This window comes from Rhea pennata, chromosome 2 (assembly GCF_028389875.1).
Source record: "Rhea pennata isolate bPtePen1 chromosome 2, bPtePen1.pri, whole genome shotgun sequence".
Lineage (NCBI taxonomy): Eukaryota > Metazoa > Chordata > Aves > Rheiformes > Rheidae > Rhea > Rhea pennata.
In genome coordinates this window covers 136,150,622-136,727,337 of record NC_084664.1, presented here as the reverse complement: position 1 = coordinate 136,727,337, position 576,716 = coordinate 136,150,622, and the positions used below count along the sequence as shown (strand labels likewise).

The window sequence follows — 576,716 nt, the reverse complement described above, 5'->3', positions numbered from 1 at the left end:
CTCAGGATGACCTTGGGTTCCTGGTACTCTTATTTGGTGAACAAACTTACAACATAGAGCTGATACATGAATGCCTAAAGGTATTTTAATACAATGTCCTGATTTTTTAAGTCAAGAGTGCCTCCTGGGTATCAGGAGGAACGTACAGAAACTGAACACTTGTAAAGGGAGCCATGCCAATGTACATGAGGTATAAATTGCTTTTCAAACTTTAAATTTCATGTCAGAAGCAATTTATTTGTTTTTTGGTCTTGCATTTGTAGCTCAGCTGCTAATGTTTTTTCTCAGAGCATAATATTCTAGGCAATTAATTAATGCAAATGAAGCAAAAATTATCTTAGTACATCATTTACACAAAGTCAAGTCCAACATTTTTCAGACAGACTTTGTCTTAATTAGGAAATCCTCAATCAATAGCTTAGAGTATCACACTCCTGAATTTAGCAATAGAGTGAGTTTTAAATAGGATTGAACTCAGTGTGCTAATTTTGTTTTCACTGAAGGCTGTAGTCTCCTGAATTGATTACACTTTGAAACTGCACATTCAAAAAATACAAGGCTGTAAAAGGTCACATGAAATTGCTCTTACTATCAGTTTTTAATAGGCTTCTTTCAGATATATTCTGGCATTTGGAAACTTTACAAAGAATATCATCTTTAACTGTGTATCTTGGATGGGCTTAAAGGCAACTTAGAGAAAATTCATTTTGGTTTTAGGTTATAGGTAGAATTGGAGCTAGCCATTGCTGAAGTAAAAATGTTTTTTTGCTTTGCTTTATTCACAAAGTTGCACATGCCCATCTTGAAAAATATAACCCTTTGGGAGAGTCTGCAAAAGGCAAGGCAACAGCAGGAGAACCGTCTAAGCTCTCTCAGACAGCGGTAGTGATTACAGCCTTACAGCATAAAAAACCCTTGTGTGGCTATACCCAAATATAAGTCTGTACCAATGACAGTAACATGGAAGTCTCCTGCAATCAGTTATTCTCTTGCTAGGGCACTTTGTAGTGCCATTAGAAAACACAGTGTACTTTAAGATTATATATTGCTGGCAAAGAAACCTGAAATCACAAACCCTGTTTCTGACACATCTTATTTGTCTGCAGATGCCAGCCTACACTGAGTCCCATCTGGAAGAGATTGATGGCCATAGGGTACTGCAGCAGCACAAGCTTATGAAACGCACTTCATCAGACTGTACTAGAGTTCAGCTCCTGCCTGTATGGATTATTTTGGTCAGGACTAAGATCTTAATAGCAGACTGATGACATACTTACCAATATGAATTATACTTACACAGACACGTTCCAGAGACAACTCTCTAAAGACACTACTCATGTCTGACCCTACTTGGCCTCCTGGTGGAAAAGAATATGTCTGTGTGTACAAGGTGTCTTGCTTACTCTCTGCGTAATTTAATGGCTATGGCCTCAAACTTGATGCAATTTCCAGACTGTTCCTAAATATCTCATCTCTTAGGAGACCAAGAAAGGGAAGCACTGATACTATTTTGCCAACTCCTCCACATTACGATGCCAGTTCATGCACCGTAACATTGCATCACTTCACAATTACGATTTATTTACAAAGAAGTAATTTTGCTGAAGACAGCACAAATCCCAGAAATCCACATTCTGTAGTGTATTCAGATAAGAGTCTTAATTTGCCAGTAGATATACAATTCTCAGTAAGCTCACTATGCTCCCTGACTCATTCCTCTTGACCTATATTATTTGTCTAGTATAAGTTAACGTAGTTTCCTTCCTAGTGGTAAGGATGGCTATGGGATTTGTTACACAAGCAGCTGCTACCAAATGAAGGTACTGCACCATCTGGCCTTTTGCAGGAAAGTCTAGTTGCTTCCTACCATCACCTGATATGGCTTAATTAACCAGCTGGTCTTCCTTCAAGCACTCACTGCCTGCTGATTTGGACTTCACGGATGGCAAGAACCTAGTAACGCTGTTCAGGAGAAATTCAGCTGTGCTCATTTTAGAGCGTCCTGGTTAAGGACCTCAAAAGCTCTCAGTATTAGTCCAACTTTACTATTTATTCTGTTGTAATAGTATTCATATAATTTCAATGGTATCAGGACCTGATTTTTCTTTTTTTTCTTTTTCTTTTTTTTTTAATTCTGTCTGAGGTTATTAACTCTGACCTCATTAGACTGTTTTCTCAACAATAATTCTTCATTTTAAATTTCTCTCTTTCTTGTATACTAGCCATTTAATTGTGTGGTACTGTGGAGAGTTTGAATTTCTAAAATATCTTACTCTCCCTTGGAAAAAAAAGTTGGAAAATTCAGGCTAATGTCTCCCCAGTCATTAAGTTACTATAATGCTTCTCTATGTCTCTAAACACAAGTGGATAATCTCAGGACTTCAGTGCTATATTCAGTCACTAGTTCAGCTTGTTATTTTTCTCAAAGTCATCCTCAGCTTCCAAATAAAAATTTCATATGTTTAGCCCACATTCAAACGTACCAAATCATCTTCACAGGGATATCTGTTAGGCTTTTCACTAAAAAGTCAATAAACTCACTTGCAGACAAGGAGAGACTTTAAGTGGGACTCTTCCGATGGACTCCTCTCAGTGAGATGTTGCAAGTGATCTCAGTGCCTAACACTAATACATAGTACATAGATGAAAACTTGCGTGGAGCCTCCAGGAGGGACAGTTACAGGCAAAGGTCCTTCCCAGTTAGTCACCCAGGTCAGGAAGCAGATTTTCCTACGCTGTGAAGCTGCAGCTTCGAACCACTGAAAGCAGCAGCGCTCCATTGCTCTGCATCTGCCGACGCTCTGCTCCTCAATGAGGACTTTGAGCACTGAGCACTGAGCTTTGTAATAATCTTTCTGCAGAGATGAAGAAGGCCAGATCTTCATCAAACATCCACTTTGAGAAGAACTGAAGTTTTAAACTTAACTTTGCTTTTAGTGTTCGCTTTTGGCTAGGACCTCTGGCCAGTGCTGGTGGGTTTGGTTTCCCCTTTGGGGTAGGGAAACCGCAAGCCTAATTCGAGGGGAAAGTTGTGGAAACTCAGGACACTGCAGTGCCCTGCACACGTGTTGGTCCCTAGGCTGCTGTGCTGGAGCCAGTGATCACAGCACCTGAGACATGGGAATCCACTCCCTGCTCTGAATCAGGCAAGACATGGACCTGAACAAGCATTTCTTCCTCCCAGGCACGTTTTCTGATCACTGCAGTGCTCACTAAGTAGGGGAGTGACTCATACTCTTTTGCTTGTCTTTTATTTATTCAATCACTAAAAATTTTGAAAGGTTTCAGTGTTGTTATGTGATGGATTATGAACAAACTCTGAGTTCTGGAAATTTTTCAGAAAACAGAATCTGCATTTTTCCCAGGAGCTTTCTTGTGAGACCCTTATCATGGATATTAATTTAAACATACTTTGAGTTTTATGTCTTATCACAACCTTTTTTCCTCTCAGGGATGAGGGTAAAAATTGTAAGACAGTAACTTCCTCTTGCTAGTAATGGAAGAATATATGCTTCGCTCCTGTTGATAAAACCAAATTAATATACATATGGTCTTCCCTGGTGCTGCTGTGTACTGTTAAAATTCAGAGGCCAGTGTGATATCACTGGTTTCATTACAGTTATTCTATATTTACAAGGATTTGTCATGTATCTAGCTCTATATATTAGAATTTGCCTATTCATGAAAAACACTTTCAGTGAAAATAATGAAATTATTCTCCAACTTACTGTTGGCAAAATGCATATAATTTTTCTCACAAAAAATGATACTCCTGCTCTTTCATGATGGCTGCAAGTATTGCTTTTCCTTTTATTTACACCAACACATTGATGAATATAGTTAAAGTAACTGGATCAAACATACTACATGACCAAATAAGGAGAGTTTTGTACATAATAAATAAGAAGGTTCAGATTTAAGTTTCAACATATAAAGTTAATATCTGTTGTTAAGAAACTATTTTTGTAGACAGTCCAAACTAATGGTGTCTTGGTCTCAGCCAGGACTTTTGTACACTACTGTATGATGTGAAAGCAGTCAAAAGTTTAGTAACTTAAATGCAAGATGTTGGAAGAGAAATAAACAGCATATCAAAATTGGTAGAAAAGCGAAAAGATTACGCTGATAGACATCGTGGCCCTCAGTTTATCTTGTTTAGCTCAATACTTCAAATTTGCCTGCACCAGGAGCAGTTGAAATCATCTGTTGGCCCCTAATTGCTGTTCGTTAGTCCGTGTGAAATGATTGTGGGATTTCAGTTCCTTTTGAAATGAAGTGGACAGAAGCTTTGGTCTGTGCTAAGGTCTGTGGAGTTAAATCTAAAATCAACCTTGCTTCATTAACAGCTTCTCGAGCTGCTGGATCCTTGGTGCTTGTTTGCTGGGCCGTTGTGAGCGACTGGTTATCTTATGAGGGAGGGCTGCAAATTGGCACAGAGGCAGATATCCCAGTGCTGCATCCGGGAGGGATGTGAGGGAAAGCTAGATACTAATTTACCCTCTAGCACCAGAGTTGTGAATGCAGCCCCACTGCCTGTCTTCTGTCCGAGACATCACAGATTTGCCAACCAAATGCATAGACAAATGGTTTAGACAAATTTTGTACCTGCATGCGAAACAGGTACTGCACTATGCTGCAAATTCATATGTCGAATTTTGGGGGCCAAAAAGCTGTGTTTCAAACTGGCAGACGTGAGCGGTCCTTCCAGACCACAGATGATCTGCAGGAGGGTTTGAAGTCCAGGGTCTTGCACTGGGGCTGCCCAGGCTGGGCATGTTCCCAAGAAGCACTGCTTTCCAGGGTGGCCACCTTTTTATGAGCATTGACTTCATTACAAGAAAGAAAAAATCAAAGTGCCACAGCACAACAGGTGGGTTGGGTGTTCTCTGCAGAATCTGCAGAGAACCACTTGCCTTCAACAGGAGCAGGAAGTGCTGGGTAGGTTCATAGCTATAGCTGTAGCTGAGTTGCTATAGTTTACTGGAGACAAGCTCAGACCCAGATGACAACATTTTAATTAGAATCTTAAGTTCACTCTCATTTGTCTTCTCTGAATCATCTTCTGCACTGTGACAGCGGAACACTAAAAAAAGAATATAATGGCATTTTTGTGTTGAATAATTTCACTGTTTTTCAGAAGTTGATTCTTTTTTTATTGCATAGTTCCTCACAGACAAACAAGAAGTAGAAAAAAACATGAGAAGCTTGTTCTTGCTCTAGCCATACTCTTGTGAATTTGACAGCTCAGTTTGTTTCAACCTTTTATTATTTGCATTGATAGTTAAATTATATTTCTTTGACTAAACTCAAAAAAGTATCATTACTATATTTAAGGTTTGCTTTATTGTTAGATTCTACCCTAAACTAAGGGCTAGGCCTGATACTATAATGTGCTTTTCCATTACAAATTCTGCGATCCTTTATAATGTCAAGGAAATTAGATAAGTTTCTTAGTCCAAGAGTTAATATATTTTGAGCTGAAGAATGGTACCATAGGCCTAAATAGAATTAACAAAATGTTAGTCTAACATGATGAATCATAAAATATTCCCAGAATATTTTAACAGTTATTTCCATTTTTTTATTTCTATGCAATTCTTGACCCTGTGCAGTCAGATTTGTCAAAGTGAACAATATTTTAGCAATCTGGAAGAAAGTTTGATGTGAAGGTTAAATGCATGGAAGACTACAATCACACTAAGAAGCCATATGCAAGAAGCCATATTTCTAAAGCAACTGAGATTAATTTTTAGTATATCTTATGCCATAGTCATCAATGCAAAAAGATTAAATAAACTCAACAACCTGTTGCCAGAAAGAAAATTTTAAAATTATGCTAGACATGTTAAGCCTACGTTAACTGAAAGTTATCTCGATGCTGATGTTGGCATTGGTGCAATAAAAGGTGAAGGGTGCAGTTCTGGGCACGTGCAGCAATGTCCAGAGATCACTGCAAACAGGCAATTTTGCAGTAGTCAGTTTTGAGAGTGCAACAAGGATATAGCTGTGTTGCAGTATTAGCTTTTGCTCCTGAAGTCCACTTAAATTCTCTTTCAGGTACCTTAAGCCCTCTGAAGTTCTTAGCTTCACATAGCTATTATAGATTCAAACTATGCCAAAACATTTGTAATTTGATCCCACTTCTACACAGAATACCAAGAACTATATTAAGAATCATCAAATGAGACCAGTAATTTTTCATCCACTTGATCTGGCCCAAGTTTCTTCCTGCTAAAGCAAATTTTGTGATAAATGTAAAAAGCTGGAGAAATTCAGTGAGAATTGAATCTAGCCCATTTTACAAATATGTAGTTTTTAGCTTCTAATGCTAGGCTTCTAGAGGCGATTGATTAATCACTATTGCAGTCACAAGGTGATGGTCTTGGATTTCTGGAAAGATATAATACTTCAGTAATAAAACAGTGTAAGGATCCTGTTCAAAAACTCCTTAGTCGGATATGACTTTGTAATACTCAATTTGACAAAATCCTAATATATTTTTCATTATTAGTCATACACTAGGTGTAGCATTAAAGGCCTGAAGAGAAAAAGCTAATCCCCTGATGAATGAGGCTGTAGGAAAAATCAGACTCACTGAATTAGCTAACAGTTCCCAAACTTTTTGAAGAAAGTCAGTTAAAATACCACCGATAGCAACTGAAATGTAATTATCAATTAAAAGTTCTCTTTTGATCTGTGATGCTGAATGTTAAGTTCATCAACATGCTTATCAGATAGGTTTTGTTCTTTTTGAGTTTTTCTGTTCTTAGTGTTTTTATCTCCCTGGTACACTTAAATAAAGGACTGCAGATACAAGGCAGGGCTGCTGCATGCGGTGAGACTATAACTTTCAGTGCAAGTCCCATCTTTCACTCTCTTGTTGTCAGGCGAACCAACTGAACTGCATGGAGCACAGGATTATGCATTAATCAAGTTCACAGATGAAGTAACTGGCAAATGCTATAAAGCAAATGTATATAGGGAAATCCATGAAGCTTAGACTCATGTATCATAAATTACAAAAAGTATTAATCTTGGAAGACTGTAGCCTAGCAAGGAATAACAAAGCAGGCAGAAATGCACACAGTCCAGAAAGGGAGGAACCTGACAGGCCAGCTCCTCAAAACTAACCTTGAGAGTAATGCGTAATGTCAATATCTCATGCAGCAAAAAGCAAAAGTAACCTTGAATTGTCTTTGAAGAGGCATAATTTCAAAAAAAAAAAAAAAAAAAAAAGAAAAGAAAAGGAGGGAAAAGCAGATATTCCAGATATTCCCCATTGTTATTGCTCTCTTTTTTTTTTTTTTTTTTTTTTTTTTTTTTTTTTAGCTATCTTTGAAGGCAGAACTGTGGAAATAGGTTAACATCAGGTGAAATGATGAAAACATTTTTAACAGAACCGGCTGCTGGGCATTAGAGGTCTGAAGACCATGACTGAAGCTGAATGCCTAAAGTGAAATCTTTGGGAGAAGGGGATGTAAACTAATACAACTTAAAGAAAAATAACATGAAAAAGATGAACTCAGTGGGAAGGCAAAGCTGCACTGCTATCAGAGACTCTGAACTGATGACGAGAACATTTAACATTTATTTATCTTCTGTCTCTTGATTCCTTTATATATTAAAAATTGCTTTTCACTTAACTTTATTCAGAACCTCTGCTGCATACATATTGACAGTTCATGTGGTGCTTGTGTCCTTGTGACCTTTTCAGTTCCCTGTTTCAGACTGGACCATTAGCATCTTTTTGATAGATAGCAATACTGAATTTTACATCCTCTAAGTGAACATGCTGTTCTAGTTTTGAGCAATAACACACATGTGTATTTGCTTTGTTCTCTGCTTTATGATCAACATTACCAGAGCTGAACAAAATTTACATGTAGATCATAGATAATATATTCTCTAGTGTCACAGATCCATGTTCTTCCAGTCCTCTTTTAAGCAAGGCGATGTTTCTAATAGGAAAAGACCGCAGAAGCCACAATGAATGCCTGAGACGTTCCCCATGCGGAACAGACAGTTCTGTGGCAATTTAAGTATTTTGCAATGGAAATTGGTTAGTTAAACTTGCACTTAGCTTGTAATTTGACCTTTACCTGAAGGTTGCATCTATGAAGAAATCTTTGCCCATGGGTAAGTTTTGGGTCAGTCCAACAATTGGGATGACCTTAAAAACAAACTTCATCTTCTTGTGCCCCATTTTGAGCTGGAAAAATCTGATATGTACTTTAGAGGGAATCAAATTGCCCACTTGATTGGACAAGGTAACTTTTACCTTGTTACTGACAAATTCTTCTCACTTTCTTGCATGTATCTGGTCCAAATGTCCCCATCTCTTCATCTATTAGCATGTACCACAGCTGATCATAGGAACAGCCAGTAAAATGACAAGGTGCCATAAAGGTTCAAAAAAGACTGGAATATTGACATGACTAATAGTACTGTAATAACTACAGTAAATACTAATAAAAGGTGAAAGATGTAATGGTGATTACACATCAGGGTGACATCTCTAATATGCAGGTTAAGAAGACAACCTCATACAACAGTGCAGATTACTCCACATCTCTTTGTTGCTGGAGAAAGGACACTGGATTGGATCAGATCTAATGTAATATTGTCATTTCTGTGTTACAAGATAAATTGAATAACCTCAAGCCTATCCATATCAGCAAAGGGAGACAAGCAGGTTTTTATGCCATAGTCAGTAATCTGAAGAGCTATCATAAAGGCTGGATGTCTCTCTCTTCCCATACTGTACTATTGCCACATCACCTTCCTTCACAGGTAAGCTCCCGTGCTTACAGTAAAGTTCTTTCTACTCCAGAGAGCAGCATACTCCTTTGGTGAGAAGTGTAGCTTGAAAGAAACTGAGTATAAGGCACTGGTGATTGGTGTGGTTTGGGTAAACTGGTTTCATCCTCCAAACTGAACTTACATTGAGGAAGTGTCACTGTGGAGCATTATCTGAATGAGTAACGCTTGGTTCCTTCCAGGGAGTTAGTGCTGGCTGTTGACTTCCACCAAGACAGTCTGGTGTCCCATGGAATCGCACAAGCTGTTCTCAAAAACTGTGTTGTCTTCTGGGCTAACGGGAAAAACATTTTCCAATTACAAATTTGCTGGTTATCCTGAAGCCCTAAAAGACAACTTTTCCAAGGGAACTGCCTGATAAAAATAGGTGCAACCAGTATTTTGACTACAATTTTAAAGCATTTCTAAAGTATTGTTACTTTATTTAAGATACCTAACTAAAGGAAGGTTTATGCTGCAGTGAGCAGCATCTGCTCATAAGAATTCTGCAGTAAGCAGACAGCAAACTGCATTACTTGAATGAAAAACTGAAATGTCATAAAGTCTGCTCTACTGGAAATGTATGAAAACAAGGCCCACGGCCTTCTCGCTAAATCACAGAGGAGACATACTGTTGTGAACACTGTATTTCCCAGTTTTTCTTGGGACTCATTCTTACTAAAATTTTTGGATTCTTTCTCTCTCTACCCACCCACCTCCAGATAAGAAAAGAATATCTTGCCCAGGAAATGCAAAAAGCTGTTGCTCGTGCTCAGACTTTGGTAATCAGGAAGTCTCCACTCTCGATTGAGCACCTGTTAGGTATTCTGTGCTGCAGAGAGAAAAATAAAGGAGAAATTATATAATTTCTCATCTCTGTGCCCTCACAAGACTAAGCTTCTGAAGAAGCTCCAGTTACAAAGCAGGTCGTGCTAACTGAGTGCCTAGAAAATAAAGTGTCCTTTTGAATTGTTCATAAAGCTCTCAGAATGGTGATCTGCAGGTGAAATCTAAGAGAGGCAACATTTCCTAACTCACCACTGGCACCAATATAATCACATGGAGCTTTGTATTTTAAAAGAAAAAAAAATTATTGGGGTTTTTGAAGGCTCGTGGCTTCTGCAAACATAGAAAACACCCTGTAACATACCTTTACCAGTGATTTAAGGGAAATTGGCTGACTTGGCACTGACACGAAGGTGGACCACTCATGAGATATGGGTTATCAGCTGAATAGTAAGACTGAGCACACAGGCAGCATTCAGACAGTAAACCACAGCTATGTCTTTACTGAACGTCTGATAACTAATTAAAGAACAGATTCATTCAAAAGGCAAAGTTCAGAGATGATATGATCACAGCTTTGTTGGATATTTCATAAGAAAAAGATATACCTGATAGTGCTTTGCCTTATGTACCCTGTCGCTACTTAGCTGAAATCTGGTTCAAGGATTTATTAATTTTCTGTATATATAATGCATATGGTTTTTCAGATCTTGTTGCTTTCATCCAGATGGAAATGTTTTGATATAGATTTTTCTGATGCATATGATTTCATCTTGAGCTGAACAAAGAAATACAGATAGAATTGAACATACCCAGTTCTCATAGCCTTCCTTGTTTCTATCTTAAAATGATGTTTTTACTTTGTTAGCTTTGGGCTTATATTGTCTATGCCCAGCAATCTTTCCAGTCCACTTTCAAGGTAAGTGAAAAATAAAATCAAAAATTAATTCTTTATGAAACAAAAGAGATAGCAAAATCCCCTAGAGAAGATCAAATTTTCACTTGTGCTGTTTAAATTTCAGAGCTGAAAAAGACAGAACAGCGATAATATTCTGAATGCATTATCATTCCCTCTCTTCCTCTCATTCGTATTTTTGTCTTCAGTATAGATTTCATCCTACAGCTGAGATTTTTTTTCTTGATGAAAGTTTAACTGAAATGGCTACATTCCAGAAAGTCCAATGTATGAGGTGAGCCATATTCAAGCTCTAAAAATATTGACAGTGTTTGATTTTGATTTTAATCATATATTTCCTTTGTATATCATTAGTGGCCGGTGTCAACATGTATTGATTTATATGTAAAAGAGAAAAGTACTAATTCAAAGTAAAGGGCAACTATGCTGAAATAGATCTTATTGGTATGCAAAACTGATAGTTATTGTGACTACATTTTACTAGATCTACTAATGTGAAGAACACGGGGAGAACTTTTATCTAATCTGCTGGGTTTGCCTTTTAGTCCACGATATATGGATAAATGCTAAACATCAAGACAAACTGGTCTGCCACTAACAAACAGAAATAACTTCTATTTCTAGAAGAAAATGTTACACCATCTATTTATAAGTGCTTAGATGATGAAGTAGAAAAAGCAATCAAGAAAAAGCAATGTCAAAACAAATGTATTTCCATACGTGACAGGCACTGCTCTAAGGGATGAGGGGGAAGCAGAACTTGGCTGGTGTGATAATACTTCTGACACTGTCCTGCTTGACACACGGTCTCAGTGGAAGGCTCCGGCAGGTGGACACACAGACCACTGAAAAGCTGCTCTCACAAGCTCGCTGTCAAAATGGTGCTTCAAGTGGTGTCCCAGGAGGATACGTCCTGAGCTGCATCTATATGGTATTTTCATTGGCCATCTGGATAGGTTTCACACTATGACATTTCCAAGCCAGGAAAGATGACAGGACAAGAGGCAATGGGCAGAAATTGAAGCACAGGAAGTTCCTCCTGACTGTGAGGGGGAATTTCTTCACTGTGAGAGTGAGGGAGCACTGGACCAGGTTGCCCAGAGAGGCTGTGGAGTCTCCTTCTCTGGAGATCTTCAAGGTCTGCCTGGATGCAACCCTGTCTACCATGCTCTAGGTGACCCTGCTGAGCAGGGAGGTTGGACTAGATGATCTCCAGAGGTCCCTTCCAACCTTACTGATTTTGTGATTCTATGATTCTATGGCAAGTGGCATATGGGACAGGGTCAAAAATCAAAATGATCTTGATGCACAGGGAAGAGAATACAGAAAGAGATTCAATGTAGCAAGAGCAAAGCTCTACATTTAAAGGAGAGAAATAAAATGAATGTTTTTTCCTCTCAAAAAGGAGATGAGGTAGCCAGATATTAGCATAGCAGAAAAGGATGTTGTGCTTACAGCTGGCTGCAGGTCTGTCTATATTATGATTCCGTAATAGAGGAGGTAAATTTATAGTGGGAGGTATTAATGGGAGACAACATAAAACAAAGAAATCAGTTGTTGTTTATCATGTTTTTGTTTCGAAGAGACTTCCCTAAATACAGGTGGGAGGTTATTTGACATTTGGTTAGCTCTTTGAGGAGCTTAACCACTCTTTCCTACCTGAAACACCCTTATGGAAAAGCACTGGATAAAATGCATGGCCCTCTTCATTCTCAGTCCTGTAGCAGTGACACTGCTAGCTGTTAAAAATGAGGTGACTTCTATTCTAGAGTCTGGTTTTCTAGGATTTATGTAACTTGAAAATATAAAGAGAAAGTGGTACTAAGGTTAAAGAAGAGCTAGTTTTCCTAGCATATTTCTTCTCTTCTAATTTCTGAATCTTTCGCTCCAGCCACCCCCATGCCTGGCACTGTCAGTGCTCTAAGCACTGCTTTCTTGCAGCTGCGTCATCTCTTCAGTTATACTTTCTATTTTAAAAAACCCAACAACAACAAAAAAAACTAGAACTCCTGATTTAACACAATTTAAAATAATGTGGTAAATATTTAAAACTAGCTCAGATAGTGGAGGAGTACTCCTGAACTCCCTTCAGGACTTAAGCAAGGAGAACGTGAAATATGAAATTGCTTGATTTGTTATTGTTTCTTTTACCAGATACAGACATTTTCAAAACTTCTCAGTCCCCTATCAGTCTCTGATGGCTTTTGCATGTTTCCTGACTTAACTACTGACATACAGAAGTTGTATAATTTGAGGTACTATTATTGATCTTCCTGTAACCTGAGAAGAAGTCAACGTCAGAGGTACAACAGAATACAAATATCTAGACAATTCAGCCTGAACCGTAATAAACTTTTCCACAAATTCGAAAGTGCTCGCTTTGCACTAGTCTTTTTGCTAAAGGTCTATAGAAGGCAGAGATTGCATCTAGGAGGTCATGACACTCAGTCTACTGAAAGGTAGGGAGATTGATAAACTGAAGTCAACAGGTAAGAAGCTTTATATGAATATTAACCATCTGGGTGAGGTGCTTTTCTTCAGGTGGCATCCGCAGATGTTCATTCATTAGGTACTCTGATAGCATTCTATATATATATATATACAGGTAAGTACTGACTTCATAGTACTTTGGCAGAATTATCATACAGGCAGATATTTTTCTCATTTTTCTGTAGCTATTTCTTCTTTGAATTCATTTTCAGACTTACATGAATATATATCCCCTGAGCTCTGAGTGTCCTCTGAAGAGAGCATGCATTTTGTGTACTTCACAAACACGTCGCCCACCTTTTGTATGAAGTGATACTTACGTTGTGGCAAGGCTCTTCTTGCACTGAAGTTTCTTAGAAGAAATCCATGAGAATTAGAACAGATTAAGAGAAGACTGTGCAGTCCCACTCATACCCTTCGCCTGTATGTAAAGCAAGAACACATCAATTCATATGAAATATCTTTGCCTTTTCATCTAGACATTCATAATTTTGAAGGAAAGACATGCCTAACTTCCCCGTCGGTACCCTGTCCTGTCAAATTGAGTGACATTCTTTTAGAGATCACAAAAGCCATGTTCAGGCTCTGTGGGAGTCTGTCATACTCCTGAACAAAATGCAAGAAATTGTGATTATGATAACTTCACTGGTGAGTAGCAGCAACTCTTGACTCAAATCTTAACAAAATACTAACTCTTTTCTTATATTCTCCTTCACCTGTCCCCTAGTACCAGTGAACCAAGTTATCCTGTTTTTTCTGTAATCTTTTTTGACTTGTGGCTGTCAGATTTATCTATGAGAGTCTACTTGCTTGGCTGATGTCTTTGAATCATGGATGTGGAAAGATGCCTGAGACACATTTCTCATTCTTTAATGCACATTATGTGAAAGACCTCTTCAATTTTAGCTAACCTGCTGTCCAAAAAGGAATGAAATGGCCTCATCTGTCAGCTGTGTGTGTTTTGGCTCACAGAACATTTTCCTCAAGCACAAAAATGATAGAGATATTTTCAGTATTACCAAGAGGATGGCTGCACAGCATGTTTTGATACTTGCAAAAGATCTTGAGAAGGATGATACAACTTAGTAGGTGACAGAGATGGAGAAATTTGGCCTTCCATCACGGCTGTGATTATGCTATGAAAAGTGTCCCATACCCTATGAGTTGATCTTATACATGTAAGTAATGGCTCTTGCTTGAGTTGAAGGATCATATTTGTTGTCCATCAGTAATAAATATCTCCTTGGTCTGTCATGGTTATTTTTGGTGTGCCTTTCACTTTTGGTGCAAATTTTCATGGAAACATGCCTTGCCATGAAAAGCAGATATGCTAAGATATTGAGTCCACACATTTTAACTTACCAGCAGATGATAATTGAAGGCAGTGAAGAATGCTCTTATTTCCTTACTTCACTGTTAAAAATATATTCCTTAGAGGAGTAAGGGGGACACTGACATTAAGATGAAACCATTTTCTCAACCCTGAACATAAAGTTTATGATCACTTAGATAATGTGGCTCAAATTTTTGTGATTTTTAAAGCCCTTTAAATCCACTGATCTGAATGGTTTTAAGTATCTATACATTTGCTAAGAGTCGGTACTTGATGGGCAGAACAATTCTTCATTTGCAAATCAGTTTAATTCAGTGTTTTTCCATCCATTTCTTCTATGTATGCTGTAGGCAGTAGCAGAACTCCTTGGTTTTGGCTTTGCTTTCTGCATTTATTGTCCATAAATGGTTTATTCTTTGAATCTGCAGCCTGACCTGACTAGCACTATACTCAGATAAATTTGTCCACAGCTACCTGAAATATTAAACAAACTACAACAGATGAAAATACACAGTTAGCAACAGGGGCTCTTACTTTACAACCCAGTCAAAAACCTACATAGGAATTCATGATGCTTTCAAGAGTTAAATTTGATTTTTTTTTTAAATATTCAATTCACTGGTCTCTTTTTAAGGGCTACATCCAAGAGTTATGGTACTGTAAAAATATTGCTACTTCCATTTGCCAGACTCTGAGTTTTATCAATGTTCTCCATTGTACGTAAATTGAAGCTATTCTCCAGTAAAATGAAGAGGTCTCAATACAATTGGAAAGATACTACTCAGAATTACATGCTGTCATATTTGGATTCATGGAATTGATTGTTTTATCAGATTAGGAGCTCATGCTCTTCTGAACTATTTGCCAAAGCAGCAACAGCTAGTAGTTAACAAAAGAGTATACTTCAAACACCTTCCAGAACGATGTGAAGATAAATCTTAAAGTCATAAATCTGGGAAACACTTTACCCAAGATATTTTCCAAATCATCCATCATAATTTAATTAAAGCATTTATAAAGTACTAAAAATGCAATTCAGGAAAATGTCATTTTAAAAACTAAGCAATAAATCCATGACCAAGTGTATTTAACAACTATGTCAATCTCAGTTGAGTTTGTTTGTGATTATGTCTGAGGGAAGCTAAACAATTGTAATATTAAGTGACAGTTCAGCATCAGTTCTTCATTTTTTAAATGATTGTCTAGGAAAATGCAGAAATAGCTAATGGAAGAGACTACCTAAAGTATTTTCAGCTTCTCTGTGTAGGCACATGTCAATAGAGCAACTGTTTCAACAAAGTTATCTATAACTTTATTCAGCATCCATGAACTTAAATCCATATCTAGCCATCTACAACACCAAAACTTGGACTCCTATAACAGTTCCAGCATCCAGAAGCTTGGTTCAAACTCCATCATAAATATCTGATAATTCAACTTTTTATTTTCCTCATTTCCCCTAGACTAGTTAGCTCTTCTGATTATTTTCCCATCGTAACATCTGGGTTTTGGGATTGTTTCTTTTGTCTGTAAACCTATTAATTGTATCAATTTCTTCTAGGACTCCCATGCTTTTTGCTGAGTATTTCTGGATGGTACTGTATTAACAGTAAACATTTCACACAAATAATAGTATGTTAATAATTCCGATATTGTACCAATTTCATCCTTCTCAGAAAAATGTAGAAGCTAGGAAGAAAAGATTTGTCATATTATCATTATAGCAATTGTGGGAGAATATCAGGTGGAAGAAATCCCATTTCTCACTAAGGATTAGTTTAAGAAAAAAATATATGTTAATTGGAGATCTTGCTGACCTTTTTTATTTTGGTAAGAAATGGTTTGTGTGATACACAGCTAGGCAAACATACCTGAAAAAGAATAGAAAGTTATATTAAAAAGTAGAAATAATGAGGTTTCAGTGTAGGTAATGGGAAAAATATTTTACTTAAATGTGGTTAGAATTCACTCAGTATGTCTGACTGATGTTTCTATCTCTCTGTGGATCTCATAGCTATAAGCAGACTGATGGGAAAAGCACAGGTAGGATTATGGTGGTGGAAAGCCCTATGGACTTTCATCCTGAAAAGTGTTGATTGATCTTGTAAAATATATCCTGTATGTGTATCACATATTTTACAGGGAAACATACTAGCATATTTTTAATCTATCTTTTCACAATCTGCATCACAAATAATTAAAATAATTAATTACTAACACAGTTTTAATGAACTTGAGAGTCTGTAGAGAGATATCCAAGTTGTGAACAAGACATAGGACCTATGAAAACCATACAACTTCACATTTTTTGGACATTCTTCTTTTTACCTATAATCTGATAGCTTTTGTTGAAAAATGGGAAATGAGGAAAATCTGTATACTAGGATTATTTTGCTACTCAGCGTTGGAGGAGCTATTCAAATAAGATGGATGAAAAAGTGCATTCTAGTTTTTTTCCAATATTTCCTCTATATCCTACTTACATATTCTAGTCCTGACTCTGTTCACAAATGAAATATGCCAGTGATAAGACTGATGTAACACTGATGTCATGAGAAGGATTAAGAAAGCAATCTGGAAAGCTTCCAGCAGAATTGGATAATCAGAATGCAGCACTTAATGTCTGGATTTATAAAGGTCTAATTCAGCAGCAAGCATATCTACGTCTGCAGGAGGGCAGACTTACAGCACAGAGCCTTTTACTACACTGTCTACACAGTGTGCAGGAATCTGCTGAAATATATGGATTCACCTATGGACTGTGGAGAACATGAAAGTGGCTAAAATCATCACGTGCTATGTGTGTTTTAAGGTCTGTATAATGGAACTTAAGTGTCTCCTTGGCTGAGCAGTGTGTGGATGTTTACAGTACATCTCTGCCTGGTTCCATACCTGTGACAAAATACCAGATCCTCTCTTACGCATATGGTTAGATTTGTAAGCTCCATCTTACTACTGCACATCAGAGTCTCCAGTTTTCTTACTGATATCTCAGGCAGTCTGGTTCTCGGGTATTAAGCCTGCAATTTTGCTTTGTGTACAGATCATGGGTTTATCAGCTGTGCCTTTTGATTACAGTATGTTGCTTATGCAGGGTGTCAAATCCAACGCTCAATACTTTTCACTCACAGCAGTGTCATATTTCTAGCTCTGGTTCACATGCGATGTTGGAGAAAGACACCTGTCTACAACTGCCTTTCCATATTTCTGTTCCACTGACCATGTGGCGGGACCTTCCAGAGAAAGAAATTTTGGGCCAACCTTAATTTCGTGTTGCGTCTGCCACTTGTCCTGCTTCTCTGTTGTCAAAGTGTGATAATCCTGGACTTTGCCTATTCTGCAGACACACAGTATTTATGTGCACACTGTCTACTCATGTTTTCACTTTGGGCAACAAAGCAAGTTGTCACCAAAATACAGCAATTTAATATCCTACCTGATAAAACTGTTATTTCAGTTTCTGAAACTCTTCACCTTGGATGCACAGAACTGAAGCAGGAGAGGGTCAGCATGTCAATATTTTACAGGTTGCTTTCTAAACTAACTGTAGGGTGAAATCTTGCATCTTATTGTGTACCCAGGTTTGCCTGAGTTTGCACTTACTAAAAAGGGAATTGGAGTCAGTTCCAGTAAATGACTGTCTCACCTCAGAATTATTTTGTCTGTGTCTAACATTTAAGAAAGTGGTTTAAGAGTGAGCTATAGCATGTTGAGTTCACACCATGTTCACACCGATCCAAGACACATGCACTTGAATGAGGACACCATACCCTGAGATAGCTAAAAGGCAATAAGCCCTGCCCAAACCTCAGCCTTTGCTGCCCTGTAGGCTCCCGACATGCTCGAGCCCTCTCCCCATCCTAGAGCCCTCTGTTGAAAGCAGTTATTACTTCACAAAAATGGAGGCAATATGACTATTTTTAGACATGGAGTCCAGCTGATGTGGTGACACCCAGACCTCTGCTGTTGTATGCAAACATACCATAGTTAGTATTAAGCGAACATACTGGTTAGACCTTTGCCTAGAATCTCCTATATGAAGGCTATTCTTCCATCTGTTCTGCCAACTAGATGGTTTCTTCCAGCTTCCAGACTAATTCATGTTTCCTTAATTTCAGATTTCTATTAAAGCCTTACTTTTGACTATAATTTTTCAAGCTGATGTTGAGATGGTAATCAAAATATACTAGATGATTTTACAAGTTAAGACTTATTTGTGAACTGTCCATTTAATTCAGGCTCCAATAACATCATGATTAGCTAATTAGAGCCAATGTCATACAAAATGTATTTCATTATCATGTTGTTGAACTATTAATTACAACAGTATATTAAGATGCAACTGGTCCATAAGGCAATGCTCAAAAATGATTAATTTTGATGTTAATTATACAAAAAACTGCTTAACAAAGAACCCTAAGAACTATTATTTCCCTCTTCATTAAAGTTGTCAAGTTAAATTATATCATAAAACTTTATTATTTATAATTCTTTACAAAATAGCTAAGATATCTTAAATCCAGCTATCCTAGAAAATCAAAATGCTGGAAAGCCTCTATGTTATTATTTCATTAGGAGGGAGACACTATCATTAAGCTCTGAGAGCCTAGTTTTGTGGTTTGGGGAATCAGTGTAATTTCTATTCTTATGTTTATATATAAAGCCTTGAAATCTGATCAGGAGAATGGCAAATGTTTCATATGATGGGAGTCTAATAGAACTTGGATTATTTAGGTTCATAAATTGAAGGCTGCAATTGGATATCATCACTGTTTGTATCAGGGAAGCACAGACAAGTGAAAGAAAATAATTTAATCTAATGGACGATGTTGGCAGAAGAAACAAATGGGTGTAGACTGGTCATTAATGCAGCTAAGATATGAATCAGAAGATAATTTTTAAAATCAAAGCATTAGGGATTTGAAACAACTTTCTAATATTGCAGTATCAACAAAACTCTTACTTTTAAGTTGGAGCTTAAAGAATTTATGTAGACCATCATCTGACGCTGGTGATAGAAGAAGAGTTGACTGGGAAAGACTCAGTCAGGAAGGACCTGGGAGATCTTTCTCAGTCCATGTGTTAGGTTATCTAATTAAAGGCTAATCAAATTGACCTCAGAGAGCAGGTGATGGCCAGAGGAATAGTGACAAGTAGCTCAAGCAAGCTGATCAGGTTCAGCACACCGACTTGGTTAGTTTTGGGGACTATTGAAAGAGATGGATCTGACCACGGTCCCTGGTGAAAAACTCACTAAAGTGCATTAAAAAAGAAATGCCAGGACACCATGCAGACTAAAGAGCATTATTTTGTAAAGAGGTATAGACCTTACTATGGGACACATACCAAGTGGGAAGGTACTTTTGCAATAGATCAGAGACAATTTTGGATTGTACAAAACATTGTGGGATGTTTAAGGGAAGGATCAAAAGCAGAGAAAAGAAGGGATCAAGGTGGATCAGGGAGGAAAAAGCACAGGAAAATGGAGGAGGTGGGTAAGTGGTTCACTGCATATAAACTAGCTGCTGATCAGTTCACTTGTCTTGAGGAACCCTGTGTTTGATAAGTCTCTCCTATGTTCGTATTAAACTCTGTTTCTAGCCATCCTCCGTACGAGTGCACTCTGGGTTCTCAGCCTATATGTGTGAACTGCTAGCGATTAGTTGGCAACGAGGACAAGAGATCTGCTTCTGTAGAGAAGGGATACCAACTTCTGTAGAGACTGGGAGTTTGGGGCCAGCTTCTAGGAGAGCTGTGTTTGTATGCATGCATGCGCGCCTGTAGGAGCTGCTTGTGCATGTCAAATCGAAGTAACCAGCATGGGATAGAGGAGAAAGGTGCAAGGAGTTCTGTCCCATGGCTCGGGGATCAGGCTATCTGCAGTGCGGTGGTTTATGTGGGTGCCTGCAGAGGAGCCCCTCTCGTTTGTGCTGGCCCACAGACATGTGGGTGATCAGCTCTGTACCGGGCTTGTGTGTCTGTGCTGACGCGTGTTCATGCTCAGCCTTGCTGCTGCCTGGACCTGGGAGCGGGAACAAAAGAGCAAGCTCTCATCTCACTGCCTAGGAAGGGGGGGACGTTGTGGATTCTGCAATCCACTGGATTCAGCTACCACATTCCTATATTCTAATTCTGTTATTTAGCTTCTTTCACTATTTTCGCTTTATTTATTTTGCTTGTCTTAACGTTTGTTAAATTTCTGGTTTTGAGCAAGCCCAAGCTGCAAATTATATATCATTCATGGGCATAATGTATAAGAATTTCCTAGCATTTTCCACATGTTTCATCATCCTTTTATTCCACTGAGTAAATTAGTGATGAAAATCTTCATATCTAATTAGGTCCATACATTCTACTGCATGAAATGCTGAGAAAACCGGACCTTATTTTTGAGGAAAGAGATCTTGTTTTGGATGAAGGACACTAAAACTCATTCTTCTGTTCCAGTGATGATAACACCCTTTATTACTTTTTATTTATAGGACTTTCCTTTTAAACCTCTGAAGCCTGTTGAAGTGTACATTTTAGGTACTTTCACACTGTTTGTCATCCATTGAAAATGAACACTATGCCACGTATCAGAGTCATCTTGGGTGGCTTTTAGAGAAAATTTTGATGGACTTGTGATTGTGTGCTTAAAAGAATCCTCCGGATGACATTTATGACTAAGTACACGCACTGGAAATCCTATGTCAAGTCTGTCCTTCCTCTGAGGACTCACACACATCACTTTCGTCTATCAAAGTCAATAGTACTGATGGATTCTCTCCTGGTGGTTTTATCCTAGTTCTATCTTGTAGTTTTTTTATCTTTATAAAAGACTGAATGAAAGACACTTACATAAGCAAAAACGGGGCAAATCTCTTGTCTCAGCAATACAGTTTCCTTCTAAACTTCTCTAATAAAGTCTTTGTCATTCCTGGAAGCTCTGCACTGCATATCGTGTTTAATGTTATGTCACTTTATCTTTGCCTTCTGCAAAGAAATTCTGGGATGGAGCCTCAGCTTGAGTAAATCCTTGATGGACTGGAGTCAGCCAGCAGAGTAGCTAGGGGTCTGTGTTTCGGCATCCTGCTGACAGAGCCGGATCTACCAAAAGAACCGTCATTTTTACTCTTGAAGCATTTATTTTTATGCTGCTTTAAGTTGCTTTCCTCTCTCCTCCTCTGTCAGATTTCACAACTACCTCGTCTGAGCACAGTCTTCTTTCAGGTTTTCAGTGATTCTCTCCTGCAGTTTTGTCTCTGTTTCCTCAGCCAGAATTAGCCCTTTTACCCGTTTTCTTCTCACAAACTGTCATTCGTTATTAGATAACCACAGCTTTGATATCCACAATAAATACAGCACTGTGTTTCAGATGTAGGAGAAAAGAAAAAACCCAAACCCCACACATTTAACAGAGACTGGCAATACAGAGATTTATCCTCTGGCTCTGTCGGTCTGTAGCCAGGACGCCCAGCCTGCAGCTGACAGCAAGCGTTTACTCCTACCGAGGACAACGAGAGAAGCCTCTGTAAAGCCGACCTGGAAAATAGAAATTTAGCTTCTTCTTTTCTTATGTTACATTGAAAGAGTCTGAAATAATTTCCAGAGATTTTGGGGTTTGCCATTATGAACATAGATCTTTGTCATGGAGTCTACCAGACTTGAAAGCCTGCTAATCATAAGGAGAAAACCTAGAAACCAGGAGATAGGCATCTGAGGTCTTCATATGTTATAAAGATGCATTTTTAAAAAAAATACAAGGAGTTGCTTTTAGTTTGGGTAAAAAAATAGCCCAGATAAGCTATTAGAGTTGTCTATTATCATTTGCATCTACAGACAACCCAATTAATAACCTAGTTCTTCAAAATGCATATTTAGATTTTTCCCTCTGAGTTGATTTTAAAGGATAATATAATCTTTATAGATCTCTTCATTATGTATTTCATCATTAACAAAATGAACAAAGCATCACTTTTAAATATTAGAGGCCAACAAAAAAAGTTTCAGATTTCTTTCAATTTAATAGTCCGACTATCTACTATCATTTCATGAAAAGGCTGTAAAACAAACTGGTGACACTTTCATTCTGTGTATTAAGTACTCTAACTGCAATAACTTTTAAATATAATCCAATTATTCTAACTATGCAACCTCATCTCTTACTACCCTTACACAAGTGACTGTTAGAGCATTTTAGTTGTTAACTTCCAGGTCTGCTAGAGAGTGCTCTCCTTACAGAAGGTAAGTTTTCTAGAGGGCAATTCAAAGAACCAAGGGTTAGGCTTTGAAATGCCTTTGAAGAAGCTTCTCTCTTATCACTGACAACAGCCTCCTTGGGCTAGGGACTATGACTTTAAGTGGAATTTAGGTGTCTAATTCCTTCCAGACTGGTCCTTATTCCAAATAATGTAACTGTTATTTATTAGTTCAAATACTCTTTATTATTTTCTGTTTGCCCACGCAATTTCATTACTTGCCTATGAATATAAAAACAACTTCAGATGGTCCGTCTAAATACTCATAAGCTTTCTGTACATAAAAGAACAGTTGTCCCTCTGTCACATTCCATATAGATCATTTTTAGATTCTGTTCTGTTCATAACAACCTTTCTCCTTGAGCCAAATATAAAAAAACCTGTAAACTAATTGCATGACTGGTACCATGATTTTAGGTCAGATTGTCATGATCAGATCTTGAGAATGCATTTTTATACTCTGATCTTGAAAATAAAAAATCTCAAAAGGAACTCTATTAAAGAATTATATTAAAAAGAATTTCAATCATTCTGCTGATACAAACTAATTAGTACTTCCTTCTTCCTTGCCTATTATTTAGAAATCCACATAGTGCTTAGTTTCAATGTGGACAAGGATAATTTGATTCATATTTAAATTACCAGAAGGAACAGATGATACAAGCATGCACAGTAATTAACAGTTCTCTTGACACTTCTCAAATATCCTGAGAAATCAAGATAAAGTTGTGTAATATGTGTGTATATAATATGTAATCATGTATGCCATATTCATATGTGCCATATGAACTATACATATTAAGATAAAAGATCAGATTAAATAAAATGGAAAAATAAAATCAAGTCAGAGAAAAGTAATACCTACACATTTTTAACAATATGACTAATCTCAAACATAAACAATTCATTCAAGAATATGTTTTGCTAGAATAAAAACTAGAATATATTTTATATTTTTGATAAGTTTTCCTATGTGAAAAAACATTCATATAGAGTTTCAAGTAAACTGGCTGCAGATGAGCTTGTAAAAATATTTTTGCAAAAAATACATTTTTGAATTTCATTTAAAATTTTCATTTTTTCATATTTTTGACAAACATTTCCAAAATGTTTGTAACTTTCACAGCTTAAGTTAGAAGAAACAATCGCTGTTCTATAAATTTTTTATGTCCTCCTTTTTATAGTGGAAAAGGAAATAAGATGTTAGGCAAGAAGTGAAAGGACTTTAATTCCTATCAGAATTGATTCTTTGGGAGGAGAAAGAGAAGGGAGGTTCATCTTTAAAGACACTGACCTTGCAGCAGGTAAATTTTTATATTAGTTGTGCTCCTTTGCTCCACATAAGGAGTATGTCCACAGTGAGGGCTAGGGAGACAAGGGCACAGTGCACATTCTGGGGAATATTTTCTATATCTTGCAGAAAATGATCTGAGATTCATAGGCTAAGCACTCATGTGTAATAGGGCTCCTTCTTTGACATGAGGTTTCCAATCCCTTAGAAGCATGAAAAATGTGATACTAGTTTTCTTAGTTCTGGATAAATGCTTTTGCAATATAGTTATTATGGAAAGGTAATAACTTTACTGAAAAGGTAATAACTTTTACCGGACAGAGACCTATCTAATCTATGGTGAATAAAGCATAAATAATTTTTATTGTGTTTTCTGTCTCCCTCTATTTGGGGATGTTGGGATTTTTTTTTCTTCTGCATATATCTTCCCTATTTTACCTGTGCTGTTGCCTTTTTAAGTCATATACCTGATACTTTTAGGAATCCATTGAAAGCAACCCAATACCATTCTGATGCCAAGCAGACAGGATTTTCAGAGAAATCTGCTGCCAAGATAGTAAATTTATTTTCCACAGTGTTTGTCTGGGACTGTTTCATCCTTGACTGTAGCTGTTTTAACAAGCTATGGCCAGAAGAGAACAAGAGAGGGAAATGAGACAACAAGATTATCAAGGACTTGGAAAACAAAAAGGCCCGGATACCTTCTGACAAGACAAAATCTGATCTGTAAACTCTGGAGTGATTTATCTTAGTCCAAATCCTGAATGGGTAATATAACTAGAATATGTACTTACAGCATACTAGCTACCCTAAAAATTGGTGTGCAGGCTGTACCTCTGGATTAGGCAGTGCCTAAACTGCAAGTGATGGGGCACGAGAAGAACACTGTGCCCCAATGAACAGAGTCACCGTGTGTTGGCCTGTTCGGACAACCTCTCGCGGGTGCCACCAGCCCGCCCTGCCTGCAGCTGGCACCCAGGGCTCAAGCGCTCGGGCTCATCAGCGTGTCTCTGCGGCTCTTCACCCGCACAACCCGACAGAGGATGCAAAAACTGGCCTCTTCACTGGGAAGGAAAAGGACCAATGCCTCTGGATTACCAGGGGATTATGTTGAATAAATAGTGTTCTCCCAGTTTTAAGGCAATTTGGTAGCTACTCAACTGTTTAAAAATGAGAATGTCACTGACCTTTCCCTTTTAATATATGAGCTCCATGACCATGTCTGAGCTTCATAAAAATTTAATTGCACCAGGGACCTCATTATCATATTACATTTCAGCATTGGTGGACTCAGGCATTAACTCAAGAATGTGATTTTTCAATATCTTGGGAATGGAGAGAATGTGGACAGCAGTTTAATCACATAACTCCAAGTAATCAATCTGAATTGTTTTGTTTTCTTTTTTCAAAACGCCTGTAGTTTTTCTGTAGAGCAATGTGATTATAGAATGTTTATTTTATATAGGCATCTTCACTCAGATGCATCTTTCAATATATATTCATTAAAGATATTAACACAATGAAAATTCTCTACTACTCCTTATAAATGTAGATAAGACAACTTTCACCCTAAGCACCTAATATAGCCCTTCTAAAAATATGGGGAAACACACTGCACTTAAAATAGGCTCTGGCTCTGCACAAACAAGGTGACAAACAACAGCCATCAGCTGTTGTTTTTCCCATTCCCCTCATGCAAAACTGCTAATCAAGAGGAAACAAAACAAATAAACAAAAAAAGATCATCAGCATTTATGGGAGACAGATCAAATTGCTCAAGAATTATCCTCATCCTTACATATCAGGTCAAGAAGCAAAGGAATGTAACATTTTCAAAGTTTTGTTTGGTGCCTGCAGAGTTAGTCTGGAAAGTTTCGCATTGAAAACTACCAAAATTTTGTTTTCTCACATAACTTTGTAATCATCTTTCTTAAAAACAATTCCCTTCACTCGTTTCTCATATGCAAGTAAACTAGGCTGTTTATCCCAGCAAACATAGCCTCTAACATGCTGTTGTCTTCCTGTCTCTCCCCTTCAGGCTGTTGCCATGTTTTTAACCCTAGTGTTTTTCCAAAGTGTCTTTACTAAGTCCTGATCTATTCAGTGAGCATTAGATCTACCCAAAATTGCTGATAGTTCCTACAGTGTTTGCCAGCTGATTTCCTACGCCATTGCACATGAGAAGTTTTAAGTCAATGAGCCTGCATAGATGTTGTGGTCTATTCAGCATAGCAGAATTGTTTAAAATGTACCCCTAGGGGAAAGGGTGTAACTTTTCTTTTTCTTGTGCTTTGATTGCTTTCTAATTATGTGACCAATGCTGAATAATCAAAATTTTAGAGAGATTAATTTCTCACTACTTACTGCAGCCAATACTTTTCTAGGTAGTCTGTAATTTGCCCATCAAACTACTTCAGATATTAGGACCTGGTTCACATTAACATGAAACAAAAAATTGCTGTTAAAATTAGCGCAATTACAAGAGAGCACAGCATTAAACCCTATTAACTACACAACATTTTGCTTCATAAAAGTAGTGGATGCTAGCAATTGGTCTGTGACATTCTGACACTTTTTTCTTCATTTCCATGCCTAGTCTTCTGAATGGAAGAGACTAATAAGATTTTCTAGCCTTAATTTCAACTTTAATGTTTATTTTGAGAAATGTAACCTGCCATGAGATAATTGGATACATTTTTACATAAATGGATTACAAAAAGAAAAAAAAAATCGCGGTGTTCAGTGCGTGGATTCCCAAATTTGATTAAGGAAGGCTGGAGGAGTCCATTCAATGCCTGCATCTATCAGTGATTTGCATCTGCCACAGTGAGGCACAAAAGCATGCAGGCAGCTGGCTGGAAGTGGCTGTCTCATATTTCAAACAGTAGGACTCTCCTGGCATTTGGCCATGGACTCACCTTTGTAATGACTGAAAATCCACATGTGGTCCTACTGCCAAGATCCTTCCGCCCATCCCAGCCTCACCAGAGCAGGGTAACATTGAGCAGCCTTTTTGTATTTCCTAGCTAACAGATGCCTAATGGAAAATAGCAGCAGACATACAGAAGAAAAGAACCAGGTGATGCTAGACAGGGGAAAGGGAATCGAGAAAGATGTTGGAAAATGTCTCTGACATTATACAGATACTTTTCCAAAATAGAAAACAGAGTCAAGAATGTCTTCTTTGCTAAATATAATCTTGCTGTTTGTATGAGAATATCCTCCAGAAGTTTACTTAGGTCAGGAAGCAGCTCACATACTTAACCAATCCTTGACACAGTGTTCTGTGTTAGGATATGTTATGCTTTGATTTTCTACAGAACTGGGAAAAATATGAAATGTATTAAATGTTGAAAAAGCCTCAAGTTAGACTGAAATATGAAATTCTTCCCTTTGCAGCAGAGAACTCTGTACAACTTGCCTCCTTCCCTAGTAGGCAAGCAAGATATTTCAAGCCAGGAAATTTAAAGCAATTACAAGAATTATGTACGTCACTAGACTATCTGACAAATGAGTCTGACTGCAGTGACCTCCTCAGAGTTTCTCCCAGATACGATCTTTCTCACTACCAGTACCATTAATCAAAGATGTGACGCATATATCTCTATATAAAACTGGAAATGAGTCATCCGGTATAGATACATACGACATTTTGCAGATGCTCAGCCACCACTGAGTCGTGACTTGAACAACGAACTGCTTCAAAGCTGCACATTCTTTCATTGAAAAAATCAGGAGGAAACTTGTTCTTAGTTTAGTTCTATTATATAACAAGATCTGTCTAGTGCCAGATATTACTGTGCATAGATATTGTAAGGATGAAAATATGAATATGTGATTTTTCTGTTATTTGCAGCTGAATCACATATGTAAATTTTAGATTTCTCTGACAATGAGAGTTTCAAGTTCCTGTTAAAAAGAATTTGACTCTTACTGAGATAAGTTTTTCTTTTTATCTTTCATCATGTTCATTAAAAGTAGGTACATTGTTAATAAAGATGCTAAGCAACTAGATATTTTTGGCAATGAGATATAAAGGCTTTCTCGACATAAGTTTTAATGCAAAGGAGGTTATTAAGCAAGTGATTAAGGTTATGCAACGGAGGCTAAAAGGTGAGACTCAGCTGACTCTAACTAGCTAACGGTTATACTTCCAGACTAAGGGGGCCATGAAGGCCCTCTCCATCATTGAAGAAAGCAACCCTGAATAGTCACTTATTCTGTCTACTTTAACATTAAATGAATCTGGATTTCTCTTTCTCTCTCTCTCTATTGGTTAAAACTTTATCTAATGCAGACTAGACATTTCACTTTTCGATAGCTAAAATTAGTTGCCATGAATCCTATCTTAGAAATTATGGAATACACAGCCAATGATTCACTTTAAAAGGGTGTTTGCCTCAGCCCAGCTGCTATCCTTGCCGTTCTGATAAGATGTTCCTCATTAGATATTTAGTCCCATTGCTTTGGTATAAAGCCTTAAAGGAAGAGCAAGCTGATGTGTTTTAAAAGCATACTAGCAAAATGATCTGTGCTCAATGGACAGACATTTCTCAGTTTAGACTAGCACTGCATTAAACATCAAGTATTTCAGTCTGCTCGGAAAAAAATACAAATATCATTCAATTTACATGATTCATTGAGACATCTCTTGGCAAGGATAGTAAACATTTAATGCATCTTAGATTGACAGGAAGCACAGCTCATCATGGCTCACTGAGTATGCCCAAAGTCCATGATATCATGATATCACTGGAGTAACTGAAAATACTACTCTGCTGTTCTTAGTTAGGAGCTCTTTTACCTATATGTTTCAGTGCTTTGCTAATGCTGCAGCAAACATCACTATTAGAATTTGTGCAAAATTAAATTAGTTCTTCTTTTTCTTGATGGAAAAACTATGCTTTTACAAACAATAACCAAATGTCCTTAAAATAACTAACTAGTTAGTAGAAGCTGATTCTCTAGGAAGTAACAAAACCAACTTGTTCTGACCACAGACTAAAGCAATGTAATGATATGCAGTTCTTTTATAAGAAAAAGAAAAGTACATGGAAAAGCTGTACTAGTACATAACAAGAAGTTGCTCAGAGCTCCTATTCTTGAACAAGCTGAAAGAGAATCTAATCAAAGGGAGGTTATAATTGCATCTGACCGGACTAATGTTCTAGATCTGCTTCAATTTAGAGTCAAATGTAGAGACTCGCTGTGAGTATGCAGAGGAAAGTATAAGGTTCATTTCCTAACCCCAGTGAAATCATTGATAAGTAAAGGTGTTCATCCACAGTCAACTTAGTCTATATTTAGATCTTAGATTTAGATAAGATTTAAATCTTATTCTAAGATTTCTCACTGAAAAACAACTCTCATAAAGCAGAATTCCTATGTATCACTTTCTGACTTTTCTGGTTGACAAATTCTGTCTTACTTTGCCTGACAGTGAGTTGATGTCAATTACTGATGTCTTCACCACTTATCAGCAGGATCTCAGCAATGACATGAGCATGAAACCCTCAAAATTTAGAAAATGCCACCTAAGATGACTAAACATAAAATGTTGAACCAAATATTCACACAGCCTTTATCATCAAGACACTAGGCTCAAGACACACAAACCACCAGCTAAGGTATAGATGAATGTCAGAGTTAACAAATATGCCTACTTGGCTGAATGGGATCTTCTAAAGAAGGAGAAAGCTTGTCCCTCAGATGAATATGTCAACCTTTATACTGCTAAGAACATATTTCATTTCATGTGCTTTTCTTCTAGAAGAAAACATGAGATCATTCTATTATCTATAAGAACACTTTTGTATATATATGAATGATATAAAACAGAATTGAAATTAAAAAAAAACTGTATCTGAGTGATGTTTAGCTGGTTTAAACCGCCTTTCCCAGGATTCTAATCAAATCCACAAACAATGTGGACAAACAATAGATTTTGGATTTTAGTAGATATACCGAGAAGCATGATAGGCTCTGAAAACTGCTCATTAATTATGAGACCAATGAGTAGTGTATCGTCTGTCAGAACAGTCAATATTTTAGTCATTTTCCAACGTCATAATTGCAATCATAAAACTAGAAAATCATTCTACTTTTCAAACACGGAAAACTGCCAGTTTGGCCAATCATGCATCTTAGTCAATGTTCTTTTACAGTCTTTTGCAGAAATAGATATCCCTAAACAACAATTCATTTGACCTAGCTTAGATATACAGTATAGAATGAGATCAATTACAATCTACAACATTTTTTTTTCATTAACTGTAAAAGGAGCATAAGGTAACTGCTCAGATAAGTTTATCTACTTTTCAGAAGTTTCTATTTGCCCTAAAAAGAAAAAAAAAAGTCATGTATCAGTCCCCCAATAAAAGTGACCTGGTGTTATTACTAAGCAGTTCAATCAAGAATTCATTTTACACTTACTTTAGAGAATATTAACCAAAAGTGATCAGGTTGATTAGCATTAAATTTTAGATATTGCTAATTTTTACTCCTGATGTGATGATTGACCCCCTTATTGACCTAGGGGGTTCAAACTCTCTTAAACTTTAATTCATCTAGAGGAAGACCTCAGCTGTAGTATGATTAGCTTTTTAGGCAGTAGCAATTCTTACAAGGCAGTACTACGCACCAGGGTAATTATCTCACCAATATTTTTTAGGTTCTGTGTAACTATCTGATTTCAAAGATGACAGATTTCCAAATAGAGATTAGCCAAATATGCAAGTATTGTCAATCAAGGCAGATAGGCAAATCAAACAGGAAACAGTAGCTGACCTTGAGAATCAGAGTAAAGAAATTCAGCCAAATAAAATGGAATGATTAACATTTGCTATATACTAGGATTTCATCAATTGGAATCAACAAAGGAGAAAGTCTAGGGGTTTTAATCACATCATCACTAATGAGACAGCAACGTAATGGATTCAAAATAAACACAGCTACAATCATAAAATACATGTTCACTGCAAACAGGGAAGTTTCAGTACTATTAGACAAGTTAATGAGTATTTTTTATACAAAATGCTCCGAGTTCTGGTCCAGAATGAATAATTTCTCCTGAAACAGAGAACTGGTATGATTAGGGGTAGGTAAAAACCTGTTCAATGAGGGAAGATAAAGAAGTACTGCTTAGTTTAGCGAGATCAGTGCTGCCTAGGCTATCTTAACAGCTTAACTAGGAAACAAATCAATATATCTAGGGTAAAAATAAAAAGCACCTAACCACCTTTGAACATGACTGTTGGGGACAAACAATATCATTTATTTTAAATTGAAGCTAGACAAGTTTATGAAAAAAAATTCTGATACAGTTGCTTGAAGTGGCAAGGGAGTTGATTTAATGATCCTGACATTCTGTTTTCCTCTTATCTTTTGGACACATTGGATTTTTCCTTACTTCCACATATTAGTAGGTATCAAATGCTTCAAAGAGATCAATAAAGAACAGCCACCTTATTCTGTGCAGTAATTTTGTCATTTTGAAGCACAAAGTTTAACAGATATAAGGCCCAAACTGAAATTGCACACTGTTAATAGAAGATGTTACATTTCTAACACTTTGTTTTCATAACTATATCTAGGGGTTAGGCTGCTTTTGCAGCTTTCTTATTTTTATCTGTTATATATTTTTCTGTTTTCGTGTTTGCCAGGTGTTTTGATCCAAAAACTAGAATTTATAATTCATTTTATTTCTGAGAGTTATCAGTAATTTCTCTTCCTTTCTCTTACAAAAACAACAGGAGCTTTAGGGTTTCTCTTATCTTTCTGGAACACGAGCATGTCCTGCTTCCCAGCATGCCCATATTTCTTGTTCTTATGTCTTATTTTCCTCCGTTTGGTGAGATACTAGTTTTATATGAATCATATCCCTTAATTTTAACTGGAATTACATTAATAAGATATTGGAGCAATCTACCTCATGGTTAACCCAAGAGATATGTAAATTCCCAAGCTTTAGGTATAGCATAATTCAGGTTAGTTGCTAGTGTCAAAGCCAGAGCAAATATGATTGGAAGCAGCCAAATCTAAATGAAAATGCAATTCTTTCCCCTCAAAGCAACTACATGCCATTCAATTAAAAATTCGATTTTTTTTTAAGAGGGAAGAAGCAATTTTCCAGCTTATCCACAAATCCACCCAAGATATTTGCAGTGATTTTCCTACATGGCACGGTGCCTGGAAGTCTTGTGATAGTGTTTAAACTGATGCAGACAAACTGATTAAGTGTGTTTGATACATGCAAAATAATGCTTGTTTAAATGATGAAGAAGGGCTTTTTATTGTTTTGCTTCCGTATGGTCAGTGCAGTCTAATTCATCAGTGTATTCTGAGCTCTACCTCCAGCTCTTTCCATAGATACCCTGTTTGAACAACTGAGAAAGCACCGTCCTTCCACTTTCTTTGTGTACAAGTGCACAGCTCTCTCAGAGGACAGTGAGTTCAGGTAAAGTCCAGCAAGTTACTAAAGACGAAGGTCCTACGTGGTGCCCTAAATTAAAGAAGAAAACAGTTTAGACATGGGCTCAGGGCAGTGATGAGATTTTTAACTAAGCAGAGTGAAAGAGTTCTCTTCCTTCCTTTCTCTGTTGAGAAATCACAGTAGTTTTGAGGTGACAACTTAAAGCTCTGGAGGTGGTATCATTTGCATTGTTTTAGAGACAATTACTTAAACTGTGTTCCTTAAACTAAAAGCTTAACATATATTGCTCTTTATTTATCTAAATAACATACGTTTTGTAGATGTTCTTCTACTCCAGAGGCACAGTTCCAGATTTTATGGGAACAATATTCTAAAATTAGATTTACATAGTTAAACTGCAGAAAATTCAGTTCAGATGGATGGTGATATGTATTTTAACATCAAAGATTTGCAGATCTGTTCCATTGACCTTATCTTTAATTACTTTGTCCTTTGGTAATAAAGTTAGCAGGAACTTTTTATTGCAGGATATTTTTACAAGATTAAAAAGATCCCCAGGAACTTACACCACCGTCAAGAATAGATTAATACTCCCTTCCCCGTGTTACTGGAAGCCTGGCAACTGAATTGGATATTAGCCTGCAACATTTTGACTTTCAGTAATAGCTTTTAAATGCAATTAGTATGGTTCAAGAGTGCTTCACAAAATCTTACTTCTAATACGTAATGAAACTGAGAAACGTGGGTGACACAGACATTATATGTATTATATATGTATGTATACGTGCATCTCTTGCTTTCTCTCACATTCCATATACACAAACACACAAAAAGTGTATACACATATTGCAAATGCATATGCATACAAACATATAGTACATATGAACCAGATTAAACTATTAGTAATGAAAAATGCTAAAATCTCAAAATACATTAAAGCTTTTGAATAGCAGCACAAATCAAGAAGGATTTTAATTTAATTTCTCTGCTATATCTTTTAAATTGTATTAAAATCTAGGGTTAAGCCTACTTAAATTGCAAACCAATACAGGCCCTCTGTCTTCTAATACTGCGTTACTCTCTCGGGATCTAAAACTTGTATGCATTTTCCTGCTTGTCCTTGTACATATTTCTCCCCTAAAACTTTGCAGTGATGCACTTATAGGTGGACAACCTGCTTGATTCTGCACGAATCGCTGTAGTGAGGAACAGGCATCTGGAACCACTGCAGCCTGCCTTGGCTGTAACACGCTTCTCCTTCGGAAATAAGGGAGCTTCGGCTGCTGACACTCCTAAGGGGGCAGGTTTGAGAAGCCCCTTGCAGGAGTGGGCGCTGGTCACCAGGCAGAGCACAGTCTCAGTGAAAGCGTTAGACCCCTCCTCTCACTGAGCAGACATGCATTTATAAGGCCAAAAGATCAATCCTAAAAAAAGAGCCACCAGTTTAGGGACTGAGCCACTCACGCGGAGCAGATACAGAGTAAGATTTTTTGGTAACCCAGCGAAGGCTGGGCTCTCTTACTCTCTACCTGCCTCTACCCAAAATATCACTTAACAATTTCATAGGAAAACATGGGGTTGGAGTTGAGGAGGATGAGTATAACTAAGTGTAGGTTCAGTTCTCAAATTGAGAAAGGCCAGAGTTACCTTTGCATTTTAATTTTGACATAGCAATTTCATAGTTTCTAAAGATAAGTCTGCAGGTTATTTGTTCTGCAGCATTTCTGTCTCATTTGCTCAAGGCCCAGAGCAGCAAAAATATTTTGTTTTGGTAACTCCTTCGATTAGGACTCTGGGAATCTGGATTCTCTTCCTGCTTTTCCAAGGCTTTCTTCTGTGCTAGGAGACACAACTATATCACAAAAATGCAGGGGGGGCTATAGAAAGTTTTATCTGCTATTCTGACAGTTTTTCACTTCTCAGTAGATAATTTTGAAACTGCAGCATCCTTTACATTGCTTTTAGTTGTATATGTGTGTGTGTGTGTGTGTGTGTGTGTGTATATGTGTGTGTGTGTGTGTGTATACACCCTATAGCCTATAGTTTTAAGGACACATTGTTTCTTTTTTGGCCTTATTTTTTGTGTCTAATTTTATTTATTTAATTCATGAGAGATTTAAATTATCCATCTAAATAATGGCTAGTGCAGAAATGCCTCCCACCCCCCCCCCCCAAAAAAAAAAAAAAAAAAAAAAAAGCTTTATAATCTTGTGGTTATTCCAAATGAATGAGTCTAAACGTATAATATTTTATGGATTAAAAATTGAATTCATTTCAAGGTTTGCTGAAGTAAATTACTTCTACCTTCAAATCAGCATAGATACTCACACCACAGCACTTACATAGAGGATTTTGACATTTGTTCCAAGGAACACCATGGAATATTTACTAGAGGCTGGCATTTTTGTCATATCTATAAAAGTCTTACAAAAACAACAAATAAAAGCTACATTCATCTCAAATCCACAAGAGTTTTTTTTGGTTACATTCAACAAAAAGGAAAAAAAATACAGGCCTTAGGATCTTAAATTAACCTTCTGTGCTAACATATTTTCCAGCCAAAGGCATGATTAGTTCCTCTATAAGGATTCGTCTTTCTTGCATTTGTCTTTCATGGGCAAAATGAAGTTTTTCTTTTTTTGTTAAAATTTTTACATTCCCTATTTCCACCCAGAGGAACTTTTCCTGCTTGATCAACAGCAGCAAGCTCACAGTCAGGACAATGTTACAACCTTTTCAAGGGCGCTGCCTTTACAGTTAAATGTAAGTAGAGACTTTTAGAAGTTTGCCAGTTAATATCAGAGTAGTATTCTACATTATCTGTCTTCTGAATATATAAATTACAGCTTCCCTATCAAACATACAAATTCACTCTGACAGATGTGGCTTTGCTTTTTTTTGTCACTAATCTTATTGTTTCTGGATTTGATGTTTCTCATTCTTCCCAAGAATCTCATACTCAGACAGAAGTGGGAAGTTTACTAGCAAGCCCCACATAGATTAAAAAATGTTGTTTCATATTAGGTTGTACTTGAGCAATTCTAATGTGCTTTGGGAGAGCAGCTTTTATGGCCCTAGACCACTAATGACAACAGCAGATGAGAAAACCAAAATCTTTCAGACTCAGGGAATCTGGACTTGTCTGGAGAAGACAAAACAGGTTCTGTTGTGATCTGGCCACTTCTAAGGTATCCTATTACCTAGGCCCACAATGAGCCACCAGGATTTTCCTATGTGACTAAGCCATTCATCCTTCTAAAATCCTTCTTTCCTGAGCTGTACTTTATCTGTTAAGTAATCAGATTTTGTTTTTAACAGAGGTTGTTGATTAGTCTTACCAATCATAACATTGCAAACGGAAGAATGTTATTCAATTCTAACAAACTGATTGTGGTAAAATCATGAAATAACGCAGCAGAATTCCTTCAAACAGGAGTATTCATTAACCAGTAAAACTTGTTCTTATTCTAAGACGTCATTATAAGCAATATTGAGTTCTAATACTTGCAATATCTACAGATTGACAATATAACTTGTTGAGAGACACACAAAAGGTTACATTCTAAAAGTTTCTATTTTGTTACTAATCTCGTGTCAAGAGACCTAAAACATTTGATTATAAAACATATGACTGTGTTTACATATACACTAAACTGCAATGTTTTCAATTTCTCTATTATGCTGTTTTCTATACGTTTTTCTTTTATGTAACGTTTAAAAAATGCATATAAGAACCAGTTACTGGCATTTATGCTCTGTAAGAGATATTTTTTAAAAATTCAAAGCTATAAATGTACTATAAATAACAGAAAATAATCTAGTAACTCAGAGAATTAAAAAAGTATCCCCTCAAAGAACAAAACCTTTTGCACAATTCATCATTTTCATTTAGGTCTGATCTTTCTGTAATGGAAACACATTTCCTAAGATTTTTTTCTAGTGTCTCGAGTTTAGAAGAATGCAAAGTTACTTATTCTACATATGCAAAGAGGGTTGTGCTATCACAGCCATAAATTATATCATAAAATGAGCCATTTTTCACTTTTCTTCCTTTTACAGAAAAAGCAGCTATTTTTAAAGTATTCAGTACATCCTTATCAAAAATTTTTCACAATACATAATTCAAAATCTTCAACTTTCATAAATACAGTTTACAGAAAGTGTTTCACAGATGTTATTCAATACTAAAATTTATTTCTTCTTAGAAACACCCATTTATGAGTTTCTTAAAAGCTTGTAATGAGAAGCTTCTTGTAAGACAAATATGCACACAGGAGAACATACACGTATAGCTCCGTGAACTGTCCATCTTTATATTACTTTATTCCTAATAACTATATTTATTATAAGTAATAAGCTATTAAAAATTGCAGACTTCCCTTGTATGGAAAAGGCTACAAATTCTGGCAGCTGTTAACAGCGATTGAGCGTTCTGCACTACTACCTGCAACAGCCTCATGCATCCTTGGAGGCTTCCTAAGGTCTCAGCAGAAACCTTCTCAGCTTGTCAGGTTCCATGGACTGACAGCCCAGGGCAGAGGCTACAACGAGATGACGCAGAGCTAGCACAGCCAGCCCTACCAAAGTGCGCTTTGTAAGCCATGTAAGGATTTTGCCCAGGTTTATTTTTCCTGATTGTACATCTATCTTGCTTCTGGTACTTAAATAATTAGCTTGTTTGTATTTGGTGCATAGGTTGACTAGTCAGATTTTCTTCTGAATTGAGTCCCTGGAAAGCCAGGGATTATTTCAGGAAGTTCTGAGCAAGAATGGGAACAGAAATCACAGAGCACTTGTAAGGATTTTCGTTTCAAAAGTGATTCCACAGGGGCAATGGAAGCAAACTTTTATTATTTGAAAATAGCTCTAGGGATATTAAAATATTAGAAATAAGAAGGTTTGACCTTAGTGCAGTGAAAGTCTTATATGCAGTTTTAAGGAATAAGAACATTTGAAGAAATGTGGTCTGACTGAAGGCATATAATCTCCTGTGAATTGACACCATATTAATCTAAGAAATACAGTACATTTCAGCTGAGATAATAGCACTTACATTCTCATATTCTGTTCTTCCCATACAGTCTGATCCAAAGGCGCTTTAAAGTCAGTGGCAGTTTTCCCTTTTTGAAAGTATGTATTATTAAATAAGCTGAATTGAAATCATAGGCATAGCTAAGTGAAATCGTAGATGCAGACTGTGACATTACACTCATGGTTCCTACCTTTGGTAGACCTCAGAGTACTTTATTCTAACTTTGTATTACTCCTCTCTGAATAATAACACTTCTGAGCAAATTATTCAGAGAGTCTAAGGCCAGACCTTCTGCATTTGAAACATATGCTTCTATTCCACGAGCCAGTAACTCAGAATTGCTGCATTTCTGACAGTGGAAAATGCAATTGAGGGAGACACATGCTGTTTACGTGGGGCAGGGGTACATTTAAAAGGAGAAAAGAGGACAAAGAGGTCTACACCTACTTCAAGAAATCCCTTCCTGCCCATCTAACCAGATCAAGGCTGCACTTAGCATGGTGTGGGTAACATATGGTGGGTCTATATTAGTTACTTAGTGGAGAGGTTCTTTGGGGGGACAAGTCTGCTTTACATCTACTCTTGGGGAGCCACATGGTACACCCTCAAGTGGAGCACTGACAAACAAAGCAGTTTCCTTCCTGAAGGGACCAAGGTTGAAGCTACACCCGAGGGTGCTCTCTAGAGCATCCCATCTGCAATGTAGCCACAAGATCTTCCAGCAGTTTGCTCACAACTGCTGGGCCTTTAGTTGGTAAAAAGCAACTGGACATCTGGGACAGCTGCACAGAAATCTGCTTTACACAACCAGAACGGACATTCATGCCAGTTGCTGGTCCTAGCTGTGCACCCTGTGTCTATATCAAATAGGCACATATTTTCTGGTCCTCAAACCATACCAGCTCACACCAAATCAAATCACCATTCTTCCTTCTTTGTACTGCACTGGTTGCTATGTAGATACAGCATAAAGACTGCACATATTAGCTTTTGTGTAGAGGACAGGAGAAGATGGCAAATTAAGAACCAAATAAAATAAATTAAAAAATGAAGTAATTGGCCAGTTTTTGCCAGGAGGACAAATAGAAATACCTGGAATGTTCAGGTTCTAGGTAGTACTGTAGGTAGTAGAAAAGAAGTTTCTGCTTCTCTTTCTACTTCAGCAGAATGTTCTTATTAAGGACGCCACTGCACATTTACCTCCTTATTTTGAGCTTTCTGATTCTATAGATACCAAACTGTACCTATGAAATAGAAGAGGTCTAGAAGAAAACTACCAAATGGAATGATAAAATTTTTTCAGAAGCTTTTTCACAAGAAACAACTGTAAGAACATTGGTTCAAAGCATAGACAATATGATTTATAGGCTAAGGAATTATTTATAGTAGCTGCAGAAGCCTGGAGTCAAGGAAATGTAAAAATTCAATATCTGCAAAAAACAAAAAAGTTTTAAAAGGAAAAATAAGTAGCAATAAATTTTCTATGTAGGAATCTTGCATTTTAAATAAAAACTTAATCAAAGTTACCTAGTAAAAAATCTAACTAAATCTATCAGTAAAAATAATGGTTTTTTGGAGGAAATTGTTTTCTCTCAAAACAGTGACTCCTTGTGAGGAAATAAAAGGATATCTTACACTGGTGGAAAGTCTAGATTTTTATAATTAAATTGATTTTATGCTGTATTTCATACACAAAACTCACAGACATTTTTTGCGACTTTCATGGATCATGGCTTTCAAGTCATAGAAAACAGCTCACGCCCCTCCTCTTCTATATCTTGTATAGCTCTAGGTATCTGTAAATACATAGATTTGGTTTGTTCCTCATTACAGATGGTTGAATAAGATTTCCCTTCGAGTGTGTTGCAGCTTTTGGAAGAGGTAGCCAGTTAATCCCTGTGGTTCACTGTGGAACACATGAACAAGCCTTCCTACCCTGCTGCCTTGATGGTAGCGTGAAGTCTTTCTGTCATTACACTGACCTGAAGAGCTACTTGCTGAGAGTGCTTAATTGTGGGAAATGAGCTTGTATGCAAGCTCCGTTTTTATACCATCTTCTAACTATTGGAAAAGGTAAACTCTCTTAATAGAGCAGATGTAAATTTGTTGCGTAGGTGTGATTTTTGTAGGTAATTTTTGCAGTCTTTCTTTAGCATTTCATGTATCAGCAAAAGCAGTGCTCCAGAAAAGCAGAAGAGAAAATGCAGATAAAGCCTCAGTTATTCTTTCACTCAATAGTATTTTGGGATGTATTAATTGAGTAGTGAGAAAAAACTTGTGCTCCTGCTGTCCTGTGGAAAGAAGACTATAGTCCAAAGTGCTGTGAAGCTGTCAGACATCAGAAGCCCTAAATGTACTTAACAAAATTTAAAGACTATCAATATCGAATGCTCAATGGGCAATTTCCAGTCAGAGAAATCAGCCTAGCACTTGAACAGAAAAATGGCAACCTGTGCTGCTGCATCCTGCCACAGTAACCTCCACGCGATAGTGTGCCGTACTCATTAAAACCTGTGATCAAACTCGGCCACCAGCAGTGTGACTCTTATGTAGACATTGGACATAAAGGTTGATGCCAAGAACTACAACGTCAGTGTAAAAGAGTTGTATCCTATCCCCTAATACGGGAATAGGAAGCTGAAATCTGACAGGCTTCTCCACTTTCTTTTGATATGTCTAGGGAAGAATTCTGAAGAAAGGGTTCTTCTCCAGCAAAACCCCAGCTTAAAAACAAAGCTATCTTTTGACCTAGGAATTCTTACATCAACTTGCATCTTTTCTTAGAGTAAGAAATGCTGATTTCTATTAAGCTATTAAGACTATACTCTGACAAACGCATTGCACCATTTTCAGCAATATTTCTTATTTATATGATGTTCCTATTGTACTGTCCTCACACTACAGTATCTTCTTACTGCCATGAGAGCAAAGTCTCCCCAAAACAACAAATAGAAATCTTCAGCTCATTGGTTAGGAAAACATGTGTCAGGAGGATTTTTTTGCTTAACTATGTGGACTCTAATTTAGTGTATATGGAGACAACCCTGCTTTATATATCTAACACCTCAGGATATGTGCTTTTTATTACTGCTAATGTTTATGCCAAGTATCCTTAACTCCCAAAAGGCTTTAATGAAGGACAATATTAATTTGCCTGTGGCATATCTCTAATTGATTACAACTTGAATTATCCTGCAGGAATTCTGCTTGTTTGGATAAAATCTGAATTTGTTTTGCCTGCATAGATGTATAGCTTGAAGAAAAGCTGCTACATTGCATAATATTAAATGGCCTAACTACTACATCTAATTATATTAAAGACTAAACTACTAGAAGCAATGAGAACACTTCAAATATGATTATACACATGAGAACAAATGAGAAACAGCAAGTTTAACAGTGTTCTAGTCCGTACTGAAGGCTTGCAATACCTGACAGACTTTTAGAAGAGGTTTCAATCAACGAAAAGCTTGACTACTGTTTTTTGTTACTGAAAAAGAATTTATCCTATCAAAAAGGTGGTAGAGATGTTCTAACACTGGTATGCTTCCCGTAATAGAGAGAACCAGAATTTGATGTACAAAGATTTGTTGTATGTCGATTTTCTGGGGTTGTCTTCAAACTTAGTGAGAGAGCTAGTGTAAGCATAGCATATAATAATTATTAACAATTTAGGGAGAGAAGGAAGGAAGTAGAAATGAAAAGCTAATTAATTTTTATTCTTTTCTTATTGCCAGACTTTTATGATCATTCATTTTATATCTTTTTTTTTTTCTAGAATAGTATATTTTCTTTACTGCTGACATTAACTGCAATGAAGTTTTTAGTAAATCCTTTTACAGGTTGTATTGATTATTTTTCTGTTCTTCACAGGAGCTCTCAAGAGCTGTTCATTAGTCTCCCTGGTATGAGATGTACAGTGAATGCCCTTTGCTGACCCTGCTATGTTTCTGAATCAGCAGCCTTTCCTTGTGGTATAGGACATTAGGTTTTCTGAGACGGATCTCCTGGATTACTTATTTCCCCAAAGTTAGTTGCATGACATTATCAGACAGCAGAGCAGGTATCTGATGCTGGATGCGGGCTGAGAAGTGATGGAGGCTCATGCTTGTCCTGGCCCTTAAGCCTGCCAGGCTTGTGCATTGACTTGTGCCCAAGCAATCTGATACTATCCAAGCATGAATTCAAGTGCTATTAAAGCACAGCATAGACACCTCTATTTGGATGCTTGAGCATACTGGAATTCATATGACCTGATTGCATCATTTAAAAGGTTGCATTCATCACTGCAATTTGCTCTTTTAATATAAAGAAAAAATGAAGAACTGTAGCTAATTTGACAAACGATTATTTTAGGAATGAAGAAATTACAGTATCAAGTGATCTAAACATTTATTTAATTTGTGAGTCTCACTGACAGCAGTTATTGTCAGCTATTTCAGAGATACCTCTAGAAACCTCTAGCATACTGTGCACAGGGAGAAGTATATTCTTTGTATATGAAATGTAATTTTTGATTTGTATTCACAAGCTTAAGGGTACTCTCTGTATAGCTGAGTTTTATTTTTTCTTAGTATTACAGTCACTATGATATCCATACTATTGAGAATTAGTATCTTATCAATATTTGGTGATTTTTTTTTATTTCTTTACAAAGTTTATCAAAGTCTTTTCCTTCTGTTTTGCAGCACTGAGTTTCACACACTGATTGTGTATGTGTAAACATGTGGATGGGTACACTGTGTTTACATACACTCTAATAAATATGCTGTCTTTATATTCCTTTATTCCTATCTTATAAAAGAGAAATATCACTGTTGAATTGACTCTGTTTGTTGGATTAAGTGAGTATTTTTTCAGTGTTTTGTATTCTGCCAGCTATTCTTCAATATTAGCCCCTTTGCTATCTAAGCAGTTACCAAATTGGGAATTTAACACAACATTTAACAGCAAATATTAACTTTGTGTAGAATATCCCAAGAAACCAATTAAGTTCAAACCAGAACCATTTAAAAGCTGATCTAACATTGTTTTCTTGTAATTTCAATCTTCTAGCATGGTGCCCACACTCAGGGAACTGTTTCTTACTACCATTAATTAAATGAAAACTTCTTGAAATTTTATTCCCCAATTACTGGTATTTACACTCTGGCAGAATATTACTGATTCACTTCAAAATTACCCCTTTGCATTGCTAAGGAATACTGATCAGAGGAGAGAATATGCAGAAGACAAAGCGCTGTAAATGTTTCAGCAGAGCTTTCATTCAAGAATTAGAATAAATCAAGTTGTTTACTTGATGAACCAAGAGAATAGAAGTTGTTATTCTTTTAAGTCTCAGTTCTTAAATATTCTTCTATAGGCAAAAAGTTGTAATCGCTTATGGCATTACAAATGAGATCAATTTAAAGTGGTGTAATTTTGCCAGTCCTGCACATAAATCTAAGAATTCAGCTGACTTCCCCACAGCTCTGAGCCAGTGTGTAGCAGCTACTTGTTAAAATGCTTGAGGAGAAAATGTTGGTGAGCATAAATTTTTATTTCTTCCCTTTGCCATTGGTTTACACCAGCAGAGGAGCTGACAAGTCCATGATGTAATTCTATTCTTTCAGTAAACTTTTAACAACAGAGAGACTTTTGGCTTACTAATTTAACTTTTTTTATAAAATATATTGGCAGTGGTGACATAGCCCTGCATTATATGTCTGCCTTGCAGGTTCACAGTGGAAATCCTACTGACACCTCTTTCCTTTTCAGAAATAATATGTCTTCACATAACAGCCACTAAAGACACTTAAAGATACAAAATTAATCAATTCCCTACCTAACTGACTATTAAAACTTACATATCAAATTCTTTTTTTTTTTAACAGTTTTGCAAAGATGATGCTGTATTAATTTCAGTGATGTTACTCTTGATTTAGTTTGCTGTATAGAAATGAGAATCTAGTACCAGGCTTTCAGGGAAAGAAGTGATCAAGAGTCACGTGAAATGAAAAATGTTAAAAATATTCTGTGTCAATGCTACAATATTTAAGCACACAATATGATTATGTCTATATCTGCTCAAAAACATGTTAAACTCAAAAGACTTCCATAATACTTAAGTGTTCACAGCAAGAGATTTGACTGAACTATAAATGCAGATAACTCAAGTTTTTCTGAAATTCTTTTAGCTATTACAGGTACTACCAAAATTATAAATGAGGATGTTTCCAAAATTGTGCAAAAACATTCTTTTTCTGGGAATTAAGAACCTCCCATCTTTTTCTAGTATGAAATAAGTCTGAAAATAATTGATTAACTTGTGTTATACAAAACATAAACAAGTCAAAAAGAATATTCTTCTAGAAGTGTGTGTGTATCCAGAGGGAAGTACTTGCACAAATACAACTGGACAAATCCCCTAAACTAAATCACAGTCAGACTTTACTAACCTAGCATTACTTTGTTCTGCTATCTCTGCCAGCCATTGCATTTTCCAAATAAAAGATGATGAGTTGTTATCCTCAAATTCTCTCAAATAAGCTTCTAAATCAGGATACACTGTTTTCTCCCTGGAGGATTCCATTTGGTCAAATTGATCTATTAGTCCATGAAATTTATAGGCATTGGAAATACAGACAGTTGGCATAACATATATGAATAACAAGGAGAGCTAGAGCAGTTTGTTCACAAATAAATTGGGCAAGTAATGTTTCTCTTAAAACTGAGGGCAGTATTTATGTTAAAGAATATGATTATCTGAAGTAGAAAGCGTCAACAACTGTGTTCTCAAAGGACTTAGTTTAGTTTAAATTGATAGATTTATCCTTCTTTGGCAGCACAAATGCACAGACGTGGTATCAAAAAGACTTCACTTGACTTTTTGTTGTATTTTCTACATGCAGTTCAGGAAATACTGAGCAGTTGTACATACCTAATTTAAGCTCCAGCCTTCCCTATATCTCCAAAATAGAGCCGTACTGAAATGTCTGATTATTCTCTCAGAATACTTACATTAAAGAGTACATGGAACTTTCTAATTTAGAGATCTGGAGAATGTTCTTTAAAATACTGAATCAATGATATCTTATAGCTTATTGGGTTTTTTTTATTTATTTAGAAAAGAAAGATAACGAAATTATGCCAAAGAACTATGGCCCATGGTAAACTGTTTTAGGAAACAACAGTGGTACTTCTAAGGACAGTGGTTTGCTCTGAGTTCATGCTGACACCAACTATTGGCCTATTTCAAGTACACAGACAACACATACTGCCTTAAATCCTACTTCCTTGACTATGCTGAAGCAGAAATGTTGGGTATATAGAGCTCATTTGCTGTAATATGCTAAGCAGCAATGGCTGAAGCCTGTCTGACGGCATAAAAAAAAAATTTTCCTCATTTTCTGTGCACACATGAGGTTAAGTCATAGACTTTTTGTTTTGTGCGCTAGCTCCCTTGTAAACAAGAGCGCACAAACCAGGGGTATTGCAAAGCACGCATTTCCGTAACTCTGACGGGCTGCAGCTACTGGCAGTGACGCAAGATACAGCTTCCTCTCACATACCGGAGACATTTTGATAAAATAAAACATAAAAAATAAAAAAGTGCATCTCAGGGAACAATACTTCCAGTCGTAAGTACCTACTCTAGTCAAACCAAACCAAACAATCTCACAGGTGCCTTGTTGCAGAGGCCTGCTGGGACTGCGTATAAAATGAGCCAGAATGTTTAAATATTGCTCTAGTTCCTCTTTGCTTGTCTCAGTGACAAATTCCATTTTAAACAGCTAAATGATTACAAGCTTTGAAATTGAATTTCAGGATGAATAATTAAGCAGCACTCTCCAGTGTCTGTGAGAAATCACATTCCCTGCTCTAGAAACACTTAGAGTAATAGATATGGGAGTAGATTGGTAATACACTTCTGATTAAATTTAGTGTGTGTAGAATGACTTCTCATATATTATAGTCAATAGTATATTGAAGTCAGCTGCATGTTTTAGATAAATTAGTTTGAAATTAACAAATCATAAGAATAAAAATCCTCCAAAATACCATTTGAAAATGAAATAAAAGATTTCTGTGGGAAGTAGCCAAAAGTGTGATCATTTAAATCTGAAATTATCTTTAGCTGAGCTATGTGAATTGGCTAGGGATTTTTTTTATTTGACTGCCAAGCCAAAAAAAATAGTCAGAAAGAATTGTTTAAATGTTTAATTTATAGAAAAATTATTCCAACTTGAGGAGATTTTTTTTTTCTTCCAGGTGAAAATCATATCATTTGCTATGGAAATATAAATAAAAATAGAAGAAAATTATAAATCGAGATACCTTTCCATCTATTCCCCGTAATATCACCTCTTTTACCTGCCACATAATAGAGTCTGTTTCAAAGTCTTTGGTAAATTCAGAGCAGAGACTAGAATGTGGTATTTCTTGAATGTGCTTCCTTGCTTTACAGGTGGGTCCCCCTTCATTTCTACTGACTTTTCAGTGGTAAATATTTCCAAAGACAAGATAGACCTTTGCTCTTGAAGGCAGGAGGCTCATATTCTAATCCATGTTCCAAACAAATGATTTGCTGAAAAGAGCTTTATCTTGTTCTAAATTAAGATCATTAATCTACAGTGAAAAAAATTACTAAGTACCATAGGCAGTTCTGCAAGTCATCCAAGCAGATAATTGAATGATCTCAGTAGAATTTTGGCATAGTCTTGGAAAAGGAATTTCATCCAAGTGTCTTAAATTTAACTTTGAAGAGGAGTCTAGGAAGCAAGAAAAATAAGCAGAATTGAAAAATGATTATTTTAAAATATTTATTAATTAATGTTTAATGCCAGGAATTTGCTTTTCTCATGTGCATAAGTAATTTATTTTAGCTTTGAAAAATAGGCTCAGCAAAATACAACATTTGGCAAAATATGGATTCTCACATAATGCAGCCATACAAGATATAGACAAACTTTTCTCCCATACTAAGCAGTTTGCTTTTCACACATCAATGCAACTTACCTTATCCTTCCTTTATATCACACAGATAACATTTCCAAAAATCCCAGTAGTTTAGAATCTGTCTTACGTCATAGCGACCAGGCACAGCCCAATAACCAACAATACCGCAAACAAATATGGAGTTAAGTCTTTCAGGAGCCAAGCTGCTACAGTTCTAATACTGCAGATAGTGAACTTTCAAAGGGGAGTTGCAGAGCCAGCCTTCCAATGGGAGTTGTTCAGTTGAACAAACTTAACTGAGAGCAGCCTTCAAAATCTCCCTTAGAGGCTAACTAGTTACATGATAAGATAATAATTATGCATATATCAGCCAGGCCTATAATTACTTGTGCCATAGAATAACTAATACAAGACCTCATAAAATGCCTGAGAAACTTCATCATTCAAACCACATTTCTTTAAGGTAACTCCCATAAACTTGACTCCTTTTGCTACAGTAATTTTGCCATATGCGTAATGCAGAATGTCAGACTGGAGGCTTCTCTTCCACCCTTAATATCTATAAACACCATGAAACACTCCAGGCTGCCAGGTAACAGATGCTCAGGAAGTTATCTGTGGTTGCAATTATTCTACATTGTTTCCCAGAGCATGATAATGTACTTTTGATGCCACTGGGTCAACTCGTGATCTCAAAAAAATTTATTCAGCAATGTAACATGCAACTCTTTCTGTGAGTCACTGTGGAATTAACATTAGTCAAGAGAAACTGCCACTGGCTTTACATTGTAGAATTGTAGATTGCTGAAATACAATAGAAGAAATAATCACAAGGGCATGAGGATAGCATATATCTCATATAAATCATGTATTTATTGTCTTTAGTGTTTTCATGAAGTGCATTTGCCCTGCTGACCCCATGCTTAAAAAATATATATATATACTATTGGCCTTCCATACTGTCCTTCTTCTTTGGAAATCCCATTGCTCTGCTCAATAAATATTTCCAATGGACACTGGAAATGTCAAATGGACATTGGAAATTGACTTTTTTTTTCTTTTTTTTTCCCCACAAGTTTCCATTGCTGTTAGTTTCAGAATAATGTCAGCCCAGCTGGAAATTAAAAGTGAATGCTCCTGACCCAGGGATTACTGAGTTCAGTGACTTCTATAGGTCTTGGATTGTGCATGGATCCAAGGAGCAGAAAGATCGCATTATATGGCCCAGATTTCCAAAAGCTTACCTGTCATTAAAAATTAAAACAGCAACTACATTTTCAAAAAAGGTTAGCACCTTATCTAGTGAGCACTTTAATTAACCAGACCATAAGTGACACAATGGGAGTCTCTCAGCACAGAATACATTTGAAAACTGGCCCTTAAATTCTGTTACTATATTTCACTGCACATTTATTGGAATAACTCTATACCATTTCCATGCTTCTCTCAAGAACTATGTTTGTTCTAACACTTGCTTCAAAATCAAAAATATTTTCCCCTTCAGCCACTGCAAGAAAAACAAGAGAGTACTTTGTATTCTTATACACTATTTTAGTATCTGAGATTCATATTCTAGTAGCATTTTTCCAATTTCTGTGGTCCAGTATCAGATCTTTCTTTATTTACAAATACAGTTTTCTATGATATAGAGATAATACTACTATGGAGATAATGATTCTCCCAGTCATTATGCAGATAGTGCCATTATGTCCACTTTATTTTGCTGTTTCACTTGTACAAAGCATTCATCTGCACGTATGCAAAGGTACAATGCATATGAATGCCAGGAATTCACTTAAGGCATTATATTGGTTTTGTTCAAGTGGAAATTATGACTAGACCTCACTTCCTGGCCTGAAAACAAGAATCTGTTCCAGAAATAAGCTAAATCATTTAATTCAGGTAGGATAGAAATCCAGTTATGGAACTGGAAAATTTAGTAGTTTCATGCTGGTAGTCTGCTGGAGCTGGAAGAATGTATTTTTGTATAACACATTAGATAGGATTAAACACTGAAAATATGTGAACTGATGCCAAAATTATTTAACAGCTCAAAAATATACAGCAGAATATCACTAATCAAGAAAATTGGCTCATATACTATTGCAAAATGCCAACAATTCCCAATGAGTCCAGACTTAGCCTCTTGGCTAAGAGAAACAGGAGAACAGTGAAAGAGGTGATATGGAACCATTACATCCCAGAAAACCTGAAGAAGTTTACTCTAATACATCAGTGAAGACCTACTGATGAGCAGCAATGTGAACAGACAAAACAGGACCTAAACCCTTGAGACTACAAACAGGTACAGCTGAAACCAAAATGGTTAACAGGGCCAGTGCAGCTAAAGCACCCTAGCTTCTACAGCCAAAAATACACAAGAGAGTGATGTGACAAGTATCACATTTAGCCACCTTTAGTTTATTAATCTGATGAGTCACACCTGTTCAACTCAGGCTTCAACATGACCCTAGAGCAAAGTTCAAACTCATACATACAGATCCATAGCCGAATTCCTTTAATGGCTCTGCTATGGAAACCCTGGAACTATGGTGTATTAATTGATACATCATTTTAGGAAAAATGCAAAAGGCTCTTTTTCTATTAAGACTTTGCAGACATAGACAGATGTTCACACATCAAAAGTAATTTCACTGATGGTTTATGTTTGCTGCCAAAGTTAAATTCCATTACAGTTAAATTTTTATGCATTGAAATTTTCTCCATTCATGATTATTTTCCTGTAGCATTTTTGCTTTACTTTGCATCAGCAAAAAACTCTGCATAATGTTTGCATATCTAATAAACAGAAAATCTGGTATTGCTGGCATTAAGTTTGTTTTCTGGCTTCATAAAAATAGAGACAATTTCTCTCTCTTACAAATATATTCCAATTCTGTTTTGCATAAAGGAAATAAAAAAAACAAATCAAGGATGTTATCAAAACATAATTTGCTTAACTTTCCATCGCTATGGATATAGCTTAATACAGGCAAACATTCCCAGGACTAGCATAATATTTACAGAAAAGTAAACTTTTTTTCTGGAATGGATGAATTAATATTCATTATTTTCAGTATATCTCCTTCACAATGAAACTTAACCATTTCAGTTGCAGATTTGTAAATCTGCAGTTTCACTAAGACATTAGGCTGAGATTTTTAACATAAAATGGAAATCCATATTCCAAAGACTGTTTTGAAAAGCATCAACAGACTAAGTTTTAGGCATCCACCCAACATAGTTCAATATAAGCCTGTACTTAAAAAATAACTATATGTCTTAATTGTATCATGGAGTTATTGTCTATGTCTTGAGCCTTAGAAGACAGAAATGCTCATTGCTAGGATGTGCTTCTGAAAGTAAAATCAGGCATCACATTTTATTTATTGATATGCATTAACCTAGGTATAAACAGCAATTATCTCAAACATACTAAATAGACCATCCCTAAGGTAGCTCATCTGAGCTAGGTATCATGTAGCTGCTCTGAGGATAATACTCTTTATTCTCACAAGAAGTATATGTAGCAAGCAGAAAAGCCATTACTTCCTTGCCAGCCCAAGTTGTGATATATCAATAAACACAAGTATATTTCCAAAAAGATTCAACAATTACTACTATGTTTAAAATGAATCCCAAATGAAACTATCCCAGTACCCCCTCTCTGAGCCTTAAAACAACCTTCTAAACTCTCAAATTTCTCACACAAAACAAGATATCCTCAAAACAGTAAATTAAATGGCAGCTAGCTGTCAAAGCAGCAAATTCATATTTTGCAAACATAAGAGCTCCCCACACAAAATCATTGACATTACGGATCCTACACATGCATCCCAGAATTGGATTTTTTCTTCTTGCATCAAATACTCTCATGGAAACTCTCCAAGTCAAGTCAAACAGTCCTTAAGCAACAAAATGAGATCTCAGAAATACAGTTACCAGCAGGAAAGCTCCCCCATCTTCAAAAAAGTAACCAAGCCGCCTCCAGTCTCTCAGTGCTGATCCTCAAGAGAAACGCATAGAATATATAGTATCTTTAGCATATCTTCTAAAGACTGTCTTTGCAACTGAATTTTGTTAGACTTTGTGTGACTAATCTCTCACTGTTCCCAAAACGCTGTATCCTTCCTTCAGAGGGTCTCATAACCTATCATCTCTCCCTTCTCTAATTTCATAATGTAGTTGATTTGCAGTTATTCCCACATCTTAATAAACGTTCATGCTTGCTTTGTCAGATCTGCCTGTGTGTCAACAAGCTTCTGCCTCCCCTTTCTCCATTAAAAATATTATCCTCCACAGAAGATATTGTCTCCTTGTCCTCCTAACGTCTTTACTTCTATTTCCTACATCTAAAAAGAACTATTGATCCTCCCTGCTTGCAACCTACCTCCTCTGCTTTGGCATATCTTCCCTCTTCAAAAGCATTTCAGAGGGACTCTGCAGATTCAGGATTTTAAAGCCTTCTAGTTGAAGACTTGAGAAGAGGTCACAGGCATTAATCTGTCTACACTTTAGCAGTACTAGCAACTAATCCATCAATGACTAATTGGAATTTTTTAGCCCAGACCAATCGTGCCTGATTAAATTTATAACCCAGATTTCACCAAAAAAAGAAGCAGCTATTCATGAACAGCCTGAATGACTAGCAAAAATTAACTGTCACAAGCATGCAAAATCTCATCCAGATCAGGCAATCTACAGTTTGTCACACTCTCAGAAATTCACTTGTGACATTAAATATACTACCCATGTTTGCAAAAAGGAATTGATCTACCATTGGCTGTATAAACACTGTGTTCACAGGCCAATGAATTTATTCCAGCATATAATATATTTTAGAAGAGAGAATCTCATCATAGAAGTAGAAATCACAAAGCTTTACAGTTTCAATCCTTCTAGGAAGACAGATTTATCTTCTAGTCGAACACAAGATGGCAGAGCTTTGCAGTGGAACTAGTACATCTCTTTGAAAGTTTTGGTTATGTCTTCTTTCAGATTTTAGTGGTTTGTCATCCACCTCTGCAGTGACTTATTGGAATGTGAGTGTCTTTTACTGAGTTAATATGAAATCAGATTTTGGCTGCCACATCTGAACATCTAAGCGAAAATAAATTGTATTATAGGCTAATTCCTCATCCATTCATTCATTCAGACTTGATATCAGAGTTGCTTCCATAAACCTCACGAGCTGACATTTTAGTCAGTTAAAACACAACAGAAAAAGCAAAACATTTCTTCTGTCAAATATTGTCATTTTGCAGGAAATAGCTCAATCTACCTTTTATATTTCATAATAAAAGGTCCTGAATTATACAACTGAATTATACAATAGTTTCTTTGATTGCAATGCTATACATGATCTATGCAGCAGCAACAGCTGGGATCTAGGTGATCAAGATTTTACTCCTGATTTCATCAATGATCTGCTAAAAGGAATGATGTCTTTTCTCAGTGTCCAGTTTCCTCATCTTTGAAATACCACAATTTAAAACAGAGACTTAACAACGTAGAACATCATGAGAATAAAATAATGTATCAGCCAAAGTGTGTGTGATAAAGAGAGTTTGAATCATTCACTCTACAAAAATCACACAGTGAGTGTAATTTAGCTTAAGAGGAATACATTGGCTCCATTCTCTTAAGCATTTAATATTTATTTTTCATTTCAGATATAGTCTATCTTGATACAGTTCAATATTCATTCTTTTGATTCTGGAAGACATTTCCAAAAAACTTAAGATGTCTTTGATTATTTTGAAAATTTAGCTTGAGATACTATCAGAGGTTAACGAGTTACAGATCATATGTCAATTGCAGATGCTTTTCTGGCAGAGGATACAAAACTGATTACCAGAAAGTAACATATTGCATAGGCAAAATTCCAAGATCTTGTTCATTAAATTCATCACTGAGATAAGTTGTTACTCAGGGTTGAATGAGATCAAAATAAAAATGTTAATTAAAATTAATCAGATTTTTCAAGTTAAAAGAAACAGTGATGCTGTAAAAGAGAAAAATCTATTAACAGGTACAAGAAAGATACAGAATAAAATATTATTTCTTTTTCCTTAAATTGGAATTCTTTCCATAGAATTTTAATATATACAGCCTATTTTTACCAGGAAGCATAAACTCTGTAAAAAACCAATTACATAGAAGACAAAAAAAAGAAACTTGTAGTATACCATATATACATTTTTAATACTAATAAAAGGAAATACTTCACCGCTTCTAAGAAGCTGAAAAGATGACTCAGTTATCAATATTTATCTGATGTTAAACCAGAAAAAGAAAGACCGTCATTCACTATGACAACACAATTTAGATAAAAGAGTGAACATTTTTATTCTCTTTAGTGACCTGCATTTTCTTGCTCCCTATTAAGTTAGCTTGTCCTTACAGTTACTGAAGTTAGAAACCAGAATCTTACTTTGTTTTGACGTGGTCCATGAGAGCAGGATATCAACAGAGAACGACAACAAGAATATCAAGAACTATTATATAATTCAGACAATTTGTTTTCATTTTCATGTCCTGGTAGGGTGATTGGGAAATTGGGATGCTGTTCAATCACTCCTAGAATCCTTTCCATAGGATCCAGAATCCTATGGACTAGCTACCCTTGTCTCACCTTCACTTGCAGGGACAATTTTATCACGGAAAGAAATAATTGGCTGTTTATGACTGTGAATGACAGCATCTTCATGCTCACCTTATCCTGGTCATAGATTCTAATCAAACTTCTAGACTAAACACACAAAAAAGTGTTATAAATTTATTTCCATTAAAAAAATCTCACTGACCAGGTTCAACTTAGCAGGTTGAAACAGCTAATTTACATGCTTTTTATTACTCTTCAACTGGTACCCCTAGTGTTTTTTTGAGAAAAAGTATCTTACCCCAAAGAGTTACAGCATTAAACACAATCTGAGGTAACTCTACAGCAAATGCACCTATGCTAAGCTTCAAATCAATAGCTGTCTCATACAGGAAAAGGATTTGTCTCATAAAGGAAAAGGAAGAGGAAGGCCTGCTACTGAATGGGGCAGGGGCCCTGGTGACAAGGGATACAGAGAAGGCAGAATTACTGAATGCCTTCTTTGCTTCAGTCTTCACTGCTAAGGGCAGCCTCCATGATCCCAGAGCCTGGACATGAGGGAGAAAGTCCAGAGAAGGGAAGACTTTCCTTTGGTTGAGGAGGGTAGGATTAGAGACCTTCTGGGCAGGCTGGACATCCACAAATCCATGGGCCCAGATGGGATGCATCCATGGGTACTGAGGGGGCTGGTGGGTGTTGTTGCCAGGCCACTCTCCATCATCTTTGAAAGGTCCTGGAGAACTGGAGAGGTGTCTGAGGACTGGAAGAAAGCCAGTGTCACTCCAGTCTTGAAGAAGGGCGAGAAGGAGGAACCAGGCAACTATAGGCCAGTTCAGCCTCACCTCCATCCCTGCAAAGGTGATGGAACAGCTCATTCTGGATGTCATCTCCAGACACATGGAGGAAAAGAAGGTGATCAAGAGTAGCCAGCATGGATTTACCAAGCGGAAATCCTGCTTAACCAATCTGATGGCCTTCTATGATGGAACGACTGGCTGGGTAGATGAGGGAAGAGCAGTGGACATTGTGTACCTTTACTTCAGCAAGGCTTTTGACACTGTCTCCCATAACATCCTCCTAGACAAGCTCAGGAAGTGTGGGTTAGATGAGCAGACAGTGGGGTGGTTTAAGAACTGGCTGAAAGGCAGAGCTCAGAGGGTTGTCATCAGTGACATGGAGTCCAGTTGGAGGCCTGTGGCTAGTGGAATTCCCCAGGGCTCAGTGCTGGGTCCCATCCTGTTCAACTCCTTCATCAACGACCTGGATGAGGGGACAGAGTGCCTCCTCAGCAAGATTGCTGATGATAGCAAGCTGGGAGGAGAAGCTAACACACCTGAGGGCTGTGCTGCCATTCAGAGAGACCTGGACAGGCTGGAGAGTTGGGCGGAGAGGAACCTCCTGAGGTTCAACAAGTGCAACTAAAGGGTCCTGCACCTAAGGAAAACTAACCCTAGGCACCAGTACAAGCGGGGGGCTGACCCTCTGGAGAGCAGCTCTGCAGAGAAGGACCTGGGAGTGCTGGTGAATGACAGGTTGATGTGAGCCAAGAATGTGCCCTTGTGGCCGAGAAAGCCAATGGTATCCTGGGGTGCATTAGGAAGACTGTTGCCAGCAAGTCAAGGGAGGTGATCCTGCCCCTCTACTCAGCCCTGGGGAGGTCTCATCTTGAGTACTGTTTCCATTTCTGGGCTCCCCAGGACAAGAGAGACATGGAGCTACTGGAGAGAGTCCAGCGCAGGGCTGCAAAGATGATCAGAGGGCTGGAGCATCTGCCCTATGAGGAACGGCTGCGAGAGCTGGGCCTCTTCAGCCTGGGGAAGAGAAGCCTGAGGGGGGATCTGATCAATGTGTACAAGTACCTGAAGGGAGGGCGTCAAGGGGACGGGGACAAACTCTTTTCAGTTGTCCCATGTGACAGGACAAGAGGCAATGGGCAGAAGTTGGAGCATAGGAAGTTCCACCTGAACGTGAGGGGGAATTTCGTCCCTGTGAGAGTGATGGAGCACTGGAGCAGGTTGCCCCGAGAGGTTGTGGAGTCTCCTTCTCTGGAGATCTTCAAGGCCCACCTGGACGCAACCCTGTCTACCATGCTGTAGGTGACCCTGCTGAGCAGGGAGGTTGGACTAGATGATCTCCAGAGGTCCGTTCCAACCTTACTGATTCTATGATTCTGTGATTTTCTGGCACAAGAAAGGAAACAGTTCTGCAGCTCTCCAGGAGCAATTACATTCAGTATAAAAATTAATAAAATTAAGGCCATTATAGGATTAAATAAGTGCTTTTTCAGTTTTCTTGGTACGAGTGTATTTAAAATCAGACTATTTTCATCATGATTTCTCCCAAATACAATGTCCAGAGACATACAGAAAGAATAAGTAAAGGTGAGACTAGGCAGAGAATTGTAACACTTTATACAGACCAAGTTTGCATTGTTTTATGTATTAATTCATGATTTCCCGTATGTCCACTAATTCTATGGGAAAATGGCCCTACATGTATTATTTAAATTTTTTTATCTACAATAAAAGAAAAAAATGAATCTGGGAAACTCAATATCAACAGTTACAAAATATAAAGAAATGAAATACAGCACTGACGTATTAAAGATACTTACGGGTCAGAATTTGTACTAATCAGATTTACTCTCTTAGAAGTAAAAAAAGTTGGAAATTGCAGGAAATATTCTTAATTCCTTGGCCTATAAAGGAAAAGATTTGGTCAACAGAGAGGTGCATGTTTTATTTGTGAGTTTGTTCACTCAACAAAAATTTAAATTGAGCTGCCTTTCTCACAAAGCTCATTTCATGAGAGAGATGGACTCCAGAATCCAGTCCACAAAAAAGCAAACTTTGGAAGCAGAAACTCTACAAAACTCCAGAACAGCAGCCACGTTGAGGGTACAACTGCTAGAACATGATAAAAACGGGAATAATTCAGGAGTAAGATAAATTTTTATAGTTCAAGTTCAAATATCAAGATCTAAGCTTCAAAATAATTTCTTCTCTACCTAGGCAAAATAAATCCAAAACTAGCATAAATACTGTTACCCAGAGATGACATTTTTATGAGAAAGCTCTGTACTCCTGAAATGGCATATGGAATGTACAATGTATATTCCACCAGCAACGGTAATATTTCTCAGAAAATCTAAAACCTTGCTTCTCTGCTACTGAGATATTTTAGTAAAAGCCACATTTGCTCTCTCTTTCTGGACCAGATCCTTTCAAATTCAATTGTGCCAGTTTTTGAAATTGCATTAGATTGTCTAGTAGTTCCCAGAGACAGTTTGCTATTAGATCCTCAGGATTAATTAAAATGTGGACTACCTATTAAACTATCTTCAAAAATTAAGGAGACAAAATAAATCTCATTGCACCAATAAATATATAAATAAAAAAACCCTGTAAAATATTATTCAATAAATCCACTATTATATTAGATAGAAGACTGCCTAGAGAAATTCCACTGTGATACTTCATCATAAAAAACATAGAGAATAAGCTTTGCATTAGAAGATTTCTATAATAATTCTTAAAAGAAGACATGAGTGGACAACTGAGGCACTGTTACTGTTTTCTCCTTTCAAGATGTTGAAGAATGATGGCTTGTTTTTCCCTCAATATCTGGAAAAGTGAGCAAAAAATATTTTACCTCTCAAAAAAAAAGTCAGTTCTGCAGTGCCCTTTGTTAAGTATATGATGCCCTCTCTGTTTAATTTCTGCCTGTCAATAATTTCATATTCTTCCTTGGTCTTCACTTTTTCTGACCATAAAGTCTCTGATGTAGTATTAATGGAATCCTTATGTGCTTGAGATTTGGGTGACAGCTGCTGAATTAGGAGTTCTCATTGACTCTTGCAGTCTGCAGGAATCGTCAGTTCTGTTAAGTTCTGTAAATTATCAAGACTGCTATTTGTTCTCTGATGCAATTGCGCTTTTCAGAATGTATTGTTTCTAAATATAGGACTAAAATTTCTACTGGTATAATTTACTCAAGAATGATCTCTGCTCCTACGATGGTATCACTTACTTTCCCTTCTGAAACCTTTTTTAGGAGGAAATTTGCCTGGATAGTGCATAATTAATTTATTCGCTTTTCAGAGGCAAAGTTGCTTGTTATTTGGAGGAGTAGAGACACATTAAATGTGGAAGAGTTCGGCATACTTCTTTGAATGAAAAAATAATACCACACAATAGTTTGTTTTGATAAATAGAATAACCACAACTATACAAGGAAAACTGCTAAATGATATTGTATACATTAAGCTGCCATTAACAATGATTTAAATCTAAGCCAAGAACAATCATGATAGCAGCAGTATTGTTAAGATTCCTTTGTTGATAAGACAGTTCATATTGACTTGGCTATCACAACTTCAGGTATGAGTCTGTCCATAAAAATGCCATTCACTTTCATAATTACTGCTCTCTAAATGAAGTTGTTTGTTTTATTCTAATACCGTAGTGAAATATAAAACGTGGGCCACCAGGAGTGCCTATGTGAGACTGAATGTGAGCTGTAATTGGAATATGATTACACAGCTGCTGAATAAGGCTTCTTGTTTCTTTGAAATTTAAATAAAATGTAGAATGTTGATTACATTACAATTACAAAAAGAGGGCAAGTGATAATCCTATCATTTGGCTTTTCATATTTATTTCAAGGACTCCCTTCTCCCGCTGGAAAATGTAAGATGTTTCAGCGTGCATGAGAACATGTTACAAATGGCTTGAGCAGTGTAAGAATTTCTGTCACAGCTACTGCTGTGTACACACACACCCACACACACAAAAGTTCTACATCCATTATAAGAATGGCAATGACAATCCCTTTGAATTTATCAGTGAAAATAACAAAATATCCCGAGATGTGACTAGGAAGGCTTTGTTCATAGAATTCTTTATTTTCTATTATGAGCATCTGTTTTTCCAAAATTTCTTAGAGGTTTTTGGTAGTATTGAAACCCAGGACATTAGACAAAACAGGCAGAAAATCAATTTTGCAGAGTAAGTGCATCTTAATGACATCTGGATCAGTGCTTTTCATCACCTTATACTATCTCTATCACTGTGGAACAATTCATATACCTAAATTACTGATGAAAAATAATCTGTTAAGATCTGTTTCTGTACATGTGCCTCTAAGAGATATGACACAGGTAGGACTAAGAGGTATGTTGTAAACTACCTTCAAAATGTAAGCATAATACTAAAACAATTTGGATATCATTTACTACATACAAAGCTTCTGAAAGAAAGATCATACACAATTTATGAGTATATAGAAGTTATTTACACAGTAAGACTAAAATAATATAAGGCTAAGCCTCAATTTCCTCACCATTCAAGAAGACACTTGAAGACTAAGGGCCGAGCAGTGAGCAGAGAAGTGTTAGCTTCCATTACTCTTTTGAGTGGGCTGACCTTCAACAGCTGAGCTATCCTTCCAACTCCGACTTTTTTTCAAGGTTTTACACCTTTTCCTGTCATTTTTTTTTTCTTGAGTTCCTGGCTTACTAATACTAACTCAGTAATCACTTCTGTTTTTGTTTTCAGTTTTATTTTCTTGCTTACAAATTTCCTTGCAGCTCAACATTTCCCTCTTCATCAGTGCCAAATCAAAGTCACACAGCTGGGCTTCACCGAACTGGGCCTTAGCTGTCAGCTACAAACATGAGCAGCCACCGTCTGGTTAGCGCTTGTGTGTGTTCTGGTGCTGGTGAGAGATAACAGCTTTAACGAATTCACAGGGCTGGAAATGAATAACTCCAATATTGCATATTCAGCTATGCATTTTTGTTACAGAGATGAGATTTGGAAGCTACTGGGTGTACTTTTGTACACCTACTATGCATTAGCTGGAGAGAAGATTATATAACCACCAACTCTGATAATACAATCAGCGTCTATCTGCAGAAAATAAAATGTGATATGGCTCCTGTGAAAACTGTTAGTCTATTAGAGGGAAGTGTCTAAGAAATCTCATCTACTGTAATGGTGAACAAGGCAGACTGAAGGTTAACAAGTAGCACAAAACTTCTATCTGTATTAGCCATGCTAATTTCATGTACAAGCAATGGGTTATATGATCCATTATTTCATTCCTGTATTACAACAATAGTTATCTGGAAAACAGGAAAGGAAAATATGCTGGTTGAATGAATCACTTCAAGGATAAAAAATTATGCTTAGGAAAGTATATGTCATTATCAAATGACAGAAGTGCCTAGGAAAAAGACTTAATGGCATAAATGCCATGCAAATGATGCAGCAGCAGCTGTATCAGAGCTTTGTATCTAGAAAGTAACATTTAGATCAGCATAATTTATAAAGCAATAGCTGGTGTGAATACTTCACAGCCCTTCTTATGCTACAGACAATGCTATAGAACACTAGCAAAATGCATACCCATTAATTTGCCCTGCAACACTGTAATATGGATACTGAAAGATTCTGAAATAAGAATTGCTATAATTAGAGAATATTTGTTTGATATACACTGTCAATATCCTTTTATATAATACTTTATGTTAGTGCTTCATAGCTACTAAACTCAACTAAAGTTTTTAGAGACTGGCTTTCTGAAGGCAATGTCCTGCCTGCCGTTGAGGAGCTATTTTTTAGGGCTCACTTTTGCAGATGCAATGTATCTAAGCAGAATCAGCTCATACTTTGGGACTCAAATATATCATCTTCTTAAAGTGGACATATGCAAGCGGTAAACCCCATACATAACTGATAAACTGCCATTAGTATGAGACTCCTCTATGGAGTTCTATAGGAGGAGGATAGCTCTGCAGACCTACCTGGCTTGGTTGCTGAAGGGGACTATGTCAACAGCACATACGTTAGACTAGCCAAATACAAAATCAGACATCCATGAGCAATGACTAGATAAAACTCTTGCATGAAAAGATGCAGCATTTGAGAAAGCAGTTGTCTCTGAAGGATCTGTGTCCCCAGTGTCTGATGCAACTGTTGGACACGTGAAGAGGAAACAGCCTTGAAGCCATGCTGCATTACTGTAGCATATGGCACTGCTAAGGTCATTGCTGGAAGACTGCTTTCAGTTAAGCTGTAAGCACTTCAGAAAGGATAAAAGAAAGTGAAAGAGGTTTTCAAGACAGATACAAGGATTATTTGAAGACTGTATAATGTGCTTACCAGTTCCACTCTCTGTTATCTGTCAGCAAAGGAACAACAAGATACACTTGCTAGATGTTGAAGTCGAGCAAATTCAAGCTACAAATGGGAGTGTTTATCAATCAGCACAACTTCTTTGGGAACATGATCATTTATCTGACATACAAAATCTTGAAATAGCATTTAGATTCCCCCTACCTACTACCTCAATAACTGAAGTGCCTAATTTAGGTGTTTTATAGTTAGTACAGAGAAATAAACATCTTCAGGGGGCTATTCAAATGTTAGAAAGCCTGAATCACTGAGGTATTTTTCCATTTATCATAAATTCCTAAATTAGGTGCCTTAGTTAGATGCTTAAAATTCAGTGAGATAAATCAAGGCTTCACCCCCCAAGTCAACTTGCACAACTTACTGAATAAAGTAAAGAAAAAAAGAGAAGGAAAAAAAAAAAGGGAGAAATCAGGAAGCAAATGGCTAGGAAGATATATCAGACAGAAAGGGAGAGGAAAAACATCTATAAAAACCAGCCATCACTACCCCTCAAAAAATTTGTTTCAGTAGAAGATAATGGTGATTGGTCTTGTGAGACAATGGACATAGGAATGGAAAACTATTCAATGGGTACAAAAATGGACATTTAGGTAAATAAGTAACCACCAAAATGTTCCATTTAATAAAAAACAAAAGACATTATTATATTTCCATGGATATAATAAGATCAATTTTTACCACTTTTACACTCAGGATAGCCGATAAGTTGCCAATTGATTTCAATGAGAGTGAGTAATCATGGAGTAATGACTGCTCATTTTAAGCTAGGCTGTCAAAATAAGATCTTGGACGAGTTAAAAGAGCAGATGAATAATGGAATCCAGGAACTAGGGCAGAAAATGCAAGTTGGGAGAAGGGAGAAACACATATTAAAAAAATAAAATGCAAGCAAAGAAAATGTCATCTTGCAAAACTCTGGTTGATGTTGAAATTTGGCAAAGTAACAAAAGAGGTATTATTTTTATCCCATACAGATCGAAGCAAAATGGAAGTAGCATCTATTTAGAGTACATTCACAAATGTTCCACACATCAGTCTCTTTAGCAAGAATTTGAAAGCCTAAAGCTAACAATTCCTCCACAATTGACATTCTGTCACTAGAGAGGTGGTCTGTCAAAAATGAAGTGAAACACTAAGTTCTCACCAACTACATGAGGGAGAGAGAATTAAGTAGAAAACCAAATCTAATGGACACGGCAATAAATTAAGATACCAGAAATATAAAAGAAAGATAAAGAAATGCACACGCTGCAGTGTGTAGCCAGAGGGAAAAATTAACCACAAGGGTGATCACATGCTTATAGTGCTAGAAGATAGACAAATTCTTCCAAGGGAGATAAAGCACATTGTAAACCCCTGGCCATTTCAATTATGTAAATCCCTGAAAATAAACAACTTTCTGAAGGCATTTATGTAGCTGTGGAGGTAGTGATAATGGTGAGTAGCAATGATGGATGATACACTTGTGTATTTCATCATCTCATCTACAGTCTTAAAGATGGGCTCATCTGACCTGAAAAGTAATTAAGGTTTTCTCCACTGGTAAGTATATACATTGTTGCATGACTATGAGGAAGACGCTGTGTGTGTACGTAATCATATTCATTTGAAATGCACCTTAGAATTTCTCAGTTTGTTTTCCTTAAGCTGGTTCAAATACTCAATTGGTAAGACTAGTAGGCATAAAACAGCACTTCTTTGTATTGGTATATTTACGTTGAGCAGAACTTACTATGTTAAGAACTAGATGCTGCCTACCATCCCCAAAAGAGCTGTACTTCAGATGCACTTCAGAATGCAGAGACAGTACATGGATTTAGCTGGTACCATACTTCACAGTGTATTATCCATGCAAACTATTACAAAATATCCAGAGCTAGCCTGAACTGCCTATGTGACTGGCTCTTTCATCCCATTTCTTCCCACAGCAGTTACACTGTTTATTACAGGGCCTGATTCATCAATTTCTATCAAACATTAAATAATTTGACTTACATTCTGTAGACTCAAATTTTCATGTGTCAATATACAATTTCATGCAAGGTTCCTACAATATGTTCACCTCTAATGCATAGTTGCAGATTTAGGGAACTTTGCAGTTGATTATGGGAGAATGAGCTGCAGCTCTCCCACTGTCACTTACACTGAACTGAAAACAATTGGCAACCAGTTCCGAATTTGGGAAATCTGCATATTTTGGGTCTCTGTTTTTCATAGGTTTCTCTGACCAGCCCATCCCATTGTAGGCTATCAGTAAATGTGAGGCACTTCCCTAGCACACTGCAGGACTCGTGTTGTGTCATGATTCACTAAACCCGACAATACTGACTTTGTTGAAAAGCCACTCTGAAGAGTGCTCCTGCTTTTAAGGTTCAGCTGATCAACACAGATATAAGCCGCACTCTTAGAGACAGCTCCTTGTGCTTTCTTCCCTTTCCTGGTGCAGTTTCTCTAAAAAGTTGATGTACCTTTCTCTGATTTGTACTTACTATAAATTTGTGGTTATCACTTTAAATCTGCCACTACTACTATGTATCAGCCAGTCCCTACATTTCCAATTTCTCCATATATAGAGGGTTTTCATATGCCAGAGGAATTTCAAACAAAACTGTTCCTCAGCTGCAGTTTCAGAAAGATGCTGTGTCATGCCAAAGCCTTAGAAGGTTATATCTGGAGAATAAAGCTTTAGCTGTAGAAGACAGTAAATAAAAAATTACATTGTCCAAGTATTGCTGTGTTAATGTGCATATTCTGTCTGGGCACATTCTCCATGGTAAGAATATGATAGAATAACTATTGATGTATTAGTAAGTACTGTCTACTTTTTCTTTCAAATTTACAGTAAAGTAGTACCAGGGCATCATCTGTGAAAAGTGCTAAGTGCAAAATCTGTAACAGCTATATTTGCTGTATTTCCACATCCTGAATTAACACCCCAGACAAGCCCACTTTTAACTTTAAAGCAGGGCCACAGTCTTCCTAAGTCTTAAAACCCTACAAGTGATGCGAAGTCGAAGGAAACCATGTCTGGGTGGGCTTCAACTCAAACTTGGAGTCAGAGGTAGAAATTCACAGCTACAAAGAATCAAAAACTTGTTTCTCTTAAGCCACCTGTAACCAGCAATGCGAATGCTCTGCCACGCTAGTCCTGAAACAAGGGGAGAGAACTTCGGTCAGCAGCGGTTTCAACTGGAGTACAGTAATGAACACTATAAGGGCAGTTTATGAAATTTCCCTCAACATTTCTCAGTTGTTATTGCTTTCTAGATGAAGCGTCTTCCTCCCAGCACTAAATACAGGAAGCAAACCAAAGAATCAGTGTGCTAAATCACCCAAGGCAGAATTAGCTACAAAGCTTTAAACCATATGCCAGTTTATATATATGAAAAACATAGAGATATGTATGTATATACAAAATATAGATTATATACATATATGTGCAAAACATTGTGGTAGATCCTGTGAAGGTCTCAAGAATTACATTAAAAACTTTTTATTGCAGTGCATGAGCAAAATGGTAAGGTTCTTCCTTTTATATCTGCAAAATCTTGTTAAATCCTTAAAATTAATATCACAAAAGCTGTTGTTTAAAGTGTATCCAGTGAGAACATTGGCAAACTCAAAATTGTTGGATTTGTCAGAAATCTCAGCTTGAGATAGCTTGGACAAATTAAGTTGAATCCCAGGCCTCATTTGCAGGTAGGTACCTGGCCTTAGAATGGTAAGAACATCTGGGAAATCACAACTCTAATTTATTTCCCTTTGATCCAAGAATCCACATGATTCCAACAGTGTTAAGGCATTTCACACTAATGTTCATTCTGCTTCTCTGAAACGAGTATCAATTCTACAGAGAATCACTACAGCAATAACGGCCTTGCCTCCTTTAATTACTGTTGGAAAATTAGTAGTGCGAAGACTTCAGAGAAAGCCACCAACCTTTTACACACAAACTAACCACATCCAATTCTCACTGCACTACAGCTTTGTTTCTCCATAATTTTCCTTTTGATTAAAAGTACTGGGATGCCCCGGCATTCAGATGCCGGCCCACGCGTAGATCAAGTATAGCTGTAATGCTGCATATCTGGGGATGCGGATGGGATTAACTGTAAGGTCTGAGGCATGGTCTAGAAATAATAAACTGGCCCGACTCATCCAACCCTTCGCGACTCTTGGTCTCAACGCCAAGAAGCGGAGCCACAGCAGCCGTTAGGCGCCGTTAATGGCCGTTAGGAGCCGTAGGTGGCCGTTAGCAGCCCTCCGCCTACGGTGCCCCGGGGAGGACACAAGGCTGCACACGGCGCTTGCGCGGCCGTGGCGGGTAACTGCACGGCGCCGCGCCTGCAGCCCGCCCGCCAGCGCCGGCAGGTTTCTCTGCTGCTTTTCCGCCTCTGCACAGTATTAAAACGGCTGCCTGAGCTCTGCACGCCAGTGTCAGCACCTTTATTTTGGCCAATGTCGCAGTTTAATTAAGGGGAATCTGGGAGCTGTCCTTTTGTGTTTGATAAATGTGGCCACACGTTAATACATTGGCTTTTATAGTTGCGCATGAGCCACTGCTGTGGAAGGAGAAATCTTTAATTTATCCGTGGGAGCATCAGGAGGGGCTGCAGGTGCCCTCCTCGGGCCCTGGAGGAGGAGGGCAGGCCCGCCCCCTTCGTGCGCCCCTCGGGCTGCTGCAGTGAGGCTCCCCATGTGTCACGGGGCTGCCTGCTCAGAGCACTGGTTCATCTTAATTTAGAAACTAACCAAGGGCGGCGTTGTACCTTACTGATTTCCATGTAGAGAAAAGAGGCATCCCTGAGACTCAGTGCAGAAATTCAGGTGCAGAAAAGAGTGGAGAGCAGAAGCTGCGATGGCCCTGGCCAGGGCGAGGGAGCAGGGCCTCGCCCGGACGCTCTCCAGGTTCAGAGTCCCAGTCTTTGCTCTCTGGGCAAATTGGGGAGGAAAGCAAGGAGGTTCAGGTCAAAATGCAACGTACTTTTTATTCCTTTTATATAAAGAAAGCAAAAAGTAAAAAGAGATTCATCATCCTATTAAAAATTAGCTTGTTCGTCTCAATAATGGAAGCAGCATTTTGAGAAGAAATGTTCCAGTTAGCTAAGGACAGAGAAATTATTATTTCCCCCTACTTTTTCACTGATGTAAAAGAAGTAAGCGCAAACTTAAAGTCATTCATAGCTGTAACTGGGTGTGAACTAATGACTATACAGGATAATGTTCAACAAATTGGTGAACAGACCCTCCAGCTGGTTTATGGTTGCAGTTAAACAATTTGAAATAAGTATAACCTCAGTGATGATTAAGTAGTAAGTAAGCCAGTAACATTATAGTGTAAAATATGACATTATTGTATACAATGCTGTAACATATTCCCCTGAGTATGTGAATGCAGATTTGCAATGTATATACGTATATGGACAACACAGAAGATGAGCAAATTTATTAACACACATAATAAAGTAAGTGCTTCCTGGTCAGGTGCACCTACTAAACTTCATTAATTTGAGAAGACCTTGCCTTGCTAAAATTTTATTGTGTTCAGCAAATTAAAAAGAAAGGAAAATAAATCCTCATGCTCTGTTTAATTACTTGCTTAGGGTGTACATTACTTTGCCAATACGGAGTTTTCAGTCATAACAATTAACTTCCCAGGTAACTTTTCCGCGTATTTGTTTAAGAAGATGATAATTTGAGGCTGGCAAATAAGTCATTTCATGCTTCAGGTATAACAATATATTGAGACTTCTTATCCTTTCCTCACACTGGGAAATGGGTTGTTATTATCAGACATGGTTCAGTTAATACGTCTTCAGAGTCTATTCTTGCTAACTTACGAAGAGAACTTACCTGATGTCATTAGGTTTTGACTTTTACAAGCATGATTTATTCATTCCTGCCCAAGCTGACTGATAATGTTTCGATGGCTGGCAAGTGAAATAATTTTTTTGCCAGCTGCAGCATCAGTTTACCCATGTTTACTTTGTATGTGATATGATATAATTGGCAATCCATGTGTAAAGCAAAGCCACAGCTTTTTGCCTACCTATTCATAATGGCTTGCCACTCCAAAATGATTAACAGTGTTTCAGCTCCTAGAACAATAAAACTGAAAGCAATACTAGATGGATTTTCCATTTATAGTATGTTTAATGGGATTTTTCAAATGGAGAATAGGAAAACAACAACTATTTCCCTTTCAAAGAAATAAAATTATTTTTTCTTTGAGGATATTTTCCCTTGACTACTGATTTTGTGTGATTCTTTTTTCTTCTGCAGATGTCAGAAATAATGTTCATGAGAATAAACAGGTGTCCTTGATGCATGATCTACCAGTTTGCTAACATCTATGTTATCAAATCATGATATCATTTGCCATGAAAAAGGCTGTATAAGCAAGATGATGTTCCCCAGTGCTAAAAGCTCCTCGTTTGTTCTTGCATTTATAAAAATATATAAGTACATGTAACTTGTTACATGAACGCAAAAGTGGAAAGATTTCCTCCTAAAATGCTTTGTGACACACGATGGTGTGGGAAGTAAAGGAACTGTAGTAAGCAGGGAGAGTTTACTGCGATGCATTGGATCAAGCCTAGCTAGCATATTGGTGGAAGTACAAACAAACAAACAGTTGGTTTTGCTGACATTCTTTTTGTAATGTGACTATTTTGTCTGCTGTTAATATTTTGGCTATCCAGCGCTCATATCACAGCAATAACTGATGAGGAATATGTGTCCTGTCTAAGTGCTGAGCAAAAATCTTCATTTCATGTTAATTTAGTTGTATATATTTAACACACTAGTTTATGCTAAATTTATTAAAAAGTGCTCTAAAGCTATGCTTGCAGTCTTCAGGAGCTAGATTTCAGTGGCTTTGGTGTACATGTGCAGAGACTCTGCTTATTGCTGGGATATCTGGGAGGACCCTGTTTTGACATCAGGGTTTATTGTTGGTTAGAGTCCTGTTCCAGCCAGAGAACTGGAGTCTATTTTTGATCTCAAAGATCAATATCCTGTCAGTGGATTATTTTTACCTACTCCTTAGTATCATATCTAGAACTGACTTTTTGACAGTCACATATGAAGGTGAGCCCATTCTTCATGACTGTTGATCATCTTGCCTGAGCTTCCCTAGACATATTAAGTGAAATTACTGTTCACTAGAGTACTACATGAAAAGCAAGCATGTGCATGTTTTACCACTTTCATGACACATCACGAGTGACATTCCAAGGCTGTGAGGACGTTACCATTTTTGTCCTCACCATAATTTTGTGTATAAAATACTTTTCGGCTTACTAATCTTTGTGGTCTGTTGCCATTGACCATAAGCCTGATTTTTTTTAAGCATCAGCAAGGGTTGTATATCAGAAGAGAGCCTTCTGTGGAACAGTCTTGTTTGATGTCATATGTACACCAAAAAAAAGATTGCTGTACTATCAGTTATTTCTTCTGTGAACCTGCCCTGGCGAGGAGAATTTTGTTGACAAATATTTGTACTGATTTCTCTAAGTAAAACAAGTAGTTTTGTCTTTTGCAGAGTCTACTTTAGATTAATTTGAAGGAGAGCAGGCTGTAGTGGAAGATTTAATATATCTCATTCTGGCAGATCTGCCAGATAAACCTAACCTCAGCAGTGAGTATCAGCCTAAATAAAGCAGTTATACTAGCTGGTTTTCTAAAAAAATAAAATAAAAATAAAGGGAGGGGGCAAGAGTGGGATCAAAAGGTCAAGGAGCCAAGGAAGATCTCATTATTATCAGATGCACCTATCTTAAGGGCCTCACTTTATCTGTAAGAAAGCAGTAACATAAGATGTTAGCTGTTCTGCATGATCTTTTAGTACCTGAAACTGTCTTTAGACTGGTTAACAGCTCAAAGTTTTACTTCCCTTATTTTGACTGGTCTTGACCAATACTTCTTTCGGGCTTTTCTCCCGTATCCACTTTTTGTCATTTTTAATGTTTATAATTTAATTAAAATTAAATTAAATTTCTCTATTTGTTTTGGAGTTTATAGTTCTATTTTTTCCCCTATTTACTACCTCTTTTCAGGCTAGGTGTTGAAATACTTACTTGCAACTTTAGGAAATCTGCTGAATCAAGGTTCTTCACCTCAAACAGAAATTTGTGGAGTTCAGGCAACCTGTCACCTTCAGCCCAACAGAATGCTGTTTCTATTTCTTCACCCTTTTCCCATAATAGTATTGGCCTGACCTTGACCATTTTCTTGGGATGACAATTCAATTCTGTCTTTATTACTGAGAAATCTTGCTCTGCTATTGGTTGCTATATGTAAGACAAAACCAGAAGCCTTATAAAATGTTTTACCTAGCTAGCATGAGTTGTGGGCTTAGGCCTGGATCCAGACATATTTCAAATTTTGCTGACTTTAGCACACAGCTACAAAAGTGTGAAAAATGTATTAAAACTTTGAAGTGCTTTTTAGCCTCTTCTCTTATAAATACAACTGGCAACTGCCCCAGAAAATATTCAGAGATATACAAGACCAGAGTATGGGCCAGATTTCCCAAGCTATTGAATGAGCTATTTATGCTATAGAAAGTAAATTTGCAGCACACTATGACTCATAGGTTTAAAATTCAAAAGTAACAGAGATACTGTAGTGCTGTGCAACTTGAGCCGAAGAACTTTTCCTAAAAATTTCTGCCTTGATTCTACAACATCTACAATTTGAGTTACAAGAACCAAAAAAGAAGGTGATAAATGGATAAAATTCTCCCTTCTGAAAGAAGATTAATATGGCTAGATTAAACATAATGTGATATAATGAAGGATTTGATAAGGAGGTATATAAGCTCTTTTCTATTTTAGTTATCTCTAAATATCAACTGGTCACTTTGTTCAAAACTTTGCAGGATTTTATCCTGTTCTAAACTTGAAGTATAGAAAATATTTGTCTCCTATCATAAACTTCACATGTATACCAATTAGGATGGACTTACTACTGTAAATACAGCTGAATCATTGATGAATCTTAGCAAATAAGTAACAAAGTATCTGTTTTTGACATTGCAAAATCTCCATATAGCTCTGAGTCTGGTCACAGCAGCTATTTCTATCACCATGCATGTTGTTAATGGGATAGAAAGAAAAGGAACCTTTGCAGGGTTACAATTAACAGTTAGCATGTGTTACCAAAGGATATCCTTGAGATCAAGGCTCAGACATGTTTAATAGCAATAACAACCAAAGGTTTATCATTATGACAGTTTGGTAAGGATATTACCCATTTCTTTGGAGACAAATTCTGCCTATTGGTGTTTAGCAGAAAGCTTTGCACTGGGACAGCTGAATCTAAAGGTGTCTACTCTGATATTCCTCTGATATTCCTCTCAAGTAGCTGCAACTAGCTATGATTGTGAACAAGACCTTGGATTAAATGAACCGGTGGTGTGGTCAAGCCTAGGAGCTGGTATATGGGTTTTTCTTTTGTGATTCAAGAAATCGAACATAAAGAAATAACTGTTTCTTCACCTTTATAGATCCTGTGAGTGTATGGTTAGTATTCCCTTAAATCCGTAACAGGAGGAGAATGCTAGGATTAGCATTGGTAAACTGATACAGTACAATACGACAGGGTGAAGAGGTTTTGCAAGATAGCAAATAATGCTGGCTTATATTGGTCCTTGTTATGTTTAAAGAAAATTGTTCCCTTCGTGATCCTTTACCACTGTCACAGAAGAGTCATTAGTCTAGCCATTTTACAAATATTTGTACTTTTATCCTCACTGTGATGTCAACAGAAGTCATATCGCTAGCTTTCCTGAGTGTTCAACACCTTCTACACTCCTAGTAATGATTATGGTAAAAAGTCACGCTTCAGGGTGTAAATTAATCACCTGCATTTGGAGATTGGAAGAGAATCAATATAACAACCTGTAGTACTTACTGCCTACATTAACACATTTCTTCCCAAACATATTTCTGCTCATTTTAGCTAATTATAATGATAATTCTCACTTGAAGCTTGCAACCTGTTTTCCCTAGGTTTTGCCAGGGACCTAAGCGCATCTCTCTCTTCTAAGATGGCTGAGCCCAAAGTCAGCTCTCTCATTGATAAGAGCTTTTGTTAAGAAAGCTAGAAGTGAGGTCCAACCCCTCCTTTCTCTTGGAAGCTGCTTTTAAGTTGAGGCTTTATTGCTGGTAAACTGCAGCTATGTCTGTGCCCAGGATTATGTCTCCTCAATTCTGACCCTGATCTGAACCTGCTGGTTTGGCTTCCTAGCTTGACATCAGACATGCCTCATCACTGCTGGGTGATCACTGGACTGTGCTTGACCTTCATTACTGCCTGTAGACCTGGCCCAAATCCTGACTTGCTGCACCACATCCTGGCTCCTAGCAGATGAGGTCAGTGCTTCTGCTGGCATTGTTACCATGCTCGGCTCCCGGCTCACCTTCCCTTGTGGAGCAGCAGACACTCCCCACTTGCCAACAATTCTGTCCTTTCCCATCTGATTTTGCGAGGGTAACAATACTATTTGAAACTTCCATATAAAGTTAGAGAAGTCAGGAAATTACATTATAAAAATAGAAAGACCTCTTAAACAAACAGGATGTTTGACAGATAGTATTAGAGCACCAGGGCTTACTTGCTAATATGCTGGTTTGGTTTTGGTCTTAATAAACACCTTTTGTTCATAAAATATTGTGAATTGCAACACTTAAATAGCTTATATCAGTTTTCGTCAGGCAAGAAAGTAACAGAAACTATAAGGTTAATTATTCCTCTGTATATGTCAACAACTCTTGAAGGCAGTAAGAGTTTAGTCAAAGATAAATCTGTAAGTACTTTAGCTTTATTCTCTTTTTATAGGAAACTGGAAGAAAAGAAAATGAACTGGCAACATTATAATGAGACCATGTTTTTCTTTTTGAAAGATTATTTTTCCTTACATTCAGTTGTATTCAAATGTATAAGAAATACTATTCTTGCAGTACCTACTGTGTTAAAGTATTAGAGTTCCCATGCTAAAACTGAAGAAACAAAACAGAATCACAGAATAGTCAATGTTGGATGGCACTTCTGGTGATCATATAATCCGACCCTCCTGCCCAGACAAAGTCACCTATAGCTGGTTGCTCAGGATCATGTCCAATCAGGTTTTGAATATCTCCAAAAGTGGAGGCTCCAACCTCTCTGGGCAACCTGCTCGAGTGTTCAACTACCTTCACAGTAATAAAGTGTTTTCTTTGTTCAGATGAAATTTTCTGTATTTCAATGTCTGCCCTTTGCCTCTTGTTCTTTCACTGGGCTCCAGCTCATCAGGTATTTATAGATATTGGTATTTTAAAACATTATAAACATTTATAAACATCCCCTTGACCTTTCCCTTTTCTATGCTAAACAGTCGCAGCTCTCTCAGTCTCTCCTCATATAAGAGATGCTGCATTCCCTTAATCATTTTTATAGCCCTTCACTGGACTTACTCCGGTATGTCCACTTCTCTCATGTGCTGGGGAGCTCAGCACTGTTCGTAGCACTCCATGTGTTTATCACCAGGACTGAGGAGAGGGGAAGAATCACCTCCCTTGACCTGCTGGCTATGCTCTGCCTAAGGCAGCCCAGGATGCCATTGGCTTTCTTTGCTGCAAGGGTGACTTGCTGGCTCAACTTGTCCACCAGGACCCCTAGGACCTTCTATGCAGAACTGCTTTCCTGCAGGTTGGCCCCAAATATGTTCTGGCACATGGAGTTATTCCTCCCCAGATGCAAGACTTTGCCTTTCCCTTTGATGAACTTCATGAGGTTCCTCTCTGCCCGTTTCTCCAGCCTGGTGAGATCCCTCTGAATGGCAGCACAGCCCTCTGGAGTATCAGCCACTCATCCCACTTTTGTATCATCTGCAAACTGGCTGAGAGGGTATTTGGTACTGTCAGGCAGCTCATTAATGAAGATTCTAAACAGTATTGGCCCCAGTATCAACCCCTAAAAGTCATCACTGGTACCTGGCCTCCAGCTGAATGGACTTTGTGCCACTGATCAACTCTCTGAGCCCAGTAGCTCATCCAGTTTTCAGTCCATCTTAGTGCCTACTTTTAGCCCATCCTTCATCAGCTTGTCTATGATGATGTGATGGGAGACAGAATCAAAAGCCTTACTAAAGTCAGGGTAAACAACATCCACTGCTCTCCCTCATCCACCAGGGCAGTCATATCATTGTGGAATGCTATCAGGTTGGTTAGATATGACATACCCTTTGTGAATCCATACCTCCTACTCCCTATCACCTTCTTATCCTTCATGTGTCTGAAGATGGTTTCTAGGACTGGTTGCTTCATCACCTTCCAAGGGATCAAAGTGAGGCAGTACGGTCTCTTGTTCCCTGGATTGTCCTTTTTACCCTTCTTGAAGATGGAAGTTCGCTTTCTAAAGTTGATATAAGACTCCATAAATCTTTGGGTCCATTGGTGGTGTTAGGAAATTTAATCTAGTCTTGGGATGAGTTAATGTAAGGCAAACAGCACCACTGTCTGTTTAGTCAGGCTGTATTAGGGCACCACAAAGGCCAGCAGCTCCCTGGGGGAAGGGGAGCCCGGAGCCACAGGTGATTCCTGGCCTCGTCAGCCAAGGCCTGTCTCACTGCCCCACAAGGGAGAGTAGGGAAGCCAGGGGAGGCCTGCCCCTGCCTCTTTGCAGGGACAGGACTGGGTAAAGGCTGAGCCAGACAGTCAGCCTGTGGGTCAGGTTCAGTGGAGCCCGTGGCTGAGTAGGGTCAGAGCTGTAGTGCAGCTTAAGACTGAGGGTCCCGGCCTGGGCTGAAATAGGGCAGGGCCAGGAAAGCCTGGCAGTGCTGTTGGCACCCAGACAAGATGACTATTCAGCGTATGTTGATTTTTTACATATGATTCAGTTTCCCTTTAATTATATGGAATTTATTTAAATGAATCAAACAGCTTAACATTAAAATGTAATAGATCATTTTTATCTGAAAGCACTGATAATTCTTTTTCTATCAGATGTCGTCATGAAGACTTTTAACTCTATTTTGCTAAAGGAAATACTTTGATAGTCTTCTTTAGCTTAGACTTTTTTCCTTTTTGGAATATTTTAACTTACATTTCTGGAAGGCATTCTAAAAGTCCATAATATAAATATTAATAATTTAAGAAATCTTATTTTTTCTGGATCAGTTCCCACACATTCTCTAACATTAGCTGATAGAAAGACTGTTCTATATGATGTTGGCTAATAATCACTTCAGCACACAGAACCCTTTTGCACAGATGGATCTTTCTTGAACTCTGTCTTGATGGAGCTAGAGAAGCAGTGGATGCTAATCTCATTCTGGCGTTATATACTGCACACTAGCTTATAATGTGATTTACAGATGTTTCTAGAAAACTGATCTGTATCAGTCATGTTAAAATATCCAAATCAAATCTTTGCTCATGCAAGTGCTTTCTGGCATTCAAACCACATCACCAAGATGCACAGATTTTGGGGGATTTCTCATGCAGCCAAATAAATGTAAACAGGATGAAAGGAAAGTTATAATTTCCATAATGAAGCAAAGATGGAATGGACAGGGGATGAAACTGGACTTCCAGCTCACTTTCACTGCATATAATTGCCCTATTTTCTTTCATTCTTTTGCCCATTTCCTCAGGGCAGAGAAGCCTGCACTGGTTGTACTACTTGAGTGTTGATACTGCACAACTCTCTTGTGGTGACTTATTCTTTCAGACCCTTCTGAGCAAAGAACTGCCCTTTAATTTTCTAGTCTACTGCCTATTACCAAACCCAAAGCCTTTTAGAGCTGAGTTATTTCTGTTTTCATATTTCAAACCAGTCTGGACTGGCTGTGAGTAGAACCTGGTTCTTTGGGACCATTTCCCCAGTGCCATGAACCCCATAAAGCCTGGCTTCATGTGTCAATGAGCTCTCAGAGGGAGCCCAAGTCCCAGTACTCTGCTAGTAGGAAAACAGGTAGTCTGACCATCTGTAAACCCATCATTGTTGTCTCACATACTTACAGGTTTATTCTGCTTAACAGAATCTGTGAGTAAGTCAGTCTTCACTCATAATGAGTCGTAGTGAAGTCTTTGTAATGTTTAAGCTTCATTAATTACTTATGTTTTAGAATTTAGGAAGGCAAATAGCAGATTTAGTTTCATTAGTTTACGGTATGGGGGGCTAAAGAAAGGTATGGATAAAAAATTAACAATGATAAATTTCTTCTTGGTTACAATAGAGGCAATAGGTGAGCAAGATAGTGCATTAGTTTAAGTACATTCCATATATATGTTTCCATATATATCATCCTGTATATTTTCTATATATTTTCATTATAGTGATGTGTTATGGGTTACCTAGCCACACCATCCGGAGAACCTGATCCAGGACTAATTCTGAGTAAAAGAAGATGCCAGAGCACAATTTTTTTGTTGTTTGGTTTTGTCCAGAACAAATTTTGCAAGGCTCCTCAATTCTATTTTGTCACAAATTCAGCTCTGGCTTCCTTTTGGTGATACTTCTCTGCTCCCCACAGCTCCTCAGGATTGTTCTGTCTTTCTTGTATATGAATTCAGTGACTGTCATCCTGTGCTTTCTTTCTTTTTACTTCCTGACCTGCATCTCAATGGTCTTTTCTGTGGAACTCAGTTTTGTGGGCCCAGCTGATATACATCTCTGTCAATATTTACTAGCAGATAATATATTATCTCATCCCTCATAATATCATTATATCTCATAATATATTTTGCCACTGCTGTCACAGAGCATCTTGGCTATTACAGGGCTCATCTGGATCTAAGCAGATCTAAGTGTGTAGAAGACCAGATTATTCCTGTTGGGATTCCGTCATTAACACTGGAGCAGCAGCACAACATAGTGCAGTGCCTGTGCCTCGTATACCAAGGAAATTTCAAAGAGGACAGAACGACAGAACCTGCGTGCAGCAGTTGGCTTAGCAGCAGTAACAAGTAATTCTGAGGCCTCACTGTGCTTTGTCCTCCCTTTTGTAACATGGATTTTAAGTAAAGATACATATATAGAGAGATCTATAAGATCCCCATTTTGCCTCCATTTTCATATAGCTGAATTTTTTGCTGTACTTTTAACAGTCCTGTGTAGTACAGAACTACCATTCTCGGTGCTGTGTCAGTGAGAAAAGCATAGAAAAATCAGAGAGACTTGTTCAGGTGTTCAAAGGTCGAAGTTTTAATCACTGTGGAGAGATGGACTCCTCTGGACGGAGATTCAGACAGATGAAGTTTAGATTCCTATGTAATTCCTCCTTGCATAAAGAGTTTCACACTAAAGTTAGGTTACTTTTCGGAGAATGAGGCACTTCAAAGCCTAACCGTTAGGCACTTGGCAGCCTGATGGATTAACAGTCCCGCATCAAGCATCTACATAGGGCCTATGCTGCTACATAGGGCTACAAAGACGATCAGAGGGCTGGAGCATCTGCCTTATGAGGAACGACTGTGAGAGCTGGGCCTCTTCAGCCTGGGGAAGAGAAGACTGAGGGGGGATCTGATCAATGTGTACAAGTACCTGAAGGGAGGGTGTCAAGGGGACGGGGACAAACTCTTTTCAGTCGTCCCGTGTGACAGGACAAGAGGCAATGGGCAGAAATTGAAGCACAGGAAGTTCTGCCTGACCGTGAAGGGGAATTTCTTCCCTGTGAGAGTGACGGAGCACTGGAGCAGGTTGCCCAGAGAGGTTGTGGAGTCTCCTTCTCTGGAGATCTTCAAGGCCTGCCTGGATGCAACCCTGTCTACCATGCTGTAGGTGACCCTGCTGAGCAGGGCGGTTGGACTAGATGATCTCCAGAGGTCCCTTCCAACCTTACTGATTCTATGATTCTATTCTAAGCATCTAGGTTGCCAACGCAATATGCAGCAAGTGATACCTTCTGTAGTTTACCTACTGTAACTAAGCCACAGCGAGCACTAAAAAGGAATTTATAATTTAGATATATTCCCAGAAACTGGGTGCCTTCAGCCTGTTGGATTTCTTAGCAGGGAACCTGGGAATTAGTTTTTCCATTTGTGGTTGAAAATAAACATTTCAAGTGCTGCACAGTGGGCTATCAACTAGAGGAAGACCATGCTCAGAAGTTTTACTTCCTTGTAAAATACCTTTAAAACTGCCACAGAGAAGTAAATTATTGTATTGTCTGTTACAGAATTGTGTATCTGAACTTGGAAATTTAAAAAATAAATATCTAGTGTAAAGAATCAACAGTAAAAAAAGTGAGATTGTTTGATCTTCTAGCTGCTACGTTAAAAAGCTGCAGGAGTCTAGTTTCAGATAAAGCTGAATTTGGTGCTTGTAAAGTATTAAAAGGAAGCAAAAGAAAATCTGCCCATCTTGTAAATATGATCAGGAAAAGCAACTTACCTTCATACTTAACAGATACTGGATTTTTTTCTTTCTTTCTCAAGTTTCACATGACACAAGATTTTTTCCTAGGGTTATTTTTAAATATGATCTGCTTGAAGGCAATGTGCTCAGTCCCTGGGTGGGAAATATGTTTCATTTAAGTCAACAGCAATCTGTACTGCTGATTAAAAAACAAGTGCTGATGGGCTACACAGGGAGCCTTATCCATCTTGCCTTAGCTAAGAAGCTGGTAGTGAAAATTGTGACGGAAGGAGGGGAAGGATTATGGACAAGGTTCCATGAAACATTGAATAACAACAACAACAACAAAATCCTGACTTCTCTGTATGTAAAAGATCTATCAGTGTAGAAAACTGGCTCTAAAAGGGGAATTTCAAACTGTTTGATGATTAGAAATCCTGGGAATTCAAATGAACTTTGTCGCCACTGCCAGTTTCATAAAAGAATAAAGTCTCCAGCAAGGCACAGATGGTATTTTTGAATGAACAGATGATTATGCCAAGAGAATATTATGCTTGAAAACACATTTTATTGATATATGAGTAAAGCTGTTAGAAGGATAGCTATGGAAAAGAGGACTTGGGTCTTTTTGGAACACCTGAATGCAAGAAGAAATCAGATAAGGATGGAAAGTTATTCAGAGCAGTCTCCAGTTCTACTTCCTGGGAATTAATTGGAAAACTCTCCAAGAATCCTGAAGATGGTTTTGTAATGAACAAGAAGCAAATTAAGATTTGTAGACAACAGCAAGTAGTTTGCAGTCTGTGTTTATCTAAACTGAAAAAAAAAAAGATGACATGCCTAGCAATTAGATTTCCAAACATCAGCAGCAAGGAGTGGTTAGGAGATGGCCAAACTCCATTTTGATTCTAAGGATAAATTGGTTTCAGTGAAGCGAAAAAAGTTATGCTTATTGACATTTATAGGTTCACAAGCCCAAACATATGAACCTCATTGTGCTGTCATTAAATTGATTTACAGTGTTTAAATACATTGACTCAAATAGAGTTACTTCTGATTGCACCTGTGTCATCTACAGATAAGATAGATCCACTGACTTCAGTGGAAATGCTGTAAAACAAGGATATGATCTGACCAGAGGTCAAATCTGTTTGATATCTTTTGTTTTAGAAGGTTTGAAAACATTTGTGTCCTACCTGATATGGCTATTCCTATGCGATAGCTGAAAACAACCTATTTGGATTCCACATCAGTTTTGAATCCAAGTAGCTCTCTTGAGATCCATTGACTCTTTCTGGCAACTTCAGGATAGTTTATATAGGGGATGAAATGTATTACATGAGACTCCTCTCATAGGTGAAAGATATTCAGTGATGCATCTTCTAGGGCCAGACCACAGGTATCAACCTCAGCTTTTTCCATACATTTGCTTGAGCATAGAGGGTAAGCCTTGGAGGCAGATGACCCCAGTGAACTAGTATCTTCTCTGTAGCTTGTCGGAAAGTAAATTCATCAGCAATATGACAGAAAAAAATAATACATGTCCCTTGGACAACATTTATCCTTATGTCAGTGGAGAAAATATACAAAGGATTACCTAAGCTATTAGAATACTTCTTCTGTGTTCAGTTACAAAATGATTTATGAGATCAAGAATAAGCAAGAGAATTGGATTACACTGCAAAAGAATTAAATAAAGGATACATAGCTTTTTAGATTTCTTATCCAATGTGAAACAAATGCCAATTCTAGTAAGGGAGCAATTAGAAGGAAAAAGAAGAGATTATATGAATCACTTCCTCCCACATGTGCTCTTGCTGCTGTAATTGAGTTTTCTGTTATTAAATGGAATCTATGGGTCAGATTCCAGCTCCATTTTTGCATTTGTGCAAGTCATTTTCAATGCCAATAAAGCTGTATTAGTGTAAAGCAGTGAGACACCATCCACAAACCCGTTTTGTATGTGTGAGATGAATACATTAGCTTCTCAGCAGATGGCTGTGAATTCTTCCAGACAGAGCATGTCTCAGGCTTTCAGGAACCATTTATCAAAGGGAACACTGAATTGTCTTCAGTTCTGCAGCAGTCGCTCAGGAGCAGCAAGTGCTAAATGGCTTAAAGATCAAAAGGGAATTGGACTGCAAGTCATCACCAGCTGCCTGTTTGTCTATGTGTCATGTAAGTTAGGACTTCAAGGACACCTATTACTTTTTTCTTTATGATGCTGGATATGTATTTCTTCACATACTCTTTTGTAAAATATTCCTCTTTTTGGCATTGGGGTAAAGAAGATGTGGAAGTTACATTGAATATCCAAAATTATTCTGTAGCTCCATTTATGATGTTAGTTCTATGGTTCGTCCATTTTGAAGTGAGAAGTGGCCAGTGGAAGTTAAGGGAAAAGAGATCTGCATTATGTAAGCAAGGAAAATATTTCCCAATATTCTAAATAGCACTTTATAATGAAGACTATAGAAATTTATATGCTATAAGATTATTAGAGTTGAGCTGTATAATTCCAGTGAAATAATAATAGGATTATCATTTGTATGTTTGAGCATCTTCCATTCAAGCATGTCAAAGCAGTGCAGACCTCAACTCATGAGGCCTCCTAGCATTCTGGTGAGGTGGACAAATATTCCTAACAGAGTACGTTTCTTCTGCACATAGCATGTGGGAAGATGAGTGCTAAAACTCAAGAGAACAAATAGCAAGAACAAATTCTTGCTGGGAATTTTCATGGAGACAGAACAGGATTTTCTAAGTGGTTGATACTATACCACATTTTAGTTTTTAGCAATCCCATATCAGACATGGTACTTGGGGAATATATAATGAGCCATTAGAAAAATTGAAGCTTGTAAATGTCTGGATGGCACTGGTCTTATTTATTGGCTGTCATTTAGGGAACAGGAGGCAGTTGCTATAGTACAAAATGAAATGTTAGAATCTTTAATTAATATACTTATACACTTAGAAGTAGCATGCAAAGTCTAGAACAGACAGAAAAGGTTACTTCCTTCCCTAATCTGTAGCAATCCTGTCTCTAGGACTCACAGCTGTATTTCATATGTGTCCGGTGAATAAAGCAGACATCATGCTTGTATGTGCTACAAATGTTAACAGAACAGTTAAGAGTTATAGTTTATATATTTGTTGTATGAGAATTTGGCATAGAGTAGACAAAAAATAGCTCATGTCCTCCAATAAACTACTTCATCTTTCATGTCAAGAATAAAGGGGATGAAGTTTTCTTACCTTGTGGTTTCTGGTCTTACAGAGTGGAGTCTTCATGAAAATGTACCTCAGCATTTATTAGATTCATACTTTGATCTTTACCTTGTTTCTTTTTTTCCAAAAAATGGGTGTAAGAGGAAGGCAAACTGGAAAAGCTATACCTTCAGACTTAGCAGTAATTGCTCCCAAGTTCTCATAAGCTCATGTGATATTTCTTGATGGACACACTGCTCAGAAGAATGTTTGTGACCAGGAAGCCCTTGGAAGATCTCTATTTGGGACATTCAGTATGTCTCATGGATCTAGGTATGTTGGGCTTTGGATTCATAATGGAACTGAGCCTCGGTCATTTTTCTTACCTATGAATTAAGAAAAATGGCAGGTAGAATATTGACTCCTTAGGAAATGAATGCATCAGTTCAAATTATGTGAAAACCACTCTAATTATTACCTTTTGTTTTCCTTTCCTGTTTTGCTTTTTGTTCTCTTTTAATGGCACATCAAGAAAATGGGTATTGATCTTTGAAATGCTGGTCTCTGAAAACAATATTAAAAAATAATAGTTTGCCTAAAGTGAAATCCTACCTTTTAATTTCTCTTGGGGCAACAAAGTAACATATTAAAGTGTTGACTAAAGCACAACATTTTCAGAATTCATATGCAAAGGATACAGTTTAGATATTTGGAGAGAATGAAGCTGTGACTGGCATTAGCATAAAAGCATCAGTGTTTACTCCATAAAGGCAGAAAGGTAGTGGATGTCTTTTGGGGCAATGGTATTTGCTCAGTTTTAATAGTGACCTGATTAATAATTTGGGATTAATAGGCTACTAGACAGTGGACTGGACAGCTGTGTTCATTATTTCTATGCATATTATCAGCAAATTACTCAAAATTTCTAAGCTCTTGTTTTGTTTTTGTGGAAGAAATAGGTTACTGAGGCTCTCAGATAAGGTAGTGATTGTGGATTGTTTTTATTTATTTGATTTTTCTTTGTGCTTAAGGAGAAAAATTTTACAGTAAATAACATTTTATTTACACTGCATTGTGGAAATATAACAAATTCTGCATGCTATACAAAACTAACAAAAGTGCGTGAAATTGTAACTTTTGCAGTCCAGGCTTATGCAAAAAGCAAATTTCGTTCTATACTTACCTATGCACAAATTTGGACGAACATAGGAAAGATGGCCTACCAGGAGTCTTTGAGTATCTTGTTCTTATAAAATTAATGATCTTCTGAATACTCTGCAAATATTTATGATTAGCAAACTAACATCCACCAAGAAAAGAAATACTTGCAAATAAATACATATCAATATCTCATAATTCTGATGTAAATTTAGGATTCATCTGTCAGTGACTAATTAGAAAGGGTGGGTCACCTAACTTGTCTACAAGGCAAAGATTTTTGGCATGACAAATAATAACGCAAAAGCACTGTTAACAGTTTGAGATATTCATCCTCTTTAGAGGGTCATAACCTGATGATTAGGGATTAAAAATGAAAAAAAACAAAGCAGTAATTTTAGAAACTGATGGAAGGAGAACAATTAACCCCTTGGGTATATCTGGATACAAGATTTATTGCAATGAAATGCTATTAGCAGACTAGGATGGTGGAAACATTAAGAAACATTTTTTGAAAGGAATAGTACAATTTAGGTCATTGACCTAAAATGTTTCTTTCATGTATTAGGTTTGATATATCCTCTGAATTCTATGCTTAAATTTCAAGAACCACGTAAGAATACAGATTTTTAAATTTCATTTTTAAGAATTCACTTGTATCATATTTTAGCCTAGTTTAGCAGTGTTTATATACCCATTTATTTTTGTCTGTAACTTTCAAAAACTTTTGAACTAGTTGGCCAGCTTCAGCCATGTGGCAGAGAGATAGAAGACACTGCAATCTCTCCCAAAGTAAAATCACAATATATACATATATACAAATATATGCAATATATACAAATACAGTATAATTACTCAAACCCAAAATATAATCACAGACACATTGAGCAAAGTCAATCAACTACAAAGTATAAATCTATCTATTTTTGTCTTTTTAAAACTACATTTCTAACAGAAGTAATATGCTCAAATATGTTTAATTTAAAGTGTTAATTATCTCAGGAAAGTATAGTTTAAAGTGCAACCTATTAAACCAAAATATTTTTTACAGAATCTGTTCCTTACCTGATTGCTCTAATGGCCACATTACATTGTCTCATATAAATGCTTCAGAGTTTATAGATACTGGACAAAGTGAAGTGCATTATTTTTTTCTTGTGAATCACCAAATAATTGGCTATTGCAAACACAAGATTGTATTAGCAATTATAAGTCTTGTACAATTTGACTTTCACCTTTGAAATGAGGCATTGGCCAAAACATCTTTTCATTTGCAAATCCCACAAGTTAGGGAAATCATTGAAAGACACTGGAACTGCTAATGCTGTTCTTTGCAGTGCTGGTTTTCAGAGCGGTGCAACATTTTAAAGGACCTGCTTCACAGCAAGTCAAAGGAAGGAGCAACCCTGTAACTGTCAGTCTTTTGTTGCCCTTCAGACACATCTGGGTTTGGTAAATGCTGATCATGAAGTGTCTAGTAATGATGAAATATTTTTACTCTAAAGTGAGTCTACTGCAATATTTCTTCATAATGCATTATGCAAAAGTTTTCATAGCTGTGTGCAAAAATACCTTGACACTGACGCTGAAGAAACCGCATCTCGTAAGAGTAGTTCGACTGCGGCAACTGTACTGAATGTGAGAAGAGGACAAGAGATTCTGGAATGCCTCAGACTGTTCAGAGCTACAGTTTAGTCTTCTGTTTGAGAGAGAAGAGGCAAGGACTTCCATGGAAAGGCCTTATTTTCAGAGTTCTACATTTCACTGATATCATATCAATATCAGAATTTGTTCTGATGCAAGAAATAATCAAATAGTAAGAGGAAACCATGTGCCTGATGTGAGAGAGTACAGAATGTTCAGTTTAGTGAGAAAGCTCCTACTAAAATACAAATGTACCAGTAGATTTCAGAAAGGGTTGGACTGGGCCCTGTCTGAGGACACGTGTGACATTTTGTGGGACAGAAGAGGAGAAAGATGAAAGTTTCAACCTCCTGAGTGTAAGCAGGCCAAAATAGTTCTTAAGATGTTAACTTCCAGTTAAAGCAATAATCCATTCTACAGCTCAGGAATCTTAAAACATTCTGGACACCAGGGATAATTTCTACAGTTACAAAAAAGATTATGTGTATCACTGAAGATACGGATTTTGAGACTTGAAGGGGTGTAAGTTCCAAAAGAGGACATGCTTTTGTACTGAAACTAAGTACTCTCACTGGTTTAACACAATTGGATATCAAAGAGGAATGTAGATCTCACAGGATTTTGTTTAGTGAAATTGTGTTAATCAACAATAGAATAGGACTATAATTTTCATGAAAGAAGGCTGCACTGCTTTTCAGAAATGCTAGTATGTCAGTTCTGGATAAAAATAATCAGAGAGAAAACTTATGTTTCACACACACAGCTCATGCTATCAAAATTTAGAGCTGTTTATTGGAATGAATTCTGCCCATCCATTCCCTGGAGCCTTTCTACTGGCTTAGGCAGTGGTGAATAAAGCCTTGAGTGACTTAGGGAACAAAGACAACACTAATAAATACAGATTATTTGTTCTTTCTTCAATAAATCTTTCATTGTTTTTATTAAATGTTAACAATGAAAGGCTCTGGATCTATGTGCCTGATTCATTGGTAAATTATTCCAATCTATATCAGGAATAATAGTACTTCAGGATAATATCAGTAAAACTAAAATAAATGAAGAAATCAAGGCTTGCCTCAGACTTCAGAAAAGTTAATAAAGTGTACAGAAAATTTAATAAAGTGTAATGAAAGGGCATAACCACTATTTTAACTTTGAGGCCCTTCTTAAAGCAATGACAGAACAACAACAGATCAACCACTGTGACCTTATTTATGTTGCTCATAAAGCAGACCTCTGGCAGAAGATTATTATCATCTTATTTTTATTTCTTACCTATTGAATATATTAATTGCCCCATTTTATTCTGACTCAGAATTATCTTTATTCCCTTCCATGGTCGGTAATTGGTCTTGTAATCAACTGTAGCTAATTTTGATTACTGAAAACTGCAATGAAATCATTGCACTGAGGTTAGCTATATGGGCAAAAATCCTTACAAAACCAATACTGTCAAGCTGTTGAATGCCATGTCTCTCATCTCCGTTGAGTGACCAGGTATTTCTTAGAAGTAATAGCTAAAAACACCAGACATAGCACTTCTATGGAACTCGTGAGTGATCTATACTGCAGGCCCTCCGGCTGGCTCAGGGGCATTCTTACTAATTAGTCTGATGAGGCTGTAGCATCCTCAGTGTTCTTACTGAAGATGAGAGGCATTAATCATCAAGCCAGATGACCTGTTCTGTTAAAGAGATATAAATGAGTAATCCACATTCCCAAGTAAAAGAGACAAAGAAAGATGACAGAACAACTGTCTAAAGACAGAATAGCAAAATGATACTTTGATGTGAAACAGACCAGAAATACTCAGATAGTACTCGCTTGCATTTCTAAAGTAATTTTGAATAATTATTTGATCCCTCTGTAAAAGTGGATCTCATTGAAGTAAATGAGACATCATTTTAACCCAAATGTGTGAGCAAATTCTAAATAATAATCACTATTTATTAACAATGTTGCTATTTTTTTCTCTAAAGATTCCAAATACTTCCAGTCATTGCAGCTATTTTACTACTGTGAAGCTTGTCACATTGGATTAAGCAATATATGGAACTTAAGAAAATAATGCTGGGAGGAACTGTGAAAGGTCATCTAATCCATCTTTTTACTCCACTGGTCCGTTTATTCTAGTATCTTGCCTGTGGTATTTGTCCCGTCTCCTTGAGTGATACTTGATTTTACCAGTTTGCACTTTTTATGTGAACAAAACTGAAAGAGGAGAAATTCTGCTGATCTTCCCATTTCATAATTGTGATTATTTCTAGTCTTACCTCTTAAGTAGCACATAACTGTATCTTTAAATAAAATCTATCATCGGGGAAATTGTGTGGGCAAATATGCTTTCCAGCTACAGAGAATAGAGAATTTCCAGATCAAGGCAGTCAAGACTGGAAGGATGAAGGGGGAGAAAACTTAAAGATAAATATTTCACAAACACTTTAAAATATTGTCTTTTAGACTGAGTGTTACAGGGAGGGTGGGGAACATGGTGGTTAATTTCACCAAATAGAAAAATTAATAATATAGAATTACATAGCATTTGCAAAAAGACTGTCACTATTGATTTGTTTTTTTTCACTTCATACATCATTTAAAACATGTTGCAGTGAGTCTGTTAAATCAGAATATATCCTTAAAGCATTGTTGAAAAGAAATGAGTAAGTGTTCTTTGGGTTTTGCAGACTTCTGCAATGTTTCTGTCTAACCCTAATGAGTGTGATTCCCCACCCAAGCATACACGTGTATTGCCATGTGAGATGTCCTAGGTATCTCAGCTGGCCTCCAGCTGTATCTTCTGAAGGTCTGGTCTCCTGCAGGTTCAGTGTCGTTTCTGCCGGTCCCATGCAAATGGGTTGAAAAACTCAGTGCATTATCAGATGACACTAGACTGAATCCCACCTATTGCATTCGATTGCAGCTATAAGCCACAGCTCATGTTAGAATAGTGAAAAAATGGCTGCAAGATGCTGTTGGGAGTGTTGAGAGAGCACATGTTGTTTCAGCCCTTTTGCTGTTCTTAAGGCAGGAGCTATGGAGTCTTCTCACATTGCCTTGCCTGTCATAAGGAGTTAGTGATATTTTCAGTAGAGAGGGAATCTGGTCTCTGTGTCCTCCCTTTCCCTAGAATAGTTTAGGAAACTTCCTTGAAGTTCAAAGTGCGGCAGTTCAAAGAGCGGCAACCTATAGTTGCTCAGTTAGGTGAATTCTGCCAGCAGTATGATAATTTTGTTTCATACCAGCCTGTAGAATAGCTGATTTCACAACAGGCTCCCAGCACCCGCAGATGTGTTCAAGCTGTTACAGCAGATTTCAGCACCCAGAGATTCTCTGCATGGTACAGCTTTCTAAGAACTTTGATCCACTTATGGGTTTAGATCTTACCTAATCTAATTCTCTGAGAGGCCCCTGCTTCCAATGCTCTTTCAATTTCCACTGAAGCAAGAGTCTGTTCAAAACCATCAGAAGGGGTTGTTGAAGTCTTTTCCATAACCTGACTAGCTCTTAAGTGATCTGTGGTTAAGAAAATTTTTTAGAATCTTTCCTGACTGATTAAAGTTCAGAAGTCTTTATGGTAACTTTAAATTGTTTCCGCCTAATTAAATATATTGAAAGTCAAAGACATGGGGGGGGGGGGAAGGTAAAGTAATAGATAACCCAACCCTTTAATAAACCTGTTTTCATTTGGATTAAAGTTTACCTTGCTCACCATTCTGGCTGATAAACTCAGAAGTTACTGTTCTGAAGAACTGTACCATACTGAAGAACTTACTGTTTCAAGCAACGTTAAAGGGTGAGAGGCAAAGATAAACACATACAAAGTGATGGTAACTAGGTAGAGGTGTAATTTCACACGCAAGTCAAGATTCTGTTTTCTTTGTGCTTGTTTGCGCTTTTAAATCTCTCTATATTCCTTCCCCCAAGTGAATGTTCTGTAAATAGTATCCTAGTTACGTTCATACAAAGAGGCTATTTGGGCTGCAGCCAGTCACGTGGCGTCCTACATGCTGACCCAGGTGAAAGAAGGGAGCTACAGCCCTCTGACTTCCATTGGCAGATCCTCTGCCGCTTGTATTTTCCGTCCCTCTTTCTTCCGATAGGGCTTCATACTTGAAATATGCAACCCCCGACTGATCTTCTCATCTCATGCAGATTGCCAACATTGATATACTTGTGTCCAAAGACACTAAATGAAACCCACAGAAAAATGGGATACCTAATTCCATCTTTTCTGGAGTAGAGATTTCCCCTTTGGTAAATTACTTTTACCTTTGGTTTATTGCCTCCGGAGTGTAATGGAAGTGCCTCTCCAGAAGTGTGTACTCAGAAACAACAGGTGCAATCCGTCGATTCACTGGTTCACTCTACAGGAGAGGTCAGCTTTCAGACAAGCAAGATATAATGAATTTTCTGCTTTATAAAAAGAATTTATTCACTTAAGAATAACATGTATTTTACACAAATGTTCAGCTTCTGCAAGCATGATTAAATAAATCAGAAGGAGTCCTGTTTTTCTTCTGTACATCTGTGTATTTCCATACAGTTTTCCTTTCAAAACTTGGTGAAGGATATCTGTCATTGTCAGTTTGGGTTAAATGGCACAGAACTGTGGATTTTCACAGCCTTAATAGAGCCATGTGCCTCTGTAGGCATGCTTTTCTCTTTGAAATGTCAGTATAAGGGTTGGTTTCGGTTACAGTAGTAGCTTAACACATCATTTTGTGCACTCTTGTTATCATAGGGGATATCTTTCACAAACATCCATGCAACTTTATGCTGATGTGTTTTGAAGAACTGTGTTGAGGAAGTCTGAAGGGACCAATTTTCTTCATGGTCGACTGTAAATGAAAAGTTACTCCACACATATAGTGATGAATAGTCAGATGGTATAATTAAGAGTAGAATCTGTCCCAAGAACTTTTGTCTCGGTACAAAACCAGCAGAAAATACAGCCAACAGTTTAATATCTTCTTCTTCTTCTCTCTCTTTTTTTTTTTTTTTTTTTTTTTTTTTTTTATTGTGATAATGTGAGAATGCAAATATTTGAAGCACTCATTTATGAAGCATCGAAGCTCAGATCCTATAAGGTCAAGAGGCCTAACTGCAGTCAAGGTGAATCTCTAACCTGGAGTGAGATGCCAGGCTTACCACAAAACACAGGGACAGCTCTAGTTTTAGAAAGAGGATTCTTCAGAAATCAGAGCTGGATGCTGCCTATACTGATATATATCTGAGTGATATCCAGAGAAGGATGTTGGGTGTATGATTCTTCTACAGCAAGCGGAAAGTATGTGGTGGCCATTTGAGCATAGAACTCTGTTAAAGTCTTTTTCTTCTCTGTTAATATGTAATGAACAGTCTCCAAGGAAGGCTAACACCACATTATGGATTGAGTGAATAGTTGTTCAGCTCCAAAAATATTACAAACCCAGGCCAGAGTTTGTCAGTGTGTATTATGCTACCTAGAAATGGTTACACTAATCAAAGCTGATTTTTTATAGCTGAAATTTTATAGACTTCTTGATCAAGAATATAAAGAGAGGGGAAAGTCAACATTCCTAAGAAATCTTTGAATATCAATGATAGCCACCACCCCCCCCCTTTGAAGCTTTGAAGGCTATATTTTCATTGTTTGGCTAGAGGGTTCCTTCAATTAATATTTTATTTCACTGGAGATGACTGGAAAAGGTTTTTGATCCTAAAATATCATAAATTATTAACTCTCTCCTGGTGCTATGTCTTAACCAGAATAAAAAGTGAAAAATAAACATACCCCAGAACGGACAAGTCTTGTGACTATTGTATACAAGTTAGCAACATATTAACTTTCCTTATTACAGAAATTCTCTAAGGGTAAAGGCCAACACGTTAAAGTACTTGTCATCACCTGCAGGGTAACACAACCAAGGGAACACAGAGAATTTACATCCAGCTATTAGCTGAGGCTTAATCTGTTGAACTCTACCAGTGTCAACTTCTCCCAGCAATCATGCAACCCTATGAGACCAAATCAGCATGATTCAGATCGGGGACCCGATATAACATCCTGTGCAAGTCTCCTCACCAAAGTTTTTGACACACTAACCCAGGTAACTGTCAGTCTCAGCATCTGGAGTATGTTTTCTTCGTATGAGTATGAGCTGGTATGTCAACTTCTTACATCCCCACACCCCGACTGATGCTTTCACTAGTAAGACCCAATCTCTTCCTTCCTCTATTTTTACCTTCCTCCTTTCTTCCCTCCCTGTCCCTGGTGTAATGAGTAATCATCCATACAAAGTCGAATAGGTTGAACTAGTAGGAGAGCAAATGGCCCTACCTAGCACAGCCAGTTCTCTTAGGATATAGGAAACTGAAGCTCAAATACTGCTTCTGAAAATCGATTTAGACCTAAATTTCAGTGTCCTATGTGTTTATTTCAATTATTCAAAGGAACACAGACACAACCTACACACTCAGGATGGTTTTTACAGATCTGAACCTTGGATTAGAAATATCTGCCAAACTCAGTGAAGTTCTGACATTGAAAAAGTTTTCAAAAACCTGCACATCTGAAATGGAGAAGTAGTATAATTGTACATTTCTGTTAGTTTGTAAGATGAGGAATAGAAGAATAAGTTTCCATTTTGTTTTATTTGGATATAATCACTAAATCACTACTGGTTACACCTAATCATATAGTTAGCAACATTAAGAAATGATCAACAGATAGAAAGCTACAGGAATTCAGTACTTGTATTCAATTATATGAGAGCCATAAATAAAGCTATGAGCTTTGAGTTCACCTGCACTACAACAAGAAGACTTCAGAGGGCTTCTGAAAGCCTGATATTACTCAGGGCAGAGAGGACATCTAACCATTGGAAATAATGATTAATGATGTAACTGATTAGGCTAGTTCTCCTGTGGGCTGTCCAGTTCTCACACATCATCTACTAAATTCTACCTTCTACTTTCTACACTACCATGAAAAATAGGCTGTAAGCTAGACTGTCTTGAAGTTGATATTGTTATACCTAAAATTATCACTAGGAGAATATTTGGGGTTGGGTCTTATAAGCCAAATTAGCAAGAGAATACCTGTTCTGAGAAAACTGTGTTGGACTTTTGAGGTTTCAGCTTGAGCCATGGCTCTAAGGAGCTTGTTAGCTGATGATTTGGCAGCATTTTGACAGCCTGAGCCTTACCCAATAGTCAAATGTATATAAAAAAAAGTATCTTCCTCCTTTCTGTCTGCTCTCTTGAGACAAAAAAGAGGGGTGGGGGGAAGAAAATAAATGCTACAGTACAACATGTGTGAGTTACTTAAGGAATAGGTAAGAACAGCAAATGATTCAAAACAAGCCAAAAGGACAGATGTGATGAGTTCTGAATAAATTTTATAATTAAATGACCAAAGTAAGTGGAAGATTTGTGACTTGCAAAAGGCATTAATGATAATATCAAACATGAAAGGAACAAAAAATAACATTATGATAGTTCATAAAAAGAGCCCAGTCATAACTGCTGAAAAATATCAAGGTGTTTAACATAGAACATTTTAGAAAGAGATTACAGGTAAAATCTCCAGAAACTAGGAAAAATAGTATATTTTTATCTTTTGTTGGTCTATGAAAGGTTATTCAGGTTTCTGAAGAAAGTTGTTTCAAAAGATTCTGTCCTCCTGAATATATAATTCTTAATGATAGATGGTAAATGCACAGCACTTAGAAGGAGACATCATAAAAAAGAAGTCCAAATGGAGTTTAATACATCTTCAGAAATACTTTTCTATGCTGGAAAACTAGTGAGTCAACTCAGTTCTTAAGGCAATATGGTTCCATTCAATGCTGCAGTGACCTGCTGCATGCAGTGACAGTTTTGTAAGGTAAGTTAGACAAATGAAAGAGGAAAAAAGAAGAACTGAAAATAGCCAGTTCATAAAACAGGTGCCATTTAAAGAGCAGATTTTTGTTCAGGATGTAAAACAACTACTATGGTGGAGACCAATTTCTTGGTGTTCTCCAGGCTCTTACTGCAAATAAATAATAGTAACTCTGAGTACTCACAATTCAGTACTGAAGACTGCCATTTCAGAAGACATTTGAGAATAACCTTTTCTCACTTTGATCCTTCTGAATCCTTTCTATCTTATTCTATTTGCTCTGCCTCAGAACTATTTTTCTTCCTGTAAGTGCCTAAGAACACATGAAAAGATAAATCAGTTGCAGAAAAAAAGCTTCTTTCATTCAATGCTCAGTAGGTAACTATGCCAATTTCATGATACTTGTCAATGGAGATGGTCCAATTCAGCCTATCCAAATCTAAGATGGAAAAACCATTTCCCTTCTAAACAGTGAGCTGTCTGATAATGAAAGAAAGCCAGAGAACTAGAGATGTACAACTAGAGATGAGGAATAAAGTCATCCTGAGAAATGACTGTCAGCCAATTTTACACCTTCAGAAATTTCAGCCATGGTATATCAATATTGTCATCAGTACAATCATTAGCACAAGACATTAATGTTAGTACAATGCTACAGTTGTGTTGCTATCAGAATCTGATTTCACTCCCAAGGAGATCAATGGTAGGTTTTCACTTATTTTCACATAGGGTTCATTTGACTTGTTAAGGAAGGATGCATAAACTGTTGGAGTTGAATTCATGTCATCTAATGTTAGAAATCTAAAAGTTAAGCATCGCATCTAAGCTGCTAATCTATGCTTTGAATGTAATGAATGGCTAGATGTACCTCCAGAGTGTGCTTCATTTCATTCTGAACTCTGTCTGAGAGGTGGGAGGAATCACCCACACGTCCTCCTTTGATTTTAGCAGAAGCCTGCATTGCTGATGCACTGATTTTTAGATGAGTAAAGCTAGATGATTTCTGTGGAATTCAAATCCAACCCCAACAGCAACACAACCATGTCATTGTAGTAGTATATTTTTCTCAGACAGCCAAAGAGATAGACCAACAATTTTTATATTCTGTTGGGTTTATCCAGTTATAAGAGATTAACAGGAGCAGTATGATGTGGCAGAGAGGAGAAGTTAGTATTAGAAAAGCAGCTAATAGTAAGATTAATGTTATGAATTTTTTGGGGGCAGACTTACTAATATGAAGATCATCAACACATCTGCTTCTTGGCTGCCAGTGATAGTACTTACCCAAAATAACAATATTTGTAATGGTATGAGGTGTGAAGAGTTATATCAGTACATCTCATATCCATTACACTTGGTAAAGTTCTGTATAATACAAAGAGAAGCCTGATAAAAGGTCAAGTTACTACATCAACAGCGTGTCTCTAATGGCTGAATGACTGCCAAGCCCTGCAAATGGAACCAATACCAAATGGATCTCTCCATCTTCCTCCGCTTGTTTTATTACCAAATAGAGCTAACATAATGCATTTTGCTGCAAGTCTACAGTCATGATAAAGGCCAAAGTAAAGGGGAAGAAAAGCCTAAAATGGGATATTAGAGACTTGCTTGAAATAGAAAAACTTATCAATTTATCTGCCAGAAATAAGCCAAAGCAGAGGGATGTGATTAAGAGGTAATGTATGAGGGACTTTTACAAAAGATGTATAGATTCAAGTATAAAGATATATTTATTAATGTTTTATATGTCCCCAAGACAAGTCTGGACATCAATTAAAGAACACGGAGGAGTAGGAAAGGGAATAGTTCGGCATGGAGGTGTGAGAAGATGTAAGCCATGATGCCAGAATTATCACAATCAGCTTTACAGCAGGAATTCAAAGCATGATTTCTCAGTCTAACCCTAAAGCACAGAGCAATGCTCTAAGCTAGGCACAAACAATAGATTTCTGGAGGGAAAGCAACATCGAGAGCAAATGGAGCTTTTTGGTTTAGCAGCTAACAATGATTTTACAACCTGACTCCAGAGAACTGGACCAGATCCTTTCCGCTATGGCCCTGTTGGGGGTTCTAAATTTCTTTTTTTTTTTTTTTTGGGGGGGGGGGAGGGGAATAATCATTTAAAAATATGGACCACTACAGCAAGGAAAGGTATGAGGAAAATTAAAATCATTGTATGAATTATATATACCATATTCTAAAGCCTTTCATTCATATACATAGCACTTTCTTGTTTCTTGTTTCTTGTTTCTTGTTTCTTGTTTCTTATTTCTTTTTTATCAACAGAAATATTCTGTGACTTTTTCTTCAAGTATTTATTCATAATGAAGAGGGATGAAATTACATTAGAAGCTGACTTACTAATGGAACATGCTGAAAACAACGTACATGTCCGTCTCCATTACCAGACAAATTTGGACATGCCAAAAGAGGGAAACACTGTAACACCAAGGAATGAAGAATACCTTCCAGTCATTGCTGGAGACCTTACTGGTAATACTTAGTGATGTCATAGGTCTGATGCAAAATTAAAGTGGCCACTTGCCAGGGAAAAATAACTAATATATTTTCTTCAATAAGAATATTCTTAATCTGTAAAACACACAGCCTCAGTACTAAAGTACACAAATTCAAGATCAACTTCTCTCCAACGCAAACCAGTGTTTGTACTGATACTTCTTTATAATCCCTGTTTTGCATTTTTCCTCAGTAGAGATCCCTTTTTAATGTACCTTCGTATTTGAGAAATCACTCGGGGCCTTTGCTCAGTATTCTAAAAATTGATCTGTAAATCTTTATTCTGATTTCAGGAACTGTGCAACAGTTAGATTCTTTCGGGTATAACATTCTGCACCAGACCCAAGGGATGAAAATGCTTAATACGTGATCAAAATCTAGTGCTATTTTTTCCAGTGTACATCTGACTTCTGATCTAAACTACAGAGAGTGGGCTTTTAGAAATGATGCAAGCTGACAATTGATGTCTAGCTTATTGACATTTAGGAGGGTAATAGTTTGCTGGCAGCTTGTCTGGAAGACATTTCCAAAGCCTGGCAGAGTACACATCACCCAAAGCTCTGACTGAAGGCCAATCCTCAAATGTCACTGGGAGAACATAAGCAGATAAAAGGTTACCCTAATTAAAGCTGCAATGGTAGTTCAGGAGTCTTAAAAAGGGGAAAAGAAATATTAGGAAAACAGTCTAAATAAAATCTTAAGAGAGAAAGAGATTTCTTTTTTTTTCATTTGGAAACAGTATAAAACAGATATATTTCCTTTCCCCTGGGATATTCCTTCAAACCTGTAGATAATTCATTCTTATTTTAAACAGATTTTCAATAAGTCTGTCTTTGCTATTGAAAGCTTAGAAGCTTTTTTCCTTTTGGAAAAGAAATTTTTGTTTGGGAAATCCTTGCCAGGTCTTGCACTAATAAGCAATTTTTTTTTAATTTTTGAGAGCACAGCAGAAAAGGCTACATAAAGGCTCTGTGTGGGATTAGGACAACGCCATAAAGAGGACTGACAGCCTCTCTCCCTATTCCATGTTGAACTATAGTCCTACTACAGTGTATAATGACTCATCTGCCTCATCATTGCCATCTTGTCATATATACTTCCCCCCCTTTCCAGCCTCCAGCAAACTGTGTGAATGCAGCTGTTCTAACATCATAAAATGAGGGTACTGTATATAAAAATGAGATGAACTGCTCTGCTAGCTTGACAATTCAGTCTCTATCTAGTCTAAAGAGACCTGGCCTAAACAGCAAAGAAGCACTGGGGAATATTCAGCCTTGGTGAGTGTGTCAGCCCTGTGAGTTCCCCACTGTGGACAAAGATACTTGTTTACGTTCACACTTGCGCCTGAACAACTCCATAGAGGAGAGGGAAGAAAGATCCTATATGCACCTATTTTCTTTTCTTAATGTCTAGCATTCTGCAGAGCTAAGTATCACTGTAACATCTGTAAGCTGTGCAAGATAAGAGTCATCATTTCACAGCACCCTTTTCCTCTCCTCTCCAACACTGCTCCCATGTGAATTTCTGTAGCTCCTATCACACTCTGTCACACCTTCACCGAAGAGCTGCCATTGCAAGAACTGAAGTTTGCTCTGTTATCAGGTAACAGGCAAGTTAGGGCTTAGCCCTAGATAGGCCACAGTAGGAATGAACTGAAGTGCACAGGCTAATGCCTAGTAACACAAAAGGGGAGATTAAAAGAGAGCAGTGGTGACTGAACACTCATTGCACATTATAACAGTTTTCCCATCAGAGTAGTTGCTCTCAAGCCCTGATAGGGTTTGAGGTACTGGTTCAGCAGCACCATTTAGAAGAGTTAGAGATATAAATATGTACAGTTTTCCAGTCATATACTATGAAAAATACAAGTTAAAATAAGAAACATGTTAGCAGTGTGTAAACTAATTAATTCCTCATCACCACATCTCACCATGTGGTGTGTCAACAGCAAAAATCTTTCTGAACTACAGCCATTTCCTCCAAGGACATTATGGCGGTGGAACATTGCGCTGTGTAGGGTTTGAGCACAGGATGCCACTATATGTACAGTTTCTGCTGCAATTTTTTAACTCTTTGAATAATTTTTTTTAGCACATACACCAAACCAGTTACTCTGGAACAAGTGACTTCAAAGGAGCAGAAGGCCAAAGAATGATTCCTGAGAGCTTCTGAACTTGTGCTCTAAAACCTAAATATTCCATCTGAAAGCTCTACTTGCAATCTCAGAACATATTGTTATGCACAGCCACAGAGGAGCAGTTCCCAGTCATCAATGAACTCTTTCAAACATATCAACGATGTGGAACACACTGTCCTTTTCATTCCCAGTTTGTTGTACCATGACTTATAGCGTATTTTGAAAAAACACGTCAATATTGTAATTCCCCTGGATCCTAATGTCTTTGTCCTATCAAGATTTCCTCATCCATACCCATAATTTTTACCCACCTCCTGCCCCATCCATTCTCCCAATTTCTTCCCCTACTGTGAAACAGGGGGTCTCCCATAGCTTCACCTCTCCTCCACAGAAGAAAGCTGCAAGGAGTCCCCTCTTATTTTGCACACACCTGGCCCAAGTGTCAATGGTGCTTTCCTACCTGGTAGTCTACTATTTAGAGGGAACTAACCTTGTATCTCCTTAGTTTCCTGCTATGTTGAATCTGGCACCGCTTCTATGTCTCTTCCTCTGTGGAAACCCGTCATCCCACAGGATGAAGGTGGGGAGTGCTGAGCAGTAGCAATAGCCCACTGCTTCTCTGCTGAGCCACCCCAGGAATTCCGGTTGTCTTGCAACCTTCCCATAAATCTTCTACCTGTTTACAAAATCTTTCCCCATCTGTGGGGTTGGCACCCTGGAGTTAGTAAATGCTGACTGCTGCAGTTTTATACCAGACTTACTCTGAAGATTTTAAAACTGCTATCAGATTTCAGAACTTAGGCTTCCTTCTAAAACCTTCACCTTTGTCCTCTCCCCTAAAATCTGGAGCTGCTTCAAAGCTGACAGTTATATTTTTATGGCCCTTACAGTATCTTGTTTTGGATCAGGGATTCACAGAACTTTTTTGCCAAATTTAGGTCTGCTGCCTACACAGCGACAAAACATTTGAAGATTTGACACAAGAGTCAGTATAGGAAAGTGCTTAAAAAGACTATGGAATCATGAGAGAAAAAAATTACCAGCAAAACTTGTCTGTGTAATTTGGAATACTGGGTTGTGCTGGATTAGACAGTCCACAATGAATGTAGATTGCTCATCTATGGCTTTTACTGCCATTTAAAGATAAGGTAAGTAAAATATGAGAAATTCTGGGCTATCAGATAAACAACCCACCCACAACAAATGTAAGACAGCACACCTTATTTAGAAAATAAAAGAAGGAGCTGGAAAGATTATGTCATGGGTAAGCACAGAAATGAGTGGACTGCAATGTCACAGCAGGTTTGCAGCGTGGCCTCTCTATGGAGTTTGTCAAGATCCTGAATTAAAGATGAGCATTCCATTGTCACATTTTAATTTGGCTCCCTTTTTTGTAGTTTTCTCTCAAAATTCAGCCCCCAAATATTTACAATTTCTTCAAAGAATCAACTCCATGCCTTTAGAGTTCAGTCTTTCTTTTTTCGTAAATTATAAGAACAGTTTAGGGCCTGACTCTAAACCTATTGAAATCAATGGCCAGTTTCCAATTGATATCAAAAGGATCTGGAGAATACAGAAAGCTCCAGGTCAAAATACGTACTGCTATTATTTTTATAAATCACCTATGAGAAAGTAAAATCCTTCCCTAATCCCCTACTAAATCAGAATGACAACTATTTTGTACATTATGTTATGTGGAAAAGCTAGAGATATACTCAAGGGCATAAAGATCTCTTTTTCAGCAAATACTCTTTTATATGCCATTTATTCTTTGTTAGCTCATAATATATTAGAATATGGAAGAGTACTATATAGGTCTGCAGTGCTATTAAAAAGCTAGGAAGAAAAGGGATTAGTGAAACAGTAGAATAATGAATACATACATCAACTGTATTTAATTTGGCAAGCTTAATTACTTAATTAATAATTTAAATGCATTTCTTCTTCAACAATACTTCTCAGGAAATATTTGTTCTGCACCTGCTAAAAGCTGCCACCTACACAAATTCAGCTAAATGAATATCATGAAGGAAAATATTCTATTCTCTCATAAAGAGTTGGTAATACAACCTGTTATTAAGGTTGCCTGACACTTTCCATTATAAGACTCTATTTTCTAGCTTTTAACTTTGCTAGACTCTAACCAGTTGCTTGCCAAATGTCTACTTCAAGATGACATTCTTGGAAGGTTTCATTCAAAACAGTTGAGTCAGTTATGGAATTAAGATTGGGGAAAGCATATTGATATCTTATATTGAAAATATTATGGCAATATTATTTTAAGATGTTTTAGAAGTTGCTTTAGATGAAGACTTAAATTTAAAGAAAGTGTTTCAATATTTTTTTCTTTCATGATTCCATAGTCTTTTTAAGTACTTTCCTATGTTACATATAAAGTTGAGGAAATCAGTCTGAGATTACAAGCTTTGTGCTAAAGCAGTGACAGATAATTTCTTAAAACTGTAGTTTTTCTGCTACAAAAGATCAGACTGTCACACAGGAAAACATGGACTGCAAAGATCTTGTCTTCAATAAGGGTACTTTCATCCCTGAAGACTATATTCCCTGACCAACTATACAGTTTTCATTTTATAGTGAGCTGCTGCACCCCATGCTGGTGAAATGAGAGCTGTCCAGATGGACTGATACAGCTCTTGCATCTACTCTAGGCATTAGTTTTCAGCTTATTCCTTTCCTCAGGGATGCTATGGGATGTACCAACATCTCTAACTGAGAAGTGCAAATGTCATTGCTAAGCAACCCAAATTTACCTCATAAATAGTTGAATGCGAACCTGGGTCAACAACAACAAAAAAAAAAAAATGCAAAGTATTTATTGGTACACATGCATGGACAACGTGCAGGGCTCAGATTAAGAGCTTGAATGCCCTAAATGCCTCTTCCATCAGTCAGCCAAAGCTGGCCTAGGTAACTGTGCTTCCCAAGGCCAACCTGGACAAATACACAACTACGCAGACAGGGAAAAACCTATAGAAATGGTCTTTATTTAGCTACTGAGCATTCTTAAAGGTATGTGGAAACCCACTCCACCTGTCAGAGAGGTATCTGTACTTATAGCCCGAGCTCTAGCTGTGCTCTATGCAATATTTAGCCATCAAGCTGTCCTCACATCTGTCTATGTCTACATGTGTCACAAGCTACGCAAGGCCTACTTTGTGGGCAACACTGGTAGGCTAGGCTACTGAAAGGAAAGACTCTCTGACAAAGGCAGCTAGCCAAAATAGGGGGAAAGGGATTGCAAGCTTTGTCACTGGCTTCACACTGAGGACATCTGTTTTTACCACTTTCTGATCTTCACTACCTAGCAAGGACTCTTGCCTCCCCCTGCTCGCAGCAACAGCTGAGGCACTACAGAAGAATGGCTTTCACATGTTGTACCACTCCTGTCTGGGAGCATTTGCAGAGATGAAGTACATCCTTCTATGGGGATGATTTGTGCTCTTTGGAAACAACAGCTCTTGATAGCAACTAGATTTACCCTGCAAGGTTTTGGGGGAGAGAGAGAGACAGAGAGGATTTTCATGGCATTTCCTTTCTTTCACAATCTTCATTTCAGAGCTCTTGCAGCCCAAGTTTGGCTCTCTATTAGCTGTGTGGTTTCAGAGCATCCCAGGAAGGGATAGGGACTACTTCCATATCACCAAGCAGTGGGACCCAATAGAAGGGAATCTGTAGAGTGAAACAGGTGTTGCTGAGAAACTAGCAACCATCTACCTATGTTTTGAGGGTTATGGGGTGAGGTTACTTTGGACCAGTCCAATCTGGCCTCAAATTGAATGTCTACTCGCATGGGATGTCAGAGCCCTGTTTAGGCATTCAGGAAGGCAGATTTTCTAGAAGCAGGCCCTAGGAAGACTTCTTAGATACCCATGTAGGAGTATCTAGCACATAGCAGACTGTTTTAAAAGTGCTCTTCAGCTTTGACTGCCTCCAAAAGAGCTATTCTGACTTCTATCATAGCCAGTGATAATCAGAGTGTCTCAAGGTGAGTATGGCACTACACACCCTGTAGTGTCCCTGTACAGAAGATACTTCTTTCCTGAAGAAGCCTTCCCCACAACAAATGAGCACCAAGCAAGATGCCAGATCCTTCCTCAGAAATGGGCATTGTATATATTGTAGCCTGTGTAAAGGTTAGACTATGTAGAAGACATCCTGTGGCAAAGGGAGTAGTAGGGTCTGACAAAGGAGGAGGGCTTCCCAGCAGCTGTGGGGGGCAGAGAAGAGGTCAGGAAGATTGTACTTCACACCACAACATGTACTGAGCTACATTTATCACAGTGAGATTAACATCTGACTCGAAAATGGGATGTGCATGGGTTTGTGTGGAACTCTGCACCACCCTGCTCCATTGCCAAGACTGCATCCAGGATTGTCAGAGGGGGAGAGGAGCATGAGCAGACTGGTGAGCTGGGGCAACAGGACCCCCCGGACACTGCACAATGCAGTAAGTGTGTTGTACACAATCAAAAACTATTCCTGTTTCTCTACCTGTGCTAGTGTGTATGTGTACCTTTAAGAAGAGATGAGGTTTAGTTTTCATGTGACTAATCAGCTGGGATGGGGCTGTAGCACTTAATGAAGATTAAGTGGGGATCACTGTTCAATATTGATGGGGGACTTAAGAAGTTGTTGGGTTAGATCCAAAAAGAAAAACTGAAGAATGAAGATCTTTAGGAGATACCTATGCAAGTCTTAAAATAGTGTGAGGAAAGTCAGTCTTGTTTAAGAGAAAGTGAAGATTATAGAATAAAACAACAGCAAAACCACAAAATCAGGAGGGAAAATTTAATATCAGTATTTTCTGAAAACTGGATATTGAACATATTTTTCACTGGTAAGACAGTATTGTCACTTTAGCAAAGATCTTCAGACTTCTGTAGGCTCCCAAACAGCAGAAGGAAAGCAATATTTTATATGATTATGTTGCTGAAATGGCTGTAGATTATCGACAGTGTTGAGCTACTGCAGGATTAATGATTGCTGACAGAAGAGTGGTGTTGGGGAAAAATCTGAAATATGAACTTGTGGGCTGTGTCTGCAGCTTTTTACCTTAGACATAGGTTATACAAGCCACCACGTTTTTCTTGATTAGAAAATGAGATAGCAGAAATCTTAGTGCCAATGATCAAATGTTCAGTCTGGCACAGATGAACACAAAAATCACATTTCCACATTGGGTGCTTGCCGTCAATATTATTTCTCTTTCATATGTATGTGTGTGTTGAATTAAGCTATTTGATGTGTGTATCCTGAAACCATTTGTAAACTGGTCCTCATTCTGAGATATTTTAACAGCTGCAACATAAAATCAGTTAATTCTGATAATCAAAGGGAAGATTATCCAAAGACACATAGACAGTACTTGCCAAAAGTCAAAACTGCATAACATTTCCCTCTAATCTTCTAGAAATAACAGAGCACCCCCAAGAAGTGCCCATGTTTACCTGCCTGGTAGCCTGGTACTTGGCTTTCTCACCTTAGATTGTGCCAGAACATAGCTGTATTAAGTAGGTATGGGGCTGAGAGGAAAACAGGTTGCTACACCTTTTTGATGTGAAATATGCACTCTTTTTATGGTGTTTCAGCTGCTCTATCAAGCTAAAAAGGGGGAGAGGGAATATACATTAAGTCTGGAGAAACTGCAGTATGGGGGAAGAAGAGGAAAGTCACTTTAAAAGACTGCTTTCACGTTGCCCCTTGAAACTGAAGATTCTTCTGTTTGTCAAATTTTCTTTTTATATACTTAGTAGCTCATGCACATATGTATTGCAATAATCAGATTAAAAAATAAGTGACAGAGAAACAGATATTCAAATACTTCTTAAAGCAGCACTGACCTCACCCAATTTGTGTTACTGCTTTTCTTCACTTCTCTTTCTGTAGCCTATTCTACTTTGATTTATATGTTTTCTTACACTGTTTTCAGCTCTCTGCTGAATTATATGCATTATTCTATCTACATGCAGTGCAAAAGGTAAGTATTTTCAAAGTCCAGTAGTTCTATCACACCAAGAGCTATTTATTACATAACCACCTCCATTCAGTTGTATTTAATGACAATCCCATCATATGGCTAGAATTTGTAGTGCTTTCAGAACCACGTTACTGTGCTTTGAGTCAAACCAACTTAATTGTATGAAGCAAAGAAAATGCATTAGATGGAACTGAAAGTGTAAACAGAAGTTGGAAACTAATAGTTTAACAGCTCTCCATAAGCTCTTATTAGAGGAACTAACAGATGTTAAAACAGTTTTATACCTAATATTGATTTGTTTTTCCAGCTGGTTCTTATTTAACTGTGTCTTATGATACATCAGTGAGTCACCAATATATTATTTATGAAAGCAGGATGCATTTAAGTTATATTTAGAATGCAAGTGTATCTTACTTGAAATATAATATTTAGCAGCTCATGTGCAGGGCATACAGAGCAGAGCAATTACTGCTTATGGGCTCCATTTTTACAAGGTGAAAAAGAGGGTAGAATCATTTATGTGCCTGTATAGAGAATGTAAAATACTGCCAGAGTGGAGAGGAAATAGATTACTTTATCTATTGGCGTCTGTGACTACAGAAAGTACACACATTACTTTGATCTTTTTCGTTTTATAAGTAGGTAATCATGAGATCAGATCTAGAACAATCAAAGACCTTTTGTGCATGGGAAAGTACACAATGTAAGTACTGTTACAGAAAATCCTCTATACAGTTTTAGGCATTTCTATCAAAGGATGCTTAGCAGTGACTTGTCTTACTATTTGCTGTAGCAAACTACTAAACAAATAATACTGGATCAATTGTTCTTGTCTTCTTCCCCTGTAAACCGTGAACTGGTATGAAGTTAGATACACCTGAAGTTCTGAGAGAGCAGCAGTCTGCCAGGAAATGTTTCTGTAGTTTAACAGCTGCAGAGATGCCCAGCAATATGACCGTATCTTCCTGTATTTGAGCGCTACACAGAGCTGCCAGGGATTAGAGGGTAATGGTTCTCCCTTCAAGTTCCCCCTGTATCGTATTGCTTAGAGAAACGAATCTGAATGAATAAGATATAGTCTTACATCTGTATAAGGGCAATGCAAATGAGCCTTTCCTTCTAAGAGATTGCTGCTGACAATTTTAAATAAGGAATGAGTCTTCATATCTCTGGAACTTCTTTTGTATATACTTCCATTAACAGTATCTCAACAATATGATGCTTATTTTAAATATGTGTACTGAATAGTTAAGTATATATTCTCTTGATATGTGTCAACTGATACTGATGATCAGTTGATGATGATTCAACTGCTGATACTGAAAATAAAAGACTTAAAGCTGTATATAGGTTTCAAAGTATAAAGTTATTGTAAATGATTAGTGTTTAGTAAATTAAGATATGAATTATTAACTAAAGTAATATGTATGTAAATAACTTTACATACTGATTCTACTCATCAAGATAGTTTAAAATTTTTCTTTCAAGTTATTCATTGAGCAGTGTCACTGGAGCTGTAAGAGGTGATTAAATACAGGATTTTAATTCTTTAAAGTAGTGCCTTTAATAATTAAAAGCTGTGCTGTATTAACATACACTCATGGTGTGTTACTTCTCAGTAATATCCTGCCCTGTGTTTTACATCTCTGTATTGTTTACAACACTGCCTTGTTTAAAGATAATAGTGTCTGCCAAACTTTAATCTTGGTCTGACATAGCATACAAAGATTTAATAATAATAACAATAATAGAAATATATCTGTTCTTGAAACAAAGTGAGTGAAAAGTATATGTTTCTTACACATAAACCATTTGTAGAACTGAAAAGCGAACCTGAAACTTGGCACAAAAGCCTTTGCATCAGGAACATGCCTTTGAAAATTACCCCAGATTTCTCCACATTATAAACCATTGAAAATGGTTTGTCTCATTTTTTCAGGCTGCCAGAGCTAGCTATACATTGTCCGAGTATCTAATATCACCAGTTGTACTCTAAGGGCTGATAACCTCTCCTTGGATTTAGAGTTCTCCAGGGAGGCAACTGGGAGCAGGAGACTGTTTCCTTAGGGTGCTCCTCTTGCTCTGCAGCAAGATCTAGGATGATGCTGAAGGGCACTGTTATAGACAAGCATAAACAGGATAAGACTAGAAACTGCGGGATAAGGAAAAAGAGCGACTCAAGGGTGGGAAAACAGCTGTGACTTTAGCATGTGAGAGCCTCTCCTAGAGAAAAAAACTCTTGAGGGGGGTGAGAAATGGACAAAAAAGGTCTCTCCCATGTCTCTCATATAAATAAAATAGAAAAACAGTGTTTGAACTTACTTGTTTCTCCTTTAAGGAAAAATAATATGCATCTAGTGAAGAACTATTTATTTTTAATTCAACCATGGTACTCATCTCCAGAAATTCTTAGAAGGAGGGAGGAGAACACTTTATACTGATAGTTATTTAACATACATGAAGAGTTAAAACAAATATAACCAGGTAGGTAGGAGATGATTGTCACAGGGTGGATCAGTCACTTCAAACAATGTCAAATCTGAGAATGTGTTGGGCTTTATGAAAGTATTTCTACTGAGGGAGGAGAAAGAGAGAGACTTACAGCATTTGCTGTGAGACTTTAATAAATAATGTAATAGATTAGACTCATGCTTCAACTCTGCTCACCTACATTTATGACATGGAAAAAATATGGTGTAGCATGAAAAGTGTGCAGTATTGAGAGCTTAGTTTTAAAATTAGGGCTAAATTTCCAAACATAACAACTGAAAAGATGCTCTAACCTCTAAGTGTCTTAGTTCTGATATTTTGTTAGTATTAATAGAGTTTTTACTTGAAGTAAACATCAAGTTCATACAAATGTACCTTATTGCCTCGATATAGCTTATTATAATGCAAGTTTAGTACTTGTGCTACAAAGCTTACCAGGCTTTTAAAATGCAGACTTCTTCCTGACAACAATGTAAATATGGTGTTCCCATCTTTGACTCAAAAATGTTAGTTCTGGGATGTCCATTCCCATATTTTAGATGTGCTTGATGGAGCAGAATGGTACTGTATAAATTGCTGATCTCTAATCTTTGGTTCACTGATTCAAGCCCACACTGAACTGCTGAGTAAAGTGAATGTTTTTTCAGGTCAGGCCATATTGCATAACAGAGGGAAGTTGCCCATGCCATAATGTCTGCATATAAACTGTGTCTAGCCAGACTAAATACAAGAGATCCCTTCAGGTTTTTTCTTCTGATTGCTAGACAGTACTGAAGCCCCATTCTACCCTCTTCTTCAGTGCTGCCTTCTATGCTAGCCATATTAAAGCTATCACAGGTGTGTTGACTCTGTTGCAGCTATACATTCATCCTGCTGTTACTGTATCTTCAGGTTATATTTTCCTTTGTAGTAGTATTTGGGATTTTAGTGACTAGACTTGGGTTTTTGTAGTGTGAAGGCTTTGGGGTGCCTTAAAAGCATCTCAGATGTACTTTTGCTGAAGTTCAGGGCCAAAATGCATGACTGAGCATGGGAATTACTTAATGTGAATTTGAAACTCAAGTGTAACTCCCAACATGTGTGGTGCACCTGTAGCCATCTCTCAGAGTGCCCCAGTACCCTCTCAGGATGCTTCCACAGCTCTTCAGGACCATTTCTCAGCTTATGCTCAGTAGCAACACTGTGGCTACTGCTGCCATCATGTCAGGCATGCCTATATGAACAAGGACACAGTGCCCTCAGCTCCCATTCCACTCTTGCTACTGGGGACAAATTAATAATCTTTCCTGAGAAATCAACTATTTCTTCTCTCCTGGCAAAAGGACTCATTCAGAGTCAGACTTGAGCCAGACTCTTGGTTGTAAAGTAAGTGTTTTGAATTTGAGAAATATGAGATCAAAGGAAGACGCATGTACTATGCATGTTCTATGAGGTTACAGACCATGAGTGCAAGTAAAACTTCAGGCTGTGGAGGATCATGCTTAGCACTTTCTGCTGAGAGTCTTGCCTACAGTAACAGCCTACTCACCTCTATCCAAATGTGCAGCCATCATATGCTGGGGTCTGACTATCTAAAGCTCTGCCTGAATAGGGAAAATCACTATCTGAATAGACTTGCACACCTCTATTCTAACTATTTGCTATATCCTGTGCTCTCCAAAGCAATCAGTAATGCTGGTGTTCCTCATACCATTGGAGGTTTAACCAAAATGAGTTTTTCAACTCTGCAGGGTGACCAGTGAAATCTATATGCCTACAACTCATCCCACAGGGGTGTATATTGTGTATTATGGTATATTGTGTGTTATGGTGTATGGTTAATGCAGTTCCTCTTAGACCACAGTGGGTTTATGGACTTTGGACTTATATACAGTGTTTGTTGGCTTGTAGCTTCACCTGAATTGGGGTATGTCCTACTCTATCTACCTCTTCACAGATAGGAAATTTGTGACACTAAAGAATCACAGAATCATAGAATCAGTAAGGTCGGAAGGGACCTCTGGAGATCATCTAGTCCAACCGCCCTGCTCAGCAGGGTCACCTACAGCATGGTAGACAGGGTTGCGTCCAGGCGGGCCTTGAATATCTCCAGAGAAGGAGACTCCACAACCTCTCGGGGCAACCTGCTCCAGTGCTCTGTCATTCTCACAGGGAAGAAATTCCCCCTCACGTTCAGGCAGAACTTCCTGTGCTTCAATTTATGCCCATCGTCTCTTGTCCTGTCATACGGGACAACTGAAAAGAGTTTGTCCCTGTCCCCTTGACACCCTCCCTTCAGGTACTTGTACACATTGATAAGATTCCCCCCTCAGTCTTCTCTTCCCCGGGCAGAAGAGGCCCAGCTCCTGCAGCAGTTCCTCATAGGACAGATGCTCTAGCCCTCTGATCATCCTTGTAGCCTCGTAGCTGAACTGTCTCCAGTAGCTCCATGTCTCTCTTGTACTGGGGAGCCCAGAACTCTGGAACTGGACACAGTACTCAAGATGAGGCCTCCCCAGGGCTGAGTAGAGGGGCAGGATCACCTCCCTTGACTTGCCGGCAATAGTCTTCCCAATGCACCTCAGGATACCATTGGCCTTCTTGGCCACAAGGGCACATTGCTGGCTCAAAGACCTCAGCTGATGGTGCTTATCATCTGTAGGACTGTATCATCCCTATGCAGATGAGTACAGACCACACACAAAATTTAACAAAGCTTTAAGAATGTAGTAGTTGAACATCTGGACTGTATACCTCACCTGAGGGGAATCATGACAACTACTGCTTCATAAGATGTGAACAAATCAAGTAGCAATTCTGCTAAAGCTATGGACCCGATAGAGAGTTTTGCATTCAAATGTGCACATCACTGTTCACCAAGTTCTGCAACAGAAGCTGTCCTGAATAGTTAGTGATGGGATGAAGAAAAGAAACATACCGACAGCTCATCTAGAATGCCTGAGAAATAACATGCAGACTCCAGTGTGTTGCTTTATTTGAGATGTGTTTTGTCACCTGCTAGAGCACCAAACTTTCTTGTGCCTAGCTATGCTATTCAAATACATCCTGGGGTCCTCAGTCTTCTCCCTGATGGGAGTACAGGAGGTGGAGAAGGTACTGATATTGGGGAGGGAGTCCATCCTGCGAATTGGTGTATCCAGAGTTCCATGGACAGCATCTTTCATTTGTAGAACCGCTGTGCTGTTTCATAGGTGCACACTTATATCTGTGTGCCCACAAGAAATCTGACTTTCCTTATTTCAGATGTCTGAACAGTGAGGAATTATCCATCCAGGCTTTTAGGAAAGTGAACAACTGTGGGGTGGGCATGTTGCACTGCTGTTGTAGTCCCTAACGGCCTTTCTGCAACATTCTCCAGTGTGTACAGCTGTCAAGGAGCTTGAGCTCTTAAGCTAGACAGGACAGCGATGATGCCCTGGCCAAAGAGGGTCACAGGCCCTATTTATACTTTACCAGGGCCATAACATACACTCACATATGGTATGTTGGCATTAGAAAGCTATCTAGTGTGTTTTTTCACTTGTGCCACACTGCACTCCCCTGTTAGGACTCAGGGAACATTGTGCATCCAGTAACATTCCCAGTAAGTAATGAGGTTGTATCACTTTGGTATGCTACTCTTGATATGGTCCTCCTGTATTATCGCAGCAATCTTTGTGCCTGAAAACTTCCTCTCATGCTACACTGCATACACCTGTGCTGACATGCTACAAAACCCCCACTGTTTATAGGCTTTTATTTTTTTTTCTGGGACCTAAGATCAAAGCAAGATTGGTGTGGGAAATCACAGCTATGGTCAGAGTACACTGAGGCATCGCAGCATAGCTAGGCCCATTATGCCAAGATGACCTCCTTATCTGGCCACAGAAAGTACTTGCTCATCTTGGCCTCAGGTGGATTGCAGTTTAAGTCTCCAACCTCTGACTTGGCCTCTTCTTGATACAGACCCCTCAAAGAGAAAAGAAAGGGGAGGATTCTGGGGAGACCACCCAGACCACTCTACAGAACAGTTGTCTTCTTTACTTTGGCCAGAACCATTCAGTTTGGAAGCAGATTCCCCAGCAGAGCATTATTCAGGTAAGCATCACTTTGGCTTCTCATGACAATGAGAAGGAAGGGTTTGTTACAGAGTTCTGTGGAGGCTGGACACTGCCCAATGTTGCCATCATTCAGGGAATATATATGTCACTCTTCATTGATGGTCTCCTGTTGCAGTTACAGCATCAGCCAGGGAGTATGTTGAAACAGTCACCTAGTAAAAAGTGCCTCCTTGAGTGTATGGCACACTGCAGTGGGACCAAAGGTATCTGCATGTCCCAAGTGAGCCTCACCCAGGATTTTAGACATGGCTATGCATATGCAGATGTAAATGAATAAATCTTCTTCCCCTGATTGAAGACAAGATACCACTTTCAAAGCATCACTGCACACATAAACCATCTGTCCCTCGGTAAGCACGTAGGTATATTTGTCCCATAGCACCTACCCTGGATAATAGCCTCTATTGCTGAATCTGGCAGTCCAATGGAGATAAGGCTGCTGCAGGTCCATGCTCCCAGGTCCAACAAGTAGCAAGGCTGAGCATATATTTTAAATAAGCACACACAAACACACATATATAATACACTTGCACATGGCCAGCCACATGGATCAACACAGATGGAAATGCTCAGTACTCACACAAACAACTGCAATAGCTTCATCCTGCTCCGCTCTCTAGCTGATCAAGACGAAGATCAGTTAGTGAGAAATATATTTACATAAGTGCAATATGAATCCCTCCAGCAACTAGCCTTAGACACACAGACTGTCCAGTAGCTGGAGCAGGATTCCTGTTGTCCCCAGTCACTGGCACTTGGACATACCAGCCCCTAAGGCCTGCAGCCCCACTCTAGCCAGTGGTATATACTGGGCCTAGTATGCCAAGATGAACTCCTTATCTGGTCATATATATGTATGTACATATGTTTACCACCTATAAACACATGCCAACCCTAACCCTACTGACAGGCTAGTCCAGCTTGATATTTAGTGGCAATCACACATTCACCTGCAAATCCTCACTTGCTCCAGTTGCTGACAGCGTAGATATGCAGACTCTGTGACCTGTGGTCCCACTCCAGTTATTGGTGTGCAGAGCTCCACATACACATGCACACAGAGAAGAATCCCTCAGCCAGGAAAGTAGCTAGAAAAGGAATTTAGTGAGAAGACAGACAACCTGTGCTATCAGACACAGGACATTAGACACGTGCTCACCAGCCCCTTTTCAAGTGCAACTGGCCGCTTCTATCCCTTTATCCCTCTATTTTCCCATGCTTGTTCCTCCCCAAACAATCTTCTTTTCCTTGCCTTTGGTTTCTCTCCCAAGCATCCCATAAAAAGTCTTGTGCCATCTCAGGGTGCTCTTCCCCTGCATTCCATAACAAATCCTGTGCCCTAGCTGTATCCCAGCCTGCGAGGGCCCTGGAGAGCCTCTCTGCTGGCCATGGGGCTGGATCTCACCCCATGGAGCCGGGGCTCTCCTGGGGCAGCCTTGGGGGCTGGGACAGGTGCTGGTGGCTCTGATGGGATTATTGGGGCTCCCCTCCTAGCTGCTGGGCTGCAGGGCTCCTGTTTGCGTGCAGAAATGAGGTGTTTATCATGTAACCTACAGGCCTGCCAGCAGTGGTTGCAGGAGTTAGGGCAGCAGGCTGTCCGGCTGCTCCCAGGCTCTGGCGTAGCACAGACCAGCAGCGCAGCAAACTGGGATGTGCTTCCTGCCATGCTCACAGCTCCCTCATCGCAGCCCGCAGAGCCCACCTGCCCCCTTCTCTCTCTGGGCTGATGTCTATGTCTGCCTCCCCTCTGCTCCTGCCGTCCCAGCAGCAGCTTTCTGCCAAGGAGTAGCAGGTGCTCAGCCTGCTGCTCAGCCCCAAATTACAAGGCATAGTTGGCAGGCAGGCCACCCTGCTGTCTCCAGGCACTCCTCAAGGGAGCAGCCTGCGAAGGGATGAGGCTACGCCAGATTATCCCCAGACGTTGGGGACGTTGGCCCTTGGACCAAGGGAAATGATGGAAAGTTCTTTAGTACTGGGTGCCTTCAGGAGTTATCTGGGACGGAAATGTCTGCCTGTTGTTTCTCTTGTGCAGACGTTTGAGGAGGAGTTGTCCCTTGTTGCTGGGGCATGTGGCACAGCTGAGGGGCTGTGGGCAGGCGGCCTCTTCCCCTTGGCAGAGGAGGAAGAGAGGGTCCCCCAACACAGCAGCTTGCAGAAATGTGGCCACAGAGGAGGCAGCATGTGCCCTGGGAGAGGCTGGAGACCTGCTAGGCAGCTCCACTGGCACTGCCACCCACTTCAGAGACTCAGATGGCTGGGTAGATAAAAATAGCTTTTAAAAAACATCTATACTTTGTGTTGCAGCCTATCAGCTAAGTAAACTGCAGCATTTGTTGCTGCTCAGATACAGGGTGCATGGGTACCTGAGAGTGATGGGGTGAGTACAGAGGGAACGCTGGCTCGGGGAGCAGGCTGAGGGCCAAGATCTCTGGGGCTGCCAGCAGCCTGGGGAGAGTTGTCTCTTGCAAGGGAGAAGGGCTATAAGTGGTGCATGGCCACCGCTGAGAAATGGCTGCAAAAGGTGGGAGAACGGGCTGCAGAAGCAGGCTGGGAGTTTGCAGCAGGGAGACATAGGCTGTGTCATTTAGAAATGTATTTTGTGTATGAAATAGAAAACTTCTGGGGAGCAGGTACATGCAGAAGGGGAGGAGAAAACATACAAATCTGCCTGATTTCCTCTCACTGTGTATTTCCAAAGCAAACATTTGAGCATGCTAGCCTGTAGGAACATGAGCTCTGGAGAAGTCGACTGGAATAGGAACTTAGAAAAACTAGCTCTACTGAATCAAACTTTCAGACCGTTGCACCTTTGAATTTAATAAACATTGTAGTAAATGTATCATTTTTCTTTTACGTTGTGCTTTTGAACAATAAATGCCTGAGGCTAAATACACAGAACTGGCAGAGTACTTGTCAATGGCATCTTACAGCAGAGAAAGTGCAAGAACCTTCCCATAACAAGGTTCCAGGTATTTAGATTGATTTCCTGAAACCTATTTCACTTCTTTTTAAACAACAGTGACACATATGTTGTTTACCCTTTGATTTCACACCCCATCCCCTTCCCCAAATTAACTATTGGCAAGCTGACAAATGGTGGAAGCTTTCTGTTTCTTCCAAGCTGCACTGAAACACTTTTCAGAAACAAAATGTTTCATTCAGAAACCTTGTATTTCATAAAGTGTCTTATTCTTGTAGGCTAAAACAGGCCAGGACACACTTACCTTCAGTTGTCCATGATGTTTACTTGTTAATCTGTGTCAGCTCATAATCTCCAAACTCTGACCATGCGTGGTCCAGTAAGTAAGAGATCATTCCCAGCAGGAAGAATGGGAGAGGCCACACTGTTTTGGCCAGAAAAGCGACTTCAGTCATATGGACATGAGCCTTGCTGTGCCACTCGCTCTCAGGGCCAGACAGTGGGCTCTGTCCCTGTTTAGTTTACTACTATAGGAGTAGCCCTGTATGTGCACATTTCTTAAACATTATGAATATGAGCATTTTGGACTCCATGATTTTTCCAGTCTTTGGATATGCAAAGAAATATAGTCTTCATCATGGCTGCCGTTTTAGATTTTCTGTTTGTAAGACTTTAAAAAAAATTAGTATTGAAGTATTCACATGATTATACCAAATTTCTTGCTTGTGTCATAATCCTCAGTCTTTCTCAGTCTTATATTGCTTTACTTCCACTGGATTCTATGCGAATAGCCCAATAAATAAACAGGTTTACAGCTGTTATCATTAACCTGTAAAATAAGGCATTTACTTACTTGTCTATCACAGATCAGCTAGACATTATGATAATTTGGGGGTTCAGTTTAAGGACAAGAAAACTGTAGCAATCATATTGGTTGTTCTGTGTTTTATTATTAGTGAACGCTTTTAGGAAACATTGTTAACAATGTAGAAAGTTCAGCATTAAAAATTATGAGTTCTGATCTTACTGCAAGCTTCTTATTTCATCTCTCATCCACATTTTCTAAGAAAATGAATGTTTTCTTCTTTATATCTGTTCCTGGAAAAGCAGCCCCCATTAAAATTCAAACCTTAATTCCAAACCCATAAGGCAATGCTTATTTGAATCACTGAGATGAAAACCAAAGGGCCATCCTGAAAATGATTTTACAGAAATCAACCTCAGCCAGCAATCTGTACTTTCTTAATTTGTTTGTTTATTGTTTGTTTGGTTGATTCTTTCTGAATGGAAAGATACTTAAACCTACCTTTTAGGCAAAGCATTGTAAATCCAGTTGCCTTAGGGTTCTGAGGATCTGTAAATCTTCAGAAGTTACCAAAAGTCCTTTCAACAGTCACAGAAGTCTAAGCCAAGGATTATAAACATGATAACAGCAGCTAAAGTGTGACTAGCAATGGTTGGGAGTAGAAGCCTTTGGGATTAAAAAAAAGCTGTTTTACAGAAATATCATTTTTTGTGGTATCTTTTCATTTCATCTTCTGCTGAGAAAAAAAAAATACGACTGGAGACAAAATTATGACTGGACAGAGATTTCCCGCTGGTGCCTGGATGCGCCCAGGTGGGCAGCTGTCCTAAGAGCCAGGAGGTGCACCTTCGATTTCTTGCAAACTGAAGAGGTCAGTGATCTTTCCTGGTTTGGGTGCTTCTCCCATCATGCCAGTACTTACGGTGGGCACAGAGGCGCTGGGCAAGGAGGAGCCCAGGAGAAGCACGATGAGCCGTGCAGTGCCAACATGAGGGGAGACCCAGTGCCTGGGGACTCCGAGCTGATCGGGCTCGGGTGTCGGGCTAAGGGGTAAGGCAGGTCCTTTGGCGAAGAGGCAATTCTGGTAATGTTGGGCCACTTAAATAAAATATTTATCAGATTCTGGAGTTTAGATGCCTCAAGACTGAACAAGAGTGACTTGGGGTTTTCCAGATCACAGTGATACATGCCTAAATTCTGTATAAAATCTTCCATGGGTCAGGGCCGTATTCTATTCAGATTCACTAGTTCCCAGGACTGACTTTCACTCCTCAGCTGAGACTGATATTTCATCTTGGCTCAATATGATTCAGTGATCTAATATTTGGTCACATTAAAATGCAAATTTTTTGCTTTCATGTAGTTACTAAACTAAACAAGTCACTTTTTATTGGTTATTTTCCCTATTTATTATTTAGCACTATGAAAACTTCTGAAGCATTCATAAATTGTTTCAGTGATTTTTTCTTCTTTTTCTCTGACAAAAATATTAAATCACATAGATCTCAAATCATATCTCTAGACATGTTACCATACAAGCATAGAACCACATTTTGAAAGCCTTTAATTAGCAAGTTTTTAATCCATCTAATATTTTCAGGATACATTTATAAAAATGATTCTAGTTTTCTAATAAAAATATGAAATGCTGTTAGTGCAAATGCCGGGCAGAAGTTTAAAAAATAAATACATTAGTGATATAACTTATCAGCCAGAGCTGTAATCTAAAAAAAAAAATCAGGTTAGATTGAAAAGATTCATTTTTCATAAGGTAATGATGATATTAAGAAAGATAGGAATAAAATTATTAATTATGATGTCAGATATTCTATTATTTGCCTAGGACTGATGATTGAACAGCAGTTTGCCTTTTTAAAATACTGGCTTAAGACAAGCTTTTTTTCAGTTCTCTGGAATTTCCCTTGTGCTTCAAACTTTACTGAAAATCAACATGTATAGCCCAAAATGCTTGTTAGCTGATTATTTTCCACATGTTTTAAATATCTGTGTTCTAGACCTTCTGATTTTTCAAATTTTTCTGCAAGATTACTGGAATAGAACTTTTCACTTCCACTCTTTAATCAGCTTGTTCTGTCTCAGTTGTGGAGTTATGTATGTTGGAGTATACACAATAAAATCAACTCTATTTCTTCTTTACTCTTATTAAGCCCCACCCATCCATTCAGATATTTACCAGCTAGCTGCTAGTTCATAATTGTTCCTACCTTTCTGAAACAAAAACATCATGCACATCTAAATACGGATCATAGAATCACAGAATCAGTAAGGTTGGAAGGGACCTCTGGAAATCATCTAGTCCAACCCCCCTGCTCAACAGGGTCACCTACAGCATGGTAGACAGGGTTGCGTCCAGGCGGGCCTTGCAGATCTCCAGAGAAGGAGACTCCACAACCTCTCTGGGCAACCTGGTCCAGTGCTCCGTCACTCTCACAGTGAAGAAATTCCCCCTCACATTCAGGTGGAACTTCCTGTGCTTCAATTTCTGCCCATTGCCTCTTGTCCTGTCACACGGGACAACTGAAAAGAGTTTGTCCCTGTCCCCTTGACACCCTCCCTTCAGGTACTTGTACACATTGATCAGATCCCCCCTCAGGCTTCTCTTCCCCAGGCTGAAGAGGCCCAGCTCTCGCAGCTGTTCCTCATAGAGCAGATGCTCCAGCCCTCTGATCATCTTTGTAGCCCTATGCTGGACTCTCTCCAGTAGCTCCATGTCTCTCTTGTACTGGGGAGCCCAGAACTGGAAACAGTACTCAAGATGAGGCCTTCCCAGGGCTGAGTAGAGGGGCAGGATAGCGTCCCTCGACATGCTGGCAACACTTTTCCCAATGCACCCCAGGATACCATTGGCCTTCTCGGCCACAAGGGCACACTGCTGGCTCATGGTCAACTTGTCATCCACCAGCACTCCCAGGTCCTTCTCTGTAGAGCTGCTCTCCAGAAGGTCAGCCCCCAGCTTGTCCTGGTGCCTAGGGTTATTCTTCCCTAGGTGCAGGACCCTTTAGTTGCCCTTGTTGAACCTCAGGAGGTTCCTCTCTGCCCAACTCTCCAGCCTGTCCAGGTCTCTCTGAATGGCAGCACAGCCCTCTGCTGTATCAGCCACTCCTCACACTTTTGGATCATCAGCAAACTTGCTGAGGAGGCACTCTGTCCCCTCATCCAGGTCATTGATGAAGGACTTGAACAGGATAGGACCCAGCACTGAGCCCTGGGGGATGCCACTAGCCACAGGCCTCCAGCTGGACCTACACCACTGATGACGACCCTCTGAGCTCTGCCTTTCAGCCAGTTCTCAATCCACCTCACTGTCCTCTTGTCTAACCCACACTTCCTGAGTTTGTCTAGGAGAATGTTATGGGAGACAGTGTCAAAAGCCTTGCTGAAGTCAAGGTACACAATGTCCACTGCTCTCCCCTCATCTACCCAGCCAGTCATCTGTGTAGAAACATGCAATGCTATTAGTTTGGACTTCATTCTGTTTGCATACAACATAAAAAATCAAGGCATGATCACTTGCCCACAGACTGCTAAATTTTTGTTCTGTGATTATTTTCTCTTCACATTATAGCGCTTTGAAGGGGTACTCCAATAAATCAGTTCTTTAGAAGAGGCACAGGTGTTGCAAGCTGTATACTGAGTACCTAGTTAATCAGAACAGACTGAAAAAAGCATCCTACTGATTTGTAAGTAGTCAGTTGTGGTTTTGAACCTTCTACAATTCCTAATTCAAGGACATGGTTTTGACCACCTTAGCGCTATCAAAGCATATGACTTAGATGACAGGATATTAAAAATGTATTTTAAAAGTCTAAAATTGCATTACAAGAATATTCCAAAGCAAATTAAAATTCATACTTAAACTGTTTTCTCTAAGAAAAAATCTGCAAAGGTAAGCAATCAGCTTTAATTTGTAATAATCAAAAGGCAATATATTTAAGCTGTAAGTTTCTTATTTTGCCAGAAACTGAGTCTGACTTTTACCTCAGTTATCTAGGCATTTTAAAAAAGAATAGAAAATGATTGGCTGAGGAGAAAGGAGACAACTATGTAACACAACCTTAAAAGATGTTACACGTGAGTAATGGAATGTTTTCCTTTTACGTCTTAATTTAGAAGAATTACAGGCAACCAGAGTTGAATACTTCGCTGTCCTTTGAGCATTTAGCAATTTCTCTTATAAGATACAAATAGGTACAATAAAAAAAAACTTTACATGAGTAACAGTTGGAGATTTTGCCATTGTCCCACTATCATTCAAAATCCTCTCTCAGTTAAACTTCTAGTAAATATAAATAAGCACTGCTTCATCAAGTTGTTTTTTCAAAAGATAAGAGATTTACTATGGCCTTTTGTACTTTTTCATAAAAGAATAAATTATTTGACTCTACCCAAATATACATATAGTGAATAGGATATCAAAACTTAATTGTGCAGTAATTTCTTCAGAATTCAATCATATCACCTCTGTATTTCTTCATAAATCAGAGATCTGATTATCTGTACTTGGAGCATCAAAAATATCAGTATGGAATGTACTTCTGTATTCCAGAAAAGAAATAAAACTCAAACAAACAGGAAGATTTTTTTTAGGGGAAGCATAGTATTGTCTTAGCATAGCCATGAAAGGAAATATGTTCTACATATTAGCTAGAAAAAACACAGATGATCCTTTTCAGATAAATTAAACATCTAAGTTTGATTTCCCTTATTAGACAGCATTAGACCAAATCTTGAGACTTTCTTGCTTCATTTGGAATTACCTGAACAACCTCTCGCTGAAACGGTACATCTGAATTACAACACAGAAAGGTGACAGCTTGTTGAAATGCACTGTTATAAACTCTTCCTGCATGTGCATCAGTCATGCAAATGAGCATGACTTGTGTCTACAATTATACACTTTAATTTGGAAGTATCTTGCTGAGCTCCCTCTTTCACTACATTTCTACCTGGGTTTCTGATAAAACAATCTAATCAGCTGAAACAAGATTACATGTAGTTGCATTGCACGAACATTTGATCCCGACAGGATTTCTCTGTTAAACTCATTTTGTTTCTGTCATTAATCTTATTGAAGATAGTTCCACAACAGAGAAAGGATATAATCTGCCACTGATAAATTGCTTCAATCCCCTTCTCTTTATTTTTGTAAGATTTTTCCCTCCACGTTTCTTCTGGTTACTTAAATAATAAAACACAAGCTGAGAGACAGAACATTTTGCAGGCCTTTTCATAAGCCTGAATATGAATGCAGTGAAGACAGGTAAGGTACTTTTCACATATTCTTAATCATGTTTTGGAGATTTTATGTTCCAAGCATTAGATTTTTCCAAATCTGCCTGTTAGAGTTGTGTCGGTGACTTCTCAAACATCATGAAGACCTTTTCCTTGCATCGAACATGCTTGCTGCTAATGAAACCTCGCCACAGACTTCTAGTTGACTAACTACTGAATAAAATCTGACGCCATGAGCTGGTAAAGTCAGAGCAAAGAGTTCAAAATGGTAAGCAGTAATTTGGTTAAAACTACCAAGGATAAGAAATACTTAATGTCTCAAGTTTCTTCAAAAGTTACATACCTACAAGAGCATTTTCTTATAACATGAAGAAGGTATTTGATGTTACAGTAGTTACAACACTCCCCTGCATGCTCACCACTCTTTCTGAGAAGATGCCAGCCTTTTCCCCCTCTCACAAGAGTGACCCGAGCAGCAGAGGCTCTGGTGATCTGTCACAGGATGCCTCTGCAAGTGAGTGCCTCTTGCATGTGATAATTAAATAATTCATTATACATTTGATACATAATGAACAGAGCAAGCAAAAGTTTCACTCTCCAGCATGTCGATAGGGAAATCTGTGTTGTGCACTCTGTTCCAGTGTTTAGGCAATTGGAAATACTTGTGGATTCATTAGATGCAAGTATTCCCCTTCGAAGAAGAACAGCATCATTAGAGCAGTGAGTGACATTCACATTTTCACTGAATAGTTCACTGAGCTGTTGATTGTTTCAGCAAAATGAAGCACCCTCTGCAAAGGAGACAAACTTAGCACTTCACCTGAGAATACCCACTAGTCTGGTTGCTAGATATCCCACCAGGAAGTGGGAGATAGGGATTCAAGGGCTGTCAGGCAGAGGAGGCAATTAGGCCTCAGATTTTTGGGTGAGTCCTTAAGCTGTCTGAAGAAAGTAGTGGTGGCAACATCTTCTCTTTTAGCTATATTGTGTAGAGCAATCTGTTAAATTTTTAAATCATCCTTTCACCCAAACAAAATGAATTTGCTAAGTTTGTGAGTCCTGACAGGACTTGTGTAAGATAACCTCAGTGCTGTCGTGGCTGAAAAGAACATTTTTAATCACATTCAGAACAGAACGCTAGGTATAAGAAACTCCACTGTCATAAATTTAGGCAATTACAGACCGTAGGTACTACCTAGGCATGGCAGTAGCACAGTGAAAATTATGAAGAATCAGATTTTGTACTCAGTGAATAACTTTAGTAGAAGAAGTCTTACTTCATTTTGCTGTACCTCTGTTAGTGATCTCTAAATAAGAAAAAAAACTAAGAAAATACTGTTTATTCCTACAAGGTTATTGTGAGGTCCTGAGATATTATAACTATGGAAATTCCATAGTACATATGCTACGTATAAATTTCTAATGTAAATTCCCATTGATAGCAGCTTCTGTGCATTGCAATAAGTGCTGTGGTATTATTTCTTTCCTCATGGTTCAGACTCATTCCTTATTGAGAGCCTTAAGTTTATTTTAAAAGTCTTCTCAAGGAATTTGTACCAATAATTTCTAAATCTTTGATTTCTTTTCTTTAAGTTAGTTTCAAATGCTGTGGAATGCATTACATCTATAAATTAGCCTATTTTGAATGCAAGTTCAACCACACATCTTACTAAGAATCTAAAGCAATTCCATCGATTTCTCTCTATTTACACTAGTACTAAAAAATTAAATCTCCGTTCCCCACTGTCCAGCACAGGAGACTGTTGAGAATGATGTTTAGAGCAGCATTTTCGGAGGTTTACAAATCATACAGTATGTATTCACTGAAGTTTAAGACATCTAACTAAACTTCCTCATAAAGTCCTCTGGCGAACTGCTGGCGGGTGAGGGAACGGGTCAATGCGCAATGAATGCATTGTGCTTCAGATACTGGACAATCTGATTAAACCAGTTTCAGCTTACCAACCACCAGTCTTTCTGCCCTCCACTGTGAAGAAGACACTCTCCTTCGTGCCTAAGTGCAGCACAGGAAGAGTGAAACCACTTTATGTGGCTCTATTCTTTGTTCCCACCATCTGGGGTATGCTGCAGCTGAGAGCCCTAAAATGTTTTGTCACCTTAACCTAGCACTGCCTACCTTCAATTAAGCTTTTTCAAAAGGAAGCTGGTTTTGGAACTTTCAAACCAGATAAGTGCAGATGTGTGTCTATAGTAGTTGTCAAAATAGATGTAAAGTAAAAGTAAGGTGACCTTATCCTTTCTGTGACATATTCTTTTAAGTGACATTCATCTTTGCTCCATCAAATATTGTGTCGAATACACATTCCTGCATAAGAATGGCATTTGCTGACTTTACTATATTCAAACTAGCTTAGTGAACAGATTTACTGTTCCCATCAATCAGTTACAGAGAAACCTTGTCCTGAAGCATACATTTTTTTTTAATAGACTGGGCTTTTGTCAGTAATCTGATTAGCTGTCATTGACTATATTTAGTGGAATATGTTATATATAGAAAGTGGTGTCTTAACCCCTTTGAAAACCATCATTCTTTTGAGAAGTGGGGAAGAGCATGGTGTGAAAGTGGAAGAAGGACTACCTGTTTTGTTCTCTGGTTCTGTGAAAATCCTCACTAGCAATTTGTATCTTCAGGTGAGTGATAGAGCAATGGATTGTCATCAGATATATTCCCCATTTTACCAGTTTTTCACAGGCAAGAAATCTACATTGTCATAGTTATTTAATAATACATATAGAGGTGTTTAAATTATATCTTAACTGCCAGGGTAAATGTTCAGATGTCCTTATATTTCATCCCATTTTCTTTTATAAGTGAATATTACGCAATTTGCAACTTATTCTGTCCATTTCTCTGTATCTATGCCTTTCAATAATTTCTGAGACAGGAATATAGCACTGTTTTAAGAAACGTGAGTTTTAAGACATAGGCTAAGCAGAAATGAATGAGGGATAAAAAAAAGTAACAGCTGCAGAGTCACCTCATCATCTATTAAGTGTCAGAACATCCACAAAAGAGAGCATAGTTATAAATGCTGCAATGACAGGAAGGGTTTCATTTGGAAGCTCATTCTTTATTTCACAGTCGAGAATCCGACCAGCAGACACAAATCCATAGGAAATTAGGCTGTGGATTCTGCTTCCAGACTACTTGCTTGAATTACTCTGAAGTGTTAAGGAAGCATATCATAACACTGTTGAGACTTAAAAAGTTAATACTTAGAGAAAGATGGAAAATATATAGCAAGAAAATTAATAAATCCTTTGAAAAACAGTAATTTCCTTTTTTCCTGAATGTTATAATTAAGAAGTGTTTATATTACGTTAAATCTGTAATCATTCTGGTCTTCACTGTTACATACAGTCTTCAGGGCCTACTTGGATCTTAAGATCTAGAATTAGATTATCTTTTCCACAATGGAATCTCTTTACAGAAGTTGGAGATCTTTATTAACTAAATTTGAACAATACTGGAGAAAACATTGGGGCGTAGAACTCCAGAGTCCCCAAAACACACTGATCTTGAAACAACAATATATTGATTATTAAATCTATGTACCAGCAATATTAAACAATGAAACTGTTTAATCTACAAAACTGTGTAATGTAGATGAAGGTTCTGATTTCTGAACTCAGTTATTTCCTCAGATAATGTCAAGCACTCAACCATAGCCCTGGGATCCCAATGCCAGTACATGAAATTCTCTGACCACACGATCTCTTCTAAAGGAGACATGACAGAAGCCTTTGTCATTTGATCAATGTCTGCTTGTCCTCCAAGGATATCTTAACAGTAGCTGGCAACATTTCTTGAAGTGAAATTTTCAGCATAACCTATGGTAGATGAGCATGTGCTTCTATTTTAGAGAATCATCTTGGTTATCAGTGAATTAGAGAATCTAATTTACTGTTCTGAAAAATGAAATGCAGAATGCCACTCATCCTTCATTCTGGCATTAAGAGATATAGTTTGAAAGCATCTTTCTTTCAGTAGGCCTAGACATTCACCACTTCAAATAATTCCCTTCATATGTTTACTCTAAAAACAACAAATTAGAAGCTTGTTACATGATACTGTATCTACAAAAGGAGAAAAGAATCCTGTTCCCACATAGAATTTGCTTAGAGGAACACATTCATTCACTCACCACAGGCTACATTAAAGCATTTTCTTTTTCAGTTTGAAGATCTCATCATCTCTCCATCCCAACTGCTTTTGCTTAGATGTTTCGATTTTTTTTTTTTTGTTTACATGCTTTACAAACACGAAGTCTTATATTCTGTGGAGACAGTCTTCCTGTTAAAAGTATGTAACAGAACAGCACCTTGGGCTTTTGGCACTTGGACCTTGCAAAGATTTACTTGAAAATTCACCTTTAAATAATTTGCCCAAATTCACATTAGTCAGTGGCTGAGAAGCTAGTAGGTCTCAAATTCAGAGCTTCTGGCCTTTGGGCCAATTCGCTGACAATGCTGTCATACCTTTACCATTTGTATGCCCACAACTTCTGCAAGGAAAATGCTAAGCCAGTCTAAGGCTTATTGAAAACTGGGCTTTTCATGCCATTACTTCAGTGAGATGAATATTTTATAAATCTTTTCATTTTGTACTAAGTCTGCTCCTGAGAACACTTATCATTTGCTTCAAATAGAGTTAAGGTTAAAGAAAACAGCCTGAGCATTCAGCTCTGCAGCATATCTAACCAAATCATAGACTATAATTACAATTTGCAAAAATGTTCTTAGGAGGTAATATTTCCCCATCAATTAATATATCATAAAAATTCAGTATAACAGACAAGTAAGTATTCATACAATTAAGCATCCATGATTATATTGCTGCAATCTATACATCTCTTGATGGCTCCTACAGTGACTCCACTACATAGTACATGAGCTCCTTATAATTTTTGCACATGAGGTTGAAGAAAACTATAGCACTGGCCAAGTGCTCTAACCTCCTTGGTTTGTGTGAACAAGAGACATGTGGTAAGTGTTACCTCCAAATTTTAACCTTTAAATTTCGTTTACAAAAATAAAAAGGACTAAAGCTCTCACCTGGATTCTGTCTGCTATCTAACATCAAAAAACAGCCTATGCTTATAGCCTTTTGATTCACCTGTAGCTGATTCTTCAGCCCCGAGCCAGGGGGTGCCAGCCAGTTCCGTTCAGAAATACTTGTGTTCTCTGTGGGATTCTTAGCTCAAACACAGCACCTTTTGACTGCAGCTTGCTCACAGCCAGATGGCTTGGCACATAGGTAGATAAAGGGCAGATCTGTACAAGTCCTGTGCAGAGAATTATTTCCTGAATAAAATAGACACTGAGTAAAAGCTGTGAAGGAAAAAAAAATCACTCAAATATTGCATTAGCATCCCTTTTGGTAGAAAGGATTGAGCTTAGCCCATGTCTTAAATACCTCGGTCCAGAAGAAGGCTCACAATTTTGCACAGAAGCAACTTTCGCTTATATTTCAAGGGCACAGGTCCTTTTCTCCACCGCTTATTTAGTTTCTTACTGGTGTACTTTAGTGGTTCCCTGCATTCACAAGTATCATTCTTAAGTACTAAACACTTCCAATAAGAAACTTGATATGGGAAGCATGAGTATCTGACACAGGACCATGAATTCTTGAAGACAGCTTAAGAGGCAGTCTATAAGGTGTATGTCCCCTTCTTGACATAGGCCTCAGAAGCTTGGCTGAGGTCTTATGGGAAGTCCATATGGGAAAGGATTTGGGATTTAGATCATGAGCCCTAGCTTAGGCACCAAACTCCTCCTTACTGTCTGCGCATTATATTCTGGTCAAGGAATTAGGAGTGTAAGTATCACTGGATATTTAGAGCCTTTTAGCATTACTGGATCAGGACTACCAGAACAGTTTTCTTTTCAGAGCATGTGAGGTGATGGTGCGTCTGTCTTACCACACTGGCTGTGGTTGGCTGGTCAGCCGCTCAGGGTGCTCATAAAAGCCGGTGAAATTGATTTTTCTGCTGCACAGCTAGAAAATTGCAGTCAGCCTACACTTTCACAACACTGTAAATCTTGCAAATCTCCTCCCTTGTAATATGGCTTTAAATGATGAAGGAAACATTTGTCAGTATTTTGCTCTCTTTCACCTTGCAAATAAGTAAAGCTCTTGGTTTTTTTCCCTCATTTTCCTATGCCATTTTCACATCTTGGAAGGTCCTAATGTTACTTTTCTAGCTTGGAAAGTTTTGAAAAATTAAGTTTGAAATTGTTCCTCTAATTGTGCTCTTGGAAGTCTTGTTAAGACAACCTAAAATCTTTAAGCAACTGATATTTTACTATCAGAGTATGCAGACAGAAACGACATCTATAGAGATATTCATTGTATCAACAAAGCATTAATTTTAAGGGTTGGTTTAGTAGGATGATATATTTGTAAGATTTTTTAATTATATAGCATGGAGAGTTTGCAAACTTTTCTCTTTAAATTCTTTGGCTGGAAACAATGAAGTTGTTTCAGCATCTGTGAATGTGATTTCATCTTAAATTCCCCAAATAAGAGTTTCCTATTATCTAGCCCTAGCTCACTTACTTACCTGTACAAATTGGCCTATGAAATTAAGAATACCCAACAAAACCATAAAAGGGAGCTGCAGAAAATCTCAAATTCAACAAAATTCAGTAAGCAATGATAGGCAAAACCTTATGCTAAAAATGTAGATGTAATAGAAAAAAAGAACTCAAGTTTTACTATTAAAAATTGCCAGATATTGTCATCCATTTTTCTTTTTCTTCTGCTAGCTAATGTCAATACTGATGTCCACACAATTAGGAATGCAGCCTGCCATCCTGAAAAATGCTTACTGCATTTGCCTTCCTACATGCTAAAAGGATCTGAAGGATCTGAAACGAGCATTATCAACTAAAATTATAGTTGTTGCTATCTAAAAGGGTCTGTACGTCTGTGTTATACTTTTTTCTATGAGTTTTTCAGTGAGTTCCATTTCCATGAGTTCTCTTACATATCTAGTAAAAGAACAGTTTTAGCTTGCTATAAAATTGTAAAGTGATAAGATAGAAGAAATACACAGGAAGACATAGGAACTGTGCTGTGTAGCATACAGATCCAAAAATGAAAGTTTGAATTCCATCTATCCACCCTTTACTCCCTTCTCCTTCCTCAGGACTCTTCTTTCGAGAAAGCAACATATCATCATAGTATAATTGTTTAATGTGTATATTGGAATAGTGTAGAATAATATCAGCATAAAGGCTCTAACAACTTGTACATGTTGACATTTTTTAAATTAAGCTAATTTGATAAGAATGTCAAAATAACATGGAAACATTAACTTCTGTTAAAGTGTTCCCTTTTTATCAACTTTTACAGCAAAATATTGCTACTATGCTAAAAAGTTAACCAACTTTACTGTATTTTTTGCTGTTGTGCACCATGATTCCTAAGCCAACTAGTAACTAAATCTTTAGACAGAAAATGCAACTCTGGAAAAATTCTTTTATCATAACTACAATAAATTTCTCCCCACTATTTTCCTAGTTTTAATTTCCACGCTGTTGCAGGTGCCATATCTGGGAGACAACAGTTGACTGATCCTTTCTTAGTTTCCATAAGCATTATCTCACACATTATTATGGGAAAACACTAAATACCTAGATCTTATATCTATTCTTATGTAACAAGGGATTCTTATTTACATTGGGCTATGCCTGCAATAACAAGGAACTTGGCACAGTAGGAGCAGATCAATACACTAAAATGATTGATGGCGTGATTTCTTGCATCTCCATTATGGTTAGAGACCTATTTCAGATTGGATACTTTGGTGCTCAAAGCTTTCTGAGGAGGAACCATCCCAAAATTTTTGCTCCCTCTGTGGGTCCCTCTAGAAAATCCTATTCCGTCCTTTCTGTCTCTCATGCATATAAAGGTAACACACCTGTGTCCACATCAAGGCTGATGCCACCACCTGCCTCTTTTTCCTCCCACTATTTTTGAGTGATTCTATGAACCCTGATGTCCAGCCATCTTCTCCTTCTGAGTTTGGACAATGTACACTGCAGTGCACTGTAGTGGAGGAATGCAAGACTTAAATAATGCAATGGCTATATGGAGGAGTTAATATGCATGAGCTGGCACGGAACCTCCTGTGGCTCTTTCGCCACTAGAGGAAAAAGAGAAGTAGAATGCATTTTTGGAAGTCCTTCCTTGCTATTGTGACTGCTCTGGCTATGGTCAACCAGCAGTTCTGAGCCAAGCAGTTGAAAACAGAGCAGTGACATCACATCCTCTTTAGGATGTAAAGCAGTAAGATAGCAAAAAGCTCAGATGTAGAGAGGTGCTGCGTGGACCCTCCATCACAAACTGATGCTACGCCTTTACACATATTTTCCAAAACCCATACCTATGTTCAAGAGGATGTCATCTGCCCTGTAAAGCGTTGCAACTCCTTACTATTACCAGTTAGAGGCTTATTGTTTTTGTGGTGACAGCTCCATCACTGACAATGAAATCATCCAGGCCTTTAGTCTCTGTGGGTTCTCAAACTATGCAGAGGCTGTTGATGAAATTCACATTCAGGAATATTCAGCAGCTACAACTACATAAATTCCCTTATGTAAGCTGGTCATGTAAGCCTTAGTAGATCAGTGAGATAGATTTATGGACATTTTGGCAGGCCTTGCATGACGGATCCATATGTCCATCTTCTGTTCTGGCTTTTGATCTGATATGGAAGCTGGTATCTTTTTCTCAAAGGAGAGAGAGGATAATTTACGGTATTTGGGTGCCTGCCTGCATAGTGGTAGATGCAACATAGTCCCTGCCTCATTAACTCAAGAGGCTTATCCCTGACAATGCCTATGTCCAATTTTATCATGTTGTTAATGACATTCAGATCCTTCAAAAGAAATCCCTCAGCTTTCAAGACAGAAAGAACTTTTGTCTTCTTTCCCTCTTCCCTCTCCAGTTTTGGAAGAAACATTCTATTTAGATAGGAGTTGTGTTTTTACTGTCTCATATCCCTCAGTCTTTCTTGTTTTGGTAAGGCCAAAAACTTTTCCAATATACCTAGTAGGACACCCAGCTGTCTGAAGTCAGGGTCTAGCTCCGATCCACATTAACTAGATAGCAAGTGGGAATATTCCATGACAGAATATACAGATAGGTACTTTCTGACATAGCATGATGAGTTCACCCCAGAAAAGGGAATAGAACATAGTTTTCCCATACTGTACCAGGATACAGGAACTACTACCTTGAAACATTATTTTCAGCAGAAATTATGATGTAATTATGATTAAATTTGTGAACAGTCTTAGGATAGTAAATAAACCACATATAAAAGAAAAAAAACTCACCAGTTTCTATGTACTTCTTTGAAAGCTCAGATTCTTTTGAGAGCATATATTCTTGCATCTTCTTAAAAAAGTAAAACCCCCCAAATTACACCTAATTAGAATGAATGCACAAAAATACAAATCGATTGAGAGTTATAACTTTAAGATAAAAATGTGCATAGAGATTTCAGTATGCTTTATAACTTACAAGAATGAAATTCCTGATTTGAAATGTTGGTATCACATGTAGAAGTTTAATCACAAAAGCCTTTGGCTAGGGCTGACTAAAATATTACAAACATAGGACAGAAAAGACCTCTCAGATCACTGAGTTCAGACCCAGACACTATAAGTAATTAGGTCACATAATCTCTCCCATGAATTGATCAGCCTATGTATTGATGCTATTGAAAAGCTGTTGCTGAATTTTAATGTTCTGTCACACAAGGCTGTTCTTCTCATTTGAAAATACATAAATGGTTAATTTATGATCATTTGCTCTTCTACTGACAATTTCCTCTGGAGAAAGTAGTTATTTTCCCTCCTATCAATAACCATTCCTTTTATGTATTTAAGGAGAGCAATAACGTCTCCTCTGAGCCTCTATTTTAAAAGGCTATACAAGCCAAACTCTTCTTCCTCTTCTCATGCAGTGGGCTCTTGTTTCCCTGGTAAGCCTTTGCAAAACCTTTTCCACTTTGAATCATTCCTTATTTTTGATGAATGATTTGTTTACTGTTATGGATTTAGATGAGAATCATCTAGAAAAGAAATCAGAAATAAAGAAGATTTGTTATGTCACTATTTCCATCACTCTCCATTTCAGACTTTTACCCTCTGAGACATGTTATACAAATATATCTGCTCTGAAATAACTCCAGACATGATGATTCTTAAAGCAAAGCTTTATTCAAAAGAAATAAATAAGAAGTAAACAAATAATCAGAAGGTAATTCCCTATGACTATTAATTTATGCATAAGAATAGCCACAAATGAGCAAATACTGGACACCAATTTAAAATGAACTTATCTCTCAAAAAGAGTTTGTAAAATTATATACTTAGGCTTCACTTTGCTTATAATAATAGGCAGAAACTATAGCTCATTTTTCAGCACAAAAACCTTATTTGAGTCATCAATAAATAACAGGTGATGTTTTAAGATAAACAAGAACAACAGTGACACAGGTATTAATTTTATGAAGTCTCAAGAATTTTCTATCAGCCCTATAAGTCAATTTTTTGGAATTAAAAAAAAAAGTTATTGGTCTCATATGTCTATATAAATCCATAAACATAATTAAAAGACTTTATGTCCTAAGTCATGTAAATAATATACCATTCAAAATAAAAAAGTTAAATAGCTACAGATCTGTGTCTTAGAAAGAAATCTGAAAGACTGAATTATTTGACAGAGGATCTGAAACTAAATGAGAATCAAAATCAAACTTCTATTAAAATAATTTCCATCTAGGCAATGTAGTAGAAAAACTGGTTAAAGCACAGCTAAAAATATCTGTGGTGACTCAGAATCTTTGAAAATCCACAATAAAAACAGCCAGTAATATGCACCTGCGACCCTTTTACTTGATTTAGTAAATGTTTGTTTTCAGTTTTAAGAGAAACTATTTGCAGTGCAGGACCTGGAAGTAGAAGATGCCAGGAGTTTTCTAGCCTGTGGAGAAACAGCAGGTTTCTGCTGCAACAAACAAACAAGCAAACAGAAAAACAATCAGAGATCCTGTTTGTATTGGCTTAAATATTGCTTGAAAATATGCTATGGGCTGTTTGCTTCCTGATGAAGTAGCAGTAATCCATCTTCGAGTCAATCAGAAAAGCAAATATGAAGGGAGCTATGAAATGTCAGTAGCAGCAAATAGTGGTAGTATGGACACTTCAGTGTTTAGAGGTCTTAAGTTAAAATGGATAAAAATTTTTGAGGAATATTAAATTTATCAAAATGATTGGCAAAGCATAAAAATCTTTTAAAAATTGGTTTGAATTTAGGAAAGAATTTTGCTGTGTTTTTCCCCCTTCCTTCCAACATAGAATTGCTAAATGTGGAAATACTTCTTTTCTGGCATTTTGAATCAAAATTTTTCAAATTTTATAATGTAGTGAAAGTTTAAAAATTATCTATATGAAAAGAAAAGTAAACAGGTCCCATAACTTTGAAATAAAAATCCAGAGAGCTCCTTTTTCCTTAATTTTTCTTTTTTAGGATAAAATGAAACACTTAGGATGGATCCCCAAAAGATTTTTTTATGTTCTTTTTTTTTTCTGCTTGTTTTTTAGATTTGGAGAATATTTTTTCATGATTCACTGAAAAAAGGACTTCTTTTTTTAGCTATTTCAGCTTTTTTTGTGGCAGCTGGGGTACTTATTTGTATATATATTTTTTTTTTAGTCTAGCTTCACACAAAACTGGAGTTGAGCAAGAAATTTTCAGTATACTTGCATTGCACAATAGTACATTTCAATCTTTCTTTTCCCCCTGCCTCCTTATCCTAGACAGAATTTCACTGGTATTATAGTGCTTCCTACAGCAGAGAAGCAGAGCTATGAACTTCGTGATTCAAACTATGCAGTTGTCTGTAGTATCTCCTGTAAAATTTTTATCATCTTGTGTTAAGATCATCATCTTGTGCTCCCCAGCACACCCATGACAAATAGCAGTAGTAGCAGGCTCCTCTTTCCGGGTAAAGCTTAAAAGAGTTACAAAAACATGCACAAGATCATTCTGCCCTTTCTGCCTCATGTGAAATTCCCTAAGAAAATCTCAAGGCAATTCAACAGAATTGCAGTGAATCCAGGAGCGGACTGCTTAAGGGAAGCAACTGATCAGCTAGCCAGATTCATTCACTTTCATGAATGTATTTTCATTAATATATCAGCAAAATGTGCAATATATGAATGTTTCATGGTTCTGCTAATGCCTTCCTTGCCCTTTAACACCCTGCACCCTCCTTAGCATTGCTTTTGCTGAGTAATAACCCTGCACAATGCCTGAATACAAATACTAGAATGTAACTTCAATTATACGCCTTGACCAACTACTTTCAGGCAGCCCATGTCACTGCACAACAGTAGATGTGCTACAGATGCAGATCTTGGCTGAAATATCCAGTGATTTGAATTTAAATTTTGCACTTATTCTTCAACCCGTTTTGAACTAGTTTCCATTTTTGGCTTATTGTATCTTTGAATCTTGCTGTTGCAGTTAAAATGGCAGAAATTGAAAACAATTTTTAAGTAAAATTTCCCTTTATTTTTCAATTGGTTCCAGATTGTTTTTTAAAATGGTGGAATCGTTTTTGTAGGCTGTTAAAATCTACACTTCCCAGAGCTGATAGAAAATTCATAAGGCTCTATCAAACATTTACATGTCTTCCTTTTGGAGGATATAGCTAATTCACCTTAGAACAACATCTGTGAGTTATTGTTAGTTTTAATAACTTTTTTTGAGGAGGGTTATTGAAGATTTGTGGGGTTTTTTTGGCCAATGTGCTTTGTTTTATAAAACCACTTGTAAAGGCCAGAAATCACATGCAAACAGAATTTAGAATTACTCCCAAAGAACAGTTGCACCTGCATTTTTTTTTTCTGTGATATATTCCTTGCTGGTTATTAAAGGTATCTCTTTTGACTCTAGCTGATTGCTATTGTTTTATACAGTATTAGGATGCATGATTTCTGTGAAATCATAGATGATCTTAGTGTACTTCTACTCTTCATATAGATGACGCATGGCAACCAATGGCTGAATCAAGTCAGCACATGCTCCTAGTCTATGTGGAGCTCTACTGACTACCAGAAAACACTCTCAATCTTCCTTTTCGAACAACCATATAACCTGTTTGAGATCAGTGAGAGAAATCAAGGGGTTGCATTAGATTAAATATTGATCTCAAAGTAGTATGCTGCTCTTTTTTTTTTTTGTTTTTAATAGCAATGCTAATAGCAGCCTGCTCTTACTGCTGCTCTCTGAGAGAGAGACGCTTCTAGCAGCTTCCTGTTTCAGAGTGCTCCACGAAGGCAGTTCTTCCCACATTAAAGATCTTACATTCTCTATTTATTTTGGTTTATATAGCATCTATAGCAATTTGCATTCTCTACAACAATTAAAGAATAGAAAGGTTATATTTTTCTATTTTACAAGGGCATGTATTCATTAATGTTGGAAGAAGACTGGAAATACTCTATGATTAATTTTAGTATTAATCAGTATTAAAAAAAATCTTTCTGAAGCATTTAATATACCTAGACAGTAATATAAGCCTGCGACTGCTTGTGCTCATAACGCCTTGCTTCATTATTACTGACTTTGAAAACAAAGCAAATTAATTTCACATATACAAACCTGCATAATATATAAAATTAATGCATGAGCAGAATGAGTTTCCTGTGCACTACTGGAAACAGCATATGCACGACTTTATAGTGAAGTGTTTGCCTCCAAACCCCCAAATGCTTAGCAGAACTCTCAATTAAAACAGTCAGAGATGGATATTTAAATTCCAATGTCTATGGAAAAAAAACAAACCTTCAAAGCCCACACAGGGGCAGTAAAAAGTGGATTACTGCAGACTGACTAGGAAAGAACATTGATTACAGAGAAGAAAATGTCTGAGGGGAATATGATCAACTAATCTGAAATGCTGGAAATACTGAATTTATTCTGAGTGAAAACACATTCTGTATTCTTCCCAGGTTAGCATTTATGATTATTTTCCTTTCACATTAATAAGAAATTAATCCAAAACTCATTGTTTAAAATTCATTTCAACCATATTTTGAGTTAATTCTCCTATCAATGCTATTTCTTACACAGATAACCTTTTAAAGACAGTACAATTCTCTCCTGGGCAAAATTTGTATTGTTGTCAGGGCATTTTCCATGTGGCAGTGGCATGATGAACCTTCTCTGCTTTGTTCTGATTAAATCCCTCCAAGAAGAGGCTGCAGAAATGTCTGGTTTGTCATTTGTTGACTTTCACAGACCAAACCCTCCCGCTTAATCTGCCATGGACACAGAATGACCTATTAGCAGTAGATGGTTGTTTGTCTTGGTCAGGGAAGAAGAAAGGATGCCAGAAAGGTTATGGATTTGCAGAAGGATGGATATCTGAAAAGGTCAAAATACTCATGTCCACTGTCCATTTTTCTGTAAGCTACGGTACCAGAACCTTTAAGGTAGTAAGTACTGTTGTTACTCGAAGGCAACAACCACTAGTAATCACTGAGAGTAGGATATGGATAGACTCTTAAGAAATCTTATAAATATCCCTGGCAAGGCATCTATGTATTCAAGACTGACATGGGAGATAGGATTTGGACCATTGTAAATTCCAGTGCAGAGAACGCTTCTACTTTTAGCATTTCTCCAAAGGCCTTTGACGGTCGCACTTAATGAATATTAACAGTGAAACTGGGAATTTATATGTAACATCCTGCTTTATCAAACATAAAGAGGATTTTTGCTGCATTACCCTTAAATTCTAAAAATCACAGCAGCGCTCTATCAGCTACCTCTAAAGTTAACAGAGATGATATTTGTGTTTGGAACCATGGACTTCTAAACATATGATGCATCTTGGGGGCCATACACTCTGTAATTTGCAATAACTAGATTTATCACAGGTATTCTCTAGCCCAGTATGCTGTCCCCAGCAGTGCCAGGTGCTATTTGAAGAGAGTATACATGCTTAAATTATTTGTAGTCTATTCACCTAGTACAGCCCCAGAATCCACAACTGTTGGGTGAGAGATACTGAAAGCACACCCCAGGCTATTTATTTACTGTTTAGGGACCTGTTGTCTATGATGTTTTTTAGTTCCTTCTTGAACCTGCAGATGAGGTTTGCAACCTCTTAGAGCAATACTTTCCAGACGACTACTACCCACTGTGTTTGGGACGGAGTGGGGGGGGGATATTATCTGTTTTACACTTAGTTTCTTTGAGTTTCCTCAGTATTGTGGAAAACGGTGAATAATCATTCTTATCCACTTACTGTCTTTTCTTCTGCTTTCATGATTTTGTAAACCTCAGACATGTCCCCCCAGTCTTCTCATTATCTCCTCACAAGTCAGCTGGTTGCTTTTAACAGTTGTCTTTCCAGACCTTTTCTAACTCTGTCCTTCCCAAGATGTGGTGACCAACACTGCTTACAGCACTCACCATGACAGTGCATCAGGGTTGCAAAGAGCAGCAAAACACTGGCCCCCTTCCTAATGAACACTGGCATTTCATTGGCTTTTTTGGGCTGCTGCTGGGCATTGGACTGAAAACTTCAAAGAATGTTCAATGAGGACTCCAACAGTCTTATACCAAGTTGTACTTGCCAACTCTTTCAGCTTCACATAAGCACAGTTTTGATTATTTTGTCTAGATGCATTACCATATGGCTTGTGCCTCCTCTCTATCCTTCACTTCAAGGACTCTGTATAATAGTCCCAGTCACTCCGTATAGAAACGCCATACTTCTCAATTCTCTATGTCTTATTTTCCCATAGTAAAAAAAGCTTTATTTGCTTCCTATTTGCATATCCTCCAAAGGGAAAGTCTCCACAGCAGAGATGAATATACCCCTACATTTTTGCCCCCACATTCTGGAGTTTCCTCATGTTATTCCCCATCCCAGGGTGTGTGGGGATGACCACATTCATCCCTCCCTCATTCCAGAGTTTCCCAACTTTCCATTTGTCAGGGTTATGTGATAGCTTGTCCTCTTCCTAATCCATAGTACACACTCATCTCCGCAGTAGGAGCCCTTTACATATCGTTTTTTTCACCATCCTATCACTGACCTTTTTTTTTCCCTATTTTAGTTCTCCATTTTTTCTTAAAAATCAAAGAAAATATGCTCCCTCATTCTCAATGTCTAGAACATCTTCAAAAACTTTACAACTAATTGTTGCAAATTGGATGTGTTTTTTGAAAATGATACAGATGCATCATAACAATCTGCGTATACATTTTAATCAGGACTTCAGACATTCAGTACTTTTTCCCATAAACTTCCTAGTTGAGCTCATTTTTTCTCATTTTCCCTTATAATTATTTTTGAAGGAGTTCAATTTCAGGGGCAACATAAAAGGATGGGGGAGGAAGGAAAAAAGAGAAAGACATGCTTGCTTAGAAGCCTGAGGCAGTACTGTTTGTGTCAAAATGAGAATCCCTCTTTATGCACTACTAAGCACCAGTCATCCAGTTTTATTGTGCACTCCTTAACTGTAAACCAAAGGCAATGAATTGGATAATACTTTATAGTAAAACTGTACCTCATCCCTTGAGCACAGCTGGACACATACCAATCACGCCAGCTTTTCTGCTACTCTAAAGAACATCTCCCATTTGAGCTCAAGCCTCATAGCTAGCTTCTCCTCAAGCAAGAGAATCTCTCATCCTTCTGTACCTAATAATATGGTGTCTTCTCCCCATAGTGCTTAGAAATGGTCACATAAAGGATCATAAACCATGAGTAAGCAACATATGCATTATATTTATACCCTCACTAAAACTTTCAGGTTAGAACTCCTGAAAGTGAGTTTTGTTCTTTATTTTCCATAGTATGTAACTAAAAAAAATCTGAAATGTCAATGCATATTCTAGCTATCACACAGGAAGATTATGTATTTAACTGGACCATAAAGTTACCCAGGGCAGTAAATTTGAAAGGTGAAAATGCTGGAATGTATCTTTGAGTTATACAAGAAAAGGGTAGAGAAAAGAGACTCTGAATGCTCGTATCAGGGAGTATAGTGAAAATAACAATGAGAATACAAAAATGAGAGTACAGAGGTGAAAGCAAGAGAGCCAGAAAGCCAGACCCAGTCTGAAATATGTCACTGCCTGAGATCATCCACAACACGGAACTATAGGAGACACATTTGAAAACCAAAGATTTTACTAAAGTATTCCCAAGTAATATGGAAGTGAGATTTTTAAAGTTCTGTGCTATTCATGGAAATGAAAGCTGTACGTCTTTTACATGCTGAGAAACTGTTCCTCTTCTGTCATCTGATAGGGGCACAGGAACATAGCAGATATTTAAATCTTTCTTGCTGTGTAGAAACAAAATGCAACTTTATGGATATTTCTCATGAGCAAAACTGGAAGGAGGGGAAAGGAACAGCATTCAGCTTCACATGGGTGTCTGCCTTTAAATAATTTATAGTTTGCTGGTTGGCATAGCAGATGCTGCCACCACTTATGTGCTAATGTCCAATTTAACAATTTGCATCTGAGTCGATGATGAAATCTTTTGAATGCTGCAGTTACAGGAACTTGGTATCTTAGGTAAAGTTTTTTATAGTTTCATGAGATTTAGAATAGCAGTTGGTCATGACTTGGGTCAGATAGATTGATTTATGTTTATCTCCCATTGTAAAAGCAGTTATATTTGACAAGTTCCTAAGAGATTTCTGGTAGTCAAAGAATGATGTAAGAATGATAATATAGCTATCTCTGAAAAGGATGATAATATGTTATTCAATAAAAAGAAATAAAGTATTTTGTTCACCATGATTCCGAAAGAGACTATTCTCATGATGGGCAGTCTTCTGCACTCCCTAGATAATAACTGTGTCCCCAGTTGGAAGCGACTCTCTTGAGAGTCAGCACGTCTTTATGTCTCCTGATTTATCCAGAGCTGTATGAGAGTGAAAGCGCACACTGTTCTAGGGAATTCTCTAGAGACTTCCTACTGTTTCCACAGAGTTCCAGCTGCAGCCAGAAACACGTTAGCCCTCTGTTCCTCCCAAATCTGAGGCCGCATTCAGAAAACTGCCTTTTCTATTTCCCCTGCTGCCTATCTTGAGATATTTCAATAGCTCCAGGCTAAAGAATTTCTTAGTGTTTTTAATTTTTTGTCATTTTGTGCAGTTACACATGCTATAAAACTTACAACTCTATAATGTAGAGTGTGAAGACTGCAGTTAGGCATGGAATACAGAGTATCTCACTGCTTGCAGAGAACACAGTAATAGTATTACACGAGGAAGAAACAATTAATGAACATGATTCATTCCCTTCTAATACTATAATCTTTGTGATATCATCTTTTGTTTCTTAAGATACTGCCGCACAGCTGCCTACATAATCTTGTCTAATAATCTATGCCATTGTATGTCAGTCTGCTAGGAAAATTGCTTCCTTACTCTCACTTTATTTGACATCACTGACAAGTCCTGCTTCCTCTCCTGATTACACTCATCTATATGTAACTGAGCTGTTTTTATGCAGCAATTTTTGCTTTAAGCCTGTTAAGAGTTTTCTGAGTATTTTTCAAATTAAGATAAACTTCCTGTGCTTTCCTGACTGCACAGGTGAAACAGTGAAACTTTTTAAACATGGGAATCTTGACTGTACATATTACTGCAAGTGATGGCATCAGAGTATCAAATTATTTCTAGGCTCACTATGTTCAGTATTTTTTTCTGTGAAGAACTTACTTAGCATCCATACTACAAAGGTGTTTTCACGCAGCAGTAATTGTCTCTTATCTTTAAAAGCTGAATTTTGCAAAAATGCTGAATTCCCACTAGGGTACTATAATTTTAGACTTTGTAGTATGTTTATAGATCTGTAACAATTTGATGTTGTCATGTTTATTCTTACTGTCCTTTTAAGAAGTCACAGAATCATAAGCCTCTGCTTAAGCACATCAGAAACTCTTATTCACAAATACGTATGGGACTTTTATTTTCTAACAATTATCTATAGCTCTGAGGTTTGAAACCCAAGTGGCATCTGTGAAAAAAAGGGAGAGCGAGATCATGTCATTTCTCTTACTACATAAATCTTCCAGCATCGAAAAACATATTTAAGGGTGTTTTGCAAGCCACTTGCCTTGGACCTCTCGCTTGCTCACCCACCCAGCTGCTCTGGGTTTCACTGGAGATGCACTGGGAGTTTGAGCCTCACGCCTGAACCCAGGCACCTCAGAGGAGGACGAGAGATGCTGAGAAATAAATACACCATGAGAAGTTTCCTTCGTGGCTTCTCCCGCACTCTCTAGACCCGATTTCCGAAGCTGCTGCTTCACCGAGCGTCGTCGCCCTGAGGTAGGCTGCCCTGCTCGGTCCGGGGGCGAACGGCCCCGTCCGGGGGCAAGCGGCGCGGCCCTGAGGCGAACGGCCCCGTCCGGGGGCGAACGGCCCCGTCCGGGGGCGAACGGCACGGCCCTGAGGCGAACGGCCCCGTCCGGGGACGAGCGGCGCAGCCCTGAGGCGAACGGCCCCGTCCGGGGGAGAACGGCGCGGCCCTGAGGCGAACGGCCCCGTCCGGGGACGAGCGGCGCAGCCCTGAGGCGAACGGCCCCGTCCGGGGGCGAACGGCACGGTCTTGAGGCGAACGGCCCCGTCCGGGGACGAGCGGCGCGGCCCTGAGGCGAACGGCCCCGTCCGGGGGCGAACGGCCCCGTCCGGGGGCGAACGGCACGGCCCTCAGGCGAACGGCCCCGTCCGGGGACGAGCGGCGCGGCCCTGAGGCGAACGGCCCCGTCCGGGGGGCGAGCGGCGCGGCGCAGGGGCGGGCAGGCCGCCGCCGCCGCCGGAGGGCCGGGCCCGGCTGGCGCCGCAGCGCAGGCTGCCCGGAGCCCCTCAGACGGCAGCGCCGAGTGCGGCGGCGCGGCGCGGCCAGCCCCGCTCGCTCTGCGGCCGGCGGTGCGCACACGGCAGAGCCCCGGCCGGCAGCGGCCACAGCAGGGACGACGCTCGCCGCGGCCGCAGCGCGGAGCCGCCGCACGGCGGGCAGGGCCGGGTGCCCGCCGCGAGGCGCCGCCTCCCCGCGGGCTGCGGGCGGCCGGGTCGCCTCTGCGCCTTTAAGCTCCAGCTGTTCTTTTCCGCGGCGCCTATTTTTAGCTCAGCCGCTTGGTAGCACCCAGCTCTGCCCCTGCCTCCCCTCCCGCCCCCCGTTTCCCGTGGTGGTAGGTTCCGCTCGGAGACGGCCCGGGCACTGAGCATGTCCGAACGCGCTCGGCAGCGGCCGCGGCGCCGGGGCTGCGCTCGCGCGCCGCGCTCGGAGGGCGGGAAGGACGGCGCGCGGCCGCGGCGCGCGTGAGGCAGGCGGCTGCGGCTGCGGGGGGCGCGCGGCGCCCGCCGCCCCCGCCCCGCCCCGCGGCGCCCGCCGCCGCCCGCAAGTAAGTTTCTCGGCCGGCGCGGGGTGTCCGGGCGGGGGAGCGGGAGCCGCCAGCCCTGGCCCGCGGGGTGCGAGGCGCTGGGCGGCGGGGGCCGGGGACCGCGCTGAAGTTGGCGGCGGCCCCTGGAGCCGCCTCCTCCGCCCGTGTCCCGGCGCTGCGGCAACTTCTGTCCTGGCTGCGGCGGCGCGGCGGGGAGGGCGGCGGGAAGGAGCGGGGCCGGCGGCCGAGGGCTCCCGGCGCCCCTCTCGCGGCCGGGCGAGGCGCGGAGCGGAGCCGCCGCCGGCCCTCGGGCAGAGTTCAGCTCCGCGAGCGGCTGCGAGCGCGGCGCGGCGCGGCCGGAGGGAGGGCGGGAAGGGACGGGTGGTGGCTGTCCCCGTGTGGCGCGGACCCGTTACGAGAGCGTTAAAAAAGGAGAAGAAATCGTGTCGTTCGCAGTACATCTTCCTTAGAGATTTACTAAGGCTGTGGCATTTTACAGGAGTTTCTGATTAAACAGATGATACCTTAGGAAGGAAAATGTTTGCTGAGAGAAACTGTGGATTACATGTGTTTTTTTTTTTTTCTTCAGTCTGAAAATCTATTACAAATGCGTTTTTAGTTTAGAATGGGTACAATATTTTAAACTTCTCTGTCAACAGTAAAAATTTGAAACCGTGTTTTTTTTTCTCCTTCTCCTCTAAACATTGGGCTTTGATACTCAATTTAAATATGCATATTCAATTTTGGGGCCTTTCGTATATGAAGTTGGAATCATATATTGATATTAGGAATATAAAGTTCTTTTTTTTAGTGCTGAAAGCAGTACATTTTTAGTTTGTTTCCTTTCTTGTACTCTGAAATGAGAAAGGATTTCAGAAACTGCTTTCCTATTGAACAGGAGGCTTGTTTACAAAGTTGTATTAAGACAGCTATCTAATTAATGAAATAATAGGGAAAGGGGAATTTGAGTAGATTTCTGTGAATTCTACTTAGCCTGACTCCAGTGAAACAGTAAGACTAAGTGAGGACCAGTAAGGCCCTTTTGCTGTACAGTCTGTTTTAATTTTTGTTAGATCATTATGCTAGGTGATCCTCACTTTAATGGCGTGACTTCTGAAACTCTTACTAGCATGATTATCTGTGCACATTGATTCAGATTTGGTGGAATATTCAAGAGATAAATGTATTCATAAGCTTAAATGTCTGCACGTTAAGTCTCATTCTATTAAATGATAGTTATCAAAATTTAGATGTATTTTAAATTTCTTAAAGACCCAGAACTTGCCATCTCTACTGCATATGTTCTTAATTCTGTTAATTAATGCTATTACAATGGAGCCTGGAAGACTGTTGTGTGATTGTTTCCATACTTCTGGGTCCCTTCCCCTCTCCCAAATGAAACAACAAGAAAACAGGACAAATCTCTGGAACAATAATATGGGAGAGTCTGTGGCTTTCTGAAAGCCAGTCAGTATGTACGATTGGGATCTGACTTCTGCATGAATAAGCTGCTGTCCTGTCAGTTACGTTCTAATGAGTGTGCAATAACGTATGAAATAACCGTTCTTGAGTGGATGCCTTTGGCCTGCTATAAGCGAATGCAGCAGGGCAAGAACAGCTTGTGTTACCTATGCTGACAACATAGTGAAAAAATAAGGAGGGAAATTCTGTACATGGCAACCTGCCATTTCTTTCTCGTAATTTGATTTGAGCTGAAATTGAAGTAGGTATTTCAAAAATAAATTTGTTGAAAATATCAGAAACCTTTGAAGTCTAAATATAAAAAAAGACTTTCTGCATGTTTTAACATAATAGTTTATTAAATAGGTAGCATTTGTGTTACATTTACTGTTATGACATTTTAATACCTCTCATTATATCTCCAGAGCTCATACAGATTAATAGAATTATTTTAGCATCCTAAACAGACGAGCATTCTTTGATAGTCAAAGCATAGGCAGATAGAGCATATAAGCATATCCTCAGACTACTTTGTGGCATAATTCATATAAAGTCTCAGTGGATTCTTTCTCGTGTCCAGGTTTGAGCCCAACTAATGGAAATGAGAACATTATTTGAGTGGCAGTGGGGTTAGATGTTAATTGTCTGGAAATGTCTAGTTTAGCAGATGCAGTGTTTCCACATGCCTTTTACTGCCTAAAGGGGAAAAAAACCCTGTAACTTTCTTTCTCTATATATATTTATTTCCTTGAAAATCTACTGCTCCATTATTCAGTTAATCTGAGAAAATAATTAAAAAAAGAAAAGAAAAAAATCTAACTTAAAGTGTGTCATCTTGCATTACTTCCTGTATATTCATGGCCCTAGGACTTTGGAGAGTAACAGAACTGTGGAAAGAAATGTTAAAATACTTACTTTTACTTCAATAAAATAACAAAAATCTCTAATAATGCCATAGGAAATTTCATTGGTGATTAATTATTCTGCAAGGCTACCTAGAGACAATAGTCTAGAATTATCAGCATGCCTAGTTAGCTGTTAATTCTGAAGAAAGTCTCTTAGTTTCATTTTTGTTGTTAAGCTACCTTAATTTCTTTCTTCATCGCTCAGTAAGTGGCTGTTGTTTCTTAAGTTACTATAGCAAAAATATTCAGTTAAGCATATTACTGAAATCCGTATGGGAGGTGACAACCTTACCGAAGCATACAGCTGTTGCTGACATGCATAGTTCAGTGTTAGCTTAGCACAAGAGTGCTAAGAGAGCACAGTTAGAAGATCCTCAAAAACTTCTGTTTAATAGAGGGCATTACTTGAATTCAGATTAGCTTCCTTGTTTGCTGCAACACTGCAAGAGAGATACTTTAAGGTAGAGTATCTTCCTATGATGTGTGAACTGTCACCATCAGAAGGTAGAGGGAGAGGTTTTGGATAGGAAAAAGAAGTGCATGTGCTCTGGGTCTTCCTGGGTAAGACCTTCATTTGTTTGAAAAGACATCAGTATCTTCAGTTCAGTTATTCAGGGCTCTTTGGTGCCAGGAACAGATGCTCACATGGTGTACTGAAGTGGCAAGCTTTAAATCATACTTTTATTCTAGCATCTGCTCCTACCAGTTCTACTGGTAGGAGGTAAAAATGGAGACGGTATCTCCTGGATATCTAATGGTATGTTATGGATGTGTCAAACAATTTAAGACAGAAAATTTTTGGACCTTAAGGTCAAGATCTTGCAGATTATGCACAGGCTGAAGTCTTTTGTCAGTGAGAGTACTTGTCTGTGTTCCCTCCCCCCTCCCCCTGCTTTTTTACATTACTCTTTCAGAACAGACACAGAGGGAGCATTAGCTATTCTGATTTTTTTTTCTCTGTGAAAGAGGAGGATGTGGAGAAGAAGAAAGTCTGAGGGGAAAAGAGTCAGGCAGAGAGGAAAATATATAAGTCTGTTGATTTTCTGCAGCTCTTGTACTGAGATGCAGCTAAAATCTTGGCTCCTTAACTCTTCAGTGAAGTAACTCCCTTGCTTCCCTTTTTTGAGGGGAAAGGGCCTTTCAGCTTCACTTTGTTACTCTCAGGATCACAAGTATATTTCTTTAGAAATGCTGTGAAGAGAGACAGGAGCAAAGAGAAGAGAGGACAGCTACCCACAAGTTAGACATTTCTCATAATAAGATTTCCAGCGGAGTCCTGATCAGAGCGTACACACAAGCTGTTTGTCACAAAACAAAGGATGGTACCTTTGCTGAGCCCTATGTAGCACGTTGTCCACATAGCCTAGAAGTTAGAGAGTAACATGGAAAGAACTGGGATTCTGAGCAGAAGAGTAAAGTATACTATAATTTTGTATGACAAGTGTATTTCTGAATTCCTCCTTGAGTGGAGGATGTGAACAGTATACCAGTCTTATATTTCTTTTTTGCTAGACTTAGTTGTATTCAGGCTTGGACTGGTAAGTCTAAGCCAATTTCTGCTAAGCTTTCATGATCTTTTTTGTTTCATATGGAGTTTTCTCAAGATCAGAGGTGAAGTAACAAAGTACATACTAAGTAATAGTTAATGAACTTTGGCAGCCCAGCTAATTTAAACTGATTTGAATAAGAGAGTTAAACTTAAAAGTTGTGTAGGAACAGTAGAATTACCCTAATGCAACCACAGAGATTAGAAAACCAGAGGAAATATTTGCAATGACTTCCCACATAACAGAAACTAGGAGACAGCCTTGAATATGTTCTTAGTTCAAAGACTTTCCATTTCAAGAGGGGGAAAGAGAACTCCTACTGTACATTTAAAAAATAGTAGACAACCCCTTTTAATATGTCTGAGTCCATCCAAGTCCTTGGTGAACTTTTAAATAATCAGCCTAAGCATTTGTTTTTAATAACTTTTAGTTTTGTGCTGTTCTTATTTAACTTCCAGCTATCAGATTTGACTTTTAAGTGCTAGTTCAAAGAGCCACATATTGTCAAATTTATTTTCTTTATGAATGTATAAACTGATTGCTCAAGATCTCTTTATAAAACTAAACTCATTAAATCTTTTACTGTTATGCATGTTTTTCAATCCTTGATTCCTATTTTGAGATTAAACAATTATTCTGTCATCTGGAAGCTATGCCTACTGTTTTGGATACAAATGGTGACTTCCGCAAGTGTGCTTTACTTGAATGTTCTGTAACTTCACATACAACTAAAATTTCTAGGGGTGGAGGAGGGGAGTGGAACAGTCAATACTCTAATAGGGAAAGAATATAAAGCACTTTCTAATGGTGAGGCAGCTACAAGTTTTTTTTTAGTACTTTGCTAATAAATCTAGACATGATCAAAAGTGAAAAATGAGTGAAAAAAATTTAAACACTGCTAGAGCATTATTTTCTTAATAAATCGTTGTGACGATTTGCCCAGACAACATACTGCTTATTTAGTTGCTGAATAATATTAACAATAATAAGCAGTGTCTCTAAGATGTATCTCTCATGCCTTTTCATCAGTTTGAGTAGCCTAACAATTTTTTTTATGCAAGCCCCAGAATGGAGCTGCTTACATGGGCATCACTTTGATGGTGATGGAACTTTCCCGAGATAAGAACTTCATATTTTTTTCCTAGAAACCACAAATTAACTTATTTTATATATATTCCTAATACAATGTTATTTAAACACCTAATGGTCATTTAATACAGATCAGACCTTTGTTGTTCTGGTACTGCTGTTTGTTTTTTGAAAAGCAGAAAGCTGGACACCGCAGTGTAAAACTAACATCTTAAATGAAGCAGTCAGCAAAGAAGAATGTTTTTTGTAGTGTGCAATATTTTAGGTTGTTGTAACTACCAGTTGCCACAGCTGGATTTTCAGTGAAAGCTATTGGCAGAGATGTTAATGGTGTTAATAATGATGTTAAGCTGATTTTTCTGTAGGAGACAGTAACCTTGTTGGGCTATGAATGAGAAGTTTAGTTGCCTGTGATCCACCTTAAGAGTTTGCACTTTGTTCAGTAATCAACAATCAGAGAGCAAGGGTTTTCTGTTAACCTGGGATATAGCCCTTTCATCCGCTTGAAGACGACTCAGGTGATATCTGTCCACTGAATGTGTAGTATTTCTAATGGAGCGTGTGAAGGAGAGCTGTGGCAGTTCTGTACCAATCACATGATACCTCTTTAAGTCAAAGTATGACCTTTGATAGTGTAGGCAACTTGTATGTTCAGTTGTACTGTTTGTGCACACTTATGTTCTGAAAGATGTTCTAGCAACTACTTTTATCGCATTGAGATAGGGTACCAGGAACAATCTTCTCTATCTTCACAGAAACAAAGAATGATTGAGAATGGAAGGGATCTTTTAAAAATTATCTAGTCCAACCCTCCTGCTCAAGCAGGGTCAGTTAGAGCAGGTTGCCCAGGACAACATCCAGATGGCTTTTGAATATCTCCAAGGATGGAGACTACACAGCCTCTCTGGACAGCCTGTTCTAGTGTCCATTCACCCTCACAGGAAAAAGAAAAAGTTCTTTTTCATTATTTTCAGATGGAACTTCTTGTGTTTCAGGTTGTGCCCATTGCCTCTCATCCAGTGACTGGACACCATGAGAATAGTCTGGCCCCATCCTCTTTACACCTTCAGATATTAAAATGCACTGGTAAGATTCTCCCCTCAGTTTAATCTTCAGACTGAACTGTCCCAGCTCACCTCAGCCTTTCTTCATATGAGAGATTAATCACCATTGGAAGATCCTATCTGTTAAACCACTGAACTGCTGAATTTGAAGAGATTTTATTGTGCTAGTGCATAGCATAGCTGCTTAATTTATATGCCTATTTTTTCCAACCAATTTGTGTAAAATTTCCATTTATTTTTCTGTGAACTGGAGTTCTGGAAACACAGGAAAAGTCAGCTATCCCCAGTGCTGCTTTTATGAAAGCTTTTTGGGATGCACACTGATGATATGACTTCATAGGTAAAATATTGTTTACTTTAGTACTCCTACTGTTAGTAAGACTAGAGAAACCTTTGTAAGAGAAAAAGCACAAAAATATGGCTGTAAGCCTGATGCTGTAAATATAGCCATTTTTTTTCTTAAGGCATTAATACAGCTGCATTTCATGGAGGCACCTTCTAAGATAATAATTAAAGTTATTAGTTATTCCTTAATCTAACAATAGCTGTACAAACACTTAAAAATAAATTATCTTCAAATTTCATGAATAATACAGAGAATACTAAATGTGAAACCAATTTAAGTGACTATAATAATAACTTGTGAGTCTTCCTTATATTTTCTTTGTGATTTTAAATTATTAATATTGTTATATTTCATAAATCAATATTTATGTATTCCTGATGTAAATCTAATCCATTCTGTCATTCGTATCTCTGGGAGTTGAGTTCTAAGTTGTCTTATGCATTAACTTACATAGAAAAGGCAGGGCATCCATATTGTTGATACAAGCACATTCAATAATAATTAATCAGTGATGCTCTAGCTTCTGAAAAGGGGAGATGTAACAGCTTTTAAATCCGTTTTAGAGAAGGAAATAATTCTTATTCAGGGACTACAAAGAGCAGTAGCAAGGAAAACGATTGTGATAGTAAACAATTGGGATCTGTCTCTGGGGATTTCTCAGTATTTTCTCTTGGTTTATGTCTACATCTTCCCCCCACCCACCTTTTTTCCGACCCTTGCCTTTGATGTGTGAAACTCCACAATCTCTCTGGGCAACCTGCTCTAGTGTTCAGCCACCTTCACAATAGAAAAGTGAAGAGTGTTTTCTGTGTTCAGATGGAATTTCCTGTGTTTCAGTTTGTGCCCATTGCCTCTTGTTCTGTCTTTGGGCACCACTGAGAAAAATCTGGCTCTGTCTTCTTTACAGTCTCTCATCAGGTGTTTATAACATTGATCAGATCTTGCCTAAGCCTTCTGTTCTCCAGGCTGAACAGTCCCAGCTTTCTCAGCATCTGCTCACATGAATGATGCTGTAGTTGCTCGATCACAGTAGTGGCACTTTACTGGGCTTACTCCAGAATGTCCACGTCTCATGTACTGAGGAGCCCAGCACTGGACACAGCACTCCAGGTGTGGCCTCACCTGTGTGCTGAGTGGAGGGGAAGGATCACCATACTTGTTCTGCTGGCAGTGCTCTATCTAATGTAGCCCAAGATGCCGTTGACCTTCTTTGTGAGCCAGCAATGCAAACAGCAATCACTTGTTGCCCACTGGTACCCCCACAAACCCTGCAAAGCTACTTTTTAGCCAGTCAGCCCCCAGCACAGGGGGACTTCCTCCCCAAATGCAGAACTTTGTGTTTCCCCTTGTTAAACTCCCTGCTCACTTCTCCAGACCATTGAGATCCCTCTGAAAGGCAGCACAGCGCTCTGGTGTATCAGTGTATCTGGTGTTTCATTCCTCTCACCTCTGTATCATCTGCAAACTTGCTGAGGCAGCATTTGATACCATCATCCAGCTCATTAATGAAGATGCTAAGCAGTATTTGCCCCCAGTATTTGTCCACTGGGGGACATCGCTGGTACATGGCCTGCAGCTAGACTTTGTATCACTGATCAGATCTCTGACTCCAGCAGCTCGTCCTGTTTTCAGTTTGCCTCAGTGACCACTTCATCAGCTTGTGTATGATGATGTTCTGGGAGAAAGAATCAAAAGCCTTTCTAAAGTCATGGTAAACATCCACTGCTCTCTCCTCATCCACCTGGCCAGTCAGCTGACATCTGCTGTTTCCATTCTAGAGAATAGCGAGCTATGTAAGGAAATGAGAGTGAAGGTTTAAGCTGAGGCTAACATGTATCGAAGCTTTACTGCTCAATCACTTTTCCACTTATTACTTCCAAATCTTCCTTTATGCTGTGCATCCACATTGTAAGCTGATTGTAATGAACAGGGAACGTATTTAATTGTTCTAGAGGGCTGCACACATTCAGCTGTTTCTGAAGAATTAAAGTGTGTTTTATTTTTATCTCCAAATTATTACCTGAAATTAATACTGATCTATCGAATCTGAGGCTGTGAATGTAGAATTTTCTCAGGTACTGCTTCTGTAATAGCTGCCTTACATATCTTCCCAGTGTAACCTTGGACTTGCTTTATCCTCCAGATAGACCTGAAATGTTGGGTCTAAAGCAGTAACAGTTTTACTGTACTACTTTGCCTCTGTGAATCTACCTCCAGGCACAGCTTTCCATTCATAGCATCCCTGTGCTCAAGGTTTCCATAGGGCAGAGCTTTCACCTGAATGCACTCATATCAAAGAAGACAGGGTCAAGCAGGACTTCAGCATTTTTTTTTTTTTTCTCAGCTGACAAGAGCTGCAGAAGTAGAGATTGCTAAAAGTGGGATTTTTGTATATATCGTTTGTGTTCTTAAAGTCTTTGCAGCATTGAGGCACTAGGATGTGATGGAGTTCAGGTAACATGAGGAAACATCCTAACTAAATAAGAAGAGCTGTACTTGGATTTGAGGACCATGAGAGAGAGGTTTTGGATCAGATTAGGACTTGGGTGGGCTGCCTGGACAGAATCTTAGTGTTGTTGGTATGAAAACTAGAACTAGGATAAGGTTTTCGAAACATGGTGAGGTGACTGGTGCATAGATCTGAACGTGGCTGGGGGAAGCTAGCAAGAGTATTTGGCAAGCAGAAAGAAACAAAAATAGCGGAGACGGCAGGCCTTGGCAGAGTCTAGAAGGAATCCAAGGTTTCGGATTCATGCTCTCCTGTTGTGATTCAGGGAAGCCCAATGTCATGGATATTGCACTTTGTTGTTCTACCTCTGTACAACCCTCTTTCACTTATTTTAAATTTACATTGTAAGCACTACAAATGTCAGAAACATGAGAACTGAATCTGCCTGGTTACCCAAAGTAAATGAAGACTTTTCCTTTTAACATCATTCTCTATGATTGAACTGCTGTATCTGTAAAATGAAAGGCAGTACTAGCTGCACAATACAGCATACTGTAAGGATGTGAGAAGATAAGTTTATTAATGCTGGGTGAAATACATTGATATTGTAGTGATGCTCACCTGAGAGGTCCCTGAGGAAATTAATACTTCTGGCATACTAGCACAGGGTAAGTAGTGTGCAGTAAGGCCATGGATTCAACAATGCAGATAAGAATAGGTACTGGATCCCTTAACTGCTTATTCAGTAAACACTGTCCTTCCTGTTCTCTGTGTGGCTCAGGAGCCTTGGTGGGAAGAACTACTGTGAGAACACATAGCTGAAGACCGTATAAAGCAGTTTATATATCCTCTTTTTGGACATTTGCTCACCTGTGATTCTTACTTTATGAAAATAGCATCCACAGTATATGGAGAATTGTTGCTTAGTTCTCCCAAGATATGCTGCTCTCATCAAATTATAATCAGTCTTCTGAATTAGGATGTCTCTGCAGCAGGGGAAAACGTCCCTTGCAGTACTAGCGTGACCACAGGAAAAGAGATCTGACAGGCCTTCTAATCATTGCCACATATAAGTAGTGGAGAGTAGGTAAGCATGGCAAAGAAAAAGGAAAATGGAAGTAAGATACAAGTGGCCTTGATTTTGGTGAGTGTGATGCTTTTCCTTTCACTTCCTGAGAGAAATAGAGCTTTGTGTTACTTCTTGTCTGCTTGAAGACTAACACATATACATTGTCTCCAACAGCATTAGCAGGGGTGTGCAAAACGGGTGGACACAGTGATGGTGGTAGCAGATGGTGTTGCCCAGGTGGAGAAGCTGCATGACTTGAAGGAGCTCTGAGTTTGCACAGAGCCTGATATGGTGATGAAATGTAACCAGAAAATATCTGCATATCTAGTTTGGTGCAGAAGTGTTGCACTGTGAACACCAAATTTCTCCTTAGTTTTGTCACCATCTGCTATTTGCTCTTAATCGGTGTTGCAGTAAGTTTTGAGCAAAACTTAATCATTTAGAAGTCAGGCTTGACCTAAATGAAGCTTCACAGTGGAGATACTGCAAATATATAGCTCTTCTAACAAGTACACAGAAAAGATGCTCTTACTTCCCACAATATTTTCCGAAAGTTCCTTCAATTTATTTCCCCAAATTTTCAGAGTCCTTTATAGAGACATGTTCTAAAACCAGAGCACAGACAGAATGCAAGTTTGCTGCTGTTTTTCACAAGCCCTTTTTATTTCTTCGTTCACTTCTCACAATTTTTGTTTCTCAAGTATACCCAAAGGAAGAGTAAGAAGATACAGCAATGGGGGGTTGAAATTAATTTCCCAAAGGAAGACACAAATATTTTATGTTGTCCAACATGGTCTCCTGCGGGGAACATAAAAGACCGCTGATTGGAGCCCACTGGACTTTCTTCAGCTGAAATAACCATAAGTGAAGTTTTGAAGAAATCTGACAGTTGACACTGGTAGGATGGGAATCATCCCATTTCGGTGAAATGTGCAAAGGATTCCTGGCATCAGTTCTAATATTTCTTTTTTTTTTTTTTATGACTTCTAATTGCTTTCTGTTTTCTAATTCCTCTTCCCTATTGTTTTAATTACAGCTCACTGTGGCAGAAGTACTTGTCTCATTTGCTGTTTATCTGAATGAATTAAAGAAAAAATTAAAAAATCTCTATTTTTTTGTATTCCTGTACTTGTTCCACTTCCTTACTTAGATATCTATGAAGGAGAAATTCTGAAAAAAAAAAAAGTGATATCTTTCATTAGGCTCTCACAGCTTCAACAATAATATGGCTTAAGTAATTGTGAAAGATATATGGAAGAATTTTTCTAATATAAATTTTAAAGTATATGCAGTGTTTCAAATACCCAGGCTCATCAGAAGACTTCTCCGTGCCCCCCTTTTTTTGGCCTTGTGCTTATTTGCTAGTCAGTTTGGTGTCTTTAGAAAACAATCTTGTGATTTGTACCTCTGCTTTCTATATTATAAAACTGAATCACATTTAGGTCAGTCTTCTGTTTTTAGTTTTCCCACATGCACATCTCCATAGAGATCTATTGATTTATAGCATGAAAAATTAGTAGCAGGATTTGGCTTTAAATGATGTATGTGTCAAACAGCATTTTTTTTGTTGTTTTTCTTTTTTCTCTAGGGTCTGTAAATATTTTCAAGGTGACTTGATCAATTTGCATTTGTGAAAGTGAGCCAGATTTATACTGTATGAGGCCAAAGCAGTTACTAATGTGCTTTAATGCATATGTTAATACAGTCCCTTCATGTAAGCACATGGTTATTAGAAGAATTTGAAGGAGTGTCTGAAAAAACTTGGAGCCTTTTAATGAGTAAATTAACATAAATTATACCAATCTACTGAAATAAAAAGGGCTTAATGCTGGGATGGTGTAAGGCAATAAAGCTGATAAAAGCAGCTTATAGCTTTCCAAATGCTTGTACCTGACATTGTATACCCCCCATCTTCACATGGTAGCATGACACAAATTTCAGTACACCAAGCATTCAGTTTCCGTGCCAGGATTAAATTACTCAAGTTTGTTTGGAGTTCTGGACTGTTGCAATTTTAAACCGCTAGTGTTTTGTCATGTGTTCTTGTTTAGAAAGATTCCTATTCTACTTAATAAAAATTGAATTGTGATAAATTAATGATTATGGCTATTTTTATGAGCTGCAGCACATCTGAAGCCTGCAAGTTTTTTATTCTTAAGGTGCAGCTAACTGATTAACTTGAATGACAGTTGTTAGTGCCTCTTCCAGTCTGTTTTTGGTGCTCTGCTGTCTGTATATAAATACCTCTCCAGCAGATAAAGGGAAGTAAAATAACAATATGTTCTTTAAGAAAACCGAGGTAAACATTGCCCTCTCAATCTTATGCAAGAAACACAACGTTATTCCCGAAGAACTGTGATCTGTAGCGCTCTGAGATGAGTGTTTCCAAATACACAGTTGTATGAAATACACAGAAACCCAAGAAACTGTTGTCTTCAGTTGACTGGTTGGTTGTCATAGCTAAGACAAAACTACTGCAGTATTTTATGGATCATTCCTTAATATGTGACATTTAAATAAAGTTCCTGTTTCTATGAAATGCTCCTTTGTGTTACTTTTTGGGGGATACTGTCTTAACATCAGGCCCTTGATGTTGAAGAGAGTGTGCTCCTATAGCTCTGTAAAGTATATACATCACTTTGTATGAGCAAAAAGTTTGATGTTGTGCAAATGAGGATTTGCATTTAGACAATATAACTATCCATTCTTTAAAGGTGTAGAAATATGAAATTATAAATCCCAACAAAGAACTTAAAGTGGCCACATACCTCAAAACATCGGTTTTTTCCCATCTGAATAATCTAGCTTGTCCCTGCAAATGGATGTATAGTTTTAGGACAGCTAATAGGTCAACGTAATTTTTATACTTTTTTGTCAAAATTGCTGATTGGGAGAGAGAATTTATGTGGGAGTACTGGGAGAACACTTACAAAATTAGTGATCTGCATACCCACGATCATAAAGCGTGACTCAGGACTCTGGTCATTTAGAGGTGAGCTACAAGAACAAAATTTAATTCTGAGTTTGAATTACGGTATTAACCACTAGAATTTGAGATGGGACACTGTCGTTCAATCTATTTTAGGGAAGTACTAAATTGAAATTCACACCTGGATTTTTAGTTTTTTTTCCTTCTGTCACAAATTATCCATGTTTGGAGGTACTAGTTCTAATTCTTTCCTGCCGCCATTAAAAGTCTTTACTCTGGACCTTATGATTTAAACCCAATAAAACTATACACAACAACTTTACTTTCTTCTTGAAACCAAGATACTTTGTTTCCATTAAATGTTAGGTCAGAAGGATCTTCAGTCTAGAACAGAATTATGGGAGACAGACTTTGACTTCATTTTAACATACGGAAGCTGGATAATTTTCCTTAGATTGACTCCGAAACCAACAGGTGGTGAAAGAAAGGTTCTTTACATGTCTCACTGGAGGGTCAGACAGTATCTTACAAACAGCTTTGAGCCATGTGTGAAGAATATTCCTACCTTCTGTTCATCTATAGAGAAGCAGACATAGCATGTTTATATTTATATTTAATAAAATTTAATCCATATGTATTTCTTGTGCTTTTACCTTCTGGCTAATTGCTAATGTGGAACTAAGCTGCAATAGACTGGACATGCATGCTATCAAGGGTACTAATCTGTATTTTGTGTGTCAGTTCTACCAGCATAAAGGCTTTTTCCAGTGATCCATTTGGAAGGGATCCAAATGTATTTTTGTGGGCGGAGCGGTGAGAGGAGGTTGGAACAGAGCATTGGTTCTGTGATCCAACTCCATGAACACTTCAGTTGTGGCATTAATAGAAACAAATGTTTTAGGTTTGTTTTCCCGTGGGGTGTTAAGTTGCATGTGGGAAAAAATTACTTGCATAAGTTAAGTTTTTGCACAATAGTATTTTGTGTTACTCCTTTGTTTTGCAAATTTCAGGTAGCTGTGCTTACCAGTGAAATAAGCAGATCACAGGCATAGAGCAAAACCCTTCATTCTTTTCCAATTAATTTAACTCCTGCTAAAATCCTGTTTGGGAAGGAGTGACCTTGAAACATTCTGGTTCACAGTTCAGGTCTTTTGGGTTATGTTGACATATATACTGAGTAACTTGAATAAAAAATAATGAGTAGACAGTTTATTCTGTTGTTTTGTTTTGTCAAATTGCTCATCATCTTCTTCAAGTGTTACACTGGTGTTAATTTTTTCAACTTCATATGTTTGTAATAGAAAAAAAATCAGTATTGTGGAGACAGTAACATCATTTGATATTTGATTGTTGTAGTTGTTACTTAATACTATCAGCACAGTCATTTTATAGATGATCTGTATAATATATTGGCATGGGCCAAAGTTTCCCCAGTGACTCAGATGCAGTTGTAGTAATATTGGTGCAGGCAGATTCCTCTCTTAGTTAATGAAGTTGTAGTAGTGCTAGTGAATTCATAAGACTGCACAAACATTATATAAATAACTTTTGACAAATGTTGAAATTTTATTTCAACTAAGCAGTAGTGCTCTTTTTTTTGTCAGTCTGTTGTTATGCTTACATTCACAGAGTAATAAAGGTAATTTGTGTGTTCATATATTTTATTGAGATAGTGGTGAAATTGTCATTTTGGAAGGAACATACTCTGTCACTTCACTCTTCTGATGTCCTGAATCACTTTGCAGGTGCCATAGTTGGATATTACTGGAAAAGATGCCAAATGCAGACATTCTGAGATTATGTGGAAATCACTTGTAGTAGTCATGGTGTACCTTAGAGTAGAAAGAAGAACCTATTTGTGCCCAAATATACAAAGCTTGAATTCATCCAATGATGGTGAAAAACTAGTGTGCATGTCCTGTAAGTGTCATTGACTGTGTTTCAACAAAGCAATATGGCTTTCTGAAAAAAAAATAGTTCTGGAGTTATTTATTATACTGAATCAGTTTTATCTGAATTAAGAGAAAGGAAACAGAGTGGTTTTAGATTAACAAGATGTACAAAGCCAAACTGTAACAACAGAATCCCATTAGACATCTAAAAAGGAAAGGCACAAGAAAATATCTGAATTGTCTGTTTACTGTGTTCTCCCTGTACCTTCCAGGATGTTGTTTTTTTGCAGTTCTGGGTGGAGATCACTGCTAAGAAGAGTAATAAGATAAGCCCCTTTTGGCTAAAAAAAGAACCTTGGTACTAAGCTTGAGGATGAAGCACATGTAGGCTCTCCTTTGAACTTGCACCTGCAACTGCACAAGTAAATAAAAACTCTTTTCCTGCTCAGCTGATGAGCTCTAGGGATTTCCATAGTGGTCCTCTGTTATCGTCTCCTGAGAACAGACCCATAAAGCAACCATTTGTCTGCAACAGCAGTCAGACCGGTCATGTGTCTGTCTAACCGTAACTGAGTGATCTTTCAAAATGTTTTGTACCAAAGTGAAAGAAAAAGAAGAGAGTTTTGTAGTCTGGAATAAGCGATTAAGGATTTTTAAACTACTGTTTAAATGGAAATGGACAAATAGGAAATAAGTGATTCTTCATTCTCTCTTGATTTCAGTTGCAATTTGATAATCCTAAAAATAAGATCTCTAAGCAATGTCATAACAGACAATAACAGTGTCATGTTCATGATGCTTGAGCAAGCAAGACTGCTATTATTGATGTCATTATTATTTATATGGAATTGAATTCAATGATGAAATAGTTCATCCTTTTGTTTTTCCGTATAGAAATGCAATTATTTTAATTTCCGTTTTAATAATGACTTGTAGAAAAATATGAAGTTAGAACGTAAAGAAGCAACTAAATACGTATTTTATAGAAAAAGATGAGGAAAACGTAAAGCAATGTTAAGTTTTCATGAGAAATGAGTTAACTGCATAACTGGCTATATTAAGAAGGGCATAATTAGAGCCAGTTTTATTTTCCTGTATCATGAGCTGAGATGTCCTATGTAGGTATTTGTAAACATTACAATTCTGCAAATGTAGATGGCAGTACAGGGAGCATATGCTTCACTTTTTCTTTCTTTTTGATTTTGGAGCATTATCGAAACACACAAATAGACAGTCCTCAATCCATCTTAACACTGAATTACTTGTCATTTCCGTAACATTTTCCCATGAGCTTTCTTTCTCCAAAATCTCTTTCCAATTACCATTTACTGTCTTTCAGCACTTTTTGCACATCGATTTTTTGATGGAAATACATTTATTTAATATGCCTGAATTCATTAGAGCTCATTTCCATCCACAATAGTGTAAAAAATTTGGTCTAAAAGTTTGTAAGATCGATAGAATATAATGAAATTAAAAAATAATAGTAGAGATATTTAGAGTTCATAGTTTCAAACTTTTCTGAAAAATCAAAAGAATTAGTCCATTTCTCTTTTAAATTGCTGCAGAAGTTAAAGCATCACCAGATATTTCAAGAAACTAGGATTTTGAGAAAATTTTCAGTATCATGATGTAAATTAGCTTCATAACAATACTGGTAGTGATAAAAACAAAATAGAATGGCTTAAAAAACGTGTCTGATACTTCTAGCTCTTCGGTTGTCCCTAGATATGTAATTGGTCATATACTGTCAGAAAAAGAAGAAAACAAAAGAAATACCACAATAAAAGTTTATTCACCTGTAACGTTATGGGCAAAGCAGTACAGACTGTTTATGGTAACACTTTCTTATGATTAAAGATCTTGGGAGTGGAGTTTTCAATATTCTTGAGCAGCTGACGTAAATTTTTTAAGTGGAATTGAATTCAATAATTGTTGTACTTGAGTATTTAAAATGCTGAATTTGCGTTAATTCTTAGAAGTTCAAAATACTTGGATCTTTATTGAAACCAGTAGGAGCTGTATGTGTTCAGTACTGCTGAAAATCAGACAGAAAGATGCATGCCTGAGCGTGGTGTTTACAAGACCTAATCTCTCAAGGCTCCCACATTTAATTGTTATATTAGATGAATAATAAATAGCTAAATTTGGCTTCTGCTCTACATTGCCGGTGGAGGTGTCTGTCTATCCATGGATGTTAGTGGCTTTTTGGCAGATTACCTTATTTTCTTATATCAACCTTTGCAGATATTGTGTGAGTGTCTGATATTTGGTCTAAGTTTAAGAACTGTATCTTCAGTTTTCATGTTTCATGACAGCACAGGTCACTCCTGATGGTATCACTGTAATTTTTTTCTTGTTTATCTACGTGTTGTAGGAAAATTAAAAACAGAGAGTTGTTCCTAGATTTTTGGCCACAAGAATGTTGGATGCTAGAAGTATGCTAACAAGCTTTTCATTTCTCCAAAGAGACTTTAGACATCTATTATTTTTGAAACAATTTTGCCTACTTGTGAATTTCTCCAGTTGTATTCTGTTAAATTTCCCAGCTTCCTAAATATGAATCTTATACTTCACTGTGTTTTTGATAGGCTGTAGTTCTTACTTAAATGACTTCCTTGTCAGTGTGGTTCATATTTTTCAACAGTATCTCACATTTGACAAAATAAACCTGCAAGCTGTTTCATTACTGCAGTGGTGAATTTTAATTGGGTTTATAGCTTAATTTCTTCTTTATGACATTAGTTTTATGAGTCAAGAAGCTACCTTCTGTGAAATTAGGGTGCCTTTTCTCTTTGAGTGAAATAAATTGCTTACCAAAGAATAAATACTGAACTGATTTTACAGTCGTCTGTTAGGGAGTTTGATAGTTTTTTTGATCCAGCTCTGACTTTGCGATACCACATTTCCTTAGTATTTCTGTGATCTGTCTTTCAATGAATGAACTGATGTTAATATCAGAGTCATTCATCACTCCAAGTCATCCCAATTTAATCTTTGTAAGTGCTTAGGATAAAGAATATTTAAGGATGAACAAGTGTTTAGGATGGCTAGTACAGCCTTAAGTGTTCTGCCCATTTCTGTGCTTCTTACTCTGTTTAGATTTGAGTGGGTATAATTTTGGCTGCAAAATTTTATGCTACTTGTTATTCTTTTAGTTGAAAATTCCATCTGGAGAGGATATTAATCCAAACTGTTATTCTGGTGAAATTTGTTTTGAACTTACTTGTTTTGGAGTAGTACTGACTTGACCTGAGCTGTGGTAAATAAAAAGTAACTACTTTTTCCTTTTTCTGTAAATTTATATACAGCTGTGACATTTCAGAGGGTTCCATATCATGTATTTGATACATGCCATACTGTACGCCTGTCTGCCATTTTGTCTTTGTTTCAAGCATATTTATGTTCAATGAATTCATCTTTTCCTTAATTTTTCTTTCTTTCATAAGGTCAGTTCAAAAGAGGTGCTCTGACCTGGATTTTTTTGCAAATTCTTTATGTGCTATTTCTGTTGCACATACTACTTAAAAATTCTGGTTTCATATGTAGGGAAAAGGTTTTTTTTTTGCTAAAATTGTAGTTTAACTGTCAAGTGAACTATTGTGTCATTCTTTATTTCCATATGTAGCATTTCAAAGTAGATAATGTAGAGCAAATCTTTTTGGAGCAAATTCTTCCAATATTTAAAATTCCTATCATATAACAGAGGATCGATGTGAAGTATTATTGGAGAGAATAGTTTCTTCTGCTATTGTCAGATTAGTCCTGAGACTTGTTTTTCTAATTAACAACAACAAAAAAAGCCCAGCAGTATAATTTTATTTAAGGGAGGAAAACTGGGAAAAAATGCATAGTGAAGATAAGGCAAAAGGACAAGTTCCTGAAAGCAGGTATAATGAGTTTTAGTTTCTCGTTTTAGGTTTTATTTTTGTTTGTTTACCATTTAAACAAAAGAAGATATGGTAAGACCCATATTTGCAGAAGGAATGAGCTTTCCTTATACCTAGCCTTTCCCTGCATTTTTGCTGTCACAAAATATAATAATGAGGTCATAGGCTTGTAAAAGTAAATAAAAATGTAATAATTAAAAAGGCTTGTAGAAGTATACAAAAATATAATAATTAAAAATATAAGCCTAATCAGATACAAAATCTGATACTCAGCAGGCTCTTTGAATGACCTGACCTCTTTTTTTCACAGCCTCATGGGAGATGATCCAGCATTGTCTTGCTTAATCAGTCTATCTGTTTTTCAGAGTTTTTCCACTCCTTTTTTTTCTTCTGGGAGATTGTAATTTCTGGCAGAGATGCCTGCTGGCAGGTGCCTCTGGGAGAAGACACAGAACCAGAGACACCATGATTATAGATCCTGTGCAGGTATCATTGCTTGCAATATGGGACAGTTTGGTTTCTGGTAGCTCATCTTTCTGAACATATCCAAAGCCGTGATCCATATGCCACTGCAATTTGTTCTCTCTTTTTTTCTTTTTTTTTTCTTTACCCACTAGGGCCCTAGTAGAAAATGTATGTTATCATAAGCCAATGTAACTTGAACAATGCTAGCTTGCATTCTCTTTATCTCGGGGATAGACTAAAGGCTTAGAAAAAATAATTAGTATTTATTTAATTTATTTAAAACTAAAAGACCAAAAGACTAACAGTTTTTCTCAATTTCTATTTATGCATAGATACTGAGTTTTTCATTTCTATCATCATGTGCTCCCTTAATGTTAGTCTTACTGAAAGGAAGGATCTCAGTTCTGTGAGTTGTATAGAGAGCTGTACTGCAAGTTCGAGTTTCTGATGGAAGCAAATATGCTTTCAGTTTTAGTTACTGCTTCCCCAAAAGAGGTGTTGCAGGCTGATTGCAATACTCTACGTAAGTAGCGGGCTGCAGGGTGACAGAAGGGGCAATCCAGGCAATCCACTTAAAGCATATCTTACTACAACTTTGCTACACTTAAGACATGAGCCACTTAAAATGAAGTGCACTATGAGATCTGTTAAACCATGTGCTCCACTAAAGTTAAACATTTTAAAGAGTGGATTCTGTGTCAGTTCATTCATTGATGGGCAAAGGTATTTTGACTGTAGTTTACACTGATGAAATATGTTCTTGATAAAATATAACTATCTTCTCAAACTTTTGAATTCCGTTTTTATCCACAAGATAGTATTTGACATATCCAGATACATAAATTGTGATTTCTATATACTTATGCTAAGCAACATTGCATACATTTTACTGTGAATTCAGGAAATATGTAAAGCACCCTTAAATAAATTTACACTGTTGAAAAAAAGGAGCCATTTGTATTTTTGTAAATGAGGTTCTTTAGCTATGTCAGAATTAGAAACTCCACGTTAATCTTACTCAGTAAGGAGCTTTCAGGATTGCAAGTTAGCAGATTCATAATCTGACTGTTTGTAAACAGATACAATTGTTGACCTTGTTTATAGTGAATGTGCTTCATCATTATAGCTTTAGAAGAGTGTAATACATTTTTCCCCATTACTTAAATTATGCAGCTAAAAATGGATACAGATATTTCTGACGCATATTTCTCAAATAACTGCATTATCCCATAGCTGAAGACTAAGTGCTGTTTTCATTTTCTTATGTAATGCAATGCTTTTAATCCTGAGCGATCAACATCCTTTAAGAATTAGAACATGCAGTTTTTCACTCCACTTATTTTTATGAGCACATTGTACACGTTTGTATTGCTTAGAAAACAATTTGAAATAAATTGATTATTAACCAGCTGTATTTGAGAATTCCCGTGTTTGACCTTTTTAATACTCTCTATTCTTGTTTGTATTATTCAAAATAAATGTTGTTCATCATTTAGCTGGCTAAGAAAAGGTGCAAACAAAACTTAAATTCTCATCTTTAAAGTGCTGAATGTTAATTGGGTTTTTCATTAGAAAGAATGCTTCTGTCCTGAGAGGCTGTATGGCTAGTATAATTATGTTAAAGCAAAAGAGATCAGCAAGACTGAGGTTATATCAAGTAGTTTTGTTTTCTGATTAGTACTTGAAAAATTAAAAACGATTAATATTTTACATACCATAGCAATATGTTTTCCTGTCCAGTGGCTCATATCTTTCATTTTCATCCAGAAAATGTAAAATAGAAGTTGTTTAGTGGGAGTATCTGAGACTTCTCATCCTTTGAGAAGGATGAGATGCATCCTTCACTCATACTTTCCTTTCTGTTTTTAAGTTGGCCTAAAAAGTGACATATTGGGCAAACTGTTCCCATTTTTTTCAAGAAAATAGGGCCAGACTTCACAGGCAACATCTTTTTGCACTTTCCTAGATCTAGTTTCACGCTTTGTCAATCTTGACTGTCCGTGATTCAACAGTGCTTCGTTGCATCCGTGCGGTGATGGTATTACTGTTAAAATTTGTGCTGGAAGTTAGATGCTGGAGGCTTTTCCATATTTCATGCCCTTTCAGGGTATCAGCACCTGATCTGTGCATTGTAGTTGCAGAGGGAGGGCATAGAAATGACTATAAATGTAACTATGGCTCTGTAGCAACTCATTTTCTTTCTGCTTGGCCTTTTCATCTCATGATTTTAAAAATGTCAGATTCACAAACAGGTAATCAGTTACTCAGTATTATTCAGAATTGCTAGGTGCAGCCAACTCCCACTGCTAATAGAGAAGGAATCCACTTGTTTTTTTAACCAAAAGTATACCTGATACTGACCAAACAGCAGATAACAGGGTAGCATGTTAATCTGATCTGATTTTAATTTTATATTAATTGATATTTTCTTTTAATTCTCACAAAGAGATTTTTTAACTTAAATAGATTTAGTGTAGGAATTAAGCATGTTAAAGAAGGGGGAAGCATGTTCCCTTCCATTTTAGAGATTTTCAGAGTAGACTAATTGAGTTATCTCAACTTACGTTTTATTTGCAGGTCTGCCCCCTCCCAGCAACACACCAAGTCGCTACTAAATGGCATGCTCCAGGCTGAGTCTGCATCTTGAGAACATTTTGCCATAATCCCACTGAAGTTTCAGATTTATGAAGCCTTCCTGTGTCTTGCAGGAGCTGCCGTACTTCACAGTTTCTGAACTCCTGCATCTTCCTGATAAAGAGACTGGGTCTTGATATAGGGGAGCATTTCTCCAAATTGTGCAGCACTTTGTGAGCTAGCATATTGCTCCGTACTGAGAGGATTAATGCTTAGTAAAACTTAATTGAACAGCTCTGAACCATCTGTCTTCCACTTGCTTGCTGCCTTGGCCCCATGCCTCTTGCATTTCTGAGAGCAGTGTAGCCCAGGTTCACAAGAAGATCTGACTGGGTGTGAAACCATCGATGAAACCATCGAAGTAGGCATTATGGATCTTGCCTGCAGGTGTTCTGGTTTCTTTGGATCATTCCTTACTCAGTTTGGCTGAATGCTGATACTTTCAGCGTTCAGGTGCTGAATAGCATCTTAGTCCATTGGAGTGAGTGGAATTTCTTAAAAAGTTAGGAGCTAATCCCTGAGGTGAGTTTCAAAATCTGTTTCAGTGTAATCTGAAGAAGTCTGAAGGAGATGTAGTGAGAAATATGAAAACAAGCATCTTACAAAACATGACATTTCTACTCACACACACAAAAAAAGAAACATAGTGTTTTTGATGGAAAAGTTTTGGTCACCTCCAGTTTGACTTAAAATGTGTTGCTAGTGCCCACTGTTCATAGAAAATTTTTGGATCTCAATGGCCCGTTTTTCCATGTGAAATCATTTTGCATTGCCCTTTTTCTCGGTTAATTGTAATGACTATCAGTGACTCTTCTAGCTCAGCTTCTCTAGACATTTTAAATGAGTAAAAGTAAAGTAGAAGTTCATTGCCAGTAACATTTGACCTGCTAGTTATATAAGGAACCATGAGATGGTCTACAACATGCAATGGCATAGTTGTTTCCTGGGTATATACATTCCATTTCGTATCTTTGGAAGATTAGAAGTCATAAATGGAAGAACTGATATCTTTAGAGGAGAGTTAAACAAGTGGCCAAATTAAAAAGATCTCATGGGAAGAAATTGCTTTTGGTACACTGAATGTGTGTAATACAGAATGAAAAAGATTTACTAGTGTTCAAAACTATGAAGAGAACCAAGACATTCTGGCCTTTTTTCCTTCTGATGCCACTGTAAGCACTCACTTCTCATCAGCCCTCCCCAGATTGGAGTTCTGTATTTTTAGGCATTATCTTACACGTCACCACGTTACTGCATGCTGCCTTCCCTGCTGAGAAACTATTATAACACAGTGGACAATAAAGACTGCCCACTGTGATGAATGTTGGCCACCCAAGGGCAATGACATTTTTCTATGACTTCAGTTCTGACTGGCTGGCTGTGCCTCCCAGGAGACCTACAAGAAAAATCTCAATAATAAATTGATTCTCAATTTTGTATTTATTCTTGGCTGGTGCAATAAACAATGAACCTTAAACACAAGAAAAATGTTATACTTTGTTGCCGTGTACAAGGAAACCGACTAAAACAATTTTGCTAAGAAGCAAGAAGGAGCTGTTTGCAAGTTATGATAAGTAAAAGAAAAATACTTTTTTATTCTTCCTCTATACAGCTTTGATAATTTTTACAATAGCTTGGAAAAATTGTATTTTAGCTTCTGACTTGTGTGTGGTTGCTCCAAGCTGCTTATAAATTCAAGTTGGTAAAGACTTTTCATTGATCAGACTTTGATTCCTTCTTATAGACAAAATAAACCCAACAATACTGTAAAAATTTAGCTTCTGGTAGGAAGATGTTTTTCCTGTATTTACGTAATTACGGCAGAAATTTATGAATTCTTGTTGACATTGGACATTTTGTTTTAATCTATTTATAACTGAAAATTTGTTTCTGTTTTAGTTTGATGCTTAATTTTTATTTATTTTACATTTAGTTTTTGATTTGCCTTTTAGTTTTTCCCAGTGTCTTGAAAACTTAAAATGACACAAACTGTAACATCAAAATTTTAAAAATTTAAATATTTAGCAAGGTTCTCTTGCTGTTATTTTCATTCTCTAGTTTTCAAATATTGATTTTTTTCCCAAAATTTTTTTTCTTGCCAAGAGAAAGCCGGTTTCACACTATCTTTCTTAACAGAATGAATTGGGAATGAAAAAATCGTAGGTTATTTCGATCATTCCTACAGCAGTAATGTGCTGATCTTTTGAGTCAATGTTCTAGGCTTTTGCTACAACAAAACCAGAGTAAGCTTTACCTGCTTCCATTTCTGAGTATATCTCTGGGTGTGTAGAAACCTTCTGATTCTACTCTGCAACAGATGTTTCTAATTACTTGTGGTCTTGAAGACGAACAGGGTGGCATTGATTGCTTGGGTACTTGCAAAACCTGTATTGAAGACTGACTTTATTGAAGTTGCAGGCGCTTGCAGGACTGACAGTGGCTGCATGTTGTTGTCAGTCAGAACATTCCACAGCACTGTAGAGTTGACTTAGCTTCTCTTTAACTAGAATCTGGAAAAAAAATGGTTTCCAAAGATTCTTAAATAGTTGTAATAAATTTAAATTTAAAATAGTGTGCAGTAAGGCCAGGAAGATACACAGGAGCAATTTCACTTATGTACATTGAGTAGTTGTGTCAGCTTTTTAATCAGGTTTGCCAGGAATTGCAGATTGCCTGCATGTTGCCTGACATGCCTGCTTGCTGCAGACTATTAAGTCCCTGCAAACAGGGTTTCCCAGGAACAGCTCTCACTGCTTCTTTTGCACTTTTATAGGAGGCAGTTTTAAATCTCTGGGCTTTCTGAAGCTGTCTTACTAGGTGAAGGTGACCCACCTCAGGAAAGTGCACCACAAATTTATCAGTTTTACCTATACTCTCAACCAACTCTAATGAGCTTAATGTATTACCCAAAGCAGAGGCTTTTTCCTCATTCCAAGACCTGAAATACCTGCATTATCTTTAACAAGAATTATTTTTCAGTCATTCTAGTACCTTTGATTTAGAATTCCTAGGATGTGCCATTAGATCTCTGAAAAATACCTTAGGGAAAAAAACAAGCAAACAAACAAAAACAAACAAACAAAAAAAAAAACAGTTGCTGGGCCTAGGTGTAAAACAAGCTTGGAAGCCAATGACCTGGTCTTCAGTAGGCTGAGCTAGCATCTGGGCAGTCCTCTCCAAAACCCTACAGACCAATGTATTTGGCATTTGGAAGCTGTTTTTTCCAGGTCGTGGTGCTGTGCTTGGTATTCATGAAATACCAGCAGGTGAAGAGGACATGGAAACCTACAACTAATGACTTGACTTGTGCAAAAACCATTTATCTTGGTAAATCTGAATGGGAGGCTCTTAGCATGCCCATTCCAAATACTTGGAGCAGAAGAGTTGGTTTTATATGGTTGAGGCAAGAAAGAGTTTTTCCAAACAGAAATGTTAAATAAATGAGGTAAAATCTAAAGCTTAGAAGTTTATTTTCTTTAAAATGTGTTGAAAATGCATTGTTTAGATTTTCAGACAGATAAGCACCTAGTAATCCAGATTGAGAATTTTGTTTTCCTCTTGCATATAAGCTCACGAATGGGCTTCAGAAAATTAAACTTCAATAGAATGACAATAGCCAAAAAAAAAAAAAAAAAAGAAAAAAGAAAAAAAGACAGTTGTTCATTCTTACAACATAGGGCAAATGCATTACTCACAGATGTTATAATTAAGGAGTAAGAACTATAAGCTATTAAGTATTCTGCTTACTCATGTATTTGATTAAAAGGATAATAAGGCATCTCAATAAGCCTGACTCATCTCGAATTTTCCTGGTTATTTCATTTCTTACTAAAAAGTAAAGTTTCTGAAGTATTTATTTTTTCCACAGTCTCTTTCCAGCAGATCACTTCTGTCAGATGGTGCAATACGCTTTAAAGGCGTATTACATGTCTCTATGCGTCACCTACAGACAATGTGTTAGTATTAGCAGCTTTGAGCTTCAGAGATGGCTGTTTGAATCTTAAAGGAAAATCTTTGGTCCTAGAGGTTCCTGGGGTGGTTCTACTGGAGATCAAGATAATGGTGTATACTGCAGTGAAAACTGCATGTTTGTAGTAGTAACTTGTGCATCCCATCATCTGACATCTCATTTTCCCCCCACTAAGCCTCCCTGGAGACATTATGAAAACTTCCATTGTGAAAACTTTCTTCTCTGTGATTCTCACTGTCAATCTTGTACCTTTGGCAAAAAAAGATTTCTGTCCTGCAGAGATTTGCTGTTATATTGCACCAGTAGCTACCAAAAGACATCTCTGTAACAAAAGTATTATGCATTGTAAGAGGGTCAATTCTTTGGGTTAGTAAACTAATGAAATGCAAAGCTTTTTCCATGCTCTGTCTTTCTTTGGAGTGAAAAAATAGGAATCTTGAGGTTTCTGAAGTGGAGAAATTTCAACAAATTATGAACTTTTTCTTATATTAAAATTAAATTGAAAGTGTCCTTTAACATCTTTGCATTGGTATTTGTAATCTTTTTATTGTGGTGCTATAACCTCTTTCAGTGGTAGCTATTCCATCTTTGATGAAACCAAGGTCCTTTATTTAACCAATAGAGATGCTCAGGCTTTTATATTAAGATTTAAAATTCCCATGTTTACTTTTCTGCTGGGAGGAGTTATATAGCATGAATAATTTTCTTGGAGCATAGTTTCAAATGACTCAGTTTAGCTATACTAAAATAATTTGCTTTTTTTTCATTAATAAACCATTTTAGATGAAAGGCCATAAGGGCTATTGATTCCAAAAGCATGTATGGTCTGAGAGGCATTGTTGTATGCTATCGGATCCTATTAATATTCAGATTTAACTCATGGTGCCTAATTTGTCATAAATAATCACTAAAACCAGCACTAAAATTTCTTCTAACTCTTTTTTAAAGCAAACTTTCACATTAGCAACTATGTTCTACCACCCTTTTTAGCTATAGACTGTTTTTTTTTGGTAACCTTTCTTCTATTAAATGCCCTGTGGGGAAATGAGGGGAAGTTCATTGGATGGGTTGAAGTGGTTACTCTTCTTGCTATTGTGTGAGTCTGAAGAAAAAATGAGATGAATGCACAAAAACTAGGAAAGAAAAGAACAGTGAAGACTGAATTGCGCGGTCTGTTCCTTTTACTGATGCTTACAGCACCACTAGAGAAAGATGACAGTTTTATTCAGTTCTTCCTGGAATACTGTCTCCAGTTTTGGGCATCCACATTTCAATACAGGAAGAAGAAATCAGAGGTCTAGAAAATATGACTTACATGAAAGATCAAGTTCTAAAGACTTATTTGACTTAGAAAAGAGACACAAGGGGAGAAATGAGAACAGTGCTCAAATATATGAAATGCTGTTGCAATCTGTCGGGAGAGGAGGAAGAGTAATGAGCTTGAGCTATGGTAAAGACTATTTAGGCTAGAATTGGGAAAAAAATCTAATGTTTAGGATAGCAAAGCCCTATTGCAGGTTGTGCAGTTGCCATAATTTGAAGTTTTAGGATCAGATTATAGTTAAACAAATATATGTTGGAAATTACTTAAATGTGGATGATTTTGCTTTGGGCAAAGAGTATAAGGTAAATAATCTGTCGATCACTTTTAGCCCTTTGCTGTGTTCACTGAGTTTTTAACATACCTGTGATTCACTGATTTTTGGTTCCATGCTTCTCTATCAAACATAAGCTTGACATAGGGAGGGTGATTGAGCAACTAATCCTGGAAACCATTTCCAGACACAAGAACAACAACAAGGTGACTGGGAGTAGTTGGTATGGACATATACAAAATAGAAATCATGCTTAACCAACCTGATAGTCTTCTACAGTGTGATGACTGACTTGGTAGATGAGAGGGAGAGCAGTGGATGTTTACATTGATGTTAGTAGGGCTTTTGACACCACCTCCCGTAACATCCTCATGGGCAACCTGGTGAAGTACAGGCTAGATGAGCAGACAGTGAGGTGGATTGAAAACTGGCTGAGCTACTGGGCTCAGAATGCTGTGAATGCTGTGCTGCTACGAAAAATTTTCTCTTCTGTGAGAGCTGAAATTATTTTGTAACTCTTACCAACTCATCATATATTCTTTTAAACTTAGAAATAATAATACAAAGAAAACCCCAGTAGTACTTGGTCTGTTGGTCTTTAGAAGTTAAAAATCACAATGGGACTGCAGCCAGCATTCTTCAAAACAGGACCAGGAAGAGGTAAGTTAATGAAGAATAACCACGAGGAGTCAGAATCCTCTATGAGCCTTTTCTGTTACGATAAATTCTCCTTGGCTTCAGCTGTGCATGGTGGGATGAGAGCTGCACAAAGTATTTTCAGATTTTGTGCTAAGAAGTGGAATACTCCAGCCATTTATAAAGACTGAAGTGTGACCTCTGGTCTGAAGAACTTCTTACCAATTCTTACAGACCTTGCCAGAAGGGATTTAGATTGACACAGTTTAGAGTCTATGGCACTTTTAATTCATATTCCAGTTGAGAAATTCCTGTGTACTCAACTTTGTTCTTGAAAAAGAGCGGAATTGGAAAACATGACAGAAACTGACACTAATATATATAAATTGTGAAATAAAAATAAGATGGTGTAAATATTTTACATAACTCATATATCTGTTTATATTGACTGTTACATGGCTCTTTCAAAAGGCAGGATTTAAAAAAAAAAAAAACACTTCAAATGAATGACAGTGGAACCACTGCAGTTATTACCAATAAAAGGATGTTTTTATGTTGATAATACAGGAGTGAATAGTAGAAATGCCAAACAATTAGGTAAGACTTTTAATGAGTAAACTTTCTGAAAAACGGTATTTGTAATATATTCAGGAAAATTTCCATTATCAGATCTTGGGCTGTTTTCTTCAATAGACTAATGATGAAGCATAAATATGTTGTATTGAAAAAATATAATTCTCTTTTTATTTTCAAGCACTTTCAAGTGAAAGTGCATAAATGTATCTAATAAGAAATTAATATGTTAAATTGTATTTTATATCCTTCTGTAGAGTCAAATGACATCTCTCTAATTTTACATAGATGTAATTATCACAGGAACTGTAGTAAAAATGAAAATTGGTATCATATAATTAGTTTTAGAGTTGAAACAGGAAAAACTATGTTTTTTGAAGTTAAATCTGCTGCTACAATGTTCTGCAGTGTCTGTGGTGAGGTAGAAAGAAAATTGTAATGCCTCTTTTTGTCATGATAGCTACTGAAGTCATGTATGTGCTTGACATATTCTGCTTTGTCTGTTGAGGTCATTCTTTCTAGTACTTATTCTACTCCCTTTTAAATTAGTCCAGATGACCACAGCTAAAACTCATCTCTATTTCTTCATCTGCCAAAAATTTCTATTTTTATTTTGACTTCCTAGAGATTCAAGTCCGTATAATTCTGTTCCCTATTTCTTTGCAGTAGTTCATCAAATTTAGCTGATTTTATTTTTTTCTGAGGAGAAAGGGCTTTTATCTCTTACAAAATATAATGCTTGGGAAATACTAGGCTAAGCTTATAATACCACTATAGTTCATGACAGTGAAAAAGAGTATAGGAAAGATAGCAGTTCATCTGCTTTGGTACCAGTGATTGTTTCATCTCTCCATCTCTTCGTCTCTTACCTGTGGAATTCCTTATCATTCCTATGGTCCTCTGCTCTGGTAATTTATATAACTATATTATATTTTATGTGTAGCATAGCAAATGATGTCTAGAGATCTGATACGTAGTATCTTAAATGAATTGTAGTCAGAAGTAAGAATTTGTTTTCTAAACTTTTGATTTTATTAAATTATTCATTTAGGAAATACAGTCTGAGAGATTACCTCTTTTCTGTGCTGGCTGGTTAAGATCTGCTTTTCAGAATTTGAATTAAGTTTAAATAGGTTACAAACATTTCTTAACCTGTCTTTTGTGATAATTTTGAAAATTATTACCTAAGTAGCATTTTTACATTAAAGCTTTTTAAAGAAAATACTGTTCCCAGTATTTTCACGGTATTTTTCCCAGTACTGTTCACGGCTCCTCTACCTGAGCTAGCGCAACTATGTATTGTTTGATCTGCTCTGTAAATGACATGATTGAAATGGTCTGGGGTAATAAAAAAAGGTTTCCAAAATAAATACTGTCTTTTAAAAAATTCTGTTGTGTATTTGTTGTTTTCTTAAGAGTCTGAACCATTCCAGCTCTGTAGTTTGCAGTGCAGTCCTATATGCTTTCTGATTGGTACAATTAAAGAGGTAGCAAACTGAGGGACAGGAGTTAGAAGGCAGCATGGATCTGAAGAGAATGAGACTTCTTTTGCTACTGGATAAAATTTGTCATAATTGCTATGCCTAAAAGCAGCAGACTGCCTGCAAATGGTGTTAGTTTTTTCAGCTTTGAGGAAAATTAAGTTCATCACTTTTGTGTCTGCATGGGAGATTCTTGATTTTGGCAAGGGTTAAAGAGGAGTAGGCACATATCAACATCTTTACATCTCTTTAAATAAAGAAAAATAAATTCTGATCCATCTTGGTTATTCCTTTTGAGAGTCTTTTTAGCATGCATGCTGTTTTCTGTTCATGTGCACATTCACTACTTCATTAGTAATAAATGATTGGATTGTCCAGTAACCGTATCTAGAGAAGGAGAAGCACTTCTTCTTCTTTTTTTTTTTTTCTTTCTTTCTTTGTCTTAACGTATTTCTTAGGAACTTAGGAACTCAGATTTTAGGATGATCTAGATGAGATAGAGGAATCTTCCTTTATTTCCTTTATTCTGAAGTCATAGGAGAAGGCAGCTGTGTGCACAACCATGAGGGTGAAAGAAGGCAAAATACCTAGAAGAGATGATTGTTTTTTTCTGTCTCTTTTAAAAATCAATACATTTCTTTAGCATACTCATAGAAAGCAAGCTAAGAAATTTCTTCTCTCCTAGTAAAGTAGTTAGGCTCTACCTCGAATTACATGCAGGCAAAGATAGATGATCTAATGAGGAATGAGTGATAGAACACAGCTGCATCAAAGCTTTGTATATACTGTTTGGATTTTGTTGAAGAACCTCCACTTAGCTAGAAACAGAAACAAGCATGTATGGTATTATCTAATGTAGGCAAGGAAATGAAAAAAAAAAGCGAATGAAAGTGAAGGATCTCTTGAGGCTTTGGTGATCATATTATTATTTTAAAGAATGAAAAATAGGAGTTTAAAACAAAGGATGAAAGAAAAATCGTCTGTGAGGTCACCTGAACTGTTGCTTAGATAAAGAGGCAAATTGGTAATTCTTTTTTGTTGTCTTTGTCCTAAGACCAGAAATATTTAACTTTATTTTGCAAAAACAAAACATCTATCGTGCAAACTGTATAATCAAAGGAACAGCATACAACAGTCATAATTTAATTAATTTGTAAAGAAAAAAACTGGAGGTGTAAGAAGATTAAATTAACAGGATTACAAATGTAATCTTAGCAGACAATAGTATTAGATCTTTGACAACTATATGGTTGTGGTAAAAAAACTGTTCACAGATGAAATATTCACCACAGCCAAATATAAGCATTTAAATTTATGTATTTCCAAAATGTTTTCCTCTCAGAGAACAGAAAAACGTATTAATGAAAAAAAAATACAGAATTAATGTTTCTAAATGGCAGGTTGAGGGAGGTGATCCTGCCCCTCTACTCAGCCCTGGGGAGGTCTCATCTCGAGTACTGTGTCCAGTTCTGGGCTCCCCAGGACAAGAGAGACATGGAGCTACTGCAGAGAGTCCAGCGTAGGGCTATGAGGATGATCAGAGGGCTGGAGCACCTGCCCTATGAGGAACGGCTGCGAGAGTTGGGCCTCCTCAGCCTGGGGAAGAGAAGACTGAGGGGGGATCTGATCAATGTGTACAAGTACCTGAAAGGAGGGTGTCAAGGGGACGGGGACAAACTCTTTTCAGTTGTCCCGTGTGACAGGACAAGAGGCAATGGGCAGAAATTGAAGCACAGGAAGTTCTGCCTGACCATGAGGGGGAATTTCTTCCCTGTGAGAGTGACGGAGCACTGGAGCAGGTTGCCCAGAGAGGCTGTGGAGTCTCCTTCTCTGGAGATCTGCAAGGCCTGCCTGGATGCAGCCCTGTCTACCATGCTGTAGGTGACCCTGCTGAGCAGGGAGGTTGGACTAGATGATCTCCAGAGGTCCCTTCCGACCTTACTGATTCTATGATTATATGATTCTATAATGGTAGTGACCCTTGTAATTTACGGTAAACAAAATTAATTTATTTATTAAACTGCTGATACTGAACTGACCTTTGATCAGCAACATTGAAGTTTTCATTTACATTTCAAATAAATCAGTCTTTATAGCAGCATTTCATTTGTCTCTATTTGCATAGGATTTTTATTGGCTCATTTAACTTCACGATTTAGTTGCTTAAGAAGCCACTAATCAATTAGCTTCGAAAGCTGTCAAACTGAAATTAACTGTTTAATTGAATTATAAAGTATAATTTCTTCAAGTGTTAAGATAATCAAATAAAAAAAACAGGAAAAATTCAAGCTAGGCTATATGTTGTAGATGAATATAGATGTTACAGAGAATAAATGCCTTGGTGTTTGGTAAAGTTTGAAGAAATAAACTATTTCTTTTCATTTTGAAATATATGGTTGATAGTGTTTTACAGAATTTAAGGCCAGAAGTAATCAATCTCCTTTTATTTTGCCAACCATTATATTTCTTCTTACTACCCCTGTATGATCTTATTGTCTTTGACTAGACATAGCTTACCTTTGTTGAAGCATAGAACTTACTGTAAAATAGTTTTTCATATTGCCTTTTTCATTATTTTTTTTTTACACTATTGTGAAGTACTCCAAAATTTAGGTGGTGTTTTCTTGGCATTGGGTGGAGTTACTCAGAAGGCTCCAAATATATCTTAAGTAGTGTTTAAAAAATAAATGTAATGTGATCAGTGTGTGATTTAGCAGTGTACAGGAAAATCTTTCAGTAATAATCTTGAATGGGCCCATCAACGTGTGAATATAAATAACTTAGAGCAATATATTTGTTAAATGTTGTAGATGTGCATTTAGTTGTCTGCTCCCGAAGTTTAAATAATATTTAAGATCCTTAGGATCTTTTTATATTATTAGTATTTTTTAAAAGTTGCTTATGATTAGTGAAATACAACACTAACTGGTTTCTCTAGGTAGAGAAATTTTGTTTCTACTGAGTGATTGCTTTGGGGCAAGAACAAAATTAGGAATATTTCTTCTTCTCTTAACAGTTCACTAGTCTGTTGATTTGTTTCTGAGCAATCTTTTTCCATGGATGGCCTGAATTAACTGACTGCCAAGTCTTACCTAGAATTTTCCTTCTTGTGTTACCATCCAGTTCTGGGCTCCCCAGGACAAGAGAGACATGGAGCTACTAGACAGAGTCCAGTGTAGGGCTACAAGGATGATCAGAGGGCTGGAGCACCTGCCCTATGAGGACCGGCTCTGAGAGCTGGGCCTCTTCAGCCTGGGGAAGAGAAGACTGAGGGGGGATCTGATCAATGTGTACAAGTACCTGAAAGGAGGGTGTCAAGGGGACGGGGACAAACTGTTTTCAGTTGTCTCATGTGACAAGACAAGAGGCAATGGGCAGAAACTGAAGCACAGGAAGTTCCACCTGACCGTGAGGGGGAATTTCTTCCCTGTGAGAGTGATGGAGTGCTGGAGCAGGTTGCCCAGAGAGGCTGTGGAGTCTCCTTCTCTGGAGATCTTCAAGGCCTGCCTGGATGCAACCCTGTCTACCATGCTGTAGGTGACCCTGCTGAGCAGGGGGGTTGGACTAGATGATCTCCAGAGGTCCCTTCCAACCTTACTGATTCTATGATTCTATAACCATAATACCTAAAATGAGCCATCACATACTGTCTTTTTTGTAGCAATGTGTCAAAGCTTTCCTGAAGTACAAATAAGCTATTGCCTCATCCCCAGCAGCTCTCATTGTCACTTCATCAGACCTTAAGCATGACCTATTTTGTATAAATGCTTGTTCATTTTTACTTGGATAAATACTGAACCAGAATTCTTTCTATCTTTTTTTTTTTTCCTATTTTTAATTTTTCTTCTCCTGCCATTTCTTCTTGCAAAAACTTTGCAGAGTTGTGATGCCCTGAAGCTTTTTTTTTTTTTTAATCTATGTGTCCTTAATATTACGGGTACTGGAGTCATTCCCTTTCCATATTTTATGTTATTTCTTTTGGATTGCTAAAATTCTACATCACTACAAGATCTTTTCCCTTTATATACAGTTCTTTTGTTACAAAGACAACAATTCTTAGGATTTTCCTTGGAATCAGATGCTGTTTTGTGATGCAAATTTCCCTCTTCCTATCGAAAATAGTTTGTCCTGTTCTTACTTTTCAAAGTTCATTGTGCATAGTAGCCTTCATTTCCACTGGTCTTGCCTGATACGCTTATTACCTCTTCCTAGATTTCAATATCCTTCAACTGCCCTAAGTCATGTTTGTATTTTGATATATTTTGTTCCTGCTTGTTGCTTTTAGTCCTGTAGATAAGTATACTGGATCTAGTCTCTTCTGAGAAAAATTTAATATAATTTGTTCTTCTGATTTTCTTTCAGAATAGAAATTAAGTGTTCTCTTCAGGCCATTTCCTTAAAAAAAATGTCAGTAGGTATCTCATCATTGCACATGTACCCACATCATATTTTAATTATCCCAATGACTTCAGCTGTCATTTTACATACCCTTTCATTTTCTTTTCCTTTGTTATACACAGAATTGTGGAATCACAGGATAGGATCATAGATTTAAGATGGAGGGGACCTCAGGAGGTCTCTACTCCAGCCTGCTCAAAGCAGGGTCAGCCTTGCGGTCAGTCCAGGTTGCTCAGGGCTTCATCCAGTTGGATTTGGGAAAACTCCAAGGAGGAAGACTACATAATCTCTCTGGGCAATCTGTTTCAATGCTTGTGTCTCCTTGTACATGTCTCCTTAAAAAGGAGTCCTAAAAAATGTTTCCTTATATCCAGTTGGAGCCTTTATTGTTTCATTTTCTGCTTGTTCTCCTTGATAACCTCCTCGTAGATACTGGAAGGTGCTGTTAGGCCCCCGCTGCCATCCCGTCTCCGGGCTGACCAAGCCTCTACTGGCTATGCTGTTGTTAATGGAGCTCAGCATGTTGGCCACCTTTGCTGCCAGGGCACGCTGGTGCCTCATGGCCAGCTTGCTGCCCACCAGGGCCCAAGGGCCTTCCCAGCCTGTCCCACTGCCAGGGGTTCTTTCTTTCCAGCTACAGGCTGATTTTTGTAAGGTTCCTGCGAGGTCACTCCTCCAGCCTGTCTAGGTCTCTCTGGATGGCAGCCCTGCCTTTGAGCTTATCAGCTTGGCCCTTCATAATTTGGTGTCATCTGCACATTTATTTGATGACAGTACAGTCCATCACCTCCTCCAGGTCATTGATAAAAATCTGGTCTTGTATTTCTGTACATTTGTATGCCATATTTCTTGCTGTCCTACAAGCCTTTCTTAACAGAAAAGGTTTTTACTCTGATACTGTGTACTCTAATTTGCATGGGTTTTAATAGTCAGTGCAAATCTAATTTAAATTATCGTTAAATAGATCCAATGTAAATTAAAAGTTTTTGTGCCAATTTTACTGTGTAAAATGGCATCTTTAAGAGGTATCATTTTAGAAGTTACGTGGCTATTAAGAAACTTCTTATCTTGGAAGTCATAATCTTCAGAACGTAACTCGTAGCAGCTAAATGATATTTCTCATCTGTTGCAGTGCAAAGTGAGTCTGCTTACTTAACCTTTCTTATCAATTTAATTTAAACTTACTGTTTTGAAGACTGTAGGACAGTTCTCACAGGCTGTTTTGCTTCTTTCCTTTGGGGGCAGTCATCTTTAGCAGAAAGGAGTAACATTCAGCTCAAAGGTGCTAGCTGTCATGCAGTTACCTTTGGTAAGCTGGTGGAATGCTGCGGGAATTGTTGTTATGCAAGGGGAAAAATGTCCAAAGTCTGTACTAACGTTCTGTTTAGCATATCTGTTGATATGCTTGATACTGACTGAATCAGACCTGTTTTCAAAAACAAAAGGAGATAGCTATGCCTCAAGGAAAAGGAAGATGGTGCTGCCAGCAAAGATTTGGCTTTCTTAGGTGCCAACATATCCAGCACCTTGCTCTTGACTTCTGCACCAGTCACCCTCAGGGAAGGATGCTTCGGCTACTCAGCAATTTTATATATGTTGCTTTCCTCAAATTATAGAATCATAGATAGCTTGTCCCACTTTCTGAGAAATCACAGTACCTTATATCATCACTAACATCATTATTATTTTTATCCACAAAGACTCAGGAAGCATCAGAGCTCATCAGCTGAAGTACTATATGAAGAACTGTATGAAGGCAGTCCTACTTCCTAACATAAGATACTTAAAATATAAAAAATGCTTGTAAATGGGGCTCTTTTATGGGAATAGAGAAGTTCACTGATAATGATTGGAGATTGATCATTGAAGATGATGATAGAATATACTGGAATAAAATTGTTAAATGCGGCAAAATTCCACTGATATTCCTGGGATCATGGACTGTGTTGTTTATAAATGTGCAACTGGAACTTCTAGGTCACAACTTAAATACTTTCAAAAACTTAAATCAAGGAACCTGAACCTTGCTACTTCTAAGAGAAAAGGACACCCTAACTATCTTTATAGTGCATTTACAAATTTAGGTTGCATATTCTATAAAGAATATCTAAATGACTTCAGACAATTATGTGTGTATATGTAAGGCAGAATTGAGTTGCAATCCTATATCTCATCCATGCTGAGGGCGCATACTCAGTTTGTGAGCTATGTATCTCACAATATAGGCATAGCTCATGATTGTCTGGCTACCAAGGAACCTAAATAGGGAACTGGAGTATAATTTCCCAAGACGTGCAGGGAAAGTACATAGCCCAAATCCATTCAGAGGCTTTTGAAATTCCCAATGAAGATAGCTAACTTGAAACAGGCATTTGTTATGCTTTCGGTATAAAGTGACCAATGTTAGTGAGCAGCAGGGAGAATGATTGCATGGGAAGAGAAATGTACTGTAGGCTGATGGTGTTTGTGCTGCCTGCCCAGCTGCATGGCTGTGTATATAGAATAGGAGAGCATGGAAAGGAAGAGGGAGGTTCCCTTCATCTCTTCCTTGTAGCTGCACAAGTGAAGGAGCCATACTGATAAAAAGAAATGCTTTAAAAGCAACTGATAAATTGAGACAAAAATGTTACTGCCCCAACCCACAATGAAATATGATGCTTTGAAAATACCAATTCATGGTTGGAGATAACAAGACATTTTACCTGGCTTGACATGGAGATGTAAAGTTCCTTTGAGCATCTCCATTTAGGATGGAGTTTGTAGCCAAAAATCCTCCTGTCAGTCAAGCCATGTAATCACAACTTCTTCCTGATGAACAAAACATTTATATTTAGATTGCACATTTACGTAAAAAAATAAACTAAACTAGGTTAGAATTATTTATTTTGTAAGCCACGTCTTTTTGCTTTGAATTGAGCTTTTGCGAGAAGGGCAAAAAGGTTTTAGCAGTATCAAATTACGTATTGTGAGAGCTGTGGGAGTGTGCAATAGTGTTCACATGCTAAAAGTGAACCACAGTTGCAAGACATTCTGGTAGGCTCATGGTCTTGTGGGAAGGGACATGGTGGGGCCATCGCTGAAGACGACCTTGACCTGAACAGCTGCCTGTGTGCAGCTCTCAGTTGCTGTTCAGATGTTCTTAGGCAGAGCAGTGATCCGAAGCACTGTGAACAGGGGTTGCAAGAGGGACTTGGAAGTTTGCGGGGCAGTTAGCAGGGCAGGGCACATTCTGGGTGCCTGGAGCACTACTGGGGCTGCTCCTCATGGTTGCTCTTCTCAGTTTGTGTAGCAGTTCCAGTCTCTGCTTCTGGCTCTGCTGGCAGATTCTTCTGACATCTTTGAATCTGGGCTCCTGCTGGGAAAGGCTGACTCCTGCTTTGAGAAGGTTGAGCTCACAGTCAGCAGCAGAGAACTGTAGCTGCAGCTATGGCCTGCAGCAGCAACTGGCATGGTGGAGGTGTAGAGGGGCCTGGCTTCTCTGCCCAGGATTGCCAGAGCCTTCTTGGAGACAGCGCAACTATGGTCTCAGCACATTGCAGGGCATGTTCTGGCACCATCTGGTGCTAATGCCTGTGGCACATTTGAGGCCTTTGCCCAGATGGCACTCCAGGGAAAGATGCTACTGTCTTGGTATGGTGCTGCAGAGCTCCTGGGACCTCCCCTGTTCCTGTGGCAGTGAGGGCCTCCTCCTGTAGGAAGTGTGTGCTGATGGAGGCACTGTGATTCTGGGTGATGGAGTTGCCAAAGAGGTGGGCAGGCTGTGCACCATCAGGGAAAGTGAGGAGGAGATTGACAGGGTCCTTGCAGAAAATCTGCAAGGACAAGAGCCTGAGACACATGAAGTGAGGAGAGAGGGACAGCTGCAGACCATGATTAAACAAGTAGTGGCTGTCAAGATGGAAGAGGTGGGAAGCTTGTGACTTCTGGAAGCAGAAGAAGGATTCTTGCTCCACCAGTACACAAAGCATGGGGAATAAGCAGGAGGAATTAGAAGTCTGTGCACAGTGGCAGAGCTGTGACCGTATTGGGATTATGGATACATGTGTGGATTAATGTTCTTGATTGCAAAGCTGCCATGGATGGATACCTGCTCTTCAGGAAAGATGAGGTGCACAAGCCAGGAGGAGGGGTTGTATTCTATGTAAAGGAATGACTTCAATGCTAACTAGGCCCAAACACAAGAAGGAACATGTAGGAATAGAGTCAGGAGAGTCAAAGCTCAGCTGGAGTTAAAACTAGCAGAGGAGGTAAAACAAGAAAGGTTTTTGTAAATACAACAGCAGCGAAAAGGAAGGCTAAGGACAGTGTGGGTCCATTGCTCAGTGTGGCAGGACAAGCAAGTGGGAAAAAAAGGCTGAGCTGCTCAATGCCTTTTTTGTCTCTGTTTTCACTGGAAAAGCTTGTCCTCAGGCCTGCCAGGTCCCTGGGCCTCCTAGCAGAGTCTTGAAGGGGGGAAAAGCAGTACCCACAGTAGAGGAAGTTACAGTGAAGGATTACCTAGCCCATGTGGAAGTACATGGGACCAGAGTATGCTGAAGAAGCTGGCTGATGCCATTGCCAGGCTGCTCGCCGTAGAGTAAGAGTCAATGGACACAAGCTGTAGCATGGGAAATTCTGATTAAATATTGGGAAAAGATATTTTCACCATGACAGTGATCAGATACTGCAACTAGCTTCCAGATATGTGGAATCTCCATTCTTGGCAGTATTCAAGACTCCACTAGACCTGCTTTGAGTTCTGGGGCTAGACTAGGCAGTTTCTTCCAATTTAAATTTTTACATTATTCTACAATATTTTCATATTTTTATTTTTTATAAAAAGGTTGGAATTACTTTTTGTTCAAATAATAATATTTCCTAAGGTCTGTACTCCATAGGTTCAATCCAGGAAAATTTCTCACTGATGTTAATAGTAATTATTTACTGAAGTAGTCATTCAACAGACTGTTTAAGCACCAAAATATAATTTAGATTTAAATTTATGTAGCTATATTCAGAAGAGCAATTCAAGAAGATCCTGCTTAGGTGCTGTCGGTACTTCAGGTTTAGCCCCTACCAGTGGGAGCTGGTTTTAGATTTGTTAACCCTATGTACCTTTATATTTCTCTAAAATTGCTAGATTTTCTATGAAGTTACATTGGAAGATGTTTACTAATATACTTGTTGTTTAGGATATTAATATCCAGGTCCTGAGTTACTTAGTCTAAAAATCTCTCCCTTTCTTCTCATCCAGGTCAACATAAACAGCCTGTGCAGATCAGTACGTTTATAAATGTGAAGCAAACCACCTGACCATCATGTTTGGCACTAAGAGGTCAGTTTTCATCTTTTTTGTTATGCTTTTCATCTCCAAAAATAGTACAGCTGATGCGAATCTAATCTGAAAACTTTATTTGTTCTAAATGTATTGTTATATAAAATACATGAGCTGGATATATAGCACAAGCCATCGTGTCACACTGAGGCAGCTTGCCAGTTACCAGCTGATAAACAGTCACATGCATCTGTACCTATGGGACTTCAACAGGAGATTCTGATTTTTCCAGAAGATACTATAGATCATTCTTCCTCTTTAATAACCTTCCTGATTTTTATGCTTGTTGGCAGGTGTGTCTTTTTTTAGTATAAGCTTATTCCCGTCCCCGTTTGTCAAAGACTTCAACACTTGTCCCAGCAGCGTGGGGGCTTACAAAACTTCTGGCCTGTGCAGAGGCAACCTTTAATATTGCAGCTGTAGCAATAGTTCGCCTTTTCTGAATTCTTGGGAGGAGGGGAAGGCTGACTTGCCCCTCTCTGAAGCAGTACCTTGCATGCCTGCAGGAAGCTGGAGTGGCTAATAGGTTGAAGCTTGGTTTTCTGAAGTATCAGCTCCCCCACCAGTTCCACAAGACTTCAGCGTGAGCCGTAGCCCCTGCCCAGCTCAGGGTTGAGGGTTGACTTATGGGTTGACTGAGATGTCTGCTTCCCTTCAATGCCTGCAAGTGTGGAAACTGCTGCCCCATACTAGAACAAATTCAGTGCGGTAGTTTGTATCTGTCTGAAGTGATACTGAATTCTGATTCTGGACTTTGTTACCTTGAATACCATCATATTCAAATACAATGCTCAAATGAAGTATATTTTTAGAGTAATTTTTCAGAGAAATGAAACTTTGGTCTTATCTTTGGGTAAATATAGAATGTGTTATTTTGGCAAGGTAAACAAATTTAAGATTGCTGTTGCTTAGGGTTTTCCCTTTTCATTAATTACCTCTGCAGAATATAACTCAGTTTAACCAAAGGCATTCTGCTAAATATAATAAATTGTATTATAGTTTAGCTGGGTTAACTTTGCTACCATTTAATATTAACTCATAAGAACTCAATCTAGGCTGATTTAAGTATTTCTTCTTCTCTGGATGGTCTGTCTTTTCCCAGCATTATCAAGCAATGACAAAAAGAATTGTGTCTGATAGCTTTCTTTGAGTAGCCTTGGAAACTGATTCTGTAAATCCTTTTTCTCCCAAACTGAATTTTGGTTATTCTGCAGATGGAAATTCCTCATATGGACTTTACAGAAAATGCAAAATTCTCTTTCATGTCTGCAAACAAGAGTTTTTATGAGAAAAGGTGTATCTGGACAAGAGAAGTTCTCTGCCCCTCCTCTATATTGGAAAGAGAAAAAATAATCATATTCAACTTTTAATTGTTGTGTTTTTCTATTCCTCACTTTATTCATACTGTTCTGAGCAGCATATGATAAATAAAGGGTTTCCTGCTTCTAGAAGGGATAGAAGCATCATGGACTTTCACACAGTTGTCTCCTATATGTAAACTGAGAAAATACATTACGTAATCTTGAGATTGGTACCATATTTTAATTAGGCAGTGATTGCTTGTCAGTTATTCCATTCTCACAAGTGAAGTGCATTTTGAATTTAATTTTGATAAATATGAATAACAAAATCTTGGGTTTTCAATTGATCATTTATAAATGTTTTAAGTTTCTACAAATAGATTGCCCAAGACCAGTGAGAACTGTTGAAAAACTTGGTTTGAAATGTGAATTCTTTTCATAAAAAGAAGTATTGTATTTACATGAAAAATATAATTTTTCTATAGGAAAAGATGATAAGGGTTTATTTTCTTCTAAAATGAATTTTGAATTAGTTCTAATAATGCATTGCCCATTATAATAGCCACATAACATTTAACAAAATCACAGCACTCTGACTCAAAGCTTAAATTATCTCTTGTCTCCAGAGTGTCATAAGCTACCAGGTATATAGTCAGCCAGGTCCTTTTTCTATTTTTATGTTTTTTAAAATTTTACATGCAAAGTTTATATTTAACAGATAATCCCTGTTGAACTGATGGAATAATTAAGTTGATATGTCCTATCAGAACAATTATGACAAAATTAGTGTGTAAATGTGGAAAATAATTTCTCAATTGCTTTACAAGAAGCTGCATTGTCAACATGAACTGACATTGCTTACAAAAAGGTAGATTTCTCTTCATTTCAAATTAATTTGAGAGGTGGTCCCATGCCTTTAAATACTCAGCTGTTGTGTTTTCCCTATGTTATCTTTTATTCTTCTCTCATCTTTTTCTCTACCATGTTAATTTTTTCCAGTTAATTGAATTTACAATAGACACCAGCATGGAAATAGCAGAGGTCAATATGTATGCTAATGCGTTTCTGATGTGATATATTATTCATGTTGTATTTCAGTCTTTCGAGAGTGATTGCCAATAGCATTCTTCTCTTGTGGAAGTGAAAATTATGTAAGCGGCTCTAGAAAGGAATTTTTAGTTGTGGGAACCTACTTTTTGTGCGGCAGAATGGAAATTGCTCTGCAAATAGATAAAGTTAGGTCCAAGATTAACATTTCCTCAGGTTTTACCAGGAATCTGGCTGACTGTTTATTGAACACTGGCATCATGATGTTCAGGGATGATCTACCCTGTGGTTATATGCTTTCTTCAATTTGGAAACCTTACACTATATAAATCAATCAAATTATTTCCACGTGGCTGGAGAATATTTCTCCTGAATGGCATGCTCAGTTCTGTTTTCCTTCCCTAGCGTAGATCAAGCACTTTCAAGTGATGACCTATATGACAAATCTAACCTATAGTGTCCAACTATTTTGTACCTAAATAAGCTTAGCGGACTGAAGGAAGAAATTGTGAAAAGTGAGAGGATACATATGATACAGCTCAGTTTCTGGAACTGCATCCATTTTCTCCCATTCTGAGAAGTTTGTGACTTGGCATATGCTTGAATTGGGCTTGTGGTGGAAAATTGAATCTTTGTACTGTGAAGCACCCAAACTCCCACTGATATTTCTGGCTAATTAGAAGTTAGCTAGTGTACTGAACTCTGGCTGAGTTGTGTCTTGCCATGACTGCGTGACTTCTCCATGCTCTTCCTTCCCCCAGCCCCATTAGTCTGAAGCTCAAAGAAGTCCATAGAGCTAAGGGAGGAGCTAGAGCTTGCATGATCTGTTGTCAGTATGTAGACTGTTGAGGGCTAGTGTTGCTTAGATGAAATTCAAGCTATTTATTTCCTTTCCAGAGGAAAGATAAAACAAGGTGAGCAAGAAAAAGAAATGATGCTGATCTCCAGGCACCCTGAACACCTTGATGTAGAATCAGGGTTTATTTTTATTGAGTTCTTCTTTATGAAGAGCTTTTTTATTTAGAGGATGTGACTTTACCCTGAGATGGCTGGCAGTAAGTGCTGCTGCCTAGCAGCACCTAGCTTCCACCAGGTGTTGATGGTTTAGTGCTTCATGAGGGACAGCCCAGTTTGTGTGAACTGCACTGCTGATAACTCCTTGGTAAATGGTCCAAATGCTGCATAATATAGCAGTCATTACTGGAGGCAGATATTTTCCTTTCCAAATCATATTCTAATCAGCCATTCAAGAAAGTTATTGTAAGTTTTCTTAGACTAGATATTTCAGAAACAGTTTGAGTCCTATGATAAGTAGAAAAATAAAGTTTTCTTCCTGAGACTGCTTATATAGATAGGTTTATGATCTTAGATAGCTGAACTGGGCAAATGTTGGAACTGATTAGAAGGAAGATGAAAAGTTTTGGAAAAAACAACAACTTTTTGGTCACTCTCAAACAATAATTTCTTTTTCTTATACCTTGTTTTTGTATTAGAAAGTCAAGGAAATAGTGTTCCTTTATGAGTTCCTTTTATCAACATAGGGCATTCAAGATAATATAAACCTAGTTGCATCTGTTCCTTTGGCTAATTACAGAATCACAGAATCACACAGAATGGTTGAGGTTTGAAGGGACCTCTGGAGATCATCTAGTCCAATCCCCCTGCTTATGCAGAGTCATCTAGAGTATGTTGCACAGGTCGTGTCCAGGCGGGCTTTGGATATCCCCAGAGAAGGAGACTCTACAAGCTTTCTGGACAGACTGCTCCAGTGCTCTGTCACCTTGACACTGAAGAAGTTTTTCCTCATATTGAGATCAAACTTCCTGTGTTTCACACTTCCTGTGCCCATTGCCTCTTGTCCTGTTGCATGGCACCACCGAAAAGAGTCTGAGCACCTCCCCTTGACACGCTCCCTTATGGTATTTGTATTGATTGATGAGATCCCCTCTCAGTCTTCTCTTCTCCAGGCTAAACAGGCCCAGCTCTTGCAGCTGTTCCTCATAGGGCACATGCTTCAGTCCCCTAATCATCTTTGTAACCCTACACTGGACTCTCTCCAGTAGCTCCATGTCTCTCTTGTCCTGAGAGTTCTGAGGAACCCAGAATTGGCCACAGTTCTCCAGATGTGGCCTCACCAGGGCTGAGTAGAGTGGCAGGATAGCGTCCCTCGACATGCTGGCAACACTCTTCCTAATGTACTCCAGGAGACCATTGGCCTTCTTGGCCACAAGGGCACATTGCTGGCTCATGGTCAACCTGTCATCCACTAGCACTCCCAGGTCTTTCTCTGCAGAGCTGCTCTCCAGAAGGTCAGCCCCCAGCTTGTCCTGGTGCCTAGGGTTATTCTTCCCTAGGTGCAGGACCCTGCACTTGCCCTTGTTGAACCTCAGGAGGTTCCTCTCCGCCCAGCTCTCCAGCCTGTCCAGGTCTCTCTGAATGGCAGCACAGCCCTCAGGTGTGTCAGCCTCTCCTCCCAGCTTGGTATCATCAGCAATCTTGCTGAGGAGGCACTCTGTCCCCTCATCCAGGTAATTGATGAAGGACTTGAACAGGATGGGACCTGTACTGAGCCCTGGGGGACACCACTAACTACAGGCCTCCAACTAGACTCTGTGTTGCTGATGACAACCCTCTGAGCTCTGCCTTTCAGCCAGTTCTCAATCCACCCCAATGTCCACTCATCTAAGCCACACTTCCTGAGCTTGTCTAGGAGGATGTTATGGGAGACAGTGTCAAAGCCTTGCTGGAGTCAAGGTACACAATGTCCACTGCTCTCCCCTCATCTCCCCAGCCAGTCATTCCATCATAGAAGGCCATCAGATTGGTTAAGCGTGATTTCCCCTTGGTGAACTCATGCTGGGTACTCCCGATCACCTTCTTTTCCTCCATATGCCTGGAGATGACATCCAGAATGAGCTGTTCCATCACCTTTCCAGAGATGGAGGTGAGGCTGACTGGCCTGTAATTCCTTGGGTCCTCCTTCTTGCCCTTTTTGAAGCCTGGAGTGACACTGGCTTTCTTCCAGTCGTCAGGCACCTCTCCTGTTCTCCATGATTTTTCAAAGGTGATGGAGATCGGCCTGGCAGCAACATCCGCCAGCTCCCTCAGCACTCGTAGGTGCATCCCATCGGGGCGCATGGGTTTTGGGGTGTCAAGTTTGCCTAAATGATCTCTTACTGATCCTCTTTGACCAAAGGAAAGTCTCCCTTTCTCTAGACTTTCTCTCTTGTATCCAGGCTCCAGGGTTCTTGAGGGCTGCCCTTAGCAGTGAAGACGGAAGCAAAGAAGGCATTCAATAACTCTGCCTTCTCTATATCCTACATCACCTGGGCCCCCCCCCCCCATTCAGTAGCGGGCCCACATTTTTCCAAGTCTTCCTTTTGCTGTCATTGTATTTGAAGAATCTCTTCTTGTTGTCCTTGACATCCCTTGCCATGTTTAATTCCAAATGGGCCTTAGCCTTTCTCATCACATCCCTGCATAGTCTTGACAATGTTTCTATATTCCTCCCAAGAGGAGGAAGTATTCAGTCCTGTCCAAAGATGCAGAAAGGCTATGATTGGACATGATTTCTAAATTTCTATTCATATTTATATTGGCATTAGACCTGGGCCATTCCTGTGTTTATTCTGATGCCCCTGCCAGGTTCCAAAGCATGACCAATAGATAGCCAGTAAACTCTGTTCTGTTACTGAAAACTAAGACCATTTGACATAGGCATTTTTTTTAATTACCAAAATAATTATCTAGCTTGACTTAAATTCACATGTTGCTCACTTTGCCCTTTCTTTTGCTTTTTAATAGAAAGTAACACTGTTCAAATAAAGCTATAACAGGCTTTATCTCTTCTGTTTTGCAATTAACTTTGTTATTGCTAAACTTTGTTACAGTAGTGAATTGTCAAACAGTATATATTGACATAGACTCTTTTTAAGTTTACTACCATTTCTCAAATATGAGCCTCAAATGTCTTGTGATATTTTATTGCTTCTGGGACTGCAGGCTGAATAATGCAAAATGATATGGCAGCTGTGGGACTTGCTTTCTAATTTAACCAGAACAGACACAATATCGTGTACAGAGGTATATAAGGCAATACAATGTGAGACATCCTTTACTGACTATCTCTTAGTTTTCATGGTTTGTTTCTCTTCTGCACATACGATCATCTTATCCAGCCTGTGTCATGCTTAATGAGAGCTCAAATGTAATAACAGATCACATAGCTCATAACATGGGGTAACTCAAGCCTTCAGTGCATCCTCAGTCTCTCTTGTTGCACGATTCATCCTTCAGACATGGAGTGTGACTCTGTCTTCCGATAACCCATGACTTCTCTCAGTGGCATTTGTTCTAGCTGTATGTAAGCAAGGAGAGGAGTTGGAACAGAGTGCGTGGTCGCAGTTATGAGTGATTGCTTGCTGACATCAGATAGCAATAGGGGAGGATCTTTCTTTTTCACCTTAAATGTTCACACTGTGCCAACTGATCCAGGATGTAAGGGGCTACATTCTCTGTGTTCCTTGACAGCTTTGTGTATTTGTAGTGTCAGATCTTATCCATACAGCAGCACTTTCCTGTGGATGGACCATTTATCTTCATCCAGTGTTTCTCTTCTCAAGGCATTTATCCACTTAATTTTCCTCTCTTGAAAAGAATCTTTTAATTTGATTTGGTCTTTGCCACACACTACTTTCTCTAACCTCTTCTTGCTGAGTTTCCTGCTCTCTGTCTATACCTTGTCTGCATACCTGCTATGCATCTTCTGCCTCTTGCACTCAATTCACCCACTTGGAGTCAGTTTACCCAAATTCTTACCAACCTCCTTGTGGTTCAGGACTCTGAATTCTCCCTCTATAATGCAGTAGGTACTTTAAACATGCATTTCTTGAAAACTTATCCTCTGTTAGCTTGCTTGAGTCTAACTTCTGTTATCACACTTCCTACTGAAGTGAAGGGTGAGATTACAAAGAGTTTTGATCTTTCTCCGTCTGATAATAATGAAACTAAAACCCAAAGCAGCAATGTTAAACTAAAGAAGTGATAGGATGTCAACAATTTGATTTGCCTTGGATCCACCAAAAGTGTCCTAAAGAGTTTACAGGATATAACTATAAAAAGCCCAGTCAGTGTTCATACTTTGAACCCAAAGGTTTAAGCATTTGTAAGCTTACAGGTTTTAGGTTACAATTATACAACAAAATATAGAAAATATGTATTTTAAATTTATGCATCCAGCTAAGCAAAGCTTTTGCTTCCTATGCATGCAAATAAAATCACAGAAAAAGGAAGCAACTTTTAAAAATTTATATAAAGCAACTGCATCATTAGTGTGTATGAATATTTAAATATAATCTATGTTTATTCAAAGAAAATATAAAAAGTATAATTTTCTGTTAAATTAATCTGAAGTGATCAACTTTTTTTCAATGAGTTTTTGAAGAGGGCTGTTTTGCAGTAAGGCTTCCCATGTGTGAAGCCTTTCAAAGGCATGAGTTGCATGAGTTACACAACCTAACTGGCATGTATATTCAAATCTTTTTGTCAGAGAAAGTCACTTCCTCCATTTCTATGTGACTTCTATGCTGTAGCTGTAATATTCGGAATTTTTTACTTCTCCTACTGTGTTTCTTTGCTATATCTTGGAGTTTCTGCAAAAAAGTATGATTATTTCCTGCAGATTGTAAGATTACACTTGCACTTATGTTACCAACTTTTATATTCTAAGTTGCAGCTTCAAAAGTGGCTGGCACTTGAAATTACAAAGTGGACCTAGCATCTCAGTAACTGAACAGTTTTTTGCTTTCTGTTTTTCTTTGAATTGGAGCATTTCTGAAGTCAGTGGAAGTCTGTCTTCTCTTACGAGTCAGAATTTCACCTTCAGTTTCTAACAAATGCTTCATAACTTCAGTGACATGTTATCAGAGGCAACCTTTTCTATCTAGTCCTTCTTTGTCACAATAATTTCCTGGCCAAATCAGTGGTTTTCGAATGTCCTTCTGATGCTGTTGGAAAGAATGGACATCCTTGCCCTCCTGAAACACTTATGCAGAGTCATCTCAAGGTTATTTGATGCTTTAATGGATTTTTTTTAAAAAAAGAAACACATGGGTCACTTTGCACATGAACAGTAATATACTTATTTGTGACACGCTTAATAGGACTAAGATGTTGCCGTTATGTACTACCTTCGCAATTGATGCATACAAATATATATCCTGTAGACTGTTTAATATAATGGCTATATCCTTTACCAAGTATGATGGGGAAAAAATTGTTTGCTTTTTCCTTGCAGGAAATGCAATTTGACGAAAAATATGGTAAGGCATAGATTGAAGGCCTATCCTGTGGTGCAATAAAATCTGTTGAGGGTGAAGGTACTCATGCCACGTTTTGGCCATTTCTTCTTGCATAGGAAAGTATGAAGATATTTCCCAAATAGGGATGAAAATGCTCAAATATTGTGTTGAATTTTGATCTCAGTGCCCTGTAGACATTTCCACTTATTGATGTTTCCAGTCCTAACAGAATTGTTCCAATTGGATTCTAGTTGCAAAAATAACTTTGTAAGAGTTGTCTCATTTTCAAGAAATAAAATTAGATTAAAGATTATCAGTGTTTTCTCACGTGAAACTTAGTCTGAATTTAAAAAACATCAGTTTAATTTCAACCTAAATGTGAAGTGTACATGTATGATCATCAGTGCCTAGCAGAGTAAGTGGCATTATCTAGACTCTGCTGTGTCTCTCACATAGAGAAATGGCTACATTGGTGGTCAAAGGTGTGTTTTTTTTCTCAAAGGTTGCTATAATCTTGCTAGATATCACTCTGAAACCTTCCATTAGTCTTCCTAAGCAGAATTGGTACAATATAATGCAATTGTGGTGTTCTGCAGACTTTTTCAAATACTTCTGGTATTGTTTACCCTGCTTCAGGTGTTTTGGGATTTTTTAAATCCTTTCCTACAATCATAATACTGTATCAGAAGGTTTTGCTTGTCTCCCTCTATTTTTTTTCTAACAAAAAATCCAACATCCTGATTAAAAAACTCCTCAGTTTGTAAGTGATGTCTACCTCCTGCTTGTATGTGTAACGCCCTAGAGTTAAATTTTCAAAGAGGTGAATAATAATTAATCTGCACAAATACTCTTTTCTGTTAATTAGATTTGTTCATGTTGCTCCCTGGAACCTTTCTAAATGTTCACATTAGTGATTGACTTTATTATGGAGGTCCAGAAGATACTTAGTAAAGTGTGTTCTGATCCTGCATTCAGTAGTGTGAACCAGTCAGAGGGAACAGGACCAACTAAATGGCTGCGTCTACGTTGCATTGCCACAGAGAGAGGCTGTATCTTGTGAGTTTCGGATTTATAAGGTTATATAAACACCTATTTTGCTGACAGTAAAATACATGAAGGAAAGCATCAGCACTGCTAGCTTTCTGGCAGGAAGTCTAAGTACAACTTGGTATGCCTTGTGTATCTAGCTAATGCCACTTCGATGGAAAGTTTTAATTAAGTGCATGGGTGTGCATGCAGAGAAGAAATTAAAGGCACTTGAGAGAAAGAAAGTGTATCTACTCTACTTACTGAGTAATTGGTGAGAGAACTAAATGACTTTCAATTAATTGGAAAATGTTTTCTTAAATTTTATGAGAAAGTACAAAAATATCAGTCTGAAGGGAAATTTATAGAATTAATCTGTAGGTCTAATCCATTTGCTTTGTACTTGTTGGAAGATGACATGGTAATACAAGTTAGAAGTAGGAATTGTGAGTCTAATCTGATATGCTGGATGTTATTAAGCTCTGATAAATGTAATTTTCAAAAGAATACTGAAAGCTGGTTTACCTATGGCAAATATTTTTGATTTGTCATTTCTGCAACAATTTCCAAGCTTCTAAGCATCCAAAAATTTATTTTTACCGTTAGTATAATTTTTATAGCAAATCTCATGTCATTAGGTAGGTATGGGAATTTTAGCTGTTTCCTAGTCCTCATAGTTATGGGGAAAAAATCCACTCAATTCTTTTCATTTTATTTATTTGAGAGAAGGATAAAGCAATGCAGCTAGGCCTGCAATGTATACTACATGCAGGGCAGCCCAGGGAAAGCCCTGTAGGTTAGGCATTTATTTATGAAAACTGAACACAGCATTCCTCTTAATACTTTTTTAGGCATGTTTAGTCCAGTGGTTTAGAGCCTGCTTTACCCAAAGAGCTAAAGAAATGGACATTTGTGACATTTAGCTGCTGAGCTGCAAGGCAAAAGAGAACATATAAACCTTTGATTCTGATTTGTGTCATAACACTTACTATGTTTCATCTGTTTAAAAGGCAGGAATATTGCATTAAAGGTTCACTAACTTGTTGAGGTTGCAGCAAACTCTAAAAGCCACAATAGTTCCTTCTTCTACAAAAAGACGAGAAGGTAAGATTGGAAATTGCAATACTTATAAGGTCAGACATGGAGGTGAAGCAAAGCAATTTAAGTAACCCACCACCCCAAGTAAAAAAGAACAAACCTCCAAAATGCAAACACTTATCTTTCCTCATCTGTGTTTCTTGTGTTTATTTATAAATGGCAATTTTTTATAAATAAACAGTTTGTTCTTTTATAAATAATTGTTGATGGCTCAATTGCTCATAGTTATTATTGTATATTCTAAATATGCAGACTTCAGCAAATCTATGTCTGTGCTCTTGGGCAAAAAATAAGGTTTTAATCATATTCAGACTTAGACTCTTTCATCTGGTAGCTTTGACAGGCGAATATACCTTCCTGAGCTCTGTGTTTTGTTTTTAAACCTGCTCTCCTACTTACATAATTTTACTTTTGTAGAGATTTTAATATTTTTTTACCTTAATTGACACTAGTCAATAAACCAGACATAGTTATAGAGATTTGCACTTTATTTCATATATACCAGTTAGTGTTTATAATATTCCAACCTTAAAATTAAGTGCTTCAGATAGAGAAAGGGAGGTAAGTAATATTGCATATGACAATGCAGAGGCATTTTTTATTGCTGCTATTTGGCTTTACGGAGTGCTGAGTCAAGGAGCTGCTGTTTTTTGGGGTATCTTCTGCTCTGCCTAATGAATGTTGCCACAAGGTTGCAATATAGCTGCATTTCTCATGTTAGTTAATGAGAAAGAAAAGGGGAGAGAGCCTGTCGTTGTGTTTTTTTAGAGAACATCATATGTAAGCTGTGGGTCCTCCTGTCTGAGGAAGCATTGAAGCACCTGGACATGTGGCGGAGAATCTCTTTCCATTCCGGGAAGCTCTGGCTGTGCAGATCTGTTGGAGGCTGCTCCACTCGTACTATGTTACGGCAGGGAGAGTGGAAATTGGCAGTGTCCTCGGGGTAGGACAGGGCAGGCACGACTGAGCAGAACTCCAGTGTGGTACTGAAGGAATAGGAAGACAAATAAACTCTAGTTAAACAAAAGTGTGAAATTACTACTCTGAGATAACTGTGAATGTTTCTGCCATATGGTAAATATTAGGTGGATAGTCCCCATTAAAAATTCCAGCATTGCAAAGAATGTGACTTTTGCAAGTGGAACAAGACTTTGGCTTCAGGACAGATACAACAAGAAATACTGTTTGTTTTTCCGATCATTCACGTGTGTTATGAGAAGCACTTACAACAGAAAGAATAACAAGATGCTTCATATTGTGATGGCTTGGACTCTAGCGGCTATCTTTCTACCTATGCTATCATAAGCATATCTATGCTATTAAAAACAGCCAGGTGCTTTTTTGCACTTTCCTTAAGCACTCAGAACTGCCACTTGGGGCTACTGGTCTCCGTTGGTGGCCTATGCCAGTAGAGATCCAAGACTCCTGCATTCAGAAAAAAAGCTTCTGCATACATCATCTTTAATATAAACATAGAGTTGAATTGTCTGAATTAATACCTAGTTCATGATGCTGACATTTAACTGACAGAGTTGCCATCAATGTGTTCAGCAGAGCTAGTCTGGCTTTCATGTTTTAGTAATTGCAAACAGCATGGACCTCCAGACCTGGCTTTAAAGGTAGATTCATTAGGGCAAAAAAGATCATTAGCTGCTGGTGATGGAATGTTTCTCGGTAAGATAAACGCAAATTCCGACATGCTTTGAACTGCCAGTATAGGCTTGTTTCAGTGACAAAAGGAGCAGATAAGCCATGGTATCCTGATTATCCATTTTGCTTCTGTCTGGAAAAAAAAAAAGATCTTTGAAGACCAAAAGCTGTTGGAAATATATTGTCCTATCCACTAATGAGCAGTAGAAGTGATGAGCTATCTCAAAGTTCCCTCAGCTCCCTCATTGTCCACCTACTCATAGTATACTTACTGGAACTTCATCAAATACTTTTCAAAATGACATGAAAATTACATGTCACAATAGAAATACTGGAAGCAGATATCACCATTTTAGTCATTCAGTCTCTCATGCAGAGTGATAAAAATCAACCACGTTTGAGTACTATCAATCTATGTAATGTGCAGCACATTATCAGATTGTGTCTGCCTTGCTGTATTCTATTCTCACCATAAGTAAAAATTCATAAAGCCAGGAAAAGAAGATTTTGGTGATAGCCATTATTTTGCTGGAGAAAATTTTCTATGAAGAAAAAAAGGTTGATGGCAATATCCCTTCTCTCTAATCTATGAAATGCAGCGGTGGTAGAAGTAGACTGTTCTAGTTTGTCCATAAAATGTTCTATTTCCACAAAATCCTTTCTGAGGCATTTCACATGCGGGAATTTCGCATTCATACTGCCTCAAATCTTACTGGTTCTGATCATAGAATCGGTAAGGTTGGAATGGACCTCTGGAGATCATCTAGTCCAATCCCGCTGCTCATGCAGAGTCATCTAGAGTACGTTGCACAGGTCATGTCCAGGCGGGCTTTGGATATCCCCAGAGAAGGAGACTCTACAAGCTTTCTGGACAGACTGCTCCAGTGCTCTGTCACCTTGACACTGAAGAAGTTTTTCCTCATATTGAGATCAAACTTCCTGTGTTTCACACTTCCTGTGCCCATTGCCTCTTGTCCTGTTGCATGGCACCACCAAAAAGAGTTTAGCCCCATCCCCTTGACACGCTCCCTTACGGTATTTGTATTGATTGATGAGATCCCCTCTCAGTCTTCTCTTCTCCAGACTAAACAGGCCCAGATCAATAAGAGAGACATGGAGCTACTGGAGAGAGTCCAGCGTAGGGCTACAAAGCTGATCAGAGGGCTGGAGCATCTCCCCTATGAGGACCGGCTGTGAGAGCTGGGCCTGTTCCATCTGAGTATGACGAAGAACTTCTTCAGTGTGAAGGTGACAGAGCACTGGAACAGGTTGCCCAGAGAGGTTGTGGAGTCTCCTTCCCTGGAGATATTCAAAGCCCGCCTGGATGCAACCCTGTCTAACATGCTCTAGGTGATCCTGCTTGAGCAGGGGGGTTGGACTAGATGATCTGCTGAGGTCCCTTCCAACCTTCAACCATTCTGTGTTTCTGTGATTCTGTATAAATAAGCACTCTATCCACAGGCACAGTTCTGGCTGCAATTTCAACAGAGGAATAAGAGAGTCCTTTTTCTTGGCATGTTAAATGATACATCATATTTAATAGAACTTTACTGCAAGAAACTTCAGAACCAAATGAGCTTTACTGAAAAAAACCCTGCTCCTTTGGTAAAGGACAACACTTTTCTCCAGCTTTTACCTCTTGTTTGCATTGGCATCCTGAAAATATGTGTATTTGAAAAAGTTTGTGGTCTTTTTCATTACGCAAAGTAAGATTTGTCATGCTCTATGTATTATTTATCAAGAGCACTACCTTGTGCACTTCAGATAGATAAAAGATTTCTCATCTGCTTGTGGTTCCATAACAATTTCTCACAGAAAATATTTGTAGCTTATGCGATTGTTGAGAGTTTTGGTTTCATACTGGCAATGACTAAGACGCATGCAGTTTTAATCTCAGAAGAAGTCAAATGTACACTTTTTTATAATGGAAGTTATTTAAATCTGGACCTCTTGTCTAGTTAATATTTTGGTTTTGAATTGATTAGGCAACTGGACATATTCATAGGAAGAGATTGAATGTAGCCTCACTAAACAGTTTGTGTATAAAAGAATGAAGATATTAGAATTTGATTATGAATTGGGTAGCATAGTTACTAGTAATTGGTATTTTAGAAAATAATTCTTGTATGGGCTTCCTTCCCTCATATGCCTCTCTAGATCCTCTCCAGTCCATCTTGTGAAAATTTCTGAAAGCCAGTTGGTAAGACTAGACTGTCTTAACAGAAATCATTACTATCAGTTAACATATTTTCTATGTCAATGCAGTGCACCTTCTTAATAGTCAGTGTTTGTAACCATCATAACATATTACCAAAGGATTTGGTAGATCTTTTGTTCTGTGCAAGTGTTTAATGCAGGATAAATGATCTGCTAGATAACAAAGAAATCAGTTTTCTACAGGGATTCTTCAAAGTTGTATGGTCTTTGCTGCTTATGATGGCCTTGAATTTAACACTCTTTGTCCATCTTTTTTCCATCCACTATTACAGCCTGTCACCATAGAAAAGTTGCTGACTTGCCAAATACTGTATACTATATTGAAAATCCAAATGAAATCTCATCTCTTTACCTGACTCATCCATTATTTTGTGTTACTGGAGGGTAGGTACTGTTAACTGCAAGTTCTATACAACTCATGGTTTTAGCCTATTGTCCTGTGCATCCTGTTATGTCATAGCTGTATCAAAGATCTAGCAAATCCTGTAGATCTGTGTTCAAAGGTGAAGATTTGAAGCAGGGAGTGAAATCTTAGTAAGGTGAAAATCTTTGAACTGGTAAACTCCCTTTGGAGTTAGAATTTTTCTTGTACAAGTGTGGTTCACTTCTAGATTTTAAAGTTGCTTTCTTGCTTATGACATACAATTGTTTCTTGTTATGCATATCAGTTTAATTTACACTGCACTACCAGTTTATGTCATTTTACTACTAACAATACTTGGATTCATGGCCTTATAGGGTAGTTAATATACTACTTTTGCAAATTGTTTTGTTGAACTTTAAAGACAGTACAACTTTAGACTGTAACTTTAAACAACCACGATGCTAATTTCAGGTTTCATCCAAAATGAATCCCACCAGGTTGGACACCAGCCAACCCTGCCACTTACAGTTGTGGATTACTGCTTTAGGCAGTTTCCTATGGATTTTGTGTGTGTGTGTGTGTGTGTGAGTGTATCTAGCAGCCCAAAACATGCTGGACTTGCTGTGCATTCATAGCACGCATCAAATGTACTGCTTTCAAAATTCCAATATTGCTAGAACTGCTGTATGGAACACCTCTTAAATACTGATTTAACATTAAAAATTCACTAGCTGGTGATCCAAACACTGCTTTGACAGGGATGTCTTTAAAAACATCTCTGTAGATGTTGACACTTTATCATTCTGTTTAGCTTATAAGAACTGATGAGTTAACACTACCAGAATGGGATCTAGAGAAAACCTGACATGGTATGGTAAATGGCTACCCATTTCAGAAATGGGTGTTTTGGGTAGGTAAGTAAGGTTAGTCAAGAAGTTCTCTTTAGCTTTGGCAGAGGGGAAGTATTAGTTACCTTTATCTGAGTCTATGTTAATATCAGACAATTAAAACACTTCCTCAGTCTGTTTCTTCCTCTGGAATAATTCGTTAATCTTTTTTAGCTGCAAACTTATAATGAACTACTGCCATGTGTGCTCGTAGTTCATTACTGCTGGTCTGCTGAGTGTTTATAGTGCTGGATATTTAACGTTTGCAGTCTGTGGCTCTGAAAATCCCAATCTTACTCTAACGGGGAAAACGAATGGCTCTTGGGCTTCATTCATGGCAAGAATGTTTTTGCGCCTGATGTTTGTGACCTTGTTTTTCAGAAATACTTCTTATTCCAGAATGACACTTAATGTGTACTTAACTATAAATGTGTAATGTGAGAATTAGTTTTGTAACATATTTCATGTAACCTACTGAATGTGCTTTTGAGGTGCTTTAAAATTCAATGAAACAGCATCTGAGTACAATATTGAAAATATTTTGGAGGGGAAGTTGAAAGAAAAAAACAAACATAGCATGCTAGGCCTTAATTTTGAGGTGAAGGCTGTAGTTTTAAGAAACAGCTGGACCCAGAGTAACAGCTCACCTCTGTCAAAAGGGGAAGGTTTTAGCTTCTCCCTCCTGTCACTCTGCTCCACTCCCTTCCTCGTTCCTGTTGCGGTGGCAGGTGCATCTGGCTCACCAAAGCAGCAGAAGACCAGCCGAGATGCGTAACAGTTTTTGTTGCGTCAGTGAGTTACATAGCCTTGCATCCAGGGTCAGGGCTAGTGCTGGCAGAGTACAGAGCTGGTGCAGGCATGGTGGCTGGGAAAAAAGACAAGAAGGAGGAGGGGCATAGGAGGGTGAAGAAAGCACAAAGTGTTGAAAGTAATGTAATTGGGATGACTATTGTTAATTGGTACATAAAGTTGTATATTTATTCAATAAATACCTGAGTATTTGTATGTTGAGACAGAAGCAGAGACTGTTGCCCATGAATTAAGTATACTGTATAGCAGGACTTTAAAGATATATATAAATATAAATGAATAAAATGAATGAGTGAATAAAAATGCAATGTGTTTCACAAGAGCATTGCATCCCCTTGGTACAAGTAGAAGTTATTCATGGTAAGAGTTCTCTGTGACATTTGGAAGAAGACTGTGACACAGAAAAAAATTGTGTATCCCTGTGCTGCATTTTTATAAAATAAATTTTTGTATTTGGAAGCTGCATCTGGGAAGCTCTAAACACATAAATTAGGACAGAATTTTCAAGGAAAAAAGGCAATTTTATTAAGTTTTGCAGTTTTATGAGGAAGTCAGTAGTAGAGAAAGAAGTATCTAGCAAGATATTCCAATAACAACAACAAAAAAACACCACAGTCTCTACTAGATAGGACAGAAATTGGTACTGATTTATTTTGTACTGGTGTTGAAGGAAAGCAATTGGTACTGATTGGAGAAACCACTTCTTTTGAAAGTAGAGTGGATTCCTTAAGACATCACAGTAAGGCAAGAATAAATCAATGCCATCCTAGCAAAAGATAGTCTTTTCCAGGGGATGATTATAATCAGCTTTATGATCGAATATTAATGAACATTTTTGTTTCTTTTCAATGAAAAATACAATCATAGAATCACAGAATAAGTTTGTTTGGAAGGGATCTTTGGAGGTCAAAGCAGGTTCAAAGCAGGGCCAACTTCAATGTTATATCCAAAAACCTTAAGTTCTCTACTTCAAGACATGGTGATGATGTAAAGCTGATTAAATATACGTTGAATGGCTGGAAAAAGTAACTATATAGGTTTTAATTTAAAACAAATCTGTATCATAAAGATATTACCCATTTGGTTCAAGACTCTGGGATGACATGGGGAATACTCTTCTTGTAGAACTAAATACACACCAAACATACCACACATACAGTGATGGCAGTGAAGAATTAGCCCAAGGCTGTTCACTGCACAACACAACAATGCAAAGTCTAAATTTTGTTTTCAAAATACCTGATGACAGCTGACATTTTTCTAGACAGCTTAATTAGAAAATGGAAAATGTTGAAAAATAGTTTTAATGTGCCTGTGCATAATAAAATTCTTGGTGATGACTTGCCCTCTGAAAGCACATCTGAAGAATCATGCTAAGAATAATGCTAAACCCATATAAGTTAATGTGAAAATGTGGGCAATGATCACGTTGATCAATGGAGCTTCAAATGCTATCCACATTACAGTGAATTAGTGGATTTAATCAGGGTGAGAGGAAACATTTGGGAAAAAAGAAGTCTTTCCTCAAATGGAACATAACAAAATACTATTTTTTTGTTATTGGCATCTTATTCCTGTTTGACTTTACAGATATTCTACTGGCCCTTAATATCAGTTGATAAAGAATCATGATTTCATGTATGTTACATAGCACTTGATCAGACTCGTTATAATGGATGTTATATAGTGCTGAATCAAACTCTTTACAATTGGAAAGGGAAACAGTGCTTCTAAATTCTAGTTTTATCTGGGCAAAATTCAGTTAGGAAATAACAGGTAACAACCAAGGAGAGTTCCAAATTCAGAAGAGGACCAAACTCTCTGTTTGGATGTGGGAACATGTTTTCTTCTGCTGAATCGGAAGAAAACAATGTCTCCTAGTTTTGGCTATCCCTCCCTAAACTCCTTCAGGAAAATGAAATTTAGCCTGAAGTCTCTGCTAGCCCCATTTACTGTGTCTAAAATGAGGTACCAAGTGGCCAATTAAGCTGGCAGGTTGAGGGGCTGTAGCCTTCAACAAAAGTGATATGTATTTGTGGCAAGGCTTACATCCATATGACCCTTTTTTTAAAAAAAAATCGCATCTCTGTCACTTGACAGACACTCCTTAATATTCAGGACTTCTGCTGTAAGCAAACCAACTTTGAAGTGAGAACGTCTTTTGTGCTTTTTGTACTGTTCTTTCTCGAAACAGGAATGTTGTTCTCCTCCTTACGTTTCAGAGCTCTCCCATGTAGGCCCTTAAAGAAGCACTTCTGACTCCATAAAGAATGACAGGATCACAGAGGACCAATACACCTCATCCCAAAGAGCAGGAGGAGTCAGTTGTGTGGATGATGAGGTTAAACATGGTTAAACACAGATTTGCTTTAAAAATTTGGTGCTTTTTCAAAACATATTTATAAAGTGCGTAACTTTACAGGTGTAACTAGTCCTGTTTCCAAACTTTTCCAGTTGCATGAACAGTCACGTAAGATGATGCAAATAGACAAAATGTTGTCAGGAATCTGGGAAGCTCTTCCCCTGCTTCCTGTAATCCTTAGGGATAAGACTCACTCCTTTATTTGAAAATGTATCTACATCAGTAGGAGAAACAGATTGCAGGCTAGAAACAAGACTGTTGTGCATCAGATTCATGTCTCAGCTGCCAGCTCCCTTTGCAGCAGAATTTCAACTCTTGTCATGGTTATAGGTAGGAGTGGGCTTGAATATTAATAGGGGCTTTGTCCTGGGCATGTTCCAATCTTTCTAGTGGGAATTGGAGATTTAGGGGGAGAGGAGGAGGGAAATCTGAGCAACGGAGAAAAAAAAGAATTCTTTGTCTTGTCTTATTCACATGGGCCTTCCATATGAAATAGCTCATCTTCAAGACTTGTTATAAATATGAATGCTCTTAAACCTCCTTTAAATTAAGTATGCTCCCTAACATTCCCAAATCGGTAAACTGCATTAGAGGGTATGAAGCAGATTAAATGTGCGGAGTGCTATGGTTTTTACAGGGAATGAAGAATACTGGAGAAGGCCGGCATGGCATGACTGCACAGTCTGTGATAACAATAGAAAATCTCTTGGTAGTGTACATTATCAGCGTGATCCAGAAGAGATACAGTATCTCGTGTATCGTAGGGGAGGGAGAAGAGAGAATTCCTTTTATAGCCTGAAATGAATGCCTAGTATCAGTTGTTTTTTCCCTCTCAAATCTCAGATTCATCACGAGGCACAAACTGGAGAGCTCTTTGCTCTGCAATTACTGCCTGTTGACCTGGAATGACTTTTTTCATCATAATTTTAATTCCCAAATAGAAATCTGGAGTTCTTCAGATTTAAAAAATATCACTTGCAGGAAAAAAAAAAAACTTCCTGTTTTTAATGATCTCATTTGCTGTTCGTAAGAGTCATGAATTTTTTTCCATTCAGTTTTCCATACAGCTTTTACTCCTGTTTAGGGTCAGTTAACAACTGACCCTGTGGGGACAGTAAGTGGGTTTCATGTCCACTTTCATTAAAACAAATACAGATGAATAGCCAGAATTCTGTCCTCTTGTTGTTCTGTCCTGTTGCTGTTCAGTAACCTTTCAACTCCCATGAATAAAAGTAGTTACATTTATGATGGTAACTGTAGAATGTGTAGGTGTATGTGTATGTTTAATTTGACTACAATAAAAGGTGACTTGACAGATGACACTGGGGTAGAATTTGACCTGCAAGATCCTAATTACTAATACATGAGTAAGAATCGAACCTGACTTTCAGTTTCCAGCTCTGGTTTTCTAGCAATGAAAAACCATCCTTACATCTGTTTGGAAAAAGAAAAAAGAGAATCTGGAAATCACTGGAGATACAGTAAGCAGAGAAACTCATAATGATAGAAGAACTATATTTTACTACTAATTATGAATTTAATTTTAATACTAATTATGAATTTAATTTTAATTTGTAGATGACAAATTCCTAGAGCATTTCAAGCACAATTGCTCTTTTATAGTCTGTTAAGTTCAGCTGATAGCTATGAAGTCAATAGGATACAAAATATTGAACCTAAAGGAGTTAAATGTTGCAGCCTTGCAATAATTAACTGATGTTAAAAGAATCAGATGATACTCAGTTTTCCAGACTTTCAAGTGGAAGATCCAAGAATAAAAGTATTTTATCATCTAACCTGTGCTGGATGCCCTATTTCCCCTCGTGTAGTTTTCCAGGAAGGCTGAGATATGTAAATACGTTTTAGCTTGGATAAGGCTAAACAGGGTTTGACGGTTAGACCTGGCTATGGACAGCCGAGTAGAAAAGGAATAAAGAGGCTTAGTGAAAGAGGAACGTGGGAAAGACTTGCCTCCTGCTGGCTGGAAGATGGAGAACCAGTATGGGATCATCTAGACTATTTTGATAATTGAGTCTTCCAGATTTCTAGGGGACAGTAAATAAACTCTGAACAAAAAACACTAAATTGGAGGCAGATCAGTTTCTAATTCCAGTGTGATAAATCTGCTTACCACTTTGCAAAATTCTGTGAAAAATACAAGTCCCAGACCTCTTGCTACCTGGTATTAGTTGCGAGTGGTACCTCCTTTTGCACGTTCCACCCTTTTCCTTCTTTCCTGATGAACAACTGCATGTTCCTTCTTAGCTGCAGAGGACAGAGGTCACAAACATTGATTTTACAGCACTGACTTCCTGCTTATTTGCAATTAAAGAAGTGCAACAACTGCAGCAGTGCTATTTATCGAATAATGATGATAATGATAATACTGATAATATACATAATGCAATAAAAAGAGTAAAATGTAATAAATAATGATTATCGTATTATCAAACTATGGAAGGTTGCTGGAGAGTGTTTTATCTGTGGAAAGTGGGGTTCTTTAGTCCAGTTGTCAACAATAAATTCTTGTGACTATATGGAAAAAAAAGCAGTATTATATATGCAAGATACCTTGCAAGCCCTTCACCATCTACAGAAAAGTCACCCAGTAACTAATAGGTTTTAGCCATTCCCTCAATTTTCCTTTTTTTCTGAAAATATGATCTCTACACATCTGCTTCTCTTATCCCAAAGGGAAATAATATATTTTTTATTTCCCTCAAAGGAGTTCCTGTTTGCCTCATTAGTATATTTCTTGCATATTGTGAAGGGGGAGTCTCTGATTATCTCTGAGATCCATGTTGACTCCCCCTAATCTGCTCTCCAAAGTAACCTAAGGACTCATGCTGTCTACAAAAAACAAACAAACAAAAAAAAAAAAAACAAAACAACAAAAAAAAACATAAGAAAAAAAAAACATCCTGGTTCAGAGTGTGATTTTCTTGATGATATTTCCTAAACTGTTTCAGGTTCTTAAGATTTAGGCAAAGTAGTATGTTTGGTTTTTGTGGTGTGACTGTGGATGTTTCCTAAGAGAGCTGCTGAAGATGTTAACAACTTCCCAGTGCAGGCAAGCTGCAGTCAAACAGTTTTTCACTTGTACTCTTGGCACAAATTCCTCATAACTGATATTTTGTTGAAAGTAATGTGATTGTGATAACTTATGTGGGTTGGGGTAATTGTCAATCTCTCCTGGCTATTTTGGGAAATACAAATCATAGAATCATAGACTCAGTAAGGTTGGAAGGGACCTCTGGAGATCATCTAGTCCAACCTCCCTGCTCAGCAGGGTCACCTACAGCATGGTAGACAGGGTTGTATCCAGGCAGGCCTTGCAGATCTCCAGAGAAGATGACTCCACAGCCTCTCTGGGCAACCTGGTCCAGTGCTCCGTCACTCTCACAGTGAAGAAATTCCCCCTCACATTCAGGTGGAACTTCCTGTGCTTCAATTTCTGCCCATTGCCTCTTGTCCTGTCACATGAGACAACTGAAAAGAGTTTGTCCCCGTCCCCTTGACACCCTCCCTTCAGGTACTTGTACACATTGATCAGATCCCCCCTCAGTCTTCTCTTCCCCAGGCTGAAGAGGCCCAACTCTCGCAGCCGTTCCTCATAGGGCAGGTGCTCCAGCCCTCTGATCATCTTTGTAGCCCCTACGCTGAACTCTGTCTAGTAGCTCCATGTCTCTCTTGTCCTGGGGAGCCCAGAACTGGATACAGTACTCGAGATGAGGCCTCCCCAGGGCTGAGTAGAGGGGCAGGATCACCTCCCTTGACCTGCTGGCAACACTCTTCCTAATGCACCCCAGGATACCATTGGCCTTCTTGGCCACATATGTCTACTAAACTCCTTAGTTTTGCTTCTTGTGTATGTAGCATGCAGAGGGTGCTATTTTATGGTGTGCTATCTGAGCTACGATGCTGCACAAACATCTGCCATGCGGAGTGGGAAAGAAGTCTGCATGGAGCATTGGTAACTGGCTCAGCCTGAAGGTCAAGCGAGCTTGTAACTCAACCAGCAAAAATTGGTCAGCTAGAGGCTTGGCTAATTTTGAAGCTGGTAGCCATGAAAAACAATCTCAGAGCAGAACCTGCCCTTGCACGGTTTGTAGTGTACACCCAAGGGCACTGTAGGTTAGACACAGATTGATGTTACTATTAGTTTGCTTCTTGAAGCCATGCTTTTGAAGCTGTGTACTGCCTACAGTAAAACAGCATAACTACATTAGCAATTAAGCCAAGACTACCATCTTCTTAGACAATTTATTTAACTTTTTATGTATGAAGCTTTCTGCAGACTCCTCAAGCAGATAGATGGTGTTTATTGTGGAATCCCTGATTAAACATATGCAGCTCTTAGGTCATGAAGCCAGATGGTCAATCTAGCCTGTGCTCTGTATTAAAATGTGTTACCTGCAAGATTCAGTTTCAACCTTTTTGCAGTACTGTATCTTTTCTGACTGGTCTCCATGTATTGCAGATGTAGAACAAGTTTTTCCTCAAAACACAAGCCTGTTTTAAAATCTTTTCAATTGAAAAGCATTTTTCTAGGATTATTCTCATCTCAGCTATTACATCCTCTGCATTTTCAGTGAAATTGTGGAAAAACTTATTTGCAAGACAGTCATGCAGCAGCGTTTTGGCTATTGTGTTTGTTCCATTTCTGAGCCCTTAGGTGGAGGTTTAGGGGAGAGATTGTCTTTATTCGTCTGTGGCTGTTTCCCTGCCTTGAAAAAGAACAAAAACTGTCAGGAAGAAAGATATTCGTCCTAAGGGTAGACTCCAGTTACATTAAAAAGAATAGCAGCCACTTGGAGATGGGACTGGAAGGCAGCCAAAAGGACACTGTGAAATTTTTCAATAGTCTGTCCCTATGTCTGTCTTTCCATGATCGACAGAGAATGTAATTTCAACCTTCAAACTATTCACTGTAACCAAAAGGAAGTGAATGCTGTCCAGGCTCTGTTTTAAACAGGGCTGTAACCTAGATAAGAAGATACTCTTCCCTGAAACATGCATGTTGTTCTACTATTGCAGTAAATCGTTGCAGATACTACTACTTTCTGGCCTCAGTAAATTGTGCTATTGACTGTCTTGCACTTGCTTTTGAAGGAAAAATTCTGGCCTTGACCAGTGGATGTACTGTGTGGTGTACAGTGATGTACAAAACGCCCACCTGAATGTTTTGATTATGGATTTCTTAGGTGCTGATTGCTGCTTGTAATGTTAACTGGAGGCAGTTGGCCTGGAGTCTCCAAATTAAGTCATGCTGTGATGTATTACAAGATCAACTGGGCTTACTTGTAGTGCATGCAAACAGGTTTAATAGTGTGCTGAACCTCTTTATTGAAACTCTGTTAGTTTATGCATGTAAAGGCAGATGGCCCATGCCTTACTACAAGATTCTCATAAATCTACACCAATTTCATGTATTTCTTTGTAATAATATCTCTCTATTGCTACAGAGAGATCTCTGTGTAGTCTCGTATCGTTGAAAACTACGCATAACTCACTGCACTTTGTGGTGTTAGAGCAGCTTCATCTCAGCAGAAGTGTGATCAGAGCCAGGCCTTTTACCACTTGGTTTCAGGCGCTGGAATTTCCTCCCCGGTGGGATCTCTATGTATGTCTTCTGAGGGAGAAGAGGAGCTGTATGGTTTTTATTTTTAAAACTTTGAATTTTAGTGAAAGTAGCAATGTGAGAATATATAAAAAAAGAAAAAGTTGTGTTACCTAGATGATTCTTTAGTAAAAGATTCATTTCTCCTGTCAAGCGTTTGGAATATTCCCTGTTAAATTATGTGTATTCTTCTAGATTTTTTAATGCAGTGTTTGTGTTTTCTTTCCTGCTGAAATGTATAGTCGTATTTGTAATGTCATTAATGAAGAAACAGACAAACCTAGAACTCCCTTCTCCATACACCTAACAGAAGGGAAAGTGTTGTTCAGTAAATAAGAAAGCAAGGACATAGGAGATGCAGTCTATAAATATGTTGTTGATGTAAAGGAATAAAGATGAACTTTAATTTCAGCAAGATGAACTTTCTGCTTCAGGAACTGAAAATTGTAGGTACAGCAGGTACAAATATGAGTTCAGTTACCTCAGAATACTGAGTTCTCAAAGTTTATAATACATTCTATTCTCAGCTTCCCACGAAGTAAGCTGTCTTGTGTTACAGGTTAGTGTCAAAATCCAGAGAAAGTAAATGATCTGCCCAAAGCCCCATGGTTGCCCCTAGTCTCTAGGCAATCGATGAAAGTGCCAGTAGGTATGACACTTAATTTGATGTATGCAGGATATTGCACAAGTGTAGTCTTGTCTAAAGTCCCCAGCTACCCCAGCTAGTAATTATGAAGAACAGCAGTTATCACTTTGAGTAGTCCATCAGCTTCAGCAGAAGCTGTGTCTGTGCATTCAAGAGTGAAATCCATCCTTACAGTTTTTCATTAAATGTAGGTAAGGCTGCATTCTGCTGTGCTAACAATCTGTGGATTTATGATGCATTGGCAGCTAAAGTGTTCTTCAGGCCAGAGAGTTTTGCCCAATAAAAATTTTGAAATGTTTGGTAGCTAGAGGAGAAAGAGCCATTTAATACCCACCTATAAATTTGGTATTTGTTAAACATATTAAAATGTAGTACTTTTGGCTCAGATTTATCTCCGTCATTCTGCTTGCGCAGAGTCTGTTGCTTCTCAAGACCATGATCTATGAGAGCAAAACAATGACAGATGTTTGCTGCAATGTTGTTGGTACGGCTTGCTAGCAAGGGGCTCATGGACTTAAAATGGATCTAGCTGTTGGCAGTATCTGCACTGGGGGGTCCTTCAGAAAGACTAGGTATCTATCAGCATAAGCTGCCTCTTTGACCTCATTGCTACAAAAGCCTGCAAATGCAATTCCTCTCCCAATTTGTTTGTGATGAAATACATATTTTATGTATTTTAAATGTATATTTTTAATTATATTAAAATTTTATAATTTTTGTTAAATATACATAAACATCTATGCATCGTATGATATTTATGTACTTATATAAATGTATTATTTTGGTAAGTTTATATTAAATTTATATTTATAAATATTTTATATTTCTTTTAGATCTTTCTTTATTACTCTTTTCTGGAAATGTTTGTTTGGTTATAAATGCTACACTTTCCTTTTTCTTCTCTATGTGCTAATTATGTTAAATAAATAAGGGGCAAAAAGAAGACAATGAAGTCAAGGAAGGAGACAAAGAAATACAAAGAAAAGTGAAAGGAATGGTGGAAGTACAAGAGAGTAAACGAAAACGGGAAAGATAGGAGAAAAAATGAAGTTAGATAAATATAGTGGAAACCTTTCGATGGTTCTAGCGAAATGAATAGATTCAGAATGGTAAAGTAAGGAAAGAGGTAGCAGGACAGAAAAAAATGTTAATTATGGAGAAACTTTCCAAATATGTTACCTAATAATAGTAAATATTAGTTTCTTCTGAAGAACTTAAATGTTTCAAAAAATCTCTTACGTTGATATGTAGGTAAGGCATGTCCTTGATGCCATGAGAATGTTCTTCCCTAAACTGAAACCTTAAAAGTATGTTTTCAAAACTGTATCTGTTTCTTCCCTGAGCATGAGATTAATCTACCTGTGAGGCTTCTCTTGTTCTTAAATTGGTCTGCTATCCATCTGTTACAATTTTGTTATCAATGTGAACTTTACACTGCTCTACTGCTCAAAGTAAATGGTATTTTATTTGAAACAGAAAAAAGAAACCATGTGAATGAGCTGATTGATTGATAGCATTTCAAAAATAACCAGTTATTTCATTAAATGCTTGCATTTTCCTATTTCTGTCTAATTTTCATCCGTAATTTTAATCCGTAGTACAGAAAACATGAGATAAAAGTATAGTGTAAGTCACTTACTGGTGAAGATGTCCCTTCATATGCATATATACTGTGAGAGTGACGGGGCACTGGACCAGGTTGCCCAGAGAGGTTGTGGAGTCTCCTTCTCTGGAGATCTTCAAGGCCCACCTAGGTGCAACCCTGTCTACCATGCTGTAGGTGACCCTGCTGAGCAGGGAGGTTGAACTAGATGGTCTCCAGAGGTCCCTTCCAACCTTGCTGATTCCGTGATTCTATGATATAAAGAAATGTAATTAGCTAGGGTAATATCAGTGATACAGCTGTCAAGGGATATGCGAGTGTGTGCCTATTTGCATATACGCTGTATTAGCCTCACAGTAATTCTTTGATTTGGATGTTCCTTATGTAGTTTTCAGGTTTTAAAATGGCATATCTGTCTAATCTTCTGTTCCATGGCTGATCAATTATGTGAATACATAAAAATGCCCATCTAGTGGCCATGGCCTGATTTTCAATGCGCTTTGAGATAGCTGACCTGTGTCTGTACTGGGAAAGTAAAGTTGTGTTGTATTCTCATGCTCCTGATATAGAGGAGCTCATCTGAGAATCTTGACAATGGTAAATTTGCTTGAATCACAAAGAAAAAGTAACAGTGGGAAAAGGGTAAGATACACAAAACAATGAATGGTATTATAGAAGATCATTTAATGTCTGTATTACATGTTAAATTATAAGGGGAAAGATGCATTTAAAAGAATTTAGAAGGTGATTGTTTTATGCTTATGAAAAATATATGGATTTTTTTTTTTTTACACAAAGCATAACTAATCAAAGGTCTCCTGAGTTTAAAAAAGGCTTCAAATTCATTTGGCACTAATGAAACACTCACAATTTTGTTAGGGTGATGTTTATCTAAGGAACATGAGAAAATCCTCCTTTTCTTATGAAATAACACTCCCAGCTGCCTAGCACCTGGAAGAGACTTTTCCTCAGGTTCTGCTTATTGGCACTGGCTGTTCATCAGTAATTGGACCCCTGTGCTCACCTTGGATTTCTGCACTGTTTTCTGTGGTGTTTTAATTCACTGTGTATAATGGGGCTAATTCAGGACACACAGCTCATGCTGTAAAACATAGGAATATGGTGAAATATCATTCTTAAAGCTTTGTCTTCCTCCAGTGTTATTTCTAAGGCCATGGGAAGCAAAGAGGAGATTATGGACATCTAATTTGGAGTCCATTGCTTCATCCATTTCCCATTTCTGCATTAAGACAAACTATGTATCATGATGATTATGATTCATCTGCCATAATAATCTATGGCAGTCAAAGCATAATAATTTGTATTTCTGTGTATGATGTTTGTATACAACTAAATTAAAATTTGCTCACAAATAAAAAAATAGCTATATGCATGTATATTACTGTGCCTTTGTTTTTGTTCTAGCTTCTCATGGGTTATGCAGAAGGTTGGGGCAATCTTCATCTGATGGAACAATGTTTTTTAGCTTAGTTTATTTATTTTTTTCCCCCTGATGTTTTGGTGTGCTATTGAACAGTAGTTAAAATATTAGCTCCATTTTGGTAATGGAAGGCATGAATTCATATTTTCAGTGCTGAAGTGCTGCTTTATCACTGCTTACTGCCTCTCCATCTCCATTATCTGTTTGTTCTTAAACTTGTTAATTCTTTTTAAAGTGTTTCTTTTAACTGTCTAAATGGATTGGTGATATCACAAGACTAAGTGGGATTGTCTCGGTCTTGATTTATTTCCTAAAAATTACTGACTTTTAACCTCTCAAAGTATCCTAATAGCCACTTTTAGTGTATTAAAGACAGAGTCTAGACTGTTAAGAATATCCCAAGCAAGCTTTAAAAGAGACAATCACATTAGTGTACATTTGAAATAATCTTAGTGATAGAAAATTAAAAAGAAAATTTGCCTAAGATTTCAAACAGAAACAGAAAAGAAACAGGCTTGATATTGTTATATCTAATGCTATGCTAAATAGTCTTTCATTTATTTTATTACAGTTGTTTTCCTTGGCCTACTGGGGTAGTGGAGGATGATACATTTTGCTGGACATGCTCCAGATTCTAGATTATTGTTCTAGATTCCCATTTCCTTTTATCGTGATGAACCTTTAAGCCTGAAAATTTTAATTTGGAGGAAGGAAACTTGTGTTGATCTAGTTGTTATATTGTTGCATACAAATGATTACTTAAAAATATGATTTAGAGCTATGGAAGTAAATTTAGATAGTCAGAAATTTTGTGGATTAAATATAAGGTTAATATATTGGAAGAGCTCAATAATATCTAATGTACTACTATAGTCTTAAGTTCACTGTATGCTAACAAAAAGGTACATGGGAATAAGGGGAGAAAGAGACAAATACATCTTCCCTTGTGCATCAGCTAACAGAGAAGTTCTGCTGTCTTCTCCAAACTTTATACCTTGAATTAAAATACTCACATATGAAATGCAGAAGTCATCAAATATGCCATGCAAAAGATGAAATATTCCGTATAAATGAAGGAATTCATATCTGATTGTCCTCTTTTTCTGTCATCTTATTTAGATGTGGTAAGACCCTAAATAGTAATTCAAGAGTAATTCTCCTGAAGCTACGGAGTAGAACATGAAAGCTAATACACTGAATTTCACTGAATGTGAAAATGATTGATTGACAAGTTAGGGATGTGATATGTACCAAAGAATTTTGATCCATGGAAAAATAGTATAGCTTACTGGCTATGTCTTTATTCCTGTTTCTTGTCCATCACTGTCTCTATGTGCATCACCCAGTGCTTTTAAATCCATTTACTCTGAGTTAGCAGTAGGCTTTCTGGTCACAGTAGTAGACCATCATTTTACAGATGCATAAGCTTAATGCTGGGTCTTGTTCCAGATGGTTTATATAATATTAGGGGAAGGTTTTCAGTTCTCCACATAGATTAAAGTTCACTGAATATTGTTTATAAAATGAATGACTAGAGGAAAAAAAAAGCCTAATTCCCAGAGGAAATTACTTGGACATCTAGTTTGATAAAGGAGCTTTCTCTGAGTTGAATGTCTCTGAATTCTGCTGATGATTTTAGTGTAAGCAGGCTCAACGGCTGGATGGCGATGGTTTAATAAATTCTTAAGATGATTTCTTTACTAATTGATCTTAGCGTTAGGAATTACCTCCTTATTTTTGCTTCAGATCACTCTTGTGCTCATTTTCACAGTTAATAATAGCAAAAAGGCATGGAAAATATTATTACATCTGTTCTTCTGCTACTCAAAAGTGTGACCGTGTTCCATCTTTATAGCGGTGGCTCAAATAGCCTTGTCTGTCATCCTCACTTTTTAAGATTTTCTTTCTGTGCGGACACATTAAATAGTTCTAAGAGAATGTGCAAACACACTAGGAGAAACTTTCTTTTACTCTGTGTCTCCCAGAAGCCAGCCCCACTTCTGGAACAGGAACACTAGGATAATATATCACAGACTTGTTATATTAATTACTGTGCCATATATCACAAGCTGCTGAGTTCTTGTTCTACGGTTAGCCTACTGATTGTAACGGTGCCACGAGGAGATGTAATAGCATTCATGCAGAACGCACTTTGTCACCGCTTTATAGTATGTAAGATAACAGTTCAATAAATATTCTAGGCCAGCCTAGATGAATTGAATGTTGAACAGAAAATTAAAAATATACCCTTGGCTTCTTGCCAAAGATATTGGACAGACACACACACACACACACACACAGAGTGTATTTGCAACTCCTATATCCTCAGGATTTAGGTTTTATTCCTTAGACAAATGATTGTGTTGCTACATAAATAGTAAGTTGATTACAAATTAATTTGGTATAATTACTACATTTGTTGCAGACAGGTTTTAAACCAAGAAATTTATATGACCGTTATTAATCACACAATTTCGTTTATTACAAGCACTAGAATATGTAACAAACTAAGAGTTCCAGCTTCAAAAGGAACTGCACATTAAGGCAATTCTATAATATTTTCTTAAAGCCAAGCTAAGCTGATTCCACATGACAGCAGTCCTAATGAGGCTCAATAAGCAGTACAGTTTGTAACCTCAGGCCAACCGCTGAGCAGAAGCCAAGAGCAGTGCTACAGATTTAGTGAAGCCATTACTGTGAAAGATGCTGGATCCTAGAGCAGCCTGAGTCACTCATTGCACAAGAGATGAAGCTCCACTAAGTGCAAATGAATATCCAAGGTGACGGGTGACAACTTCGTGCATGCGTGATTTTCTCTGATTTGACAGTGCTTTGATGTAGTCTTAAGGCATGCAGCTTACTAGCAGCAATTTACAATTTTATCTATTAAAGCTTCTGTTTCTTTGAAGCTTAACATTTGTGGCTTGTAGTTTCACATAAGTATTAAAAATTTCCTTTGCTTGCTTTTTGGGCCTATTTCAGAGAGCTTCTCAGGATCTAGAACAACCACTGTGCCCTGTTAAGATATTCACTGCTACTGAAATACATCTGTTATTTTTATATTTAATGGTGACATAGGAGCCTGCATGTATGAGAAACATCTCCAGTCACTTGATGACAAGAAAGAATTCTTGAGTTGCATATTGCAAACCTTACTGCAGGCCCATGCATTTCTTTTAAGGCGAGAGCAAATAACAAATTACTGCATTTCAATTTTTGACTTTTTGTAGTCCTTTAATTTTTCCCATCTATTTTTCATAAACTATATTTTTTAATAAATAACTCTAAATTTGTTCTTTAATTTGGAGATTTTGCTACATCTGCAAAGGAAAGATTGTAATCAGTTACTAGAGTTGGACATAATATTAGCACAGGCAAAACTCCTCTAACATTAATGCAATAAAAGCTGACAAACATTCTGCGGTACTTCTGCCTTTGCAGTATCCTGGGTAAAATTACAAATGATACCAAATTATCCACTGACTTCTCATACAAATGTCTATTGAAGACTGTGATACAATTATCACATCCTTCCATTTCTCGTTTTGCCCAGATTGAAATCTGAGTACCTTGAAACTCCCAGTATTTTCCAACATCAGAGAAAGTATTTTGAGATTTTGAGTGGCCTGTCCCGATCCCAGCATATGTCAAAACCTATCTAAATTGCAGAGTTACCTCTGGAGCCACAAGCTGCCCTGGGGCCCTGTGGGGTATTTCCCTATGCCTGCATCAGTCTCATCCTGTCTCTCCCATACTGGCGCATCCATGAGCCTGGCGCTCTGCCAAGGTCCTCTGAAAGTGGTCTACAGCCCTGCTGAACGTGGCAAGGAAGTAAAAGTTGTGGGACCATTATAGGCAATGTAACTGCTCCTTTTGGCTGCTCTCACTCTCCTTCTCTTCATGAAAATATTCCTGAAGTGTCTCTGGAAGTTTAATATAAATGTATTTAGGGATTGGAAAGAACAAGAAAGAACAGAGCTGTGTTATTTCAGCTTCAGGTGAACACAGACAGTGAACCAACTCTAAGTCTGTTTCTGTACATCAAAAGTATAGACCAAATTGAACAGAACTGGGTGGTGGCACAGGATGAAAAAGTTGTTACTGTGCAACAAAATAGGCAGAGATTTATCTGCGTTGGCACAAATAATATATAATGTACTAGACTGTTTATTCACGTTTCCCTGAAATAATCTTACTAAAAAATCTTACATCTGAACAGTTGACTATCTACCAAATTTGTGATTCTTAAATAAGTTTTATCTGTCGGTTTTGCAAGATTGCTGGACCAGATTTTAAGTGGTTTACAGTGAAGTGCAGGTATGACAGATTTACCATTATACTTTTGATCTTCAACCTAATAGGATGCATAAAAACATCTTAAAATAATACAGCAGCTAGTGCAAAAAAGATTACACTATCAGATGCTGTTCCCTATTTAGTGCTGTTAAATTACAGAATGGCAACAACGAAGCATAAGTTGTCATCTGCTGACATTTAATTTGGTGGAAAACAGGAAAAATGCACTGTTAGAAAATGGTATCAGAATCACTAGGGATTTGTAGAGATATGAAGAGACAGATAAACACAAACAAAATCAATGTGGTTAGTGTCCTGGGTGATATCACCGCTTCATGAAATGAGACAGTTTGTATCTATAGTTGGAAATGATGTCTGCAAGTAGTGGTGGTATTGCAAGAGATGCTTTGGTGACCACATAAAGTCATCTCCAGACAGTGGAGGAATAAACCCTAGTTTTTTAATCACTGTAGGAAAGGAAAGGATATTGGTACATTGTTTTTCCTTGGAAGGTGCCAAGCATGCTATAATAAAGACTGAGATGCCTGAGACAAGTAACAAAATGCACACAGAACTTTTACTGGATAGACCAACATTTTAAGAACATTTGGAGATACAGGCAGTGGTGTAGATAATTTGAGATTAATCAAATATTGCTAGTTTGGTTTTGCAAGCAGATTGATTATTATCATTTGAGATTGTCCTATAAGTGGCCCTTTCTCAGAATAATATTCATAGGAGTATAATAAAAGTTTCCTTCAAAAGGAGACTGACATGAAACTGGTTCTTGTGTTACGCAGAGGTAGTTGTGTAGTATAGTGTCTGCTGCCCGCAGTATCTGCTAGATTAAAATAGAGATACTGAAGGCAGCCAGTCTTGGTCCTGTCCCTTGCTGGTGATAAGCCAGGGATTCTATACATTTAAAACTGTTTTTTAAAAAAGTAGGTAACTGATCCCAAAATATTAGTAATGGACCATTTATGGCTTGGAATAAGGCTGCATGTTTTAGGTCTCTACTTGCTAAACCATGAATCACTTACTAATAATATATACCAATATTGCTATTACTTCAAAATATATAGATACTTCTGTTACATGAAAGTAATGCCATGGCTTTGTGCAGGTTTTTGCAGTATGGCCTCTGGTCTAATGCTCGGTCTGAACATTAAATGGTCCTGAATTCTAAATAAAGTTGGACTTTCCAAGGTTGCTTGTTTCTTTGCTCAGGAATATGTGATCACTTACTCTAGGAAACAGCCTAGGCTGAAATATACTTGTTCCACATTAAAAGTAGCCAATTTATTTACTTAATATAATCATATTATTGTCCTTACCTCCCCAGAAGTTTAAAGATGAAAAAAGGCTCAAGTGGACTATAAGTTCTACGTTAAATCTCTAATCTAATATTTAAGTCTATCAGCTCTGAGGCCAGTTAGGATTACTCCAACGTGCCTGTTGTATCTTGTGATGTGTTCCTGTTGTTCTGAGAATAAATCAATTGGTGAAGTAGTTTGGTTTGGACTGGAGATGGATTAGGCACACGTATAGTCCACACCAGGCCTCGGACACTTTCTCAGGGGGGAAGGAGAAACTCCTTCTTCTCCCCATTAGTATTGCCCATGTTTGTGATGGTCAATCGCCTGCGGGGGCAGCTGCACTGGCCAAGTCTCTGCACATTGCAGGGATGATCATGGCCATTTGCCCACGAAGCACCCCTACCCTCGGCCAGACACGGGCTGAGCAACCCCCTAGTGCACCCTTCAATTTGTGTCTGCGGGGTCCTAGTCCGGAGAGTGTGGAGCTCGAGAAGAAACCTCAGTAATTCGGCTGGAGCGGGTTGGCAGTGCTAGGAGCAAAGGGCAAAGGATAGTGGCTGTTGCTGCCCTTGCTTAGTCATCATCAGTTTTCCGTGGGAATCTTAAGCTCACTTCCACAAATTTCAGATACTAAAAATTGTTTTCTGAGTTCCTGTCTGCAGGCAAGTTTTTCTAAGTGAACAGTGTAATACTTGTGATCAAAGCACTTTTTCCCCCTTTCCAAAATAATATGCAAGCATCAGTGAATTGTTTCCATTTAAGTTTAAGCTTCTCTCTGGTTCGGAATATCAGGAATAATGGCATAATCCTCTTTCTTTTTTCTTCTGAAGTTAATTTCAAATTTGCTGTTTGATTTGTGTACCTTTTAGAGAGAGATTCAGATATGAAAGGGCGAGGGCAATGATCTTCTGGGAAAAGATACTTGCTCTCATTTTCCTTTGACTGTATTGCTATGGCTAGTAGGACTTCATTCTGCTTGAATCACCATGCTGACTTACTGTAAACGAGTAACTGTATCAACAATTTGTTTTATTTTGTTAAATTGTCACTTGAATCATTGTTGTCATATGTAGCTATTTTGACAATATACTCAAAACAGTTGCTTTTTTTACAGTTCAACTATTGTTCTGCTACTTGCATGTTGATATGTTTTTAATAGAAAGGCTTATTTATTTTAATCCTAATATATGCACACAATAAACTATAGATAGCTTACACTGCTAGGTAAAGAAAGAAATTGAAAGTCAAGTCAACTGCTTGGAAGTATTTTTAACTTCAGAACTGCCTTTTACCAAATAACAGAAGATACTCACAAAGAATTTTTGATTGCAAGACTTGGAATTTCAGAACATTATACCCAGAATGTGTAGGGCCAGAATGGCAACTCCTGTAAGTCATGTAACACTATCCGCTTATACACAAAAGAAAAAGTGCAGTTTAAACTAGCTGAGAAAATTGCCTGTAGAGATTTTGTCTTAATTTAAATGCACTTTTAGGGCACTGATGAAAAAGCCAGTTTTGTTCATGGATAGTAATGCCTTCATTGGAGACATTGAGTCTGATCATCAATTGTTAATTAACTTATAATATTTCTAATAAGAATATAATAAAAAAAGTCAAAGTAAAAAAAGGACTCATGTTTTATTAAACTAGTAGACTCTCCAATTTTCATGTTTCTGCAAGAACTATAAAAATGTCACTTTAAATTAGGTTGCAGTTTATTGATGGTATGCTAAGGAAAGTAACCATTTCATCTTTTTTGTTTTAATGCCGCAATCCCAAAATATATTGCAATATCTTGATTAACATTTCTAACATAGCTAAAGAGAAGTCTCTGTTGGTGGTATCTGTACTTAAAGGGCCCGGATTTAGAATTCCTGATGCGTGAAAATTCATAATGAAATCCATACCTGATTGACTAGCCCAAACACTCACATTTGGTGTTTCATGCATAACAATTTGTCATGCTGTGTATCCCTCCTGCTGGCTCTACCACCTTGGGTCCCAAGGGAATTGGCAAGAGGGTTGCACTGGGAACCTTATGGAGCCCATGTCAAACTGGGACAAAAGTCCCCAGCACCAAGGGCTCGGCAGAAACTGAGGCTGTTGTTGCCCTCACCACTGAAGGAGGACGGTCTCTTTACCCTGATTTGGTGACAAGCCCCTGCAAAGGCACTGTAAAGAGCTGGGTGGAAGAGAGCCTGGAGATGGGGCAGCCCCAGTGAAAGCCTTCGATGGTTCTGATAGCAAAACAGTACAGCAAAGCGTTGGCAAGTTCACCTGAGGGATGCCGTAAATGATGCTGTTCCACAAAATCCTGAAATGAAGAGCTGGGAACGCACGTAGTGGTTCTTCCCTTCCTCTTCGTACCTCTTTTTAACGTTAGGCAGTTGTCACCTAGGCAATATAAAAGAAAAGGAAAAGAGAAAATAACACAAAAAGTTTAACAGTTGCCATTTTCTATCATAAGATGTGTAGAACCAGACAGCCCTCTGAGGTGATTCAGTGACAGCTGCTGCACCTGCGTAGAGTGGAATTCATTTATTTTTTAGGGAGAATTAACTTTTTTGATGCTTTTATTTGAGATATAAAAGTTAATTTGTGGTCTTTGAGTGTTGCTGCTGGCAGGCTGCTGAGTAGCTGTAACAACATGGCTGGTGAGAATGGCAATTTAGCATGTGGCCCATTTGCTCCTGTATTTGGTTTTCTGCTGTGACTCCTAAAACTCCCATGTGTAATATAAACAGGAAAGTGAAGATGCTGTGTAGCCAGCTTCAGATTCAAAAGGAGCTCAGACAAGAGCAGCTTCTGCTTGTGAGAGCCCTTCGTCATCAATAGTTGTTCTGAAATGACCTTGAGATGACATTGACATTGCATTAAAACAGTGGGATGTACAATGCCGTGTTTAATGTGCAATGACGTTAAAGTAACAGAAGTAAAGAAACACTGCTAACTACCTCTGGTAGAGCTCTCAAGATTTCTGTCAGTTTGATGGATGGTAGAAGGGGAAGAGGTAAGGGAGGAGGTAGAGCTGACCATGAAAACCACAGAAGCAACTATAGATGCAGCAGTTAGAGAATTAGCGGTAGAAACCAATATAAGTGATACAAAATATGTGGCCAGATAGCAGTTTCAGTATTGCCTGTATTTCCCAATAGTAAGAGCTATTGTGGATAGCCATTTTCCTCTCCCTGCCAAACAGCAAAATCCTCATTACAATAGCATGTCCCGTTCCTGTATGGGCATAGTTTTGACATAAATGGCCTTGGGGAAAAAAGCAAAAATAACTTGTTAGTAAAGTTAAACAATATCACTAATAAGATGAATTATAAGATATAAGCTGACCTCTATGATTCTGAGTCAGATACCTGTACTGTCTCCTGTTATTAAGAATGTTTTTACTGTTGAATATGTAGGTTTGGATTCTTAAAGATTAAAATAAACAGTGGTAGAGAGGCAGCTGCAGCTGTAGGAGGAAATACAAGTAAATTTATGAAATAGTTTATTGGAAAGGAATCTGGACTTATTTTAATGCTGGATTAATAAACCTTATCATATCTTTTTCCAATCTTGACCTTCAAGTTCTCCATGGGTATTTTCTTGTTAGTCTTGATTGAAGATAGTGGTGTTTTTCCCCATCTCTCGTTCTTCCATTTTTATAATAACAGATGAGGAAATGCAAGAGAAGGGTCCTTCATAGAGCTCATAAGAGAATTATACCAGTTCTTTTTGAAAATCAGCAGAGATACTATCTGAGATTTTTTCAGAGAAATTATGCAAAGAAGGAGGGGACTTAAAAGGATTTCTTTTTCTAGTTTACTTTCATTACTAAGGTTGCACCATGATAATCCATTTACATATATAAATATTATGACACGTGTGGAATAATTCTGCATACTAATAAAGATGCAAATGATTTGTTACAAGATTTAATTTTTGACATAAGAAGTTGTAGCTTTGTGAAACATTGTGTCTGTAGGACTAAAAAAAGGCTATTTTTGGGTTCACTGATGTTTCTAATCAGAATTGCTATTCCAGGAAGTTTCTGTGGTTTGTTTCTGTGCAGTTTCTGTGGAATGACTTTGCTCTTTTATTAGTGTTTAAGTTTTGGATGGCCAGAGCCATTGTGATTAGTGGTCCTACATCTCCTAATGAGTGCCTGGCTTGTATGATATGTAGAGAAAGGGACAGCTCTGATGTATTAGTAGTGAAGTGGTAGTGACATGCAGAATAAATGCCTAAACTGTTTTGAAAAGTGCATTTTTTTTACTGTTGTTTTGTTTTTCAAGCAACCAGTTGTGTTAGGAACACTGAAGATACTCAGCTTTGAAGCATGATTTCAGGAGTAACTCTCCCTGTTACTGAGGCTTTTTCTAATTATATTTTGAAGGATGGGTGTATGTGTGTATGTTTTTATGAAGCTAAAGTACTCCCCAAACTAAGAACTGTATTCTTTTTTCTCCAGTAGTCTTTGTCATAAGAAAATTTTTACACTACTCTGCTGCACACTGCAATTTCCATCTTGCTCTGTTTTCAGTGCCTACTGCATCTCATGACTTTGAATTCCAAAACATTCCACTATCTGAAATTCAGGTTTAGGGTACAAAGTACCTTTGGCATGTGAAATAAAGTATCTTGTAGGGACAGACTACAGAAGTAGCAGGACAGATTCAAGAGGGTTTGAACTGAATAAGCATTTGTATATAGAAAACATGAGGAGCTTTGAGGTAGATCATGTACAGGTAGGTTTTGTATTTCTGCACATTTCTGTTAATTCTTACTTCCTGGAGTAGAGAACACCCACACTTTCCTTTGGTCTTCCCTAATGTCTTCTGCATTCAGTGAATGCATTTGGTAGGCAAACCAAGTTCTTTTCTGTGGGAGAATATGGAGGGGCTCTAGAAGTAAGGAGAATGTACTAGGCAAAATCTGGAAAGCTATTTAAATAACACATATGAACTATTATCAGAGATTGGATGCCGCCACAACGTAGCTGAAACTGAAGCGTTTTGTTGGAGAACCTCCAACAAAACGCATCTCCTGGGAGAAGGAAGGGCAGCCCTTTGCTGGGGCTGCTCCTCCCGTGTTTTTCCAGGACTACCTGCCTCACAGCTGGCCCCAAGCCCTGCCAGCCATCCTTGCGAGGATGTGCCCTGGGCCCTGATGCTGTCCTGGACTACCAGACTGAAGAAACTACACTGGTTACTTGAAATTTTATATATCAGATGTAGTGTTATCCAAAATGCTTGATTAATTCAAAAGTTAAATACAAGTGAGTCTGTGAGTGGCACCTTCAGTAAATTAGTCCAAGGTTTAACTGGTCTGATGGCAAGGAAATATCATCTTTTTAAGGTTCTATTCATCTGACTTTTGTTTACAGCCCTTGAATCGTTATGCTTTTGCCTACTGGAAGGTTCCTTTCCTCTCAGGATTTTCCATATATAATTGTCTGTATTCAGTGACAATTCACCTTTCATCATTCCCTTCTGAGCTGAGTAGATTGAACTTCTTTAATTTAGCATTGCAAAGCTTATTTTTCAGCCAGAGGATTACTTTTGTTATCCTTTGAATTTTTCAAGAAGTGAAAACACTTGAATTTATCATTGGAAATGTCATCCTGATTTGGTAAGAATTTAGTTCAATTATTAGATATATAAAAGGAGAAAGATAAAAAATTTTACCTAGCTTTGGACCAAGACCTTTGTGAGAAGGCAAACATGGTTTTAGATAACCAAGCGTTTCTTTGAGACATCGCTTTCCAAGACACCTCTGTTTTGGAGAAAAAAAAATCAAATGACGAAACCCTCTTTCAACAAATCATGTTTACTGGCAGTAATTAGTTTTGCAACTAATTGTTGATAAGTCACCATGATGACAAGAATGAAGAACAGCCTTAAAAATCCTTGAATTTTTTTGTGGCTAGCAAGGATACCTTTAGATAACAATAAATAATATCACATCTTGATATGAAAAAAAGATTTTGAACTAATTAAATTTTTAATCTAAATATAAAGATTTACAATTAGGTCTAAAATGCATCTTTAGGAGGGGAGGGGGCCTGTTTAAAGTGACACTTGTTTAACTTTTTGTTGCTACCTTGATGGACAGAGAAAATACTGAATCAATCTGATTCAGTATGGCTATTCCTACATTCTTAGAATTACTGTACAGAAAACCTACGTAAGAGGATTTTGCAGGGGAGCAGGGTGACAGGAGATAAGTTGGTTACTTTGAGAGAATTACAAAATGAAATTTACTGTAAACAACAAATCAGATTTTCTTAATGCATTTGATTTAATTCAATGATCTATCTCTCCAAAACATATCTACACAGTGATTCTTAGGCACCAGTACTGCTATGTGGATTGAAAACTGTCTGCAGGGCTATTGACAGAGAACAGTGGTGGCCTCCATAGGGAGGGCACCGCAGGGCTATTAATTACAAACTTTTTCACCATCTGCTTTCTGGAAATAGAGAGGACAATGTCTGTTAAAACCCTGACCTTCAGGGTTTTTTTGCCTTTGGATAGGCAATCCTGAGTAGCCTTGAGCCCCCTCTCCTCCTACCCATGTCTCTGGGGTTGAGCTCCTGCCTTCAGCTCCTTCAGTGGCCCGGAGCAGGTGAGATCTGGTAGAAACTTTATAGCACATCTCTTCTGAGTATTATATTATTAGTATGATATTATTGTCTTGCTCGTTGGTCTTTGGCAGCTATAAAATCATAAGGAAACCTGCCTGCTTGTGCACAAAGTCCTTTGTTTGGGTAGAGCTTGCTCCTTGTGCCTAACACTGTGCTGCTGCAGTCATGCTGCTCGCTTGGAGTCCTAAGGAGCTACCTTGATCTTTGAGAGCTCGAGTATCTGATATTTTCACTCTAGAGCCTGGCTTCTTTAGTCTGAGAGGTTGAAGACTCGGAGGAATAGTTAAAGTACAAGAACGCCTGTGAGAAAAACCTGAAGCTGGGAGAGTTTGCAACTATAAGGTTTGCGGTTCTGAAAGAGCATTTTTAACCCCCTAATATCCTTGCGAGAAGACTAATCCACTTTAAGATGTGGATTGCTTACAGTTCCTCTCTTCTGCCCAGATCTCCTGGCAATGCAAATGGATTAAACGAAAATAAAATAGACAAATTACATAAATCTGCATGCACTTCGCAGGAGAAGAGAATGAATTTTAATGTTATTGCTGTAGCGGTTGCCATGGCCTTACTTTATTGGACACATAAGACTGTCAGCATGGGGAATGAAATGAATTTGAGACCTATGCACATTTGCATTGGCCTCTTGCACTTCTAGGATTTATTTTTGACTTCTTCCATTATGCTTGGAGTGCTTGAAGTATCATTTGCAAAATTAATCCTTAAAATGGAGGCAGTGTAGTCATTACATTTGCAGAAATGGAGTAGGGGAAAAAAGTCTCATTCAGCAAATTTTGCAGATGTCATATTGTGCTAAAAAATTGGCAAAAGTATTAAGAATGGTTTTACTCTGTAATTTTAAAACCCCATAAAAATTAGTGGCCAATATATATCTGAAAACTTTCAATATTCTGAAAACAAGCTGAGCCTTGAATTCTCTGTAGACATTTTGAGTACTAAAATAGTTTTATATGAAGGAATATAATAAAATTAATATCTTCTGAACTTTTAATTTTTTTCTCTTTTAAATGAGAGATTTAAATAGTGACAGTCATGTTTCAGTATTAATTTAGTAGTTTTTCTGCTTGGAAAGGAGAAGTAAGGAAAAATCTGTTTGTCCTGAAAGTAAGCTTTGATTAAAAGTTTAGAAATCTTGTTAGCCTTTTTCATGAAAAAAAAAATGTTTTAGAGATAGGCTAAAAGATGGTTTTAATTTTAGATTTTTTTTGAAAAATACATTTTTTTTTCATTTTCATGTCATGTAAATTTACTATTGATGGTTTAGGGAATGGTTCTGTGGAGCTATTTTGTTACCACTGATGGTTAAAAAAGACCCAAGCAAATAGTGGCAAAAGTTAAAGCCAAAAGTTTTCCTCAATGATTTATATATTTACTTCTTATTTTAGTCATATTTTTATTATGCCAGGTGATGTAGAGCATCCAAAAAGTGACTGACCCACTTAAAACTTCAGTCCAAAACTGGAAACATATTGCTATTAAGATGCATAATTTCTGCTAGATTCTACAATTAAATTATACATTTGAAACAGTTCCATATTTGCTGGGCAGTAATATTGTGGAAGGGAAATAATAAGACAGTATTCTTCTATTAGCCTTAGAGTCTCTGTTTGAGTGAATGTTTTTGCTTGGGATTTTTTTGCTCTCTTTTATGAGAATTGTAACAAATAGCAAAAAAAATTACTTGCTGCCTAAGTCTTTCTAAAAGTCTATTCTGGAAGAAAAAATTCTTTCTGCAGATCAAACTTTTAAGAGTCTGACATGGAAAGCCTAAGAAAAGAAACCTTCTTTAAGTATTCTGTGACCACTTTGTCCTAATAGTGGTCTAAATGTCTGTAAATTATATTACTGCCACCATTTATTAGCTTCTGATTCTTTTGCCTTCTCCCAGAGGCAGACCTGCAGTTCCTGGGACATCTGCTGTTGTTCTGCAGAAGGAGAGAGTTAATAATTATATTGGCATTCAGTCTCTCCCTTGTGTAACCCTTGTTCCTTCCCTTCTTTCCATGTTCCTTCTGTAAATATTAACGCATATTGTCTTACTTGAATTTTAGGTCTGATTTTTTTGCCCCTTCAGACTAATTTTCTCTAATTACTTATGCTGTTAACTGTTTCTGAAAGATTTGCTAACAGATTATAAACTCAGTTTTGTGAAATAAAACAGAATATGTTTCCATAAAGAGTAAGAAAATACTGAAAAGAGAGAAAGACAGATTTTTTTTTCCTTCTTAAAATATTCAAAATTGTTTAGAATTCAGATAGCTATTCTTGGCAGTTCAGATAAATATTTGCTCTTCCCATGAGGGCAGCTCCCAGTGCAATCTGATAGACTAGATACTGATGCCACTCTCACTTCATCAGAGATTCAAAAAGAAATAAATATTGTGGGCAAGATCACCCTGCAGGTGAGAGAGAACCTGAAAAATACCTCAAAACTTTCACTGTTGTGATATTCCCTGTATTATTATTACTTCCAAAGAGTTGGGGATGCTCACTTCTCTCCTTTCATCCTTCACGACCCCATAAAATTTCTCTTTGGTGCATTGCCAGGCAGAAACTCCAGTGGCTGGAGTAACTGGTCCAGTGATGGACACAGGATAAAGCAAGCAGAAGGAGAGACAGAGATGGGTCTTCCTCCCTGCTTTCTTCCTCCCTCTCTCCTCTCCCCTCCTCTGAGTCAACTGCTAGGGCTATACAGCACCTGGGCTGCACATACAGCATCTGTTAATGTTTTAGTGTTTATTTACCTGATTTTAGTCCTTTTGAGCTGATGAGGAAGATAATGTAAGGACAGCACTTCAGACTGGCATCCTTAGTGAAGATACTGGTAATCTGGAGCAGATGTAGCATTGCCATAATTCTTATCAGGGTTTCTCAAATGTCTGCTTCTCTCAGAAGCTGTTGACAGTGTGTCTACTTTTGCCTAAAATAATGCATCCTGCCTTAAAGAGATTATGCAGGAATCAAACCAAATATTTATCTTTTGTTTTGTTTTCACAGTAGTACCCTTAGGGGTAAAATAGATTGTAGACGACATGAGCTTCGTTTCTGGTTTCTGTTTGTTCTTTTTTTTTTTTTTTTTTTTTTTTACTAAAAATCTCTAGACAGATAGCAGTGAGCCACTATTTTTTACATAAGAAAAGAAATGCCACTTGTCAGTCCAGAAACTAGTTTTTAAATAGAAGAAGCATTCTCATAAGGAATGGTGGCATACTGGATTATTCTGATGTAGAGTCCCAGACTTTCACAAGCGAAGTGTGGGTCTGGCTGCTGTGGTTTCTCCTGCCTGTGATGGCCGAGGTCCAACATGCACCGTGAACATGAGGTCGTTATAACTGGAAGACCCATATATCTTCTGCCTTTAGGAGCATATTAAATGGTTGCCAAGGAAAAGAAACAAAGGCCTGTTTGGAAGGGAAGGGAGTTAGAGACAAACGTTTTTCCATTCCATTCTGCGTGTGAATGGTGTGACACTGCAGCAACAATAGCACGAATGGGAAATTTGCTTATTTTTAGCTATTTTGCAGCAATTTTCCCTTTGATTAATTATTCTGAACAAAGCTTCTGTGTCTGTGTTGGCAGTAGGAAGGCACATAGAAAGGACAAGTCCATAAGGAATAGAGCTGGAGAGATTTTTAAGAAGAACAGGCTAACCTAGAGAAATTTATTTCATTTTGTTGATTATAGAAGTTTTTGAATATCAGCCCTAATAGGGTCATCTCCTTTTGGGGTGAGTACATTTTCACCTTAGTATATCCTTCTAATTTACATTGCTGCTGTGAGCACTTTTCTGTTGTGCTGAGAAATAAACTTCTGCAAGCATCAAGTGTACTAAAAGTTCAGTAAGAAAACAGTTCTTTCCATCTGTTGTACCTCTGAAACCTCTAATTACACAGAAGAAGTGTGGAAAGAACAATTATTGGTCTCATGATTCCTGGCTAAACTAATAGTAAGATATTACTGGGGGTAGATATTTCTGAAACTATTATTGCTGCAGCTACTTCTCATCAGAATAAGCTGTGTCTTTCTCAAGAGTCCAGTATAAGAAAATAATATGTACAAACTTTGAAATGAGTGGTGTGATAGAAAAACTGGTCAAAGGATATTTGCAACTAAATCTCCTACTTCTTTGTCAAGCTGTATTTCTGTAAGTCTAGGAGGAGCAAGATTGAGTTCCTGAGCAGTGCTTAGCTATGGAAGCCAGCTGCCAAAACCTCTGCTGCTGGACTTTGAGCTGTTCCTTTTGTTTCTTTCTTGTCACTGGTTCTTAATGTTGGACAAGGACATTTGGTGCAGCTCTTACCTGTGAATTCTCAGATTTGGGTTAAGACTAACAGCTTTTTATCCCTTGATAATTAAACTGATGTTATGCCTTGCATCGCAGGGCAAGGTGCTCCCTGCACACTGGCTCAGCTGTCAGGATGGCCTCCCAGCATCAAGCCACGTAGCACGCTGTGACAGCAAACATCACCTTTGAAGGAGGCCCTTTGAGCATGAAATGCTTGCAGGAGACACATAGTAATCAGCTCTGCACTGCCCCGCAGCCTCTTCTCCATGGATATGTCAGTTGAGCAAGCCACTGGCTTATATCTGCAACATGAATTTTCTAGGAGGAGAGATGCTACAATGCTGCAGAGAAATGCAGGAATTACCACTACCAGAGGAATGAGAGGGAGGGCACCAATAAAGGTTACATTCACTTGTAAAGCATCAGATGTGACAGGTTTCTGATGTAAGGTCTGGATATAGATCCCAAGATGGAGAAGAATCCATATCCACTGCTTGATGGTGAAATGTGAGAATACAGCCTATATTTATGGTGTCACTCCTAACTGCTCTCTGCACTACATCAAAACAGCTACAACCTTTTAACTAACAGTTGCTGAAGGATGGTCTACGCATGTTTGTTCCTAAATAATTATGTTTTAAAAGAAGACCAAGAATCAGCTATAGTACATGCAATAAAAAAGGTACTTGTGCTTCTACCCGTGCAAGTGCTATACTGATAGATCTAGGATTTCCGAGTTGAGCTGTCTGAACAATAGCAATTTCATTTTTCCAATATGTTTTTGGTCTGTAGTGGAATAGATCCAAAATTTTCAAAGTAACATCTCAAAATGAAATAGTGTGAAAGTATCTGTTTTCAGGTTGGAAAGATTAAATTTTTTATTTGGCATCTCCCTCTGGAAGTGACTAAAATGTATCATGAACTTCAGAAATCCTTCCACTGAAATCAATACATCTCTGTGAAATGCTTCAGCCTTGATGAAACAGCATAATTCTGTGAAAAAAAGAAAAAACAAACAAGCATTTTGTCAAGTGTTGACAACCTCTAAGTCTCTTTTTCAGACCTGGCTGACAATGACTTGGGGACGTTATCAGAATAAATTGATTAATTGAAGCTGTTTGGATCTCTTTTCTTAATAGAACTATTTACTCATATATATATTTTTTTAATATATCATTACTTCCAGCCTTCTGACACAAGTATGTATCTAGCACCGTCTGCTAGGTGATATGAAAAATGACAAGCGTGGAACCAAATGTCTCCCTGCAAACTGACATGAACAAAAATGTCAGTCAGGCTTACAAGTGATAGCTGGAAAAGCTAAAGGTCTTCTAGGTGCCCTTGTTATTTGTTGTCTTCCGATCTGGCAATGGATGCTGGCAAAGTTTGCTTATGTTCCTCAGACTACAGGCCTAGATATGAGAGAAGCAATTGACAAAAATGTGCTTAGTTCAGATGCATGCTGGAAAGTGATGCGTAATTCTTCAGCAGTGTCTTGTTGAGCCTCTGGCTCAGTCGTGTAGCTGTACTGTGCACCTCAGTTGCAAACAGGCTCACTTCAAAGATGAAGAACACACAGGAAAAATAACAACCACCCAAGGTGCTGCAAAGGCCTCCCAACAAGGAGGATTTTTTTCTTTGACGTGCTTATGGGGTTTGCATTAAATCTTGAATATCTACATAATTTGGAAATGTATTTTTGAGAGAGCTTATGTCAACTTTGATCTACAGTAAATAAAAGCTATAGTTCATATTGACCAACTGGGAGTCCGTTTCATGACTTTCAACATCAGTAGGATTAATATGCTACCTGGCCAGCTACATAAAATTGCAGTAATTGATTTAACAAAAGGCCAGTTGACATATTCCTGCCCTAAATGCCTATTAGGTTCCCCAAGATCTGACAGCTGTAGTCTGCCTTGATTTATGAGCTCCTGAAAGTATTTAGCTCTTCAGCAGGTGTTGGCAGCAGCACAAATTAGTTGAAATAATTCTTGAGACTGAAAAACATCACTTGGGAATTCCTCAGAAATAATATAAAGAAAGGAGCATGTCCCCCACACAGGCATGGGCTGTGCATGAAGAAAGGCTTGGGGAGAAGGGGGCACAGCCCCAAGGGACCTAGAGTGCCTCGTCCTTTCCCCCCTGCTGTTAGACTATTACGTACAACTTCTCTCAGGCATTCACACCAACGTGGCTGTCCGGTAGGCCAATTACTTTCCCTTTCCCCAGACTAAAATCTAGTGTTGTCAAAATGTGGGCTTTAAAGAACGCCTGTGAACATTTATTTGCAGGTCCCTGAGAAATCTGTCTGTTTCTGTTTTAAAACTCTACCGCTATGGAGGAGAGATTGCAGCTTGGTTTGTTTTGCTGTTGTCAAGCGAGTGTCCTCTCTACAAAGGAGAGCACCAAGTTGCTTCTTCACTATGTGCTCCTAAGAGCCCTCACTTCATAGGACCCTCCCACAACTGTATCAGACTTTCAGCGGGGTGGAAGTAGTATCAAGTGGGATGTTAGGTTGCTTTACTAGCAGAGGTAGATTCTGAGGAACAGGGATAAATAATATGGGTCCCTGCAGTTTTACTAGCCCTCTAACTGTAGATGGAGGAGTTTGTGTTAGGCTCTGAAGCAAATGAACCATCTGTACATCCCTTCTCTGTAGACCTACAGAAATACTCTAACTTAGAGACTTTCCAGTCATAAGTGAATAAGCAGACACAGCACAGACAAACTGAAGCCTGTGTGTTAGCATGTGGATGTAATTAAATTTTCTTTACTCATTTACAGATGTTCTTGTTACAAGCTTTCTAAAAAAATACTTACATATGTGAGTGGATGTTTCTTAATCCCTCTTGGGGATTTAATTTCCTTTCAGGAATATGCACACAGGGAGGCTTTAAGTGCTTGGTGACATTTTGGGGGGATAAAATGCATTGGCATTTGCAGTTTGTTGTTCCAGGCAAAATTCTGTAGCTGCAAAAGTTCTCTGCATGCTGGAGGGAGCACCACATGATATATGAAACTTCAATTGCTTAGAGCTTGTCAACTGCCTTAATAATGTTGTAGTACTTTATTTCACAGTGTTATTTTAAAAGAGCAAGGTGATACCTGAAAACTATTATTTTCTGTATTAGATCATCATATTTAAAAGAAAGAAGAAAATCTGTCTTTGGGAATGTCTCATAACAAGTCACAAGTAAACTCCAATCTGGCAAAAAAACAGAAGCCTTACTTGCAAAACTTCAAATTTATTTTAGTTTTTATCAATAAACCCAACTACACATGTACTGTCAAAGAAAACTTTTTATGGATATATGGCAGTGGTGTGCAAAGCTGAACTCACATGATGGATCTCCAGTTTTCTTCAGTGGATCCTGTGTGCAGTGTTGATATTGCATCCTCAGTTGCTTAGCAGTACCTTACCAAAGGCTAAATTTTGTGAATGAGTTACAGTGGATAAAAGATAGCCCTCTCTCACTTCCCACGCTGTACAAAATTAAAAGCATCTGCAAGAGTTACCTGAGATTTTGCGTATTTTTCTGTGCTACCATGTCTCTTGTTTTTAATGGAATATAAGTGAGATGACAAGCCTGTGAATGCTGCCTTGGATTTGTTTTGGGTTCAGCATGCAAGAATACGGCAGGTTCAAGGCATCTGGCCTTTTTTTTTTTTTTTTTTTTTTTATTATTGGCATCAATAAGGCCATAATGCTGGCAGAATGGCTAGAAGGTAATTGCCCATAGATGGCTTGGAGAATATTATTCACTGTTTACTCTTCCAGGGACTTTACCTTCAGATAACATGGCCAAAAAGGATCTGAAAGGGCTGGTGTAGGTGCTGGCCCCCAGCTTACCATGTGCTCCTCCAGGGGATGCACCTGGCTCTGCCACAGTGGCCTCCATCTCCAGAGCTACAAAAAGTGTGCACTAACTTGGAAAAGAGCTCTCATTTTTCTGGAGGGGAGGCCAAGCTATGGTACAGCCAGCAGATGGCAGCCCTAGACTGCTGTGCATGTGTGTCCAGCACCTTTTAGCTTGGAAAGTCAGCCCCAAACTTGCACCTTTCTTGAGTATTTATCAATATACACGCACTTTTTAGCAAAAATGTGCTATAAGCTAATAGAATATTTTTGCCCTAATTGTCACTATAGCTTACCCTTCTGTATTTCTTCAAGAAAAGCCTTTTAAAATGCTTTGAAAGTCACATGTAGCTATGTCTCAAAAAAAAAGTAGTACAATAGAAACTACCTTCTTCCTTCTTGCAGATATACTGTCTTTGCTCCCCTTGTTGCCCTGCAGTTTTGGAATGGCAAATGTGCGTACAGGTGTGCTGGACTCATGTGCCGGGAGAACAGAGAGGAGGTAGAACCAAGAATTGAGGAACTGAATTCAAGAGCGTTCAGTAACATGATTCCAATAACATTTGCTTCTTGCTAGTTTATTGAACAGCATTGGGGGTGCACATGTAGACCTTGTTCTGGCAAATAACTAGACGCCATGCTGTTTCTAAATTTTCATGAAGTGAAGCAGTGCATAAAATTAATAGCTCCCCTGGGCAAGAGGGGTGATTTTCCGCCTGGGTGCTGCTGAGCTAGCCAGGCTCAGAACTGCCCAGGAGTCACAGACGGCACAAACCTCCATCCTTGCTTCTGTCCCCAGCCAGCAGATTCCTAGGTTTTGAGGGGCGGTGGATATTCTCCATAGCCACGTTGCTCCAACTCTGCTGAGTGGCTTTTGTAGTAGCAAGGAGCAAATGATGATGCCATAGAAAAGAGACCAGCCTAGGTCGTTCCATTTGCTTTTTGGGTTTTTTTTGGCTTTGAAGGTTACTGGACTGTCTACAAGCTGTCATAAATGCTGGAGAGGTGGACAAAGAGGTGGGACCAAAAAGTATATCTGCATTTGGAAAGAAATGACTGTGCCTTTTTTTTGTGACAGTGGATGTGTAACATGTATAAAACCAAGGAATGTTTAATAACTGTAGACCTGCTGGTAAGAAATTGTATTTCCATAGGTTACAATTTATTGAGTATAATTGTTCTTGTGCAAAAATGTTGTGTTTCCTACTTTCTTATAGTGTTAATATGTTTACTGAAACTGTTCTATATATTGAACTAGAAGGAAAATAACTTTTTTCTACAGTTGAAGCATTCCTAGCTCAGCCTATGTCAGCAGCTGGCTTGTCTGTGCGTGGGAAGATAATGGTACTGCTAAAAGACTCTGACAGTTTAATGAAAAACGAATATCCAGGTTGTTTGACCTGTGACTTGCAGAGGATGACTCTGTCCTGTGAAACTGTGGTACCTGTAATGAAGCTCAGAGAGTGGATAGGACGTGTATTTCAGTCATTCTTCTCATTCTTGCTCTTCTTGGTCTGAGAAAAGGCAGTGAAGCAAACGTGCTTCTCCTTTTCCGGAGCTAACATCGTTTCCCATCGCTTCCTCTGAACCCTCGCGTCGTGCCAAAGGCATTCGGTAGCGCTTTTCTCCTTTCTGCAAAATGCAGCATTTTAAACCATGAGAATCTGTAAGGGCACCCTGCCCTTTCCAGAAGAGACTGTACAATTTATGTACTAGATGTATGTGTCATACCAGTTTTTATATCTCCTGATATTTTAACGTTCTTTTTCAAATGGACTTTCAGATCCCTGAGAAGTTCTTTGGACACAGCTGAAGTAACTTAGAGGCGATGTAAATTAGCACCATTTACAATCCTTTCTTAACGTCGTAAATGAGATTCAAAAAACAGCTCTTAATGAGTCTTAAGAAACCAAGCACAAACACTGCTTTACTGCAGGTTTCATTAAGAAAACTACACTTTGAAGCTAAGCTTTTGCAAGGGATATAAGAGATTTTTAAAAATATTTACATAAAAATTGTTTATATAAAATTATTATATATATATACACAAATTAATATAATATATAATTTATTTAATACAATATAGCATGATAATTATAAAATATTTATAAACATTATAAACAATAAAAGTATAAAATTAATATTTTAAAAAATCAAGAAAACATTTCTGGTATCCTTTTTTGCAACTAGACTGAACATTAGGGCTTTAACCTTTGTTTATTTTGAAGGCATTTAACAAGTTTAATTTTCAGAATGAAAAAAAAAAAAAAGAAACTAGACATTTTACCGTATATGGTGCTTGTCCTGTTTGTTTCTATGATCCAAGTAGTTCCAGCTTTAGAAACTTCTTTGTGACTTTGGCACATTGGTAGTAAATACTCTGCTATGTTTCATGATTCATTGCTTAGCTCACCTCAAGTACTAATAAATACATCACTAAAACCTGGCACTATATCCAAGGAAAATACAGCTTGTCAGGCCAGTGCCTTGGAGACGATCTTCAGGTCAGGCAATGAGAACATGTAGTCATTTTAGACAAACTGCAATCTCATGCAGTTGATTTGACTTAATATAAAAATCTTGTTCTAATGAGACAGGGACTCTAATGTAGCTTATACTTCCAGTTTTATAAGAAGAAAAACAAGGACAATGAGTTATGATAAATTCCTTAGTTACTAGTACTGTGTTGTTGCTTTGTTTCCTATTGCTTTAGTGTTCAGAAATAGTTTCCCAACAGCCCTTGTAGGCACCTAAATAATACTTTAGTCACTGGGATGGATATCTGCTCTGGATGCTTAACTGAGCATTTAGAAGAAATTACTGTCTTTTGAAAACTGCTGTGTAACATCAAGGTCAGGATTTGTTTCCACAAAATCGTATTGTTTCCTAGTGAGGCATCAAAGTAAAAAAATGCATCCCTTATCTTCTGCTCTTTTCTTTTTTTTTCCTTTGTATGACTCTCATACAACCAGTGGAGGCATTAAGTGTATAGGTATGTTATTAGGTATGCACATTAGCTTTAGACTATTAATTTTAGTAAAGGAGTTCTTGCTTTGTTTCTTTATGGCTCTCTTCTTTCAGTCTACTTTCCTCTCCAGCCAGAAGCAAAATTTTAACTCAGTGTTTCTGGAAAAGAAAAATCCATGAAAGCCATTAGAATTGAGTAAGGAGACAACAAAGATTATCGTAAAGTATTTCTTCAGATACAGGTTTTCATCTTCTAACATCTCCTAATTTTAATTTTGTTGTTTGAGGAAAGTTCTACTTCAGGAGCATTTCTAACAAAAGCAACCTACCCCCTATGCACAGGGTCTGCTTGTATGAGTTCTGCATGTGAATCCTGCACAGTGCCTGGCACAGAGAGTTTCATTCATTCACATTGTACATTTTTGAGACTTAACAGTCACATTTCCCTTGGCTCCTCTTCTGTCAACAGAGAAATTAAATAACCTTTGGTCAGGTAAAGTCAGGTTTGTATGCAGGTGTTGTGACTTCCTCCTTTTCCTAACATCGAAACAAAAGCATAGTTTAAGCTATACGCTAGTGTACTTTATGGAAAATAAACCTTCATGGCATCATACCAAAACCCAGATATCTTGAGAAAACTGAGAATTTCTAGAGTACAGAATTCGTGTATAGGCAGTGGAAAACAATAAACTTCTGAGCAATGACAGGGGAATGAAGGAGTCTCCAACATATATTTGTTGCAGGAATATATTAGCCTTTATCCCATAGCATTCTTTTTTATAATGTTGAGGTGAAGGAAAGAAAATTACTTTAATTAAAGCTCTGACCCACATCTCTCCATGATTGCCAAGCCAAAAGGTATGTATGTTTATATATTGGAACCTATTTCTACAGAAATTAAGCATTATTTTCCTAAGTGACTTCTTAAACTCATTTATAATACCCTAACAACTTTAATCAACAAGTTTTAAGTGCTGTTAAAAATGTATTTAGGGATTATTACTTTGAGCTTATTCCCAATAAATGCAATGGCACAATTCTTAATGAAGCAAATGCAAACAGCTTTGTTTCCACATTGCCACGTAAGAACGTGCAAATGATGTGAAAGTATATTACAGGGAGTATCTGTTGTTTTGCTACAGTGAATGTTTGGTTTAGCTTTACACTGCAAGTCTTTTTAAATGTCTCTTGGGAATTCATCAAAAGAGTCTATGCCACAGCTGCATCAAGAACCCTTGAAAAGTACCCAGTGACAAGGTGGCCATTGAGGCCCTTCTACCACTTGCGCCCACCCAAATTTCACTGAGCAACATGTGTCTCATGCACTGCTGTCCTGTGCAAAAGCTTCTGACCATAGGTGCCTTTCTGTTCGCTCCCTCCTATGATACCACCTTACAATTTGTAACTTGTGCTCAAGCTGGGAAGGGAAAGCAGGAGCTGCATGGTGAGGTGGAGAAGGCAAACCCATGGCCTCAAGCCATGCGCCCCAAGGTGCTTAGTCACAGGACTAGGCAGCTGGCTGACTTCCCAGGCTGCAGTGGCAAACTGGCCCCTGCAAGAGATGCAGCCGCTGTTCAGCAGGGCTTGCCATCTTCAGCCTGCTTTAGCACATGAATTTGTCAGTCCTAAAGCTCTTTGTTTTCTATCAGAGGGTTCCTGACAGCAATGGCTGTTACTGATGGTATCCCAGCAATTCCTCTTTACGGGGGACTGTTGGTGATATCCCTCTTCTCCTAAGGACTCTACTATATGCAGAAGAGCACAGATGAAGCTTCCCACACTGAATTGCCTCCTTCCCAGCAGGTGCAGGCTGCTGGCATGGCTGATCCGGCAGGATGTGTTATGAAACCAAGAGCTATGTGCCCTTTTAGTATCAGTGGATTCTTCTATGGTATGTGTCGCATGAGGATCCAGATAATGCAGTATAGTCATGCTTGCTGCCTGGATATACTTTGGCAGACTAGGAGTGATTTAGACAGAAGTATTATGCTTATTATAGCTTCTTGGTGGTAGCAGCCTCAAGGGGTACTCTTTTCTCATTTTTGAGGGGATGTTCGGAGCAGCTCCCAGAGATCACCAGAAAAGTGAGGCAACGTTGAAAGTAAGAGTTTTAAAAAGTATGCGCAGAGAGATTTTCTGTTGCAGAGATGTTGATCCAAATTTCATTTCTTTAGATTGTATTTATGCTGTTAAAGAAGTGACTCTTCCAAACTCTTCATATCTTATGTCTTTCAGATCTTTAACTTAGAGATCTACTGGTTCCCTTTCTGGGATCATCTGGCATGTTTTTCTAATTAGTTCCCTGTTAGCAGAGATGCTGTAGGCACTGGTAATGTCTTGCTCTTCCCTGTCAGCTATGTACCTTTTCATTTTTCCTTTTAACATCTTAGACTGAAATATTTGAATTAAGTAGTACCAAGCCTAAAAGCATAGCAAATTTTGGTGAAACAGAACAGGAGCTTGGTCTAAATGGTTTAATATCTTTTTGTCTAGTGGCCAAAGTCTGAGGTTCATTTACTTGAAGATGGATAGTTTTGAAGGAAGAGAGGACCTTTTGGCATGCAAGGCATGTTCTCAGCATCACACTTTTCACTGAAACTTATGGATATTCTTTTAAAGGCTGACTCTGCCACTTTATATCACATCACATCTCTTTTTCAAGATCTGAGGAGCTGGCATATCTTGAATGGCCAAGAGCATAGACTGACCCCAGAGAATCCTAGATTGCAGACAACGTCTATGCAATAAAATTGAGCCCATTCTAAGGATAAAGCTCTTTTTTCTTGCACTACTGGAATATGGGACTGTATTTCCTTACTACATGTAAACAGAACTGTTTAGTTCACTCTTGTCCAGAAGTGCTCACTTTGTCTGAAAACAAAGTTTGACAGCTCATGTCTGGACCATGGGTCCATGGGTGGAGGAATGTGACACTCTTAAGAGAAGAACCTGCAGAGTTCATTAGGCTCTGCATCACAGTTTTTAGCTGTTACTGGAAAAAATGATACTAAGACTTATGACTGCTCCTGGATTGAGTGGTGGCTGTGTGCCACTCCTGAGCCCCTCATTGTCCCTAGCAGGGACCTGGTAAGACGTACCACTGTTCCTTCTCACCCACATGGCTTGGCCTCCTTCTCAAATGACCAAGGTCTGGTTGATGGCATTGCTCTGTGTCTGGGTCCCTAACTGGACAGCAATTCCCTGGAGCTTGTAAGTTTTCCGTGACCGACCTGCTTAGACATAGTGACAGGCTATATGTTAAGCTAAACTTCAAAAGAAGACTGATGTATTTTCCTTGTGATATAAGACTGGAGAGGTGGTGATGGAACTATGCCTTCAAGTATAGAAGTTCACTAGAGATTTTGTTTAGTTCATAGTGTGTTGATGCTGTGTCAGATATTTATCTGGGGATTGTTATTGTAAAAATCCCCAGGCATACTGGAAAAAGGGAATAGTAAATGAGACAGCTATCTATTAATTTAGCTATACTTAGAAAATGAATATTTTGTATGCCCATTTGTGAAGTAGCTGAAGAAAAAGCACTGTGGTAGCCTGGAAAAAGTAAATCATGTGGAACCACAGTGATAGAGATGGCTCTTTCAAGCAGAAAATGTAAGCCTTTGGGCTCTCGAATACTATAAGTTCAGCTGTAGTAGTTTGTCAGCAGAGAGATCCACTGTATGCTTCTGCCTGAACACTGCAGAAAACACAGAAGTGTATGATTGTTACTGATAATGCAACTCAAGAGTGTCTTTAATAATAATTTTTACCAGTGCTGGACCTCATAGTCTCTTAATGGTAATTTTCCCTGTGTAACTCAAAGTAAAAATTTTTATTTCACATTATGCTTTCCAAAGGTAAATTGATGCTCAAAGTACTTAATTCATTTGTATTTCTATAAGTCGTCATGCTTACTTTGAATAAGAAGTATCCTAAAGCTAATATTCCCCAGATAAACTGCATACGGGAATATTAAAGGAGGCAAAGTAAAATTACTTGGACTTGTTGTCTTGGCTGTTTCAATTCAGCAAAGACACCAACCTGAGAAGTTGATGCAATGCCAGCTTTATCTGTCTGTGCTGTTCTGGAAAACTTCCAAGCAGTTTTTCATATTTGCTCTGGCAACTGGTTACTATTGGAGATGGATGGTTGCTGTATATAGCACAATTCTGCCATACATTAAGGTTAGAGCTCTGTTTATTCAGTGTCTACCAGAAACATGCAGAGAAGGGATTGAAAGCTGCTTGGTGCTATGGAAGAGCCTCCATACAAGGAGAGAGGGAACAGGGCCTCTTCAGTCTGGGAGAGAAACAGCTGAGAAGATAAAACATAGAGGTACGTAAAAACCTGAATGATGTAGAAAATGGAAGCACATAATGGTATTCCCCATTAAATTTAGCTGCCAGTAGGTCTGAGGAAGTTATTTTTGCTGCACCAAGTTGAATTAGGGAATTCATTGACACAGGTTAGCATAGAGGCCAAAAGCACAACCTGGTTGAAAGAGGGATTAAGCACAACAGACCAGATAAAACCCGCTGTTCGGGAAGTTTCTAAGCTGCCAACTGCCAGAAGCTGTCAGAAGGATAAATACAGAAGGATAATACGTTTGCCCTGTTTTTGTGCTCTGCAAGTTCCTGGGTTTGGTACTGTTGGGAAGCGGGAGAGTTGGTCTGGCCAATGTGGCAGGTCTAATATTGTCGTGGTTATGCTGGGTACATAATCTGCAGGTGAAATAGCATTAAAAAGGAAGGGAAAAAAAGAAAAAGAAAAGGAAAACAACTTAAGCTGTATTTGCATGCTTTCTCATTTTTCAAAGATCTGCCTGGCTGGCCTGTGTCTGCGTGCCTCTTTCAAAGTCTCGGCATGACAATTAGAGAGGTCCATACAATATTAATGAAACCGTACATTGATTGTAATTAGAAGCACCGAGGATTGCAGCTGTCTGTCTTCAGTGCCATGATTTACAGTGACTTCCTGGAGAAGAAGACTGAAAGTTTTGTAGCCGTTATAAATGTTGTTGGGATTTTGTCTGCTCAGCTGCAAGTGCTTGATCAAAAATAAAAAATGTCATAACAAGTACCTATTTACATGCTCTTGATGTGTACAGTAACAACCTGCCAGTTACACTGCTGTTCAGTGTCAATGCTTGGAAATACCAATTCTCTTAAAAATGACAATATATTTAAACATTTTGCAAGTGGACAATCTAAATTCCACCTACCCTTCTCTCTCACAGAAATGTGTGTGCTGTTTGTCATAGAGTTTGCATAATTTATGGAAGCAAGGTATGTAACTACTGTTACGAAACTTGCATAAAAATTAGAACTTTTGGTATTCAGAAAACTGTGGGCATATGTGGAGCATCTGAGAGCTTTTATGTGTAGTTACTTGGTGTTTATTTTGAAATCAACTATAGAGATCTTTTAAATTGATATGAGGTGATTTTAAAGAGATTTACAGAAGTTGACTGTAATATCTTTTACATCAGAATAGATAATTATTCATGGGTTTCATAGTGCTGGAAGTTACTTTGTTCAAATATCATGGGAGTTGAAGTAATTGCTCTTTCTAAAATTGCTAATGCCAGTTAGCCTCTGATTTCTTGTGGAGAGAAGACAAATTGATGGTACTGGAAAGTGTATTAAAGTGAAGAACATCTTTTGCTTCTAAAAGCTGGTGTTTACAGCAATTTTCTTGCTCTTCTGTCAAGGCACTGAAAATATTGCTATTCTTAACCATTATCTCTTTTGCTTTAGAATGTTTCTTTTTGAAGTTAAAGCTTTTTCAAAATTACAAAAAAAAAGTAAGAGTAAAAAAATATTTTAAAATAGATTTATTACTAAAACAGATCTGTCCAAAACTTTTATTGCACACTGTGAGGCTTAAACATAAAATAGTCACTCTGTGCTTTTGATTGGGGGGGGGCATTCTTTATAAAAATCTGTACAGAAATAGTAGAGAAAATTTGTGAACTTTAAGTCTCTGAGCCATGAAGCTCACAGGTAAGTCTTATGCAGAATGTGGATGCCCAGATCACACATTGTCCCCATACTCTCCATCATCCTCTTTTTACTCTGACTTCCCATATCAGTCAAGCATGAAGGACAGAGCGTCCAGCTCTGTACTAATTACTTCTTTGTTTACTTCTTCGTTTTCTATTTTTTTTTCAGTTACTTGCTTGTTTTGTTTTCATTGTTAAATAGTGCATAAATAATACTCATAAAACTTTAGAAAGCCCAACCCCCATTTAAAAATTGGGCCCTGATGTGAGATACCTGTGATTGCTCAGGAAGCTGGCTGATGTCATTGGTAGGCCACTCTCAATCATCTTTGAAAGGTCATGGTGATACCTGAGAGAGCTCCATGGAGATACCAGGAGAGATACCTGAGGACTGGAAGAAAGCAAACACTCCAGTCTTCAAAAAAGGGTAAGGAGGAGGAGCCAGGAAAATACAGAGCAGTGAAACTCACCTCCATCCCTGGAAGGGTGGTGGAACAGGTCATCCTGGACACCATCTCCAAACATATGAAGGACAAGAAGGTGATCAGGAGTAGTCAGCATGGATTCCCGAAGGGGAAATCATGCTTCATCAACTTGATAGCCTTCTGTGACGGAGTGACTGGCTGGGTAGACAAGGGAAGAGCAGCAGATGTTGTGTACCTTGACTTCAGGAAGGCTTTCAGCACTGTCTCTCATAACATATCATAGGCAAGCTTAGGAGATGTGGGTTAGATCAGTGGACAGTGAAGTGGATTGAGAACTGGTTGAATGTCAGAGCTCAGAGGGTTGTACTCAGTAGCACAAGGTCTAGTTGGAGGCCTATAGCTAGTGGTGTCCCCCAGAGATCAGTACTAGGTCCAGTCTTGTTCATCAGTGATATAGATGAAGGGGCAGAGTGCCTCCTCAGCAAGTTTGCTGATGATCCAAAAGTGGGAGGAGTGGCTGATACTCCAGAGGGACCTTAACAGGCTGGAGAGATGGGCAGGTGGGAACTTCATGAAGTTCAGTAAGGGGCAGGGCAGAGTGCTGCCCTTGGGGAGGAATCACCTCATACACCAATACAGAGAAGGCTTTGGGAGTGCTAGTGGTCAGCAAGTTGACCATGAACCAGCAATGGAGCCTGGTGGCCAAGAAGATCAACAGCATCCTTGGTTGCCTTAGAAAGAGCATTGCCAGACGGTTAAGAGAGGTGATCCTCCCCTTCTATTCAGCCCTAGTGAGGCCATATCTGGAGTGTTGTGTCCAGTGTCAGACTCCCCAACATAAGAGAGACAAGGAGCTACTGCAGCAAGTCCAGGAGAGGGCTACTAAGATGATTAAGGGGCTAAGGCATCTCTCATGAAGAGAGCCTGAGAGAGCTGGGACTCCTCAGCATGGAAAAGATAAAACTGCATTTTAATATCAGAAAGGAGGGGGTAGAGAGGATGGGACCAGACTCTTTTCAGTGGCATCCACCAGTAGGATGAGAAGCAATGGGCACAAACTGAAACACAGGGAGTGCTGTCTGTACGTGAGGAAAACTCCTCTACTGTGAAGGTGATGGAGCATTGGAGCAGGTTGCCCAGAGACACTGTGGAGTCTCCATCCTTGGAGATATTCAGAAGCCATCTGGACAGGGCCCTGGGCAACATGCTCTAGGTGACCCTGCTTGAGTAGGTGAGTTGGACTAGTTGATCTCCAGAGGTCTATTCTAATCTCAACTATTCTGTGATTCTGTAACTGGTCTCTCTTGATTGAGCAGAAGGTGAAACAATGGACAAAATAGTATCTAAGAGCTGAATACCTATTCTGCGGTGGATTTATTCTTCTGGACAAGGCTGACTTTACGAACTGAGTGACTCTGTGTGAAAGCAACCCAGAACATTAACAAGAAGAAAAACTACAGTTTGGAGTCAGGGGTAAACTCTCAGAGGTATTAGGAGAAAGTACAATATATCATGTCATTTAAAACTTTTGATTATAAATCAATTCTTTCTTATTCCAGATACTCACTGAGGTATGAAACTCCCCAGAACTCAGGGTCTGATGTGGGTGGCACAGCTTGTGAAGCCATGCCTGCTTCATGTCTTCAGCATGTACTTCTCTATTGCTGCTTTCCTGCAGTGCCTTTCAAAGCTTTTTATAGACGACTGTAGACTTGTGATTTTTGAATAACATATTGGTGTGAGACAGTCTGCTGACTGTAGATAGAGTAATATGCAAGCTGATCTAAATGTCTGGGCTCTGCATAGATTAAAGAAGTGTTTCAGCAAACAAAATAAATTATGAACTTTTAGTTCTGTGCAAGAAAGGCTGCATTTAACTTCTTTTCCACAGGAATTATGACTAAGAGATGCCTGACTCTCTAGAAGGATGGGGGAGGAGGCAAAACATCCTGTGATTCAGTAAGATATAAAGGTTGAATTAAGGCAAAAAGGGGATAGTGTTTGACCTAGCTTCACCTTCTGGATTTTTTCCATAGATTTTTTGCATGATATTTAGTCATTTAGGTTATCTGTACCATCTGTAGTGATGTGGCCAAGGAAATGGCATGCAACACAGCCTGTACTCTTTCTGCGTGCAGTGTTTCCAAGAGAAATATCTGCAGTTTCCACATAGCCTAAAAGTCTTCATGTTGGACTTTTCAAGGAAGAACTCTTGTTACCTTGTCCAATAGGTGTGTTTCGTATGTTCTCACCACAGAACAGCATGGCATATACATTAACAGACCTGGCCAAGAGGACATGGTCCTGGCCAGGCTCTGCTTATTGCCATGTGCAGGTATGCGTGAGTCTTACTCTCAGATATACTCTCTGTTTTGTTTTGAATCTTGCACGAAGCTCACAGCTGTGCATGACCTTGTATCCATGCAGTTTGGATGTTGGACACGAATGGGCTCAAGCAAAGGCTTTACCTGTATTAAAGATAAAAACCTTCACTGATGATAAAGCTCTCTAAAAGGAAGATGAGTGCTGATTTTTATAAAATCTGGTGCACACTGTATTGAAAAGATGTTGAGGAAGACGAATGTGTGGGTTAGTTGTACCACGTCTGTGATGGGATATGTACCCCCTCCCCATATGTAACAGGGGAAACGGCATGTTACTGGACTTCTTTGTGCAGGAAAAAAAGATACTTGTCATAAAGTATGGGAAACCTAAAATAAGCTTGGATGGAGGAGCTGACAGCTGACCTCATTAGGGAAAGGCTGGCTATAATGAGGCATGCTCCAGCAAATTAACCAGTTTGTCCAAGACAAAAGAGACTCAGTTTGTGGCTGGATGTGAAGGAGATACTCTTCTCTGGGGTAGTACTTGAAGAACTATTCTTGAAAATACTGATAGTAGCAATTAATTTAGTATTAGTATCTATTTTACATTTGTATTTCTGCTAAAGATAAGGTACAAGTAGATATCAAAATAAAGACTGGTGTATTAGTTAAAAGCAAAATATTGCTAGCCCTGGTTAATGTTTTCATTTTTAGATGATGGATTAGATTTGGTCAGCTCATCAAGTTTGGCCCCATTTTCTTTCTTAGCAGTAATATGTTACATTTAATTTTTACTTTCCTATCACAGGTGGATAAATCTTCCTTCAATTTTATTCTAGTTTTATCTTTTTATCTTTTTTATTTTTCAGTCAGCCATCATGACTGAATGATGGCACATCTTAGCATATGCAAATCCTTTATTTTTGACAGTTGCCAACTGGGCTGTCAGATTAGCAACCATTTATTAAAATTGTGCAGTTTGATAAAGATCAATGATCTTAATTTGAATTCTCTTGGTTTCAGATGTCAGCAGATTCATCAGATAAAGAGTTTAATTTAAAAGCATATTTCATTTTAAAAGAACTGAGAATTTTGGAGTAGTAAGACTTGTCACCAAAGTTCACAGCATTTTTAAACATGTGGATTTGATCATCTTTGTAGGATTAAATTTTAAAAATATCAAAACAATTAACACATTATTCATACAGTGTATACAGTGTTTGTCTGTTTTATTCTATTAAAGCAGAACAATAAAAATTCTGAACAATATCTCTCAATCCTAAATAAAACCAGTGTTGTGGGAGGGTCTCAGCCTCTGACATAATGTTTAGGAAGGCTATTCAGTCTTGCAAGTTTTTAATTTTGTCATGGGGAGGACATGGGAGCTTTCATTTTCAAATGAAAGCTAAAGAGGATGGTCATTTTATGGAGGGCACAACCTAATGACCACATATTAATGACATCTGGCGTTGTACAGAACAAAGAAGTCTCCATCTTAGAAAATTCTTTTCTTATGAGACAGTTACAGTAATTCAAGATATTGCTGCACCTTCTGTTAAAACATAGGAGTGTTTGTGCTCTGTTTCGGTGGAAAGGCGGACAAATTAGTTAAACACAGATTAAAAGAGATAACCACATCTCAGCCGTGGAGGAGTAACTCCTTAAGCCATTGCTGCTGCTTAATAGGTGAATGTTTGACTATCTCCCTATGCATGGCATAGATTGTTATGCTGTACCTGTGTTCTTCAGACCTCCTCTAAATTTAAGCAAATGCATGCATTCTTCATTGCTTTGGGGTGTAGTGGGCCACAATCTAGTCTCCAGTTGCCCATCCTCCAAGGCTGTTTAGTCCTGTTTAAACCAAAGGGGATACTGAGTTCAGTGCCCCAAATTCCAGCTCATGTACTGTGTATCCCTGTAGAAGATTTGCTCAAATTAAAATAGCTTTAATATTCATATGACCTAGCTTTTTAGACTAATTACAGTGAAAATGAATTAAAATATATAATCAGATCCTTGCATAAAGTACTATAAGAAAGCTTTGCAAAAATTCCCCTGAGAAGAAAAAGTCAAGAAAGGTTTAACATAGTGCTTTCCAATCCCTTTAATCTTGAGAAAAAGCTCTTTTACTTATAGTGACAAAATTGTGCAAATTGTAACTAATTATCCTCTGATTAGTTTGTCTTTACTCAGCTCTTCTGAAGTGTGGAAGAGAGGAGATTTATCTGAGGGTATGCTCTGCATTTGCTTTGTTTTGCATCTCTTTATAGGGGATGAGAAATGAAGGTTTGGAGTAAGCCTCAGCAAGATCATCCAGTGAGTGAAAAGAACGTGCGAAAAGCATACCAAGAACTAGAGTCCAAAAACTATGGCATGTGGACCTCTTTCAAGTGGCATAAAATAATTATTTATCTGGCTATCATCTCTTCTGTGACTAGTTCTGAGTGTGCTGAGTACAGATCAACAGAGACCGAGAGTAGCTGTCAGTGGATGCTATAATGCAATTTTCTTTTTCTGTCCTTGGTATCCAAGCAAGTTAAATACTGAAACCATAGACATTAGTGTATTTGTGTCTGATAGATAAATTGTGCTCCTCTGATTATACTGATAGGACTCAGAAACAACCTTTCTGCTGGTAATTTGAGGATAATTACGGCAATCTCATAGTCCTATAAGCCACAGTATGTCTTTATTAGTTCTTCTGTATATTTATACTTCTAGAAAGAAACATGCACTGTTTCTTAGTTCTCTGCTGCTCAGCATCAGTGGCCCCCTCTCTACCTAATTAGGCTAATTACAAGATACTGAACATATTTAAAAAATGCATATATCACTTCAGAGAAGGGGCAATAGAAAGCTGAGAATGAGCACAAGTTTCTTTCTAAAGCTTGCTGCTTTATATTAGAAAGATCTTTGTTAGCAAGTGGTATATACTGCTAAAATGATGAAGGGAAAAGCCAAGTCACTTTGATTTTAATGTTCAACTAGCTGCTATCAGAAATTTATCCATTAGCTATCACTTCACTGCACCTTCAAAGAACAAAGTATTTAAACCTTCCTGACATTTTTTCCTAACATTGACCTTAACTGCTGATAATTTTAAAACCGCTACACCAGTATGAGTCATCTTGATTTTATACTCAGTGACTCTTCTGTACTGAATAAATTGCGCTAGCCAAGAAAGTAAATTTCTCTTCAAAGAGAGGCCAAAAATGTTTTTAGATTTATGCTGTCATCCTGTACTTCAGCAAAGCCAAGCGTGCATAAGCATACGTGCTAGATGCATTATACGTTCTCTGGTCTTTGAAGCACACATATATGTAAACTGGATGTTATAGCAAAGATGCATATGCCTTAAATTGGATTGTGCTTGTTCTTAAATGCAGCCCTGTAGGAAACTGCTCAGAATCCAAAGTACGAACGACCTTCCTGTGCTCTGGCCTCCTGGCAGAGCAGAGGTAGAGGTGAGGAGTTTCTGACCTTATCCTTCCTTCTGTGCAGCACAGCTGAATGAAATATGTTCATTCCACACATCTAAAAACTGGCAAAACTTTCATTCAGGGAACCTCTCTACCTTATCATGCCATGGGGAGATATTCTTTTTTCTAACCACTGTTACAGGAACAAAGTGAAGTGGATGATAGGCCTCTTTATCCTGCTTCAGTATATTCGGTAACTATTTTGGCTGCTCATGGGAGTAAGAAGTATACTCTCAGTAAGAATGTTAAAAATCTCAAGAAGTTATCTCACTCACTTACTAGGTTTAGCTTTTTCAGATCTGATTAATCAAATTGATTCCTTCCAATTCCAATTTGAGTCCTTCGGTTAAGGGTGAAGGAGGGTATAGATAGCTGTAAGAGTTACAAGTTTTATTGATGTGATGTTCGTTCTGAAAAGTAAGACAATACATTCTGGCATAGGACAAGTGTAGGCTACTTCTATTTGCTACTTGTCAAGGACAGAGAGGAAGAATATGTAATGGCTGTACTGGGGAAACTCAAAGAGAGCAAATGGGCGTGTGGGGGCCTGTACACTCAAGCTGTGTTGCCTCATCTCAGAGATGGACTTCTTAGCCCTTCTATCACTGCCAGAAAGAAGTCAGAATTTACTTTCATGCTCTTGCAGGCATAACATATCACTTTGCTGTCTTAACATGCAGTTATCAGTGAGCATGTGTTGAGGACCTGTTTGTGCTGCTGCATTTGGGGTCAGCACTGTGGCTTCACTGTGTCTTTTTCCTGTCCATCACAAGGATTGATATGCCACTTGTGCTTGGAGTTAAAACACTGCATGTGAGGTATATCTTTACATTAGTTGCTCTTCAGTTTTGAAGACACTGATGATAGTTAATGAAACAAACTCCAGTGAGTCATTGTTCTTAAACATATTGCTTTATCCCGCTGTGTTGCAGCTTTGTTTATTTTTTACTATGCTTGGTATCCTGTAATTAACCTACCTAAATAGAGAAGGGGCCACTGATGCTAAGCAACAGAGAACTAAGTTTGTAAGTTATAGCATGTTAGTGTATCCGAAAGACATCCGAGTTCAGAACTAGAACCACTCTGTTAACTTGAAAGGCCTTGGGCGAGTTGTCCAGTAGTACCTGCGATGTGAAGTGACAGCAGGTCTGCCTCTGCTTTTGTCTCCTGTCCTACAGCTGCAGGCTGTTTTACTCTAGGGCCTTTGGCAAGTTGCATAGAGGAGCGGCGTGAAGCGAATTTTGGACAGATGGATTTATTGTTTGCAAGGTCATCCTGCTTTATAATCTCGATGTGTCAAAGATTTGTGTTCTGCAGCAGTGTACTTTCAGCATCTAGCTCAGGTTTGAGATCAATTGTTAGATTTAGATGTAAGGGGGAAAGACAAACAGCAGGTATGTTATTACTTCTTTGTTTTTAAGGAGGAAACTACTGGCAAGTTTACAAGAATATAAATCACTTAGCCACTGAAATCCTCAGGTGTGTGCTAGAACGAAATCTCATTTATTTAGTGATAAAGGAGATCAGCTTCAATACCTGACCTCTTTCTTGCCATTTTCAAACAATACTTTGGAGTTTTTTCACATTTGTTTTCATGTCATTGACAGCTCATGTCAAATAATGTCAAACAGAATGCAGCTCAACTACATTAGATTTATGGAATGATTAAGTTTTTTCAGGAAAACTTCCCCAAAGTTGTTATTTGCTTTACTTGCTATAAATATCATGAGTTTTTTAAAGTCAGTGCAGTTAGTCATCCTTTGATCTTCTCCAAAACAACACTGGGTATTGGGTGCAAATATTGTATGCAAAAGTATCACATATGTTCTTTGCAATCCTCAAGAAGCCAAAAAAATAAGTTGTCTGAAAGAAGTACCTCAGTGAGCCTAAAGATTTGTGGACAGTCCATCTCATGATGTACACAGAAATATGTAACAAGAGCTTTAAGAGCTTCCCTTCTAGGGAAGCTGAGTAATTGGATAGGCCAGTGCCACACTGCAGATGTGGGTCTCTCTCTTGTATCAGTGCTTAATTTGACAAATCATAGGAAATGCATTTTTAGCTTTCTTATTTTTCTCATTTAAATATTTTCATTATTTCTTATGAGAATTTTCTATGCAATGTTCTTGCTAAGGTAAACATTGCACATTGCTGATAATACAGCATGTGGTTTAAAACTACCCTCCCTGTTTCCTATTTGTAATTACAAGAGCCTTACCCTGAGTGTCTTAAATAATTGGTCTGGTTCCTACATTTAGCAATCTAAGTCTTCTCTGTTTTTCATATTTGCTTTCTCAGTATTTGTTACCATCTGCCACTATAGAAAGTCAAATTTCAGTGAATTTTTCCAAATCAGTCTTCCTTACTCATTCTGGAAACTCTGTAATACCTGCATTAAAGAGGCAATTCCCTGCTAAATGTTTTTTTAAGAAATATGATTGATTCCAAGTACTTTAAACAAAAGTAATTTACTGATATGTTGATGCCTCACTTTGACTTTCAAGTTATGTACCTGACTAGCAGGAAAAAGTGATGCTCCATTTCAAATCAACTTTCCCCCTTTAACTCTTAAAACACTGACTAGAAAGGGAAATACCAAACTTAGCATCACAGAATTAGAAGATTTGTACTGAACCTGTATGTTTTTTTTAATACAAAATCTATCATGATGAGGAATAAGCATAGGCACCAGCTATTTTTCTGTTGAAAACCTAAACCGTGATTATTAATTTTTCAGTGCTAAGATTCTGACCTCTCTTTGCAGAGATGATTTGTCACCTTCAATTGGCAATGAAGTCTGTGCAGGCAGACCTTTTTATTCATGCAAAATTTATTTAAACTTTTGAGTCTAAATTTGACTTTTGCTCAGAGTAAGCCCTGCCAATAATACGTGAATTGTGACAAGAATTCTAATAGGATTTTGAAGGAGGGATGTTGTTTCAGCAATGATGAATTTTCCCTCGTGGAATGCAGGTGCCTTCAGCTCCTCTTGCTCATCCCAGAAGATTCTCATATGTCTCTAAGGATCCAAGACCAGGCCAGCAGAAGAAAACTTAGGAATTACTCAAAAGATCTTTTTTTCAAATTAAACAAGGCTCTACTGAGGCATATTGCTGCTGGATGACTGCAGCAGTTGAGCCCTCGATCTGCAGGGAAACCAAAAGCAAGAAAACCAAAGTATTATACTTACTTTTCTCTCACAGTTGCCATATGTTTCAAATTGCTATTAGCCTGGTATGATAGCTTCTAGAAGAACCTAAATGTATTATATAGAACGGGAAATATTGTAGGTGCCAAAGGTGCCAAGTCTTGAAATGCAAAGCTGCAAGAGTAGCCTGTTTGTCCAATGCGTTTTTATTGATAGGCGGTAAAGCTTACTTTTATTTGATTTTAACTCTCAAGAGTTTAAAGGTTAGTGAGTTAATGCCAACCGATCAGACCGAGGTTCTCATTTGTTTGTTCTATCCAGTATCTCTGAAAAATAGCCAGAAGGCTAAAAGTTTGTCATGATCTGAGAATATGCCTCATCGTGCATTGCTTTTGTTTGATAAACGGCTAGAACAGTGTTGTTTTGTATCCCTATTTGCTAAATGAAAGTCAGACTGTATTTTAAAGCAGCCCACCTGCTTACTTCAAATTAGATGCAGGAAACTTTAAATATACATTTCTACTCGGTATTTAGCCTTTTCAGTGTCCATGGTTCTGTGAGTCCCTCAAGAGAGGAGAAAGAGGCAATTTCCACTGAATTCAGAATTATTGTGTATTTTAATAAAACTGGATGTTTTCTCCCAGGCTAGTCCCTTTACCACTGCATTTGTGAAGTTTTTCATTAGAATTAAGGGAATGTTAGTAGCAAAAGTGAATCTCACACTGTGGTAACTGTTAAAGAAAATGGACAGTATTTATTATTAACTTCGAAGTAAGAATGTTAGGCTTTTGCAATAATTTCTGACTATCACTGAACTCTTAATGGCTAGTTTCTGTTAGCTGTATAATTCTTATCAGTTTCCTACTCCACTGAAAAACTGAAATGAATACAATCTTTCTAATTACTCTTCTCATATATATGAGATTCACCAGCTTTAGAACTTGTGGAACAAATTTTGAAAATAATGCATTTGTCTCGCTCTAACTTCATGAAGGCAGAATCCAGAGAAGTAGGTTTTAAGGGGGAGGAGTGAAGACAAAAAAAAGTGTTATTTTTTTTATAATGGGAGGAATACACTGTTTCTTGAATTTTTACTCTCCAGTGCATAATTGTCCCATCTAAAAGGAAGAGGGAGTAGTATGTTCTTACTGGTCAGATCACCTGTAACCAGCAGGATAAGGCAGCCCTACACCAGTGTAATTACTAGATAAGAACGCGGATGAAGATCTGCTCTTCTCTCGTATTAGGTTTCCTTAAATCTTTCCTTAAATCTTTCACAACAGAGGACATGACTATTTCTGTGAAAAGCCACTGTGTATCACACAGTGATAGTAGTACTAGCCTACACTAGTAGACTGCCAGGTCCAGCTCTGTTTTGTGTTACTGGTTCATCTGGAATGGAATAAATTAGGAGGCAAAGCTTCAAAATATACCATCCAGAGGAAGGCTTTGCTGTGGTAATGCAGCAGAATGAGGAGAAAAACATCTTCATGTGGATATACTATAAATTGTTGCCCTTTCTCTTATCTAAGCCTTGCCCACGCTTTTCTTTAAGAATTGTTCCTATTAATGATTACCGTGTTTCCGTGAGAAAATGAATTCACACAAGGCATTTTTTTTGTCTGCCTATAGAAATGCAAGCTGCAGTTTCAGCATCAGACCAAGAGCGTACTGTTGGATCTGCTGTGCTGGATCAGGAAAACTACTTATTTCTTTTTATACTGGAACAAGAACTTAACCTTAATGCATGTTAAGTCAAAGTAGATCATATCCTAAACTTAATGAAAGTGGTCTTCATGCCCTCATCCAGTAGTTGCACCAAAGGAACCCATACTGAGTTCCTTTTGCTTTTTCTCCTTTTTGCTGCATCAAGATCTTAGTTTCTGGATTTTCCTAGCACCTTTCTTTATTGTTACCAGTCATGGTTTCTTAAACAATTTTAACATGGGAGATAGATAGTTTCTTTAACTCAGTCTCTTAAATTAGAACTAATTCTTTTATAGTCATCTTTAGAAAAGAGATCAAAAGTTGGTACTAAAATTAATGATTCATTTTTTTACTTGTATTCCTCTGTACTAAGGTTTTGGTAATTATATCAACTGAGGTATATGACTTGGTATATTCAGGCTTTAACCATGGCCAATCAAGCTTTGCTGATCTGGAATATCTGTTGTTCTGCAACGCTCAAGAGAATGCATAGATGCTGAACATACAGGGAAAGTACCTGTTGATATGTAATAGATGTGTGTGGACCACTATAGCTAGAAGTAAGGATACTGAATTGTGATTCTTCTTCTGTGGTATCCGCATCCACTCAAAGGAGTGAAAGGTCAGATCTGCTGCAAAGGCAACTGGGGGATACTTGCTGTCTCTCGAAGGCCTTTGAGAAGAGCATGTTAGTGTAACACCCCTCCAGCATTCCTTCAGGAGCAGCTGTGGAAGCTCCAGAGAACGGTTCCCAAGTCCCTGAATCTTGTGTCCTGTGGAGTTGCAGGTGGGGATGTGGCTAACCATACTTCTTGCTTATGCTGTTCTAGTTAACAAAATAGTGAGATGATGTGAACCAGTTGAGCATTGGGAGTGAAATACGGCCCTGAGGAAGAAGAGAAGAGCTTGTGTCGCACTGTGGGGTCTTCTTGTCTGGATCCATAAGGCAGACAGGCTTAAGCCTGGAAAGTGTGTACCAAGGCACCTTTAAACTGTGGGTGCTTTCCATGACATGAGGCTTTCGAGGATGCTGTAATAAGTAAGCTGCTGCTCTTTTGGGAAGCTGCAGATCATATATTTGAATGGGAAAGCGAGAAGAGACTGAAGAAAATAATAGGCCAGGAAATACAAGGGCAGCTTTATGAAAATAGCTGTACAGAGACTATGGCAGGTTCTGAATAGCAGCAATTTACTAATAAATGTAGATGTCACAACTCAGCTTAGCTACAAATGTGATTTGCAGGAAAGTGAAAAGGGACCTGGTTTTCCAAAGGAATCTCAAGAACCGTATGTCCTTGTATCACAAACTAGCTTATGTGAAATTAGTCTCTGTGTCCTGGACTCCCAGCTCAATTTGTGCTAATTAAACAGGCTGTACGCTCCATGGCTAGGGGCCCTTATTTAATGTCATGGAGTTACGGTGATAAAAATGAGTTTGTCATATCAACCATTAGATTTCAGTTAAAGGCAGACTGTTTATTATAATTGCTACAAATGTAGTGTCCAGAATAGTTCAGTGTCCTGGTTAGCTGACTTGATGTTGTGTAATGTTCATTCTGTGGCCTTATGGCTTCTCTTTCATCTCAGTTGGCTTTATTAGATGGTCACTGTGGCAGATGTGGAAGATGAATGGCACTGGCAGATGTCTCAGGTGTGCAGCACAGGCAGTTTTTGCACAGGGACCTCCTATAGCTCTGCATATTTTATTTCAGATTATCAGGAGCCTTGCCACATTAGCCAAGAAGTCTGTCCCGCATGCTGCAGCACACAGTAATCTGGAGATCTGAGAAACTGCCTAGTACAATTGGGATGAAGTCATTGACTCTGTGAACAAATCAAAAGCTTATCCTGAAATATGGAAGTTAACACTAAATTTAACATTCTGAATTTAGGCTCCTCATTTAAAGCAAACATTTAAAATTAAATTCTGGCTTAGCTTTGGTTCTGAATGCTAAATAGCTCTAATTTCAATGGATATTTCTGGGTGTTCAGTGATGACATCAGGATGTTACTCTAAATAGGAATACAGTTGTTTTACTGTGAGCTCCAATTCACAGTGCAGTTCATGGCCTGAAATAATGACTTTATTTTACCACTCAACCTGCATTGCTTTCTAAAGCAGAGAAATCTGCTGAAGAAAAAAACATTTATATTGCAGAGAATAGAAAAGGAAGACAGCTTTTACATTTTATGTGGTCTGATTCTAAATACTCTTCTTGAATGCACAGGAAATTACTGTAAAGTAATAAGAGAAAAAACTATAGTAAAAATAGTATAAGTAAAAATATAGTAAAAGTATAGAAAAAATATACTTTGTGGTATAACCACTTTTTATCCAGTAAAGTCAGAAAATACCTTCTGAGCTGGTATACTTGATAACACTTTACCTTCCAAAGCACTGTGGAAACAGTATGTGCACTCATTTTCCTGACAGGTCAAATGTAAAATTGTTGCTAAGACAAAATTAATCGTGGTGTCCATGCCCTGTGTATAATAGAACAGCACTTTTTCTCTTCCTTGCTTACCTTTATTTGTGATACTGATACCATTTTTTAAAACTAATTTCCTAGCGTGCAGATATCTGCAGCTGGAAGATCTGGATTTGTGCATGTTGGGCTCACTGCATGCTTTAGAGAAAGGTGTAGGAACATGGTGGGTGGAGGCAACATGGAGAAGTTGTGAACTGTTTGCTGGGGGCATGGAGCTAGGAAAAGCATGGAGCTTTTGTGTAACAGAATGAAGGATGCTGGCAACTAATTGCTTTAGAAAGCAAAACATTTCTAATGATGCAGTCATGCGTCATCAACTGCAAGATGGAGGAATTTGATTTGACAAGTTTTGAGGTGAGAATGAAGAACATGAGACAGGGACTGTAGTAGTTATAAGGTTGTCCATATAATCTCCCAGAAGGGACAGGAAGAAAGAAACCATTAGAAAGGAACAAAACTGCATAAATAATATGTTATAATAGCATATAAATGCCACAGGCTGCATAATGCGTTTTGTTTGTAAGGCAAATTTAATAATGAACAGTGCTGTTTTACTAAGCAAAATGGTGAAACAGAAGCTTATTGGTGATACCAGTTTATAAATATATATTCAACTTTTTAAAAAACTTGTCAAAATACAATATATTTTGGCCATTTTTAGATGGAAAATTTAGATTACAAGTCAGACTGTTCCCAAATGAAACCTTTATTTCAAGATGCAGGGAAGAGGCCAAAGTGATCAAAATCATCACTGAATCTCACTGTTACAATGTGTTTTTTATAACATTTTTTTATTCTACGAGTTTAGAAGCAAATAGAAACATAAATGTTTTCCCTCTATTTTTTCCTGTCAAGCTTTTCTATATAAGACAAGTCACAAGGATGGATCACTCTTACTGATAATAAACTTAACGAGTTTAGGTATTGTCAATGATGCATCATTTTATGGGGTAAATAACCAGATTAGCTCAAACTTGTGTTTCCTCTTCCTGTAAATGCCAGCTAAATGGGAATAAATTGCCTATCCATTTCCAAATGTCACTTTTAGCCACCTGCTTTCTGAACTTCAGAGATGCTCACTAACAGCCCTAGGATTGCTTTGCTTCCCTGTGCTATTTATAGGCAATGTCAATGTAAGTTGTTTATTTCTCAGACTGGTTTTCTTCTGGGAAATTAGGGATGTATGCTTCCTTTCAGAATTGACCTTCAATGTTTCTAAACTACCTGTGATTAGAAAAAGAGGCATCGGCATCTTGCAGTTCCCAGTTTCCAAGAAGTTTGAAAACCTATTGTTCTATAAAACTATAAAATGTGATTCATTGGGTATATAAGGCACTGATCTCTTTTGCAAGTTGTCTTTCAAAATGCAATTTTGCATGCTTGTTACCACTGGTATTTTCTGTGGCCCTCCACCTCCTGCCACTTCGTGTGTCATGCTGCCACGTAAGAAGTACTAGCATTAAAAACAACTGCTGGTGAAAAATGAAAAATGAAAGTATTAAAAATAAGATGTGGCTTACTGAAAAGCTCGAGAGGTGCGTTTAATGCGCTTGTCCTGGATGAGTGACTTAAGCAGAAGTGAGGTGAGTTGTGGTGCGGGAAGGCAACTGGCTCCAAGACATTTGTCATTCCAGAGTATTCTGGTAGGAGGGAATAGAAGAGAGGGATGAGGAGGCAGGGGAGAAGCATTACTTAAAATATTCCTCTTCCACTGAGTATGTAGGGGGAGTAAAATAGAACTATGTCCACTGTGCCCTTCCTGAAAGAGTTAATTCTTTGAAGAAATTCATAGCTTTGGTAAAGGCAATTGTCCATGGCAGTGACAACATGGCCTCTTTGACAGTCATGGTTCAGGAGGAAGAGGAAGGTCAAGAGAGTTGCATTGAGAGGAGGCAATTTTCAGCCTTTTTTTTTTTTTTTTTTTTTTTTTTTCCAGAAGCTGAATTGATACTGATTCCTACATCAAGCCTCATAGCAAGCAGACAGTGCTGGGCATAGTGGTGATTAAACACATTCCTGATTTGGCAATTGTGAAGGCACCAATAATTCTTGAGTGAGAAGAGATAAACCCTAAATATGAGAGACAGGCACTGACCTGAGAAACGGCTGACGTTAGTGTCAAGGAAGTTGGTTGCTGAGAAAATCACCTAGAAAATAGATTGCTTTTGCTGAGGGTTGCTTGTACTAGAGTGACTCTTCTGTAGTTGCCAAAGAAAAATGAGTTTTGAAAGTGGCTGTTATTTTTTAATGCAAGCCTGATGCAAGAGTACAGCATTAGGTTTAAAAAAGCTTTTCTCTTTGGTATATGTATCTGAAAGTACCCACAGTTTCTGAACTGCCTGAGCCTATTGCTTTAAAATTAGTGAAAACATCCTGACTGACAAAGGTACTTCTAATTTTGTGTCTTGGTTTTTATAGTTTCTCATAAGCAGGTTCAAGTGTGTGTGTGGGGGGGGGGGGGCGGTTTAAGCCCTTTATGGGGGGAAAGGCAAATAGGGAATAATCTGAGGCATGCAGCTGGATGACAGTGCTTACTTCTTTGGGTAAGAGAGCCCAGAAGTGCCTACGGTCAGGGGCTTGTAGGACTGACATTTCACAGGTCATGGGTCCAGCATAAAGTACAATATTTCCCAGATCAAAATTATAGGAACATTTGTTTGGATTAACCCTTTGGATATTGGGGAGTGGGGAGAGAAAGGGAAAGGACATTTTTTGCCTTATTAATTGTGCTGCTTGTATGCTATTGCTGCCTAATAATTGATCAAATACAGGATTTCCCTGTGGAACTGTAAAATGGGAATAGATTCTCTCTATCCTAATTTTCCTGGTAACCTGAATAAGGCAGTCATATTGCAGAAGTTAGAGTGTATAATCATATAAGTAATCTATTACCTTTTTTTGCATGTGCAACACCTCAGTCTCCAGGAAGATTTGAACTCTCAGTTGGATCCTTCTTTACCTTTCATGCGGAAAAGACCCTTTCTCTCTCTTTTCCTCCTGTTGCTGGAGCAGAACTGAGCAGATGCAGATGGTTGTCCTTCAGTTAGGACTATCACAGATGCAACCACGGAAACCCCTTTAAAGGAAAAACAGGAGCCCTAAACTTCAAGAGAGACTGAATTTCCTGCAATTTCTCACCTCTCATGAAAAGGAATAAGAAGCAGAGGGAGGAAAGGAAGAGAAGAGAGGACCTGAGTATTCAGAAGGCAAGGGACCCTGAGAAGGGACCTTCAGGACAGAAGTGTATGCTGGAACAAGAAGGAGAGGAATTGAAATGACAAGCCAAGTATGTCTCAGCTCCATAGGGCACATCGGTGTGGCAGATCCCTGCCCTCCTGAGTGAAGAGCTTTGTCGAGGGCAATATTTTCAGACTGCTGCCAGGATAAAGGCCTAAGCAAAAAAAAAGGCAGTGATCTCTTCTCCGAGAGTGTTGCATGCTGCCAGCAGAAATTTTATATCCATTATTTGTATTCCTGATTGAAATGCAAAGGCTACTATATCTGCAGTAGTCCTCCTGACATTTCAGCTCTTGGAAGCTTTCCCAAATCTGATTACTTATATTATTTCTCCATCCATCTCTCTCGCTCTCTCTCTTTTTTTTTTTTTTTTTTTTTTTTTTTTTTTGGTAAAAGACTCTCCCATAGAAAAGAATCCATGTAAAAACAGTACAGGCATGCTCAATTCCTTGAATTTTCTTATCTGAATTTTTTCATGTGGTTCTTCAGTCTTGAGTATTTTTTAAGTCCTGTAATCATGGTGGAAGTGGAGTAACATTAATGGAGAAATATTAAAAAGAAACAAGGAGATTAAGATGGGGGTGATCTCTGGAGTACTGCTATTCAGCTGAAAGGAGGAGAAATCAGACGGCAGCAAAGCATGGGAGGCAGGAGACTTGCTGTGTATTTACTGAATGGTTTCATATGGAAATGAAATTCACGGGAAATGGCAAGGTTCAGCCAGATGAAAGACACAGTTTACTGTCTACTGAACATAATTTCAAATCCTGAATTGTTTGGGTGCAGAAACAGGGAGATAAAAAGAGCTGTAGTGAGTTAATATTGTTGTTGTTTTAATGAAACTTTTAAAGTGTTTGTTGATAGAGGGAAGTGATAAAAGGAAGGACTGTTTGCTTTTTGCAGTTCTGAAGTGCTCTAACAAAAGCTGGAAGCAGCACTATTAATTTTTAGCCCTAACATCTGTAGTGAAACTCAGTTTCATCAATGACTGCTTTGTAAGCAGTAGTGAGTGGCTGAATAATCAGTTTCTCTGAAAGTGGTGAACTAAAATGGTGATAAACAAGGTAGAAAATCAATTGTAAGAAGGTAAGTATATAGATAAAGTGCTTCCTTTCAATTTCTTACCAGAAATCTCAAATCTCAAAGCAGAATCAATCTGATTCTGCTTATGACTAGTGAACAAAACAAGACGAGAAAGAAAAGTAATGTTCAGACCAAAATGGCTGTCTATGAATCCTGCACAAAATATTTACCAGCAGTAAAAAGTCTAAAATCTTTTAATTAGACTGATGAACTCATCCGTCGCACCATTAAGAACTGCACCTTACAGCTTTGAAAATCCGTTCTCTGAAAACCTTGGAAGCGGTGTTTGTGGAAGAAGAAGCCCCTTAGGCTTGCCAGGGGTCATGCGATGCACACTGAATGCATGTGTGCAGAAGTGGGCCTTGGTGTAAAATTGATTTGTGGTATCTCATTCCCCACAGCCATTTAAAAAGACACTGAATTTCCTTTCTAATGTCTTAAAGATCTCAATTATACATTTAATTGCTACCCAGAAGGCATCTTTGGAAGCAGGGTACAGTGAACACACAGCTATTTAAAATGCAAAGGATGTGAGAGAGAAGAAGATCGTATTACGTATCATCAGGTGTCAGGGGAATTCTGCTTTTGGATAGTTCTTTCCCACGCACTGTAACTAGAGAACTTGACTAAAAAGATCTCAAGCCTTTTTTTAATAAGTTCTGTTAGAAGCTGTATTTTAACTAGAAATGGCCGTACAGATTTCTTTATTTAAAAGATTGGAGTTGCAGTGAAGGAAACCCGCAGAAGCTGCTATTTGCTGTGTTGCAGTTTTCTTCTATGGCACTACTGCAGTTTCTCAGTCATTACCATCACTGCTGCTAATGTCTGAATGGTGGGAAATCTTGAAACAGTTGAACAAAATGCAGTGAACATTTCTCATTTCTCTTCCTTCTTCTAAAATCTATTTAAAATAATAGTGACTGTAAAATAAGAAAATAGATTTTCTTGTGAAGGAAAGTTTAGCAAATTCCAGACTCACCTGACATATGACTTAGTCCTGCTAAGACTGTTGGTAAATGAAGCCTGCTTTTTATTTCCTGGGGAAAAGCATAGTGCAGCTATGTTTCTCCAGCTCGGTGTGCTCAAGAGCCTCAGTCCTGTTTTTATAAGATCCTAGCTGACTAAAATACCTGTAGTTTGATGATGCTGATTATTAGCAGTAGTTTTAACTTTCGGTGCAGTCCCCATTGCAAAGATTTCCTTCCCTGGGGACGGACAGAAGTATCTTTTGCCTACATACTGCTGAGTTGTTCAGGACTTTGCTCACAGAGCTAAATCAAGAAATTCGATTTCAGTGCCAAAGTACATGAAGAGCTTGATGTGATGGGCCTGTCTCTTCAGTTGATGTCTTATGCACTAGATACAACACCTCACAGAAATAATCTGGAATTTTCTTTTAAAAGGTTTTGGGAGAGATCCAGTTTTTCCCCCATTACTATAGTAGTTTGGTGATTCACTGGAGCCAGAGATCAGCTTTGGATAGAGACGATGCATTTGACCTTGTCCATGTCATATAAAGACAGATGCCCAAAGAGGAACACAGGAAGAGTTTTTGATATGCAAGTCCAAAATTGCCTCAAAAAATGTGTCAAAATTGAAAGTCCTTGCGAAACAGCTGACTGCTTTGAACAGATTCAATTCCATAGCTTATAGCTCCACAAGTGCTCCCTCTAGATGTCAGGTTTTCCTCTGCTTGGTCCTTCCCTGCCTTGTGGAAGCTAGGACAGTGTGCAGAGAAGAATTTAGGATTGTTTAGAGCATAGAATAGGTGCAAGAACTAATGCAAGTATGTAACCAATGGCCAGGTCACTTCTGAATTTCCTTTCTTGTCAGTTTTCTATATTTATCCAGTTACTTTTTTCATATAAAATGGGTGAACTATTTTGAATAGTTAGATATACAGCGCCATCATTTTAATTTGGTTTGGGTTCAGCAAATTCTTTTCATGTGCTTTGGCCATATTTTGCATTTGTTCCCTCTGCTATTGTATCAATTTTACAGAAAAAAATATGTTCTTTTGCTTTCTTTCCCTAGAAGTCCACATTAAATGTCCACTTACAAATAAATCAAATGAGAATTACTAGATCTTGTGTTTGAGTGCATAGAGATGATGTTGGCTGGTGTGGGGTCTGGGAAGGGATCCAGTTTTGTGCATTATAGAGATTCTTGAATGGCTTCTGAGCAGTAGCATAGTTTCTTTCACTGGGCCTTGTTGAGAAAATGGGATATTAAAAAAGATCTCTTGACTTGGTCTAACCTGCCTCCAATCAAAGATGGCCTTATTTTTTTTATTATTTTTTTAAATCAGAATTTTCTTGCCGTAGAAAAGTATAGACTGGTCTAAGCAGGACTGTTTTTTTTTAACCTGAAAAGTATATGGTCCTACAAAAGTAAGCAAGAATTGCTTGGCTTTCTTCTTTCAATCAAGCTTCATGTTTTAGGTTATTTATTTTAGAATATTTACTATTTAGTATAAAAAGAATCAAAATGATAAGTCATCAAAATGATTTGTCTTTTTACTTTGTCATAACAGCATCCTGAAATCCTCTGGTGTTATTCTATTCCTTTTCCCCTCATCCTTTCCTTCCATTTCCCTCTCACATGTTCTTTTTCTTTAAAGCTTTATTACTCATTCTCATTTTCCAAAATTATATATAAATTGCACACACATATAGACCTGTTATGGGATAGAGATTTTGGTTCCTGAAGAGGTGGGTTTTTTTCCACATCTTGCAATTGATTTTCACACAGTGATATTTAGAATGATGTTGGTCTTACCAGCTTTTTACTAAGTTATATAACTTCTTCTTCTTCTTCTTCTTCTTTTTTTTTTTTTAATCTGTAAAGGTGAGATGCAGTTGCTGTAGATGAAGAGGACAGTTCTGATGCATAAAATATCCTTTGTCCACCTGTATATTACATGTCCTATATGTTTTATAGGAGCAGGTGGCTAGTTCCTACCATATTAAAATTAAAAAAGATTTTTATTCTCAGATGATGTGTAAACGTACAAATTACTGAATTCTAAGCCAGCTTTTCTGCAGTATACACTATATATTAGAATGAATGGAATAGAAAGTGAAAGAACTCTGCATTTTGTTCATGTATTTCGTAAGTACTGTAACATTAAAAATATGTTACAGACACATGTAATTCATATTCCTGACACAGAGTAAGAACTTCCTTTCTGTATCATTTAAGGTAACTCCAGATGAATCCTTTGCCTTATGCTAAAATACTTCTATAAAAATATTAACTCAGTGTTGATCTTAAAGCCAAAGTAAATCAGTTCAATCTGGATTTCATCCACTAAAACCATACACTTTTAGAGCGCAAATGATAACATTTTCCTAATACTGTGGAATATAAGAATTGCATTCTCCGCAGGTTAACTTCAGGTTTTTGACTTTGGAAAATGTAGTTGCTAAACCGTTCTGAAAGTGGAAAGCTTGGCTACACCAAAAAATGAGTGCTTCCAAGCCCTGTGCCTGAAGGAGCGAGGCGCAGAGCTGCAGAAGACCTGTTCGTACAACCACTGCAACGGGCAGGTGCATTTGGTGCCTGCTGGCCCTTTCCCATCTGCAGTCAGTCGATGTAGGCTCAAAGAGTTTCTGCTCCCCGTTTGGACGGACAGCAAAGTGAGGATCTTCAACTGCCCCTTCCTTTTCCCTGTTCCACTGAATGTGATATCAAGGTATTAACAGTGTTTTATAGGCTACACAGATAAATACAGATAAATTCATATGGCTAGTGAAATACATGAAGAGAATAGAAAGCAGACTTTTTCATTTTTTTCCTGTTGATTTATGTTCCTGGAATCTTCCTCTTCCTCATGTTTTTTCACATGTGAGTGAGATATTTTACCTTTTCATTCATAATAGCAATTAGCAAGGCTTAGCCATAATATTTTGATTTCCTAATGGTTACGCTTCGTATGAGCTTAGCCCTGGGGACAGCAGGTGGGGAGGGCAGGGGAAAGAGAGGCACTTTGTGAGATTACTTAAATACATCTTGAAACCCTGCCAATACTTCCTGAAAAGCAAATATGATTTACAGATTCTTACTTTGCATTTAGACTAAAAGCCTCTGATTTATATGGTAGGGCTTTTAAATTTGTGACAGTTTTATTGCTTGCATCTAAATTCAGCTTCCATGTTTTCGCTTGTATGCCCGTTTTCTTACAAATTCCGATCAGGTTGTTGTTTAACAGTTGTTCCTGAGAGCCGAGCTCTAGTTAGGCAGCTGAATGCATAAATGCCCTGAACTCCCTTGCCTCATTTAACATGCTGCGGCCTCATTTGTCTTCTGGGCTCTGGGTTTGATCGTTTCCAGCTGTGCTTAAATCACCCCTTGGCTTCTCTTTTCCGCACCGTCGGACGCTGGCTCCTCGCGCCTCCTCCGTTCGGCCGGGTCCTGCCGGCCCAGCCTGGGCGCCGCGGCCCCGACCGGCGCTGCGGCAGGGCCGGGCCGGCTTCAGGTGCGCTGCGCCCTGCTCTGGGCGCGGGCGAAAGAGTCCTCGCTGTGCGTTAGGAAGCCGTGAGATAGTCTCCGAGGTTCTTCTTGAAAGAATGTAGTTTGCTCTGACGCCCGTGGATTGCTGCTGGATGGGTACAGGGTCCGGTGGCGGTGTTCATAACAACCCTGCTCCCTGGGCTTATTCATTCTTTAAAAAAATAATAACCTATGGAGCAGCTGTGTTTTATAATCTCGCACAGGAAAAATACTGCCCACCTCTGTTTTGTGTCATCATCCTACTTTGAGTGAAAAGGTGAGGAAAAGATTGCTTCTTGTTACAGGCGTAAATCTAAGTGGAAATTTAGGGATTTAAGGAAAGGGTCATCATCTTTCGCTGGTGAAGCTATGTCTTTACTTCAGCTTGAAGTTGAATTACGAGTTTAGGTTGTCTTCTTGAATCTCAGTATCTTCGGGTGCTGCCCCTATGTCCCACCTACACAAGGGCAAAGAGAAATAACTGTGGTGAGGCTCTTAATCCTGGTGTCTGGTATTTTCCTTTCCCCTCCCATAAGGTCTTCCCTCCCTCCAGCAGGCGTTTGTCCATCGTGAGCCAACATCCAAAGAAAAATATTTGCTTAATTTAGGCTAGGTAGCAGCAGTGCCTCCGATTTACAGCAGGCAGACCTAGAACTTACTGGGAGTGGGAAATTTAACTATGATCACTGTTCACATGTTTTATGTCCCCATAGTTGGGGGATATTGAAATTAATCTTGAAATCTCAAGCATTCTCATAATATTAAAAAAAAAAGCTTAATGTTCTTAAACAATTTTTTTCTTTTTTCACCTTCATTCATTGCCCCCAGAGTAAGTTGAACATCATCTGTCTACCTGAGACACTTCATTCCCTCTTAGCGATAGTCGCACCCCAGTTCTCTCTTCTGCAGTTCCTGCTGCTCTGTGTAGTAGAGCTTCCTTTGAAGCATGGTGGCTTCTCAGACAAAGGCATTGTATTGTGAGAAAGTGTTTGTGCGGCTGGGTTTGGAGGATTAAGACAAAGAAATGTCTTTCCAACCCTTGCCTTCTTGATACTGCTACAGAACTGAGAAAAAAAATGGTTGTGTGAGTTTTCTGTTTGTTTTTAAATAACTAGGCACTATTTCACAATTTATTTGTTGACACACATTTCTCCTAAGATTCCCTTAGTATAGCCTATTATTAATAAACTGATCAAGTGACCATAGCTTGCTTTTTGTGATGACAAGGCATGAAAAAAAGTATGCTTGAGAGAGCATTTTCTCATTAGGTACAACTCACAGATTTTTCCAATTCCTTATTTTTTCTGATGGGACCTTACCATGGCTCTGGGTCTGTATCATCTGTGACTACTGTTGCAGCATCAGAACAAATCTAGTACAACCTGGTCAACCACTCCAGAGACTTCATAGAGCTCTAGAGGAAATGCTGATAGTATCTACTTTGTTATGTTGGGTTAATCTGAGCCGAACACATAGAACAGGAGGGTCTCCTGCTGGGAGGGTATGAGGATCATTTTGTCTTGCTTATGTACAAAGTATCCCTAGAACTTTGAAGACCTTTCTTCCTATCTGGTATGAGGTTGGTTAATCTCATTTATGAATGAAAAATTCAGAAAAAGTGCTGGTTTTGTTATTTTTGTAACCTATATACAATTCCAGTTGCATGAGCTATTGGACAATGCAGAAGAACATACAGATTTGCATTTCTGTATTTTAGGACAAGCATATCCACAACATTTTCTTCTTATTTTAGCTGCCTGCTGTGATGATGCTTATTTATTGATGTGGTAGAATTAAAATACTCAAATCTCAGTTGCTGTAAGAGCATTGTAATTCCAACCTCCTTGCTGTCTCTTAAGCAGTTAAAAGGCCATTTTGCTTCCAAGTTTGACTATATAAATGTATGTATATTATGACTGCACATATTGTAGCAATCTTGGGAACAGTAAGTGCCTGTGGGTATTGCTGCTGACTGGTAAACAACTTGGAAAACAGTCAAGCTTAGAATTGGAATCAAAAAGAAATATAAATGCAATTGCCTAAATAAAAAGCTACAGATAAACCTGATTGTTGATGTATAAATTACTTGCAGTTAGTACAGAAAATGAGTGATACTGTGATACTAAAGTTATAATAATTATACAGAGAAATGCTACAAGTTCATATGGCTTCAATGTAGGTGAGGTATTCTGTATGTCTCAAAATATGCCATACAGCTCCCAGACCACTGGGTGCACATATTTTTGAAAACTCTGAGAATTCTGTGTTTGGGAGAGAGAAAATGATGATATAGGACCTGGTCCTGCTGTTATAAAAATTGCACAATAATTTTCAGGGAAACAGAACCTGAGTGCTAGTTGTAGTCTGTAATAGAGATTTTGTAAATAGCTTCTTCTAATCGGGTAAAGTAAAGACTTTCCTTAGTGATACAATCTTAAAAATCTTAAAATAGTTTGGACAATTTGAATCCCATTCTAATAAGTAAGGTAGTACTAGGTATAATGCAACAGCATTAATGAGGCAAATATGAATTAAATAAAACTTGTAGTCACTCTAAGGCCATTAAGTAAAATTTCTCTGTGCTGAGATAAGAGAGCTGAAATTTTCAAGATCCATGCAAATTGTACTGAAGCAGATTTGCATAAAGCATTGGAAGAGCTTTTGTGAAATGAAACTAGTAGGAGTTATTTAAATAACAGTATAGCAGCTATTAACAAAATAGAAAGATCCAAAATAGTAATTTACTTCAGAGTCTTTTCTAAAACATGTCTGTATTCAATATAACTGTCAGCAAATAATATAGTATTGCAACCAGCCCTCTCAGAATCCTGAAATTCTGGAGATAGGAAATTCTCATACCTGACAAAACACACACCATAGTTGCAGTTCATATTCTTTCCACCCATGTAGAGCAAAGGTAAAACGTTATAAAACATCGTAGGGAAGCCATATAATCTTGAGCTCTTATCTCAATCTTTACAAAAACTTACACATGAAAAAAAGCATGAACTATACAGGCTGTAACTACGTGAGATGTGTGCTTAGCATTATTGCTGCCATCTTCCTTTCCATCGTCATCGTCGCTACCTTCCCCACTTCTGCCATACCTCATGCACGTCTCCAGCCCCATGTGTGGTGTGCAGAGCAGTTTGACTCCGTGGACAGTGGACTCACTAACCGTTCTCTCGCAGGCAGTGAGAATGCCTTGCCACGCTCCAACCACCGGGGGATTCTGGACTCTCCCACTTGGAGTTTAATGGACGTAACCGGGCAGCAACCAGTCTATATGTCTTCTGTAAATGATCCTCCAAGGGTTTACCTGTAGCTGTGCTGTCATGCTCCCAGGAATAATCACAAGGTTTGTGTTCATCTTTGTAAGTCTTTATTCTGTGATGAAACACATTAGGAGCAAGCATTGCTTATGGACCTGTGTTAACAGGGCTTGGGTTGCCTACTCCAGACATCACAAAACCAATTTTTCAATAGTTTAGATATTAAAATATCTTTTCTCCTGACACCTGGTGGAAACTTCTGTTTTGGCATTGGCTTTTCTTACAGAATAATGTGTGGTGGAACTTTTTCTCCATATAGTTGTGGTCCATACTTATGGACTGAGGAGTGATTGGCTTTCTGGTATTTTAATCACCAGCAAATGTTATGTATTTAATTTGCACGGTAACATTTGCATAGTATGCCTAAAGGAACAGAATGTTATGTGTTATATGCTTGCTCCAGTTGCTCAAATAAACACATTTTGGAGGGTGGGGAGGAATAAATCAAAATATGGTGTTGAAATACCACTATTTTTTGGCATGTAGTACTTTTGCCAACATTTTCTTTCCTGCAGCTAGCCTGAATGTTGCATTGTTGATATAATTCCCAACTTTGAAGTGCTTTTTGGAAAGTGTAGGGGTGAATTAACTTCTAATCTTTTCATTGCACCGCCCATGTGAAGGTCTTTTTGTTTTTGTTTTCTGCCATCAAATAATCTCACATGTTCCTTGCATTATCAGAAGGATCGTCTGCATGATCCACATTTAAAGTAACATTTTGAAGCACTTTCTGTGTTTTGTTTAGTGACGGACATTCACTTTAGCAATGCTATATTTTCTAACTGCTTTGTAGTGTTTGGTTCTTGTTTTCCTCCACAGATCATAATGAGCAGTTCAGATTTGAATTGCAAGTATGTTGCATTCAGTTTTGTGCAGCACTTCTTATGCAGAAGTGGATGTTTAGAGAAAAGCATGTGAGAGCCAGGGCATGTATTTAGTAACTCGTTGTCTGTGAAATCTTTCCACCTTCCAGCAATCACTGGCTCAGTGCTTTGGGTATCAGCATGATTCATCGACCTTAATGAACCCTTTTTCCATGACTTGTGCAAAAGTCATTTTTGTACCCAGTGGTACTTCTAGCCTGAACAATTATTTCCCTCATATGATTACATACAGTTCAAACAAGTACTACTTTTTGTTGACTTCATACCTGCTGCTTGCTTTCATTTGGCTCCTCTTAAATCTTCCATTGTGAAAACAGTGGAAAAGCATTTCCTATTCACCTTTCTCATTGCTCATTACCAAAGAGATCTCTGTACTGCTGCCCCATAGTCATCTCCTCTCTGAGGACTCCCGCTCCGTTCAGTCTCGCCTCATGAGGAGGCCTCTCGTTGTCATCATTGGGTGTTTTTTGTCTGTATCATTCTAATTATGTAACCTTCTTTTTTGAGGGGATGGCCACAGCTGCAGGTGGTATTCGAGAGCATTAAACAAAAATGATTTCAGCAGATCTCCAGGGCATCGCCTCATGCTACAAGTATGCAGAAGAGGCCTCATGCAGTAAACAGACCCTGACTAGAATAACTGAAGCAAATCACAAGCCTGTCACCTAATACATCGCTGCTGCCGTGGGAGTCCAAAAATGCCAGCCATGTTGTGCAAAAGCAGATTTGTATGAAGATGGAGAGGGAGGCAGCGTGTTGATAGCCCCTTCGTGCTGCCAGACAAGCCTACTTGGTGTTACGCGGTAGGGGAGACCATGATACTGTGCAACTCGCACGAAGACACTGCCACTTTGCTTATAGACACAGGGATGCTGGTGGCAGCAGTGTATAAAACTCTGCAGGTCCTGTAGGGTTAGCCACGATGACTCTTCTTTCTCTACTGCACTAATACGGTGTTCATAAGAGAAATAAACTACTCCCAGTGTATAGCTGCCATTTTTTTTAGGCCTTCTCCTGCAGTTAAGTTGTCAGACCTTTGCAGTGCTGTGTTGAAAAAGAAGGAAAACAAGTTTACACTTCTCAAGATTCAGATGAATTCTGGCTGTCAGCATTGATTTAAATCACAGTTCTTGCTGCAAAGAAATCAAATTCATAACTAGCTCTTCTGAGCATTCCTGGATACCACATATACTAAATAGATCTCGGAAGTGTAAGTGTCACTCTTTAAATAGATGATTTTGTTTCTCCCACTAAGCACTAAAACTCCTGGAATAGTCACAAAGGGCATAGAGACATCTTTTTATATTCAGTAGATAAGAATGCATTAGACTTTCCTCCAAATCTTTGTTGCAGTAAGGGACTTTTACTTACAGATGTGCAAAGATCAACTTGCATGGATTCTTAGCCCCTGGGATTGTTTGTATGCCTGACTGTTTCCACCATAAATGATTTAAATGTATTATTGTTTGTTTGTTTGTTTTTGGACTGGGCTGCCAGACATGCTTGTTTTAGCTGCTTTCAAGATCTGTTTAGAGGATAATGTCTTTTTTTTTTCCAAGATGCTTTACAAAAAATCAATTTGCAATTATAAAATGAAAAAGTATAATGAATGTCAGCACACTGCTCAGTTCCTAATACAAGCCATGGGTAGATCTATGATATTGAATGACAAAGATAAAATCCTAATGTTCTTGAAAACTGTAACAGAATTCCAAGCAAATTCATTAGCACCAGGATTTCATGCCTTTCCATATGTACTGACTGCTTAGAGCATTTGGTGGTTGATGCCTGAATACCTGAGAGAGGCTGGGTTTTTTTCCCCCCTGAGGAAAACACTAAGAATCTTTCAAAGTGACCTGTTCCTGGGAGGTGCTGCTGGGGGACGCAGGGAGCCAGCTGGTCAGGCTGAAATAAAAGCTGGAGCCATCTGTTGGGTTGTTTCTAAGATGCAGTAGAGATCTCTGCGTTGTATGCAGATGATGAGGAGAAATAAAACCTAAATTAAAAAATATCCCCTTTCTTATACACACCAGTCGGTGTGTGTCTAGTTACAGATATGGCATATCATAGAATTTGGAGACACATGTTCCTCCTGGATTAGCTAAATGAGCAAGTCCTTTGCAATCTGTAACTTGGCAGAATATTGAGAGACAGATCTGAGCTTTCTGCCTCTGTCTGGTAGGTTAGAAGCACGGAGAGGAAAGCTGTGCAGAAGGTCTCTTGTAGCTGGAATTAATGGAGTGTGTGACATCCGTTCTAAGGAAAATGCAGGGAGTGTAAGTGTAAGGAACATTTTTTTTTCAAGGGATACTAACCGTAGTCCAATTGAGTGACTCAAGCAGATGTGAGAAATGTATGTTGTGACGTGGCTATGTAAAAATTAAGTGCTGTTCAATCCCTCAGTAACCTATGTTTCAAACAAATACTGCATTTTCAGATGCAGTCAGTGGCATTTGATTATTATCTTTTTGTTTCTTTCAACCCAGGATGGATTATCGCAGTTAATGATCAGTATTAGGGCCTTCATACTCATTTCATGTTAGTCTTTCCTCTGAACTTACAGCGTTTGTTGTGGAGATGCCTGACTGCTTTAAAACTCAGATGAGACCACCACCTTGTTTCACAAGATAGCAGTAATGACCATCTTGGGAACTGTTGCCTGTTAAAGGGCTGCAAACTTTTTCTTTTGGATATATTTTGTTAGTTTTTCCTCCCTTGAACTCTTGTGATTTACGGATAGTTACAAAGATATTTTTGCCCATTCTAATTCAAGTTTCAGACCTGTTAGCACTTTGTCCTTGCTGTCAAATGTGCATTTCCAAGTCATGCTAGTGCCATGGTGACTTTGAAATGCTTGCTGGCGTGCTGTCTGCAGCCAGACTGCAGCAGGGTCACTTCAGGGCAGACCAAGCTATCTTGAAAGAGATTTGTGCTGCCTGCTGTTCAAAAGTTAGTTGAAGGCTGCCGTGGAGAACATAGACTAAAAGATTAAATGAACTTTGCCACGTTATTTCTTCCATCTTGTATTTGTTTTTCTACAAGCAGACAGCCTGAAACAAAGCAGGAAACCAGGAAGGTGATCCTGAAGCGTTTCCTGTTCGGATGCCTTTCAGTCAGAGAGTAAATCCTGTTACAGACTGACTGTGCATCTTTAATTCCAAAAGCAAACAAACAAACAACACATGGCTCACAATAAAGCAAGGTGCTGCAAAAGGGTCAGGCTTACAACGAAGCAGTTCTCTTGGTTTTTGCTTCAAAACGTACGTAGAACTGAGGCTTTCCTTGCAAGACATTGAAGTCTACCGAAGATGCAGTTTAAAGGCTACTGTACTTTTTTTCCCCCAAAAGACCTATTCCTCATCTGTGACTGTATGAATATACAGTTCAAGTGGCCTGAAGAAAGCTGTATTTGAACGAGTTGCTTGGTTTTTGTCAAGTCATTCCTTTAAGCTTCTGTCCTTACTTGAACCTGTGTTCTACTCAGATGATCCTGTTATCTCAGAGGCTGGATTAATTCAGACCCAGTATCTTTCCATCTTTCCTGGCAGAAAGAGCACCATCCCACAGTCTCTCAAGAACAGTTCGTAATTTTGACAGTAGTGTGCAAACTCACTTTTCTTTCATGTTTTTATTCTTTAATTTTAATACTCAAGTACCTATGGATGTGGAAGTCTCACTATTAGGGTTTTCTTCATTGCAAGAGTAGTGTTGAAAGGATTGGTCTTGGTTTTTGTTTTTCCTTTTTGCACATTAATTTGCTGTAGGCATTTGAACTCAGTCTTTAATTAATCACAAGTCACCTGAAAAAGGTCACAGGGCATTTTCACTGTTCAGATGACAGATATTATCACTTTGTATGATTCCAGAAGAATGAACACACTACATTTGTGACAACTTTGTATTCCCCACAGTGTAGCAAGCTATTTTAATTGACTAACTCTACACTGTAATTCACAACTTTATTAATTGGACTGTCCTTCCAGCAGCCTTGGTGGTTTAGAAAGTAATAAAACTGGAATGTATATCATAAAGATATGTTTCCATTTGTATAATTACTTCAGCTCACCAGCTGCTTATCTTTCTCAGTGGCAGCACATTGGCATAATACAGGGCATATGCACACTGATTGATCTTTAGACCTCATTTGCTTTTCTTTGAAATTCTGGAGGTATCAAATACTTGGTAGTTTCGTTCTGCCCAACATTTTGCACACCACAGAGGCAAGACACGCTGTATCCTTTTTGAAAGCTCAATGAGAATCTTGGATCAGAAATAGGTAGGGTGATATTTCTTGAAAATTGGTGATTTTACTCCCAAAAGGCATCCTATAAACCTCCAAAGGTTTCAGGTGGCAAGGAATTTTAGTTTTCTTTTATCTTACCTAAAATATGGTATATTCAATGACACAGCAACATGTTAACATCATGGTGGAACACAATTCAATATTAACAAAGTCAGGAAAATACTCTAGCCTTCACTTTAGGTAAACACTTTTGTCTAACTCCAGGCTTAAATCTGGAAATTCTTGAAACAAGACCTCACTTTCTAGAGCATCATTTTGAATACCAGCAAAATATCTAGCAGTTTTCCATAATTCTCAGGCTATTTTTAATCACAGACAGTGATGTCCTTTTCAGTCTTGTCTGGATTTCTCTATGTATGAATGTTCCCAGAAGTGTTCAGTTAGTTCATACTAAGCTGATCCAGATGATGTCCCTACTGATGCCAAATATGGACCATAGACCAAGATCCTCAGAGTGAAGATTTACTCATATCCTCAGAGTAAAGACGGTATCACAGTGACAAACTGTTCTTCCCACGCCTACAGGGCCCTCGGAAGAGCAGGAGCTGTCAGTAGGGAGTCAATGTATGTGGAGTTCTTTGTTTCTCACAATGTCACTGTTACTTAAAAATGAGCTACTATGGCTGCTGTAGCCTAATACAAAAACGAAGAGCATAGATAAACTAGAACCTGTCACCTCAGGACTTTGCTTATGTAATTAAGGATGAACCAGGGAAATAATTAGAAAAGCCACTAAAACCAAAGATTCATCATCTGTCTCTTGAACTTGGAAGGATTCCCGGGCAGGTGTCACTGCGCACGTGCCTCTGCTCTTTCCATCGCTGTCACGGTTTGGGACAAGACGCTCGTGCGGATGAACACCTGTGCTCAGCCTGTACAGCCTTTCCAGCCCACAGGCAGGATGAGGTCCTTGCCTTCCCGTGAGGGCACATAGGAGCTGTGAAGGGCTGCCTCCAAAACTGGCAGCCAGGCCTGAAGATGACGACCGTGGTATAAGTAAAGGTTCTCAGTGAGCACATTCATTTCTAACTGCTAACTTTCTAACTGCTAGTCCTTTCCCTGGACTGGCAATGCCAGATATGAGTGTAGTAATTTCACCTTCATGATGGCATTCATTAAATTCTACATGCACTTTGATACTTTAACATTCCTTACAGAGCTTGGTTGAGACTTGAAGATTTTCCAGTCTACTAACTGCAGTCACTATTATTACAATATTAAAAAAAATTCATCTCTGCTTAAAGTGGTGTAGTCCATTCTCAGAGCAGTAATCCATGCTACTTAATTGCAAATAAATACAAATAAAAGGAGAAAATGTTTAAAAAATAAGGAAGCATAGAGTTCAGAGGGAGGTTGTTAGTATAAAATCATTATCCTAATAAAATTGTCCCTTGGCAATACAAAACTTCATCATTTTACTTCACTTGCTTCAGAATTCCAGAAATATTATGATCCCTTCATCTCAAATCAATATGGCACTGCAATGTCATAAATATCTTTTATTTCCAGGATCAAATCAAGTAGTCAGCTATATATATATAACAATTTAAGAAAAGCTTTGAAAAAATCCAATGATTATATAGAGTGGGCTTCATCATAACAGAACATTTGTCATTATCTAATAATTCCAGTAGCATAATAACTTCTATTTTATGTTACTAGAGATAAAGCAGACACCAGAACTATGGCGATACTGTGATATTGAGTCTACTCACCATCACTCTGAGTGGAATTTGAAAGTGTATTTGTAACTCTCCTGTAGAACTCTGATAAAATGACTAGATTTGGGGAGGATGGAGAGCAGTGGTGTCATTTACCTTGACCTTGATACTGTCTCCCACTGTATCCAAATTATGATGTTATGATCTGGATGTGTGGACAACTAAATAGATAAAAAAATGGTTGGATGGTGAGGCTCAGAGGGTAGCGTTTAATACCTGAATGCCAGTAACAAGTGGAATATTGCTGATTTAATCTACAGGAGAAAGAATTTCTGTTCCTTTTCCCAGAACCTGCAGTTGCAGTGCACAAAGTGGTATATGGGGTAACCACTCATAGTGGGACTTTTGAATCTAGTGAGAAATAGCCTGTTGAAATTGTTGTGGAGTTCAGAAATGCAGTTGTAGAGCTACGACTGAATTCAGAAGTTCAGAAGTCGGTTCCTCGTTCTGGGGCCTTTCAGCAACTTTGTGTGAATAATTTAATTTCCTTATACCACCTTCATCTGGAAATCTAAGCCAGGTAACTTAATCAGTTTAAATTATAGGTTAGTTTATTGGTATCACAGCTTCTCTGAAATGCCAGCTGACCATTCAAATGCCCAACAAGTTGATCTGAGGACAGTTTACCATGTGTAGTTACATGTGAATGGTAGGAGGGTGAGATGTGTGCATTGTAACTGATTTAGCAGGAGGTGTACGAAGAAATTAATACAAGGTTAATTTACCACTGCTGTTGTTCTGAGTTCTGCTGGGACATACAGTAAATGTGCTGGTCTTGATTTATATAAAATAAAACAAATTGCGTAATATGCCTATAAAATGAAGACTAGTAATACTTCATTGCCTTAAATATCTTTAGATTAAAGAAGAAGTCCCAGTCTGTGGATATTAGTGGGCCAGGATGCAACCCAGTGGCAGCTGAAGCTCAGACACCTCAACCCAGTAAATCTTTGCTTGCCACTAAGACGACTACTTCTGAGGAGGAACAGAACAACACCACAAATACACAGAGGCGCAATCCACGGAGGAGTGAGTTGAAGAGATACTACACCATTGGTGAGTTTTTTTCCACAGAAAATTTCAAATGTATTTTTTAAAGTGACAAGGTCCTCCTGTTCATTTGTGTTTTCTTTACGTTGGCTAATTGTGTTTGGTTACTAGGAGTACTGATGTCCACAATGAGCATTAAGTTGTCATATCTTAATGCTGATGTCCAATTATCCTTAAGGATTAACCTGCTTTATTTATCTTGCACTGTTTACAGAAATTGTTTTCCTCGGCAATTTTTTTCTCTTAAAACCTATTGAATAAAACATGGAAGCAATTCTGGGAGGAAGGATATAGGAAGAAATCACTTTTGACAGTGGATTGCATTAGACTTTAGGCTGTGATAATTTAGAAGGCTAGAAGGACTTCCAGTCTGGAGGAGGAGGCTGTTGAGTGTGATGTATTTCCAGTGCAGAGTAGCCAGGATTAGTTAGGGGGTTCTGGGTATTTTTTGCTGAATATATTGGTTTTCTGGAAATTCTTCTGAGATTTCAGCATCTAAGAGGTCCTAAAACCATTTCAGGTGCTCTACCAAATGTTTCATGCCTTGCTTCCTTTTAAATCTTTTCAGGACTGAGACTTTACTGACTCCTTTGATAACTACAGAGTAATCTGTAACTTTGTGAGGATGAATGTAGTGACACAGCAGGACTGGACAGGGACACTAAAATAGAAAACAGCAGATTCTAGTGATGTGATTTGTGTACAGTTAGGCTGTTAAGTAGCTTAAACAACCATATTAAACCTGTTGCTGACCTAATACAATTACACGGGGTTTTCACCTTGTTTCTACCTTGTTTGCAAGTTCTTGTCTGCTAAAATCAATCCATGTCCAAGATCAAGCAACATGAGCTAATCATTATGGTGATAAATAGATTAAGAAAATGTGTTGAAAATCTGATGCTTGCAGCTGGCTTTGCTTCTTTCATTTTAAAATCAGTATTCTACTATTTTAACCTCAAACCAAACTAGCTAATGATAGTGTTTGCTGTGCTGACTAATGTTGCTTGAGTAAACTAACATCACTTATGCTTTGTGTTAGTCTAATTTTTCTTAACAACTTCCTTCAGTAATTCTAATGATAATAATTTTCATAGCACTTTATAGATACAAAAGCTGAGTTCAAATCTAGATATCTAAAAGAAGTATGGAATATGTGTTTAGACATGTACAAATATGCATATTTTATGTTTTAAAATGCATTTTTCAGCATTGTTTTCCTATTAAAACTTAACTTCAAAGGTCAGCCTGATTTGTTAACCATTGCCCATAATATTTAATGTGTGCTAACCACACAGCTTAAATTTATTTCTGTAGAGATACATAACCAGCCTTACTTCATCAACTTGTGGAAAGAGTAAAATCAAAATGATAAAAAACCTATCTTTTTTGGATATTGACATCATTGTAGGACTATGCATGTTCAGATCGCTGAAGTGCTTCCTGTAAACCTCATTCTGCTTTACAGGCCCAAAAACATGCGAGCATTCACCTTGCACACGCATGCTTGGCAGAAAAAATCCTAGCAGCTTATGCACTCTCTCAGCTTCTGTGAGCAGCTCTAGCCAATTGTCTAACAGATTGTGCTCTGAAATCTTCATACTCTGTAGCATCTAAATATTTTTTAATTTTATATCTCACCTTATGTGCACATAGACTTGCCTAGGACCTCTGGAAGTGGAATGTGTATTAAGGAAGGAGTATCCTGGTAATTTCAAGAGATTTTAAAATTTCATCAGCTCTGCTTCTACTTTAAAGAACCACCCACAAAATACTTATTTTCTATTTCATCTTTCTGACAAATTGCATCTCAGATGCTTCCCAAACTTAATGAGTGCAGTTGCAGTGTTTAAAAGCAGGAAAAAAATATATAAGTGAGAGAAGGACTGAGATGAAGAGGCAACAGGGAAAAGATATGTGCTCAGATGAAATTAAATAGAAAATGGAGATCCGGTGAGGGGGAGAAATAACCGTTCCATATGGCAGGCTCAGTAGGCAGGAAGGCTGCTGCACCTTCAGTGGTGAACTTGTGTGAAGAAATTGAGTGGGAACTCCTAGATTAATAAGGCAACTGTAGGAAAAACAGTCTGCATTGTGGGTTGGATAAAATTGTTTGGAGAACTCGAGGAAGAGCACCCAAGATGCTTAAAAATAAAATCTAAAATTAGGCTTTATAGATGCTTCAGGCACTTCAAAATGCAGGCCACTTGTTTCTGAAGTGAAGGAGAAAAAGTATTCAGGTTTTCGGCACTCTGAAAAGTAGACTGGAGCATTATACAACGGAGTATTACACGGGTCCCCTGAGTTAGAAGCCATAAGGCTGGATCAGCTTGGTGGGATGTCCAGGCTGCAGCTGGCTCTTAGCTGGGCTCTGCTTAGACCAGCTGCAGCGTAACAGCTGCGTTCCATGTGGGAACCAGCTGAAGGCCTCTTGATGGTATGAAGCCTCAGGACATACATCCAGCAGCTTATTATGGTGACTTAAGTATCTAATGTTGTGCTACATTACCCTACAAAGATACATACTTGAAGAGTGTTCTCTGGGTCCTACTTCTAACCATGAAAGTTGTGTTGTAAGAAACTTAGATGCCCCCAAGAATATGTTGTCTCTCTACCTAATACTGTTTTTGTAGATGTAAAAGGCTTCATTTTGTTCTATTTGCTATTAAAATAAAACTACAACACTGGTGTGGACTAAATCAATTATTTGAAATGACGACGGTAACATTAACATATTTTCCTGACTCTAGGAATCAGGTAATAGAAATTGTGAAGCAGAACATTATTTTATACTAGAAATGTTGTTATAGTACAGTATTGGGTGGGTGGGTAGGGGGAGAATGAAGCAATTTTTAAATAGTATGTCCTTGTACTTTCATAAAAGCCTTAGTGCAAATCTTGTCATATAGGCTTGTGCAAGGACAGCTTATTTCATTTTGAAGACAACTATAAACTTACCTCAGTAGACATCTTTCATTGACACAGTCTGTATCTCCAGTGGAGGGTATTACTGGTTCAACTGCAAACACTTAGCAGTGTATTCAGAATATTTTTGTGCATAGATATGCATGTTGTTAACATGCTGCATGTTATTTCAATGTTCCGTCTTTTCTCTTAAAAATCTTATTCAAACAGCAATTTGGGGGAAATGCGAAGGATCAAAATGCTAATAGCCAAGGTTCCCTAATCCTCTTTCTCCAGTTGTGCATTTTATAAAAAAATATTTCTTGTTCCACTTGCAAAAAAAAAGAGTAACTTTCCCTCTACAACCTCTTGTACAAATGAGATCAGTAGAAAAATATTTTAATAAAGTATTTTCTACTAGCATTATCATGGCCTGATAATGCTAGAACTCTGTACTACTATATTCCTAGAATGTGGACATTTTCAGAACAATGGAATTATACGGATATAAAATCACCATGGAAGAGAAATAATGCTTAGGAGGTAAGCAGTATTAAATGAACACATATTAGTTGACTAAGTTTTCAAAACAGGTCACTCCTAGTTAATGCAAAGGGTCAAATATGAACAGCCAGATTTTCTTTGTGCTCTCCCAATCTTGCATGCAAGAGTCTGTGTTTCACTGGGTAGTCACTTTAAATTTAGCAGTGACTAGTTTAGTCGCTACTGCTAATTTAGTACTTCAAAGTGTATTCTTGCGAAAATAAGATGGATCTTCCAAAGAATATAATGGTCCATAAATAGAAGTAATGACTTGTCACAAGGATTATTATTAATGCACTAAACAGTTTAACAGAAAGAAAGATTTTACAGGGAAATCTGACACAAAATCTTTTTAAAAGAGATTAAGTAATAAACCAGCTTCTCCTTTTACAGAAGGGAGAACTAAATGAGGATGAATGAATTCCTGTTTAGCAGACATAATTATAACTCACCCTGGTACTATATTTCTGTATACCCACATTACAAATTTACTCCATTTAAGTCACGACTTTTATAGTAATTTAAAAGTATAAATAAATATCAGTTATGTGTTACATGATAGTTACATATGCAGTAGATTCTTTTTATTTCTGCCTACATACATTCCAAGCTACTTCCATTAAAATTATTATTTGCTTTAAAACATATCAGCGCAAAATAATTTAAGTGTGAATTTATCCACATTTATAATGTTTATCACTAAATTTATGTTGTGCCACACTGCTAATATCTGCTAATATAAAATTGTGTTTTATGCAATATTAATACATAATGTGACTGGAATAACTTCGGTTAGAGTGGCAGTTTCTTATGTCAGCATTTTCTTATCTTGATGGAGCTTTGGCACCCTTTTTCTTCCTTTTGGAGAAGAAAAAAATTACTGCACTTGAGAATATACATTTACTTAAAAAAACAAACAGAGAATCTTATAGGGCTTATCTCATTGGACCATTTGCTATTGAAATCTCTGATTAAAAACAAAGTTAGGGACTTCATTTTGCTTTCTCCTAAAAAATAAGCACAAGTCTTATTTGGCGGGCAGACATCATCCCGTTGTGGCTATTTCTTTGTTAGTGCTGAAGTTCCTTCCTGCTCTTAGAGGTTTCATTTTTGACTGAAATACCTTATTATTTCTTTGATGGGACTTGTTCTGATAATAATTGGTGTATGTATTTCAGAGACATTTTTCTGCAAAGAATTGTTCCCAAAAATTTCTTTGAAAGGTTCTTCCTATCACTTGGTGGTTGAATATATTTGCTTCTTCTCTTCTGCAGAATTGAGTAAGATTTTTTCTCCAGTAGCTTCCAAATATACATTTTTTCCCTATTCATACAGATCTGTAGTTTTTCCATTCACCTTTGATGTTTGTTGCTAATACTAACAGAGCATGACACATAGGTAAATATATTAGAAGTTGTAAGCAGGTAAGTGGCAGTTAGGTACAGCAGAAGCTGTAAATCTGAGCTGTATTCTCTCCCTTTTTAGTGAAGGACAGATGGGAGATGAAGCTGCCAACTCTCTCCCAGTGGGTCCAGATGCAGTTCACGCACATTTGTGGATTCTGACTCTGTCCTGTTCAATGCATCTGTAATTTCCTTATTGAACATTCACTGCTTTTTGAGAAACATTGTTCAAATTGCTTCCTTTCAAATACAGTCTCAGAAACTTTGGGGGAAGGATGTTGTTTTCCAGGCACTTCGTTACCTGTTTGTGAGTGATAAGCAAAGTGAAATAATTTGTGCAACATGTGGATAATACAGAAAGTGGCTTTCATAGCAACAGTAACTATGCAAATTCTTACTCATTCACCTTTCATGACCATTTTTATTAGTGATTCACATCACATGGCTACTCAGGATGAGCAAGCAAGCATTTGTTCATGTCTTTGTTTTTCTATTTTAGAATTTAAAAATCAGAGACATTAAAAGCCACTTTTTAATGTCGTACCCTTCTTTTGTCCTTTACAGATATTCTGTATACCTTTAGAATATAAATTAGTTCTGGGTTATAGAGGTGGCATCCACTGAAAAAGTGATGCTCTTTAATGTCCTTTCATCTCAGCATGTCCCTTTTCTAAGCATCCTGGTTTTGGTTTTAATCATATGGATTGCTCTCATATCATCTGGTGAGTCAATTTGGTTGAGGAATATTTCAAGATTTCATAATTTCCCTGCTTCACATGGGAACAAAATTGAAATCTTTTATAATTTTATAGACAAGCTTCTCAACTTGCAAGATCAACCAATAGTACATCCTCTCCAGTTTGAATCTCTGGAGAGAGTAAGAAAGACTGATTTGACCTCTAGGCTCTGGGATGATACAGGTTGGGTAACTGCCAGTCTGTCTCCCTTTGGAGAGCTATCTTTGTATAGCGAACCATGACTGTAGAAAGAACATGACTTCTTACACCTCAAATGTGCTTTGAGTCTTGTCTTTTGAGTATTGTGAGATAGAGGAGACTTTCTTTTAGCAGCAAAGGAATGAACAAGGGAAGTGTGGGTTCACTGCTGAGATGGGTGAGTGATTTAGTGACAGCAGATGCAGATGAGGCTGAGGCCTCTGAGCCTGGAGACAAGGTTCAGGGAGGAGGGTAACTACCAGTAGCAAAAGAGGACTGACTCAGGACCCTTGAGAAAATCTTAACCCATACTAGTTCATGGGACCCAATGGGATGTGTGTGAGGGTACTCAAGGAGCTAGCTGAGGTCATTGCTCTATATTGTCTTTGAAAGTTCATGGAGATCATGGAACGTCCCTGATGACTGGAAAAAAGACAAATGCTGTATCTCTCTTCAAAAAGAACAAGCAGGACTATCCAGGGAACTACAGGCTATTCAGTCCCTAAGAAAATCATGTTCTTTTTGAAACTGTTTCTGGGCACATGAAGGAGAAAGTGATTAAGATTAGTCAGTATGGATTTACCAAGGAGAGATGATGCTTGTCAAACCTGATAGTCTTATGTGATGAAATGACAAGATCTATGGGTGAAAGGAGAGCAGTAGATGCAATCTATCCTATTTTAGCAAGGATATTGACATGACTAGCATCCTGGTAGTGAAGTTGGGGCATAATGGTCTAGATGGCTGATAATCAGAAAAAGATGGTGATAATCAGACTCAAAAGATGGTGGCCACCAAGATGTTTGGGAGTTGGAACATTTTCCCTGTGAGGAGAGGCAGAGAGAGCTAAGTTTGTTCAGATTGGAGATAGGATGGCTGTAGGGGGACCTCACAGCAGCCTGCCATGTACCTGCAAGGAGGTTTTTGAGAAGATACTGCCAGGATCTTTGCAGAGGAGCATGGGAGGAGGAGAACAGAAAATGGACCTAGCTTGAAATTAGAGGTTTAAGCTGGATATAAGGAAAACTTTTTCCCCCTGGGGACAGTAAAGCAGTGGATCAGGTTGCCCAGAAAGGTCATGCAGTCTCCCTCTTCGGAGGTTTTCAAGACCCAGCTGGATAAAATCCTGAGCAATCTGGTCTGATCTCATAGGTGACCTTGCCTGGAACAAGAAGTTGGACTAGAGCTCTCCTGAGATCTATTTATCCTGTAAATCTTTTGATTACAAATGTGAATGTTGTTTGAAATCTATCAACATCTTTTAGAGAGATTTTTGCTTCTTTTAATCATTCTGATTTTCTAAATAAAAAATTGATTAAAAATAATGAAAACCATTGATTTCTAGCTTAGATGAAAAACTAAGAAGTTCTCTTCCAATAAAATTCTTGATAGTGGCTTTTATTTGTGTATTGAGACACTCAAACTTGAAATTCCATGCAATGTACTGACATTGCTTTGGGCTGTTCTTGAAGATAGGGCTGTTCCTATCTTGCAGCTTTCATTGACAGAGAAGGCTCTTCTTAACAGCTTAAAAAAGCCCAAATTTTGCAGTCTTCAGCATGGAGTGTAAATTAATTTCTAGTTATTTTCTCTGGTATATATCTTAATGAGAAGAGTAAATATTAACAAACCAAAGCACCTATTTTGATGATTCATATTTTGTTTAAGTCAAATGTGAAGTTTCTAGATAGTTTGATAATGTTATACAGCTAAAAAGGCACTTAAACCGTTTATAAAAATCTATGGTTTTTCTAAAAAAAAGTTTAATTCATTACCCCCAAAACCCTTAATGTTTCCAAATTCTTATCTTACAATGTCATAGAAAACTTGTTGTTTCTAGAACAACCTATTATTTTTATTTTAGAGGTCATTTCTGGTCTCCATGTAAGTATTGTGCAATCTATGATATCTGAGTAGCGATCAGAAACTCAAGCTGAATATCAATGCTCCAGTCTCTTTGCATTTTTTTTATTTTTTTATCTCAAACTATTTTTTTCATCCATAGAGAAGCATGGAGGGGTGAAAAAAGACCTTCTGAGAAGGACCAAAGCACAAATACTGCAGTTAGTCACAGTTTGGCAGTTGACTTCCCTTCCCACTGAGGCCAACATTAGGATGGCAAAGCCAGCAAGTTTCCTTCCTTACAAGGTAGTATATGTGAGAACAACATGTAAGATCAAATTCTGATGTCGCTTATTCTAGAATAACTGTATTTCCATTTGCTAAAATAAAGCAGAAGTCAGTTCTGAATAAAGTGACTGACTAAAAGATGGTCTCTCTTAATTCCTCCTTTTTAATGCAGCCACGGTGCTGCAGGAACCAGCATGAGACAGTAACCACCGCCAGTTCTAGCCAGTGTTTTGCTGACCTGAGAAGCTTTATGTTCCTCTGGATTCCCGACTACAGCTCTTCCCTTGTCAACAATATCCCTTCTAAAGAGGGACAGGGCCAAATTTGTGACTTGCTGTTGTGAGTCAGTAACATGAGATAAGCCCCAGCTGTACCTGAGCCTTGGTGCAGGAGGCACAAGTAGTCCCTGTCCCTGTCGGCCTCTCAAGTTTGGCACCTGTGTCGGAGCTGAGTGGCCAGAGCTGAAAGGGCAGAACTATCTCCCTGCCCTGCAAGCAGATTGTTTTCCCCTGAGTCTGGCAATGGTCAAATTCTAGCCTTTCCTATCGTACTGGGACAGACACTGCCCACTATTTAATCTTTCTGGGTCCTGAACGTAAGACGCTTCCAAATATCTCTACAGCCCAAACTAGATTCCAAATAAGTGGTTTAAAAGCTTCCTCTTCTGCTGCCATTTTTTTTCCTTTTTTTCAGCTAAGTTTAGGCCTTTGATGACTTCAGGCCTTCTTTGCACCTCATTCTTATTTATCTAACAATCTATCAGGAGGAAGAGCTGCTCAGTTAGGGTCATCTCTAGAATAGCTTGCTGTGAAGGTCCTTTTGGATTTTAACAAAATGTCTTGTTGTTACACTCTTCCCTCCAAAGTCCTGTGGGAACTGCGTGTTGCTGCCAAGCCTTGATTCTTTTTTCTTGGGCTATGAAGAACAGTTGGATTTTGTCATGGAGTTACTATATCGCTGAGCTTTCCTCATTTACAGAGCATTAGTATGCACATAGGAGTACGTAAAAATTTTACAAGCATAAAATATTCAACATTTATGAAAGAATTCTTTTTATAAATTTGGATACTAATTGGCCAGATACGTTCATGAAAACTAAATAGTGGCAGCAGCCCACTGTTTCCGGTGACTCCAGTTAATATGCTTGAGGGAGTCTCTTAATCTTTTAGTTTGCAGAAGACAGAATGACTGTGTATTTCCTCTGCCAGAGAAAACACGACAAGCATGATTTGTTTGAAGAGTTGTTGATTTGCAGTTTTGCAGCCACCTTAGCTGTACATTTGCTTATAGGTGTATGAGCATGTGTGACCACTTGGGTATGTAATTAAATGTTTTTGTGATTTACCTGCAGTTTAAATTATGTTGTTCCCTTTTCATTTGTATGTAAAACAATGACGAGCTTGGCTGTTCATTAGTTTGCCAAGATTCTGATATTTCTGCTCTGAATAAGTCAGAGAGTGAAAATAGGTCATTTTTGAAAATATGTAACTTAAGTGTACTAAGAAGGTTAACAATGTTTGAAGAATTACCTTAGACTCATTCCACAGATTAAACTATAAATGTTTTATCTGAGAACAAGAAATTACCATTTGGATAAAACATGAGGCACTGATTGTTCACAGGTCAAGACTTTCAAACACAGGTGCTGAAGGTAACCATTAGATGTGTACTGAGAATTGCTAGAATCTCAGAGAGAAAGCAAGTGCACTGTGAATCCTGCGAAAACACTGTGGGACACCACTGTTGATTCTGAGCTAACTAAAAATGATCCAACAACGTGACCCAAATTCTGCTGTAGTAGAAGAAGGTCCTGCTAACCCCAGTGAGACTGTAGCTGGATAATCCATGGCTGATTTTACTCTGATAGTTTTTATGCCAGGTGGAACAATTTTCTTGCATTGTATAACATTGATCTAAACCTATGTTGATTAGTTACCTGTTTTCTTTTTTTTAATGCTAAATACATAGGTACTAAAACTTTCAGATAGAAGAGGATGATAGTTATAAAAGATAAACCTAATTTCTTATTAGTAAAGATTTCATTGCCTGCTAGAAGACAAACCAAGCCGAGTAAGACATGCAGTCCGGCTTTTTTACTTACTACATTTTCCTTTAAGGGGGTGTTACAGATGGGGTAACAACTCTTTTTAGGTAAAAAGTATGAGAGCTGAGGTAGGTAATGAGAGAAATGTTCAGCTCACACTCTGCTGCATTCTCTTCCAAGAGGGGAAGAGAGTGAAAACCAGATTGTTTTTCCATGGCAAGATTGTTCTGAAAGATTGTCTTTTTAAATGAGAACAGATCCCGTGAGTTCAGAATAGCATTCCCTTATTGCACTTGATCGTAGCTAACCTTCCAGAACAGTATTTTTCTAATAAGCCACTTTAATAAAGGTGGACTGGGTTCTGTCCAGTGTCTTAGTATTAACTGAGCAGGATTTCTGCATTTGGTGGTCTTGTAGAAGCCCCAACTCCTTTTGGAGTAAACAACCCCCAACTGTTTACTGCCATAAACACCATTAGATTGATTTTCTTATCTTATTTGCTAAAGACCGAAAATGCATTACTTCAATTTTGTTTGGATAGCTTACATTTTATTTCTTAAAAATAAAAAGCATTTTTGTCTATACTAGTAAGAGAAAAAAGAAGCATAAATGCTGCAAGTATTTTTTAATGATTTAACTTTTCTTATTCCTCTGTCGGGATTTGCTAAATGACAGTAAGGCATAACTTGCAAATGGCTTGTTTAATATTATTTTCTAAATGTAACTAGTAAACCGGTCTTACATTGAGAGAGAATAAAAATTCTTTATTAGAAATATATCTATATTACTTAGCAAAGAAAGACTGAGAGATGATTCCATATGTATGAAACTATGTGGCTGAAGGATATACAGTTTAGCTGACAAGTTGTCTTTAATTTATCCGTAATTTGTTTGAAAGCTGAAGCAGAACACATTCATGCTATATGTGAGATGCGTTTTTTTAGAGCAATGTGTCTGCTATTGTGGTGGATTCGCCATTGCTTGAAGCCTTAAAAACTAAATGCTCTTCTAAAAGATAGTCTCCTTCAGTTAGAAGTCACTACCTTCCTTTAAGCATGACTGGGAGAAAGCACGGCTCTGCAGTCAGTCATGTAGGGAAGAGCTAACTACTGCGGTAAAGCACGAGTTAATGATCTCTGCTTGGGTACAGGAAGGGATTTCTGATTGCAGAGGTAAAGATGCTAGAGACAAGGAAGAGGAAGCATTGCAGTTAAGGGGAATTCATGGTTAGTGAAGCACAAGGGGGACAGTGAAGCACCAGAGAACACAGCAAGGGTAGGAGTGCGGGCACATGCGAAGGAGCCTGGGGCGTGGGGAGCAGAGGAACTGCAATGGGAAGAGCTTGGATAATGATGCGCTGTATCAAAATAGTCCCTCCCGGCACCGTAATCCAATGTTCTGTTCTTAAAATCAGGCAGTGTACTTCTGTTTCTGCATTCTGCTAAAAATATTCCTGGCAATCATATTCTTGGTATTAAGACATTTTTAATTTTGAAGAAATGGAGGAGAATTGTTACTAATTAACTTTATGCTATTAATTTACTTTATGAGTAAAAATGCAGAAACCACATTTCAAATAATCCTGTAAGCAGAACTTTCCCTTATTTGTACACATGTGGGGAGAGGAAAGGAGTACATTTAGCATGTTTTGTGTACCCATGCAGTAGTAGACTCAATACTTGCCCTTTTCCTTCTGTCAGGATGCCTTCTGTATGAATATAATGTAAATTCAGGGTGGAAAAAAATTAAATATAATTTGGTTTTTATTTGCTAGAGATTTCACTGAAGTCATGCTTTTCTAACTGATGCACTTATTTTCAATCATTCAAAATTAATCTCTATATGAATGCAAAATGATATATAGTGTTACCTAACTTCATATGCTAAAGAGGTTATCTTTTGCTTAACTGCACACCGATCTGTCATTTCTGAATGTTCATGAGCTAGCTGTAAATTAATCTGCTACCACTGTGACCTGGCAGATAGGAGATGTGCATTATGAGTGGTGGTTTTTTGTTTGTTTGTTTGTTTGTTTGTTTTTGTTTTGTTTAATATATAGATTTCTCTGTCTTTGCTAGAGGAGAGAGTGAAAAATATTATTTTGACTTATGGTAAACATTAAGAGATTTACAATGATTTTTACATTTTGAGGAATATGTTCCATGATCTTCATGCTCATCTGCTTCATCTACTCAGTAATCAGAATCTTCACCTGGAAAAAGTTCCCTTAAACCACTTACACTACAGCTTTCTTCTGACATTTATCCTGCTGAAACCTCCTGGCTCTTCAGTTGCTGCAGCTAGTTCTGCTTAAGGCAGAAGAATCAGAGACATGGAGTGTGTGTGTGTAAATTGCTATTAGCTCTACCAACATGAAATCAAATATAGGTACGTGTTCTTCGCCGGATGGCATGCCAACAACATGCCCATTTGGGGAGGGCAGCTGCGTACTGAAGAACAGACTCTCAGTCCCCAGCAAAAAACAGTGTACGGGTCGGTAGGCTTCCTCCATCCCAAGCCTTCCTGCAGAGGCTCTGTGTAGCCCCAGAGTAACAGCAGCACGGTGTGTCTTCCCAGGAGCCGCACGCACATTTTGCACGCTGAGCAAAGAAATTTGGAAGGCTGTGTAATAGTGCCACCAGGTGATGGTATAAAAATGCAAGGCTCGCGGCCAGAGCAACTCCCTCGAACAGCTATTTGCAGATGAGCTCTGTTGTAAATATAACATCGTGTTTTTCCTCCCTGGCAAAACAGTCACATGCTACTGGCTCTATGGTGATACAGATCTTCAGACATAACTGTTATAAGATCCATAGTAAAGGTGATGGATATCTGTGGGGGATTATTGCTTTTTGCGGGGGGAGTGGGTTCCTTTTTACGATTCTTTGCAATTTCTCTGGGGTTTGTGGAGGCAGGCTCAGGTAATGGCAGAAGGATCTGTCTCACTGAGCCAGTTTACTTGTGATGCCGTACAGATGAGAGAATAACCAGGACAATATTTTAAAGAGTACCACAGTCTAAAGTTATTTATATGAAGCCCTGAGACACATAGGATAAATGTATTAATTGTTATTGGTGCCAGTTTGAATCTAGATTGTTTAACATCAAGTAATCTGCACGTTACTTGAAACCAGTTCTAACTTATATATGACATTAGTGAATATCCTGTGAAATTGTGTAGGAGAGTTTCTAGGAATGCTCCCACCCTAGTGGGAAAAGTCATATTAATAAAAGAAGATATTTGTAACTTCAAGAGGTTCTGCTTACATTCAAGATATATTAGCATAATGAGAAAGCTGTTTTCATGCATTCTACCAGCATAACAAGAGAAAATTAAATAAACAGGAATCCCTTACAGCACAGTGTATTCAGGAAGAGCTGATAAAGGTAATGCAGAACAATTAAGATTTTTAAATAATTTCCTTTTTCACTATATTCATGCTTGTTAGTAACAACTGGGTGTTCATTTAAAATGTAATTGGAATTCACTGCTTGAAGCAGTCTGCCCCGAGTGCATGTCCTACTCAAAGAAATGCGACAAGTTGTTGAATTAATGGAGGGTGGGGGAACCAACATGTTTTCAGTTTAATGCTTGTATTCCCTTTACCAGAGATTATTCTTTGTTGGGGCGTGAGGAGGTGAACACACCAAGAACGACTGTATGGACTTGTGGACGTTACTTTTCTTGCTCAGGGAAAGGAGCAGGGAGGGAGAGAAGGAGGAGATCTGTTTGCCCTTTTGGGGGAGGTTGGTGGGCAGCTGTAAATTCACAGCAAACGGTGGAGAATTATGCTTTCTCTTTGTAAGGTCTATAAATTGTACAATTCCTGCTTCATGTCTCAAGGCTGATGTCAGTCCTTACCTGTTATTCTGTTATTTTCTGGAATATGTCTTTCTTTGCTTGAAAATGCTACTGTTAGTGGTCAGAGCACTCTCTGGTGTGCAGGATTAGGAAATTATAAAACTTCCTGCCTCTTTTAGTAAACTGAACTTAATCTTTCAGTGAACTGGACTTAATAGGAGTATAAACTGCCCTAATATTTGTTAGCTAGAGGGAGGGTTTAAGTGTGCTTTTATCTTGTCATATTTGTGTGACTTGGTCAAAGATGTCTTCATGAGACTGTGTTTTCATCCGCTTAGAGCAGTCCAAAGCACAGTTGTAATCCTATTGCTGTCCGTACCCTAGGAACAAGCTCAGTTTGAACTATTCAGTATAGAACACTGCATACATATAGAAATGCATACAAATTCCTGTTGAAGTAACCTGAACTATTCACGTGAAACTCCAATTCAGTAACTGTGACCATTGGCTAGTATAAATGACGTCTTTTTGTTATATTAATGGCATTCATAATGCCAACAGTAGCAGCAGGTAAGTTTGTTGCTTTGCAAGGCAGTTTATTCCCCTGATGTCTTACAACATTCCTTGTTCCTGTTTCCAGCACATAATTCTGATTTTACCGTACGAGAACAACTGTATAGATATGTCAGGGCAGTCTTTCCTAACCACAGAATAAGCTTTTGCAGTAAATGGCAGTACCAACATTCATTAATTTGTATTGGTTGGAAATCCTATTAGAAATTACTGAGGCTGGGAAGAAAACACACCAATCCAGAAGTCCCACACGTGCTCTGATAGAGGCCACAGTAGCCTCTAAGTGTTTGTGGAATTAATAATGAATTATCCACGACACTAGTCAGGTTATTAGTATTTCCTAATGGCTAGTGATAGTTTTTAAGATTTTTTTTTTCAAGTGCAGCAGATTTATATATGCTGCCATCCTATCAAATCAATTTCTTTGTGTTTTGGGGGAAGAGAGGGTCATTAGTGCAGTTGCTTACCCCACAGGGCATCTCTTAGCCCATTTTCCACTTCAAAATATCACTGCTACTAATATGATTATCAAATTAAATTAATTGTCTTCTGCTTAGCTACTTAGAATTTGGGAAGCCAGGTAACTTAAAAACAACTAATGTTGGAGGTAGGTACAAAATTGTATAGATTTTATGTGCAACCCAAATATAATCTACATTGATGTGTTCAGTCCTGATCCCTGCGTAAGAGGTTTAAATCTGTCCTAGTTCTCAGTGTCTGTGAAGTTTACTCTGAGTTTGCTTCATCAAAACTTTAAGTAAAATCTACCTACCAAAATGCTATTCTTCAGGCTGCATAGGATAGGAGAGAAATTTGCTTCACCTGTATAAAGTGTGTTTTAGGAATTTATCTTGTTTTCTCAAACTGTTTATCATTGCACATCCCAGGTGGTGCACATCTGCTGAAAGACCCTTCAAATCTGGGTTAATTTTTTCATAATTATTTCCTTTGTGTGTTGTGGTGTTACTTTTCTCTTAAAAAACAAAACTTGAACAATGCTCAGGAAAGAATTCAACCAAACTGCTTTGCAGTATTGAAGCTAACCTACGAGAGGAGTAGTTTGTACCAGTTGTGAGGGTAAACTGTGGCCTTCTTGGAAACCAGTGACCTCTTTTCAAGTAAAGATGTGCAGTGAGAGCACCATCTGTGGATTTCTAGTAACTTTGTGAGTCAGAATCTGGTCGCTGAAGTTAAACTTCTTGAGGCACAAGCTGCAGTGGAAACTAGGTTCTGGTTGCTGCAGAGTAATCAGCGGGAGCAAAGGAAACGAACCTCGTAGCTCCAGGTCTTTCCTGCAGCACACGGTAATGTTCCTCACATGCTACAGCTTCACACCAAAGCCATCTGCAGACAAGGGTCTTGTCTCCGAGTATAATCCTATCAAAGACCTGTTCCTGGCTTTTCCATAATTTTAACTTCAGCAATTGCATTAATGTGGCAGCAGAAATACTTTCTCCACATGTAAGTGTATATCTTCTGTTATAATTCCTGCTATAGATTGTCAGTTTGAAAGCATAATTCTTAAGAGGCAGCCTCTGTGTTTATCACATAATTAAATGCTATGATTTTCATAGCATTGATAAATATGAACATAAGGTAATCCTGTTATCTAGAAAAGGATGTAAATGTGGAAGAGCAGCTCATTACAAAAGTTAAAAATACTATTATAAATTCTATTCTCTAACAGTAGCGGATTTTGATTAAGAACATTTTTCTTTCTAAATATTTTGCTAATGAGTACATAATGAATTAACTACTTTTCTGATCGTTCAGAGTTTCTCTGGACACTTACTGAAATTTGATAGTGAGAACAGTTTGACTTTGCTAAATGATTTACTTCTTCTTGACTTAAAAATTTTTACTCATGGACTGATTATAAGATTACTTGACTGATCAATGACAGCTTCTTGAATGAACACAGTGGATGCTCAGTAGCTATCACAGTAGCCTATGAATAATAGTAAGTGACCAAACTATTTATTACTGTTGCATCTGGGAGTCCCGCTAATGGACCCCTTGTGAATGGTGCGTTACAAACAAAAGCCAGTCCTTGCTTCAAAGACTTGACAGTGCCAGAGACTATCGAGGAAGGTAGGAGGGTGGTGGAGCAGAGAAAACAGTGAGCATGTCCATGCTGCACTGAAGCTGGCTCTCCATAAACAAGTCCCAGAAGGCTGGTTTGAAGGTGCTTGACTGCCTCTAGATACCTGGATTTGTGTGTAAGATTTTGACCTCTGCCGAGGGAATCCAGGCTTTTCATCTGTGCAGAGCTGTGTCTGTTCGGCTTCCAGATCACCCTCTGTCGGCATAGTGCCTTGCTATAACACGTGCATTTACCACCAAACTAACACGAGCTTGAAGATCTGTTTATGGAGCTATATTACTTGCTAGACAGGCAACGGCCTCAGCTTGTGCTGGCAACATTTCTGAAGACAGCATAGCGAGGGTTTTAAGCTGGAGCTTGTTGGAGTTTTGGAATGTGGTTGAGAAAGTCCTGCCAAGTAGCAACATTGGAAGAAGAACAAAAGTATTGGGGAATTAAAAGTGGTTAATTGAAGCTGGCGTAATCGGCTTATCCAAGAAGCCTATTTCCTCTCATTGTGGACATAGCAGAGTCATAAGGCAAAAACTTCAGGGTATTATAACTTATTCTACACTAAGTGGAATGGATTCTAAAAGACTGTTACAGGTTTTTAGGAGGTAATTTTCCTCATTTGTGTTTACTGATATTTTAAAATATGGATTTTAAAAAAAGAAGATTGTGCCTATTTGCCTGCTTAACACACAGGCCTATTTGGGGGAAGAAAAAGTTACTTATTCTGGATGTTTCAGGAGTATCTGAACCTTATTTTTCACCTTTTTCCTTCTTTTGTTAAGCTAAATAAAATCTTTAGTTGGCCTAAGTACTGAAGCCATCGGACAATGACTTGAATTGAAGCTTCTGATGTCCAGTGGTTGTAGATGTTCATGATTTCTTACTGTTTCTTTATTGTTTGTCTAAGGCTTTTGTACCTCTGGAAAGAGGATTTAAAATCTGCATTGTCAGTATTTTATGTTTCATACAATAATGTATATTTTATATGAGATCTTACTGTTGGTGCAGCCAGGAGAGTATACAAGAAACATGTATGTTCTGTTATCTGTCCTCCATTATGAGAAGACAAACAGCAGTTCACCTTGTAATCTCATATAATATAATCACACAAGTCCTCTAGCGAAAATATTTTCTTTTGAAATCTTACACTGCAAGGCCTATGTTATTTTTCTTTTGTGAAGATAATTCAGTGTTATGATATTTTGAATTTATGAAAGTAATTATTTTTCTCCCTAAGAGGTCCAATACTTGTTTTTCTGCAATTCTGTAGAGAAGATAACTAGATTCACAATGGAACTTGTAACATTACTAAAAAAGAAAAAGATATGAAAGATACTTAAGCTATTAGGAAAAGTAATATTATTCTCATTTGTGCTAAGAATATGTTGAAATTATGCTACTAAGAGCTTATTGAATTAACAACAATATATAGACTGTTTCCGCTCTGATCACTAGCCCAGCACTAATTCAAACTGGATAGTATCTGTGTCTCTGAAATTAACTGATGATTTGAGAAGAGTTTCTACTGGTCAAGTGTGTCATAAAAGACTATCCCAATTAGTACTAATTAGCTCCTGTAGTAGCAGCCATAGAACAGAGACTGAAAGGTGAAAAATCGTAAAGTAGTTATTAGTCTCTCGCCCATGAAATGGTCTCTCCAGACCTGTATTTAAGCTAATTGGTAAATTATTGAGAATATACTTACGCTGTGATAGTGTGCGCTCTCTGTCGTACTCATAAAGGAAGCTCTCTAGTCTTTAGACCTCCAGTCTAATGTGCCATCATTGCCATTACATTCAATTACAAGTTTTGGAGAAGAAACTACAAAAGAAACTTCTCGGTGTGTCACAGAGAAGCATTTTATATAGCAACAAAATTTCACCTGTATTTGAACAAGAAAGATAGCCTAACCTGTGCTTAGCACTCCCTGGAGTGCTATTGGGCGTAATTTAGCACCTGAACTTTGAGCATATGAAACACCTTGAAAACAGGCAAAAGTAATACAACAGGCCTTTTTGTCTCCTTGTTCTGTTCAGCTATAGTGTGTTTCATAGACAGTATCTCTGCCTTTATGGTTATATACCCTTAATTCAGAACTGACACATCATTTATAAATGCATATAGGGTTCAGGGACAAACTGTTTCCAGCCTCAGGCTGTTGTTAAGGTTGTTAAGGACCTTTCTTTCAACTAGTACCCTGAACCCCCTGGGAAGAAGCTGGAACAAGAACTGGTTGGTTCAGCCAGGTTAGTCCAGCCTATGCGTGATCCAAAGGAGCAAGTTGTGTGCTCCCACGGTGGCACCCATTCCCCCTAAAACAGGGTATTTAAACTTTGCTTATATGTAGTGTCTTCTCAGCACCCCCATTAGAGAGGTGTAGCTCTATTTCGCCCTCAGTGCGCACAGTTGGGCCTTCAGTGTTCAGTCGTGTATTTAAATTGTTACAAGATCTGTAGACACAAATGGTGATAAACTCGTCTGCTGATACAAAGCAATAGCAGAAATTACGCAGTGAAGAATTTGGAATCTCTAAGCATGTAAACAGAGTTGAATAATGAAAAGATGATTTAAAAAAAGGCATGGCTAGGTATGTCTTTGCCGCAACCAAAATGATTCTGACTGTAGCTGCAAAAATTTGCAGACCTCCATCACTGCCTCAGAAGATTTTTAACTTTTAAAACTAACATACATTCTGGATTTTTCTGAGAGTGGTTCATTGCTGGATGCTTTATTCCTACTTCTATTTGTTTAGTTTTGTGCTTCTAACAAGATCATTCCTGATAGCCTATGGAATTTGTGTAGGACAGGGAATTGCAGCTGTGAATTAGGAAGAAAACTCGTATGATGGCTGATTCTTCCTGAAATAGCATTTTTAAGAGCACATTATTTCAGCAAGCTTCCTTCTTAAAATTTGACATATAACATAGATGACTTTTCCAGATACAGGCCAGGTATAAATCCTGCTCTTTGACACAGCATAGCCCTCGAATAGCATTTATGTTGTGTCTGCAAATACAATAGGACCAACTTGCTAATAGAAATCACTAGCAACATCTATCAACAAGATTGAATTAATTAGATCATTGCCACTGTAGTAGAGAATATAATTATCCTTGATGTGGATTCTGTGCCTCGAGTTACACAACCGGAATGACACTTACCCACAGAGATTTTTTCAGAAGATTATATTTGCATGCCTATATTCATAGTGCTGCCTCATTTCACTCACTTCTTAGCAGTGCTCTATGAATAGGGCATCAAGCACAGATTGGGCACTTCCAGTATCTTTTGGAGAAAATTTATAAATACAGTGTTGTACCTAAAATACAATGCTGTGACAGAACTTTTCATTTACTAAGTATGTTTGTTTTACCACGTTAATCATTCTGTTTGGTGTGAAATGTTAGCAGTATAATAATTCTTATAGAAGAGGAAACAATCTTGAGTTATATTTTAAATAGATCTATACTTTAGATGCCTAGAAACATAGTTAATAACCTGTCATTGTCATTTGCCTTTCAAAATAAGTATATAATAATGGTATTTTATAATATTAATTACTGATCACCTCATTTGAGAGTCTCGCATTTTCACTACCTAGAACTAGAAGTATCCTTTTTTCAGAGAGGAAAGCACATTACAGAAAATCAGAAAGAAATATGTCTTTATTTGATTTCTCTCAATAGGGGTGGTGGTTGATCATTAGTATATCTTCTTATATAAGTATAGTTAATAATTATAGTTAGTAACTTAGTATATTGATAGACTGAGATGATTTTGAGCTTTCAGAGGGACAGGGAGTATTTTGCTCCTCTGCTAGAGTAACTCCAAGATTTTCTGTTTGAAATAATATTGGCAAAAACAGCAGGCCATGAAGGAACAGGGAGGGAGAAAAATGTACTTGACTCCATAAAAATCAAGCAGCCTGTTCTGTCTTTCTAAGTGGTTGTTGAGGACTTAGGTCAAACAGCCAGGGTGAATGGAGGGGAGAAGACATCACCCGTCCTATGCACATATTGCTATGTACGTATTCGTACGCCCATGTTATCCCATTTTCCAGTGCACCCATGGGCCGGCTTGTCCTAGCCTGCTTGGTTTTGCATGATGAGTTACCTCAGGCCTTATAGTGGGTGAAGTTGTCAAGCTGTCTGCAGATCCTGGAAGCTTTAGGAGCCTGTTGTGTTCACATAGTGTTGCCCTTGAGTTAATAAGTTATGGTGGCTCTTTTGTGAATTTATTTTTAGACAATTTCAGATAATAGTTGGAGCTAATGGGCATGCTGACTTCCCCTGTCCCTGGATAAATGGAAGAACGAATTAAATGTTTTTTGAAATAAGATAGTTGAGGATATTAAAAGTAACTAAGTAAGGCGATACTTTTAATATCCTCAAGGCATGATTTCCTTGGCCTGTACCTTCTATCCTCTCGTTATCTCAGTCCATTGAAATATTTCAACTGCTGCTTTCATGTAGGCTGAATGAAGGCTGTTAGCATACCCATAAAGTTTAAGAACTGTCACTGCCTAGAGACAATATCTAATATTGTGTAGAGATCAAAGCCCTGGCTGACAGCAGCCATTAACACCATCTAACATTAACGTAGCCTCACATCTCTCAGTTTGTCTAGAGCAACAGATTCAGTGTCTTTTCAGTTAACCTGTGTTCAGTTATCCTGCTGCTGTATTCACTCCTGGACCAGTGAATGGGAAAACAACTGAAGTGTTTCATTAGCATTACTTAAGTTGTGCTTAATTTATACCAGGACTTTCATCCGGGGGTTCACCAACAATAAAAGTATCATTCGTTCAAGCTATACTGTTGTTCCTGCCTTTGTACCAGCACAAGGATGTGAAGTCAAACTATGGTGTCATGCTGTGGAGGAACAGATCTCTATGGGTATGAAACTGATTGAAAGATTCAGTACTCCCTCTTCACAATATTATAGAAATAAGATAAAAGACTTCCCGTTTACATAGAGTTAAAATGCATAGATTTAGAAATCTTGCAGTACTATCCCGTGGATGTTCCTTGTGCCAAGGCTAGGCAAAAGCCACACTAGTGTTGTGATATCTGTAACTTAAAATGAGTTTGTTTACAATTGAATAGTCTTTCTAAATAAAAACTATGTATTACTTTTTTGAAGGATGGTAGGGCTCTGCAATATTATGAATACTGCGTTATGCTTTCTGTCCTTTTGTTGTTTTCTGTATGATTAGAAAAGGTTAACTGCAAAGATATCTTCATTTAGTGAAAGCTCATCTCATCCTTCCTGAGTTTAGGGATATGACTTGTAACATCCGTAGGAGAGGCTGGAATGTGATGAGGGAGATGAAAAAAAAGTGTTGAATTTTGGGGTGGATAAAAACACAAAAGTGCAAGTAAATAGAGGGGAAAAAAGTGGGAGAGACCAGCAGGAAACTGAGTAGACCTCATACTTAAGTGGCCAGGATGCCTGAGATAAACAGAACATATGTAAGTTATTGTTAAAGCATGTTTATATATATTTCTTACGTTTTCTGCTATGCTCCACTAAATAAGAACAGTAAGTGTATTTTGTAAATACACAAGATTGAGTCTTAAATGTCTAATCTTTAAGGTAAAAGTCTTAAAAATAGTCCCTTTATTATATGTAGCTTGTATCAATAGTAGGCACAAACCCATGGGACCAGATGGGATGCATCTGGTGGTGCTGAGGGAGCTGACCAGTACCACTGGCCAATATCATAAGGAGGATTTACAGACTTGTCATCCTCACCTTGATCCCTGGGAGAGTGATGGAGAAAATCCTCCTGGAAGCCATGTCCAGACACATAAAGAATAAGATAATGATTGGGAAGATCAGGATGGATTTATCAAGGGCAAATAGTGTCTGAGCAAGCGATTTCTTTCTATGATGAGATGACTGGCTCAGTGGATGATGGGAGAGCAGTGAACGTTTTAGCTGACTTTCAGAGATTCCTTCTAATCTAAATTGTTATACGGTTTTCAACTTACAGTCCATGGACTCTTGTGGATCTATGCGCTACTCCTAAGATACTCATACAGTACGGCCATAGCCTTAAACCTGAGGCTCATTGTTCACCAGGACATTGGTTCTAATCCACCAATCAAAAAAGATTAGTGTTGTGTTTTGCTTTTATTGAAAAGAAACAAATTTAATTAAAAAGAAACAAGTAAATTGAATTAGATTTATTTAATTAACTTTAATGAAAAATAAATAATTCTCATTAAAGAGAAACAAAATTTAATTAAAAAGAAGTAAATTTTGCTGTGAGCTGGATACCTTCAAAACCTCATTTTTCTGTTATGCCTCCATCCTTGGTGTGGAAAAGCTGTTTGGGTCACACCGAACTAATGAAGACTTTAAATACTCTGAGTCTGCTGAATAATCACAGTAGAAATGCAGGGTGCTATGGCCTGTGGGCTGAGGATCCCAGCATCTCCTGTTTTTAGCAATGGTGGTGCTCATGCAGACATATCCCGACTAGCTCTGAGTACTGCTAGCCATGTAGCTGGGGCAACATGAAACTTGGTGCCTGCAGGAAAGCACGGCCAAGAGGCTAGGTACTTCATCCGTGTTACTCTGATTAGAGTGCTGTTAGCACTTACATGCTTCAGTGACTTCAGTGTCCATCCTTCCCGCATCAGTGAAGGTGAGAGAAGAGTTTTTGAGGGCTAGTGAAGAAAAGAGACCTACCACTGAGAGTGGGAGCAGATAGCGAGAGACATGCTGTATGTCCCTGAATATGGTAATTCAGCTCATGCTTTTAGGCAATGATTGCAACTGGAAAATAGCCCAATGAAAAGAAGCTCAAACTATATACTATAGGTAAATAAAATATTCCTAGATATTCCCAATATATAATAAATGTTTTATGTAATAAGATATTCCCAAAAGAATCTGTTCCTAGATCCAAAACCTCTGGAAATATATGGCGTATCAGTGGTTGTTGTTTAAGAGGAAGGGCTGATCTAGCAAACAGAAAAAAAATCTAGAAGGAGGATGGACTAATTCATGCCTGAACTTGGAGTTGTGCAAATGAGATTTATGCAGTATTTAAATGTTGGCAAATAAGTTTTTAATGTTCCTTATAAATTGGTTTAGATAGACTCTAAGGTATGCAAGTTATATTTTGAATATATAATATAAAGCTCTTAGGTCTTTGGGGTTCTCTTCTTCCTACTTAACCAAGTGAGAATCAGAAGTGTATATAGAGAAAGTATATTTTGGTCTATTTGTAAAGCATGCTGTCTAGACAACTGGATTTCTGGATTTATAAAAGGAATATTTTTCTGCCCTTTTTTTTTTTTTTTTTTTTTTTTTGAACAGAGGAAGAAATTCACTTTTGAAAGGCCAGTTATTAAACAAGAGAGCCAGGGCAGCACATGTGAAAGCCATGAAGGTGATACTGCAATGCCTGTAAATGGTATTAGGGTATAAGTAGGAAGCAGATTTTGGCATTGAGCACTGGGCTAAATGTGAGTGCAGGCCGCTCAATAGGTGCATGTACAAGAGCATGCAGTCTGTTTTTTTTTTTTTTTTTTTTTTTTTTTAAAAAAAAAAGAAGGCAGACTTGTTTCTGTGTGCTTTTGTCTTTTTAAAATAGGCCAGAAATGTTGCTTTCTGGGGAGAAGTTTGCCATTATTCAGGTGAGAGATGCAAGCCCTACACATTGCCAGAGCCCTCAAATCAGATTTCAGAGGTACAGAGGGCCCATGGAAACTGTGTTAGTCCTTTGCAAAGGAGTGAATACCATCTGTTCTCTTCAAAATTTTAGGCTGAAATCCTCATTCCAATAAAATGGATGGAAAACGATAGAAAAATATAGATAGAAAAAAAAAGTGTTAATTTCAGGAGATTGGGATTTTAACTTCAGAATTTCATCTTGTGCCTGTCAAACTGAATGAGTAATGCCACCGATGGGAATGAGGTCAAGAATGAGTCGAATGAGTCGCTAGTCTTTTATAATCAGCAATGGGGAAATGTAAATGATATCCTTTTAGGATCTTTTAGGATCATTTTTCAGGTGGAAAATATACAAGACCATTATGAACTTCAAAGAAATTATGACAAATGTCTATAAATAATCTTAGTAACATTGGAAGAGAGCAGTTTTCTGTCCTCTGGAAGACCTATGACAGATAGGACAGATTTATTACTAAGCAGAATGTGTGTTGGGGTGGTAGTGTGTATATATGTGTATGTATGTGTGTGTGTGTATATATATATGTATTAATGAGACATCAGCTATTTACTAAAGACTAATTAGAAGAAATTTGTCGGCATTTGTAGATGTGTTCCTTTCATGATTCAGGAGACAAGCCTGCTTTGTTCTCTGTCTTTTCCTCTCTCTCTTTAATGAAGTGTTTCTTAATAAAGTACTAATTAAAATCTTCTGCGCCCTCATTTGAGGACAGCTAATTTGAGAGCGAGCGAGCCAGCCAATCTCATTGAAGCTGTATCTGTCATGAATCCATCTTGCAGACATTGTAGCCAAAAAGGTGTTTTTAGCCCCAAGGTGGATCTCACCGAAACCAGCAGACGCGCGAGTGCTGGGTCGGCCAGGGTGAAGTGTCAGTGCCGCGCGCGCAGGAGGCTCCTGCGAGGGACCAGATCTCTGGGTGGGGGGACGGGACCCCTTGGGCACCTGCAGCCTCCACAGGCACCACGTGCTGCTGCAGGCTTCGGGTGTCTAGAAGCCCCTGGTCCAAGAGCTGAGACATCGTTGGCCTGAAACTTTTTGCTAAGGTGCAGAAAGATATATTCGTGGTTGTAACAGTGCCTGCCGCTGCCTCCTTTTGCGGCATGAAACTGTAATAATGTATTTCTGCAAGGAAAAATGAACAGCTCATCATTTCCAGAGGAGAAAATAGAGTCAGCCTGAGCCGTTTCTGGGTCGATTCCTTTCTGTCTATTTGCGTGGCTTCGTTTGCTTACAGCTGGTGCGACTTACACTGAAGTGGTCAAAAATGAGTAACAGAATTCATATGAGAAAAAGAAAGATTCTCTTAGTTGGAATTGGTGCTGAAGATTTTATTTTTTGATTATTCCTGACTTGCATTGAGGAACAGTCCACTTGTGTTGAAGAGATTTAGTTCAATAAGCACCGAGGCTTTTTGGATATTCATATACTCAGTGCTGACCATCCTGAAATTTTAACACAACAGGCAGTGAGCTGGTACCCATGACAACCCAGGCTTTCCTCTACATGAATGCACATGTTTCCCTTTATATTTTCTGCTAAAAGACAGCATACGTTACCAGTGCAGGGAGAACACAGGGATTTTCCCCCTGTGGTCGCTGTTTGGATGACTGTTTTTGAAAAGCAGGAGGAGACTGTCTTCACACTTTACTTGAAAGAATTAAACCTTTTCTCCCTGTGCATAGCCAATATTTGGCAGAGGATGGAGATGTGCATAGGTCAATGATAAAGTAGGATAAATATCTCGTCTCATACTGCTGCCGTCTATCCTTAGCATCTTGCTGCCCCCTGCTGCCTTCCTGCAGATGGGACTTCATGCGCTGCTGCATAGGCTGGGAGTAGAAGTAACGGTCTCATCGTAAGTTACTTCTTTTGAGTTATGAAACTGTGTTTTCCCCATGTGTTACTACTATTAGCGAGTTGTTGATATAATGCAGTTTTCAGTATGTTCGTTGTCTACAGCTAAGAAATAAGTCTTTCTTTTCTTCCTATATAATACAAGACAGCGTTAAGCTTTCAGTAATGATAAAGTTGTTCTAAGTTAAGTTGGAAGTTTTATTGTTACTGAATAATTTCTCTGAGTGCAAACTCAATTTTTCCTTTTCCTTTCAACCACAGCCCCTAATTCCACAAATTAACATAAACAATTGCAACATTTTTAAAACAGATGAATTTGATAACTTTGTAGTCTCCTAGTATACTGTATGAGCCTCTGAAAGCAATTTCTGCCTTGCTTCTCTACTTGTATTTTTGCTTTAGGGAGGTAGAAAGTGGACAGAGCATCTACTTTATACTGGAAAATGCAATAATGACCCTAATACAAATAATCAAATTATAAACCTAGACTATTCTCACAAAATAGTCACAACTAAAGAAAAAACTGTGATGGCTCCAATTGTGAACATCAAAACTCAACACTGATATAAAAATCATGAGATTTTGACTGAAAACCTACCTTTTTAATTCCCAGAAGAATTTCTTGTCTAAATTCAGTGAACTGAATAAAATATACATATTTTATAATATATACATATAAAGGTTTTATTTATTTATTTATTTATTGACAGTAAGGGTACCAAATATACAGGTAAACCAGGACCGTCCTTAAAAGAATCCTTCTCACTCATTTTGCTCTTCTGCGTGGCCCCATACCACTATCTCTTTTCTTGAGGTGGCATCAGGCCAGCTTCATCAAGCAAGGTATTGCCCTTGTCACTTCTCATCACTGTCTTTGGTCACGCTGCCTTTGCCTCTTTCCTCAGGTGCCCCACTAGGCACTTTTCCTTTCTCAGAGATGTTGCTGTAGTTAGAGGAGAGAGGAGGGTTCCCCTAAATTTTCCCCTAAATTTTCCATTGTACCTTCCACCTACATCTAGCAATCTTGCGTTTTGTTCTTGTCCTTACTCAGAGCAAAAGAGCACATGAATTTTGCTATAGCTTTCCTCTTCAGCTTGGGCAGATGTTAGCCAGGCAGTTTTCTCTGTTGGAGATATTCTAGAAGATTAAACGTGGCTTTCAAGCATGGCTTAAGTTGTTCATTGCTTGTAAAATATTATTCAGACTGAGTAAGTGTCATAAAGGTTGGCCTTATGACAAATTTAACTTTCAGAGAAATAATGTGTGTAGAAGTTCAGAGTCCAGCAGCAGCTGAGTGCAGACAAAATACCCTGGTTACTGCATTTTACAAGGAAACTTCCTTCTGCAAAGAGGGTCTAAGGAATATCAGAAGATATATCTTGGGTCACAGAACGTACTCACTACTTCTGTGTATTTCTGCCTGCTCACACTGACTTTGGTTATTTCTAAAAAGCATGGGTGTATGAGTTTGGCTTTTGTCTTCAGTGAGATAGGTGGCTTCATTAGCAATGCTTTTGTAAAATCTTAGAGGAGCTTAATCAAGGACATTTGGGCAAGTCAGACGTAGTGTATAGTGCTGAGCTTGTCTACTTCCTCAGAATATGGATTCTTTGTAGACTTACACAGCCAATCATCTAGAGAACTTTTTGATAATAAGGCAGAGTTGTAGTATGCCATATATGGAGTTTCTCTGTTTCTCAAATAACCTAGACATATTGTAAAAGAATATCTCAATATCTCTTCAAAATACCTTCTGTTTCACTGCTTGTTGCCAGTTGCCAAGTAAATGCCATTTCTTCAGCTGCTCCAGCCATACTGCTCGTAACTTCTTTTCTCAGGCTCATGCTGCCTTGGTCACTACTCTGCCTTTGGGGGAGAAGTGGTAGTGTGCTGGGGGGGTCCCTTTCTCCCTCGATTCTCTAATTTGCTTCACTAGGGCATCTTCACAGCCTTGCAGCTGGCTCTGCTAGTAAGGAACTTCAGCCCTCAGCTGCTTTTTCTTGCTTTTGAGCATTCCCCCTTTGAGCCTTTGGCGTCTTTGTTATATAAAATCTGAAATATAAGCTAAAGGGTTTCAGTGTTCAAGCTTTCCTGAGGCATAAAAAGGCCTCAAAGTAGGGTGGCACAATCACAGATTTTGCTTAGGGAGTGTTGGTTGCCATCCACTGCAGCTGTTTCCCTTGTTATAAGATACCAACTGATCACAGATGTCTTTCCTGTGTAGATTATACCACTTCTTTTTAAAAACAGTTCTACAATATCTCTTTGAATTTTATTAATAATTGAAGTCTCTCTATTTAGATTAGATTGTTTTGATTTCTGTCTTATCCTAAATTGTCATAATAATGTTGGCATGTACTGTAGTTCAACCATGAAGGTTATGAATGTTGAATATGAATATGAATTTCCCTTCACATGTCAAAGGTTTGAACTGTTTGCCCTCCCATAGGATAGTTGTTCATTTTCTTACATTTTGTTAGATTATTTATTTCTCACACTACCTTCTGATTTGTCTGATGATTCTTAGTGTAGTGCCCTGCTATATTGCAGTGAAGACATTGTTACTTTAAGAGGATCATGTTCCTTCAGATCAGTCATTTAAAATGTTTTTGAGGTCTGTGTGTGTGCGCATGTGTGCGTGTGTTTTTTCCAGTCAAACCTATGATGATGCGAGGCGCATTAGTGAGTGAAATAAACCTGAATATGATTAGAGAATTCTTCTTCCCAGAATGGCTGTTTTTATCCTAACTTCATGGTAATGTCAGGAGTTTTGATATTAGTGCTGGTATTTGTATTTTTAACTTTATCTTTGAAAGCTATGGGGAAAAGAATAGAAAAATATAATGTTTTGTCAAAGTCACAGACAATGGACCCCTAGAAGAAGTTACCTCCTTTTTTATTCTGAAAAGGAAATGGGTATATGAAGGCAAGGTAGCATATCAGAAAAAGAGTATGAGTCATCATATGAGGTGGTGATGGCACTCTTCAGACATGAAAGTAGTACTCATCAAAGAAACTGCTGAACTTTTAAAGAGTCAGTAAGATTTCATTCTTATATGTCATTTTTCCAAGTTTCTATATGAAGTCATCTTTCCAATCTCTACCACTTCCTTCTGGTACTGTATAACTTGGTAAATCCTAATTAGAAATGGGCCTTCTACTGCCTACTGGTATCTTTTTTCCTCCATCCCAATGGGTGCTCTCAGAAAGTGAAATACGTCAGTGTGGAGTCAAGCCAAAGACCTGCATAGAGCAGAAAATGATTCACATCAACTCCGTATGAATGTGAATATAATTAATACATATTGGGTTAGTGTACAATAAGTAGGTGACTCTGTAAGTAGTATTCACACTTCTGGGTTTTAGCACGGCATATTTTAGAACCAGAGCAGTAATGCTGTCCCCTGCTCCTTGCCTCTGAGCCTTCTTCCCTCAGGTACCATGTTCCCTCCTGACTTCTTCCTCTGCGCTACCTTTGATGCAGCTGTTCTCAGGTGCCTCCTGAGGCTAAAAGCTTGTGGCTGCAAGGGCTTCCTCAGCACCGTGTTTGTGGAGGGGCTGGCTGGCAGGAGGACAGAAAATGAGGCAGTTCACTTGTCAGGAGGGCAAGACTTGTACCAGAAATGAGGGTTTTGCTTGTGATCCTGCTGCCTGTGGTTCATGCTGAGTGAGGAGGCATGCTGAAAACTCTGGGCTGCTGTACGAACGTGCACAGAGTGAGCGGTAGTCCTGAGCTTTTGGAGAGGCGGCAGTCAGGCCCTAGATGAGACACAGCCATTGCAGAGGTGGTTTGGTGCCAGGCAATCCTTCTCTTAGGATTTTAGCTACAAAACCCAGAGTCCAGGAGGAAAGTCATAAACGTGGCCTAGAGATGCTTTTGTGTTTTGGTGCATAAGTACTTTGCATTTTGTTGCCCAGATGAGTTTTACTGACTTGCTTCACTAAAGAGAACTAATTGAGTATCTGTAGAAAATCTCCTAGGAACAACTTTATGATCAATACTATGCTATGCTAGAGTCAGAGGAATGATTTTTTTCTTGTTTGGAGAAGGAAGAAAGAACCAAGACAAAACAGTTTTGATGGTACTTTACACTGCAGGGCAAAAAGATTTTTTTAAAAAACGCAGAAAATGATTTTTTAAACATATGTAAATAGCTGTGTGAAAAGGTTTGGTGTTTTTAGTGTAATTTGTTACTCAGCCATCAGCGGGCAGGAGACATGCACATTTCCCGTCAGTAAAATTGCAAGGAACTAGCTGTCTTTAAAATTAAGGACTCGTTTGGCTTAAGAAAGGCAATGTTATGCAACTTTCATAAAACAGTTGAATTGCCTATTGCAGTTATTTGTATGTATTACAGTCAGATTGGTATTTTAAAAAATGTGGCCAAATTTCTTTGAATCTGTGGCCAGATTTAGTTTATCCTAAAAAATTTGGAAAAGCATGCAGCATGTGCCTGAAAAAGCTGTTTGCAAGCTGCCATGCCAAAACTGTATGTAATGGTTTGTGATTCTGTGAGCAAGCAACACTGACTTACTTGATTTATTATTGATTTATTATTGATATTTTTCAATTTAGAAATATGACAAATCAATATATTTGACCAGTTTAGTACTGCTAAGTCCATCTCTATTTTACTTTTGTATTTTGTATCTAGCTCAGGATTTATTTCCTTTCCAGCATATAAAAGAAATTCTTTACCAATAACTCTCTGCATATGTACAAAAAAATCTATTTTTACCTACTTCTCACAGGAAGAAGTGCTAATCTTGCTGCTGAGAGGATCTGCTTATTTGATTCCAAAGAGTATGTCCCCCCATATGATTTAAAAAATAAATGCGAAAGTTTTAATCAGTAAAAAGGAAAGATTTGAGTAATTTAAATTCTTTACCTGAGAAAATTACTCTTAATTTTTCTTTGAAATATACAGTCAGTTAAATGTGTGACTTCAACAGGGATAAAGCAAAGTGAGGTCACTTATATTGCTTCAGATATGCACACTTGCTACATACATTTATATAACAAAAATGTTCTGGCAAAATACAAAAAATTATTTAGGTCACATCATGTTTGTGAAAACAAGAGCTGTTTTCTGATTAGTAATTCTGGAAAGTTTGTTAGGACTGTGGTGAGGGAGTCACGGCGAATTACTGCACTTGCAGGAGGTTCACGGAGGTTTCTAGCGCGTGAAGGTGTAGGCAGGATACGTGCTTCCTGTTGGCTGAAGCAACCAGAGTTCCTGTATAGTGCTTGAAGAAATTACTCAGCTGTGAGGAGAGGGGAATGACTGTTGTATGTAGTTGCATTCTTTCTGGGGCGATAATTTTGCCTCCACCGTTCCTTGGTCGTGGAGTCGTGCTGAACCAGCCCAGGACACTGCAGTAGCTTTGGTGGGATTCTGCCTCTGCCCTTGGGCCAGCTGCCTGGAGTTCAATGCAGACTGCGGTTCTGGGATATTAAAATTTCACTGCCTGTGAAAGATTTTCTGACACGTGGACTTCACTGAAGAGCAGTGTGTTCGTTGCCAAATGATTTCCCTTTTATAAGGGGAAGGTTAGTTTTTAGGATTTCAGATCCAGGGGCACCTCTATTTCAGAGTAAGAGGCTCCTTTACGGCACATTCAACGAGGAAAACAGGTGATGCTTGTAATTGATTAGGTTCTTGTCAAACAGGTTGCTGTTATTTCCTGTCTGGACCAGGCATGAGAAACAGATAACAAGAATTAAGTTCAGAATATCAAAGAGTAAGCAGTGCATAAATCCATAAAGTAACTCAGTTTAGATGTGCTAAATTGATTAGATCTAATATAATTGGAAATCAATACTTCAAAACCCCAAAGCATGTGATGATACTCACTGGAATACAGAGCAGAGTTACAAAGCAAGACTATTCCCTATTTTTCGGTACTTCCCGCGATTTGTTTTTTCGATTGACTTTGCAGTATTTGCCTAGCCTTTTTAGATGTTGTGTCTGAAATAAACCAGGTCTATATTAAATTTTTCCAAGAGCCATCCTATGCATGAAAGTTTGGGAGCCCCGAGGGAGCATAGGATGGGTCATGTTCCCTTGTGGATATGTACTAGTGACTTAAGGACTCCCAAGGGCAAATTTTCATCCCAAGCTGCCAGGAAATATCCAATGGAGAGTGCTGCAAAGGATCAGCAGTCCTGAGCTCTTAGTCCCATATGTCTTAGGCATTCATCTAATACTTGCGAGAGCATCCCAAGTCCATGCATTATATGGATGGCCAGGGAACATGGCCCCTTCGATGGATGGATGGTTACTGATTTGGTTGAAGCCATAAAGGAAAGCAGAGTGGGATAGTTAACTTGGAGCTGGCTAATTGACATAACAAAAGTCAATTTACAAAGCTAGAGAAAAAGCTTCGAGCAGGGAGTCATAGATTAAATACTGATACTGAGGTAGGCTTTTTGTTTTGTTTTGTTTTCCTCCCCCCTGACGAAGACCAGCAGAGCAGACTGGATGAGAACACTGGTTACTGCGCTTCAACTGTTCCCAGCTGGTGGCTGGCGCTCGAAGGACCTTCCCAGCAGGCATACTTCGGAAGAGCTGTTTGATTACTGTAGTCTGGGGCTTTTGATGAACCAGCCTTAGAATAATAAGGTGGCAGTGATGCACTTGACTGTAGATGCAGTTTAGAATTTAACCCTGTTTTTGTAAAGTGCCTAACATTCATTTAATCTCTGTGTCAGTGATTACAGTAACCGTAGCTTACCTTGCAACTGCACCCAAGTAATTGTGTTTCAGGAACATTTCTGGCATTTCAGAGTTTTATGTAAAGATTTTATCTCATATGCAGCTGTGAATGCAAAAAGTGAAGAAAAAATTGAAATTATTGTTTTCAGAATACTGTCACACAAGGTGTCACACAAGACAAGCAAAAGAGTTTAGTGCTCAAAATATTTTATTAGTATAATTAGAAACAATCTACCACAGGAAAAAAGAAGATTAAAACATGAATCATTCTGCATGGGTATAATAACCTCACCATAAATTAATATAATACACAGTTATAAATGATATCTGAAATGGCAAAGACACTCTTAGGGCAAAAAGAGACTTTAATGAATGATCGTTCAAGTTTTTTTTAATTATAAGCTGTGATGTAGCAAACATTTCTCTTCTAAATCTTTTTCCTCCTTTTCCGAGACTCTTTTTCCCCAGACTACCATAATGTACCATTTGTGTTTCTTGATTTCTCTCCAGTACGTGTAGGTTTCTTTGAAAAAATGATAGTGATATCTGGATATGTTACATATATTGGACGTTTTCAATCTAGGATAGTTTGTGACAGATAATCTTCATTTGAGAGCATTTTCAGTCCATATGTCAGTTTGCAGAAGGTCTAATGTGAACTTAGTACCATCTATTGGAAAGGAGTCTTCAGAGTGACAGTGTTTTCACATGTGAAGTCAAAGCATATGGAAGTACTAACTTGAAACTCTTTTTTTTTTCTTAATAAGAAGGTAATAGTAAGAAAAATAACCTAATTTTAAAAGTTCAGGCAAGTTCAGGATTCTAACACAAAGATTCGACCGGGATTCTTTATTTCTCATTCCTCTCTATGCAAGGGAGTAATTTTTCACTAAATAAATATTTAGTTTATCTTTAAAGGATTGAACTATAACTTAGGGTTTACTGAGATACATTTTTGGAAAACATACTTTTGCCATCTACTGAATCACCAGGAATGAGGATGCCAGCTTTAAGAATATGAGTTAAGGATTAAATTGCTAATAGTAACATCACAAATAGCTGCCAGTATATGATCTTTCCAGAAAATGCAGTTTTCTTCTAATGTAGAATTAGAAGTGTTATACTTGAGGCTTTCAGTTCCTTATTTGTGTACAAATTTATTCCTACAAGTCCCTACTCGTACTTTATGTTTTACATCCCGAGGACATTTGGATTTAATTCAGCTGTCAATGATACCACGTTCTGTTACACAAGGAAGACTGGGGTTGGGTTTTAGGATTGAGAGTTTGGCTAGTTAATGAAATTGATGTATTTGAACGTACACCTGAGGTTTCCTTGAAAGCAAGCCCAGATCTAAAATTTCCAGGACAAGAGGTAATACTCTAAGCCAGAGGAGGAACAAAGCTATCATCTGTGAAACTGGAATACAGTTTTTCTGGGATTTACAATACACAGACCAATGTCACGAGAAAAATCTGCGTATTGTCAAAAGTCACATCTGGGAATCTGGGGCTGAGAATGATGATAGACTGGAGCTCCTTTTAGTGATGAGGGACTTTCATGCAGTTCGTACAGTGCAGTATATTGCAGGCAGCTTCTGACTTGTATTTTCATATGGCTCCAAGGTCCAGCTATCTTGTAAGATTAAAATGTGCTTTGCTTCAAATGACTTTGTACTGATATACATCCCTTCTAGCATCAATATTTTGTCCACAAACAATTCACAGACACAATTTGTAACTTTCATCCAGGGTACTCAGAAGATGAACCAGTTATAGATCCACAGAGTTAGGCACTACTCTTGCTGTCTGACTATAGGTTCGGTTGCAATGTGCTTGTGCATTATGGAAGAAGGATTCAATTACCTTTAAATCATCTCTAATAAAAATAGGAAGGCAGTTAACATGAATGATCTCTTTCTTCAATACTAAATTAATTTCAGGGATTGGAAAGTTATCCAAAATGTTGCTTGTTGCTTGTATTTAAGATCATAATTGATAGAGGGGAACCATAGATTCCATTATTTGTGCTTTCCTTATGTACTTCTGCATATCCTTTATCTTCTATTGCCCCAAAGGATTTGGTTAATTAATTACTATTTTAAGAAAAAGAATAATTTAGTTGTACAGGAAATGAGTACATTCTGTTAAATACATTCTTGGGAACTCATTTTTGAGGTACTTTTCTTCCTGGAAAAGCAATTTGGCCAAGATTTGGAATGCTCCAAATAAAAAGAGACAGATGCACTCAGATAATTTTCCATGGAATTCTGAATGTAATTTTTCAGCTACTGGAAAATACAGACCTTCTCTGTATATGCATGTAGTTCCAAGGTAGAAATTTAAGAGAAGGATCAAAAGGATCACCTCTGGATTCAATCTACACTGAAGAGCCTGTCCCTGGAAGGTAAAGGGGATTGGAGGAGAATGGAGAGGAATTAATACTCCTGTCAAAAGCCTCACTGACAGATACTATCTTTGCTTACTGACATAATATTTGGTAGGACATCAAGCCTTTAGCTTGTGATTCCAGTTTCTTCAAATAGAGCCATAATAGCTGCAGGATACAACTTTAACAGTTCTTATGTCCAGAAAATCTCTTGCAATATCATTCCTGAAGAATAGCCCGTGGAGGACCAAAAGTTTCTACAACGAGAGACCAAAACCAGAATTTTTAGGATGCAAATTGCTGAATCCAAGTTAACTCAGAGATGATCTTCAACTCTTGCCTATCTTTTTTGGCAGGAATACTTACCAGTCGGTGTAGATGCATTCTTTGCTAAAGAAATTACAGAGCATTCTCTCTGAAGCATAGTAAATGAGAACATTATGTCCTTAGAATACACTTAGGCTTTGATAAGCAATTGCTACCTCAAAGCTCAGTAAGGAACAACCCTGTAATTTTTCTTCTGCTTTACAAGGTGAGGTATTTGTGCATGGCTTTCTTGTATGCACAAAAACCTTTCATGTTTGGCCCTAATTCTTGTCTGATTTGGGGACAGATATCTCATGCAGCTTTAGAGTCTCCTCCTTTTCTTCAGAAGATTAGAGACATGATTACAAATCTGAAGAGTTTGTTCCCTTTGAAGCTGATTGAAAGCAATATATTTTACTAGCCTTTGAGAAGAAAAAAAAAAAGAAGAAGAAGAAAAAAAAAGGACCAATGGTGAATGCATTTTAAGGGAAGCTGAAGGGATGTTTTGTAGGCTTATATTGCGTATATTTCTCTGAGTAAAACTGTAAGCATTTTAAGACTTCCCACCTGGGGGAAGGGGAAATCATCTCCCCCCAAAATGGGACTTGATTCACTTTTCCCTGTATTCACTGTGTAGCCTAGTGTCCCAGACCTAGTAGGAACACCACACCAAATGAACTGGAACTGCAGGATGCAATTAATCCACTTCATTAACATAGTTTTATTATTGGTATCTTTTAGGATATCTTAACAATAAAGTATCATGGGGAAGCGAGAGGGGGGAATGTGATTTTTCTCAACTATATAGTATGGGCTTTCCCTCACAATATGACCAGAACTTTCTTCATCGTGGTGGAGGGACAGGAGTCTTTGCCTTCCCAATAAGAATCAGGAGGTTTCAGGGTTGTGTGGAGTTTTTTGTTTTTTTGTCTTTTTTGGGGGGGGGGAGCAGTGGGTTATAAAAGCTGTGTACTGACAGCCTCAGGGCTGTGGCTCTGGGTTCTAGGCATTTCTAAAAGGTCAATTCAGATTTCAGGCTACTCACTAAAGGCTTCTAGCTGGGTTCCTGTGGTCCCCACCCTTCACAGCTGGCTGGAAACTTCACCTATGTGCTGACTGGGAGTTGATGTGACAGAAAACTTTTCAAAACACATCCTAGCATGGTCTCTGGCAACATTTTTCCTTAGGGCTTGAAACCTGGGGCGCTCATCTTTGCCAGTCCATTTTCTGAAGGCATGAAAGAACATTTCTTCTGACAGCTAAAATATGTATTCAGCATTTTTAAAGACAAAAGCTTTCAGTAAAGAAATGTAAAAGAAATGTTTAGTTTATTAAAAAAAAAAAAGAAATCCTCTGCAGGAGACCTGGATTTGTGAGCTGCTTGGAAATACAAGATTCTGGACAGTTCTTCCTAAGTGGTTCCTCATTTCAGTACATCAGAACTGGTCTGCCTTTGACCTGATTGCAGAGAAAGATTCCCAGATGTGGAAAAGACTTAGAGGAAAAAATTCTAGGTCCAGAATGCTTTGCGCTTTTTCAGTTCTTCCTTCATAGAAATGATCATACGTATTTATGGATACTGGAGAAAATTTTCTAAGTGTTTATTTATCCAGGCAATCTTTCCCAATCCCTATCTTCCCTCCAGTGAGCTGAGGGCAGAGTTGTACTGCCTGTAGGTTGAAGAGTAGCCCAGGGGAAGGCACTGCAGTCAGTGTAAGTTAGGTAATGTAAGACAGAATAAAAGGTGAGCATGATCTTTGGCTAAATATCACTGAGTTTTCATAGCAGACACCGAAAAGAACCTAGGCCATGAGGTGACTTGCAGGTTTGTTCAGTGCTGCCTTTCTAGGCAGCACTAGCATTTGAGTATTTCTTTTCATTGTTGAATATTTGTGCACAGCATCAGTTTCTCTCAAATTATATGGATAGATGCTCTGACTGGTTTGATTTGCAGAGGTCAATCCTTTGCCAGTCCCAGTGCATGCATGGGATTTCCCAAAGAATAGGGAAAAAAAGGAATGGGGAGCACTGGAATGCTCTTGATTCCTCAGCAGTCCAGGGGAATGGCAGTCCTGTGGCAAGGGCCAGATCTGGTGGCTTTCTGAAAATTACTTCAAGTCTTGTAATACTGGCTGAAAGCAGCTCTCAGCTCAGTTCCTGTGGTCTTCTGGCCTCCAATGAGCAATGGGAACCTATTCTCCCACTTTCCTATTCTACCACTATTAACAGGTGCTAGTGGAAGATGAGATGAGGGTGTCCCTACATCACATTGTGGTTGTGGATAGATAATTCCATCCTTCCTGTATTCAGTCTGGGCTTGTGTCTTTCAGCATAATTTGCTTGCGAAGAAAGATACTAGAAGGAATTGCTGTCATCAAAGTGAATGCAGATGACTTCATTTCTGCTCTTAAGTGCTTCAAAATTTTAACTCTCATTTTATAATTTACAATGCTGTGAAATTGCACCATATTATGTTTCATCACTGCTAAGATTTCTTCTCTATTTCTCCTTATCTCTTTAGTGTTTTTACTTTCTTATCATTCTCTCATTCCAATATGCATGCACAGTATCACAGCAATGCCTGGAGAGCAGTTTAGACAATGTGAGCAAAAACCTACTCAAAAGAATGTTTAGTTTTAAAACTAAAACAGACACCAGAGGAGGGGAAAAGGCAAATATTTTCTAGGTAGTCAGATGAGGCAGAATACCTGCCTGTGGTCACACGGCAAGTCAATGTTCAGACTTAGAGCGCCACTGAAATATGATGAATCACAGTTCTTAGGCTTGTTGCAGTAGGTAATATTTGTGAGGAGACCCTGACCTGCTTTTTATTCCTTACATACTGTTTCCTGGGGGTCAGCACTCTCATGCTCAGAGGTGTTCCATTGAAAAGTGAAGTGTGGGGAGAAAAATGAAGAATAATTGTGTGAATCCTTCATTTGAACTAAGACAAACCTTCTAAGAGAATAATAAAAATTGTATGGACATCGCAAGAGACTTTTCTTCCAGTAACCATGCCTATGCCTTCGCTGCTCGCTCACAGGATTTTATATGAAATTTAAGGTATCGTGAAATTTCATTTAATTGAGAGAGTTCTAACGGTGGAAGCACGGACTGATATTAGAGAAAGTGGGCTTTTTATTAGATCTAACCTTTTTTCTTAAAACTCTCCATCTCTAATATTTATGATTTCAGTGCTGGGTGAATTCAGATACTGAATTTCCATGCCTCAGAGTCTTGCTACCTTTTCCTTCTTGTTGCCTGTTTACTGCTAGGTTTTCCTCCTGTATAAACAGAAGTTGGTGAGCTGTGGATTACAATCAGTGATGGAAATGCAGTAGCTAACTATGGTTTTGGTGCCTATCAAGGAGATAGCTTATAATGTGTCACAGAAGAGGAAGCAGTGAGTAAACAAAAAGGAAGAAGCAAAACAGTTAGACCTCCAGCACTCTAGACTATGGCAAAGATAGGTGTGAGCCTAAAGTCTACTGTGCTGCCTGAATACCTTCCAAAATAATCAGTTCATTGTAATGGCCACATACTAGCATTATTTGACTTGCAAAATTCTCGTTAGTAAAAGGTTTTGCATAGGAACCAGTAGCAAGATACAGTTTTGAACAGATATCTGTTGGAACATTCTTCTAAACAAAGTTTGTCAAAATGTACTATATTTAGACTTGTACTTTTCCACTGTCAAAATCTTACATCTCAGATCTCTGCACAATGCCCCCAGGGAGGCACACATTTTTGTATTTAGTAAGAAGCTAAGAAAAGGTGTGTCTGGCATTAACAAATCTTGGTCAAATGCTTTAATTTAATTCTTCTACTGCATGCAGAGTTTGCTTGGAAAACAGTTAATAAGAAGAAAATATTCTCCTTGTGTTTTTCTCTTGATCAACCCTCTGCTGCCTGGGCTACTAGCCCATTTTTTAATGTTTGGAAATAAAAATTTGTAGTGTACTGAGGGAAACAAATCACAGGACTTACAGTGACTGCAGAGGGTTCTGCTGCATAATCTAATGGATCCCTGCTCAGTGCTTTGCAAACATCCCACTCTGTGCTCTTTGAACCTCTCTGTAGACCCAAAAGCAAAGTTGGGTTGAGCATATGATCCCTGAGAGCACAAAGGAACTAGAGAATTTTAGTGTCATTTTTGACCATGCCCATTCAGTAGAAGTTAATGTGCCTTGGAGTTAAGCCATTATACCAGTATCACCTAGAGGTGGTACTTCTGTAGAATCATAGAATCAGTAAGGTTGGAAGGGACCTCTGGAGATCATCTAGTCCAACAGATCAGCAGGGTCACCTACAGCATGTTAGACAGGGTTGCATCCAGGCAGGCCTTGAAGATCTCTAGAGAAGGAGACTCCACAGCCTCTCTGGGCAACCTGCTCCAGTGCTCTGTCACTCTCACAGCGAAGAAATTCCCCCTCACAGTCAGGCGGAACTTCCTGTGCTTCAATTGGCCCCTTGCCTCTTGTCCTGTCACACAGGACAACTGAAAAGAGTTTGTCCCCGTCCCCTTGACACCCTCCCTTCAGGTACTTGTACACATTGATCAGATCCCCCCTCAGGCTTCTCTTCCCCAGGCTGAGGAGGCCCAGCTCTCACAGCCGTTCCTCATGGGGCAGGTGCTCCAGCCCTCTGATCATCTTTCTAGCTCTACGCTGGACTCTCTCCAGTAGCTCCATGTCTCTGTACTGTAGGTCAAGTACATCTGTACTGGAGAAATACTTGCATGATACTGCCATGTGGAGGAATTGCAAGGATATGATTTGTATAGCTAATACCAGAAACTGAACTTTCTTAGAGGCCAACACCACCAGAATTGTTCCTGCTTCATATTTCTGTACATATATAGAATTCAGTCAGAGTATATGAATCATGATACTGTGTCCTTTCTATGGAAAATGATTCAGATGTAGTAAATAGCTACTTCCTTCACTTGTAAATTTTGTCCTGCAGAACAATAACCACAGGTTTTAATGAAAGATATACTCTTAAATATTTATGCATCTGATTAAAGATGCTCAAATCTTTTTTAACAGGAGAAAAGATGGCCACACAACTTTTCTTTCTTAAAAATTTTGTGGCCTAAAAAGTTCCTGCTTCTTCTCTAGTATCCCCACTGAACTATGTCACACACACAGTCCTTTATATTAAAGGGGATCAAGTAAAGCCATTGGTAACTGTTCATGTTAAAGATTATACCTTACTGTTTTTGTCCAATGCTTGACTAGACCTTGGGAAAGCTTCAGTGTGCTTTGTGTCTGCAGTATAACTAACAAATCCCATTGTGCTGTGTGGCATTAAAATGATTACACAGAGCCATCCGATATAAATACGCTTGACAGCGACTGTGTAAAGCAAAACAAAACCCCAGACTTTTATTATTTGGGAACTACACCATTAGCTGTTCTGATACATTATGATGGTTGGCAATGTTTAAGAAAAGCAACCTTTAAAGATTTTATTTGATATAAAGCTAATATACACTTTTACAAGTGTCTCCTCAATGTAGCTTCAGGCACTTCATGCATATCTATGTCATCGGCTGAATAAAACTATTATTAGCAGTTCAGGCAGTGGTTACATGGCAAAAGAGACTGCTCTCATCAACAGTGATATCAAAGGCAAGGGAAACAAAGTGGAGCTTTTAGCATGATAGCTGCAAAAAAACGTACTTTGTTCACAGCAGGTAACGCTGTTTTGAGTACTTCGGCAGAGTCCAGCAGTTTGTTATGATTCATATTTTCTAGTAAAGTTGTTTTAATTGGTAGTTGTATTTTGAATTTGAATGGAATAATTTGTTCCTTTGGGATTGTTTGTACACTTTTTTTCAATATTTTGTTTACTGCTTATATAGAGAATAGCACTAGTTTTCCAGGCAGGCAGTCCACAATTTTTTATTGTCATATGTATTCACATATGTATTGTCATACGTGTTGTCATAGGTGTCATATACATTGGCACTTTATTTTTCTGCTGACTTCTTGCTGTGATAGTATTTGACCAATTATTAGAGAAATCCAGTGTTCTTTCTCCAGCACTGCAAGAGCTGTCTTGTTTAACGGCCTCCTTTCATCGAGTGCACTACATTTTCATTAGGCACCTCCACACTGAATATTTGAAAACTTAATTTAGAGAAATACAGTGGTATTAGCTAAAATCTTTCATTCATTTTATTTAAGTGAAACCACAAAAGAGGAAAACAAAACACTTTTGAGGAATGGAAGTGACTGAAGTACAACAGAATTGATTGCATGCTACTTTGTTGTAAGCAAACATTCATTCAACTGCTATCTAATGGAGAAAGGAGAATTTATTGCACTTAGGAGTAACTCTTTGCTGAGGTTTGCTTCTGTTTTCCCCTCCTGAAAATGTTATCACCATCTGTAAGGGTGATAAAGATAAAGAGAATTATCTCAGGAAAGTTTGGGTGTGGTTATGAGTTATCAGTGTGAAGGAAAGGAGGAAGAGAATCATCTGAAAATGGTTTGAACATCATCCTTTTGATCTACTTGCACTTAGCCTTAGACTGACATTTAGATTTTCTTCTTACAGTGTGAGTTCTTCTGAAAAACAGAGATCTTCCAAAGGGAGCACTTTCAAATAGTGGAGATGAATCTGAGGATTCTGATACTATAGAAATCCACCTATCATCTGCACTATATATGTGGACGGCTATAAAAGATTTTAATGGAATGCCCCTTGGCTCCCAGCAAGGCTGACTGGCCGGCACAGTAGCAGTGTCATTGCCGCAGGATGCTGCTTGACAGTAATGCAAAAAACATCAGCTATAAGAGCAGTTCATTTAAAGGGGGGGTATATGTGTCAGAGAAATGCAGGTGGGACTAACATATGTTTACATTAGCATTTTTGTTAAGGAAAAAATCTGAATTTTAGGGGAGGGAAAGATAAGATTGCTTTGTAATAAAATAGAAAAATTATAACAGATTTCTTTTATAAGTTTTGGCCTCAAATGCCTTGGTAAAATGCAAGAGCCATAGCAGACCACGAAATTGAGCAAGACTTTCCTATCTGCAAGATGTCACAGCAAATGCCTTTTAAGGTTTAATTACCTCTTTCATAAGACTTGTGTTATTGTGCAAGCACATAATTTCTTTTTCTGACTAATTCTTTTTCTCTAGGATAATAACACTGATACTCGAGGAAGTATCTTGCCATCCAAACAAATGGGAAAGCATTTAAATAGTGAAAACCACCACTGTGGATATTGAACATGCACTCCATCGTGTTTCCCAGCAAAGGGCATTGGCTAGGCTAACCATCCTGCGACACTCCTTCTTTGACTTAGACACTGTTGTCCTGAGTCAGACAGATCTACAAAATTGAATCTTGTTACTAGACTACTTTGGTCATATTGTATTCAGGGTAGCACGTAGCTATGGTGAGTGCAGATCATTACATTGGTCCTGAAGTCCCTATTACATCATTACTAGAAGCTTACTCTCTTCTGCTGCTTCGTTCAGTAAAAATCTTTCCCATGCATCTGCCAAACAGTGCATCCGCCGCCCTGAAGCACTTGGAAGCTGGTTCTGCAGGCTTACGTGCACTCCATGCAGTAGGGGTGGAGAACTGCGAGTCCTTGAGACACCCAGGCTGAATAAATAACCTTGGAAAATGCTATTAACTTGTGCTTCCTGATGTCACTGCTATTACAAGCAACGTAAACTAACTCTGTTGAGGAACAGCAATTTTAAACATACTCTCTGCAAGTTCTAGTTGACCCCAACATATGGTGTCCACTTGAGTAAAATGTGCATGCAGAAATAAAAAGCACACTTTGTAAAATGAGACTTTTTGCTACCTTGCTTTCTACCTGCTGGTTTCAAAATATATAGGCAAAATATTAGTCTTAAGAGAAATTAAGCAAAAGCCAGTAGCTTGCAGTGTAAAATTTATTATACATCTCATTTGAAAAGAAATTCTATTTTTCTGAGACTTATAAAAATACATTAGCTATTAAAAGAGCAACAGCTTGAAATAAAACATTTAATGCCAGGGAAGATGTTGAGTTTGACGTCCTTAAGGAGAATGTTGGATACAAATTACACAGTAAAAAGTGTATAGTGTTTCATATAGTAAAAAGTGTCTCAGTGTTATTGAGACAAAAAGAATTTACAAGAGAAGAATTCCTTAAATTAAGAACTGCTCGGTAAATCTAAATTGAAAATGTGTCATATGAAAACATGTAGTGCACGTATATAAAAGATTATAGATATATTTATTATGACTTCTGATTGTTGAGATTTATAAAAACAAAGAGTAGTAAATGCAATCCCATAAAAATACAAAGCTAAACAGTCAAGTAAGGAACTACATATGAAATAGAATAATCATATAAACTTAATCCAGAGGACGTGGGTGGTATGCAGGAAGGGGAAAAAAAAATCTTTGAAACTTTTAGCTCAGTAAATATCTGACATAGAACACAGTCAGCAAAGCTGCATTAACTGGAAGAATAAGAATGTAAAATATTTGAAAATGAGTGCACATTATGCATCTGCTAAATTGCACCTGCTTCCTGTGGTCTGTATTCACCTTACAAGCAAGATCATCAGAAAGGATTTCAGCATTAAGAAGCCAGGATTTCAGTTTGCAGGAATCTATTTAGGTTATGAATCTTTGGGCCATAGATCTCTTCTTTTATGGCTAAAGAGCTGAATACAATCTCAATGCCAAGCAAATCAGTTTTATCTGCTTCTTATCGCTTTTCTTGGAAGAGTGGAAAACAGAAGTCAGAATAATGATCATATTCATCTAAATACTTTATTCACTCTGACAATTCAATGTCGGATTCCTCTAGTCTCCTGTAGGATCTGGAGGAGCCAGGTGTGTGCTATTGCTGCAGCTGCACGGCACTGTGGAGAGACCACAAAGCCACTCTAAAAAACCACCATCACTTTCCACTGTAGTTCCTGCCGTCCCACCAGGAGCAGGTGTGTCAAGAGATAACGTGTAGTAGCAGTAGGAGAGGTAAGGTAAAACGTAGCCTTCCACCAGTTAATATGGCTGGTAATTGAGCCGAACCCGGAGTGGCTCAGGTGGAAAGCAAATCATACTTGCAGGTAATTTCTCAAAGTGCTGAGCACTCAGAGCAACCAACTTGATAGTTAAGCAAGTTGGTAGCTTAAGCTGCAAGTGATTGCAGCTGTTCGGCCTGAAGCGCTCAGATGTCTCTCAATTTGGGCACTAAGAAGAAAAAATTAAAAAAGAATGTACTCGTGATCATGCTAGTAGTCTGTGCCTGGCCAAGGAAAATAAAGTAATACCTTGTAATGCTTTGTGCTCGTGCCACAACCATAAGACCCCCCTTTCCCTCTGAGAGAGCTTTAAAAATATTTTAGCTCAAGCATGTACATTCTGCAACTGGAATGCTTTGACTTATTCAAGGACTGTCTTTGATACAGTCATAAGACGTGGGCAAACAAATTGTAGGTATTGCTGTTGTCTTTTGTTTAAGCATCAAATTCACTTTTTAAGTCAGATATGAAAAAATAGACCACTACCATTACATTTGGTGGCACATTTGTTTCTAAGTTCATTTTTTAAAAAGATTAAATATTCTTACTGAGTTACAGGCTTTTCTCAGTAACACTCTCTTCTTTAGGCCACTTAATCTCCCAGTTGTAGAGTTCTTTGTTCCTGACAATAACTTTGCATGACAGTAGATGTTATTTTGGAGTATGAAAAAAAAAATAATAAAAAACCCCTCTCTATTCCTAAAAGCCTGGAACTCTAAAAATTCACTTTATTTTTTCAAAAATCAAAGAATGACCTATCTTACGTACGCACACGGAGGAGCACTGATGTGAAGCCCCCTGAACTATCTGTGTAACGGAGCGCGAAGCAGCTCGTGCAGAGCCAGAGCGTGGGCAGCCGCCCCTTCCTGGCTCCCAGCACCTGTGGCACCCCAGCTGCACAGCACGGACGGGCAGTTGTTAGGCAAAATGCAAAGCTGATGGAGGATACATTTGCTGCCCTTTCCGAGTCACTGGTTTAGAGCCACTACAGAATACCCAGGGCATGGGGCAAAACATAGTTTTTGTTCTTCGGCTCTTTTCCTTTTCCACGTTTGCTTTTTGTTGTACAGCACAACTTAACTTCAGAGCCCTTAATACTCAGCACTGTAACAGTTACCTGACAGTGCATTTGGATTCTGTTCCATATACACACCTGACTTTGCCAGCCCATATGCTTTACTTTATGATTCCTCTTTAAATCAAGTTATCAACACCAGCAGTCAGTGACATCTACTGTTTTCTGGCTAAGGCACCTGAAGTGGGGAAGTCAGGCCAGCTGAACTTCAGGAGATTAAAACAGGGAGAAAATCAAGACAAATGAATAGTTTCACTTCTTTTGTGCTTCAGGATCTGTAGCAATTGAGGTTTCCTGGCTCTCTCTGAGCCCTGAAACTTGGTCTTTTGACTCAGGTCTCCTGAGTCCTTACTGCTCACCCCCTCCGCAAGGCAAGCGGCCCAAGGAAGGAGCTTTCCTGGAAGAATTTCCCTGGGTCCAGAGCAAGGGGGCTGGAGTACTGTCACGGCAGAAAAACAGTAGCATCAGACTGCCTGGAGGGGTGAGACTGAGGTAATGCTTCTGCTCAGGCCCAGCTCTGCGTCCTGTTTCCCACCATGGCCAGTAGCAGGTAATTGGGGGAAGAATACAGAGGACAGATCTGGAGCGATGCTTGCCTGGTATTTCCTCCGAGCTTTGGGCAGTCTGTGTCTTAGGGACTTGCAGAAACCAGAGTTTGTATCTGCATTTTTGTGGCTTTAGATGGACTTTTGTAATTACTTTTTGAACCATTCATAGTTTTGGCCTACACAACATCCTGTGCCAATGAATTCTGTGATTTAATTATGTTGTAAAACAAAATATTTCCTTGTCTTCAAATCTTCTGCCTAGTAATTTCATTAGGTGCTCCTGCTTCTTTTATTATAAGAAACAGTGAATAGTAATCTACTTTCTACTTATCTATATTGTATTTTTCTCTACTTTCCTAGAGAGAAGCAGCTTGACACCTTTGTTGCTCTTCTCAGTACATTTTCTGTATACACCACATCTGTTTTGAGACAGGATGACCAATCTATATTCATGAGATTAATTTAAAGAGCTGTGTAACTATATTTTCTAATAATTATTTTTTTAATAATTCATAGTTACTTTGCCTTTCAGATGTCTGCTGACTGACCCTTTTGTACGTCTCTTTCCTGGATATTAATGGCTTATTTAATGCTCATAATTGTGTATATGTATAAATACAGTTATGCACTCAGAGGAAAAGAGTCTTTACTCTGCATTTATCATCAATGAATATCACCTGCCATTTTACTGATGATCTGTATTATAATTTTAATCCCTTTCAGTAGATTTGATTTTCTTGCATAATTCTGTATCATCAGCAAACTCCATCATCTGCCTGTTGCCTCCTCTTTGCCTAGTAATTTGTCAATATATTGAAAAGTCCAGATCTCTCTCTATCAGGCTACATTAATAATATCCCTATGTTGTAAAATCTGACCATTTATTCCTCTTGCTTATTCTATTTTGAATGTTATTAAACTAAAGGATTTCCCTCTTATCCTATGACAGCTTCATTTCTTTGGTGAGGGCCTCTATGAAAACTTTTTTGGAAATCTGAGTTCACTATTGATCTGATCGTGTCTCTCCATGTACGTATTGACTCCTTCAAAGAAAAACAATAGATTTACAAACTGCAACTTTAAAAAATTGTTGATACTTTGCTATTATATTAATCCAAATGTCTTATAATTCTATTATTATAATTTAATTTCTTCAGGAAGTTGAGTAATACTAAAGGTCCTTTACTACTGATGAGTCCAGCAAAGCTTTCTATGTAAAAGAGGAAAATCACTGGGGATCTAAAACAAATCTTAAAATTTTAAAGTTTTACTTAAACATTGCTTTCAAGCTCCTAACAAAGGTCATATTTGATCAGAGCAGTAGAGAATCTGCTAGTACTAGTGAATTTCAAAATGAACAGCTGTAGTTGTAGTGCTTGAATAGACAGATGATGATAGAACAGAGTAATGTATTTAACACTTTTTTCTAGAAGAACTCTTTCTTTATAATCAGTCAATATTATGGAGGGTTACTAATAAAAATTATGCGATTCCACTTTGTATAAAGCGAGACTTATTTATGTGGCCTTGGTTTTCTACAGAGGGTACCACAACTTGTTTTCTGCAGCAGTGCACTGTGCACCCATCACAGCTGATCAGCTGGGCTAATCATTCAGATTTCTGGAGCAAAAAGGTGACAGTTGCACCACACTACCGTGCTGCTCGAAGGCACACCTCTTATCATTAACTCTCAGCTGTGAGCACTACCCAATACATGACTTCAACACCAGATTACCAGGAACTTATGTGAGAAGTTCCATTAATGTTCAGGTACCTGCATTTGTCATTTCATATTCAATAAAAAAACTGATTGAGGCTAGACAACATTCTTTTATGCCTTCTATTCTCAGCATCACCTTTTTATTCACTGAGTCTCTTAGGCCTTACTAATGTTCCTGGCCAAAGCAGTACACTGTATTTTTCCAGCCTGGAACTAGTATAATTCATTAATGCTACGAAGTGTAGTTGGCAGAAGTAAGTTCTGCAAAACACAGCAGCCTGCTTCCTTGTTGAGAAGCATGTCCTAGTGCACATTAACTACTGTCAGCCAAAGCATTTACCAATTCTGAGTCTTGATTCTGAGACGGTGAAGAAAAAAAAAACAAACATTAATAACCTATGAAAACAGTTTTGTTTCTTTAGAAGCTTGCACCGAATGGGAGTGTCTCAGATGCAAGATAAGTCAGCTGGAGAGATGTGCCATTTGGCATTTTGAATGAAGCCTATAGAAAAGCCCATCCAAACAGGCAGATGGAAATTAATCAAAGGCAGATAGGATCTGTAAAACTATATGTTTAAAGCTTATAGATATTTAGAGCCTACATACATTTGAAATGGTACATACAACATTGCAGCTAAATGTCACTGAAAGCAACAGAGAGAACACATTGCAGATATTCTCTGGGGAAAATTGTGACAGTACTCAAAGACAAAATATTAAAATAAGAAGGAGAGAAGAGTATTGTAAAGCTGCTAAATCTTATTAGCAGTAATTTTCCCCCAAAAGGACAGAGTGAGTAACCAGACCTAGGTTTCCTACATAATATTATGGGAACAGCTGAATCAGGCATATGCTTGTGATGTGGTGCCACTGGGGGAGGGATGGAAAGAGGAAGAGCAGATGTTCCCCAAGAAGGAAGTTTTATCAGGAATGAAAAAGCAGAATTTCCCCTAGTAAGATCAACATACTCCTTTCTGATTTTCCCTCAAAAGAGAATTTCAGGAATGTCTTGCACAGATTCAGATGGCTCGGGAAGAGGTATGTATACAGCAGGCTTTCACATGCTGATTTTACTTAAGGAAAACAAAAAATACAGGTAACATGAAGGAAATGGAGTGTACTCTTTCCCAACTAAACCTTAATCCTACAGTGCATTACCTAAGTAAAGAGCAAGTAAAATAGAAAATGAGTAATGCCTATTAGAATAAAATTGCAAACAGAAGACGACCTACGGAAGCAGTTGTTGCTATTAGCCTTATTCTGGCTCCTGATAAACTCTGATGATATTTTTGGCCTATTTATCTCAAGGATATCAGTCTACTTAAGATGGTATTACAGTTTCAAGCTGGCATTATGTAGCTGCCTATCGGCTGCCTTTAAGTTTACTTCTTCTAGGTGTCTCAGCAGTCCTTTTGTTCAGATCCAAGAAAAGAATCTTCGTATCTAAGATACAAAAAGCTGTAACTAAAACTTATAACCTATAACTAAAAGCTAAAATTGTTTCTGAATTGGAAACTGATTCAGTGCCAACTGAAAGTAATGGGAGCATGTGACAAACAGCTGATTGTCCTCAAACAGGCAGAACCTTTTCATTCAGTAAAAAGCTATTCAGCTTTATAAATGTGGTATTTCACCCCCAAGGCAGACTACGGCTTTCTAAAGTATGTGGATCCTACTATGAATGTGTGGAATACTGATGGTCATGAGGTGGTGAGATTTTGATCACAAAGCAGATATTTTTGGTTAAACAGATCAATGAATCAGTGCTTTGATTCAAAATCTGTTGTATTATGATTGCTTAGTCCTCAAAAATGGGGTAATATAGAATTGAACCTTAACAGCTGTAAGTATTCTACCAGATGGATTTTAAATGTTACTGTGAACCAACTGAGCAATGTAAAAAGGTCTGTTGTAAGCAGGAATCATGTTCTATTGTTTGTGAACAAGTAGCAGCAGCCTCCTTACAGGACAGATGTCCAGGATGATAATCATTTCATGAGCTTTAGTAAGTTTTAATTACAGTTTTACTGCAAAAGGGCAAAAAAAGGATCGAAGACAAGACTATGCTTAAGATTCAAATATCTGATGAATAAACAATTTTCTGATCTACTTTCATAAGTAATATTTATCATTTGTATAATTTATGCCTTTGTGAAGACTGTGATTTTATAGTAAATATTATAGAGTCATCAATAACCTTGATGGTGTTTTCCACATCCAGTTTCAAAATATATGATGAAAGAACAGAAAATGTCAATATGAGGATGACAGGGAGACAAGGAGACATCTGTGCCTGTACTGAAAATTAACTTTGTTCAGCTAGCAGCCTACCTAGTGAACATCTTTAAACTGCATGAGTGTCTCCGTATTCATGCACATGCATGCGTGCCCTCGAGGTCCAAATTAATTTTCATAAAATTCTCTGAACAGAGCAGAATGTTCCCTTCATAATAAATCACTATTGACCAAATAAATACCAAGATCTGGAGGTCATTTCATGTTTATTTGATAAGGTAGTCTGTCTTTACAGTTGTGTAATTGCAGGTAAACCTAATGTTCTGCCTAAATGTTCTACCTAAACATGGAAAAGTCCCAGCATGATATGTATTTGTCACTAAAGACATATTTGAAAAGTTTCATGTGTATATCCTTGATATTCTAAGAAATGCCTGGATGATAGTTTTTTGTAGAATGGACCATTCTGATGGCTAAGTATACATATTATTCTTTATGAAAATAAGAAAAATATATTTAGTTTTAGAATATACATTTTTGTAATGCAAATTTGTCACTGCTTTTTGCAAAATACTTATAGCATAAATGAGGGATAGTGACAATAGAATATAATTTTCAGAAAAGGTGGGTAACTGGAGGCAACAAAAGCTGTTATTTACCTGAATCTTCGAAAACCAGGCCACATGCATCTGAAATTTGAAGCTTCCAAAAGGGTCAAAAACTAGAATGTGCTTTTGAAATCTGATCAAATTATTCTGCAGAAAGATATTTAAGCCTATTTTAAGAAGCAAAAATCACTTCTATTGAGTTTTATATGCTTAGTATAAATTCTTATAAATATGCTATGTATGCCAGCACAGGATATTTGTGAATCAAGTCACCTTTTTGACTCTGTTTCAGGAATATCCTATATTTTATTTTATGTTGTATTGTGTTTATATCATCTAATTTTTATTATGGCATCAAGATTTTTTAAATCTAGGTGGAAGAGGAATGCTTTTTCCTAAGAGGCTCCTATAAAAAGTGAAAAGGATTTGGAGTGTCCAATTTAACAAACAAAAATATAAAACTAATACAACTACAAAGCACAAACAGGTCAAGAGGTGCTGCAGTTGCATCTGACAGAAATAACTTGTCTGCTTGGAACTTACTAGATTTGATAAGACAAAAGTTAAACACAGTGAATGTTATGGTAGTTAAATATTATGAAATTAAATGTAGGGAGCAGTGCTTAGGACTGCCTACTTTGATGCTTAAATGCATTTTAGGAGAAGACTGAGGTGCCCAGGTCCAAGAATGCTATTGAAATATTTTCCTCAAGCTAGAGAAACTGTATGTCTAGATGTGGAACCTTTATTTTATACAGTTTCTACCAAAGAAAATGCAAGATTTATAGAGCAAGATTTGCAAATACTAATAAAATAGGCAGGCTTCTGTTGTCTAATGAGAAAGTGAGTGCCAGAAAGAGAGGGTGTAATGGGTTCTGGTCTCTTTTAATGCTACTGCAAGAATAGTCAGATGCAAACATAAGATATACTTGAAGAATCCTGGTCCAAAACTCAGGACTGCCAGATTCCCATGTTTATTCTGTCTTGTCTCTGAACCATGATCAGCTTCAATGGTTGAGATGGAGACTGACCTCATCCCATTCCAATTTTATGTATCTCAACCCGATGATATCCAAGATTACAGGTTTACCATTTCTGACACCAAGATTATGTAGATGATAGCTTCCTTCTTGCTGAGCATCTAAGCTAAGAAGAAAATATGGTATTGTAAAACCTGTATGGACAGACATACCTAGTACCTTGTTCTCTGTAAAGAACCTATTTTAAATATACATATTTGCTTAGGCTCACCTATTAGTTATCTCTTTTCAACTTCTCCAAAGTTTATGGAAACACTGAGTAGACTTCTGGAACTATTTGGACCTTCTGACTGACAGAAATAGGTTTGTCCGGCCATTTCTACTTCTAGAACTATGTTTTTCCACACATCATCATTCAGTGTATTGGGCTAATAGAAGAACATGCCTAAGAATGAGGGAATTGTGCATGCCTCAGTTCTAGTTCGTCCTTCAAGGATTGTATATGCGTTCTGCATTGTGTTTAATTCTTACTGAAACAGCACTAAAAACAGACTGCAGTCTGATTTTTCTCTTACAAATTTAGCTTTTTTGCTAGAAAACACAATTCCTGAATTATTTTTCATTAACAAAAATAGATTTCATTAAAAATTAAGAGAGCGATTAGGCTTCTACGCATCTTCTATTTTAGATCTTTATATTGGCCACTCAGTGTAGGTTTTCCAACCTTTGAAAGTGGCATAGAGCAATTTCAGAGCATCAGATGAGAGTGGGTGCCACCAAAAATGATTAAGGGAGTTTAAATTAGACATTTGGTTGAAACCGTCAAAATTACATGGTTGCATATAGGTTGTTTACATACAGATGAACACTAATTCTGATTGTCAAATTACTAAAGTTAAGACTTTCACCTCTGAAAGCATGTGCAAACCTTGTTTCTCACAAGATAAAATAGGGGTTTTGTGTCATTGCCTACTGTACATTTGTCTGCAGCTTGGTAGTGCTGGAAATTTGGCAAGATGAATTGCAAGAGGCCCATATCCTGTACAGCAGGCATGTGAATTGGCCGAGCTCTAAGGAAGCTTGCACAGTATCTGCTGGCATTTTGCCTGGAATTAGTTGCTGCAATTAGCACTTATTTTCACAAGCAACAAATCTGTCCCCAAAGAAATTATAGGTCACTAATACTTGCTGTTACATAGTTTTATGGCTTTTTCTCATTTAAAATACTTCTATATATAATTCTATGTTGAGACCTTGGAAATATTTCTTTCCTCATTATGTCCTTTCCTATTTGACCAAAAGTGATCTTTGTTCTCTCCTCCCCACACAACCAGGTGTTTTAGGATGCAGCTAAAGCAGCTCTCTGCCTGCTCTCACTGTGAGGCTGATCTGGAAATCTGCAAAATCGGATCTAGCTGTAAGACCAAATTCTGCCTTTATCTACAGCAATAGGAGATTAGCATAATGTGTTATTAGGTATTGCATCATAAATGCAGGCATACTCTGCAGTTACTGAAGGTGTTTTGGTGGATAATACTGAAGGTATCTCCACTTACGCCATAGTTTCACTATCACTTTGAGCTGACAAACTGGCTCAGAAGACAGAGGTGGTTCTGCAACTTCCTCTCTCTCCTTCCTCTCTACAAGCCACTTGTACTCACACTGCTTTATCCCTTGTGCTTTCACAAGTGTACACACAACTGCGCTATGAACCATCTGACTAAGCTAAAAGATAGCTTTAATTGGATCAATTTAACTGTGGAGTTCATTGACCAGCCAAATGAATGCTGGTGCTCAACGCTGGCGACTGGGCAGCGTGGCCCAGGTAACGGGCACAAGCTGGCAAGTGCACGTAGGACCACCTGTTTCTTTCGGAGCGCCAATTTTAAGTCATTGTATAGTTACAGAGATACACTTTTTGCACGGATGCTACAGATCAGAAAATTACCCTAGGGTGAGATCGTTCTTGTACATTCAGAGATCAGATACAAAATTCTTAACAGCCCCCTCCCCCCCTTAGTATAAAGTCTAATTCTTTAAGTTTCTGGATGGTGAGGCAATACAATCAAGGAGCTTTTTTTTTTTTTTTTTTTTTTTTTTTTTCCCCATGAAGATGTTTAAGAACAATCTAAGTGTAACAAGTGTTGTAGAATATAATTGTTTTGGTCTTAGCCAAGAGAGACATACACTGGTTTTGTATGTGGTGTTTACATGTAGTAGAGTAGGTACTGCTCTCACCCAAAAAGCGGTGAATGCTGCAAAACATTTCAAACAGAACTGTGGAATATAATCTTGGGCTCTGGTATATTAGATTTTAAACACAACATAGGATTAAGCCTGGTTAGTTTTCAAATTGGAGATGTTTGGTGACAATCATGCTACCTGAGCTGTAGCACAAATAAGCAGAAGCAGCATCCTAAAGCTCCTAATAGTATGAGCTCACCAACTATTGGATGTTGGTGTTGAAATCAGTAGGATCCCTGCTGATCTCATCTGCACATTGTAATGCGGACTTCAATTGTATTATCACAGTGACTGGATATTTTTTCAGCAGTCAATGAGTGTCACATACATATCTTAAAAACAATATGAGTATTTTTTATGAGCACAGAAATCTAAATCTTGTTTTTATAGTTAAAAGCCAGTTCACTCAAGGAATTTATTCTGAACTTTCTAAATAAAAATATTGCTACATGGGGTGTTTCTTTTGAATACAGGCAACGATTTTCAGTACTATGAAAATCACACTGCAGTAATAGGTAATCATTTTATACTTAAGTTAGATTATTTGTGAACAAAACAGATGAAAGTAGCTAAAAGGTAACAAATGAATAATTATCAAAATATTTACCTTGAATACTCTCTTAAAATGTTAGCTGAATCTAAACAGAATTGTGTAGCTTCTGTCACTGCAGCCTAATGATTATCACTGCATAGTGTTGGACTGGAAAAGAAAAAAAAAATCTATTTCAAAGCACAGAGGAAATACATATGCAATAAATACATTAACAGAGATGTATACGTGGCCAGAATACTGGTTGACAAGCCTGCTCAATCTCTCAGAAGTGCTGAGTACTACAGTTGCAAGTTTTTTTCCTGGTGCAGAGACGTAGGTAAGTTTTGCCTAAAATTTTATCAACGAGGCAAAAGCCCAGCAATAATTTCTTCATAGCGGAGAGTAAAATCACTGTAATGAAATGAAAACTATTTACAATGTCTAGGGCAAGACCAGTCTGGTAGGCTGAACAGTTTACATACCTGTGGTACTTTGACCATGCAGTGACTCTGCAGTTCCTGATTTATTCATTTGTTCTGGAACAGGCAGCAGATTACACATCTATTTCTACTGGCAGGTTGGGGGGGAGGGGAGAAATTAATTCCACAGAAAAATTATTTTCTTGTATTTCAGTGAAACAGTTTTAAGAAAGTCTTGAACGTCATTCTCTCTTAAGCAAAAACTGATTTAAGTAGTAGAAAGGTTGATCTGAGTATACAGTTTACATGGAGTAACCTTCAGAAGTCAGCACACTGAAGTGCTGATGTTGAACTGCGATTTAACCGAGCTGCTGCTACAAGTGAATAGGAGCTGAGATAGCTTAGCACTTTGTTCCTTTGTTCTACACCTACACAATAGATTTGGCTCAACAAGAGTATTTTTTTATTAAACAATGCCTTCATTTGCAGCTAGCTGTAGCATATAATTGCACCACACTCCGACTAGAATATAAGGATATTAACTTACAGTTCGGCATTCCTAAAATCTATGGCCCAGGTAGTAAATACAATGATTGGACTGCTCTTCTGGCCTCAGTATTTGCAGAAAGCCAATCGTAAAGCAGCTTTTCAGCTTAAGTTTCAGTGCCTGAGATATTTCTTTCCCTACTAAAACACATTAAATTCTAATTAGTTTTATTTCTTCAGCCCTTAAAAGCCCAAGACAAGGCAAGAAGTGAGGGCACCGAATGCAAGGGCACCAGTGAACATCACAAATTAGACGGCATTTTCAGGGAGAAGGAAACATTCCTGCGCGTAGTTAAGTTTTGCTCAAATGATTTGGTGACTTCAAAGCTCACAAGAGTCCGGTATCAAACTGGGCTAGCGAAGGCTCGGAGGAAGAGGGAGGCCTGGCCGGACCAGCAGCGCGAGGAAGGGGGTGTCCTGGCTGGTCGGTAGGTCTGGGAGTGGTAAAAGGTCAAAAGCAAAGTAAGAAAAATACAAAGTGCCACAGCTGAGTCTTGTTGTACAGTTGCGGTGGTGAAATATCTCTGTAGTGACAAATGCCAGCAGATGTAGCAGCGAGCACAGATTGCCATGGTTCACAGCGTTCACACCTCCTGGTAAAGGGAAACGGAGGCAGGAAAGCTAAGAGCCAACAGCGGCCTCCCTGGCCGACTTTGGGGTGAAGTGAGCAGTTCTTGAGAAAAAAAAAGAAAAAAGGAGAAGAGAAAAAAGGAGGGAGAAAAAAGGAAAGAAAGAGAAAAAGAGAAAAATAAAGAGAGAAAGAGAAAGAGAAAGAGAAAGAGAAAGAGAAAGAGAAAGAGAAAGAAAGAGAAAAAGAGAAAGAAAAAGAGAAAGAAAAAAGAAAGAAAAGAGAAAAAGAGAAAGGAGAAAGAGAAAGAAAGAAAAGAGAAAGAGAAAGAAAGGAGAAAGAAAAAGAAAGAGAATGAGAAAAACAAAAAGAGAAAGAAAAGAGAAAGAAAAAGGAAAGGAGAAAGGAAAGGAGAAAGGAAAAGAGAAAGGAAAGGAGAAAAGGAGAAAGGAAAGGAGAAAGGAAAGGAGAAAGGAAAGGAGAAAAGGAGAAAGAAAAGGAGAAAGGAAGAAGAAAAGGAGAAAGAAAAAGAAGAAAGAAAAGAAAAAGAAAAAGGAAAAAAAGAGAAAGAGAAAAGGAGGGAGAAAAGGAAAAAGAAAAGGAGAAAAAAGAAAGAAAAAGAAGAAAAAGAGAAAGGAAAAGCAGCAGGCTGCAGTCTAGGTTACAGATGCGTACAGGTGACCGCGACTTCGCTGAGAGGAGCAACGTCCCGGGGGCCGGAGCAGCAGGTGGAGGCGCCCATCACCCCGCTCACGGCTGCCCCCAACCCCCCGAAAGAAACACCTGGCCGGCGCTCGGCGCGGGGTGGGGATCGTGTCAGTGTGCGGCCAGCCCGCCCCGCACCGCCCCGCACCGCCCCGCACCGTCCTGGCGGCGGGGCGCGGGCAGCCCCGCGGGCGCGGGCGCGGCTCCCCGCGGGGCAGCGCCGGGCGGCGGCGCGGCCCCTTTAAGTGGGGGCGGGGCCGGGCCCCAAAGTTTGTGCAAGTTGGCGAGCGGGGCGCGGCGGCCCCAGCGGAGCGGCCGGCGCGGCGCGGCGCGGCCGGCGGTGGCGGCCGAGGCGGAGGGGCGCCCCGCGCCCGCCGGGACCCGCCGCCGCCATGGACTACCTCAGCGCCTTCACCGGCAAGGGCGGCCGCCTGCTGCGCGGCACCGCCAGCCGCCTCTGGGGGGCCGCGCCCGCCGGCCTCCGCCAGGTCCGCTTCCAGGACACGCTGCGCCGCGGCGCCCCGGGCCCCGCCGAGCCCGCGCCAGGTACTGCCGGGGGGCTCGGCCGGCCGCGGCGGCGCCGCGCCGCCTGGCGGGGCCGGCCCGGAGCCGGGGGCGGGTGGCGGGCGGCCGCGGGGCCGCTGCTGCCGGGCCGCGGCCCGCGCACGTGGCCGCGCCCGGCCCGGCCCGGCCCGGCCCGGCCGCGCAGGGGGGAGGGGGCGGGCGGCCGGCGCGGAGATGCCCGCTGCCGGCGGCTCCGGCCTCCGCGGCACTTCGCATACCTGTTATCGCTCTACGTCGTTCCTGCGCGCTCCTTCCCCCCGCCTCCGGGCGCGCAGGTGCCGCGCAGGGCGCTGCCCGCCGAGGCGCGGGCGGGAGCCGCTCCCGGGAGCGTCTGGTGGCGCCGGAGCCGCCTCGTGCCCGGCCTCTCCCGGGCGGGCGGGCGGTGACCCCCCCCGTCAGCCCTCTTACCGCCAGAGCCGCCGGGCTGCCGCCGCCCGGGGTATCGTAACTTCCCGGCTCGAGGTGAGCGCGGGGATTGGCAAGAGATGCGCTAAATCCGGCGGCGGGCGGCGAGGGAGCGCGGTGGCCACCGCCACCACCACCGCCACCGCGGGACGGGGGCGCCTGGAAGTGCGCGGAGACCCGGGGACCAGGCCACAGGGGCTCGGGGGGGCAAGGCGACGGGCTGGGGAGGGAAATGGGGAGGCCTAGTAAAGGCAGGATGGTCGAGGCAGAGCTGGAAAGAGAAGGACATAACGCTAAGTTTGGAAAATGCTTTCCAAAAACCTCAAGAGTAATAAGAAGAATGGCATAGCTGTGCTTTTTCTGTCTCAAGAAGCTCTGTGCCGGGTGGATGAGAATATATTTGTCTTAGTCTGTAGGTGGGATTGAAGTCAAGTTTCTGTTAACTTCTTTAATACTATGTTTTAAGATTTTTTTTTTATTTTTTTTATTAAGAGGAACAAAATCTGCTACCCTGCTGTAGCAGGGAAGGGAAATGCCTGTGTGGTCTGTTGGATGTAGATGATAATATTTCCTTATGTGTTTCGGATCACACATTTTTATAAAGAGAGGATACGTAAGCGACCAAGCGTATTTATTGTACCACTTGTTGCTTTATTTTTTTCTTTTCTGTATGCACACACAGAGTGAGAAGGAGACAGCAACCTATTTCAGCAGTGAGGTGAAGTGCCTCTACAAACTGCTGAAGGTTTGTTGGCAGAGATTACTAACAGTCTCTTAAAGAAGTAAAATGTCAGTGAAGCTTTTCAGATATCTTCTGGTCTGTAATCATGTACAAGGCCAGGTGTTCAGCTGTCAGCCTAAGGCATTTCCTATGAGGTGTGTGTGATGTCTTGGAGGGGGAAGTTCTTAATGGTTAATTTTTTTTCTCTTGTTCTGAGACAAAGGATTAACTTAGCTTTTGTTTTATTTTTATAAATATGTATTTCCTCTGGATATGAGCAAGAGATGTATTTCCTGAGATACTTTTATAATTTAAAATTAGTGCTAACAACATTGTAGAAGGCAAGATGCATACACAGAATTTGATGTGCCTTTTTGATGTAGTTCAACCACGGCAAAGTATACTACCTAAGGCTGTTGATCTTTTGTAGCGCGGTCTTCACAGAGTTTCAGTCAGCTGTGGGCAGAAACAAATTCTCTCTGAAGGTGGAATTCTTCTTGTGGCCTGCATTTTGTGAGCTTTCACTGACGGCCTGCGCCCTTGTAATAGGTTCTGTGGAGACTGTGATAATGATTGCAATACTTAAGTTGAAATCCAACTTCTATTTTAATTAGAGATGGGTCCCAAGATACAAACTTAATCCTTAATGGCAGAGTCTAACTACTCTGAATGTTCAGTCTCTGCAGGGTTCTGGATCCAAGCCTAGCTGTTACTCTAGCTTTTTCTCTACTTCTAACTGTTTCAGTTGGAGCCTTTCAGGGTTTGGTTTCCTTGGATGGTTCAGTTATGGCTCTGTATTGCTTCTTGGAACTATGAAAGGCTTACTTCAAGGAATTTATGGAAGAACTGTTCTTTTACGTGAAACATGAAGTTTCTAATTTCTGAAACAAACCTTTTTTTTTTTAATTATTCTTAACTATATCTTAATTATTCTTTTAATTTCACCTCCATAGTAAAGTATCTCAGTTCTGTTCATGTAACATCTAGTACATTTTACATGTTTTTTTTCTTAGTTTGACTTCTGAGCAACTGAACAGCTGTTGTACACTGAGATTTTCAACTTCAGGAGGACAAATCTAGTAGAATGCTACACCTTAAATTGTTGTTCTGGGACTATATACTTTAGATATTTGCTGAACAGTTTATTGTATTTCTTAGTAGGGAGAAAGGAGGCATTGGGAGACTGAAAAGTGCACTACTGGAGTACTTACTGAAGGCAGTAAACCTGTTAAACCAGTTTACGTTGTTTGTGTCAGCAGCCATGTCGGTGAAATAACTTGACAAAGTTGTTTTGTCTCCTAATGAGGTTGGTGGAAGACAAAAATACAAGAAGAACCAGAAATTCTAGAAGAAGCATCCGGCTTTACCACAGGAAGTATCTGGCTTTACCACAGCTGCTACTAACAACAGAGTAGTTTTTTTCTTGTTTTGTTTTTGTTTCCTTGTATTTGTTTTATTTATCTATTTATTTATTGTACTGTAGGCTTAGGAATGTTGTTCCTAAAGATAGTTTGCTAATATCTGCTGTAAAGGACTAGTGCATACATATTCAAGGCCGGGATTTGCTGAGAAACTTTCGCTAGAACAGAATGTAGTTTTATTCTTTATTGCTGTGTATATATTATAGGTGTTTATATGTACAAGCTGCAGACATTCTTATTTTCTTCAAGATGCAGCTCAGGGCTTTATGAGAAGTGTGATTAAGGATTATTTTCACTGCAGGATTAACTTGAACATTGACTTTAATTTCAATCTTATCCAAACAAACCTCTTAAATGAGGCAGTATGTCTCATAGCATGTGTAGCATGCAGTTTGCTTTATTTACTGTGGGGGAGCATGGCCAACAGAGTGAGGGACAATACTCAGCTTCTCTGCTGTGTCACTGGTGAGGCTCTATGTGGAGTGGTGTCATGTTCTGGATACCTCAGTTCAAGAACACTGTGGAGAAACTACAGGTTTTCCAGCAGAGGGCTGCCTGTGAGTTTAGGGACTTGGGGCACATGACCTGTAAGGGGAGGCTGAGGGACCTGGGCGTTATTCTTGCAAAGAGGCAGGAGACTTAAGGGACTTGAGGACAATCTAATAATGGCCTACACCCACTTAAAGGGAAGTTACAAAGTTGAAGACCAACTCTTCTCAGTAGTGACAAATGATAATAGAAGAGACAGCAGACACACTTTTTAATATATATTTATTTATTTTTCCACCTGTAAGGTTCAGACTAGAAGATTCCCTACTGGGAGGGCAGTAGTCATTGGAATGGATTACAAAGAGTTGAATCTCTATAATTGGAGGTTATAATGACTTGCAGTGTCTCAACTAAGCTGCAGCTGACGTGATCTGATATGACAGTAGTTCTGCTTCAAGTTGGAGTAGATGTCCTGCGAGGATTTTTTTTTTTTTTTTTTTTTTTTTTTTCAACAAACGTTTTGATGATTTTGTAAGATATACTTCTACACCTGGGGAGATGCACAGGGGAGTTCTACACCCTATAGATTACCTCTTATATAGGAGAGCTAGATATTCTAGAGAGCCTGGCCGTGACAATATATTGCACATGCATAAGAACATAAATTCTGATATTTGTAATTGGGGCTAGTGATATCTTCCTCTGAATTTACAGCAGGATGTGAGACTAACTTCTCATTCTCAGCCCTGTCTGTACTTTTCCTTCAGCCCCGTGATTTCTGCATTCTAAATGTTTTCAGCTTAGTTCTGTCTACAGTCACTTGGTGGATGGAGAATATACACTGCAAAGCAATCTTGACTTCTTGCAGTGTGTCTTTGTACAGAAATTAAATTTATTTTTTTAGAATTTCTTGTTCAAAGCATCACCTTAATTGGTCAATCAGAGAAATAGTTTTAGTTGCCTTTTATTAAAAATTTAGTGTTGTTTTTCTTCTCAGACTTGACTTAATTGTTCGGTTTTCAACCACATCACTGATGGATTTTATTTACAAGGTTTTTTCCTTGTTTCATCCCTCGAGTTTTGATAAATGATACACAGTAAGTTAGCCACTTGTCCTGTCGGTCCTCTGTAATCTCAGTGAAAGATACTGGCAGTGTGGTAGATGGATAAATACACAGGACCAAGTTACAGTAAGTTGGTGAAGTGCTATTGTAGAAGTTAGTATCTTTCTTCTGTCTCAAAGCAGAAATAGCAATAACTTTCTGTCTCCATCCCTATTACATAATTGCTTCTTAAAAAGTGAAATTGAACAGGTCAATCATAAAGCATGATAGAGGCTTCAACCAGGAAGATGCAGTTCTGCAAACCATCTCGTACACGTTGTTCCAGATGAAGCACATGTAAAATGTACCAACACCCTTTTCAAAGACAGTGACGCTTCTCTATCAGTTCTGAAAATATTTCAGTTGATGCAGGCAGAAGAAGAAAATGCGATCTTGGAACGTATCAGGCTGGTGACTCAGTCATCTTGTGATCTGTTAATATATGCACAGTCTCTTCTGATTTCCGAGCTTCTAGCAGAAATTCTTTACTAGTCCCCTACTGTTATTACAACATTAAGTGATCTTTTGCTTCACCTTATGGTCTGTGCCACTGCATTTCATCCAGCTTCTCTTCTCCAGGCCTTAGGGCTACGTAATTCTTCATGGCTCATTCTGCTCTGCCTTTGCTGTTGATTGCACTTTCAAGTTTGTTAGTTGACATTTGTGTGGTAGGTTTTACTGGATTCCTGCTCTTAATCTGTCATAACAGCATTATTAAATTGTTATAAGGGCTAGTCAATTGGGAACTCATTAGTGTAGCCCTCTACTCTGATAGTTTCCATTTCAGTCTTCCCTTTAGCTAGTTTTTTTGCATAGTTAACAATTTTTGGTCCAGTTGCTGCTGGTAGATACACTTCCATGTTACGCTATATCAAATAACTTTACTGAAGTTCAATTTATTTGAGTCTCTAGATTAATTGATCACCTAGATGCAATTTATCCTAGTTATCTAGTATCTTTTGATAAGTAACACTTTTTGTTTAATGTGTTATGTTGTATTTTCATTTTTCTGGTAAATTCCAAATATTTCTTTTTTTTTTTTTTAAACAAGAAGATTCAGTACTATTGAGGCATGCTCACAGTGGCTTGGATCACTTTCTTCTTGTTTTGCGTATGGGTGCTACACTTTCTGTTCATCGGTAAGATGGTTATACACTCAGTTGTGTATGTATGGATCTCCCTCTCGTTTGGCTTAGCTTAGTAAGGCAAGAGAAGAGGTGCTCCTGTACTGCAGAAATGTACTGTATAAAATCTGTCAGCTTATCCTAGTGATACTGTTGAAAAAATTGGACACTGTTAGTTTGAATATGCTAAGGCAGTAGGTAAAATCATAGACCTAAGTTCTAAGGATAACTTGATCCTGCTGCCTATTCATCAAACTGCACATGTAGTAATGTGTAGTCTTGAAGTTATACAACTAAATGGACCTAAATATCTGAAAGAAAAGAACAATAATTATATTATTGAAAATTTTAACGGCCTTTGCCCTCTCTGTAGAGCTCTCATGACTTTGACTTATGTGTTTGCAATAATACATATATTGGGTCTGTAGAAAGCTTCTAGAGTAGCTGGAGATCAGAGCTAGTTAGATTTCCTGGGTACAATAGGGCTCTGATGGATTGAACTGTATACACATATATATGTGGTAGAGCAGTGAAAGAAGCTTTAATATGATTATTATGTACTGTGGAATATATCTGAAAATTTGACAAGCTACTCCTATTTATCCTGAATGTGAAATATCCTGTCATAAGAATGCCAGTGTGGTGCAGGTACCAGGAGTGTCCTCTATGGAGCTGGTTGTACTTCTCCATTTGGAGAAGAGGCCTGCTAGTACAGAATACATTAAATTTGTTTCAGCTGAATTGGTTTTTGTCCTCTAGTTTATTATTTCTGCCTGACTGGATAGTGTTAGAGGGGCACCCCAAACTGAAATTGAATGAGTGTTTAATCTGTTGCAAGAAAAAGTTAAATAGATGTGTTTGAAGTGCTAATGCAGTGGTAACAAGGTCTTGAATAGGTTTAGTTTGGGGCCTTGCTTTTAAAGAAAGATGTGGACAAAAGGAGAGCGATGATGAGGATCAAGAGTTTTGCAGCATGATGTATGAGGAAGGACTGAATGAATAGCAATTGCTTAGCCAAGGCAAGAGAAGACTGAAGGGGGCCATTATTTATGATGCCATCTTGGTCTGAACACCTACCCTTTCGGTAGGCTACTAGCATCTTGTAGGCTGCTAGGAGGGTTACCTTGCTTCTAGCTACTAACAATTTAGAAGATATTTTTAAAATAATTTTCTAGTAATTGTACCATCTTACTGCAAGAGGAGCAGAAGGGAATTGTCTCTGCAATGAGACAATTGATCTGAGATCAGGCCCGTGCTGTTAAGAATTCTAGGGGGAAGAGAAACCATGTCACCCAGCTTTATGAGATATAAAAATTTCCTACATTAATCTTTTTTTTTCTTTTTATAGATTATACAGATCTAAATGATACTGAGCAGAACTAATGTAATAAAGATCTAGTATCTATGCTTCCTCTGTTTTATCAGTTAGTTACTTTTATGTGGTGCTAAATAACAGCTTATTAGCAAATATTTTAGACTACTCTTCTTTCCCTTTCTCCTTACCTGAATCAGTTTGTACAAAGTCTTTATCCTGTACGGGCTGTATTCTTTCTATATGTGTGTCTGGGGGGAAATATTGTATTGATTTCTTTCTTTCTTCTTTCTACATCTTAGACAAGCATTAAATGAGGCTGACTCCTTTACCTCTTTTTATGCATAAGAATCTTAACGCACAATTTATCTTTCCTTCAGTCTCATCTTCTTTACTAGAGTAAGTTCAGTTATTAATCACAACCAGCTCTGAACTGTTAACTTTCTTCAGTTTGGATGGTTTGTTTCAAAAGGTGCTTGTTTATTCATCTGAAAAAATGCTTTATAACTTTTAGTATTGAAACTAATAAAAGATCAGAACTTGAGAAAACATTGACAAGTTATTTCAAATTTCAAATTGAGCTTTCACTTGTTATAGATATTGCAGAAAATAGTGGGTTAAGGGAAGAATTAATGTATTTATTGATATATGCAGAGCTGGAAAATACTGTGAAGCAATTCTGTAGCTTGTATCATTATACTGTCACAGTACAAACTTTGATTTCTGTTTACCTTCGCTTCCAGAAGTCCAGAGGATGTGCTAGAGCCATTAGCAAACAGAAAATTGAATAGCTACAATTCGGTTCAGGTGGATTACCGAGAAATGAGAATTGTGCTATTTTTCTTCTAATTTGAACTAGCAGTGACATATGATTATCTTATCATTCAACCAAAACTCAATGTCATGGGGCCATCTGTAAATGTTAGAACTTAATGTCAATACTTCTCAATTGAATGATGCTAGCTACTATCATACTTTTTAATACAACTTAGATATTTCAACATCAGAGTAGATGTATCTAAAGCTATAAGGCACCATGTTTCTAAAATCCTTTTCCTATTTGTATATACAAGTTGGAGTATGCTCCTGCTCTAGAGATGTATATGACCATATGTAGTAGTTCTTATGCTCCAGTGATCTGTCTTCTGTTTCTGCATGCATGGATGCACCTTGCAGATTAAATATAGGTCTGATATCATTTTGAACACTGTCTTATATACCTTTCAAGTTCTAGGCTTTTGAATTCTAGACAGGTCAGATATTTTGTCACTTGTGGTTCTGACATGCAACTTATTTACTTCAGTGTTTCAAAGTTTTACAGAGGTCCAATCCTACTAAATGGTTAAGAATTAAAAGTTTTGATCAACTTAGATGTTAGAAAAGTCATTTTCTGTTTCTTTCTGAAATGGAGTGGCTGCAGTTCTGATAATGTAGCACCACGGATCCCTCAGCAAAAAAACGTTACAGTTGACTTCTGAGGTTCTGCATGACCCAGCAAGATTAACGATGTCATGTTTTTCTTCTTGTAGTTGTGGTCTGAAAATATCGAGCTTTTGTAGTCTCCCTGCTTTACAGGTGGCAGCTGAGGTAAAGGTAGTGTGCAGCTCTCCAAGTTGAACTTGTATGGAACAGAATTATCTTCAAGAAAATAACTAAATTACAAAGACATAAAGACCGATTCCCCTTGGTGCTGAGGCCTTTTTAGATAGTTTTATCCTGTGCTGACAATTGTTTCAGCTTTCACATGCTTTCTAGAATACTGGCAACTGGAAACATAAAGATAACCAAAAGATAAATTTACTTCAATCTAAATAATAAATAGCTTTGTTCAGCAAAGAGGTTATTGGAGGCTTTGCAGTAAATGATCAGGGAAGCAGAGATTTGGAGCTTGATAGTCACCTCATCTGCTTGGCCTGCTAGGCAATTAACACATGTAACTTGGCACCGTCTGCATCCTTCTTTTGACTTGGGAGACTTAGGTCAGACTGGGATATGATACATCTGCATCCTGTATCCTCATATAGTGAGTGGAGATACAATGCTGCCATAGAGAGAAGGAATCAAAATGGGTACTGATGGGAAGGGCAGATGTTACCGTGTTTAGTATGCGAGGAGATGTAGATCAAAGGATTAAGAAATAGAGGACACTGTAAGCTCTTGAGGGACTTAAAGCAAGTAGTTCCCTGGAGAACTCTTAAATATCTCTACAGTAGGCCCCTTCCCCCTCATTTAGTTTCTGTAGTAAGTTACTCAAGCACTCCAAAACCTGTCATGCATAGTATGTTCATCTGTCGTAAAGAGCAAATAACTTTCCATTCCTTATGTCAGCAATAAAAATGGAAGTGGTTATTGTGCAAGCCTTTATTCTGCTGTTCAGCTGCTGAAAGGAGAGAAGATAACTTAACCTCTTGAGTGATACCTGTGTATAAACTCTTTAAATAGTTGTGAGCACAAACTAGTGAGAAGAAAAGGAAGTCTTAAGTTAGCATTAGGAGATAAATTTGGGGTATATGTAGATAAAGCGTATATGTAAGTTAGTAGTATGAGATATCTACCTTTATTTCTGTCTAAGAGTAGCAGAGGAAAGAACATGCTTTGTCTAAAATACGGCAACTCTGTGTAGACTGTTAAGGGAGGTATGGGATCCTGAATCAAAACAGTGCTTTTCAGCTGCATCCTTTGACTTCTGTGGTAAAAGTATCTGAACTGTTGCTGAAAGAAAAAGATTAGGCTACTGACAGAGCTTTGATACAAATTGAAAAGCTTGAGCAGTTACCTAATAGCTGTTGCAGTTCTTCAGCATCTTTCCAAGTGGGCACCTGTTGTATTGCAAGGTCAGGTATAAACTTCGACAAAAATATTTGATGTTGAAGAGGAGAATGTTGGCCATAACTGTTATAGACATAATTCTTTCAGTATATTTATATTAACTGATTTGGGTTAATTTCCCCTAGCAACACCTGTAGCTTTTTAAAAAGTTCTTAATATCCTCAGTAATGAAAGTTTTGCTTTAGGTACCTTTTTTAAAGCTACAATTAGCAAATTGGGGAAGAAATACCCTTTAATATGTTGAGTGAGGATGGGATGCAAGTGGCATAAGGTTTAGTTGGAGGCCTGTGTCCAGGCAGTGTTTCCGAGGGGCCAGTACTGGGTTGAGTCTTGTTCAGCTCATTCATTAATGACCTGGATGAAGGGACAGAGTGCCTCCTCAGCAAGTTTGCTGAAGATCCAAAAGTGGGAGGAATGACTGATACCCCAGAGGGCTGTACTGCCATTCAGAGGGACCTTGACAGGCTGGAAAGATGGGCAAATGGGAACTTCTTGCAGTTCAGTAAGGGGTAAGGCAGAGTGCTGCCCCTGGAGAGGAATCGCCCTATGCACCAGTACAGAGAAGGCCCTGGTGGTCAGCAAGTTGACCATGAGCCAGCAATGTGCCTTTGTGGCCAAGAAGGCTGATGGTGTCCTGGGTTGCGTGAGGCAGAGCATTGCCAGCAGGTTGAGGGAGGTGATCTTCCCCCTCTACTCAGCCACAGTGAGGCTGTGTTTGGAGTGCTGTGTCCAGTAGTACTGGGCTCCCCAGAATGAGAGAGACGTGGAGTTACTGAATTGAGTCCAGCGTAGGGCAGCTAGGAGAGATGTCTCAGTCTCTCCTCCTAAGATGATGAAGAGACTGGCACAGCTGGGCCTCTTCAGCCTGGTGAAGAGAAGACCTGTGGGGGAGCTCATATCTATAGGTATAAGTATCTGAAGGGAGAGTGTAGGGAGGATGGAGCCAGGTTTTTTCAGAGGTGCCTAGTGACAGGGCGAGAGGCAACGAGCACAAACTGTGACACAGGCAGTCACATTTTCCTCTGAATGTGAGGAAAAACTTTAAGAAAGTAACATTGCAAGTTGACTAGAGAGGTTGTGGCATCTCCATCCTGGGAGATGTTCAAAACCTGTCTGGATGCAATCTTGTGCAGTATGTTCTAGGTGACCCTGCTTGAGCAGGGGAGTTGGACTAGATGATCTCCACAAGTCCTTTCTAACCTCAGCCATTTGGTATGATTCTGTGGAGAGTATCACTAATCCCACTGCAGCATGAAAACTTACAGATCCATTCACATAAAGTATTTCTGGCTCCTTAATAGAAAATATTTAAGTGTTGAGATAGAAGCCTTGTGACAGATCTGACTTCTTAAAATGTATGTATGTATGTGAGTGTAAATGGATACATAAATATATAATAATCTCCTGAAGATGTAAAATTAAATGGTGTCAGTTGAATCATGTAATACACTTGCATTGTCTTAAATTGTAAATATCAAGCCGAAGTAGGATGTGCAGGTCCAAATTATTGTTCGATATGTGTGGCTTAGGAAAAGGGGTTATCAAAATAACCTGGTAAAAAGAAGTTTTTAAGTTCTTCAAGAGTATCTTTGTTATGTATGCATAGAGTGGATGTGCTTTACATATCCTGTCTTTAACAAACACATAGAGAGTAATTCTGAAGATTTTATATATGTGAATGCACTTTGCTTTATCTAAAGCTTTAAATAGTTTCTACTTAGTAGACAACACTTGGCTAAAAAAAATGCTGTGACGTTAATTAGATCTAACATGCAGGAGTGCTAGATCATTTCCTTTCTAGACAAAAGCAGAGTGGGCAAGATATAAAACCAATTAAACACAGCAGTTCCAGAAGTGTTACCTGCCGTGTGGAGTCGATCACCTATTTAGTCTTCCTTCATTAATAATTTCCTGGGTGCTAGAAGTAATTACATAGTTATTTTTTTCGCAGTAGTCAGGGGTTTAAATTGGTTGAATTCTTAAAGCATTGCAGAGGAATGAAGTCCCTATTCTAGCAGCTGGTTGTCTGTTAGAGTCATCGGGAGCAAGCTGTGTAACTGGTGAATTAGAAGTCTGCCCACAGGGCTGTAGTCAGCAGCCTGTGACAGTACTGAGAGGAAAATGAATTTAACACACGTACTACCTCAATTTTTTTCAGACACTGGCCAGAAGAAGACCCCAGACAAGAGAGATGGGCGACGAATGTCTTTTCAAAAGCCTAAAGGGACTATTGAATATTCTGTAAGTTGTTTCTTGATTACTAGAATGTCATTACATAGCAAGTACAGACTCTAAAAGTTTTATTATAAAATAAAAGCAAAACAACAGTTTGAATTACTTCTAATCCTATAATTCTGTGTATGTTACATCTTATTTTAACAGGAATTAAGTCAAAAATTAGGTAACTAATACTATTTAAGTAAGGCTGCTTTCTTTTTTTCTCATTGTTTTTCTATGCAAGTTTTCTTTTTCTTCAGAAAACAAATTATCAATCAAATGAATAATTCACCTAGAGGTAACTGGTTAGAAAAAATAATGTTAATTATAAAAACATATACAACTTCCCTCCTTTCAGTATTGTTAAACTGTTGACATCAGCAGAAATAATAGAATGAAGGTTTTGTTTGGGGGTGGGAGGCAGGCTCTATCTTGGTAACTGACCTTCCAGCACTCTTACAATGATTTTCATGATCTCTACTTCGTACAGTACAGATCTGTTTTCCCAGCAGTATCTGAAAATGGAGCCTTTCTATGCCCGTTCTGTTCTTGAAATGACCCTCAAACTGTGCTGCAGTCGGCTTTTCACGTTTGTGGTTACTAAGGGAAACTGAAGTGAGAAATATCTGTTCTGTGCTATATACTGGAAATATAATTAAGCGCAGAAATAATGCTTATAGACTTCCCTATTTTAATGTCAACTCTATCGCAGATATTTTTGAATGCTTTTGAGACTGGACATGATAAAATAAGAGAACTTCTATTAAGAAGTATTTACCTCACCTCTCAGTATCATCTTAACAAAAGAAGAAATGCAATGAATTTAACTGTTAATGTTGCCTTAAACCAAACTATGATAAGACTAAGCTTAAGGAGTTTGTGTTTATAACCTGCGGAGAGGCAGAGGACGTGCGTGTATTTAGACTGAGATGAACTTCAGCTTGGCTAAAGCAGGTATCGCTTCTGTGTGAACTGTATGCCGTAAGCTTACGGAGAGCTTCTGAAGGAGCCTACTGTGTGTGGAGAACATGTTGCATTTCAGCTCCACAAATTCAGTATTCTGCCCAGTTTTGCTGTGGATTTCAGTTGTGAAATATTTCAGCAACATCAAGCTTTCAGTTTTCAGGTACATATGTTTTAGTCTAATACGTACATCAAATATCTAGAATTTAGTGGTTATATTCACTGTACATGTGAAAGAGGGCTCGTAACCACTGTGACTTTGCTACCACTGTTTTCCGTGCCTTTATATCATGCTGAAAGACACTAATTTAGTCTGATTTCTGCCTTTATCCTTCTACTGCTCCTCAAAGCAGTAACATTTTCTAGATATTTTCTAGTACTGTTGAAAACTTAGAATGTTTTTGTTTTTTATGATTTAATATTTTTGTTTTTAGAGTGGCTGCATATATTAAGTTAGATGGTTTTATATTTTATATTCCTAAAGTCTGGAGTGAGACAGAATCTCGATTCAAAAGGTAGTGTGTGTGTTTTTTTTAAAAGTTGAAATGCGCTTCCCTTCCCAGCAGTTTAAAATCTTTGACTGCCTTTTGACTTTAGTTTCAAAGACCAAATATGTTATTACTTATTTGTCCCACAAGTACAGATTGTGAATCCCCCAAAGCTTAAAAATGTAAACTACTGCTTTATGTTTAGCACCAGCAGGAAGACGTCAACAGATGTTCAGTACCACACAGTACATTCGGTATGAAGAAAGCAAGTGCTAAGTTTACTTGGGCTAGTAGATTAGCCCGGGTAATCTGGGCTGATAATTTTCAGTGACTATCTCTAAAGGATACAGCGCGAATACTGGTTTATTTTCACTGTTACTGCTTTAGACAGTGAACTTCAGGCAATGTGTTCTTTTTTTGTTTCCCCTCTTTTTAAAGTTAGAATAGCTTTTTTTATGAATATCAGAATTAGATGGATTCAGTACAAATCAGTACAGATTTCAGAACTGAGTCAGTGCTCCAGGCTAAGTTTTACATAAAGAAGAAAGATTATGATGTATGTGAACATGGACTATGTCCAACAAAGTGAATAATTTTTGTGGGCTTGTTGTTACTAACTATATTTTTAATAGCATTTTTGCATGGCTTACTTTCCTTAACTTCATTATACTGGCATTGCATCGAGAAGTCTCTTGTACTACATGTTCTGCAAACACAGCTGCTGTCTACCTCCAGGTATTAGAAGAGCCAGTTACAGATTAAAAAAAAAAAGGGCACTTTTTTTTTTTTGAAAATTAGTAATTAATCAATGGAGGTGGACCTTGCTTATCAGTGGCAGAGGCTCAAATCTAGATTTTTATTTTTTATTTCCCCCTCTGCTTTCTCCTCCTTTAACTCTCTGGGGAATTATGACTGTTCTGGACCTGAAGCAGCAGATAAACAATGAGTGCACAGAGATTGTGGTTCAGATTGCAACAAGAACCTGATATGAATTAATGAAGGTCATACAAAAAGCCTGTAAAAACAGAGAGTCTTAAAACTGGGTCTTAAGCTGGAGTCGTCACTGTTGATTTGGCAGCCTTCTGATATGTCCCAGTTAGGTAGTGTTAAGTCAGCCTCTCTAGCAACTAGGTCTAGACTCTGAGTTAGAAACCAATGAAAAGTCTCTATGCTGAGAACAAAACTACAATGACTCAAGAGCTCAACTTCTTTAAATAAAATTAGGAAGAATTTTTGATCCTCATGATGAGGGTGGCAAGTGCTTTTACTGTGACCACCAAATAGATGCTAGTTTACTGGACTTTGAACACACATGAACACTTGGAATTTCTTGAGATGACTTGCTCGATGTGCTTATTTTGAGAGTAGGAAAGAGATGAGTATCTGCTAAAATCTCTCTGAAGTAATTGTGAATTGTGCTTTCAGTTCTAGGGTGGCTTGGATAGAAAGTTCTAAAGGCTCTCTCCTTTTAGACCCGTTTTCTCATCCTCATAACCCTTTGTATGCTAGGTATACGCCTATGCACTTACAAATTTTTGTTTCTTGGTGCTTCTTTTCAAAGCTGGGCTTGTGTTCCTGTCTGACTGTCACTTTTCTTTGAATTTTCTCCTGTCTAGTCTACCCCAAATTTGGAGGATTCAGCAAATGTGGATCATAATGATTGCATAATACTTTGTCTAGTGTATCTTTTACCTAACTCTAAAATGTTTTTTTTGAGTTGCTTTTATATTCAAAGGTTCCATTTTCCTGCAGTTGCATGTTGCAGAAATTAGAGCCATTAAAAATGGGTTAATGTAGCCATAAACTGATTTCTAAGGCTTTAGTGTAACTCCAGTCAATTGTTTTCCTCTTCTCCTTTGACCTCAGTCTTCCTAGTCTTTCCATCACTCTTAACTTTTTTAGTTCCTTTTAATACAGTTCAGCTATTGTTTTGGGGGAGTTTAGACAATTAGTTTTCAAATATTGTAAAAATAGCTTCTTCATACATTGATTCGTATTATATGTATGTATAACTTATAATGGAAAAATAAGCAACCTCCAGCTGTAGAGCTGCAATGACAGTTTAGTTCATTAATGGGGAATCTGGTTTTTAAGTTAATTTTTAAATAACTTTGCCAACTGTTAATTTGGCAAAACTTGAAGGCAGTTAGGACCCAGTCAACAGCGTCTCTTTGAAGCTGTTTATCTGCTGGGACTTCCCTGCCTCCTCCAGCCAACATGAAAGCAGGTAATGCTAAGTAAGTGGAAGAGGGATAATGTGATTTGCATATAATTAATTGGGAAAGAATTAATTGAAGAGTGAGGGGTGTCTTTTGTGTTGGGGGGGGGAGGAGTGCTTTTTGTTATGTTTAGCTACTGTTACCAGTGCCATGTTGAAGATTTGATTTGGGATTTTGGTGGAAAAGGAACATAGAAGGTTTGGTTCTTAATTGGCTTATTGTATCTAATATCTGTAAAGGCTATTTTTTAAGCTAATTTAGCATTTTAGACTTAAGTGTCTACATGAGATACAAATAAGTAGGAAATAAGGCCGTGTGTGTCTGTAGATATATATACAGAGTTGATGACTAGAAGTTTTTTCCTCATACTAGTTTATTCCTACAATCGCTTGTATTCTAAAAAGCCCTTTTCAGTAAAAGCTGTCGTACAAAGAAAGAATTCATGTGTTCAGTTAAAAATGCAGTCCAGAACAAGTGATTCTCTTATGTGTTTTCATTAATAAGCATATTTTGACTGTTCTGCTTGAGTCTAGATATTTAAGCAAATTCATGCATTGAACCACTTTGAAGGATGAACTGATGTGATAAAGTTTTTTTGGGGGGGATATTTTTCAAAGGAATGCTATTTTTTTTCCCCCTCACACACACATCTGTTGTTGTTTTTTTATCTGAGATACACAATTATGTGAACTAATCTTGACACTTTGTTAAAGTCATGAAAAAACTTAATCGCTGACATCTCCCCCTCCCTTCCCAAAAGGGGGAACTTTTCCATGAAGATGGAACATAGTGCTTTAATATCCAAGTATTTCCTTGAATGTTTTTAATTAGAGAGTATCTAACTAATTAACTACATGCATGGTACACAGAAAGCTTCTTTCCTAGAAGAGAAGGGGTAAGTTTTTCTTCCTCCTCCAGTATTGGTTTGAGAGAGAAAGATTAGGAAGGATGTTTTTCTATTTGTTTTCGTTAAACTATGTTTTTCTCTACAAAATTGTTCTTTGAGTTTTAGGAAGTTTCAGTTTTATCTAATGACAAGGTAGAAAGCGCAAAGATCAGGAAAGATGTTTTTGAATGCTAACTTCAAAGTATACTTGTGTGTTTTCTTATGTAGGGAGATGCTTCAGGAAGTCTTCGTTGCATCAATGTTTTAGTTATCAGTGCCAGTCTCTGAAATCATATATAGTGTGAAGGTTCATTTATTCAACTGTATAGCCAGAGAAGAAAAAGCCGTGTGTTTCCTATGCTGCAGTTCATGATTTATAAGAAAACCTTTTAGCTGCTAAGAGGGCTCACCAAAGGACCAACCTTCTTAAAGGTTGAAAGAAATGAACACACTCTCTATTTTTAAACTTCATTTTGTAATTGAATGCTTTAACTATCTTATTTTACTGTACTGTCAAGCATCTGCTCACTATCACACAACTTTTTCAAAGCTAATGAAGAGAAAGCATTTCTTCTACTGAAGTGTTTTGGGATTAGCATTCTGTTCTTTTTTGAGTACTCAAGTGGGTATACATTTAGAAGAAGAATAGCTTATTTTTGCTTAGTTTGCTTTGTACCCAGTTGGAACTCTATTTACTGGTTATTCTTTCAATATGAATAAAATACTAATATTTAACAATCATATTAATCATAAAATTTACTTATTGTATAAGTAAATATAACCTTTGTGTATTATATACACTTTGCTCTGGCAAAATGTTTGATGCTTCTCTGAAGAATGAGTTGACCTTGTTACATTCTATCAGTAGCACAAGGACAATTATTATTTAGGTGGAACACACTGATTGAACTGCAACCAACCAAAACTGACTATACTGGAAGCAGACTAGCCCAGTACACATTTCAGTACCTTCATTGTGATAGAGCTACTAAAACAGCACATTTTTGTCCAGCACTGAATGGATTTACCTGTATCACTCTTTATAAGATAGAGGCATACTCAGAATAAGCAGTCCTCAAAGCTACTAAAATGAGAATGCTCCGAGGCTTTTACCTCTCCTCCCATTACCCCCCCCCCCCCCTTTTTTTTTTTGCCTGAGTTCAGGCATTTAATCTAAATAATGAGTTTTCAATAGACAATTAAATTCTGCTGTTAACACTGGAAAAATGATGGTCTTCAAGTAGAAGGATGTTTACCTTTAAGTCTAGCTATAGTTGGTAAGGCACACAAGACATGGTACTCTTGTGGTTTTTATCGAAGAAGTGAAAGATACCTAGGTGAGATGCAGTGAGCTAATGATATCCATGTTGTCAGAATGGTTGTGTAGAACATCCATTATGATTTTTAAAAAAAGTATTTTTTCCCTAACCCCTTCTTTTCCCTTTAAATAATAAAAAGGGAGGGGGGCTTCATAGAAATGAATGTCCAATTTCTTATTTTATTGTCAAGAAAAGTTAGCCTTTAGTGCGTAGCCTGAAAATTAAAGAAGCAAAATTGAACTTGACAAGTATTAGTCTAGTAATTCTACTCTGTATAAACTGTATTTCATGCAGATGCAGGAAAGATGTAATAAGAGGGACTCTTCCCTCCCCCTGCTCTTCCTCCCTTCTCTCCCCCTGGCATGGTGTTTCTGAAGCCCTGTGCCATTAAGTAATAAACTACTTTAGCTTTATATTTCCTTGTGATAAGATCTTCATAGTTCTTAAATGGTTCATATGAGTAGACAGGGGTGAGAATAAGAACTTTGAAGATTTTTTTTTTTAACTTGGAAATCACCTGCATCTAATACTTATGTTCCATCAGCTGATAATACAGTTTGATTTGTTTTGCTTCAACAGAGGTCTGTCTTATTTTTATTTTTGGTCTTGGTAATACTATTACTGGAAAATCAGATTGTCAAGTTTATTTCAGTAGGAGGAGAGTGTGTTAGCATTTATATAAATTTGTTTCAGCTTTCCTCTAAATGAAGAGCAGAGGAGAGGAGTGAAGAGGGAGAATGAGAGGTTCTGTGAAACCAGTCGCATACTGGCCCAGTGGTACACAACAGTGAATTTACAGGTCAAGTTCTGCTCCAGTATTTGAGCCTGCAGCCCAGTGTATGCGAGTGACACTTCTGGCTACCAAGAACCAAAGTGGGAAGGCACATGACTTCATACAACGCTGCAGTAGACTAACTGTTGTTCATGGACTATTTATATTCCTGGGCAATCATAAGATATGAAAGCTTAAAGTTAATTAGAAAAAAAAAGTCTCTGTAAAGCTGGTCTACGTGTGATATAACTCATAAGGCATTATTTAAACTAACTGCTTACAGATTTGTTTTCTTTTCCCCCCCAATTGATACAGGTGGAATCGAGAGATACATTAAACAGTATTGCCCTGAAATTTGATACAACACCCAATGAACTGGTTCAATTAAATAAGCTTTTCTCCAGAGCAGTCGTTCCTGGACAGGTACTACTACGCTATGTATGTTACTTATGTCATTGAACAAAGATGACTTTTTCTCCTGTCTTTACTACTTGCCTCTACCAGAGAAAGTGTTAAAGTACTTTTTCATGCTGATTTTCACATTGGTTTTATGAAAGACTTTAATTTGAATTCCTTGTACCTATTAAGTATCTCTTTAAAAAGGAAAATGTAATGAAACTACCTGCTTCTCTCGGATTAAAATCAGAGGGCTCTTAACTTTAAAACTAAATGTACTTAATGGTATAATGACACTTGAGTATAAGCTAAACTTGCTATTCTGCAAGTATAGCAGTCTGTTGATCAGCTCTTGCTCAGAGCATAAATTCAGGGTATAGCATACTGGCAACATTCCTCACTGTATATTAATGCCTGCAATTCTATTTTAATTGATAAATGTTTCCATCGAATCCTGAAAACTTGCTTTCTTTTTACCAGGAGCATATGAATTATTTATTTTTCTTATGAGTCACTATTCCTTACTTCTTTCCCCCTTTCCTTACCCCCATCCTGACTTTCCACTTTTCTTCAAAAGCTAGTGCCTGGAAACAAGTCACTAGCTACTATATTAGATGAAGCTATTTAGTAATAAGCCCTTTCTGTTCAAATCATATTGTATATTTATTTCTGATTGCTGCAAGATTTTGTAACTTGAAAGCTTACCATACCAAAGAAAAACGTATTTAGGGATTAGATAAACTGAATTAACTTCAGGTTCTCAAATTCAATGCTAAGAGCTATATCTATAAACTTGTTCCCCAGCTGCCTGCTTGGTTACTCACATAGTAGAATAATAGCATGAGAAATAATCATCAAGTCTTTCTTCTACACTGTATTGGGTAATTCTGACATTCTATGTATTCTTAATGCTTTTGCTTTGAGCTTTTTTTCTCAATTACTATAACTAAAGACCATTCTTATTTTAAGATAGCATTTAAAACCTTTGAAATTTAAAGATTAAGAAGTACTTTTGGTTGGTACTGTGGTACTATTTAATCCTTCAACTTTTATAAGGGAACTTTTAAAAATGCTCTTTTTGAAGAGATGATTATGGTAGAGTTCACAAATAACTGTCTCCTTTGTCTGTAATTATATATCTGTCTATATATATGTGAAGTATAGGAAATTAACTAGGACAGAACTGATTTCTTGTAGCTTATTTTGAGAAAGCATGGCGAATATACCTGAGCTAGTGGGAAAATTTAAAGTAAAACTGAAAACATAACTTCTAACTGCATTATATTTCTTTATAGATTTTGTATGTTCCTGACCCAGACTACATTTCTAGTGTGGACAGCTCCCCTTCTCTAAGTCCCATAAGTCCCTTATCACCTACATCTTCAGAAGCAGAGTTTGACAAGGCTGCAGTAAATGTAGGTATACCTGTTGTCATTAAAAATTAATTTTTCCTTTCAAGATAACCAATATAATGCTCTCTTCTAAGAGTGTTCTTTCTTTTTGAAGAGAAGGAGCTGAAGAGTAAAATGATGCCTTTTTTTTTTTTTTTTTTTTTTTTTTTTTTTTTTTTTTTTTTTTGAGAGAGAGTTTTCTATATGAAAACTGATGGGTAAAGTCATTTGTAGCAAAATATCATCCTTCCAGATTGGTATCTTAAATACTACTTCCAGTTAAATCTAGTTTTGATGTTAATACTCAGAAATAGTTAAGACACTTTGTCTCTGATTTTTAATCTTACTGATATTTTTGTAATAGCGATACGTTGACCAGACTACTCAAGCAGTTAAAATGGAGGGGTTATCTGTTTTGCTTGTTGAAACTGAAGAAACCATCTCAGTGAAGTATTTGTATAGCCTCCGTTTGTTCTGTAGGTCTTCTACTTTTGTAGACTTTCAGATACTAAAATTATGTAGCCTCTGAAACTGTTCTGTAATGCAGCTTGAACATGGATGTCAGCTAGGAGTTAGATTTGCAAAAGCATGTCTTTTCAGGTTTGCTGTTATTGCTTTGCTAGTCTCAGAATTTTATGGTAAGAACTCAAACCAGAAATATGCAGTCTCTGGAACTTCAGCTTCTCCAGAGCTTCTACAATTCTGACCACATCCAGCTGTTTCCTAATATGCTAGTCCTTTTCCTGATTATGATCTCTCTTTTTTTTTTTTTTTTTTTTTTTTCCCCCAAGTAACAGCTCTTCTTTGTAATACTTAATACAGTGTATGGTTAAGCTGTCAAACATCTGTTCAGGGACTCTGTGATAGAAGTTTATGTAGGCTTTAAAAGGTTTTGATAGAAGATTTGGTAGTATGGTTTGGTCAGGGTGTGTATTTTGTTTTTATTTTGTTTTTTTCCCCTTCCTCCCTCCCCCTCTCACCCCATGTTTTGGTCCACAGAAGTTTAAATACAAAGTTACTGCAGAACAAGTTTCCAAGTTGCATCACCAAGTGCGGTGTTGATTCTTCTGCTAAAAGTTATCATATGCTTTTGCTGTCCTTATACCTTTAATCTGACCTAGTATGGCTGTTCTTAGGACATGCTTCTGCTATCAGTTATAGTAACTAATTTCTTCTGTGTAATATGGCAAGCAGAGTTTTGTAGCACAGTAAATGAGCATGCACTGGACTAGATTAGTGTGCAAGACACTTAAATCTGTCTCAGTGACTGTGTGTGCTAGGATAGGTTGACCATATAGTATAAGTGGTGGGAAGTTACTCAAGGGAAAACTATTAGTTACAGTGCTAGAAAACAAACCTCTTTCTACAATGAACTAGATATCCCATGCAAAAATAGTATCTTCATCTGCTGGTTCTTGTGGATTATCTTCTATGCACTTGTTTGCATATACTAGATATAGAGGCTAAATAATGTAACAGTACCTGTAACTTTTTTATTTTTGGGGGGTTGGAGGAGGCTGAGTTTTACTGATTAACTGCATATAATGTATTTGAAAGGTTGACATTGTAGAAGAGAGAAAACGGATTAAAATACTTTAAAATCCTTTTATGCAGCAAAATATCTGTATGCCCTGAGCTGCCTACACTATACAATTCAAGAGAGTTAGGAACTTCATTTACTGTGTGTATTGCTGCAGAAATACTGAGCATCTAGTATGTCTCATTACATGTTATAGATCACTACAAGCTATTCTTTCACTGCATCAGGAGATATCAAACAAATGATAAATATGACAAAATAAATAATGGTGTTTAAGCTTCTATTTCTGGGGCTTTTAAACTCCAAGTGGGTAAGAAAGAGGTGTTCCTAGGTACATTTTGTCAAAAAAAAGAGGAAAGAAGAAATCAGTAGCACATCTTACTGTGTATTTTTTTTTTAACCTCTGTCCAGCAACACAGATAATTTTGACATGTGTTTGAGAAGTTAAAGTTGGAGGTCTCTTTGTTCCTTATAGTTCTTTTTCTCTATCTTCTCTTTACTGATTACTAACCTTCTAAATGAGAGTAGTATTAGCAAATGTATGCTAATAATTTATATTTAAATGTCTTATGTTCTATAACTCCCCTCTATTTTTGACTCCAAGTTTGTAGTTTAAACTTAAACATGTCAAATCAAAGAGGATATTTTACTCTGCATATATATTCTGAAGGAATCTTCTTTCTGTTGGCATCATGGTTGAAATTGGTCACTTCTTCACTAGAAACTGAATGAGATAAATAGGCAGCGGCAGTCTGAAGAGATTGTTGTCTCTCAGCAGAAATTCAGAAGTTAAACTAGTGTTTTGTTTCCATTTTAACAAGCATTGAAGTAGCTCTGCAGAGTCATCTGACTAAATACATCACTATGTGGACAGTGCAAGACTTGTGTAATACTTTTAACTTGTTCTGTGTGACTTTGCTCCAGCTAAGATTTCAATGTATATTTCAACAAGCTTGTTTTTGTCAGTCTACATGTAAGTAATTAGCTTAAATTTAAACCTTTGTTATGCTACTGGTTATGTGAAGGGTGTCATCATCTAACATCTGATGCATGAATTTAAGAAGATCTGATAACCTTAAGTACCTATTTTGAACTAAATTTGAGTTTGATAATGTGTAGTGACAAGAATTAAACTTCATCCTCATTAAACTTGAGGAAGAATTTGCTAGCAGTATTGCTCTAACTTTTGTGTTGCATAGGAATATGAACAAGAAATTACCACAAGTAGCAATTATGTATTGAATGAAAGTCTGTAGATGCTGATAAACTCAAAACATGGCTGTTGATCTGAAAAATAGGGTGTGGAGAAGTCTCTATATTTGTAGCTTTTATTTAAAACAATTTTTCATTGTCTCTGCTGGGGGGTTTGACTTGTTTCTTCTTCCTCTTTAAAAAAGTCTTATTAGCAGGCATATATGTTCATAATTTTTTTTTAAGTGGTGGTTGTTCTATGTACTGATAGATAGCAGAATAAATAACTCTTTCCCCTCATCTGTCTGGGAAGGTCATAGAACAAGTTCTTCTGGAAGTTTGCATATACTAGATATATGAGCATATGAAAGACAAAAGTGGCTGGAAACAGCAAGCATGGTTTTACCGAGGGTAAATCACACCTGCTAAACCTTATCACTTTCCAAGATGTGATGGCTGGCTCAGCAGGTGAGGGGAGAGCAGTGGATGTTTACTGTGACTAGAGCAGGGCCTTTGACATTGTCCTAAAGCAGTGCTGTAAACCTATTGGAAGTGCAGACTATGAGATCAGGTGGAAAAATTGACAGGATCTTTGGACTCAGTGATTCAAGGTACTTTTGTGTGTCATGGGTTTTTTTCGTTTGACTTTTTTGGGGATGTGGAGTGGACAATATTTCATTTATTCATCAGTGACCCAGATGGTGGTTCAGAGTTCACCCTCAGTAAGCTTAGGGAGGGCACCAAATCAGGGAAAGCAGTGAATACACTGGACACACAAGGGCTGCTATTCAGAGGGATATCAAGAGGCTGAGAAGATGAGATCACAGAAACCTCAAAGTTCAACAAAAGCTGAGTCTTATTCCTGGGACAAAACAGCCCCTTGCAGCAGTATGGGCTGAGGCTATTGCCTGGCTAGAAAGCAGCTTTGCAGAAAAGGACTGAGGATGAGGGGCAGGGACGTACTGTCCTAATGGGCAACATTTTGAACATTTCAACAGTGTGCAGTTGTGATGAAGGCTAATCACATGCCATGTGGCAGAAAAGTAATGCCAGAAGGTTAAAAGTGATTGCTCCCCTGTCTGGGAGGCTCCTGAAATCTACATTTGCAGTTTTGTGGCCACTTCTGGGACCCCAGGATGAGAGACTGACATGCTAGAGAGTCCAGTGGCCACCGAGATGATAAGGTGACAGAAGCACACAATGTACATCAGGTGACTGAGGAAGCTGGGTTTGTTTAGCCTGTAGAAGAAGGTGCTAATGGAGAATCTTTTTGTTTTGCCTTATCTAGTGCATGTGTTGGGGGTGCGATAGGGGAGTGGTTTATAGAAGTAAGAGTCAGGATATCAGAGGTGCACAACAAAAGCACAGATGGTGACCGTTGCTAGTTTGGTGGTGGGTTTTTTTACAAGCAGTCCTGGTTAGACATTAGGAGAATGTTTATCACTATGGGGATGGTTAAGCACTGGGACAGATTTCTTGGACTGTGCTATCTCTAGCCTTGAAGACTTAAACTCAGCTGGAAGGACCATGAGCAACCTGATTTAACTTAGGCCTTAGCCTGCTTTGAGCAAGGTGTCGGACTAAAGACCTTCAGAAGGCCCTTCCAACCTAAAGTAATAGTAGGTATTATGAAACAGTAACAGCTCTTACAGTTTTTGTTTATTGATGTTGAAAAATCATCTCTTATGCTAAATACCTGTCACTCAAGTTTTGCCTATCAGAGTATTTCAGATAGCTCTTTTGTGAATTTTGATTATGTTGTTTGTTTCAGGGTAGATTCTGAATATCACTGCCCGCTTATATTTGTTATCCTGGTCTTGTTAAGCTGTGTTTCATTGCAGCTATGTTAACCATTTGTACTATCAGATCAAAGCAGTCCTTTAAAGTGCAGTGAATTTGGAATCTTTTTTTGTAATTTTTTCTGTTCTTACTCAGATATGAAAAGTTCATGACAGTAAATCTCTTGGAAGTTCATATTGACAAAGACAAGCTGATAAGTTCTTTATGTCCTCTTTTAGGATCCAGATGGAGTCCAAGGAAAAGAGTCAGCTGCTTCACCAGCACATACATGTGTTCGTCCCACACGAGTGGTATCCTCCACCTCTGAAGAGGAGGAAGCATTTACAGAAAAATTTCTCAAAATCAATTGCAAGTACATCACTAATGGCAAGGTACTTAGGCACTCATGTTTCACCAGACTGGACTCTATTACTGTATAAAATGGAAAAATAAAGCACATTGAAAGCAGAAACGTAGAATAAGACCTAGTGACACATAGATGGATCAAATGGATCAGCTTACTTTTTTTTTTCTTCCCTCCACTCTTTTCTTTGGATTCCCAGAGCACTTGTATGTTAGTTATGACATAATAGTTATGTAATTCACCTGTGATGGACATCCCTGAAGCCATACTCTTAAGTAAATCTTAAGTGTTGGGGGCGGGAAGTCTGCCTTGTTCCGTATGTTGGTATTTCTTATCAGTAATTCCTTTCACTGATGGTGGATAAGCATGTGCCTTAAACTCTAGGGAACTATTTAGTTAGGTAGTTTCACTTCTGTTTTCTTAGAACAGAACATAGAACAGAATGAACTTCTAATTGTGTAAACAAAACCTTCCCTATCAAGTGTAGTATGATAGGAATCTTGGTTTTGAGATTGTAGTAACAGTTCTCTCAGTTCTGTCTTTACATAAATGCCTCTGGGTTAATGGAATTTGATTAACTGAAGTTCAGTTCATAACCACACAAGTCTTGTGTGAATTTTAGGGACTCAGAACATAAAGTAAAATTGGATATCTTCCTCTCTCATCCTACAGAAGAGTGCCTTTCTACTAGACATTTCAATCCTGAAAAATCCTATCTTCACTTAAGCTGAATGAATGCAAACAAACTCACTGTAGTTACAGTAATTCCATCACCTGAAGTTTGAGTCTGCATATATAAATGCTGCTGACTGTGTTGCTTGGGTAGCAGGGAGGAATATTATTTTAAGTTTTATAGATACTATAAAACAATGTTTTATGGATTAAGAGTACACATTTGAAATCTCAGTCAGACTGATGTTCCAAATCAAAAACTAGTGAAAACCTCTTTTCAATATGTTGAATCTGCAATTTAATATCGGAAAAGGCTTGTGTTAAGATAAAACTTCTCTTTTTCTTTCTTTTAAAGACTGCTTCTTCTGTATATGCTTGGGGTTGTTCTTAGTTGGACTTTATTTCCTGCCTAAGCAGATCTTAGGGAATTCCTGTATATTGTTGAGCCTGAAAGCTCCTGCCCTGTTATGTTTATTCTGAGACATCTGATTCTGGCCCCTGTCAGAGACAAGATACTGTGCACAGTTAAATATGGGATGGTGTGAACATGCCATGTCATGGTCAGGTGATAAATCAATGTAGAGTAAGTAATGTGCTATAGAGTCGCACCCTAACTTTGTTGATTGCATATGTAGGCATACCCTTTCTAGCAGTTTACTACTTCTAAGCATGGGACTACAGAGGTTTCAAATCTTGTCAGTATCACTTCTTCAGGAAAAAGCTTCCTTCATTGATTTCCAGTTCTTTACACTGTTCATTAGGAAACAAAACAATATCCTGAAGACAGTATGCTTGATTCTATTTAACTTTACCATTGTGTGTCTATAAATGAAATTAATACAAGGGCTCTGAATTTTTTAATTACTTTTATTATCCCTGCTACTTTACATACCTTGTTCTGAAAAGTTGTAGGTAAAGGAAAATCACCAGCACTGGGGCACGGGAGACAAAATAGACACAGAAAGCACACGCACAGCACTCTCATTAGGAAAGAGTACTGACAAGGATCAAAAACAAATCTGAGAAACAAAGAACAAAACTAGATGACTATCTTTGTGATAAAAGCTTGATGAATGGTACGTTACAGTTCTTGTTCTACCTTGTGTGTTCAGGAACAAAATGGAGTTTATTTAGAGGTAAGTTTTGTTCAAAAACTGCCTTAGATGTCCTCTTAAATGTTCCTAAAAGGATGTTTTACTGAACTGCTTGATCGTAATGTTTGGACTCATCTATGGCTTAAAGTTGCTTTTCGTTCAGAATTCATATCTCTGATACTGTATTAGAACTCCTACTTCCTGAGTTCTGTACTACCTTCTTGGTATTCTGGCTGCATGATCTAAAGAGCCAGATGTGTATAAATCATAAAGATTTTTCTTCCAGAAAATACCTAGGAACTTTACTGGGAAAAAAGTTAGAACAATTCAGAGTAGAATGTCTATGTAGTGGTGCAATTTAATCCATTTTTACTGAGCCTGTTTTATATATCTGGATTAATTATCTTTTATATTCTTATACAGACTAACTTTAAGACTTAAAGGATCTGGTTTTTTAACCACCTAGTATCCAGATGGTTGTTCATAATAAAATGGCTCAGCATTTCTCCTTCAGACTGTCAAACCTGAGCTGTACCTAAATGAGTTCACAGGTTATCTTTAAAATCTTCTTTACATGCAGAACACAAGTTTCTTACAAGTGATACTCTGAAAGTTTTGCTTGGAGACCAGAACTTCTCTTAACAGTATCATGCTGAACTCATTAATAGTTACATGCACAATATGAGTTTTTAACCTCTGTTTCATTAAGTTACAGATAATTTTCCTCAACAACTGATTAGAGATATGGTCCCAGAGAAACCAGTCACAGGTTATTTTTTGGTGGAGGATGTCCAAAATTTTTTTTCTCTACTTTCTTTCTGTCCATGACTGAGCAACTTGTAACATTTCCTCAATTTTTGTTGTAGAGAAAATAAGGTGACTGGAACAAAAGTTGACAGTATATATTAATCACGTAGGAGTTTGAAGTATACAAGCCACTGCCCAGTCTTTTGGCTTATGCTATTACTCTGACTTGCTGATCTTTCTCTATAGCTACATTACTGCACAAAAATTTTTTTTGAAAACACTTTGAAAATCTAACTTGAATAAAGTATTGTCAAAAAGCTGTTCTTAATACTCAAGAAATTCTAAGTCCTCTTCAGAAGGACCTATAGTGAAGCGCAAAACAAAGCATGACTGTAAAAGAGGAGCTAGGCTCGTTTCCCTGTGTTAGTATTGAGAGGGGTTGCATAGGATGTATCCCCTCCATGCTATTATTTACTCTGAAAAATGTTCATGCTGGAAATAATTTCAAGGGTTTACCTAAGCTAGAGAGGGAGCTGTGAAACTTGTTCTCCCCACTCCAAAGGCAAGGAACCAAGAAAAATTTTACTGGGAGCAGAACTTGGGCTGTTGCCCTTAGTGCTTCTAAGCAGGGAAGGCTAGATTGGCAAAGAACAGACAGTAAGGGGTAGTGGACTGTTGACTTTTATCCTGGACCTCAGTTTTGTGTCCCATTTCTGGGCACTTCGTGGAACAGCTGTGACATCTTCTGTCACAGTGCATTGATGTGTATGAATAACCAGATAAATCTATTCAGAACCTAAAATGAATTCATAGTGCTAAAACGCTGAAGAGTTCATCACCGGCTCACTGCTGAGACAATAGTTCTGAATTACTTGCGTTGTGGGAATGCTGATAGGAAAGTTTGTCTGGTCTGTAATGGCAAGCTGACAAAGAAATAAAGCTTCAGTTACACTTATAGAAGTGTTTAAACTTAATCTTCATTAATACAAAGCTGTGGTGCTCACTGTGAAAGACTGGAGCCCTTTCAGCTTCCATCATTCAGGGAAGGCTAATAAGCAGTTGTTGACTGGTAGTTTGATAGAAGAATGTATGTTCCCACTGACCATGTTTTGTGCAGATGTTATCTGTTTTTCTCATAGAATCAATAGCACTTGGATTGCTGTTCATGCTAGCAACTCGGTCTACTGGGTAATACAAATCTCAGATTTTTTTTTTAAAGAGGTTTTTCTCCTGCAAACAAATTTGACAGTAAAGACAAGCTATTTGTTTTATAGAGGAGTTGCAGAATTTATTAGAGAAAGCTTTGGCGACATTGGCATGCCTAAGAAAGGAGTTAAAATTTGGGACCAAATAAAATATTTATATGGCTGCTATTTCAGCTTGACCTGCGTACCCAGGTTAGCATTCAGTGATCTTTACCTGGCAGGGGTGACACCATGATCAGGCAGGTGGCTTTCCCAAGGTGAGGTTCATCCCTTGCATTTTGAATGTGCTGACCCCTGTAATCTCCCAAAATACGGGGAAACTTTTTTTTTTAGTGGGACGGGGGTCCTGGTGACAAAGGATACAGAGACGGCAGAGATATTGAATGCTGCCTTTGCCTCAGTCTTTACTGCTAAGACCAGTCCTCAGGAATTTCAGACCCTGGAGACCAGGGTGAGCATCTGGAGAAATGAAGGTGTGTTGTTTTTTTTTTTTTTGTTTGTTTCTTTCTTTCTTTTCCTCCCTTCCAGCTTATGCTGTTTGATTGGTGGATATAGTTGGTTGTTGGTTGGTTTTGATTGGTTTTGGACAGGAGGGGGAAAATGTGTGTTAAGTGGACTTAGAAAATTCCTCATTTAATTTGCAATAAAATATTTCTTTAATCTGTTCTGGACCAGGACTTTAACTTGCTTTTCAGAGCACAGTTGCAGTGTTTTTATGATTTTATTTTTTTTGCTTGATTGAAATTTTTTTTTTGTTTTAACCAGGCACCTTGTTGACATAGGTGATATGTCAGTAGTGACAGCTAACACTTGATGGAAAAACATGATCTCCTGTTACTCTCCTTGTCTGAAGTCTGAGCAATTTCAAAGGCTTCAGTATCTTTTGTGTACTTTATTTTGTGATTCTTCCTTGTAATTAAGTGAACAAATGAAGACAAAAATCTTAGTCTAGATGAAGATTTCACTAGGGAACTTGATTAGTGATTGCTGCTACTGAGGAATACATATTTTTAGATGCTGGTGTATATCAAAATCCTTAAGCTAGAGCAGTCACGCAGCTTTATTTTTCTACCCCCATGCTTTCCCCCCCTCAGGCCTGACTTTTGAAGATGATCATGTAGCATATGGGTAGTGGAAGGTGGATAGCTTTGGTCTTTAATTTTGATTGTGGTTATTGTGTGTTATTTGTGGTTATTGTGTGTTACTTGCCTAAGTTTTTGGATCTTCTCATCCTCTTGGCTGAAACAGCTATAAGGAAACACTTGTTTACTGTTGTTCAGACAGCTGGTCTTCCAGCAGTAAAAAATCCTGTATGGATGAGCTTGTGCTTTTAAATAGAGTCTTTCTCAGTATTACAAACATACCTCAGAAGTACGTAGCACGCTTTAAAGAACCACTTGTCTGTCTTAGTATGCTGGATCTGATGTTCCACTCTAGTAAGAATTTTCCTTTTTTTCTATTTCTTGATCTCTTTCTGTAGGCTACCTTTAGAATTATTTAAAGAATTAGTTGATAGAACTATTTTTCAGTACTTAACTTCTCAGCCTTAAAGACCCTATATACGAGGTACTTTCATTTGTCATTAAAATACGTTTCCCTGAAGTAGTAGCAGTTCTAAATAAAACCCTTGAAATTCTCTGTAGTCAGAACTTGTTCAAACATTACATCCATGTTAACTCTTTGCAACTGTATAGTTGCAAAGTCAGATCTCTAGAGTTAAGTTTGCTTGTTTTGATCCATTTTGCTAAAGTATAGATGAGTCTCTAATACTTGAATATTTTCTAAACATTAGGCTTTTGAACAAGTCCAGAACAGTGTGTATGTGTGTGCATGCCTGTGTGCACACATCTTGCTAGTCTCTTTATTTTTAAATGTTTGTCCAATACAGCTTTTTCTTCAAAATGAATGTCTGCCCATATATATCTAAGTTGCTACAAGACGCTGAGCTGCTCAGATTTTTTTTTTTAACTTTGGATATATATTTCATTATAGGATATGTTCTTTGCCATTAAAAAGGAGTATGGCCTATGCTTTTGAGTTGGAGCTAGCGAATATTAACATTTCACTTTCAGTTTTCTCGTACTAATGACTAAATGTGACTTAGAAATGATGTTGCTTTTTGTGCTATGTACTAAGCTTACAGTAGTAGTATTTCAGTAAAGAGAATCTATTGTTCTGAATACTCATTGATTTCTGCAGTAATATGAAATTAGTTTCTTGTCTACAGTGGATTTACTTAAATTTCTATTGACTGTCATTCTATTGAAGTTCCGTCTTTGATTGTGAAAATATACCTGCTATATAGTGCTGTGCAAGTGTTTGTGGGAGGGGTATCAGCAACAATTTGTGTCCCAGAAGTCTTAAAACTGCAACTGCGTTTTGCTGACTCCTAGAGTGTAAAGTGTATGTCAAACTTTAAAACTGCGCATGCAAAACCTAATTAGGCCCTGAACAGCTAAGAGGATGTAAGTGTTGACATATGAGCTGCTTTGAGACTGTTCTTATTTTGCTATAATAGTGATACTGTTGGTTATTGCTGTAGGCTTTAATTTTTTTGGTGCTTATAATTATTCTGCCCACTATATAGCTTTCTTTCTTTTTACTTTACCTTTACGTGTGAAGATGATTGGCCATCACAGTGCTGGAAACAAACTTCTGTTAATTGGAAAGAGTGCGGTTTTCTCTTAAGTACTGCTGATATATTTTTCTCAAACAAAACAAAGAAATTTCCCCAACACATCTCAATTATTTTTCACAGAACTAGATAATTTTTCAATTCCTGATGAATTTTGTCAGTATGTGAAGCAACTCTTATGTGACTCTTGCACACAAGAGTTTTGAATGTCCTTGTAAATTTGTGAAGTCGTCAGGATTATTCAATCTTTAACTGAAGGATCACTATCATCCTACTTAAAGTTGCATTTCCTGCAGGTAATTATAGCTTTAACTCTCTTTATTGTTCTGTCAGTTTAATCAGTAAACTTTTTTTAGTGGGCAACTGGCCAATGCTGTGTGTTTCTAACTACTCAAGTTCAATGTATGGTAAATTAGTTTGACGTCTGTATGATATAACACTGTTGCTTATGAATATCAACTTTCTTTAAACTTCATGGAAAAAGTATAAAAATCTACTTTTATACATATCCTACAGCAATATCATTATGATTGAATATATACAAAACTGTCTTGATGATGTTTGTCATGAAAAATCTAGTATCTTTAAACTAGTTTAGTTCCATAAATTTATCTATCCAATTGAGTAATAAGTTCATTAAGTCAAAATTATTTGAATTGGATACTCTTACTGCTTTTGCTTAAAGAAAATGGAGGCAAGTGACTATTTACAGTAATCTCATTTTTGATTAGAGAGAAGAGTTTAGAGCCTTGCTCTAAACGTGCTTGAATCTTCTTGTGGAAATAGCAGAAAGGAAAAAGGAGAACACCTCATGGTTATCTGGGAAGGATATAATCTTTACCTTGGGGAGTTGCCTAGCATATTTTTTAGTGCTCAAGTAACTTTATTTTTCACTCAACACAATTGTTAAGGAGCTGTACACAACATACTGTTTTCTTTTTGGGAAGCAGGTCATATTGACTTGCTTCCACAGAGAAACTGTGTATTTTTAGATGCTGACAAAGCACAAGAAATTATGGTTGGTGACTAATAAAAGTTGCTCAAATGAAGATTGAAATTTAAAGATGCTTTAATTAAAAAATAGAAAACACTTTCCTGCAAAAAATGAGAATGAGCTGAAACACTAAGGAGAAAACTTATCACTTGTTTTCCCTCTCATTTTAGGGAACAGTCAATGGTGTGCTGCTAGTGACGCCAAATAATATAATGTTTGATCCCCATAAAATGGATCCTCTGGTCCAAGAGAACGGCTGTGAAGAGTATGGCATCATGTGTCCAATGGAAGAAGTGATGTCAGCTGCTCTGTATAAGGAAATTGTGGACAGCAAAATTAAGGATTCATTAACCATGTAAGATAGAACAGTGTTTATGAAGCTTTGAGAAAATACGAACTGTAGCCATATTGCTAACAACATCAAACTAAAGCAAGCGCTTTTCTTTTAAAGAAGAATATTCAGGACTGGCTTGGAGAAACCCTTGAGAAAGCTTGCTTTATCTTAAGATCTGATGTTCTATGTGTTATACAGAATATTTTCTCTTCTATATACATGGATTTTTAGTTTTCTGCAGTAATGTCTTTAATCTGTATACATAACCTGTGGAAAGAGGTATCAGAACACTTTGTCTCCCTTGCCTGCTTATGGCAACTTGAAATTGATTTACAGAATGGAAAATCCTAATTTTAACAGCTTTAGCTTTAAGTCTTTAGTGTATACCACTTTACATTGCTTCTGAAGCTAGCTTCACAAACTCTCCTGTTTTTGTGGCAGTAGTTATGTAAAAACTCTAGAAAGTAGTCTTATAACTTGAAGGTGTTAGCCGTAAAATTTTCCCATCTTGACTAGGGACAACTTCGTTCTTCAGTCTAACCTTATGAGCAGAGCAAATTTTGATTGGGGTACCATAGTCACTGGTGTTTATCATGATGGCATTTAAAACTGGTGTTATTAAATTAATAAGTGTTATTAAGTTTTTGTTTAATTTTGTCTGTTTCCTAATTTTTTTCATTTATTTTTTATTCTTTTTATTCATTAGAATTCAATCTATTTTTATAATAAAATACTAAAGCTGAGCAGGACCTTTTAAAAATAAATAAATAAATAAAAATCATGCCACCTTTATATATATAAAAGCCCAGAAAGGGCTTAAACATTTGCGGACTATCTTGACCATCAAATTTTGTTGAAATAGATTCCTTTAACTACTTTTTCTAGGTAGCTGAGGAAGTAAGATTTTATTTAATTTTTATATATATCAGACAAACAGCTTTAATTCAACCATTTTAAATAAGGAAGTAACAGCTGTTCTGTATTGTAAGTCTAAAGTTTAAAGCTATTCACTAGCTTTGAAAAACATTCTTTTACAAGCATTACAGGTAGAACTTTAAGCATATCTAATCTTAAAGTACCTGGACAACCAGAAGAAGTAACTGTCTCATACCGTTTTTAAGCACGGTTTCAGCAGCAATTTAATAATGGAATGATACCTTGATATGGATTTGTTTACAGCCTGAAGCTATGTCTGTCTTGAAAGAGCAGCCCATCTTAGTACACTAGTATTTGGGGAGCTTTTTGATGTACAGTGAGGCATGACTGCTTTCTGGAAGCTTATTTTTGGAAAAACTTTTTCATAATGGTTATAATAGCATTTATTTACTGCATGATTTACTAATTGTTTCCTATTTAATTGGAGAAGTTAAAGAAATCTCTTAGGCTTTATCATGAAGCCTAGATACAACAACATTGACTAAAGTCATGACCTAAGAAAAGTTTAATTTAAGCAAACAGTTCATTGTTCATACTCAGTTACAGGTATGATTTGATGCACAATATATGTAATGTTACTTTAAGCCTGTAGGAGCATTTCAGATGACTTTTGTTTTTCTTCTTGAGTCTGTCTCTTCAGATCATTATGTAACTATTGCAATTGTGAAACAAGATTTCTCCTAACATGTTAGTTATCTTAATGACTCAGCTTTAACTTGCAGATTTACCTTCAATTCCCTGTAGAAGTATGTGCAATTTTATTTAACTTATAGTACAAATGCATACAGAATTAAAGCATATCTAATAATAAGGGATTACAATGTGCATTCAAAGCCCTACATGCCCAATTAGATTTGTCTTCCTTGTCAACTTGATGAACTATTAAATGGAGTATGAGCATCTAAATTATTTTTCAGTCCCAGTGCTTTTATGCCTTTTCTCCTGAAAATTTGAGGCATATTAATAAAGTTTGAGGAAAATAAAATACAGATTTCTGATCCGTAACTAAAACTCTAGGAACTATAGCTAGATTTTACAAGATTTCACGTATCTCTAGATTCTTTGGTCCTTAAAACTGTAACTTAATGTTGTGTATATTTTTCTATATAAGCAATAATCTGTGGTGAAATTGGAAAAATAATTGAAAATATACAGAATTACAGCCAGTTTCATTAACTGTAGGTTGTGCTGGTCAAAGAGCAACATTTTTCCTCGTAATTCCTACATATTGAGGAAACGACCCATTGTAATGAGTAATAAATTCTAAACTCTAATCCACATGCTTCATAAGCAAGGTCACTCTACCAGCACAAGCTTAATACTGTATTAACAAGAGGATACATATGCTCTGCAAACATTCTGAAGTTAGTAATGTCTGGGCGATGGTATCGGTGATAAGACCTAACTGGATAAAAAGTTTTGCAGAAATTTGGAGTCGGTTAATACTTCTTGAGGGTGGAGGGATTAAGGCATAAGCTGCTTAAAAGGATTGATACTAGATAATGGAAAAAGTAATGGGCTTGTGGTAGCAACGAAGATGGCGAGGTAGAATTTTTCATTGAAAGTATGTTAAAATATGAGATTATTTATAGAAGTCTATACTACTTACGGATTTTTTGAGAACGTGGACAAGACTGAGTCATGTGGATGCGCTTGAACATTTTCACAGCCCTGTTCTAGTCCTCCTCTACTAAGATTTAAAGAATTTTTAGAAAGCTTATATCTAAAGGCAAGTTTTGAATATAATAATTTCCTTTGGGGAAAATAAATTCTACACTCATTCTTACAGTTTCTTGCACTATTTATCAACATTCATCTCTGTTCTTTGAAGTGTTCAGTTAGGTAATACAGTTATGTATTTATTTTGCCTAATAGTGTTTTTCAGAGTTATGTGCCTGTGTAAGCTAGTCAGCCAAGACACTGATTACTGTTGACCATTTCTCATGGGCAAAATGGTGAGATCTACTGTGGTTCCTATGGACTTGACAGATCTGCACTGAGTAGCTTAGGTAGCTAAGGTTAAACAATGATTTTTGCAGTTCATGTTTTACAAGTGAGCAAAGTGTCAGCTTTATAATAGAATGGGACATGCTATACTGACCTCTTCGGTAGACAGAGCTTAAAAGATTGAGAAGGACTTCTACCTTTAGAGTTTATAGTTGTGTAGGATTTTTTTTTCTTTATTTTTACACTTTAAGCCTCTCAAGTGGGTTGGGTTTTGTAGGAGAGCATCTTACGGCACAGTGCTGTGAAGTTGGGAAGTCATCTGGGTCACCCTGGCAGAAGGTCTACCACATGTCTACCTTTATAAGAATGTAATTTATGGTTGTTTCTTAATAGGATTAAGGTGTTCTTTTAAAAAAAAATCCTTAATTATTTGCTTCAGCATTAAATGGTACTTACTGAAAAGTTAAATAAAAGGCACCTAGTATAACATTCTTATCTGCTTAACAGAGATGTAGAACAGCTGTCTGTGAGGGAACTTTCCCAAGCCAAGAAAATACCAAGGAGCAATACAGACGAGATGGATTCAAGGATTCGAGATACAGGCAACGACAGTGCTAGTACTGCCCCGAGGAGCACAGAGGAGTCCCTTTCGGAAGATGTGTTCACAGAATCAGAACTCTCTCCAATACGCGAGGAACTCGTCTCCTCAGATGATCTTCGACAAGATAAATCTTCTGGAGCATCATCAGAATCTGTCCAAACAATAAACCAGACTAGTGCAGAATGTTTAACAATCATTTCAGACTCAAATGAAGCTCCTGGTGACTTAAAATCCAGTGCTGAACTGACTGCAAATGTTAAACAGTTTGATACTCCCAGTCTAGGTTCAGAAAGTACTAAAACATCTCTAAAGGAAGAACAAGAATCTAGTGAAACTGTTGCAAACAATGTTCCACAGCCTTTGCAAGGATCACGTCACAGTGAAGAGCATGACACACAGGCAGAAACTGGCAAAGATCAGGATTTCACAGTAGAAAATCAACGGAAAGGGGAGAGTAAGACAGGAGAGGAATGTCCCCGTTGTGAAGATGCCACAGACTCTCAAAAGAAAGAGACAACCGATAAGGGAGAACCGGTGAAAGAGCAAACCCAAGACTCAGAGACAGAAGTTGAGGAACTTCGTAAACTCTGGAAGACCCACACTATGCAACAAACCAGACAACAAAGAGAGAACTTGCAGCAGGATTCACAAAAGGAGACTAATCAGAAAAATGTGATTGCGGGAGATGGGCGGTTAGAAGGTAAGGGAATCAATGTTTGTAGATACAGTGCAAGTCTTCAGATTTGCAGTATCTCCTTCCAGTTCCTTGGAATTTTCTCTTCCTTTGCTTTTACTCATTATGTAAATCATTCTGTAGAACACATCTTTCCCATATATTTGCTTATATATATATTTTTTTTGGTTTGAATATAGATAAGCAATTTTTTTAATAACTTTGAAAATTACCAGGGACAAAATATTGTTAAGAAAACTGAAAGCATGAATACCTTTTGTTTCTGCCATTTTTCCTCATTGAAATTGTATTTATTATCATCTTAAAACTTCCTTAAAAAGATAGTACATTAAATAAGCCAGTGCTACCAGACTCACAAGATACTGGTCACTGCAGAGCTCAAAAACATGTTCCTTGGCAATCAGCTAATTGTAACCTAAATCTTGGTCCCAAAGTATATGTGTATGAATGTATTTCACTGAAGGAATTTCATCTTTTGCATAGGGTGTCTGCATTGTGGTTAAGGTAAGGTTTAGAATGTGAGTAGCAAACACCAGAGGTTTAAAATAAAACTATTTAAGGCTTAGATTGATTTTTTCAGAATTTTTGCTTTACTTGGGTCTTGTCATTCTTTCGTGCTGACTAGAACAATGTTGAGCATATGAAAAGCATTTCTCAGCTTAAATAAGAGCTAGATAAGATACTAATAGTAAGCAATGAATATAGGGAACAAGTAGACTTACTTCCTTGAGTACCTCTATTCCTCTGTAAAGGTCAGGCCCAAGTAGTAGTAGCTGCAAAGTCTAAATTCATATAAAAATGTGTTGGCTTTCTTTTTTTTTAAGCAAGTAGAGATTATGTTGCTGAATATACTTTATTTTGCTTTTTAAAAAAACCACTAAGTCACTTTCTCTTGCCTTTCCATCTCACTAATGGAAGTGAACTAGTCGTATTAATCTATGCAAAGTTTGTGGGCTCTAAAGAAGATAAAATATTATAATACCTATTACAAATGGGAAGAGTATATTTGAAGTTCAGGTTAATTTCTGATTCTAACTGATAGCTGAGTTTGTATTGCATAGAAGTGTATTTTTGGATTAGCAGAAAATAACCTTACACTTCCTTCTTTTTACAGTTGAAGGAACTGAATTTTGAAATTTCAAGTCACTTAATAGTTGCATCACTCTGTGATGATTCTGCTTTTGCACCATAAACCACTAGAGGAAATCCTCTGGCGAAAATATCAGTTATCAGTTGTTGCTGGTTGTAACCAGCAACTGGTCACAGTTGCTGCACATTTGCTGTGCAGTGCAAATGCAAGCACAAGTGTTCTCTGCCACTGTTGCTGCTCTTAGAATTTTTTTTGTGTGTGTGTGTATGTATATGTGTATATATATATATATATATATATATATAATTCAGATAGTATACTAGACACTGATAGTTTTGTCTGTTTTCTGAAAAATACTTTCATTGAATGATGCTACAGGTTTTTTTACAGGATGAACTGCACAGTCATGAAGTATATGCGTATATAACCAAAGTTATGTGCATACAGTCAGATTGAGAGGGGTGCTGGTAAGAAGTTTTCTCCTTCAACTGGTGTTACAGCCACACTGGAAGTTGTGGGGATGAAGCAGAAAGGGAGGAAAAAATACAGCTTGCTTTAGAGGCTTGTGCCACTAGCTTACATTGGAATTATTCCATGTTTTTCATTAGCTTGCATGTTGTGTTAGCAAAATGCAAATAGAACAGCCAATTATGAATAATCTTATGGCAGTGTGCATGCAGAACATCTTGATAGATTTGGTGAAGCTTCTACTAGCTTTGTGTACAGGTGTGTGTAAGTAGAGTCAACATAAAAGCATAGGTTCCTCACACGGCAAAGACTAAACGTGACTAGGCAGGTCTGTTAATAGCAGTTGGCATGTCATTAAAAACTGAGAGACTAAACACTCTTTTAGTACTCAGTCTATGGGAATAAATCTCTAAAGTAGTTATACTCTGAGTTTTGTACTGTTAAATTATCTAGGTAGTCTTTTCGTCTCTTGCATTTAACAAGGATTTAGTTGAATTTCAGCTTTTTCAGTGGAGTTTTGCGCATCTAGATTTTGGGGAACTGGTAGTTGCTGATCTTTGCTGAGGTCAAACATCTCCAAATTTGTAGTGAATGTTCTTTTACTTGTTCTGAAAGCTAATTGGGTGATGTGAATGCAATCCTAACAGCATTAGGAGTCTAGAATTGCTGAAGAGCAATTCCTTTGATTTCCCTCTCTTGTATTTACCCTGCTTTCCCATGGACTTTTTCATTCTTTTCTGTTTTTACAGAATCTTATTTTAACCAACAAATTGAAATAAAAGCTAGATGTAGTTGAAATATGGGAAAATCATAATACACACACGTAACAGTATACCATTGTATTTAAGTAAGTCCACATTTTATATTTTTTTATATATATATATAAATAATATCGCATTGCTGCTCAGTTAGTTGGCTATTAGTACAAATTAAAAGGAAAAGAGTATTGAAGAAACAATAGCCACTAAATTTCTTTCTGTAGAATTCTGTATCAAATATACCAAAACATATGAGAATATGCAAAAAAAAAAAATGACAGTCTTAAGTACTCCATTTGAGGGCTCAGGTTTTTTGGTAAACTTAGATTCATCCAAGAGAAAGAATCAATATCTTTGATTCTCTCTGCAGTACAAATCCAACTTCTCTGAGCTCCAGTTTAGAGAACTTTTTAAACTGTTCCATCTGAATGGCCAAGATCAGTTTGAGTATCCTTCCTCCCTCCCCCCCAACTGCCACAGGTTTGTGCAAGACCTATAAAAATTTTTTTAACCTGATAATTCTTTGAACTTATGTGCTTATATAAAGCACTTTAAAATCATATCTGCTGTCACTGTCCTGCCATTTTATATACTGCAAATATCATTCTAGACTATTGTAAATGATGATCAGGAAACATATGTGCTCATTTAACTATTTACTGAAAAACATTTTTTCATAGAACAGTATTCTTCTAAACAGAGAGTAGAAGGTCTGTTAGCAAAAACATACAGTAGGGATGTGTATATAGGTGGTCATGAAAATGATGAGCTCATATCAGTAGTCAGAACGGTCACTGAAGGCAAACTTAAACTGTAAAAAGTCTTGGGTATCTTAGAAAACTGAAACATCTGTACGTACAGGTAACTCGAGGTAGGTTAAACCTTTTTGTGGTCATAGTTGATCATCAGAACTCTTGAGACTTTATTTTCTTTCCATGCTTTAAAAAGTCTCTTGTGGCTGGAGCTCAGAAAACTGACAAGTTTTATCTGACAAGCGAATAGTTTTAGAAAGAATTCAACCTTACACTGAGAATCCAGACCTTGAGGATAGTCTGATTATACTATTAACTCGATTAAATATACTGTTCTAGAGAGAAACCCATACAGCAGCATCCAGTGTACTTCATCATGAAGTGGCGTTTTACGCCTTTAAAATGTTTGAAATAGCTAACAAATTAAATTTCATCTTAGTTCTGTGATAGTGTGTGGGGTGGCTTTTGTTTATTTTTCTTCTTTTAATGAAAAGAAATTAAGGAACAATTTTGATATATTTAGGTGTTTAGTTAACACTGTCTTTTTTTGCATGTGTTCAGAAAAACTTCTCAACAGTGGGAGGGATGTCCAAATACGTTTACAGTTACGTATTGAGAGTACCTTCTGAAATACTTTGAAATATAGATGGAAGACTAATATAATGGGAACTGGAGTTGGAAGCAGGAATGAATGTGTGAATTCAAATATATTATGCTCTGAAATTAATTCTGCTGGTATAACTTAAAGTCCTTTTCCATGAAACTAGTAGAGCCTGTGTTACCTTGTCTCTTAATACCTATACATGTACATGACCTACATATGTATATTCTCTAATTCAGAATTGACTAGTGGTTTTGTTTAGTCCTGTTGCACACGGTGATAATTTGCTTTTTCTTTACTAATAGGTTCTGGTCTTACAAAAGAAAAACGGAGACATCGATCACACAAGTTCTTGCGTCTCAGGGTTGGAAAACCTATGAGAAAAACATTTGTTTCTCAAGCAAGTGCGTCAATGCAACAGTATGCACAGAGGGATAAAAAACATGAGTACTGGTTTGCTGTTCCACAAGAAAGGTAAGGAGATAAAGACACATTGAAAGATGTTGATTTTTCAGTTTATCAGCTGCTTTTTTTCTTTGCTAATCAAAATTGTTTTTCAGTGATCATCTAAAACAATATAAAAAGTGGCAAATTTCCAGTTCTGGAGGATCCTATGTATATCAATTTCTCTTGGTTAGAGGCAGAGAAAAACATTTTATTTAGTAGCTTTAGATGGTAATGGTATGTTCCTCTTCCCCCTCTCCCCCCCCCCCCCCCGCCACCTGCAACATAGCCAACATTTCATATGGCAGTGTGCGTGCAGAACAGAATGAGAACATATATGCCTGAGGAGAAATTCATGGGGAGCTTCCCCTCAATCCTAACTTGTTAGATAAGTACAAGCCAAGCATCAGCATCCTTGCTTGGTAACCCTTAACAGCTGAATACATTGTTAACATACCAAGGTTTTACTAAGTTTTTTGCAGGTCAGTCAATAGGTTTTTTGTGGTATTTGAGTTTTTGTTTAATCTAGTTTCCTGACAAGCTCCTGAAGAAGGAAGCAAATATGAAATAAGTGTTACCTTGTAAAGGAAGCGAGTTCAACAACAACACTTTTCCTCATCATTATCTGTGCCTGCTGTTACTTGGAAGCTTTAAAGAGAATTCTTTGTAGTTTCTAGTGCCAGAGTTCAGAATAGGTAGGTAGGGTTGCTCTGTTTTTTCATCTTTATATATGGTACATAGATGTTTTTTTCAGTAAATATGTTTCATTCACTTCCTGGAAAAATGTTCCAAGTTCCCATGATCCAAAGAGATGGGATAACCACCCTCACCCTCTGGAAAAGTGTCAAATTTTTTAAGTCATAGTTTCCTAGTAGTAAAAAGATAACTTTTGAAGTTGAGTATGGATTTCTAGGTATTAGATCTTATGTCCTTATCAGAAGAGTTGAAAAAAAAAAAAAAAAACTATCAGATGTCATCTTGTATAAATACCTGAATGTAATGTTCAACTCGCTTTCCATCTTTTCTTTTGAGCTGAATGGCATAGAATGTCCAGTTGGGGCACTGCAGTTGAGGACAGATATGGATCAATTGGAGAGAGTCCAGAGGAAAGCAGCAAGACAAATTTATGTCTAGAAAGTGTAACATAAAAGGAAAATTAGAAGTAAGTGGGGCTCTTTAATCTAAAAGAGAAAAATCAATGACAAACAGAAGTCATGACATAATTAAGTCACCTGTGACAAGAAAGGGGAGTAGATTTTTTTTTTTTTTTTTTTTCCCTATCTCTGCTGTGAATGGAGATGAGTAGTGGACTAAAATGATACCAAGATACCGCTTTTTCCAACAGGAAGAATGGAGTTGCTAGCATATCACTAACCTACTTCTAAATGTTATGCCCTGCACGTGGTGAAGATACTGCAATTTCTTGATGCAAATTCACATCAGAGTGATTCTGGTATAGATAGTCCTGTCTGGGCCAGATGACCTCTTCTGGTTCTGTTTCAGTACATTTTTCTTCTTTTTTTCCTAGCACACAGCATTTGAAAGCATTTGGCTCTCTTCTATGACAATGACATCAGGATCACTTGATTAAAAGTATTAACGTCTCTTTGGCTTACTTACTGATATAGCAGTGCAAGTGTTATCTTCAGCGTAACGCTGAAGTGATGGTGTAACCTAGTTTAAAAGAAATAATTCATAATTTATCAGCCTACATCTGATTTCACTGGTCTTAGCTGTGCTTATGAATGGTTTACAGCACTAACTGCATGGGAATTGGTTATTGAGTCTGTATCCATCCAACATGTGTCTGTAAACTAAAAGGATCAGATCATGCATGGTGGTTTTTTTCCTATTTGATTTCTTAATTCAGTGTTAAAGTTGCTGAGTTTTACTCTGTAAAGTCAAAAAATACTTAATGTTAACACAGTTGTCTTTGTCAGCTAGGGGTGAGGAAGAGAAATAGGTATCTGGCAAACTTACTTGCTTTCAATGTTCTTAATTCCAAATAAACCAGTCTGGGGAGGAATGTTCTAGACTTCCTTCTGCATCCCTTTTCTCATATACTTGTTTTAAAACTGCTGCAACTATGTATAAATTTCTAGTTTCTTTAAAAATTCCCGGTTTTAATTTTCCTACTTTTTGTAAGACTTTTCTCTAACTCCAGTAGAATTTATTTAGACTTATGCATCTGAAATGTTTTCTCTTTTCACTATTAGAGAAAAATTCATTTTTTCTTTTTTCCTATTTTCTTTCATGAATATCATCCAGAAACCCTCAGTTTTAAGAGCTCTGACTTTGAGTGACTGACCCACTGCAGAGGCTTTGACACATACTTGTGTACTGAGTCCTTATAGACAGAGGCACAGGAAAATCATATCTGTATTTTTTGTGAGCGTTTTGCTGTTCTTTATCACTGTTCTTCCAGTATTCAGCTTTCTAAGAATTCAGTAAAGAAGTGAAGGTGCAAACACTGTTCTTTGTGCGGATTCAGAATACAGATTTACTGTAATGAAGGTCCCTACAGAAAGGTGTAAGGAAGACTCAAACTTAGTAAGTGGGAGGCCAGCAAAACCTTGTTAGTCCTGAAGTCTTTTACATGATGAAGAGATACTGGTAGATTTATTGGACATCCAATAAAGCTTTCTACAAGCTCTGCTTGTCCACATACACAGAACGCTTAAACAGTACAGGCTAATGCCTGTTAGGCTTGTAAATAACTTTCTTTTGGTATTTAGGGCATTTTGTTCTTCCAAACTGGAAAACCATGCCATTTCTGGGAGATGACTTAAATGGAGATAAATTGAATGTTAGTCCTTACTGTAGCACTACAACTAATTTGTAGTTTGATTTGTTTGTATATGCACGTTTTCAGTCTTGTAACAAAATTATACAGACTGAGAATTACTACAGGAGAAACATGTCTTGATTGTTCACGTTTTCTGCAGGAGTGGAGGAAATAGACAGACACACACTTTACTAATTTCCAATTTTGTATACATTTTATATAAATCTTTTAAAATGAAGTAACAGCTGTAAACACTTTCCTTTTTTTTTTTTTGAGGTTATTTCAATATAAGTAGAGTTCTCTAGTGGGGCAATAATGGTGGAAGGACTCTTGTGTATGAAAAAACAAGTAGTCAATTGCTAAGTTATGGGGTTTTTTTTCCTCTAGTGTAAGCTTTATGTTATAAACTAAACAATGAATAAATAAGATAATGACTACTTTTTTTTCCAAATATTGTACTAAAAATTTAGTTTTAGAAGAGTATTTTATTTTAGCTTCAAATACTTCATAATAGTTAGGCAAGATCTGAAAGATCAAAAACTTAACCTTTTCTGTATCATTATTTGACTTCTCTAGGACAGACCACTTGTATGTCTTCTTTATCCAGTGGAGCCCAGAGATATATGCAGAGGATACTGGGGAATCTATTAGAGAACCTGGATTTATAGTGATAAAAAAGAATGAGGAGGCTGAAACTAGTGAAGAATCCACTACTGAAGATGCTGCTAAAGAATGGGAGGTAAGGAATAATGCTGTCAAAGACAGCTTTGTGTGTTGGGGTTTTTTTTATATACTTGAAAATACCTAGCACTTCATAATTACATTCTTAGGACAATTTTAAAAAATGCTATAATAGCCTGTATTCTATAAACATGACTGGTTAATTTTGTGCCGTTCTAATGCTTTGTTCTAACATCAGTTCAGCCAACATTTCACAATTGCAGTTTGTCCCATACAAAAAGGACTTGTAACTTAAACTCAGAGTTGAGAGAAGTTACAACATTGATAAAGCAGACTTAAAATTAAGTACTGATACTTGTGTTTTTGTGTCTATATGTAAAATCTTGAATATGCATTGATATCTCAAGATGAGACTGCAAACAAGGAAAGTAATGATAATTTTTTGCTGTAATCTAATAAAGATTTTATCAATTAACTTCATACATAAATATGTAAAATGCTATTGTTTAGATTAATATTTTAGTAATTAATATTCTGTAACTGAAACTATTCCGTAACTGAAATTTTCAAATGTCTTTTATAACAAGCGCATTACTCCCATGTGAATCTGTGTCCACTGTGTTTATATGGACACATCTTTACATGTCTGCATGGTTTTGTTTCTTAGTGTACGTGCAATTAAAGCACTTAGTTCTGTGCATTCAAGTTTGTCGGTCCAAATTTTTATTCTTGTTGTATATATCGTAGAAGTATCCATCAGCATTGTTTAACTTGAGTCTCAGGATAGCAGTTGCAGTCTCTGACTGTAAGCCTGTGCGCGCGCGTGTGTGTGTGGTTTCCCCCCGCCCCTCCCCTTGGAGTATGTTGAAATTAGATCTGTTATAATCTTGCTTTATGTGGAGTATAAAATCTTAAATTGCAATAGACCAACCATGAGTAATAGCCTTTCATAGCCCTAAAAGTTAGAATCCCAGTAGTATTATGACTTCAAACTTCTCAGTTAAGTATTAGGCTGTGGATAACAGAATGCTAAAGCTCTGGAGCTAAGTAGTTTGGCTTGGATTTTTGCTTTGAGATATTGGAATTAGTGTCATTATGCATATTATCTTTGACTCTTCATATTCCACTTCTCAGCATGCATGTTGCAACAGTATTGTTACCAGCAATATATCGTGGTAATAAGTCTCATTCTAAGATTTTATAATACCTGATCTTTCAAAAATTTGCCTTTTGGAATGCAGGACAGACTGGCACATGATCACTAATATGGCTAAGGCACAGTATATCTTTCTTTGAATAGACTGTTCAGTAACTTCATCTTAATGTAAGAGAATGTAAGAGAAACATTTCCACTGAAAAAGTTCATGGTGCAAAATTTTCATCAGGATTAAACATTAAATTTTCATGAATTATTTTTGAAGATACTGAAGGCAGCCTTCCTACAGGTGTCAGAATATTAGTTATATTATAGAATGAGTTCATACCTTAAACCTTTATTTATCTCTTCTGAAAACAGAATTGTAAAAGGCACGCTTCAAAAATATTATTTCAATCTGTTACGTGAAAATTCTGTCCAATTTGGTTCCCTTAATGTAATCTGGAAAGTGATTTAACGTAGGAGGTGGTATGATTTGTGAGATGGATAATTTGCAAACATAAAGATGTCACGAAAATATCAAAATATATGTTGGTGTAATCTCTATGCATTTTAATTGCTGAGTAATAGGACTTCTCATTACCTTACTTAAACTCTATTCTAGCACAGATCTGAAAAAGCTGTGAAAAGCTACTCTTAAAAATATATATTTTATTAATAGTACCAAAGGCTTCCACCTATCATTACACATACTTTCTAGCACATGTTCTTGCTATAAAGAAGCTATCAATACATAGGAAATTGTAACTGCTGTTGTCCGTACTCATTATTCCCATGGGATTTCATTTCTCTTATGCAGTATACTCCCTTCCTATAATCCAATGAGCTGCTTCTCTGTCAACTCTTGATCATTATTGCAGGTGTAATCTAAGGCAGCAAGTGAACAGATCTCGGAAACTTTTGTGTGGCTATTGAGGTGATTTTAAAGTGATTATTGAGGTGATTAAAAACATGATTTTAATGATTTAAAAAAAAACTCAGGGTGGAAACTGAAAACAAAATTTTGATGTACAAATACGTTACAAAACTCTCAAACTCACTGGCTTTGCCTTTTGGTAATTCTCAAGATTGTTCTCTATATTTCTGTTCTGTGTCCTACAACTCTAGAGAAACACAGCAGTGCATTAACCGATTGCCTCAAGCTACCACAGACTATCATCAGCTTTTTTTTGTCTCTATTTGCTTAGTATTATGTTAACATGTTCAGCTGTAGCTTTTTATCAAGAGATTTTTAAGGAAGCACAGCTCTGTTTTATTAAAAAAAAAAAAAAAAAGAGAGAAAAAGAAAAAAGTAGAAAAGTAATTATGGGAAGAAAAAGAAACAGGTAAAAGCAGAGAGACCAGGAACATGAGAAAGAAGTAGCAAAGGTTGGTTTAGAAGGTTATTAAATGGATCAGTGAATGAGACTGATCTTTTATTCTGAATCAGTTCCAATTTTTGATCTACTTTTGCTTTATTCTTGTATACTGAGTTTATTTCCTGTCAGCCATTTCCTTGAAGAAATCTAATAGATGCTATCTCAGCTGATCTCGTGGTAAAGCAATCAGGACTCCTTACCTTGAGATCCAGCAACACTGATTTGAAAAAAAAAAATACTGCATTGTTTGAAGTCTTCCGAAGAAGAAGTAGGGGGGGAAAGAAATCTCAAGGGAATGCTTTAACTGATTTTGTGTATTATACCTAAAACCTGTCTAGCATATCTCAGAAGTATATTCATGCCTACTTCTAATATGGACCATTGCCATATGTGAAGGTGACTAATATAGAGTATCAGAGTAGTCACTTACTTAGTTTTAAAAAAACTGTCTATGGGGTATTTCCAGGATTTTGTTGTTCTTCAGTATCTGCCACCTTGAGTTATCACCTGTCCCATTGGCAAAGCTCTCCAAAAAAGAATGCTTTTTAATTTAAAATCAGGTCTGTGTTAAGTACTCATCTCTGATGGCTGCTAGAGGTAAATAAACAAGAATTTTATATTACTAAAAAAAAATACTGTGCTGCTAGGCTCTCAGTATTATCTCCATCGGTTTTCCTCGAGTCTCTATTTTAGTGCCTTGTGTTTAAATAAATATGCATATTCATCAGGGAAGAGATCTTTTTGCTATCTGTACTGAGCTTCAGGGGAGTAGGGGTATTTTTGTAGTATTCTTTTTCCTAATTAGTGTATGAAACAAAATGTTAATGGCTTTCTGTATCTATTGGCACAAGGAATTAATACTGTTTAGGAATCTGTATGCTGAAAAACAAAGGCTTTCTCCAAAACACTCTGTGCTTGCATCTAAATACAGCCAGATTTGACAGTGAGTTGACAACTTCTGTTGAACAGTACCTCAGACATGACTTATATCACTATATGGTCTAATTGGGTTTCCTTTTTACGTCTGAGTTGTGTATATGGTAATGTGTATAGGAATTTATGAAGTAACATTAAGATGCTTACCATTAGGTATGTTAATTATGTGTTGGTCCTGTATTAACACTTTGGTGCAAATTAGTACCATAAATTGGAAGTATTAAGTGGTATAAGCCAGTGTTGATAAGACTGGAATCGCAATGTCTAAAAGCAGGGCTGTATTCTCAAGCACTGCTGAGGGGATTGTTTCTATGCTTGAAGAATCCTAAGATGTGTGAAGAAAAACTGCGCAAAACTCTGCAATAGTCTTTAAAGCCTCATTTAAACTTGAGCTTTCAAGTAACATAACTGTTTCATGTGGTCTCTTATAAAATAGTTTCTTTTGTATACATAATAGATCACCTTCTAAAAAGAAGTGTTGTTGATGTTTTCTATAGAGTGTTTTTTTTTGTTGTTGTTGTGTGTACGTTGCATCTTAATAAACAATTAAAGCAGAGGGGGCAAATTTTGTACCACACTTGGTCTTAGAGTAACCTGAAAAACTACAGAAGCAGAAGTGCTGCCTCATATACGTTATTTCTGTCAATTTTTCTTGCACTTTTTTTTTCAATTTAAAAAAAAGCCTGCACATTTTTTGATAATTTTTTGAGTTAAAAAATACTTTTTGTGTAGTGCTATTGTAGTACTCAGGAATCTCAGATTTCAGTTACTCTGCTATTTTTCCTAGGATGGGTTATGATATTGTAGCAGATTTGTTTCTGATGTTGTCGCTATATGAAGTGGTAGGTGGAGAATTTTGAATTGACTGGAGTATGAAGACGTAGAATGCAAAGAGTACTTAATTAAAATGTCTTTATTCTTATGTAGGGTATAGTACAAAAGTGAGTGCATACATTCTGCTGAACCTCCATGCAGGAAAAAATGAATCTTACGAAATTTGCCGATAACTTCTCTGTAAAATCCATCTGCTTGGCTTGATGGGCATATAAATTCAGATTTAATCTCTAAAATCTTTAGAAAGGGACTACTCTATTCAACATACTTGAGAACTACCAGTTGAAACTGATTGTTAGTGAGATATTTTAATGTTGCTAGATAGAAAGGAGATCACTACACTGTCAAATTTGAACAGAAAAGAGACATTAGGGAAATAATTGAAATATCATTTCTTTAACAAATTGTTATAATTTGTGCTTTCGTGTATACAGCTTAAGTATTCTCACTTTCTATTTTTAGCTAATAGTCTAGTTAGTCTAAAAAAAAATCAGAATAGCTTATTTTGCTTCATTAGTCTGATCTGTGAAGTTACTTCTGAAAGCTAATGGTGATCATTGTTCAATTAAGGACTTAATCTGTTGTCTGAGTGGTTAATACTTCTGATAGGGAGCTGGGAATAGGAAGAGATTTGTACTGCTATATTATGCTATGTACCACTCTGAAAATAAACTTTTTATTTCTGTATATGAGCTGTTAATGACTTACTGATACATAATGCTAATTTTGGATGCTTTCATTGGGCAAAGCAACATCAGAGTGATGTCCTGAAACAACAGGAGGTGTCATGACTAAATGCTGCACCCTTACCATGCAATATTGAAATTACAGAACTTATGGTTATCTACCACAGAATTGACATAAAACATTGTCACTGACAATAGATATTTTAGAGATGTTAAAGAAGCTTCATCTTCGGCAGTTCTGAAGAAATCTGCTTTTTATTAAGGTCCTGGAGCCATTTCCAAGAATCTAAAATGCTGAATCCTCCTCCTTCAACCCCTAGCCCACCATCCATTTTTATTTATAGGTATTACTCAGAATTAAGTCCTACTACTAATTCCTGTAAATCTAACTCAGTATTTGTCCACAGGATTTTTGAGAATGAGAAGTTTGTCTAGCTTGCAGACCTATTATGTATTTGGAAGCAAACTTGTCCTGAAAGACATTAATGATAACATTCTTAATTCTATGGAAAATAGAGAGAAACTAGATCATAAGATGTTTAGAAGTAGACTTACAAAATGAAGCATAAAATGACAGATATTTGGAGCTGACTTTCTCTGTTTCAGTGAGGCTCATTTTAATGTTATATTTCATAATCATTACCTTTTGTTTTTGCTTTTTAAACTTCTGCTGAAAATGCAGATACAATACTTAAACACAGTACTCTAACTCACTTGCTGGACACAATTCTGTTGTAATTTTAGACATGGTTTGAAAACGCTTACCAAGCCTGTAGTGGCAGATGAAACTGTACAGTGTGTATGTGAATTAGGCCTTGATGAAACTGCATCTCCTGAAGTGCCCAGAAGTTCTGCTTTTGCATATTTGTCAAAATATGAAAGTTTCAGAGTTGCTATGTCTCCGTATCAGGTAGAGGCTGAAGAAGGATTTTAAGGATTATACTGGACTTAAGCGCTTAAGTTCTTTATTAGATCTTCACTATTACCTGTAAAAATCTCATGAAAATGGGCATTTTGGTTTGTGTGCCCTGCTATTTCTTTTTCTTCTTCGAGTCCTTAAGCTTTTGTTTTCTTAATAGTTGTTCTTTCCAAAAACTTGTTTCTATTTCTTACTCAACGTTTTGTGAATGCTTAGATGTGGATGAAACAGCTGCTTGTTATGTCTTAGGCTTTAAAGTGTGGTATGATCCTAATGCTTTATGATAAGCTGAATATGCTGGATCAGCAGAGAACAGGAAATCTGGAAGTTTTAGGCTTTTTGAGATAATGCACACAAATGGTACATAAATGCATCAAATTAACAGTCTGCAGAATATAAATGTTTTTCCAAAATGTTTCATGAGAGGTGGTTGTTTTATGATGGTTATATATAGAAATTAGATCAGAATTTGGTTTTACATTATGTATTGCGTGTTATGAAATTAAGGATGTGTCTCTGAATGTGTTACTGTGCATTAACAAGCATGTTTAATAAGCTTTGCTCTTGTGCTGGAGGATAGGATTCCTTTGAATTTTAGCAGGCTTATGTGCTATATTACAGTATTTCTGTTAAATTGGTCTTTATGGTAGAGAGATATTTCAGCATAACACAATTATAATTTTCATTTTTGCTTTTACAGTGAACTCAAGGAAATTGTCTGTGCTTTTCCTCAACTCTGTAGGCTGTTTCTTGCTTTGCTTATTTTCTACTTAATCTCCTCTTGCTGTATTTATAATTTGTAAATGAAAGTTTGGAAGTGTTCACTGCTTGTCCTTTTTCTGCTCTTCTAGCTTTTCTAATAGGAATCATGAATATGAAATAAGTGTCCATTTCATGTATCTAATAAAACTGATATAGTCCATCTATTTAGAAATATATTAGTATCATACAACTAAACTTGTGCTTTTGAGAATTGCTTTCAGTGTACCTTTAAAATTTTCTGAAAATTTTGTGGATGGGAAAATGCTGCTCATTTTCTTTCCCCAAGCTGTTGTGAGGTAGTAAAGGATGGCTTCTAAAGTTGGACTTTCTTTCTTAAAGTTACCAGCAAATGAATAGTTAGCAAACTGAGAGCTGGACCTATGGAGTATCAGTCTCTGGTGTACTAGATACCACAGAAGCTGGGTACTTTACAGTGTGTTAACCTCATTAATTCTGAGCTCAGCACCCTCTTTTCAGTCATCTAAAAGGTGTTTTTGTACAAAGTAAACTTATCTGCCTTTTATTAAAGGCAAATCAGACCTTAATTCAGCTGTTGTCTACACACCTTTTGGCACTTACCAATGTATGGAACCGTGTGCTTTCCTTTAACCCAACAAGGTTCCTGCAAAAGATTACAATTTAGAAGGCCTGGACAACTCTAAATTAGCCATTTTCCTAATTTTCAAATTCTTGAAGGATGTACACAGCTCTTGTCAGAGCTGTACAGTATAATTTTAAATTAAAAATATTGTAAGACCATAACAGGGATTATAAATCTAGGCATAGTACCTGTTTTCCTGCCACTTTACTGTATAATATGTTGGAACGATACAATACTTGCAACACTACTTGAAGCAGACTTTTCCCCCCCCCCCTCCTTTGGGACTCTTTAATAATGGAAATTCTTGTTAAAATCTGAAATATGCCTATTATATAGCAATCTTATCTATTAAAACAGTCTAATTATTTCAGTAGCCTATTTAATTATGTCATTGCTTATTGAATGTTTTGCCTGTTTGTCTGTCTGTTTCTTCTCAGGCAGACCAATAGAATAGCATAAAAACAAGCTTTTTTTTCTTGTCAATCAAAAATGCAGATGAACTTACTAGTTGCCCTGAGGCACTCAGTAATAGTCCGCTTCATTTAATTTACATGCTTTGCTCAATTTTAAGGTTGTTCCTAGAATTTAATACTCCAATTTTAGTTCTCCTTACTTATATGTATTACTTCATAGATACTCTTTGTCAGAAGTGCTTGAGGGTAGCTGTCTGCAGTGCACCACATTTATTGCTTTCCATCAGACTTTGGTCACCTACCCAGATTCCCGTCCTGTGAAACCAACAGGAAGTTCTAAAACTGTGAGCAGAAGGGTTTTTTTTGTTTGTTTGTTTTTTTTTCTTCTTTTTTTTTTTTGGGGGGGGGGGGATGTTTTCTTTCTCCTTAGTACCTATCTAGCTTTCCCTAGCTTCCCTTTCTTAAGAAGGAAGGAGTAGGGAAAATAAATCTCCTTCTCCTAACATAGCATTGATCAAAAAACATTTATTCAGCATAACTTCTCTACCACTAGAGTACTGAAGTAGCTTCTAGCTGAAACGGAATGATGCCAGCTAGCCAAACTGCAGAAATATTTTGCTTCACATTCTGTATTCTATTTTTTTTTCCTGCATAAGTTTATAAGAGTTAACCTAAAAACAGGATAGTAAGTATGCTGAGATCTCGTAAGCTGATAACTGAATATGGAATGGCAAGGGTATAAACTGGAGAATTGATTTGGAGTGAAAATAAGGCGTTTCATATATTGTACTGTGTCTTATATTGGTTAGTGCTCTCCTTTATTCTACTTATTTATATTCATTTTTTTGCAGATAAATCAGTTTATTAGGGAAAAATATCATGAATAATGATTATCTAAAGGAGGACTCCACACTAAGCTAAGGAAATAAAAAAAATCACCCAGTGTAATTGGATACACTTTATTTTGTTCTTTTGTCTAGGCAGTTAAAAGGCTGCAGCTCTTAAGGGTGTGCTGCCATGCTGCAGATAGGTTGCTTCTGAGCTAGTACTCACTATGAATGTTTATGGCAAGGCCGTACATATTAACGGAATAAGATGTGAGGCTCTAATGCAATTTAACAGATCAGTATGATAATCCGCAGATGCACAAAAAAATAAAGGGGCAATTTATTTTATTTATCTCTAAGGAGGTGCTTCTGGGGTCAAGTGTTGTGTTCTCTTTTTTTCTTCTCTGACTAATAGAAATCTTGTTTCCAGCAATCTGGAAAAAACAAGGTTAAGGGACTGGGGTGGAGGACAGATGAGGCAGCTCTTGCAGTCTCTGCAACTGCACTGCCTGATGCTGGTCAGAGGCTCCAGACCTGCTGCCCTCCCTCCTGCAGATCGTCCCAGCTGCAGGGCTCCACTCATCCTCCAGGCAGACTGGCAGGAGGTCTGATTAGGAAAGTTACTAGTGCTTTTATTAGTCTTAAGTTTTTACAGTTAGTTACCTGAAAAGTTAGTTGTCAGATATAGGCAAGCAAGTTTATTGCTCTTTTCATTTTGAGATTTTTTTTCTAAAACCCTTTTGAGAAGCTCTGTGAGGAACCATTTTGATCTACAGAGACTAAAACATCTAAGTAAGTTGTTTGAATTTTTTAAGATGGGGGGACTAACGTTCGGTGTTCTAGAATAAATTCTGTGAATAAATTCTGTGATCATCCAGATTCCTTTCTTCCTCCCCCAGTTTTGGAGTAGTAGTGTTGCGTAGTGTTAATGACTGTGGGTTTTTTTTTCCTTTATGAAAATAATGCTAGACGAAGCTGAGGGGGAGTTAGCTCTGTGGCCGGCGTTCTTTTTGACTTAAGTTGCATCTCCATAGACCATTAGAAATAGTTTTTCTACATATTCTCCATTCCTTTAAGTTAGTTACGGCAAATTTTTATAACTTCAATATCGTTTTTATTTTCTCTTCTGAAAACAGTTTTAATGAAGTCTGTCTGGTCTTTTAGTGGCTTTTCTCAATATTAGCATGCTAATTTTTAGCATCTGATTTAGACAGTAAAAAAAAAATGTATTCTTTGAATTGGCACCATTTGACTGTGTGCCTCAAACCTAGCTTACAATGTGCCAGTGATGATAAGTTTTTACTGGCATTCTTAATAGTTCTTGTAAGTTGGAACACTTTTTTTAGTTACTAACTCCTGAGAAAGCTTTTACTGAAAAAGAATGTTTTACCTGTCTGAATTACTGTGTGTTGGGTTAGATACTACTGCAAGATAGATCATTCTAGTGCATGATGCATATGCATGCAAGACTTCTGATTGAGAATCTTGGGTTTTTTAGATTACAGTGCAATAGTATTAGTGATCAATGATTTAATCTTATTACAGTGCTGCCTGCCACTGCCTGTGGTTTTAGCATTAGCAGAAGTTCTTGACATAGATCTCATTGTTGATCACTAGTACACTGTTAAATGTTGTACAAGTAACAGCTTAGTAGCTGGATATGCATTTCCAATACTTTTACCCAGGACTCAGAGCATTAAACACCAAAACACCTAATTACTTTTAGATTTTTAACTTGATCTGATACGTGTTTCCCATCATTGCTGTGAGGTTTGATTTCCTGTATTGAGGACTTCACAGCATTGCTTGCCAGCTTTTTCTAAGGGATGTTGTGTGTGGTATATGTTGAACACTTCTGCTTAAATACATATCCCTATATAAAGGAGAAAAAGGTTGAGTTCTAATTTCAAAATACTTTTATTACTGGGAATAGTGTTTAACCATACAGCAAAATTAGCATATAGACAAAAGGAATCACTTTGTTATTCTATAGCTTACAAAAGTAAAAACACTATAAACTTAAGAGTTCCTGAATACTTTAAAATATATATTTTATTTTATTTACCACTATTTTTAAATACCTTCAAGACTTTAAGAAATAACTGACTTGATTTATACACACTTATCAGCATAAGTAATACTGAAACCATTGACTGCAAATTTGTTACAGTTTCTGTGGATATGACTATGATTAGTGTAACATAATGCTAGTAGTTCTGGATTTCTGTATATTTGAATATTGCATAAGAAAACTGAAATTGTGCTGTATCTTTAAATATTTTAGCTTGTTCAACAAATTAGTACTCTGCAACCACCCTTGAACACAGGGAACCTTTCTTCTCTTGCACCGTCATCACTTGGGATACATCCCCCCTTCTGTGTACTTGTTCATTTGTTCCTTGCTGTGTCAGTCAAATTAGAGCATCCAGCAAACTACCCTGTCACTGCCGCGGGGCTCTGCCTGTGCCTGGAATTGACAGCAGGTAGAGAGAATGCTTTGAATCAGCCTTGAATAATTTTTTTGATCTTGTCTTATTTTTAGAAGGGAAATGTCTCTGCTCTGGTATGGGAAGAAGGGAAGAAAGCACCAACCAGTTAATCATAAATTCACTCTGGTAATTTTCAGTACAGTATGTTCATTTCTGTTACTGCATTCTTGTAATGTTATGGTGCCTTGACAGTTTCTGGAACTTGAAATTCTGAATATATAAACAGGATGGGAAGTAGATCTTCATTGCTGTCAGGTACATAATTTAATTGCTGATAATTGGCTGCTAAACTATACTAAGCTTTTAAATCATCCTGTTAGCATTAGGAAAGAGGAACTACTTTGAGGATTAGGGGTTTCAGCCTTTTTTTTTTGTTGTTGTTTTTGTTGAAATAAGACACATTACTCCAACAAAGCTCAATTTATAGCTAAATACTGCGAACAGTAATTTGCACTGCTATTTAATCAGGAAAGTATAAATCTCTGAATTGGTATTTTTTTTTACATCTTTTTCACAAGTTATTCTACTGTATGAAGTAGGTCTGATAGTACTGCCGAAGTGATGGAGGTGAGATTGCTGTAGTCCCACTCTTGCGTATATAATTAAAAAAAATCAATATCATTGTTTTCAATGGATTAGATTTATGAAAGTAACTGTGTTACTGTTTTCTTCAGAAGAGGTTAAATTTGTCATAGAATGTGCATGAAATGAGTCTCAGTGAGACTTCAAAATCGGTAACGTCTTCGGGATAGGGTGGAAGTGATCTTGATACATGTGTAGTGGCTTACCAGCTCGTGTATGTAGAGGCTATTTTTCATTTGGACTGTGCCTGTGATCAAGTTTTTACCTTCTTTGTAAGAGTGCAGATCTATGGTTTCTGGAGATATTTTTTTCGAGGTGCTCTTGACTTTCTTTAATCTTTGTTTGGGGTCAAGTTACTTGCAGAAAATGAAATTGTGTTGTTGTGTGGCAGTGATACGTTCTCTGAATGTGTTAGTAAGTAATAAAATACTTTAAGGATAGTAGTTGCTTAATTTTCTTCTCTGGCAGTGGAATGTAAAATAGAGATGTAATTACTAAATTAAATCAAATATAATTGAAGCATACCTGTTGGAAAACTAAGAGGTAAGTGAGACTTACTAAAACTGTGTCTTTAAAAAATAAAAGAAGAAGAAAAAGAAAAGAAACAACACTTAAGATCAACACTTTGCTTCTAGCCAGAGTCCAATTGTGCTAATAAAAGCAGGTTATCAACTCAGTGCATATGGAGAAGTTACACTAAAGAGTGTGTGAGAAACAACTTTGCTATGGCAGATGCAGGGAACAGTTTCTCGAATATGAAACATAAATCTACAGACTGCAAACAGGAGAATACATTAGCCTTGCTATATCAACAGCAGGTAGTGTTGTGACTTTTTTCTTCAATGAATGATCACAGTGCTAATGGGTACATGTAACCTTACAGAACAGAGGGAAGGAGAATTCAGACCATTACTTCTGTGTTAGGCAAGACAAAGCGAGAAGCGTGTTAGTCTGGCAGTATATATGAAGTGCAGGTTATCTGACTAAACGTTCCTGTAGCATTCTTAAATTCAAATGAAAACACAGCTGAAGTGGATGAGCAACTAAACAGTTGTTGGATGGAATTGAATCTTTTGATAAAATGTGATTAGAAAGTAGTTATTTGAAGCAACTAAGTTATCTTCGATTATCTACCTGAAAGACCTCTTTTGTCATGGTGATGGAGCAAATTTGGACTGAGTGTTCGAGGTGTTGGACTGTTGCCTGGAATAAGAGACCAAAATATTGATGGCTAATGAAGTCACTGTGCTCCCTCCTCAAAGCCAACGACGTTAAATTCCCACTTTTTTAGTAAAGCTGAGTAGTGCTTACTGTCTTCATTGTAATGCAACAGAAAATACGCCAATAAGCTTCTAGAATGACAAATATGGGCAAGTATTCTTTCTGTCAAAGCACTTTAGAAAAAGACAGACAATGCAACAGAAAAAAAGGTGGGTTGCCTTTTTGGAAATGCCTGTCATAACTGGAATGCTTTGCACAGCCTTTGTAGGCAGTTTAGCCAGAAGGGACAAAAACAATTGCAACTTGTTGTCTTTGTGGCTTTTGTATTTTTAAGATATGTAAAGAGAGTTAAAGTGGTGCTGGTTTTAAGTTTCAAAGGCTTCAGAGTATTATGCAAACTCTGAGGTTCTTGATTTATTAGTTAATCGTAACTGGTAGATTAGATTATGGAGGTCTATTAATAGAGGCTTGAATGTAAAAGGTTCAAGTCTCGTGGTTCACCCTGTGGATGCAAAGATGCCAAGCATTCTTTTTTATTATAGAAGAGCAAGGTCGCATCAATCCAGTACTGTGGTTTTGTAGATCTGTTGAAGTCAGTACCGTCATTTTTTCCATATTAAATTTTGTACGGAGTAATAAGTTAACTGCTGATCTGAGTCAAAATAATTTTTAAAAAAATGCAGCGTACAATCCAGGACTTAAGAATAACCAGTAGAATAAAGTCTAAAACCTTGCCCTGGTACAACAGACTTTTGTCATATTCAGTGTAATCAATTTGTTAAATCAATTGATGTTTTAGTCATCACAACCCAACTATACCTTCCATTTAATTATTAGATGTTATAGTACTTGCAATTTGAAATATTAGGCCTCACTATAAAAAGACCACAAAGTACAGTAGTAGATGAACACTGTAAGTTGGCTGAAAATAGGTGAACAGGGGAAGCTTATTTTTCCTGTGATTGTTCCTAATGGTCTACACAAGCTGAAGCTGTTCCTTAGCCTTTTGCATCAAAAAGGGCCAGCCTTTTCCACAACTGGAGTGAGATTCAGGTGTTTGCTTCTAGCCATATGTAACACCTACATATAGCATGGCACTTTCTTGGCAATCTGAGAGAATATTTGCATGGCATGAGTAAAATTAACATTAGTATCTAACCTTGATCAGCCTACTCTCTCTTGGAGATGCAGCTTGAGGTCAGGCACTAGATGCTTTGTGCTTCAGGAAGCTGAACCTCATTCCTAGTTTCTCTATTTGTTAGCACTGGAATTTTCTTAAGTTATTTTGCAGAATAAATCAACTGGGTCTAGAAAACTTAAGTATTTTTAGTAATGCTGATACATTGTTTTTTTGGTTTGACAAAATGAGTTAAGCTGCCTGGCCTAAGAAAACTTCCGTACATCTTACACAAACATCAAACTCTCTTTCTTTTTAGAGGCTCTAGAGGGCTCTTTTGTTGATATTACTATATATTTTTTTAATATTGTTACCTCATATCTTGAAAAAGTTATATACAAAGATTTCCATAATTTTCCTTGGTAGCCTTTAATTTTTTTTTGTTATTCTTTCCCCTCTCAAGTTCACTTATTTTTGGTTCTTCCAGAGCTACTTAATATATTTGCAGTATATGTTAATTATATTGACATATATATTATTGACACCATTGCTGTAGGCTGAGAGTACTTTGGGACACATACTTAACAGTCCATTGCGCAAAGCTTTGGAGACTCTGCTTATCACAGACTGAAAGTTGTTTCTTGTAACATACTTGGCCCTTCCTTCTGTCAATCTTCTGGAAAATTTTTTTTTATATGCAGAACAGCTCTGAAAGAAGGCCAGGTGATTGGAGTTCAAAAAAAAAGAGCTATTGATTTCTCAATGTGCCTTTTTTATTAAAGGGTTAATATAGGTGCAGTAGAAGACTGAACTTGCATCTACAATCACTTCTAACAATCACTTACTTTACGTTTTATTTCAAAAAGAAATTTAGAAACATGTCTGATAGCATGAGCATATAAATAGTCTGTGATAGATGCAGCAGAGCTCCTATTATACATACCTATTTGCTAAATTGATGCTCTGCAAAGAGGCAGAGGGGAAACAATACATAGACTGCATAGTTTCATTCGATTTTTTTTAATGAGAAGACAAATCGTTAGATTTAACTGTTTTTAGATTGTTATAAATGCTTATCTAATGACGTAAACACCATGTATTAATACATAAATAAATTATTGTGATGAACATTTATATACCCCAAATACTCACATTTGTAGCAGAGAAGACTGCTTCTTCACTACCACTTCCTTTCAAGTAGTCTGTAAATGTTTTGGGAGAAAACTAAATTTGTCTAAAAGGTCAAGTTCATAGTTTTCTTTTATAAATTTCACAACTATGTTCAGTTTTTGAATGTTCCTTATACTTTCACTGAGCCAGTTACAGTCTTTAGAAAGGGTTTATCCTTTCTTCCCTCACCCTGATTATTAATGAATGAGAAGTGGACTAATTTTTTAAATAACTTAAATGACCTGACAAAACTAAATTAGTATTTTTAATCAAATATCCTGGAACAAGAAGTGCAACTTTCTTGACTCTCAAGAAAAAATAAGTACTAGTAAAGAAGCTTGCAGTTCACCTGATCTGACAAACTTATGAAGATTCAAAGCAAAAATGTTCAGCTTGCATTCTCTTCCTCAATATTTATTTTCATTTCATATTCAGTTAATGTGGGTATAGATAGCTGGTGTTGAAGGGAACCACCTAATGCCATTATACCTTCTCTGTTCTTATCTTTCAGAAGCCCTGTTCAGCCCTGATAGGGGCTTTCCCTTTCTCTAAGAAGACTATTTTAGCTATGTGTTAACTTTCTCAAAAGTTGAGCTGTACTTGGTTTGAGAGCAGCAACTGTACAGTTGTGTTAGCAAGGGTGCATTAGTATGTGTATGTTGGCTGCTTTTGATTCTGTTAAACAGGTGGAGGTATGCTTCTCTGGTGTAAACAGTAATTTGAATTTACAGCTGTGTAGCAGACTGATGTAACTAGTAACTGAAAGGACTGATGTGCCACCATATGTACGCCAAGCCATTCTTCTTGGATGTTCAAACAGCTGTAACTGCATTTTTATGTGTATTATTGAATGGACAACTAAGCTCCATGTAAGACATGTGACTTCTGTTTTGTTCACTAGATATATTAGCACAGCTTCCATGAGTTGGCACTCTAACTTACACTTTCAGAAAAACTGGGCTTATTTTTTTAAAAAAGTTTAATTAAAGGAAAATTGTGCATCTCTGGTTGCAATGCTAGTGTGTAAACTCTGTCTGACTTGCTGCATTAGATAGTAAAACTGATACATGTTCTACTAAGTGGTTAACTCAAATATGCCTAGTGCAGAGTCAAGCCAGGAAGCATTGACAGTAGAGGCATGCAGACTTGTTCCATGTTTTCGTATTAATACTGCTATTATCAGCAGGTAGGCTAGTGTTTGATCTCTAAAGATATATCCCCTGGCATTTCAAACTTGATTAGCCCTTGAGATTGTTCTGTGGTAGATTGTGCTTTCCAAGTCCCTAAGCCCTTAGGCCGTTTTTGCCCTGAGGCACCCTCATTTCCTGGCCATTTACAGTCTTTGTTTTGGTCTGTTCCATGCAGTGCCCAGATTAAGAGGCTTACTGTTCTGGCTCGGCTTGGGCTTGTTCTTTTTTTTTTTTTTTTTTTTTTTTTTTTTAAGCAGAATATAACTGGAGAGACAATGGACAGACTTTAGTGGCACTTTATGACCCTCAGAAAGTAGCTTTGGATATCCAGGAGAACAGATGCATATATGGCATGAGGAAGTACAACAGTGGTTAAAATACATAAACTGCCACAATTAGGCCTGGACTTCCAATCCTGGGCAGAGTACCTAGATGTTACTATTTTGGGTGACTTAGTAACTTCTATGTGAGCCTGCGGACCATAATGGAAACTTAATAGCTTGTCCTAAGCCTTCAGGATACAATAAGAGAGAATACAGGAGCTGAGAATAGAATCTCTATTACCAGTTGAAAGCTGACTACTGCGTATCACTGGTTATCCCTAGGAAGGGAGATAAGAAAGAGATGGGAAGCATACAGTGCTATCATGGTGCAAATACAGAATAATTATTTTGGAATAGATCTCAGGAGATTATCCAGTCCAGACCCTTGCTTAAAGCAAGGTGAGTTTTGAAGTCCAATCAGGTTGAACAAGGTCCTAAACCTGCAAGGATAGATATTCCAGCACCTCTGTGGAAAGTCTGTTCCAGTGCTAAACTATCTTCATTGTGAAGAATTCTTTCTCTCATTTTACGGGAATTTCTCTTGCTGTACCTTGTGACTGATACTTTCCAGCCTTTTGCTATGTACCTCTGAATTAAACTCTTTCTCTATTAGTAGGTAGTGCAAAACACGAGATTTGCCATTCTCCAGGCTAAACAAACCCAGCTCCCTCAGCTGCTTCTTGTATGTCATGTAATTCCATCCATTCCATTCCATCTTGGTGGTCCTTCACTTCAACTCTTTTTGATTTAATAATAATGCATCTTGTACTGGGGGTCCCAAAAGGGGAACAACTCTGTAGATGCAGATTCAGAAGCCTCACAGACATGGGAATAACCATTTCACTTACAGTTCTAGCATTACTCTTCTGTCACAGAGCATGTGGTTAGCCTGAATCACCACAAGTGCACACTGACTCATGTTCAACATCTTGCCCACCAAGACACTACTGTCCTCTTGTCTCTCCCAGCCCTTTTCTGCAAAGCTGCTTTCTAGCTATGCAGCCCTCAGCCCATACTGCTGAGTGGCTCTGTCCAGCCTAGGAACAAGGCTCAGCTTTTGTTGAACTTCATGATGTTTCTGTCATCTCATCTCCCTAGCCTCTTGTTGTCCCTTTGAATAACAGCCCTTGCTTGTATTCACAGCTTTCTCTAATTTGGTGCCCTCAAGCTTACTGAGGTTGAACTATCCCACCATTCAGGTCATTGACGAATAAATGAAACTCTGTTGGCCCCAGTAATGGCCTCAGGATCATTACCAGTTAATGCTGAATCAATAGCAGCAACCCTTTGAGTCCAATGATCCAGCCAGCTTTTTACTCACCAAGTTCACACATCCTGCATGTGCCTAATTTGATTTGAAGGCAACAGAACAGTGTCAAAAGATTTGTTGAAGTATAAGTAAATACGGCATCCACTGTTACCTGTCACAGAATTAAAGAACTTTTATCTAAAACCCTTAAAAGAGCAGTTCAGTATGATACATACTGGTCTTTCATGGGTTCGTCATTCTAGGCGTTTCTAGCACTATGCAAGAAATGAATGAAATAACATTAAAGAATGAGTAGTTCAAAGCTGAATGGGGTAGAATAGTGTCTGGAATGATCAGGAGAACAGCCAGAAATTGAAGGGGGTGGAGGAGGAGGATAAACCAGTATTTGTCTGCTCACAAGGGTTAATATCTCTATACTCTAACTATTCTTTAATTATTTTCCTATCTGTAGTTTGATGTTCTGTGATGTGCTAGTTAGGATGCTTATTGTTATTGCATAGCCCTAGTCTGTTGTTACTCAGGCTTTTCTTCACAAGGTATGTCTAAGAATCCTAGTGTTGTGTGATCAAGGTGTGCTGGCAGATTCAGGCTGCCAAAAAGATGTTACACACTTACTTGGATAAATACCTATGTTTCTACGAGGTAAGAAGTTTATCAAAATAGCTTGTACGCAGCATTCTGGGGATGCAGCATCCTGTATGGTGTATGGAAAACTCACATTTTTGATCACTGAGTAAAAAAGTTGATAAGCAGTTCCTGGATGCAGGCATATATTTGAAGACAAAATGGCATTGTATATGAAAATGCGAGCGTTCCAGTATGTGACATTTCAAATACATAATGCTATGTAGAATGCTAAAAACACTAATTTATGGCTTACTGTAAATTAGCTACTGTTTATTATGTGATAGAGAGTAAGTGAAAGAAGGAACAAAAGCACTTTCTTCCCCATATTTTTGCTTTTCAGGGTGAGGTTCACAATAAGGGTGGGAAGAGTATGTATGATGCAGTCAACTGTCATAGCAAACAAGTGGGTGAGACTACAGTATTGTTTACATAATTGAGAGGAATAGTATTAAAGCTTTGGATATAGCTTGACTCTGAGAATGCACAAACCAATATGATTTATAACAATTTTCTTTATTGGCTTTTTAAGAGAATGGTTGGAAATAGCATAAATAAGTTGAATACTAACAGTTTAGATTCTTCAGTAACAAAATTGGATGTCACAAGTATTCCTTTTCCTTGCTTTGCAGTTGCATGGGGTATAGTGAACCATCGCTGCTCAAGAGCCAGTCATGCGTGACTGTGGGCTCTCTACTCAGGACTGTGGCAAATATCTGGTCAAACTCCTTGTAGTAGGGGCAGGTAGATGGGGAGCTGCTGGACTTGTGGTTGTCTTCCTTTGCTCTGTGGTAGGCTCTCTGGAAGTTTTTAATATACTCTTACTACATGGGACATCATTTAGTTTTCACCAGCTGTTTTAAGATGCTTTCATACAAATGATGATTTTGAGTGTATCTCAAAATCACATTGTTGCTATAGTTGCATCAAAATGACTGTTGTAGACCTTTAGCCAGCTTGTTACACAGCAGAGCAGCATGTTGTAGAGCTTTCTGGCTAAAGGCTTTTCTGGCTTTCCTGGATGCCTCCTGCCAAAATGGAGGTGGCATTTGGAATGAATTTGTGGACAGATGAGTAGCTTCTGATGCTTTAGAGGTGAACAAAAAGTGCATGCCGAGGGCACGGTGGGATAATACTGGAGAGTTACTGAACTGTAGTTGTGCAACCTTGTCTCTAACTGTATCTTCATTGCTAAATAGAGGAGTAGGAACCTACTGAGAAGCCTGAGTTTTGCTTCTAATCTTTTCCTTTACTTAGGGAAGCAAAACAGGTTCAAAGAATTCATTAATCTGAGCATAACTTCTGAAAAGACTTTTTGATGAAGGCTTTAGGTTAAGACATGCAACTTACATTGTTAATTTCTATTTTAGCAGCATGATACTGGTAATTGAGCTGTTCAGTGTTCCCATAAGAGCAGTGAGATGTATCAGATTGCTAGTGCCATTTGTGTTTACTTTGTAACTGCTGCGTCTACTCATCATAAGTCTAAAACCACCTACATGTGTGTTGTCCTTGCAGAAACAAACATTTTTTTAAGCACTTTGTGTTGTTACCATTGCACATTTTTCTTCCATTACTCTCCTCCGCTTTTTTCTTTCTTACCTTCTTACTTTTCTTCAACTGTCAGTGGAATTATTGTCTTCCTGTCTCCATATTCAGGTAGTATCAGTGGCTGAGTATCACCGCAGGATCGATGCTCTAAATAGCGAAGAACTGCGCACACTCTGCAGACGTCTCCAGGTGCCCTCTTCGGTAGTTTAACCCCATCTCCAGAAAATTAAAACATCTTTCTTTGTAGTGTCTTGGATAAGGACAAGTTCCATGCTTGATGGGTTTGTCTTATCTACAGCACTACAGGAATCCAGCAGAAAATTCCTTTGTTTTGTTTATATTCTGTTTTGCAGTACTATGATGGAATGCAGTAATTTTGTGACTAAATTATTACTGCAAGCTTTTCAAAATAGGAATTTTCTGTCAGAATTTAAAGACGTGTTTTCAATACTGCTTGACTTTATTTTAACTTCTACTTTAGACTGGTGTGTTGTATTAGATAAACTTCCCTAAAAAGAATGCAAAACAGGTGACGAATCCAAAACTTTGTTACATAGTTGCACAGATGTTTAATGTTATATAGGAATCATTCAGCAAGAATCTCTCAATACTTGACCAGTATGAAGCTTTACATCTGCTCTGTGGAATAGGTAAGTATTTTTCCCAGTATACCAGCAGGTAACTGAAGATAGCTTGACATGTCACAGCTCATATGAGTAGAGCTGGTAGTGGAACGTCCTGTTCCAAAAACAACGCTCTAGCTCTGATTTTGAAGGCTTAGTGATACAGATTTAATCTGATATTTGCATTCTCTTTAGGTGTTTCTCAATTCTTTGACGTACATGACTTGGAATTCACGCGTACATCATATGTACCTTACTGTTGGAAAACATAGCTTAGCACTCCTTAGAAGCAGTGAATTTTTTTGTTTTCCCATAGTACTTGGCTGATGAAATGATAGGAAGTCTGTTTCGTGTTTTACTTTGATCTTAGTTTTTTTTCTACCTATTACGTAACTATATAGAAGAATGTGTTTTCCGAGCTTTTATTTCTGTTTGTTTAATAATCAGCAATAGATTAGAAGTTCTGTAAGTAGTAAGCCTACATAAATCAATAACGAGCCTGAACCCCAAAGCAGTACTTCGGCTTCTGTAGGAAAAAAAACAGACGTTCTGAAGTTTCAGTCCCACTTGAAAGCAAAAAATAACTTTGTTTCTGGCAAGTGGCAATGGAGAAAATTTGGATTTTTGAAATTCAATCCAAGTAAGTTTCTTCTGGGATGCCACAACCCAAGATTTAGGATGACTTGAAAATTTACTGTAATGGGCTGAAACGCACAAACTGTGCATGCTCTGGAATCTACTCTGAGGCTGCTTGTGCTGTTTGCAATGTTACTAGCTGCAACATAGTCCACACAAAAAACAGTGGAAGCCCCTGTGTTCTACCTACAAGTCAGTCTACATGGTGGACTGCCAAGGAGCCAACAGATCAAGCAGGAAATAAATTTGCAGGTTTTAAACCTACACAGTATTGTTTCACAGAGATATGTTCCTATATCTGCCCTTGCAAAGCAGTGTTTTTCTAGTGGAAAGTTGTATTGTTAAAAAAAAAAAAAAAAAAAAAAAAAAAAAAGTAGTTTGGAATAAAATACTTTTTGGGTGAGGCTCTTTTAATCAAAATTGAAGAATAACATAGGGAATAAACACTGTTCAGGAGTACAGTAGAAAGCTTAAGTTTCATAGAATTGAAGCACTAGTAACGATATCAGATTTTTAAACTAGAAAAGAATTGGGCTGCCGAATGGCACGTTTTATAGATAGCACTTAACAATAATTTATCTCTTTGCAGCAGAGGCTGTAAACGTACATGCTTTTCTGGTGATTTGGAAATCAGTGCATAGTTTATGCTGGAAAAGTTTGTCACCTTGCATTGGAAAAAATGGAAGGCTTGATCTTTTGCATACTTAATGCTGACTTTAAGTGCACATTTTCTTGAGTTAGGAATTAATGTCGCAATTAGTTCTTGAGGGAAAGGACTACTCTGGTTTTGATTAGATACCTGTCTTTGTTTAAATAGTTCTGTTTTCAACTTGGTCTTCATATTTGCAGGATTCAGCCTTAATTATTTAGATGGTCTGTTCACTGTCAATTAAACTTGGTTTAGGCTGATAAATTACTCAGAATTACTCACTTTTGCTTAGATTTTTTTTCTTGGGTATCTGAAAGTTATAGCAAGTCTTGCTGCAGTGGCTAAAGTTGCTACCTTCCTCAGCTTTCTCTCCTACTCATCTGTCAGATTTCAGTATCCTCACAAGAAAATTTAATTAACTTACAGAAGGAAAAGTATTTGGATCTCAGCTAGTCTAGTTCTGAGCATATGGCATTTTAACATGAAAGTGCCAGTGAATGTGGTATGAGGTAAGAAGCTGCTGTGAACTGTGGCATTTGAGGAATCTTGTGGCTTTTTGCTGCTACTAAATGAGTAGGTTAGATATATGGGGCAGATATTTTAAGCTACTACAGGAACAATCCTTATTACTTCCTTGCCAATCTCCAGATCGTTCTGTACAGCGTATTAGTGCTATTGATGCTTTCCTCTCCTTTTAGTTGTCAGTGTCGTCTTTGCTAACCATGAGAATCCCACCAGATCGATTTCCTAGAGAGGCAGTGTTCCTAGGACTCCACTCACATGCCGTAGTTGGAATACTTGACAGCAGTTTTTCTAGACCAGCAGTAGAACAAATTCTCTAAAAGTTACTGATTCAAAAACTGCTGAGAAACTTCCATTTGGAAGTTTCTATGCCTTTTCTTTGTCTGTGGTTTTTCTTTAATTACACTTTATATGATTAACATGTTAGTATTACAATGTGAGCATTTTGTGCATTGATCTTTGAAGAGCATTTGAAGTTCTTCAGCTGTGTGTGATTACTTAAGGGTGGTTTTAGCATAAAACTATAGTTTTCACCTGAGTGTGTATAAGTTCTTTAGTATATTGTTGAGTGGTAGCTTCTTATTTGAAGCAGTACAAATCTTCATCAGAACAAATTTAATGGATTTTTTAACTTTCAAAGGAGTTGTGTAACTGTAAATTGGTAACTGCATGAGTTTGAGCCTACAAAGTAAACCTTCCCTGCAAATAGAATTGTAAATACTTACTTCCTTGTTCTTCTTTTGTAGATAACAACAAGAGAGGATACCAACTCAAAACAGGCAACAAGTATTAAAACAGACCTGGAGCCTGAAGCATTCCGGCCAAATCTTAGTGATCCAAGTGACTTATTACAACCAGAACAGATTGAAAAGGTATCATATATATATATATATATATTTTTTTTTTTTTTTTTTTTTTTTTTTTTTTTTTTGTATTTTACCTGAACATATTGCAATTGCTGTGAGTATAGTGTAAAATATATCAAGTGATTTAGGAAGAATTTGTGATAGAAAAGGTATAAACTGAATATAATTCATAGACAAAATGTCTATTTTTTTCCTCTGTCATAACTTTCAATAGGCATGGATTTCTTACATCAACACTGGTCTGTCTTTGCCATTCTCATTCTCCCTTGACAACAGCTCAGCACTCTCAGTAGTTTTTGCTATCTAGTCCAAAGTCATCCCACTAAATATGTCTATGGAAGGTTGGATTAAGTTTGGGGGGTTTATTATGTTTTTTTTCTTATCGTTTTTGGTTGAAGGAGTGGGGATAGGAAAGCAAGCATCTTTTACTACTTTCCAGCTTGTTTCCTATACACTTTACTGGACTGGCTTGCCAGTCCTGAAGCAAAGTGTTTTTATGCAAGAATAAATGTGTGCTTTTAATGCCTTCATATAACTCTTTTAGAGACCTTACAAAATATGCATATACTTCAGTTGGTAAGTCATTCTTCTGCAAGGAAACCTACCTGAAATATCAGGAGTAGAAAATGTGTGTGTGAGACTTGAGGGATGGCCTGAAATTTTAAACTTTTTAAATTTTATTCTAGGCAGAATTCTGCAGAATTAGGGCAGAATGTTTTTATGGCTTCTTTCAGTATGCTAGTAAAGCATACAGAAACTCTGCTATGGAACATACGAAATTTAATCAAAATCTCTAGTAAATATAAAAGTATCTCAAAAATTTAAACCATTATGCAGAATGTGTGTATTTTGCTCAACTCGGAGTGGGGAGACTTGGGGAAGAAGGTATCAGGGGATACCCTTTGTTTGATTTAACTTTAAGTAGCTAGAATATATGCTAAATAAGGTACAAATTGATACATTTCCTAGGAAACATAAAGTTTTAACAAAGCTCAAAAAAGAAATGAGGGCTATGTATAACTTTACCAGATAAGTTCCTTTTACATGTAGTGCATATGCACAGGAAAAATAATAAGAGGGTCGTCATTGTCTTGTTAACAGCTCACAAAGTCTCTTCCACCACGGACCATTGGATATCCATGGACTCTTGTCTACAGTACTGCAAAGCATGGCATGAGCTTGAAGACTTTGTATCGAACCATGCTGGGATTAGACACACCTGTGTTGTTGGTTATCAAGGACAGTGATGGACAGGTAGGAAAGTGGTTTGGGCTGGGAACTCATCAAGAAAAACCTTGTTCAAGAATCATAAAAGATGCTTCAGTCCATCATAGAAGGAAAGAAAAACTGTGTAAATCAAGCTGTTTTGTACAGTTTGTATAGTTATGTACAGGCTTCTGAAAACCTGGTTCACTCTCTAGGAACTCACTGACACACTATGTTTTAAGGAAATACTTCAATATACTACTTCACTGTCAGACTACATGAGTCCTATAATGTCCAATTATTGACTTTAGTTTCAAAATTCTTTTTTTAATGTACTTAAAGCATGAGAAATACAGTACCTAGAAAGGTCCTCTGGTATCAGAGATTTTATGCTGGAAAGCCTTTTGCCAGCTATTGTCAGTCACTGTAGCCAATATCTCTTCCATTCAAGAGCTGTGGAATTGTTCCTGTATAATGAAGCTATTTGTTCCTTAAGTCTCTGTAAGCATGCAGAAGGAGACTGTTCCTGTCAGATAGTCCTATACAACTTCCTTTCTATGAAAAAGAATCAAAATACTTTTTTCCAGTCTTTAGACTAGAGTCTATTCAGAAATAGTCCTCTTGCAGCATACTGAAACAAATGCTGTTTATTTCCCTCTCAGATGCCTCTTAGAGGACACCAGGTGTTTGTCTGTTCAGATTCTGTGCTCCAAAATTGCTACTTATTTTTCTAAGTCATCTAGTTCAGAGGAGACCCCAAATTATGCCTTTCTGAAGAACAACAAAATTATGACCAAGTAGTGCCTTGCCATTTACTGGGCATACCACCTCATATACAGGTCATGCTTCTTGCACTGGATACTCTACAGCTTCTATACTTAGGAAGGATACCATTCATGTCTTTTCCTCAGTTGAGGTGCCTTTCCTTCAAACTAGAATTAATTCACTGTACCTCTTTCTCTGAGACCCTGTTAGTGTTTAGGAGGAAGGCTTTTTTATCTACTGTTGACAATAAGTGGGGGAGTAAGGAAGGTGTGCCTTGCAACTTATCTTCCTAATATGATTCCCTAAAGAGCAAGATGGCTGTTCAGCTTCACTTCCCCCCCACCACCCTCAGTTTTCTGTGATTTTCTTATTTATTTAATCACCTGTCAAACAGAGGCAGCCAAACCACTTGGCTTTCACAGATCAAATAATTATTTGTATGAAAGCCAAACATCTAGCTGAAGATTGGAATCTGAAGCCACCTAAATCATGTGTTTTATTAGTTTTAGCAGTTCTTTTAATAAAAGTGCCTAAGTAATCTATAGATAGCTACATAATGGTTAGTATGACTTTGTTCATATGTATATGTGCTTTTGTTAGTGAAGACTGTCTACTGTTACAGCCATTTTAAAATTTAAAAAGAACATTAACGCCTATTTCCTAAGTGGAATCACAGAACAAGTGTTGTTTCTAGAAGTGGGAAACCACCCAAGACCATACGGTTTTATAATAAACTGTACATAATGCACTCTGAAAAATGTTGGAAAAGAGTAAGATGTGCAGCCTAAAACTATGGAGTTTTAGGGACCCACCCCAACAACAAACCAGAACAATTCAATCTCATGCAGAATCCACGTAGACTCATGGATTGACACAAAAAGTGTCTTGGAGGATTACAGTTTGTTTAAAAACAAATTGCCTGTTTTGCTACAGCCCAGTTCTTTTCATGTTGCTTCTAGAAGCGATATGGTCTTCTCTCAAGGCCCAGATTTGCTGATGGAAGTTTACCAAATGTGAATGTAGAAAGGCTATGGGGCAATCCTTGTCTATGGAGATAGTTGAAGCTTGACTACACAAGGTCCTGAGCCAACTCAACATAACTTCAGAATTAGTCCTCCTTTGAGCAGAAAATCGTACAAAGAGGCCTATCCTAGATCCTTTAAAACCTATATTTTTGTACAATTCTAAATAAAATATTCATATGTATGCATATACGTAAAGCAAGCTTCAGGTCTATTTTAAGTAAAAACCTGTGAGTTTTTTTTATATAGTTATTATGTACTATTTCTTTTTAAACCTGTGCATAAATCACATCTATGAGATGATGTAGGACAAACGCTGAAATGAAGCAATTTTTTTGAACATGCCCTGTCTGTGTAATGGCTGAACAAAGATAGCAATTAGGATTGGCACAGCTCTATACTTCATTTTACCAGAAGGTAAATTCCAGGCAAGGAATACTTATTGTTTATGTAATATCATATCTACTTCAGTGCTGGATGTAATGTTAATCCTGAATCCTGAGAGTATTAATCTGAACTAAACCCACATGAAGTTACTAAAGTTTCTCAAGGAGTAACTTGAGCCTTTAAAGGAAGTTAATGTTCAGAGACTCTGGCAATTTGAAGCAAGATGTAAATTAAGAAATAACTGGAAGTGTTCAGTAGCCTCTTGCTACTATGCAGTTAGAAAATATTCATATAGTTAGTGTTTAAATGTAAATTTTCCTTAATTTTATATTAAAAAGAGCATTATTTTCATCAGTTCATTTTTTTCTGCATGAATCAAACTTCCCTAATTTGAATGTGCTATAAGTTTTTATCTTAAATACATTTAAGTAAGAACGTTCTTTATTTTCATACAGTAAGCACAGTCTTATTATCACAGCATCTCTGACAGATACATTACACCAAGTTTCAGAAGAAACTATTCTCTCAAACACTTGAGTTCGCATGAAGGAAAATGTCACATCTATTCTGCTTTTTAGAAACTTAATTTTTATAAATCCATTTCTGGATTTTGTAGAGACTATATGTGCAGAGGTGAACTCTAGTTGTAAAAAAATTGATATGAATAGAGGGTTCTACAGAACTTTAGTAGGAAACAATAGGTGTTAGTAATTATTTTTATGGATAAAAATTAAAGATAAAAAACAGAAATAACGTATAAGTTAGCTGTACAGCTAATAATGGTAAAAAATGAAATGCTTTCTTGAACTACAAATTATGTTGGTGCAGAAAATGTACACATAATTCTGAATGAAATCAAGGCTGTAGGTATATTTCGTGACACTGAAGTAACCAAATAAAGCCCTAAAACAATATTAAGCTACTGAACAAATCTATTGATAGAAGCTTGGGATTAGGATAATCAAGTATCTAATAAGGCTTGTCTTTTGATATTAGGTTGGTGGGACCTGTGATGGAACCCAAAGTCTCTGGAGGAGAATAAACTAATAATGCTTTTAAATTCTGATGGAAGACCTATTTCAATAATGCAGTAATTAAGTTGAAATAAGCCATTAGCTAAAACTAAAGCCTGTGTGGAAGAATACCTCCTCCCAACCTTTACTCACAGAGGGTTTTAGTAAGACCTAAATTATCAGCTTTGAATAATTGACTGTCGTCAAATTAAAATGTCATTATCTGAGCTGAATTACTTTCTGTGAGATCTTCCTAGGTACGACAAACTGAGCCAAGCATGCTTTTAGAAGAAGGACTTAGAGTTAACATACTTACTAGAAAGATAACTATTACTTCTTTTGATTTAAATCTGAAATCAGATAGGTCTGAACTGTTTTGTCTGCATAACATAATTCTGGAGTTCTTCACACATTGCAGGAAGAAGAAACATTTTCAATGTCTTTGCAGCATGAGACTGGAGGACCGCGATTATTTAAGCCAGATGACAGTGCTGATTTTCTACTAAAGTCAGCTAAATTTGCTAAGTTTCCAGATCTGTTTAATTTCTAATTTCGTTTTCTTCTTTTCTTTCTACTTTGTTATTCTAACAAGCATTTCCCCAGGTATCCTGCCAGAACTGGGAGAGATGGACTTCTCTAATCTGGGGATTTTTCATTTGTTTAAATATAAGATCATTTGATGCTCTGGCCGTGATTTGCTAGATACTATGTTGGACATTATTCTTGATGATCTCTCATTTGAACTTTCTCTGACCCAGGAGACTGACTAACTGGTAATAAACTGGAAAGAAATAAGTGTTTGCAACTGCTGGTCTTAATAATATTTGGGACTGACATCAAGCCTACCATTAAAAACAGACGAACAAAAAATTGTGAAAAGTAACAGGAAAACAAGCATCATCTTCAAATAAAATAAAACAAAATCCTTCATTTTGGTCTGATTTCCCAAGAAAATAAAATATACATAATAGTTCTCTTTTTCTGTTAAGCCTGTTTATTATCCTGTTCTAATACCGATCAGAAGGAAAATGTCTACTTGTCCCCATGTCTTCAATGGAGTGAAAATATCTAGGCAAAATTATTGGAGTCATTGGACACATAGGGTCAAGTACTATCAAGACATTTCATCTGAGTCATGGAACTTCAAACTTTTAGAATGAATTTGAAGCTTATGCCTCTCTGGCAAGGTTATGAAACGATTAACTTCAGCTGACTGTAGCACTGTATCACTTTTCAAAGTAATTTTTAAAAATTCCTACAGAGAATCTCATTTTGGATTAAAAATACTGTATTTATGCACAAATATGCACCAAGGTAGCTCTATTTACTCAAACAAGTAAAGGAACAGTATATAAATGTGTATAAAATACCTTTATTTGAACAGTGCTTGTCAGTTCTTTGAGGTTATTTTTAATAAATTATTCTGAAATATTAGAAATAAGTTCTTCAATTGTTATGACTTTAAAGGAAGTTTTGTATGCAAGTCCTACCTCTGTTTTCTCTCCAAAGTAGTATTCCTTGCGTTTCCTTTTAACAGCAGAGTCTCTTCATTGACTCTTAAAAAGATGCAGTTCTACCTGCACCTGTGAAGAAATTGTATTTTCTTTTGGAGTGCATAATCTTTTCAAAATGATGAAAAGTTTACTTCAAAGAACCAGTGTTGGACTTCAACACTTTGGCTTTGAAAACCTCCGCTGTTGATATGATTGCACCTAGTTAGACTGAAGACAGACTGTGTATTACCAGGATGTTTAGAAGACTATCAGGGATAATTTGCTATTCTTTAATGAAAATTGTGTCATAACTAGTCAGTGGAAGCCTTGGAGGTTTGTTTCATAATAAGCAGTGTGTATGGTGTAGTGGTTTGGTTCTCCCTCCCTGCCACTAGGAATAAAGGACTTCCTTTATAATAGAGGACCACCTAAACCTGAGAGAGAGAAGGAATTTCCTAACACTGATTCTGAGCTGGTAACTTCTTGCTCTTGAAGACGATACATGGCCAACACCTGATAAAATCCTCAAGTCCCTGGTCTGAAAGTTCAGATGCATCTGGTTTGGGGGGGGGGGGGGGGGTTGTTTGTCGTTGGTTTGTTTGTTTGTTTTTATAGGTACTGTAAATGGAAAACCTACAGCTTTCTTAGGATGAACCGAAGAAATCTTTCTACCTTATCCTGAACATAATTAAAGTCAGGACAGTAGCTTTAATGTCTTCTTCATCAGTCTTGTTTTTCTGTTTAGTGTGAATAAAAACAGAAAAACTTCCATTCCTGTTTCCCCTTGCCTTGTACATAGCATGTAAGTGAGAGTGAGTGCTAGTGGTCTGCTTTTGCATTTACATCTGCTCTACCCTTGTAGATGTGGAAAAAAGTTTTCTACTAGGAACAGAAATACTGACTTTTGATTGTGCTTCGTGAAATATACTTGGTTCAGCATAATAGTGTAGGATTTTTTCGGTTTATTCTACTTTCTGAGAAACGGCTACTGCTTTAATCAGATTTAAAAAGCTAGTAATCTATTCTCATACCTCTTTAACTACTGATGCAGTGTGCTTGTTGTTAAACATCATAAATCCTCTGATCACTAACAGTGGGTTAGTTCAACTTGGCTGTGTTTTAAGACTCGATAGCCGTACTTATCTGTTATTTGGAATAGAATGAATAAATAGCAAGAAAAATCACAACTCAGTGATTTTTAGTGAGCTAGGAACTCGCTAAAAAGTAGCCTAGTTCAAGGAACCATGGTGACTGTAATGTGAATGATTGCATAAGAAGCAGAACCTTTTGGATCTTTAATTTTAAAAATTATTTTTACATTGTTTTTGAGAACTTACAGAGCTTAGGTTTTTATTCTGTGTGTTGTTGTTTGTGTTCTTAGTAAAGGATGATTCTCTCTCATTCAGTTTACCATGAAGTGTCAAACAGTATCAATGCAGTCAGTGTGATACTGTGTAAGGCTTGTAATCCTGTAGTAAAATTCCAAATTTGGCATCATTTGCAAGCTGACAGATTGCATGGCAGTTACTATCATTAAATATTTGCAGATGCTGTGTATATTATTTTTTTTCCTAAGTATTATTTTACATGTATTTGTTCACAGGTTTTTGGTGCACTAGCATCTGAACCATTTAAAGTGAGTGATGGCTTTTATGGCACTGGAGAGACCTTTCTTTATACATTCTCTCCAGACTTTGAGGTAAGGAGTTCAAATTTGGTGGGTTTTTTCTTTTTTTTCCCCTCTGTGTTTTCTCGTAAGATACCTGCTGTGAGACTTATTCAAATAAGTATCTAAATTCTGAGAATTGTCCCAAGAAGTATGTGATCATACTAGCTTTTCACAGAATCAAAACTGCACAGTAAATAGAGTTTGCATAATGAAAAGCTTCAGTACAATGAAATGCAGGCAGAATAAGATTCCACACATGCGCACACACACACACACCCCTTTCTAAATTCTGCTGAATTTCCGTATTAGGAAAAGTAAGTCTGACTCTCAAATTATGTCCTTACTCAGACCAATAGTTCAGATATTTTAACTTGCTAATCTATTTTTCATTAGGTTTTCAAATGGACGGGAGACAACATGTTCTTCATCAAAGGCGACATGGACTCCCTTGCTTTTGGCGGAGGAGGGTGAATCATAATTTTTATTCTTTATTATGGAGAGTATGTTACAAATAACTGTGTGTGTATATGTACATACACACTTACCTAAAAAAAAAAAAAAAAAAAAAGAAAATTTGGAACTGACTTCAATTTTAAATTCAATGTCTCAGGACTTGGCAGTTATAAGTAAAGAAGGAAAAGCTTTAGGATCAGCCATATGTTTATTTTTTTTACTAGATTTGGGTGACTTAAGCAAGGGTGGCTTTTTGTTTTGTTTTGTTTTTTTGTTTTTTTATCTTCAGCATAGTGTGGTATCTGGTTTCAGCCTTGAAAGATCATGATGCTTTGCATGCTCTACTTGCGTGTTTTTCTTCACGTATTCAGAATAGACACGATACTTACGTTTCTGATGGTATGTAAGTGTGAAAATTAAACACAATTAGAGGCTTGAAGGGAAATTGTCCACAAGCCTCTGATGTTTTTCCTGTTCATCAGCATTCTTCTCACACAGAGAAGTACTGTTACACTTCTTGTTTATGGAAATTGAGAGGGCTAAAAACTTAAGATTTTTTTTTTCAGAATATCTGAATAAAATATTTCTAAATTAAGGGGGGGGGGAACTCCTTACAGATTTGAATTTATCAAGAGCTATGAGGTACTTGTGCTGAAAAAGAGAATTCTTTGATTCTTCCAGCCTTCTAGAATTTTCTGAATGAAAAAAAGTTTAGTTTAACTTTTCCAATCTTTTTCCTTTAATATGCTCTGTTTGTCTTGCAGAGGGGAATTTGCTCTTTGGCTTGATGGGGATCTCTACCATGGAAGAAGTCATTCATGTAAAACATTTGGGAATCGTACACTTTCTAAGCGAGAAGACTTCATTATTCAAGACATAGAAATTTGGGCTTTTGAATGAGTATAAAACTATTTCTGCAGGGTATTGTCCCAAGCCTGACACAAATCAGTGCAGCTCACAAATCCTGAGGAGCAATATAACATGCTGTTCTATGTTATTTTTTTGTTTGCTTTCTTTTGTTTTCTACGTGGCCATCTAATTATAATTTTGAAATAGCTGCCTTTTTTATGTTCTCACATCTGTAATATATGGTCCTAGTTTTTCTAAGCTGTAAACATTTTTAAGAAATATAAACCATGTGGACTAAAAATGAATGTTAGTTGCTTTGAACCTTGCAGCCTACAAAATTTTCTCTCTCTCTCTACAGCTGCCTCCTAAGTTTCCCACACACCTTTCTTCAATCCTGCCAGGGGCTGCTTCATTGAATATAGGCTATTATTTTTGTATTCAGATTATATATATGAATGAAGCTGCCCTACATAAGAAGAAAGCTGTGTGTGGGTATTGCAGAAATTGGTCTGGGCCAGTGATGGATAAATCTGTACGGTGCCACAACTAGATGAGAAGCCTAGCATTCCTTCTTAACACATACCAGTATGCACATGGTCAAGTTAGATGATATATCCAAAGTGAACAGTGCCACTTGTCTTGTTTATTGTTCATGTTTAGAAAAAAAGTCAGTTAAACAATACAGTAAGTGTTCTAGCTGCATATGCTGATTGTGTTAAAGTGTTTTGCACATGCTGTTAATGATCTGCAGGTTTGGGACAAATGCTGACAATATTGAGCTATGTGGCAGGACTTACAAAATAGCAAGGGAATGTAAGAATGTGACAGTTCTACAAATCTAAAAGGCTAAAGGAAGTTCAATTGGTGAACAATTTGTAGCTATAGTTGGGCATTAAAAAATACAAAGATTACAAAACAGATGCATCTTTCTTCAACATAAAGTGTCAGATATATACTGTTATACTGTTGTAGCCGTGTAGCACATCAGTTCCAAGAATATAGCTTATTCCTGTCCAAAGAAAAAATAGTTGTGATGTTTTTGAGTGGATCTATGTTGTAAATTTACAGTTAGCACCAGCTCTGATTAAAATGAGATAATGTACTATAGGTAGACAATATTGTAATTCTGTAGACTTGTGGAACATGCAAACTTACTGTCATGTGACCTCAAGAAAATGACAGGCTAGAATACAGTTCCAGTAGCTTTTGTCCACTTTCGTAGGAAATTGATAAGCCATTGTGGCAATAACAGCTCAACAAAACTATTTGTTTCAAAGCTTCTATGTTCTGTAAAAACAAAAAGAAAAAAAATTGCTGTTAAGTGTGACAGTGACTGACTATGTGCTGAAATTTCAGCTATTTCAGATGAACATTGTATATTATCTTGTAAATTAATGTTTAAAGTAGTTTTGTTATTATAGAAAAGTGTTGATTGACGGGTTGCTTATAGCACTTTAAATTATTCTAGAAATAGAATAAAAGCCAAATGGGTTGGCTTAAGTAGATGTAGTTGTATATTTCAAAATATTTAGATCTTGGAAGAGTTTTAAAAACTTACTTGAAGAAAGCCTATTGCTATGGTAATGAAAAATGGCAAATGTTTCATCTATAATATGCTAATGCTCAATATGAATAGAAATACAGGGCTTTGTTTCCTGTCTCTATGTATAGCTCTTTACCCTTATTAGAACTTAGTGTAATGTGTAGACTAAATGTTTACAAAATAAGGAAATGTAAATAAATTAAAATATTAAAATGGCTCTTCTCCCCTTTGGTCTTCCACAGCAGTATTATTGTCTTTGTGGAGTTAAGACTGATTATTTAAAAAAAGAAAAAAGAAATCCTGTAATGGATTTTAAGTACTATAAGGTCGTAGTGATGTATAGCAAATAAATCTAAATATATGTAAAAATAAACTGGAGTTGGAGTTTATTTAGAAGCACAAACATAGATTATTGCTGTTACTAAAGTATCTTTAATGAATATACAGGATCTATTTGCTTCTCATTCTGCACTGGTCATCACTTGCTTTCTTGTTGTATGACTTAAACAGCTGGAAAATTTCTCTTAAGAGAAAATGGATAAAGGGGAAACAAAAAAAGAGCAAGGGACCTGGGTTTTGTTTAACTGGACTTACATGCATGTTTTAATTGCTTTTCCCCTCCTCCTAGTAATACTAAAAGATAAACTACTAGTAATACCATATTGCGATGTGACTGAGCTTCAGAATTTCCTTGGTCTTGCTTTGTCTAACATACATGAATAAATAGCAATGTACACATTTTTAAAAGTTGGAAATCCATCAAAATCAGATGCTACTTAGGTTCTGCAGCCTCCTTCCCTCTCTCCAAGCAAGAACCGGAACATTCAATCAATTGTTGCTTAAATGCACAATTAGAAGATGCCCACATAGTATAGTGAGTAGAATGTGAAATTAGAATACTATATATATTTTTTTTCAGTAAAAAAAACACACATACTCTAGCCAAACTCTTCCTTTCAGAAACTGCCTATTACACTTGTCTTGGGTTGTCCACTTCAGCTTTTGGACTGTACTTGTTTCTCAGATTATAACTATAGAAATGATAGATTTTATTTCAACATAAATACTTGGATTAATTGAAAGAGTTGATACTATAATTGTAGTAGTAGAGAATGTGTGTGTATAACAAGCTTTTCAGTCAAGTATTTGACATCAATGTGGAGCTCTTCTAATGAAGAATAGGCTCATTTTAGCTTGGGAGAACTTTCAACCCTTAAGATCGTGTATATACACTGAAGGGAACAGTTGATACCCTGGAGAATACAGCTACTATTCAGAGGAATCTTGAGAAGCTAATGGAAGGAAGTCCAGAAACGGGTCGAGCTAGACTAGCTTTGCTGTCTAGCTCTAGCTAGACTGATTGGCTAGAAAACAGCTCTGCAGAAGATCCTTACCGATAGATGGAATCCTGGTGAACAAGCTGAACATGTCTGCAACAAGCCCCTGTGGTGATCAAAGCCAGCTGCCTGCTGGTGTGCAGCAGAAAATAAAAGGCAGGTTGAGGGGAGGTGGTCTCTCCTCTCTTTGAGGTTAGTGAGCCTTCATATGGAGTATTGTGTCCAGTTTGCAAATAATACAAGGGAGATACTGGCAAACTGGTGCAAGTCCAGATGAGGACAGCTGAGGTGATTGGAGGACTGGGACATACATCATTCAAGGGTTTGCTTAGACTGGAAGGAGTAAAATTAAGGGAAGCTCTAACTGCAGTTTCCAAAGACATAATGGGGGTTAAAGATGAGATGAGACTAAGATCTCAGAAGTGCGCAGCAAAAGGATGTGAGACAACATCCACAAGTTGCAGCAAGGGAGACAAAAGGAGATTTTTCTCAGTGATGGTAGGTAGGCCCTAGAACAGGTTTCCCAAAGGGGCCATAGAATCTCCATCTGTGGAGCTTTCCAAATTCAACAGGGAAAAGTCCTGAGCAACTCTAAATTTAGCCCTGCTTTGAACAGGGACTTAAACTAGGTCATCTTAGTGTCCTCCAACCTGAGTTATTCTGTGGTTCTTTGTTAGTTTTCCCTGAAATCTACTTTGCAGGATGTATCAGTCCATCAAGAAGATAGAGCTGTCTCAAAACTGCCTTTGGTATTGCATGCTTCCAGCTCCTTATCTTGCCCTTTTTCTACTGATAATTCGTATCTGTGGTTGAATCAAATTAGCACTTACTAAATGTCTAGTTTCATTACTTAGTATAAAATGGTTGTCTCTTCAGTATGGTTTCATTATTATCACATGCACCGTATCATTTACCATGTCACCATCAGCCATTACCATATCTAACCAAGAGAGCAGTGTTTTTCTGCTTAGAGAAATCATAATTTCTTGTTAATGTGCTTCTGCTGGAAAGAGCTTAACTCTGACAATTATTCTGTGTGACAGTAGAAAAAATGTGGAAAAGTGGGGGGGGGGGGAAGTGGAAGATTCTCTTATGACGTTGCGTAAGGTTGTTGATGTTGATTGCATTGGGATGGATATGGATGTAGGAGGCCTGGAGGAGTGTTTCTTGCAGTGAGCTATAGATCCGTGCTGTGCAGCAGTGATTGCATTGTTTTACTGCTGATACAAGGCTATAAAGGCAAGGAGAAATTTGAAGAGGGCTTAAAGCTAGCCCTCCACCACCGCTATCAATTGACCTAGTGTTACCTTTCTCTACAGATACAATCTTGTTTTTTATAAGCACAAATGCACATACGTCTGGATGTTCTAATATACAAAAGGCATCAGTTACATGAAATGTTGAAATTAAATAAGAAAGTAGGATGTCAGTGATCATTTCTGTTGCTGAATGTGTTTGAATAAAACAGTAGCAGAAGTTCAGTTCTTTCTGCTATGCTCCACAGCAGAGAAAACACAGGGAAGTTCCCAATCTCCTGCATCACTGTGAATTACTGCTGAAAAGCCTGCACTGTGGCTGGGCTGCCCTTGACACTTCTGCCTACAGCATTCATTATGCGTTGTATTAAACTGTTAAAACAGGCTTTTCCACACTCACTCCTGGTAGCCTGCAAAAAAAGTCAAGTGTCTGTAATCTAATGCTCTTTTTACTTAACATTTAACATTACTTAAAACCTTTGTTTAAATAAACTAAACTTTTCATAGAATCAGTAAGGTTGGAAGGGACCTCTGGAGATTATCTAGTCCAACCTCCCCGCTCAGCAGGGTCACCTACAGCATGGTAGACAGGGTTGCATCCAGGCGGGCCTTAAATATCTCCAGAGAAGGAGACTCCACAACCTCTCAGGGCAACCTGGTCCAGTGCTCCGTCACTCTTACAAGTCTTACCATTAACTTACGTGTAGATATGCCTCAATTTCCGATACTAAGACTGGGTTAGGAGCATCTGCCTTCTCCAAAGTAAATACTGAATTTTCCCCATAAAGATGCTGGAGGAGGTGGCTGTGTGCAGGAACAGCAGCAGCTTATTCAGCACTGTCCGGTGTCGGAGACCTCTGTCTGCTTGTGGCCCAGTCATCCCAGCAGTGTTTCGTCAGTAGGCATGCAGCGATGCAGAAGTGGCCCTTGTATGAACAAAAGTTAGTGGTAACAATTGCCTCTTCCTTTTGCGTAACTATTTAAGCATTAGAAATGTTCAGCTAGTGGAAGACACCCAAGAGGCAACACTCCAAATGTCACGTTCCTGCTAAAACAGGTAGGGAGAAGTAAAAGGCTGATTTACCCTACAGTTGTTCTGGGCTAATCTGTATACATGTGGATGACTGAAGACTACAATTTAGGAAGCTGGAGTTTTTTGTTTGATTTATTTCTTTTCTTTTTTATTTCAAATTTATTCAAAATGTTTCCCTAAAGGTTCAGTAGCACCTAGTACAGACTTCATAGCAAAGCAGAATTTCTTAGTACATGCTGTAAACACTCTTAATATTAAAATGGACTTCTTGGTGGTACCCTTTTGTCAGTGTGCTACTGTACAAAAATACGTTACTTGTACTGTCTAACGTCTTTGATTGGAAGGAGATATAATGCTTTGTATGATTATGAGGTGTTCTCATCATTCTCGGGATTTAAATCACATGATAAATTACACTGAAAAACGTGTTGCCCTATGAGAGGATGAGAGTTCTTGTGAGCAGAAATGCAAGATAATTTACTTGATTAACGCTTTACCACCTTTGGAGTGTGATTCTTTGTACAGATTTTTATCATGGGAACAGTGTTTCACTTCAGTGTACTCTCATATCTTCTGCTCTGGACAGAAATCACCACAGGGAAGTATTTTAACTGCTTGTGAAAAGAAGGTGCTTATGTTTTGAAACAACATGTTAATGTTTGACTTCATAGAATGTGTGTGTGTGTGTGTGTGTGTGTGTGTGTGTGTGTATTTGGTAAGTGGGAGGGTTAACCTAAGAAATACACAAATAGATCTTTTATTTATAATTCAAGTATTCCTTTGACACAAATCTCATGACAGTTTAGACTGCTATAACAGTGATTATATAAAGATGTGAAGAATAAGGCAAGAGTATGCACATAAATATTCTGATATGTAAATGTTACATTCAGAGGTCTGGCAAATTTTTTGTGTAGTCTGAGTAAACTCAACATTGCTAGACAGCTGACATTGAATCCATCTTGTAACTCAAATTTTTATCTTGATTCACGACATATAATTATGCCTATAATAATGTTTTACATAGTCTTACAATAGACGTATGTTGGTACTATTAACTTACATAAGTCGTGTACTCACTGGGAAATTCAAACTGGAGTACCTGTACTCTCTTGATAAGTTATCAATACTTGTCTTAATCACACAGAAAAGATGTTCATGAAATATCTTCTCACAGAAGAAAGGGTATCTTTCAGTTTGAAAGAATCATATTAAATAAAAAAAAACTCATTTTTCATGAAGCAAATCAATTGCCTAGATGTCGTCCTCTGAAACAGATGCTTTACACATAAAACATATTTTTACCAGGATAGTGGGTTTTTTAGTCATGATCTAGATAAACTGTGATATGTTTAACCCAGCAAGCATTACACACCCTATAGAGGTCTAAAATTTAGTTCACTTTTACTCATCTTCAACACTACCTGGACTGAAATAAAATATTTCAGGAATATCATGATGCATGGATGCAGCATTGCTTCAGAGACAAATGTTCTAAAATTAGTACAGTGTTTTTGTGTAATGTGAACTTCCAGTCTTCTTAAAGCTAGCTGCTTTTGTAGTTGCTTGTATCCTATACGTAACAGTACAACTACCTGATTTTTTTTCTATGTTGTGCATTATTTCCTTCCGTATTTACAATAAAAATACTTAAATAGATTTTTCAGTTGAAACATTGCATGCTATTGCATAGGAAGTATTTTCTGTTTGTCTGTCTTCAAAATTTTTCTATGCATAATATATTCTACTAGTTGTTTATCTCCATTGTTTTCTTTCCATCAACCATCAATATAAATATGAAACCATCTAATAAATTAGTTATATAAATACATTAAATATGAAGCCTCTTCTGAAAAGAAGGATTCCACCTTAGTTTGATGATATTTATGAGAAAACTTTATCAATAGTGACTGCAAGGTAATACTGTAGTACTGTTTGCATATATCGCTCATAATAGGAATGAAATGTGTTATCCTTATTCTGTGTTCAAATAAACTTTGTGCATGCATTTAAGTATGTTACTAAGGAAATATGGACACAAGCTCATGTTTGCAGATCAGAAACTTGGTCTGAATCTATATCCTTGTTCAGCTTCTGAGCTGGCATGGTTTATGTGACCCCTGAAGTCCCGATTCAATTAGTTGGGAGGATCTTGTATGTTAGAACAAATAAAAATTCAAATTAATTTGTAGCTACTTGTATTGCTACTAGTTTATATTAATCTGCTTATATTTGATATAGGTTTTTCCCTTAATTACTAGAAAAAAATATATATATTAAATTGAAACATCCTGCAAACCCCTGTGGTACAGAGAAAAATCCATTTCGATGCTTGATTTATCAAGCAGTAATTAGAAAATGCATTTTTAGAGAAACACTCAATATATTTTCTGTGTAGAGGGAAAAGATCTTGCATTCAAAATGAGGAAAAGCTAATAGCAAGGGATAAATGGAGGAAGTTTTGCTGAGATAAGTTGCTCTTGTTGTAGCACGCTTATTTTAATAGAGTAATTACGACATGATCGTCCCTGCCTTGCCATAACATTTCTCCCTCAAAGTCCACCAGCCCGTGTTTCCTGGCTCTCATGAGAATCCCAACCACCTTATCTGAAATACGAACGTATCTCTCGAAGAGTTCCCCAAAAGTGACTTGGATCTTGCCGTCGCGCCGCGGCTTAGCCATCGATTCGATGATGAAGCACATGTCTCTGATCTCCCGGTGAATGTGCGCTTCGGCTCTCCTGGCCCTTTCTGCGGTTTTGGTGCCCTCCTTGGGACGGCCGTAGCCTTCGTCTCCCCTGTGCAGGCGTGTGGACATGGCCAGCTCGTGGTCAAATTCTTCGCTGAAGGGATTCAGCTTCTGCGTTATGATATGCTGATCTGCCCATTCTTGCCATCTGTCTTTCAGGCTGTTAACAGGGCTGTATTTCCTGTGAGCTTTCTTGCTTATTTCATCAGTAAATTTGCTCGTGCTGAAAGAAAGAAAAAATGGCATTTGAGCTTTGCATTTCATCGTATTTCATTATACAGTTCTGCTATTAATCTTTTTTTTTTCATTAACTTAGTCACAGTGGTTTTCCAGACCAGCTGCTAACCACTAGATGGCATATTTTCATTAATTCTAAATTAGTCCTGGGGCATTTAATCTGTGTTTCGGTTTGCATTTAAAAGAAAATTTGGTGATCACAGCTTGATCTCATCTGTGCTGCTGCCTTTTAGATTAGAGGTGAACCAATTTTTCCAAACTTTTGTCTAGAATGAATTGTAGGGGTGTGAAATAGTATGTGACTGGTTACCTGCAATTTTTGTACCTTTCCTTAATCACATAGCTTCCCTTTTTTGCCTGCGTAGCAGAATCTGAAATCTGTGATTTACGTTGTAGATGGCAGCAACTGCAAGTGTACAGACTGGGTCCTTCAGCTCTTCCTGACTGAAAAATAGAGGACAGTATCTGGAAAACTTTGTCCCTTCCAGTCAGTGCTGATGAGAAAAAGAATGCAGTGGCTCTGCCTATACTGAATTTCAAATATGGTTCTGAACTAGTGTTGAAATCTAAAATAAACTCCTGCTCCGTGGGCTGGGAGAAATTTTAAGGTTAGTGAAGTTTGTGCCAAGGTCAAAGCATGAGGAGAGGACTACTGCCTTGCTGATCTTTGTAGCACTGTCACTGGAGGATTACGCACAGACAAGTTGTTGATATTCTTCCTTCTAGTGGCCGATTTCACATGTTGTGAAGAGCTATAGATGGTCTGAGCTGATTTTTTTTTTACTGTCCGCATGCTTTCGTGTCTGTACAGGGCTTAGCTAGGGAATGCATCGGACTGTGGCTCTGCAAAAGTAATTTGGGTTCTAATATTTTCACTCCCCAGAAAGCTGCTCTGCAACCTCCACAGTGATAGCCGGTGAATATTAACAGTAACAGAGAACCAAAATAAGACAGCGAAGCAGCTTTGCAAAGAATTGCAAATCTGCAGGCTGCTGTTTGACCCACCATTTGTCTTATAGTAAACTTTTGAAAGGATGAGTGATGTAGATGTCTCTGCTTCAGGTCTGTGCAATGGAAAGATACTAGTAGCTACTGAGAAGAGAGCAAGCACATGGGGCCAGGAACAGGGGAAGGACTCAGAGAGTGGGACCGCTCCTCTCAACTGTGCAGTTGTCATTAGCTTGGCTTAGCTGTGTTGAGAAATTAGCTCCAAGATATTCTTCAGCAGCAGTGCGGTGAAAAGCACCAGAATAAGCAAGCACGTGCGGGTGCCAGGTAAACACAGCTTTGTTCCGCGGGGCAGCTCCGAGCGTGCTGAGGGTAGGCACTGTGCTTGTACCTGTTTGGGGCGTGTAAGCGAATAGCAGGCAGAGGTTGGCAGAGAAGCATCAGAATATTCCAGTGCACTAAAATTAGCCAATTTTGTCTCTAAGCCATAAACCAAATCTTCCCCAATATAAGCTGTTGCTATATGAAGAAAGGAAATACTGTGATCCTTTGATCCATGGTCTGAATTGTGGTTTCATTGCCCAGAGCAGTGTAGGGACAAGGTTTGGTTACACGAAGCAGTCTCAGGGCAAGTGATGGGCATATACCACTAGTGAGGACTTATCCTTCAGTCACAGCCAACTTCATCCCCTTCTCTCAGAGGAATTTGACCCTTGAAAAACTCCTGGAGCTCAAATTCCTCAGGTGTGGGAGAAATGAAGACACTGAGAGGGCTTAGCTCTGGATTTTGTTACCTCTTTTCATTTAAACTATGGCTAGTAAGTATTATTCTCTCCTATCTGTTCCTGATTCAATCTTTAATTCTCATTCCTAGTTGAACAATATTATCACCTTTTGATTATAATAATCTCGGTGGCTGAAAAGCACCATCTTACCTATCTTTTCCCTTTTAGTTCGCATGCCCTATGTAGCTTTAGAAGAAACATACTGTCTTATCTTCTCTCTTTCTTTTCCTTTTGTTTAATGCATCTTCTAGCTTAACAATTTCTGAATTTAAAAGTTACTTTCACTGTTGAAATTTCTGATAAGTTACGCTGTAAATACATCGGCATATCCTATCTGTCAAGGTTATACAGCACCTAGCACAACGGACTGTGCATCCAAAGTGAAGCTCGTGAGCATTAACCTACCGTAACAAGTGGTTTACATGTTAACCAGAGTGACAACCCTAGATGTGTTAGAGGGACGAATCCTCGAGGAGGACAGGGTCTGGGTTCTGCACTGTCCTTTTTTTGTGGGGAAAACAACATATGGACTTTTCTTAATGTTACAGGCCTCGTATCACCACTGTGCACCTTTGGCTCCTAGGCAGAAATAAAATAGTATTTCCTAGGCCTTTGGGAGTTAACATTCAGTCTACTAAGGAAGCAGGCTGATTCCAGCAAGCATTACAGCTGGAAGGGATGAAGGTGCTGATGCGAGGAGAAAAAAATTACTGGCGCTACTGCTTCTTCCTGGGATATAGAGAGGGAAAATGGAAGATTGCTTTAATCTCCTTCAAAGAGAAAAGAATGTGTGTGTGGTTGTTAAAGCAAAACTGAAAGGTTCATAAAAGTAGCAGGCTGAAAAAATGTATTTTGAGTCATTTTTTTTTAAAGTGGTTAAAAAGCAAGTTCTGAAACAGCAGTATAAATACATATTTATACTGCTATTTATATTTTATTTCTGGTATATTTCAGTGAAAGAGATAGATGTAAGTAATGTAAAAAGTGTTATTTCAGTCATTTGTCCCTCAACAAATACAGCTAATCTATTTTTCCTATGTAGCAGCACTAAAATTAGATATGTGGGGAAAATTATATATAAAGCTTAGCAGAAAGATAGCAATTTGGTATCTATTATAGCATTTTTAAACAATTTGTGTTAATTGAAGTTATTTACATATTCTGTCTGCTGCAAATGTATATTCTCTTCCCACTGAGTTTGAGAAATCCTCATTTTTGAGGTCCTAATTTGTGTCAAATGACAATGAACACAGTATCCTCCAAAACTATGAAGAACAAACTTTCAGGCTCTAGGTTATTGGTAAGCTTTTTCATTTTAACTATAAATGGAATAATCCTTATGGGAGATAATTGGTCAGTTTTTGTAGCAAAGTGTCATTCTAATCTCCAGTCTGAATAGTTGAAATAATTATGAATGTTCAGATACCTGCTGTAAAATATATGATATGCTTGAAATACATGATTACTTTAGCAAATAGATGCTCCCCTTGATAAATACTCATCAGTAGTGAGTATAACCAGAGCAATGGAAACTGTATAGTCTGCCTGATCGTCTGCAGATAGATCAGTAAGTCTGTTTTGGCATTTTCATCTGCGCTCGTTCCAGTTTCTCATTTCTGAAATGGTGATTAAGATACGGTATGAAGATATTGGCCCTGATCATTTGATTCCTGCTGTCTTACTAGTCCCTTACACACAAGCTAATTGAGTCGGTGAAAAATTCTGCCTTCTCCTCTCGAATTGCCTTGTGCTCAGTTTGCACTTGCGTTGCATGTGTGCAGGTGACAACGCACTGGAAGGCAGCAGAGATTCAGGCCTTGCTGTGCAGTGGCTCCTGGTGGGAAATAGTGTGTCCTAGTGCCAGGCTCTTCGCTCTGCCTGAGCTCTGCCAGGTCCTGCCTTGGATTAAGTTACGGCTTCCAGCTGTCCACTCTGCACCCTCTGCGAAGCTCTCAGAGGGAACGTGTGCTGCTCCTTAGCCTCGGCAAGACTGGCCTCAGAGGCTGCCTTCGTCATGCTTTTAAAGTTGGATATGAGGTTTTACTCAGAAACATTTCAGACTTGACCATACATTCGTTTCTGCTATCTCTGCTCCAGAGTGATACAAAGTTTGTAAAACACAGGATTGGAACAAACAACATACGTCTACAGTGGCTTACCGTGTTGGGTATATGGATCCCTTATCTTTCACCAAAAAGAAAGAGTCATGAATTGGTTTGGCAACTGCCCCTTGGCAAGTCTGGTGGCAAGGCAACTGTTGGTAGCCCTCAGCTGGAAAGGTTGTTCCGCTGGAGATCTCCAGGGAAGTAAACTGGAGAACATGTCCCAGACCCTGCTGATCCCCTGTGGAACTTGCTGTCCCTCTGCTCTTCTGGGAGATTTCCCAAGGACTGCGTGTCTGTAGGTGAACTTTACTTGTTTACCACCTGCACTCCAAATTTAATTTGCAGCTGCTGCTGAGCAGTAATCTTCAAGCAGGAGCCTCTTATGAAAAAAATATTATTAAAAAATCTAATGCTGTGATTTTGATTGCTGCTTAATTCATACCTTTAAGTGGAACCTGCAATAATTGTGTAGGTAAGTAATAATAAACTCTGCTCATTCTGTTTCCTTCACAGCAATTATATGCATAAAAAATCTGCTATGTGTCAGGAACTTCCACTTTTTGCTGGAAAGTGATTTGTAACAACATATTCAATTAATGTACTCTTTTTCTGTTGGTAGTATGCTCATAAAGAAACTTTAATGCAGCATGTTTTAGATCAATTCAGATGTAGTAGTCAGGCTGGATGCTTTATAATGTTTCTTTAGGGTCCTGACTCCTATGTTAGTTTCCATTCTTTGACTTGATGAATTCCAAATCCATGAAAAGCTTCCAAAGAGAACCAGTGAATGCAGCTTTTGTTAAGATGTATTTAAAAGAGTAATTGCTGCAATATGTATTTTGGACATTCTGGACAAGTTTCTCCAAACGATATTCAAAATTTATTTTAAGCAAAATGATGAATTAGTATTTGGAAATTTTTGCTCAAGTATAGTGCCTTAGATTTGCAATTTGCTAAAATAAATGAATAGCTCTGGGCTCCTGATAACAAAAAAGTTATTAATCTTAAATGTAGACTAAAATATTAAGTAGTAGTGATTTAAATGAACCAATAAAACCAGCATCAAAATTAAACATAATTAACATTTCCCAACTATAACTTTCTGTGTCTGTTGTGTATATATAGTGAATAGAACACAGTCCTGTAGTCAGATGATGTTGGCTCTAACTACTTAAGCATAGAGAGAGATGTGATCTTTTTTTTTTATTATTATTATTATTAATTTACTTACTCTTTTTTTCCACCCTAAAGGATAAAAGTCTCTGGCTGTTTCTTAGCAATTACATTTTTCCTGATCTCATTTCCCTTCCTCCTCCGGGAAACCAGTACCTGTCTCAGGAACTGCTGACCATTTGTAACACTGTAATGAAGGTATTTTACTTACAGAGACAGCATAGGTCGCTTAATCCTCACAGCAGCCACTTCGTCTTGGTCACCATCTTCTAGATCCTGTCTGTCCTCTGCTTCTCCATAGCCACTGTCTGCTGTATCCACGCTGTCTTCATGGCACTTAAGTAGCAGCTCTTGCTTAGGGACTTTTTCCTCTTGTTCTATTACTTTCCAGCCCTTGGTCAGCTCTGACACCAGGTTTGAGCACTTTCTCCTCATAGTTGGAGATAATTTGCCACTAAGAATTTTGTCAATAGCACTTGATTCTTCTTTTAGCTTTATCATCTCTGAGCTACTATTGTCATTTTCATATCTATCACTGAGGAGGCTAATATCACCTCCTCTTTCATAGCCTTTACTTACAACTGTTTTGGTCACTTCTTTGCTTTTTATTTTCAGCTTTTTGAGGGCTTCATCTGACTCCGCTGAAGATTTTTCAACATCTCTTATTGTCACTGACTCCTTTGCTGAGGATTTTTCATCATCTTTTATTTGCTGCCTCTTGACAGATGTCATTGGCCATTTTTCAAATGGTCTGTCTTGTAGCGGCTGAGTTGGCGAGTCTTCTCTGCTGGGTACCCAGCCAGAGGGCTCTTGCGCTTGCTTTATGCTGTGGTCACTAGCCCACTGCTGCCAGCCCCGTGCCAAGCTAATGACTAGGTTGGCTGTTCGGATCTTGCGGACAGCCCTTCTTGCAGGAGTAGCTCTCGGCTTTTCTTCGGGAGCAGTGTTGCTGTCTGCTGCCATGGTGGCTTTTCCACTTCTTGTGGTAAGCACCTGCTGAATGAACTTCTCGAGTGAATGTCCAGACAAGAGGGCTGCACAGATTTAAATAGAGGCAGGAGCAGTTTGTGCCCATGGAAAATATGTCAAACACTTCTCACAAAGATATAGTATCCTCGCTGTTACGGAGTTCTTTTTTTAAAGCCGCAGGGTTGCATTTCATCACAGCAGATGAACGACGCATGATGTAAACAGGGTGGCACATACCTGCAGTGCTAATAGCACGAATTAACGGCTCCTGTAAATCCTCTTCCCCGGGAATACTTAGTCCTCAGTTTGTTGGAGAGCGTCATGTTCTTCTAGAAGTGTAGAACTTGGGTTAAAGATCCTGAACAGTGTCAGAAACTGCTAAGCGTTAAGTGCTCTCAGTTGCTGGGAACAAGGGACATCATCACAAGTAAAAAAGTATCCCTAATCATGGAGTATAAATCCAAAAGTATATAATGAAAGAGAAATTTTAGATGCATTTTTCTAAAGAGATTCCAGGTGATTTCTTCTTATTGTTTGCAGTAAATTATACCAAGGAAATCCTGGAAGGATTAATTTCTAAAAATATGTAAGTGTTCTTGTAGTCATTATGCATTTATGTCTTCTGTTTAGAATCTACTTTGGGGGTCTAGAAACCATTTCATAATTGACATCGGTACTTAGAATAAGGGAATCTCTCTACTCTGGGAATTACTATCTGTGTGCATATATGTGTGTGCATATATAAATATACGCTTTAGATTAATAAATCTGATTAGTTTGGATGAGTGGATGGATGGATGATCTCCTCATTTTTAGTTAGGATTTTGGGAAAGACAGGTATGGTCTATTTCATTCCTGACTGCGTTTTCAAGGAAAATGCATATAAAACTTAGTAGTTACTTGATATTAAAACAACAACAACAACAAAAAGCTTCCAAAGAAAATGTAGTTTCTTAGTCCTACAGGACTTGCAGACAGGTAGTCTTATTTGGATTTGTAAAATTGTTTCAACTGATATATCAATTCTTACATAATAATAAACATAAATTTCCAGAGATGCTATTCTGTAGTATCTTATTTCTTAGTATAATGTTTCCTAAATAGGAAAGGAAAATAGCATTGCTTTTTCCATCAGTCATGTCTTGCATTTTACAGGATGACCTGCAGTACTTTCCGTGTGACACTCCGAGGCAAACTTAACTTCAAGGGATTCTGTTGGCTTCACTGGAGTTGTACCAGAGATAAATATGGCCTCTTAGTACTCTACCTTTTATTTATTTATTTTTACTAATGGCTGAGGCGAATGAAATAGATTAGATCAGATCTAGCCGCTGTTTAATAATATAAGACTGTATCATACCTCTGACTTTTGAGCAGAATTCCTCATTAATCTGAGGGGTCATTTCCTCTTCAAAACTAACGGCAATATGTAGGGTAGTGTAACTGTTTGATATTTACTCATATGTTTATTTTAGAAAGAAATGTATGACCTCAGGATACTGTACTGTCTCAGCTATTGCCAGCTGCATCATAACTCTGAAACGACTTTGTGATGTGTACTGATGCAATTTGATTAAGAAGCATGCATTACGGAGCATGCTTATTTTGGTAGTGCTTAAAGCCTAGTAAGAGTGGGAGCTTCTGGTGTTCAGATATGTATGTGCAGGCATGCGTACACACACTGATCAATATTAACTAATACGTAAGGAAGATGCAAGTGAAAGAAGAAAATAATGCACATGCAGAGTAAGCAGTGTGATACATAGCACATTATGTCACGTCCTATGTTTTTTTTTAAGCTTAAGGGTGGCCAAGGCATTAGGAATGAGCTGGAAGCTAAATATAAAAACAAGAGGCCGGGGAGAAAGGTGTGTGATGAAGCTCAAGTGACAAAACTCTAGAGGGACAATCATGGAAGGTGAGATTGGCAGGGACCTCCACAGTCATCTCCCTGCCATTAGGCAGGATCAGCTCTACCTGTATCTGTGTTCAGGTTGCCTTTCTTGTTCTTAAACACTGTTCCAGTGTTCTTGTAACATGATTCAGGTACGATAAATGTCCTGTTTATTCCACCTTTGAAATCATGAATGAAAATATAGATAAGCATAAGGTTGATCCCATACCCTATTTAGTAAGCTCATCCAGTGTGACAGAAAGCTGTTTTATTTGAGTGGTTTTCCAGTCAATTTTACACTACTCCAATAAATTTGACCTATCAGATAAAAACAAAAATCTGAGCAATATCAAGATGTATAGTATCTGCTACTCCTGCCCATCTTTGAGGACTGTTATTTCTAAAAGAAAGTAAGATTAGTTTAATATAATTTGTCAAATCAAGTTGTTTGTAACTCACTCCTTGTTACAAAGGATCCAACTAGGTTTATTACTATTGTGTTTCTTGGACACTTTTGCTCTGAGACTCTGGGATTTTGCAAGTAGATGTATTGAAATTCATGGTACTAAAAATTATGCTTCTTAAGAAGCTCGTTTCAAAGAACTCCTTAAAAAAATTGCTTTTTATTGATGGGCCTGACCTTGATGTATGGGTCATCATCCCAAAAACTTAATGCTGCATAACAATAAATATGTCACAAGTCACAAACTAATGAAACTGGCAAACACCAAGATTATGGTTATAATCTACTATTAAATCCATTTTGAACAATAATATTTTAAAATATTTTGTTTAAACTGCTTGCTGTTTTAAGCTGAAGTTAAAATATCTTAATCTTTTCCAAAGTGTTTAGTAAAACTAATGTAATTATTCTAAGGATGACTAAATTTATGATGATTAATTTTAGGATGACTAAAGGTATTCTTAATTTTAGGATGCACATCAGGGTGGCCTTGAAAGTATTGGATGGTGACTGACTCTATATGGTGAGGTTGCCAATGAGAAGTTAATCATGAGAAAAGTAAAAATAATGACTCAGTCACCCAGTCAGATTCATACTGTGTGGGTTATGTTGGTCCCTTACTTCACTTAATTTTTCTAAAGTAATAATAAAAAATTATTACTTTATATTTAATTTGTATCCTTACTGGAATAACTGGCCCAGTTTGAAATAGCCTATGCTTAAACCTCTTTGCTTAACTTTCCTGCTAGCTCTTCAGGTAGCCCACAGGTACTGATGGGGTGTCTGACTGGGGGTACTGATGTGATTTTGGCTGACTGAGCCTAGACCACACTTTCTACATGTCTTTTATGTCACAAAAGAAATGCTCCAATGCATAGTTACCTTCTCCAAGCCTTGCTCTGTTGTGGACTTCTGAAGCTCAGAAACTCTATTGGAACTTAGAGATGAGAAGTAGTTTGCAGAAGGTCTCTGGGGAGGAGTAGCAACTGGAGAAGGCAAATAGTTGAATGGGTTTGACATGCTTATATTTGAAAGTTGTAAACTCCCTTTTCTTTGACCCTAGCTGGATGCTCTTCTGGGATTTAAACTCTGGGATCTTGAAACAAATCTGCCCACGTTCCTAGAAACTTGCTACTGGTTTTGAATTGCTGCATTTCATTTAATATCTCTGACTTCCTGCACCCAAAGTTATGAGGGACTAACTGAGACTTTGCTAATGTTGGCTTTTCTTGTTTATTTTTTTTCCCTGGATGGATTATTTTTTGTATACTTATATGCAGTTTCAAAAATCCTATTTCCCATTCCCATCCTATGGAATATTAACAGTCTCTGAGGGACCAGTTTGTCATTGATTTCATTTTTTTCTTTTTTAGGGCCATTTAATTTTAAAAGTAAGACTTTTATTAATTTATTAATAAACTCCTTTATTAATAAACTCCTTTATTAATTGCTTTACCTTACCAGACATATTTGTACATAAGTTATGCAGTTCTTGTTATAAGTTCTTGACACCTTTAAAACAAGAAATTTCATATTCAACCAATTGTAATCATATGAAAAACAGTGTCTTATTCCTCAGAGTTAGTAGTGAATGATGAGAACAATCTGTTTTTCACAGCTAAGTGTTACCAGATGCCATTATCAATAAAAGTCTCAAGACTGAATTTTCTTTTCATCATGAAACTGTTAAAGTACATTGTGTCAGAACATCATACATTGCCAATGATCACAGAAAACCTTTGCAGCTGGTTAGAGTTCTGGATTTCCTTTAACTTTAGAGCTTACATCAAACTTCACTTGTAACAGCAGTAGTAGGCAACTGTGTTTAATTCTCTGTACAGTTTTGTGTATAATTCAGGTGTCTCTGAGTTCTTTCTAACCCCCAAAGTTTACATATTAGTTGGTGCAGTTTCTTGTGTTTATATATCCTATAAATAGCCAATTATAATTAAAAGAGGATCTTGAATTTGCATTCGATTATGTGTCATTTCAGGATTCAACTTTCTGAGAGACCAGAGCTTATCCATGACCTATTACGATAGCTAGGTTTATTAAAGGAAATGTGCCTCCCCCCTCCCCCAAGAAACTTGAATAAAAACCAAGGCTTAAAAGTGGAGGGGTAAACTGTCGAGGGAGAGGACCTATCATCCATTAGGTGCACCTGTCGCTGATGAATTTTAGATTATAGCCCCCAAACTCATCCCTCTCTAGGTGAGATAGGCTTAACTGCAGGCCAGCCAAGCAACAGAAAATAGCACTCTAGAAAGTGAGCTAGAAAAAGATGAGATTTCAGCATGATTTTTCACTGTAGTCTGGTAGAGAGACACAGCTGTTAGGGCTAAGACCTCCAGTTCTGGATGCAGAGATGCCTTGAGTTCCTATTATAAACCCCACTACTGAAGCAGCAAAACTTTTTGCTGTCTTGAATATATTCTTCCTCTAAAGTTACCTCTACTTAATAGAAAAAGGAAACTAACTTTAGGATACAGAGTCATGAAGCATTTTGATACCCTCTTCCTATTTTTGCATACAAGTCCTCTTGTTTCATTCCACATATTATATTCTATTAGATACCCCAATACCTGCAAGGAACCTATGCAGTTTAATCAAATTTATACAGCAAAAGAAACAGGAATTTAGCTTATTTAGCCTTTTAGCTCCATTGTGCCTTTAAGCATAAATACATCTTTTATCTGAATATCTGCATGGAGTGAACAGAAGCAAGGAGCAAAGAGTAGTGAAGCAAACTCATTTAACAGTGTAAATAAATGTTTGCAGGGAATAATTTGCATTCAGTTCCCTTTGTGGTATAAAGAAATTTCTGAAGATCCTGTAAAGTTACCTGCAAATATATTGCCATTGAAATTATGATATCACTTTATCGGTGAATGCTTATCGTTTTTCTGATAAAATGATTTAATATTATTTTATGAGAAATTAATTTCATAGTTCCAACTTGCTGACATATCTTAGTTTACAGTCTACCAAAAAAGTTTTATGGCTTTGAGGCTGTGAAATTACTGGCTGCTACTGAACCTTGTCCCTCAGCACCACATTGAATACGAGGAATTTAAAATCTTCACATAACTTTGCAATACGAGAGGGGCAGGAGCCACACCAGAACAGCAGAATCTGGAATCAGACATTTAGATGTAACATGATAGATGATAAATGTGTATCAAGCATATAAAAAAGAAAGAAGTTAAAAAGGAAAATTAACAAAGACCAAACAAAGACAAAAGATGTTATAAAACCAGAAATAAGTAATGTAACCAAAATAATCATCTTCATAGTATTAATATGGCAATGTTCCCATGCATTATGGCTTTTGGTTCCTTTTTTGTTTTTTTTCTTTTTCTTTTTTCATGTTTTCTGTTTTGTTTCTCAGATTTCAAGATGATAAATGTCAGAGTAAAAAAATTCGTATTTCTCAAAAACTTTTCCTTTTAAAGATAATGTCTTCTAGTTAACTACATTACAGTAATACATTTTATGGACCAGAACTGAATGAATATTTTAATAATAGTGTTTGCTTTATTTTAGTTTAAACTGCATTTACTTCCTGTTATTACTGGATGTGTATCACTTTGATGTTTTCCTTTGTTATCTTTATAGACCATCAGCTATGTTTTAAATCTGATCTAACGCAGAGTATAAACCACAGACACAATGTGCCTTTTCCTTGTAGCATTGATTGATGCATATAAATGACCTATTATAGATACTCACTCTTTGAAAATTTATATTTGACTTAAAACAGAACTGGTTATTATATTCCAAGTTTTACAACTTTTCCTAAAGCAAAACAAAATAAAAGAGAGATAAAAAAAGGTCATAACTTTTTGGAAGCACGTTCCAAGGTCTTCAAAAAAAGGGACAAATACAGAAAAACAGGGGAGGGAGGAAAAACTACAAAAAAACCACACAGTTTACATATAAAATAAATCTAGTATTTCACATTTTTCTTAAATCTTTTGGTTCAGAACCAGGCTAACATCTGATGAAACCGGCCTATCTCAGTAATTTTTCAGTATGCTATTGTAGGTTTTTATAATCATTGAAGGAAATATCTTCAGTTATGCAAATACTGCAAATTCTTAGTTACTCCTTTAATTAGCTAAGGCACTTGGCATATTTTGAATGCCTCAGTCAGAATCACTCTGTGCTGTATTGTATTACATATCTTTGAAGGTTCTGAGACAAAGGATCTGTCCACTGTGAAGAGCAAATTCTGCTAATGTTTTTGTCAATGTGTTTTTGGACCCAAATTCATCTACAGAGCAATGCGACTGTTTTCAATGAAGTTGTAAGGTAGGAACTGAATTTGGTGCCTTCTGCCAGGAAAAATCCCTTAAATATATATTTTTTTTCATAAAGCTGAAACTCATTCAACCGAGGAGAGGGAAGTTTAGCCAACTCTGACAAGTGTGACGTTATGGCTCGAACCTGAAAGTACTCGTGATGGAAGGCAAAAAAAATCCTCTTGACTAGCTCTTCAGCGTTTCCTCTTGGTACAGAGGATCTCATTTAAAAAGTGACACTGGTATACTTAAGCTTTAAACTGCAATTGCGATCGCTGACCTTTGGTAATACGAACAAAGTCTCTGGAGGGCTGTCAGCCCTACCAACTCCCCCCACTATCACATTCCCCTGCAACAAGCGGGGCATACTGTTATTTATTATTTCTTACTTAACCACCGACTGCTTTAACAGCATGCAGCTGTGTTATTGTTAGTGAAGGTTGGGCCCTATCTTTGCATTTCTTTAACTAAGTGAGAAGTCCTGTGGCCAATCCATGACAGGATCGCTGCTCTACCAAGCTTCTTGTGTGAGCCCAGCTGACATGGGATGTCAAGAAGTGAATGATGAGAATTCCCGGCAGACCAGGTGGTATTTACACCAGCATAGGGGTATTTCTGTAGCTTGCAATTGGCCTTCAATTCTCAGTAATGTTACAGCTGAAATTCCCAAGACTCCTTTGAAGTTAATTTCAAGATTTGAAAAATTTCAGGAATCAGTGAGATTAAGTTATGCTGCTACCTCCTTGTCAAGCTACTCCGAAGAGTCTGTCTGTCTCATTTGTGACGTTATGCAGGACAACAAGGACAATTAATAGCCCATGAGTTAGCTGTAAAGCTCTTTGCAAGAAAGAGAGGAGAATGGTGGTGGGGTGGTTCAGGAGGCCTGTTCCCCATGGGCAGTATTTAAAACTGCTCATCATTTGATTTTATTAAGAGAGCAAACTATGCTTTCCTTTTGGATAAAAGGACAGCTAAGTGCTAGTAGCAGCATGCAAACTGAATGAATCGTACTGGGAAAGGTATAATCATCTTTATTGTCTCTTCAGTTTGGTGTGTTAATTTTCACGCAACTTCCTCATGCTCTGCATAAGCACACACACAGTGATTCAGTTATTTAAAATATAAATCAATTAATAGAGATTAGAGAAAGTCAACCCCATTCCACCTTTTCTTGACTACCATTTTTGGCACTTCCATCACAGGTGGCATTAGCCAATTTAGCACAGAAATTTTGAGAAGGTGATAAATTTTTGAGAGTGAGCTCTAATTTTGAAAGTGTCTAGGTATTTGGCTTGAGGTGCTTTGCTTCTCAGGCGTGTAAAGTATTCTTATCTCCCACTGAGTTGTTACAGGCCTGGATCTTTCTTACTCATTCCCTACATCACTTGTCAGTGCTGACTCAGTTCAGTGCTGTATACCTCAGGAGATGATTAGAAGATCAATGTGGTGTGCTGTTTGACTGAAAACCTGAAAGTTAAGTATTCTTTAACAGCCCCAGAATGATGCCTCAGCTTTTCTAGCTTTTTTCAGTATTTAAAAAAAAAAAAAAAGAAAAAAAAAAGAAAAATTCGAAAGTACAAGGAGTTTGGCATAATGGGAAAAAATAAAAAGAAAGGAGAAGCATGTGATTATTTTTGAAGAGTGTTCTGCTGCTCACATCAGTTGACTGTATATGATAATTATGGGGCTACTATGTTCTGTTTTCTTTCTGTGGAGATTAAGGTTTGTGGCAGAGAGCAATGGATCTGTCTCTTAGGGCTTAACAGGTTTTCCAATATAGTAACAATAACAGAAACTTAAGTCAAATGTAAGTAGGTAATCTATTTTTACTCTTTTCTTAGCCAGATGATTGCCAATAAATATTTTTGCTGAAATTGCTGCACTATATCAATATTGGCCTTTATTTCTCTCTTGGTAGTTCTCTTCACATAGTGATTTATAAAGATTCAGCTTTACTTGTGAAAGAAAGAGAAACCAACTGGGAGACTTTGAATGGTAGGAGAAAGGTAATAAAGATAAAAGACTTCTCATACATTACGAAAAACCACTGGGAATTGCATAAGAAGCATTTCAGTGATTGGAATTCATGGTCAAAGACTGGCACCAGGAAATGGATTGACGTGGGATATCCACACTCAAGCTCCCTTTTAAGGGCTGTCCTATTTTGTGAGTAGAATAATAAAAAATGCAAGGTTCATTTGAGCCCTAGGGCTACAATATTCCATATGTTTGGCAGCGAGATTCAGAAAAAAACCTCAGGAAATACATCCACTGTGGGTATGTTAAATGTACAAAATAGTTGAATGTAGGGGAAAAAAATCTCATTGTCATTGTTCTGGAGGTTCTGGTTACTAGCCTTCAAAAGACATTTTCTTGTGAATTTAAGCTGAAACCATACATGCTATTCACAATGAAGAGACGTAGGAGAGGTCTGATGTGATGAATGCTTAGTGCAGTTCCTATCCCCTCCACCTCTATTATTAGTTCCACCCCACTTTGCTCTCTCATGAAGTGTATAGTCTTTTGACGTCCTTTCCACAGACTGTTTGATAAAATGTTTTTTTCTCAGGGCTTTTTCTGCTCCTAGAGGCTATGAAACCATCTCTTCTTCCTCCTTGTTTTGTGGAAGAAGCTAAAGTTGTCTCCCCTTCTTCTAGGAAGTCTGCCTTGATTGGTGATCACCTTAGAAGAAGAAGAAGAAGAAGCAGCGATTCCAAGAGAGCATTGCTTGCGCATTCCTGTTTTGTCTCTGCCCCTGTGACTCTGTTTCTTGTGTGTTCGCACACACACACCCCCCACAGTGCTTAAAATACAAGTGTGTAGGTATTTACAACAAATGGTGTGGGCTGTATTCAGTAAAAGACACTGTTCCAGCAGGTCACTGACAAGGATGCTCCTCTCTAACTTAGTAGTGCTAAATTAGATTTCCAGTTCAGTTCTTCAGTGTTTTACAGCACCTGTCAAGTTCAAGTGTTTTGAGCTCAGGTCTTGCTTCGCAGCTGAAAGAGATCAGCTCTTGCTCTGCCACCAAAAAGGCTGGAGGGAGAGAAAGACACTCCCATCTCTCGCTTCCTGGCAAAGCTGTAACCCTAAAAAACTGACATTCAAGATGCCAGGTGGAGAGCAAACAAGAATCCTATAAACCTGTACTGCAGGAGAGCACTCACTTACTTACAGAACAAGTTCTTGAATTTTGCCGCATGTCCAGTATTACTTACTTCTGCATTTTATCCAATCATTCTTCAGAGCAGAGTCTCCAACCTAGAATTTTGTCTGTAGGAGCTTACTGTGCTTTCCATTAACATGAATGGGCGCAATCAAAAGTAACCTGAGTCACCATGACAAAATCAATACCAGACTGGACTAGCAGCCTGCAGAAGGCATTTGATGTGACCTGTTTGCTGTAAGGGATACACTGACTGGTAAGTGACTCTTCTAGATCTCCAAGGAGCATTTATTGGGCATAATTGGAGTTCTTACCTATAATACCACAAAGACAACTGAGAACTGCTTCCCTCAATTTGTGATGAAAAGAGCTAACAGAGCTATTTAAGGAAATGCCACAACATCTTAATTTGTACTACTAAACTGGAGTAGTACACTTGGTATAATTAAAGTATTATCTAAAAACTCTATTTCATCATTTCTATGGAAAAATTAAACTTGTGTTAAGGAACATAAATGCTGAGACAATTTTTTCTTTCCACCAGTTTCCAATAATATTTGCATATTTGCATAAATTCAACAATTATTTTAAAATTAGTTCTTGGTAATTCTGAAAGTTTAGTGATTTCTTTAGTGTGCTTGGATATGTATGTCAAAAGCAAAGTTGATATTTACCAAAGGTTTCCAAGAATGATTTTAATCTTTAATCTAAAGATTTAATCTAATCTTTAATAAATACTTATGCTGAGCCATTGCACCTCCTGTGTTTGAACTATTGCCTCTAATTTGTAATTATTTTTTGATATTTATTAAAAATCGACCAGAGACCAAAGCCCAGCTGTGAAACAGTAATTTTAGGAAAAGTCATGTTAGGTACAGATCAAAATGCTGTAGTTCTCTTTTTAAAGACTTTTTAGTTTTCAGATTTTTTTCTATACAAATAATCTTAGATGTCTTGTTTTATGTGTACTTAATGTTTTAATACAGAAAACAGTTGGAATACAGGGAGATGTATATGAAAGGATCAGGATAATACCATTACTGCTGCTGATTAGGGCTGGTTAGGGGACTCCCACTGATACCAGTGAACATACTGGCAGATATGATGAATGGTGATAGCCCACCAGAAGAAGAGAAATCTTATTTTAATTGAACAAAACAGAATGATAAGGAGTTAAACAAGACTGTTATCAGAATTAGGGGATATGCACACAAGCAAATGAAGTTCACAGATTGGAGTTTACCTTTGTGAAAGGTTAAGCGGCAGCACAGGTTAGAGGCACAGAGCTAAATTATGGCACTCTTATCATTGTACGCTAACAGAAGGGAGAAAAGGCATTGCCCAAGCACTTAAATTTGGCTATATAATCACTGCTTTCTTGAGTACTGAGTGGATTTTCCCTTTTGAGAACATGGTGCATCTTATTCCAGTGTTAGGGAAGTGCACTTCCAGTTCTTGTAACCTGCTAACATAAAAATTTTAAAGAATAGCAGTGGACAACATTTCAGAAATACCTTGGTGCCATTGAAAATCAGAAGAGCATCAATATATCAAGAGTTATTTTTGGAGTTCTCTTTAGAAGTTCTGTGACTTAGTGCCTGCCCATGCTATTTTTACAGAAACTTAAGATGCGTATCTTTACTGCCATGAGTAATCTACACACTGAGTGTTTGCCATAATACAGTTATAATCTAGAATTGAGCATACATACCTAATTCTAGGAAGACTATTCATCACAATGAAGCACTTCATCTAAGCTCATTCAGGTACTTCTGTAACGAAAATTCAGTGCCATTATCTGGACAGAGTTTGAAACAAGAATGTGAAGCTTTGAAGCACTAGCCAGCATACATATCTGCTGAAAGCATCTCTTCTTTAGGAAGCTGCATCCTCTGTGACTCTATGACAACAAGCAGGGAGGGTCCTTGTGTCTGTTCTTACTTTAACCATGACAATGCAGGTTGCAGAAGGAATAATGACATAATTAAGACATTGACTCTGATACAGAGCCATCTAACTGCAAAAAATCAAAGTCAGAAATGACTAGGGAGCACTTAGGGAGGAATAACCAGTACAGGATGGACGTTGACCTGCTGGAAAGCAGCTCTGCAGAGAAAGATTGGAGAGTGCTGGTGGACCATGAGCCAGCAATGTGCCCTTGTAGCCAAGAAGGCCAATGGTATCCTGGGGTGTATTAGGAAGAGTGTTGACAGCAGGTCAAGGGAGGTGATCCTGCCCCTCTACTCAGCCCTGCTGAGGCCTCATCTGGAGTGCTACGGCCAGTTCTGGGCTCCCCAGGACAAGAGAGATGTGGAGCTACTGGAGAGAGTCCAGCATAGGGCTACGAGGATGATCAGAGGGCTGGAGCACCTGCCCTGTGAGGAACGGCTGCGAGAGCTGGGCCTCCTCAGCCTGGGGAAGAGAAGACTGAGGGGGGATCTGATCAATGTGTACAAATATCTTAAGGAAGGGGTGTGAAGATGAGGTGGCCAGACTGTTTTCAGTGGTGTCCAGTGACAAGACAAGAGGCAACAGGCACAAACTGAAACACTTGACGTTTCACCTGAATATAAGGAAAAACTTCTTCACTGTGAGGGAGACAGAGCACTGGAACAAGTTGCCCAGAGAGGCTGTGGAGTCTCCTTCTCTGTAGATGTTCAAAATCTACCTGGACGCAACCCTCTACAGCGTGCTCTAGGTGACCCTGCTTGAGCAGAAGGGTTGGACTAGATGATCTCCAGAGGTCCCTTCCAACCTCAACCATTCTGTGATTCTATGAAATGTTCTCCCATTAAAGGCCAGTGTGGGTAACTCTTGTGTAGGTTTGAAACTGTGACCTTCTCCTTTTTCTGTGCTGATACTGTATTGCTTATTTGTCCTTGTGCTCATACTTTCCCTGTATAGCTAACTCTTCTCAAAACTTCACCTGCCTTCTGAACATAAGGCATTTTCCTAGTCTAGTCAGGACTAATTTATATAATTTCATGTTTGCATTAAATCCCAAATGCAATGTTCTACACTTCTCATAGTTTTCATTTTTCTTGCCAAAATTCCGGGTCACATGTGGATTCACAGGTTAAATCTGCTTGTACAGCACACTAGCTGTCCCACACCTGTGTTCTTAGACCATTACCACATCGTGATAGAACAGATAATCCCCTATTAAGGGTGGTTGTCTTTTAAAAAAAGATGCTGACCTCCAAGCCAGCATAAATAGATCTTTTATGGGAATAAATAAATTACTGTTGGAGTCAGGCTTGTTCCAAATTCTTTTGTGAGTGGAGAGTCGGACATAATTGAGAGATCAAGAGTCATGAGGTTAATGAGGTCATACTGACGGGGCCTGGTCTAAGTTTACTATAACGTGAAAGACTGAGCTCTGCTCCTGACATGTCACGTTCAGTTAGCAGCAATACCATCCCAGCACCGATCTCTTCAGAAACCTGAAACCATCCTCAGAGAGCCGTCATCTTGCTGCGTGACACCATTAGAAGACATACGCTCCCCGACATGAGAAACCCCTTAGACCACCTCCCTCCACATTTGTTGTAAACACGTTTGTTAAGAGAAATATTCACTAGGGGAACTTTTCCTTTTTAAATCAAGAGACTTATGGCCCATTGAAAGGGATTATCAAACCTGTAGCAAACAATGTTTAGTAGGCCCTTATTAAACTACTCATTCAGCTGTTAATCATCTTCTGTCTGAACCACGTAAAATCCTATATTTTACAATGCATGTTAGAAAGCACTCTGAAAATCAGTAGCTTTTTTCTGTAAAATGGGAATGATATGTCTACTGCTGCTGGAGGTTTTACAAAAACTGACCAGTATCAGTAGATTGCTGCCATGAATACTTTCTTCTTAATGATTTTTTTCCAGGACAATGTACAGTTCAAACCTCAGATAATAAAAACAAAATATAACTGCTCATTATAAAGTATCTTCTATCCTGAGGCCTGAAGGAGGAGCGGTTTCTGTAAAAAGTAAAACTGGATGAAGTGTTTGAATTGTATCACAGAGACAAGTGGGGCAGAGGGGGAGTGGAGTTGCAGAAGCATTGCCTCTTTTACTTCTGGTGGTCCTAATACTGTGCTTGACTACGCAACTTCAATGAACATATCTTTTGCATGCAACTAGAAAACTTTCCACACAGTGCTTTTTCCATTGGCATTGTGAAGATACATCAAAATCAAATGTTTCTTCTTGAAACGTTGAATTAAAAACAAATGAATTTCAACAAAATTCTGACAAAACATTAGGAATTTTCAAAATTGCATCTTTTCCTGGCAGATTAGTTTATCCCTCCAGTTCATTTACCCTCATAAAGCCCAAGGATTTTGTGAAGCAAAATTGAAAAGTTTTGTGAAATTCAAAACATTTCATTTTAAGAGCCTGAAAATTAAATATTTCCATTTCATTTTTGTATGTTTTGTTTCAGAATTTACAGTATGTAATGTTCAATATAAAACCACACTGTCAACATAACTTCTGCAGTGAAACAAAATCAAACACTTTACTTGGCTCAAGTGACACATTTTTTTTTTTTTTTAAGACTTGATTGTATCCTTCCCCTTCCTCCATCAGTTTTTCATTTTGAGAGAAAAGCAGAAGATTGTTTTCTGGCACATGTAAAACAAAGTCACTATTTTGCGCCTCATCTCTGCAATGTATCTTCCAAACCCCTCATGTCCACATGGGCTCTGTGGGCTCTGCCAGCTGCTGAACTAAATTAATACAATACTTGTCAGACTTACTGCCATCCCCTTGACCACCATTTGCACACTGACCAGAATTTCATCTTGACAAAATAACTGATGAGACTTGCATCATCTTCAGGCCACAGTTGGTAGATCTCTTGGGATCTCAGCAACTCTGTAGTTTCCAGGAAATTCTGGAAATAACCTATTAAGGTTGTTAATGTAAAATGGGATTTATTTCTACATGCATCTTTAGCCTTAGTCTTTTTCATCTTTACTTGAGCTAATAAAGCTTGGTAAACTCAAATGCTTGTGAAACTGAAAATATTCAGCTCAGTAATAATCATAGAGGTTTTTTTGTTGTCTTCTCCTGTCTTAGGGGAAGCCTGCTTCTGGCTGGACAGGGTGATTTTTCATCAGTCCTGAATACATCTTAACGCAACTCAGACTTAAATGCAGTGTATATTAGTGTTGCAATGGTTACTTTAGATTTTGTAAAATGCTATGATGATCCTTTATATTGAATTTTATTTGTTAAATTGCACCTCACTGGGTTCCTCTTTGTTGTTTATTCACATTTCCTTTCAATATAATGTTTCTCTGAACTGTTCTGTAGCATTCTTTTGCTAGAGATTACTTTTTGCTTTAGATGGCAAAGCTGGTAGTTTAAAAAAATAAAAAGAAAGGGTATCAGAGATGAGGGGGATATTTTTGTTTTATTTAAATAGTTTCTTGGGCTTTGAAATTCCAATCAATTCAAATTAGAATGGAAAGGTCAGGCATCAACATGTTTCTTAATTGCATTTTACTGCCAAAGAAAACTGATCTTAAGTCTTCCAAATGCACAAAGCAGTTTTAAAAAAGAAACATTGCATCTGATGTGATGAAAGTCTATCTTAAATGCATCTTGATTGAAAACCTACTGACTCTGTTTCCTGATCTTTTAAATAACATAAGACTCATGAAGAACTGCTGCCACATTTGATTAAAATAAAGAACACATAATTCAGGAAAAACTTTACTGTTCTTACTGCTAATATGTTATAGTGGGATCAACACCGAAGAAATGCCACCTAGGTGCGCTGTTTCTAGTACTGTTATTTAGTATAAAATCTTCCATTCCCTAGCAATCACAAAAGAAAAACTAAGATCCTTACAAGTTTCTCTAATTGCAGCTAACACTTTGGATCAGACACAATAAGGATTCAGGTCATGACAGGGAATGGAAATAATTTTAGAGTCAGTGATGGATGGTCTCCTGTTGGTAATAGATGCTGGGCAGGAACTGATTCTCAATTCTTAGCCCTCTCTGCAGACCACAGAAAAACAGTATGACCTAAAGGAATGTACTAAGCTCTGATAGATTCTTCTTGGGGGTTCCCCAAAAGGTTAAGAAAAGAATGTCTGCCACTTGACCTTGTCTTCCTGCTGCCTTCATTTTTAAGTCCCCCTTTCCTCCCAAAGCCTATGAAAATCCCTATGAAGCTGCAACATGAGTGGATGGAGGCTGTGGCTGGATGTCTGCTGCTGAACTGTCCATCATGTTATCATTCTCTTTCTCCTCCCATGGCTGTTTGTCACCGTTTACTGGTGAAGGAAACAAGTGAAGACTCCTTAATTCAGGGAGTTCGGGAGAATTAGGTTCAGGGGCCTAATTCAAACCTCTGTCAGCATTTGTAAGATAAGTTTTCAACCACTTGTCTTCCAACCTGATGGATAAAAAAAAATTGTTGTCAGCTAAGCCTCCTTCCTACATGCTTGTTGTAGGGTCCAGTTTACGTGAACAGATACATGCAGCCAAGCAGTCTTAGGAAGCTCTAGCCAATAGGAAGCACTGTTGTACAGCTTACCAACACCCGATTTTTTACAAGCACATCAAATTTCTCATGTTTCTCTACAGGGGTTTTCCACAGAAATGTAGTCTGATCAGAAATCTTGGTTGTTATCTTTGAAGTTGTAGAACATTCTTTAAAAGATTGCATAAAGCTCTAGAACGAAGATCATCACTGAAAAAAAAAATCATTTGCTGATATAATGAGACCTTCTATTGTGATAATGACATGTGGGAGGGACAGAACTTTCCAAGGGCCATTCTTTGCCTGTGAAATGGATTTCCACAAGATCAAAAGGATAAGCCTTGTCACCTTCCTCTGTAAATGACTTCACATATTGCTGTTTCAAATAGAACATCTGCTTATCTAAACTGCCTTCTCTAAGTAATTCAGAACAGCCTTTAGAGTTTAAAAAGTGCAAGTCCAGGAAACATGATCACTTTGGTGGAACTGTCTCAGTTAATATTGATTTGAAACTAAGGGCAGAACTTGGCCACTTAGCAATCACCTAGGACTACTAAAAACCAGAGCAGAAAGCTGCTCCATCTCCTTCCTAGAAAAGGCATCAGTGGTTAGGCTGGAGGCTGAGGATGGCTCCAGCCCGTATAGTAATGACTATAAATTGGACCCCTGGGCAGATGTGAGCACAGTTATGCTGCCTTAATGGCATTTGCTGCTGCCCTGCTTTGCTGTCTGTGTGCTGGAGCTGGTGGTCTGGACCAGGCTGCTGTTGAGTTTCTGGCAATGGCACATAACTCAACACTGATAGCACCAGCTGCAGCTTTCTATTCCTAACATACTGAAATCATATTAAGGTTACAGAACTGAGGACCCAGGCAATTTCACATCAACAGCAAGGTCAAATCCTGCTATCAACTAACTGGCTTCTCAGCTGCAGAGTGGTCCACAACACTGTTGTTTTTACTCCTTTTAGAGACCCATTGCCATTAGCTTTATTTTTTTCTTAACTAGGGCAGTGATCGGGGGGGGGGGGGGTGTCAGATTTGATATCCTTCCTCTAGTTTCACAGAGTAAGGGCATACACAGAAAAAAGAACCTTTCTTGAAAGAAGTTTCGAACTATGATCAAGGAGATCCTGCAGCACTAACTTATTCACACTCGTTCTTATGAAATGTAATCAAAAAGACCTTGGTGATAAAATATCACAATTGTAGAGAATTGTACAGGAGATATTAGTGATAGCTCCTCTCGCATGATTAACAACATTGGTCTGCTAATGCAAAAATACTTAGAGCCACTTGTTCCTCACTGCGGCACACCATTCTGCTTTCCTTCATTTTACCAACTGGCTATGGCTAACAGATGCAGAAGGACACATTTCACCTGAAATCTGACAATTGATGTTGTCAAGCCTACAGCCGGGCTAGTGGAGGAATGCCCTACAGGCACGCTGAGACTCCCAAGGCTGAGTAGGATGGCTGACATCATTGAGATTAACCCAGTATACCTTAAGTACGTTTACAATTCTTGAGGAAAGGGCAGTAAATATACCAGATCAGTTTAAGATCATTCTTAATGTGAAATGATGTTAAGGAAAAGTTTAATTTATAAAAGACAGAGAGGAGCTCTTAAATTGATCGGAATGCAAACACAGCCCAAGCAGAATAAATGTCTCAATAAATGTCTGACACCTTGTCTCAATTTTAGAATCTTCCTTGTGTTTTATTTAGCTAGAAGATCTGAGCACTGAGGCTAATGGACACAGATAATCTCAGCTGCTACAGCTGGGGTCTGATTCTTGAGCAAGTCACATTCTCCCAGCACTGTCTTTCCAGATAATTATCAGTGGTGTCCTGAGGATGGGTAGTTATCGTACCACTGCTCTGCAGTAACACTCTCCCCTTGGTACTGCTCAAATGGTGGAGGGAAAGTCTAGCATTTTTTTCAACAGGAAACTGTGATTCTTGGTAGGAAGAACTTGTTGCTCTTGTCTGACTGAGAACTAGGTTGTTTTCTGCTCATTTTCTTGTAAAGTTGTTTGTGCATGATAATTTTTGAAAGCTGTTACTCAGCTGTCGTCCTGTGATTTTCCAGCTAGAAAAATATGGCAGTATTCCAATGAGAATTCAGGTAAAGAGGAGCCTGCATAAATTTTGGGCTACAGTTATTAGAAATGAAAAAAACAGAAAAGGCCCTGCTGCAAACTCAGTGCCACGCTGTGCAGATTGTGCTGCAGAGCTATTCGTCAGGCTGCGGAGTGCTTGGCAGCTGCCCCCTCGGTATATTTGTACTCGGCAAAAGCGATGAGAGCTGTTGGTCGGTGGCCAGGGCTTGTGCCGAGGGACGTCTCGGTGCCGAGGAGCCGGGCAGGATTTGCGTGCCCTCCCTCCACTGCAGGCAGGTCTCTGCGCGGCTCCAGGGTCCGCTGAGGCTCTGGTTGGGAACGTGAAGACCCTCTCCACGCGTCCTGATAACTACCTTGGGTGTCCCATGCAGCTGCCTCGGCTGCTTGGCCCTGTGCATAGATTTAGACGACTTCTTTTAACAAAAAACACCTCGGTGGGCGTTTCTGAAGCGACTCAGTGCACCTTGTGACGTTCTGCCTTGGCCACCACTGCTTCGGGAGGGAAGCGCGCAGCCTCCGGGCTCTTTGGCTCTCAAAAGCAGCCCAAGCTGCTCTTGGCACATATCTCATAACTGCAGCAAACAAATCAACTGGATGCTGAAAGCAACGGCAGCCGTTACTGGCTTTAGCCTTTTATTTCTCGTGTAACTGAGAATGATGAAGTATTTGATCTTTAAGGTTATTGATGTGGGACTGCTTGCATATTCTTATTTTTCCCTCTCTACAAATCCTTTTAACTAACTTTCTGGAGTAATTTTCCATTCCTGTTTCTTTTCTTTCCTATGCATATTGCAGTTTAATGTCCTCAGCTGTTGCCAGGGAAACAGAATTTTGAACCTGGCTTGTCAAGTAAGTGAAGGAGCAATTATTTTTGAGGTATTTCTATAAACTTAAATTAAAGATGATCACATATATTTTAGGTAGTGCTGGGAACACCTTTTGCATAAGATTATTCAACACTTCCAGTGGAAACCCCCTGTACTGTAACTCTCACTGTTCAGTATGATATTTCCTTTGGGTGAGGGACAATTTCCAAACTGTTTGGAAAATTTCAGCAAACCTGATCCAGCTATTTCCAAAGAGAGATAGGATAAAATATTTTACACATATTAAGCTAATTCATGCAGCTGTTTCTTCTGTGTGTGAAGCTGCCACTCTTGTTGAGAAACTTGAAATTTTCCATGGCTAGGATCACCCTGGTGACAGAGGCTTGGAGGCAGGGGAGGGAAGAGGAGAGACCATTTTGTTTCCTGGGATCTAGGCCAGTATTCAGGCTAGTGCCTTCCAGGTGGAAGCTGCAGCTATCCCTTACAGGGGATAACAGATTATCCCTTCCTTTCTGTTTCTCAGCAGAAGGGAGTGTGGAAGTGGGAGAGCAGGCATCAGCCTCTGCTTGCAAAGTAGTCACTGCAGCAAATTCAGCAGCCTTTTCCACTGTATGCCACAAGTGTGCTTTGGGCAATATGTTATGTGGACAACCCTGAACCTTCTCCTTTGACCTCTGATGCCTAGATAAGCCCACAGCTTCCCTCTGTGCAGTGTGGAAAGGTCCTTGTGAGGCACCTTGTTTCTTTGACAGCTTTTTGCGGAAGTCTATAGAGGCACCATGAAAGGGATTGAACTAGGAAGTTACTGACATGACAGACCTGACATGTTTTTTCAGATATGGCTCACTTAAGTATTCAGCCGCTCCATAGCTAGAGAAGATGGGGAAGAACATTTAGAGTCCTGGAGCCAGCTGGAGAGGCAGCCTCGCTGGACGCAGACCCCCTAGGAGACATAGAAAGTGGTATGATGAAGCAAGCTTGCTTTCAAAACATGTGAAGAACTTTTCTGTGTCACATCCTTGTAGATGCTGCTCTTTCAAGATAACACCTCTCACCTGCCACCCCAACCAGAATGAAAGCATGTACATCCTTGTGTAGGCTAGGCCCTGTGTAGGACAAGCTGGGAGGCAGGCCATGTCATCTTAGAATCCAGGAAATACTCTATAGAGACAGACATAGGAGTGGCAGGGAGGTTTGGGTATGTTAAGCTATTGCTGTGATAAGTTGCAGCCCACACAGTGTTTCAAAGTTGTTCTGGAAACTTACTGGGAATGTACGACTCTCCCATTAGATCAGGGGGTATTTTAAGTCTGTGTGTGTAAGTGAGTGTGAGTGTGTGTGTGTGTGAGAGAGAGAGAGAGAGAAAGCCTGCACATTTCCATAGGGATTGCATGACCTTGTCCAGAAGTAGCAGGTTGCTTTTCCAATTTGTAATGTTGCTATCTATAGAGTCCTCTATTTTATAGAGAAGAGAAGAGAAGAGAAGAGAAGAGAAGAGAAGAGAAGAGAAGAGAAGAGAAGAGAAGAGAAGAGAAGAGAAGAGAAGAGAGAAAAGAGAAATCCATATTCCCTCACTATCTTGGGAAAAGGAACCTAACCTGTCCTGAGACAGGATGTGGGAAATAGTCTGCACCATTTTCTATGAGAACTCACTTGTACTTTTTGATATTTAAATTAACTTTAGGAATAATTTTTTTTTTTTCGCCAGGATATTGTCTGCCAATGAAAAACATTATGCACTCAGAACTGCATAACTACTGATGTAGTCAGTTACTAAATTGTGCAGGAATTAGATTTTTGCTGCTTAGTAATGAAAAAAATCTAAAAAACTGAGACATAGGATAGGAAAGCATATGTGTATAGACAGTGAATAATTCACAACTTGGTGTAAGGCAGCTGATATAAGGAAACACTTTTCCTCTCCCAGTGCAACTGCTTTGTATTGGGACAGTTTTCACCGAGCCTGGTTACAGGATACACATAGAGTCTCACTGGCTCACCAAGCTCCTCAAACTCCTAAATAGAAGTGATATGACACCATTGCCACTCTACTCCTACTTAGTCTTCTGAAAGCACTGCTGGAAAATTCCATTATCCCTACCCACTCCTCACATAAAAACTTACTTCCTCCAAAAATGTCAAATAAAAGTGTTTCAAGAAAAACATTTTTATTTTTCTGTTCACAACCTGAGCTTTTGTTCTTACTGAAATGTTTTTGCCTTTCTGTTGTTTTCCTCACCTTTTCCTCAAAATGTAACATTAGAGTATATATTAGAGAGCATAAGTATATGTGTGTGTGTTTTGAGTTACTGAGATCCTAGTTAATAGTTAATTGCATGGTTTTGTTTAAAGTGCTTATATTGCTCTCCTACCATATTTCCATATTGAAAAAGAAACAAACCCTAAACTGGAAAGCAAATTAAATCTCATTAAGGATAAAAACTCATTTTAGAATAAGTATTTTGTGCACAGCATTCTGTCGTGGATTTTCACCTGTCTAACTAATATGTTGTAGTTGCTGGTGGGTAGCACCACTGCTTGGTGGTGTTGAGACACCCACAGGAGCTTTCTCTAGTTTGGAATGAAAGTGATAAACCATTTTGCTACTTCTTTTTAGCAGTTTCTACACTTGAAAGTTTGCTCATGTAAAACATTTGGTCTGTCATACCTGGCCTGCATGTCTTTTCTTGCAAATATCAGAAAAAGTGTGTTTTTCGTTTATGCTCAATTACAGAGCTTATCAATTTGGCCATTTCTAGTAATCAGCAGTCAAATATTCCAAATGAGAAAATTCTTTATTATAAAAGATTTGTTTTGAAGTAGCCTGAGTATTGATTTTTGTCCTGAAGTGCTCTTTACTTCTGGTGTTTATCGAAAGTGACTGCTGTGGCGTGGTTGATGATTGACAGCTAACCCCAAAGTGCAGGGGCAGTCAATTCTTTCCAGTCAGACTTATCAGGATATTCTTCCGGAAGACAGAGCTTTACACGAGGGCTTTGATACACAAAAAAAGTTATCAAAGGACTCCAGTTACCAAGTTAGCTTCTCTGCGGTAACTCTCTGTGTGCGTGTTTCAGCTCCGTGGCCCTCTTCAAGAAACAAAAAGTAAATTAATTTCCAACTTAATTGGGAAGTAAGTCACTTTCAATTATTTACCGCATATTTGCCACGAGATATGCAGGCCTGGGTTGACGGACTGGGAAGGCAAAGAGTTGGTGAGGCAACTTCAGCGTGCAGGAGGGCAGCGCGCGTGTTTCTCCTCCCTCGCTGCAGCCGGTTCCCGCCCGGCACCTGCGGCTCCCGGCACCTGGCTCCCCGAGCAGTTTCTGCCTCTCGGGGAGTCAGCCCTGTGAGTGTCCTTTTCATTTCCAGGCTCTTGCTGACACCTGGTGGCCTCCCGATTTCACAAAGCTCCGAGCGCTGGGGGTAATTTGGGTGGGGAAAAAGGGCCAGCCTGGCTGTTACCTGCTTGCTGCTGCTGCCTTTTAGCCTCTGTATTACTCAGCCTCTTGAGCAGATGACTATTTATGGGAGAAATATTTATTAGGCAAAGCCTGTTTCTTCTTGTGTATGGCATGAGAGTACAATATATCTCTCGCCAGCACCTACATGCTAATTCAAAAGTGCTCCAGCATTTCTTCTAGGCTTTTCTTAAAGAGGGACAGGTGATGCTGGTAAAGACAGGGGATGACCCACAGCCTCAGCACCAGCTGGTGGGACTGGCTTACTGCAGCATAAGGCATCCTACTGCCTGGCAAAAGTGGCAGGAGTTTCAACAGTGCTGGGCAATTTAAGTTAATTCAACAGTGTGTTTCAAAATGAAACAATTGCTGGCACCTAGAACTAGCAATCTGCCATTTTTTATGGCAGGTAATTGCTAACTATTGATTGTTAGATCGTCTTGATAGCTCCTGACTCTACAGAGGCACTCAGTGCAATACTGGGGTCAAACAGAAAGCAGGGATGATAAAATTCATTATTCATTTTATTGCGAGACTGAGTTATGCAAAGGCCAAATTGCATTCACTTACTCTATGTGCAAAACAATGCTGAAATGCAAATAACTGTGCACTGTTCTAGGTGACAGGACAGACAGAGTAGTAGGAGGTATGGTCCGAAAGATTTAAAGTAGGGTTATATATCTTTATATGCACATTAATATTCTATAATCTAAACTTGAATAAGTTTTTTTTTTCTTTTCTTACACAGCAGATTTAAAGCTGAAAAACTCTGAAATGAATTATTAACCAGTTGCTGTTAGTTGCTGGTATCAGATAAAAGGAGTATTCAGTAAAACATAGGTGTGCCTCACAAACTGCACCGTGCCCTGTGAAATGCTGTTTGGGGAGTGAGCCATGGCTAGAGTTATAGGCCTGTTCTCTAGTTTGTTACTCCTATGTTGTGCTAGCACCTGCAGCTGAAAGGGAAATACTTGGAGCGGGCTGACGGAGCAGAGGGAAAGAGGAGCTGCCATCTTGTGTGGAGAACTGAGACTGCACTGAAGAAGGCTACAGAAGTTAAGACCTTGAATTGTTGCATGCTCAGAAACTCCTTAGTAACAATAATTTCATTTGTATAGCGACTAGTTCCAGCCTTTCTTTTTATTTAACTAATACAGATGAACCGCTTTGTCTATAAGCTCCTTTCTTCTGGCCTCGGTAGTGCTGCAAGCTCCTTGAGGGAAGGTCGAGGCGGTAGGGAATGGCTTGTCTGCACCGACTGAGAGGCCTGACTGGCTGCAGAGCAGCACACGCAGCAGCCACCAACACCGGTCACGCACGCTAATGTTTTTGCATAGTTTCATATATAAAAGATGAAAACAGTAAACGAACTTCTAGCGTGCTAGAATGATTAATCGTGATTAATGAATCACACGATAGCAGGCATCTTCCCCCCAGACCTTATGGCAGGTTCATTGTAGGAACTGGCCAAGCACCAGAGGATACCAACTGGCTGAGTTTGTTCTGTCAAAGCTTACGTTCCTCTAAATGTTTTTGCTAGTATTAGTTCTGCTGCCTACAATGAAAGTCTCGTTTTATAGTATTAGAACAGATGGTGCAGGCCTCGCTGAGAAGAGTCTATCTATTTCTGCTACATTCTAATAGCATTAGAATATGCCCAAATAACTTTTAACTCTCAAAGCTTTATTCCTGTAGCCAGGCTACAATGGGAGATCGGTCCTGAAAGAACTGGTCAACATCTTCACAGTGACAACTGTATGGAAAGTCAACACAATTGTAGGGGTCAAATAACAGTAAATGTTGGCACGTGTACTGGTGGACTGCTGTAATGGGATGGTGATAAAATGAATTGACCAGAGTTGTCTCTGTGGAGTTGCTGCTATGGAGACTGAGAGAGAAGCCTTCTTACTTCAGCCAAGGATTAAATCCAAATCTAACAAGCTGGGCTTCTAAATCAGCTGGATCAACTTCTTGTAAAGTATAATTACTCTTTCCAGATTAGAGTTAATCACAATGCTTATGGTGGTCTCAGTCTTTATCCAACTGGCTGTGTGAAGTTAATATTTTTCTGCATATTAATGCAACTAAATGAACAGTCTTGCTCTTGGGCTTGTAGAAGCAATTCCATTGCATGTTGTTAAACCGATGCTAGGAAAGAAACTCAGCTGACTTAGGGCCTTAAAAATGTCTCAAGACCAAACTTGCTTATTTCTTGTTGAAGTTGAACTTTATTCTGAGGGTCCTTTCCCCCAACTCCAAATAATTAGGGACATGCTAGAACTTCTCAGTCATCTTACCTTGCAACAAACTGTGTGAGTGTTTCTTCTGAAATAATGGACAGAAGGACCAGAAAGGAACAACTGATGCTCTTGTTTTGATCTTGCTTCCATCTGTGACAATTTGGCTTTTACATCCTTCCTTACTAATAATTGATAAGTTGAAGAGAGAATCTAACTTCCTGCCCTCTACCTTTCTCTGATCTCTTAAGAGCCAGCACCATTTCACTCTGAGCAAATAGCAACCTTTAGTGATACCTATGTGTGCTTTTGAGAACTGTGGACTTCAGCTTCTTCTCCCCTGTAAAAAGTGATCCAATTTAAGTAGGCCAGAAAATAAAGTGTTTTATCAGATAGACAATAGTTCACTGGAAGTGAACACAGGCTCTGAGGTTCTAGGCAAGCCTGAGTATAGTTATTTGTGCTTTCTGCTCAGGGCTTACAGGCCTTCTAACCTCCTGTTGGACACAGCTGCCCCTTCACCTCTCAACAGCACCTTCTGAGATGGTATTAATGCACTCCGTTGGAAATACATGCCTGTGTATACTGTAGGCCCACGTTTGCCTAGCAGGATAATATTTGAGAACACTTGGTTATTTTGTGATTGCCTAACAAGTCTGAGTCTTTCTCACGATGTTCCATTTCAAACTGTCCCAGTTTATGCCTGAAATTCTTACTTGTCTTTCCTTACCCAGACAGGCACTTTGAATTTCATCCCATTTCTATGGGATTCTATCTATCTTCATTTCCTCACGGTTGTCCAATACTAGTGATCACCCATTTCTTGCACGATATTTTGATTTCCTGCTGATGCTGTTTTTCAGCTATGTGTCATCAATGCATTTTATAAGCACACTTTTTTTTTGTGACAAAACGTTTAATGAAACTCTTCCCCAAACCAGGCTTTACAGTAGTGCAGTACAGCTGCACAGTAGTTTCCCTCTCCCAACCTGATACTTCACCTTGTACTACCCACAGCTATTTGCAGCCTTTCACAATTCTTTAATTAGTTTCCCTTTTTTATTGTTTCTCTATTAATGTCTTATATAATCATATTAATTTAAGTTCAAATTGATCAGTCTTTTGCATTTGCTTTACCAAGAAAATCAGCAAAGAAAGTTACAGGTTCATTGTGGCACTGTCCTTGATGAAATCCCACACGTCATCCCCTTTTTTGTGCACCTTTACTTTTTGAAGGCCTTCAAATTCTACCCTTTTTGTGGTAAGAAAACACATTAAACCGGAAATGCTTTTGGGGGTAAGAAAATGATACCTGTCATTGTGTGTATTACTTTCTCATTTTTAAATATTCCTATTACATTTGCTCTTCTGTAAGCATAGGATACCATCATTTGATAAATGAATTAAAATCCTGGTCAGTCAATTTGTGATTCCGTTTCCCCATTCCTTCAATGTTATAACACTGAAACTCATGTTTCAGTTTCCTAATTTGAACATTACTGACTACATCACCCTGAGTGAGTGTGGACATTAAAGAAATCTATCAGGCTGCAACTAATATCTAATGTGTCATTAGGAAACTTTTGTTACTCTGCTCGGTCTGATCTGTTCTTAAAACTATGGAGAAACTCCTAGCTCAAAGGCAAACATGAATCTGAATTATGTCTGTGCATTATCCCATTTGCTACTATGCAAATTCTTGTACGTGTGAATTAAGGAAGACCAATCGCAATCCCATCCACATACCGAAAACAACCACATTTTAAAATGTAAAGTGTGTGTAATCAAGTTCGATTGATTTAAATTCAGTTCTAGAAACAGATGTAGGCAGTCTGTTTTAGCTTATGGAATGTCATTAACCACTCATTCACTTGCATATCTTGGAGAGAAAAAAAGGAAATTTATTTTTACTCATTGAAGTGTTTGTGTCTTTTTGAGATGTTCGTTCCACAGATCAGAGAAGCCTAAAGACTGAAAGATAAAGCTATTGTTATAAACTGTATCTTGAACTTCAAGTTGCTGTAATCTGAAACAATTTTTCAAGTGCTTTGTTTTCATATTATGTGATATTTGAAAAAAGGGAGCTAGGATAAAAGAACACCAAAGCTTACTGTACTGCAGAAACCACTGTGAACTATAAACAGAAAATCTTCTCAAAACATGATTGAATAAAAGCTACTATATATTTTTCTGCTTTACATAGCAAATATTAAAATAAAGATATGTGAGAGGGCAGAAGGATCTAGCAATACCTATCAAATTGCTAGTACATTGACCATATCTGGGGTTGTGATTTTTTGACTAATTTTTTAAACTGGCAGAAACTCCTACAACTTCTCTTCTCTTCTCTATGCTCTTCTCTTGCAATTTTTATTCTTCCTGTGGTACAACTAAGCCTTGAATATTTCTGAAAACATTTACATAAAATCTGACAGATAGCAAAGCAGGACATCTGCTGCTGTTAAAAACTACCTCTGAGTTCCTGACTATAAGGGAAGAATGGCAGTGCTTATGGAGTTCACTTCCCTAAAATAAATCTTTGTATCCATATCAGATAGGGACTTATGTATAGTTACTGTGTACTTTCTTACTGAGAAAATGAAAATCTTTCATACTTTATCCAATTTAATTCTTTCCTTGAGATTCTGTGTTCTGCACAAGTAATTAACAGTGGTAACTCTACCCTGTACCATGTGGTATACTAAAATATTGCTTAGGTAAGTTATTAAGAATAAGCCTTATACTAATGAGCCATATATTAACAATCAAAGGAAAACGTTTCCTTGTCCTGATATTAGAATTCTGCTTTCAGATCTATGTTTAAGACATAAGGGCTTTTCAGTGTGCACTGAGCAGCCTCAATCATGCCGTTCTTACTTTCAAAGGACCCGAGCCCTTCAGATGCCCCTGACTTCAGCTCAGTGGTAGGTACTCAGCACTTCTGCTCTGTCCATTTGCTCCTTGTCCCCCTGCAGCAGAGCAGACTGGTGTATGGCTGCTTACACTGGGGAAGCATAAGCCTGTGCTGAACATTTTTAAATAGAGGCAGTTATGTTAAATCATTAAGCTGAGGATGAGGTAAACGTAATGGGAAGATGAAACCTCTTAGTATTTTTCTATCTGTTTCAAATTTCTTTTTACACACACTATTAATGTTGCAGTGGAGAGGTTCAAAGCAATTAATGTTACCTTTGACAGCTCATAACATTTCTGTGGCATAAGTCAAGATAATTCATCATACCCCAGATCGTATTATCTAATTTTTACGAAGCTGGAGATTTGCATGCTTGTCCGTGTTTGGCAGCAAATAGTTGTGTTCTTAGGCTACAGAGCTGGCTCTTTGTGAGCATAGTTTTGAAAATGAAAATGCAAAGGACCATGTTTCCCGTGGGACTAAAATAACGTGCAGCCCTAACTTATTGCATTCAGTGATTAAACAAATAAATTCGTCTTTACGTATTCAAATTGCCATCCATCAGCTCTTTAAGGACCAAGTCCATAGAACCCCTACAGAAAGCTGGAGATCAATCTTTCATTAATTATCACATCCAGTGTTATTACTGCCTGCGCATTGCAGGCTGCAAAATTATTCTTTGCATCTCTTTTTTGCAACTTTCTTTTGACCGTGGCAGCAAATGTACCCGATGTTCCTCTGGGCTTGTGATCCTAACAAACAGTGCCACTGTGCAGAGCCCCACGTATACTTCAAGGCTGTCTGGAGAGAATCGCAGCCCTTTGAGTGGAGCCTTTATCTCAGTCAGCAGAGGCCATGCTAGGCATGCAGGCTAGGGAATATTTTCTCTCAGACTTGACGCTCTAGTGCAGATTGCTCTGGTGTGCTGGAGAGCCTCGGATCAACACAAACACAGCCGCAGTGGAGAATTAATCCACTTCTTATAACTGTTAACTCTACTGTATTCTGTGGCCCCAGTTACTGTTTACAATAAACATCTTTTCTGCCTACAGAAATTGCTGGCTTGATCCTAAAAAACAGATTTTAAATTCTCTGCATTGGCTGGCTTTATCTTTTGCATTTTTTTAAGGTTCTTTCACTTTGCTGGTAATGACTCTTTCTGCCTGCTTTTGACGGCTCCTGTAATTTCCCACCCGCAGACCTCCAAATCCATGCATTTCATATGAAAAGATCTTGAATCATTTTTACCTGTTCTTACTTAAATTTGCAATAGTTGAAACTGAAATATTTTCTGTCTTAATTATTCATTATGAAGTGTGTGCAAAACTCTCTGGTCAAATCACAAAATTACCTTTCACTCCTGAGCTATGGACTATTTTACTGTGAATTTTCGGACTACTGCCTGTGTGGTTTTTTTTCTTCTTCCTCTTTTTTTTTTTTTTTTTTTGTGTGGAGGTAGTTCCAAGTAACAGCCTTTCATTGCTGGTTGGGCAGTACAGATGTGTTGGTGCAGGTCAAGGAAACATTTACTCTCTCTGTCGAAATGATTTGTGGTAGAATAGTGATCCATGCCCAGAAAGAAGACAACAAAATTATCTCCTGCTTAAATTTACAGCCCAATGTATGCAGTTACTGTCAGTAGACTTCACTATCTAGAAAGTTCTACATGTCTAAATACAGAGTGTGGTGCATTCTGCCCAGTTTTCTCTATAGCTGTATTTATTTATCATTTTCCCTTTTACTCCTGTCTCCATTTTTGGGTGTGTCTCATTTGATAGAGAGATAGCTTTAGGTTAATTCATGTCTTTAATGATAGAAATGTTAAAAATCATTCTTAAACATTACTCATGAGGACTGTGAAACATAGACTGGTATGCTGAAGATATGGCTGGTGTAGGAACTCCAGAAGCTTATTTTGCTGGAGGAATGTTGGGATAAGATGGAAATTTGTGTTTAAGAACTATATATGGGTGCTTTCTTTCTTTTTTTTTTTTTTTTTCTCTCTTTTCTTTTCTTTTTTTTTTCCCCAGTTCCCCTTGACAAGAAAGAGTAGTATAATGGCAAGCAGCTCCATGCTGCTACCTTCTCAAAAAGTAATAAGGAAATATACAAATAAGAGAGTTGCAGTTTTTGTAGGGAAAGGGACAGAAGGTGCTGGTCTTTCAAGAGAGCCATCATCTAAGACCTGTAGGTTACTAAAAGTTTTTTTTTAAAAAAAAAAAAAAAAAAAAAGAAAAGAAAGAAAAGAAAGAAACCCAGAGCAGGCACCTTGAGAGATCATTTGAGTTTCCTGGGGTAACCAGAGATTTGAGAAAGGTGGAGCTGGCCATGTTTCTCTGAGCTGCTTGGAAGATGGCAGAAGTCAGAGCTTCTGGAAAAGAAAACACGTGTTACTTTGGATCTGGGGCCATGGAGGCTATTTTCGTAGGCGGTGTTTTTTTTGAATGAAGGATACACAATAAGCAAGATTTGAAAAGGAATTCTTCCTTATTTATTCCTACAAATCCATATGAGAAAGGGCCTGTGAAGCTAGGATTTGGTGGCATGTACACATCTGTCTGGCTGCTCCCGAGTGCATCTCCTGAGGGGTAGGTCCTTGTGCCTTCACCTTCCAGGCTCGAAGCCCAAGATTCTTTTATGCTTAGACTGGGCTGAAGATTATGGTATTTTGTGTTACTTTTCATCCAGAAGATCCAACCAGGCTTGCCAATCTTTTTTCTTTGGGAGCTTGTGTTGGTTTGTGAGTATGAGGAGCCACTTTAAAAAAAGTGCGGTTTACTCTTACCAATGGGAACACAACATATAATGAGAACATACTTTTTTTTTTTTTTTTTTTAATCTGAAATTAAAAATGATTACATGAATGCCTACCTGGCATGAACCTTTCATTTCTGTTGGCTGGATGCCATTTTATTGCTCAGTCATTTCTATTGCTTTCTCTGCCTCTTTAGAGCTAACCAAAGACTTTTATTTTCATACCTGAACTGAGCCATCTGCATTAGTTTAATAAGACTCAGAAAGTAAAAACCAAGCTAGCAACATTAAATGCATTAGTATGAGTTTTTTGCTGAGAACCTGTGATCTGTCTATTGCCTTTTTTCCCATTCCTGTTTGCATATCTTTCCAGTCCTGCCATCGAATTAATGTAGGCTCGGCTTTCAGTAAACATCTGAAAATGCAGATCATAGCATTCTGAAATATTGTTACAGGAATGCTGAAATCTGTCACAGGAGGAGGTGAACTGGAACTGATTTTAGGTTCCCATTTAATTTCTTAAGAATGCAGGAAAAAGAAAAGTAAGGAGAGAGGCTGGTAAGGGGGAAAGAGACTTTAAATAGTATTCTTGACATTTTGAAATAATGATCATTGGCACTAATGCTGAAAAGTTTATAAGTCACTGCCTTATGTGGATTACAACTGATGAATTTCTATAGGTTTATATTTTCTAACAAAACTACGACCACCAGTGCTTCTTATGGCTTAGTGCTTCTTCAGTGCCCAGCCTGACCACCTGCAAGCAGCAGAAAGCTCATCTTTCTGCTTGTAAGCCAGCTCCAGCATTTGCAACAAAAATCATTGATTTTCCTGGGCTGCTATCTAGACATATCATTTACCATGTGAAGTAAGATGAATTATAGCAGAAATGGAATAGTGGTAGTAAGAATCAAGGTTAGTCTGGAGCCCTTGATAATGCAGAAGGGTACAGATAAGAATGGCATTGCTTTTTTTGGTCCTCTCTCCTCCCCTACTCCAACATTTAAAATGCTCTTTCCTATGCTGCACAGTGCCCCTGCTTTCTGTGTGTTTTTTTTTTTTTTTTTTTTTTTTTGAATAGCTTTCAACAGCTTTTGCATACTGACGCTACTAAGGAATTAAATCTCTTCTTGGGATCAAACTATTCTGGCAATTTCTGCATGCACGCAGCCTCAGTCCTCAGTCAGGCTTCTCTTTGCAGGCTGATTCTGCGCTGACGGGAGTTTCGTCGGCTCGCGGCTTTGCAATGGTAGAAGCTCTGTCACAACCAAGTATTTCTCACTATTGGTAGGAGGGCTGTATAGACACAGGAGCAGAGCTGAGGCAGACATCTGTAAAGTGAGAACACAGCTAATCTGTGACAGAGATATGATATGATACGATATGTCTGTATGAAATTATGAACTCTGCTGAAGATTAAGCCCAGAACATGTTGAGGTCAGTCTCTGAAAAGCCTGTGAGGATGTTTGGCAGATGGCTGCTCTGCAGGAAAGGAGCCTGACGTGCCCTCGCGGGACCACGGCGGGGAAGCTGGTGCGCTCCGGGGCTGGCAGACTGCGGGTGCACGGGGCTGTGCTTGGGTTTGTGCTGCCGACTGCGGTGGGCTCGTCTGCTGGTGCAAACGTCCGTGCAGCCCCTAGTGCTGCGCAGTGCCTGGGCGCCTGAGGTTAGACGCCTTTCCTCTTGCCTCCTTGTTCCCATCCCGGGTCACTTATTCCCATTTCATGCTGCACTTCTCTCGCCCCTCAGGTGTGCTGTTAAAATTGCTTTTGAACAAGCTGGAAACCTGACCTATCTACAAAGATCTCTCTTTTTTTTTTTTTGAGGTTTTCCGCTCAGTTTTTCCACCATCTTGGCAAGTATAGTCACACACTGTGTTTGCACAAGCTAACCTATTAAAGGAAAAAATCTGATTTGAGTTATCTTTATCCTCAGTTTGCCCCTAACTGTTAGTATGCACCTGTGGAAGCTTGCTGCTCCTTCAGCTCTGCCTGCTATAAAAACATGATCATTTCATTATCAATCTGACTCAGAAAATGGTCAAACAAATGGTTGTGCTGACATCATGAAAGAGGAGTAGCAGGAATGAGCATGTACAGGCAAACTGGTGACTGGAATGACTTGAATCAAGTTTGTACCCAATGCAACGTTTCTTTGGCCACAGTCTGAGAGGTGGAGTGGTCCCATCTGAAACTCTCCAGAAATACAATTTTTTTTCCTCTAAAGTGTGTAACAGAAGATTACATAAAAGGAAAGTACCTGGTCTAGCAGAGATAGTTCTTCACACTGTCAGCAGTGAGAATCAGCAAAAGGGGATACCTGACTCCCAGACCTCCTACCCGGTTCATCATCTGGCAAATGACAGTGCAAGGAAACATCGAACCCACATGATTTCCTTCATAAGGTATTCCTCACTAGATTTTTTCTAGATTGAGATGACAAAGGAAGCAGCAATATCCAGAAATAAAAGGGTAAATTGTTTCTGGTGCCATTAAGTTTATGGTGTGAGCTTTTCTGTACAGTTCTATAATGCAGACTTTTCTAAGTTGGGTGGTGAATGAAGCAGAACTCTTCTATGCTCCTCTGTGCTGAATGATAAGGCAGACCCCTGACTTTGTGTTTCACCTCAGTGGAACAAAACACTTTTTTTCAGGCAGACCCGCACAGGCGGGTATGGCTGAGAAGAGCTAGGCCACTCCCCAGGCCAGGAGGATGCAGAAAGAGAGCGAGGTTTGTATAAAGGCAGAGTTTTGTGAGAGAGTTGGACAAGAAGGCTTATGATTTAGCATGAAAAGGTGACATCAGATTCAAGGCAGATGATTGAATCTTGGGACTTTTGCTTTCAAATAGTTATGGCTTTCAAGTGCTTTGAAAGTGAAGTCACTGTGTTTATGAAAGTCTTTAAAAAAAAAAAAAACAAAAAAAAACGTTCTTCCCACTATGTTGTCCTCGTAATATTAAGCAACACAGTTTCCTAGGTTGGGTGCATGTCTGGGGAAGTTTAAAAGCAGTTGGCATGAGTTCAGACGATAAGACAGATGGGAAAGTGGACTCCTTTCCTTTGGAACATAAGAAGCCTCCCCTGAAAGGATGGGCATCGTAACAGAATAGTGGTAAACAGCTGTCAGGTCAATTTGCTGTAGAACAGGATTGTCCAGCAGGATTTTGGGCTGCAGTATAATGAATAACTAATGTTAGAAGAAGAAAAGTTAATCTCATCTTTTCTGAAGATGATTTTGAAGATGCTTTTGTTAACTCTTCCCATTAGATAATTTTGAAACTAAATTTTGGACTTTCACAAAAGATTTGGAAAGATTATTTTTCTGAAATAATTTAAAAGTCTTCATATATCTTGGAATAGACTAACTGAAATGTGACACTGAGATGCATGAGGCTTTCTTTAGGCATTCTGACCTGAAGCACTCAAAATGTTCTATGCAACACCTTTTCCTCAGTATGGTTTTGTCTTTTGAACCGATGGAGTTACTTAATGTTGTGAAATACAAAGTCTATCTGGCCATAAATGAAGAAGACCTCTTTGTTAAAAACAGCTTATTCCTTGAGGGGGAGAAATCGAAAGGTTAAGCACAGTATCTGTGAGATCGTGTTCTCTAAGACTGTAGTGAAAATAATTTTAAGTGAAAATAATGTTTTTCACTCTTGTATGAAAAACACCTGCATCTCCAGAACAGTTTGCAGACTAGCAGGGATTGTTTTTCTTAGATGTAAGAGGGGAAAAAGAGATTTTTTCCTGTTCACCTTTTAATTTGCAGTGTGATTTTTGCTATGAGGTTTTTATTAGAATTCAATTGGCCCAAATTTGAGTGAGGCTGCCAGCAGTTGACCGTCAGATGTAGATGAAAATCCTCTGATCTAGAGTCGGAAAAGAACAAATTACCAGAAATGAGTGGACTTCTCCCACCAATGAGGTATAGGAGGTCTGCCAGTCACTTAATAATTATGAAATAATGTTTTTTGTACTAGAAAACCAGATCAGATTTGGATCATGTGCATATTTTTAGTTTCAGTTATATTATGTGTTGCAAAAAAATTCAGTCAGCTTGTAGGTAAGTTGTTCATCAACTTGCATTTGTAAGAACTTTCTCCTGTAATTAACTGTTTTTTCAGAACAGGAAAGTCGTGGTCATTCTGAAGTTTATTTTTTTCTTTTTTAAATCAATAGGGCATGGAAAACATTTTTCTGTAACTATTTTTTTTGTATGTGAACTAAGAAAAGTGGCTTCCTTTCATTTACCTGCAGGACCTTAGATTTATGATGTGCGTTCTTTCATTTTTCATGTTTAACCCTTAACTGCTCTTTTACTTGTGTTACAATATGACTTAAAAAAGAGACATGTGCTTTTAAGCAACACAGTTATGTTGAAAATGAAACTACCTGGAAAAGGTGAGAGAATGGAAAAAAATCAAGACTATTGCTGAAAGCTTAGCAAGAGTAAACTTAATCAGTTCCGCTTTCCAAAACAGCTCTTTTGAGAAGATATAAAAGGCCTAAACCAGTACTCTCAAATAAAGAACACGTTCCTTCTCTTCTTTGAGTTGGCTTTGATCAATATACATGTATCAGAATTATAGTTTGTTGTCTTTTAGATGTCTGGAGATGTTCAGTGGTGGATAAGCAGTAGTTCAGTGATCATTATTAGGTTTTGACTTTACGTATAAAGCCCATGCTGATAAGCTCATTTGTGTCACTTACAACTATAAATAATTTGCATCCGATCATTTTATCTGCAAGTTCAAGATTATATAAACTTTTTTGATCTAGAGTATATCTGCATGATGTAGACACACAGACCATGGTTGAAACTTAATAATGAAACTAGAAAGACGTCTTGTACCTCAATCTTCTCCTTATTTCTCATTCTGATCTGTCTCACATGTACTGGTAATACAGATGTCTAGATGGATAGCTGGAGGAGTAGTAGTACAAGCAACTATGTTATAATGATGAATAATACATACACTAGCTGGGAAGTGCACCTGTGAGAAAACCTGTGAATAGATCTTAGACTTTCAACATGAAAGCATAATTAAGGAATAAATTGTTATTACCTGAGGTACCACTGCAAGTCTCACTTAGCAAGCATCAGTGCAACAGGACCCAAAGTGCCACTCATCCAAAAGAGTGGTTACAAGTCTAGATCTTTTAGGCTTGGTGGCTACTGCTTGAGGCTTGGATGTAGACCAAGCACCCTATTGTGCAGCTTTGACAAGAGAGAAACAACTACTTCATTTCTCCTGACACTGGGTTAGTGGATAAGTTCAGCTAAGGAGGTTGGGCAATCACCCAAATTAAAGCAGAGATATAAATATTAGCAGAGCATTCTCATGGGAGGTCCACAGAATATAAAACTGACTTCCTTGATTGGTCTCAGAGTCTGACCGAGCTTGGCAGACTCATATATTTTCTCAGGCATTAAATGACCATGGCTTGGATTATTTCTTTAAATGTTTTCTTTCTATTTGGTGAAGTATAAAAATTGTGGATGTTTTTTTTTTCCTTTTCTTTTTTTTTCCCCTTTTTTTTAAGGAAACTGGAACATTTGCATCTTAAATCTGTATTTATCATGGAAGAAAGGGCTAGGAAAGATCTCCAAAGGTCACCTTGTCCATTTTCCTATCCCACAGAAGGATTAATGATACACAAAGTAGAGTTCCCACGCTGTGATGCATGAACCACTTCAAAGTGAATGTGGCAGTGCTGCATAGGGTTACAGTATTCTGGGGCAAATCTTCAGTGTACAGGAAATACTATTTTGGGGAGATCATCTGGGATTGGCTTGTTGTGCCTTGCAGCAAAGGGAGGGAGGCCTGCAACTGATTGAGGCTGTTCAACCTTGGAGAAAAGTGAGTGCAGCTGAGAGTGCTGGATGCAGCAGGATGCATCTCTGTCTCCTGTTGTTCAGCTGGGCTTTCTGCCCATGGCAGCTTTGCTGGCTTGTTTCTCTTAGCTTGTCCTGCAGCTGTAGTCCACAGGTTTCTCAGCCACTCTGGCTACATCAATACAAGTAAATTAAATGTGCCCATGTCTGTTCTCTGTCACTAAAACTACCTGGTGCAGAACAGCCCATGTTCACATGTTCACATTACTAAAATTTGCCTTTCTCCAAGCCTGTAGGGTAACTGCCTCTTGGGAATGACAGAGCCTATTGGCTCCTAAGCCATGAGTGGGAATGGGGAGAGCATGCTGCTTGGGAGGCCAAAGCAGCACCAGAGACCGTTCTAATAATTTAATAGAATAGGGACCAAGTCCCAGTACCTGGGAATGATCCCTATTGCATATGAATTTACTCCTTGAGTTATAGCTCCCCTCCCTGTACATGTGGCTCTTCCTGCACCTCCTTACAGTGTTCCTTTATGCATGATGTCTCCACATGAAGCCATCTTGTTGAACTGGCAAAGCAACATTCCCATCTGCTTTGGGCTTCTTGCTTGAGGAATAGATTTTCTTTAGCAGATTTCTACATATTCTGCTCTGTGTCTATGTCCTGTGTTCAGGAGCTTACCTCAGAATTCAGATGACCCACACTACGAAGCAATGCAGATGAGCAGTTATTGCAGACGATACTCTCAAAGGGTGCTCACTTGATGATTGATAACTACCTGCTCTGCTCATAGTATCTGCTTCAGAAACCCACCTAGTCCTGGGATTTACACTTCCCCTCAGGGATGCTAGAGCAAGCATGAGGCAGGTGAGGTAAAAAGCATAATTGGGGAAATATGGGTAGTCTTTACTAGTCAAATGTCTGAGACCCTATTCTGTGAAGACAACACAGTGGGAGATTGAAGAAGACAGAGGTTTCATTGGAGGGGGCTGTGGAGAGAGGCTCCAGTCTGAGGAAAGGATGTAGGAGGAGATGGGGTAATAGAAAGTCTAGTGGCTGGATACTCATTCATAACGCTCATGACAGAGGTGATCGGGAAAGTGGTCTGTACAGAGGGAGTTTAATGTTGGCTTTTGGGTGGGAGAGGCAAGTTATGTTACTGTGCTGCACAGGATGATGCGTTTTCTGTTGCAGCCAGGTACCCACTACTAATATACACCAGCTGTTGCCTTTTGAGAAGTAGGTCTCCTGTGCCTTGAAGCTTCTCAGGCTGGCTGTTCTCCAAAAGCTGAGTAACTGATGAAGATTCAGTCTCTTTTGTATCTGCTGAGGGACCCAGAAAGAGGGCAGAAACACATCTAAGATGACTGGGACTGACAGAGGCAAATGTTTTGCTTGGGAAAAAATGAAAAAAAGAAAAAAGACTGAAGACTTTCAATCCAGTGAAGAGAATATTGTCAGAGAGAGAGTCTAGAAAGGCATGATATTCTGCCACCTTATTATGACTTTAAAATCAAAGATATAGATTATAACCTTAGCCTTTGATAGCAACTCTTTGCAATATTTTGTGAAAAAATACTAGATACCCTGACCTATGTACTAGCAGTCATAAAGCTTCAGGCTAACAGCTTCTGGATTCAGACTGTCATCATGGGTTCACATTCAGTGCTGGACTTCTGTCTCTGTTGCGGGAGGGAATAGAGCTACAGTGCAGATATGCTGTTACCCAAAGGCATATTTGATGTTTTTCTCATGAGGTGAAAAACTAACCGAAGCAGAGCTCACGTTGGCTAGCACTTAACTGACCCTGCAACAGTGTCCTTTTGTCTTTATAGTCTGACAGAGACTTCTTTTCACTTGACCTTTCCATAATCGCATATATGACAGAGCATTTAACAACCTGGTCTCCCATCTAGTTTAACACTGCAATGTTCAGAAGACAAGTATTCCTCTGAGAACTGGTGTGTATGCTATTAGGAAACACTGGCTGCTGAAATTTTAACAATGAAATTTGATATACAGCATTCCCTGCTCTGAATTTCTGAACTATGGCAGATTACATCATGTTTTGTGATGTCTCAAGGTAGTAGAATATTTACAAGCATATAAAACAGAAATTAGTTCCTAAATGTCACGTTAGAAGATGTGCGGAAAAACCCCTTACCTTTAATATGATTTTAAATTTAAAGATATAGCATGTCCCAGCTTGTGAGTGGTCCCTCTGACACGGGTGCAGCTTACCAGAGAATCCAGCTGTTTAGAAACAGCATCACAATTCTCATATTGGCACTCTTCCTGCTACGCTCCCCTTATACTGCTATATGGCTAGTAGAAAGCTGTCACTTTCTAGACTCCCAGCCAAATAAATAATGAATATGGCTTCATTTAGCAGTTGAGATCTTTGCATCTGAAGGTTTGCTATTTTTCAGTAACTTCAGAAGAACTTGTCTGCTAATTGGAAACCTTGAGAGGAATGGCTTCATTATGCATGTGGTTTTAATGTGCTGCACGGCACAGCTAAATTTTTTTAATGCAGAAGTTATTTCTATTTTTAATATTTGACACATTAAAATGATAGGATTTAATCTGTCTAGCATGGATTGCTACTAAGGAGATATACATTTAGATAAATGAATTAAACCTCTTACTAAACCAACTTTCTGAAGTTGGTCTAAGGCTGTGAAGTATATTTTTGGAGGAACTGAAGAACATCACAAACTCACCACTTAATTCACCTTTCACTCCAAACATAAAGAGGATATTATTATTCTATTTTTCCATATACATTTGCTATATTTCAAAAGAATAGAAAATAAGTTGAAATCCCATGAAAATGAAATATTTCTGAGAGCGAAGTGAATAATTGTGAGAAGAAAGTCAATCAATTAAGTTATGGCTGGACAGCTCTTTGATGAGCATGGCATAAAATAATAATGCCACGTTGGCTTTTAAAAACTGTTCTGTAGTGTTTCTGGGAAAACTGCAAAATATTATACCTTTTCCTAGTTGATTAGAGTCTTTCACTGCAAGTTGAAAATCAATTTATACTTCTTTGTATTTTTCTTCCAGACCTAGGATAGATTTAGATGGCAATAGGTATTATCTTTTTAACAGAGCTCCAAAACCTATGATGTGTTTTACAAAACTTCTGCTAGAGAAGCCTAAACTGAGTTCCCCAGAGTTTACTAAGGGCTTCTTCCCAAAACTTCCTTTCTCTCTTCCTCCCATGGTTATCATCAGCTCTGTTTCCTTCTGATCATGTTTATGTTCATGAGTTCAGTCTTATAAAGATGGGGTACAAGTAAGTGACTTTGGCACTCTACAGTCACAGCAAGAAGATATCTCTGTCCCACAAAGGTCTTCTAGCGTAAAACCCACATCCTTCAGCCTAACGTGGGAAAACTGTTTCACGTGCATGGAGCCACTTGAATGCATGAGACTCTTGAAGAACCAGAAATAAAGGGTCTGGAAAATATTATCAAAGCTGGAAAATGTGAAGTGAAATGCTGGCAATAGGTCTGCTGCATAAGCACTCGGAGCACTGTGTCATGAACATCTGTTGAAAGTACACAAACCTTGTCTGTGCAAGTTGCTTGGCACTCATGCAGCTGAGCTGCTGCTGAAATCTGGGTACAAGCTGTCAGAGTAGAGATTAGTACTGATCTATTTGGTGTTATAAATGCAATTTTACCCTTTATTATGGTTACAAATATTCAGGATAATATCAAGCTTGGGTGCCTCCTGCCTTAGGAAAAAAATAAAAAACCCTCTTAACGCCTTTAGTGAAAATTTTATTTTGAGACAAACTTCATCTCTCTGACTATGTTCTTGGCTATTAAGTGCAAGCTAGAGCTCACCCAGGCAAAACCAAGAACCACAGAACAATTACAGCTTTTCTGGAGGTGGGTGTTGGTTCATTTTTGTCTGCTTTATTTAAGAATGAAGCCCATTAGGTGTTCAGGTATTAGGAAGGTAGTGGCGGGCAACATGTTGACCAAAGTACCAGTGATTGAAGATCTTGAATTAGCAAATTTCCTTGTCCACTGTCCCACAAGAGCTGAGGGAGCTCTTGTGATGGCTGAAGGAGAACCTGAATGAAGTGATTTATGAGCAAATTTAGAAACTGGAGAACAAACAAGCCAAATGTCTCATAATGGCAGCTGAATGTTCCTTCCAGCCAAATTGTGCTATAAATGAGGCAGACCATGCTGACAGATAGGTGATTACTGCGTTTGAGGGAATATGGAAGCCACAGGACTTTTCCAGGTGAAGGACTATCTTGTAGTATAGACTAATTTGTCTATAGCTGTAGGTCTATGAAATCTTTTTGCACAAAAATTAAATATGATATACTGTATACTTTTAAATACATATCTTCTTATAGGCTAATTATAACTACTGGTTTTCACTGGGTCTTCGGATTCATTAGGAGCTCATCAGCTGAATTTCCTGAAGATCTGATTCTCTGTGTCTCACTGTTCTTAATAATATCTTTATAAGGCAGAAAGAAATATATCCACTTTACATATGAGAAATTAAGTTTTTGACTAGATTTAGGTGACTTGCTTAGCGAAAAATGTCAAACAGATAATCTTTTGTTGATTAGGGAACTGAGTCCTGTCCTATTGTGTCCTATATTCTTGCCTTCTTAAGCAGACCTACCTTTCTGTCATTAATTTGTTTGGGTATTTGAAGTTAGTAAAAGGGGAAAAAATGTTGTAACGACATTCATAGGTATTTTAACTACCTCTGTTATTAAACTTTTGCTTAAATCACAGATATGCTATTAGAGCATTGCGTATAGAAATTGTTGAATTGGAGGTGAGAATATTTGAAGTATTTGAAGTATTTCTTTTGTTTTGTCAAATTATATCTAAATGATCAAAGATCTTCAGACAAAAGAGCTGCACCATTACATTATATTGTTATTTGAAAAATGTATCATGGTTTCAGATTAGATAATTGTCCTTATTTTAATGGAATGAATAGTTACTAGTAAAAAGATATATCTCATGTGGAATAGAGGATTTATTGTCTTTATTTTGGAATGGGGACATGATTTTTCAAGACTGCCTGATTAAAAGAAAAAAAGGAAGATAATCTAGGTGTGATGGAGGTGTCCTTGACTTGTCTAGCAGTTCATCTCCATTAATTTTCTGTGGCAGGAATCAGCCTGTAGATGTCCCCCAACACATGTTGTGCTATGCCCAGTAGTTCAGTTCTGTTGAAAGCAACTATCACGTGTATAAATTACAAACAGCTCAAGTTAAAGAGAAATGAAAAGCTGCCCAGGAATAGCTATTCTGTGGGAGTGTAACAGAGGTAATGACAGAGTGAAGAGCATCTCAGACCAAGAGAAATATGAGATAAATAAGAGCTGATAAGGGAAATAGGAATGAGAGTCTTACAAAAGGCTGAAGACATCAGAAAAAGGGAGCCAAAAATGACACATTTCACTGTGACTCTTAGATATGGAAATGATAGATTTTCTTTTAGATTAGTGAACCAGAACTGACCTTATCACTGTAATACAAGATGAAAAGAATCCTGCACTTTCGTAAAGCACATATACTGGTTTTATTGAACAGGTTATTAGTGGGAGAAAGTTTAGCTCAACCACTTTTCATCCTAATGAGATGATGAATTTTCATGACCTTAACTTGTGTTTAGCTAATATAATCGAGTACTGAATAGTGCATCAGGGCCTGCATCAGTGGTGAACTTGGCCCTACCTGCATATTGTATGGCAGAGATAGCTGAACCCTGAAGGCAGTGCTGAAACACGGGTGAAATCCAAAGCAGTTGTCTGCTTCACCCATTTTGAAACCTATGCTCTTCCAAAAAAACCTCTGTGGTTTCTTTTCACACAAGAATTTGATAAATGTTTTCTATTTGTATCAATACCCATATTCACATGAAACAAGGGCATTTGTCAAGGAGAAAGAGTATCCAGTAGTCACAGTTTATTTTGCTCTGTTATTTGTCATTTTGATCATTATTCTTCTGCTTTCAAAACTGTCTGTTGAGGAACTGAAACAATACAGAATAACCATTCCCTCATCGCAGTCAGAGCATGGTAATGAACAACCTCTAAATGGAAACATCTAATTTGGTATGATGTTTAATATTTCAGAGCACTTACCCTACTGCTTTTTTTATCATAGATCACAAAAAAAAAAAAAAAAAAAAAAAAAAAAAAAAAACCCACAGTGAACGGAGTGGTTAGCACTGTTTATTTTACAGTTGAGGAATATGAAATCACAGAACTTTTTGGCTGGCATGGCATCCTCTCATCCCACGGTAGACTCAGCTCTGCCTGTGTCACTCCTGATGGTCACTCGTTAACTTACTCTGAAGACTCCAGTAATGGAATCGTCCAGGCCTCCCCAGGCAAGCTACTGTGGTATTTTGATATGTTTAGCATTAGAAAGCGAATAACCTTCTAAATCTTCTTTGCTTCTTTTCCTGTCCATTGTGGACATGGTTAATGGAAGAGCCTTCAATGAAAACCTTGTTTTTCTTATCTGTCTACTGGAAGACTAGCATGTTTTGTTCTTTCCTACAGTTTCTTTGCCTTTGGCTAAGCAATTCTATTCATTTCAACTTTTCCTTGCTGAAGATTTTTTTAAGATTCTGATCATCTTTATCCCTTTCCTCTGGAGTCCCTTCATTTTCTACATTTTTCTGGAAGGAGTAACATGCTACTATCTTGTCATTTTCGGCTTGTAGTTCACTGTCACATGGGACAACTGAAAAAAGTCTGGCACTGTCCCCTTGACACCCTCCCTTCAGGTACTTGTACACATTGATAAGATCCCCCCTCAGTCTTCTCTTGCCCAGGCTGAAGAGGCCCAGCTCTCACAGCCGTTCCTCATAGGGCAGGTGCTCCAGCCCTCTGATCATCCTCATAGCCCTATGCTGGACTCTCTCCAGTAGCTCCATGTCTCTCTTGTGCTGGGGAGCCCAAAGCTGGACACAGCACTCCAGATGAGGCCTCAGCAGGGCTGAGTAGAGGGGCAGGATCACCTCCCTCCACCTGCTGGCAACAGTCTTCCTAATGCACCCCAGGAGACCATTGGCCTTCTTGGCCACAAGGGCACATTGCAGGCTCATGGTCAACTTGTCAGCCTGAACATACTTACTTAACTGTTTTTTCAGAACTGCTATATAATCTCTTGTTTTTCATCTCCTATTTTTTTCTGCCTAAATGTAAATGTTTTGGTGATAAATTTCCTGTAAATATTTCTTACCTAACCTCTGAGATGGTTGAATCAATCTAATTTCTCTCTGTAAAGAGAAAAAAATAGCTTTATAGACAGAGAAAATCAGTAAACATTGTTATCCATACTTGAGTAGGGTTTTGGACACTGTCAATGAAGAATCTTTAACTGCTACTTAGCTGTTAATCATCTGTTACTAATCGGAATGACTTTCCCAAAGTCATGTAGTAAGAATTTTCATGTAACTAACACAGTATATAAACTGAGTTTATATTCTGACCAATTCATGAACGAATAGAGAAGAATAATTAAATCTTGGAATAATTAAAATACTCAGGAACTATTACAAATGAGATATACTACGTGTTTCTAAAAATCTTTTTTTCATGGGTAAACCACAAGTTCTTTTCTTTTTGTGTATGTATGGCACAACTTTCATTTCTTTATGCATAAAAAATGTTATGCTTACAAAAATTATTTCTGGTAGTTTCTAAAAGAATTTGCAAAAAGACTTTAGTGAAGGGAGTGTGTATTAGACAATATTATTGTCCTGTATCCCAATGATTTTTTTTTTACACAGGTTCTGCAGTAAGATTTTTCTCATTCTGTGGATGATCTAAGATGAATCAATTTCTCCAGGCCTATTGCGTCTGACCTGTAAGAGGAAGTGTAAATGAGCTCTTTCACTTGTAGAATGAACCTTAGACTAAAGGAATGTAAAAAACTGCAACTGAGCTTTCTAGAAACAAGTCGTACACAGGGGACTTACTGTGAAGGAGCTGTTGAAATGTAAGGTGCTAAGACTTTTGTAACAAGGTAACTATGTACACCTAGCCTTCAGCATGATTGATTGTGGTTTAGTTTTTCTTTTTTCTTTTTTTTTTCTTTTTTTTGGTGGTGGTGGTACTGGTGATGTGTTTTCCTTTGTTTTCTGAGACAAACTTGTAGCTGGATTGCTCAAGTTCAAGACACCTTGAACTGCTGACTGCTTCAGTGAAACTACGGGTGAAAGGAGCATCTCATTTTTCATCTTCCCTTCAGAAATCAACTATGGAGACTGAGGAGAGCAAGTGAGAATCAGATCTGGCTGAGCAATGCTATTTTTCAGTGGAAATTCTGAGAGAAGTAACTAACTATTTTTTTTTCTGGATTACCACCACTTCAAATTGTTCTCTGAAAGCTAGAGCAGATATGAGAGTTGTGTTTGATAAAGATGGATTCTACCTAATTAATCAAGGGAAAAGTATCCTTAAGCAAGCCAGCTTACTTGGTTACTATACAGCCAGAAGAGCTGGGAAAGTTCTCGTAACTTCAGCTTTTCATTGAATGTGATGCGTTTGTCTTGTACCCTGTTGTCACATACTTCTAGAATAGTTCCTCACAGTGGAAAGGTCCCAGCAGGTCTCAAGGGTATGTATGTAACTAACTAACTCTGATGTAGGTAGTATAGAGTTTACTCTTTTTGCTGCCTAAGCAAAATTTACTAGAAAAGTAAATTTACCCAGCTTTTTATTTTCCACCACATTGATGAGCTACACCCTGCTTCCACTGGTTTAGACTTTCCTGGGACAAGGAGAAGTTGACCTCAATACTGGAATTTTTCTCTTCAGTTGTGTTGGGATGCAGAACAAGATCATTTCTTTCTGTGATCCCAGCTGTACACAGAAATATTGGAAGTCTTGGAATGTTAAGATCAGAAATTGCGGGGAGCTGAGGAAGACAGCCTTTTGACATCAGTCTCACTTTCCTTTTTCTGAATTAATCTTGCAACAGGGTTACTTTCTATCCTTTTCCTTCTGAGTGTAACCAAATTATATTGATCTGGTTATCCTGAATAATTTTAATGGAACTTATTCTTTGCTTATTCTTTGTGGTTGTATAGGGAAAAATCCAAAAAGTCACAGCCTATAGCTTCCATGATACACTTTTTTTTTATAGAAAATTTCTCTTTGAGGAAACTCGTTTACTTCATTCAGAAAACAATCTCTGTAGAATAAAGTGACCAAAGCACCTCCTTTAAATGTATGCATTTAAGTGGCATATTTAAAAATGCATAAAGCTGTTATGAAAATACAAACTCTGTAGTATTAATTTTGATGGAGTAAATAGACTGAGAGTCTCAAAGCTGTTAGCGTGATCATGTCATTGTACAATAGTTAAATGTATCTCAGGGATCTGAGTACAGAGACCTTGGGTTGCTAATTCCCATGGTAAATAGCTCAGAATATTCATGCCAACACTGAAAACACATTGATTGGATTATACAGAGGGAAAAAAAGTACAGAACACACTGGATTTCAAAGCTAAGAAGTTATGAAGCTGATTGATTCTATTCAAAAGACACCCGGGGTTTTGTGTATTTTGTTTTGTTTTGTTTTGTCAGAGGTGTTGGTTAGGGGCTGTTAATCTGGGAAGCATCCTTATTAGTGGAGAAGAATAAACTGTCTCTACTGGTAAATTTTGTATTAAATACTTTTGAAAAAATGTTTTTGTATTAAGTACTTTGAAACAGAGGGCTGTTTTTAGTCTCTCTTTTTTTTTATAAAAGGGATGGAGGTGAGAAGGGAGGAGAGGTTAGATGGTAGCAGGTGAAGTAAGAGGGGTTTATTGATGTTTTCAGGAGCTAAAGCAGCTGTTCAGTCTTCGTGGATGGTCTGAGTTGCCAGGCCAACCACTATGGCTGTTTTTGTGAGTCTGGCTCAGTTCCACAATTTAGATTGTAACCTGGACTTTCACTAAAGTTGGGCTTTCACTATGGCTTCTAGGGTGGGCTGCACCATGGGGTTAATGCGGAATCATAGGACAATAAATCAAAGGGAGAGAGAGAGATAAAGGGGAGAAAATGTGGAATGGCATAGAGAGAAGCTGGAGTATGTGTATATAGTTAACCTTGCTTTGAGGAGGAGGTTGGACCTGATGATCTCCAGGGATGTCTTCTTATGTGAACATTTTTGTGGTTCTGCCTGTGCTCCTATGTGCAAGATTACTGTCCTTGTGATTCCAGTGACTGAGTTGGAGGTCCTAATGGTCACCTGGAGGGGCAGAGGCTTGAGAGTAAAGTAGATGAATGCCAGTCTTTCTCAAGGGAATTCTTAACAGTTTGTTTGGCAATTCTGATTCCAGTAGTAATTTCCTTTTCAAATCTCAGAAGAGGATGTTGCGGGGTTGGCTTAGACCATCCCCTCAGAATTTAAATCGGGGAATGGTTTTTGAACAAACTATGTTAGATTTCTGTTGTTTGAAGAGGTTCTGAAAAGGGTATTGTTGCTGCTGTGAAGTCAGCATAGTTAGTCTCTTCGTGCCAAGTGCAGTGCATCCCCATGAGAATAGCTTTTATATACTGTCTGGAGGATTGAACTGCAAGACTAATACCGAGAATGTTGCAAGGAAAATTTAAGTCATCATCACATAAATTCAGGAGTAGGACTGAGAAGTTTTCCCAAAAGAATGTATTTCCCTTGTCATGGGTGGATTTTGCTCTTTGAAACTACCTTGAGGGACCAGTTGAATATGTTTTTCTAAGTCATAGCTGAAAAGAGTGTTTTGAAATAGCTCATGCTGGAAAGCTTGTTATTTGCGTGCTCTATAGTTCTTAGCAGGTACAAACGCACTGAGTCTTGTGTGTGCCCTCCAGCACATTGAGAGAGAAGGAATGGGAGAGCCCAGTTCACGTTCCACCCCCCAGTTCTGCTTGTTTTGCGACCATGATCCCCTCAGTCTTAGCTCAATGCCAAGATGAAATCTGGGTGGTTCTCTTCTTCCTGTGTGCTTCAGTTTTCTTTGAAGGACAGCCTGGGGATGTGGACCAGAAGGAGTCTGCAGTGTGCTCCAGCTGCTGGGCACCAGAGTAATCATGGCACTAGGGACACAGGGGGCACCAGCCCTGCATCCCCCACACAGCCAGAGGGTCCCCAGGAGCCTCTGCTCTGCACAGGGAGCAGCACTGGTGTCACCAGGAAGTGCAGATCTTGGCAGTGGCCGCAGCTGCCTGAAGAAGGCAAGAAGTGGCAGGGCAAAGCACTACGTTTCCTCACCACGGAGCAGGGCTACTGGGTGGTAAGGCCTGAGAAGTAGCCTGGCTTCAATGGTTACACAAGATCTTAGCTAGTATAAATGCAATATATATTGATTTCAAACTTGATCACTTACGAGAACTGGGATTTGTATTATACTGTATGAAATATCTACAAAAAAAGAGAGAAACTGAAAGAAAAAATGCCCACAAGATCTGAGTATACAAAATCACTTTTATTTCCATTTTTCACGATGTTGATATGACAGAGTTGTAATAATTAATTAAAATGGTATTGTTCACACTGATCAAATTATACAACTTTTTTGGCTGCTTGCTATAAACATTACACTACAGATTCTGAGGGGAAGCTGAAATGTAAACATTGCTTTTTCACATAAATACTTACTAAGAGCCTTGCTCTTTCTTTTCCTAAAGACTCCACACCAGCACTTGATTGAGAATCTAAATTAAATTGTTTGAAGACTGGGTTTAACATTTTTCAGTATAGATAAACAACATACTTCAGAGTAAACATTGTTACATGACATATGCAACCTTAAAAATATACATTTTAATCATTACTGCTGACACTGCTTGTTTTTCCTTGATAGAGCATCACTAAATGAAATGAAATTACCTTTAATTTTATTGATATAAATGGGGAAAATATTTTTTAATTTCTAATATTAAAACAAATGAGTTTCATGTGGCACTTATGAAGATAGGAGGATTTATTAAATGTCAGCTTTTGGTTCATGTCTGGATCATGAGCAAGCCAAAAGCTTAGGGATGTTTAATGGAAAGGGGGATAAGGTAGTCTGAGCTGTCTTTGGAATGTTTTTCTTCTTGTGTGTGTTGCTGTGCATTTCTTGTGCCTGTAGGTTTCTATGACTGGTCATCTTCTACCATGTTTTAACCTCAAGCAATAATTGTCCAGTGATCTGACCCTAGGCGTTCTTCTCGTACACCCAGTTCATAATAGACTTGTTGTTAGTATTTAGCACAAACCCTGAGATGAGGCACCCATGTTCTGGCTCAGGAAATATTGCTCAGTTTAGTTATTTCCTTGTACTAAACTAAGGGTCTTCTGGCTGAAAAGGTCAAAAAAAAATCTGTATATTCTTCATGTCTGGAAGAGTGTACCACTCTAATAATGTAGGTGACTGTCTCTAGTATATTGGGAAGAAACTATCACAACACACACAGCGTGTCTGTGTCCTTCCACCCTGCTCTCCTAAAGTGGCTTCTTATGACAAGTGTTGCAAAACAGAAGCCAGTTTGAAACATGCTTCTGAGAAGAATAAGTGTGTGAAAAAGAAAGTTATAAGCGGGGAACAAAAGGTTAGATTTTTTGTAGAAAAGGTAACAGCTTGAACCTTTCTCCTTCCTCTCTCCCCACATTAGTAAAGGGTGCACTAGTGAGGTTAGGTCAGCACACACATGTTACAAATTAGTGGTTTCTAAACAAGGAAGTGACAATTATTTGTTATGATTATTTGTCAAATAATCACATCTGTACTTAATTACCACATATACGCCAGTGTTTGCATTTCTCACTAGGCAGAATTCAATGAGAATAGTTTTAGATGGTAAATTCTGAGCCCTCATTTTAGTGGGGACACAAAATTTAACACAGTATACATTGTATTAAAAGTTACCAATAAAAATGCCATATAGCCCGAATCAGTCTCACCACTTATCTCTCATTTGCTGTGTTTATGAAACACAGTAATGACTCTGACACAGGCGCTGTGATGTGCGTTTCTTTGATTCTCAAAACCTTTTTATCAGATAAATTTTGATTGTACTGTTTTGTAATAAAATAGTGTTCTCTCTTTGTTAATACATATCTAACCTCACTATAGCACAGTCAGGCTAATATTTGCATTCTACATCTTATTTATATTAATTAATTAATTTCTTCTATCATTTCATTTCATCTATTCCTGTGTAAACACAGATTTTCACTAATGGTTTAATTTCCAAGGATGGCTTCAGTTTTATTTTAAGTGTCACAGACTGAGCTGTTGAATACCACAGAGAAGATCTTTGAACATTCATTTGAATATAAATAGAGTGTTTTCTTTCACACTGCTCACCATCTCCTTTAGAAATTCTTATCTCAGATTCCATCCAAAGTATATTTGCGGAAAGGGAAATTGTAAGTATGCATTTACATGAGTGTTTGTTTGCCCCAGAGGTGTTTGTGCTGTCATCTCTTAAAGTGCTTGAGTTTAGGAGGCACTTGAGGTCCAGGAAAACATAACATGTACTTGAAGTATTCTAAGGCTTTGGACTGGATCCTTGTAGTATGTACCATATTGTCTTCCCCACTCTTTCCCAGGCACATGGGGGTTTTAGTACCCCTTTATGTCATTGCTTTTGTCTAACGGGGTGTGGGGAAATGTGTATCACAGTCCTGTTTGCAATCACAAAACATGTCTGTGACAAATACAGATGGAGAGACCTGGTGGGAGCCCTATGGTGGAAGATTTTCCCCTTGTTTTAGGCTTGTCTTGCAGCGCTGCATTTTCTTGTGTGGTCACACTTTGACACTGTCACGTTGCCTTACATGATGGGAAGCTGTGGGTGTTTAGGCTCATCCACATATCTTTACCTTCTTTTGGTATTTTTAAATGAACCCCTTTAAGAAACAATGCTTTGGCCTCTCTGTTTCACAGCCTAATGACTATGCCATTTTTAGCCCAGGACTGTAAGCTCCAGCCTAGTGGTAACAACTGTGATACTCAGCAGGCCCACGTGCATGTGGCTTCTGCAAAGTTTTTCTTTGGAAGCTGCTATCAGACAGAGTCCTCAAAATAAAACATTGAGTAACATTAGCACTGGGAATCTAGCAAGCTACAAGGAAAAAAAAGTTTTAGTATAATACATTGTCTACCTATGTCTATGGAGTTAATAACCTACTGAAAGATCCCATAAAAAGATATGATAGTCATCATTTATGACAGAATCAGCCCACATTCTTCGTATATTGCCCACTTCTCTTTAGATAAACTAAGGTCTCCCGGGAAGATCCAATTGCTTTTCTACACTGATCTGACTCCAGGGTTTGGGAATGAAATCAGCAGCTGGTCCTCCTGACTCCTCTTTGAATGCTCCTGGTAAAAAGCCCAATCACCAAGTCAAGATTCTCTGGTTTGAGCATTTCTTTGGCTCAGTTATTGTATCATCTCTGGCTTAAAATGAGATTGTCTCACATTTAAAATTGGTACTGGAAAATAGTCCTTTTGTAGCCTGGCAGTTAAATACCTTGATCTTTTGCAAAGTGGATTGGAACAACCTAAGGCTAAGGAGAACCTAAGATTTGGCTTCCAAAATCCCTTTACTGCTCCAGAGTAAACTTTCTTTTTCTGTGTTCCCATGTGCCGTTTTATAATCGAAGTGGGTGAGCTTTATGTCGGACTCGATTCTATTCAGGGGTGTTGGCACTCTAAGCATACCTATTGGATTGTTTTCCTGTGGGAATTTAGATTAAATTCTAGCATCTTTTCACTTCTGAACATCACAAGAGCTTGGACGTACTCTCCAATGCAAAGTGCTTAATGGTTCTACTATGCATGTTTCGCATAGACTCCATGTTATGGACCAAAAAGCCGTTACTGAATAATTTTAGGTGCTTGAGAATAGATGATCTGAATCTTTCTGAGGCATGTGTGCCTGAAATCAGCCTTAGTTTCAGTGGAATTTATGTGGAATCTCTTCAAAGCTCCACAGAAATGAGATCTCCCTTTCCATAGGGAACAAACTGATACACTAGGCAGAAAAGTGTTTTGTTAGCAGAAAATGAGAAGGTAAAATTTGCCGTGCAGTGTTAATGAGAAGTCATGAGAAGCTTTGCATGATGAAAATATTAAAAATCACAAGCTCCAAAATATTTGGGGGAGAGGAAAGATACATTCTGGGTACTTCTTTCATTTCACTGATTACTTGGGATGAGTATTTCAACAGATACCATGGAATATGGTCAGTTAGGTGCAGCTGGTATTAATCAGCAAATTATACATGACTGCAGAATTACGAACTGAAGGAAGAAACTGCATTATCATGGTGGAATTCAATCTGAGTAGATGCTCATGCATATGAAAACATCACAAATTTTAGAAATGATAGATGACATTTTTAAAAATAAAAATGTTGTAGTCAATATGGAAAATTCTCTTACTTTCCATACTGTCATATAGAAAACAATGAATCACAAAGTTAGAATTTAGTAGCTGCTTAGCTTATAAAGACTGCAAAAGAATTGAGGCAATGACCTCTTATAAATAAATACGTAATACCTTAAGGGACTTCAGTGTCACAAAGATGAAATCAGTTATGAGTCAAATCATCCCCCCAAAAAATTAAACAGAAAAATATGATTCATAATTGAAAATCTAGAAGAAAACTTTACTGAATTCATCAGAAACCACAATCTGGAAAAAAGTCTAAGTCTAATAAAAAGCCCCTCAAAAACATAACAAACTGATGTAGAAGGGAAAAGGAATTATATAATAAATTAAAAATTTTAACAATTGAATTTAATAATAATGTATATATATGAAAAGTTAGGAACTGGAGAAACCTATTCTTATGTGGCACATATAGTTGAAAGGAAACATCCAGTTGAAAAAGAAAATGCAAGGAAGAATATTTGGCCAGCAAAGTAAAGTAGAAAATGAAGGATTTTTCACACAGTATGTCAGAAACAATGAAAATTAATAATTAAAATTGATAATAATATAGGATAGAGTAATACAGAAAATTCAAGATTATTAATTGAATTATTATTTAATCTCTAGGATAAAAGAACTGCATAGGAAAAAGAGATTGTATAGGATAATGGTATCTATGTACTTTCTTTTCCACTGGACTCTTAGCAGGGAATCATGTAATAATTACTGAATTTAAGGTTCAGTATTTATTGAATTACTGATCCAAAAAAGTTATACCCAGGAGATTTATAAGATACGGCTTGGGAGCTGTCTGACTTATTCATATTTATTTTCAGTAAACCAGGGAACACTGAGAAAAATCCAATCTAAGCTAATGCCAAGCCAAGATTAAAAATGGGATATGGAAAAATCTGAATAATTCATAGACCTGTCATCATAGCTTTGATAAATGATATCATAGCAATCAATTAATAAAGAATTGAAGTAGAGCAGTGGAATTAACAATAGCCAGCATAAGCTTGGGAAAAAGAGACCTATTCATATTAATACTGTACAATTTTTTTGGTCAGAGAAGGAATATTATTGATATGATGTATTTAAACTTTTATTAAATATTGGAATTATTACAGCATTGTGGTTTCACTTAGGAAACTAGAGTGATACTAATGATATATTTTAAATGGATTAAACACTGGTTAAATGTGTGTGTAATTGGGATTCATTATTGGCACAGGAGAGGAGTTTTTGTTAAAATACATTTTGTTAGCATGGTTCTTATAAAAATTGTCATAAACACCTTGGAAAAAACATAGAATCATCACTGGTTTTAGTTACATATGATTCAAGGATTAAGTGAGAGAGAAAATAACTGACAGGAATTATCTGCGTCACCTTGAAGAGGAGATCTAGCCTGTAGTGCACAACCCTATTTCATGGCCAAAAAGGAGAAGCATTCTCACAAGAATAAGAAAGTAGGTCATGGTTACAGTATTCATGACTCTCTGCATGAGCGAAGGCTAAACTGACCGGTGACTGACATGCTGGATAACTACACTCAGTCCACTGTGAAGTCTTGGAGCTTTGCTCTGACTGCTCTAACAAAGTTGTTAATGCAATCCTTTGCTTTTATATATAAACCTAAATATTAAGGAGGAGGAAACAGACTATGAACAGCTCAGTATTTCATGCTTCCTCATCCATTATTATATTCAGATTTGGTATAGAAAATTTAAGAAAGATGTTGAAATATTACATGAGGCTCCACAAACAATTGGGAGAATAATTAATTGCTTGGAAAGCTTTGGTTTATAGTGAGCGATTTGAAGATCACATTCTATTTATCAAGAGAAAATTACATAGTGATTAATCACTATTTTTATCTATAACAATATCTTCTATTTCAAAAGTAGGTATGTGCAGCGTAAGAGGAAAATATATAATGAAATCCAAAATACAGAAGTCAAAAGTAGGCAAATTTACCCTAAAATAAAATATACTTATGAGTGAGTAATATGAACATAGGAATATTTATGGGCAATACGATGGGGCAATATAATGTAATGTGATATACAGAAGTAATGTGATGATTTAAAATGATAATAGAAGAGTGAAAAGATAATGGGAAATTCTTAAAGCTTGTAAAAAAATCTGTATCTGTGGAAACTTTAAAATCAAGCCTTGATGTTAAAGTCCTAGTTATAATACACCTTCCTGAAGTCATATGGCCAAGATTTTATAGAAAGTCATTCTGCATAGGCATGGTAGTCTATACACTTTCCCTTGCTTCTGTGACTTGGTAAAAGCAAGATCTTGGTCAAGCTAACAAAATCAGAAACACAGCTGTCTTTCATGACAGAAATAGTTTTTTTTTTTTTTTTTTTTTTTTCTTTTTTTTTGGTTGGATGTCACTGACAGTCACTAATAAAGCTATTGGACACTAATGGTAACACATAACTCTAAAATGCTCACTGGGGTTCTTGTTACAATTCTAATTCTTTATATGAACTTGAATCACAACTTCCCTAAAATAAAACCTTGCAATATTTTAACTTCAGTGATTTATTAAAATTATTTCCTTGAATTTGAGCTGGCGTATTCTTGTTTTCTTCATATTTGTGCAACTGCACCCAGTGATTGTGATCAGAGCATAATTACGTTAGTTATATAGTTTCTGATGTGCCTAGTTTTTCCTTTGCATGCAATATATTTGTTCTGATGACATAAAGGACATCAGATTTAGTTTGTGAAAGACCTCCTGAGGGTTTCTAAAATTTCACGTTGGTACAGTCGTTGTCATTACAAAATGGTACCTAGTATATCACTCCCTCCCTATACTTCCAATTGAAAATAACTATGTGTATTTGTTGGCAGATGTTGATTTCTTAATTGCTCCCAATAGCACTTCCTTCAAGTAATGCATTTAGGGTCAAAATTTGCCCTTAGATGAACTTATCTTCTGTGATTTTGAGCCTGCACTTGGTTTCTAGCACTAGCAAACTCTTTCAAAGATAAATGTCTTTTCTGTATTTGGAATTCTCTTTTGGTCTTGGTAGATAGAGGTGTGCTCTTGGTACGTGTGTGCACCAGCTGCTTCCGTGGTACACCAGCAGCCACGGTCAACTAATACACTAAAGAAAATGAAATACCTTTTCAGGCATTTAGGGTATATGCTCAGAAGGAGCTCCTTCAGCCTTTTTACAGAAGCAGTGAAAGTTCTCAAAATACTTCCTAGGAGGATAGTGGGGGGAAGCATTTCTAAGTAAGGTAGACAGCTTTCTCCTGTTATCTTTCTTCCCTATTAAAACAGCATACCAGACTCCCTTCTGGTTAAAGACAGTGTGTTAGTGTCCTCCTTGGTTTGAGGTGAGATGTGGAGGATCGCCAGACACTGCTGGCTCTAGAGGAGTGTGTCAGCTCTGTCAGTGAAACCGGGGAGACCCTCAGCTCTCTGACTCCCAGGAGGTGATTCTCAGGCTACTTGACCGTACCATCTTCCCAAGAAGGCAGACAGCACGGGGTCTGAGGCATCCGGTCACTGAAGAGGTGCAGGCCCAGAAAGTGGCTACGTGGTGAGTTACAGAGCAAGAAAAAAACTAGAAGCAATAAAGGGCGAAAAATTAATTGTAGTTCTTCCAAAATGTATTTTTTCGGAATTCTCTTCTCTCCAGTTTAGTCTTTTCATATTTCTATGCAGTGTGAAAGGAAGGAAAGAAGGATGGGAGGAAGGAAGGAAAGAAAGAAGGGAGGGAGGGAGAAAGAGAGAGAGAAAGAGACAGATAAAGAGAGAAACAGAGAAAGAATGAAAGAGAGATCGAAAGAAAGAAAGAGGAAAAAGGAAGGGAAGAGAGAGAAAGAAAGAAAAGAGAGAGAGGGAGAGAGAGAAAGAGAAAGAAAGAAAGAAAGAAAGCCCTTGAAAAACTCAATTTTACAGCCAGCTTTACTTATACCTTCACTTGCTCCTGATGAGTGTATACTCATGAGGAGTTACGTCAGTATATGGCACATTATTTTTAACAGGATTTCTCCTTGAATCTGACTATATTCAGAAGGAATCAAGGATTTTTCTTAAGGGTGTGGATACTTTTAAAGGGTTCTCCCTTGGGGAAGTTTTCATGTAAGCTAAAATATCTATAGAAGTATACCAGTGTTCTGCATTAGGGATTCAGCACAGGCATATGCATGAGATTAGTAATCCCATGATTACTACAGTACTTCTCTCATTTATTTTTTTTTGCTTCAGATTTAAGGCTCTAAAATCTTTTTATTAGGAAAATTTTACAAATACTTCCAAGTTTAAATCTATGAGATTATTGCTCTTCCCCCAAAATCACCACTGGTGCCAACACAGCTTGTGGATGACTGGATGTTATTAAAGTTGGAATTTATCATTTTTATGATGATACTGACAGCTTTGTATTAATAATTGAAAAATATTATTTTCATTTCTCTATTTTGTCTACCTGTTTGACCCTTGATAATTCATTGCTACTAGATGTATCTTTTTCTATTTAAATCTTTGTTGCAGTGAAAGGAAAATTTATTCCATGTTCCATGCAGAGTACTTCCTGGCACTACTATTAAACAGTGCTAGTATCGTCTTTGTATTGTTATTGCAACTTTACAGTATTTCTCTGGAGTCTGAAAAGTGATTACACGAAGGGAGCATTTGCCTGACACAGTAATATGCATCGCTCCAAATCTCAGTTCTTGCTTTTCTAATTTCCGTGCTGCGGTACGTCAAATCTTTGATTTGAACCTGCATGCTACAATTTCAGTATAAAACCTTCTTAACAAGGATCTTTGTATTGCACCAGGCTTCATTCAAACAAGGATGCTAACATAACTTCTGTTAACTGACTGCTGACACCTCTGACAGCTTCTTGGTTCATTGCCAGGAATACTGTGTGGCAGATTCCTCCTTACAAGTTAGGCCGGCGTCCTGCGCCCTCCCACGTGCCAGCGACGGCTGCTAGCACGCCTGGGTCCGTTTTGCCTTGTGTCATCCTCTGGGGCTGCTATGGCTGCAAATGACGATATGGTGCCAACCAGTCTATGTTTTCCTTGCTGTAATAGTATAATTCCTAAAACAGCATCTTTTGGGATTAAGTCTCCTAAATTTAACAACAACAAAGAAACAAGGCTCACTAGAAACAAAATGGAGCTAAGAAAAACATATCTGGGAGTGTACAGTGCTGTTAACCTTAACACTGAATATAATGCTTCAGACTCCTGTCTTCGGTTCATTAGCCAGAGCTCCTCTGACATGAGTATGATTTTGGTATGTTTCTATCTTGCAGCCCTTGTTTCTGTCAGTTTTGCTGTTGTTGCTATGTATAAAATCGCACTGAGTCTTGTTTTACAATCCCAGTGTTGTCTGTGGAATCCGAACAGCGCAAGAGCTCCATTAGCGATGTTATTCTTCTCTGTGGTCACTGTCACGCTGAATTTAGCTCAAGTTTTATTTTTGCTCTAAAATGGTTTTCATGGTCACAGAAATTCTGTTACCATAATGATCTGAGAACCAGTAAAGTATATTAATGAATTAATAATTAAATACCTGGCTTACTTTATAGTCCCCAGAGGATGCTTAGCCTGAGGTGGGATGACTGCAGGCTGCGTCCAAGCCTGAGGTTAACCACAACTCAGTGGGCTGTCTGAGAGCAGTCTGCTCTGGCTGGATATCAGCTCGCAGGCTGTTCGGGCTGGGAGTCTCAACGTGATGGGCAGGACAGAGAGGATCTTTTTCTTTAGCAGGCTGTAGAAATGAATGGCAGGCTGAACTTGCTAGAGAGAAGGACTGTAGCAAGAAGAGGAGCTTTAGGATAAAACAGCTCCCCAAACAGATCCCTGGTAAAACACACTTTCCAAATGTTGTAAAACACATGGATTGAAAACACATGCTCATAGCTGTCCTTCTGTCCCTCTAGTGATAGATGAACTCTCTTTTGCATGAGACTCAAATGTTTTGTTATATGCTTCTACGGGAAGTTTATTATCATACTGACAACCAAATGTTATGCATCCTGCCCTCTTAGCTTTCTGTGGGTATCTTTACCTCTTGGATGCTCTATCTGCCACTTTGAATCCCCTCTTCCTTGTAATAGAAGAGGAAGAGTGAGAATATGTTGGCAATCAACCAAGGCTCTGGCTGAAATTAATAATGACTCAGAGATGGATATAATAGAAAACTCCTTTTTATAGCCTGTCTTCACCAAGGAGAATAAAGTGAAGGTGGTACAATGGATGAAAACAAGGCTTTGTAAAAAAATCAGATTATGAATGACTTCTATGAAGTGTTACTACATTGCTGGGCCGATAAATGAGGCCCATATTAGTGTATGGTAAGTTGGTCTTATTATGGGATCAGTAATGACTCAAGTATAGATGAAATACAGATGAAAACTGAAGCTCCTACTTTCCTATATATATATATATATATATATATATATGTATATTTATATATAAAATTTAGAAACTTATTTGAAGTAAGGCATCAGATGATACAGTATCAATGAAGTAAACTCACAATCAGGATCTTGGGTTATTCATTGTACAAGCAGAGGACAAGAAATCGGTCTCTGACTCAAAAACATTATAGCTGAGTATAAAACGCAATCAGTGTGTGTTACATAGGGGAGCATAAGAACAAACAATGCAGCTTTAGTGCAAGACAAACATTCATTATAGCATTCCTCCAGCCTATTTGTTGTTAAGGCTTCCATAAGAGGGAATTAGGGGAGAAAGAACAAAAATACTTTATTTGTCTAGTAAGATATTTCGCTTTATGTTTTCTGAAGAACTGAACTTCAGATACCTTCTCTATTTCGTCTGTGAATCTACATGACCTCTCTTCCATTGTTTGCAGCTGATTAGGATTGTTTTCTTCCAGATAACAGCTCTAGAACAGTTCACAAGGTAGCCCATCTTTCATTTTCAGTTTGTCCCCCACTATTTCTACCCAAGGAATCCAATCCATTTTGTTCTGTTACTTTTGGAATTATTCTCTTTTTCATGTTACTTCAGTCTCCTAGTTGGCATTCTTAGAGTTTACCCCCCCTCTGAAATATTGTAAAGAAGATCATTTTGCAAACACTTGCTCCAAGAGTTCCTTGTCTTTCCAATTTTTCTGTTATTTCTTCTCTGTTTCTCAAGCCTAGGTCTAAAATTACATTATCTCTGGTTTGTTTTTTTTTAGTTTCTGGATGAAAGATTATTTTTAACACTACTCATGAATTTGGAGTTTCATTTCCATGTTTGTGTATGTATGTGTATCTGTATTTGCATGTATTTGCCTCTTTGGATCAGAATATTTGTCCATCAAATCTCTTTGTGTGGTTACTTTCCCTGTACTTTAGAAAATGATGAGTATCTACTGTAATGCAGCTAGCTAATTGTTTGCTGCTGTCTAGGAGAGCTGGACAGTAAAGAAAGGGCTTCTTCCACAGTTCTTACACATAAGAACTCTTTAAAATCAGTTTTTAGAGTTATTCAAAATCCGGTTCCATCAGACTAAATTCATGTCTGTAAGATCTTTATTTGAATAATCCGTGATATATTCTTCATGTAGGGCTTGGTCTTCCCTGGACTAATTCAAACAAGACATGATAAAATTTTGCTTCCTTTTAATTCTTGCAGTGGAGGGAAGGAGCTGAAGGGCTCGGTGTTTCTGACCTGTAGATTTTCAAGGACCAGAGCACTTGGACTTGGTCTTTTAGCCCTTAAGAACATTATGACTGCAAGAACATATTTCTGGAGTTTATCTTCTGCCCCCAAAGAGAGAACTCAGAAATGGTGATGGGACAATGTAAAAGTTTAAACCTCATGGCTTCTGACTTAGATTTTGAATTAGGAGAATTGGAATCAATAAGGCCAAATGATTCTGACACACAGGACAAGATGGCACATGGGCTGACTTCTTCAGATGTGCTGAGATACAGTTGGCAATTGCATATTAAACTGGCAAAGAGAAGTACTGCAGAAAAACTTGAAGAGACTGCAGTCATGAATGCAAAAGATGAATCTGCACGTTGAAAGTCAGATTTGAGCCTTGCTATAGACTTCCTCTTACACTTTGGTGAACTCACTGATCAGTCCCTGTCTGTTCCACAGTTGTCTGCCTATTAAACCCTCCACTCACATTGTTCTTTTGTCTATAATACCTTCAGGGAGTAAACTTATCTCCTTATGTGATTGTGTGTCACTTAAAGATGGTCCTCCAGGCAATGGAGTGATACTATCTCATCTCTTTGCTTCCTCAAGAACCAAAATAAACAAGCCATATTTTACAAATTTCAAAGTCTAAAAATCCTGGAATTGATGTTTATGTGTGTATGTACATTATAATCCAATTTGTAATCTTATATTCTTTCCTTCAGAGGCCACTATATTTCAATGCAATGAAATTCAGTATCTGAAAATGAATTGCTAAGACATACTGAAAGGACTTGTGTGTGGCCTCATCAGTTGTAGAAACGGGAAAGAACGGAATGAATAGGAGAAATGAAGCCCTTCCTTTCACAGACTGGGATCTGAAGTGCAAAACTAGGGTCCAAAGGCCAGCAAAGTTAGATTTCTGAAGTGTACAGATAAATAGATGGAGAGGTACTTCCAGAAGCTGATTCATCTCTTCCAGTTTAAACATGTACCTTAAGGAAAATCATTTGGTGTTTATGCCTCTGTACTAACTACAGAGGAAGCCTAGAGAACTACTTCTGATTAGATGCCTAACTTTGAGATGGCTCAAGTTATTTAAGGTATTTTAGCTAAATGAGGTACCTCCAGTCATAAAAGAAATTGATTGTATAATGTGAACATACATTTTCTGGAAACTATTTTACGCAGAATACCAAATATTTGGGAGGGATTCTCTTTAATTTAATCTGTGGAGCTCTCAGCACCTTATGGGCATTACAGTGATGATTAATAACAAAACAATACTTCTTTTCCCTCTGAGTTATTATTACCATTATAAAATAGTAATATTTCATGGTAAGTAAACTGGTCTTTCTGCTGTATAATCAGCCAGCACAGAAATCTGACAATAAGAACAACTGAGATGCATGTTTCAGAGCTCCATCAAAAAACCCCTATAACTAAAATGCTACAGCTAAGTTTAAAAGAATTTTTTTCTGCTGTTGTTCTGCAGAACATGAATAAAATTACACAGTGTAAGAATTCTTAACAGATGGTTACTATTTCAGCTTCAGATGGCAGAAAGCCCTAGAACCAAGCAATTACAGAGTTCTTTGATGCAGAACAAACTGAACAGATTTTAATAATTTCTTCCAAATTGGAGACACCTGGCCCCCCAGAAAGCACTGTAAGTTAGATAATGGAGGTGTGCAATAGAAATAGATCCCTGATGTCACCTGCAAGGTTTTGGTGACAAAATTATAAAGGCCCTTAGGAAAGTGGGGGTTTTTTGTTTGTTTGTTTGTTTGTTTGTTTTCTACTATTAATACAGTGAAATATTGTGAATAAACCAGTAAAATAATTTTAAAGATACTCTGAGGCAAGATTGCATTGTTTTGATTTCCCATTACTGAAAGTGTTTTACCTCCTTTCAAAGAATGCTGTACAGGATATGGATATTCAACAACACCAGCTTTTATTGCTCACCTTTAGAAAGCTCATGAACCTAACCCGGAAAGAATCAGGAAGCACATGTGAAATGTTACTTTGTCTTACTTACTCTTTTTCTATTTTCTTAATGTAACTCCTGCCTTTGGAGGGTTTAAATATATTCCCCTAGTTACAATATGTGGCTGAGAGAAGACATTAGGCCAAAAACACTAATACGCCACTAGTAGTGGCAGCTATACTGTATGAAGAGGAAGGAAAAAGGGCAGCCTAAGTTATTGCTAAGATTTAGATTCACCTGAGTTTTACCAAACTTTTTAATTCCTCTCTCATTCATTCAGCTCTTTGTTATTTTAAGGTCATGTCTGTCTCATTTTCCTCAGCAAAGCACTGTTACAGTCCTGTCCTCATCTTTGGTACAAGTGAACTGATGACAAGCTCCTTGCTTGCTCTTGCTCCCCCGTTGATTAGATCCTACATGGTTGATTTGATATTAGTACTATGTGTGGTACAAATACTCTGCAGGGCATCTGGCAGATCAATTAGATCTGCTGGCTAATGACTCTCATGTAATATCCCAGTAGGGCTTGGTCTTAGCTATCTTGAGAAATTATAAAAGAAATCGCATAGCCTGGTTGCTGAACTTCATAATCCAAGAATTCCTGTCCAGTCCTATGGTTCTGCTTTAGTAAAAACTTCTTAGCTTCTATTTAAGGTAATCATGCATAGTGATTGTAGAATATGAGGTATTCGCCGGAGTCAGTGAAATGCAAGGGGAAGCAGTGCAGGAATGAGTATAGGAAACTAAATGTTCCAAGTTAATCTGCTTGATCAATTTGTCTGAGGCCATAAATTTAAATGTGATCACTGAACCTATCTTTGATGAACCTATCAATTTTCTGTGCGCTAAAGAAACCTTAAAGTGGTCAGATTCAATAAGATTTTACAAATAAGGTCCTCTGTCCCACACCAGTGCTAGAACAGCTTTGCTCAAGATCTCTCTTTTTCTAAAATAAGACAAAAGACACAAATAAGATGACCTTGATTTTCTCAGATAACAGTATTTTGACCTGCAGTGAAATGGGGTGAGTGGAAGTGAGAGGAAAGAAGTGTCCTGATTCCCTTTGTGCAGGAACATCTCTCGATCAACTTAAACTTGAACATTTAAAGGGCTAAAGCTTTCATCTCAAGGCTGAGTCGATGTATACAACATGACCAATTTCTAACTTGGCTATTTTCATATGATTAGAATCAGATTTCAGTTTAATGAAAATCGAAATCAGAAGAGGTCCTTGTGTATGAAAGACACAAACTTATTACAGACATTATACATTCTTCTGGCTTTTCTTGTCCAAATTGTATTTGACTGATTTATGTTATCTTATCATAAACAATAGCTTTTTACAATGTATATCTGGCAAAGATATCCATCAGATTGAATACAATAAACATTATAATGTAATAATTTGCTTTTGGTTTGAGACTTGGGAATTAGCTCCTTTTAAGTGGACGGCATTTCACTTATGATCCATTCAGTTACATGAATTTTGTGTTCATTGGAGCAACCTCAGTAATGGAGTAGATTTGTATTTAGTACATGGTAACTTATTCTGGTCTTTTATTTCTTATAAAAAAGAAATCAGAAGAGCCAAACATGTGACCAGTTTTACTGTGGGGCTGTAGGGTGAGTAAGCACCTCGTTTCATTCCATAATCCATATTTGCAGAAACAGGTCAAAATTTGTGAAGAATATTTAAGCACAATTATATGGCAGTTGACTTGCAGACCATATTTTACCCTCACTATAAGCAGACAAATAAAACATCAGAAAAAATGTCTGGAAAAACAGTATGTCTCTAGTCCTCTTAAATCCTTAAAACTCTTTTTCAGTGTTTGGAGCTTTATTCTCTGATGCTCTTCTTTTATCACAGCAATCTCTGTAAAATAAGCTATTCTGTTTTATTTCTGGTCCCAGGATTGGACATTTTAAGATTGTGGGATGTCAAGACCTAGAGGATGTTACCCATTTTATGATGTGATTAAGTGCCATGGTATTGCAGAACTAGGGATTTAGAAGTGAATGCCTGAACTTCCTGATGCAGAGAAGATAGTGTTGTTGAAAGAAAAGTATTTGGAAATCCCCATTAAGTAAGAAAGGATTATGAAGCTGTTGGTGACTTGTTTTGTGAATGGGATGCAGTTAATGGTGCATACAAATGGAAAGAATGTGCAGCCTTCAGCTCACTGCGGGAAACCTAGCTTCCTTCCAAAATGAGATGAGAGAGAGGTTGAAAAAGAAGCTTCTTCCCTTTGCAGCATCTCAGATTGGTAAAGATAATTGGAAAAGATAGTGCTAGACAGCTGTCAGGCCTAGCTGGGAAGATTTATGCCTTAATTAGGAAATACAATTGCATTTGCCACTGTGTAGTAAAAGATAGTTGGTAAGAAAATAACAGCAATGCATGCTTGTGAAATCTGACAACATGATGACTTCTAACTGGAGCAAAGAGATAAGTAAAACCCATGTATGTTTAAAGCTGCTTGTTTGTTTTGGCTAGTTGGTTAGTTATTCTTTTTATGATACTTTGTAACAGACACTGTGAGTGACTGGCAAAATGTAGTTAATTTTGCTTTCATTTTAAAAATACTAAAGAACTGTTAGATCACATTTTAATATGGGCAAATCAGCAGTATGGTAAATTCCAGGACAGCATTTATATAAAGCCAGAATATGAGATACTAGACTGCGCAATTATTGGCCTGTTTCATTTCACTCATGTGTGATCGTATTGATTATTCTTCTCCATCAGTACCAATATAACCTTCTTTTCTATCAGTGCCAGGTACCAGCATCATCACCATACATTGCACACGTCTCTAAAACACTTTGAGATGGATTTGTGCTCTGTGATCATTGACATTAAACTGAAGTGACTCAGTTAGTGTCACTTCACTAGTGAAGTGGGTGTTTCTGTGATCTGTTTTCCAGTTTTGTATGGCTGCATTGTTTTAGTTGTTCAATTGTCATGAAAAGATCTTTGTATGAATCTAGGAGTTCATCTGCATTATGCAACTCACTAGCCTGGCACTTCCGTAATGATCATTAGTACTAAAGGTGGGACATAGCCATTAACTGTGCTTATCTCATGTGAAGGTAAAACTACAATATCTGGTGTCCTCCAGGAACTCAGTAAAGAATGAGTTTTCATCAGTGCAGTAAGCATGAAATGAAACACTCTGAGTCAAGCAGTATGTTTTATTTTTTGTTGTGTTCTTATTGTGATAGTTGTGGTACTTTGCAAATGCTTTCCTCAGTCTCTCTTCACCTTCTTTCTCATATAAAACTAGAATGGCTATTTAAAGACTATTTAGTCTTTTACTTTCCTGACTGGCTTTTCTGAAGTATGGTATTGCTTCAGTTGTTGCTATTATTCAACAGAAGAGAAGTCAATCTTCTGTGGCAAAACGGATATACACATACTAGTATACATAAATCTTTTACAGGACCATACAGGCCCTCACCCTGACTAGAAGAATGTTTGATTTTAGACTCAAGCAGAGGTCAAGTCCCTTCTTACTATTAGGAGCTCTTACCATGAGGATCTCAGCATTAACGTACATTGTGTATACAGGTCCAGCCTGCTGTGACTGAAGACTTTCCCATCATGTGTTTTTCATTCTCTTCATTTTCTATGTCCTTTGCTGGAACTCATCCTCTTTCTCCATTCTTTTCCATGATTCCTACTTGCCAAGCACTGCTTGATCTCTGCTGTCACCATCTCTTTGCTCTGAGTCAGAGAAGGAAGATGCTGATGTGCCAAAATCAGAGAGTCCATTGACTCCACCTCCACCAGCTCTCTCTTCATCACCATGGCCAAAAGCAGATGTCTTGGAAAGAATTTAAGAACAGAGAAAACATATAATGGTTTACTCAGTTAGAAATTTAATATTTCTAGAATATTCTCCCAGCCTGCAATACTTTGTGGCTCAAGAATTCCAAGAGCCTGCAGCAGTTATATATAATATCATAGAATCTTTGAATCAGTAAGGTTGGAAGGGACCTCTGGAGATCATCTAGTCCAACCCCTCTGCCTAGCAGGGTCACCTAGAGCATGTTAGACAGGGTTGCAGGCAGGCAGCCCTTGAAGATCTCCAGAGAAGGAGACTCCACAGCCTCTCTGGGCAACCTGGTCCAGTGCTCCGTCACTCTCACAGGGAAGAAATTCCCCCTCACGGTCAGGAGGAACTTCCTGTGCTTCAGTTTCTGCCCCTTGCCTCTTGTCCTGTCACACGGGACAACTGAAAAGAGTTTGTCACCGTCCCCTTGACACCCTCCCTTCAGGTACCTGTACACACTGATAAGATCCCCCCTCAGTCTTCTCTTCCCCAGGCTGAAGAGGCCCAGCTCTCACAGCCGTTCCTCATAGGGCAGGTGCTCCAGCCCTCTGATCATTGTAGCCGTACACTGGACTCTCTGCAGTAGTTCCATGTCTCTGTTGTCCTGGGGAGCCCAGAGCTGGACACAGTACTTGAGATGAGGCCTCCCCAGGGCTGAGGAGAGTGGCAGGATCACCTCCCTTGACCTGCTGGCAGTCTTCCTAATGCACCTCAGGAGACTATTGGCCTTCCTGGCCACAAGGGCACATTGCTGCCTCACGGTCAGCTTGTCATCCACCAGCACTCCCAGGTCTTTCTCTGCAGAGCTGCTCTCCAGAGGGTCAGCCCCCAGCTTGTCCTGGTGCCTAGGGTTATTTCTCCCTAGGTGCAGGACTCTGCACTTGCCCTTGTTGAACCTCAGGAGGTTCCTCTCTGCCCAGCTCTCCAGCCTGGCCAGGTCTCTCTGAATGGCAGCACAGCCCTCTGGTGTGTCAGCCACTCCTCCCAGGTTGGTATCATCAGCAAAGTTGCTGAGGAGGCACTCTGTCCCCTCATCCAGGTCATTGAGGAACAAGTTGACCAGGATGGGACCCAGCACTGAGCCCAGGGGGACGCCACTAGCCACAGGCCTCCAACTGGACTCCACGCCACTGATGACAATCCTCTGAGCTCTGCCTTTCAGCCAGTTCTCAGTCCACCTCACTGTCCACTCGTCTAACCCACACTTCCTGAGCTAATCTAGGTGGATGTTACGGGAGGCAGTGTCAAAGGCCTTGCCGAAGTGAAGGGACACAACACCCACTGCTCTCCCCTCATCTCCCCAGCCAGTCATGCTATCACAGAAGGCTATCAGGTTGGTTAAGCAGGATTTCCCCTTGGTGAATTCATGCTGGTTACTCCTGATCACCTTCTTTTCCTCCATACGTTTGGAGATGACATCCAGAATGAGCTGTTCCATCACCTTTGCAGGGATGGAGGTGAGGCTGACTGGTCTATAGTTGCCTGGGTCCTCCTACTTGCCCTTCTTGAAGACTGGAATGACGTTGGCTTTCTTCCAGTCCTCAGGCACCTCTCCAGTTCTCCAGGACCTTTCAAAGATGATGGTGGGCGGCTTGGCAATAACATCCGCCAGCTCCCTCAGTATCCATGGGTGCATCCCATCTGGGCCCATGGATTTGTGGATGTCTAGCCTGATTTTGACTAATATCATTACTAAAAGACCACATTACCAAAGTGAAATATTTGGTTTTCACATACGCTCTTAATAAGGACTTAGGTAGCTGAATCTAGCCATTGCAGTAGAGCTGGTGGGAGGCTAATGCTACGTGCCCTGATCTGCTGTAAATTACTGATGCAGCATACTCAGCTCCGCTCTAGTACTTTGCTAGCATGTTATCTGAAGCAGCCTTTGGTGGTTTGACATAACTATGAGCTGGGATGGCTGAGGAGGGCAGATTGTGTTTCCAGACCTATCTGCACGATGGCCTTTAGCACAGGATCAGGTAGGACAGCTGAGGGTGATAAAGGTTTGACACTGCTACCTAATCCAAGAAAGCCCTAATTTGTAGGAGAATCAGACCCGAAAGCACTGTTGTTATGAATTCCTTCATCAAACTTGAGCTAAGCTGGACAAAAGGAAAAACATCTGGATTCTCACTCTTATGAGCTGAGCCCTCTTGGAGACCTCTATTCACCTTATGAAATTTTCAGCAGCCCAAACAGTGGTGATAAACTTCAGTAAAAACATATCTGTTACTTATTGGCATTTAAATCAGCTAGGGAACATTATTTGGCAGTAAATCTACTGTGTTTCAACAGTAAACATGCTTTAGTAAATAACACGTGGTTGTAAAACATCTGCGTATTATACAAATTTAAAAGCTAAAGGAGTTGTTAAAAATAGGCATGGACTTAATAAAATGCATTTTATGTCCAAATCCCTAATTAAACTGCTATAGCCAATTTAGCATAACTTCGAAATTTTCCTGCCATGCCTTCTTTTACAGCTGTATCACATTCCACCATGAAAGGAAAATCTCTTGATAGTATTTGGTATTCTTTAGCCTACTGGAGCCAAGCATAACTAAAGCATATTTTCATTATATTTCATATTCTGCTTACTAATATTTGTACTGTGTGACAAAGTTTCACTAGAAAAACAGTCAGTGTACCCAGTAATAGAAGTAGAATGGGAAGGAAAGTAAATTAAAAAGCTTGTTTCAATAGTATAATTTATATAGATTAAAACAAAGTAAATCTTAGACTGCCATGCCTTTTCTAGTTTCTCAGAAGAGCACCTACGGGTGTCCACTGCAGCATAAGACAATAATATTTGTATATGTTTCTTCAACTCTGGCCTTATCTATAAATATTTCAATAAATTTTAATTTAAAATAGATTTGTAGCTTTCATGTCTTGTTTCCATGACCTTCTCTATATCAGTCATGCTCCTGCCTCCTCTCTATGTAAATGACTTGAGTCATTTGGTTATTTTAATCTGTAAAAAAAAAATCTATCTCAGTCTATTCAGACAGAGCTAAATTTTTTATGAAAAGTGATCTATGCATCCTACCTTCAACCAAGAGGTAGCTATGGGCTGGTATTGAAATTCTGTCCCTTCTGTTATTGAATTTCACAAATTGTTTAGACATTTACTACTTGATGTTCTTAAAAGGAGCTGAAAACATTTAGGCTTCTCATGTAGGCATTTCAGTTGGATAGGATAAATCTGGGACATACTTGGCCGTTATTTGACGGGATTGTAAACTGGACAGGCTTTGGTTTGGACAAGCAATAGAAGATTTCTGTTCTAGTCCTGATACTGATCAGTAGATTTAAAGACAGCCAACCATGTATTACTCATGGGCTGAAAAATCGGCTAAACATATAAAGAATTTTGTCCCTCAGACATAAGAAATAGACTAAATCTATTTTGCCCTCTGAACTACCCTGAAGAGCTCCCTTAAATTTTCAAGAAGACCAACAGTGAGTCTATCGCTTTTTTCAAAATATGACTACATATAGATGGAGCAAGGATAAAATGCTACTGATCATAGCTAGCAGGACTAGGGGGTGTCCATCAGAAAACACACTGCAGCCTCCCTTTTCACAAAGTTTCAAAACCTGAAAGAAGATGCTTCATTTGAAGCAGGATATGGGGCTTCCCGGCACAAGGGCTCTGTTGGGTGGGTCTTCTGGATGCCCAGGCACTCGCTGAACTTGCATGTGTGTTCAGGCAATGTCCCCTGGGCTGGGGCTGGGATATGATGTGCTGAGAAACACCCTGCTGTTGACTCTCGCTGGAAAGGCAGCTTCTGGCGAGCTGTAAGCACAACCACATTTCACAAACAAGAAAGCTAGGTGAAGCTCAACAGATACTTGGTGCTGCAGTAGCTTTACTGGAAAAAAAAATGGACATGTAGGAAATGCATGTGCTTCCCAGCACGTCAGCAGTGGAGGCACATGGTTTGAATGATTTAGATCGTGGGCTTAGAAGTCTATGTCCCATTGTAGCTCCAGCCCTTGTGCTCTACCACAGGAAACACTTTAGCAACAGAGGCCAAGACCAGTTTGACATCTGTCCAGAATTCCCAGTGCTAATAATATTTTATTACATTTTAAGGAACTCACAGCAAGGTTCCTAGAATGTAACTGCCTGGGACAGGTGGACACCAGACTGCAATAATGCACTCCTATAAATTTTTTAGTAAATTGGTTCCTATACATGGCTATTACTTTTTAATTACTATGATTATTTTACAGGTATTTCAAACATAAATTCTGTCATCACAACTGTATTATTTGTTGCTTAATTGAAATAAAAATGCCTTACATATTTTTTTGTTGGAAGGTATTCCTCTCCCATATCCCCCTAAAATTTGCACGCTGTTTATATAGAAATTACAACTCACAGTGGAATTGTAGCTTATAAGAATGGCCAGCTGGCTATGACTGAGTTCTTCTTGTCTCCATGAGAGAGAAAAAAAAATGGTGACTCAAATATGTGCACATTGTTAGTACAGACAAGATTAAAAACTCCTCTTGCCTTCTCTTTATCACTATACAAGGAAAAAATAAGTTATTATGACATTCAACTAATAAGGATTTTTCCAGGTACACGCTCTCTTTATTTATTAAAAATGTTAGATAAAATATAATTATTTGTTTATCAATATGCTAATTTAATATTATCACAATTCATTTACAGAAGAGAATAATATATAAAGAAAAAAATTATACTAATTAAAATAGTTCCAATTAGATGCCTACATGGTCTACAGTCCAAGTTGGTCAGATTATATATATATATAATATTTAAATATATATTTATATATATTTATTTAAAGCTCTACTAATATAGCACTTTAACTTATTTTAACAACTGCAGTTAGTTAGGTGAGAACAAAGAAAAAGTAGTACAACAGGACCAGTATCTTGGAGGGTGTAGGAAAAAAATTATTTCACATAATTTCTTACTGAGACATAGTATGGTAATGGTTTTAAGAATATTTGGAATAGCTCATGGTCTAGGTTAGTAAGTAACTCAACAGCTACACCAGTAATGTGTCTGTTAAGGTATGCCTTTGGGACAGACGGTTTACACTCTAAAAAGATAAAGATGAATAGTGGATGAGTGCTTGAGTGCTGTTGCTTAGCATTTGTTTATTACTGCTACATATTCAAAAACATCTTTTATTCATGTGATTTGTGGCACTCTTCATTGTAGTACTTAATGGCAGAATTATATACTTACAGGATAGAATGGAAAACATCAAAATATTAAAAACAAAAGAATTAAAGCCTTTATCCAGTGCTCTATTTACAGCTATTACGCTAAATATTTACCTCCCATTGCACTGCTAGAAAATAAAACATTGTTCATCGCATATCCTTGAGGTTTTCAAGCTATTGTCAGATATTATTACAAATCTGTAGAAATGAGCCCTTTCCCAGATCTTTCCATTGAAAAGAAATTTGAGAAATGCAGATGCATTATTAAACGTTCATTTCTGCCTGTTGCATTGTTGATTTCTTTCTTTTTTCGATTTCCGTGTTCTTGGATGTAGATTTTATTATTGCATAAGGAGATGGTTAGGCATATAATCAAGCTTGGACACTGAGAACTTGTATCTACAGTAGAAACATCCTATTATATTACTTTTACTTTGGGGCATAAATCACTGTTCCTGAATCACTACAAGACATACTGGGGTTTTAGGATAAATAACCATGATTGTAGGGTACGAACCCAGCAACAGCAACATATCTGAGCATATGCCCAGAATTCACATGAGCATCATCAATGAAGACAATTTTTTTTCATAAATTGAAAACTGAGCATGAGTGTAAAGTGTTTATTACATCCTATCATCAATCTTATTTTAAGAAATAACTCTGAACTTCTGTAATCCTTGTCTCTCTCTTACTAAAGGAACCTAATTCTTTGAAAGCCTTCCCGAATGAAGCTCTGACTAGCACGTTGTGTTATTACCACATCAGGTGTTCTTTATGTTAAACACAAGCAAGCAAATTTGTATCTATAGGTATGTGCACTTATGATTTGTTAGCAGATGAATTTGTAACAGAGTGAAAAAAATTCCCTTCTTTACTAATTTTAACATGAAAATAGTTCAGGAAATGAAAAAGCGCTGGACCAGCAATGCTTTATTCCTGTGTCTGAGGGACTGCCTCAAAGACACAGCAACGCTTGTAGCCCTGGGTACCCTTCCTTCTCTCCCTGTTTACAATGTATGTGCTAGTCCAGACCTAAATGGCAGAAGATGCTGTCATTGAGGTACAATCCGTTTCTCAGATAACCAGAATACTGCAAGCAACCAGGTACAGAGCTCCATCATATCTTCTCACTGCCTGTGTAACGCAGCCCCAGCTCCACCTTGAAATACAATTTGGAGCTTGTCAGAATTTAACTGGTCATATTTCCATTTATATATGCACATGAATTTACTGTTATAAATAGAACATTGTTGCCAATTTGGACAAATACTAATACATTGGTCTCTCGTGTAAAACTTTCCATATAGAACGAATTTTTTTTTTTAATTTAAAAAATATTTTTGCATGTGTATCCTGATGAGAGTAATTAAAAATAAAACAATAATGACAACATAACTCAAGAGCTTACAAGAGGACCAATTATATTAAATTTGAAGAATTAGATGCATATGTGTTGGGAGATTCTAAGCTTTGGACATATTAATATTATTATTACTATTAATATCATTATATATACATATAATACATATTTTATGTATCATTGTATATATTAACTATATAATTATATGCTATATATGATATGTAATTTCAGAATTAATAAATTGATAGCTTTGATTGTGTTTTAAATTATCTGAACGTTATTTTGTTTTTTCTAGGAAGTTATGTATTAGTAGTGCTACTAATTTGGGCAAAGGCAGAACAGGTGGCACACTAGACAGGAATGAAGACACAGGCTCTTCTGCTGAGAAGAGCCTTTTTGAATTAAAAAATGTCTACATCAATTTTCTGAAGCTATGACAAGACAATGACAGTGTTAGACAAAAATGGGCTTCTTAAAGAAAACTACTAGCAAGAAAAAGATAGGGGTTATATGGAAACATCTTTTCAAGGGAACTACTAAATAGTTGACCTTTGAGCAGTATTAGCTTCAACAACATGTAAAATGATTTAACATTTTAAGGCCTGACCCCACTGAAATCAATAGAAAGGGTTACAAAGAATTTTGAGAGCTTTGGATAAGATCCAAAGAGTAAGCTAATACTTCTGAGGAAGTATTTCTGCATACCTCCTGCACTTGGATTGTCATTTACACTGCTGTTCAAGATGTTCCCTACCCTAGTATTAATGTAAAGGACTGGTAGGGAAAATTTAGCAGCTAGCAATTATCTTTAATCACAGCAATTATCACAGCAATGCTGTGCTGTTCATAGGACTCTAGGTGTTTCCTCCCTGTAAATGTTTAATAACATCTAACCGGGCAATGTAGGAGATTAAATGCCTTGCACAGGCTTTTGTTTATTAGAAGTATTTGAGCTTTTAATTGTTTGTTGTTTTAAGCTTAAAGTCTACAAATAGGATATTTGTACCAGAGCTTCTGGTCTTTCATCTGTACTGATGCAGATCATACCAAAGATTGTTTTGTTACTGAATTTGTAGTCTTGTTTGGTAAAGATTGTTATCAAAAGTTACACTCGGGTCAGTAAGCAAAGAGCTTTGCTGGCTGGGGGTCTCAGCTTTGTTTTTTTCAAACCAAGAATGTCCTTGAAAGCATTTCTATGTTACCATTGTGTAAATCACCAGCTTGCAGTTTTAAAGTTTAAAAGCTGATGAGTTGGGATTTTGAAGTTGTCACCAAATTGTGCCTTCACTGTCATCTCAGTCATGACAGTTCAGCGCACTAAGCTCTGTGCAGGAGCGGCCAGTCTTCCCACGCCCGTGCAAACCAGGATACTCCATGAAATCCAAGGTGCTGCCCTGCTCTACCTGCCCTGCAGTTAGACCCTGTGCTTCTGGCTGGAAAAGATCTTAAAACAGCATTATGTAAAGAAATTCCTTTTTTTTTTTTTTTTTTTTTTTTTTTTCTCCCTGAACTACTAGGGGGTATCAGAATCACTGTTCGGTTTTGAAGGAATCATTTGGAATAGAAATGAATAAAAAAGTGGTTATTGTTTCCTTGGAAAACAACAAATTAGGTTTGTGTTTTCACTTCACTTGCAAGGACGTTTAGCAATTAATAGTAATCAAATCTGTACCCTTAACTCATGTGCTGTTCTTTTTCAAAATACGTCTATTTCACATATTGCAAAATAGAAATAGATGCAGAATATCAAATCTTTATCTTTTTTGTTTTCTAGTTTAGTTTTTTTAACGATAGATGGATTTTTGTACTTAAATGAAATGTTTACATATAAAATATGATTGTGATTTGTATGTCTTGGAACAAAGCAGTGAATAGTGAGATGATTACTGAAATATCTTGAAAACCCAATTTGCTTTTTTATCTTGGAGTACAAAAGACTAAAATGTCCTTTAAATTCAGAATATTTTATTTACAAAAAGTTGATGAAATACAAAAGAAATAAGAAGACATATTTGATTTTAATTATGAAAGGAAATTTTACAAGAAGAGTTTGAATAATCTAAAACAGTTTAAGCTGTCATTGAGAAAAAAATAGTTCTATCAATATCTGCACACCCAAGAGCCTGTTCTCATGTCAGTTAATAGCTAAAACTTAACCAACAAGCACAGGGAAAATTTCACTGGGGGTTTATCCAGGTTGTCCTTGCTACCTGTGTATTTGTCAATATATCTAAGCATGTGTGTTACACAGGGTGAGCTGTTTAGCAAAATTAATATTCAGATCTGATATTACCTGAATTTATGTTCTGATGTTAGTTTTGGTGTTCAAAAATACTAAATATCAGAAAAAACTGTTAGGGACAAATGAACGAGAGATTTGAAAACAGCTGTTCTCACGCAGCGCTCTAATCGATAGGCATTGGCATAACCTCGAGAGAAAAGCCTGGCTGAAATCAGTCTCAGCTGCTGGATAAAAAGTGAGACTTTCAGGAAGCCATGGAAATACTGAGCATGGAGGACAGTCCCATAAATGTGTATAAAATGAAGTGCATTAAGTGCTAAGTGGAGGATCCTTCCTGGATGGCGCACTGTTGGTGTCCGTAACGAGATGGACGGTGCAACTGCTCTCCGTATGACTAACAGACGGCGCACATACGTTTGACACGTCCGAGATCTGCATCTGCTGGAGGGAGGAGAGGGCTAACGTAAGCCGTATGTTCTCACTTCGACTGTGGTCTGCGATTGGCAAACGCTGATCCGTACACGATCTGAAGTTGAAACGCTCCAATACTATTAATCTGATTCATCTGTGTTTGCCTTTCATATACATTCAAATGCATCCTGAAGATGAAGGACATGTTTTTTAAAAAAGCAGAATATACTAGCCTGAGGGATGATCTATTTTGATAGCAGTCCCTCTATTTGCCATACCAAAGTGGAAAATGATTTACTGTATCAAGCCAAAAATGCTTTGCATTTCCAGCCTTTCCCAGTAAAATATTATGCTTAATGCTCTCACTATTTTTGAAGGCATGGTCAATAAAGCTGCTGCTTGACAGGTTCTTGAGTCTTAAAGCTGTTTTTATTTTGCCAAGATCAGCAAAGTAAGATAGTAAATGTCCTAAAAATATTCTAATGTATAATTTTTGAGATAAAGGTTACAGGTAAAATTTTCAAGTGCTTTGAAGCTAATCAATTAAGACTCACTTTCAAAAGTGGTTTAGATACCTAGAAATCAAATTATATTGGTTTCTCGCTGAAACTCAGATACAGTCATCAGTCTCTCTTAGTTCCCAAGTCACTCAATTACCACTAGTCATAGAGTGCAATGTCCAGCTCCTAGATACCTTCTGACCTGAGAGAGCTGATCGCAAAAGGAGGAGGTGAAAGGGAGGGTCAGGCCGCTGAGGAAGGGATCCTGATAAACAGTTAGGTGGAAAGTTGTCAGGGCTCATGAGTAAAGATGCTGCCTGGTGCAGTGACCAAGAAAAATCAGGGGGTGCCTGCTTTCTCACAGCTGTGTGGTTTAATTACCAGATTACAGGCTGTTCAGGATTAAGACACTGTCAGTCTTTCCTCATAGAATTGTTCTACTCAATATAATTAACTAAATGTTTACCAGGCCAGAGATACAGAGATTGACCTGTGACTCTTCTCCGAAATAGAGAGTTCCTGAGTAAGTTTGGAATTCACTCTCACAAGACCTGATCTTTTAAAAACGTTTTTACATGCTGCATTATAGTCAGCTGAACAATCGTATTTAACTCAATAACTAAAGTTAAACAAGTATGTTAACTTTTGTAGGGCTGGAGCCTAAAAGAATGAGAACAATGTTCATTGAAAGAGATACTTTTCCCTTGTTACTAATCTTCAGAGTTCACAATCTAGCCAAAACTAGTTAATTAAGTTTTACTCGGGCTTCCTTGGAAATGTTTCTTAGAGGTCTGATTAGCAAAATTCAGTATATTCTACATTCATTTCTGCTCCAGGGTAAGTTACCTTCAGAGCTGGGAGTTGTGGCAGCCCAGCATTTTCCTGGAGGACAAGGGAAACAGCGAAGAGCTCCATTGCCTCAGGGCACTGGTGAGATCCAAAGTTTCTCACGAGCAGGATCCTGATTATGCAGTGTAGCTTTTTGGTCCTGATAGCAGCATCGTCTGTTCTTAGTAGTGCCAGCCAGCTCCCAGCCACCAGCCAGGTATTGGCTGTTACTGCAGAGCTGCTGGGTCGTCTTTCACAGCAGAGTGTCCTTTCTCTTGGACTGAGATCACTGAGACATAGTAACCATGCAGACACCTTATCATAAATGGGAGATTTTCCTGGATTTAGTTTTTCTTTTAAGAAAAAATAACAATTCCAAAAGTATAAAACCCCCACTTAGAGCTGCTTCACGCATTGCAGTTGCTTGAGCATATAGTTGGGCTCACCCTTTCGCCTAGACATACTGAATATAGTTTGGTTGCCTAGCCTTTCCTAAACACGTTTATTGTATTCAGCTCTGTTCTAAAACCTACTTCTTTCCAACAAAAATGACCCAAATTTCTGGAAAGCATTTGTGTGGTTTGGGACTGCTTAGCCTTCCCTACCCTTGTCAGCTCCTCCTGCTTTCTGCCATTTGATCCACACAGGCAAGTGCCCCTTGCTCTCTGCCAGATGTGCCTCTCCTCCACTTGGATCCTCTCCCTAGACCACAGGCCATCTCATAAGAGGAAACTATAGATAACGGTCCTTTACTGGCTAAATGGTGTTAAAGGTGATTTTAGCAGAGTTCTTAGACATTAAATTCATTAGGTTGTCAGATTTTGTCATTAATTTCACAAAGAATATAAAAACAAATACTAAAACAAGATGCAGTGCTTTTTTCAAGGATTGCATCTAAGCCAATATTGCATATCAGTCAGCACATGGGTATTATCTACTTTGAGGAAAAATATTGAAGACCATTCTGTTTTTTCTACCTCAGCAATCATCATTGCTTTGTCTCTTAGGACTACTAGTTGTTATTTATTTTATATCTCCCCATTGAAAGCATAATATTCTATAATACACAACATTTCAGAATTTGATCAAGGAGTGCTATGACGTCCAGAGTAAGCAGTAAGAATTGCATACTTGCTATATGAAAGCCTAAAGAGTTGTAGAAGTTATGACCATATCACAAAATATTTACCAGTCAATATGCAGAGTTCTTCAGACTCTTTCTTAGTAGTGCCATGAAACAACTTTCCTATAACTGAAGGTGGCAGATTTTGACTTATTCTAAGGAATGTGTACTCATTGCCATGGCAAATTGAATGTATCTGGGTTCAGTGTGTGTCTCAGTGCAATTCATTATTCGCTATATTCTCTGCTCCCTGACATCTCATAGAGCAGCTGAAGTTGTCTTTCAGCTGGTTGGCATCTTTTTTTCTCATTATTACTCCTATTGGCAGAATAACAATAAAACCAAAACCAGCGCCGGAGCAGTCCAAGAATTAAAGCTGTGTGATCTCTGCTCAGCCTAGTGCATGGGAAATCGAGAACTGCTCAAAGCCATTCTCTTGGCATGTGACAAGATATAGTTGTGGCATGAAAGACAGATACTGAATTAATTGGACTGGAACATAATTTACTTTGTCCTTTCACCGGGAACACTGCCAGTCACCCCAGAGCACATGGTATGCCTCATGCATCAAAATAGGCTTCCCTCAGCCTCCCTTTGCAGAAATCATGAGCCACCTAAAGTGGTCATGATTTATCTGTCTCTCCCATCCCTTCCTGATGACTTGGCTTCATTGTGAGATTTAGACAGCTGGTTCTGTCTTACTGCCTTGGCCTGATACAGTTTCAGATAACCCTGCTGACCATACCTCAACTGCTGTTCAAGTTAAAGTCTCACTCTGGTAAGAGCTGCTGCTAGTATTCCTCCATCCTGGAGATCAGAGCCAAGTAGCCCTTCAATACAGTATCCATGGATAACTGGTTACCATTTCACAGCTCAGAAACTCTCTCCCTTTCCCTCTCGTAGATGATTTCTGAGCTGCGGGAAGGAATGCACCCAGCCCAAATTTTCTCATCATCTGCTAGAGCTATAGGCAGAAGAAAACACAGCTGTCCCCATCTCCAGCCGAGACTGAGGCAGAGGAGATCCGTGCAATGCACCAGTTATCTATAAAAGAAAGAAATGCAAATGATCAACATATTGTTCCTGTGAAAAGTGGAAAGCCTGTGGGAGAAAATATTCTAGAAACCAGTTGTATTTGTTACCCCAGCAATTTGTTATCCTTTAGGATATTAATAGAGATAAGCCCATGTTTCTGTAAGTAGCTTTTATTCCTGACCTTGAGCAGTGAAACATTAAATATGTAAGAATGTAACAGTACTAGAATAAAAAAAGAGTAAACCACAGACATACTAAAATTACAAGGCAAAACTAAGATGTAACTATCTCAGCTATGTTATGTGTATTACCATAGATTTTAGAAATCAAAATAGCAGAAAAATTGACTTCCATGTTCTTCTTTTGAGGTTGTAACTCCATATAACCAAGAGAATTAGGCACTCCACCCAATATGCAGTTAATAATTTCAAGGCTTTTTTTTTTTCCTCCTGAAATTCTGAATTGACTCACAAAATGAGTGATTTCTCAGGATGTTTTTTACTCACAGGTTGTGAATCACTTCATGTGCAGCTCCTAAGGGGTTCACAAAAGGTAGTGGAGAAAACATGCATACTGTTTTAGGCTTAAATAGGATATACCAGATTCTACAATGTTTAGGTGTCTGCACATTGTTACACCTGCTGTAGCATCTATATCATATGTAAGTATAAACAGAGGCAGAAGTGGGATGTAAGATGCCAGAATTCAAATGATATGACTGAGCTGCAAATATGAGAGAATTATTCTGTTTTGATCTGTGTTAACTGTGGTAATGATGGGTTTGTGATCTTACAAGCATGTCCATTACATCAATTTTAAAAATAGCTCCCTTCTCCCAGATTCACCCCAACCAACTTCAGACACTTAACTAGGGCAGCTAAGATAGAACATAGTCACCCATGTCATCTAATGTAGGCAAGCGTCGGTTTACTCCACTGAATAGGAAAAAAGTCCCTATGAGTATGACTGGACACCAGACTTCTAGATGGCTGAAAGTATTAAGACATTAGTCCTACCATTCACACGTTAATCACATGAAAATTTTTTTCTCCCCTGACAAACTTACTTTATTCAGCGAACAGGAGGGATAAGCAGAAGAACAGACAGATGCAAGAAGAGGAAATGTGATTCCCTTTTCTGTTTCAGCCACTGTAAGAGATGAAATCTGTTTCTTGCTTGGTCCTGAAGTTATTTTGTTGTGTCACACTATCATCCTGACCTTCCAAGCCTTACAAGATTGTTTTATGAGTACTACTTAATGGAGCAAACGTAGTGAGTGTTTACCAGTGAACTGCTTTCTCAGAAGCATTATGTGCGTGCTTCCAGGTATATTTCATGAGGATCTTTCCACCTGAGGCCACTGACAGTTAAGGTCTTGCTGGATTGATCCCTGTTCCTTTTTAGAAGAAGCCATTAACATTTTCAAAAGAGAAAGCAATATCCGTTGTTTACGGTAAAACATTTTCATGTGGGTGAAAGTATGTGAATTTAAATGCCATTTGTACATTTCTTGAGATATTTGTCTTTTTATTGACATATGTTCCCTGTGTTTATTTCCATGTGTTTCAGTTCATTTTAATTACTTCTTTTTTACAGCATGCAGAATACTGATTATACATTCTCAGACAGATATCAGAGAGCAGTTCTTAGAAAGTCTCTCAGACTCAAATGCAATGAAACAGAACATTGCTGTCAAGAGAAAGGCCTTTTGCTATAGATGTGAAGACTTAGCCCAGCTCTGAATATATCAGTGCTGCATTTCACTAGTAGCTTGTATAACCAATTTGTCTGTAACATTTCTATTATTGTGGAAATTAATGTAATACACTTAACAGTGTAGCCTGAGATCTGTTATGTTTGTATGGAAAACTGGAATTATGGACCAGTCCTGTAATCCTTTCTCAAGTGAGCGATTTGTAATCCCAAATAGTGACACATAGACACATAGAATAATTCAGATGGGAAGGAGCCTCCAGAGGCCATCTAGTCCAAACTCTTGCTCAGAGCGTGACCAACTTTTAGGCCGAAGTCAATTTCAAAATCACACCAGTCATAGCTTATGTTGAAGGGCATTGCTCTTCTCGTTCCTCCGTTTTCCCCACTTTTGCACATTCTGTAGTGACATTGTTTTCAGTGTTCACATTGCAAACACCTGACTGAGTAACTGACAGAGTATGGAGAGAATGAGCTTGTCAGCATTCCAGATTTATCATCTAAATACTTGATTTGTGATACTTTCATCTTAGATATCCTCAGAGAGTGATTCACTCCATCCTAAAAGTGTGAATCTAAGCTATGTGGGACACATTTGTCTTTCTCCGTAGATAGATCTCGATAGAGATCTTCCTCTCTAAAAAACTGAATTGGAGAACTAACGTCAAACAAAATTCTAGCTCAGAAATGGCCAAATTTAGGTAAAATGAATTCTAGCTGTGTTGTCTTTACACTCACAGGCGTGGCTCTGGGAACTGGGTTTGCAATGAGAAGGTAGTGCCTGTCCTTCTGCTCGCAGATGGCTGTGTTCAGAATACAAAGACCTCACTAAGATGAAGCATGAATTCTTGACAGTGCAAATGGAAGCAAAATCAACCTCTTAGTAATTATTTTATTTGCTGGAATATGAGATTTATTTTATATCCATTCTCTCTTCTGTGCAAATTGGCTTGGTGACCACCAAAAAGGCTTACAACAGATTAGACCCAGATTTGTGTTACAAACATTTGTTTTCAGCTAGAGATTCAAAATGTTCTATACAGCAGGCTTTAAAATAACTCAAAATGTTGTTCTGTGTCTTTGATGTATGAAGTCTGAAAAATGCTTGCCAACTTTTTCCGATTATTAGATCTTTATGGTCTGATACACTCTAGGGATCCAGAGTTCAAAAGATGTTTCCATTAGAATATATAGGTAAACTAGGAACTGTTAGGCTTAAGCAGACCAGTTACCCATTTTCCTTTCTCCAAGAGTGGAAAGCATTATTGACGTGAGAGAAATATGCCAGAGGACTTAAGCAGGGAGACAGATGCATACTGTGTATAACTGATCCTGCAATCATGTTGTATATAATTCCCTAACCATGTCAATAAGCCACTGAAGAATTGCTTTGTAGATTAAGAAAAGCTTTTTTTTTTAATTTTTCTAGTTAACTTGAACAACTCCTGATGATAATGATTTTCTATTTAAATTACACTTTATCAGGGAAAAATACATTTCATTTTCTCGATTTAGAAGACTCTGCCTTTTAATTTTATTTCATGTCATATTCTTAGTTTTTATACTGTAACTAGGAGCAGCTGCAGCTTGGATTGCTAGAATACTGAGGCTAAGAACAGACCACTTGGACATAGATACTGCTGATCATGAACTAAATAGGTTATTTGGTTGCTACTTGCTCGTTCATATCCGGTTAATCAATGTGATCAAACTAAAAGGAAAGAAGTTTGATAGGATTTGGAGAGCTGACACCCTTATTTAATCTTTATTCTTACTATATTCCCTCTGTTTCTCAGCTTTCCTTTCTATATTTCTGAGGGCTCAGCAAGTAAGATTTGATGTGGTAAAATACCCTGTGTGTGTGCCCATATTCAAAGTTAACTTGCTCCATCTTTTAATTCATTCTTTTTTCCTCATTCTTTTTCCAAAACTTTAACATAATCTAAAACATTTTCAAAAGTATTTGACATGTTCAGAGGGTCAAACCAATGTCACTGAGGTTTTTCATTACTTTAGGCATTTTACCCCTTTATCTTGCTTTTTATTACTTTCAAGTTCTCCTCCTGTGCCCTTCCCCTTTGCGATCAACCTTTCTCTTTTTCATCATTTCCATGTCTCATTCTCCTCTTTTAGATGAGATCCCTTCTCCACGGTTTTAAATGTTGTAATAAGTAACCAAAGTCTTTACCCATGTATTTTATAAAAATCATTTGATTCTGGAATGAATAAATTACAAATTGGCCTTTACTTTGTGTTTCTGGTTGACTAGAAAATCTCTTGCTTTTTATTAAAACCTACTGTTGTGTGGAACTCTGCCTTGTCTGAGCTCAGTGACCTCTTTCCCATAGCTTCAATTCTCAGTTTTGAGAGTGAAGACCGTCTTGAAAAAAAGTTTCATAGCTCTTGTGTGCATGAAGTGCTTTTGAGCCTTCTTTGTTATATTGGAAGCTTGAAGGTGTGGGGGAATAGCCCACCTTTTCACATTATAGAAACACTTTCTACCCAAGAAATATTAATTCTCCAAGTGGAGGACATAACCTCTTTTAGTTTAGTGCTAGAGACCTGAGGCCAGACAGAAGCTGAACCATCTCTCAAAAAAAGATAAGATGTGATTGCATTATGGGTTGGTAGCAGTTAAATTTGTCTAATAGCAAATATATTGTACCCATTCCCCAGATAAAATCAATCAAGAAAAGATTGTATAATTACAGAGAATATACTTACAAACATTCTGTGCTTCAATCAGTTTTCTTATAACTCTTGAATAAAGCACTTCTTTTTAAATTTATTAAAAATTTTTTTTTTTTTACAATACACCTAATATCGAGTGTTACACAGACTACTGCCATGGCCTCCTTTTGGATGAATCTTCACAGAAAGTGTCATGTCCTTCGTAAAAGATCAGACAAGGGTTTTGTGCTGAATGATTAAGCTCTTAGACAATATCATACAGTAAATAAACAATGATGTCACACAAACTATTACTAAAAATAAGCTGAATTCTTTCACTGTACAAAGCTATGCTGAGCATAGTAGGCCTATTATGAGGTTTTTGCAAGAGTATATAATATTTACATTTTAACATTTTGAGCTGGGTTAAAAAAAAAGACAAATATATGTTAAATTAAGATAAATTATTAACATAAAATAGTACTAAACCCCATTTATCTGTTTTCTACCCCATCAAAAAGAATAAAAAAATTCTCTGAGTAACTTTTGCAGAGAATAGATACAGATAATTAATAAAGATACTGCCAGATCATTGAAAATCATTTGAAGAAAGCTTTCCCAGCATCTCTCCAACACCATACTTGCTCTGTATTCCACATACTCTTTGATGTTCTCAAAGTCATTTGAGATACTCAGTATACTCCAAAACAGTAAACTAGGGATCAGATCGTATGACACTCCAATTCAAAGTTGGATTATACCCTGAGTGCTGCTGCCAGACAAGGTAATTAATGAGTGTGGCCATTTGTTACATATTGCAGCTGTTAACTATGTAAGTTAGTTTGCTTGAGGAACAACACTGCACACAGCTGCTTGTGGTGATAAACTGTGCTATCAGACACCTTTGTCCACATAACTCATATTTTCCCCTTTGCTTCATCTTAATTGTGATTTCCACTAACCTTTCAATCATCCAAAGAGGCCGGAGAGTAGTCACTGAAAAAACAAAACAAAACAAAAAAACTCACTGACAGCAAGTCCCATAGAAATACTTCCTTTTCATAGAATCATAGAATCGTTAAGGTTGGAAGGGACCTCTGGAGATCATCTAGTCCAACCCCCCTGCTCAGCCGGGTCACCTACAGCATGTTAGACAGGGTTGCATCCAGGCAGGCCTTGAAGATCTCCAGAGAAGGAGACTCCACAACCTCTCTGGGCAACCTGCTCCAGTGCTCCGTCACTCTCACAGCGAAGAAATTCCCCCTCACAGTCAGGCAGAACTTCCTGTGCTTCAATTTCTGCCCCTTGCCTCTTGTCCTGTCACACGGGACAACTGAAAAGAGTTTGTCCCCGTCCCCTTGACACCCTCCCTTCAGGTACTTGTACACATTGATAAGATCCCCCCTCAGGCTTCTCTTCCCCAGGCTGAAGAGGCCCAGCTCTCACAGCCGTTCCTCATGGGGCAGGTGCTCCAGCCCTCTGATCATCTTTGTAGCCCTACACTGGACTCTCTGCAGTAGTTCCATGTCTCTCTTGTACTGGGGAGCCCAGAGCTGGACACAGTACTCGAGATGAGGCCTCAGCAGGGCTGAGTAGAGGGGCAGGATCACCTCCCTTGACCTGCTGGCAACACTCTTCCTAATGCACCCCAGGAGACCACTGGCCTTCCTGGACACAAGGGCACATTGCAGGCTCATGGTCAACCTGTCATCCACTCCCAGGTCCGACTCTGCAGAGCTGCTCTCCATCAGATCAGCCCCCTGCTTGTCCTGGTGCCTAGGGTTATTCTTCCCTAGGTGCAGGACTCTGCACTTGCCCTTGTTGAACCTCAGGAGGTTCCTCTCTGCCCAGCTCTCCAGCCTGGCCAGGTCTCTCTGAATGGCAGCACAGCCCTCTGGTGTGTCAACCCCTCCTCCCAGGTTGGTATCATCAGCAAACTTGCTGAGGAGGCACTCTGTCCCCTCATCCAGGTCATTGAGGAACAAGTTGACCAGGATGGGACCCAGCACTGAGCCCAGGGGGACGCCACTAGCCACAGGCCTCCAACTGGACTCCACGTCACTGATGACAATCCTCTGAGCTCTGCCTTTCAGCCAGTTCTCAATCCACCTCACTGTCCACTCGTCTAACCCACACTTCCTGAGCTAATCTAGGCGGATGTTAATGGGAGACAGTGTCAAAGGCCTTGCTGAAGTCAAGGTACACAATGTCCACTGCTCTCCCCTCATCTCCCCAGCTAGTCAATACATCATAGAAGGCTATCAGATTGGTTAAGCAGGATTTCCCTTTGGTGAATTCATGCTGGCTATTCTTGATCACCTTCTTTTCCTCCATACATCTGGAGATGACATCCAGAATGAGCTGTTCCATCACCTTTCCAGGGATGGAGGTGAGGCTGACTGGTCTATAGTTTCCTGGGTCCTCCTTCTTGCCCTTCTTGAAGACTGGAATGACATTGGCTTTCTTCCAGTCCTCAGGCACCACTCCAGTTCTCCAGGACCTTTCAAAGATGATGGAGAGCGGCTTGGCAATAACATCCGCCAGCTCCCTCAGTACCCGTGGGTGCATCCCATCTGGGCCCATGGATTTGTGGATGTCTAGCCTGCCCGGAAGGTCTCTAATCCTATCCTCCTCAACCAAAGGACTCCTCTTCCCTTCTCTGGACTTTCTCCCTCACGTCCAGGCTACAGGATTCATGGAGGCTGCCCTTAGCAGTGAAGACTGAAACAAAGAAGGCATTCAGTAATTCTGCCTTCTCTGTATCCCTTGTCACCAGGGCCCCCGCCCCATTCAGTAATGGGCCCACATTTTCCCTAGTCTTCCTCTCGCTGCTGATGTATTTGAAGAAGCCCTTCCTGTTGTCCTTGACATCCCTTGCAAGACTCAGTTCCAACAGGGCCTTAGCCTTCTTCGCGGTATCTCTACATTTTTTTCCCCTGCAAGTCAACTGTGGAAATGATTTCTCAACCATGGAAATGACAGTACAGGCTATGACAACTTTAAGAGAAATAGCATTAGAGAATGAGAATTAATCTTGGAATAAGTGAACAATTTATTCTAACCTTGGAAAATCACCACATAAGAACTTTCAAAGCTATTTGCATTAGTGAAAAAAGACATCTACTGTGGATAAAATGTTTGTTATTTTTTTTCTTTTAATGTTATTTCAGCTCTGAAAGACCTTTACCTCACATGCCTTGTTTTTAGAGCAGAGAAGTAAAAACTATATCAGTTACACTTTCTGTGACCGTATACCTAAAGGTTCATATATTAATATGGCAGTCTCACATTTGATGCCAAAGCACTAAGGACTCTCAGCTAGAACTGGCACTTAACTCCATTGATTTACCTAAGTTATTGTAACTAAGTCATCTGAAGGTTCATGTAATCATCATACATTAATGCAAATAGAAGCTTCATTTCAGCAATAAAGGAAACTCAAATGCCCACTAAGATCTCTGGAAGCTGGAACGTTGCTATTGCAGTCCAGTGTTCACCAGCACCAGTGGGACATCAGCAGCTTGAACAACCATAATGGGATATCTTCAGAGCCAGGCTAAGCCTCCACATCTATAGCAAAAGACCTTTTTCTTGACGAGAAGGTCCTGTTTCACTGTATTTGGGTCTGAGAGACTTTCTAAGAACTGCTCTCTAGTTTTCTCGCAGATAAGCTAATACACCCTTTCCAACCCAGTCTTATTTCTCAGGAAAATCTGAACTATTTTGGCTGGAATCTTCTTCAAAGATCTCAGTTTGAGTCAGCTACTCTAGTGTCTCCAAGTGTAAATGACTGAAAAAAAGGGTTTATGATAAGAAGTCTTGGAAGAATTTAATGACGGATAACATGGAAAACTGAGTCTAAAATGGCATACAGACTAACCTAACTTGTCTATCTCATTTCTACATTAAATAAGAAAGGGTTTGTTTCCATTTTTTTCTTTTCTTTCCTTCTTTTGGATTTTGTTTTGTTTTGATTTTTAATAAATTGCTTAAATCTAACTCATATCTATTTAAAGAACTTCTACTTTCAAGGTATGGGAAGCTGAAACTGATTTTGGCCAAAATCTATGAACATTTTATATGTAACTTTAGTTTTGAGCATCTGGGATTGATCATACTGAACCTGTGGTAAAAAGAAAGCATTTGATGAATCCCAGATGTTTTAATATGGCACTGCCTCCCAGACTAACTGGATCATGATGGGAAACAAATGAAAGGTAAATGTTTTAAAATTAAAGAGCTAAGTGGGTTTAAATGTAGGAACCTGAAGGTGGGGGGGATGGTAGCACTGTGTCCGAGTAGATGTGCAGTCTCCATTTGACTGTTTCCAAGGGCTGTAATCTCACATGCACATTAAGTAAGATATTTAACGTTATCAGTGAAGATGGTCTTTGGATGGTGAATTCTTATGATTTCTTTCTAGCATAATATGAGATAGAAGAGCAAATTGTTAAAAAGGCACACCTGTAAATCTGTTAAATTCTCTTTCCTGTAACTGGTACGCACAAGCACAGTAATGTCTCTGACTGTATCATGTCATCATGTCTCTTGTGGGCTATTTTTTCATCCATGATTTTAGTTTAGCCAAATATCTCAGTACTTCATAAAATAACCTGGCATTTAATCTTCCCTACTCTGCTATCTCCAACCCACTTAAAATGTGAGAAAAATATCTAATACATTAAGAATCTTGTTGCTGCAGACAGGAAAATTGCTCATGGTTTTTGCTAGTACAATGAACATGGAGAGGGAAAGCATCATATCTTTTGTTTCACTGCAGTGGTTGATCAACCAGAGTATAATTGTTACCTTGCCAGAATTGCTTTTCAGGAATAAACAGCTAGTATTCATGCTTTATGGTCTGTGATTAGACCTCTGCAAATAAATAAATAAATAAATAAATAAATAAATAAATGAAATAAAAGAAAGACAAGGGAAAAAGGCATTACCTTTGACTAAATGTTGCAATTCAGGTCAAAAAGGAAGGGATGCAAAGGCGATCATTTGAAATAAAGAATAATTTCCTACTGCTTGTGCTCAAGATTAATTTTAGCTGGAATGCTAAGTAGAATTTAATCCTCAAATGTGGACTGGTAAGTAGAAGGAATAAAAAAATTCTGTTCTTTTTCATTGGAGGTGAATTTATGGTAACATGGCTTAAGATGCACCATGGAGATTACTCTCAAACTCAAGGATATATATTTCCTCAAAGTAATTTATATTTATTTTTGTTTGCTCCATTCTTATGTGGGAGTTGCCATTTATTGCTGTCCTTGTTGTCCAAAGCACTTTCTTTTTTTCCTCTTTTGCCATTGGTTGAACCTTTTTCATTAATGTTTCGTTCATAGCCAGAAATAATGTGTATACTGTCTTCTAAGTGTGTGCATATGTGCACACAAATTTTTTACCCTGCAGAGTAGTACTGAAGAGAGATTTTTAACATCAGATGAGTCTGTTTCATTGGAAAGTACATGATACATTATGGAGAAATAAAGTGTTTCATTTTCTTGGATGGGAATATGCTCAAGACCTCCACTTATAGAAAAAAAACACAAGTCCCTTTTCCATGGCACATTTTATTATGAGACAAAGAAATTACTTTTGTGATATTTTTAAATACTAAATTACCTTTAAGATGTCTGAAATATTGAGGATTTTTTTCCAGCTAAAATACAGGAACGTGTATAGTCAAGATAACTCTTAAGGTAAATGTTATCTGTGATTTAAATTGGATTAAAAACCACTAAAAGGATACAATTCAAACTAATTTAAAGTATTGATCAACATTCCAAGAAATTTAAAACTAATTTATTAAAAGCACATAAATTAATAGTGGCAACACAAATACAATGTGAAGAAAGACTTAATATAATATTAAAAATATTGCTACTTTAAAAGAAACATTAATAAAGATCTAACCAGAATGACAAAGGCAAAATGATTCATAGGTTACTGTTACTTTGAACTAATCGTGCCCTTTTATTTTAGATTTCCTGCTATAGTGAACGTTATTTTACCATTTGGCATGGGGTGTCGCAGGTACAACAGAATGCAGTGTGTGAGAATTTATTTCTTTGCTACTGTTTGGACCCTCATAAGAACTTTATAGCATATCCATTGTTGTGGTGAATCAGGCCAGAGGTTCTTCTAACCTAATGTCCTGTCTCTGACACTGCCAGTAGCAGATGTTTTAGAAAGGCATATAATAACAGAGCAAGCATAAAGTAATAGTTCCCATGGTATATCCTCCCAGCTGCTGGCAATCTGTGATTTAGGGAGATCCTGAGCTGAAGGTTGCAGACCTTCAAAAACAGAATATGTTTAATAACACTCCGTGGACTTCCACATGATTGTATCTAATAGCCTTCTGAACCCATGTATGCATTTGGCACCCTATACATCCCATGGCAAAGAGTTCTGTAGCTCAGTTGGGGATTTTTTGAATAAATCTGGTCTTAAATCTGGCTCCTGATCATACACATTTGCTTCTTCTCTATTCTTATAATATAAGGACCCATAAGTATTCATTCACTGTTTATCGTCTTCTCATTATTCGTGCTTTTATGTTATCTCTAGTCATATCTCTCCTCAGTTGTCTCTTTTTGCTGAGTTTTTGAGGTTTTGACTAATCTCTGCTTCCACAAAAGCTCAGATTTCTCTGTCTCTTAAAAATGGATTAATCCCACTTACTTGTCAGAACTGACCTGAATTGTCTAAGTTAAGATCTTCATCACCTGCCATTCCTGGAGAGCGTCTCCAAACAGTGTTTAAAATTAGATGTAGTTAAGCCAAATCTTGAGACTTAAGTTTAAAACTGAACAAGGACACTGAGTATGCAGATGATGTATTACCACAGCTCCTGACAAAGACCCAGTATAGTGAACATGACACAAACATTGTGTTTTCTTTGATATTCAGGAATGAAAACTCTGTAACATTTCTTATTTTGAAGTGAATAATCTTTTGGGCCTTCAGTTATGATTCTTTATTGTGTTGTACCTTATTCATAGAAGAAAGGACCTTAGATTTGCTTTGAATTGTGAGTCTGTTCTGACAAGATAACATCAGTCTTCAAAAAAAGCACACTTGAGATGTAGATGCTCTTTAGAGAATTAGTATTTTTTTTTAAGTTTGTTGACTCAGATAATTCAGTGTTACTTTACTGAAATCAGCGGAGCAGCATTGATTTGCGGCAACTACAAATTTAACTAACACTTTTTTTTTTCTGTTTGTGCAGCTATTATAATGCGATAAAGAAGTGACTGGTTGACCAGTAATATATTTAACATTCCAGTATTCTCTGCTAGGTCAGGAATTAGAAAAGATATCAGTATCAGTAGTGTGTTGCTGACCTAGGTGCGTTTAAGAAGTGCCAAGAGGCTGAAGTACAAATACAAGTGTAAAATGTTAACATTAAATACATCATAGGCTTTTTCAACAGAAGATAATCATGGTGTTTTGATAGGTCCATCTCAGCTGAAAGCCTAGGCTCTCGTATCTTAAATAGAAAGTGTTAGGCCTCTCGGGTGGAAAGTTTAAACCACCAAAATTAGGAGCTCCATTGACTATACAGGAAACTTAGATACTAGGATGGGTAACTAGAGTTAGATAATATAAAAACTTCCCCAATATATTTAAATATTTGTATCAAACGTTATAATCGGTTTGAACTGGAAGGATTTGAATTCCTATTTTTGTGTGCTACATCATCAGTGAAAAAATATTTTCTTCTTTTAGCACTTGCAGCATATGTTGTCTTCAAAATAGAAAGCCAATTAACCATTTGGTTTTCTTGACATCAGGGGAACAAAATCTGAAGTGCAGTGCAAAAATCATCATGTTGATGAAAGCTTTGAGTTTTGTAAAAAATTAAAAACAAAAAACCCCAGGAGTTTATAATTAATCATTGGCTACTAAATGCTGACTGTTATCATATCTGGAAAAATATGTAATTCTGGAGCAAACGATCTAAGTGAAAATAACTAACTGTGTATGTAGCATTCAGTTGCATAGTGAGCAAAATGATTGCTGTTTTGACGCAGCAAAGTGGCACCATGAGCACTATTCGTTTGCAGAAGAAAACACACGACTGAATGAGAGCTACATGGATGAAATATACTGAATGAAGGAGGTGTTAGACCTGTGGTCATTTACAAAAACAGTGACACAAATAGAAAAGGAATTGCAATACATGGAAGTGAGGAGTTAAAGTAGTAGAGATGCTTCATTACTATTATTTTTAAAACGTTGTTAAATCATCTTGTCCTCTAGTTAGAATGTTGTTCATTTGGTCTGATACAATGAGAAGCAGGGATGTATTCAAGTAGATTTATGCAGAAATAAATATTAAAATTCTGAGAAGTAAATAATTGCCAAGGGGCTAATATGGATCTCAGCATGCAGACACGTAGCATGAAGCAGAGAGCTTGTCCAGAAGAAGAATATAACTGCGGTGCAGTGCTCTGCAATGCAAGGGCCATTGCAAACATGGGGTTGAATCTGATGGTGATACAAGTACTAAACTCAAAGCATTTACCTTCTGGTTCCCTGTTCTCCAGAGTGGAAATTGCAACCTTGCGTTTAGGAATGAAGTCTTGCTACGGAATAAACGTAGAATATGTCAAGAACAGCCCACATGTCCTTGTGGTTGTATACAGGCAGGACAGTCGTAAGGGTATTTATATCTGAGCTGTTCAAACTGCCTTTGGTCCAGTTTTAAACTTGTTACCTGCTTCTATAAATGCTGTTTAGATAGCCCACCTCTGTTATGTAGATAGTCTACCTGTGAGAGGTGCATACCTCTGAAGGCCTCCAATGAAGCCTAAGCTGGGACTCACCTCTCTCCATAGAAACTGTGGTCACTTCATGACGGTGATGCATTTTGTGTACTGTCTGTGCAGCAAGCTCCTTAAAGCCAGCCAATATATCAGCAGCCAAAAGGCTGCTGTATTGCTGAAGAAGATAGTTCTGTACCCATGAGGGTTTCAGAAAGCTGAATGATGGCCTCCTCCATAACAGTCATTTGAATGCTTGCCTGGGAAACGGGGATAGAAGAGTCGTAGCTTTCCTCAGGCAGAGGACTTTGGCTCTGAAGAGCAGAAAAGCACCTTACTGCTTATGCTACAGGGTTTGTCTCTGCATTTACTGTGGTTACTATTAGCTGTCATATATGAAATACTCCTTAGAGCAGGGCTCAAAATGCAGGACTCATAAGAGAGATGGCCTTCAAAGACTGCCTTCATCTTCGTCCCATCCAGTTAGAGTGAATCCAGACCAACCACTTATCATGTAAATGCTTCAGCGGGTATATTCAATGTTTATATATATATGTCCATATGTGGTGTATACATATATCTATAATACATATGTACATAAAAGACACACTGTCATTGTCTCGCTCCTTTTGTTGTTCTTAACTTACATGACAGGGACCCAAATGTGAACACTGATTAAAATGAAGCATGTAAGTTTTGTAGGGTCACATTCTTAAGGATGTTTCCAAATTTTGCATTTACATTTCTTCACTTCATAAACAATTTCAAAATATTGTTATGCTTAGAATGGATCCTTAAAACTGCAGACCATTTGAAATGAAAAAATGCCCAGAGTTTACTTTCCAAAGTTGCACTGTTTCCGCTAGATGCTGTCAAAATAAAGTAAAGGGAAACCACTAAAAAGCACAGAGCACTAATCATATTAGTCCAATGTCAAGGTTTCTGTGTGCAAAGCCACATACAAAATCAGAACCGTGTGGTGCTAATGCGATAGCACTGCTGTTGTAAGCAAACCTATACTGCTCGTGCCACAGCCTCCTTTACAGCGAAAGGTTGCCAATCCTGTTACTGCCTTAAAATGTGAAGGTTTCATTAATGTGTTCCTTGAAACAGTAACCTTATCCATTAGGGATTATTATTTGCTTGAAATAGTTTTCTATTAATGCGTGAGTTCTATCGTTATTTATTTTAATTAAGTTTACCTTGAAAGTAAAGACGAGAAAGTATTCCTGGCATGTCCTCCTGAATTATAAGAAGTGTTTATTTGATAGCATGCCAGATTTTACTATAACATGGGTTTTGTCACCCTGGGTTAAACTTTCGTATTTAAACTGTCCTTATAGCTTTCCATTTTAAACCTCTAGTGTCAGGTAGTCTGGGCAGTACTCCTAGTTCTGGTCAGCTGGTCAGGGAAAATAGAGTTTATTAAGAGCAAAATATAACTTCTTTTTCAAGAGTGCTGACCTCTGTGAACACTTGGAAAAGTGAGTTGTACATAGACTTTCAATATTTCCAGATAGTTCACCATAAAAAATGAAATCATGCTGAATTTTGATGATTTCTTTACATTTGCATTTCTTATCCTCCAGCAATATTGACAAGTTTTTACTTGCAAATTACATAAGTACAGAATTGGTACTTATTGGTACTAATTGGTTTTGTGAAATCACAGAATGATTGAGGTTGGAAGGGACCTCCGGAGATCGTCTAGTCCAACCCCCCTGCTCAGCAGGGTCACCTAGAGCATGTTAGACAGGGTTGCATTCAGGCGGGCCTTGAAGATCTCCAGAGAAGGAGACTCCACAACCTCTCTGGGCAACCTGGTCCAGTGCTCCGTCACTCTCACAGGGAAGAAATTCCTCCTCACATCCTCACAAGTCTTTGAGATATGTATTGTCTTCTTGCACTTTCTGCCGTGCCCAGCATAATGATGCTCTTATTCTGGCTAACTTTTATTTCTCCAGTGCAAGTTATCTCTATTATATTAAATTTGTTAGGGCAACTATTACATTAGTATATGTTGCTAAAATGTTTTGATTACTTGTCTTCTTTTCCCCGATAACCCCTTCTCCTTCCAGTGCTAGATTCCAAACAAAGAGTAAAATATGTATTCTCCTTGGTTGGTTTATTAATCCACTATAATTTCTCTTATGTAAATATCGAAAGCATTTTGAGGCAAAACTTGTCATTACGTTATTTGATTGCTCAGTGTTTAAAGAATTCGACCGAAGGTTCCTGCTAAAATAGAAGTGCAAAAATAAACCACCAGAGCAACGACGTATCCCTTCATACCCGTGACTCTCAACTTGTGCCTCTCAAACAACACGTACCTCTGATGTTGAGCACAGTCCTACATTTTGCTTTCTGTAGACACATGCTTTTTCAAGTGGACGGGGAGAACAGAAGATTATTTCTTCAGTAACTCCTTGCTGGGAATGGTAAGCATTCCTGTGGCAAGTGGAGTCTGCTCAACAGTTGTGAACAACTGGGTGGAACGGAGAGGAAGGCACCTTGGGATTCGCGTTTAAATTTTCATTTTTTCAGACTGATGACTTTCCTCTGGATTGCAAAGGCAGATCTCTCACCAAGAGCTTGTGCTTAGCATGTCCTTCTAATGTGCTGTCATGGAACCACTACAAGGAGGAAAAATCTTTAAATGAATAGTTCAAAGGGTTCTTTAGATTTACATTTATCACTATGCTATATTACTGGCATGATTTACTTTCACTCAGGCGGGCTAAATGACATCATTATTATACTGTGGGAGAAAGAAGTAGGTTTAAGTTGGAAATGATATTGTACAGCATCTTATCAGCAGTATTTATGAAAGTATTAATATCACATTGGGGAAAAATTTAGTTGAAATCCTGAAAAATGTGTTTTACATTATAAACTTCCATAAGCCATTGACACTGAGCAGCCTTAGCATTTGGCACAACCATTTTCTCTCTGAAATCCTGTTTATGGCACAAGAACAAAAATTTTGTGTACCATGTTTTCATTTTCTCAGATTTCTTTATTATTGACTGATATATTTATGGCATATGACTGCACTTATGTGTGGATGACTGTACAGATAGCTACAAAGAAAAGTATTTAATTCAGTCCTTTAATCTCTGGCTACATTTGTTAATTTTTTCTCCCTTTTTTTTTACCTCTTTTGAAAAAAAAGGGAAATTCAAAGGAAAAAGAAATATTTTCAGCAGTAACTTTTCTATTGAAAATCACTTTAGTTTTCTTTAAGAATGAGGAATGTAGTATGTCTAATTATATGAGACTGTAGTAGTACTGTTATGTATGTTGATGAAATAAAGTAGCAAAAAATTATGTTTGAAAATCAAATTTACTAAATATAGTTGATATTAGAGATAGCTTTATGATACAGACTAAGTTACTTAATTGTATATTTCACATGTTTCTAGTACGGAGTAGGATTTAAAATGCTGAAAAATAACAGTATTACCATTGGTTTATAAACAGAAATTAAGGTTATATAACAGGTATGAGAAAAATAGATACTAAATAATGGAAATGTAGAATAAAATACTGTTTTCAGGGAAAATCTTGGAGAACAGACATGAAATGATTTCATATGTTTAATTAATACAATCAGAACAGCACAATTTTGATGACCAACAATAACTCTGAAATTCTGCACAAAACCTAACAACAGTGTTATCTGTCTCATGCTATACACTTTGATATTACTTAAATTCATATAAACATTATCTTAAAAGGAATTTTAAAGTTTTAAAAGAGAGGTTAAAAAAGATAGTGTTATTAACACATTTTTATACTAAAATAATTTTACTATTCATTCTCATTTTAAAATTTTCCCATTGTTTTGCTAAAATCAATTTTCCTCAATATTACCAGGCTTAGATTCCCCCCCCCCCCAAAAAAAAAGAAAAAAGAGAAAAAAGCAAAAATAAGTGAAAATTTGGACAGAAAGAACACTTTATGTAACATATTCATTTTTATAAGTGTCTTCAGATCAGCCAACTATAACATCAAGATAATCATCAAAAACATTAGTTAGAAATAAAAATTAAGTGTCTAATTCTTAATTAACAGACTTGAGAAAGAAAGATATATATTTCTCCCCATTCCAGATACATATGTATACACACAAAATACACATTTGTACACTAAAACTTTGGTTTCTCTCTATTTTTAACACCACTTTTTTTACCATTTTCTAGAAACTACTGGTCTCCTATAGGTGAATGTGCCACCTGCTTGGAAAAGATGCTTTTCACTTCCCAAAAGTGCTTTTCACTTCCCACTCCGTGCCACAAACAGTCTATTTGCAGTGATGCTAGGTTTTGTGCAGCTTTACTTTTAAATGCCTTTTCATTCTTGTTCAAAGCTTCTTATTTCTATCAGCTTTCCTCATTTTTCCTCCAGTGGAAGTGGTTAGTTATTTCCAGTTGAAAAGGAATTTGATATGAGTGCCTAAAGCTTATTTTTGCCTGAGACTGAAAATATATATAGTTTTTGAAGATAGATATTATTGTCTAATTAAGAAATGTGCTCACAGGTTATTGAAGATCTTAAGTGTTATTTCTTTCTAATTTTTTTTTCTTTCCTGTCAACTTAGAACTATCCAAAAGGTAAATAAACTCATTATCCTTCAGCCTACTAGCACAATGGACTGGAATATGTAACTTTGGGAATCAGAGCTAAACGGATATGTGAAAAATTGAAACTGTTCACTGTTTTCTATCTAATTGTCTCATTGTAGTTATGAACTGTAATTCTGGGGTAACTACAACATGTTGTGATATTAAAAATGTTTATTGATAATGTTTCTGCATAGGAAAACAGCTCTGTACACAAAGACAATTAAAAATTCTAAAAAAAATTCTAAAATAATTTATTACAGACCAGTGGAATTCATTGGCAAGTTAGACAGAGGAAGCTGAAATATGGTTCTCCCACTGCACTATTTGATTCAGGATATTAATGGAGTAAACAACATTGCTTACAAGACACACAAGGCTTTTGTATATACAAATGTCTGGTTGTAATTCCAGTACAGCAAGGACACATTATACCCACTGAACCTTCTGAAAAGGATATTAATTTCTCGTATAATAAAGGATATTAATTCAATTCACAGGAGAATCTGACATGTGAGGAGGTGCTGAGAGAGCTGGGATTGTTTAGCCTGGAGAGGAGAAGGCTCGGGGAATCCTGTTGTGTGGCAGCACAAGAGGTAACAGGCACAAGTGGAAACCCCTAAGAAATTCCCTTTAAAAATAAGACAAATCCCTTTTCCTTTAAAGGTTAGACTAGAGACATTACGGATACTCCATCTTTGGAGATATTGAAAAGCCTCCTGGATAGGATCCTGAGCTACCTGCTCAGGTAGTTGACTCTGGTTTGAGCAAGGGGGTTGGACTAGACGATCTCCAGATGTGCCTTCTGACCTCAGCAACTCTGTGGTTCCATTTGGTGATACTGAAGGTAAACTCTCACAATAGCTTTTTATTAAAATTCTGCTGAACTTATCTGTGGTTAGATTTGCGTAAGAAAAATCTTTCACATAAATTTTTGCATTAAGAATCCCTATTGCTGATACAGATGCTACTTGGTACCCCTGTTGGCTCTTTTTCTGCATCAGTGCTTGACATATATCTTACAGTTCCTGTTTTATATTTTAAATGGCAGCATTAAGAAAACTAGTTATTACTAATACTTAAAAAGAAAATCTATTTAACTTGCAATCTGGATTGGTAAGAGTTCAAAAACCCTTTTGTTGAAGTGAACAAAGGATTAACAGTAGCATGTTTCCTTTTGCAAGAACAGTTCCAGAAAACAAGATAAGCAGAATGAGAAATCAATATCTATAACAATTGTTGGGAAAGATTAAATTTATGTAACTGTTACAAACTCTGTATATTGTATGTAATAAACAGCCTTAAAAGATTCATATGACATGGGAGGATCAAAAGACTGAGGATTTTAGGCTAGTTTATATTACTGTTACATTTCCTTCTAAGAAAATAACCAGTTTAAAATCAATTTATCAAACATGTATCATACGCATATTTTACATTCAGCAGGTTAGACTAGATTGTATTATGTTGACTTTTACTTAAAACTTCTTTTACTTAAAAAAAGTTTCTACATTCACTTGAGGTGCACCCCATTGCAATTGTTCTTTTACCACTCAAGCCAATCATACAGGTCCTGCTGAGGTCATGCTGTCCAGAATCAGAAAAAGTGTTATGTCTTCCTGACTTTTTTATTATCTCTGGTCACTGACTTTGGACAACTGCAAAGCATATGTCCCATGCATGTATTTTCTTTCCCTATTATGTTATAGCTTTAATAAGACAGAGCCTTCCAGTAGAGAAGGTGAGATTTGAAGACCATAAATTATTTTGAGCAGCTGTGGAAAAAACTTCATGTAATAGCTATGCATGACTGTGAAGTATTCCCTTCTTGCTTTTTCCTAGGCCACTGCTAAAATGTACAGGAAATATAAAACTGCACTGAGTTCCCCAATCTGTCTGACCGTCTGCAAAGCCATGTTAGTAGGGAAGAAGTCCCCATGCATGAGTATGAAGTCATGCATGGTTTTGATTGTTTCTCCATATTCTGCTAATTATAATGGCATTATTTGCTAAATGTAGTGGCAGAAGACACATCATGAGTGATCTCATCAATTTGAGATGTGATGTCACATTTGAATTTTCAGCCCTACTGTTCACATTGGTGTCAACTGAGAATCCATCAACTTACTTTGACTAATGTTTTCTATAATTTTGGCTAATGAATGTCACAGCTTGCATATTGAGTTATATGCCAGCTTGCTCTTTTAAGAGCCAGCACTGCTGTTATCCTGTCAACACCAGATTTCAGAATGAATTCCTTTGGCTAATCTGCCTTCAATGCAGTGCCCCTCAAATTTCCAGTTCAACCATGCAGAGGGTTGTCTTGCTGGTTCAATGTATATGTTTAAAGCATGACTTTAATTTTAGTTGTTTTCCTAATGGCTTCCACTTACCGAATTACTGTTTTCGTTAGGGAGCACCTTGGGAGGCCAGTTGAAAGGACATATATTTTAATATATATGTATATACACAGAGAGAAAGAGAGAGAAGTAGAGACAGATATCTAAACCAAATTTTATTTTTTATGGAAAATACTTTAGAAAATAGCACTTTGTAGACTATTGGTCCATGCCACAGATTTATAAATAATCAAGAAACAAACATTTTAGGGAAAAAGTGCTACTATCTCCTTAAGTAATATTAGTATACATTTGGTATTGATTTATCCATATTGAGCAAATATAGTTTCGTTCTTGTAAATGAACATTTACAGTGTATTTTGGACTAGTTACAAGTACCACTAAAGTACTGGGATGACCTGCATAATTTTCTTGAGGCTTTACTACTCTTGAGTAACCTATATCTCACATGCGTGCCAATACAACCTTCATGCCAATCCACACCACACTATCAAGTTATTTTTCCCCTCTCATCTAATCTAGTTTTCAGCACCTGTACCAAAGCCAAACTGCCTGTGATGATAGTCTCAAGGCTGGAGAATAAGGGGGTGAAAATTACTTAAGCCTGAGAATATTTGGCACAAAGGTGTTAAGAAAAATCTTTGTGAGGAACATACCAAAAGTGCAGATCATATAGAAGAGATTGGGCAAGTTCTGCTCTCATATAACAATAAAACTGTGCTATAACCAGTAGGTATTTTTGTGTAAGTGAGAAGAGAGTATTTACCCAGTAAGTTAAAGATAAATAAAATGCAGCAGAGATTTGAGTCTTCCAGACTAATCTGAATTACTGCTGGGAGTTAAATTTATGTGTTGCTGTCTTAAATTTAAGAAAATGAGTGGGACAACTCTAATTGAATCACTTGCTGATATTTCTTAGAAGTGGTTGTAGGGAGAGGCTTTAGGTTTCTTCAGCTATTTATTTTATTTTTTTTCTGAACACAATTCTATTATCTAGGAAAACTGCTGCTTTGGATGTAATCTTACTGGGCCTTTGCCCAGTACTTAAAACAAACTGAACTTGAGCTGTTTCCAGAAGACTGGGAGGAGTTGTGCAAAATGATTAGAACTATGATTAAAAATAAATGTTGTGTCTTGGCACCACCGCTTTCAGTGGGAAGCTGAACTCATGTCAAATGGGCCATCCTACCTATAACTCCCGAGAGGACCAAACCAGGAAAAGTTCATTCTTCTTCTTAGGTTGCCAGAAGAGACACAGGCATTTTACTAGCAGCCTTGTGAGCAAATGCATTGATCCTTTGCTCTGTTGATCCTTCGGACCAGATTTGGGAGGAACAGCTAGAAAGGCAGAGTGGGAAGCTGAATGGGTTGAAAAGGGTCTGAACAGGCTCCTTCCTGCCCCAGAGAGGGGCCCACAGCAGCTGGGCCTCTGCCTGCCAGTGTAGAGAATAAAAGATGCCAGGTAAAGTAAAACAGAAAGAAATCAAAAATCAATGTGTCTTTCAAATGCACAAGAAGAGATAGAAGGAACATGGGGATTAACCAGAGGTTCATGTGTCAGGGAATACGCTAGACTAGACCAGACAAAAGGAATGGATGTCAAAGCAGAAAATCCATTTCGCTGTCCAAAGACACAGCGTGGCCTGCAAGCATGACCTGATTTTGCACAGTGTAAGTTTGTGAAATTGTAAAGCTAGTCTATTTTTCTGTTTTCTCTTTTAATCTGCCAAGATCTTGGCTTAGATTTTTAAACAGTTAATTTAGACTGGGAGGGTTTTGTATCCTTTGTCTACACAGAGATCAATGGCAAAATGTTTGCTGATAGCACAGAATGTTTATAAATATTTATTGGTGACAAATCCAATACAGCCAAGAACACTTATATTCTAACCTGCCTTGTAAACTCTATTTGCATTTTCATCTACGTTGCCCAAATGAATACAGTAGGATTGAAGAGAGACACACTGTGGCAGGATCTGACCTGTGCAATGATGTTTATTGATGAGCTATCTCTTTTCCAAATTCCTTGGTGTATTTACAAGGCTGAAATTTTTCCGTATCTCTTCAGTCTCTAACACTACAGCCTATTATTATTTAGTCTAGTGACACTGATAAGAGGCAGAGCTCTCCCCAGGCACTTAAGTGCTGCATGGGCTCTCTCTCAAGGGACAAAGAAATAATGGAAGGTGGAGGAGAGGGAATAAAGAGATGGGTGTTCTGTGTTTGTCATCCCACCAGGATTAATGTGACAGAGTAAATATGCAGATGTTAGAGATATTTCACGGAAGGAAGAAAGTATATTCTCATACTTCTCTGCTTGCAGAGACACTTCCTAAATCTCACTTTAATGTGATGATTTTTGTGTGTGTGCTTTTTCCTCATTTGTGGGCTGGATAACTCATATTTAATTCCAATTGAAAGAATTTCTGTAGACACAGAACTTCCCTGAACTAAGGTCATGCAATTAGAGGTAGAAAAAACTTATCTAGCCTATGGATTGGTGAGTCAGCTCAAGTAAGTGTGATTTATAAAACTTTCTGGCTAATATCTAAAACTAAATAATGAACCTAAAGATACTATTAAAATGTTTAAGCATAACAGTCCTCTCCCCACTCCCCACTTGTTATCTCTTTAATGCTTTCACTAAATTAGTGAATTATAAGAAAGTGTCATTCATTTGTATATTTTTATCAATGCAGAATGACAGCATTTTACTTTTCTTGCTCTTATTCCTTAGTGTGCCTGAGCTGCACTTAAATCTGTTTAGTGTCTCAGCAGAGAACATACTTATCTACTTTAGTTCTTAACACATACCATTAAATATGCTTTCTGTGTTTTTAGCATTGTTTTCAAAGTGTAGTTAAGGTGAGCTTCTTTCTTCAGAAATGAGATTTAAGCCTTTTAAGAAACAGAATGTAATCCTTCCACCTTTCTAATCCCTGTGTATTTTTAATCCTTCGCCTAGTTGTGCAGGATCTGCAGGAGTCCCGAGGAACGCTGCTGCACATTTCTGCGCTAAAAACCCTTTCCATCTGCTTCTGCTGATTACAATGAGTAAATAGTTAGGTCTCAGAATGAGTTAACCTCAGATGTATCAGCTCCTATCTTTCCCTGATCTCAGTATCAAGGTCAAACTTGTAAGCGTTAGAGACAAAATTACTAAAGCATTCAAGATTAAAACCTAAGACTCTCAGGTTTTAGTTTTGATTTTGAAATTAAGGTGACTTTATACTTCTGTTTTAGTTCAAAGTTCCTTTTTATTCTGGCAATTGTTAAAAGGAGGAACCATATTACTAAATCTTATTTTCAACTATAAAACAGGCTTATGATATCAGCAACTCCATGGAAACAATTAGATTTGCAAGACTTCACACAAAAATAGGTCAAAACAAATGAAAAATAGCTCTAGTCTGAAGAACTTATCTCTCAACCTATGTCTGTGAAAGCAACAATAACGTCAAAATAAAGAGTACCTTAGCACATGGCATTAGGGAATACTGTGGGCTTTAGAGTAAATTTAAGCTGCAGCTTCTTTATGTAACATATAGTAACACCGGCTAATATACAAATAATTATGGCTTCTTTCTATCCATTTAGATAGCTGTTCACTGTATGCAAATCAGTTTTCAATCTAGATGATGATTATTTAGGATTACTAGGTTCTTCAATGTAAATTTTCATGCTAAGCAGCTGCCATCCATTTCCGAGTCAGTGTAAATTCTTGATAAATTCACCACTTACGAAACAGTTCTGTATGTCACATGAATAGCTGACGACTGCAAGTTTGTTGTCCACACTTACCTTAAGAGTGTTCTTATCTCAGTTGCTGATGTTAGTACATACTACTGGCATATTGCTAAGACACAGCTTCTTTTAAAGAACACCTTACTACTATATTATCATTTTTTGTGTCTACAATTTTTTTGGTTGTAGATAGCTGCAGACTATTTACTCTCTTTGGCTGAATCAACAGTTGATCCCTGGTTTGGAGCTTATGCTCTCCAAAAGGGGTTGTAATATTGTCCATAATGGGCAAAAGAGAATTAACAAAAGGTTATGTTTCCCATTTTATATGTATTAAGGGTTGGATGGAAGTACAAGTTGTACAGCATGTAGAAAATATTGCTCATATCTGTAGATTCGTACATATGGTACTATTCAAATCCTATTCATGATGAAGACTATTCCAAATTTCACTGAATTTCTAAATGAGTTCTCCTCTATCTCTAGATGGTATTGAAATCTCTATCAGAACCAGACCAAGCTTCCTCTCTTTCCCAGATCTAACTTACTGCAAAAGATATTGCCAAAAATGCTTTCTTTCAGATTCTAAAAGTTTTCATCCTACTGAGATGGAATTTATTCTGTTTTCCCTTCATAGTCCCATTCCACTTTGGGTTAAATGCATGTTTTCCTGATATTTCCTGTGTTTTTTCACTGCTAGCGAGAAACAAGACTCTCTTAATTTCAAGTGCAATTCAAACTACATTTGTTTCCTTCATGTCCGTACGTGCAGACCTACTACCTATCCGTATTGACAAACAGAGCATATTATTTGGAAAGACAATTTGCAGAATAATCTCTTATCTTTGGAAATAGTAGAAAATAAGACACTGAGAACTGTCTGTCTTTGGGGTGCCTTGCGTATGCTAAACAGACAACAAACAGAGCATCAACAGAGCAACACCTTTGGAGATCATCTAGTCCAAACTCCCTGCTCAGACCAGAGTCAGCTACAGCATGTTGCTCAGGACCTTGTCCAAGCAGCTTTCGAATATCTTGAAGGATGGAGGTTCCTCAACCTCTCTGGACAACCTATCCCAGTGTTTGATCAGCCTTACGGGAAATAAGTTTTTTCTTATTCATCATGGTGGTACATAAGATCTGAGTGACTGAGTGTATATTGAAGCACTGAGATTTTGGTCATTTTATGGTGATTCACTGATTTATTATTATCATTATTATTGGAAGTTAATGATCAACTGCAGAGGCTATTTTTTCCCAATAGATCTGAAAATTTGCCTATGTCTTATGTTTATTGATTCTCCTTCCTCTGCAGCAGTCCCTACAGAAACATGTTTGAATCAAGAAACCAGTTCTTGATCGGGAGCTGATTTGATCTAATTATAGGCTTAGCAAAGACTACATTTCAGGTGGGCTTGGATATTCTCCTTTGCCTGGAAAAGGGATGCTATTATGAGTGTTAATGTATTAAAAGAGCAATGAAAGAGAGTCTACTGATGACTGAGAGTCACAATGGGTGAGTTAAGCATTGCGTGGTATGGATTATAATTCCATTTTTTTAAAATTCTAGGGGGAGTGACATTGTTCCTGTGGGGATATCTGCCCACACCAGGAAATCAGCACATATTTAACATAATTGGCAGGCACTGGGAACTTGACTCACATAATTTTTTGCCCATGTGCTGTCTGGGTTTGTTACTGCTATTCAATTTCTCAGAGCTCTTGATGCTAAAAATACATAGTCAACAACTGCTCATTAAAAAAATGAAAAACTGAGATTTTTTTCATTCTGCCTCTATCAATTATCTCATTTGACGAAATTATTGCAAAAATGATACATTTCATAAAATGATTGGTTAATCTTGTAAATCTTGTATACTAGCAAGTAGATACTAATGTTACAGTCTCTGTGTTCAATTCTTAATCACAGCATTTCTTTTAATACCTTCATTCATCTTCTGGCACTTCTTTATCCAATACATGTCTGTGGGTCACTGCTGCATAGATGGAAGAGACTCCCTCTGTGTGTCTGACAGGAGATCTTCATTCCTCGCTGGTGAGAAAAACCACTGATTTGAAAGCAGTATGGTTGAAGGTGAAGTGTTGAAGGTGAAGTTTTACTAGATTTAACTAAATTTACTAGATCAAACTATCCCAGCATGGATGTGCAAGGAGCAGACTGCTCTTTCCCTCTGGCTCTCAAATTCAAGTGTTTTAGCAAAGCATGGTCTAATTATAGCTAACAAGGTGTTCTGTTAATCTTTCTACATTGCTTTAAAAAGCTTTATTAGTATACTGAAACCATATCTCATTAAAGAGCTCTCACGATGTGTTTGAAAAATGGCAAATTCACTAGATAGGCAACATTTTCTTTGTCCTTTAAAGGCTTTTATAACCATTGCAGTGACAAGACAATTACCAGATTCTTTGTGGTACAAGATCTTTTAAAATGTTTCTCATCGTCTGATGAACTGGCTTGGCTTTCCATGAGCAGCTTTTATTTCTTATTAAAAATCAGAGAAGAGGGAGATACTTCTCTGTTCAAATGAAATCTCCATCAAACCAAAAACCGTTTAAAAATCCTTCATGAATGATGTTTTCTGAGTAGCTTTACCAAAACCACTTTGGAATAACAGGTGAAAAATTACGTGCTGGGATTTGTAAATCTATGGCAACTATGAGAAACATTATGTCAAACATATATATAGAGGTGAAATCCTGTCATTAGCACGTGAATTATTAAAGCAGTGCTACACATATCATTTTAGTCCTTACTCCTGGTGTAAAACTGAGTTACTCAGAGAGGCATGTGGTGAAGATGCTTTCAGTTTTATTTTCCTCCTAGCTCTGGATCTCTTTCTCCCCAGCAGAAGTCTGATCTGGCTTACGCTTTCTGCACTGAAGCTAGAGCACTTTCCTGGGATTCCTCTCTCGTAGCCTGGGGTTGCACTTAACACACTGCATGTAAGGAAGAGTATTTTACTTGCTCTCCAACTTAAGGTAGGATAAGGCCCCAGATGAAGATGGGTCTGTGTTGATCATCTTCACACATTCATGTTGCACGCTATTGATGTTTTTGATAGTTTATTGACGCTTTTGATAGCTCGAGTAGAGAGTGATACCAGTCCTCCAGATTGCAGCACTCTGAGCTCCAATTTTGAAGTTTTAGGATCTATTACAATTGGTGCATTGCAAAGAAAAACAGTATAATAAAAATAGGTAGCAAACATAGCCAGCATCAACAAATAGATTCAGAAAATTTGGAAACTTAAGTGTCTATTTAATTTTATCCTGACTGAATGATTTGGTCCTTCATTCTCCAAATCTGAGGATTATAAAAAAGTACATGAGGATGAGATCATTTAAATAATGTATTGTACATTACCATTAGAACTGGACTGATGTAAGAAAAGCCTGAGCATTGGATAAAATGTAGCTCAAGTACAGGATTGAGTGTCTGTGTAAGAAAACATTTTCATTAACAATACAAATACAGTCTCACTGTCTATTAGTTATTCCTCCATTGAAAAATCAGGTCAGTATCTAATTTCAGTGATAACAGTACATCTTCATCTGGTGTAAATCTGCTGGTATAAGTCTGATTATTAAAACCAGATGAGCATTTAGCCACAAACCCTGTTGTCCTCAAATGCTCAGAAATTGAATGTCTATAATAATCATTACCTCAGCTTTAAAAAAGAGTGTTTTGCCCCTTTAATTTCAAAATTTAGATGAGTTTAGTTCCCAGGAAAGCAAAAACTGCTCTAGTTTATATGAAAGATAAAGCTGGTGCAGGTGTCAAGCAACCTTTGTATCTCAGCATTTCTCCAAATCTGATTGTATTAGCCTGCTAGCTAAAAATAAAAAGTAGCAAATTAAAAGGTGAGTCTGAAATGTTGACAATAGTTAAAGACAATGATGATATCACTCGTTATGTCACCATTATATAAAACTTGTTTGAGTGTCTTTGGCAAAGATAAATTAAATGATCTTTTCTTTTCCAGCTATATACAAAACACTTATGTCCAAAACAGTTCGTAAGCTGAAATTTTCCTCGGCAGATGTCTTCTACCCCACTGCTGCCTGTTATATTTCTCCATCTGAGTAGGTCAATCCATTTGCTCCAAAGACTCCTGGCATATTCACAATTTCTTATAAAAAAATCAATCAATTGTGCTCGATTCTATATAGGATCTTCCCGAATAAACCTCTGTTTCCAGAATGAACATACCAAAAAATGTTAGTCAGTAACAGATACTGTTTTTAACTTGCAGTCAGACAAAAATACTCTAAATTGGGAAAGATCTTACACTGTAAGTAGCAGCTTTAATCAATGCTAGAAATAAATGCACATTTTCTTCTCCAGTGTGTCTATCATATTACAACCAACAGTGACAGAATGAGAACATGAAATAATAAAAATGTGATTTTTAAATCCAGAACTTGTTTTCATGTCTGTAGCTGTGAATTCAGAGTGAAAGTAATGCTGAAGCTTTAAAATATGTAATATAGTTTGTTAACATCCCCCAAATTCAGATCGGCAGCCCCACTGCCGACCATCATGAGAATTCAGGAGATTTACTTTCCTTGTCAAGAGTTAGTCAGAAGCATAGGGGTAAGTGAGGGTTTCAGATGTTCTAGAATTAAACTTTCTGCAAAAGAAAATATTGAGACATCACTCCCAGCCACTCAGGAAAGGCAAGAGGGTTAATAAGCTTTTTCAAATGCTACTAATGTAAAGTTAATATTTTTCTGATTATATATATATCTGTAGGAATTTTGAATATCTCTATCCAATGGCGTCTTCAAGGAACTGAAGAGAGAAATGCCACAAGCTCAGATGCTTATAGCTAGGATCAAAGATCAGACAAAGAGAAGAAATTTTTTGCTCTTTTGAAAACCGTGTGTATCATATGCATTCTCTTAAAAAAAGAAAGAAGTTACCAGATCTATGTGTACCAGGAAACATCAGAAAATAGATGAAATTCAGAGATGAGCAGAAATACCTCTCTGAATAAGACACATTATAAGGAAAAGGAACTAAACTTCCTTTAGCCAGTGGAGCAGAACTGGTACCTTCTCTGTGGGCTTTGGAACATCATTTCTCATTCTGTCACTGGAGAGCTCGCTACATTGCTTCCTCATGAAAACTAGACAATTGGTCACCCTTAAACCTGGTGCCATCCTGCTCATTTGCAAGCCTTCTCAGGGAGGCCATAAATTGTGATTTTATTCCCTCCACTCCAAAAGCCAGTCAGTTATTTCTAGTCTTTTTCTTGTTTTCGCTAGAAGTAGAAAAGATAGGCAAATCCTTTTGGGACGTAGGTGAAGACTCTGCAGAAATAAAAAGAGAAGTGCATTGAAGGTTGGTCTTGCTTGGCTGATGGTGCCACTGGTGCACAAAGAATGACAGGAGCAAATGCAAAAGGGCTCTCCGTGGTTTGCCTTGGTGCCGCATCAATGGCGATTTCTGGAACAGTGCATGCTTGGTAGAAAAGGAAATCAGAGCGTATACCTGAGAGAATCGACATCCTACTTGAGACCTGGGCATTCTCCATGAAGAAAGCTTTTCAGGCGTTGTGCTTTTGTTTGTTTTTTATGACGAAGCGAGCTGCAGCTGAAGTGTGAAGCTTAGGGTTCTCAGGTGAAGATTTGGGAAGGCAGCTATCTAAAAGACGTTCTTGCCTTCCCTCCCTTGCAACCTACTTCTCACACCTGTACAAGATAAGAAAGGAGAAGTGTAACTAGTGTTTATTTTTCTCCTTCAACTTCTCTCTCCTTAATGGGAGACAACAAATTACTAAATACTGTTGGCACCCAAATTCTGAATCACTAAGTGAGACGGTGTCAGTAGCACCATTATCATTACTCTTCCACAAAGAGAAAACATCTCACTGTGCATGTAATAAGCACGATTATTTTGAAGGGAAAAATATATCTAAATGAGTATTGGCCCATGAGGAACATAGTTCTACAGAAAGAGACCTTGATTTTTGTGTTCAGATCATAGGTTTAAACGTCACATGTCTAAAGTGTACCATCCTACATAAAACCAACCTGATTTTCACTGGTTTCTAAATAGTTATTAAACTGGCAATTGAGACTCCAGGTAGCAGAACTCTTGTTTTAATGTTTATGCTGACTCATGAACAAACAACTGATTTTTCTGTAATGTTCACGTACAGTTCACTCTCTCGGATAGGCATGCATGTTTCCTGCTATTGCAGGTTGTTTCAAGGGGATTTTCTTTAGATCCTCGTCTCCCTGAGTTACTTCAGTCATCCAGCTTTTTACAGGGTTGAGATCCAGGACAGCTCTGACCCTAATACTAAGCCTTACAGTCCCAGTGGCCCTGCTTAGTTTTACAGTCCCAAAGAGTGATTTAGATTCGCTCTGAAATTAGATCAGAATCCTGTATTGAAAGTTTAGGAAACCAGCTATCAATATAGCTAGGAAAACATTTTTTTTTTCTTAAAACTTTCTGGAAACACTATATAAAGAAAACAAAATGCTTAAGGAAACAAGTCTGTCCAATTTTTCTCCAAGTCATGTAACAGCAGAAGATGAAAATCTCTTTTTTGGCTTTCTTTTCTTCCCCAAGACCCTCTCTGAAGGCATAGTCCTTTGGCAGCAATAACTTGACCATTTGTCTGAACTCTTTGACCTCTTATATCTGTCTCATGCCACAACTTTCACTTCAGGTGTTTTACAAGATTTGCTAAATTCATGCTATGATCATTGAAAACAGCTAGATTCTGCTTTTTATTTTGATTATAAATAGAGAGAAAGAGTTTAAATTGTATCTGCTAATAAAGTTTAAATCAGGGAAAATGTGTAGGTTATTTTGTTAATATTTTTGAGACAGATATATATATCAGCTTGTTTCCAAAATGAGATTCACATTTTTATTGTGTAATTCTTTTCTTTTGGCTTTTCAGCTACATTTTACTAGCATTACCAGTTCAGGTGCTGCTTTTATTTTCAGGAGGACCAATATTTCATCTCAGGCATAAATCACTAAGACCAAACACTATCAAACCTTTGAAAGACAGAGTTAGATCTGAAGCTTCCTGATGGAATATCAGAAATCTGGCAAGGCAACAATGAATTTAAGAAAAAGAGGCAGCACTAAGAGGTTTTGAGGGTACTGAAACGTCCCTTCATATATTAAGAATACGACCTTATTTTCAGAGTACTGAGCAGCCTGGATTCCTAGTAAGCAATTAAGACTTCAAATATTTGAAGTTCTCTCTACCTCCCCAAAATCAAGCCAATATGATAATTTTGTCCACATATATCACCAACCTTTCATGTACTATAAGTAAACTAAATACGCTCGAACTCAGAGCTAAATCACTGCAGTATTTTTAGTACACTCACAAAGCACTTCAGTGTATCAGAAGCAAAAATACTCAAAGCCTCTGAAAGTTGATGGTCATTTCATCAGATGAGGTGGCAGTAATAAACCAAGACTGACTTTCAATCTTACAACAAATAATGAATAAATTCAAGTAATAAGTTTTCTCTAATGCTTTCCAGAACTAAACCAGGGAGATATGTTGTAAATCTACTGCAAATGTACAGATTTTTACTATTTTATTACTAATGACAGTTTATAAAATGAAATAGTATTGTTATAATAATGCAATATGATAGTTTATGGTTGAAAGATTAAAAGCTATATTTTCCCACTCATTTTTGACAGTAACACCTAATTCCATTAGAAGCAAGTCTGTGTGGCTATTTTTATCTTCACTGATAACTGCAAAATCAGCTTTTTTCCTTGACAACTAAGCCTCTTTGAATTTCATAAGTGGAATAAACTGCTGTTGAATGAATTTTAAGTATGTGCATGCAGTTAAATTTACATTCAAAGAATTTTTTCCTAGGGAAAATTTTGTTTTCTTACTCAGATCATGAGGTGCAAGATGATCCATTACTTACAGAAGTTTAGATTTTTAAGAAAGCCTAAAGGATATAAATGTACTTTACTCATGTAATTTCAACTAGAAATCTGAAAAACAGACAATCACCTTTAGCTGTAAAAAAAAATAGCAGAGTTACAATTGCTTCAAAAACTGTTGCCTTGAGTCACTTGAGAATAACTTTGGCATAGAATATTTTGCTCTTTATCATGTATTCAGATAAAGAATGCTGTGTGATATATAGTTTTAAAATAATTTGGATTAGGTCTGTAGGCACTGAAGACTAGCTAATAGTTGTATACTTTATTATTTGAATGTCATGGAATATTAAGTAACCATAATTCTGTGTGTTATGAGGAACAAGAAAAAGAATGTTTGATAATATTGCCTAAGAAAACTGAAATTGTCTGCAAGATCATTCTGGACTCAATATCTCACTCTATAATATTTTTAATTTACTATAAGACATTGTAAATTTCATCAGTATTTACAAATACTATTAGAAAATGTTTTAAGCTGCAAGAGAAAATATAGTGCAGATAACTTAGAGAAAATAGCTGAAGATCTTATTTTCCTTATATCTTCACAGAAATGTGTAGCTACATATCTCAGCAATGGGCAGGTAAGCGGCTGCCTAGCTCAGTGCACTGTGAGTATTGCTGCAGCCCTACCAATAGCATTTTCTCAGTAATTAGCAAAGTAAAATCAGGGACCGTTACAGCTAAGAAGGAGGAGACACAGTAAGACAAAATAATAAATAAGCAGCACAATGAAAAAGTGTTTCACCACAAAAGCCTTACCATTTTTTAGGATTTGTATTTACACTTTCCTAAATGGTTTTAAAACTGTTTCCCACTAATTGCCATATAAAAGAGCAATAAGATCAAAAGAAATGCTGACTTACTGGTAGTAAACCCAATACATAATGAACTGTTAATCTTCAAAGTAAAACTGAAACTGTTAGGAAGATAACATGTTCTTTCTTATGTTCATTATTTTAACCATAGATGTTTTATAGGACATTAAATGGCGTTTAAAAATAAATAAATAAGTATATTTTGTACTTCTTATTTAATGTTTTACCTTCATCTGCTTCAACTGATAAAATGGCAAGGAAAATCTATACACGTCTTATTTCCTGTGGCATGCTTGTCAACCATATATTGACTTCTTTACAACTGTAATGCTTATAAATTTGAAGATTGATCCCTATACACAATTAGAATCAAAGACAATAATAAAAATAATAAATATAATCTCATGGTAGTGGTCATGAAGAAAAGGTGTCTATGTAAATCATGTATAGCTAGTGTTACATACAAACTATTTCGTATAACTGGAAGTAATTCTTAAAGAATTTAAAAAGTAACTGACTATGGATTGAGAATGTAGCTCCTTAGCCCAAATGATTTTGTTTGAGGAGGAAATTTCTATCCAATGTTATAATCAAATAGATTTCAGATATATGCTGGATAAATTAGAAAAAATATTATAAATTGTGCTTAAAACCAAGATTTTAGGTCAATTTTTCTTAGGAAGGGTTTTAAGGTTTTCTTCATTTAAGAGTAATTCCCATCCAAAATCGCTTTGGCCTTATCCAATTAAAAACAAATATTTAACACAGAGTATGCAGCTTAGCCAGATTAAGCACATTCAAAAGAACATCGGTATGAAATAATTCTTCTTTTTAAAAAAACAACCCTTCAGTCAGGATTTTGGCCCTAATCCTGTCCTCATTAAAATCAGTGGCAAATTTCCCATTGCACTTAATACAAAAAAGACTGAAGTGTTTATGATGGTCTGGTAATACTGGTAATACCCTAAAATCTCTCTGCCTCTGACTGATAAAAAGGAACACACAGGCACAGAATTTGTCTTGTGATGTTCAAAACCGTTCCTGGTTCTCAGACAGAAAAAATAATTGAACATGCCAGGCCACATGTTTTTCCAGGTTTAGAGCCTTGTATTGCCCCTGCAGTGAGACCGGGGCCCTGAGGAAGTGAGAGATCTTGGGGACCTTTTCATCCTTTTAAGCTTGTACTAACTCTCCAGCAACAATTATAGGTTTCATAATCAAATACTCTGTCATATGGGTGGTGGTCAAAAGGCTTAACAGTAGAAAATTCCCTAATTTTTTAAGTGCTTTTCCAAACTGTCTTGAAATCCAGCAAGGGGCTGACAAACTGGGAAAAGTAAGGCCAGAGGGAGCTGCCAAACCTTGTTGCCTGCAGAACAGGGAGCGAAGGAACCTGGTGGCAGAGGAAGTCACTTTGGTAGGGGCTTTGGAGACGTGATGCTGGGCACGAGGGCAGCCGAGCTCCTGCCAGGAAGCCATCCGGAGGCAGTAAGCTGCTCTGTTTCCAGCTCCTCAGCTGGAAGTTTGGGGCAGGATTTAACGGCACGTTAATGTGGGCTCCACGCTTGCGGAGCAGAGCTAGGTCCCACCCGGCTCGCGCGGAGCCCAGGCGATCCCACCTGCGTGGGGAATGCCCTTTGCCTTTAGTGACACCAAACGCCTGCTGGCACAAACTGAATAATCTTCGATTTTATAAATAAAATAAATGAATGTAAGAAGGAAGAAAAGAAACACCCATGTAGTTTTCAATTTTTCCCTAGATTGTACTGTGACCATTGATGAATTCAGCAAAATTTGTGTTGATTCATGTACATAAACTAAAACCAAAGACATATTTTTGAAACAGTTTCTTGTGAAGAGCAAATAAACGAAAGACTAATAATACCCATTTTTAAAATAAATTTCCATTCAGACTAAGTGGGAAAAGTGAATGGTATCCACTCTTTCTCTGTTTTAATTGTGTTGATGAGTTATTGCTTTAAGACAAATGAGAGAAAATCGTTTATACTTCTGGACTACATTGGGGATTCTCTTAAAATCTGCCTTTGTTATATAGCAAAGCTTGTGAAAATATTTCAACTTGACCACTTGTCCATGAAAATGACAGTTTGTAAATCTACACTTTTAGCCAAGAGACAGGGTTTTATAAATAAGCTCTGACAATATGACTTGAAAACTGAAATGTCCAGACGTAAGTCTGTACATGTTGTTTAATCCCTGAGTTTATAGCATTAGTCTTAGCTGGTAATAAAAAAGTTGTCTAATATTCTTTTTGACTGATCAAGTCCTTGTGGTAAAATACATAGACATTAAGTTATGCAGAAGAACTTCTCAGAATCATCATAAATCAAATACAGTGAAATTGGATGGGAAGTAGGTAACTTGAGATAACTACCACACTTAATTCTGCTTGCATTTAATTCAGAAGCTCTACATCCATAGAATAGGTTTAATAAAAGATGCTGATTGTTGTGATCATTTGAAAGGAATAATTTTATTTTTATTATTGGGAGGCAACCTAATGGAACAATTTGAAAAATAAATGAATGGGCTGGCTTATATAAAGAAGCTGCACAATCACAAGTAAAGAATTTGTTTTAATTCTTTAGACAAAATAAACATTACTGCAAAAGCCAGATATGCTCATTGTCAGGACGGGGTGAGGTGACAGTCAACTTTAAAAGTACAGCTTCTTAAAGTTGATGCTAACAAACCCTTAAAAAGGTTTAAACAAAATGTGCTTCAAAATCAGAGCAGTCTTTCTTTAACTGTGCCTTGCTCTTTATTGCCTTTTTTAGCATTAATAAACACCAAAATTAATGTTTTGCTGATATCTTGGCACTCTCTGGTTTATATTCAGAGACATGGGATGTGCCTGCTGTACTTAGGAAGCTGTCAGCATGAGTCATCCCTACAGAAGTTTGACAGTGACTCCTCAAAGCTGGTCAGCCCATTAATCCACTTTGATAACTGCTGCTATCACAGCCATTCCTATTGCATCCAATTCAAACCTGCTCACTTGTTCTTACCTGAGCGTTTCAGGTTTGTTTTAATAAGCTCATGAAAATTACTTTGTCTCTCTGATAGACTTGTGTACAATAAAGTCTTCAGGGTAAGGACTTCAGTGTGCCAAAGAGATTTCCAGTAACGCTTGAGGAAAAGAGGCCACTGAAGTCAATAAGTTCTGAATTAGGGCCTTGGATTTGGTTCATCTCTTATCCCATGGGTAGAATAACTGTACTTCAAAAATAAATGAGTGGAAGTCATCTTTTAAACTAGAACAAAGGGTCAGGACAAAATATCTTTGGTTCTTCTGTAAAGAGTATATAAAGTTTGCTGAAAAATCTACTGTAGAAATAAAGATTAAAAAACTATTTTCCAAAAAAGTTGTGTTAAATTTGTCCTAGGACACAGGCAAAGGTGTGTGGTGATTATGATCTTCACAGCAGCAATTTTTTTCTTAATCAATCCATAATTTCTTGGCCCTATGACAGAAATTTTTTGTCTATGGAAACAAAAGATAGAATAGTAATGTCTAGAACCCCTTCTCATTTCTTGTTTCCATTGCTTTTCAATGCTAGTGCATGCTCAAGAGAGTATGTAAGGCCCTTAGGCTAAAGATCTGAAGGAAATTGATGTGGCACAGTAAACTCAGAAAAAAATCTGCATTTATATGCGTATTGGACTATAGTCTCTGCCCACAGCAGGGTTTGTCTTCTGCCATGACCAACTGTGACAGGTTTTCCTCTGCTGCAGCTATTCGGTCACTGCATCAGCATCATCCTGGTGTGCTGGAGAGGAAGTATTTTTCTCCCCTGCCCTTTTCCCCTGGTCTCTAAAAGATGAAGTTTGTAAGTCCATGTCAGCTTGGCATAAATGTTGCCAGGGGATGTAGATGGGTTGTGGAGCTGTGAAGTCTGTGGAAAGGTAACTCTGAAATTGTCCCTGCCTTGATCTGGAGATGCTGATACACAGCAGAGATGCAGGAAATTAGGTCAGGTAGGAGATACTAGAGAGTGGGCAGTGGAGAAAATATCTTGAGGGCTGGCCTATGGCAGAGAGGTGGTATGGGCTGTAGAGAGGAATGATACCTTTGTCTACACAACAGGACAGATGACCCCAGAGAAATATGAGTGGGCTTGGAAAGGGCTGCAGATTTGGGGGCTGCATAGACACTGGGGCTTGCAAGAGCAAGCTGCAAGCCTGTAAGTTAGTTATATAGACTGAGGAAACTATCAGGTCAGCCTTGGGAAGGTGGTATATAAAATGGCAAACTTCATTTAACGTGGCCTTGTCTGCATAGGAATGGGTTGACTCCATTCTTATAGCTAACCACTTGCATGGATTTTCTACTGGGAAATTCACGTTTTGTCTGCACAGAGCAAGACCTGACAGAAATATATGACATACTGCTGGTAACATCAGAGACAAAAGTTTAATTCCTACACATATCTTAAAACAATATGAAACTTTTAAATTTAATAATTAAATGCAGCTGCATTGACCATGTAAGGAAAGAACGCAGACAACTAGCCACCAACATGAATTCTAAGTATATTAGCAGTCCTAATGAGGGAAATGCTGACTTCAGTAACAAGAGGCCAAAAAAATCATCACTTTCATTTCATAAAAAACTCTTCTATAACTGACACGAAGAGTTGCTTGTTTTTGGAGAATGCTGAAAAATATGATTTTGAAATCTTTCTCCCAGAGCATTAACCTTTAAACTCTTTATCAGCTATTCATCTTGAAGTAGTTGGTATTTATAAATTTAGTAACTTACAGAGGCTTTGAATTTCATGCGGGTCAGTGATCATTTGGGGTCTGTGTGTTTAACAAGAATCTTGACAAACCTTGACTTGAATGGTTAGAATGAAAATGAAGGTGTGAGATGTCAGGGTGTTTATTAAGGCATTACTTCTGAATGGTATTTCTGTGTTTCTGAGATCTTCTCCACACTGAGAAAGTGATGACTGATGTCTGACCCAACATAATATTCTTGATGGGTTTTGGACCAGGCATTCTATTTATTTTATCCCTGTTTTCCTTTCTGTGAACTGCTCATGACCAAATGCAACTTTTCTCTGTTGGATGGATACCCAAGCACCTTTCAGTCTAATGATTATTTTTGAATCATATTTGCTTTATGTATTAAGAGTTTGGTTTTGATACTTTCTATTTGATCATCTTAGTCACATGAAATGGTTCCCCAATTCTGTCCTATTTCCTGTGCAACTTTTTGAAGACAATGACATCAATTTTCTGACTGCCTGCAGATTTACCATTTGATTTTGATACCTCCACATCTTGATTTCTTTTTCCCTAGATAGTCTATCTTAACTAAAAACCTACAGAACATTAGTAATATACAATACATGAGGAGAATCTGAATCTGAGCCAATCCAAACAAATAGGCTAGTTTACCTCTCAGCCTGAGAGCTTCTGTCTACCAGCATAGCAGAAATGCTAGAAATATACTAGATATGCTTGTTTTATGCTTTGGAGGGTTCTAATTTCTCCTCCAACGTAAAGGCTATAAGACTTGTCTCTTGAAAGCTCAGACTGTAAAATAATTTTTCTTGTGTGTCCAGCTTTTTCCGTTTCCTTGTGCCTACCCAAAATTTCAAGAGATACGGTCTTTCTCCTACAGAACTAACAAAGAGGGAAGAGAATATAGTCAAAATTACTTATTCTTGCATTTGCTGGGGGAGATCATGGAAACAGTCCAAGGAATAAGGGGACAGGCACTTGCTAGAGATAACACTGCTAGAAAAAGAAATTGCAACTGTAATGATATAGCTTGGGAATGGCCTGAATGTGAGTATTTTCTCCTGTCTTTCCTCATTATAGGCACATGAAACAGTAATATATGGAAAGCAACCAAAACTTCCAGAGCAAAAACTTCTGCATTCAAGCACCTGCTTTAGATCTAGAGCTTGTCCTTTTGGATAAAGATAAATGTGCTAATCAGGAAGCATGATAAAGCTGAAAAAAAATCACTACTATAGTAAATCTTTCTGACAGAAAAAGGTTAGATCAGTTTCTGAGAAAGATAAAATATACATTTCAGAACTGTAGAATTAAATTTAGATGAAATATTAAATTATAAAATTGATCTTTTCTTTAAAATTCAGGTGTTTGGATTAGTAATTAAATTCTGGATGTTCAAAAAAGGCAGTATGAAAGCTGTATACTTGACTAGTGATGGTTTTGTTTCCTCAAATCAATGAAAAGAAGGATTTAGGAAAGGCTAACAAGTTGGACTTTAACTGATTTCTTACATCTTTGTCTTTCTCTCCTTTTTATTGTTTTGTTTAGTTTGTTTGATGTTTGTACCCCCCCAAAATCCCATTGGTTCCTTCATTTTTCCCAGGTGATCATTTTCTTTGAAGGTCAGTTGTGCTCTGGATAGAAATGGAAATTAGCACTGAACTTCACATTACTTTTTTTTTAAAAAGTAATTTTTCATGGGAGGCTGTCACTTTGAGACAATGTCTTCTAGGATTCCTTACATTTATAATTTTAATTATCACTAAAGTGATTACTTCACTGCAGAGGTACATGGGGTGTTAAATCTGTGAATGCAAAAACTCTAGCAGAGTTAAGGGTGCAGAAACAAGTCTAATTTTTTTTTTATTTTGTTTTAGTGGACACATATAAAGGTGTGAAACTTCTAAAGATGTTAGAACTTCAGAAGCTGAGTTCAGGACTCTCAGTCTTAAAGAGAAATGAATAAATAGAGTGACAGTGCTACTATGGCTATAACTCTAACTCTTGGAAGGTATAGAGTTACCAAGGAGAAAGGTTATGGAATATGGTGGTGATACGTCCTTGACTGTCCAATCTCTTGCTTTTGTATATGATGCTTTTTCAGAAAACCATATCACCACAGCTATTTTTTTTTTTTTTTTGCAAATGTGAGGATATTAGCTTTAATCTACAACAGGAAGAGGTAAATGGTTATCTTAAAAAGTATGAATGCATATTATTCTAAAGATTTTTTTTTTAAAAAAAAAAGTTCAAAAGCTCTAAAAAAGTTTTTTTGGTCTAATAATGTTAAGAAATATGATTCATTATATGAATCATTATTTGAACGGTTGGGCTGGCAGTACTAGGGATAAACCAAGACAATGTGTAGTTTTGAGGCACAGTGAGGGCTTTGTTGTGCCGAATTCTTATCTAGTTTTGTTTCAGTTTGTATGTTTTTCGGATGGCTGCAAATGCCTTAGAAAAACACGATATATGAAGTTTACAAATTGAAAAATAAATAAGATGTTTAGCAGATGTGAATGATACTTTAAAGACTGCTTTCCTGCAATTTAAGATTGAGTTTGCTGCTCAGAGGGTGATGAAAGTTCCATTTGTGGTAGAGAAAATGATATTATTCTATTTAATATGTCAGCAACTTTCTTTCATTTCCAGTGTGATTATAGGACACTGAGAGGTCAGAAAACATGCACGATAAGAAAAGTACTTATTTTGGCTGATAATACATTAATTTTACAGGATAGACTTTTTTTTTTCCTATTCCTTCATTGTTCATCTTCCTTGGTGAATAAAAAAATGTAACTTCCTAATTTGTCATTCTGAAGGTGATTCTATTCTACAGACAAAGTGTCAGGAGTAAATAGCTTTGGCTGATGTGGAAAATACATCACTTACAAAGAATTCTAAGCAGAGGTGTTGATAAATATGTCACTATTTAGCCTTCTTTCTAACACCTGTCCAGAGATTAAACAGAATGTAGTTTGTGCTTTGTCACTTACACTACAGATTAATTTGGCCTTTGAGTGTAACTCAATAACCTTAAAATACAACAGTAGATAAACACTAAATACCAGGCTATCAGCAATTTTATTCTTAAATAGATTACAAGATGACAGGATGCCAATATGATAATCAAGCCATCACTAAGACTGGTTATTCTATTTCCAAAGCAACAACTGGATTTAATTAAAAGCCATGATTCTCTCTTTTGTCATGTCTAGTCAATTTTTTAGGTCTCAGTTGAATAACGGTGCTTCTCACACCTCATCTCTTAGGTAGCTATTAAGAGTAGGCCGCTTTCAATTGCCAGATGTTCCTGTCATCAGCGTGACCTGTAAGAAAAATTAAAACCAAAAGTTTCCTCCTGCAATGTCTTCATTTTCCTACACAGTGAAAGTGAGACACAGTGATTTGCACTTTTTGGGTCAGAAAGTATGAAGACTCTTAATTTACAACTATGATATTCATCTGAAATTTGCGATCTGTGCTGGAGTTGTTAGGTATGAATTTAGCATTTCCAAAACTCTGCATAGATTAGTCTAAATCCTGCTCCAGCTCAGACTTCATAGCAAGGGCTCATGCTGTCTTAGTGCAGAAACCCAGTTCAGGTACCTTTGCTAGTAGCCAGAGCTCCTTATATAGTCAGTATAAGGAATTAAGTGCTTTTCAAAGGTTAGAGCACCTGAGTTACCAGCCCGACTTACTTCTCCTACTGTGAGTTGTTCTGATTCTAGCATCTTTTCATAAAAATTCATTTCAGAGAAATTGTGTAGATGTACTGGAGATCATAATGTAGCCTAATCTTGTGTTTAGCTGAGTTTTAATAGGGACAGGCAAAACCAGTCAGTGACATTCTCAATTTTCATTTATGTTATCCAAACGTACTTCTCTCTGTCTCTGCAATCTACTCTCTTTTCCTATGGATAACTACCAGATATATACACACACATGTACATATATGCACATACACACACACACACACACACTGTATATGCATATACATATAGGTATTTACACATATATGTGTACATACCTACATATATATATATATATACACACACACGCACACAAGTATGTAAATACGTAAAGAATTATTCCTACATTTATGTTGATGAACTGTGCCTAGATCCTTTGAAATCAATAGAAAGGTTTCTCTTTAACTGTGATATGCATTTAGTCATATCTCACTCATAATATTCTTATTGTTTTATATAAGGAAATGCTTTGGTTTTAGTGTCATTTTGTATATTTAGAACAGAAACGTTGTATTCCTTTCTCGAGTGATTTTTAGGTTGATGATATGAGATTTGTACTTATTTCCTGGCTAGCATTGAATAAATAGGCAGTTTCGGATTAACAGACCTTCTGGCTGTTTGGTGCCACTTTCCTCTTGCTCATGACTGTAGCTCTCACATGCATTGATATACTCCACTCCTGTGGATGCTCAGATACCACCCTTCCTGGGGGTAGTAGTTTCAGTATAAATTGTGGTTGGTGGAGCTGGTTGATGATCTGGTCAGCACTATGTTATAAAGTAGTTGTCAAAAATATCTTTTAATTTCTTGAATGCATAAAATAGGCCTGGAAAAAAAAAATGGAAAAGAGGAATTTTAAATGATTTTTTGCCATAAATACTGTATTTTGAAATGTGATTGTAAGAAGTCAGCTTATCTCATAAGGTCAGGCCAGGTCCTGACCTTATGACATTGACCAGAAATTTGGCTAACCTTCATAACTGTCAGAAGTCTTGTGATATTTTTAGAGGAAATGTCAAGAAAACAGATGTTCTATGATTTTAATTATATAACTTCTCTCTTATGCATACATCCTAACACATACACATACAGACATTTTGATTATGGAAGATTTCAATTATAGAAAAAAAACAGTTGAAATGTATTTACTAATCATTAGATATAAAGTTAAGCATTTTACAGGCAACAACAGATACACTGTACAGGCAACAACAGACATATAACTTCAGTATAATATAGATCTTAATATGGGAATTATAATCAGAAGATATATGTGGTGCTCACAATAGTAAAATATCCATAAATGCTTTAATTTTATTGTTTGGTATAATTCAGTGTATGAAAAGGTACACTCTTCAAAAGATAATAAAAGTCTTCCAGGTGACATTGTTCAGTAGCCTCAGGATTCAATATGTGATTTTGCATTTTATTTTGGCATATATTCTAAAATTAAAAACAGAGCAAAGAGATGCTTTGCATAGTAATCTTACTGCAGCTAGCATACAGACACCTGCCTTGTTTAGCCTGGTAAGTATAAGGTCAAATATAGCTATTTCCTTTCTGGAAGAAAAAAAGTAATATTAGCAAGTGTGTTTAGGTTAGAAACACAGTTAACAGTTGTATAAAATGAAAATCTAAAAGAAAAAAGTAGCAGTCTTGCTGGTGAAACTCTTTTAAGGGATGGAGCCCAAGACACTCGCTAGATGCATCATCACTTCTAAAACCTCAGTCTTAGAATAGATTTGACACTGCAGAAATCTTCCGCATGCCAGTTGTCAGTTGCCAGCTGCTTTGTGTGACATTTCCATAACTAGGAATATAAAAAATATAGGCATCCAGGTCATACAGACAAACCTCAAGTGCATTTTCTAGCCTTACTGATATCCCCGTGCTAGAAGTTTTTATTCCTTTTTCCTCATTGTAGTATTTATTTATTTTATATCTGATTATTGCCTTCATGTCATCTAGTATATTATGGGCAAAGAGAAAAGAGTGTGTAGCATTTTTGGTAATAGCAAAATAAAAAGTGCTCAAAACCACAGAATTGGGCCTTTTCTCATTCACAGATCTCATTCCATCACAAAAGGCTATCAGATTGGTTAAGCAGGATTTCCCCTTGGTGAATCCATGCTGACTACTCCTGATCATCTTCTTTTCCACCATATGCCTGGAGATGACACCTAGAACAAGCTGTTCCATCACCTTTCCAGGGATGGATATGAGGCTGACTGGCCTGTAGTTTCCTGGGTCCTCTTTCTTGCCTTTTTGAACACTGGAGATATGTACAAAACAAAACAACTGCATGGGTGTATCATAGGAACTCACATTCTCTGACAATTATTTTCAGAATCATATTAGTTAATACAATTATTTTCAGAATAATATAAATGTTGATCCTGGAAATACATTATGAAAGGGAAAAATGTCACCATCTTCTTTTATTTGGCCCTTGATATCGTGTGGATTTTTTCTGATTGTTTTTTCACTCCTCTCTGTACTGATGTTTGTTTAAAACTACATGCCCAGAAAGATCTGAAAAGAAGTCAACTAGATACCCAAAACAAAAGAATTATGGCTGTCTGCTTCAAAAGTATTCCTGTGGTAAATACCTTTCAACTCCCCTTCCTCCTTACCAAAGTATCCTACATTACTGTTTTTCACACTTTAGCTGTTGATAGATGCCAATCAGTAAAACTGTCAGTACATAAATCTAAAATATAAAGAAATGATACAATGGTTCTTGCAATTGTTTATGCGAAACTAGTACCTGTAACATTCTTACCATGTATAACTTTTTAGTAGGTTTTTTTTTTTTTTTTTTTGGCATAGTCCTTCTTATCATTACAAATATTTGGAATAGCTCTAAAATTAAAAAGGCTAAGAGTCAGGCTTAAGACCACAATTAAAATAACCCTAGGCACCAGTACAAGCTGGAGAGCAGCTCTGCAGAGAAGGACCTGGGAGTGCTGGTGGACGGCAGGTTGACCATGAGCCAGCAATGTGCCCTTGTGGCCAAGAAGGCCAATGGCCTCCTGGGGTGCATTGGGAAGACTGTTGCCAGCAGGTCAAGGGAGGTGATCCTGCTGCTCTCCTCAGCCCTGGGGAGGCCTCATCTCGAGTACTGTGTCCAGTTCTGGGCTCCCCAGGACAAGAGAGACATGGAGCTACTGCAGAGAGTCCAGCGTAGGGCTACAAAGATGATCAGAGGGCTGGAGCACCTGCCCTACGAGGAACAGCTGTGAGAGCTGGGCCTCTTCAGCCTGGGGAAGAGAAGACTGAGGGGGGATCTGATCAATGTGTACAAGTACCTGAAGGGAGGGTGTCAAGGGGACAGGGACAAACTCTTTTCAGTTGTCCCGTGTGACAGGACAAGAGGCAATGGGCAGAAATTGAAGCACAGGAAGTTCTGCCTGACCGTGAGGGGGAATTTCTTCGCTGTGAGAGTGATGGAGCACTGGACCAGTTTGCCCAGAGAGGCTGTGGAGTCTCCTTCTCTGGAGATCTTCAAGGCCCGCCTGGATGCAACTCCGTCTAACATGCTGTAGGTGACTCTGCTGAGTGGGAAGGTTGGACTAGATGATCTCCAGAGGTCCCTTCCAACCTTACTGATTCTATGATTCTATGATCTTAAAGCAAGTTTTACAGTGGCTACCACCACAAATTAAAATGGAGTGGTATGTTGCTGTAAAGTTTTAGAGAGCGCTGTGCTTCCTCTGAAGAAACCAGGTAGCATTTTGGCTGAAGCAGCAGCAGCAGATTTTCTATGTGTAGAAACTCAAATTTGAAATTCTATTCTGGCATGTGTTTTGTGTGAAGTAATGCCACAATGCCTGATTTTGCAACTTTCAGAGCAGATTCCTATATGTGTAAAGGAGCAGGTGGCTCTTGCCGGAACTCCATGAAGGTGGAGGCAGGTCTTTATACAGGTCCGCTGGGGTCCAAAGTGCTAATAAACAAGTAAGTTCATTCCTCCCAGTGTGACTCTCTGGAGTGACTCAGCAGGAGATGTGATATCAAATATTAATATTTCTTTAGAGCAGCTTTCCATTGTAAAATACTGAATCTTCAAGAGCTCCTATTGGCATTGTGTGATATTGAAAAATGTCAAGCTAAATTACACTGTGATGCTCATTTTTTGCATTTTTTCAAAAGTAAATAAGATTACTTTTCTTTTTCTTTTACAATTTCATTAAGAACACTCTTTTTTTAGTCTTTTTATCTTACATATGTGGCTTTAATTTATTTTCTTTCCTTTTAAAAATAAAGAAGGATTTCCTTGATCACATTTAAATCTCCATTTATCAATAAAGTATAAATATGTCCTTGACATTTTTATTTTACTTTTTAGTGGGATGTGGTTTATAGTTTATAATTTATTCCACTTGATCTTTTTTATCCTTCTTAATCTAAATAGTTTCATAGTGATTTTCTGTGCCTTTGTTGTCCTATGGCTTTTAATCTGATTAAGGTTTTTTTTTTTTTTTTTTTACTTCCCAAATGTTTTATAGGCACTATACCAATGCTGATATTGTATTTATGTTGGCTTAGAAGTTCCTTGTGATTTAAAATTCCATTAGTAGATCTCTGGGAGAAGATTGGCTTGGGATTTCAAGTTCAAGAAACGTAATCTATACTGCCTTTCTGCAGGTTTCTTGTGTCACTAGAAGTACAGCATTTGACACACAACTTCTTTGAAGAGTCTCTGAGAAATTTCTTGGGTTTAGGTACATGACGTAAGCCTAGTTTTGGTTCACATGTTTGTCAGCATTTCTTTTTGCTTTTTAACCCCAGTAGCTAAGAGAGATTACCTGAAGCCATCAGCCAATGTTTGCCTTGGAGTCAATCCACAAATCAGGTCAAAGTGGCTTGAAAGTTGGCCCAAGTTCATTTAGACTTAGCCTGGGTTTTCCAAAAGTGCAAGCGGGCAAAGTAAACTGTTTAGAGAAACAAACTGAAGCTGTGAATGTTTTATTTAATTTTCCCAGAATCCAAAGCTCTGTAAAATCTAGGATTCTCTACTCGAAGCAGCTATTTTTTCTTCTCTTGCTTTATGCGTTAGTTAGTTTAACAGTCAAAAGGGAGACTGAACTCAATCTTTGCCATGTTCCTGGCCTGCTTTAAGTCATTTTCCGTTCAGTGACCCCCAGATATGCAAAACCAACCTTTTTTATTCAGTGCTTGCAAGTATAGATGATACAGTATGTCTCTTGTATATTCAGTGCTGCATTCACTATAAACACAATATACAATTCACAATAAACCATATATTTAAGTATATATTTATAACTTTTTCTGGCATTACCTACTGTTGTCAATACTTACACTTCAGACAGCATATTTGGAACAACGTCGTCTAAACAACCCGTGAAGACAATTCAGGAAATGGTCTTGTTTGCTTCAGAACCAGTATAGAAATAAATAACTTATTAAAAAAAGTAAGCATTTGAAGCATTTGTATATGTGTGCCACAGACTAAAGATTTTTCTCTGCGGTCCAGGATTCAAACTGTGTGCTTACTGCAAATCCGTAACGGCTCTGAAGAATTCAATTAGTTATCTGTGAAATTACTGTCATTTATGTTATGTGATCACCAGAGTGTGATATTTGATTACTTCTCTTGACTTTTTCGTCTTCATCTGTCACTCAAATAGATGATGAAATAGAAGGTTCAGAACAGATTGAGGGTATACTGTTTGAAGTCACAGAAAACCGTTCAAAATTGTTTGCTTACTTTTTGATTTTATAGTCATTATCTGAATATGAGAGTGAGATAACCAAATGATCCCAACACTCCAGCCTATTTTGTTGCCTACTTAAGCCTAGAAAATGAACTTTCCTCACAAAAGAGAATTCTTATATTTGATCATTTCATAGAAATTAAAGGCAAAATATATATACTTTGCTCACGATATAGCAACAAGAAATTGCCAGAGCAGGCAATGTTTACAGTACTGGCCAGGATTCAAACCAAAGCTGAAAGTTATTTTCTACTCATCATATTGTAGCAGTGATTTATGCACCTCCATTATCACCTCTTTCTTTTCCATTATTCTCACTGGAAAAGCCGTGGCTGTCAGTGTCATCAGATCGAGCACTCTGGCAATGATTTCTAGTCTATCAGTCTGAGAGACTTCTGTGGTCAGAGGTAACATTTATATCAAAAGCCATTTCTGCTACAATAGCATATTCCTGCCGACTATTCTCATCTGAGAAAGAAACCCCAAAGAACTACTATCTGGCAGCAGGCCACGTTTCAGCTTGTTAGAATGCAAAAGCTTTCTGATAAAGAGAGGCGGTCGGCAAGGTAGGTTGCCAGTGTGTTATCCTGATGTTAACGGGGAAATGGAATGCTTCAATAGGCACCCAGAAAATTAGTTATAAATGTGTAAGTTGGGGGACAAACCACCATAAATCCTTACTGCCTGCTACCTCTAAGTGTGCTAGGTACCTTAGGGCAATACTGAAGCTGAGATTGTTGAACTGCTGAAAAAGAAAGAGGTAAATAAAAAACTAAATTTTGCTGGCATATAGATGCCTGCAATTAAAACACCAAGACAACTGAATGGAAATGTACAAAATATATCCATAAAAAAAAAGGAAAAACAAAACAAAAGAATCTCAACATTTTGAAATTTTAGTGTGGCTGGTAACTGAGACTGAAAATCTGCAATTCTGTCTAAAGGGGAATCAATCGGTATTGGGCATTTAAGGATGGATTGGATATTATAAGACTTGCTATATAGGCTGGTATGTAATGGTCTGATCTTACATCTGTTCCACAAAAGTGGAATGGAAATATTCTGTGTAACCACAGCAACTAATAATTTCATCTCATTACATGGCCTACAGCATCAGATTGCATGATTTAACGGATGTGACAAATGACCATCTGCATGGACTAGCAACCATGCTATTTTAAAAAAGAATGTTTAAAAGTAACTTCTTAACCCCTAACCACAGTTGCCTGTTCCCTCATTACTAACTAGATATTTCCTGATTATGGAATAAGCCAGTTTTGCTAACATGAACAATGTGTCACAGTATTTGTGCTGAGCAGCAGAGGACATTGCTAATATTTCCTCCTGCTTAGCACAAAGGACTCCTGCTCCCAGATGTATACGGCATCTTAGTGAGCACTGCTGCCTGCTGTCGTTATTCCCTTGCGCTACTTTGTCATTTCTACTTGCAGGATGGTTTCACATCGTCTTTGTTTGTAGCTGTATAGCACTACACTTTCATGGCTGTTCTGGCTTTTCACTGCTCTGGGACGTGCCGGAGGGAAAGGGAATATCTTCCCTCCCATAGTCCCTACCAAATATCTCCAGCCAACCCTTACTACTCCTGCTGTGGGCAGTCAATGATGTGAAGCATGTTATACCACTTCCCAGCTGTGCAACATGAAATTAACTCAATGTCAGTGAAAGATCATCAACATGTTGTTCCTTAAGAGCTTTCTTTAGGCATAACTTTGTAGTAAGCTCCCATATGTTCACCTGGAAGTAAAACTAATTTTAAAAAATTAATTATTTTTAATGCTCATATTTGAATGACCAGGGACCAATTTTGGAGGAATGAACTAATTACCTCCTTAAATATTTTTTTAAAGGTGGAATTAAAGACATAAATTTTTTTGTATGCAGGTATATTACAAGGGACTCAGAAAGTTCTAAATGATATCATTACTGAAAACACACTGGGAAACAGAAATCGCTAGGACTGTGATTCTTGAAAACAAAGTGATTTTTCTTTAACACAGTGTTGTATCCAGGATATAGAGTTAATTTCACTCTCTTAATGTTGGAATGTAGCAGTACGCTTAACAAAAAGTTCCTGTGGAACAGGCCCTGGCTACAGATCATTTCACTCCCTGACAGTACAAAATTCTGAATTAGTTTTCTAACTCTAACAGCTAGAAGCTAATGCAAGTTTCTACAGTGATCATGTATAGCCGATATTTTCTAAGTTTTAATTTTCTTACACTTAAATCATTTGACACTCCTCTAGATTCAACATAAAAAACATATTGTAAGTAAATGAAGGCAGCATAATATATATCAGTAATTTTAGTGCCATACAAACACAGGAATTATAAAAATGGGACTTTGTTTCCTGGATTTCAGATTTCCTGTTGTGCTGCTGTATTGCATTCTCTGTAAGTATGCCAGGATGTGTACAGTACATTACAGTCCCATTTCTTTCGATTCTTTCTCTCAGATTCCCTTAGTTTTTCACCTAGTTTGCCTCTCCAGGGGACTTTTCCATTAACCAGTTACTGCTCCAGTCCTGGTTGGGATCTTGTTGTTGCTTCTCCTTACCTAGATTTTCTGCATCTCTCCTCTATCGTACTGCTAACCAAACTGCCATATCTACCTCTCAGCAACACTATGATACCACTAATCTTCTGCCTGTTTTGCTTACTTTTCCTTCTGACAGCATGTTGTCAAAGGCCACCTCTCCGATTTGCTGCCTTGATAATTTTGTCCAAATTACCCTGTTCCGCAACTTCATTCTTTCTCTTATGCCATATTACCTTTGTCCATTTGTCCACAGAACCACAGAATAAATAACCTTCAAACAAATAACCTCCAAATAAACCACAGAATATATAACCTTCAAAAAGCACTGAGACGTCCTGCTACTGTTTGTACTTAACTTTGAGAGTCTATGCTACTGCTGCAATAATGACCCAGTGCTGGACAAAGCTCTTGAATTCCCTGATGATCTGAAGCTCTCTGGGCTGTCTGTGATGCTCTTTTCTAATTCTGATAGACAAGAGATTCTATTATATCCTGATAAATAGTAACTTATATTCTCATGTAGATACTTTGTTATTTTACTGCTAGACAACCCAAATTATTTAGCATCCCAGTATGCTACCTAGAAAACTCAGTCAAAATATGGGCCTAGGAGTAAGAGTCACTCTCTTAGATACTGTAGAAGTGATTTAAGTGTAAGTAATAACTGTAAGAATTTCTAAATATGAAATAGGTGACTTGCAAAAGAATCAAATACTGTAAATGTAAAAGTACAAATGTCAAAGTTTTAAATTTATGTAGTAGAAAAAGGCATTTGGAAGATTAATATTATAGTTGAAGACCTTGTGGGAAACACATACTTGGATAGTTTTGTTCTCCAAGCTTCTCAGAAGAAATGCTGACAAATATTTCAGATGAAAGTTTTGAGATAGTCTGCGGTTATTCTCCAAAGTCTTATATAAGCCTTACTAGGTTAGGTAAAGAATTAAGACTTACTCAACTGTTGCCGGTTATCATCTCAGTGTAATTGATTCAGTGTGCAAACCGAGTCATATCTCATCTTATCAAAAGCTGAAGTAACTCCAGGCTACTTGGCCTTTCAAGTATCTCAAACACGCTATCATTTAATAGCTCCCGCAGCAGCCATCCTTTTCTGCATAACTCATTCCTCCTTAATAACAAAGATTACTGGAAAAAGACATGGTTGAACAGAAAGTGAATTTCTGAAGGTATGCACATCTTTTATTGTTTGAAAAAAAAATATGAATTGTTAGAGCAACCACAATTTATTGTACAGGAAGAATCAGTTCTCTACTGGAAAATATTTAAGAAAAAGACTGTTGTCATTTACAGTTTATTTAATATTCTGTTGCTCATTTAATACCATAATACCTTTAAGATGAGATCAGTGACATTTTTTGCCTGAGTTGCTTACTATGGGCAACAGTTTAGAAGAACAAGACTGTAAAAGGCTAAAGTGATCAGGGATCAGGGGTCAGCTACAGGATATGCCATGAGTTACCTCTTTGATATTAAGTAAGTAGTTTAGTTTTTCTGTGGCTCAGTTCCTTGTCTATTAGTATAAGCAATATGGATATTTCCATCTATTTGCTGTGTTGCCTGTTTACTCTGGAAGGTCTTTGGGGGAAAAAAAAATCTGTCCCTCATTTTACTTAGGTACCTTGACAAAACATAGCACAGTTGTAGACTGAGGCCTCTATATACTAGCATAGTCCATAATACTGATAATAGTATGAATATGTTAGGATTTCTTCAGTATGCTATTCTTATTGCTAAATTTAAAAGTCAATTTATCTCTGAGATCAAATGCAATTTAAATATCCTCACCCTGGAATCAGTAGACAAACAATCGTGGCAAAAAGAAAGACAAAGAAATAGGAAATTCTTGGCATGCTATCTTTTAAAGAAATTAAACATTTTTGCCAAAAGAATCGCAAGCTGATTTTATTCTTCAGTTAGAAGAATAGACATGTAAAAATATATATTCCCATTTCACACAAGTCTCTCAGTGTTTTTCACATAAGAGCAAAGGAATTCTGTGCCGCAGTCTACATGTTAGTCTCCCAGGTTCTACGTACATAAAAATCTCTGGAATGAAACGTGTGTTAGAGCACATTAGTTGAAGTTTTCCAACTTGTGTAGCTGAACTGACTTCTGTACAAGCAACGAGAAATTCTGCAAATCAAGTCTTGTTGATCTAAATGCTGGACACCTTTGAAAATTTTGGACACTATTAATGAAAGATAAGCAGTAAGACATGAAAAATGAGAATGAAAAAAATGAAAAGTTTGTGACGGAAATTCTATATGCTTAACAATGTCTCCTAATGATGATTTTCAGATGTAAACTAGACAACCCAGAGGATCAATAATTTTCTTACAGAATTTGCTGCCTGCCAATGACTATAATTCCCCAGAGTGTGTTTAAATTTGGAAACAGGAAAATAGTAACCGTTCATGCTTTGAATAAAGACATTACAGTATAGTAAAATCTTTATAAACATCACTTAATCACCCATAAAATATACCTATGACATAATGTTATAATTTTATATTTTAAAATATAATATCTGAAAAAAAAACTTTTTTAGCTAACATATGTTTAGCCTGGGTGGGCAGGTGTTGTCTAAACTTAAGCCGAAAAAATTGTACCTTTGGGTTTATTCAATAACAAGTGAAGTATGGCACAGTATTAAAGGACTGATTAATGAAGGTAGTGAACATGAACTATTACGTAGTATAATAACTACTCACATCGTGGGAATATGCAAAGGCATAGTATAAAAGTAGTAGATTTTTCCTATGGTCCAGGAGCAGAAGTGGTGTGCTGGCTTTCCCCTGAATACATGCACATGGATGAATTTCATAATACATTGCAGACACAACTCTGCTAGGACCATTGCCCTTTAGCTGCTTATTTCATTTAGTGAAAGAATATAAATGGGTGACACTGGGGAGTAAGTTGTTTCTCAGTGGCTGAATCACCTCTCTGGAGGTGTTCCTTTTACCTCTCTTCTTCACTGTCCACGTAGAAGAGGTTCATGCTTCTAACTTCTGTGCTTCAGCTATTAAAAGTTAAATGAAACAAGTCCAGGCAACAGTAACAAAAATGCCACATATGAATTAAAAAAAAAAAAAAAAAGGCAACAATATTTTTATTTTAGTTTAGATTGAACTATTTAACTGTATCTTATTATAGACAGTTTCTTGACATTTACAAGCCAAATTCCTGTTTCATTTAAAGTGATGCAGAGATGCAGAGGGAAAAACATGAATGACATGAGGAAGTCTTTTTTGGCAAAACAGACACCCTTTTTCAGATGAATCTGTCACTGTAATTAGATGGAAGAGGAGGTAGCCACCTCTTCATAGCCAAACAACACATAACGAAAGCTTCCCTTCCACTTTGAAGCCTGTCAGATTTCCCTCTCTTCTCACAGAAAAAAGCTAAAATTGTCTCCTGTCTCTTTTCTTTTTAAAAAATTAATAGTAAGGAAAAGATTTGTTTTCCTAAATCTCAGAAGGTCACCTGAAGTGCTGACTGAAGATAGAGGCAAGTTAAAGTGCCACTCATCTTTTCAGAATTCTGATTCTGAAATAAAGGACACAAATGTAATCCTCAGTTAGATGAGGAATCTCCCAAACATCGAATGATGTGTTGAGTATACAAGAGCTGTGTAATAACTTAAATTTCCTTTGTGTACAAAATTTTTAATAACAAAACCAAATGTTTTAGCACAGAATGGCTGGATCTATCTGCCCACTATCTACCCCCAGAGTATGAACAGATATGTAGCATTTTCTTTGAAAGCATGTCTTAAAATATTTGGCTCCAGAAAAACTGGCACTGATTTTTTCAAAAATACCTCATTTGAGCTTCATAAGCTCTCCAGCTGCCCATCAGCAAAGCTTCAACAGAAGAAGACAGCTTCAGAAACTTTCACACCTTCAGCATGCTAAAGCCCATCTAAAATTCTTCAAAAGATTTTTCAAGGAAAATATTTGAATGTGTGGCAATAGACAGTTCCTATTGCCCTAGTTATGATATTTCAGTGGAACTGGTATATTCCTTTCCAATACACATTCTCTGATAGGAATGTCTTCTGTTGGGAATTTTAGTAGAATTTAGAGGAAGTACACTTTAGATGGTCTTCTCTTCCACAGTCAAAAAGATATGGCCCCAGTATTTAGTATTTTACAAATAAATTCTCTTACTTCGATATTGATCTTCCTTTGCTTTTTCCTGTATACCAAAAATGTAAATTTTGTTAATCTGTCCGTATTTATTTTAAATGAAAATTATCCACTTTCAACTTAGTTTCAGTCCTCCAAATATAGTCTTTTATGACCTATCACACTTAGTTGTTACAGTGGCTGCATTTTTATGATAAGAATTCAGGGTCTTAAAAAGCGGAGGTTTATTGTGAAATGTTAGTGCAATCTTGATGCTATTTTTTTTTATACTTAATGCTAAATGCACTTAAGCTTTTGCATGATAGTAGCATCTGGAGAGTTTTCCTGTTTGTTAAGTAAGTAGGATGACTAGTTTTCCTCTTCTGGAAAATGTTACATTCAGGGAGGTAAAGATTTACAATAAGTTAAAAAAAAAAAAAAAAGAAAAAAAAAAGAAGCAGCCAAGAATTAAAGTATTATGCGTGTGACAGCTCTGTCTCAGAGTCCTAATTGCCAGGATACAGAAATGCTGGCTCACCCATCAGTTGAAAATATATGAGAAAATATCATTAAATGCACTACACGTATGTTTGAAACCCTCTATAATGTCTTTTTCTACCTATCTGGCTGTGCGAAGATGTCATGGGGTGTAAGCAGTAATTGCCAGACTAGGAACAGGTGGCCTTAAATTAATTGGGAAAACAAGAATTCAGCCCTCTTATGAAAATTCCGTGATTTTAATAAATGCTAAGGGAAAGAAGAAATGATCTAAAGGAAAATGTTGTAGAAAAACTGTCTGCCAACTGTTTAGTGTCTGGCCCTGGACCCAAGCCCACTGAGACATGCCCTCTGCAGGCTGGGGCACTCAACAGTAAGGTTCTTATCTCTGTTCTCTGGAATGTTTCTGGATTTTATCTAATAATTATTTAATGCCAATTTTGTAAAATATCCAGGAAATCTTAAGCTAGTCATATCTGAACAATTTATTTTTTCATTACAATATAAAGTGTCTAGTTCTAGGCAAACGGGAAGATAAATGTTTGAATGGAAACCAATGTTCTCTGCTGCAGCAGCATGGGATTCTGTGTAACAGCCATTTCAATTCTGCTGTACAAAATCCCACAGTAGCTGCTTAGGAATACATGAGAAACAAATATGGTAGTAGAAGCAAATAATGGAATTGCTTTGGGAGCATAGGTTTAAAAAAATGAGGAATGCAATAGGGTAAATTTCCTCACAGTGATACAAAACCAAGGTCCACATGCTGCTGCAGATATCATGGAATCATAGAATCAGTATGGTTGAAAGGGACCTCTGGAGATCATCTAGTCCAACCTTCCCACTCAGCAGAGTCACCTAGAGCATGTTAGACAGAGTTGCATCCAGGCGGGCCTTGAATATCTCCAGAGAAGGAGACTCCAGAGCCTCTCTGGGCAAACTGGTCCAGTGCTCCATCACTCTCACAGGGAAGAAATTCCCCCTCACGGTCAGGCAGAACTTCCTGTGCTTCAATTTCTGCCCCTTGCCTCTTGTCCTGTCACATGGGACAACTGAAAAGAGTTTGTCCCCATCCCCTTGACACCCTCCCTTCAGATACTTGTACACATTCATAAGATCCCCCCTCAGTCTTCTCTTCCCCAGGCTGAAGAGGCCCAGCTCTCGCAGTCGTTCCTCATAAGGCAGGTGCTCCAGCCCTCTGATCATCTTTGTAGCCCTCCACTGGACTCTCTCCAGTAGCTCCATGTCACTCTTGCACTGGACACAGTACTCGAGATGAGGCCTCAGCAGGGCTGAGTAGAGCGGCAGGATCACCTCCCTTGACCTGCTGGCAACAGTCTTCCTCATGCACCCCAGGATACCTTTGGCCTTCCTGGTCACAACAGCACATTGCTGGCTCTGTCAGAGCAACGTAGAAGTCTTCAAAGAAATCATAAAATATCTCTCTCTCCTCCTCCAAGGCAGAAAGAGTTTCTTTGCTCATTTAGGCCTCAGTTCAATTGCTCAGGACGTTATTCATGCAGAACTAGTGCATATGAAAAGATCTAAGAACAACTCTCACCTTTCTGAGATGGAGTCTGCCTCAGTACCTAGGACATTGCAAATATCACTCAGCACCTCTGCTTAGGCAAATGAATGGATCCCTTATGCAGGGAAGCAAATCCAGATTCACAATCTAAATGTGGGTGTCTATATATGGGTAGCTATGAGCCTGCTGTGTAACTATGCATTAAAGACCCTGGCAGTCCATGGAAATCCAGTCAATGCAGTCTCTGATGTCTATAGAGGTTTTCCCTTGGCCAGCCAGAGGCTTTCTGGTTTGAGGTGCACTGATTTCCCCAGAATCAATGCACTCTACTCACTCAGGCCCCATTGACTATCGTAGTCATGTGATGCTTCTCATGTAGATGTTTACATGCAAATGTCTAATAAGAAAATCTCTTGATCCTCAACAGAGGGTCTCCTTATTTTTAGACCCTGTTGGATTCCTCTGTTCTTGTCTTTCATACATAATTCAAAGAAGGATGGGTAGTCCAGTAGCTAGCAAAATCCTTGGTTATATGCCACTGTTACATTCTATACCTATCAAGAGAGAATGAGGATAGTGGCAACAATTTTGAAGGCAGAACAACTTCTTCGTTGTATAACTTTGGTATTATATACACTTCAAGGACCCTATTGCCATCGTGCTTTGGACAATAGATCAGACAAGACTGTCCTCGACAGCAAAGAGCTGACCCTCATCACCCAGAACATCCATTCCTACAAGTTTCCACTATGCCTGCCCAGCATATATTCAGGCATAATTTACAAATAGAGTCTTGTTTTTTATAATTTACTAGCAAAATCTGAAAGATCTGTTTCGCTTAGTGTCACATACATCTCCTCTTCTTGGACTTTGAATCCAAAAGCTGGAACCATCATCAAAAAACAAAAATTAGAGGTGGGGTATTGGTTATAAATATGAGATTAGAGATGAAATGGATACTTTGAATCACTTGCTTGTGGACCAGTTAATAATTTTCACACACATTTCATAGACAACAACCATACTGAGACTGCACAGGCGGGTTCAGTAATTCCGCTGTCATGAGTACAATTATAAGATAAACACAAGGGACTAAATGAGAGAGCGAGAGAATGAATTTGCCAGCTGGAAGCTTTAGAAAAATGATATTCCATGACCTTAGGAACCATTGAGCACAATTGAACCTTGTCTATCCTTGGCAATATATTCATAATATATATAATAGACTGCTTCTCTCTTAACTTTGGGACTATATGGAACTGATCTTCTCTATGAAGATAAGCTGTTCAGTGATGTCTTTGCTTATGTGAGGTCTTGATTACCCTGTGGCTAGTGCGTAGGCTGCAGTATGGTTTAGAAATATTTTACATATTTTGTTATCAAGATTTGAGTTGGTATGGCTATTGTGGTGACACATTCTCTCTGTGTTGGTGGTGATGGGTTTTTTTCCCTCTGGTGTTCACATTCAAGGTTGTTTTCCTTCCACTCAAATTTTGTGTGCACATAGCTATCAATGCACATGGGTGCCTTGTGCTTTCTTGCACCTTTGGGCTTTTAAAATGAATTAAGTATTAAAATTACTACAGTATTTAAAAGTACTCCAATGTTAAATGGATGCTCTTTGTATCCGTAGCCATTAGCCATTTTAGTATGTAATTGTCCTTCAACCATTGCTCTAAGATCACTCTGTGATGTGAACTAAAAAATATTATCAGGAGATTATCTCCAAGAATGCAGTCATGGGATAGATACACTTGAGGTTTCGAGGTACCGCTAGACACCATTGTTTGCATCTCCCAAGGTTCAAGGTGCTGCAGTCAATGCAATGCAGAGGAGCAGACTATAGTATGCAATACAGCATAGTACTGAAAACCAAGAGGGTGTGCTTTTAAAGTAAAGAATGCACAAGCTATATGATCCATGTAGGTAAGGGAGCCACATAGCAGAACTGTCCCAGAAAGTTTCATTTCATATGGGCACTTAAACAAAATGTGGTTGATGTAACCACACTGGAAAAAAAAATCATTTTGTGTAGTATCAAGGTGTACCAAAGTCCAGTTTTTCAGCAACATTAATCACTCTAAAATTCATTAACACTATTTGCAATTCTGTATGTTTGAAATGCTTTACATTTACGTACATATCTAAAAATGTTAACTGTTCCCTAATAAACTTTCATCAATATTGAGATAGATATATATGTATATGCATATGCACACATTCATATAGTCTACCTCCTTTATATCATAAATAAATATATGTAAAATTGCATTTATTACTGATGGGTTTTGATTAAAGCCCTAGCAATTTTGGCATTTAGAAGCAATTTTCATTTAAAGCATAACTCAAAGATTTGACAGTAATTAAGGAACCCATCAGAATTATTACGAAGGAATTACTATGATAGGTTTTGCAGGATAGGTTAAAGATGGCCATTTTTCTATTCAGATAAGCCACCAAATTCAAAATTTGTAATATGGATCCATACCTGGGGATTCTTTCCATCCCACATGAATTGATATAGGTTTTACTGCACCCTGCTTTGATACAAAAAAACCTTTATTTCACCTTGACTTTCCAAATAGTAACATGATTTTTAATATGGTAACTTACTTACCAAAGAATAAAGTAAAGGAAGGGATGAAAGCATGCCTTCTTTGCAAGAAAATGGGGTAGAAAACACAGTCACAGTTAGGCACGAATTCTTCCCACCAAGCTGATGGGCTTAACTGAGTGTCCTAGGCAGGCATTTGTGACTGTTGAGTCTGAGGAGGTGAACTGCTCCTGCATCTACATCAGCTGCAACTTTCTCAGGGCTGATGCTTTCCAACTTAAGTAAATTGCATTGCTGTAACCAAAATGGAACATGCTGAAGGAATGAGTTATCATTGCTGGCTTTGAATCAGAGAAGACAGGATGCAATCTTCAAGCCAGTGGGAGATAGTAGCAAGCATTTCTTGCAAACCCTGAAAAATAAGACCATTATTGCTTTCATAAATCATCTACAATATTTCTCGGTGCTTTGTCAGCTAAATATCTACAAAGTAGGTCACATAAAAGCAAAGAAAACTTAGAATCATCAGCTATCTAGCTAGCATCCCATTGATTTGTTTCTAAAACTTATTCCCAACACTTTATTGAATTTAAGATGTTTATATCCAACTGTTTTGGATTTAATAAAAGAATTTCCCAGAACTTTCAACTTCCATCTTTGTCATGTTAAAATTGCTTTATTTGTCCCAAGTTATTTTCTACTTTATCTGAAAATAAAGTACTAGTGCTAGGATGAATTACTGCTTTCATTTCAGAGCTGGAGATATCCACACAATATGTCGGTTTTGCAGAGCTTTTCTATTCTCTGTTGCCCTATTATTAATAGAAATATCTGTATTTGGACTCATTTCAGCTGCCTAATTGAAGGCACTAATTCCCACAGGCCACCTGGCTGCCAGCTGCAAAGCCAGAACAATACAAGTCTCCTGTAGGGCCTGTTTCCTATCTGCCAGCCCTGTGATATCTCAGATACCTTAAGATATCTCAGAGCACACCTGGAGCCTGTGTGTAGGGAACAGAACAAAGTTCTTTCTGTTATAGTCACAGCGTGCCAGGGAGAGGAAATAAATGTTCTGTGTTCTAAGAATCTTTTTTGAGGGCTTGATATAAAAATATCTCCTGAGAATCAATCTTTTTTACTTAGTGCTAGTTTTTCCAGTGGTAGTGTCCTCTTACACTGAAGGTCAGGAAGCCTTTGAGAGCTGCAGGCTTTTTAGAAGGTTTGTTTCCTACATATATAGCAGCAGGAGAACAAATGCTCTATTACCACCAGAGTAATAATGACCTGATTTGCAAGGCACTGAGTATTTCTTTGATTTTTTAGAAATTCTTTCTCTTAAACTTACCAATATACAACCCACATCTTTAAAAATGGCAGACTCAGATACATGTTTCCCACAGCAATCTGCATGCAATTACACATAACACAGCTATTGAAACATATCGGTGTTGGGGCTGACTCCAGTTGTTGTCACATCCTTTGGAAGAATGTAAAGTCTTTAAGCAATTCTGTTTTTATGTTAGGCCAGATCCCAAATGTAAGCTGTACTTCAAATTAGTGTAACTGTAGTGATGTCAGTGGAGCTGCCTCCACTTACACATCTGAGCCAGCTTCTACCAGACGAGGTTCTTGGTGATTGCCTCTATGTTCCAGGTTCCTTCAGGCTACTGCATTACAACTGATTTCTAAATACATTCCGTTTTATTTTAGGGATTTTTTAATCCAAATATCTTTGTGAGTCTTTCAAAACCTTCCCTCTGGACAGATTTTCAGAATGGTTGGACATCCTGTTTAGATGGTACAAGTCATTTGCTTGTGTTAGACTGAACATTTCAGATGACTTTCTCATTCACTTTTTTCTCCGGAGTAACTTTCTGCTGGAATGAAGTTAGTACATGAGGAACATGGAGAGGATGTTATAGCATAATGCAATAATCACGTGATAACTTGATTTAAAATGTGCGTGAATTTATCTAGTCACACTTTGAATTATTATATTCTCTTTACATTTTTAGTAAAGGTACAAGCTGGTTCTTTTTAATTTATACATACTGATTTGTCAATCTATACTTGAATGTCCAAAAATTATTTGGCTATTACATCAGATGAACATCTTAGTCTGAAAGATGAGGGTATTCTCCAGACACTTCAACTCTCCCAGCTTATGTCGGCCAACAGGCACATAGGTCAGCCAGAAAGCTGTTTAAAGATGTACACAGAAAAAGCAACAATTGGAAAAATAAATGCAAAAAACATTGTTGGCCGTATACCTTCCCGTTAATGGAATATTTCCCTATGGGATAAAAAAAAAAAAAAAGTTTATAAACATAGAAATAATTATACTGTCCTTTCTGAGTTGACTTTCCCTAAAAATATAACAAAGATGTGTTGTGGCGTTGGATTAAAAAAAATTTTGTCATCAAAATAATGGTTGCCTCACCAATTCAGGCAACCTTGCTTTATCCACTTGGTTTATCATTTACAACACTTCTCTTCCCAGACTGCCTCCAACTCCTACGGCTTCAATGTTGAGAGAGATTTAAAGGAAATGAGAGGCCTTCTTCAGTATGATGGTTATTGTTTTGCCAAATCAACCGTCTACATATAGAGGCAGTTTCTATATCACTTGTGGCCTTTCCTTGGCTGCCTCTCAGAGAGCTTAGGAGCTGTTTGTTGTTTAATAGAGCCCTCGGAGATTATTCTTGGAGAGTTATTTCTGAGACCCCTAATACATTGACTGAAAATTCTTTATGCTAAGCCTTGAAATAGGAGTAATAGAACATGCTCTTTCCCTACTAAGTATTCACTGGAAAACAGCAAAACAAATTTGAGTTTCATACCCCCAAACTTTGTTTGTCATTCAGTAATATATTTCACTTAGGGATGCTGCCTAGCCCTTATGCAAAGATGTTTCAAGTGGATTGACGCTGTCATCACAACAGGAAGGTTGCTTACTCTCTTGCAGAATTAGGCCAAAGATAAGGAGCAAATTTCCGTGTCAAAAATAGTAGCACTGGCAACTTAACAAGAATTCGTATTTGAAACACTGCATGGACGCACATATAAACATGCATGTTTACAATTACTATATATTTGGCTGAGAGTCATGCAATAGTTCTTTTTTAATTTTTGCTATGTAAAATAAAAAAATAAAAAAATAATTTTTAAATTAAGCACAAAACAAGTCTTTTCTTCTCACTGACTTCAGAAGGAAAAAATGGTGAAAAAGAATTAAAAATCTTGAAGTATATTGTGGAGCATGTGAAATACTTTGTTTGAGCTCAAAAATTTCCTTGATTGAAATTATTTTTCAAAATTACCCCCAAATTAAGGAATCTTTTGCCTCTTTCCAGTTGCATCTTTATGGCTATGAGCTATTCTCTGAAGAAAGAGACTAAGTTAGCTTTCTATCAAGGCCTAGAAGAATAAATGTAGGCAATCTGTAGGCAGAATTACCTGACCATGCTAACCTCAGAGTCTGTGGACACTACTCTGTGTATCAAGACACACTGTAAATCCGAAACAGAGATGCTCAAAAGGCTGGTCGGTTGTTTCCCACAGTGAAAATACTAGCAGGATGCCTACAAGTAAAACACTTTCCCTTTGTGGGTTCAACCCTTCAGGGTGTCTTCTGAGGAGATTATGCAGTAAGATCTATCTTTTAAACCACAGATATTGTCAGAAACCGTGGCAGGGAGATTGCCATGAGTAAAATGATCAATACTTGAGGTAAGGTGCTGGACTAGAGAACTTTTGTTTTCATTCTTGTTATTATCCTCTTCAAAATAAAGGAATTACCTATGTAATAAAACATAATTTAGCAGAAGTACTGGTAACAGAGCACTGAAACAGGTTGCCCAGAGAGGTGGTGGAATCTCCTTCTCTGGAGATCTTCAAGGGCTGCCTGGATGCAACCCTGTCTAACATGCTCTAGGTGACCCTGTTGAGCAGGGGGGTTGGACTAGATGATCTCCAGAGGTCCCTTCCAACCTCAACCATTCTGTGTGATTCTATGATTTAAAAAATTTAAAAATTGATTCTGTGAAACAATCAGATTTTACAATTTTGAAAAAAGATCTTCTAAATACATCTTAATGAGTTTGAGTTTTAGCGTCCTCTCGTTTTTAGACACTTATCTGATCACTGTCAATATCTTCAAAATGCACTATGGTTGCAGCCCTTTGTTGTGAATGTAAATCCAAGTGATACTGTCTGGCATTTAAAGGACTATTCAAGAGTGTTACTTGATTCTTTGTCTTATTTATAATGTTTAAAAAATAGTAATATTGCTAATATGCTCTATAATTCTGCAATTCTTGCTGATACAATCTATTTCATTTTCTAAAATATACTGCAGGAAATAGTAACTTCATTGTTTTGACCCAGACAAAATTTATCCAGAGTCCTGGAAAATGTTAAACTGAAGCTACTAGAATCTGTAGAACGCTTTGGAAAAAGAAAACTTCTTTCCCCATAAATGTCAGTAAAGGCTTTTCAGAATAACAAAACAAACATGATTTAAGTATCCTGAAAGCTTGTTTGGTCATATAGCTCTGAGATTCCTCAGTTGCTCTATCTATTCATGAACAATAATCACAAAAAATACAATGAAAGCACTGGGAAAAATAAGCATAAATGCTGCAAAGTGTGTAGAACAGTCTGAGTGATCCTGCTTAAAAGGAGTCTGAATAGTTTCTCTCAATTTCTCACGATCTGAGACTCTGACTTTCGAGAGAATGTATATCTTTTGGACAGAGCATTGATTGCTCTGATATACCACTTGCCCTTAGAGTTAGGGGACCTCCAGATTGAGTCTTGAACCATTTTATTTACTAGTATAGACATAGCCATAAAACATAGCATTTGATTTCAGGGTAGTGGGAACTGAATCTGACAGGAGCTGGGAAACTAAATAGCGATGAGGCGTGGGGAAGCTAAGTGCCCAAGGACAACTCAGCTACAGGGCTGAGAGATTGGCTGCTGGGAGCAAAGAAACGTGAAGCTGCTTAAGAGAGGAGAAGAAACCCTGAGTATTTAGAGTGAGGGTCTCCTCTCCTCTCTTTCTCTCTCATTGTGTCTGCTTTGGGGAAGACGGTACAGAAGTAAGATGTGAGCTGAGGAGAGTATGAATGGAGTCATGAGTTATTTGGCCAGCAGTCATCCCTTTCCTCACACAAGCCCAAATCACGGAGAGGGTCACGTGTGGTAACTGCCACTTGAAATCTGCCACGAAAAGCCGTGCTTGTGCCCCCACATCCTGGGGGGTAGCACCCATTGCTACCGATCACGCAGTCTAACTGGAGAAACTTTAACAACAACACAGGAGTCCTGCTAGTGCCAAACGCTGAATAAACACTGTCCTCTGCCAAAGTAATCGTTCCCAGTTTTGTTGCTTCATGGGCCTCACCTCCTTTCAGCACCAGCAGCTCCCTCTGCCTCACTGGCACAGGCTGACTGCCTGGCGCCATCTCGAGCTCGTTTTCCTAGGCACCTCTTAGGTGGGACTCCCAGCAGAGATAAAACCAATGCTTCACTCACCTAGGTGGCAACATAAACCCTGAATTAGAAGCCACCTCTGTGGCTTCAGCGCAGTACAAATATGTTCTAATGATTTATCATATATTTGCTTTTCCTTTTCACATAAATAAAGCAGAACACTTGCTAAGCACACTCTGTTACTGTTCATATAAAAAACAGATGTCATTTTTGTCAGCCTACTGCCTTATACTGGATGGCTGAATTTTATAATTTGCTGCTGATTGGTGAGTAAAGGGGATAAATATTACATACACATGCAAGAGAGTGTATGCTGCATCACAGTTGCTGTAGTTAGTTCCCCCAATTCCAGATATACACACATGAATTATTTCAAGTCTTGAGAATAAAAAATAATGAGCTGTTTGTGTTGATATTTCACAGAGCTATGAATACACCAACTTAAGATATGCAAATAGGTAGTCACATGTGAGTATGCTACTGTTATTCCTTAAATAGCCACAGGGGGATTAAATTCTTTGGCTCACTAAGTACTGCTGCCATGAAGTAAACACCCTCAACCCTTGCCTCTCCAGTAGCCATCTCCAGGCTTTGCAGCAGCTCATTCTCAAGAACCAAGAGCTGCTCTCAAGGATGTTGGCTGCACAATAGCCACCAAGGCCATTACCAGTGAGTTGCACTTCTTTACTAAACTGCTGGTGCCAACTATGGCAACTTAAATGAACTTTGCATGGCAGCTGTGTAAGTTGACTGCTGTACTGTATTCTGCTCTTACCACAGAAATATAATCCTAGGACAAAGCATAGTAAGTAAAAACTAGGTACTACAGTCAGATACTCCTCCTTTCTTATGGGTAAATGGTGCTGGAGCAGATGGATTCTGGTCTTAGAGAAAATATTTATTCAGCAATACACTATAGGAGGAAAGTTATGCAATATCTTATATCTTAAGATACATTGTTAACGCTCTGCCAAATTCTGATCTTAGATATTTATGGAAAAAATCACATTGCATCAACTGGATTAGTCAAAACTAATTGCTGGAAGTGACAATAGGCTTTAGCATACCGGTGCCAAATTGATTTGCACATATATATCTGAAGAGAGGATTGAATTTGCAAAAGCAGGGCCAGATTGAAAGATTCCCCACTTTTGATTCTTGGCTTTATATCACACTGTAAAGAAATTTAGCTGTGAAAATGCCTATATGAAAGCATATCAGGAATGACTGCTTAAGGGAGAATATACTGGCTGCTCTGAAAAGGTTTTATAAAGTAATTAGTAATTATTTGCTTTTGTCATATAAGAAATTTTACTGAAAGAGCTCTGCCAAAGTGCCACATAGCTCCAAAGCAATATAAGCTCCAATAAAGATAATACTGTTACTCTGGATTTAAATCAGTGTTAGTGAGGGCAGATTACCCCTCAAGAGGTTACTTTCTTTGGTAAAAGCAGCAGGATTTGGCTCTTTTCTTTAGCAGTTGAATTGGAACTCTGCTTCTAGAAAGAGTAGCTTTCTATGAGAGTATTCTAGAATTCACCTGAAATTACAAAAGCAAAATACAAGAAATTAAAAATATTTTGCATCAAGACTTTTTTTCTGGCTTTAAAATATGTATTTCAAATTGTGATTAACAACATTTTAGAAGTTTTCTCTCTGTCTGGATCTGCTAGTTTTTCAGTTCATATACAAGTATGAAACAGAGCTCATTTTTCATGCTATAGCAGCTTAGAGCTCACCTTAGCTTGCTGTTTAACAGTAGTCAGAAAAGCAAATCAAATACAGGAAAGAACAGAAAACAGAAAAACCATTTTGCCACTGTGTAATGCTATACATTCTTTTTCATCTTGAATTCTGTCTGCATTTAAATGGCTGCCTTCATCTCAGAGAGAATACAGTAGTGTAAGGGCTAGCAAGAGAAGAGCAACAGTTTCTACACAAGGAATAAAGAAGGAATCTCCAGTAAGAAAGCAAGAAATAAACGAAGGAATATATATCATACATTAAAGCCATAATTCAATGATTAAATTAATAATGGAGAGTAGATGATGAGGGAAAGATCAGTCTTTTACTTTCTTGCATAAGATGAAGTTAAAATAAGAACCTCTTTAGCTTGGAATTCTGGAGATAGTAAAAGTTCAAATGCTTTGAAACACATGACAGAATAATGAAAGAAAAATCTATAAGCAGTTAACATTGCTTCTGAATGAAGAAGTTCCTGAGCTGCAAGCTGCTGGAGTCTGTAAGAATATTCAGGTAAAGCATTCTTATGTTCTAAGCCTGTTTTTACCCTTTTTCTTAGACTTCAACAGTTGACCATTAGGACAGAATATAAAGTGAATTTGGTTCGACCTGACACAACCTTTCCTATGTTCTCATTTGAAAATGACCACGTGATAAAAGTCTTGGCCTTGAAGTATCAGTTGTCAAGGGGAGGGAGAAGGGTTGCATTATTCATGGAAAATGACATATACTACTAGGCCACCACTATAGAGTCAGTTTAAATTAAAAGGAAGAGTTAAAATATCAAAGGACAGATTACAATAAATTATTATAGAGGATTTAATAAGACAAATTGAAAAATCTTTATTTAAAAATGGTATTTTAAAAGAGTAAAACTTTAAAAACTTTATTATGTTACTCCTCATTTTTCAGTCTCTGCAATGGGATTGAACAGTGCCTGCAGGATTATTAATGTACTTTGGATAGGAAGAGTTGTACAAGGTTTGATTTTACTCATAATTCACCAAACATCAATGCAATATTCCAGGTTTTCAGCCCTTGTCCGTCTTAAGAAAGACATGTAATAAAAATTGGCTATGCAATGTTTTGACCAGTGTGGCTGGAACCCTCCTTCTATGCGGGGAGCGCACAAACCACAAGCATGGTAACACTCACGGTATACAAATTCTATTAAATCTCATGTGTGGGATGTCTTTGATTCCACTCTCAGTGCAGCAAGATAGCTGCCAACACTTGAGTGAAAATTCATATGGGATTTAAATTGTTGTGGGCTTCCAGCTCTTAGCTTCCTTTTCCCAGCAGAGGCTGTATCTCTCTGTCCCTTGCTGGCGTGATCTTCAGAGGCTTGAAGTCTGTCTCAGCTGCTGCAGGAATGTACCAAATTGAGCTGTGCCTCATCTGGGGCTGCGTGCCCAAGCGATGCAGCAGCTCTAAAACAGAATGGCTGCCAGCCTGTACGGTTTGTCCCGTATGTGATATCTGGCTACCATGGACCTCATCAAATAACTTTGAGAAGTGCTAGGTGAGCTGCAATTGCCAAAGCAATAGTTATGCAGTATTTCCAGCTATGATTATAGCTAGAAAATACCAAAGGCAAAGTACTATACTGGAGAACACAAATTGACATTATGATTTCGAGGCACTGAAGAGTTAGTCCATTTATATGCCAGAGAGTTAACTTTTTCATTATATACTATTCCTTAAGATTTTGAAACATAGGTGAATGAACCCTGTCAGATTCCATAAGAGTACTAGTTTCAACGTGACAACCAACTAACCAAAACTGTTCTCTCAAGTTAGATTAAAAATCAGTGCTTAATGAACTGTTCTCTCATCCCATCATTGAATATAAATTCATTATAAATTCAGCCTTTTGACTCCAATTAGAGGTTTGAGATTTCTTGGGAACAGATGACATATTTATAACTCAATATGTTTGTCTCGTCCATCTGTTCTCTGTTGGCAGGTTGTAAATTGTTAGGGCTTGTGCTGCCTTATCTCTGTCTTTGTACATGCCGGACAGAACAGAGTGGGAATGGTTTCCTGCTCTAATTGATATTTAGGTTCTTCCATTTTGGGAATGCTAAGTAATAATAACCCACAGGTGTTTTTTTGACCTTCTCTAAACAAATTTATTTCTTCTCTCATTGGAACTCACCTCACCAGCAAAGATTTACAGTGAAAAGCAACAAGCACATTTGCAGACTAGAGCAATATCAGGCATAAAATATTAGTCTCTTTGAAAACTGGCGTGTTCCAAAACTAGTCATTTGTAAAAAGGAGTGAAAGTACAGAACCTGTACTTTCATATGCTTAGTGACAATGACATTCTTTAGTAAGTGATTCAATGGAAAAAGAAATTGTTAAATATGTATAGATAATTCCAATTACAAATTCAGTTCTGATAGGAATCACCCTGAAACAAAAAAATGTATCTTTTTCGTCAAACCAAAATTCATTTCCTAGTGTAAAATATGTCACTTTTAACTGTCGCAGTTTATGCAAACCCATTGCTGGAATAAATTTTTCTGAGAGAACTCTCCATTTATCAGGTTTCTTTTCAAACTATAGTTATGCTGAAAATATAGGCTGGGTTTGGAGGTGTGGACAGTCTGAAGTTTAAAAGCAAACCTGAGGGAGTAGCAGAGGTGTAGAACGATCGTGTCATAAATGCTGTTCTAACTGCAAAGATTGAGAAAGTTAAAACAGCCATTCAGGTTTTATGGAAATCAAATAAGAAAGTTAAGGACTATACTAACTAACAACTCTAGCAAAATCTATTAAGGAGTCAGGGGATGGTATTGTTGACAAGGCATAAAGCCAAACAATATATGTCCAAAGCTGATAAGGAGAGAGGGGTTAGAAACTGGAGAAGCTTTAGTAGATATTTTTTCATGATTTTGCTCAGTACAAGCAAGAAGTCCAAAGACTGGGCCATGGTTAATATAATGCCATTATTAAAAAATGGTCTAGGAATTTACTTAGAAATTATATATCAATCCATTTAGCCTCATATGGGACAAAATTTTGCAAATATTTTAGGAGATCAAATAGAGATACACTTGGAAGGATCAACAGCCTGAGAACAGCCACATGTTCTCAGGAAGTAGAGATCATGCTTTAGCTGGTTGGAATTCCTGATGGATATTATTACTGCAGAGGTGCAGGGTGATTTGCTGGAGTAGCAGACAAAAAACACAGAATTTGCACTGTGGTTATTCAGATATTCTGATCATATAAACATTTGAGGACTTTAAACTGATATGAATGAGCATTCTTCACTTTAAAAATAAGGAAAACTGATTTATGAAAGTTAAGGTGTTTCTTAATTTTTTTTAGCTTAGTATTTTTAAGTCATTATCAGACTAAAATGATGTGGGACTTAAACTTTGTATTTAGGATTCCTGGTATCTCATGTGATTGGACCCCAAACTAAAAATAAAAGCATTTGCAAATACTCCTATTTCTCCACTATTAAAACCAAGTGAAGCCTGAAAGAAGGAAGAGGCAAAAAGTTCTTTAAAACATCTTAGCATTTCTCTGAGCTGTATTCTGCCACCAGCTGAGCAGCAGTGGGGTAGTATAGTCCACACATGAGTAGATAGAGGCGACTTATTTTGGTTTGCTTAGTTTGTGAATGCAAGAGCAATGTTCTTCTGCAAGTATATTTAAGGTAGGATTATCTCAAAGTTGATGGCTTTTGTTTTTCTTAATGTAAGAAACCACAGCTGGCCTACCAGGACCAGCTGATTTCTTTGCTAGTTGCTGAGGGTGAAATATATACATATAACATTATTCTCAGAAAAATATAACATTAGTCCAGATGAGCATATAGAAAGTAGTCAAGTTCAATGAATACTGAAGTTTGGACTCCAAGAACTGTTTAAGAAACAGTAAACTTTGCAAGTTAGATGACTTTTGAGTTTTTGTTAGCACTGAAAAGTTCCCAGATTGCATGGATAAGAAAGAAGAGTTAGCAAAATGAGCAACTGTTAAAGGAAACCTTTTCAACAGACCTTAAAGAAAGAGCTTTAGCCATCAGACCAGAAGAAGAGTAAATCATTTTATGAATGACATGGGATTAAAATACATCAAATAATAGGATTCTCAAAAAAATGTATTCTGAGTTATTCTAAAAAGTTCAGGAATTCTGTATGTAGGGAAAATACTACAGATTGTCATTCTAGAGAGACAAATACACATTTTGGGACAATTTTAACCTGTAAATCCTAAATCATTTGGGTTATGAAGTGAAAAAAATATGAAAAGGCAATTTACAAAAAGTAACTTTTTTTTCATTATTTATTCTGTGGTCTCATAATGAAACCACACTCTTGAATGGAAACTGAGGTTGCCACTCTTAGTTAAAGAAATTGATCAAAAGACCAGAAAATCTCCATTTGCTTTAAATACAGAAAAAAACATGCATCTATATTGCAATATACAAGAAAAGAAAAGATTTAAGAGGAGGAATCTTCTCTTCTCTTCTCTAACTGCTGCCAAGATGTTTTCAGCAAATAATCCCACCTCCCTGACTCAGACTTTTTAAGTTTCTTTGAATATCCTGTCTTCAGATAGCTGATAGTAAGTTGGGGAAAACAAGTTACTATAACAGCTTTTAGGAGGCAAGGAGCATGTTCTGCTCTTTTCTTGTTTCAGGCTGGGTTCAGCGTGTGCCAGCAGCTAATGGGAAAAGCTCATTTTCTCAAGTTTTGGAGAAGTCTTAGGCTGAACACTGCAGCTGCTGTGAAAATTTTTCTGCTTGTCCAGACTAATTACGGTCATTGCGAAATCTGGGTGAGGTTCACTGTCCCTTAAGAAGCCAGAAAAGCTAAGGATACACTCATGTGTTCAAGTGTTATTTGCTAAGTTTTTAGAAGAACCACTGAAGAGAGCTGAAATTGTGACTACTAATGATTCTTTTGGTTGAGTCACTGAAATGTTCCCCAGATTTTGAATTTAGCACCAGACCTGTTTTCTTGGCCTTGGATATACTGAAACAGTTAAGCTTGTTAGAAGAAGATGTTGGTCCAGATGGAATTGAAAACACATTTCTGAGGCAAGGAATCTAAAGTAACAAATTGTTGACACATTTCATTACTTCTACTTCAGTCTAAAATATTGGACAAATAAGTAATATAAATTCACAACTCAGTTTTTGGAACAAAGGGAGGCTATGAATTCTTTATGGTCAAACACGATATCTAATCAGTCAAGTAACACTGCTTTGCTTAAAACTGCAGATGTCATTTTTGGATTAGATTTTACATTAGTTCTTTTTCAATGAGCAAAATTTGGATAATTTATTTTGTCATATGAATTATCCTGTGTTATGATCTGACATCTATTATTGTGGGGTGGAAATCTGCAGAAAGCTTGGCTTCAGTTACACTGCTTTAATGGCTTAATTGTTATTTAGAACATAAAATGGCAATGTGGACACATCAAAGTCTTCTCAAAACTAAAATGAATTCTGTGGATACTCCTGAGATTTGTATCTACATTAGATTATATTATCTACAGTTCTTACAATAATCATTTTATGCTTGTCTATAAACACAGGGCAGATGCAGGTCCCCCTTTTGGTAATGCCCTTATGTATCCAGCATCAGGAATAGCTGGCTTAGTGTGCAGTCAGTTTACATAACCTTCTGTATCCAGCTGACTTCATACTGCTCCATTAACCCGTTCAAGAGCTGGACTTTCTTTTGACCAAAATTAGTGTGAAATTCAGTATATTGTCTAAACATTAAAACTTTGTTTTGTGAAATGGATCTCTCGTTTTCATTGAACGAAGATGCAGATTTTCAGTAGGGCAAGATGTGATTTTTACTTTTCCAAATTATGAAAAATTTCATTTCCATGTGGGCTGCAAAAGAGGGGACACAACAAGAAAGACTTGGTGCAACCAGACATGGAGGAGGATTCCCACTACTTTCCATAGTTCTCCATGTCACCTAACTGACACCTTCAGATTCAAAGTAGGAAGTTAAGTGCATGTCTATGGCTCACACAAATTTTAATTGCTCTCTAGTCATGCATTTTTGTAGGGACAAGAGGAAAGCAATGTTATTCTTTTGAGTATTAATGAAATAGATATATAACAATTTTTTTTGGGGGGGGGGCATTCTACACTAGATACCACAGTATGGAAGACTTCCTCTGCTCAGTTAACCACTAGTAGTTTTATGTATTTCTAAACCTGGTGGAGCAGGCTTAGTTGTTATGCTTAAAAACTACAAAGGCACTGAGGTATAACTACACTTTCAAACATACAGTCATGCCCCTGCCATATCTAACATTTGAGGTGGGGAGGATTAGGAAATGCATTTTTCCCACAGCTTTTTTCAGAAAGTTAATAAATGCTGTCTCTTATTTTTATTTAATGTCTTATGCACTTAATGGAATTGGAATAGAAAGGCAGAAGTCAATAAAAAGGCAGAATTACTCAAATGTAGCATAAAAATATGTGAACCTCCGGCTGGAAACCCAGGCACCTCATTCCAAGGTTTTCAGTTAAACCACAAATATTTCTAAAAAGTAATCCCCTTGCCCTGAATATTTTTGTTTAGTGACATATCCTCTATGAAAGTCCATGTTTAATAGAAATAGATATTTTTTGTTTGTTTGGTGGTGTTGAAAGAATTTTCAGTTCAAATTTTTTAAAGGATCTCTATTAATCACATAATTCCCTGGTTTTTAGATTTGAAAATTTTATGAGAAAAATTAAGTATCAGATACATAAATGATATATATGATAGTATCCTTAATAATATCATAGAAGTTTTATATGCCTTTGTCCAAGCCCTGTAAAGTGTGAAAATATAAATTGTTCCAAATGAATAGCTTGGAGAAAGCTAACGCATGTAGACTACTAACATCGTAAGTGCCAAACATCAACCGAACTAAACAGTAATTTAGGTACCACTGAATAAAGGATAGAAAAAAATATGCTTCAAAATTTGAATCTATTTGAGTGTAGAGTCACATTAGGACTAACGAATATGTGTGGATGCTGCAGTCATTTCATATTCTCCTCTTTGCAAAACTTGATTGTAATAGAGGTTATTTACTAGGAATGGAAAAGATGGCATACAAGTTTCAATTATTGCAGCTAGAACTATTTTGCATTGCCTCCCAAGAGATAATTTGAATATACCATCACATGTATTTTCAGTACACACAGACATGCATGGGAAATTTATTTGCATGTAGGAGACTGTTCCCCGAATATGTTATCACTTATTGTAGGCCACCCACAATAACATCACATCGAAGTAATCTTCACCACCAGCAATGATTCAGTTAACTTTTGAATGTAGGAATTTAAACTATGAAAAGGTCTGAAACCTGACACAGTCCTTTGACACTATGGTGTCTGCCATTAAAGATAATCCTGCATTAGGTACTGATTTCTGAAAATAGAATTAAATTGCCTTGGTTTTCAATCCTAACCCTTCCATATTACAAACTGAACCCTGCTGTGTTAGGAGACATCCTGAATTACCACTTCACCTTTCAAGTCTGTGTGTTTGTAAAGGAGCTTTGGAGGGGAGCACAGGGGCTAATGAACACAAATCAGGCAACCTGGTCACTAGCAAACGAAGAGCTCATCTGCCTTGTAGCAATCACTGGATGACAAAAGAAACAAGACTTCAAAGTCTGATGATGCCCCATTCTTCCTTCTCTCTTTTGCACCACCTATAGTGTGAGATAGACAGTCAAGTCATCAGACAGACAGACAAATATCTCGCTTGTTTTTTTTTCATCTTTTTTTTGTCAGTACATCACCAATGCCAAGTGGCTGTCCACTTTTAACTCCTATGGAGATTGTGCTCCATATGTTGTTGCAGTTTCTGGTAGGTAGGGTATCCCAGTTAGTGACAATTTTGATATGCTTTCACTACATTTTAACCACTAACTTGTGTTCTCCTCTTCCTCAACACCTTTTATCCAAATTGTAAAGAAACTCAAAATAGGAATCTCCTGATACTTCCTGAATCCACTGTCCTCTTTCTTTGAGCTTTGAATTAAACACTGGCAAGAAATGACACGTTTTGCTTTTGCAGTGGTTGAGAAAATGAAGAGGTCAAAAGACCACAACTTATCAGCAAGTTTCCACTACAAAAAAATAAAAGCATGTGGGTATCCATAGGTCATAGCATATCAGAAAGTCTTTGAGTTTATACTGTGTTTGAGAAATTAGCAATCTTTTTTTTTTTTTTTTTTTTTTTTTTTTTTTTCTGGTTGGTTGTGTACTGCAGCTGGGTTGGGATAAGAGGGTCATGGACAGTTGTTCGGGAGCATCCCAGGCACTCTGTCCTGAAAAGACAGTCATCGCATCCCCAATCACCAGCAATACCGTTGTGGACTGAGGACATCACTCCAGGAGGGGACTGATCTCAGTAATACAGCAATACTTCAGTCTGAGCAGAGCAAACTCCAGCCCACAGCAGACTTATCTTGAAGCTGAATATGAACATTGACCTGACGCGATAAGTGATAGTGTCCTCTCCAGCCCTCCCCAAACCATCCAGATTCCATTATTCCCTGGATCTTTGAGTGCCCACCAGCCTTTCCAAGTCACCTGCAAATGACTCCATGACTTTTGGAGAGACAGACAAACATATCCTTTTCCCAGCAGAAGTTCAGCGGTCTGCCTTGTCAGCCTGCACCTTCATGACACTTCACATCACAGGAGGTTCTTAGCCCCTAGCTACTTGTAGCTCAGGGGGAACAAACTGAAAAAGAGGAAAAAAAAGGATTTATGTGGTTTTCTTTTAGCTCTTTTAGTGATGTATGGGTGAACAGATGAGGGACAGTTTGGTCCCTGACACCTCTCTAAATGGCACCTGCTTAATTTTGTCATAAGAGGCTGTAGTGGAGCTGCAGTTTCTTTAGATTAAATCTCATTCTATATGTCTGTCTCTAGCTAAAACTCTAGTTCCTCTTTGCAGGTGCCATGTGAAGAAATAGGCAGAAACTTGTCAACTTCATTAGATGCAAAAGGGCTGCTGAAAGCTCCAGTGTGAATGGAGCTGTTTTAGGATCATGCCCACACTAACATTTTTAAGGTGTTCCATCTCCATCTTCTGGTGGGGGTGGGAGGAAGGGGGAAGAAAGAAAAAGGCAACCCAAGAAAGCTTCAGTTTTAAGCTGGTAAATGTAAACAAAGAAAGACAGCACAGGTTGAAATAATTCCCTTAGGGATGTGGCCTTTTGGAAGGAGGAAGGTGAAATCATACCCTTGTCAGTGAAGCTCATTTCACAGTACCAAAAAGGGCACTGTATTTTGGCAGGGTCCTGCTGACTGAGTGTTGCTTATTGTGCAATCATTGTTTCTGATAACAATGTGCAGAGCACTTACTGGAGATAAATACTTTGGGATGCTTAGAGTAATGTAATATTTCCTGGTGGAATATCAAGTTTATCCCTTCTGTGACACTAATCTCATAATTCACTGGCTGAGCACTAAGGATTTCTCTTACAAATTAGATCTGTTTGATAATCCATTCAGTGTTTTGACATACTTAGTATGTTACCGTTCATATTCCGTTCATATACTTTAATTTGGCGGTTTGTAGATGCTAACAGGAAAGTCAGAAAGATGAACAAAAACTGAGATTTTCCATGTGTCCATTTATGATGCAGGAACCCAGTGGACTTCAAACTCCTTGTTTTCCTTGCCTTGCTATTTTGTGTAATAATCTTGTTGAATGCTGTTTCTGACAAACTGAATCTGTAAAGAAATGATGAAAATTAACTTCTCCTGGCTATGTGTTTGTGAAGAGGGAAGATAGATTTCTTTTTCTTAATTTACATTATGTTCTGGATTAAAGGCTGCAGACAAAGTCAGGATCCATTCTAACAGACACTGCACTGCCCCCAAACCGCTAAAAGCTAAAGCCATTGAGGTGCATAGTGTTAAAACCTGCAGGAGATAATTCAGTTCCTATTGAAGTCAGCTTGACTGTCTGTGCAATCACCAAGAAGCGTCTGTTACTTAAAAAATGTTTATACTTAAAAAATATTTATATTTATATTGACTTCAACAATTGATAACAAGTTCAATAAAAAAAAGGGGACAAAAACCTGCATCTAGGAAGGAATAACCCCTTGTAACAGCACATGACGGGGGCCGACCAACTGAAGAGGAGCTTTACGGAGAATGGTCTGGTATCCTAGTGGACAAGTTGAACATGAACCAAAAATACATCTTCATGGCTGAGAATACCCTGGGTTGCATCAGGCAGAGTATTTCCAATAGGTCGAGGGAGGTGATCCTTCCCCTCTACAGTAGTCAGGCCACAGCTGCTGTGTGGTATCCAGGTCTGGGCTCCCCACTACAAGAAAGACATTGATTTATTGGAGTAAGTCCAGCCAAAGGTCATGAACTGGAGCACCTTTCATAGGAGAAGAGGCTGAGAGAGCTGGGACTCTTCTTCCTGGAGACAAGAAGGCTTAGGAAGGATTTTATCAATGTGTTTAATTGTCTGAGGGAGGGTGTCAAGAGGATGAGGCCAGACTCTTCTCACTGGTACTCAGTGACAGTAGGAGAGGCAATGGGCACAAACTGAAACACACAAAATTCTACCTGAATACAAGAAAACACTGGTGGTTAAACATTGCAAAAAAAGTTGCCCACACTGGCTGTCTCCCTCCATGGAGATATTCAAAACCCAGCTGGACATGGCCCTGAGCAACCTGCTCTAGCTGATCCTGCTTGAGTGGGGAAGGGTTGGACCAACTGATCTCCTGATGTCCCTTCCAACCTCAGCTATTATCTGACTCTGATTCTAAATCTCTGTGATTTAATGCCTAGGTTTTGCCATTCTGTGTATGGCCAAGACACTAGGGCTGTTGTGCATCAGGCATTCATTTTTCTCTTATCCACTAGCTGTGACATGCTCTGAAAGTGCTGGTTACTCCCTCTAAAGGGAGATGGGTGGAAAATATCCAGTTTAAGAAATCTGCAGCATTAGGTGCAACACTGGGCTCTCCACAACAAGGTGGCACTAGTTGTTTTTTTTTCATAAGTCAACAAACTGACCTATAGAACCACACCCTCAAAACAGTTAGGTGTCTAACTTATAAAAGAATATGTCTAAATAGGCATAAGCATATAAAAGTAATGCTGATTTGTGCTCCTACATATATGTTAGAGATGCTAAAAAGGGTTTTTGTGTTAGCATTGAACTTGGTGCCTAAGCTCCTTCATGGAGAGGGTTTCATCTGAGCAGATAAGACAAAGGGAGCAAGGAAGGACATTAACCTCCATTCCTACCCTGGAATGCTGAGCTACCAGGTCCAAAGCAAAGCTGATGAGACCTGGACCAAAGTTCCAGGGCCAGCTGCCATGAGAAACTGCCTTTTTGTCAAGTCATTGACTCTCCATTCAAAACAATACTTCTCTTGTGGTCTCTCTATAAGTCTACTTTTCTTTACAGCTGCAGTGCTCAGCCTGAAATCTTTGCTGCATGTGTAACGCAGCACCAGACCCTCCCTGCTATACAGGAGGCACGGCGCAAACCTAGATGTGGAGCCTGAGCACCCCCAGAGCAGTAATGAGCAAAATGATGTTAGTCCATCGTGCTTGTGGCCTGCAGGGAACTGCATTGCTTCTGGTTTTGTTTCATCTGTGTTCATTTTTGTTTGTTCAGAGCTGCTAAGTTCATGGCATTTGAAACCATAAGTGGACAAAAGGACACAGCTTGGTTTCTCCAGCTTTCCAAATATTGATTCACTTCTGGTTTCTGTAAGAAAATGACATGGAGTCCTGCTAATATCTAAGGTTATCTGTGGCCTTGTGACCTGGGAACTGTAACCTCGGTGCGACTCTGGTTCGAACACTGGGAAGTGAAAGGTCAGAGAAATGAGATAGCTTATGTATAGCAACAGGATTAGCAGTTTTGGCTGCTCTGAAGTTATTAATTTGAACCAGGTCTTATCTTTCAGCAAATATCACTCAGGTGTCCTTAAGAGAAAAAAGGAATTCTTGAACTCTTGAAAAGACTGTGTTTCGCATTGCTAAATTTGGTTCTTGAGTAAAAAAAGGCACCAAAAATGAGCTGATTAGTTGGAGGGATAAAAATATAAAATTATACAGATATATTTTCATTTTCTGATGAATTATACCTCTTAAGTCAAAAACCTTATTGCACTGCGATTCTTGGACCATGTAATAAAACCACTGTGTGAAAGAGTAATTAAAGACTTTCAGGATATGCATTATGCATGAGTTGGATAAATATAAGCTGGAAGAGCAAATTGAATTATTGCATTTACAACTGCTGAGTGTTTGTCTTTAGGACTATTTTACTTTATTTTTAAAATATAATTTAATTCACTCTGAAGATATGTCTTTCTTTTCCTTTGCAGCTTCTTTAAGCTTCCTGATGTGTGGTCCATCTACATATCTCTGGTCTAGTCAAAGTTTATTAAACACAACATGATCTTTTAAAATGGTTTGTGTGATTCCCCCTTCTCCATCACCTGCATTTTATGGAACAACATTTTCCTCTGTAAATATCATTATTTGCATTAGGGAAGGTCCACACTGTTATAAAATCCATGTATTTTTAATCCATTTGAGCTAAACTGAAGGCAGTGGAAGTTTGGTACCTTTACAATTGAAAGCACATACCTAAGTATAGACTGAAGTTTGACCATTTATGCTGGAAGTCCTAGCCATTTTTATTAGTCCCTTTAGTTTCTTATTTATTTATTTTCCATTGTAGGTCTTTCATTTGATGTTTAGTTGCTTCGGGTAATGAGTCTGGCTTTGGAAAAGCTTCATTTTGAACCATAGGTGGCAGCAGATAGCAGAAAGTCATATGTATTTGTATGATCTTTGACTTGTGACCTGGTAGTCTTAAAGCCAGCATCTTACTTCCATGATGGTTGCCTTATATTACACATGACCTCGAGGTGTGCAGAGGTCTTGCTTCGTGAGAAAGCACCATCACAGTGGCTCCTCGGCTCCTTGGCTGTGCTTGTCCCTGCTCTTTATACAGGGAGCTTTTCTAGGAGAAAGGGGGAGCAGGCAACCACTGTGGGCCTGAGGCTCTCCCCATTGCCTAAACCAATGTGCCTATAGCTTTGTTGTGGCTTTTGGTCAGAAACAGTTGGGTAGCTGCCAGGCTGCAGGGTTTTGGGACCCCAGATTTGGACCAAAGCTGTACCAAAGAGTTAATATTTTCCACCGGAGAGAGATTCCCTGGAAGGGATTAAAGAAACTCTTCAAAAAGAGAGGTAGTGGTGAATGCCAGTGAGATGCTTGCTCCGCAGTGGGAGGTTTGTGCATGAAGGGAGAGCAGAAGGCTGGAGTCAAGAACCACTGCGTGAGTCCAGGAGAAGAATTTGCCTGAAGGTTTAACAGAGAAAACAGCACTGAGTGAAGCTTTCAAAGAGGAATTAAATAATTATCTGTGGTGGATGAAAGATGAACTCCAAAGCAGAAGTCTTTAAATGAAAAAAAAAAATCAATGAAAAGTTTGCTTCAAAAGAAGAAAAGTAAAATATATATCCAGGAGTTCTGCTTCATTACTAAAAAGAAAATAAACGAGTGTTTCAACAATGCAGCTGAATGAGATCAGGTCTGAGATTTGTATTTTCCCTGAGAGCAGACAATGATTCTAAATATGAGCCTGAGAGGAATGAAAAAGGATGGAGATCCACATCTTTTAGTGGAAGAATAAATATTATCCAAAGCTGATTTATCTACTGATGGATTCTTGTCTCATGCTAAAAGCATGAACAACAGTTCTCAGGGAGCATGTTAACAAAAATTCCTCCAAGAAGAGACTGCTTTTTAAATTTGGCTTTAAATTTTACCAGAGGTCAATATATATCCATTGCATTGTAGATATTAATTAAAAGCATAAAATAAAATGTCCGTACTGTTCCTTTTAGGCTTTGGAGAATTAATTGGATTTATTTTCCTCTAATACAATTAATTACTCTAAATTTATTTTCCTCTAATAAATTTAGAGAAATGATTACATAATCTGAAAGAAAGACTTTAATCCCAGAGGCAGGTAAGAACACCGCATAGCTTTGCAAGATCTGTTCTCTGTACAGAAATTATCATTCATGTTTCTTAAACAGGTAAACCTGCATCTCACACTACATTCTAAGCTTAGCTGGCAAAAATCTTACCTATTTGAACTCTGAGGGAAGTTAGGTTGCATAAAAATATAGTTTTTTCACATCAGACATACTGCTATAAGTTTCTTTAATGTCATTGTACCTTTCAGTATTAAAATCTAAATGATAAATGGTACATATTTCTATGTTTTTCTTTCCTTTTCCTTTCTTCTCCATTTCTGTATCCTGCAATTTCTTTCTATCCCTCCTCCTTCTTTTTCTAAACTATCTAGAATTAAATATTCTGCCTTTTTTTCCTGTATTTTATTTCAAGTTTTTTGATATTCATTTTTCTACAGATTCCTCTAACTGATTTTTCTTCCCTTTCCTTCTTTTCTGGAACTTTTATCTTTCTAATTTCTCAAAGTTCTTTTTGTCAGAGACACTTCCTGTGTGTCCTATAACAGCCATTTACTCAGTCTTCCCTAACTCTGTCTTACTCTTATCAGTTTCTCAATAATTTCCAATCTTCCTTTTCCTTGCTTCAGAATTTTTTCCTCTGTTTCCTACTGGCCTGAGTAACTTTCTCTTTGGGCTCTTGTTAGCACCTATATGAGAGAGCAGTCCTGGAAACGCATTGGTTTTCTATTTGTGTAGAAACGATATAATGGGATTCTCTGTAAGCATATGTGTGTTGTGTGTTTCTCCCATCACATCCTTGTAGGGAAAATGAGTGTCAAGAAAAGGTTCCTTCCTGGGTTTTGGAAGGACCTGGCCTAGCTGTCCCCATAAGTGATGCTGCATTGTTGTGAACACAAATGTCTGCAGGCCTTTGGTCTTCAGCTGACGGCGGCACTTATCTCCCTGCAAATTCTTTCAGACAGATGGAGGAAAGCACTACTGGCAGTTTAAAAGGAGGCATAGGGGACACTATTAAAGTAAGGGTAAGGTAAGGAACATAAGAGAAAGAAAATACATGCTAACACTTTGAAGCTTATGACTTTCTTTACCCAAACACAAAGATGGTGTCTATGGCATCACATACTTTTATGCACAAGCATTCTTTTTTTTCATATTTACAGTATACATCTATTCCTTCCCTGAGCTCACTGATTCAGAAAACTCTACAGCCTGTCACTATGGAGAATAAAGTCTGGTTTCCACAGAAAAGAAATTTTAGCCACTGAGAAAATAAGTGCTCTAAATTCTCAGGATTTATATGGACATGCTATTTCATTACCAGTCTTTAAAATTCACTCAATACAAAATAGTATTTTTCTGTATGAACCACTGCATCTCTGAAGGCTTTGTTATGCAACTGTCTTGACATAAACGTGAGCAACATGTCTTCTCAGAAATCCTTACTGAATTGCTCCCTGAAGCTTCTGACTTAAAAATGTATAAAAATTAAAAATAAAACATAACCAAAAAGCACACAAAAATAAACATCATCTCCTATGGAGAGCTGGGAAGAGAGAAGTTCAGACACTCCTGCTGCGGAAGGGAGCTCCTACACTGTGTCTTGGACGTAGCACAGGAAACTACAGAGTTGCTATGTCTCACCATTAATTCCCTTCCCTTGAACTCTGTCAATGTGTCTTCACCACAGGCTCCATATCCCTATCTTCTCTCTTTTCCTGCTTTTTCCACACTCGGTCCCTTAATTCCCTTCCTCTCCCTCCGCTGCCCTGTCCCTTTCTGTAGGCATTTGTACTTATTTGTTTCATTCTTGGTGCCTTCTGGATTTTTGTTGTGCAGACATTAAGATTCCTCTAAATAAAATTCAAAATGAAAGAATCATCTTGAAAGGCAGACCGTGGCGAGCATTCTTCGGGCACACACACGTGTATGCATGTGTGTGTGTGTGCGCACACGCACATCTATACGTGTATGACACTGCAGTCAGGTTCAGGCAACGCTGGCAGCATCAGCTGAATTCGGTGGTTACCACCTGCTCCCTGAACTATCCAGCTTACGTAAAAGCTAGTAGGTAGGAACACCTTTTGGCACAACTTTTGGCAGTACAACCTGGGTGTAAATTAAGCAGAGAGTTGAGTTCTGTTGTGATTAATGTTTCAATTTTGTTGTTTCCAGGAGAAACAGGTGCTGTGCCGATCTCAGACAAGATCGAGGCATGTGAGAGCTGTGGTCGGAGCTCCAGCTCTGCAGAGAAAAGGTTGTTATTATGGCTGGAACCATATAGGTTAAGGACCCCAATCTTGGGAACCTGTTGTACAGATGACTATAAATGTAGATGACTTACCTACTCAACAGATGAATGCTAAAGCACTTAGAAAAGTGTGTTTTTAAATTACATCTCCAGAAATGCATTTTGAAAAGCCTTAGAAAATATTGAAATATAAGGATCAATCTGCAAGGGAAAACACTTCTCCCAAATTGTCAAATTTCTGTGTATTCATATTTTATAAAAGAAAAAATTATCTCTGAAGGATAAACAGTGAATTTCCTATTACTGTTGACAGATTGAAGGAGGTTTTTGTTTTTAAAGTGTTTCTTTTTTTACTAACTTTCAAAGCATATGTAATTTTTAGATAAATCCAGAATTGTAAGTCTTCAGTTCATCTAGTACACATCGCATGTTCAATTTAAAGAGGAAAACATGCCTTTATAGCTATATTTCCTCATAGTTTTTGTACTATTTTAAAAAGCCAGGTTGATCTGAATGTATGCCATGAACAAGTTAAAGTAAGGAAAAGTTCCTGAGGAAATGAGGATAGAATGACTAGAAAGAGAAGTTAAAACTGATCCCTGTAGTGTTAAAAGTTGTACAAATGGAGAAAAAGGCATTTCTGGCTAAAAGAAAGGAGATCAATGGAGATTTGCCACTGCCAGACAACACGGTTGAAGGGCTGATTAAAAAACAACCAGTCATGAAGGCAAGAGAAACAGGCATCACCCTCCAGTTTGTATCTTTGCCAGTGGAATTCAAGAAACCTTTTTTTTAAAGATTAAAAGAGATTTGTATCGTCTGGGCTTAAAACGAGAAGTATAGTCCCATGATTTTAATCAAGAAAATTGAATAAAAAGAGACTGAAATATGGATTTAAAAGGTTAGCATATTGATTTCTAGACAAACTCTAGTTAGATTCCCTTCCTAGCAATTGTCCAAACTTCTTGGAGACAGGGA

General features: G+C 37.9%; 2 protein-coding genes across 12 annotated transcripts; one reads left to right on the top strand and one right to left on the bottom strand.

Annotated features, from left to right (window-relative positions):
- Window positions 1–135,839: 135,839 nt before the first annotated feature.
- On the top strand, window positions 135,840–403,575 carry OXR1 (oxidation resistance 1). Of its 11 annotated transcripts, none has more exons than XM_062570428.1 (18): window positions 135,840–135,896; window positions 176,578–176,658; window positions 259,986–260,152; window positions 267,894–268,090; window positions 336,833–336,915; window positions 343,854–343,961; window positions 345,230–345,349; window positions 350,075–350,227; window positions 357,717–357,901; window positions 361,271–362,064; window positions 366,033–366,201; window positions 369,533–369,695; window positions 389,775–389,855; window positions 392,843–392,968; window positions 394,064–394,216; window positions 400,452–400,547; window positions 400,911–400,984; window positions 401,735–403,575. In XM_062570428.1, the coding sequence occupies exons 3-18, from the start codon at window positions 260,094–260,096 to the stop codon at window positions 401,868–401,870; spliced, it is 2,697 nt and encodes an 898-aa protein (XP_062426412.1). In that variant the 5' UTR covers window positions 135,840–135,896; window positions 176,578–176,658; window positions 259,986–260,093; the 3' UTR covers window positions 401,871–403,575. The 11 variants fall into 11 exon arrangements, with proteins under 11 accessions (XP_062426412.1, XP_062426410.1, XP_062426418.1 ...); XM_062570426.1 differs by having other exon boundaries at window positions 389,775–389,867; XM_062570429.1 differs by lacking the exons at window positions 135,840–135,896; window positions 259,986–260,152 and adding exons at window positions 136,938–136,972; window positions 142,949–143,039 and having other exon boundaries at window positions 389,775–389,867.
- Window positions 403,576–409,394: 5,819 nt separating this feature from the next.
- ABRA (actin binding Rho activating protein) lies at window positions 409,395–415,948 on the bottom strand. Its single transcript, XM_062568262.1, has 2 exons — window positions 415,197–415,948; window positions 409,395–409,960 (listed from the first exon to the last, which is right to left on the bottom strand). Exons 1-2 carry the CDS (start codon window positions 415,946–415,948, stop codon window positions 409,483–409,485), a joined length of 1,230 nt encoding a protein of 409 aa, XP_062424246.1. The 3' UTR covers window positions 409,395–409,482.
- Between the last annotated feature and the right edge of the window lie 160,768 nt (window positions 415,949–576,716).

Bases quoted from the DNA above. Each gene is read 5' to 3' on its own strand.
- OXR1 (XM_062570426.1), top strand. From the start codon at position 260,094: ATGATCCTCCAAGGGTTTACCTGTAGCTGTGCTGTCATGCTCCCAGGA. The intron at 357,902-361,270 runs GTAAGATAGAAC...TCTGCTTAACAG, and splicing joins ATTAAGGATTCATTAACCAT to AGATGTAGAACAGCTGTCTG. The intron at 389,868-392,842 runs GTAGTTTAACCC...CTTCTTTTGTAG, and splicing joins GTCTCCAGGTGCCCTCTTCG to ATAACAACAAGAGAGGATAC.
- ABRA (XM_062568262.1), bottom strand. From the start codon at position 415,948: ATGGCAGCAGACAGCAACACTGCTCCCGAAGAAAAGCCGAGAGCTACT. The intron at 409,961-415,196 runs GTAAGTAAAATA...TCTTTCTTTCAG, and splicing joins AAGCGACCTATGCTGTCTCT to CACGAGCAAATTTACTGATG.